Source organism: Sarcophilus harrisii, chromosome 1, assembly GCF_902635505.1.
Source record: "Sarcophilus harrisii chromosome 1, mSarHar1.11, whole genome shotgun sequence".
Taxonomy (NCBI): Eukaryota; Metazoa; Chordata; class Mammalia; order Dasyuromorphia; family Dasyuridae; genus Sarcophilus; species Sarcophilus harrisii.
In genome coordinates this window covers 43,827,883-44,404,598 of record NC_045426.1, presented here as the reverse complement: position 1 = coordinate 44,404,598, position 576,716 = coordinate 43,827,883, and the positions used below count along the sequence as shown (strand labels likewise).

Genomic DNA, 576,716 nt, shown 5'->3' with positions numbered 1-576,716 from the left:
ATGAAACCCTCTTGGACAGAAGAAATGCTAAACTGTGTTTTTAATTTAATGTTTATGTAACAGATATTTGGACCTAGATCATTTAAGATAGAGACACTCTTGTTGAAGACTCTGAGAAGATTGTCTCATACATGGTCATTCTGTGTTGATCTCTCATATATTTGGGAGCAGCTTCTTTCTGTTGGCTAGGAAGCCAGAATTGGCTGTGTGTATTTAAACTCAACCCACTGAGACACAGCCTCTCTGTCTCCAGTGGCATATAGACATGAAGGACTTCTTCATTCACAGAAGGGACAGTATGTAGTAAAGTGCTGAAGGAAAAGGCAAAGGAACACTTTGTCCTCCCCTATGCCTGAAAAATGAGCTTGGGGGTTTAGTTTCCTGACTCAGGATCTCAAGCCTGACAAACTTGGTGCAGAGCCAAGCAGGGAATTCCTAAGAAACCAGGGTACCTGGATGCAAGCTGAAATGGGGAGGTAGAGAGGGGAGACACTTTGAAATTAAAATTTGGTGGGACTAATGCTATGCAGAAACTGAGTTAAGCTATAAAATTAATTCTCCTCCCCTCTCCAGAGACCAAGGTGCTTCAAGCAGGATTATGTCCTTCTGGTTAGGGGGAAAATGTTTACATGACTTTTCTCTTATATTTTTGAAGCAAATATACTTCGAAAGCCTAATTTGACTGTCAAGTGGTTAAATGGAACTGGGATATTTGGAACCCTAAAATTAAAGAAACATAATTGATAGTAATTTCAGGCAATGGCAATGACAAAAGACTCCCAATCATTAAGGATACTGGAAATGTAACACATCTGGCCTTCAGAGGAGCCAGAGTAATCAATGTCATACTTAAGGAAAAGAAAAGAGAGTCTTCCTTATTCTGGGTAGATGAAATGTTTAGTTCAAACTGAGCCCAAGAATTTGGAGCTTATTTGAGAACAATTGAGCAAAGAGGAGAGACCAGTATTGGACCGGAAAGCCTGGCAAAGAATTCAGAATTCAGAAACCTTAAAAAGACAGTTACAAACAAGCTGGTAATAATGGGAGTCTGTAAAAAAGTAGTCAAACATTTTCCTTGTTTTCCATTGCTTTCCTGTTGGCAGTTCCATGCCATTCTGGGATTTGAAAAGAAATTCATGCCCCGAGAGGTGAGGGAAAGTGAATTGCTTGGAAAAGGAAAGCCTGAAAGACAATGAACTGTTGGGGAAGCAAAGGGTATGTGCAAAACTGGAGTTCCTCAGACTTAAGGAAGGCTTAACAAAGAGTTCAGCCTTCCTAGCTTGCCTGTATCACTTGCACTTTCCATTCAGATGAGGAAACTGAATCCCACAAATATTAAGCAAATTGTCCTTCACTAGGATTTGAACCCAGGTCCAATGACAGCACTCTTTCCAATGTGACATAATTGCTTCTAGTGTTTGTCCCAGGTGCTATTACTTTTGGAAACTTAGTGATTTCCACAGAAGGAGCAAACTAGACAATGATGTTAAAATCAATAAACATTTGATGTAGCACATTAGAACTCACAAATGAAAAAGCGCCTAAAATAAGATATGACAGCAGAAGACAAAGCAGGGTTTGGAGAAGATACATTCTGATCACAGTCATCAGAAACCAAAACTCCCCCAAAATAGGATTCATCCCCAATTTGGCCATAAGGGGGAGCTCAAGTCTTAGGTGAGATTATCTTCCAGGTTTTGGCAGGAAAATCTTGAGAGAGACATCCTCCAGACCTAGCCCACCCGAGTCTGACATGCTCTCCCTCCTCCTCTCAGTTTGAGGTGGGAATACTTGGATTGTCCCACAAAATAAGGTTCCTTGGAGTTTAGGAAGAGGGCCTGTTTTATAAGGTGGGGCATGATGTCTATTAGTTTCCAGGTAGATAGGAACCAATTTGCAAGGAATTGTGGGGCAGCCAGGTGGCACATTGGACAGACCACCAGCCTGGAATCAGGAAAACTTCCTGAGTTCAGATCTGATCTCAGACACTTATCAGCTATCTGACCTCAGAGCATTCAACTCAGTTTCTTCTTCTGTAAAATGAATCATAGAAGGAAATGGCAAAGCATTCCAGTATCTATGCCAAGAAAACCAAACAACTAAATAACAAAGACAAAGAAATCTTTTCTTTCCAATATGAAGCATAGTAGATAGGAATGGAGGCTTAGGGAAGAAACATATTTAGAAATACAGTCGGGAAAGAAAACTGTTTTTTCCTCTCACTATCCCAAAGTCTGATCTGTTTTGTTTTTTTGTTTTGTTTTGTTTTGTCTTGAGGGTTTTTTTTTGGCAAGGCAGTCGTTATTAAGTGACTTGCCCAGGGTCACACAGCTAGAAAGTATTAGGTATCTAAGGCCACATTAGATTCAGGTCCTCCTCATTCTAGGAGCAGTGCTCTATCTATCCCACTGTGCCACTTAGATGCCCTTTTACCTTTGTTAGTCATCACTCTCCCATCCTCCATTTTCCAGAGAAAGTCAAATCTCATCAATTTAAGCTATAGAAGCAACTCCCATCCCCTGAAGACTACTCCTATCCTCTGAGAAACTTTACCTTTGTAATTTAAATCATATGACTTTAGTTAAGGGAAGTTTCAGAAAGGAAGGTCCAACTGATGGGATTTCAATTCTAGCTATGTCATCAATAGTCAATTAGAAAAATGTTCTACAAGAGGTTTGGCAATTGTTAATGCTGTAAAGTTACCCATGTATATATCCTGTAAATTAAAGGCTATTAAATTTAAAAAAAAAAAAAAAAAAAGAAAAATGTTCTAAATTTTATTCTGTCATATTGTTAGTTGCTAGAAAGGACTCTCTCAACCTTCATTCTCTGGCATAGCTGAGGTATTCATTGATTCTCTTTATTAATAATTCATACTTTAATAACAAATTGATAGTGCTCAGAATTTTATACCTCAGTTTACCTTAATTTTAAGCACATCACTAGGGACTAAAGACACATCCAAAGATAAGAAATCTATAACCCTTCATGTCTAGGAACTTACCTATACCAAAGTACAGGTAATGTGCATCTGTTTCCATCACAGATCCGAGATGCTTATTTTCATTGACAGCATGACCAGGACTAGTTTGATTATATGAACTTTTAAGTTGCCTTTTGTTCTCTCCAAGGAAAATAATAAAAATCACAAAATTCATGATGTTTTGTACTAGTGGTGGTGGAGAAAAAATGGGAGAACATTTTTCCCCTGTTTATGAAATAACCTGTTTTGGGGAAATGGAGCAAAAGTTAGTCCTTCAAACCTCAAATGGAAATCAGAAGGTAACACTTTTAATCCATTCTTTCCTTCATTGCTTTAGTACTTTGAAAGACCTGCAATCTTATCACTGTGGGTAATTCCTCTGCTCCATACAGATGATATCAACCTATTTTTCCCAGTCCATCTGTGAGACACCTCTCTTTTGTGGGACTTACATCCAATCTGCTAGAGGACTCCCTTGAATATATTCTCTTGATATTGTGTGGATTTTACCAAGGCTATTCAACAGTAAGTTCTTACTCTTGCTACATAACCATTTCACCTTTGTTTCTGGTCTCACAGATCTCTAAAAATGTTATTACTTTGTATATACTTTTGCCTATACACATTGTCTCCCAGATAGAATGTAAGCTGCTCAAGGTCAAGAATCTTCCATTTTTATTTTGTATCCCCAGTACTCAGCACAATCCCCAGCTTGTAGTAAACTTAAGTGCTTTAGATTGATTGATAATTTATACCACTTCCTTGTATAGTTCTTTATTGAAACAGCCCCTACCCTCAAAGTGCTTACATCCCCAAGTGAAATAACACGCTCACAAAATCAGCAATTAATGGAAGCCAGTTGATTAATGGAAATGTTCATAAACTTTTCACTGAGAATGTATTTTGTCTGTCTAATAAGACTATAATATAAGCTCATTGAGGATAGCATTTTTCTTGAATATAGCCACAATGCTAGGCACATAGTAGGCATAAATAGAACCTTTTAGAACTGAATTAAGTAGAATTGCCTTGACTGGATTCAAAATATTATTAGTTAGAAAACACTAGTGGCCAGCAGATGGTGTGTGTGCCCCGTCCTATGCCTCAAGCTTGCATGTAAGTAACAGAGTTATTGGAGGGGAAAAGGTTACTAAATCTTGCTGCAAGGTTTAACTTACCAGTAACTTTAAAAGTTAAACTATATTTTCTTCTCAAGTTCATTTTCTTAATTCTGGGAGAGGGGCTATGGAGTCACAGAATGAGGTATGATGACTAAAGAATCAGGAAACTTAAGGCTCTACTACTAATTAGATATGTTAATTTGGGCAAGTTCTGTAAATTCTCTACAACTCAGTTTCCTTATCTGTAAAATAAGGATATTGGACTTGTTGACTTCAAAAGTCTTTTCCAATTCTGAATGCAATGATTCTATAATTTTACCGCTTTTGACCTCAGTTTCCTAATCAGTAGTACGGTGTTATTAAACGAAATAAGCTTCCAGTTCTAACATTTTGTGACTTTAGATGAAACTTCATGATCAAGAAAACTTCCTAATTTAAGAAATTAGGTGTTGGATCAGATAAGAATTAAGACCTCTTTTAAGATCTAGTATCTTATGGGTATATGATTCTGAGTTGAACATTACAATCAACTATTCTAAATAAACATTCTTGCCAGTGTTACAAGTAGACACATGCTTTTTGGTGTATGAATCAAAAGACTTCACAGATTCTTACTGCTTATCACAATACCTGAAAAACCACCACTAGAAAATACTGTTTCTTTGGACCTGGAATGCTTTTCAATCTTCAAAAGTTGTCCATTAAAAGTCAAATACTCTGGAAAGAGAGATGAGCTTTACAGATTCATAAACTGCTTAATATTGAGAAAGATCTTAGAAATTGTCTCATCCAATCATTTTACAGAGGAAGAAATAAGAAAGGTAATTATTTCTTCATTGTTATACTACAAGTAATTAACTACTTGGTATTTTCCTTAAACTCCAGTTTTCCCTTGATTTTTCCTGACAATTTATTTTTTTAACTTAAAGAGTTGTTTAGGGCACTAAGAGCTTTAAGTCAGAAGCAGGACCCAAAACTAGGTTTTTCTAATTCTAAGGCTGACCCTCTATCTACAACATCACACTGCCTCTCTGTGATGGCATAAACATGGAGATTTGGAGATTATAATGAATGACACATATAAATATGTCATATATATGCATATATGTATATAAACTGTATGTGTGTACATATACATGTGTATATACATATATGTGTGTTGTATGTGTATGTTATAAGAATGAAACCTTATAACACCAGCCTTATAAGAGGAAGGAGCATTAATCCTATTATTAAAAATTGGAAGAGGGAACAGAGAATTTGTTCTCAGTGTAACAATGATGCTTCTTACTCTGCCCTGGATTTCTCTAGATTTGGTAAAGGGTTAAATTTTGTGCAAAAACATTTGCATATGACATTTCACAAATAGATCACAAAATAAGCTCATACCGTGGATTTATACTCTAAGGACATCTACAAATATAACCAGTGCCTCATTTCCTCATTAAGATCTTCATCTTCATCTCAGCTTCAAGTGACCCAAAAGGAAAGCATATGCAAATTATAGATTAGGTACATTTATTGCAAGAAAGCAAAAGATAATTAAACAAAGCATTGAGACTGCCAAATGTTGCTCACTGCTCTCATCCGTAAGTCTAACAGGTTAAATGGCTGAGTTCACAAATTAATTCCACCTAGACAAAATGGTGCTCCTTAATTTGTTCCACTCAGTATTACAACAACAGATAAGGAAAAGAAGGATGTTTTCACTGGGCTGTTCTACCGGTAGCCCTGCTCAGACCCCTATGAATTCATCTGACAAGTGATTGCTGGCTAAAGGCCAGGAGACTGAGTCCTTAGAGCCCTTGAAGATCCCAGAACCTATTACTAGAGGCATATTAGTCTGTCTCTTCTCTGACATGACTCACACAAGTCTTACCATCTTCCCAGAACTTCAGGTTGTTATTGTTTGTCCTTCACTCTCCAAAAGGACTATGACATCAGGAAGTCGATGACAAGACTTGTAAGTGAATTGGAATTAAGTGAGGGAGGATTGTGCAAAGTCACCAGCCTTACACTCTCCTCTGGAGCCATTTGGGCCTGGGATCCAAATATAGATCAGGAGACTAGATCTGATCCCTCAGAACTTCAGGCAACCTATTGATGACTCTCCTAATAATTTGATTCTCATGCACTTAACCATAATGCAAAAAGGGAGAACAACCCATAGGAAATTACAAAGCCATTGTTCTTGTTCTTGTTATTGTTGTTTGTCCTTCGTTCTCAAGGAGGACCATGACATCAGAAAGCTGATGCCCTGACATGCAAGTGAATTGGTTTTCAGTGAGTATGGACTGTGTAAAAACACCAGCCTCATTTTCTCCTTGAGAGAATTTTCTTCCCCCACCTGGGTCCAATGGCTAGATATAGATCAGGAAGACTGGAGATAGCCCTAGATGCAGTGGGAGATCTTGGCCTTTTGAAGCTAAAGTCTTTAATAGGTCTCAGTTTGACTGAGGATATGCCCATTCAGTGATTAAGGCTGAATAGAAATTGAGGCAAAGAATCTCCTCTTTCAATGTACTAAACAGGAGAGAAGAGGACATCATTAGAAGGTCATACTTTTTTTGCAGATGATAATGTGAAATGCCCTCAGCTGACTTCCTCATCTTAAATGAGACAGGTTTTCAGGTTGAGTCTCCCAAAGAATGGTTGCTGTTCTAGAGTTCTAGAGTAGAAATTCTTTGTATACTTGTGTGCTTCCTTTTAATAATCAGTCAATAAATTCAATTAAGTTTTAGCAAAGGCTTTTACTCATATGACACAGGAAGAATGCTAATCGTAAAAATATGATTCCCATAAACCTGGGGAGCACTCTGCCCAAAATATACTGTGGCCATAGGGAGAGTGGACATAAATTTAAAGCATAAGTAGAATGAGGCACACACATTCACATGTGGTCAAAGTAACTGAAAACTTTTGTACTGCTTTGAAGTCTTTTCCCTCTTAGTAGAACCCAAAAATTTTCTTTGGGGCTTGGCATTTTGCTAGACAGATTGCTCAGGTGGGTTCACTCATCACAAAAAATGTTCTCTCTATTTGATGACTTAGGTTATTGCTATGGTCTTCTAAAAAGAGTAATGAACTTGAAACCATTATTTCCTTGGCTGGAAGCAGGAAAGCAGATTAACATTTTCTTTCAACAAAGTTCCCTTTAAGATCTAAATCTGTGATCCCTATTTAATTCTTCCAGGTTCAGGACTGGGTCCGCTTGGACAGAGACCTCACCCTAACTTATGGAGATTATCTGATGTATTTCCCAACTCTTCATCTCTACAAACTAGGTCACAACCAGGCAAAGGCCAAATACTCAATAATTCTCCAAAAGCTCTGGGGTACGAGGTTCTCTAGACTTTTTCTAACTCAAAAGTTATCTATGCAGAAGAATAGCTAGAGAAAAATGTGAGCTTTTTCAAATAAGCCAGTCAAACTTTCATATCCTTTACAAGGTTTAGAATCATTCACTCAGATCTGAAAAGTGGTTCACCTTCCACAAGGATGATTACAAGGTAGAATGATCACTTACATTTCATTGTCTCTGTTATTTGAGCCTTTATGACCTGCAAATTTGCTAATGTCTGAAAAAAGCACATCTTTAAACTGGGAATTATCTTCCAAGCCAGCTAATGAACCTTACAAGAAAATCAACTTAATTGCTTTGTAGCTGCACATTGTTTTATTTGCTTTTATTTTTTGTTTACCCTGAATGATATTAAGCTTAATTGTCCATTTTCTTTACCAAACGTGCCTCCAGATGACTTTGTTGTGTATATGTTTGGTTTTCCCCAAAACAATCTACCCTAGAATTGAAAGATAAAGAGTCACTATCATTGATGATAGTCAAAACAATCATGTGCAGATAAGATACTCACTTATCAATATTCAGACTCTCTTGTTGATCAAACAACCAATACCTGTTGCAGTCACCTTGGGCAACTCACAACCTGTCTGGACCTTCATTTCCTTGCCTGTAAAATGGGAATAATGTACTAACTTTATAAGACTATTGAGAGAATCAAATGAAATTACTTAAAACACTAGTTTAGACCATACTGTCTCTTCCAACTCTATGTAATCCTACAATCCATCAAATGGAATTTGCTGTAATGATTTTGAAATTGACATTTAGGAATAAAACTGCTGAGCCTTAAATAACAGATGATAGTTAAAGATTCTATTACTGAAAATTGTCAAGTTTTACATTGAGAACTCCTGGTCTCCCTCATCCCTAAATGAATATTTATTTTGTAAAAACCATCCAATGGCTAACAACTAACTCACACATGAAAACAATTTATTTGGACACGTTCTCCCTAGAGGATTCTTGAAGTGGCAGATGAATATATCATCTGATTTTTCTACCACCTCTTTCCTGAACTGTACAACCACATAGAAGATGTCAGACCCAGAACTCAGTGTATTTTCCAAATTCAGTATCTAAATTCACCAGGGAGAGAATGTTTACCTAGAGAAGCAAGAAAAAGACAAATAACAAAGTCTCCTTCCAACACCCTGCTATCTCCATCCAAAAAAGCAAAACTCTACTCTTCTTGGTACACAGTTTTAATTTCCTTCCTTTCAGACAAAGAACTAGTGTCAATTCCTGAAAATTACTTTGAAATTACTTTGACAAGTCTTCCATTTTTCCCCCATGTGCTAAATATTCTATGCCATTTCTCAACCATATTTAAGTATTCTATGCCATTATATCTGTTGTGGAAAAGAATAAGCTTTTGTGTCCTAGAAGCAAAGCCTCTCTGACCACCATCCAAAAAAAAAAAAAAAATAGGCAGGAAGAGTTTCTCAATATTTTGTTGGTTCATCTTTGACCTAGAAACACCACTGCTAAAGAAAAAAAAATCCATTGCTCCCCCAAACCATTCATTTTTTGACCTTTCCACCCCACCCAATGAACCATATTCTGGCCTTTGTGAGAAGAATGCCTGTCTCCTAGAATGGATAGAGCCCAACTTTTTTTTTCCCCTCTGCAGGCCACAGATCAAGTGGCAGATGATCCAACAACAACAAAAAAAAATCTCCTGAGCTAGACTGAAATTACTGACCTGGACATGACAAGCCCAGCTCTTATTACAAGTTCCTGGAACCAGGCTATTTCCTAGGGTAAAGTTCTTTTATGATTCGTGCAATGTGAAAGCTGAATGTCAGGCCAGATCTTTTCTTTTCTTTTTTTTTTAAACACTCCAAAAGACCTCATTCCAATAGTGAAGACATTTTTAAAAACACGAATGCCACTGGAAATGACCTGAAGCAACTTTTCAAAGGAAAAAAAATTATCAAAAAGCATTTTTATGATTACAGACATCAAATTGATTTCCTGACTGGCCCAGCATCTGGAAATAGCAGGTACTGAACAAATGCTTTTGGATTGATTGGTTGAATATTTACAAGCAATTCTCTACTAGAGGGAAGCTGGTTATCTGTTCTCTGGAATTGAATTCATTCTTTTTAATATTATCAGAATGTAGGGTTATAGTGTCTCTCTAATCTCAGCACCTGGGACAGCACCAAGTACATAGAAGGTGCTTGATAAGTGCTTATTGCATTCTGTGAGGCTCACATTTATATAGGACTTTACAATTTACAAAGCATTTTCATTATAGACAATGCTTCTGAAGTACAGACAGTGCAAACAGTATTGGAATTTGGGAGTGTTGAACCCCAAAAGTATGTTGGGGTTACCAGACCCAGTGTTGCAAGGGGTCAGTTTTTGTCCTCCATCCTCATCAGTTCCATTGCCCAAGTGGGGAGGTCAGGAGTTTTGCCAGTAGTTCTGGACTAAAACTTGAACTCACAACTTCTAGTTTACCTAAGTCTAGTGCTTTAGATTTTGTGCTCTAGATTGTTTGATGGAATCATGAACAAAACTTGGTTTCAAATCCTGCCACATTCACTTACTGGGTAGCTGTGTGACCTGGGCAAAATCTTTATCCTCTCCGAGTCTCATTTTATCATCTATAAAATGGGGATAATAAAAGCTTCTCTTTCACAGGTTGTGGAAAGAACCTAATGAGATAATTTGTGGAAAACACTTACTTGGCAAATCCTAAATCACTTTTTAAATGTCAATTATTCCCTTTCTTATCTTATATTTTGGCAATAGACCAATCTTGTCCATATTCATTCATTCATCACACATTTTTGAGCACCCACTAAAGGGCTCCTGTGACCCCTTGCTCTGCTTGATCTCAGAACTAGAGCCTCCATTTTAAGGGAAATGTCCAGGCCTGTCAAGTCTTAATTAATTCTCCAAACTCTCCAAACTCCATTCCTGTCTCTTTGGGCTTTCTCTACCATGTCCCTTCTTGACTACTTTCTTCCCCTCTCCACCCCATTCAGGTTCACTTTATTTATTATTTTCCCCTACTAGAATATAAATTTCTTGAGAACTAGAACTGTTTTTCTTTTTGCTAGTGGCTGTGCTGAGAGACCTTAGCACAGAAGCTGGTACCCTGTAATGCTTAATGAAAACTTGCTGACTCGACCATTTGTGCCAGAATAGGGCCTGATTTGTGTGAAGTACATATGGGCACATCTGCGCGCATGTGTACACACACACACACACACACAGAGCAGGCTTCCTGGTACACATCCTTCTCCTTCTTGTTTGGAACTTCCCTGTTCATTAACACTCCTAATAAAAAGAAACTGGCAAAGAAAGAGATTAATTTCAAATCAATTCCATTTTACTGGGGCAATTAGTTTAATGTGAGATTAGATTTTGGGGGGATTTGGCCCCAGAAATTTGTAGATTAGAGCATTTCCTTGATTTCAATTTGCTCCATATCCTTTCTTAAATTGATGGAGTAGTCCAAATTTCAAATTAGACGGCCTGTTCTAGTAACTCCATCAAGTGCATAGTATCTCTATTTGAAAAGGAAAATTGAGTTTTTGATTGGGGGATTGAGTGGAGAAGTTATTTTTGTTGTGTTGGGAGTTTTTTTGGTTGTTGTTGTTTTTTTAAACAGGAGAACAATGATGATCCATTTTCCCTCATTCTCTCAGGAAGAATAATAATGTATTCATTATAGCCATGCTCTTTGCATTCAATCCATTGTTGCAAATAGATAGGAAGTTTAAGTATATATGATGTGCCAGCTGTTTTAGCAGAATAAAAAGAAGGTGGGGGAAGGGAGAAGGACCTAGTCCCTTTCTTCAAGGAATTTATATTCTAGCCCTTGAAGACTATCATCCAGTGAAAAATATTGACCAAAGGAAGATTTCTTAGAGGAGAATGCAAACCTGTATAATTCACATTTATTACTTATTAAGGTCAAGGACTTTTTCTTATTTCATAACAGTTCCAGTTAGTTTGTGCTAAACTACAAATATCTTATTTGAGCCTTACAATAATCCTGGGAAGCAGGTGCTATTATTTTCCTCATTTTGCAGCTGAGGAAACTGAAACAGAGTTAAGTGACTTGACTAAGGTCACATAACTAGGTTAGATTTCAATTCAAGTCTTTCTGATTCTAGGCCCAGCCCTTTATCTATTTTAGTATCATTATGGTGAAAGTCATGACTAAGGTAGGCAATCACTCATCATGTGTACTGGATTCAGAAATGAACTCAGAATAACCAAGACCTGGGTTCAAATACCCCTTCAGACACTAACTAGTCATATGACTCTTAGCAGATCACAATCAATTTGTGTCTCACTGTTATAAAAATACAAAATTTTCACAAGAGACCTAGCATGTTAATGGCAAGGTTAAAATCCAGGTTCTCTGATTTTAAAACCAATATTCTTTTCTTTAGACTAGGTACAGACAAGCTAGAACCTTAAATGGAACCATAGAATCATAAAAGGGACATAGTCAGGAGAAATGTCAGTAATCATTCCAGCCTCTTCATTTTAGAGCTGAGGAAACTGAATACCTGATTTGTTCAACATCACACAAGTAAAGTAGCTGAGTCAGACTTAGCATCTAGGTCTCCTGGTTTATCCATTCTAACATGTTCCTAATTCAGTTATTGGTGGCATTTTCTCAACCATACCCCATCATATCTTTTTTTCTGTCTTTTCCTCTTTCTCTATACCTTTTTCTTTATATCTTTTTGGTTGTGTTTCTCAGAATCCCAGAATCTTAACACTGGGAAAAACCTCAGAGACAATATAGTCTAATTCATACTTAAAAAATATCCCCTCCTATGATATTTCTCTCGACTAGTCTTTGTTTGAAGACTTTCTTAAAAAGAGTCCATTACTTCCTAGAATAACCCATTGTACTTTGGGATAGCTCTAATGATTAGGATGTTTTTCCTGAAATCACTTCTTTGCAGCTTCTAGCCATTGTTCCTGCTCTTGGGGACAAGAAGAATCAGTCTAATGATTGTTCCTATTCTTGGGGACAAGAAGAACCAGTCTAATGATTGTTCCTATTCTTCTGGGGACAAGAAGAGCCAGTCTAATCTATCTTCCACATGATGGCCTTTCAAAAACTTGAAGGCTATTATCATGTCACCTTTAAGTCTCCTCTTCTCCAATAGAAATGTCTCTAGTTCCTTCGGTAGTAAGAATGAGATATATTTGTGCTAAGCCAAGTGGGAATTTCAAAGATGCCCTCATGGGATCTACAGTTGGGGAGATGACACATCTCCTGATATCTATCCAAGGTAGAACATAAAAGGGTGCTAGGAGAAATGCAAGATCCTCCAGGATCACAGATTCAGAGATGTAAGATATCTTTGAGGTTGTATAGTCTAACCCATTCCTTTTCCAGATGAGGAAACCAATGCTTTGAGGTAATTTCCCCCCAAATACAGAGGTGGTTAGTGACTATACTGATATATGAACCTAAGTCACCTACTCTTAAACCAGGCACTCTTTCATACTGCTTCTCCCCATAATCACAAACCTCTCTAAAAACATGGATGTATGATTAGTCTCAAAGTGGAAGATCCAGGAAGGTTTCATGGAAGCAGTAGTATTTGAACTGGAGGAAAGAATTTAATTTCATCTCTATTTTTCTCTTCCTCTTCTCTTCTGATGTTGCTGGGTCTGATGGAGAGTAGCAGCTTAATTGATCCTGACTTATCATCTTAACAGTGGGAATAGTTTATGTTTCTGTAGCCCACTCCTCCAAGTGAGTTCAAAGCACATTGTCTGCCAGAATGAGAATGCCTGGATGTTTACACCTGTGATGCTTTGTGTTCAGTACTCATTGATCTTTAATTGGCAAGGACAAACTTAACATTTAAGGTTCTACCAGCTCCACTTTCCTAAGGGATTTATAATTATAAACAAATCTCAAATGTATTTTTGGGAAGCTGGTATTTAAAGGAACCATCTAGTACATCAAAAAATTATTTTGTAATGTGAAGGATCACCCCCTAATTTTCCTGAATTTGAATAGACTGATTTTCTTAAGCCTGGGCAGTCATTTTTTTTTTAATTAAATCTTTTTCTTTACAAAACATATGCATGGGTAATTTTTCAACATTGACCCTTGCAAAACTTTGTGTTTCAAATTTTCCCCTCTTTCCCCCCACCCCCTCTCCTAGATGGCAGATAATCCAATACATGTTAAATATGTTAAAATATATGTTAAGGAGTAGTTAGGTGGCACAGTGGACAGTGAGTTCAAGTCTTGTCTCAGACACTTAACATTTCCTTAGCTGTGTGATGCTGGACAAGTCACAACTCCTATTGCCTTCACAAAAAGTAAATAAATGAATGAAATAAAATATATGTAAAGTACAAAATATATATACATATTTATATAGTTATTTTGCTGCACAAGAAAAATCAGATCAAGAAGAGAAAAAAACTGAGAAAGAAAACAAAATACAAGCAAACAACAACAGAAAGAGTGAAAATACTATGTTGTGGTTCACACTCAATTCCCACAGTCTTCTCTCTGAGTGGAGATGGCTGTCTTCATCACAAGATTATTGGAACTAATCTGAATAATCTCATTGTTGGAAAGAGTCGTGTTCATCAGAATTGATTATATAATCTTGTTGCCATGTATAATAATCTCTTGGTTCTGCTCACTTCACTTAGCATCAGTTCACGTGAGTCTTCCCAGGCCTCTCTAAAATCATCCTGCTGATGGTTTCTTACAGAACAATAATATTCCATAACATTCATATACCATAATTTATTCAGCCATTCTCCAACTGATGGGCAGCCACTCAGTTTCCAGTTTCTGGCCATTTCAAAAAGGGCTGCCATAAACATTTTTGCACATGTGGGTCCCTTTCCCTCTATTAAGATTTCTTTGGGATACAGGCCCAGTAGAAACACTGCTGGATCAAAGGGCATGCACAGTTTGATAATTTTTTGAGCATAATTCCAAATTGCTTTCCAGAATGGCTGGATTCCTTCATAATTCTACCAACAGTATATCTGGGCAGTCATTTTGAAAGAGAGCTAGAAAGAGAAAAAGAGAGAAAGCTAACCATAGTTGTGTCATTTGTATCCCAGGATAGAGAAGCACATATGGGTTCCAGTTTGCATCACTGGAGAAAACAACTATGTTTGTGAGATCACAGGGCTATTGTGGTATTGATACTTATCCTAAAATTCAAATTATAGAAGAAAAGAAAGCCAGATCCTGGAGTGAGGTCTTTACTGAGTACCTAATAGCAGTCCTCATAACAAAACAGACAAAAAAAAAAACTCAAGATAGAAGCCTTACCATAGAATATGAGAGTTACTAGGAACCTTAAACATCAACTAAGACATCCTCACCCTTTTACCCATGATGTAAAGATGTTCAATGACTTGTCCACAGTCACAGAGCTAGTTGGTGGCAAAAGTGAGACCAGAGCCTAACTATACTGAGTCCCAATTCAATACTGAGTCTATCCCACTTCTACCCTTAAAAAGTTTCCAACATACATGAACACAGACCTAGAACACTTCAACACTCAGACCAGGTTCATTTTTCTCTCTACTTCAGCTATCACTCCCTTCTTTGGATGCCAATAACTTTTTATCAGACCCTATCCCTTCCCTCCTCATCATTGGATTAGAACCATCGATCCAGGTGGCAGCTGTGGTACACTTGGGGGAAAAGCAAAGTACTTGAAATCTGGGTTTGAGGTTTGGTTCTAGATTTATCACCTGTGTGGCAAAAGCACTCCACATTCCTTATGGGGTTCCATTTTAATCATCTTCAAAATGAGGGGATTACTAAGATTAGATTGTCTCTCAGGTCTTTCTCATCTCTAAATCCAATGAACTCTAATGATTTCCCAGCTAATGCTTTCAAATAGAAATTATTTTATTTCTCTGGGCTTCAATTTCGACTGAAAAGTAAGAGTTAATGACTTTCCCTATCCCATTGGATTGTTGTGGGAATCAAAAAAGATAATATAAGTAAATTGTCTTCTAAATTCCAGAGTTATATAAAGAGCAGCTGATGTTATCTTAGAAACCATCAGCAGCTTGCATAGAAACTATTACTTGCCACCCTACTCATTGACAGCAAACTCCTAATAATCAGCCAAATTTAAGAGTGGGAGACTTCAGCATATGTCTGAACTTGAAAGAGTAATCAAATTATAGTTTCTTTTTTCAGTGTGATTTTTCTCCCCCAGGCAGGGTTGCCATGACTGTGATCTCTTCCTCTTCGTTTCTAAAGTCCACAAAACCATATGGCTATAGCTGGTCTTTTATTTTTTAAACTCCAAATAAAACTATCTCTCACTACAGTTTAATCATATCATATTGGAACTGGAAGGGACCTAGGACAACCTCTAGACTAACTCCCTCATTTTTTAGAGGAGGAAAAGTGAGATCTAGAGATGTTAAGTTACCCATTCAAGATCATGCAGAGAAATTGAACCAAGTGCGTCAAGGTAAACACTGTGCCACCTTGATGGTCCCATGGATAGAGTACTAGATTCTGGAGTCAGGAAGACCTGGTTCATCTCTTCTGTCAGCTACTTACTAGCTGCAGGATCATGAACAACTTATTTAACTTCTCTCTGACTTAGTTTCTTCTACTCTAAAATGAATATAATAGCACCTATGTCCCAGGATTGTTGTGGAGAATCACAACATGCTTAGCACATGGTAGGAGCTTAATAAATGCTTGTATCCTTCCTTCCTTTTCTCCCAGATACTCATCTTTGAAGAGCTTTAGAAGCATAGGACAGATGTTTGTTCAGGGCGAGACTTTAGAGATTATCTTAGTCTCCTCATAGAAATGAAGTAACTTGCTCAGTTACACAATTAGTTAAAAGCCCAGCCAGGGTTAGAATTGACTCATATTCCGGGTGTTCTCTATTTCTCCTCACTGTCTTGTCTCCCTCAGCCTTTTCATGATTTTTCCGGAATCCAGCTGTCTTTGAGATGCTGGGAATCCAACTCACCCTATATAGTACAATGTAAGTCCCTGAGGAACAATGGCTGCTTTTCTGTTTGTTTGGTGTTTGTACTTCCTTGTTCCTCAATACTCATTCCATTGGATACATCAGGTTGATGGAAACTGTCTACATTTAATTCCCAAAATCCTTTATGAAGACCAAGCATCTCGTGTGGGCTGATGGGAAGAAAGAATTTCTGATACCTGAGGACCTTTTGTCTAGGCACATCTGGGCTAGATTTGCTGAGTTTCCAGGAAGCTTTCACATGACATCTGCATGTAGAAGCAAGTTTCAAGTTGATTTATGAGGCTCCATTAAAAACTACTCCTAGTTTTAAGAAATCATACCACCAGGAACTTCACCTGGCTCATAGCCTAATCCCATTGTATCCACTTCACTTTATTTACTTTACAATGCTGGTGAGAGCTGTATGCAATATGGGTTCTCAATGAAGATTTGTGTCTCATTAACATTTGATTGACAAATTTTTCAAAGTTCTTCTCAAGGCTCTTCTCCATGAAATCTTCCCTAACTAATCCTACTCTACAATGATTTCCTCTTGCTTGGTATTTCATGATTCATAAGATTATTGAGATGAAAGTCAATCTTGGAAGTCTTAGAAGTCATCCAGTCCAGCCAACTGGTAGCATCCCTCTAGCTCTGTCTGTCCCTTCTTCCCCACTCCCATTGTTCTCATGGAGGAGCATGAGAGGAAGTTGATACAGGAAATGGTGATATAGCTAAAGCAGTGGAATGAAGGCAGGGAATTGTTTTGTTTTGTTTTGTCTTTGCATCCCCAGCACCTCACTCAGTGCCTCAGACTTAATAAATGTTTGCCAAATTGAATGGATTGGGTCCATCCAATGATTCTTGCTGAGGCTAGCCCTTGAAGTCCTTCACATACCCTCTTCAAAGCAATAAGATAAGTGCCCCTGCCAGGGATGGGAAACTTGAAACTGAGAAATGAATTAGTCCCCCCAGGCTTCTGTCTCCTCCCAAGTCCATGTTCCCATGCATAACAAGGAACCTGGAGTCCCAGAATCTTCACTGAAAATTGGGGATCATGTGAGAACTCTCTGCACACCTTTGACTGCCCACAGGGAGCAGTCTAGGGGAACAAAATAAAAGACACATTCCTTAGAACTTGGGGCTTGAATTGGCTGTACAATATTTGAGAACTGCTGGGTTCTAGGAAAAGCTTAAGGCTCACAAAGTAAACCAGAGGGATGTCTCACTGAATATTGGTCATTGTTTTTGTTGTTCCTATGTGAAAAGTAAACACTGAATGCAATATCCCAGAACACCTGTCTATTTCTGTGAGAAGCCAAGCTTCATTATGCCAATCTTCTATGGCAGAGGCTCACTGACATATGTTAAGGTCAAGAAGAAGGCTAGTAAGTGGAGACTCAGAACTGCTGTCATTGGGTAAATCCATAATAATTCTTTCTCCCCCACTTTCTTTTGGGCTTAGTTTGGGGAACGAATCAGGTTGTCTAGGAAATAATAATGAAACTAAGGAAGAGAAGCTTGTCCATTCCCTGAGAACCATAAAGAGTTTATTTAGGGCATTTTCCTCATGGTGCAGTAATTGTGCAAAAGTTGCCAGGGTGAACATGATAACAGTAAAATCTAAAGTCTCCTTTTGAATAGGAAAGTGGCTCACAGCACCATCTGCTCAGGGGAAAAAAACATTTTCCAGATGGGGAAACTGAGGCCCAAAGAATTTAAATGCCTAACACACAGCTAGTTATTGGCAAATCTGAGGGAAAAAAAACACAAATGTCTTAATTCCAGTAGTTTTATCGCTATAACATGCTGTCTCTTTTTTAAAAGCATCTTTATTTCATTAAATATCTCCAAATTATATGAAGATAATTACCTCTTTTTAAAAAAAATGTATTACAAATCCCTTTCCTCTTCTCTGACAAGGCAAACAATTTTATATTGATTATACATGTGAAGTTATACAAAATACATTTCTGTATTAACCATGTTGCAAAAGAAAACAGAAATGAAATAAAACAATAAAAATGAAGAAAAGAAACAAAAATATGCTTCACTCTGCATTTAGAATTCATCAGTTTTCACAAAACACTTTCCACACAAATAAGTCAGATCTAAATAATTGGGAAAATATTAAGTACTATCTTTTTTGGATAGGTCAAACAAATATAATATAGATGACAATACTACGTAAACTAATCTATTTATTTAGTGCTATACCAATCAAACTCCCAAGAAACTATCTTACTGAGCTAGAAAAAAATAACAACAAAATTCATCTGGAAGAACAAAAGGTCAAGAATTTCAAGGGAACTAATGAAAAAAAAAATCAAATGTTTAGGCCAAATAGCTTCTAACTATTGCTTTAATTTCATCTTCTATCTTTTTTACTTCAACAGAAGCATAATAAATTCTGCTTCAGCTCCTTATTTTCACTCTGTATGTACCTCTCTTTCTCAAGTATGTTTCTCATAAACAATATATTTTTGGATTCTCATTTCTAATTCATTTTGCTGGCTGCTTTTGTTTTGTAGGTGAGTTCATCCCATTTACATTAACAGTTACAATAATTAATCATATTTTCTCTCAATCCTATTTTCTTCTGTTCATACATCTTTTTTTTTTTTTTATCAGATCCCTCCTTTAAGGTTTTGCTTCTGAGCATTGCCTTCTTTTATTTGCCCTCCCTTTTATCATCTCCCCTTTTCTTATCTCCTTCCTCTCCTACTTTTCTGTTGGGTAAAGTAGATCTTTATTCCCAACTGAATATGTATGTGCATGTGTATGTTTCTTTTTTAATCCAAATATTTAGGTGTGTGTGATGTTTAAGAATTACATGTATAACCATCACCACCATTTCTTTCTCCACTGTAAAAGCTCTTTCACATTTCTTTTATATGAGATAATTTCCCCCATTCTTCCTCTTCTTTCTCTTTCTTCTAGAAAATCCCTCTTTCTTACTCACCTATTCATATTTTTTTACATCATCCAACATAACTGACTCACTCCCACACTTTCTTTCTATGTAGAATTCTTCCAATTATCCTAATATTCTTTATTCTCAAAGAGGACCATGATATCACAGGAGTGATGCCATTATATGTAAGTGAATTAGATTTAAATGAGGATGAGCTATACAAAGTCATCAGACTCACTTTCTCCTCTAGAGCCATCTGGGACCAGTGACAAGATACAGATAAGTACAATTAGAGATGGCCTTGGGTACAATGGGCGAACTTGGTCTTATTAAGCTAAGGTCTTTAACAGATTTCAGTTTGGCTGAGGCAATGTCCAACTAACAACTAAGGCTAGATAAGAATTGAGACAAAGGATGTCTTTTTATATATATATAATGGTAAAGTTCTACAAAGATACATGTATTATTTTCCTATATAGAAAGGCACACAGTTTAAGCTTATTGAGTCCCTTCTGATTTCTCTTTTATGTTCTCCTTTTTATGATTCTCTTGAGTCTTCTATATGAAAGTCAAATTTTCTATTCAGTTATGGTCCTTTCATCAGGAATGACTGAAAGTCCTCTATTTTTATTAAATATCCAATTTTTGTTCTCATGAAGAATTATCGTCAGTTTTGTTGTGTAAATTATTCTCGATTATATTTCCAGCCTTCTGGAATATCATAATCCAAGTCCTCTTTCTCTTTAATGTGGGAGTTGCTAAATCTTGTATGACCCTGACTAATTCTACAGTATTTGAATGGTTTCTTTATGACTAGAAATGTTTTATCTTTGGCCTGGGAGTTTTAGAATTTAGCCATATCCTAGGAGTTCTTGTTTTGGGATTTCTTTTAGGTGATAAATTGATGGATTCTTTTTATTTATATTTTCACCTCTGGTTTGAAGATAACTGAGCAATTTCCTTGACAATTTCTTGAAATATGATGCCTACCTAGGCTCTTTAGTTGATTATGGCTTTCAGTTAACCTAACAATTTTTAAATTATCTCTCTTCAACCTATTTTCCAGGACTGTTCCTTTCCTCTAGGATAATTTCATATTTTTCCTTCTATTTTTCCCCTTCTTTTAACTTCTATTGTTTATTGATATTTCATGGAGTCATTGCTATCCACTTGCCCAATTCTAACATTCAAAAAATTATTTTCTTCAGTGAGCTTTTATACCTCTTTTCCCTACTTGACCAATTCTTTTTTTCTATATTTTTGTGCCACTTTTTTTTACTAAGCTATTAATTTTCTTTTTATTATTTGTTTCTTTTAGTCTCATTTCTTTTCTTAAATTTTATTCTACTATTCTTATTAGATTTTGAAATTTATTTTTTTGCTATTCTAGGAATTCTTGTAGGACTTCTGTCCAATTCACTTGTTTTTTTCTTTTTTTTTAATAACTTTTTATTGACAGAGTCCAGGCCGAGGTAGTTTTTTTACATTATTCCTTGCACTCACTTCTGTTCTGACTTCTCCCCTCCCTTCCTTCACCCCCTCCCCCAGATGGCATTGCTTGTAGCTTTTTAACCTGTCTTCTTAGTTTAGTCTTAATCTTCCTTGTTATCACAGTAACTTTTTAGGGTCAGATTCTTTTTTATTGTTTTTAATTTTTCCATCCTACTTCTTGACTTGGAATTATAGGTTAATATTGGACTCTATTTATGCAGGTAGAAGAGAGCTGCTTCAGGCTTTTTTTTTCAAGACTAGTTCTGGAGAATTAGAAGTTTTGGTGTTTTTTTTTTAAAGGTAGATCTGGTTATTTTTCTCCCTCTAGTTGCCATTAAGGAAAGGCCCCGGATCCCTTGGGATTGCAATCAATACTGCTCCTCCTTGCCCTTGAACTCAGACATAGGCTCCAGTGGTTCTCAAAGTGTGATGCAGTGAATCCTGGAGGGTCTCTGAAATCCTTTCAGAGGGTCTACAAATTCAAAATTAGGTTTTTTTTCTATTTATGATAAATATCTATTATGTAACCCATATAAACAAAAACTCCTTGGACATATTCTCAACAGTTGTTAATACCATAAAGATACTGAGAAAAAGAGTTTGAGAACCACTGATAGACAATGGAGATGCTTAATAGTTGACCCTCAGAGCTTCTACTACTTCTTGACTGAAAGTGCTCCTTCCCATATTTAAACCATAACCAAGAAGCGTATATAAGCAATGCAATTATGCTAATGCAGGGCTCCCCTATTGTCATCACTTTCCCACCAGTTGCCAGGATTTTTTTGCATTTTCTGCTTTGAGAACTGCTGAAGTTGTTGCTGCTACTTATACTGATGTAATGTAACAATGATTCTGAGGTCCCCTGATATTAGGGAGGGCTTCTGTTCTAACAATAAGTCAGTAATCTTAAATCTTTTGGCTTTGGAGTCTGCTTCAGGGACTTTCTACATTCCTAATCTAAGAACAACAATCTGCCTGATTCTGAATAGACCACTCCTCAATTCATTGCTGACTCTCAGATAGCTTCTAATCTCAAAATAGTCTCATGGACCAAACTCCTGAGACTATAGTGATAATCTGTTGGTCAGTGAGAACCAAATTCTGGAGACCACTCCCTGGCCCTGGCCCTACTTCTGGGCCATAGAATTAGCATGTCAGTGATAGAAAACTGGATAAAGGTGTCCCCTTTCTTAGTATTCTGCTAAATTCTCTTGGAATTTAGTCCACTTGTAATGACATTATAATTACAATAAAACTTTGCCCCTTGACGAGGAAATAGGTTCAAACCTGTAAATTATTTTGAGAGATCTTATGATAATGGTCTATGACCCCAAACTTTTGGGGTTCCTTTCCCAACCTCAACAATACCACTGGTATTTCATTCATGTGGGTTCCAGGCCAGCCTTCACCCCCATGTTATATCTTTCTTTCCAAATTCCTAAATTGTCCTTGGCTGGGAGAATGTCTTACTCTTTTTTGTTGGCTCTGCCACTCCAGAATTCAATATGAGGCAAACTCATATTATTTAAAACTTGTATGTTAAACTTGTATTTTAAAGTTGTTTGGAGAGAGATGTTGAAAGGGATCAATTGAGTACTTTCTCTACTTTGCCATCTTGGTTCCACCCCTAAAAGCACCCATTCTACCTCTTCTAACACAATACTGACTCTTGACTTTTTAAGAAAAGGAACTTGAAGAGAAAAAGATTTAAGGATTTTGGTTTTGCTTTATGAGTATCTAGTAGAACAAATCTTGCACTAAGGTGATAGCTACAGGGGTTTAGCTATAAAGGGTAGAGAATGAATAGAATTAAGAGTATTTGGTGAGGACTCTTAGACCTTGCTTTCTACCTTGCTAATGAATCCTTATGATTCCTGGACCTTTCTATACATTAGCTCAGAACAAATAAGAGATTAGTTAGTTAGACAATCCACCCCAAATATCCATGGGGACTATTTGTGTCAAACCTGTGACAGAGCATTCTGAGCTCATATTGGTCTGACCAGTCAGACACATTAACTTGATTCTACAGTAATGTCATTTTGGCCCTCTTCAATAAAAAAGGACAACAATTAACCATACAGTAGCCGAACTTTTTTTATATATGTCCTCTTCCCTAATTAGAATATGAACTCCTAAAAAGGGGGCTGTTTTGATTTGGCATTTAGTAACCAATTCATTCATTCATTAATTCATTCATTCATTTATGGGCAAGGACAGGAAAAGGAAAGAGTTAAAAACAAATTCTGGGGCCCTCTTCTCCCTCTGTACACCTTCACTCCTGAGCTCCCAAGCTCCCAAGGATTTAATTACCATCTCTATGCTGATGATTCTTAAATCTACTAGTCTTTCTCTAATCTCTCTCTTGACATCCATTCTCATATCTCCAACTGACTTTCAGAAATCTCAAATTTTGTGTAAAGGAGATATCTTAAACTTAACCTATCCAAATGAAACTCACTATCTTTTCCCTTAAACTTTCTCGCCTTCCTCCTTCCCTATTACTGGGCAAACAGCATCCTTCTAGTCCTTTGGGCTCAAAACTTTGGAGTTATCCTTAGCCTCTCACTATCTCTCACCCCACCATATACAATTTATTGCCAACACAAGCCCTTCTCTCCTCTGACACTTCCATCACTCCTTTGGAGACCCTCACAGTCTCATAACTGGATTATTAAAATAGACAACTCATGGGACTATCTACCTCAAATCTCTCCATTGTAATCCATTGCCCTTTCATTACTAAAGTGATTTTCCCAAAGCAAAGATTTAATCTTGTCATTCTCTATCCCATAAACTCCCGTGGCTCCCTATTGCCTCCAAAATTAAATACAAGTTGCTCCATTTGGCATTCAAAGCCCTTCGTAGCCCAGCCCACTCCTGCCTTTCCAATCTTCTTCACCTTACTGCCCACCACATACCCTTAGATTCTCCTAACCATTCCACAAATAAGACACTCCAGCTCTTGGTATTTTCTCTGACTATATCTCATACCAAGAATGCTCTCCCTTCTCTATTTCAACTATTGACCTTCCTGGCTTCCTTTAGATTTTAGCTAAAATTCCATCTTTTGCTGAAAGCCTTCTCTAAGCCCTCTTAATTCCCTCTGCAAGTTATTCCTATTTATCTAGTATATAGCTTGCTTTGAACATGTTGGTTTGTATGTTGTCTCCCTGATTAGATTGTAAACTCCTTGAAAGGCAAAGACTGTCTTGTCTATGGAATAAATGCTTTATAATGTTATTCAGAAAAATTATACTATTCAAATGCAACTTTATGTGTTTAGAGATTGTTTGCACCCAGAATGTCACCTGACCTCAGTATCTCTCTAGGAATTCTGGAAATACCTACCAATGTTATGCTCCCCCCTTTCCCCCTCCCCCCCCCCAGTTCTTGGATTCACCTAAAACATTGCTTTTTGGTCCCCACACCCAAATCTTAATTTGAGTCTACCCAAACTTGTGTGAATCATATGATTCATGTGTGACTTGTGGGCAAAACCCTTGTCAAAATTCTATAAGCCTTCTCTCTCAGCTCTCTCCTCTACCAAATAACCTCATAAATTTCTTTCTAAAGCTATTTTAGGTTTGGGAGTTTGTTCTTATAAACAATACACTTCTTTTTGTATCCTGGCTTATCACAGTACTTGAGATATAGTGGATATTTAATAAAGATCGATCAATTGATTGATTGCATCACATTGCTTATCTCTATAAACTTGAGTAAGTGTCTGTATTTCTTCATCATCTATAAAGCGAAGGGATTGGGATCATAAAACTCAAAGGTCCCTCTAAAAATCCCGTAATAAGTTCCATGATGAAAGCTCCTTTCCACTTAAAAAAATAAATCTGGGTTGAGATATGAACTTGAGAATCCTATCTCTGGTTTGCCCAGCAGATGGAGATGAAAGACCATGGTGACTCCTCCTCCCTTGAAGTGTGAAGTCTCACTCCCCCCAACCCCCCTTCCTCCCGCTGCTGTTCCCTTGTGATCCCAGGCTGTTTCCTTGGCAGTAGCTGGCAATGTGTTTCAGCTAACCTCACCCTTCCCCAGGGAGTGCAGAGAGCATTTCACATGTAGTTGGCGCAGAAGACAAAGGTAATAGGCAAGGAGAGAGAGAGAGGACAGGGAGAGACCCATGGGAAACAGAGAAAGGGGAAAGACAGAAAGATCTGATTTTGTATCTCTCTCTTCATTTATTAGCTTGTCCCTTGAAATGAGGCTAAAGTTTTGTTTTTATTTATTAAAAAAAAAATTCAACATTGTGTTCCTCTGTGGGAAGCCATCCAGAAACTAACTGTCAATCTCTTAGAAGGAAAAACCTGGCTGGGAGCTGGTAGGGAACAGATAGTGCTGCAGAAGGACAGAGAAGTATGTGCAGGCTGTCTCAGCTGTCTCGTGCTGTCTGGTTTGCTGAAGGCCCAGAACTCTGGGCACATCTGAATGTCTGGGATGAGCCAGAGCAGGGGACAGATTGACACCAGAGAAAGTCATCTGCTTTCCCAGAAGAAATCCACTTCCTGTGTAGGAAGGTCCCACTGTTAGGCGGGGCTGGCCCAGAGCAGCAACAGTGTGTGGAGGTGGGGAATTTTGGTTCTGAAAAATGACGCTCTTCTGTGTCTCCTTATTTAACACTCAGTTGTCATAGAAATAGAAAGTAACATTCTTTCCTCAGCCCTGTTTTTAATTCTGTCCCCAAAGGAGTGACCTTGTCTAAAGCCCAAACTGCTTAAGAAACCACTGAATCTATAACTCTGGCTGGAGGAGGCTGAGGATTCTGGGATCTTTCTCTGAAGAGCAGGTTGTCTTAATACCTTACACTTGAGGTAATGCTTTTTACTTTTCCGACTTGCTTCCAGAGACATCTTATCTTCCCTTTGTTCTCAAAACAGTCCTGTAAGTTAGAAAAAAAGAAAAAAGCTAAAACTCAGGGAATTTAAAGTGTTATTGGAGGTAAGAAAACCCAAGTTCAATTCTAGCTTCAATTACCTGCTACCTGTGTGATACGGCAAGTCACTTAACTTCTGCCTGCCTCAGTTTCTTCAATTGTAAAATGAGGACAAATTATAGCACCTACCTTCCAAGACTGCAAGGAACATCAAATGATATTTTTTTGTAAAATAATTGAAAACCTTATCAGTCTCTATAATAATTATAAAAACAATAATAACTATTATTATTACATTAAAGCCAGTCCTACAGCTCATTTTCTTCCAATGCCCACCACATCCTTTTCTCAGAATCACAGAATGTCAAAATCAGAAAGAGTCCCAGTGACCAGCTAATCAAACCCAAACCCAGAAGGAAATTCCTTAGCACAACACGATTAACATCAGCCTCTGCTTGAAGAACTATACAGTAAGGGTCTTCCCACTTTTGGAAAACTCTAATGGTTACAAACTACTAAACCTAATATTCCTTTTTCAACTTTTACCTACCATTTCCAGCTTTGTCCTCTGGGGCCAAATAACTCTGTATGACAGACAATCCAAAAGCCTGAAGACAGCTATTGTATAGTTTCACTCTATCCTCAACCCTCACTTAGATTTTTGTTTTCCAGGCTAAATAGCCCCAGTTCCTCTAGCTGAAGACTCTTCGATATCCTAATAGCTCTCCTCTTGTTTTTTGTTTGTTTGTTTATATATGTTTTCTTCTAAACTATGTCATTCAAGGCCTGAGCAAGATGATACTTTGGATGTGATCTGATCATGAAGATCAAGTACTGAGGCACTATCACTTCCTTATTCTTAGAAGCTAAGTTTCTCTTATTGAACCCAAAAATCTTTTTTTTTAACTTCCACATCATATTTCTGAAACTCATACTAAGCTTGCTGCCCACTAAAACTCCCCAATCTTCTACAAATTGCTCTCTAACCAAGCTTCCCTTTTTTTATACTTGTAGAGTTATTTTTAAGTCAAATGTAAAAATTTACATTTAGCTGTATTAAGTTTTGTCTTATAAGATGTGGCCTGGGATACAGGACTTACTAAACTAACTGGCCTGTGGGTCAGTATTAAAGAGGTTCAACCGGAAATTGACCTTATTCATTTTTTTTAATTGAGGAAATCTAGAACAGCAGAAAGAAGGCTGTCTTCAGAGTCAGAGAAACTAGTTTTAAATGTCATATCACATAATACTTTGTATGATTGAGTAATTGAAGCCTCAGTTTCCTCATCTGAAAGATAAGGTGGTTGGACTAAGAGGCCTCTGAAGTCCATTGTGGCTCAAATATCTGTGAACTTTCTTTTTGAATCAAAGTTTTGGTAAAATCATTAAAAAAAAAAAAAAGTTGGTGAACTAGGTGATCTCTAAAATCCTTGTCATGTTTAGCATCTATGTAAATAACGAGAAGGGAGGAACATGAATCATCCAAACAGTGAATAGTCTAAGTCTCATGCTCACTATTCTTCCTCTATTTCTTCTGACTAGATAGAAAACAGTCTATACACATACTCAGTAAAATCGCATTAACTTGGACCCTTTTTATTTGGAATTCATTAATATTTAGATATGATCTTGATATTTCAGTTTTTGTAACAGATTCACTAAACAAAATTAATAATGTGAACCAGACTATTGGATGTTAATTGTCAACTTGTTTCCACTTTAAAAATAAACAAACCATTTTGGCATCAACCATTCATATCAGTTAAATATCCTGATTATGAATGCCTTCTATATTTGTTAAAGGAGATCCAGTAAGACCTCTTTTTAACAATACCTTGTTATCCATCAGTTTGGATTACTGCATGTACTTGCAAGTAATAAAACTTAATGCTTTCACTAAATGAGACAAGAATTCCCTTGGGGCATTTCAAATGAGTGAGGTTTGGGTTGTATGGGAAAATGAGATGGAGGTGATTCATTGGATTAGGAGGGAGAGTTGTCAAGCCTGGACCACATTCCCATTGTTTCAGTTACACCTATGTCCCAACTCTGAACTGGGGATAGGCTGCCAATCTGCTTAGCTGGAAGTATTAGTTCTCTAGGGGATGTGGTCTGTGGCTCAGTAGAAGACATTCCTCTTCCTGACTCAATATCACATAGATGACATCATTAAGGGACCCAAATCCCAAAACTAACTCAGAGGTCAAAAACCTATATGGCCACATCATCATTTGGAGAATTGAAGAAAGACATGTAGTCAAAGAATCATCAAGTGTCAGTATGGGGAGGAACCTTAGAAGTCATCTAGTCCACCTCTTTCATTTTACAGATGAGGAAACTTAATTCCCAGAGAGATAAAATGTTTTCCCCAAAGTCCTACAGCTGGCTCACAGAAGAAGTAGCCTTGGACTAATTTCCTTCCAAGGACGGGAAAGGATGGGTGGGGTAAGGGTAGAGAAAAGAGCATGGTCATTTCATTATTTTCAATATTTTTTTAGATTAATATTAAAAAGGCTATAACATCACATACATGGAGGGAGAGGGGAAGAGAAGATGGGTAATGAGGAAGAGAAGAAAGAAGGAAGGAAGGAAGGAAGAAAAGAAGGAAGGAAGGAAGGGAGGAAGGGAGGAAAGAAAGAAAGAAAATGGCTCTTATGCTTATATATCTGAATCAGTTCCTTACATATCATAGACATACAAATTTTATCATAGAAACTTCCCACCAAGATTTTTCTCTTATTAACTGGTTTCCTTTTAAATTTAACTGCACTGGTTTTATTTGAATAAAAGCATTTTAATTGTATGTAATTAAAATTCTACGTTATGTTTTCTGTTTCTCTCTATCCCCCTTTTTGCTCATGAACTTCTACCCTTATTTGTATAACAGATAAGCAATTTCTTCCTTTTTCCTTTCATTTGTTTATGATGTGACCTTTTATATCTAAGTTTTATGTATCTGTCTGGAGTTTATTTTGACATATGGTATAAGATATTGGTCTATATCTAATTTCTAATAAATTGTTTTCCGATTCTTCTAGGCATTTTTGTTGAATAGTACTTTCCCAAAACTTTTGAGTTTGTCAACCACTAGCCTTTTATGTCTGTTTGTTTCCATATACTATTTACCTAATCAGTTCCATTGATTGATCTTTCTATTTTTTAACAAACATCAAACTCCTTCGCAGATTATTGCTTTATAATTGTCAGAAACTGGATAATACTAGGTCCCAAACATTTCCCTTGATATTCTTGACTTTTTTCTCCTCAAAATTAATGTTTTGTTTTTGGTTTTTGGAGGGCTTTTTTTTTTTTTTTTTTAGTTCTATAAAGTAATCCTTTGGAAGATTGCTTGTATGCCCCTGAGTAAATAAACTAATTTAGATAGTATTTCCATTTTTATTATTTTGGAGTTACCTACCAGCAAACAATTTTCCAATTTTTTAAGTCCATCATTATTTCTATTTTTAGAAAAAGTATAGTAGTTGTATTCATAGCTCATTCATAATTCCTGTGTATCTTGATAGAGTCCTAAATGCTTTGTACATTATATAGTTATTTTGAATAGAATTTTTCTTTCATTTCTTAATTTTTTTCCTTCTAGGTTCTTTGGATATATAAAATATGCTAATGATTTATGTGGATTTATTTTCCATTTTACAATTTTGCTGAAATTACTATTTCATTTAATTTTAGTTTTATTCTTCTTTATTTATGCTTGTTCACTTGAATTTTTTTCTTATTGATATACCTAATATTTCTAATACTATGTCATTGTTTTTAAATAGTGCTGATAATGACATTTTTGCTTTATACTGATTTTATTTTAAAAGGGCTATTGTCATTCACCATTGTGGACAGTGTTGACTCTTAGTTTTAGAGATGCTACTTTCCACATTTAAAAAAAATTCTTGTATTCCTCTGCTTTCAAGTGTTTGAGGATTGTTTTTTTTTTTTTAATGGAAATGGGTATTATATTATATCCAAAGCTTTTGAAGTATCTACTTACATTAAAATGTGATTTTTGTTATTCTGATAATTAATATAGCCTATAATATTTATTGTTTTCCTTATATTGAATTAATCTCACATTTCTGATATAAATCCCTCCTGGTCATTGTATAGGATATTTTAATATGTTGTTGTAGTCTTTTTGTTAATATTTTATTTAACATTGATGCTAAATTTAAATACTTTTAGGAAAATTGCTTTATAGTTTTTTTTTCCTCTGCTTTGTCTTTCTTAGGTTTAGGTATCAAGATCATACTTTAATCATAGAAAGAGTTTAGAAGAATTCCAATTTCCCTATATGGTTCATAATAATAGATCTAATTATTCTTTGAAGATTTGATATTCATTTGTAAACCCATCTGATTCTAGAATTTTTTGTTGTTATTGTTTGAGATTTTCTTTGTGGCTTGTTCACTTTTTTCACAGTTACTTAATAATCTATATTTTATTCTGTAAATCTGAATGCTTTATATTTTTATAAATATTGATCCACTTAATTTGTTATTGGTTCTGTTCATTTATGAATGAGCAGAAGACTTTCTAATAATTTATTTTACTTTGTCTTCAATTGTTAAGAAATTTCCTTTTATTTTTGATGCAAGAAATGTTTCTTTCTCCTTTTATTTTCTCTGTAATCATCAAAATCAATCAAAACTGGCTGTTTTTTGTTAGTTTTTTTTTTTTTTTTAAGAAACCAGTTCAATTTTAGTTTGTTTGTTAATTTGTTTTTTTTTTTTTACTTTCAACTTTATTAATCTCTTCATGTTTATGGTATTTTAAGTATAATGTTGTTCCCATGCTTATCTCTTTTTATTTGTATCTATTCTTATGATTTCCTTGTCTGAGATCATAATTGGTCTGATAGCTTTTTTGAGCTTATCTGAACTATAATAGATTTTGTTCTAATTTCTCTTTTTTAAGTCTATGTAAATCTTTATTCTTCAAGTATATTTCTTGTGAATAATATTGTTAAAATCTGGTTTCTAATAATTTTTATATCTTTCAATTTATGGGCATGTAAGTGATGCAGTGGTTAGAGTCTGGGTCTAGAATTAGGAAGAACTGAATTAAAGTTCAGCCTCAAGCATATATTAGCTTATTCATCTATAAAACGAGTTGGAGAAGAAAATTATGGACTTCTTTGCCAGGAAAATCGCAATAGGGATCACAGTCAGACACAACTGAATAACAACAACAACAAAAATCTTCCATTTTATAGGTGAGTTTATACCATTCATGTTCATGGCTATAGTTGTTACTTTTAGATTTTCCTCTATCCTTTCTTCTTGTACTTTTTAAAAAAATCTCTTTGCCCCTGACTCCCACTCCTTTACAGAGAAAAAAGGTGGTAAAAGAGATTAATTTAAAACTAGCTTTTTGTAATTGATCTGTTTTTATCCCATTGCCCTTCTTTTTTTCCCCTTGCATTGTCCCAAATGACTTTATTTAATTCCTTTGAATTTTTCCTTCAATCTCATCCACCCATGTTGGAATTTATTTTGTTTATGGATACTCTCTCCTCTATCCTGCATTCCCTCTTTTTTTCTGAATGAAAAGAATTTAAATTTTTTTTATTATGAAATGGATAATCACCATCAAACAAACATTTCCATATACCTAGAAGTCAAGAAAAAGAGGATTCCTATAACTCCCTCTTAAAACATCTTTCCTTCTCCCTATCCCTGCCTATTTTTCTGTTGAAATTACTACATTTCTAAACCAAACATTGTTTGTGTGTTTGTAAGTACTCATGGGACAGTGTTCAACTTTTCTTTATCTGATCAAATAAAAGTGAATTTCATTGGATGACCATTATCCCTTGTCTTTTCCTCCATGTTTGGATATTTCTTCATTTCATATAACCCTATTATGTAAGATATTGAATTCCTTCCCCTTTCTTCTCATGTATTCTCTTTTCTATCCTATTTCCTTTTTCTCCCCAGATCAGATAAATAGGAGGAAAAACACTGCTATGACCTTTGTCTGTTTTATTTAACTTTTTCCATGACCCTTGACGATGTTAAGGTTTTTAGAGGATACTTGTTTTTTCTTCCCCTAGTAGAATATAAACATTTTATCAGCATGTGGTATTTTCTAGTTGATCAAATGCACTTACCTTTCTGTGTTTTTTTCTTGATTCCTGAATTCATTTTTTTTCAGTTTGCTTTCTCTTCTGGCCACTGGGAATACCTGGAAGTCCTTGATTTCATTAAAGATATATTTTCTTCCTGTAGGATTAGACTCAATTTCCCCAGATATGTTATTCTTGGTTGTAAAACCTTTGTATTTCCTTGGAAATGGGGAGAGTCATTCTCTTGCTTTCCTCTCCCTTGGAATAGCAACTACCTGGTTCCCTGTAGTCCTGCATAGACTGGGATCACACTATTAAGTTTCCACTTCAGTGATAGTGCTATCAAGGACTAAGTTCCAAATATCAAAATATAAAATCCGGAATCTGAACATGGCTCATATGATGGAGACACAGATCTCTCCTGGTTGTATGGCCTTTGCTTTTATAGATTCAGAGACTTAACACTTTGTGATCACCAATGCTATTGCACATAGCATAAAGTGAAAGAATTCTAAAACTGGAATTTTCTCCCTCCAACCATCTCCTAAACCTCCTACATACTGCCCTCTTAAGTTATTCAGGTATGGTCAAGGGGATTCCCAGACACACACAACAAACAGTTCTTAGAAAGGAAGGAAGATATTCACATCCCATCTCTAGGGGCGGGGGATGGGAGGGAGGAAGGAAAGGGGGGAGAGAGCAAGATGTCAAGACAAACTGGTTACTTCTTCTTCCCCTCCCCTACTCTTGTTCATCAATCCAATGAGACAATCCCCATCAAACAAACATTTCCATATACCTAGAAGTCAAGAAAAAGAGGGATATAATTGACAATCTGCTACTGTGCAACTCTCCCATCATGATTTGCAGTCCATTTCTGCTCTAGGATTAGCATCTCTCCTATATCTCTGGCTTCTCATCATCTAACTCCTCAGGAATCATAACTTCAGGATAACACTGACTGAGGTCTCTGCTTCCCCAGTGTGTTCCTAGTCAGCAGCAATTCAGGCCCTTGCACCCAAATGGCAGGCAAGAAGTCTGAACGTAAATAAAAACGCTGTGGAAGGGAGACAGGAAGCTACTATGGAAGCCATAGCAAACAGATTCCCCTCAATTCTTTCTCATGGCTTCCTGCTTACAAGCAAATTTAGTGCAATACAATAGTTGCTTTCCTATCTTTGTAACAGACTCAGGACAGCCCCACTTCTGATGACATATATCATAAATTCCATCTGTTTCTTCTGTGGAAACTTCCTTGGCTCTCAGGTATCCCTGAAATGAAAAAATATACATATATATTACAGAATCACAAGCCTCAAAGAGAAAATTGAAAGGACAGAGTAAGACCAGAATCTACTCTCTTGAATACTAGGCAAAGACATAAGAAGGGAAAAGGGAACTAATGAAGTAGAATGTAGTTTGCATGTACCTATAAATGAACATATTGTTTCCCTCTGCTAGCCTGTAAGCTTCTTGGGACAGGAACTGTTTCTTTTTCTTTTTTTTTTTTTCTTTCTTTTTTTAAGGACAGAACTCAGAGCAATAGCTACAAAGAAGCAAATATAGGATCAATGTCCTTTCTATTGCTTCATAAGCAGAGCTATCCAAAAAAATGAAAGTTTCTTTGGGAGGTTATGGGTTCCCTGTCTCTGGAAGCTTTTAAACAGAGGCTGGATGGCTCTGTTGTAGCAAGGATTCTTGTCCATGTTAGGGTTGGGATATCCTTTGAGATTCCTTCTCAGGAAGGAAAGAGATAGTTTGACAAATAGAAGAGAGGAACATTAAAGTAGCAGACCATGGGGGAAACCCAGAAACATGTGAAGGGGGAGCAGCTGGACCACGTTGAAGGTAGAAGAAGGGATGGTAAAATCATAGGAGTGTATGATCTGTTGAAAGAAATGGGAGCAAAGAGATGAGCCAAGCGAATGAAAACCAAGGAGGAGAAAAGAGTAGCTTTAATGTTGTTTAGGTAGCAATCTCCCACTGAGTCTCTCTCTGCCTCAGGTCTCTGTTTCTTCTGATTCACCCTGGCAGTAATTAATTGTTTAACAATGGTTTTTGTATAATCAGTTTTCAACACAACCTCAAAATGATTTTCTTAAGCTCCAGCTCTGACCATATCACTCCCCTGCTCAATGAAGTCCAATGGTTCCATGTTACTTCTGGATTAAATACAAATTTCTACCATGTAAAGGAAGAAAGGAAAGAAACAAGCATTTATTAAGTACCAATCAAATGTCAGGCATTTTGAGAAGAACTTTACAAATATCTCATTTGATCCCTACAAACACAATTAGGGAATAAAGGCTATTATTATTCCCATTTTATGGTTAGAGAAATTGAGTTCAACAAAGGTCAAATGATTTGCCTAGAGTCACATAGCTAGTAAGTTTTCTGAGGCCAAATCTGGTCAGGTTTCTGTTTTTGTATGTTTTTTTGGTTTTTCACATTTCATAGTATTTTTTTTTCAATTACATGGAAAGATAGTTTTCTACATTCTTCTTTTAAGATTTTCAGTTCCTTCTTTTTCTCCCTCCCTCCCTTCCTTCCCCCTCCCCAAGATAGCAAGCAATCTGATGATAGGTTCTACATGTTCCAACACATTTCTACATTAGTCATGTTGTGAAAGAAGAATCAGAACAAAAGAGAAAACTCATGAGAAAGAAAAAACAAAAAAAAAAAAGTGAAAAGAATGTGCTTTGTTCTGAATTCATTTTTCATTAGTCTCTCTCTGAAAGCAGATAGCATTTTCCATCACAAGTCTTTTGGAATTGACTTGGATCATTGTATTGTTAAGAAAAGTTAAGTCTATTCAAGATTAGAAGGGAAGCAATAAACTGGGGGGAAATTTTACATCCAAGGGTTCTGAGAAAGACCTTATTTCCAGAATATATAAAGAATTGACTTAAATTTATAAGCATTCAAGCCATTCTCCAATTGATAAATGGTCAAAGGATATGAACAATTTTCAGATGAACAGATTAAAATCATTTATAGTCATATAAAAAAATGCTGTAAATCATTATTGATCTCAGAAATGCAAAGTAAGACAACTTTCAGATTGTCTCAGATTTCTACACAACCTTCAGATTGGCTAAAATGACAGGAAAAGATAATAATGAATGTTGGAGGGGATGCGGAAAAACTGGGACACTAATACATTGTTGGTGAAGTTGGGAATTCCATTCACATACCCTTTGATCCAGCAGTGTCTCTAGTGAGCCTATATCTCAAAAAGATCATAAAAAAAAAAAAAAAGGACTTATGTGTGCAAAAATGTTTGTGGCAGCCCTTTTTGTAGTGACAAGGAATTAGAAACTGAGTGGATGCCCATCAGTTGGAGAATGGTTGAATAAATTATGGCATATGAATGTTATGGAATATTATTGTTCTATAAGAAATGATCAGCAGGATGATTTCAGAAAGGCCTGGAGAGACTTACATGAAGTGATGCTAAGTGAATGAGTGAGTAGAACAGAGAACATTGTACACAGGAACAACAAGTCTATATATATGATGATCAATTCTGATGGACATAGTTCTTTTCAACAGTGAGGTGATTCAAGCCAGTTCCAAAGGTCTTGTGATGGAGAGAGGCATCTGTACCAGAGAGAGGACTGTGAGGACTGAGTGTGGATCACAACATAGCATTTTCATTTTTTAAATTGTTTTTTGCTTGCATTTTGTTTTCTTTCTCATTTTCCCCTTTATATCTCATTTTTCTTGTGCAACATGATAATTATGTAAATATGGCACATGTTTAACGTATACTGGATTACTTGCCATCTAGGGGAGGTGGGAGGTAAAGAAAGGGAAAGCATTTTGGAACACAAGGCTTTGCAAGAATGAATGTTGAAAATTATCTATGCATATATTTTGAAAATAAGTTTTAATTTTAAAAAAAGAGAAAAAAAGAAAATTTAAATCTATCATAATTGATCGCTGCATTATATTACTACAATGTTGTCCTGGTTCTGCTCACTTCACTCAGCATCAGTTCATGTTCAATAGTATTCCAATATATTTATTGGAATACTATTCAGCCATTTCCCAATTTCCAGTTCTTTGCCACCACAAAAAGAACTGTTATAAATAATTTTACACACCCGTTTTGATGATCTCTTTGAAATATGGACCTAGTAGTGATATTGCTGAATCAAAGAGTATGCACAGACTTATAGCCCTTTGGGCATAATTCCATATTGCTCTCCAGAATGGTTGGATCAGTTCACAACTCTACTACGAATGCATGTGTTCCAATTTTCCCACAAGTTTTCCAATATTTATTATTTTCTTTTCTGTCATATTAGTCAATCTGATAGGTGAAAGTGGTACCTCAGAGTTGTTTTAAATTGTACTTTTCTAATCAACAGTGTGATTTAGAGCATTTTTATATGCCTATAAATAGTTTTATTTAATTTCTTCATCTGAAAATTGCCTGATCCTATCCTTTGACCATTAAGCCATTCGAGAATGACTCATATCTTTATAAACTTGACTCAGGTCTCTATGTGGTTGAGATCTATATTACAAACATTGGCTCTAAAACTTGTTTCCCAGATTTCTTCTTTCCTTCTGATTTTTGTTGCATTGTTTTTGTTTGTGGAAAACCTTTTTAATTTAATATAATCAAAGTTATTCATTTTGCATTTTCAGAATGTTTTACATCTTTTGTTTGGTCATAAATCCTTTCTTTTGCATATATCTGAAAAGTAAACTTTCCTAATTTGCTTATGATGTCACTATTTGTGTCTAAATCATGTACCCATTTTGACTTTATCTTAATATAGGATGAACTAAGGACTTCTGGAAACTAGGCTCAGAGCACTAACTGTCCCTCCAGATCCCTTAATAAATATTTGTTGACTAAGTTAATACAGAATACAAATAAAGTAAAAACCCAATCTTATTGTACTAATTTATGTACTTTACTATGCCTAGATGAATTAAAGAAGAGAAAGTCTTGAGGCTGAGTGACTCGTTAGAACTCTGTTACCTGCCACCAAATCCCCTCTTTCCCTTTTTAACTTCCAGGCCTTGACCTACTAGTGAAAGTGAAAGTCAGGAAGGGTCTAAATGCAGGAGCTATCAAGACAAATAAACTTCAAATAGAACCTGGGATTCCAAGAGGCAGAAGGGAGAAGGGAGAGCAATCCAAACCTAGGGGACAGCCTGTACAAAGACACAGGCAGAAGTTGACATATGTGTTCATGGGACTGGAACAAAAAGCTCAAGAAGAAGAGTAATGAGATCGATAGGGTAAGAGATTGGAACCTGAGAGTTTTAAATGCCAAATAGAGGATTGGGTTTATTAGCCTGGAGGCAATGGGGAGCTATTGAAGCTTCTGGAGAAAGAGAGTGGAGATCAAACCGGTGCTTTAGGCATAACAATTGGGCAACTGAGCTGAATGAATTTCTTTTGAAGGACACTGGCTATAGAGGACCATTGGGGACTTTATTTTCAGTTTTAAAAGAGTTCTGTATCACAAGAGCAGCCAGCAAAGGAAGCACAGTAATTAATCCCTCACCAGTAATCCAGCATTCTAGTCCTACAAGAGATCATTTCCTAGTTCACTGGAAAGAAGAAAGAAAGAAAAGAGACTGGCATGTGAATCAGAGAAAATCCCCTTAGCAACACCCACCAAAGGCACTCAGACGATCCAATTAACACTTGGAAGTTTTACTAATTAGGAGGGATTGTTGAGGGGACTTGACCCAATCAAATGGGGACTGGGACCTCTCTGACCTCGGGGGCTTTTTCTCCTCTGCTTTAGTTTCGTGGGGATTAAGCAGATCAAACCCAAGAGCCGCTCACTCTTCTGGCTCCTTCCGAAGGCAGCCTTTCCTCTGGGCTTGACCTGCTTTTCACCCCAGGCTGCCTAGGGGCAGCCTGGGGAGCCTAATGAAAGAGAAAGGAAGTGAGGGTCAAGACTAAAACAGCTTTTGCATTTACATGAGATAAGCTGGCTGGGGGAAAGGAGGGGAAGGGAGTGTGTGTGTGTGTGTGTGTGTGTGTGTGTGTGTGTGTGTGTGTATTTGCATGTGCACGAGTGTGATTTCTTTTTCTTTTTCTTCCCTTCTTTTTTTTCTTATCTTTTTCCTTTCTTTTCTTTCTTTTTCTTTCCTTCTTCCTTATTTTTTCCTTCTTTCCTCTCTTCCTTTCTATATCCTTCCTGCCTTCTCTTTCTTTCTTTCTTTCTTTCTTTCTTTCTTTCTTTCTTTCCTTTTTTCTTTCTTTCTTTCCTTCCTTCTTTCTTTCTTTCCTTCTTTCTTTCTTTCTTCCTTTCTTCCTTCCTTCCTTCCTTCTTTTTTTCCTTCCTTCCTTCCTTCCTTTCTTTCTTTCTTTCTTTCTTTCTTTCTTTCTTTCTTTCTTTCCTTCCTTCCTTCTCTCTCTCTTGCTCTCTCTTCACCTTCCTTTCTTCTCTCTCTCTCTCTCTCTCTCTCCACCTTCCTTCCTTCCTTCCTTTCTTCTCTCTCTCTCTCCACCTTCCTTCCTTCTTTCCTTCCTTCCTTCCTTCCTTCCTTCCTTCCTTCCTTCCTTCCTTCCTTCTTTTTTCATGTAAAAACTAGAAATCCATATTAATTGGCATTCTGGAACCTCCAGAACCCTTAGCTAGTTGCCTGTCTACCAGGAGATGCCAGAGTGTTGGATGGTGACCTTTAAAGAGGGAAGGGTAACAAGGAATCCTGCCCCTTATGCTTACAAGAGGAAGGAAAGGAAGGAGGAAGGGGAGAAGAAGCAGCAGTTACTGAACTTCCTCAGCTTTAGCCCATCTCCTCTAACCCTCCCTTAGAGTTCAGACTCCTTGAGGGCAGAGATAGCTATTTTTATCTTTGCTTTTTTTAATTTCCAGTGCCAAACATCTTGTTATTCCCTCTTTGAATTGATCTAGGGTATAAGGAACTCCCAGTAAGAAATTTCTTTCTAGCAATGCAGATCAGCACCTGTTCACCTGTTTGACAATTGTTAGAATTGGATTTAGTCAGTCTATACACATTTATTTAACACCTACTGCCTATCAGTCCCAATGCTAAGGGAAACAAAAAGAGGCAAAAGCAAACTCCTTGCCCTCGAGGAGTTTATCATTTAAAGTTGTTGCTTAGTGACATAAAAAAATGAAATGATTTACTTGAATATTGAAGCCTGCACGAGCTGAAGGCTTGACCTGAACCCAGGTTTTCCTAACCCCAAAGCCAGCTCCTGATGCATTTCACCAAGCTGTCAACTTTTTTGCCTGACACATAATAGGAGCTTAATAAATGTTGGTTGTCCCAAGCTCGCTTTTGAAAGTAAATTGGCCACTAGATGGCAGAGTGGATAGAGCTGGACTCAAGATAATCCTCACTGGAGTATTTATTAACTGTATAACTCTGGGCTAGTCACTTAATCCCTAACTAAGTTTCCGTGTCTGTAAAATCTGTAAAATAATAGCATTTACCTTCTGGATTTGTTGTGGGGAGAAAATGAGATAACAAATATAAAGCACTTTGAAAACTTCAAAGTGCTATACAAATTTTAGTTGTACTTATCATTAAATATGAAGGAATGAGATGATTCAGGCCAGTTCCAATGATTTTATGATGAAGAGAGCCATCTGCATCCAGAGAGAGGATTATGGGAACTGAGTGTGTCACAACATAGCATTGTCACTTTTTTGTGGTTGTTCACTCGCATTTTGTTTTCTTTCTCATCTCCCCCCCCTCATTTTTAATCTGATATTTCTTGTGCATCACAATAGTTGTGGAATATAAAAATTGCACATGTTTAACATATATTGGATTACTTGCCATCTAGGAGAGGGAGTGGGTAGAAGGGAGGGAAAAAAATTGGAACACAAGGTTTCACAAGGATGAATGCTGAAAATTATCCATGCATGTTTTGAAAACAAGCTTTAATTTAAAAAATTTAAAAATAAATAAAATAAAATATGAAATAAGAAGATACCACACTTGTGTGCACACCATACACAGTTTCAAAGATGCCAGAGTCTCTGAAATCTGAAATCCTCAGGGTGGCTGCTGGCTCTGTGTATTCCCCTGCTGTCCCTCTGCGCATACATACCCAGCTGCCCAAGGGAGAGAGGAGGGACCAACCCTTTTGTTCCAGTCATTGTCCTCCGCAGCTCCAGGTGTGTGTGAGCTGTACCTGGGAGGCCATCCCTGAGCAGGGCCTCTGGGCCAGGTTTCTATGTCATCCACCTTTTCTGCCAATGGGCCCTGGATTGGCAGCAAGTCCAGAGGCAGTAAACATTCAGATGTTCCCAGAGTTTCTCAAGATGAAGACCAGGAGGTAGGGAGTGGAGGAGGGCAGAAAAGGCTGGCGGGTGTGCTCCCTGCACTGTTTCACTGGTTCTTTGAGTGGACTTTGTTTTCCCCAAACTGCCTTGCCAGCTTATGAAAGCTACTTATTTTAAACTATAGGTTTATGAGAGGATTTAGAGCTGAAAAGAAAACTAGAGATTATCTCATCTACCTCCATTTATCAGATAAGGAAACTAAAATGAAAAGAGGTTATAACTTAGCCCAAGGGACACAAGTAGTCAGCAGCAGCGATTTAAGATTTGAACTGAGGTCACAGGATAAGAGATTTAGAACTAGAAGGGACCTTACAGGCCATCTAATCATACTCTATCATTTTCCAGATGAGGAAACTGAGGCTCAAGGAAAACAAACTGAATCCAGAGACTCAGAGGCAGACTTCAAAGAACTGTGACAAATCCCAGACCCTCTCCATCTCATCATGCTGCCTCTTCTGACTCCCCAGGCCTTCCTACCATATCAATCCCAAACAAAAAAGGCCCTACTCATCTCGACATTCATTTGGATGAGCTTCTCAAACAGTGGTGATAGATAGCACCAAACAATCCACACTTCCCTAATCCCCGGCTAACCTTCAGCAGGCTTTTGTGAGAGGACTGGCCAAGATGGAGAGGTCTGATGTCACAGACCCAGCTGTTGGAAGCCAAAGCAGGCCCACAAGAAGCTCAAGCCCACGCCTTCGTCGTAGCCAGTTAGAGCTAGCCAGTCCACAATATTCAGCCAAGAAAACAAGCATGTGCCCACAAATCAAAGGACTGGGAGAAAAAGCCACTCCTCCCTGTATACGTGCCGTTCTGGATTCACCTTGGAACTCGGGTTAACCAATAAATCAACAAGCATTTATTAACCCAGCAGAGATCCCAGAACTGTTTAGAGATCGCTTAAGAGCCCAGTCTTTGATGCTCTGAGGTAGCACACCCTGGATCACGGGCCAGGGCCAGCTGCCAAGTGTCTGGGAGGACTAGGGCGCTCTTGATTGCCTCTGATTTTATTTGCCGCTCAGCAGGGGCTTTCAAAGCTTTGGCTCGCCCCTATCTTATCCACCTCGACTTCCTCATGAGCTACACCCTGGGTAAGTCCAGAGCTCAGACATAGCCCGTCTTGATGATACATGAGTCGGTCCCGGAGGCTTACCGTGAGCACCAGGGTGTGGAAGGTGAGACCGAGAAAAGAACTGGGCCCCCCTTGGGGGTGAACTCTACTCCAGGGAGCTCGCAAACCTGTGGGGACTGACCGAAGGGTCTCTGACCCTGCTGCCCTTCATGCCTTCAGTGTGACCTGAGACAAAAAGTCAGAAAGGGGCCAGAGTTCTGGTGAGGATCTCATCCTCAGAGGAGCCCCCTTCACGGACTGGCAACCTTGAGAGGCCACGCCACTGGGCCTCCCTTCCTTCATGGTGAAGTGAGTGACTGGACCTGATCAGAGTTTCCCAGCCTGGTGCTCTAACTCTACCCTGAACCTTCTTGGAGGTTTCTCCCAATGACACATCTGGTGATTTTCCTTGACCTTCCTCCTTTTACCTTTATTTCCTCAGGCTTGTGTTCTCCCTGTAGTTCTCTCTGCCTCACTGCCTCTCCCCACCTCTGTCCTTCCTGTGTCTGGCTTTGCTTGTTATTCCCCACTAGGGTCAAACTCCTTGAAGGCAGGGCCTGGCTTTTGCCATTTTTTCTTTTTCTTTTTCTTTTTAAATATCCCCAGCACTTAACACATTGTCTGGCACAGACTGGGTACTTAATAAACATTTATTGACTGATAACTTTGCACTTTTCTCTCCCCTTCTCTCTCCTTTCTCTCTCTCTGTCTCTCTATCTCTCTGTCTCTCTCTCTTTTTTTCTCTCTCTCAGTCTCTCTCTCTCCCCCTTTCTCTTTTTTTCTCTCTCTGCCTCTCTTTTTCTCTCTCTTTTTTCTTCTTTCTCTCCTCTTCTCTGTCTCTCCTCTTTTTCTCTCTCTTCTTTCTTCTCTTCTCTCTCTTCTTCTTTTTCCCCTCTTCTTCTCTTCTCCTCTCTCTCTCTTCTCCTCTTCTCTCTTCTCCTCTCTTTCTTTCTCTCTGACTTTCCTCTTTCTTTTTCTCTTTCTCCTCTTCTTTCTCTCCTTTTCCCTCTTTCCTCTTCTTCTGTCTCTCCTCTTCTCTCTTTTTCTCTGTCTCTATCTCTCTATCTCTGTCTCTGCCTGTTTCTGGCTCTGTCTCTCTGCCTATCTTTCTCTCTTCTCCTTCTTTCCCTCTCCCCCTTACTTGTAACAACTATGACTAAACCCTATTAGTAGGGAAGGAAATCATTTTCAGAAACTCCCTGTTGGTTTTGGCTTATAAAAATCAAACAATTCAGTGTCTGTCCGTGCTTTTAACGTGAGAACTTCTCTGTTCAGAAAACACAATGGCTTCAAGCAGTCATATTCAGAAACATCCAGGGAACTGGGTTCAAACTTCCATCCAACTCTTCACCTGGAAACTATTTGTTAAAAAGTCAGCTCTTTAGGTTTTAGCTGACATACCTTCTAAATATGAGAAACAAGAAACTCTGGAGACCATTCTTTTGTTTTTTGCAAAACTGAGGGGGGGAGCTTTGGGGGTTCTTTTTTTTGGTAGGGAGTAATAGGAGGACATATTTTACTTCCCTGGCACCCTACCCAAATATCAATCTGAAATAAGTAAAATGAATAGTCTGAGAAATGAAAGCTGCAAGACAGAAATTTTGATGTGCAATCAAAGGAGAGCTGTTTGCTGATACAGTTTGAAAATGTGTTAATTCAATCATTTAAAATCATGTAGATAAAAGAGGGAGTTGAAAATTCAATGCAATAAGCAATTATTAAACATTTGCCACATAGTAGGGCAGCTAGGTGGTATAGGTCACAAGGGTCCCCAAACTTTTTAACTAGGAGGCCAGTTCACTGTCCCTCAGACTGTTGGAAGGCCAGACTATAGTAAAAATAAAAACTTTGTTTTGTGGGCCTTTAAAAAAAGAAACTTCATAGCCCTGGGGGAGGGCGATAATCTTCCTCAGCTGCCACATCTGGCCCGTGGGCCATAATTTGAAGACCCCCTGCATAGGAAATAGAACAATGGTCCTGGAATCAGGAAGTTAAACTGAAATCCAGCTTCAGGCACCAGCCGTGTGACCCTGGGCAAGTCACTTAACCCTTTTGCCTAGTTTCCTCATCTGTAAAACTCCCTAACAAGGAGTTTTTGAAAATTATTTCCTTCCTTACCAATAAAGTTTAGTCATAGTTGTTACAAGTAAGGGGGAAAGAAGTAAGAAAAAGAGAAAAACAGAAAGAGAGAGAAGACAGAGACAAAGAGATCTAGAGACAGAGACAAAGAGACAGAGAGAAGGAAATGGCAAACCACTCCAGTATCATTGTTAAGAAAACCCCCGAATGGTGACACGAGAAGTTAGACACAACTGAAATGAACAAATAATAACAATGATGACAACTATAAAGAAAAATAGTTCTTGTCCTCAATGAGCTTATATTCTACCAGATCAGTGCTAGATTTTGGCGGTAGATTTGGAAAGGCCTCAGCTAGGAGATTGTTGAACTGAACTTCTAAGGCAAACTTCTAAGAAATGAGGGAGAAAAAAACTAAGAAGAGAGGGGAAATCAGTTAAGAAGTAGAGATAAAAAAAAAAAAATAAGACCACTACAAGTAGGAAGGATAGTTGATGTACCAGCATGGAGGTGAGTAGGAGATGAAAGGTCATCCACTGAAAATACTGAAACAAGTAGAAAGGGAGAGAAGGAAAGAAAGAGGAAAAGAATTTCGTTTAAGGAGCCAGTAAAGGTGATATGGGAGATGGAAAGAGAGGAAAAAGTAATTAAAAACCTGATAAGTAAATTTTAAAAAGCAAATAAATAAATAAATCTGATAAATGAGTGAAATGGAGAAGAAACTGGCAAAAGGAAAGAAAAAGGAGAATGGTGAGAGGGAAGGGGGAGAAGAAAGAGAAAGAAAGCAAAGAGAAAAGGGAGAGAAATACACAAATCGATCCTAGTCTTATTTCTTAAATCCCACACCATATTCCACCCCATTTTTCCCTTTAGGTTCCAAGTTCTACTTTTCTTGAGAGTGGAAATTCAATCAGCAGTTTAGTTATTTGTCAGAGAGTCAGGCTCCCAAACTGATTGGTTCTTAAAACTATTTCCAGCATGTCTTAGCCCCAAGTTCCACCCTCTGTTCCTCACAGTTCTAAAGGACAGGGGATTAAAAAAAAAAAAAAAAAAAAGACTTCCATATAGTGTACAAGCATGATTTTTAAAAGGGAAGGAGAGAAACAGAGAGGATGCAAATAAACAGAAATTTTCTTTAAAAACACTAGAATGGCTGCCAATAGTACTCCATCCCTTTAAGGGAATTGGGGCTTTTGAGAGGTAGAGGTAAAAAGTCCAACCACCTTTTATTAAATCCTCACTGCGTACAGAGTACTGGACTACGGGCACCCAGGGGAGAATCAAAGATGAATAAGATCTTGTTCCTGCCCTCAGGAAGCCACTAGAAGCACAAAGTCAAATTTGCAGCAGCAATTGACACCCCAGGGTATAACAGTGAGGAGCACCATTTTTTGATATGACAATCGAGTCTTTGAAACAAATTTCCACAGCTCCCTGATTCAGAGCCCTATTGTCTGCCCTGGGTTGGAGGGTGGCCCCCACCCTACTGCCCTGCTGGCTTCGGGGGGCATGAGAAGGCAGCTGATAAGGAGAAGAGGTTCTTGGATCTGTGGACACTGGAAATGACCCGAGGCTGTGAATCATGGGACTGAACTCTCATGACCATAAAGGCAAAATTGGTAGTACTGTCTAAACTTTTCTCTTATCAAGACGGCCTTTGATGACTGATTTCATAGAATCATACAGCTAAAGATAAAAGGGGCTCCAGAAGTCTTTCAGTCCAACCCTTTCCCCTATTTTATACATAAGGAAACTGAGACTCTGGGGAGATTTAAATGACTTCCCTAATTTGATATGAACAACAGAAGCTCGATTTGAATCCAGAATCTTATTATTCCAGTTCTTTCCACTGTCTTTATTTCATCAGCATAGAAGTGTGGCAAATTAGCAAAGTAATACAGTTTGGAATAAGGCAGACAAAGCTTGATTCCTAGAGGTCTAATACCACTACATCCACTTAAGACAGATTGTCCATGATGTAGAGTGACCAATTAATTAGTGAACTGGAGACTAGGGGATATAGCCCATCTGAAAACTTCAGGTTTAATCATCTTGCTATAAGGCTTCAATTTACCAGATGATGGACATTCCTAGTTAGGCTGGAACAAGTTCATTGAAACTTGAAATGGTCGTACAGGGTTATTTGGATTTGAGAAGCACCTTGAGAGTGAGGAGCAGGAACAGGAAGAGTTGTTTGATAATATTATTGTTTCCTTTTATTTAATTCTGTAGCTTCAAATATCAAGATCCTGACCCCTAAGTTTAATTACCTAGAACTCAGAGGAAACTTGGAGAAGAAACTCCCTTCACCGGCTGTTCCACTTGGTCTCTTCTTTTCTCAAATCCTCAGCTCTGCCTCCATCCTTGCTTTTTTCTGAAAATGACCCCCTATTTCATTGAGAGGTTTAAATCATCCATCCTAAACCCCCTCATTTCCTTTCCTCCAGACCTCAGTATCTCCATGGAACATCGGTGTGGGTCACCAAGTACATAGACAAGCATAATGCAAGATATAGTGGAAGTGGAGAGCGGGATGGGGATGGCTGATCCATTCTCTGCCAGGGCCTCAATCCCTTCCTATCTCCTTTGAGAAAATTTCCTTTTAATCATTCCTTCTCCCATTCTCATCTTTCAAATCTTCCTAGTTACTAGCTCCTTCCCCACTGCCTATAGACACACTCAGGTCTCCTCTTGACTTGACATGGCCATCCATCTCTTTAAACTATCCTCCTATACTCTCTCCTCTGACCTTTAAAATTCTGCTCAGGGATCACCCTCCTCTGAGAAAGAATCCCTGAAGTTAAAGTGTTCTCTTTTCTCCTCTACCATTCCCCCAGCACTTTGTCTAGACTTTGTTTCACTGAGGGAAGGGGAGTGCAGAGAAAAAAGCACTTGCTATACTTATCTATATGCATGTTTAATCTCTTTTAGTAGTCTGTGATGATGGTGGGGATGATAAAATAATGATAATTAGGTCTGGTACATAATAAATACTGTATTCATACTATTATTATTATTATTATTATTATATGTTATCTCATTTGATCCTCATAATAACCATCTGAGGCAGGTGTTATTTTTAACCACCTTTTACAGATGAGGAAACTGAGGCTGAGAAATTAAATGACTTATCCAGGGTCACAGAGCTAATAAGAATCTGAGGGAAGATTTGAATTCAAGTCTTTATGACTCCAAATGCAACATTCTAGATATTGCAATCTTGTAGTCACCCCTAAAAGCTCCTTGAGGTCAAGCACTGGATTGTTTTTTTCCCCTGAGGCAATTGGGGTTAAGTGACTGCCCAGGGTCACACAGCTAGGAAGTATTAAGTGTCTGAGACCAGATTTGAACTCCAGTCCTCCTGACTTTGGGGCTAGTGCTCTATCCATTGTACTACCTAGATGTCCCTCACTGGATTATTTTTAATGTTTACATTGTAGGCAACCTGGAACCCCTGATCATTCTCATAGGACAAATGTTAAGGACCATGCCTAAGTATGAAACTCAGAATTATTAATAAGGGACAGGTTGATTCTCTGAAAGCCTCCCAGCTGTGAATCATAACACACTTGAAGGAATTGGAAATCAGCCTTGGGAATGAAATAAATTGGAGGCAAGAGGAAAGAGGAGGGAGAGCAGAGAATGGAACTGCCCCTCAGTCTCCTTGTATCATCATCATCATCCTCTAACATAAAGGGATCCATTCTGCTGCTCAGAATTAGATCCCCAGCAGTCACTAGCAGGTGGCTCCCATAACAGACAAGGGTTTTTGCCACCATGTACAAGGATTTCTTTTTAATATGGCTTGGAGATGCAGAAGATAGATTTAGATAAAAGTCATCGATCAACTTGATGAGTCCTGCACCAACATGGGGCAACAAGGCGGCATAGTGGATAAAGTGCCCTCCCAAGACTCAGGTAGACTCTTCTTCCTGAGTTCAAATCTAGTCTGTGATCCTGGGCAAATCACTTCACTCTGTTTGCCTCAGTTTCCTTATCTATAAAATCAGAAGGAAATGGCAGCCTACTTCAGTATCTTTATCAAGAAAATTCCAAATGGAGTCCTGAAGAGTCATACATGACTAAAAAACACTCAACAACAACAACACAGAGCAGCAACTTCCCCTTCCTCAGTTTGATGAGATTATAGGATGTGGGCAATTCTTCAAGCAACTGAAGAGCTGCTCCCAGAAGATGGAATTGCATGTTGTTCCAGAGGTCAGGGCTACCTCCTAAAGACAAATTGACTGAGGCTCAGGAAAATGAATTCTTTTCAAAGGATCCGAGTTCTCTGAGATTGATAACAAATGATGACTTTCTTTTGGTTCCTTTTCCCTTTTTTCTTTTCTCATGTTTAGTTTCCTCAGACTAGGGACCAGGGTGATCCCATACCATGAAGAAGAATATCTCCTCCATCCCAAGGAGAAAATACCTTGTAAGAGAAGCACATGGCAAACAGCTTCTGTTTCTCCAATGGAGCCTGGGAGGGGAATACCTAACCCTCCTATCTCTGACTACCTTTCTGTTTCCTTTTCTGAGCACAGATCAGAAACTAGGGGTTCTTAGAATGACTTTTTCCAACTACAAGGGTTGCCCCATGGGTTGAGTATTTCCATGAGCTAAAGCATTCTAGAGATAAAGAATACCTGAATTGGGGCGACAGGCACTAGACTCTTAAAGTAGAAAGATTTCCTCAAGTACATACTTAAAGCAGGGAAGAAGACCCTCAGTATCCCTGAAGCCAAGAGTCTAAAGTTATATATCATAGATACAAACCCATCAGATGTCAGTCCTCCATGCTATTACTGAGTTGCTTAATCAGTCAATCAATAAGCACTTATTAAGCAATTATCTTGTGCTAGGTCTTGCTAAGCACTGAGGATGCAAATATAAGCAAAAAAAGAAAGTCTTTTGCCCTCAAGAAACTTACCTTTTATTGGATGAAGGCAACCCATAAAAAGTGAGGAAAGAGAGGGAAGAAAGGTGATTCTCCAGGGAGGGTGTGATGAAAAATTCTAAGAGTAAAATATCACCTGTCTGGGGTCCCTCCCAAAAAACGGAATTTCTCTGTGAAGGAGCTATCCATGGGAGAAGGGCCCCCCCCCGGATTGGAGGCAGGATGTGGATGAGGATGGTAGATAATTCAAAGAGAAGATTTTAGACAATGCAGATAAAAAGGTAAATAGGGAATATTTGTTCAGCAGTCTCTCCATGTACCTTTATCTTTAGGAGTGAATCTAACAGCTTATATAGGTGCTTTGTTTCTTTATTTGTTCATGGGTTTGGAGAGTTGTTTATATTTTACATATTTTCTGTGGTAGATGAAATAAAGGCTGCCCTCTACCTTAGACCTATATTGTACATCGATGGTCTATGAAGGAATTAGGGACCCTGTAACCTACTTTTTGGAAAATCTGGGGATACATGTTCGAGCTAGCTTCATTTTGGAGATTTTCCTCTAGAACTCCATATGGAAGTACCATGAGCCAAAGAGAGATTTTGCCTCCAGAACATCAGAAATGCCTATAACCTCAGATAGTTAAAGCCCTTGCACATTGGTATTATCACACATATTGGAACAAGAATGAGACAATTTAGTGGGATGATCCCTTTTCCTCTTCCCTCCCAAGAATGGACAAATCTGACCTGGCACCTAAATTATGACTAGTGAAGATTATTCTCCCATGTTGACCTTGTGAAAAAATGAAATGTAAACTGGGGTTCCTGTAGAAAGTGACTGGAAAGAAAAGAGGGATACATCTACTACAAAGATTGTTGTTTAGTCAATTAGTCATGTCCAACTCTTTAAGACTCCATTCTGAGCTTTTCTTAGCAAAGATACTGAAGGGGTTTGCCATTTCCTTCTCCAGCTCATTTTACAGATGAGGAAACTGAGGCAAACAGGATTAAGCGATTTGCCCAGAGTCACACAGCTACTAAGTGTCTGGGGTCAGGTCCTCCTGTGCATCTTGCTGCCCATGAGAAGGATTGCATCACTAGAATTCTGTTGGAAGAGGTGTTAAGACCCAGTTCAAATCCAGGATAAGGAGGAGGTCCTGTGATGGGAGGAAGACGTGACATGAGTGGTACTGCTGGCCTGGCTCTGTGGTGACAGCCAAAGGCCAGGCCAGGCCAGTCCAAGAGAATGAGGAAGGAAGAACTTTTATCAGTAGTAACAAGAATTGAAAAAGGGAAGTTGTTTTAAGTTTAGTAAGATATCGATACTTCCTATGAATACTTCATATCTTTATAATAGCAAGGTCACTGGAAAGCTTTGAATTCAGAAGTCTCTTGGTAGGAGGAATAAGGGGAAGGGGTGAAAGCCTGGAAGTTATCTTCAAACTCAAGCATGGAGCAATTGTAGCTTCATGGAAAGAGTGCCAGATTTGGAATCAGAAGAGCTGAATTCAAATCCTCCTTTTTTTTTGCTCCTTGAGCAAGTTATTTTGTTTGAGTTTCCTAGTCTGAGAAATGAGGAGTTGAACTAGATTTCTTCCAACCAAAAATCTGATGAAATAGTCTAGCTAAAAAGTTATTATCCCATAAAAGGGGATATTTTGATACTGGTTAAAGCAGTTTCCACTTTTCCTTCTTACCTATATTGGGTTGTTCTCTTAAATAACAATGACACCTTGACTTTAGACAATATTTGACACTTTTCACAGTATTATCACTTACCATCTCTGTGCTGGTCATCATGATAGCCCTGTGATTCAGGATAAGGAATGTCCTCTTTCTGCCCTTTCACACTGTCCTTCAGAATGTCCCTCACAATATAATCAGATGAAAGTCTTAGAATTTGATGATTCAATATCTTTCATCGTATTTAATACATTTCTTCTAAAAAGCCTCCAGATGGTCGCCAAAAGCAAAACAAAACAAAACCTGGAATCAAACTCGTGTCTATAAATTGAGGAATGTCTTGGACAAATTATGAGATGTGAATGGAATATTGTTATGCTATTAAAAGCCAGTGAATGAGAATTCAGAGACTTTGGAAGATTCACAAATTAATGTAGGGTGCAGAAAGCAGGACCCAGAAAACAGCATAAGTAACCACAATAACTTAAAGAAAAACAACATTGAAAGGCACTAATGTAGTGACCGATTCTGATCATTCCAGGCCTGACGGATTTCAGCACAGAAGTGCTACTGGTAAGAATGAAGCATACGTTGTCAGAAATAATGATAACAATAAATAGTTATTATTATTATAGCCATAACAACATTTTGGGTTTATACAGCCCTTGGCTGTTTATAAAATGTCTTACATTATTTCCATCATTTGAATCCTACAATATCCCCATGTTATTACTTTGCCCACTCTATACATGAAGGGGAAAGTTCAGACTTGCTGAGAGTCGCAGAATTTACTTGCGCCAATCTATTGGTTTAATTTACTTAGTGATACTTTTGATCAAAGAGTATTCTCTTTGGGGTGACTGGAAAGTGGCAGTGATATTTTAAAGTGAAATGCTAATAAAACATGTATAAAGAAATGAACATAATGGGGGTCTAGTGCAAGTAAAAGACCTCACTAGTTTGAAAAGAGGGGATCATCCACCTTTGGGACAAGAGGAAGAATCTCCATTAAAAAAAAAAAAAAGCTACCAGGGTTTTCAAAAATTTTCCAACTGATCCTCCTACCTGTGGACCACCATTACACAATGCTCCCATTCCCCATTTTTAACATGGGAATAGGAGAATTTATTTCTCCATCCTCCTCATTCTCACAGGTTTTTTCCTTTGAGATCCCCAAAGTGTACTGCTACACTGTGTAAGGCTCAAAGGGGATAATTATGCTAATTATCTCATTCGATGATATGGGGATGGTTGTAAAGGAGAGAAGGGCAGGTTTTATCCTCATGTCCATTTTATAGAGGAAGCATTGGTAACAGAGAAAGATCATATAATTTGCCCAAAGTCTCAGAGCAAATTAGAGCTATCATCAGGTCAGTCTCCTAAAGTCTCTGGCTACCTATTATGCTGGTCTCTCAATATCAATATATACATATTTATAATATTTAAATCCCTAATGCTGGGAGAGACAACGATAAAGAAAGACAAAATTGATTCTTTTTTTTTCCCACTTTATATTAAACTTATTAAACCTGAGAGCTTATAGGTTAGAGTCAGAAATCAATGTTAGGATTTGGGGATGCCCAAATACTACCAGAATGAATAGGAAGGATCTGTGTTCATCATTGATGACTACTGCCCACTATAGTAAATACTTCTTCCAGTGAGGTAGGTTCAACCCTTCTAAAATGTAGTAGATAAATCCTGGGAAGTTTCCTGAGGTACAGGTAGGGTTGGAATTAAGGTTCTCCTGGCAGCAAGCCCAGCTCTTTACATCATGTTGCCTGTATTGTTTTGGGAGATAAATTTCAACTGTGTTCCAAGGAGATTCCCATATAACTGATGACGTTGGGAATTAGTTGAGAAACAACTCCAAAAAAACAAAGATCTTTCACAATCTGGGGTACCTAAAGATTTGAAAAAGTCTAATTCATTAGTCTGATTGAAATGCTATTTAATTGAAGAGGACCAATCTCTTCAATTAATTCTATTCAATTATCATTGATCTGTCAATAATAATAGCAATAATTAGCAGTTATATAAAACGCTTTAAGGACTGAAAAGTTTTTCACATGTGTCATCATTTAATCCTCACTACAACCCCAGGAGGCACTTATTATCATTATTCCCATTTTACAGATGAAGAAATTGCAGCACATATTGGTTAAATGACTTGATCAGGGTCACACAGCCAAGTTTCAAAAAAGAGATATTCTTGATTCTATTCCTCATTTCACCCCCTGATCTCAAATAGACACAATACCCAGTTACGAATCTTACATTGGAGTGATTTTGTGATTGTCTTTTGGCCCTTTATTTATAACCTCTTTTACTAAAGTAAAATAGAATGCAGGTAGTGGATTGTCTGTCTCTTGTCCATAGACCAGCACAACTAAATTCAGTCGGACACAACGTGAAGAATTTTGGGGGCACAACAACTCCCCAAAACTATCTCTGAGCTTACAGATGGGTTTATTTAGGAGCACTGGTTGGATCCCCCATCCTTAAAGCACTGGATCATGTGGCATGGTTATTTTGAGAGCCTTTGTTTTTAAGTCAGCGACAGGCTAAAATCAATATCTCAAAGCATTCACACAGAGCCTTTTTCCAGGTAGGGTCATGCTGGGTGCTGAACACAGCAGGTAAGAAAGCCATTGCAGTACCTTCCCTCTACAAGTGTGTAGTCACAGGAAGACTAACTGGGGGCAACAAGGACAGGATCCTAGAATTCTGTGAAATTCCCTCTCAGTGAGATATCCAGGAGCTGTGATCACATAAGCTTTAAGCTTGAGCTCACTTTTCCCTGGACTCTGATGTACTCATAAGACAGTAGATCACAGTTTTGTGGGTGTGAAGGAGGAAGATGTTTATACCAATTGTCCTTCTTCTATTATTTTAGGAAATACCCTTTTTAAAAAAAAACCTATTGATTCCAAACACCAGTCATGAAAGAAAACACACTGGTGGGGGCTTGTGAGCTATAACATTAGAAAGACCCCCTCACCCACACACACACCCAGTGCCTCAGGGATATTTTTTGACTGAGACGGATGGGAAGTATCAAAGCAGTGATCACTTAACCTTCCAGCCCAAGTGGGGTTTGAGAGAGTAAATCACATATATTTGGATAGAATTTGTGATTTCAATGATACAGAGATCTCTCATGGAGGAAACTCTCTCTGCCAGAGCAAATCGACATCTGCTCTGCACTGCATAGTCTCTGAGAGTTACCTGAGGTACTGAAGGGTTACGTAACACTATAGATCTGAAAGCCAATATGTTTTTTGGGACAGAACTTGAACCCAAATATTCCTGACTTTTGTCCATTACACCGGACTATCTCTTTCCAATGCACAATCTACATTAAGTAAAGACCAATAATGAAAATGTGGAAGATCAGGAAAGCCCCCATGAATGGAGCAAGGAATTCTAAGAAGTGAAAGTGAAAAAGGGGGGCATTTCAGATCCAGAGAACAGCTTGGGCCCAGAGGTAAGAAATGGAATGTCTTTTTTAGGGAATAAGTCAGCCAGCTGAGCTGGAACATGGAGTGTTGAGGAGTCATGGCAATCAAGCTGGAAAGGTTCGTTGTGAAAGGCTTCCCATGCCAAACTAAGGAGCTGACATTTTAGCTTAGAGGCAACATGAACATGTAATGTTGTACATTTGGATAATCCCTGTATTTTATTCCCCTAGTAGATGGCAAGTAGACCACATCAATAATACATGTCTTTTTCAGAATTTGTGATTTCATCTGTGCAGGGAGGTCTCTTGAGGATATACTCTCTCCCAGGGTTCTTGCTTTGCTACTTAGATGCATAGAAAACTACCCAGGACACTGAGAGGTTAAGTGACTTTCACAGAACCACACAGCTGATATATCTATATAAGAATAATTACATTATTTACACATACACTTAGAATCACAGAATCTCAGAACTAGAGAAAATCTTAGAAGTTATCTAGTCCAGGATTCTTAGCTTAAAAACCATAGATCCACACGGCACAGGGGTCCTCAAACTATGGCCCCTGGGCCAGATGCAGCAGCTGAGGACGTTTATCCCCCCTCACCCAGGGTTATGAAGTTTCTTTATTTAAAGGCCCACAAAACAAAGTTTTTGTTTTTACTACAGTCTGGCCCTCCAACAGTCTGAGGGACAGTGAACTGGCCCCCTATTTTAAAAGTTTGAGGACCCCTGCCCAAGGGGGTATGTGGGTAAAATTTAAGGGGTCCATGAACTTGAAAAGGAAAAAAATTACATCTTTATTTTCACTAATCTCTACCTGAAATTTAGCATTTCCTTCAGTTATTTAAAACATTTATTTGGAGAAGTGAGCCCATAGACATCACGAGATTGCTAAATGGATCCATGACACACACACAAATTTAGAATTCTTGATCAAGTCTTTGGAGATGGGGAAACTGAGGCCCAGAGAGGACGAAGTGGGTCTTTCAGTGTCACGTATAACATGGTTTATGACAGAGCTGCCACAGGAATCTAAATATCCTGATACAACGAGCAGACATTGGGTGGGGAAGACAAAGAGGGGAATAGAGAGGGGAGGAGGGCAAAGAGGAAGCTCTTTTATCAGTTGATTTTTATCAGCAGGGTTGGCAAGAGGTTATTTGGGGGGCCACAGAGATGGTTCAAAGGGGAATGAGAGAGGGCAGAGGGGTTAGGGTTTTCAGCAGCGATCCTAGTCTCTCTCTGGTTTTAGTCACTGGAGTCACCAAGTGAAGCCTTTACTAGCCGCAGTTCTGGAAAACTTCCAGGCCCAAGCACAATAACTACAGCAGCTTAAACCACAGGCAGCCAAAGAAATATCTGTGTGTGTGTGTGCACGCATGTTTGTGCGTGCATGAGTACGAGGAGTGTACATGTGCGTGTCTCTCTGGCTTCCCTGATCAAAGAAGGTCTGGATGACCTGAACTCACCCGCCAAGAGTTGGGTTTCCTCTCCCTGGGAGCCCATCTGCTCACTCACCAGCCTGAAAAGCTGGGCGGGTGGCCCAAAGAATCTCAAATGGGGCTAGCGAGGGGTTTTCCTGCTTCTTGGTAAACAGCAGCCACTCTCATTTCATGAAGTCTCAGGTCTTCGATCTCACTGCCCTAGTTGGAAAATCCCTCTGAGACTAGTCAACTTCATGACTGAAGATGCAGGAAACCATGTCATGCAAGACAAGCAGGCCTACTTCATGTGGTGGCAGAGTGGGAGAGAGTGTGGGAGGAAGCCAGGCACAGGTGGAAGGGGCAGCCAGCAAGTGTGAAAAGGAAGAGACCTTCTGAAATTCCCAGGCCACCCTTCTCTCCGGGGCACCTCTCCCTTCCCTCAAGCCCGAGGCTGCTCCTTACCCCTCCGATCCCACGGAACTCTTCTGGACTCCGAGGTAAACGCAGGTATTAGGAACTCAGGATATAGATTCGGAGGTTAAAAGTCATTAAGATCAATTCTGTAATATTAGGAAGTTAGGATATAGATTCAGAAGTTAAAAGTAATTAAGATCAATTCCATAGTATTAGGAAGTCAGGATATAGATTCAGAGGTTAAAAGTCATTAAGATCAATTCCGTAGTATTAGGAAGTCAGGATATAGATTCAGAGGTTAAAAGTCATTAAGATCAATTCCGTAGTATTAGGAAGTCAGGATATAGATTCAGAAGTTAAAAGTCATTAAGATCAATTCCGCAGTATTAGGAAGTCAGGATATAGATTCAGAAGTTAAAAGTCATTAAGATCAATTCTGTAGTATTAGGAAATTAGGATATAGATTTGGAGGTTAAAAGTCATTAAGATCAATTCTATTCTCTGATAGATGAGGAGGAAAGAGAAAGGGAATGGAATAAGCATTTATGTAGTGACTACTATATGCCAGGAACTTTTACAAATATCTCATTTGACCCTCACATCAATCCTTTCAGCTATTATCCCCATTTTACAGCTGAGAAACTGAGGCAAACAGAGATTAAGGGACTTGCTCAGGATCACACAGCTAGTAAGTGTCAATTCAGGTGGTCCATTGTACCACCACCAGCTGCCTCTCAGGTCACAAAGTTAATAACTGATGTGCCCCTGGATCTGCTGATTCCAAATCTATTGCTCATCCCATGGTACCATAATGTCCATCTGGCTTCATGGAGGCAATGTTGAGAATTCTGGGAAATTCCCTCCCACTGAGGCATCTATCATCTCTGTCCAACCTCTACCTCAGTTTGGCTTTTTCTCTGCTCCAAAGACTTTGGGTCCCAGGCTTTAGCCTTCCCTCTTGCATGAAGAGCTCCAGTTGAATGATAATGACCATTTTGTAGGGTAAAAACAATACCTGCTGGAATCAGAAGACTTGAGTTCAAATTCTGTCTGATCTTCCTGGGGTGATCCAAGGTAAGTCACTTAACTGGAGACCAGACTAGAAGGTGTGTGAGATCCCCTTCAACTCTTAATTTATGAGCTTCACGTCAGGGTTTGTCCTTTGAGGAAAACCTGAGCCACAATCTTATCTTAGACGGTTCCTAGCTATACAACCCTCCTGACTTTGCTCATCTATAAAATGCAAGAGTTGGCCAGGCTGACCAGGATCTATGCTCCTAGGATCCCCACCTAGGTCCCCGGTCAGCAGAACCACCATGAACCCCAATACCACCCCCAAAATACCCTTCCCTCTCAGCCCAGGAGACTGGGTGAGTGCTTGGGAGTTGGTGAGAACCTTTTTTTAATCAGCCAGTGGGATCATGGTTGAGTAACAGGCGGTGAAACCTCCCTTTGCCCTTGGGCACGGAGGGTGATTACTCTGAAGCACTCCCAATGCATACAGGGTTTAGGTGTTCAGTTTGAAACAGGTTTCTGAACCTGACTTCCCTGGTGCATTCAGTGTAAGATTTGGGGGCTCCCTGTACCCCAGGGGGACAGGTCTGTGCTCCTCCTTCCCCCTGGACCACCGCAAAGCAGCCCCAGACCCCCAGCAGGCAGCAGGCTCCAGAACCTGTCCAAACCCAAAGCCAGTCCCTTTTCTGCTCCCCCCACAGAATTAATGCTACACTTTTACAGCCCAGCTACCTGGGGGCCTGGCCTGTTCTGGGGCTGAACCTCTCAGATTGCTCAGGATGTAGAAAATAGGGTGGTAGTTCCAGTAAGCCAGGCAGGGTTCTGGGTTGTGGGGGGAGGGGGAAGAGAGAGGAAGGGGGTGCTGGAGAATCTGCACGATGGTTATCTCTAAACAGTGGATTTCCTTTTCCTCCCTGGCCTGAGACACCCGTTCTACATGAGAGGGCTCTTGGAGTAGGTCCCTTCAGGTTTCACTGCTCAGAATCAGATTACCTCTAACCCTCTCCAAGGGAACAGTTGGGCTCCCCCGAGGCTCATTTTCTCAGGGCAGCCTTCTGTTGGAATCCTTAGGATAATATGAGCACAAAAACCTCTAGGAAGCCTAGATTTAGTGGGTGGTCACATATACGGGGTTATCTTGGGAGCCCCAGTAAAGGCCTCCTGCCAGAAAACATGACCTTCCCTCCCTCAAGCAGATGCTTGATAGGATCCCATTAGGAAATCCTTCTTTTTAGAGGCAATAATAATCACTCTGGAGAGTCAGAGCTCCCATAACCTGGCTGGCCTTCAGCAAACTCCTCTGGGATTCGATTCCTCATCTATATAACGAGGGACTTGGACTAGATGGCTTTTAAGATCCTTCCAACTGTGAATGTATGACCTTGGCAGAAGACTATACCTTCAGGAAAATCTAAAAACCTGCCTCAGATATTTCCTAGCTGCATGATCCTGAACAAGTCACCTAGCCACTCTAGTTTTATTTTACTAATCTGTAAAATGGGATTATCTGTTCTAAAACTATAATCAGATGATCCTTGCTTAAAATCACTTTTATCAGTCATGTAGACCTCAGTGTAAATGAGTTTATCCATCTTTCTTGGAAGCAGGTTTTAATTAGGAGGAGATGGAGGGAGGAAAGAGAAGGTAAAAGAGAATTGGGTTTGTGTTTTTTTTTTTTCTCAGTGGCCTATGGAGTAAGGGAGCATTAAAAGCTACAAGAGAAAATGGGGTGGAGAGGAGGTAAGAGAGAAGTGAAGATGGGGTGCAGAGAGGGAATGGCAGATAAGAAATTGTGCTGACTTTGCCAACTTTCACAGGGCAGACATGGTTTTGCAGCATCTGGCTCCTCTGCCTCAGAGCTCTAGGTCACGGAGGGAGCCAAATAGGTCTGCAAGGCAACCTAGTGCCTTCCACCATATGGAGACTGAGGACTTAGCCAGAAGGACTTCGTAAAAGGGCAACGGTTAAAAATTTAGGAGAAAGAAGGTCAAAGGATATATGCACTTTCTCAGCCTATTCTCCAGCAGAATGTAAGAGATCAGGGACTATGTTAGGGAAACTGAGTTTTTGTATCCTCAGCACCGAGCATAGTGTCTTGCCTGTAATGGGTACCCAATAAATGTTTGTTGTAATATTAAATGTAATATGAAAAGTAGCCCTTCTGAAGTCTCTTCTTAGTCAGATGGGGGCCCAGAAGACCTTTCTCCATAAAGACCCTATAAAGTCCTCCTGCCGAACAGCAAAATGAAGTATAAAAAATGCTGGTTTTAAGTCAGAAACCCTGGCTTCCTAATGCCACGTCTGCCACAAACTTACTACCTGTTTGACTATGGGGAAGTCAATCATTTCACTTTTACCACCTCTCAGTTTCCTCATCTGCTCAATGAGGGAGTTGAATAAGGAAAATAAATGAATGAATGAAAGAAAAAGCACTTATTTATTAAATGTTTCCTGCGTGCCAAATACTGGGGTACAAAAAACAAAGAAAAGAGGCTCTTTCTAATGCTAAATCTATGGTCCTGAGAGCCTAGAATAACATATCAAAGGAACAGGGAGAACCCAGAAAGTCAAAAGCCACAGGTCACCCACATGAGTCACAGCAACCGGCCATTCCCAGCTTCTCTCTGAGCTGCTCACAAAGCAGAAACTATTAAGTCACCTTAAGTGAACCCTCCAACAGCCAGAGGCTGTCGATCCAGTTTGCTGATTATCTGGGTACCTTGCTGCTTCCTCTGGCTGCCCACTTTGGGGGACCTCATTAACAGGCACAGCTGGAGCAAAGGAAAAACATCCCAGCCACTGTGTATTTTCTCACAGAATCAGGGCTGGGAGTGGAGAGAGTGGAGAAGGGGACTTAACATGGTATCTAAAAGATGATCTCAAAAAAATAATAAAATAAAATAAAAAGCAAACAAGCAAAAAGACCTTTAAAGGATTATGTCTTGGCCTTTGCCCCATCCACCCCATTAAAAATAAATAATTAATTAAGGAGAGTCTATTTTGTGTTTTCTTCTTAATCTTTTTTTTTTTTTAAATTAGTATCTTAAGAACTTGTATGTTGTTATTATTCTATAAAACAGGACAAAATTTTTTACAAAGAGTGGCAGCCATAGAATAATAGAAGATATCCTAAATTGAGGTTCAATTCTTGGTTTTATTTACTGTGTTATGACCTTAAATGAGTTCCTACTCTCCCAGCCTCGTTTCCTTATCTGTAAAATCAGGTGTTAGAACTAGATTTTCTGTAAAATCAGGTAGAATCAGGTGTCAGACCCTTTTAGGCCTATGATCCAGTGATCCTTTCTACATGATCCTGACTTTGTCACTCTCTGGGATTCCATTTCTCTGTCAAATGAAAGGGGATGACTCCTGACCTACCTTTTCGCCATAGCTCTGTGTATCTATCATCCAATTCAGAGACATCTTATTACATGGACAAAGGCTTCTTTCCCCCCAGGGCTACCCCACAGAAGACTTTTCTTCATTACGGATTAAGTCCCTGAGAAAGAACTGAAAAAGTAACCCTCTAAGCTTCCTGGATGTCTCATCAGCAGCCCATAGGACTCCATTAGGGTCAATGAAAAGAAAGCCCCGACGTGACAACCTAATCCAAGCCCAAATTGGAATATGCTGCAGGATCACTAGCAATCTTTGAGACCTCTCCCTCTCAAATCCAGTCTCCATCAGGGCTTTGGAGTCAGGAGAAATGTGTCTCTTCTTGCCTAAGTTTTGGCCTGGCCCCAAAACTAACAAGAGAGGAGTCCCTGAACTAGGGTGAAGCAGATTGCTGCAAGATCCTCCGTGCAGATAGACAATGAAATCTAGTCTTAAAGCAAAGGCAGACGGCAGATAAAGTTACTCAGCCCTAGCAAGGTGGTGATGCCGGAGCTGGTCAGATGCCCAGAGGACCTTTGAGACATAGTGTCTTCTGCCACATTTGGGTTAGTTTGGGTGAAGTGGGTGAAGGATACGATCACAAAGCCCTCGGAATAAATACCCCACAGAATGGCAAATTTTGACAGAGAGATTGCTTTTTGGGGGGATTAAAAGTCCTTCACAACCAGGACCCAGTTTACTTTCTTATACATTCTTAGTCTAAGTTCAAACCTGTCCTCATATATTTCCTAGCAGTGTGACCCTGAGCCAGTCAATTAACCCTGTTTGCCTCAGTTTCCTTATCTATAAAATGAGCTAGGAAATAGCAAACCACTCCAGTGTCTCTGCCAAGAAAACCCCAAAAGAAGTCATAAAAAGCCAGACAATATTGAAATGGCTGGACGACAACAACGTGCCTTATTAGACATTACTCCCCTTCACCAAGCACAGCGTAGATGCTCCCCTGCTCCTTCTGAGCAGGGATTTGGGATTTGGGTAGACAGCTAGCCTGAGGTGTTGAAGAGAAAAAATCTCAGCCTTCTGCAGGACATCCATAGCTTCCATAGTCCAGACCAGCCCCTTACTCTTCCTCATACATAAAACTCCATTTCCCCTCTCTATGTGTTTGTCCTGGCTGTGTCTCCTGCTCGGAACATACGCCCTCATCACCATTCCTTAGAATCCTTTGTTTCCTTCAAAACCAAGCTCAAGTGCTATGTAAATCCTTTCCTGGTTCTCCCATCGGCTAATGTCCTTCCTCATTGCCTTGTCCCTGTTTTGTCTATACCTATGTATTGTAATACTGTTGTTCCTTGCCAGTTAGTATAATACTGTGAAAGAATCATTGTTTTATGTATTAAGGATTTTTTATTTCTCCCAGATGAATCTTTTGTGTTTTAAACATTTATTTTGTGATAGAGAAAAGTTATCACCGATATCTACTTTGCACATTGAGTACTTTTTTCTAGAAGCAACAGTTTATTCCCTTTAGGGAAAACTATAGTTTCAAGCCAACTCTAGACATTTTTTATTGTGATATGATCTTCTCTGGAACTGTGGGGTAGGGGGCATAATGCTGACCCCCTTCTCTTTGGGTTACTTCACCACCTCAGCTAAATGAAAGACCTGTCCTTCAACAAGAGACCAATATTCACGGCCATCCCCACAGATCCAAAGCTCATGCTCGGTGGGAGCATGCCTACTACAAACAGGACTTTCTTTAGGGCAGGGACCACTTTGGTTTTTAATTTCTATCTCTAGATCTAGCACAGTGCCCAGGTTACCCTAGGTGCTTAATAAAGGCATGTTGATTGGTAGAAAAGAGCTTATCTTATTATTTCCTTTTTTACTTTCAAAATCTTTTCTGGTCTACAAGAACTATGGATTAAGCAAGTCAATTCTATAGCTTTCTTGTCCTGTACTCTTATGGAAAAAAATATATTTATTAAGCATTTATTATGTGACAAGCACCATATTAAGCACTTGGGATGAAAACTAAAAATTGAGAATCTCTACTCTCAAAGAGGTCACATTCTAATTAAGGGAGATTACATATATAGTATAGGAGGGTACACTGGGCAAGGTAGATGGAAAGATCCGGTGATCCTTAGGGTTCCCCACAAGGTAGATGGCAAAGGCAAAGGTAGATGCAATGCCCAGGATTCCAGAGGGCATCAGAGCAAGGCAAATGCTCACTCAATATTCCATTAATCAATAATTCCAATAATAATCAATCATTAATCAATATTCCAATAATGGGTCACAGTGAGAAGGGTAAGTAAGTAACCTATTTTGGAAGAAGGAATGAGAGGATCAGCAGTTAGCTAAGAGGGGGTGTCTAGTGCCTGATGGGAACTTGACAATAGAGACTGGGTTGGGAGAAAGTATGAGATCCCCATCACCTGTTCCTTCTGGTTCACTGGGATTTGAATAAACAGGTACTCTGGGGTGCTGGAGAGGGGGGTCCCAGCTTCCTGCATGAATATAAGTACCATACTTGGACTATTTGTCCTTATTATGTTGTCTTTTTTTCATGGTTTGAGCAGTTTTCTCCTTTTTTCAATCACTATGTCCTTGATGAAGACTTTCACATAGAGTCAGGAGATTTTAGTTTAGCCAGGACTTACCTTCCTCCACAGTCCATCTAACTACTTGGATCTCAATGGAGCTTCCAAAAGTTTTATGGCATGTATTTTCTCCACAGCTTATTTGTCACAGAGCTAGCCACCTTTTTATGGTATTCTAGTTACTTATGAACGTGTTTTGTTTTGCTTTTTGGGAGGCAATCAGGGTTAAGTGACTTGCCCAGAGTCACACTGATAGTAAAGATCAGCTATCTGAGGTCAGATTTGAATTCAGATTATTAGGACTCCAGGGCTAGTGTTCTATCCACTGAGCCCTTAGCTGCCCCACTTTTGAATGCTGATGCACCTAGAAGACAGATATTGTGATTTAGAGGATGGAGAACTGGCCTCTGAACCAATAAGTCCTGTATTCAAATCCTACTGCTGACACATTATAATTTCCTTTCTGGCTGGTTCCAGACAAGTGTAAGTTGAAAGGAAAGTGGATCTGCTGATGAAAGGAGCTTCCACTTCCAGAAGTGAAATCCTAGGACTAGTCTCTATTCCTATCCTGTGCACTCAATCATGCATGTGGAGTCAAAAGACCATTTTCTTACAATATACCATTCAGAAAATTCCTTTAATTTGTTTCACTTTCCTCATTTCAAGAGTGAGGATGGTAACATTTGGACTGGTTCCCTCACAGTGTTGCTTTGGGACTCGCAAAGTTCTACATAAACATTCTACATAAATATGCTTCAATGCTTTGATACAGCTGGACAGCTCGGTGGATGGAGCACCTGAAATCAGGAGGACCTGAGTTCAAATCTGACCTCACACACTTGACACTCACTAGCTGTGAGACCCTGGACAAGTCCCTTAACACCAATTCCTCATCAAAAAAAAAAAATCTTTGATACTAAGAGATTTTTGATCTTATGGAAATGGGCCCTCCTTCCACAGCGGATCACAACAGCTTCATTTCCATCCATCTCATGCAATTCTCACTCGTGTCTTTCCTTGAAAATAGACACAATGGGGTTCTGTTACCCCTGTCTTATAATAAGACAAGCCCACCTCATTCTCCAGTTATATACATTTTAGATGAAGGCTGTTAACATGATTCAGCATCGTGGGATCCTAATTTAGAGTAGCAAAGAACCTTGGATGTCATCTACTCCCAACGCTTTATTTTACAAATGAGGAATCTAAAACTCAGAGAGGCCATTACTTGCTCAATTAAGCATGAAACATGGAATATGACCTAGATCTTCTAACACTAAATCTACCACTATTTCAGATACAATCAATGAATTTACTTTTATTAAATACCTACTAAGTCTAACGGGTGTTATTAAATACCTACTATGTGCCAGATTCTGGGCTATGCTTCTTGAATACATGTCACCAAATAGTAAAATAATCTAGCCTACTTATAAAACCATGGGTCTCTGCCTTGTCTCTTGACTCATCTATAATTCTGATTCTTTGGGGATTGTGGTATTTCATTATTAGTAGTCATATAGCATCACTTGAAAAATTCTAGCATTAAAAGGATGGATCATATGTAAGGGCTTGTTATTATTTTTTTCTCTTAGCAACTTCAAACAGCTAGGGATCAGGAATTATGTCTTATATGTCCTTCCATTCTTCAGGGTCAAGTACAAGACTGATACTTGGTATCTACTCAAGAAATGATTATTGACTTAAGTTGTAAAAACACTGTGAACCATCTGTGAAATTTAAATCTCGGGCTTCTATTCAAATTGTCAGTAAGGGCTCTCTTGCCTTTATACCAATTTTATGATATTTTCTATATCTTAAACTGTAGTTGTCTTGTGTATTCTGTGTGTGTGTGTGTGTGTTCACGTCTAGAGTTTAATAATATTTTATCCCTTTGAGCCCAGCAGCAGAGAGAAAGTATGGTACAATGGGAAGGACATCAGATCTGAAGCCAGAGGACCAAGGGTCAAATCTTAATTCGGCCACATGCTACCTCTGTGATTTTGAGCAAACTATTTCATATCTTTTGATCCAAGTTTTTTCAACGATAAAATGAAAAAGGAGATTTATGGAAGATTTCAACATGAAAAGCTTCCAATCAAGCCTAGTTCTCCTGAGAAATGATGAGTAAAGATGAAAAAGAGTGCCAAATAAAACAATGATTCATTAAAACTGAAGAGAAATACCAGTAAGCAACTGCACTTAGTCCAGGACTTCAAAAGAATGTATCTTTAAACCCAATGGACATTCTTGCTCAGAGTCCTGATACCAACATGATCTGTGGCTCTCCTTGGTCAAAAGACTGAAAAATTGATAAATATGTGGGATATCTGCAATTTTCATGGAAAAGAGGTCAAAGAGATATCAGCTAATAATTTTTAGATTCCATTATTTAAAAAAAAAAAAAAAAGGACACCCTGAGGCAGCTAGATGGTGCAGGGGATAGAGCACCAGCCCCAACATCAGGAAGACCTGAATTCCAATCTGGTCTTAGACACTTAACACTTCCTAATTGTGTGACCCTGAGGAAGTCACTTAACCCCAATTGCCTCAGCAAACAAACAAACAAATAAACAAACAAATAAACAAATAAATAAATAAATAAAAATAAAATAAAATAAAAAGAATACCCATCTAAAACAAAACAAATCCCTTGGATAGCTTGTGTTTCAATAAATAAACAAATAATCCTTCTCTGAATCATTAGAACCAAAGGACAAACTACTTGGTCTATATGCCAAAGAGATCATAAAAAAGGGAAAAGGACCCCCATGTACAAAAATGTTTGTAGCAGTTCTTTTGGTAGTGGCAAAAAACTAGAAATTGAGTGGGGTGTCCTTCAATTGGGGAATGGTTGGATGAGGAAATGGTATATGAATGTAATGGAATATTATTATTATTATTATTATTATTTAATAGCCTTTTATTTACAGGTTATATGCATGGGTAACTTTACAGCATTAACAATTGCCAAACCTCTTGTTCCAATTGTTCCCCTCTTACCCCCCACCCCTTCCCCTAGATGGCAGGATGACCAGTAGATGTTAAATACATTAAAATATAAATTAGATACACAATAAGTATACATGACCAAAACGTTATTTTGCTGTACAAAAAGAATCAGACTCTGAAATATGATACAATTAGCTTGTGAAGGAAATAAAAAATGCAGGTGTGCATAAATATAGGGATTGGGAATTCAATGTAATGGTTTTTAGTCATCTCCCAGAGTTCTTTTTCTGGGCACAGCTAGTTCAGTTCATTACTGTTCCATTGGAAATGATTTGGTTGATCTCATTGCTGAGGATGGCCTGGTCCATCAGAACTGGTCATCATATAGTATTGTTGTTGAAGTATATAATGATCTCCTGGTCCTGCTCATTTCACTCAGCATCAGTTCGTGTAAGTCTCTCCAGGCCTTTCTGAAATCATCCTGCTGGTCATTTCTAACAGAACAGTAATAGAATATTATTAATCTTTAAGAAATGAGGAGCAGGCTGATTTCAGAAAAGTCTGATGCTGGGTGAAGTGAGCAGAACCAAGAGAACATTGTATATTGTAACAATGAGATTATATGATGATCTTGTGATCAATTTGGCTCTTCTCAACAACGAACTGCTTTAAGACAATTCCAATAGATTTGGGATGGAAAATACCAGTCACATGCAGAGAAAGAATTATGGAGACAACGTGGATTGAAGGGTTTTCACTTTTTATTTGTTTTCTTTTTCTTTCTCATGCTTCCCTCCCCCCCACCCCCTTTAGGTCTGATTTTTCTCACACAGCATGACAAATATGGAAATATGTTTAAAAGAATTGCACATATTTAACCTATATCAGATTACTTGCTGTCTTGGGTAGGGAGTTAAAGAGAGGAAGAGACAAAAATTTGGAACATGACATCTTACAAAAATTTATGTTGAAAACTATCTTCACGTGTATTTGGAAAATAAAATACCATTGGGAGAAAAAAGAACACAAGGATGAATGAAAAAAGAATCCAGATTCTGAAAGAAACCTCAAATTGAAAGCACTCAGAAATGTCATAGTCAAAATACAAAGTTCCTAGGTCAAAAAAAATAATAATAATGCAAAAAACCAGAAAGAAAGAATTCAAGTACCAAAGAAGCACAGTCAGGATCACATAATTCTACACTGTAACTACAATCATGGAAAGGAAATCTTGGAATACGATATAGCAAAAGGCTAAAATGCTTATCACTAAAATAAAACAAAACAAAACAAAACAAAAAAACAACCCTATAATCCTTTAGGAAAAAAAGAAGTAGAATATTAAGAAAATATAGAGCTTTTAAGCATTTCTAATGAAAATTCCATAGCTATATAGAATCTCTGAAAACCAATACTGGAGACAAAAAACAATAGAAAACTAAAAAGATGAATACATTAAAGCAACCTGAAAAGAAATAATAGTAATAATTTTAATAGAGAGAAATGAGATCTGACAAGGACAGAAAACAGTGGGATTCACTATAACCTTCTATTTATGAAATCTCTGTCTTTCTAATGAAGTCCAAGATTTCATTAGACTTTTTGATTGTTACAGTATATTGTTGACTAATATTGAACTTGGAGTCCACTAAAACCCCACAGACTTTTTTAAAGAACAATTTCTATTTAACCATTTCTCCTTTGTTGTACTTTTGAAGGTGACTTTTTGTTCCCATATGTTAAGACTTTACATTTATGACTATTGAATTAATCCTTTTAGTTTCAGCCCAATCCTCTAGCTTGTTGAGATCTTTTAAGATCTTTATTTTGTAGTTTACTGTTTTAGTTATTTCTTCCTATTTTATGTAAACTGCAAATTTGATGGGTGTGCCATTTATTCCTTTTTTGAAGTCATGGATACAAATGTAAAGCAGCCCAGAACTATTATTGTATAATTGCATTCTAAATTCCTTTCATCCTCTTCTTTCATTTTCTAAGAGTGTACACCCAGTATGAGTTAAACATTGCCCTCATTCTCCCCTTCATGATCTTATTAAAGTTTACATGATCACCTCCATCCATGATGTAGCCCCCTGGATTTATTGATAATATAAATATAATTATTAGTACTTTGGAATTTTAGTAAAATCCCTTACTTGCACAGCTGTGTGTGTATGTATATTATATATGTATGTGTGTATACATATACATACAACACACATACATATATAATATATATACATATAGTATTTATTTGTTTATATTCTGTTTCCATATAATGTAAGTTCCTTTGAAGAAGTGACCTATTTCCATTCTATCTTTGTCTCACCAGCAACCAGCACAATACCCGGCACATAGTAGGACTTTAAAATAATATTTATTGAATAAATGAATAAGTAGGAAAGGTCGGGCCATAGAAGATTGTGGCTATAGAATATTATAGGAGTTTAATAAATTATTTACCGATTGGAGGTCATTCAGAAGCCTTATTTCGCAGATAAGAAATGGATGCACAGAAATGATGATAACACTTCTATTTCTCTAGTGCTTTGAGGTTTGCAAAGTGCTTTCCTCCTAATACCCTTATGCAGTAGACAGATGAAAAACCTAATCCCTTTTAGGTGGTATTAATAGTGCCCAAAGTGAGGGAAGAGGTCCCCTAACCTCTGCCCTAGCTAAACCATATCCAAATGTTGGGTCCAGTTCTGGGCACCACATTTTAGGAAGGACATTGAGTGCAGCCTAGAAAGTGACAGCACCAGAAATAAGCTGTACAAAAAGCAGTTAAAGGAACTGGGATTTTTAGATAGAAGGCTTTTTTTTTTTTTTTTTGAGAGACAGATAAAGACAGATGGGGTTCCTGTCCTATAAAAATAGCTCTTTTGAGAAGTGGTGTAAACATAGCCTTCTCCCTCCACAATCTCCCTTAATCCAGTCCTACTAGAAAAGCCCAAACCTCTTGAGAAAGCTGTAGGAGAGTCCTGTCCCTGACAAGTACACCTTGTAAGATGAACGGTCTTGAAACCAGATCCTGAGCAGTGAGCTAGAGAGAGTTCATGAAAGGTAATGTTGCTTATTTTAAAATGCAAGGGGCCGGAGCATCATTTTTCATGAAAGCTTCTCCAGGTGCCCAGGAGCAAAATTTGTCCCCAACAACAAATAGAAGGATATCATTTTACTAGCAGTAGGTTTGGGATGATTTAGCAAATATAGATTTTGCTGCTATGGTCAGGTTCTTGGTATGGAGAAAACTAGAGAGAGAGCATCTTCTACCTCTTTCTGCAGTACCTTTTCTCTTTCTTCAGCACCCTTTCCCCTCGGCCATTTCCTTGGTTTTCAGCTATTCTCATGCTCCCTATGTCAAAAAAGGAAAGTTATTAGTTATCTAGGTTCTTTTGTAGGTAAGTAGGCAGGTAGATAGATAGATAATTTATTAAGTCTTATTATATGTGAGACATTGTGCAAAATGTTGGGAATACAAATATGAGCAAACAAAAGACAGTATTTACCCTCAAGAAGCTTGCCTTCTAATAAGAGGAGCAATGAAAGGTATCCTTTGCTGAAAAGGGATCGAGGTAGAAAAATAAAGTCAAAGGTGGACTGAGGAGAGAAGTCTGGACTCTGTTTGCAACTAGGGAACTAGTGTGACCTTGCCTAATTTAATCTGATCCATTCCAGTTTAATTCAATGAACAGCAATTAAATCTGCATTAGGGAATAGACTCCAAAAGCACTTCTTCAAGACTCAATTTTCTTTTCATAAAGTGAAGGTGTTTGATCCTATTGACTGCTATACTTCCTCCTGGTTTGAAAATTCTAGAAGCTTATGATTAGGTTGTAGTTGAAAAAAAGTGGTTCTGGGGAGAAAAAAAATACCTACGAAACAAAGTGAGTGCCCATTGTTTTTATTTTCATTTTAATTTTTATTGAAGTTTTTTATTTTCAAAACATAGGCATGGATAATTTTTCAATATTGACCCTAGCAAGACCTTCTGTTGCAAATTTTCCCTTTCTTCCCCCCACCTCCTTCCCTAGATGGCAAGTAATCCAATATGTGTTAAACATCTTAAAATATATGTTAAATTCAATATATGTATACATATTTATTTATATAATTGAGAAAGCTGTAGGAGAGTCCTATTCCTGACTAGTACACTTTGTAAGATGTTTACACAATTTATCTATACAATTATCTTGCTGCACAAGAAAAAATAAGGTCAAAAAGGGAAAAAAAATGAGAAAAAAAAAACAAAATGCAAGGTGCCCATTGGTTGGGGAATACATAAATTACTTGTGAAAATGAAATATAATTTTCCTATAATCAGTAATGAATTTGAGGAATTCAGAGAAACTTTGGGAATCTCAAATGAACTGATACAGAGTGAAGAAATCACAACAAGGAAAATACTGAGTAATGGAAAGGAAATGGTGTTAAAAAGAAATCTGAATCATGTGAATACAATTACTAGTGACTCCAGATTTCTGAAAACCCAAGCCCAGGGAAATAGATAGAGTGTTGAATTTAAAGTCAGGAAACTCAAACTTTGAATTCCTTATCAGACACTGACTATGCAATCCTGAAGACAATTTTTCACTTTTTTCAGCCTCACTTTCCTCATCTTACAGCATCTTGTAGAAAGGATTAAATAAGGTCACAAAGAGAAAGCACTTTGCAAATCTCAAAGCACTATACAAATACTAGAAATACTAAGTTCCCAGAACTTAGGGAAAGTCACTTATTCTGTAAGTACAACTGTCTAAAAATAGAAATAGCAGATTAGAGATCACATCTGCATGGGTAGAGGGGGTATTTGCATCAAGGGTTTCCCACACCAGTGAAATAATTGGTTAAAAAAAAAATTAAGTATTTCACTCATAAAACTCTTATAAAGACGAATGACAAAATAATTGGAGCATTCTCGGCAAATCTTAAAATACTACATAAATGGGAAATCTTATAATCAGAGAAGTGGGGGATAATGGGTACAGAATACTATATATACCATGAAGACAGTCACTGTGGCTTTTTGTACGTTTTTTGTTTTTGAAAGAGAAGGTTTTGGGTTTTGTTGTTGTTTGGGGGTTATGTTTTGGGATTTTTTTGGGGGGGATAGTACAGTTAATGGACATTTTTTTGAAAAATCAACAGCAAAAGGATTAAAAAAATTGAGAATTTGGACATTGTCCCTATTTCTTTCTGCTGGCTGGCTCAGGCTAGTGCTGGTGACTCGGAACATGCCTGGACAGTGTGCTCCTTGTTTGAAAGCCTCTTTTGTCTAAGGGCACAGTTCAAGGGATCCTGCAATGCCAGCATTGGTAAACACCCAGCATGTAGTAACTTGCCTGGAGGATGAGAAAGAGGGCAGGAAGCCTTGACATCTCAGGGTGTCCCCTGCTCAGCTTCCTCTTCCAGGGATAACTGCAGGAAGTTGTGATTTGGGACCAGAGCTCACCTGTATGCACAAAAATAGCAGAGTGGAGGCTGTTTGCCCAGCCCAGCCCCCTTTTCCTACATTGATTTCTTCTTTCCCTAGGGGACCCTAATACCCTCTAGTTCTCTCCTCCTTTCCTTCATCAAAGCATCCAAAGAAAGACTATCATTGGGGAAAAAACAACCAATCATCAAATGGGCTACATTCTACCTCCCTCATTTTGTTGGAAAAAAAACAAATCTGAATTCTTAGGTCAGCACCCCTATTTATTGTCTCATTTAGTAAGTCATTTTCCTCCCGTAGGGTCTTAAATTTTTCCATATTTAAAAATGAAGAAGTCATATCCGAAGGGGTTCCCAACCTTGCTCTGTGAACTTGATTTTTAAAAAATATTTTGATAACTATTTCAATAAAATGGGTTTCCTTTGCAATCCTATATACTTTATTTGATGCACATTTAAAAACAATATTCTGAGAAGGTGTCTCTGGATGGCCCAAACTTCTCCAGACTGAAATACAAAAGGCTAAGAATTCTTGGATTAGAAAATCTCTAAAGTAGGTTTTCAGAAAATGATCTGATGTCGGACATTTACTCAGGGATAATGATCATGACTGGATTGTAGCTGAGGAAAGATTGGTTCAGGCCAAAAAACAAAAGTCAACAACAACAACCAAAAAAACACCCCACCCAGGAAACAAAGTGGGTGCCCATTGGGTGGGGAATACATGAATAAATTGTGAAAACGAAAGCAATGGAATACGTTTTTTGCAGAATTTGCAATTTACACATTATCTAAATTGTAGAATAAAACAAGTTGGTCCTGAATGGATTTCTAGCATCAGGAGTAGACAATTTGGGGGGACAGAAATGCCTCCCTGCTGCCTTTCCAATCACACCAATTGGCTTCATTATGCTTCACTATCCCCTATGGGCAGAGGTGATGTATTAAAAAATCAGACATGCATTTTTAGAAAGGGCCAATGAGGGAATTTGCTTTACCTAACTGGATATATTTATGAGGATTTTCTCTTTTTTCCTTCTTTCCTTTTTTCTTTCTTTCATTGTTCTTTCCTCGTTTTTTTTTTTTTTTTTGTTTGTCCTTCCTTTTTTCCTCTTTTCCTTTTTTCTCAAAGGGAATAAAGGGAAAATGGCAGAAAGAAAATGTGTGTGTGTGTGACCAGGAATAAGTAACTTGCCCAAAGTCACACAAGCAAAAGTGATAGAATTAGGATTTGATACTTCTTTTCCACTGCCCTACATCACCTCCTTAAATCCCAACCCTAGTTGAAACAAGTAACAAATGTTTACCATGTGCCCAGCACTATACTAAGTGTTAGAGGTACGAAGGTAAAAATCACTGCTCGAGGATCTCAAAGTCTAATGTGGCAAACAACTATGTCTAAATAAGATATTTACAGTATAAACTGGAGATAATCTCAGAAAGAAAGTTACCCACGTCAAGGGAGATTGGGAAACACTTCTACTAGAAGACAGGGCTGAGTCTTAAAGAAAGCTGGAGAAGTTGGGAAATGGAGATGAGGAGGGAGAAAATTCTAGGCAGCAGAGACAGCCAATGAAAATCCAGTCTGGAGCTGGAACAGTTAGGGAGGCAGTGAAGAATATGTTGAGGGAACTAAAAGGAAAGAAGACTGGAAAGATAGAAAGAGGCCAAGTTATGAAGGGCTTAAAAAGCCAAATAGGGGATTTTATGTTTATCTAGGAGGCCACAGGGAGACACACTATTTTGGGATATTCCTCAACTGTATCACAAGACATAAGCGATAGCCACAAGACAAAATGTAACCTCCATGTCCAATTTAATCTAATGTTTAGTGATGATAACCAGCCAGACAGATAGGGAAGGGATAACTATCGGCAGGGGAATTTCTATGACTTCAGCCTCCTTCCGAAGCCTCCTTTTACCAAGAGGAGGGCAGCAGGGCCAGGGGGAAAGGAGAGAGTGGCTGGGAACTTGTTGAATGCTGTGCACTCTTTCTTTTAAAGAGGGTTTTATAAAGAATAATTTGGGCATACAACACATCTTTCTCTCCTCTTTTAATCACCAAGCTCATCAGAAATGAGCAATTAGACCTTTATCAGGACTAAAATCTGACAGCATTGCAAGCTGAGGGTCACTATTTAGAGATCAGTATCTACTTCATAGGCACAAGTAGGTATCTTCCTTGCCCTTCAGCTGGCAAACCAAGCTTTGCCCTCAGGATCAACACCTGGTATCACACCACTCCCCATCTCCTCCCATATTTCTCCTTCTCTTGTAATGTCAAGTGTCATCTCCTTCAGAAGGCCTCTCCTGATTCCTTCCATTCCATTTATTATCTCCCCAAATTAGTGTGTGTGTGACCTGGAAAAAGTAACCTACCCAAAGTCACACAAGTAAAAGTGATAGACAAAGGACTTGATACTAATTTTCTTTCCTTTTTTTTCCTTCCCTTCCTTCTTCCTTGCTGCCTTCTCTTCCTCCCTCCCTCCTTCCTTTCTTCTTTCATTTCTTCCTTCCTTTTTTCCTTCTTCCTCTCTTCTCCTTTTCCTCCCTTCTTCCTTTTTTCTTCCCTTCCTTTCTTCCTTTCATTTTCTTTCTTCTTTTCTTCCTCTTTTTTCTTTCTGCCTTTCTTCCTTCTTTCCTTTCCTTCCATTGTACCATGTTTTTTGTTTGTTTGGGTTTTTTTTGTCTTTGAATCTCCAGCACCTAACAGTGTCTGAACCATGGCACTTAATAAATTTATACTGAATCAAACTGAACTGAGTTGAATTTTAGGATTCTGGGACAAGGCTGTAGGAAACTGTACATGGGCAGCTATAGCCCACAAAATCTAGAAGACAGGACAGTCTAGTAGAAGAGGCAATGGTCTTGAAGCCATAAGACCTGTGTTCAATCCCCAGTTCAGGCATCTGTGAGATTTGAGACAGAGGGCAAGTGATTTAATTTTTCTGAGCCTCAGTTTCCTAATCTGTAAAATGATGATAAATTGCATGTGCCATTCGCTCTATCTCGTGGGCTGTGAGAAAACGCTTTATAGACTTGGCAGCCTGACAGAAATCTGTCATCACTTCCAAGAACCCCCCACCCAAAGGCCTGGGGCCCTTCTGGCTCTCCGCTTTTTGTCCTCGTTTCCAGCAGCCTCCCTTCCCGGTCCCCTAGTGAGATGCTAAGAGTGGGAGAGCAATCACAGCTAAGGGAAAAACTGCAAGCGCGCCCCTTCCCTTGGGGGCTTAGGGAGCAGTCTGAAGGACCCCCTGAGCCGTGTTGCACCGGGACGCCAGCCTGGGCGGGCCGGGCCGGATTGAGCCACGGTCTGACTGGGAGGGGCTGCGGCCTGGGTCTTTGGGAGCATCACTAGCAGAGGCCTCCGGGGAGCTGGGTGACTGTGGCAGGCCGATGAGCCCGGAATCAGGAGAGCCTGAGTTCAGATTCTCCCTGAGATGTTCCAGGCCGGTCCCTTTGTCTCAGTTCCCTTCAATGTGACACAGCTCCCCGGTTGTTGGGAGCATCCAGCCAGACCGTGACTGCGGCCCGCTTAGCCCGGGCCCGGCGCACAGGAGGGCTCCAGTGGGCGAGGGCTGTTATCATTATTAGCGGAGATTCGGCTGTGGGGGGCACTCGGAGACCCTCGCCTGACGGCCGAGGAACTGGGCCTTCGGGCCCGGCCGGCCCCCGGACAGCTCCTGCACCGCCCAGGCGGCCCCGGCCCAGCTCCCCTCCCGCCCCCGGCCTCGGCCCTCCTCCCCCCGGGCTCTCTCCCGTGCCGGGGGGCTTCGGGTGCCGAGGCCTCCCGGCCCCAGGGCCGCGGCCCGCTGAGGTATTCCGCCCGGGCCGCGCCGAGCCTCCCCGGGGATCGGGTTTCTGCTGAAGCGGTGCCAGGCACGTCTGCTTCCAGGAACCGGCAGCCGTATTTAGCCCCGGGCCGCACATGAAAGGCTGCAGTCGGAAACGTGACATTGTGTCAACATTCGAGGCAGGTCAGAGCTGGGTGAGACCATCAAAACAAGCCGGGGGAAACTCAACACACCCTGTCTGAACAGAGTGAGCTCAGAAGCCGGAGAGCGAGGCGTCCCCGCACCGGAGCCCAGCTCCCGGCGGCAGCCTCCTCTTCCCCCGGCTCCCCGACGGCCTCCTCTCCCCCAGGTCCTTGGGGGCCTCCTCACCCCCAGGTCCCCGGGGGCCTCCTCACCCCCCCAGCTCCCCGGGGGCCTCCTCATCCCCCAGGTCCTTGGGGCCTCCTCTCCCCCAGGTCCTTGGGAGCCTCCTCACCCCCGGCTCCCCGGGAAGCCTCCTCACCCCCAGGTCCTTGGGGGCCTCCTCTCCCTCAGCTCCCCGATGGTCTCCTCACTCCCAGCTCCCCCGGGACCTCCTCTCCCCCAGCTCCCCGGGGGCCTCCTTTCCTCCAACATCAGATCCCCTACACCTCCAGTTCCCAGCTCCAAAACTCTGAGTCCCACTAGATCACCCACCTGCCAGTTCCAGCTCTTAACCCCCAACCCCTCCATCTCTCACATTTAGAATGGAGCCCTCCCTCTAACTCCCAGCTTCCAGCTGCAATCAGCTCTGTGCCACTTCCCAGTTGGGGCCTGCCCAGCTGTAGCAGGCTCCTGGCTTCCTAGGAAGTTCCCTGCAGCATGGATCAGCGACTGAAAAGGACTTCAGAAGCCGTTCAGTGCAGGCTCCTCATTTTGTAATTGAGGAAACTTAGGTCCAGGAACCTCATTTGCCATAGCACCGAGGTGATGCTTTCCAAAGAAAACACCGAACCCTGCTTTCCAAAGCAACTCAGGGTTTTGGCAAGACTGGAGGGAATATCACAGGGAGGGCTGGAGGACCCAGGACCTGAGAAATCCGTCTCCACCCTTGCACTCCCTCACCAACTATTTTTTCCCTAGATAAAAATCATTCTAATGAACATCAAGGGCAACCTTGAAGGGGAAAAAGTCACAAACTAACAGTGTGAAGCCAGAGGGAGAGAGATGTGGAAAGTAGGTGGTGATAGGGGAGGGAGGACTCCATGGGCTGATTTTTGTGTGCACAGGAGCCTCGAGTCCTTTTTTAGTACTAGCTGGTGGAACCACCTTCACCCCATCCATTCCTCCCCTCCCCCTTCCCCAACCAGCTGCCTCCCTGAGTCACTGGCCAACCACCTGCCTCCCTGAGTCATTGCCCAGAATCAGGGAGTGGGAGGTAGGGTGGGGCTTGGGAGCCTGTGGTACCACCGGAGCGCCGTTCCCAGGTCAGCCACCCCACTTTCCCACTGTGGCTGGTCAGGGGGATCAAGAGCAACGAATCGGTTCCCTTTTCTTCATTTACTCTCTCCAGGTCCCTCCACCTTAACTCTGGGCTCTTAATGCTATCGCGATCACTTTTGTGAGGGAGACCCGATTACTCAACAACGCAGGAGGATTGGAAGACTTGGATTCAAAACCCACCGCTGCAGTTTACAAGCTCTGTGGCCTTGGCCACACGACTTAAACCTCCCTCCTCCTGTTTCCAAAACTCTGAGCTCCCACTCCATCATCCAACTCTCAACTCCAAAACTCCAGAAAATGAGGGGATTGGAGTCAATGGCTCTGGATTTGTGACCCCGCTTTCCCCCCACTGCTGCACCCGGTAAATAAAGACATAAACCAATCCCTGCCTTAGGTGTTTAGCTTGCAAAGATAGACTAATTCTGTTTGCCAGAAGGAATTGTCATCTGTAAGGCAGAATGCAATGTCCCTTAAGACTTTCCTAGATTCACAATCTTGGAACATTGAGAGATTTTCTGAAATCATCTCTAACCCCACCCCCTGGTTTTGCTGGTAAGGCAAACAGCAGATCTAGAAAAGAATGACTTATCCAAGATCATCCAGTAGCTGGGCCCCAAAGTCTGCTAATTCCCTGTGCTCTTTCTGCTACACCAAAATTCTCCAATTCCTCCACATATATTTTAAGTGGGAGAATAATGACATTCTGAATGTTTCCATTCTGGTTTTATTGAGGGGAAGCTTCCCTCCTCTTGCTGCTTCATCAGAAGGCTGTGGAGGAGAGATCGAAGGTGACATTTGAAAAGGACAGCCATGATGAGTGTGTCTGTGTCTGGCAGGTGGTGTGTGCGTGTGAGGCAGGGGAAGGGGGGGTGATTTGCCTGGATTTCAGCTCCCTGAGGTCATTTTCACTGCATGGGAGGTGAAGCTTCTGTTTGGCAGACTCCTTTCAGGCTGGAGTGTGTGGGCCAGCCCAAGCGACCGGAGTTCAGTCATTTAGAACCCATTCTACTGCTCAACCTCAAGCCAGGGATGCTGAAGGTTAAAAACAGCTTCTGGTTGAAAATCCATAAAGCCAATGGCTCCAACCTCAGGCTGAGCCCGAGAGATATTCTGCCTACTGTTCAGTATACTTGCCTTGTATCATTTTTTCTAAGTGTCTATGACTAAGCAACACTGATATTCATTCACACACCAACACACCCAATCTCAGGAAGTTCAGAAAGGATGTAACATAATTAGGAAAAGTTTCCTCCAGCAGCTTTTGCTGGATGTGACCTATCCATTAGCCCAGCCCCTGCTTAGTCCTAAAGCTAGCATGAGTCTCATCCCCAACATCAATTAAAACATTTCGTAATCACTGTTGAAGCCCCTATTATCAAGGCCCTGTTCAACGTTTCTCAAGACAGTCTGCTAACTGACTCCATGTCCTGTGAGGATTTAATTCATGCTGAAAAATAAAAAAGAACTTTGCTTGAAACTAAGAGGGAGACTATGAAACACCAGCTAGAGTTAGCTTAAAAAAAAAAAAAAAAAAAAGGAAACCAAATATTTACCTATCAAGTTGACTAAGCTCTGACTTAGCACTGTGCATGTGAAAAGTGAATTATACTCGGAGACAGTTAACTATTTGTGACCTAAAAAGAAAGGAAAATGTCAGTTATGTACATATTATCTGGCCCATCAATGGGTCTCACCAAGTTCAACTCCAAATTTAAAAAACACAGGAGACCAACCTTATCTTCCACAGGAAAAGGATTATTTTTATTAAGTATTTTAAAACGACTACTTAACATTTACTCATAGATAAAAATATTTACAATTTTACACTTTCAAGGAGGCTCCAAAATATAAACACTGTACCTCTCTCTAGAGAAAATTATTCTCTTTGAAAACAGAAATACATTCATGTTTCTCACTTGTTTTGATCAAGTAATTATACAAATAAACATCTGAAACATTTTACTTTTTAATATATTTATATATAATATATATTTATAACAGTTTTACAAATAAAGGCAATAACTTTATACCCCAAAAGAAGTTAAAACACACAATCAGGCATAGTGCATTCAATAGCTGGTGCAGTCGTAGACAGACAATTCAGAAGACAATTACTCTGGACACAATATTTTGGAAAACTAGGGAGATTTTTTTTTGTTTTTTGCTTTTTTTGCTTTTTTTTTTTTTTTTTTAGTTAAGACAGTTGCTGTAAGCCATCAGACAGGGGCACTATCACTGCAGAAACAATCCAGTCTAGGGTGGTCAGGCAGTTGAAGGGCTAAGACTTAGCAAAAGTTTCAAAAAAATAAAAAAATAAAAAAAAATAAAACCCAACTATGTTCAAATTTGCTCTTTTAAAGTAGCAATTCATGCCATGGCAGACTGAAACACCCTCTTGTAACTTAAGCAGCTTTTTAAAATCGGGTTTCTCTGCTCTCCTGTACCTTGGACACCTGTGCAGCAGTTACAACGGGAGCCAAAGAGATCCGGAGGGCTACCCCTCATTCGTTCTTTAGCTGTCCAACTGGACATAGTTTAGTCCCTTAATTGGATAATTACCATATAAAGCTTAAGCAGTCACTATACTCTCTGTACTCCTTCAAGGCCAAGGTGTGAAGAGAAAGCCACCTTAAGTCTCCCTGAAGCACTCAGGGACAAAGCCAGTGGGGGCTACTTTAGAGCTTTTGGATGGAGCTGAACAAACACCAGTTCTCAGACTGACTGCCCTTTGTGTGAGTCACACGGAAAATACTAGGAGATGGGTGGGGTGGAATAAGTCCGTCTCAAGCTGTGGGCCTGGTGGGGAGCTGTGCTTTGTCAAGTCCTCACATGAAAAGTACCATATTCCAGTTCACCAAAAAACAAAAACCCTCCCCGGAAGCCCTCTCCCCAAATTGAAATCTAAATAACTCAACAGAAGTCACAGTCCTGAATGGCTATTTTCTGGGTGGCTGAAATCTGGGAGGTTTTATTCAAACAAAATGATGCTAAACAACACAAACCCTACAATATGTTAACCTGGGTCCATCCTTCATGTTTTCCCTAAGCTTTCTGAACCAAATGAGGCTTCCATGTCCTACACGTATGCACTCTAAGCCATTCATACATACATACACAAATACACACACACACACAAACATACAACACACTCGCCAAGCCTAATCTCCACACCTCCATTTATCTGGGTATGCAAGCTTAGTCTCATTAGATTTTTTTCCCCCAAGGGGCAAAATAAAAGAGGGCAGTCACACTATCGTTAGTCTTTGGTTTCCAAGTTTAAAGGTGGGATCTGCTTCAGAGCCTGGAGCAGAGCCGAGTCGATGGAGGAATGGGATGGCAGTGGAGAAGGGAGTCTCTGGGGCATCAGCAAGGGAGGAGGAATCTTCTCTGGGTTCATGAAGCCAGTGAGAGCTGTCGCTGAAGCGGGGAGCCCAGGGTACAAGACTGGGACCGAGGTGGGATACCAGCACTTCTCCAACATGGGAAGATAGGCCGTTGCGGATGGCGGGATCAAATAAAAAGGCAGGCAGAAGGGAGGCTGGTGAGGGTGAGGGCCCAGAAAGGAAGACCCGATCAGATCGCTGCTAAAATGGCTTTCCCTGTCAGACATTTCTAGTCTGGTCTTTTTTGCAGGTGGATCTTCGGATTCTTGCTTAATGGTGCTTACTCTTTCTCCCAGAGGGTATTTATGTTCATTATCATTTTTAAAATACTGCTGGTCAGCTTTAGAGTCACTTTTCTCCAACTCCCCTCCGTAACCACTGTCTGTGTCTGTATCACTTCCACTCTGCTCGCCACTCGAATGGGCAAAAGTCCTTTGGATGACTGGAACACAATTCTTCCCGTGCCCTTCAGTGCCTTTGGTCAGGGAGCTGGGCTTCTCTTTGAAGTCCATCATTTTGGGGGTGGGATCACCAGGCTTGTGGACAGCTCCACCCTGTACCACCTCGGAGACCATGCGGTGGAGGTGACTGACCAGAGCCGAAGATTTCAGATCCCGACTACTTTCGTGCTTTGCCAGGTACTGCAGCACCTCCCTGGCACACATCTGGAAACCAGAGCAGAACATCTCCTGGCCGGCATCAAGGTTTCTTGAGGATAGCTCACCTGGGAGAAAACACAAAACAGAAGAAACTTTAGAAGGGTATCATCCACCAAAAAGAAAATGACTCAACTAATTAAGAGAAGGGAACTCCTTAGTATAAGACTATGGGCCAGGTAGTTCAGTGGAAAGAACAATGGAGTCAGAGGACTTCAGTTTGAATTCTAACTCTTCCACTTAGGCCTTAGTGACCTCCCTGCTCTTGGGAAGTTTCCTTATCTATAAAATGTGAGGCTTGGATTAGGTGACCTCCAAGCCTTATCCAGTTCTAAATATAAGATTCTAAGAATATTAGTTTCTTTGTGGACAGGGATTATTCAGTTTCTCATAACAGGTCGGACCCTAAGAAAACTTATTTTCAATGGTTCATCCCACAAAAATGCTCCTTTATCTGTCAATGTTGCATCTTGGAGCAACTGTCCTAAATCTTCACACTGTTTGCCTCTCCTCCTCCTCCCAGTAGATAATAAAATATTTATATCCCTAATTCAAACATGTGAAAAAAAAACGAAGGAAAATTGTTGTGACCGCTTCAAAATCCCCTGGCTGATACTTTCAGGGTCATCTTTAGGTGAGTGATCAAAATGCCTAAGGGAGAATGAGGTCATAACAGAGGAAGGAGAAAAATGTAAAAATTGGCTTATAAACCTAAATATTATTACTTAGAAGGTACAGGAGTGGAAGAGTCCTTTCAACCGCTCTCTGGAAATCAATGAAAATGGATGACTAAACTTGAGTCCTGAAATCAGATTTCCCAACTCCACCAATATACCTAGTGGCTATTCAAGGAACAGCACAAAGGAATGGAAAATTGTTCTTGTGCCACTGCCAGGGGCAGGCTTATGCCACACACGGTGATAAGAGAGTGAATAAATCAAGAACCGGTGTAAGCCAGCACTCTTCTCTCAAATGACTGAAGGAACTGTGACTAGAAATTCTGAAGACCACCTCTCCCCCCTCCAAAGTGGAACTTATGACTTGCTTCTTCTACTAGGTTTTAAAATGTTAGGAAGATGAAATCTAGTAGAAAAATATTTTTAAAAATGGTAGGGAAGATGAAACCTAGTAGAAGAAACAAGTCATAAACTCCAGCGTATAATAGGCAGTTACTTTAGTATATATATATAAAAAAAAATTCACAGAACTCTAAGATAATAAAAGCAAAAAGGTGCGTGCAAGTATGTCCCCAATAGAGAAATCTGTATTCACGTCAGATGGCAGGATGAAAACTTGTCCTTTTAGGAAAGGTAAAATGACAAGGCCCACACCAATGTGCGCCATTCATTTGTGGAAGAGATGTTCTTACGACAGATGTGAAAACTAAATCTCTCCTTGCGCTAAAACTGTTGGGAGCCAAACAGGCTTGAGTCCTCACCGGCCTGTAAGCCACTCTGAAGGGCCATGATCTTCTGCTGTTGCTGTTCGATCAGGTTGGTAAGTGCTTTCACATGCTTCAAGGTAAGCTCAAGAACCACAGCCTTCTCCAAGTGGCCCAAAGTCTGGAAAAGAGGGGAAAAAGCGGGGTGAAGGGAGTGAGCCCCTGCTGCGAAGTCAGCCTGGAGGAGAAAACGGCCTGGGTGGGAGGAGGAGCAAGGCTGCCCGTCCTTCCCATGCAACAACTCTTGTTAGGCTGCCATGTCTGACTGCTGCTTCACAAATGTACAGCCATAACTAAAAGATAAAAAAGGAGGCGACAGCTATGCTTGGAGGTATTTTGGGAGCAGTGACATGCCTCAAGGGAAAGCATTTGACAGATAGGTTTCTCCAGCCCCGCTGGTACCCTGACCTTACCTCAGGGGAATCCAGAGATAACGTTTCTCTGCAGCGGTGTCAAACCAGAGGGGGAGTTCTCACAGAAGGGAAGCCAAAACGGCTTTCCCCGGGAGATTTCCTTCCCTTCAAAAAACTTCCCGGTTCCACAGCGAACCAAACCGAGCCAGACAACAATCCAAAACCAGACCCGAGTCTGTCCCTTCTCTTCTCGCCTGTACGCCCCCCCCCCCCCGCCCCCCCATGGCTGTAAAGCCAAGAAGCCCGTCAGGGCTTCATGGGAAGCTCCTATGTGAGAGCCAAGCGAGCATCTCCCCCTCGGGGGCACGCTGAGGAGCAACGGGCCGGCCTGCCAAGTCGGGGAAGAACCACCGGGCTCTCAGGCCCCCAGGAAGAAGAGCCCCTCCCAGGCCAGGGGGGCGTCCTTCACGCGCGCCCTCTGCCCCCCCTCGCTCCCGTGCCGGGCGCGCCCGCCGCCCCGCGAGCAGAGCTCGGAGCGACTCCAGCGTCTCACTTACAGTAAGTTTGAGATGTTCGGGTAAAAGGTCTTTCAGCTGGGCGATGCACTCGTTAATCCGGTCACGTCTTTTCTTCTCGATCAGCCGGTGCGGCAGCTTATAGGTCTCCTGAAAGGCAAAGAGGCGCTGGGCGAGCCGGGCCGGGGCTCCCAAGGGCGCCCGGGGCAGACGGGGAGACGCGGGCTGAGCGGCCCCTTTCCCCCCGGCCGGGCCCGACGGCGCTTCCCCCTGAAACTCTAACGGCGGGCGCGGGGGGAGGGCTCCGAGAGGGGCTCCTCACCTTGCTATCCTCGCTCCTTTTCAGCCCTCGCCTCGGTTTGTACACTTGGTACATGTGGGCAAAATCCACCCTGCAGGGAAAGCAAACGGGGGCAGAATTAGCGAGGGCGGAGGGGGGAGCCGGCCGCGTCCCGCTCCCGGGCGGCAGTTCGGGGGGCGCGGGAGCGGGCCGGGGCCGGGAGCCGGACGAGGTCAGGTCTGGGGCGGCTGAGCAGCGAGAGCCGCGGCCGCCCCGGGGGAACTTCCTTACCCGGCCATCTCGCTGGGCTCCAGCCCCGGCACTTTGCCCAGGCAGGCGGGGGGCGGCTGGGCGCTGGTGATCCTTTCCATGGCACGGAGAGAGCGGAAAACTTAGTGCCCCGCTTGTGAGGGACTCGCGGAGCGGGCGGCCGCCGGTCTAGCCCCGCGCAGGAGACCCGGGGAGTCTCGCTTCCCCCGCCGCCGCTGGAAGCCCCCGCGCTTAGCCCGTGGGAGCCCGGGGAGGGAGGGATGCTCTGGGCGTGCAGGAGTGCCCTCTGCGCTGCTCTCGGTCCGTCTGCCCGCACAGACTGCCTTTCTCTTCTCCCTGCGCCGTCGGGACCGTGCAAGCCAAGTGAATGAGCTGGTGGGAGGGAGGGGGGGGGGGGGGGGGGGGGCTGGTCGGCGGTGGCGGGAGGGGAGGGGGCTGAGCGAGGAGTAGCTGGGAGGCTGCAGGCTGGGTTAAATGTGAGCGAGTGGGTGGATTGGAGCTACGTGTTCCACCCTGTGACTCCAGGCACGTCTGGTTGCTGCCGGGGAGGGAAGGAGCGACCTGCCCCCGCCCCCTCCCCCTGCACCTCCCTCCCCGCCACCTTCCCCTCCTCTCCATCACATGAGCCTCACGTGTCGGACAACGCTCGGGCTGCTGAGAGGGAGCCCTCCCCCGGCACACACACATCCTCCTTTTCTCGCCCCCAGCCTGATCGCGCCCCCCCCCCCCCGTTTCCCCCCAGCGTCCCGGGGTCTGCCTTCCCCGAAGAGGGGGTGGGGGGGCGTCCGGGTCCCAGCCCCCCGGGGGGGGGGGCGGACTAGCTGGCAGGCGGGGGGAGGGGCAGGTCTGGCAGTGGCCGTGTGGGCGAACCTGCCCTAGGGAAATGAAGTAAGTTCCAGGCTCCGGGGAGGGCTGGGGGGGCGGGGAGGGTCAGATCCGCCTGCTGGGTCTGACTCAAGCTGGGAGAGGAATATCCCCTCTCTCCCGGCCAGCCCGCTTCCTCCCCCGCCCCCCCGCCCCCCGGGAGGAACCGGGCAGGGAGAGGGGGGAGGGGCCCCCGGCCGCCCTGCCCCAGGGGCTTTGGTTTCTTTCCGTCCCGGCCTCCCCCAGCCCGAGTCCAGGAATTGCCCGGCGCGGGGAGGGGCCGAGGGGAGGGGCGGATGTCACCCCACTGGAACAGCTCAGCCGGGACTCGCATCACGGCACGGGCAGCGCTCCAGCCCCAAGGGCAGCCGAGGCCGCCGCCGCCGAGCACGCCGGCTGCACCTGACGGGGAGGGCGCCCCTGCGCGCGCCGCGCGCCCAGCCGCGGGGCCCCTGGGCCGCCCCGCGGGGCCGCCGTTACACAACCGCGGGCGCTCCCAGCAGCAGCGCGGGGCGGGAGCCTTCACGTGGCCGTCTGGGAAAGCCAGCGCGCGCCCCCCCCCCGGGCCGGGAGCCTCTCCGCGCTCCCCGGGACCGGCCCGAGGCGCAGGCGGACCTAGCAGGGGCGCTCCCCCGGCGCGGGGTCAGGCGGGGAAAGGGGTCGCCAGCCCCGGACCCCCGCCTCACCGCGGCTCCCCGGGGCCGTCCGGCGGAGGAGGCCTCTGGCTGGCCGCCCCCAAGGGCGAGGGGGGGAGGAGAGCAGTCGGGCTTAGCCCGAGCCCCGCGGGGAGAAAGGGCGGCAGAAACAGTCCCCGACGGGCCGCGGGGGGCGGGGGGGGGGGGGGCCTGGGGCTTTGGCTCGGAGGGACTTAGCCCTCTTCCACCCAGTCGCCCTTCCCCCATCCTGGGCCAGACGTTTCGGATCCTCAGAGGATTTAGTTTGGGGGAAAGTTCAAAACGTCGCTGCCTTTTCTCAGATGAGAGAAAACTCAAATCAGCCAAGTTTATTCCTTCTTAGCAGCTCTGATTAAAAAAAAAAAAAGAGGCGATGGACGGGAAAGTAGACACTAACGGTGGAACAGAATTCGGGGGACTTCGGGGACCCACGGCCGAACGGGGTGTGTGCCTGAGAGCTGACGGCCCCTGAGGGTGACCTTAGGTGTCCCTGAGCTCCTTCTAGTTCTAAACCTGGTAATCCCATGAAAAGCTTGGAAGGCACGGCAAAGGAGGCCAGTGCTTGCGACGGATGCACGCACGGACCTTCCTTTGGGGCTCAGTCCTCGGGCTAGCCCGCGTTCTATAGCAGCAGGAAGGTAGAGAGCACAGGCTCGACCTCTGTCTGACTCCTGTGACTCCTTCCAGATTCGGTGTGGGAAACACAACTGGCAGAGAAATAAGAAGGACGGAGCCAAAATCGGGGTTCGAATTCTGCTCCTTATAATGCGGTGGTGGGACGGCTCGAGCAAATCTCTTTGCTTCTGTTTCCTCAGATGGGGATCATCCCCTTCGCACCTGCCTCACAGGATGGCCCCGAAGTTCCTGTGAGATCAAGTCTGTCAAGGGCTTTGTAAACTTGCAAATGCAGCTGTTGGCTAAATTGTTATAATTACGATGGTCTCCAAGGTTTCTCCCGGTTATGGCTCCGCTCGCCTGCGCATCGGAATGCGCACGTTGACGACATAAGAGGGAATGAATTTCCTTCACAGAGCTTTGGAGAACTCCGGCTTCCTGTTTAGATTTCACAAGTGTCAGATTCATTAGCAAGTGCGAGAAACGCCTGGTTTAAAAAAATAAATGCAAGTCTGTTCACCGACTTGACGTCTCAGTTTGGGAAAGGAAAGGTATTTCTCCGGGAATAAATTAGCCTCCTCCGTGACTCAGTTGCTTTCTCAAGTGAATTATTCTGGAGCTTCCTTCCTGGAGGAGAAACAGTGCTCTGATCGTGTTCATTCTCTTGAGTGTGCTTAGTTACCTTTGGAAGAGTTCAATAAGGAATTGAAGAATTGTCATTTTAGTCACTGTTATTCTGTCTTCAGGAGACAGGTGTTGGGGAGAGGTAGGAGGAGGAGAGTTAGGGTGTAGGATTGTCTTCCTTTGCATTAATTGTGCAAGCATTTATTAAAGGGCCACTATATGCCAGACACTGCGCTAAATTGTGGACATACAAAAATAGAAAGGATCCTGCACCTTCAGGGAGCTTACACGCTATTGCTACGAAGCACACCTAATAAATAAATAATAAACAGGTAGTGACTGAGACCATCTGTTATAGCCTCAGACAATGCAAAGGTAAAGCCAGACTTCCACTTTCCCTCAGTATCTCCTGCTGGCTCTATCATTCCTAAAACCAGGCATGCCTGTTGAGACAGCATGATGCCACATGATGGCAGCCACTGATGGAAAAGACTTCATCTTTAAATCCCTATTTCTGACACTCCCCTGACCATGAGCAAATTCCCACACCTCTCTGAGACTCAGTTCTTCATTAGTGAAATGAGAATAATAATAACTAACCCGTTGTCTAAGAGGATTATTGTGAAGGGCCATGTACAGAACACTGGAAACTTTCAAGCATTATACAAATGTCAATTATTATTCTTCATATTTTCAGCCTTAACACCTTTGGGGTCAATGAGTTCCATATATTTACTACCTTGTATATGCAATGCTGCTGCTTTTTATTTGTTACAACCTTTGAAGATTGTCCTCTAGTTCCACTCTATCAGGATTTGATGAAAAAGTCCATTCTAACCTTGTCTATAACCTAGTATGATTTTATCCATTTTAATCAGAGGCATAACTAATAAATTTGACACCAAAGGCCAGCACAGTGAAATGTGCCCAGACTCAGCAGTTGAGGTAGGGAGGGGAAGAATTGAGGAGGCAGAGTTTCTTGTGGAAAGACCTTGAACCCTGGGATACCACCTCATTCAGGAGACCCTAGGACTAAAAAATGATCCTTTGCGAGGTGCTAAGCTTAAATGAATACAGTGCAATAAAATCTAGTTCTTATTAGAGTAGCAGGGGAGAACATTCAGAAAATAACTGAAATAAACCACACGTGCTAGATCCAGAAATCTAATACAGCTCTAAAGAGAGGCAGCTTGGTGAGGGGCAACTCCAAATCTGTCAAACATCTTAGCTTGTCTTTGTCAATGGTTTAAATTTTTCTTGAAGTGGGTACTTCTTTGTGATAGGAGATTTAAGGGAGTTTAATGGATGAATCCTTTCTGGAAAATTATAGAGTTCAGGGCAACATATCCTAGGAAACATGAATATCTTTAAGAATGTTCAGAGGAGGGGCAGCGAGGTGATGCAGTAGGTACCAGCTCTGAAGTCAGGAGGACGTGAGTTCAAATTTGACCTTAAACACTTAACACTTCCCTGGGCAAGCCACTTAACCCTAATTGCCTCAACAAAAAATAATAACAAAGTCCAGAGGAAAACAACATGGTTGGTAAAGGGTTCCAATGAGGTTTGGTTAAAGGAATGGGAATGTTCAAACTGGAGAGAAGTTAAGTCCATCCCAGCTCAAAAGCTAAGATCTTATTATTTTAAGACTGAAAGGTGGGGGTGGAAGATAGGGTGTGATGGGAACATGAAAGCTCTCTTCAAGTATTTGAAGGGTTAGCCTATAGAACAAGGATCAATTTGTTGTAAAGGGAATCTACAGTTGGGATTTGTCAAGGTATGAGTCTCCACAGGAAAAGGGGCAAAGGATCTCATCAATCTGGCGATGAGTTTTTTCTGGGAAATGGTTTGAATTAACCAGGTCTGGATTCATTTTTACTTCTGAAATCTAACCCTTCCTTTGAGGTCCACACTAAAGGTCTCATCCTTGTACCTCAGTTAGAGGAGACTTCAATGTAGTAAGTACTTAATAAATGGCTTTTTTCTTTCCTTCCTTCCTGATTTCTCATTTTTTCAGTAACTGGAATTAGCAAATGGTTGGTCGCTCATATGGAAGATGAGATTAAACATACTTTGCTTGGCTCCAAAGGGCAGAATTTGAAGCTGGGGGGTGGTGGAAGTTAATGGTCCACAGGTTCCAACTCAACAGAGGTGAAAATTTAGTGACAATCAATTCTTCCCAAAATGGAATAGCCAAGGGGAAGAAGGATAGAGTGGGAAACTGAGAATTCCCTACCAGTGTAGATCTAAAACATCTGACAAAGTAGATAGAAGGATGCACTTGGGCTCAAGAAGGTCTGAGTTCCTTTTGCTTTGTTACTTTGGTAGCTTTATGACCCTGGTCAAGTCACTTAAGTTCCAGCCTTAGTATTCTAATTCTGAAAATGGAGGTGAAAATAACCACTTTGCAGGCGTGTCATGAAATATAAAAATAAACTGCTTTGCAAAACATGAAGTTGCTACATAAATGTTATCATTATTATTATCTTCAAGCAGAGACCAGATAGCCATTTGTTAGGGAAGTTGGATGCATGATCTGGATAGAGGGGGTAGTTTGATGTGTAGAAAAAAACAGTAGACTTTGCTGCAGATGATGAAGTTCAAATTCCGTCATGGCTGCTTCATAGCTAGGCAATCTTGGGCAAGTCACTTTTAAGTTTTATTTTCTTCATTTTGAAAATGAGAATAATACTACACAGAGTTATTTTAAGGGTAAAAAAGAAGAAATCTATACAAGTCCAGAGTTTTTTGTTTTTTTGCTTGATCTCCGAGTTTCCTTTTAGTCTAAAAATTCTAAGAATAATTTGTTATCAGAATATCATTTATATGTAAAGAAAACTTAAGCTTTAGTTTTTCTAGGTTCTTTCTATTCTTAACTATTTATATTGTTGACTGCACAAACTTTCCCCCCAAACATCATTGTAGAAGTTAGCCAGGTAGTCAGTCAATAAACATTTTTTAGGTTCTGTTGTGAAGCACTGATTGGATGAATATGGTTTATATTAATAGGATATTGATAAGGGGAGCAAAGCTGACTATAGCAGATGTTGGAAGAAGGGAACCAATATTTCTATAGCAGACATCTGAGTGTTGCAAGAAAAATCAACTCATTCAAACATCAAAATCCAGATCCAGTTTTTCCTGCAACTTTTTTTTTTTGAAGGGGGAAATCTAGAATTGAAGACTAATTTGTTTTGCATGCAAATAGATGATTATTGGGGAGGAAGGGGCACATATAATTTCTTAATAAAGGAACCATTTAGGGTGAACTTTTAGCATGAACTATGGCATGAACTTTTTTGATTTCTTCTCAAATGAGCAGAAGCAAGGGATGACATGATCATTACCCAGCACTTCTCCTAAAATAGTGAAGGTAGTGTGCTATAATATGGCCTTCTTCTCCTCAATAAAGTGTTAGATTTGGAAGAATAGGGTTCTTTCTCTCCCTTTCCTCCTTCCTTCCTTCCTTCCTTCCTTCCTTCCTTCCTTCCTTCCTTCCTTCCTTCCTTCCTTCCTTCCGTCCTTCCTTCCTTCCTTCCTTCCTTCCTTCCTTCTTTCTTTCTTAATTGTTCTTTCTTTCTTTCTTTCTTTCTTTCTTTCTTTCTTTCTTTCTTTCTTTCTTTCTTTCTTTCTGACTAATGAAGACATTTATTTTGTCTGCCTATACAAATTTGTAATAGGTTTTATTTTTCTTGCCTTTTCAATGGGAGATGAGGGTGGAGAGCAAATGTGAATTTGGAACATATATATATATATAATAGATATAGATTTTTTTTAAGGAAGACAGTCTGGGTTTAACTCTTTAATCTTCTAAAGAGTTTTAGCTTTGCAACTCTGGGCAGTTTACAACTTTTCTAACCCTCAAATAACTTACAACTTTTCTAACCCTCAAATAACTATCTAATGAGGCAGTTGGTGGTGCAGAGAATATTCCCTCTTTCCTCTTCCCTAAAACTTCATCTAAGTTAAAAGATAGATTGCATAGGAGGGGAGAGAAGTTTCCACATCTAAGAAATCTTGACTTCTTGGATTAATGGCCATTTTCCGCCCCGCTCCCCCTCCCAGCCCCAATCCAACCATCTATCCCTACTCCAAAAAATGTCTTAACAGATTTGGAGAATTTTTTGTAGTTTATTTTAAAAAAAAAACATAGAGAAAATGATTGTACTCTGAGGATCTGTGAATGTGAGAAAGCAGTTCTACTCTCCTGGATTATTTTAAGGTAGCAGGTGATTTAATATATGTAAATGACCTTTCAGATTTAAGATGAGTCCTTGGAGATTTTTGAATTAAGTTGTGTAAATTAGAATACTAATTTGTTTCTTTAATGACCATGGAGTCCAGTCTGGTTAGTGAATGCTTTGTTTAAACAAGACAGTTACACTCCTGGGCTTAAAAAATTCCAGTGATTCTTTGTTGTATTTAACATAATGCCTGTCACATAGTAGGCACTTAATAAATGTTTATTTTCTGACTGTCTTCTGTGATCAAGTATCAACTGTTCTATTTGAGATTTAAAGCCTTTCCTTCTATAGCTTCAGTTTACCTTTCCAGATTTATTCCATAATAACTTCTCCCTGATCTCCTATTCCCAACACACACACACACACACACACACACACAGAGTCCAGCTAAAATGACCCACTGACTTTTTCACATACTACATTTCATTTCTCGTTGTCAAATCTTTGCATAAACTGTTCCTCATATCTGGATTGCACACTTGCCTCCCTTTTGTCTCTTAGAATCTCAAACTTCCTTCTAAGCAGCATCTCAAGAGCCCTTCCTACATGAAAACTTTCCTGAATCCCAACAAATGATATTGCCTCTCCCCCAAATTCGCTTGTTTTTATTCTCTATCTATATATGTTGTATTTCCTTACCAGGACTCCAAAACTACTTATGAGTATGTAAATCTCATCTGCCTAGCCCCCTAAAAAATTTCATGTTTTTATTTAAATCCATTAACAAGCATTTATTAAACACCTGTTAATGTGTCAGGCACTGTGCTAGGTGCTGAGATCCACAAACAAAAATGAAACAATTCTTGCTCAGAGTACAATTAACATTTCTCCTTTAGAACATAAAACCCTTGAGGGTAAGAGGTGTTTCATGTCCTCTATATTTAAGAAATGTTTGTTGATTGAACAGTTAATTAAACAATACCAACTCAGCTGATTAACTGAAGTCAATGCCTTAAAAATTTAATCTTCATTTTAAAAAATCAGAGTAGTCATTTGACAGACAACTCAGTGGGGAGGTCTAATTAGTAAAAAAAAAAAAAAAAAATTGCTCTTCATTTAAAAAAATCAGACTAGTCATTTGACAGACGTCTAGTTAGTGGGGAGATCTAATTGATAAGAACTTTGTACATATAACTTAGATCACTTCAGACCAAAGAGTCTCTTAAAAAACAAACAAGAATATCTATTAAGAGACATTTAGTGGCGGCTTGCCTCTGGGTAAGTCAAAACTTCTTATTGCTTCAGTTTTTTTAATCTCTAAAATGGATAATAATAGCCCTTCCCTCCCACGGTTGTTGTGAGTAGTGCAAATCCCTTGGCTTCGTGCATGGCACATAGTGCTCTCCAAGAGGACCAGAAACGACATCCCTGTGTTAGAGCCGAGTTACAGAGTGTCCAACTGTGGCTGATCAGACCAACGCGAGCTCAAAATGCTCTGCATGAGTAATTCATGTGCGCATTTGGGATGGGTGCTTAGAATTTGTGTATCTCTAGTTTCTTCGGAGCTCATCGAGCACAGCATCTTCTCGGATGAGGGCCATGCTGTGCCAGTCTCTCACATCAAATAATCAATCCCAAAGTTCTTAAGAGAGACCTTGAGGGTGTCCTTGTAGCACTTGTTCTGACCACCATGTGAGCACTTACTCTGTGTGAGTGACACTGAGTAAGCACTCTATGAAGATCCGTTATTGTTGTTTCTTCATTTCAGCCATGTCCATCCCTTCAATGACCCCATTTGGGATTTTCTTGGTAGAGACACTGAAGTAGTTGGCCATTCCCTTCACCAGCTCTTTTACAGAGGAGGAAACTTAGGCAAATAGGATAAAGTAACTTGGCCAGGATCAAACAGCTGAAGTCAGATATGATCTCAGAAAGGTGATGCTCCTATCTCCAGACCTTGTGACTCTCAGCCAGGGGCTCTAGGCTCTGTACTCTGCTCTAGTCAACAATAGGAGAATGACCACTAGAAATGTGGTAGTATAAAATATATAAGGATACCCAAAAAAAAAGAACCTTTTGACTGCCAGGGAGTACTAGAATTGTGTAGGATGCTTGTAGAGAGACACTCAGTGACCTTTCTAGCAGCAGTCCTTAGCCTGTCCCCTGATCCCTTTCAGATCGCTGAACTATGGGTAATATTCAATAGATCACTGGATATTAAAGCGCTATTGGAAATGTTTAGTCATCAAGGTGAAAAGATGTTCTGCTGTTTAAATGATGCTGACTTGGCCAAATGCAAAGGAGTGAATAAGAATGAATATTTGAAAGTTTATGAGGGGTGAGATGTGAGGGGATTTTCTTCTGGAGACAGTGTCTCTTTTGTTCAGAATAAGGAGGTGAATGAGGTAGACCTTGGGAAATCCTGGAACTTCCTTCAGATTTCCAGAGCCAGGAATTGGAATGGTATAAAAAAAGCTTCCTTAAAGTTAGAGGGAGGCCTGAATCATTGCCCATACATGAGGCGTCTAGTTGATGCATTTGGGAAATCATTTGAATATTACTTTAATTACCTTTCCAATATGTCACAGCTTGTGCCATGGTATGAAATTATGGTATGATGGATTGCAGTCACATTAAATGTTAGATTAATGTGAAACTTTATTAGTTTTAGTTTGTTTTCTAAATTGGTGAGAATACACTTCCTTTTAGACTGCATGTGTGATTTCATCTGTTCAGGGAACTCCCAGTTAGGAACTTCCTCTAACAGTATAAATAAATGGGCACCTTCTCTGTTGCCTGATGCATGAAGAGGTAGTATGATTTAGCAGGGTCACATAACCATGGCTATATATCCTAATCTCATTATCTATCCATCTATCTATCTACCTATCCCTTTCTCTTTCTATCTTTCTTTCTGTCCATCTTTCTAAATGTCTGTCATCTATCCATCTGTCTATCTCTTTCTACTTTTCTATCCATCTTTCCATCTAAATGTCTGTCTTTCTGTCTCTATTATCCCTTTGTCTGTTTGTCTAAATATGTCATTTATTGGGTCTGTCTTTTTGTTTGTCTGTCTGTCTGTCTATTTATCTATCATTTATCTTCAGTAGACCAAGAATCGAAGTGACATTCTGTTGTTGATCACTCAAGACGAGGCTATCTGAGTCTCTTTGCTCATTCAATCAGAACCTTAGCCAGGTATAACTAGGATTTTGCTTTCAGTGCCAGAATTTAGGAGTACTGACAGCACTTGCATTCCATCTGCCATCTATGGATGAATGATTGGATGAATGTATGAAAAAAATTGCACTTCTTTTGCGCAAAGCTCTTTATTCAGTGTGACAGATGACAGACAAGGCATAAAGGGGAGTGGTGGCCAGGGAGGGGTGATCTGAACTGAAAAGTCACCAGGATACTGACTGGAGCCCTAAGGGAATAGATTAAGTCACCCTTTATTGGAGCAAAGTTTTTTATTTTTTATTTTTGTTGTTGTTTTGATTCTGGACTCAGAATTGGAAAGTGGGGAGGTTAGAGAAGACAGCAGGAAGATAAGGACAGACAGTATTGCAGGGAGGATAAACAAAAGGTAGGTAGCACAGTGGATAGAGCAGTAAACCTGGAATCAGAAAGACCTGAGTTCAAATGTGGCCTTAATAACCAGTTGTGTGATCCTGGGCAAATCACTTGACCCCATTTGCCTTAGTTTCCTTATCTGTTAAATAATCTAGAGAAAAAAAATGGCAAACCATTCCAGTATTTTTGCCAAGAAAATCCCAAATATGATCACATGACTGATGATGAAAATGACTGAACAATAAGAGTCAAAGGGGGTAAAGTGAAGTATAACTAAAGTGGATTAGAACTGCTGCAGATCTGAAGTGGTTAAGATCTCAAGGGCATGACTTCTAGGATTTGTGTGTGTATGTGTATGTGTGTGTGTGTGTGTAAACGGAAAGATAGCTGAAGTATCAAATCAACCAGTTCCTTTTTACAGGTTTAAATTTTCTTTTTCCAAGCCATTTCACATGGCTCCAACTTCTTCAGGTTACTTTATGTAATTAGGATGAATTTGCCTTCTATCTATTTTTATAAATGAAAATTATGGGTAAACATCTGTCATGGGAGTGTTGAATCTAGCCATTTTCACGATGCCTGAACAAATTTAGTTTCGGGACACTTTCTGGCTAGGGAATGAAGATGCTGATTCAGCAATGAATATACTGGGACACTTGAACTCTGCAAATGGCTTAGAAGCCACATGTCATTTTCCTGTGCTTAAAACTTTTCCCCATATTGGTTATCAGGAGTCTCTTTTGGTTCCTCATATTTTTGTACTTTCTGAAGAGCTTTTGTCTAGATCAAAGATTCTTAACCCAGAAGTGAAAAGTTAGATTTATTATGTTTTATTTTTTAATATACAGAATATCTTAAAAATAAATACATAGAATAAACTTTAGGCAATTACTGTTAAAACAATAAAATAGCTAACATATATGTAACTCTTAGTATGTGTCAGGTACTATGTTAAGCATTTTACAATTATTCTTCTCATTCTATCCTCATGACATCCTTAGGAGGTAGGTGTTATCATTATCCCCATTTTACAGAAGAGGAAATTAAAGCAATCAGAGGTTTAGTGTCTTGTTCACGGTCACAGCTAGTAAATTTGAATTTGGGCCTTCTTGACCTAGGCCCAGTGCACTACTTCTGTGCCTTAGTAAAGCGTTCACAGTGTCTTGTCTTTCTCTCTTTACCCCCATCATGGGCCAGTGCCTTCCTTCCCTAAATTGAACAGGTTCATGTGTCAAAATAACACTTTTACAATTCTGTTTTCAGGCCTCCATTTTGATGTGTCCAGTGATTTCAGAGAATCATAGATGTAGAACTGGAAAGATGCTTAGAGATCACCTCATCCAGCCCCCTGGTTTTATAGAGAAGGAAACTGAGACCCAGAAAAGTGAAATAACTTGGGCTATGTCATATGAATATTTTGTATATAGCACAAAGTCCTCTGATTTAAAAATCCATTATTCTTTCTACCACCCTATGTACCTTCTTTCATGGACAAAAATGAAACAGAGCAAATACATACTGTAACTGGGTTGCAGAGTGCTCAGGCTTTAACAATTGGACCCTTTGTTCTAGATTCTTTAACTCCATCCAATTTTAGTCCTTATATTTAAAACTAAATACAAGCACTCTTGGATGAGAGAGTCATGAGGAAAAAGGGGAATGGAAGGAAATAGAGATGCCTTGTTTGTCAGAGTTAGAAGGATCCTTACAGATCATTCCCTATATCCCTCCTCCTTGTGCAGATGGGGAAACTGAGGATTAAAGAGATAAATGAAGTAAATCATTCAGAAACACAGCTACTTAGGGATAGAGCTGCCAAGGTAGAATGCATAATTTGGCATATTGTTCTTTTAAAATTCCATCTCTTTCTAAAATAGCTATCTCCTTGCTCTGCCCCATCCCCTGGATTGGTGGCAGGAGAGCTGCTCTGTCTGGGTATTTTGTAATTATTATTTATCCTTGGTTCTCGAAAAGGACCATGATACAGGGAAGATTGGGTCCATTGGACAAATATAAATCAGGATGACTGGAGATGGCTTTACCAACTTTTCTGGTAATTTTTTCATTATTATAAGAGAATCTGGAGCAAAAGAATGGCAGGGAAACCTGTCTCAAATGAATAAACAAGCCATTTCTGTTTGCTGTTTGTCTAGTGCATTGAAGCTATCTCTTAGCTAAGTGTCTTAATGGTGAGCACAGTGCACTTGGAGTCAGGAAGTGCCCCGACTCACATAATTTCTTTTAACTTCAGTTAAAATGGGAATAATGGCAATATTTATCTCAAAGAACATAATCAATAAACATTTATTATTATTTATATTATATATTATATACATAGGTAATATAATATCTATTTTGTATATATAGGTAATACCTATCTCGAAGAACATAATCAATAAACATTTATTATTGCTTATATTATATATTATATACATAAGTAATACCTATATGTTACCTATTATATATAGGTAATACCTATCTCAAAGAACATAGTCAATAAATATTTATTATTGTTTATATTATATATAAATATTATATATTTATGCTAGGTGTCAGGCTAAGTGTACTAAGTGCTGGGGATACAAAAAGTGGCAAAAGACAATCCCTGATTTCAGGGAACTTAGAATCTAATTGAAGTATCAACATATAAACAAATATGTACCAAGCAAGCCATATACAAGATAAATAGGAAATAATTAAAGGAAGAAAAACACTGAAATTAAGAAGGCTTCCTGTAAAAAGTGGGATTTTATTTGAAATTTAAAGGAAGCCAAAGAGGTCAGTAGTGGACTGAGGTGTGAGAGCATCCCAGACATGGACAACAGCCAAAGACAATGCAGAAAGCTGAGAGATGGAGTGTCGTGTTTTGGAATATCCAGGACCCCAATGCTAGTGGATCAAAACTCATCTTTCCAAGAGCAAGATGTAAGAACACTGAAAAGATATCAGGGGACTAAGTTATGAAAAGCTTTGGATGTCAAAAGAACATTTTGTTTCTGCTCCTGGAGGCAAGAGGGAGCCAGTGGAGTTTATAGAGTAGCAGTAGGGATGGGGAGTGAGAGGGAAGGAATATGATCTGACATATTCAAGAAGTGCTTTGCAAGTCTTAGAATTCTGTAAAATGCTCATTGTTACAGTTATACTAAATCTCCTAGAAGAGACAACATAACTTCATTCTGAAAATCACTCTCCAAGTCCAAGTACACCACTCAGGAAGAGTATCCCACCCCCCATATATACTCATAGATGGCAAGGACTGTCTCATTTTTTCTTTCATCTTCATTATCAAGTATACAGCAGGTGCTTAACAAATGTTTTTGATTCAGAGAACAGAATAAAATGTAGAAGAAATCAGAGACAACCATGATAGCTCCAAAAGTAACATATTGAATTTATTATCTACTCTTTTTTTGTGGTTAAAATAAACTGTATACAAGAATGAGTCATGATAGCCACAATTCCTACTAGATCTCCAGTTCTCTTTCCAGTATTCCAGGATGCTTTCATACGGCACATGTGTCTCTCCCAGTAAAATGATTTGCCACCAGTCCTTAATGTCCTGGGTGCTATTCCATGGCTACGAATAAATAATGATTGAAAAAGGACCTTGTAATAATTGACACACAATTCTTTAACATGTTAATACATTCGATTAAGAAAATATTAGGCAGGAATGTTTTCCACCTTGTTACCATAGACACAAGAATGCATTTCACATCCATCCTTTTGTCCATAAGGATGAAGTCACTGATGTAACCAGCCTATGTGAGCTTTGAAATTGGGAGTTGCATTGATCTACCCACACTCTCACTTGTCAGTCAGAAAACTGGGCTCAGGGTTGCACTGTGAAGCCTTGTTGGAGCAGAGAGCTACCATATGTATGGTGTGATATCTTAACTGAAAGATCTGCTCACCTCCAAACTTCCCACCTACCTTAGTACCATATGAAATTTCTATTACAGTCTCAACCCATTGGGATAATCCAGGGTTCTCTAAATTAAGGGAGCATGTTCACTCCTTTTGGTAGGTGAGGGGAGGTTAAGGTGGGAAGGGAGGGAGAAAAATATGGAACACAAGGTTTTGCAAGGGTGTGAGTGTTGAAAATTATCTTTGAGTGTATTTTGAAAAATAAAAAGTTATAAAAAATAAGAATCTGAAAAAAACTACTTTAAACTCAGCAGCTTTGTATATATTTGTATTTATTAACTTTATGTTTATATCTATATATGTAGTGGTCTTCCCGTTTAGAATGTAAGTTCATTGTGAATTAGAATTGTTTCTCTTTTTTGGTATTTTTGTTTCTAGTACCTGGCAAAGTTCCAAGCACATAGTAGGTAAATAATAAATAATCCTATTTGATCAATTCTTAAAAATCACTAACTTATTATAATCAGCTCTTTTTTCCAGGACCAAAACATAAAAAAAAATAGAAATAACTCCAAAATAATAATAGGTGATTGTTGGAAACTTTCAACAATTAAAATGTAATTATCAGAATTTTATTTTCTATAAAAAAAAAAGAAATCATTTTCCTTAGAAATGCTAAATGCACAACAAATTTGAAGAGAAAATTCAATGAAGCAGTTAAAACTAGCATAATAAAAGATAGAGACAGTTTAAATAACAGAAGTGCAAAAACAAACTATACATTGCAACATATATTGGCAAGATATAATTTTTCCAGAGAAAAATAGATGCTTTTAAAATAAGCCCCAAACAATTTTCTTTTTCTTAAAAAAAAAAACAACAACTATGTCTTTAATTTGAAAAGCAGTCTTTTGAGATTGCTTACAGAATTACTAACTATAAATAGTTTCATTTGAAACTATTGGTGTGACTTACAGCTATTACTTGGGCCAAAGACATACTTGCAGAATCACTTGCAAAGTAATTGTATAATGGTTTCATTTGAAGATAAAACAATGGACAGGGAATTGTCAAAAAATCCAAACACTTTTGAATCAATGAGATAATTGAGATACTAAAATCTTATTTTGTATTGCAAGTGGTTAAAACAATAAAGGTAATAAAAGATGCTCATTTAATAACAATATATAACATTTTATTTGATAGTATATATAAGGCATTCTTGAAACTGATATTAGGGAAAATTTCAATATAACAGGAAATTCTAAATGAAAAATGATGTAATGTGTGAGAATTGTATTGAACTCTGTCTGTATTGCTGAAGCTCAATTAATATAATATAAAATGTAAATCTCCAAGCACTAGTTAAAAATATAGTCCTCCTGTAATTTCGGGCCATATCATGCTTCATAGACAATCACTTGCATTACCATATGTGATCAAGAAGCTGTATATATGCTTTTTCAAGTTATTACAAGAATAATCAACTTTATAAAATAAAGTCCGTTAAAAAGAAGGCTCTTTGAAAAATTGTACGATGAGCACAAGGTGTATATATAATATCTGTGATACATACTGACGAAAAATACTTTCAAAAGCCAAAGTATTCTCCAGAAATGTTTGAGCTAAAAGACAAAATTGATATTTTTTCTTAGTGATTAGTATAAAAACAAAACAAATTCATTTTATAATACATATTTTCTCCATGATTTGCACAAACTATGAATATTTTGGAAAAACTAAATGTTCAAGATCAAATTATGGTCCTCAAATTCCATACTGTGTTCCAGAAAAATAATACGATTGCATTTATGAAAAAAATTAGAGCTATGAATAGTAAATTTATAAATAATTTTACTGTTTCTCAGTTAAAAAACCTGATCTATATATAAAGGAGAAGAAAGTAAATAACTTTATTAATCACTTGACTAAAACACAGAAGCAATTCCCATTGTCTTTAAAATTCTAGAGTGGATAAAGAACCTATCTGCAATGGACAGATAAGATCCTTTTGGCCTCAATCCATCTGAACAAGAATGGTTAATAGATATGTCTTGTGACAATACATAGAAACAACATTTTAACCTGAAAATCTTATTATATTGTATGTCGGCTGTATATGAATAAAGTCTTAATTTATAAAACAAAACAATACCAATTTTACTACAACCCAAACCACTTTATTTATGTTAAATGAAGTTTTCTGTTGTGACTGTTATAAAGACAATATTAATCTTGATTTGTACTTGAGAAAAAGAATTTTAAGTAGCAATATCAACAAAGATATCAAATTTAGAGAAATTCCACACTGAGAAAGAAAGCTCATTCATCTGCTTCACAGTAATAATAGTATTGTGGTTATTGTTTTTGTTATAGATATATAAACTATAAATGTTTATCAATAAACACCTGTTGCTTTATTTCCATTGTACAAGGTTTATATATTATTTTAAAATTCTAAGTTTTATTTGAACAAAATCTAAACTACGAATATTGTACATTGTTTTATGAAAAATGTAGGGAGAAGGATTTTTTTTTATGAGAAAGGTAGGAAGGAAGGAAGGAAGGAAGGAAGGAAGGGAGGAAGGAAGGGAGGGAGGAAGGAAGAAAAGAGAGAGGGAGGGAGGGAGGAAAGGAAAGGAAAGAGACAAACATAAACAGGCAGAGAGAGAGAGAGAGAGAGAGAGAGAGAGAGAGAGAGAGAGAGAAAGAGAGAGAGAGAGAGAAGAAAGGAGAAGTATTACTATATAAACCTTGGAAATCTACTCGATTAAGGTACACTATTCAGAGAAGTTCCCTACTCTCAATAAATAGTCATTATTAAATAAGCACATATTACTTTATCAGGTTAGCCAAACGATCATTTAGCTGGAATAACATCCCAAAGGGAAGATAACTTGGGACAGGGAAATTTAAACTGAGAATGAGGTAGGGAAAAAAGGCCAGAGGAGTGCACAGTATAAGATAATTGTTGGTAAGGGTAGACTCAGATGAGTCAAAGCAAGGTTGGGAAGTGAAAGAGAAGTAGTGTGGGAAAAACAGAGGATAGAATGAAGAAAGAAGAAGGAATATATTAAACAGTACCAATTGAATTTTGCTTATTCAGGAATGAAAGCAGAAGTACAAATAATGGGGTTTCAGTAGATTAGGAAGTACATAAAAATGCACCACATTATACGTAATTAGCCAAAAGATATAATACCCTATAATACCCTCAAATGCCTTCAGTATACTTAGATCTTTTTCTTATACTTAAATTTCACTCTGAAATAAAACAAAGCTAACTGGCCCATTTGAAAGTTAGACCCATGGATACTAAGCGCCAAGAGATCAATTCCACTAAGTGTTGTTGAGTCAGTCATATTTGAGTCTTTGCAAACCCATTTGGGATTTTCTTGGCAAAAATACCAGAGTAGTTTGGCATTTCCTTCACCAGTTCATTTTACAGATGAGGAAACTGAGGCAAACAGGCTAAAGTAGTTTGCCCAGAATCACACAGATAGTAAAGTGTCTGAGGCAATATCCTGGGTCCTCTTCTTTTCCTTCTTTCTCTCTTAGCTTACCAGGTGTCTCCTAAGGATTCAACTAACATTTCTATGCAAATGATTAAGAGCTCTTCATATCCACCTCAGGCAGTCTCCTGAGCTCCAGATACATATTGTAGTTGATTATCTTTCACCTCAAACCTTTCTTTCCCTTTTTTCGATTCACCTATTTCTAAGGTATCATCACCCTCCTAATCATCCAGATTCAAAACCTTAGCATCATCCTTGACTTTTCAGTTGCATTTGTCCCATATATCCAACATGTTTTCCAATCTTGTCATTTTTTGCTTTAAGTTCTCATGTCTCCTTTTCCCCACTTAACAACTATTATAGTTATACGCCTGCATTATCTTTCTCTGTTGGACAATTGCAATAACTTTTTTTGGTTGTTATTGGTTTTTTTTTCAATAAGTTTTTATTCATTTCTTTTCTTTTAACTTCACTAATTTTCCCCAGTATCCTTCTCCTTCTCCATTCCAGAGAGATATTTCATGTAACCAATAGTATCTTTTAAGAAAAAAGCCCCAGCATAAATGACCAACACATTTGTTGTTCTGAAAATATGTATAATGTACACTATTTATGGACCCTTAATCCATAAACTTGATATAAAGATTTTCCTCCCATTCAAGTGTCCTTTTTAGCTTACTTACAGACAATAAACAATAACCTTTTAATTGGTTCCCAGCTTCAAGTCTTCCCCCACTACAATCCATCCTCCACTTAGCTGCTAAGATCATTTTCATAAAATACAAAGATTCCCATGTTACTCTTCCACTTGTTAAACTCCAGTAGTTCCCTGTTATCTTCAGAAACAAATATAAAATCCTGTTTGCCATTTAAAGTAATCTGGCCCCTTTCTACATTTTTAATATCCTTATACTTCACTCCCTTTCCGAATTCTAAAATTCTGCTGCACTGGCCTGCTTACAGTTATTCACAAATAAAAACCCACTTCCCAGTTTCATGCATTTGCATTGCTTTGCCTGGGATCTTCTTCCTCATCTCTGCTTCCTAACTTCTCTGGCTTCTTCAAAATTCAAAGTCTACTTTCCACAAGAGGGCTTTCTCTATATATCCCCTGCCGCTTTCTAAAATTACCTTTCATTTCACTAAATTTTTTGCATGTTGTTTCCTCCATTAGAATATGATCTCCTTGAGAGCAGAGATGATATTTTTGCCTTTGTTTCTATTCCCAGTGCTTAGCAAGGTGCTCTGCATACAGCAAACACTTAATAAATGCTTACCAACTGACTGACTCATTGACAGATAGAATTGACAGGCGTTTTTCTATCAGGAAAGCAAATTATCTTCTACTCCTTGCATGACTTGAATCAAAAATGTCATCTTAGGACTTAATTAGTAGTCTTTCAACTAGTAGTTGTATCACATTTATTTAAAAACCTAAAAAGAGATAAATTGCTAGAAGGCTATTTCTTTTGGCTCAAACACTTATGAGCATTGAATCTAATGAGAATCTTACATAATTTTGATATTTATGACATGATAATGAGCTTAATATTACTATTGTGATTAGTGGCTTTTTTTTTGCAAAGTTTTTCAAAATGTGGTGTTTGATAACTTATTTATAGTTCTTTTTCAACCACTAATCAAGATGAGTACTTGTGTTCATAAAAGCTACTAAAAAAAATCTCATTACATATAAATAAGATGCTATAAGATGTAGGAAATTTGTAGTTCTTTGATTTATAAACCAGCCAACTCTTTAATCACCCAAAGGCCAAAAAATAATGAGATTTTCAGATTCAAATGTCTGTTTCACATGTTATCACCAGACAAGCCTATTAACCACTTTTATTCAGAGGGTATGAGACCAAATGGATTATATTTATCCATATCAAATGGGTTTCTCATCCATTCATACTTAGTTAAATCAAGTCAGTAGGCAAAGATTTAGCCCTGCCTGTGTGCCAGATAGCATGCTAAACATTGGGGATACAAAGCTCTCAAGAAGTTCACAGGTGATTATTTAGAAATATTAAGGTCTTTAAAATAAAACGAGACCTACTTCTATAGATTGATCAAGCAAGAGCTTGACTTTCTTCTATTTCATTTGCAGTAAAAGTTGGTTTATTTTTTTAAATCAAGCAGCATACAAAAGCATTATTTTGTAGAGTTTTGATAGCTAGCATACATACGTTGTGTCAAAATCTGTAAGACATGTTACATATATTTCTTATGTGAGCCTCCCACCAGCTTGGGGAGGTTGGTACTATTATCCCCATTTTACTGATGAGGAAACTGAGATTGATAGAATTTTTCAGGATTATATAGCTAGAAAATACAGGGGTTTCCTGACAACCCTAAACTTACTGCTCTGTTATACCATCTAGCAGCATCTATCTTTTAAAAATATAAATTCAATCTCTTTCTGCATCACAGGTCTTCTATTGATTGACCCAGAGTCATTCTTTGATGTTAATAAGACTTTAGTCTCCAGAAGATTACTGTGAAAATGTACCCATTTAAGTGATACAGTGTCTGGAGTAAGAAAAACCTGAATTCAAATCCAACATCAGATACTTCCTAGCTTCGTGACTTAATTTAATTTGTTTGCCTCAATTCCTCAACTGTAAAATGGGGATAATAGCAGCCTTTACTTCCCAGGATTGTTGTGAGGAGGATCAAATGAGATAACAGTTGTAAAGTACTTAGCCCAGGGGCTGACACAGTAGGTGCTATATAAATGCTAGCTATCATTATTAGGATGTGTTAATACATTCCCTAAGGGAATGGGCCCCGGACTGGTAAGATTTGATGGTGAAAGAAAAAATTAGTATAGTTCTGGGAAGGCAGACTGGAGGACCAGGCTCTGAACTGCTAGGAGCCATTCGCCGGCAGGTTTTCCACCAGTGACTGATTGTCATTCAAGTATAAGACTAGATGTTCTCTGAGGTTCCCTCCACACACACGAGTGCCATTCTGGAAGGGGTGGTGGTGAGGAAAGGGTTGAGTACCTGGGAAGAAATAGACTGCCTAAATAGAAGCAGAGGCTAATAAGACAAACAATTTTTATTCTATTCTAATTTTTTTCTAGACTGGCCCTGATATTATGTTTTTTGTTTTTTTTTTCCAGGACAACATTACAAACGATGAAAATTTCCATATAGCAATAAAAAAAAAAAAGCGTAGGACAGTCACATGTAAATTCATCGTTTTCCTCCTACTCTATCAGGAGTAGCCTTTCTGGCTACTCCAAAGGATTTTTTTTTTCAGTTTTAGTTTTGCCCTATTCATTACTGAGTCAGAGATAAATCTGTAGGACAATCCCTCTCCCTTCATGGTTTTTGGTTTTCATATCTCATGTGTAAAAGATCTTGGAGAAAATATGTTGTTTCTTTGTGTTTCTAACTCCTATAAGATTTTGGTGGGTTGATTTTTTGGGTTTTTGCCATAACAGATGGAGAGAAAATAAGTCTCCCTAGCCGCCACTTTTACCACTCCATGTCTGTGTGTATGAAAGACTTATAAAAATCCTTAATGCAATACCAAGGAGGCCAGTGAGAGCTGTTCATCTTGATTAGAAAATGTAACCAAAAATGAGTCTTTAGAACATAAGCTTAACATCAATGAAAATGTCCTTTCATCTGAGTTCTTAAAGCTTTTTCACTAGCAAATAAAGGATTATTATTCTTTAGGCCTATTTTGGAGAGGGATAATAATGTGAATTAAAGTATCTGAGTAGGAACTATCTTATATTCATAAATACAGGTTTTATTTTCTTGGTTTTTGACTTTTTTTCCCATTATGCAAGAACCACTTGCTCATAATTGGCTAAGAAGTAGCTGTGGAATATATGCGGGTGTCCTGGTAACTTGGCTGCACTGCGACGTTTGGGCTTTGGACTTATATAACAGTAGCACAGTGTAAAAGACATCATATGTTTAAGAGGATGCAGTGGGGTGGAAATTAACAGTTGCATCGCGGTGTTACCTAACTTCAGGGCTGGCAGGCAAGCTGTTTTTCTGTCGCAGACAACAGTTCACACTCCATTCCGACAGCCAGGTTCTCTGATCATTCCTAGTGGATCAGTTTTGAATCTCTGCCTTCAATGGTGTAACTCAGAGCTGAGAGGCTGTGTTTATCAGCTCCGATCTCCTTCCTTAAATGCAGTCCCTTTTAGCGCTTCTTTCCAGTGTTCAAATGGGAAGAAAAAAGAAGGGGGGATTCCTAGGGGTGTGGCTGAATTAATGAATAGAACACAATGTTTCATAAGGTAAGCAGGAGTGAATTGTCTGTTTGGATGCCCCAAATAAGCTAGTTTGCTTTTTGTTTTTTTCTCTTTTTAGTTTTTTTTTCCTTTTTTTTTTCCGGTTCCTTAACTCATACTTTATTCTTTAATCTTTGCATCTTTTCATTCGCTCAAAAAATGGTGAGAAGGTATTCATTTCAAGCTAAGTGTTAGCATCTGGAGCCTGCTGGAAAGAAAGTATAGCAGCCTACTTCCTGATTTTGTTCCCCTGTTTTTTTATTTCTACATTTGTCTTATCATAATTCCCTATTCGATACTTCATCTCTGAAGCTGCTGGGGGTATGTATGGATAGTGTTCATGTTGCAAAAAGGGTTTTGCTTTTTTTTTTTTTTTTTTTTTCTTTTTTCCTTTGCTCCAGAACAGCCTTTCTTGTGAATGTAACATCTGGACTTTGTGTTTTCAGCTCTCCCTGGACACCCAGGAGATGAAGTACCTCATCCTTTATTCAGAAAAGTAATCATAACCTTATAGGATTATTACCCTGAAGAAACAGACCCAAGTGACTGGTCTTCAAAGTAGTTCTTACGGTTTTTGTTTTAAGAGAATATGGTTTCCCTAGTAGTTAAACACTTTAAAGACCAACATTTGAGAATGGATAGAGGGGAAGGAAAGTAGGACAAGGATGTGATTATAAAATGAAAGTAGTTCTCAATAGAGAGCACAGAAAACAGAAATTACCTGCAAGAATAGTATGGTTATTTTATTCTACTTCTCGGTTATGGTGCAGTAGCACACGTGGGAGTCTTCACCAAGCCTGGGCCACTGTAAAGATGGATGTTAAAGGCTAATTTTTCTAAGTAAAGGTTCCTTAGGTATCCTGGTCCCAGGGGGAAAGTTATGGAGGCTAATTCAGCTCTTTCTTTTTGCTCAGACTGCTTGCTGTAGTCTTTTATAATCCCAATGCATTCATAAGTAAGGACTAGATAGCTTGGGTGGGAAAACGGATCCTGGCACAAACTTCCGTCCCTTTATACCATCAGGATCATGGTAACTAGACTGGAGGGATCCGTAATTACCTGCTAACTCTGGCCTGGTTGGTGGCCTATAAAAGTAGTATTGGTCCATGGTCCACTTCCTAGCAAATGATTTCCCACTTTACAAAAATTGAATTTAAAGCCAGCATCCAAATCAACAGTTTGGATGAAGTCCATAACTTAATGAACCATGAAAACTAAGGCATTCTTATTGAGCCAAAGTTGAGACCCATTACTTGGGTAGAACAGAGGTGGGAGGAACTTGTATTAATGCAAGTGACATCTCATTTGGTCTGTGAAAATTATACTTTCCAAAAATCTTAATCTAGGATGTATGAAAGGGAAGAGAAATAAGAACTTTAGATAGAATTACTGTCTCTCCCTCCCTTTAATTATGCAATATGCTGTAAAAGGAAGTACAGAATGGCACTAAAGAAAACATAGCCGAGAACTGCACTAGCCAGCATGTACAAATAGGAAGCCCATATTGGAGATAGTACAATTATGAAGATGTCAAGACCCAGCTCTTCAATGTATATGAAAGGGCAGGATGCCAAAACCATGGGGAGAAATTATTATTGGCAAACAAGATCACCCAGAAAACGTCCATAAATAAAAACTCAGGACTATTTTTCCATCTCCACATTTTTTTAAAAAATGATAATAATCTCCTCATGCACTGAATTCACTGGCTAAAAGCACAAGAGCAATGTTCTATAGCAAATTGCAGTTTTACAGACACACAATTGACTGAAAAATGGAGACAATATAAGAGCATCTGATTTGGTATAATAAAATGCCGCCTTAAAAGATCACCTTCCAAAAGAAGAAGGGAACAAGCATTTATTAAACACCTACTGTGTTCCAGGCACCATGCTAAGTGTTTTATAAATATTATTTCCTTTGATCCTCGAAATTCTTTGTGGTAGGTGCTACTTTTATCCCATTTTACAGATGAGGAAACTGAGGCAAACAGCAGTTAAATGACTTTCCCAAGATCATACAACTATTGAGTGTCTGAGTTCAGATTTGAATTCAGGTCTCCCTGACTCCATATCTAACACTCTACCCACTATGCTATCTAACTGCCTTTACTGCTGCCATTACTCATATTGAAACAATTGCATAATTGATAGAATAGAGATTGTCTTGTTTGATGCTAGGTAGATAAGCAGGAAGTTCTTCATTCAAATCCCACCTTACTCCTTGATTATTTGACCCTTAGCAAATAGCTTAAACTTTCTGGAGTTCAGAAAATCATAATCTGATCATGTGACCCCCTGATCAATAAACTCCAAGGGCTTCTTATCATCTCCATAATCAAATATAAAATCTGCTGGCATTCAAAGCTCTCCATAATCCCACCACCAGCCCCTACCTTCCCAGTCTTCTTAAACCTAATTACTGGCCTACACACACATACACTTACATATACATTCACATACACACACACACACACACACACATTATCCCCACCAAAAAGACACTTCACCTTTTGACTCCAGGCATTTTTCTCTGGCTGTCCCCATGACTGAAATGCTCTCCTCCTTAGCTCTCCTTCCTGGCTCCCTTCAAATCTCATCTTCTACAGGAAACTTTTCCCAACCCCTCTTAATTCTCAAACCTCTCCCTGTACATTATTTCCCTGTTTATCCCATACATAGCTAGTCTGTACATATTTGTTTATTTGTTGTCTTCTCCATTGGATTGTGGGCTCCGTGAGAGGAAGAACTGTTTTTGCTTTTCTTTGTATCTCCAGCACCTTGCCTGGCACATAGTAGGTGTTTAATAAATACTTAATGACTGACTGGAGCAACTTGGAGGATTGGATTCATTGAGCCCTAAGGTTTGTTCCAGATCAATGTGGAGAAAATATCTGAGTAGTTAAAAAAAGCAATTATGAATGAAATGAAGTTTGTTTTCTTTGCCCCCTCCACTCTCCCTCACTCTCACCATGAGAACCTTTTTAACCTCTCTTCTCCAAGTATCTCATATCCCCAGGAAATCTTTTGGTGAGAACCTCAATATATCCAACTTATTTTCCATTCCAATTTACCTGATAGTCCTATATTCACCTGTCTGGCTAAGTATCACTCATATCACACAATCATTCTGACTGGGTGAATTACAATTTTATGTTACACAATTTCTGCTGAGCCCTCATTGCTGTTAGGCAATCTTTCTATGCCTTCTTCATCAACTCACCATCCCACTTTCTATAGCTAGATCTTCCAAACTTTTCATTCTTCCTTGGATCTTTCATGGTTCTGTTTTACCTCACCCTCTCAGTTGAGAAACTTGGTTTATATTTTACAGAAAAATATTGATATCATTTGCCATAATCTCTCTCTTCTTTCCTCTTCTTCATCTCATATCACTCGGATGCCTTTTCTTCCTATCTGGTCCCTCATTCCTTTCTTATGAAGAGATGACCCTACTACTTGCAAAGGTCAATCTTTCTATTTATGTATTATTTATCTATTTCTATTAATTATTATATATTATTAATTATATCTATTAATTTCTGTTTATCAAGAGAGCTCCTTGCATCCCAGATTATCCCCCTAGGTTTTCTAGCCTCATTGAATAACTTCTTTTTTTTTTGTCCTTCATTCTTTTATATATATATATATATATATATATATATTATTTACAAGTTATATGTATAGGTAATTTTTCAGCATTGACAGTTGCAAATCCTTTTGTTCCAACTTTTTCCCTCCTTCCCCCAACCCCTCCCCCCAGATGGCAGGTTGACCAATACATGTTAAATATGTTAAAGTATAAGTTAAATACAATATATGTATACATGTCCAAACAGTTAATTTGCTGTATAAAAAGTCAGACTTTGAAATAGTGTATTGTATAACTCCTTTTCAATTTCTTTCTGTTTACTGGTTCCTTTTCTTCTGCCTACAACTATGTCTGTATCTCCCTCATACTGAATAAACCCTCATTTGATCCTTCAGTCCTGGATAACTATTGTCCTAGATCTCTCCTGCCCTTTATGGCTAAACTCTTTGACAAAACCATCTACAATAGATGGCACCATTTTTCTTTCCTCTCACTTTCTACTTAATCCCTTACAATCCAACTTCTGACTTTTTCATTCCAGCAAAATTTCTCTCTCCAAAGTTATCAATGATCTATAATTACCAATCTCAATCCTCCTTTTCAACTTCTCTGCAACTTTTCCTGATCACCCTACCTTCTGTCTTTTTCCCTAGCAGGCTGCTTTTTCTTAGGCTCCTTTCTTCTAACTATAGATGCCTTATAAAATTCTGTTTTGGATTCTCTATACTATTTCACTTGGTATTCTTATCAACTTCCATCTTGCTTGTCATCTCTATTCTAATAACTCTCAAATCTACCTATCCCTTCCCTAATCTCTGTGCTGACCTCTAGTCTCTCATCCCCAAATGCCTTTCAGACATCTTAACTCAATGTGTAATGGACATCTTAAATGCAATCTGTCCAAAATAGAACTCATTATTTTTCCTCCTAAACCTTCTCCCCCTATTAATTTCCTGATCATTGTCAAGGGTAACACCATCCACCCAGTTCCTCAGGCTAGTAACCTAGACTAGACGTTAACCCCAAATTCTCACTCTTTTTCATCATCTCACGTCCAAGTCATGGGCAAAAGGTCTGTCAATTCCACCTTTTCAACATCTCTCAAATCTATCCCCTTTTCTCTTCTGGCACTGGAATCATCCTGGTACACAAGTCCTCAACAACTCATGGATTATTTGCAATGACTGCGGGTGGATTTGTCTACCTCAAGTCTCTCTCCACTCCAGTTTATTTTCCATTTATTCAACCACTAAGATGATTTTCCTAAAGCACAGGTCTAGTCATGTCAAGTCCTCCCCTCAATAACCTTTGGTGGCTCCCCAGTGCCTCCAGAACTAAATGCAAAATACTGACACTCAAAAAACTTCATAATCTAGCCACCACCACCTTTCCAGTCTTCTTGCTATTTATTCCCAGACACATAATCTTTTATACAATGACAGCAGCCTCCTTGCTATCCTATGAATAAGATACCCCATCTCTTTCCTCCAGACATTTTCTCTGGTTCTCCCCATGACAGGAATACTTTCTCTTCTCAACTCTACTTTCTGGCTTCCTTAAAATCCCATCTACTACAGAAAACCTTTCCCAGCCTTTCTTAATTCTAATTTATTTTTCTGTTAATCCTATATATAACTTGTTTGAACATATTTGCTTCTTGTTTCTCCAAGTAAATTATGAACTCTATGAAACAAGTACTGTCTTTTGCCTCTTTTTGTACTCCCAGAGTTTAGCACAGTGTCTGGCACGTAGTAAGAGCTTAATAAATGTTTATTGACTGCCTGAAACTATTTACACTTAGGTGTTAATGGCCCACTATGACATATATAATAACCTAAACTATATTTAAAATTCTCTGCATAAAGTGATTTTATAGCCTAGCTTATGACCTATACCAGTTTTTAACAATATCCATTTGAGAATTCACTCTTTTTTTTGTAACCATTAAAGCCCAGACCTTTTTTCAATCAATCTACAAACATTATGTCTCAAACTATGTTCAAAAACAAAACAAAACAAAAATCAGTCCTGCCTTCAAAGAGTTTATATTCTATCAATATATTTCTTGCTTTTTTCATATGAATAAGTTCTGGTAAAAAACATTTATTATGAAAGTGGCAAGACCTAATGTGCTAGACTTGGATTCAGCAAGACTGTGGATCCAAATACAGATTCTGACACTAACCCTGAGCAAGTCACTTATTGCTCAAGGGCATTTCCCTTACAGAGACTTGTCTATGAAGTCATAGATGATTTGATTGGTGGAGGGAATTCCCACATTCCCCAAGTTGAGATGACAAAATTACAGGGCCTTCCAAGAACTTACTAATGGGAACAAGCCTTTATCCACTGTTGTCTTTCTACCTTCTCCACACAAGGGACTATCCTAGAAAAAATTACCTCATAGAAACTTAGAAACTGCTATTTCCTTTAAAAAATATTTTCCTTAAACTTAGACTGTGAAGAGTAAATTGAAAAGGCATTAAATTCCATAAATTAGAATTTTCCAAGGAAAACTACCCTACTCTGTTTAAATAGTTAAAAAAAAAAAAGCCCAGATGATTTTTATTAGCTACATCCAGGTAGCACAGGTCTCTGTGGTTTATTTATCATGAGTAAAAATCAAAATCTTGTGATGTTCTTATATGTGATTCTTTTAGTTTAATGTACTTCTTGGAGCTTAAGGAGACTGGATAGGAGTCCAAACACTTGAGTTGAATATCTCTTGTTCCAACTCTGAGTTGTGGATTTTTGGGAGGCTTATTTAATATTCCTGTTGATGAAATTGGGTTCAATGACATAGACACTGTCTACATCATGAGAATTAAATGAGATACATTAAGGTGCTATGAACAGAGCAGAGCAGTGCATGGCATAAAGTGATGATAATTAATGGAATTTATATCTAATGCTTTACAAAGATTTCATTTCATCTTTAAGATAATTCTGTGGGAAGGGAACAAGCATTTTAAAGCACTTACTATGTGTCAGGCACTCTGCTAAGTACTTTACAAATAATATCTATTGATCTCCCCAGTGGGAGACAATACCTACCGGGTATTACCATTTTACAGATAAAGACACTACGACAGACAAGGGTTAAGTCATTTGTTCAAAATCGCATAACCAGTAAGTTTTTGAGGCAGAATTCAAACTTAGATCTTGATTCTAAATCCAATGTTCTTTCTACTGTAGCACGTAGCTGCTGTTATTGTAGCAAAAACTAATTTGCTTTAAGAAGGCTGAGGAAAATCAAGTTGCCTTTCCCTCTTTATTTCTTAAGTCTTTAATGTTTTCTCTGCTTCTCCTCCCATCCCCACTCCACCCCACTACCAGCTAGGTAGTTCAGTCACTTTACCTCTGTTTGCTCTAGTTTCCTCCTCTGAGAAATGGGTGTGATAATAATTGCAGTCACCTCCCAGGGTTATTGTGAGGAGGAAATGAGATATTTGTAAAAAATACTTAGCATAGTTTCCCAGCATATAGTAACAGCTAAATATAACTGCTTCTTTGTTTCCTTCCTTCCTTCCTTCCTTCCTTCCTTCCTTCCTTCCTTCCTTCCTTCCTTCCTTCCTTCCTTCCTTCCTTCCCCTTCCTTCTCCATCTCCTATCCATTTGCATTAACAGTATAATAACAGAATTGTCTACATTAAAAAAAAAGAATGATAGCAAAGAAATTAGGAATTGTAGGAAGGCAGAGTTGTTAATTAATTTCCATTTAATTCTAGCTTTGGTCTCATTCAGAAATTCTAGTGGTCTCACAACATGTAGACAACTTCTGAAGATAATTTACATCTTATATTCCTGAACAATAGGTCTCTCTGAATGCTATCTAAGATCAAATTCGTTAGTTTGGGGAAAAGTTTTTTGTTTGGTACATCACACTCTTGACTCATTGAATGTGAGTTAGAGTCAGTTGCAACCCACTAGAGTTCTCTGATATTTTTCAGATATAATATTCCTGTTGAATCATACCTCTTCTGCTTTGTCTTTGTGAAATAAAATTTTTGAGTCCAAGAATGAGATTTCACATTTAAAAGTTTTAATTTTAATTAGATTCAGCCCAATGCTTTTGTAAGTATGTCAAGGTTTTTTTGGATTTTGATTCTGTCATTCAGTGCACTACCTTCCTATTTCCAAGTTTTTAATCTATTAATATGTATACATGTTTCCCATGATACAAATATGGCCTTTGTAGGAAAAGGATTTAATTTTTTGTATCCCTGGTTGACCTAAGCCAGTACCTTTTTAATAATAAGTACTTTATAAATGCTTGCCATTCACCAAGAGCCCTGACATTATAGATGCCACAAATCAATTTTTAATTGTACTCTTTCAATTAAGAAGGTAGCATCATGAAGATTGGTAGAACCATTCCAATGATTCTAATTCCAGGAGCTCTCTATCCACTGTACCACCTGGCTGCCCCAAGTCTATATTCATTTTGTTTACAAGTTTGCAGTTAATGGTATACCAATGTATACAACATGCAATTGTCTGCTTTTATAAAATCCGGTCAAGAAAAACAAAAGCCTTTTGAAAACAGAGCCCAGTCTTTTGCTAAAATCATGCCTTTGTCAACAAAACTTCTACACTTTTCTTTGGTAATCTAAGTGCTGTTTAAGCCTCTGACAAAACCTCTGTTGTCATAGTGAAATGAGAGCGTTTCATGGTAGATGTGCACAAGAATGGAAATATGATCATACTGACAGTGGCAGGAAGAAACGAGACTTTCGATTTTCTTTTCACTATTTACAATGCAATATACCTAAATTGCTTAAAGGACCAAGTAGTTCTTACAGAACCAGAGGACACAGTTCTGATTCTGTCCATACTAATTGTTGCTTTCAGATTCTTCCATGGAGATTCTGTTGAAGATGAGTGGAATCATGGTTCCAAGTAATCTCTCATAAAATTAATTTTTCTCCAAACTATCAGAGCTTTTTCCAGGAACTATGCTGAAATTCAATTGTGTAATTCAATAAGCATTTATTAAATGCATACTACTCATTAGATACTGTCCTGAAAAAAAAAAAAGAAATTACCTCTGCCCTCAAGGAGTTTACATTCTGCTGGGGGGTGGGGTGAGAGGGGAAATACCTGGGAAAAACCCAGGAGTCCTAGGAGTAATGACATTTTAAAATGACATTAAAGAAAAGGCATTGACATCTGCTTTGCTACTGCATGCTAAGAATTATGGGAATTTTCCATCTGAATTTCAAGGCAAACTTTCCATCTGTATCATCTTCTCCATTAGAATGTAAACTCCTTGAGAGTAGGGACTGTGTGACCAAGCACAGTGCTTTGCATATTATTAAATGATTTATTCATTTATTCAAATAACATATACAAATTATAAAATAAAAATATGAGGAAATTAATTTCAGCAAGAGGAGGGTATAGATTTAAAATGAAAGACAGTTAGTCCTGGATCAGAGGGAATCCAACAACTGAATGATTGATGATTCTATTGAGGGTTCATCTTTCCAATCATTCTCAAAACTTGAATATGACAAATCCATTTGCAAAAATCATCTTAGATTTACAAGTGAGATTATGATGTTACAAAAAAAAAACAATAACTGATGATCCAACATAATAAGATTCTAGATTTTCTAATTATTTTTGCTGTTTTTTGCCTGATTTCAAAATTTCAAAAAGGAAACAAATAACAAGTACAGAATATACCAACATTTTAATGAAGGCATTTAATCTGTCGTTTCAGATTATGCAAAATATTCTATAATGAATGTTTACAGTAGTCACATTAATTTAATTTTATGCTTCAGTCTATTAGCCTTTATTAAAATATACTTGTGGCTGACCAAATTCTCCTTTGATGAAATAGAAGTTCTTCAAAATTCAGATATGTGGAAACTAGAATAATTTTTTATAATCATTAATTAATTAAAAAAAACTTCTTTTTTCTGTCAGAGAAAAAGCTGATTGGGATTCAGTGTGTGAGGCTTGAAAATATACATAAATACATATGTATTATACAATCCCTATTTCTAAGACAAAGGTGGAACTGAGCATTCTTAACTTATTGGTTGCCTTTCGTGCTTTTTCCCCCCCTATCAAGGTTCTTTTGGCAGGACTGGAACCAAGACAGAGACATCGGGGCTTTGATCCAGGACCCTAGAATTTAAAGATTGTTAATACACTAAGAGAGGTAATATGGCTTAGTAGATCTTGAGAAGTAGCCTGGGTTAGGAAGACCTGAGTTCAAGCACTGTCTTCACCACTTACTGATTGTACATTTGGCAAGTGACTTAATCTTTTCCATGTTCTAGTTAACTTTCTGACTAGATGCCGAAGAGAAGGTATGGACTTGCATTAATAAAAGGAGTTTCTTCACCTGGTTGTTACGATTAGGTCCCATCCCCATCTCTGTCTAAATAGTTTGACAGAGAAGGGATGTCATTATGAGGACAGGGTCTTGAATTGTGCATGAATTGGATTGAAGTGAGGCAGAGTTGCTCCGAGCCTGGGTTTCCCTCTCTCTTTGTCAGTCATTGAAGTCCAGTCACAAGAAAAAAAGTCAAGATCACAGGAGATGACCCAGGATGCAGTGGATTACCTTGATGTCTTTGATGTCTGACCAATCACTAAGCGTTCCACAAGACCTTTGTGGCCAGTTGGAATAGATTGTTCCCATCTGCTCCTTCTGCCAGAGAAGGTCTTCTCTTGCTTGGAGTAGACATCTCCCTAACTCACTGAAAGGTCTGGAGTCTTTTGATTACCCTCAACATGTTAAGGGTAACAGGCTTACCTGGATGTAGCCACTGCTACACATGCTATAGCTTCTTGGAGCTATAGATTGATGAGGCTGAACCCTGAAACTGGGTCCCTTTAATCTGTAAAAGAAGAGGATACAGTTTCAGGGGTCACCCCCATCAAGGTGAGAGGTGAGTGCCAGGTGGACACCAAAGGGAGATGAGCAGTCTTGAGAAAGTCCTCAGATCAGAGATGCTAGTCCTCCTAAATACCCCATAGACCCCATCTCTCCACATATCCTTAGGCAACTTCCCTTTGTGACTCCATCCTTATTGGTTCAATCTGGGGTGCATTTCTTTCCCACAGAAACCACTTCTAGGACCATATCAAACTTTGTCCTTTCTACCTCCTCAGCAGTGATTAGCCCTTTAGAAGAGTAGAACCCACACAATTCCTTTTAATTCCCTTTCTCCCATCCTCACTCTCCCATTCCTCTCTCATGGCCACAAAGCAGATAAACTCCTTTGTCCCAGGGACAGTCTAGCTATGGCAGTAGACCATGCTAACCATGTTAACTTGATTTTATTTCATTACCAGTGTTATAGGCTAGCATACTATAATGTGAGTTGCCTAGGGCTCTTTTCCCTCTTAGAGGAAACCTTGAGCATTTTAATGGGTGGATTGGAAGTTGGAATGATGTTGAATAAATTAGGGGAATTCTCTAATGTTCTTTATGGGAACTTTCCTCGACCAGCTTTAACTAATAGACATATGTATTATTGAGCTAGATTAGGGGTGAGGAACTTTTTTATTTTTTGTCAAGAACCTTTTGAATATTTATAACATCATTTGTGAACTGTGCAAAATTATCAACTTCTAGAACTCAAGCAGGGGGAGGTTGTGGTACTTAGCCTTTAGCTCATCAAAGAATATAGTTGCCTTAGCAAATAACTTTTCAGGCTTTATATGACCCATTGGACTGACGTTCCCCACCCTGAAAGAGAAAAGGACTAAATTGACCTAAATGATTGAGCAAGAAAGAATTTTAAAGCATTTTCTATTCCTCTTCCATTGAACTCCAATTAAATTTGCCAAGCATTTATTAAGCAACTGCTCTGTGACTGGCATCATGTTAGGTGCCAGGGATGTAAAAACAACAAATGAGCACAATCCCTGCCCTCAAGGAGTTTTCATTTTCTTGTTATCCCATCCATAAGTTCCATAGTTCTGTGCAGTTCCATAAATAGAAATAACAAAATCACTTTACAGAATCCTAGATTTAAAACAAGAAGAGACCTCAGAGATCACCACATGCAGTCTTCCCATTTTGCAGATGAAGAAATTAAAAACCCAGTGACTTATTGAAGGTCACAGAGGCAGATAGGATTTGAACCCAAGGCTTCTGATTACAAATCCATCAGTCTTTCCCCTGGACTAAGATGTGTCTCATTTTTTAAGGGGGGGCCTACATTATCTTATTTGGCCCTCATGAGAATCCAATGTGGTTGGTATTTATCTCACAGATAAGGAAACTGAGAATGAGGGAGGTTAAGAGAATTTTCTGAGTTCCCACAGAGAATCTGGGTCTTTTGAGTTCAGGTCCAGAGACCTTTCTGGTCCCCTGGTTTTCTATACTGAGCATTATGTGAATGGCCTAAAGCAGTATGGGAGCAGGCAAGGTTGCAGCTGAATAATGAATGATTCTCTCTTATTCTCTTGCAGACCTCCCCAAATTCCCTCTGCCGTGGACTTATCATCAATCACAGGGTCACCAGAAATTTTTAGTGCTCTCAAGTCTATGAGGGAGGAAGGCAGATTTAGTATTGATCTGACATTTTTTAAGTATATAAAATAAATTGTGAGGAATGTGAAAATCACAAAAGTTATTTTCAATTTATGGAAAATATATGGAATGTAATCCCTACATTGTACTACATTTTCCACCAGAGCTCTGCCAACAACACTGAGTGTAAGCACTAGATTTGCAAATAGGCTTATATTCATATTTGGAGAATATGCATATTCCAATGTCTATTATTTAGGAAATATTTTGTTATATTCTAAGTATATTATAGCTAAAAATGTGAGGGGTAAAGTGGCAAAGGTCAGGGATCATCATAAGAAAAGGACAGAGAAGAGAGAAGAGCCACGCCATGAAATCTGGAAACAGAGGCTAGAGTGGAGGTTTTGCCACTTACTGTATGGCTTTGAGTTAGTCACTTTATTCTGTGCTTTGATAAAATGAAGAGATTGGATTACAAGATCTTCACTCTTGTGTTTTGTTTATTCATAATACTAAAGAATGCACAGTAAGCATTAATGAGGAAAGGTTTGTTTGGACCATGGAATTTTGAGCTGCTAAGGGTCTTGGAAACATTGAGAAAAAATGTACTTAATTTCATGTTTGTGAGGTCATTGTAGATCAATTATTCAATCCCCAATATTTATTAAGTGCCTACAATAAAGGAGTCATTCAGTCAATAAACATTTATTAAATACCTATTATGTACCAGGCATCATGTTAGCACTTGTATTACAAAAAAAGGCAAAAGATAGTTCCTGACTTGGGGAAGACGCAGGCATTGCATTCACCAAATAAAAAAGTATAAGTCAGTATTCTAGGTTGACTTCCTTCATCAATCTTTTGGCATCATACAATATTAGATATTCAGTTGGAAGTGACCTTAGAAGTCACAAAATCCAACCTCCTGCAGATGGTTCTATTAGTAATAATGTATACTGAATATATACCTGAAGAGCAAAGGAAACTTTCTCAAAGTAGAATTTAGTAAAGCTTCCTTCCTCCTTCCTTCCTTTCTTCTTCTTTTCTTTCTTTCTGTCTTTCATTCCTTCCTTCTTCCTTTCCTCTTTCTCTTTTCCTTCCCTTCCTCCCCTCCTTTTTCCCTCTTTTTCTTCCTCTTTTCCTCCCTCCCTCCTTCCTTCCCTTCTTTTTTCCTTCCTTCTTCCCTCCCTCTTTCTCTTTCCTTCCTTTCTTCCCTCCTTCCTTCCTTCCTTCTTTCCCCAAATATTCATAAAGTGCCTACTATTTGCATGCATAGCAGTGCAAAAAGTGTGCTGAACTGAGTCAGTAGAAGAAGGTTTCATTTCCTATTCTCTCTCTTACTACGTACAACCTTGGGCATATTACTCAGTCTCCTCATCAGCAAAATGATAGAGTTGGATTAGATAACCTTTCTAACTCTAGATCTATGATCCTATGAACTTGAAAGAGTAAACAGGAAATTCAACAGAGAAGACTGACTTATACTTTCTTTCCTAACAAGTACATAATGCCTGAAACAGCAAATGATTAATTTTGCTTGCAACTTGATTGACAACAACCTTAGGAGCATCAGTGTAAACATATTCTGTTTCCCCTCAATACCCCCCACTCACTTATTCCCTAAGATTTATGTTTATGTGAAGACTGTTCTTGGATGATCTTACCCATTCTCAACTGAGTCTTGCAAGTGAGTGTTTTCAAATAGTAGTCTGTGCCGCTAGCAACCAGAAGGTTACTAGGATGACAAATGAAATCATACCAATATTCTTAACTATTCAATGTCATCTGAACCTTTTGTTTTGGCTGCATCATCATTCATGAGGAAATTCTCCTATTTTTAGTTTGCACATTTTAAGCCACTTGGGAAAGTTATGTCTAAAGACAAGCAAAATTAGAAAATGCTGAGTTTTTTCTATAGATTCATAGTAATGAAAGTGATCAGTTAAATTTGTTGAGTTTTGGATGGCCCCATTCAAAGCTGCCCCATCTTCGACCTTGCACCTATAACATGGCTGCTTCATGTTCTAACTTGTTTCTTGCCCTGAGGATGCTGTTACCTTTAGCCAACTAGACAGTATCCAGTCATCCATATGCAAAAGATAAATTTGCTCCCATAGAAACTGTTTTGTCAAAGATTTTGCTGCCCACAGTCATTTATTGCTCTAAGCAGATATTTATTTTGGCTGTATTAATTCTCCTGTTGGAGTTCTTTTCTTCCTTTGGGAACAACTTATTTGTATGAGTGAATAATGCTGCTGGAATACATATAAACTTAATCTGAGAGGTGAAGTCTATTAATGAAATCTGTTCTTTCCTTAATCACTTATATCTTTTACTCAACTAATAAACCTAGAGAAAGGAGTATTTTATTTTATGACTATTCACTTAATGAGTAACTTATGGAAGCATCTTGAAGGAAGAAGCTACTTTATTTTTAACCTAGTATCTCCAGCACTTAGCACTTTGCCTTTACATCCTAGGTGTTTCATTAGTCAGAATTAGTGGATTGATTAATAGATACAAGTCTATTATTCTCTAAAAGATTAGTTTTTTCATAAGAAATGTGAATGAATGCTATTCATAGTTGATGGAGATTTGATGACAGGTATTATCTTTATACAAAAAATTTTCTTTGTTCCCTTTTTTCTTGATCTTTTATGGGTCAGCCCTTGTATAAACTAGGCATATCATTGTTGAAAGGAGGGACTGAGAAATAAGTCTGGAATGGGTGTGCATGGGTGTGAGATCGAAACATCAGAAGGGAACTAGGGAAGGTCAGTACTAGTCAGACAGCTTGAGCTAGCCTTATCTGTAATCACTGGTTTGTGTGGATTTTGAATCACCATCTGCTTTTTAAAAAATCAGAACTTCATTGGGCCCCGAAGGATTATTTCCAATCCCTCTGTCCATCTAAAAAATGGTGGGAAGTTGGCACAAAGACTTTCAGGGAAAAATTCTTTTATTCATTCTGACAGACTTGAGAAGTTCACGTTAGATGAACACATCATCACTTTTATTTTTAACCACATTTTGGCAACAAAGACTGTGTTGTCTTGAAAGGCATTGCAGCCATTGTTTTTTTAAACCAGTTTTTTGTTTGCTTTCTTGATAATTCTGCAGCCAAGAGTAGGAGTAATGCTATATTGTTTTGTGTTGTAGACACGTGCTGTCCACAAAGCTAATGCCTTCCATAGGGATGGACATGCTTTGTAACAAGGTTTCTGTGAACATATGCTCTCTGGATATTTGATGTATTTTGTTTTATTTCTTATGGCTAGTTCTGATTTAAGATGATGGAAGTGACAAATCTAAATAAATAAAGAGTGGGCCTTTTTTTTTTTTTTAACCTTTCTGCAGCATGTCACAACTGTATTTCATATACCTAAATGTTTGATATTGTTGTGATTATTATATTCTTAAAGAAAACAAATATAGTTAATGTATGGTAAAAATGATCCTTGCCGATTCTAATACTTTTAGTTCTACCCATCTGTTACCACCAATTGTGGAAGAAGAATATCAACTACTATGAAGTAAAATAACAACAGAAAAATGTAGATTTTTTCCAACCTGAAGAAATAAGGTAACATTTCTTGGTACCTACTCTCTCATCAGAAAATTTTAAGCTGACAAAACCAAATTATGGGACATGAAAAGTTTTGCATAATTTTACAGATAAGGACAATGAGGAATGGACTAGATTAACTGTCTTTCTGAAGACCAAATAGTTGTATACAGAAGAAATTTGACCCCAAGGATTCAGAAATTTAACTGTCAACTGAACCAGATTTTCTAAAGCTTGGGCCAAATGGGTTTAAGCTTATAAACTTCCTATATATTTGATTAGGATAGTTCAGTATTGCTGAGGGTAGTACCAAATAAGGAAGAATTTGGGAGAAGAGAGAAAGAGGTATATTCTAGACACAGGCAGCATAGACAGGAATAGATTTTGAATCTTTTCAAACTTCTGACTTGGAAGAGAGATGGTTAAGTAGAAATAGTTATGGTCTATAAACCATATAAACCATATTTGGTTATGACCAAAGATGCTCCATGTTACGAACATGTATGGTATTCCTTGACTGCTATTAGTCCAGGTGGAAGAAGATGCTTCTAAAAAAGGCATGATGATACACAGTACAAGGGAAGTGCTTTGGAGCACAAATAGATATTCTGTCACTGGTTGTGATCTGCTAATCCCATGATAATAAGACTGACTGTTGCTTGGTATCTGAACTGGAAATAAGTAAGTATTCAAAAAGCTTTAACCAACCAAGGGCTAGTCTTTTGCTTCCTGGAATGTTTAAGTAAGGAAACAAAGACTATATTGTGTGTCTCCAGGTGGGAGACTTTGGACTCTCACCAAGACTCAGAATGATAATAAGAACCCATGACTCTGCTGTTGCTTCTGTCTCTGTCATATCTTTTTATTTCTTTATGAAAGAGAATTGAAATTTGTTAGGATCTTGTGAGGTTCAAAAAGTCAAGAGAGGCAGCCATCTGAAGTCCAGGAACTAGAGTCCATGCTAGAAATATCCAGGAGCCTGATGATGAAGAATGAAGTCCAAAGTACCAGTGAGCTACAATGGTTTAGCTATTGGCCATGCTAAATTCAGACATGAACTTTGGTGGAACACATATTCTGTAGAAAGGGCTTTTAAAAACCTGGAAAGATTTACATGAATTGAAGCTGAATGAAGTTAGCAGAACCAGGAGAATCTTCATTGTACCCAGTAACAACAAGATTGTATGATAATAAACTATGATGGACTTAGCTCTTATCAGTAATATAGTAATCCAAAAAAAATTCTAATAAATTTGTGATGGAAAATGCTATCTAAATCCAGAGAAAGGACTATGGAGAATGAATGCAGATTGAAACATAGTATTTTTTCTTTTTCTTTTTTTCTTTTTCATGGTTTTTCCCTTTTATCTGATTTTTCTTTCACAACATGAGAAATATAGGAATACATTTTAAATGACTGTATATGTATAGCCTATATTGCTTGTTGTCTTGGGAAAGGAGAAAAAGTTGTAACTCAGAATCTTACAAAAATGAATGTTGAAAGAGCTATCAAAATGTGCATACCCTTTGATCCAGCAGTGTTGCCATTGGGCTTATATCCCAAAGAGATCTTAAAGGAGGGAAAGGGACCCACATGTGCAAAAATGTTTGTGGCAGCCCTTTTTGTAGTAGCAAGAAACTGGAAACTGAGTGGATGCCCATCAGTTGGAGAATGGTTGAATAAATTGTGGTGTATGAATGTTATAGAATATTATTGTTCTGTAAGAAATGAGCAGCAGGAGGATTTCAGAGAGGCCTGGAGAGACTCACATGAACTGATGTTGAGTGCAGTGAGCAGAATCACGAGATCATTATACATGGCAACAGCAAGATTATATGATGATCAATTCTGACGGATGTGATTCTTTCCAACAATGAGATTGAGGCCAGTTCCAATGATTTTGTGATGAAAAGAGCCATCTTCATCCAGAGAGAGGAACTAAGTGTAGATCATAACATAGCATTTTTACTCTTTTTATTGCTGTTTGCTTGCATTTTATTTTCTTTCTCATTTTTTCTTTTTGATCTGATTTTTCTTGTGCAGAAGATAATTGTATAAATCTGTTTATATATATTGGATTTAACATATTTTTACCATGTTTAACATATATTGGATTACTTGCCATCTAGGGGAGGAGGTGGGGAAGAAGGATGGGAAAAATTTGAACACAAGGTTTTACAAAGGTTGATGTTGAAAAATTATCCAAGAATATGTTTTGAAAATTAAAAGCTTTAACAAATTTTTTAAAAAAAATTAAATGAATGTTGAAAATGTTTACACGTAGTTGGAAAAAATAAAATATTACTAAGAAGAAAGGAAGGACTATAAATTTGAGCTCATTCTCCCTAGGGACCAAGATGGTATAAAGGGAATTGTGCTTTCATATGTTGGGGGGAATATTTTATAACTTTTATTCTAGCTATAGGTTAACAATATATATCTTTTTGTAGAAGCTTAATGGTGTTAATTGGTTAAATAAGATTGAGGTGCTTAATCGTTAGTGGTTAACATGAAGAAAATAAACTGAAACAGGGATTCAAGCTGATAGCATTGAGAAGTTTATCTCTGATAGTGAGTGAATATGTGAGTTGGAAAAGTAATCCTGAGTTTCATTACAGGATTTTTTCTTTAAGCTTATTATAAATATACAACAGAGGAGAGAAGGGACAAAGACTTCCTCCTGTAGACTTACAGCTTCTTGCATCAAAGGTTTTATCTGAATTTCCAGGCAGTCTCTGGTCCATAATTTATTTAACTCTGTATATGTCAGATGGACGAGTAGGTCTCACATGTCTTTAAGGCCAACAAGAGAATCAAGTCAAGAAGTATTTATTGAGCCCTTAAGGAACAGAAGGTAGTAGACAAGGCCCTGACCATCTCTTTTGCCTCTCTTGACTAACTCATGAATTTATGAACTGGAAACTCTCCATCTGTGAAAGAACTTTCAAACAAGACTTTTAGTTGAAAATCTTTGCTTATTGCCCAAAGTGGCCTCTTCGAGAAATGTCAAGGAAAATAAATTTTAATCTAATTAATTAATTTAAAGTTTGATCAAATTTTGAAAGGCAATTTAAGCTTGTCACTAGATAATTTAGGATCAATCATAAATTTGGAGCTAAAGGACATTTCAAAGTCATCATTTGCCAGATGAGGAAACCAGGGCTGGAGCATTTAAGGGCTGTACTCAGGTTTCCATAGGTAGTACTTAAAGGGACAAGTATAGAACTTTTCTACTCTTTTTCCACTCGTGTTTAGACATCAACTTCAGCAAATACTAATTTATTGCTTAATATATATAAAGTACAGTGTTAGGCATTGGGGGACTAAAAATAGTTCCTACTTTCAAGGATCTAAAAATTAATTTTCAAATAATAATAATTTTTATTTTAGCATTTATAAGGCACTCTACAAATATTATCTCATTTTATTCTCATAATAATGCTGAGAGGTAGGCGCTATCACTATCTGTTTTATTGACGAAGAAACTGAGACACAAAGAAGTTAAGCAGCTTACTCAGAGTAACACAGCTAGTTCATGCTTGAGGCTAGATTTGAACTCAGATGCAGTGCTCCATTTATTGTACACCCAATGGCCTCTACAAAATAATAGGAAGTATGTCAAGTATAGGCTTATTTTACACACACACACACACACGCACACACACACACTTTAGAGATTTGGGCTAGATGTCAGGAAACTCATGGTTTAGTCTCAACTTTGTCACTAGCTAGCTGCATAATATTGAGCACATAATTTATGGTCTCTGCATCTCAGATTACTCATCTGTAAAATGAATAAGCAGGATTGGAGATTCTAAAGCCTTTGTCAACTCTAAAATTCTGGGTCTATAATGATGTTTGAAGCCCTAGTCTCTAAGCCCATAAAACCAGGGACTCTATGGCTTAATTGAGCTTGAAGAAGGACCACATTGTTTCACAGGTACTTAATAAACGACTCAATGAAATTACATTAAGCAAATCAGAGGAGCAAAAAAAAAAAAGGAAGAAAATGCTGCGAAACCCTTGGAGAAAGCTATTTCTTTAGGCTGGGAATAGTGGGGTAAGCTTCAGAGAGGAGGAGGCACTTATACTGGGATTTAAAAAATAGAAAGGATTTTAATAAATGGAGAATGAGGAAGACAGTGGGAAAGGGTATGCATTTCAGGCATAAGGGGAAATTGTGGCCTGAAGCACAGAAATGGAACTCTGGTATAGCCAAACCAGCTTTCTATATGTCTCTCACATGCCACATTTCATTCTCCATCACTGGACCCTTGCCTTGGGTCTCCCCATGCCTAAAATGCTCTCCTTCCTCACCTCTGCCTCCCCAAATCCCAACTCTTTTCAAAAGTCATTTCTAATACCATCTTCTTGTACTTGAGGCCTTTCCAAAATTTACCAACTACTAGTGCTTCCCCTCAAAATTACTCTTTACTTTGCATATATTTATACGTGTACCCCCACCTATGTAAATCTCCACTGAGGACATGGATTCTAGTTTTTGCCATTACAGGATCTGCTACCTACAGAAGTAGGTGCTCAATAAATGATTGAATCAATAAATTTAGGGAATGATTCATCAAACAACTTGGCAGAAGTAAGGAATATGTGAAGGAAAAATAATATGAAATAAGAATGAGGAAGAATATTAGAATAAGATGGCAGATGCTAGATGAGGTTTTTACTTTACTCAGTAGGAAGTGGGAGCTATTGAAGATCTTTGAGCAGAGAATTGATAGGATCAGAAGATTACTCTGGAAGAAATGTCTAGGAGACCAGTTAGGATGCTATTGAAATCATCCCCGAAAGAGATAATAACAATTTTAAGTAGGTTATTGGAAATAGGAATAGTAAAGAGGAAGAGGATGTATAAGAAAGAAAAAATTGGCAAGACTTTGGAACTGATGAGAATCCTGAAAGAAGCTAGAGGAAAAGGGTGTTAAAGATCATTCTAAGCTTAAGCTCAGGTAATAGGGAGATGATGAAACCAAAATTGGACAATTAGGAAGAAGGGAAGCATTTTGAGGAATATGAGTAGTCTTTGTACACATTATAAACCTTGAGCTGCTATAACAGAGATAACTGTCATCTGTAAAAAGTAATTTTTACTTTGTTGCAATGCAAGTTCAATAATGAGGAGAAGCAAATGGCACTTTTGTAAATGTATCTTTTTAGAGGTAAAAAGCACATATGGGATTCCCTTGTTTTTTTACAAATGAGGAAACTGAGTATGAGGAAGTTGGATTGTAAATCAGGGGAATACAGAGACTTGCTCAGGTTCTCACAGTAAAAGAATGGTAGCATGGAGGTATTCTAGCCTATATGACGACTTCTTCCTTTTAAAAGAAGGCAAATGTTACATGATACTTTTTAAAGGGCCTGCTAAAATAAATCAGGGTTATTCCTAGTAAAGAAGTATCACTGTTCTTTAATGAGATAAGGATGTTCTAATCTCACAGCTCTACACATAAAGTTGATTTCTCCATGACGTGTATCTTGACCTTTATAGCTTATGAAAACTTAACTACTAATACCTATAGTCTATTCAGTTATTATAGGTTAATAGCTCAATTTCTGAATAGTGCTCTGCAGTGATATTTATACTTTTCCATATTGATGTTTTCTGCCTCCTTAATTGGTCACCTAACTACTGGGAACTTCTATCTGAAACCTGCTTTCCAGTCAAAAGTGAGAAGTAAACATGCTATAATTAATACTGCCTTCAAGGCTTAAATTGTTATGCCCTTGTCGGTCCTGTTCTCCATAGGCACAGAAGGTAACTATCCATTAGAGTGCACACTCACTCTCTGTGGAAAGACTAACCTACAGCATACTAATAAAATCAAGCCATGCTCTACAACACACAATTAAATCCCACAAAAAATGTCAGAGGTTCTCCGACGTTGTCTCTTTGAGACAATTTCATCTCCAAAGGTTTCAAAAATTCATATACCACAGTAAATTGTCGGTAATACTGAGTCAACATAGTACTCAGCTAGACCACCGAGGGAAAAGAGGCTGAAATATTAACTTGAGGTTTACTGAAAGGTTGCCAGTGGCACTTTTCCCAAAAAAGGGATTAAACTAAACAGCTGCTGATATGGAAACCAACTATTTGAACTGTAATTCAGTTAAATATGTTAATAGTGCAAAGCTAACCCATCTCGTAAATGTGATACAGGAAATGACTAAACATTTAGTGCTTGTAATTTAGTAGCATTCCTGAAGACATGTAGGTGGAATGGATAACATGGGGAGTGCTCTATGGTGCAATTTAGATCAATGATTTTTTGAAGGAACTTCTCCTTTTTCCAGTTTTCTCAGATAAAGCTTTAAAGCAAACAAGATGGCACAAAGGAAATAGTTTGAAATTGTTTCAATTTTTTAAAGTTTTAAAATTTTTTCTCACACAATAAATACTTTAATGTCCACTATTCTGCATATATGTATCTAAATCTACAAAGATGGAAATGTTAATTCAATAAAACTCCCCCCCCCAAAAAAAATTCTGAAGGTAGTTATAATCACTTGAAATTTTTTAAAAAGAAAATAAAGCATGTAATATAATGATGTGTCTTAGCTAGTTTTATTATTCAACTTTTTTTTTTTTTTAAGCTTTAGTCCTAGCTGTGTGATCCTGGACAAGTCACTTAATCCCAATTGCCTCAGGGAAAAAAAAAAGCTTTCTTGTATTTTTTTTTTTACCTTATTCCTTCATAATATCCACCCCCTCCAATAGTACTCTCCCTGATTTAAAAAATTAAAAGTTAAATAAAGCAATTTTAACTAATACAGTGACTTTGACAGAGTATACGTCATTCTGAACCTTTAGTTCCCCATGTTTCCACCAGGAAGAAAGGGGTATGTGCCAGTATCAGTCTTCTGGAACCAAAACTAGTCACTGGACTTGATCTGAATCCTGTTGTATTTTAATGCTGTCTTAACAAACACTTAACTTACTATGTGTCTGTCCCATAAGAGAACACAATAAATGTTTGCTGATTTAAATGTTTGTTGTCTTGTCTTTATTATTTAACTATAGTCAGTATAAAAACTGTTTTCTTGGTTCTGTTTTCTCTGATCTACATGAGTTTATACAATTCTTCCCATATTTCTTTGAATTCCTTATGGCAAAAATAGCATACAATGACATATATATATACCATAGATCACTCAGTCATTCCTCAATTGCCCACCCACTTTATTTCCAAATTAATCAGCTTCAGCTTCTCTCTCTCTCTCTCTCTCTCTCTCTCTCTCTCTCTCTCTCTCTCTCTCTCTTTCTTTTACAATTAGGGTTAAATGACTTGCCCAGGATCACACAACTAGGAAGTGTTAAGTATCTGAGACCAGATTTGAAATCAGGTCCTCCTGACTTCAGGGTTGGTGCTCCATCCACTGTGCCACCTAGCCAACCCAATTACCATCAACTTTTTAAAGGACTCCTAGGAATTCATTTTACACTGGGAATCTTTGTACATTCAATTTTTCTAATGTAGGTGTACAAGAAAAAGCATGAATTTTACAAAGTAGTTACCCACACCCACTCAAATCCACTTAATTCCACCTGGATTTCTGTAATTGGATTTTTAAAAATAAAATAAATACAATTACTAGGATGCACAATTTTTAAGAGGGTCCCTTAAGGGAACAGAAACTATTTTATATAATCAATAAAGTTACCAAAAGTACTTAAAAGTATGAGTTGTTTATTGATTTTTCATAACATAAGTAAAATGGAAGAAATATTTCAAAATATCTTGTATTTTAACTTGTCCAGAAATCTGTCATTTTGACTAAACTTTCTATAAATATAAAATGAGATGTTTCAAACATAATCATTTCTATTCAACTTCCTTACCAAGACTGAAAAGACAAAAATTCATATTTTTATATAGAGATCAGAGATGATTATACTGTAATTTGAAGGTCTTCCCAGGAACTATTTTATTATCCTCAATGAAAAATGAGAAAAAATTCCCTTTTATGGGGAACATATAGGAAATGAATTATGGGCTTTGACTCAACAAACTAACTATTATTATTATACGGAGTTACTGAGTTGCCTTTTACACATAAAATGCCAAATTCAATCTCTTCATCAGAATTCTTGAAGGTCCTATTTTAAGGTAGTTTGGAAAGAGGCGAGGTTTTCTGAACCACTGCCAAGAACTTTGAGTTCTAACTGAAGATTTACCACTGATTCACTGAATGACCTTGGGCAAATTATTAAACTTAATGTCTCAGTTTCCTCATCTATAAAATGGGAGTTATGATACTTGTTTTCAATGTATTATAATAATGATAATAGCTAACACTGCTAACACGTAGAACCTACTATGTGTCAAATGCTAGGCTAAGCACTTTACAGTTATTATCTCATTTGGTGCCCACCCCTCACAATAACCCTTGGAGGTATGTGTTCTTATGACCTTCATTTTACAGATGAGGAAGCTGAAATAAACAGTCACACACCTATTAAGTGTCTGATGCTAAAAATCAACTCAAACTCCAAGCCAGGTGCTTTATCCATTGTACAATCTAACTCCTTTTAATGGTAGAAATTGGGGGTGAAAGGGAGAGTCATTATTTTAATGAATGAAAACATTAACCAACTATAAAGAGTTACACATTTATGGCTTTCAAATGTAGCAAAGACCTTTGTGGAAATGTTACTTTGGATAATGTAGGGAGGAAAGATCACTAAAAAAGCATACTCAATAACTTGCTTCATTTTTTAACTCCACCATTTTGATAGATTGGGCTGGAATAATCTTCCCAATTCAGCTGTGTATTCTTCAGTTATGAAGGAAGCTCAGCATTGCCCCCCTCCACCAACAAATTTTAAAACCCAGCCCAACCCAACTCCTTTTCTGCCTTCTTATATTCTATCTTTGAAAAAAGCTTATGCAGAGTGTGAATGGCTGTTCAAACATCTGTCAACTTCTGACTGTGCATATGCCCACATTTTTCAGAGACATATTCTGAGGTGTTGGGGGGAGCAGCTGAAGAGTATTGCGACTCTTAAGTAACTTTTGAGGAGCATGCAAAATTTCTTTTGCATCCATAATATAGTCAATACAGTTGCAATGGAGATCCATGGGATTTGTTTTTTGTTTTTGTTCCAGAAGAAAGATGTATGCTTTGGGTTCTTGATCCCTGGGAACTCATCTTTCAGGTCTTAGGAATATGTCCAAATTGTTGGAAAATACACTTTATTTTAAAATTTTGCTGTGTCATATTTGTTAAGCCTTGGATTTTTTTTTAACCTGTTTGAGGAGACTTAAAGTAGTTCATTCTAATACTATGAAGACAATAGCTGTGAAACTAATTGCACTATTTGACCTCATAACCATGAGATACCCAATGAGTTACCCTGGTAGAACTGGTGTGGACAACTACAGAACAGTGGGAAGAAGATTGCCACCTCATGTTAATGCTTTATCACAATAATTACATACATTTAAAATCTGCTTGTATTCCTTTGCAGGAGAATTATATATGGATCACTTAAAATTTCCTCTATTTCTCCCTCTCTGGCATTCATATGTTCATAATACTTGATTTAAAAAAAGGGACATGGCCTTCAAACTCTGTCTCATTTAACCAGTGTGATTCTACTGTGTAAAGGGGAAAATACCTAATCAGAGGTAACAGGAGAAAGCCTCCCTAAGTATAGCTTGATTCCTTTATTGGATCTGTCTGCAATGACTGCTTGATTGGAAAGGCACTGCTGACACATTTAAGCAACTCTTCTTTCCTTGGCTTTTGGAGTCTTTATCCTTGTGTAGGAAAGATCCTGTCATTCTCTTCATCTAGAACCCTTTGCCCAGTTTTGCTGAAAAGTGTTGAGCCACAGCATGACAAATATGGAAATATCATTAGAAAAATTACACACATTTAACCTATATCAGATTACTTGTCTAGGGGAACGGAGAAAGTAGAAGAGAGAGAAAAACTTGGAACACAAGGTTTTGTGAAAGTGAATGTTGAAAACTATCTTTATGTATATTTGGAGAAAGAAAATACCATTAAAGAAAAGAAAGAAAAATGTTTTAATCTGGATGCTGTTACACATGAATTGGGCTTTTTAAAGGGTCACAAAAAAACATAAATTGGGCTTTTAAAAGGGTGATAAAAATAGATGCTTGAAAAGGTTAAATATTTAATGAAGTACATTTTGTTATAAAACATGTAATAATAATAATAATACTTACTATATTTTTATCTGAAAAAAAATATTGAGCCTTTCATCACAGAAGGGGTTTGAACTGAAGTTTTCCTGATTTCAATCAATGCTGGCTCCCTATACATTATACCACACAATCTGTCAAGAAGCATTTTTTAGCACTTATTGTGTGCTAATAAATTGTGTTAACAATAGCAAAGACCAAAAAAAAAAAAAAAGGTTGATGGGACAAAATACCAGAGCAGATCTTAGAAACAAAAGGATGGACATTAGGAATATTTTTTCCCCTTTAAATAATTCCTTAGGCTAGTTTCTTGATTAAAATAAAATAAACATAATCTTCCTGACATTCTTGAAATCAATTAAAAAAAAAAATTCTTCTCCTCTTATATTGTACTCATGTAGTACTTTGTGATTCTTGCCCTGCAAAAAACATAGAATTTTAGCACTAGACAGGACCTCAGAGTTAGTTAGGACTACAGCTTCAGGACAGAATAGGACTGCTGACCTCCCTATGAAGACAATTACAGTAATATACTCAGGGTCTTTCCAAAAGAAGTGAAATTACAAGGTATCATATCTTTGTTCCCTTTTCATTAATTCTTTTTTCAGTCATAGTATAATAACTAGTGACTTTTAACTCGGACTGATGTTCCCTTTAATTTTTTGAAAGTTGTAATAATAGCAACAGACATTGCACAGCCTGTCAGGATTGAGGGACATAGAGATTATCTAGTGCAACTCAGATCTGCAAAGGACAAGTAATGATCATGTCTTTGATTGACATGATGGAAATCCCACGAGGATCTAAAGCACTCCATTCTATTTTTGGACAGCTCTAAGGTTTGGGCAGTTTTTTTTCCTCATATCCAGTTGAAATTTTCTTCTACCCTTTGGGGTTGAGCAGAATAGTACAGAGGCCCTATTTATTCCCTGACTCCAAACACTATGCCACAAGGTATGCCTTATAAATTCTTGAAGCAAAACAAAGCAAAACTTTGGAGAGCCTCCTTTCTTAGCTCAGTCTCACTCTCAAGAGTGAGAAGGGAGGGTCACATCTGGAGTTAAGGAGGGAAATCACCTGTTCTCCTTAAAAGTACAAAGGTTTAAGAGACTTAAGGCAACAAGTATTTAAGTATTTACTAAGTACAGTTGCAATGTTGTGCAGGGAGGGAGTGGGAGGAACAAAAATAGACCACAAAAGTTAGTCCTTGCTCTGAAGGGGTATACATTCTAACAGGGAAGGCAGAGTGGAAATAGCTGGTTACATGCAAGTATATTCAGAGTATATACAAGAATATACAAAATATATACATGTATATACAGAGTATATGCAAGTATATACAGAGTACATGATATACAGAGTATCTGCAAATATAATCAGAATATATATAGAGTATATGATATACAGCATATAAGCAAGTATATACAGAGTATATGATTTACAGAGTATATGTAAATATATTCAGAGCATATACAGAATATATAAAAGTATATACAGAGTTTATACAAATATATGCAGAGTATGTGATATGTACTCTGTATATATGTAAGAATATACAGAGAATATGATATACAGAGTATATATAGCATATATAAAAGTATATACAGAGTACATGATTTACAGAGTATATGTAAATATATCCAGAATATATCCAGAGTATATGCAAGTATATACAAAGCATATGCAAGAATATATAGAGAACATGATATACAGAGTATATGTAAATATATTCAGAGTATATATAGATTAATGCAAGTATATACAGAGTTTATGCAAGTATATACAGGTACATGATATACAAAGTATATACAGCATATATGCAAGTGTATACAGAATACATGATATAGAGTACATGTAAATATAGAGTACATGCAAGTATTTAGATTATATGTAAATATAATCAGAATATATACAGACTATATGCAAGTATATACAGAGCATATGCAAGAATATACAGAGAACATGATATACAGAGTATGTGTAAATATATTCAGAGTATATATAGATTAATGCAAGTATATACAGAGTTTATGCAAGTATATACAGGTACATGATATACAAAGTATATACAGCATATATGCAAGTGTATACAGAATACATGATATAGAGTACATGTAAATATAGAGTACATGCAAGTATATAGAGTATATGTAAATATAATCAGAATATATACAGAGTATATGCAAGCATATACATGATATACAGAGTATATGCAAGTGTTTACAGAGTACATGATATACAGAGTATCTGCAAGTATATACAGAGCATAGGAAGGTAATAATGAAAAAGGAAGCCCTTAGTAGCTAACATGAGGATAGGTGGAAAAAGGATAAAGAAGGTGAGATTTAAGCTTGTTTTGGAAAAAAGTCTGCGAACCTAAGCAATGGAGATGAAGCATCAGTTCATTCTAGAAAGCAGAGACAGCCTGTGCAAAGATCTTTTCCAAACATAATAGTTTTATTTCCAATGTAATGACTATAGGAAGGATCCATGGTTAAAATCCTAGGAAGCCATGGTAAGACCTGCTTCAGAGAGGCTAGTCTACCCTGTAGAGATTTACAGTGGCTTCTTAATAAGTACTTGGGTGGGACTCCAGTCAAGAGGAAGGAGAGAATTTATTTTCCCTTTCTCACTAGGGAATAGTTGTTCCAAGTCACCCAGGCTTGTTAGCTATCCTCTATGACTCTTTGTCTTGTAGCTGACTCGATTCCTGCCTCTGCTTCTCATGGTCTGAGTGTTTTGGCATCTAGGACGTGCTATATACCTGAAGTGCTAGAATTCTGCTCGGAGCATGGCAGCTCCACAGCAATTACAGCAGGAATTGTTCCTCTTCATGGAACAGTACAAATTGGACCTGGGGGGCCTGGGATTTCATAGAAACAATGAGCAGATGGGAAGTATGAAGGCAGTGGGTGTCTGGGACTGCTGGCAAGGAAAGAAACTAGCAAGATATAGAAAAATTCAAATAGGTTAGGGGCAAGGGGATTAGAAACATTTCTTTACATTGAAATCTTACCTAAGAGGCTGACCATGAGTTTAACCATACTTCTTCTCATTCTTCAAGAGACTAGAGGGATTGAGTTCTTTGCTCTTTGTTCTTCTCTTCATCCCAGTCATTAATAACTCTTACCTTCCCAGTGGCTTTTACCTCAGAGTAAGTCTGATCACATTCCTTCCACCTGTATTTTTTGCTCATCCTCATGTCTTCTTCTGCCCTGTCTGGAGTATCAAGGTCACATGGGAGAGGGGGGGTTAGAGATGGGGAGAGAAGTCGCTTCTGTTCATATTGGACAAGAACCTTCTTTTAGACTCTCAGATTTCTTTCCTGACCCTACTTGAAAAGTTCCCACCTTCCAGAAATTGTCCAAATGAAATGACTCTGCAGTGGCACTTACAAGAACTTCCAGAAATAGGTCTAGGATCATGTATAAAAGAACAAATTTGTGCAGATTATCTGAAATCTTGCAGGGCATGGTCATCTTAGAGGGAATACTGTACTTGGTCCATGTTGTTGACACTTAGGAGGTTTATGTCTGGAAGACCAATACCAAAACTCAATCTTCCAAAATAAAAGGTGGAAATAAAGTTGACAAGAAGGACTGGATTGATTCCAACAATGAATCTGTTATGTACAATTACACATACAAGTTTATTGTGCCTTTGTAATCTCACCTAGACAAAGCACAGATCTATGAACGTAAACTCCATGGGTGGGCAAGACATATTTCTTCCTCCAAGTGACAGAAATACTTCTCCATGTAAACTTTAAAAGAGAGAGACAACCAATTATATAAATTATTTGCCCCAACAGTACTCTGAAGGATATTCCATTTTATTTCAAGCATTAAACTGCTCTTGTTAACTATAATTCTACAGTCATATTTCATATATTTTCTACCAGAGATTTCAGCATGTGTGTCTGTGTGTTTATGAATAATATAATTTCCCTGTGGGTGTAAATTTCATCCTCTCTGTGATTCCTGTGCCCTAAACATATTGCTAGGCAACACTAAGCGGCACACATCCCACATTCCCCTAATTCTGTTTGATGTGTCACAAATGGACCTTTACTTTTATCTGCAAAGCAGAGTAACATCAGTGGGTTGGGTCTGGGGTTTTTAAATAACAGGTGTCAACACAGATCAAAGGCAAAGTAACACAGTGCTAGAAACTGGCAGAAAGGGGAGGTAACTGGCATGAGGCAAATGGTACATATTTGTTTTAGGGCTTTGGCTGGTAATTCATTAGTGAAATCTAATATGATTCATGCTATTCTCACTTACCAGATGACATCAAGGACAGACAGGGTACTGGCTCCCTTCCAAAGAGCTACCGGAACCTGGAGGGGAACTGTAGGTGGGATACTCATTCTGATGCCAGTGATGTTGCAAATATGTAATTCACTAGTTGAAAATTATGCGTATACTTTATCTGTCAGAGGAGACCAATATTTTCAGGTGAGTATCCAGAGTATAACAACATATGGATGCCTACTGAATGAAGCTCTGCCTAGTAACTAAAATGAATTTATATATCCAATTCCTTTGATTTATTTTCAAAAGAACTAGATATCTTTTGTTTTATGGCACTGTGATTTCAGAATATATCCCTCCTTCTTCCCCATCCAGAAAGCTATCTCTTATAACAAAGTATTAAAAAGTAATGGGAAAATCAGTTCAGGAAAACTAATCAATACATCAACCTTTTTTTTTTTTTTGCTATAAAAATGTCCACACCCCTAAAGAAGAGACATAAATCTTCTCAATCTTTTTGTAGGGCCAAGCTTGGTATAATTATACAACATTCAGTTCCCTGAAATTGGTCTTTTCCCCTCCATTTACATTTTTGTAGTCATTAGGAGAGCCATTTTTCCTGGTTCTGTTCCCTTTTTCCTTAGGAAGAAAGGGCAAAATAGGAAAACAGTAGCTATGGACAGTGCTAGAATGGGGTTCATAATGAACAAATGCACAGTAATTCATAACCTAAGTGGGGTCCTTCACATCGACATCAGAAATAATAGCCAACTCCATTGTTATAATCAGCAAACTGCTCTAGCACCTGCTCTCATATAATGCTGGAGTTGCAAAGGAACAGTCATTAGTTAGTCTAATCCTTTTATTTTAAAGATGAGGAATGAAAGCATTTGTCCAAGGTCACAAGCTAGGCAGTAAACAGAGTGAGTACTCTGAGCTAGACCATGGACTCCACGTTCTTTGTTCACACTATCCTTGGAAATGCAAATGCAAATGTAAGGAACTGAAGGTTCAGAAAATTGAATCTCTGGAAGAGACAAATCAAATGGAAATGGTAAAGTTTGTGAAAAACAAACACGTATTGGTAGGGAGATCTGATAGCTCCAGAAAAGTCTGCACATTGAAGAGTGAGAAGTTCCAACACTTAGGAAGGCTTCCAAGTATGCCAGGTGCCCTGGGTTTGGAATGGTAATCCCTTTAGTCTGAAGAGCACGTGGAAGATCTGCTTTGATTGAGTTGGGGGATGATCACCAATTTTTTTTAAATTTCTCCTTGAGAGAAGTTGTTAATTCCTAATATTTCCTGAAAAAAAATTTTAACAGGTTCTCAAACTTTTTGGAAATGGGTCAAAATCCCTTTACACTTTTAAAAGTTATTGATGATCTTCTGTTCATGTGGGCTATGTCTATTGTTATTTACTGTATTAGAAATTTGAATGCATAGACATTTAAAATATCTTTTCATTTAAAATGTATTCATTTAAAAATGTATTATATGGGGACAGCTAGGTGGCACAGTAGATAGAGTACCAGCCCTGAAGTCAGGAAGATCTGAGTTCAAATGTGAACTCAGATACTTCCTAGCCGTGTGATCCTGGGCAAATCACTTAACCCCCCCCCAATTGCCTCAGCAAAAAAAAAAAAAAAAAAAAAAAAAAAAAAAAAAAAAAAAAAAAAAAAAAAAAAGGCAAAAAAACAAAACAACAACAAAAACCCATTCCATATTAATATCAATTGATCTTTTGGAAAAACTATATTAAAAAAAAGAATGATAAAAGGGACATTGTTTTGCATATTTTTGCAAATCTCTTTAAAGTCTTAATTGATAAAAGTCAGTTGGATTCTCATATCAGTTTCTGCAGTTAATCTAATATGATGTTTGATGGGGTCCTGACAAACAAGGTGGGTTTGGCCGAGAAAGACCAAAATATTGATAAGATTACTCCCTGAGGCAAGCAGGGTAGAGCATCTGTTCAACCTTATAGTCCCACCCTCTGTAGAGGTCATGGTTAGCCCCACCTTGCTGTGTCTAAGTTAGAAATCCAAATTATATCAAATCCCCAAGGTTAGATTTTCCCTTATAAATCTGTCCAGGGCCCACACCATCTTTGCTGAACTCCTTTTGGATTTAGTTTGCCATGGCAGTGTTCTGCATTGTGATATCTTTTCCCTTCCCTCTCCCCCATGCCTCATGGTGTCCTTTCCTTCATTCTCCCTTCTCTTTTCTATTGTTAAGTATATGCTCTCCCAAATCTATTTCATATGTACCATTCCTGGTATCTTTTATTTTGTCTATAACCTCTTGTCCTAAATAAACCGACCTTTTGCCAAAGAGAATGGTCATTGTGAATTTTTCGCATGACCAAACCCAGCATTTGGTGTTATTCCTCACACACATCAGTATTGTTTTAGTCAAAGCATATGAAGAAAGTCCAGCCATACACAAATGTACAGTCAGAAAAGGGATGATAGTTAATAGTCAAATATCTTAGTATTACTATGAAAATAATTTTGACCCTAAAGATCCTTTGAAAAAGTCTTGAGGGACCTCTAGGGATCATCTGATCATATTTTGAAATCTATTGCTATAAATTTACACTATTCTTCTCAATACTGCTAGATAAAATGGAATGGACTAAATGGGTAACATTAAACAAGAAAACTATCTGAATGATACAGGACAATAAGTATATAGTTAATTAACATTGTAATAGTTCTACAGGAAGATTTTTTTTTTAATACAAGATAAATGGTCCCTGTCCTCCTGGAGATTATAATTGAAAGAGGGAAGTGATATGATACAATCTATATCACAGCAGTCAAGAAAAATTATTCTGATCACACAGGGTTTTTTTTTTAAAGTCATTTACTGTATCCCAACAAAAATCTCACCTTCAACAGGAAATTTTTCCAAAGTCTCTTAATTCTAGTACTTTCCCTCTATTATTTCATATCTATCCTATATGTAGCTTGTTTATACAAAGTTGTCTGCATGTAGTCTCCTCCATATTAGACTGTGAACTTCTTAGTAGTAAGAGTTATTTTTTGTCTTTCTGTTTATTACCAGTGCTTAGCACAGTGACTGGCACATAGTAGGTACTTACTAAATGTTAAATGATTGATTGCATTGAATGAACTTCAGCTAGGCACTTGCTGAAGGCAATACAAAGATTAATGACATTCTCCCATCCTCAAACAAATCATCATCTCTGAATTTATGCCAAATAACAATGACAAATGTACAATTTTTTCTATTGTTGCATGACTCTTCTCCAGATATAATTGCTGGGTTAAACACGAATCTATAATTTTTGTCACTTTGATTTTTTAAATTTGGGGCTTTTGGCTGGAATGACTGTCTAGAAAGCTATAGAATATAAACAGAGCAGATAATTGAAAATTCTCGTTTCCATGTATATATCAGTCAAAGACAATTTTATATTGGGTTGCTAGGAACAAAATAACATTTTTATGACTAAAAATTCCTCAGTAAGTTTTATCCCATGAAATTTTCTTCTCAATGATCCACTGTTTATGTTTTTTAGGGTACATTCACAAGACATTTCTTCTTGAACTTCACAGCATGGAAGAGAATAATTTGGTCTTTGGGTATTTTTTCATGTTCATTTGAATAAGTCCATTTGTATGGAAGGTCCTAATGCATAACATTTATGTAGGGTTTTAAAAGACAGGACATGGATCAAAAATTTCTATTTGATATATTTCAAAGATTTGTGATTTCATGACTGTAGATATTCTTTTCACTGACAACACAGTCTCTATAACTTGGTAGATGGGTGGAGAGAAGCTGTGGAAGAAGTTTCACCCAGTGACTAAACTTTGTGAAGAACATCTAACTTAGCTGAACTGATCTTTGTGGGGTTCTCTTAAAGTTGATCTTATGGGTTTCCAGACTGATAGTAACTGTCCACTGGCATAATCTTTGACAACCCATGGTCTTCTTCAAGTTATGATAAGCTATCAGAGTAGGAGTGGTCTACTTAGATCATATGATCATGGGACCTTAGAAGTTCTCTATTCCTCCTCACTTTACACATGAAGAAACTGAGGTTTAGAAAGATTAAATCACCTTTCCTAAGGTCATACAGGGAATAAATGGCAGAGCCAGGATTCCAAACCAAGATCCTATTTTTCCTAACTCAAATTACCTCTCCAAATTCACTATATAAAGTTAAATGAGGAAAGATAAGCTTCCTGGCCATTGTTCTCAGTTAGTTTCAAGGTGATAACCAAATTCATTTAAAAAAGAATATTAGAATATTTCCTAGAATAAGTAACACCTCTTACATAATCTGATATGTGCTTTAAATATTTATGATAAAGTCAGACACTAGTTGGACATCTGTTAATGATATAAATGCAAAACCAAAGTATTTTTCTGTTTACCTTGTAAAAGTTATTACTTCTAAAAACATGTTACTTATGCTAATTTGTTACAGTTAGTGCATTGCAGGCAGCTATGTGAATTTACTTGTCTTGGCAGTGCTAGAATATCCTGCCATAACACACACTGCAAAATGTTTGATGGATTTTGAAAATCTGGATGTACTAAAGGTACATCTTGTAAAAACCATAAAATAAATACATTACATTTTAAAAATCTGTTATCTTATCAGAGTAGGAAAAGTAATAATTATGGTTGAGAGTTCAACATCATTCCTTCAATCAAAGAACAAATCATTATATATTTATTAAACTCCTACAGTGTGCTAGTTGCTGAGAATAAAAAGATAAAAATGAAAATGCCTGCCCTCAAAGACCTTGCATTCAATTGGGAAAAACAAAAAATACTCTCTGAAGTCTAAAGGAAATTATAGGATGGGTACTCTCATCAGGTAGACACTAGCTCCTCCTAGATAAGGAAGAGTCTCACGGAGAAGAACATGATGCTTGACTTGGGCTTAGGAAATAGAAAAGGGAGGCAGCTAATTGGTGCAGTGGATAGATCACCAGCCCTGAGGTCAGGAGGACCTGAGTTCAAATATGGCCTCAGACACTTACCACTTCTTAGCTGTGTGACCCTGGGCAAGTCACTTAACCTCAATTGCCTCAGCAAAAACAAAACAAAAAAAGGACATAGAAAATAATTCTAAAAAGTGAAAATGAGAAAGGAATGAATCCCAAACATGAGGTGCAGCTTATGCAAAAGCACAGAGAAGAGACAGAATGTCATCCAGTTAGGTTGGATGGAAGTGTGTGAAGGGCAATAATGTGTGATAATCATGAAAATCTGGATCAGAGTCAGTCTTCCCGAGGAAGATACCATTATTTGATTATGTACTTTTCGTGAAAATGATGATGGTGAAATAACCATAGAATCATAGAGCTGAAAGGGATCTCAAAGTTCATATATTTTAATCTCTTCATTTTATCAGTAAAGAAAATGAAACCTAGTTTGGTTAAGGAACTTGCCTTAAGGAATTCAAGTAATAAGCATGAGAAGTTGGCTTTGAATCTAGGTCATCCAACTAAAAGAAAAAGCTAGTGCTCCTTCCATCATACCATACTGCTTCTCTAACGATAATCTCATTTCATTGTGGCACTGGGTTAGATACTGCATTATATGAGTACACAGAAACAGGCTCTGAGTCTCTGATCTCCTGATGAATCCTTAGGACTGAATTTAATGCCATTTTAAATTTTGTTGCCTTGAATATACCCAGAAGAGCATGGCTAGAACTACATATATGGCCTTGCTTCACATTCTGAAATGATGTGGAAGAGGTAGGGTTGGGGAACAACAAATACACACATATATGCATCTATCTATCATCTATCTATCTATCTATCTATCTTCTTTTCTACATCATTGTGTGGTAATATGCACACATACTCTGTGGTCAGAGATCCTGAGTTAAAAACTTACTTGTGATACTATTACTTCTATGATTTCAGGCAAGTCACATAATCTCCCTGGACCTCAATTTCCTGATCAGCAAAATGAGGGAGTTGAATTATTTTGACCTCTCATATCCTTTCCTTCATCATCATCATTATCTACATAGTCAAATAATGACATCTCCTAGAAGATGAGTTTAGACTTATCTATTTAAGCATATTGCCTATACACTCTTTGGTCCAGCCAGTTGTCTTTATCTGTGACAGTCCATCCCTCCCATAGGTACCTCTGCACAGGTTACCCCTAGGTTCCCACCCCTAATGCCTGGAAAGAGACACTAAGTAAAACACTGAACACTTGTTCCTGAAGTTAAGAACCATTTATCAAGTTCGTGAATGCAAAGTATGGATTGTACATCATGGGATCCTAGAAAATTAGAACTGACTGGGCTTATACCCCAAGGAGATACTAAAGAAGGGAAAGGGACCAGTATGTGCCAAAATGTTTGTAGCAGCCCTGTTTGTAGTGGCTAGAAACTGGAAAATGAATGGATGCCCATCAATTGGAGAATGGTTGGGTAAATTGTGGTACATGAATGTTATGGAATATTATTGTTCTGTAAGAAATGACCAGCAGGATGAATACAGAGAGGCTTGGAGAGAATTACATGAACTGATGCTAAGTGAAATGAGCAGAACCAAGAGATCATTATATACGTCAACAACGATACTGTATGAAGATGTAATCTGATGGAAGTGGATTTCTTTGACAAAGAGACCTAATTCAGTTTCAATTGATCAATAATGGACAGAAGCAGCTACACCCAAGGAAAAAAACACTGGGAAAGGAATGTAAACTGTTTGCATTTTTGTTTTTCTTCCCGGGTTATTTTTACCTTCTGAATCCAATTCTCCCTGTGCAACAAGAAAACTGTTTGGATCTGCACACATACATTGTATCTAGGATATACTACGACATATTCAACATATATAGGACTGCTTGCCATCTAGGGGAGGGGGTGGAGGGTGGGAGGGAAAAATCGGAACAGAAGTGAGTGCAAGGGATAATGTTGTAAAAAAATTACCCTGGCATGGGTTATGTCAATAAAAAGTTACTATAATAAAAAAAAGAAAAGAAAAGAAAAAAAAAAAAAGAAAATTAGAGCTGGAAGAGACATTAGGAAACTGTCTTACTCTATTGCCTTCATTCATACTTGAAAACACTGAATTTCATCGAAGTGATCCCCCATTAGTGTTTACAATCCCCCATTGATTAAAAGCAGAGCTATTGTTTGAATCAAGTTCTCCTGACAGAATCCTAAGGTTCTGTCCATTGCCTTAGGATATCATAAGGTAAAGGGTAAAAGATTGCCATGGAAACCATGGCCTAACTTGGGAAAAATCATTTTGAGGTAGAAAATACCTTTGGGAGTGCCAATGATGACAACATAGGGCACAGGTCACTCTTCACAATGCTAGAATAAGAGCAGGATTGAATGAGCAGCTAAAAAAAACAGAAAACAGATAAAACAGGAAAGTATAGAAGAATTTCTTCATCCAAACTTCAAATACCTGATGTAAAATGTAAACTTTAATAAATCAAGTCCTTAGGTGCTTAAGGGGAATACATTAGCTTCCAACTGATTAAAATTCCTCATCAATGTGCAGCAAGTTAGGCTCCATAATCAATGAATGGTCACGGATTCTTCTAAGCCAAATGTTTTCTATTTAAGAAGCTGTAGCATAAGGATAAACTTGTACAGAACGTGTTTAAATCGACTAAGGAGAATTGGACATCAGATCCAAAAATATTTTATTCAATTCATTTTATCTTTCAATAATGAAATTAGACCTATTTGGTTCGAAGTTTCTAGTACAACATGTAATTTTAAGAAGCAAATTATTAAAGAGAAATGTGATCAGAAATAAATTAAATCAAATTCCAGAGAATCTTACTGCAATGACTTTGAATGAACTTCTAATGAATAAATGAAAAATTAAATTTAGAAGGGACAGCAAACCCCACCAAAGTTGTACCTTTATAATTTAAGAAATATCCCCCTATTTTTTTTTTTTTTGAGTTTAGAAGATTAACAGAATTAAAAGGATTAAATGGCTTACTTTACCACATTTAAAAAGGAATACTTCTAAATGGATTTTAATGCTGAATGCATTTAAATATATAGAATTACACATTGTATATGGCATAGACTTTATGGAGCATATGTTTTACATATTACATATGCTTGTTTTATATCTGCAATACATCACTGATGAATATTTATTATTTTCTTCATGCTTCATAAAACTCCTTCTTAGAAGTTCCCACGTGCACATTTTCTTCATGATATACTCTTATTTTTTTTTTTTTTAATTTCTTTCATATACCAATTTCCTTCTTTGGAAGTTTCTAATAGACTAGTAGACATAATCTAATTTGGCTTCCTTATTTTATAGATCATAGGGTCATAGGTTTAGAACTGAGTTACCTTAAAGATCATATAATCCAACTCCCTCATTCTACAGTTGCAGTTTCCAGAGCTTTATCTATAGACCTCTGGGATTCTCTAGGACCATTTCAGGGGGTCCTTTAGGTCAAATTATTTTCATATAAATACTATGACATTATTTCTGTGACTCATATAAACAAAAGCTCTTTAGGGTCCTCAATAATTTTTAAAGGTATAAAGAGGTACTGAGTCCAAAAAAGTTCATCTACTCTATGGTTTAAAAAAGTAAGGCCCACAAAAATTAATTAACTTGGTTCCATGTCACACAAGTATCCAAAGGTAGACCCATGACTAGATGAGGAAACTCACAGAAATACAGACTTTTGGAGTTAGAAAGAATCCCAGAAGTCATCTGGTTCAACTGATACCTGAACAAGGATCACTTTAAAGGTCTGCAAACTCTTTATCAAATATTATTTCATTTGATCCTTTCAATAATCCTGTGAGGTAAGTGCTACTATTAACCCCATTTCACAGATGAGGAAAGTGAGGCAAACAGAGGTGAAATGATTTGCTTGGGGTCACATAATTAGTAAGTATCTGAATCTGCATTTGAACTCAGGTCTTCCAGATTCTAAGTAGTCTTATCTACTGCACAGATCTATTTATTTGAAAGCTGTTGTGAAATCAAAAAAACTTTTCAACTGTTAGATATGGGAGATTAGAGAGAAAAATCAAGATAAATCAGAGGTTGTGATAATAGCTATCATGGGGGACTCTCCCACTCTTCTCTCCTCCAGGCTAAACTTTCCCATTTCTTTTCCTTTAACCTCATTATCATCTTCTGGTCTTTCACCTTGCTGGTCTCTTCCCTCTCATGATTTCATTCTGCTTCTTAGGCATCCAGAATGTGATCAGCTGAAGTCTACTAAAGTGGGATTATTACATCCTTGATTTTGGTCAAAAGTCCTTTTACTGTAGCCTAAGATTACATTTGCTTGGTTGATTGGTTTTCCCAGGGAACTGATTTCTAGGCACACTTCCCCTATCCAAGGCTCCCTTGACAAACTCCGACTCTCAGTTTCCAGATAAGTGACTGATAGAAACCTAGAGCACAAGTCTTTAAGGTCCATTCCTACTTACTTCTTTGAAAAACATCTCTAGAAGGTTACATCGCAATATTTAATGAGTCTTAACACAGTTGGAAAGCCTACAATTTCTTAGTGTTGGGACCTGGTAATGATTTAGTACAGTATTCTATAAATGATGAAATTCTATTCAACAAAAAGAATGAACTATACTCTTGAGAACAAAACTATTCACCAGCAGTGACTCAAATATGTCCTGACAAGAAATCACTGTGTACTGTACAGAACCTATTTTATTGTGGCATATTGTCTAATATAAAAGGGGGTAAAAAAAAAAAAGTCAAAATTTAAGATTTGCCCCAGAATCCCCTAGGACTATCATTAAAAGACATAACTCTCAACATTACCTAAGGCAGACTTTTTTTGTTGTTTGTGGGTTTTGTGTATTCAATTAGAAACAGCAGTAGGCTGGTTATATAATGTGATTAATTGCAATATTATAGTGAAAAAATATAGGGCATACAGGACTTAGACATTCACATGCAAAGTCATGTGTGGGAGTGAAGGAGGGAGTTAAACAGCAAGATCTATCAGTTTGATTATGCACTTGTTTGTGCTAGTGATTTATTCTCTCTGCAGCTTGATAAAAATAACGAGTACATAGCTTAGAATGAATGATCAAATAAATATTCTTCAAATGAATGAATTTCACAATTTCATATATTTTATAAAGCAGTTATGAAACCATACTAAGGCTGCACTTGATGGAAGCCTGTTGCTTATTTTGATCTCTTCTGCTTGATTTGATTTAATCAAGTCAGGTTTGTAGAAAATGGAAATTTTTATTTGTTTTTACTTATTTACCTTGTAGAGTGGTAAATATACATGGACAGAAGGACAAGTCTCCCACAATTCCTAGGAAAGACATTATGGTAATAATAGCCTTTTCCAGGTTATGATGCATTCATAAGCGATACAATATATTTAACAAGTAGAAATGCAACTGTATTTCAAAGGCTTAGAAGAAATCACAAAGAAATGTTGTTGTCATCAGATCACACAGATTGGGGGAGCTTGAAGGAATCTTAAAGATCTCTTCATTTTATAAAGGAAGAAACTGACTTTTTCAAGGTCATAGTCAATCAAAGGCAGAATTTTCATGAAACATCATCTGATTCCAAGTCCAGTGGTTTTTCTTTCATTGTACTGCTACCTTTTAGTATATGTATAGATAGTATATGTAAATTTGAAATAAAAGCAAAATCAAGATATCCTTTTTTTTTCTTAGAATTTACTTTTCCTTTCAGAATGTTGTTCCTGAAACTATAATTATATGAAAAAATGAGGTTCAATATCCCCAGTCATAAAAATACACATAATATGTTCATTTAGGACAGATATTTAATTGTTCATAAAATGTTTTATTCTTCAGAAAAACACTATAAATGCTGAAGAGAAAAAGTAGGCCTATATGCTCTGTAATGTAGATCTTTTTATTATTCATAATCTTAAACTAAGAATGAGTAAACAGCCCCCAAGAAATTTTCCAGGCTTTTCCTAGTCAAGGAAGCTTTTTGGAGTATGAATATTTAACTACTCCATGTGATAAATTATTACCAATGGTCTAAACTCCTTCCTGAGAAAGCCAGGAAAAAGAGAAAGTAAAGTAGGGGGCAGATTATGACCAGAGGATGTAAAGGCCATTATGTATGCCAGCTAAATTAAGTGCTGCTGCCCTAAAATGGTACTCTATTTAATTTTTTTTTCTGAAATGATAGTTGTGAATCAATCTCCATAAGATTATTTGAATATATCCAGCTTACAAGAGACCACATGTTGATGTCGTGAGATGTCTTTGCAATTAATTAAAAATTAATGAGCTTTATAAAAGAGATGTCCATCAACTGGGGAAAGGCTAAACAGGTTATAGTATGTGAATGCAATGGAATAGTTCTGTATCAAAAAAATGATGAAAATTATGAACTGATGCAAAATGAAGTAATCAGGACCTGGAAAACAATATATACAATCATTACAATAATATATATATGGAAAGAACAACAACAACAACAAAAATTGTAATTGAAATTACAATTACTCTGAATTGCTATGAAATTATAATAACCAACTTTGACCCCAAAGAAAAGCTATAAAGTATTTCCCTCCCTTTTTTGCATAAGTGGGGAACTATGGATGTGAAACCCTGCATATACTACTAGACGGTTTTTATATATGCTGTTTAGTTTTGCTAAAATATTTTTGTTTTTGTCTTTAATTCTTTGTTATGAGGGATAACTCTCTGAGGTGGAAAGAGAATCACACATTGAGAAATGTAGATGAAATAAAAACAATCTATCAGTAAAATGCATTAACTATCTTTATTGCAATGTTTATTATTCATTTCTGGATACCATGGCTAATAGGATTTAACAACAGAAACTACCAAATGTCCATGCTTCAGATGCTAAAAATTATTAGTGGAGAAGCAAAAGAAACATGGACCAGAGTTTATGGGACATAAAGGCAGTGATATAACCCCCCCAAGGACATCTTATTCTTTTGTATATCCCTTTAGATCTTAGCACTGGGCTCACTACATACTTTTTCTACCAGAGCTTTTTTTCATTTTTTTCAGAGTCTATTGCTTCTATTTCTCTACAAATTGTTTTTCCCAAAAAACTACATTTAAGAGAAAAAAATGTTATAATTGAAAGGGGGAACAAATGGACTAGACATTTTCTGGATAGGAAAAAATAGCTAGTGCTAGAATTCAATTCAAATTTAATAATTGTATAGTATCTTAATTTAAAATACCTGCCTCTTTCCTCTTTTCCCCCTATGACATTCCAATGTGTTCTGTGCTTTATGAATTGACAAAGCTATTGATTCTCACCAACACAATTCTTTCCCAAGGTTCAACACAGAAACAGTTTTTCTCAACTAGTGTTTATCAACAACGAACCATGTCAACAAGCATTTATTATATGCCTACCATATTCCAGATGCCTTTATAATTGTGAGGGACACAAAGAAAGGCAAAATTACCAATGTATTTTCTGTTAAATGTAATCATTTCCAGAGTATAATAATGGGAGAGAATTCTGTTCCTAGGAAGTGGTCAGTGACCTTACAACATGAATGCTGAAGTGAAGGTCACTTGGGTAAAAATAAATTGTGACACAAAAAGAGTTTTAAAAGATAAACTTTTCATTATAGAAATAGATTCATTTGGCTCTTTCCACAGGTTTGGGCTGATGAGAACAGTTTCACTTTGTAATTCTTCATGTTTCTTTGCTTTGTTTTCAATATAATTGAATCATTTAATTTTTCAAAAATCCATGGCAATGCTTACATGATAATCTTTATGAAATTGTATTAATTATTAAGGATTGAGAAAGAGGAAAAGAGATCTGAAAGAGCTTTTTACAGTGAAGGGGAAAATAAAGGAGGTAGGAGGGAAGGAGTGAACCTTACTAACAAACACACTCAGCTAGATATAGAAATTTATTATACCGACAGGAGCATAGAAGGAGAAGAGGACCAGGCAAGGGGGCAGGGATGATAGGAAAGACAGCAGATTGGAGTAGGTAATAGACAGAAGCAAAACTCTTTTGAGGATGAACAGGGTGAAAGGAGAGAGTAGGATAAATGGGGAAAATAAGATAGAGGGAAACACACTAATCATAACTGTGAAAATATTTTTACAGCAAGTTACCTGATAAAGATATCATTTCTCAAATATATAGAGAACTGATTCAAATTTACAGAAATAGGAGCCATTCCTCAATTGATAAATGGTCAAAGGATATGAACCAGCAGTTTTTAGATAAAGTAATCTATAAGCATATGAAAAAGTGTTCTAGATCACTGTTAATTAAAGAAATACAAATTAAAACCACTCTGAGTTTTCATACTATACCTGTCAAATTGACTAATATGACAGATAATGAAAACGACAAAGATTGGAATGGATGTAGGAAAATTGACACTAATGTGTTATTGGTGAAGTTGATTACTGATTCAAATATACTATAGAGAAATTTGGAACTATGCCTAAAAGGTAATAAAACCTTTGACCAAACAATACTACTACTAGGTCTGTATCCCAAAGAGATTAAAACAAAACAAAACAAAAAAAGGACCAATATGATTAAAAGAAAATTAGTGGTTTCAGAGTAAACTAAAGATACTTCTATGAATGAATGTAGAGTTAATGAGAATAAAAGAACAATTTATATAGTAACATCATGATTATATAGACCAATAACTTTGAAAATGTTAATAAATGCAATGATAAATGCATGACTAACCACTATTCCAGAAGACTGATAATGAAGCATGCTACCCACTTCTCCACAAAGTGATGATATACTAATGGCTAGTGTGGGAATCTATTCTGGATAGATTACTATCTAATTTGCTGAATCACTACCTAACAATCATTATACAACACACTTCTAGAATGTGGTAAATGTCAAGTGAATTTTGGAGGGTGGATATTAGAGAAATTCGTAGGAAAAACATATCCTTGTGTGATTCTGGATAAATTCTGCTTGACTGGGTACATTTCTTTCAAGAGCTTTGCTTTTTATTTTTATCAATGGATGCAAGAAGAGATAGGAAGAGAAAATAAATGCTTGTTAATAATAATAATAATTATATATATATTGCTTTTTAAAAAAATGTAAGCTTAAGGATAGGGACTGTACTTAGCATAGTGCCTGGCTTATAATAAGTGCTTAATAAATGTCCTGTCTTTTATCTCTTTATCTATCTACAAGCCTATCTGTTGGTCTATCCATCTATCTACTTATCTATAACTATATCCTAAAAACATCCTCCAGCTGTTATTGTGCCTGATGCTTCTCTCTGTCCCTGTCTCTTTGTCTCTCTTTCTCTGTTTTGTTGTCTCTGTTTCTTTTTCTCTTTCTCTGTCTCTTTTAACCTTTAACTGGCTCACAATCTCAAAGAGTGACTGATTTATGACTACTTGGTGAAACTTCTAGAACAACAGTGAATTTATTTAGCTTACTGCTTCTGTTTTATTGTCCCATGCAGTTGATAGAATGGCTCATTACTAAGTGTTTCTCAACTATTTTAAATTTGCTTACTGATTATTTGAATTTGAAAAATACCCAATGGTTTACTAGATAAACAATGTTACTTAGCACTAGATAGATATTTCTGCCATGTATAGTTTGGGTAAGGGGGTAAGAAGGATCTGTGGCTAATCAACTGACTAGGAAACCACCTTCCAGCTTGGTGATCAATAGAATGCTTGAGAGCTTTTCATGAACTTATTTATTTCATCAACTTTATTTACAATCTATTTTTATGCTTTTTAACTTTGCAGATAAAAGAAGCCATGTTGATACAGGGACCTTTGCCCTATGCTAAAACTCTCATGATCTAATCTCATCTTTAAATAGACAGCTTTATACCCAGAGCCTTTAAATTATTCTCCATCTGCCAAGCAAGAGAAGGTGAGAAAGGGGAGACTTTCAAGAGAAGATCATATTCTGAACTAGCCCTCTTCCAAATTGTAATCAATGGAGAAAAGTAGGATCAATTCCTCTAGTTCTCTAAAAAGAGATGAAGATGAAAAGTATTCCTTATCTAAACTATCTTTCACTGTAATCTCTTCTGGGAATCACTAACATTTAGTATACTTAAAATCCTATGACTTCATCAAAGGAATGTTTCCTCCAATTACATAGCTAGTATCCATGCTTGCCCTTCCTGTGCATTTATCCATGTCATCCCATAAATCCATCCCAGGAAGGTCCACCCAACATTCTGAATGCCCTTCCTACTTTACCTCTATATTTAAAAGATATTAAAGTAGTCTGGTTATCTTTTGCACTTTTGCACTATTTAGTTTTTTGAAAGAAAATGTTTGCTGCTGTAATGGAGTAATACTGACACAGAGTTCAGGTTGAAGAGGGATTCTCAAAGAATGGCGAAATTCTCCGGTTGTTTCTTCTGTGTATGACATTGTGCTGATAACATAAACACAAGAATACTGCAAAGACTCTTAAAAAAGCTCGGTTCCTAGGCATAGTCTGGTAAATGTTTAATGACCAACTCCCAGAGGAGAGAGAGGATCACATTACAAAATTTTAAATTTAATCTTCATTATTAACATTTTCTTTATCACTTTCTTGAATCTATACAATCAACAAAACATATAAATCAAGCCCTGATTTGTAGCTTGCTACAAATAATTTGAAATGTAAAAAAAAAAAGTTATTTTTAAGAAGTTAATTTTATTTTTTTAATGAGCAAAAATCTTCTTTCCTTCATGATTCTTTTCACCCATCACAGTGGGAAAAAGGGGAAAGAAAAATAAAATGCGCGAGTGCACACACACACACACACACACATACATACATATATAGTCAACATACTGGTAATTTGGTTTTCCTCTTTCTTTCTCTCTTACATTAGCTAATAGTTTATTGCTTAAAAAAAAAAAACAGCTTGTGGTTTTGATTATTAATTCAATGTGGGCTTTTTTTTTTCTTGCTTTCAATTTTGTTAATCTCATCTTTGATTTGTAAATATTTTCTATTCTGGCATTTAATTGGAATGTTTCTATTTGTTGTTTTGCTATCTTCTTTTGTTTTTATTTATTTATTTATGCATTAATTCATTCATTCCTATATTTATTTATTTACTCCATCATCCATCACTTATTTATATATCTATTTGTTTGCTTGTTCATTTATTTATTTATTTATTTTTGCTGAGGCAATTGGGGTTAAGTGACTTGCCCAGCTCACACAGCCAGGAAGCATTAACTACCTGAATTCAGGTTCCTCCTGACTTCAGGGCTGGTGCCCTATCCACTACACTAACTAGCTGCCCCTATTTGTTATCTTAAAATATATATATACATGCCAAATTCTTTGATTTATTCTCTCTCTGTCTCTCTCTTATTTGATGAAAGTGTTCAGAGACATAAATTTTCCTTCTGAGCCACTTCAATTGCCTCCCTTCCCCACCCCACCCCAATTTGGTATACTGTCATTATCTTTAATGAATTATCTACTGTTTCTTTGATTTGTTCTTTGACCTGCTGATTTTTTAGGATTTTTTTTTAGTCTTCAATTAATTTTCAAATTTTAAAAATGGTTCTTCATAGAATATAGTTCAGTGGGGGCCAAGAAGAGCTAAATATGTTTGAATAACAAATTTAACTCGATGCTCATTTTTTCCCCATGTAAGATTCTGTTTTTCTGGATAAATGATTCTTGGTTGTAAGTCTTTATCTCTGGCCTTTTGGAATACTGTATTCCAAAATCTCTGCTCTTTGATAATGGTAGCTGCTAAATCCTGCATGATCTTGACTGATTCCTGGATACTTGAACCTTTTCTTTATAGCTATTTGAAGTAATATCTCTTTGACCTGGATACTCTATATTTTAGCTATGAGGTACCTGGGAATTTTTATTTAAGAGAACATTTCAGGAGGTGACAAGTATATTCCATCTGTTTTAATTTTATGCTTTGATACTAGACTTTTGAGTACTTTTTGTTAATAATTTGTTCAAATATAATGTGTAGGTCTTTTTTGGGAGGGGAGGCAGGTAATGTCTTTTAGATAGTCAAATAACTCTAAAAAATATCTCTTAAAATTCTCTGTAGCCTGACATTTTCCTATTTTTCCACTTTTCTTATATCCTGGTCACATACCCTTGCAATTCAGTGACACTGGGCTCCTTGCTATTTCTTGTATTTCTTTCTCTGGACGCCAAATATTTTTATAAGCTGTGTCCCATGCTTGGAATGCTCTCCCTTCTAATCTCCATCCCCCTATACTGCCTGATGTTTTTTATATTTTAGCTAAATTCTCTTTTTCTATGTGAAATCTTTCCCAGGCTTTAATCTTAGTGCCTTCTGATTTATACTATTTATACCATATATAAGCTTGTTGCTTATAAGCTAATTGTTTTCATGTTGTTTTCTCCATTAGTGTGGCTCTTTGATAGCAGGAACTGTTTTTTCCTTTTAGTTGGGAGTGTGGGGGGGAGAGGTATTCTCAGTGCTTAGCACAGTGCCTGGCACATAGTAGGCACTTGATGTTATTAAATAACTGATTATCTCAATCTATTTTCCAGTTGTTTCTTTTGATATGAAATATTTTACATTCTCTTTTGTCTTTTAACTTTTGATTTTGTTGTTTTACAGAGTCATTGACTTCTTTTTTAGTCATCCTTATTTTCAAAGAATCTTTTCTTTAAATAAAGCTTTTTGCCTTTTATTCTAAAGCTCTTAATTTTCCTTCAAGATTTTCCTCTAAAGCTAGAATTTTCTTTCCACTCTTTCTTCTAAAACTTTTATTTCCTTGTAAAAATCACTTAAAACTTAAGGAAAAAACCTTTTTAAAATTTTTTTCCCAAAAATTCAAATTGAACCTGTCTCCGAACTCTTTTTCTTTGAGGATTTGCTTCTGTTTTTCCCAGTTCCTGTCAGCTGTCTGGAAGGCTCAGGTAGATTTAGAACTGCAGGTTCCCTCTTGATCTGAGCTTCTTGCTGTCTTAGTGCAGACTTCAGACTGCATACAATCTTGCTTTGGGGCAGAGTCATCCAGATACTGCTCTGTTCTCTTCCAGTATGCAATCTGAGATCCACAACTACTCTGTTCCCCAGGTGCCGGCCTCTTTCTCAATCCACACTGGATGTGTAGTTCAGTTTTGGGATCAGAGCAACAGGGCTACCATGTGGCCCTCATTCCTGTTCCTTGAACAGTCTCATGCCTATCTCTTCTGGATCCGGGACTATTTCTTTCCCTAGTATATAGCTACAGGGCTTACTTCCATCCCAGTGATGTAATGCTCTATAGCTGACTTCCTGGCAAGACCATGTCTCCAGAACTCTGTTTCCTTGTGTTGCACTAGGCTGGAAAAGTAACTTACTGTGAATTTTTCTTGAGTTTTCCAGTTACAACTTAGTTGGGCACTCTTTCTGAGTCTTATTGTAGTTATTGTTGGATAGACCAAAGCCAAATTTCTTCTTATTGCTCTGCTATCTTTGTTGGGCTTGCAATATAGTTTTTGGAAAAGCCATTTAATATTTTTAAAGAGACATTCAATTTATATGAGTTTTGTTTTGTTTTGAATTGTGCTAATGACTTCTTCCTTTATGGGGCAGCATTTGAGACAGTCAGAGAAGAGATGTTATCAGCTCAGAAGAAAGTGGAGGATAGAATTAGTTAAGAAACACAGAGTGTTATAAAGAACCAGACCAGTTACCTATTACCTACCTATTGAGAAAAGGTATCAATTAAAGCAGGGGGCCAATAGGGAACAATCTGTCCAGGGAAATGACAGAAAAGTGATCACTCTTCCCATATATGTGAGAAGTTGAAAGAGAATAAGGTAGAATGGCAATTCAGCATATTTTAAGGAAAAATAAAGTCCAGAAACAGTGCAATGGGATCACAATCCTTTACCAATTATGTGCCAATTATAACTTGCTTTAGTCAGTCATTCATATTGCCTGTTTATCTTAATGGATAAAGGATGTGATGAGCCTATATGTTCCTGAGCACCTTTGATAAGATTATTTCTATAACCAGACTTCTTGAATATTTCTGCCTTCACTACACTTACGCCTTTCTCTTCTTGTGATTGTGATTTCTCATCTTAGTTCTTGCCTTTGTAGCCAACAATCAAAAGAATTATATAATTCAAAACATAGTAACATATGTTCTGGACTGTCAGCTTCCTATGACAGTCTTTTCGATTGAAAAAAAAATCGTTATTCCACACATTTAAAGTTCAACCTTATGCTTTCTACTAACATTTTTACCTTTATTTAAACAGTCCAACTAAAGTCCAAAAGTACACATGTAAATTCTAGGAACATACTGACCCTTTACTCTAACCCCAAAATGGAAATTTGCCTGAATTAATACAAAGGTTACTTCTGAGAAATAAATCTTGCATAAAACCACTCTAAGCAACTACTGGACTCTCCCTTTCACTCTTCTCCATCTGGTCTTTCTACAAATAAGAATGACTTTAGGGATATTAGAAAATGTAGTGTCTCAGGATGGCTGCCAAGTCTTACCTGTCTCAAGCTTTTGTTGCTCAGCAACCCATTCTATTTGATTTTTATTTAGTGGGGTCTGTGAACACATGGCAACTCATCCTGAGTAACAGACCCTTGGTTAACAAATGTCTGTGAAGCATCTACTATGTGAATGGTATTGTGATGTGTCACTCTTACTTCCAAGAAACTCCCTCTCATTTCCTTTGTTCTTTTGTGTCTCTTATATCTTTGCTTCTGTTATAGTGGCTGGAATAATCATAATTCAAAAAAGGAACTAGAAACTCAAACTATATCTTAAGTTAAGGCTAGACTTAAACTGGTAGCAACACTGAACAATACAATTAGGTCAGTTCACCACAACCTTTTTCTGGGGTGGAGCAATCATTTAACAGGGAACCCGAAACACTTGTTTTGCCACTCTTGTGTGGTTAGGTGAACCTCTAGAGAACTGAATACCCGACTTGGATTATCCAGTTATATATCTCAATTTGAGGTCAGTCTTAACAAGGTATATCACTTGAATATTCTTTCACTGTTTGATCAGAAGTCAATTTTGCTAATTAATCCCAGTACATGTGGTATTTCTGGATGAAACTTGGTTACATCATTATTCCTGTTACTCTGGAGCCATTTAAGGCAGTTCTTAAGGCCTACTTCTCTTGTATTCTCTGACTTTGTCATAAACAGACACATATACAGGGCACAATGTACCGTGGGATAATAGCACTTCCTTTATTTGTCCAGTTTGTTTGCATGTTTGTATAGAAGCTTACTATAGGCTCCTTTTAAAAAGCTATTCTAAAAGCATGTCTCTTTTTTCTGTGACACAGATGTATTTCATGATATGAGCTAATGTTTGATATGTTCTTATAGACTGATTAAAAGTTCTAATTGCCCACCTCCTTCTCCCTCTCCCCTTCCTCCTCAGCAGTTTCAGCCCTTTTTTGGAATTTAGCAAATTATTTTAAAATAAGTTACTTATTTTCTGGATTAAATTAGAACAGTATCCCAGGATCATAGCTATAGGAATCTTAGAGATAATCTAATCCAACTCTGTTATTTTACAAATTAGAAAAGTGGAGCTCCAAAAAATTAAATGTTTTGCCTAAAGCCTCACAGACTACAGTAAATGGCAAAATTGGGTTGGAAAGCTAGGACAGACAATTGATTCCAACTCCAGACACCTTATTTTATTATTATATACTTATAGGGGTTCACTTGTTTTAAGAAATCTTGATTAAAAAATGTAAAAATCAAAATCAGATTTCCTAAACAGATAAGTGAAAAGGTAGTCATTTTAATTATGATATAATTCTTTTCATTTACTAAGAGTTCCTTTAAAGAGTAGTTCCCCTTGTGCAAAATTTAGATATGTGGCTTGCATACATAAAATGTTACGAGTCATTTGCCAACTAATCAGCCAAAAACTTTATGCAGAGTGCTAAAAGGAGCAGACAAATTAACAAATTTAAATGACCAAACATTGTAGGAGCATGTGTAAATTGTGGCACTCTTGTACTATGTAGCTTCCAGAAAGGCTATACAGAGTTGCAAGAAACAGTGAAATTGTAGATTCAGAATGAGAAGTCCCAGGTTCTAATCCTGTCTTTTTTACTAAACAGTTGTGTGAACTTAAACAAACCCCTGAACCACTGTAGGCCTTCTGTTTCCTCATGTGAAAATTAAGGAATTGGATTAAAAACCTCAGAGGTACTTTTCAGTTATAAAATTGTATGATTTCCTGAGATTGTTAGTATGATCTAAAAAGTTAACATTACAGAATTAAAACCATCAGTTCTGGAAGAACTGAATGAAGATGCAAATAAAGGGAAAGGTCTCTAAAGCTTAAAAGGAAAAAGACATCAAATGGAAAATTACTGAACAATGACAGCCAACTAATAAAACCCTCTGCATATATCTTACAGATTTTCAGGCCTATTTTCTTTTTCTAGTCCTGATGTCTAATTTTAACAGCTTCTACTGATTTGGTTCAGTAGCTCACTCTCTGTTTCAGAGTATTATAGTGTTATCTTGGGAGTACTGAGGGGTTAAGTGCTTTGCTCAGATACACAGTAGTATCTAAGACTTGATAACTTCAACAATGAACTTCAGTAAATGAGAATTTTAAAAATTACAAAAAAACTAATAGAGGGAAGGAAGTTATTCCCTGAGTTACACATCCTGGAGCATTTTTTCAAAAATAGAAAATGCCTTCCTGTTCTCACAAAACGGCAATTTGACTAATTATATTCTCTTCAAGTAATGTGATTCCCAACAGAATTAAGATTTACACATAGCATATTTGACTTCTTGTCCTCCAACATGTGATTTTAATTGAAACGAGATCTGTATCTACATGGTTATGGAGCTCTATGTAAGTTTTCTTGGAGTAAAAGGTATAAATAAAAGATTACTAGTTCTCATTCAAAACTTATCCTAGAAAATACACAGTTAAAAAAAATTTAAGATGCTATTGCCAGAACCAGGTTAAATACATAACTCCTTTAGTATGGTATGAATACTGTACTTGTTTAAACTGTAACCAGTAAGACTTTTTTTTTTTTTTTTTTTAGGCATAAAGTGTTATGCAACTTCAATAATGGTAGGTTATTCATGGTCTTTTTTTTTCCATTTCCAATCCATTTCCCTAGGGGATAAATTATAACCTGAAAGGCCAAATGGTTGATCATAAAAGAATTACATTTAAAGAAAAAGGTGTCGCAATTAGAAATGATACAAGCATCAGAAGATAAAATCTAAGCAATTTCATAATAATTTATTTTCCAATCAAATATTTATCACATAACAGTAATTGTATATGCAGAATTTGGGAGGTAGGATTTAAAGAGAAAAAATTTAATACCTAATACCAAGAACAGGTCAATGTCCTTACCTCAGAGAGGCAGCCTAGTGAAATGTTCAAAGTATCAGGCTTAAGTCAAGTTACCTAGTTTTGACTCTGGCCTCTGACATGAATCTGAATAAGTCATTTAACTGCTTGTGTATCATTTTCCTCAGATTTTACAAAAGGAGATAGTAAGCCCTACTTCATAGAAGTGAGATGAGGAAAGCCTTACATTAGTTATTATTATTACCGCAGAATGGAAAGTAAGCACATTAATAACCTATGTTCCTATTTACACATATTTTTCCCAAAAAAATGGAAAATTTTTTCCAAATTTTTTTCCAAAACTAATTTTTGGAATTTCCAAAACTATTTATTTCCAAATAGTTTCCAAACTATTTCCAAAACTAATTATTTATTTTACATAAAGATCTTGCCTTGATTGAAGCTGTTAGAAAGTAAAAGTGTTGGCTGTTGATAAAAGGAAATACAGATTCTAAATATAAAGAATGATTAGATGAACCCAAATGCACCTTAATTTTCTATTATTCCATATTGGAAAATCAAAATTTCCAATCAACTCTAGTCTTTTCATCATGAATGCCTGAAAAATCTTCTATTCCATTGAAAGACAACCTTTTCCTCTGAAGGATTATATCAGTTTTGCTGAGTAAGAATTACAACCATTAGACCATCATTCAGTGAATCAATGTAGTTATAATTGTCAAATAAAAATTTACAACTATTCCAGAGATTGGCCTGACATTCACACAGGAAGATCCAAATGGACCAAAAAAAATGACTATTATCCAACTATGACATAAATTGGGCTGTTCATTGAGTTGCTTCATTACTACCTAGACCTTGGACAGATACTCTAAGATCAGGGGTCCTCCAATTACAGTCCACAGGCCAGATGTGATAGCTGAGGACGATTATTCCCCTCACCCAGGGCTATGAAGTTTTTTTATTTAAAGCCCATAAAACAAAGTTTTTGTTCTTACTATAGTCCAGCCCTCCAACAGTCTGAGGGACAGTGAACTGGCCCCCTATTTTAAAAATTTGAGGACCCCTGTTAAGTAAATAATGAGCCATCTCCACAATGAGAGAGCAGGAAAACAGCAAGCTGCATTGCGTTTGGAAACCTGGATGATATTTTTCAATAATCCCAAATTATGTAAAAAAATCCCATATTTTTTATCTCAGTACTTTCCCATTGATTCTGGGACACTGTAAGCATCATAGAATATCACACATTCTAAAAAATCAAATTACCAGTGGCCCAAAGGACAATGGAGAGACATATGGTGAATAGATTGCTGCATAAAACAAATGATTATATGTACAAGAAAGGGCAAAAGGGAGAATATTTGGCAAAATGAATGAACCAAAAAAGATTAGGCTGGTCATATCATGAGAGCAAGGGATAAGAAGAGAGAGTTTGAATGACACTCATTGGTAGTGATAAAATGTTAAAAGATCAAAGGAAGTCTAGTGATTTTGATGGATGCTTTTTGGAAGACATTGAAAAGAATCACAAACAATGCTGAACTAGGTGTATTGTGAGTTTTCATTTTCAGTTGTTCTATAGTAATGTCATGGGAAGGAGGTATGATGACAATGATAATGATGATGATGATAAAGAAAAAGTGAAGAAGATTTGTGTATGCTGAGTAAACCTCCTGGCATGACTTCATGGAAGGGAATGAGCAAGAGTTGTAAAGGATAGGCAGGTCTGCATGGGTTGCTGCTTTTACTACTGAAGAGACCACTCATATCCATGAGATCTCAAATCCACTGGTATGCTAGACAGGGCTAACTATTCCCTCTTTAATAAAAGAAGAAATGGTGAAGCTTATAGTCATCATTTGTGATTAAAAAAAAATCTTTTCAATGGACAATCAAGATTATGACTATTGTATTGATCAAGATCAGTTATTTTTTTTAAATAAATTTTTATTGATATCCCTATCTTCCCCCCCCTCACTTGCAGTCATCCCACTTAAGAAAAATTGATTTAAAAGAGAGAAAAAAAACAGCCCAAAAAAAAAAAAAAGATTCTGGAGATATCCATAGATTCCTATCTCCTGATTATTTTCTGCCTATTTCCATGTACATTGATGTTGTTGGACCACCTTATTTCATCCTTTGGGATTTGTTTTTACCTTTAATTTTTTAGTCAGTTGGCACCACAGCTTTTCCTCCTAATTATTCTTCTTTCCTCCTCTCTTCCCAATCTTTCATTTTCAGTTTGGCCTTGTCTTTCCTTCTTCATTTGCTGTTGCTTCTGCCAAAGTCCTATTTTAGACAAATTGGGGCCAAATCCTTGCAAGGCTATTATCTGCAATGTCAAACAAGTCAAGGCATGACTTAATCACGCTGTTAGCACAGTGCATCTCACCTAACCATGTTTCAAAAACCCTGCACGGACTGCTGGGGCTGGGATAAGGCATTGTCCAAGGTACAAATAAAGCGACTAGAAACTAAAAAAGCTACTGTCCTCTTCGGATATTAAGTGAACATTGCCCCTCCCTCTCTCTTCCATTCCCCTTACTTTAAGACCCTGTGACCCTGTTTTTATGCTGCAATGAAGAGAATATTAGAATTTTAATCAGAACATTTTATTCAAAGTTAAGAGTTTGGCTCTGACAAGTCATTCTTTTGGACCACTCTTTCCCCATCTGAAAAATCAGGTGGGGTGGTTTAGACGATCCCTAAGAGTGCTTCTGGCTCTATATCCTGTATTTCTAGGGCTTGTGTCCTTTGGCCAACTATTTGAAGAGCAGTCATGTGCATGTAAAGGAGGGGAAAGAGCCAGAGTGGTTTTTTCTCTTAGAATATTTCATCATCCATCTCCCATCTCTTAGCCTTTGTCCAGTTGCCCCTCCTTCCCCATGCCATTTCTTGTAGAGTTCCTAGTTGTCGTCAAAGATCAGCTGGTGAACCATATTCTACATGAAGCTTTTCCTGCTGGTGCTTCCCCAAGGAGCTCCCAGTTTAATGGGAGTGACAATAAGCAAGCAAATATGTACAAAAAAGGCTATGAGCAGGGAAAATAGGAAATAATTAATGAACGGAAGGCACTGGAATTAGGAGGGGGTGGGAAAAGCTTCCTGTAAAAAGAATGTTTTTTTTTTATTTGAAATTTAAAGGAATCTTTCACAGGATCCAAGAGTACCTGTCAGGGAAGTAAGACTGAAAAGGAGGGAATTAGATTATGAAGGGCTTTGCAAGCCAAAAGGAACATTTTATATTTGTTACTGGAATTAACAGGGAGTCACTGGAGTTTATTGAATAGGAATGAAGACATGGGCATTTGCACTTTAAAAAAAATCATTTTAGTAGCTGAATAGAGGATGAATGGGAGACTTCAAGAATTCAATTAAGAGTGTTTATTAATAAAGTGCCTCATAAAGTGTGCAAGCATCTAGCGAGACAAAGAGAATAATGAAAACTCTTTTTACTCCTCACCCCCTTAAGGAACTTCCGTTATATAAAGGATGCCAATGGGAACACAAAAACAAAATAGTCCAAACATCCAAAAGCTCCTTGGGAGCGGGGGAGCAGCGATCGGAGAGACTTATGGGAGGTGAGCCTTGAACTGCGGGTGTCCTTCCTAAAACTTCCCGTCCATTCGGACAGATGGGAGAGTGCCTGGGGACTTCCTCTGAGTAGTGTTTCCAAGAGCACAAAACAAAAACCCACAAGGCTGCGAAAGAAACATTATTTTGACTAAGTTACTTTGCAACACTTCCGATTTTTCTGAAATAATTATTACATTGCAAAAGCCAGCTCAGAGTCTTTGGGGGCACTGGGTGTTGCGGGGCTGAGCGCAGCGCCTGATACATTGTAGCTAGAGATGGGAAGCTGGCTGACTGCCGGCGCTTGGGCAAAGCTGCAGGACAAGCACTGAGTAGGCGCTTAATAATTGCCTATTACCTGCACAGGGATCCGAACTCAGACCTTGGGGCTAGCTTCTCCCTGGAGCTCAGCGGCTGCCCGAGGACACGAAGTCCGGGGCAGGGCCGCCCCTTCCCCAGCGCGCACGCGCACAGAGCTCTAGCAGAGTCCAGACTCCAATGTGCAGAGCCACGTGCAGACTGAGGTGGGAGGGGGAGGAGAGAACCCCGAGCCAGACAGAGACTGGGGGGCTGAGGACGCCTCAGAGGACTTCGGTGCGCGAGGCTTTGACGAGAGGGGGGGCGGAGTGGGGCGGAAGCGAGCCAAATACGTGGAGAGGAGGAGGAGCCTCCACGAGACTCTGTTTGTCATTGGCTGAGCCTTCTCCGTCGGGGAGGCGCATGTGATCGTCCCAGGTGGAGGCGTCTGCGAACTAGTCACTTAGCGCTCTCGCTCCTCCTGCCCCGCGGATGCTATGACAGGGACGGGGAGGGGGGCAGGGGGGGAAAGGGGTACTTCCCTTCCCCCCCTCCTGGGGAGGAGCTGCCAAGCCGCGAGAGTTGGATAGAGCCTCCCCTCGCCCCTTTCCCGAGGGGGAAACTGAGGCCTCCTTGCCAGAGTGACTCAGCCCAGGGTCCACAGATAATCGGGGGCCAACAGGGATCCCCGAGTCCAGTCTTGCCCTCTTCACTGACGTCGGCCCTCCAACACAGACTGGGTCTGGGGAGCGTGGGGAGAACATCTGGGAGAGGCGCGGCCGCGTTTCCCCCTCCCGCCCGGGCCTGCCTAGGAAGCCTCCCAATCATGAATTCTGGTTCGTCCTTGCTTTCCAAAGCTAGTTAGGGAGGGAGGAAGCAAGTGTGCCTCGTTAACTTTTCCTCCCAAGTATTCTTCCAAGCCGGAGAATGACGGCGCGATCGGGGTCCATCCCTTAGTGTCATCGATTGCTAGAATTCTACTTAAGCCCGGGATGAGGGTGAAGAATTATGTCACTAAAAGGCCGTCTAAGTTAGACCTTTTGGATGATAATACGCTACCCTAATGTCCCCAGCTTTAAATATATTTTCGTAGGAATCTAATTTGACCTCGGTCTCACCTTTTTCCTACTAATAACCATTTTTAAGATCCTGTTGCTACAGGAGTTCAGGGAAAATCTATTTGTAATATTAGTTAGAAGTGTCTGACTACGCCCTGACTCCCACAGTGTTGTGTAAATCAAATTACTGTTCTGTCTGGGAAAAAAAAATCAACCCAACAAAAAACCTCCCCCTGCGACTAAAACTGGGAATGAGGAAAGACATTGGGGGGGAGGGAGAGGGGAACACCAGCTGGGTTCTTTTTAGTACAAGTGAATAGTTCTGTTTATTAAACATTTATATTACTAGGATGTGATTAACTTTTGTGATGATACTATTTTACAGTATTTATGCTGCTTCACACCCATAATATGTAAAGATAAATAATTCAATTCTGACCCCTAGGATAAAGTGGCAGACTTGTAAATTTAGGAATATTTTTCTATTGAAGAATGATGGGATTAAAGCAAAACATTGTGCATTATTTTAATTAGCTGTTATTTTTAAATGTTTAGAATTTGTAAAGATGAGGAATATCAAGATGGGATATTTTACAGGGTCACTTCATTTTAAGAATAAGGATCCAAGTAGGGAGGGTCAGGATATTATTAGATCCACTATTTGAAATTCATCAACTATATATCAATTATCTATTATGTCATAACTTTTTTTTCTCCCTGGAGGAGTTAAAAACCTTGTGTTCTCATACAAATTTTGGGTCCACTTGAATGTTTAAAACCACTGATTCTTTTAATTTTTTTTAAATTTTTAAATTTTTTTAATTGTATGTAAACAGAAATTTTTCAATATATATATTTTAAATTTTAAGTGTTAAATTCTCTTTCAACTTTTCCTCTTCCCTGAGAAGGCAAGCAATTTGATATAGTTTAAACATTTGCAGTCATGCAAAATATAATCACTAGTTCTTAAGCATCCTTAGTCCTTTCTAATATTCTAAAATTCAAATGATAGAACCAACTTTTAGGATGTTTTGGCTATTGGTCAAAACTTAAAGTTCCTTTAAATCTACTGTCATAAGAGAAAAAACCAAAAGTTCAAAGAGCCTTTGTTTCCTATGTACATTAAATATGAATAGGTGATTCTGTATTGTGATTTATTGTGTAATCATAAAAATAGATTTTATGTGTCTAACCTTGGGCAAGTAACTTAAAGAACTCAGTTTCCTTATTAAATAGTGAAGAAAACTAGATGATCTCTAAGATCTCTTTTACATACAAAATTCTATGACTTGGTATTCAATTAAATTTGACCACTTACTGTTTTGTTCAATGTCGTTTCTAGTGGACTATTAACATCAATGGATCACTGACATCCTGGAAAGAAGTCTCTAATGAGTATAACATAACTATGTCTTGTACTTTATTGGCTAAACATCTTTATCAGTAATTTGGGTAAAGTAACTTGGTTGGAATACTAATCAAATTTGAAGATGACTTGACGCTGTGAGGGATAACATATTGGATGGCAAAAATGGTTTCCCAAAAGACCTCAAAAGTCCAGAAAGATGGGTCAAAACTAATTTGAAATTTTATTGAATTATATGTAAATTTGTATATGGGTTTTTAAGAATTGCATATTCAAATACACAATTGAGGAGATATGGCTAGAAATTTTGTGCAAAAAAGATCTAGGATTTTTAGTGGGTTGCAAACGTAGCATGTATATATATTGGTATATATAATATAATATATTATGGCAGCTTAAAAATTTCATGTGATTCTAGGCTGCCTTGGAGCCTTCACCAGCCATTTTTGTGCCTAGGGAAGACCTTTGAACATCTCGAGGCCACTCCTGGGGAAGAGGTCTGGGCCAGGGCCAGCAGGATCTCACTTGGGCTATTGCCAAGGAGGTAACGAAGCAAGCTATTTTCTTATTTTAATTATTTTCCTAACAAGGTGCCAAGCTGTTTCAGTTGTTAATAACCCCTGAATGTTAGTGCATTTTAAATTATAGTCTCTTAGAGAGAGCTCTGGGTGTCCCATTTCAGTTATGGTTCCCCCATTAGGAGCAGTTTAGAGGCCACAACAAGGACTCTGCTAGTCTGCCTTCTATTTTGACTAGGTCATATTTTATCAGGAATATTCTATTCCAGACCTGGGCAGCACATTTTAGAAAATCCACTGACAAGGTGGAGCACTTTCTGAGAAAGGCAGAATAGTGAGGAGATATTACAAACTGAAGATGGGGAAAAGTCTTCAGAATATAGGGCTGTCATGTGGAAGAAGGATCATACTTCATTTTACCCGGAGGGCAAAAAGAGGACTCATTAATTGTAGCGTAGTCATAGGTACAAGGTATGTGGAGGCAGACTTTGGCAGTTAAAAAAAAAAACAAAGCTTTATAACAATTAGTATCATAGGGTCATAGATTTTTGAGTGGGGAAAGAAGCTTTAAGGTGATTGAAAAATTGAACACTTTCATTTTACAGATGAAGAATCTGAGTTCAGAATCACACAACTAGTAGTCATATATAAAAATGGAGTGAATTACTTGAAGGGGTATTGAGTTTCCCTGTTATTGGAAATGAGAGGTTGGAAATAGTCTTTTTTTTTTTTTTTTTTTTTGGAGATATCCTACATGATAAAGCACTGAACCAGATAACTGGAAATGGAAAAGAATCTGGAATGTGTCTTTCCGTTTTGTGATTCAGTGACAACCTTTTCTCACCCCCCTCCCCATTGTTTTGAGATACAAAAATGAGAGGCCGAATGTGGAAAAAATTATGGTCATAACAAACACTGGCTTTTTGCTTTAAATTTACCTTGCTGAATCAATAGCACTGTGCTAGGCCTAGGGCATTCAAATACAAAGAATGAAACAGTCCCCACTCATAAAGATTAATTTCTAACATAGTAACCCTAATTCCTGAGAGGTCACTCCTTTTATTTTTTATTCCCTTGGTGCTAAAATACTCATTTTATTTATATTTGTACTTTTTACATATTGCTTTCCAAGTGCATTTTAATTAAGATCACATGTGTGTGAAACATAACAGCAAAAATAAATCCTGAAGAGATGAGTACCTTCTTTTTCTTTATGATTTTCCTATATTGCATGAACAGTGCAGAATAGAGAGAACACCAACTAATATTTTGAACTGACATCACAGTCTTGTGATTAAAGGGCTGAGAGTCAGGAGATCTAGGTCCTAGTCCTCATTCTAACACTGACTCAGTTAATGAAATGGGGATGTTACCACTTCCATCCAGTTAGATATCTAGGGATGAGGTGAGGAGAGATGAAATGTGTGAAAATATTTTCTTTAGATGAAAGGTGTTACTGTATTGTAATATTATACTAATTCATGGAAGTACTCCGGGATCTAAGTTATTCTCAAAAGATTGTCTAACACAAAAATGTCAGCAATGATAGAATCAAAATTTTTGAGATGCTAGAGTCTAGAAATTGTTTACATTGTCTTCATCCACATTTTTCAGAGAAGGAAACAGGCCCAAGAGAATTGTGACTTTCTTAAGATGACAAAGCTAGTTAGTGTAAAAGCTGGAACTAGAACCTTGGTTTCTTGACTTAGGGATTCCAAACTCTTAGCAAATTTTAAATATTACTCATGAGTTGCTTAGACACTGGTAAAATCTATTTCTTTGAAGTCTACCTCTAAACTCTTAAAGTACTCACAGTCAAGTTTAGTAATTTAATCTCATGGTAACAAAAATAGATCTGGAAAGTATGAACTCTCTTTGGGTGCCCTGTTACATTTAATCTGAGGCCATTATTATTAGACAGTGATTTATTATGTTAATTCTCCTAGTCTAGTCTGTAGGAATAGGGAAAAGGTTTTAAAATTATGGTTATCTAATAAGCTTCCACACCACTGTTAGGTTTCTAAGAACTTTAGTATGATAAATGATTCAGAAAAAAAAAAAAAAGGTTTTGTTGGAATTTACTCTAGCCCACATGGATGTGTTTCACCTTTTTTATAAAAATTAGTAGAGGCAACATGGTATAGTGGAAGGAGTTCTGGAGTTGAATTCAGGTGAGAAATTTACTGGTTATGTGACCATTCGTAATCACTTAATCTGAGCCTCATTCATTTCCTCATTCATAAAATAAAGTTAATATTTGTAAAACACTAGAAAGTAGTTGCAAGGATCAAATGAGATGCTGTATTTGTAAAACTTTTCGTAACTCAAAAGTACTGTGTTAATATCAGCTATTATTTTTGGTACAAAATGCAGAGCTTGCTTATATTCTCTGTTGTGTTTTAACAAGTTATAAAGATGTCTCCCTAACAGAAATGATAAGGAAGATGAGGTAGTGGAAAGAGCCTTGGACAGAAAGCCATGCTTTCTCATCTCTTGAATAAGTTTCTTCTATGATTCCAGTTTCTTCAGTTACAAAATGGGGATCATTATGCTTCTGCCTACCACACAGTGCTATTAGGAGGATCAGATGAAACTGGACACAAAAGTGCCTCTTTTAGTATAATCATTATTAAGAATCACCTTTAAAATTAATAATAATAATAATCTTCCAAATAGGCCTGTTGGAACAATCAGATTTTCTTAAAATGGAATTTAAAAAATTGATATTAACTACAGGAATAGCAATTGGGTCAAAAATATAGGAAGATTCTACTTTGGGATAGATATGGAATTAATAAAAAAGATGGAATAGTGGAAAAACTTTTAAATCTGGAGTCAGAGGACCTTGATTTAAATGCTAATTTTAGTCTAAATCATTTGTAGGACCATAGGCAAGCCAATTATGCTTTGGGGTTCACTTTACTCATTTATAAAATAAAGGGGGCAAACTAGATGACTTTATGGTGCCCTTTAATGCTCTGATCTATGAACCAATGTATATTTGGAGTCTGTTTTCTATTCTCTGAATAGAAGGTCAATGTGCGATGCAAACTGGATCTGCACATTGTTAATAAAGTTCTGGCAGAACTGGGGAATTGTTTTTATATTTTAGGCTAAAAAAATGTTCTAGAGGCAGAAGAGTATTTTGCCTCTTTTCCCACCCTAAAACTTTCAATATTATACAGCTCAAGTTTATGGTATAATTATTCAACTCTGTGTCCTCAGGTCCAAAATCAAGGCAAGGCACTCATATTTTGAGCAAGATTTGAAAATTACATCTGTGCACTGTGCCTCCCTATTACTGTTCACTGTAAAATGTTTGACTTTGCACACAGTAGTACCTATCAATGTGTCATGTGTGGACCATGGCAAACAGGATTTTTAAGCATTAAAAATGAGAATTTAAAAATATTAAAATTAAGAATGATTTTTCTTGACACACTGTTACATTTTTGTACTCTGGACAGTTGCCTACTTTGCCTACCCCAAGTCTTGTCTCTAGTTGAATTACTGGACTGCTACATAGGAAAATGTTGACTAAATTTTAAAGAACTATATAAATGTGGGTTATGTTTGCCTGGGTTGTCAGTAATATGTATAAGGTAAAAATCTGAATAGAAAATTTAAGGTGGTATAAATCCAAATAAACATTTTGCAATAGTTTTGAGTTGTACGTGTCTCATCGAAGTAACAAAGAAGTGAAAGAGAAAAAAGGACACTAGAAGATCTAAAGATTGGAATTGGGAACTAGCAAATGGAGCAATCCTGTAAGACAAAGAATGATTTGAGCAGAGTTGTCCAAGCATGATCTAATAAGCAAGGGCTTAACTCTTTGAAAGGAAAAAAAAAAAAAAAAAAGCAATGTCATTAAATTATGCTATTGCATATCTGATTTGAATGTGAAAAGAGGGAGGTCACATTCTCTCAAGCTCCCCAAAAAACGGGCTGAACAGGTCAGGGCATCAACATGATTATAGAATAATAAGAGTAGGAAAAATTTCTGAAGAACTAATTCCCCTCACACCCCCTTAATTTAAGCCAAATCATTTTCATCATCAAACAGAAAGAACTAAAAAGTAGTGTGCTGCCTTCTGACAAATGCATTTTGGTTATGATTCAAATTAAAGGGATTCTTTTAGGCGTTATCTAGAAGAATCAGCATCTTTTCAAAAAAGAGATATGTTAAGCCCTTTTTTGAAAAGTGTTACTCTAAGTTAAGCTTTATGTTCAGTTGACATTGACATGCTTATCTGTTTTTATCATAGTACTTGGTGTACATTTTACTTTTTCTGGGATAGTCTGTAAATTGTCACAGTGCCTAAGGGTAGCCAACACATAGATGTAATTATAAATCAATCAAGTATTCGTTGAGCCCACACTATTTGCTTAGCAAATGTTGTCTTTGGGAAGGGGGGAAAATGGTAGAGTAATATAATATAACATAACATATTTTAATATTATATAGACTATCTTTAGAGAGCTTCTGCTTCTTTCATGGAGGCACAATTAATATTCAAAAATAATTGGAGAACAATTAAGGTATTTTAAAGACCATAAATGCAATTGAAGTTAACATTAGCATAGATAGATGAATATGTATTGAAGGAACTGAAGCTGTCATTCTGGAACAGGTTGGACATCTCTTAGAGAAAGAGAGATCTGGTGTCTATTCATCTTGGCCATTATTCTTGACTGCTCAAGGAACAAATAGAAAGATGGATGGCCACCTGACCTTTACTTGGTGTTTACAGGTTGTTAAAGGAAAATTTAGAGAATAACTTTAGAACAAAAGTGCATTAAGACATATGAGACACCTGTGTGACTTCTAACTGGGGAAAACATGACATGACAGGGCCCATAGTCTTTTGAAAGATGAAAAAGTCTTTTTTTCATTCATTTATCCTTTAAATATTTATTTAAGTCACACAGTATACAATACTGGCAGCGAGGTAGTGCAGTGGATTAAACACTGAGCCTGAAATAAAGAAGATCTGAGTTTGAATCATTCACTTGTTAGCAGTGTCACTCTGGCTGAGTCATATAATTCCTATTTGCCTCAGTTCCTCATTTGTAAAATGGAGATACATTGAAGAAAGAAATGGCAAACCACTTCAGCAACTTTGCCAAAAAAAGTCCATGGACTTTGTCAGAACAACAAATATGAAATACACTGAGTTAGGTATTGGAGTACAGGACAAAACAAGCCCTGCTTTCTAGTGTCATTGAGTTATAATCTCGTAGCATTTAAGCCAAAAGCTTTAAATAATGATGGTGACATATCAGAAGTTGAAAGCAAAGCTCTTTATGAATAAATATGTGGCCACTGAATCAACTAGATTTGCTGCTTCAGATTTTATCAACAATTTTGCCTTTTACTTTAATGTGAACTGTGAGCATAAGTATGTGAACTCTTGACTTTCCATGCTCCTCCTATGTGGGCCATACATAGTTTACTGGGAAGCCTGTAGAGTTCTTCTAAGGAGGATCAAAGGGTCATAGAGCAGAAAAGGACCAATTCTCTTACTCTATAGTCAAGGGAACTGAGACCAAGAGATGTTGAGATGTGTCCGAGATCCCACAGCTGCTAAGCACAGAAACCACGAATCAAACTCAGATGTCTTCAGGCTTCAGACTAAACCCTCTTTCTATCTCTCTGGATGGATGGAAGACTGGGCCTTTTAAGCCCCAGGATTTCTCTAAGCACAGTGGTAACAGACAGGAAGCGGCCTTCAGAAGCAAGGGCCTTGTCTCCATGGAGCTACAAGAGAGGAACTAGTTTCATTTGCTGCCATTTTTCTCTTCTTTTCTAGTTCTTTATAGCAAATGTTTCTAAGCTTTTCCTTTCTTACTTCCCCTGCCCCCAACCACATCCCAGGGACCCAAACCTAGAGAGGATAAAGGAGAATCATTGCAAAATTCCAGCAGCTCCCCATCTGTCTTTTTTTTTTTTTTTAAAATAACATCTCAGCATCATGACCTACTTTTTCTTTTCTTTTGGTCTGAGGTCTTTCTAATCAATAGTCATTTATTAACTACCTGATATATGCCAGGTGCTGTGAGAGGTATTGAGAATCCATAGACAAGGGACAGCTAGGTGGCCCAGGAGATAGAACACTGTCCCTGGGGTCAGGAAACCCTGAATTCAAGTCAGCTTCAGCCACTCCACACCTTAATCCCAATTGCTTAGCAAAAAAACAACAAAAAAAGAGAGACTACAGTCAAAAGTTTCCACAGAGACTTCCGTCTCTGTCGTTAAGGTATTTATAACATAGCCAAGGAAAAGAACATCGATATATATGTTATGTCTGGCATACAGTAATTGCTTAATAAATGCTTGTTGGGGTGTGTGTGTGTGTATAAAATGGAGACAAGGAAAGATGGTACTTGAGTTGAACCTAGATAGCAGTTAGGAATTCTGAGTCAGGAGAGCACACCCTAGGCAAGAAGGACACTTTGGAATTAGGAAGCAGATGAGTCCAATGGAGCACTGTCTATGACAAGCAGGAAGGCGGTTAATTTGGCTAACCTGTAGTGTGTTAGAAGGGAAATAATGTGGGTCCGGAAAGGTAAGGAGGCACCAGGTGCTGATGGGCTTTAAATTCCCCAAAGAGGACTTTGCACTTGATGCTCAAGAAGTGTATTGAGTAGGGGAGTGATTTGGTTGAGCTTGCAGAAGTTTTTGGCTAATGACTTCACTTGCTGCATGGAGGAGAGATGGGAGCAAAGCTAGATTGAGGCAGGAAAACCACACTGGAAGCTGCTGCAATGAATGAGGGGGAGGTGATGAGGTCTTCTCTTAGGGTGGTTGTTATGATGGAGAGAAGGGGACCGAGGTGAGAGCTCTTGCGGATGCAGAAATGACAAGATTAGACAGCTGACTGTGGGGGTGAGAGAGGAGGCAAAGATGATTCAGAAGGCTAATTCCGCCTGTTGTACTCGATGTCACTCTAATCCTCAACGTTGATTGACTTTGTTCAGTCCTTTTTGGTCTTTGCAGCCCATGTCTTCCTACTAGACATTCTCCCTCCCCTTGTGGATTAAGAGATATCACATCTAGTTCTCTTGTTTTAACTTTTATTCCATTAGCTTATTTCTATTCTTCTTGGCTTTCTTTTAATTCTCTTCCTCCCTTTCTATTCCTTCTCAATGCTTTTTATTGGATCATGATCTTCCTGGCCACTAAGTGTGATCATTCTCCAAAACTCTGGCTTGGATCATCTCTTCTTGCTCTATACTCTCTCCCTTAATGATCTCATGATCTCCTTATCACTAAACTATCATCTGTATGCACATAACTTCCAAATCTACATATTTAGACATATTTTCTCTTGGGAATATTAGTCATACATTATAACAAATGCTTCCTGGACATCTCCCCTTGGAGCTCCCACAGGCATCTTGAACTCAACATGTCCAAAATGAAATTTCTATGCCCCACCCCATCCCAAACAAATTCATCCTGCAAATTTCCCTATTTTTGTTGAGGATACCACCATTCTGCCAGTCACCAAGGTTCCCAATGTCTTGATTTCTACTTTTGCTTCTGACCTCCGCTGTCCAGTTGCCCAGTTGTAAAGTCTTATCCATTCTAAGTCTACAACATCCTTCATGGTAGTCCCTATCTCTTCAATAACACAGGCTCCATACTCGTTCAGGCACTTCCTCATTTTTCACTATTAATCAAGTCTATTCCAATAGCTTTCTCATTGGTTATAAGATGGCCTACTAGCTGCAACTACTTGTTTTTAAAAAATATTTTAATGACTATTTCAATGTAATAGCATTTCTTGATGATCCTATGTGTTTTACAGATTTAAAAACATTATTTTGAGGAGTCCAGGCTTTATCATGACTCACAAAAAAAAAGGCTAATTGCCCCTGTCTTAAACTGAACCACTTCCTTTCCCCTCTCCCAATTTTCTACTTCTAATTTTATCAATTCTCTGTGTGGCACAGCCACTTCCTGGATGCTTATGATTGCAATGTTGGTATTATCCTTGATTCTTTCCTCTCCTTCCCTCTCCTATTTAGTTTATCTAGCAATTTTGATCTTATTTGCAAAATATCCTTTAATTTTATTTTCTTTCTATTCCTAGAGCCACCAACCCAGTTCAGACATTATTTTGTCCATGTGAGCTATTACGATAGCCTTATGCCCCCCCTTCCACTTCTTGTCTTTTTTCCATTTTTCATAATTCTACTAGAATAATTTTCTTTAAGGGTAGTCAGTAAATCAAAAAGCACAGATCTGGATCATGTCACTCTCTGCTCAAAATCTAAAGGGAATGAACGGCAAGTTGATGTATTTTTGAGAGACATGAATTGTATTGCAGCTTTCTTCTCTAAATGCAGTCTAACTTGATAATAATCTAAATGTAATTTAGATGTTTTTATTTAAAATAAAATATTTAGGATACTACCCTCAACATTTAAGGTTCCTATAAATGGGAGTTTATGGAATTCAGCTAAATTGAGAAATTTGTTTGGCTTTGATCCTATTAGTAAAACCTTCTTCTATCACCCTATTTTTTTTAAATTATGCAAGTTTAGTAGAATATAAGTTTTGGGAAGAAAGAGACTATTTTATTTGTCTTTGTAGTTTCAGAACCCAGCAAACAGATGCTTTGTAAATGTTGAGTCATTTCCACAAATTTGTATTAACTATTTTGATACAATGCAATTGAGGAAATATAAAAGATCTCTAGGCATTTGTTGGTCATGAAGGACAGTGGATTGAGCAAACTCTTTAGTCCTTCCCTTCCTCACTTAAAAGCACAAATATTTGAGGTTGTAAGTCATTTCTGTCATCTGCTCTTCTAGATAGAGGCCAATTCTGAATGAGAAAGAATGGAGGAGAGTCCTAGGAGGCCTCCATCTTCCTCCTTCTTGGCTGTGTAAACATTTATCCCAAAAGATGCAGTTCAGGTAGAATACAGGTGGGTGATTTTGGGTAATCCATATATTCATCTGTCTGTTAGCCTTCTGTCACTCAGGCCAGAGTTCATTCTGTCACTACAATCAAGTTGGACTTCCTATCTACTGCTCATACACATAAACATTACATTTTGGCCCTTACCCTATGCTTATTCCTAAGGAAACTAAGTCTCAGAGATATAAAGTGATTTGTTTAAGATCACTCTGCTAGTAGATAGAAAAACTAAGATAGTCATTTGATGGGGAAAAAAAAAAAGATGCCCCGGGGGATTGAAGGCAAGGCAGTGAATAAGGGGAATTCTGGCTCCAATTTAAAAAATGTGGCACGGTCACAGCAAGCTTCCTGTCATCAACATAACTCCAAACTTAACTTGTCACTTAGTCTCATTTTGTTCACATCCAGTATTCCATTCTGAGGTTTTTCCCCCTTCTCTGAGAACTGTCACAAAAAGTACCTTGAAAATCTTCAACATTCATTCCAAGTTGGTCTAGTTTACATATCCATCTTATTGACTTGGAAGCCAACATAGAACATGGTTTAAATGGATTAAATTAAGGCTGTATAAAAACTGACCAGGCCAGAGCAGCAGTATCTTTTTCAGTGCCAAATTCTGCCCACAAGAGCATTCATTATATTTTCAGTTTTAAATGTGGGAGCTGTTTACAAGCTCTGTACCTTATTTCCGCATGCTGGATACACAGCTTATGTTTGGAGACTCTTTTTCAAAATCATCATAGGGGTTTTCTTAACCTTTACATTATTTTTGAGTGGTTTTTATTCTTGTTTTCTTTCCAGCCAGCGGAGATGAGACAGTTTCACTTCTCGCCATTAAAATCCTCTTGTTCATACTAGTTTGTCATGACCTTAAAATAAACCACTTCCAATTTCAGTGCTCAATCTTTGGTAATGATTTTAAATGTAATTCACCAGTGAGTAAAATCTTTGTCTTGAGAGGTAAAGTTCATGTAGATACTGCTGAAGAATTTAGTTGATGACTTTCCTTGGCTATCGTTGGAAATGTACTGGAAGCAAGTGCCTTTGTATTATTTCTCGATTTTTCTTATTTTTTTTAATGACTTCATTCCTAATCTAGAAACTTTGAGAATGTTTTTAGGCACCTGTGGCACGATGCACGATGAGTTGATCATGTGGCAAGAATACCAGGGGTGGAAAGATATTTGTTACACTTGTCATATTTATAGATGTCATTCTAGATCTCCCCTGTCAGATAACTGGTGAGTCCTAATAGTCATTCTGAGAGATAACCACCCACAAAAACCACATTCATGGCACTTTACTCAAACCTTTACTTTAACCACTACTTTGTGATGCAAAACTGGTGGAATTTTGGGTACTTTTTGTAAAATTGAAATCTTCACAGGGGTTTTCCAGCATTCTTGTTGGTTGCTGACAAATTACCATTATAAAGAACAAAAGCAAAGTCAAGTTTACTAATAAAAACACCTGACTGCTTAAGATAAAGTCTGTCTCGGCATATACATGTTTTCACTACAGAAAACCACATTATATGAAGTTGAAAAAAAAACCTAATTCCTTTCTGAAAAGTGTATTAGGTGACAAATGCTTATTGGCTTCTTACAGATGACACAGATTCCATCTCTTTGCTGAGATCATTAATTGTCTGCTGGCCACCTGGAAGTCCCATCAGCATCTCAATTTCATGTCCCAAAAGGAGCTCATTATCCCTTCTCCCCCCCGCCCCCCAACTTGTCCCTCCATTGAGAATACCACCATTTTTCCATCTATCTGAATTGGATGGAAATCTTACTTCCACTCAAATCACTTTCTGTCATCCTTCACCTGCACCACCAGTACCAGAGAGATGCTCATCCTATTTCACCTGGATGATTCTAGCTTTTTAACTAGTCTTCCTTCTCTCAACCTCCTCTCCTCATGCATATCTCACAAAACCGTTGGCAAAAGCATAGGTCTGACCACATCATGTCTCTTTTGTAGCTTTCTGATTTCCTTTAAAATAGAACTAACTCCTCTCTGCCTGGCTCCAGGCTGCCCTTCCTGACATTCCATATTACTCCATTTCACATAGTCTTATATCCACACTGGTCTTGCTGTTCCCTAAAATTCCATCTTCCTCAGAATCCTTTGCTTCTTTTTAGGCTTAGTTCAGAGCCCATCTTCTATGGGAACCCTTTCATGTTGATATAAGTACCTCCACACATAACAGTTCCTTAATAAATGCTTGAATTTAATTGATACTTTGTACAGAAGTAAACCGATTTTAAATGCTAGAACTGAAATAGCTCAGTGCTTTATAATTTGCAGATCCTCTTGAATGCTTGAAAAGAAAATACGACATAAATTTATTTTGTTAAGAGACACCCTAATTAAAATATTAAATATCTATAAGCTTTTCTATTTCTATAAAATGGGTGGGATTACAGAGTTGAACCACATGATTTTGGTAAGTTATCATTTAGGCTCTACTGTGACAAGGAGGCTAGTAAAGCAAGTTACATTCTGTGATTCAGAATGTCTAGATTCTCATCCTGATACAGGAACAAGTTAGCTAGACTTCAGTTCTCCCATCTATTCAATGAAGGTCCCAGATATATGATTACAAAAAAGGGTTGTTCCAGCTCCTAATTGACCTCTGAATGACTTGAATTGTGTTATTGTTCAGCGTACTATATTGGATATGATGTCCTCATGTCTATTCCTGATGTAAACCATTCATAATAGAAGGTTGTGGAAATCTAGCATTATGAGTTTAAAAGTATACATTTTCTTATATTTTTTATAGATTATGGAAATTTCTCTACATAATTTTGTTCAGTTTGCTACAGTAAGGACTAACTTATGGGTTAATTTCCACAAATAAGGATTGTCTTTTCTGGCTTAACAAATGTGTTAAGAAATGTTCACTTTAGCAGAGTAAAATGCCCAAGTCTTATATATGTAACGTAGGAGTCAAATTCATCAGCAGCCCATTTTCAGAAAGTACAACTAAAATAAGCAACATGTTGAAAGGAATCATGAGAACAATGAATGAGGAACATGATCCTGGAAGCAAACCAAACAAGTTGAATCAAATTGTGAAAGAATGGGAATAAAGGAAGTTAATTGGGGGAAAAGCACAGTTCTAGGAAAAAGTGAAGTGTCACTAAAACAGGATGGAATATCAATTAGTGCAATAGGATTTGAACAAATGAATGGAAACTACTGGCAGGAAGTAAAGAAAAAGACTAACTTTAGACAATTTTAGGGAAAAATTAGAAAAGGAATGGTATATATATATATATATATATATATATATATATACACACATACATACATATTAGGAAAATATAAATAAAATAGAACATAGCCCTCAGTCACTAATCCACTTAATAGCACTACTTTTGGATGTGGTGAGCTGGCTCTGATAGTAACCTGACTTCTTACCTATGAAGAAGCGTCAGTATTAAGAAGCACCCAGAAGGTCAGTCATCAGCTCTACCATCAGCTTGTGGCTCGGACTTTGGTTTGCCAGGTATATACTGGACTTCAGTGTTCATTCCCAAACTGAACCACTGCATGTAGGGTGTAGGGACATTCCTATTCCACTTCAGTTTTGCTGAGACTGGCAAACTGAACCAAGATCTGTATCTTAAGTGACGGGATTCAAATGAAACATGACAAACCCATCAGCGTCATAACCTGAACGTATCAATGCAGAACTTTCCAGTGAACACGATAGGACTTGGGAAATAAGCTGCACATGCCACAGGTCTATATTGTATTGGACAGCTTGAGAGAGAAAGGGAAGAAAATTGGCCAAAGTCTGCAAAGATTGTCTCTGCCTGTCTCAGAGGTTTTAGCAATGGAATCATTTATTTCTTTATTTTTAGGTACACACCTTCAAATATACTGGGGTTGACTTAAGGGGTAAACAGTACTTTAAAACAATGAACTTACTGGTGAATTAATAATATAATTTATCACATATTCCTCCCCCCCACCAAAAAAAAAAAAAAGCAATTGCAATGAAAACTGCTGAGTTAATTGGGAATGTTTTATGTGACCCATTTCCCAACTGTAGGTGACAATTATTCTTATTTATCAGAGCATACGGGAAAGAGGGTCAGAAGGGCACTTGGCAAAAGGCCCCTTTCTCTTCAGGAGAGGGAGAGGGTTCTCTGGCCATATTTCAGTCAAAACTCTGCCTGCTAGAAAGTTTCTTGTCAGAATGCCATCATCGAGAGTTTACCACTGCTGTCAGGGACACTCCTGGATTACAGATAGCCAAGTCAGATTGATTGCCCAATGAATCTAAGGCAGTAGAAGCAGACAAACACGCCTAGCTTTGTGTTGGGATACATACCAGGTTGTCATGACAGCCTGCGTGACAATCACTGTGGTAGACGAATGAATGAATATTGTATTACACATGTCCAAGTATTGGTTCTCAGAGGGAGCTGCTCTCAGAAGAATTAGGGGGAGCAGAGTATTCCTTCATACTCCACACCATCAGGCAATCGATGTTTATCTGTATCCAAACCCTTTGTGTTTCTCCTTATTGAAACTTAGCCTAAATTCCAATAGATTTGGGATGGAAACTACCATCTGCATCCAGAGAATTATAGAGACTGTAGATCAAAGCATAGGATTTTCACCCCCCCTCCCCTTTTGTTTTTGGTTGTTGTTTGCTTTTTTTTTCTTTCTCATGGTTTTTTTCCCCTTTTGATATGATTTTTCTTGCACAACATGTCAAATATGGAAATATGTTTAAAAGAACTGCATATATTTAACCTGTATCAGATTGCTTGCTATCTTGGGGAAGAGAGAGGGAGAAAAATTAGGAACACAAAACTTTACAAAACAGAATATTTACATGTATCTTTACATGTATTTGGAAAAATAAATACTATTGGGAAAAAAACAACAAAATACTGTTGGGGGAAAAAAAAACACTCTAGCCTAAATAGAAAATTTATGTGTGGTACCTAAAAGAGACACTGAATTCTCCCAAACAGATACCATCAGTCTATTACCACATAGTAGTATTCTGCATCATTTATTTAAATATCTACTTTTATTTATGCATTTACAAACTTTAGTAGTACTCATTTTGTAACTCTGCTTTCAGTACATTTTAAAACTATTTGCAGAGAAATCGTCTTTTTTTTAAAATGAGGTCCATATACAAAACTAGGCGACAGATATAAAAAATGGTTCCTTCCATATTTTTTCAGCCATCAAGAAAAATAAATCAAGTGACAAAACCAAAACCAAACACTGTGGTTCTTTCTCTAGTATTACATGTCAGTGATCAACTACAAGTCCTAATGGGATATAGTTTATATTTGAATTGGTATAATGCATGTCTGTTTAAAACTTCTAATGGTACAGCATGTCGCATGTGATGAAATAAGAAAACTCAATCCTGCATATGGATTGGTGAATCTAGAAACCATCATTTATTCGTTCTTTTACAGCATGGCACAATTCCTCCCCCAGGAGATGACACTGACTGGCCAGCAGTGTGCATTCATCCTCAACTTGGCATAAAAAAGTTCCCTTTAAGAAATTCATTAACTTCTTCCCAAGCTTTTGCCTGAGCCTCTACTTTGCCCTTTTGCTTTTAAAGAAATCATCAGTTTGATCAATTACAATTTAGAAGCATAAAATAATGTATAAAACTAAAAGGACTTTTTTTTCTATGGATACCAATTCAAGAGCTCATAGCTTTCCAGCAATATCACTGAGAGACAGAGCACGAATGCCACCAGCAACAAGAAATGGCATCCTCATGGAATCATTACGTAGTACAAGATGCCCAGGGGCCTGAAACTCGCTACAAATACAATTTGGCAGCTGCCTTCTTTGCCTGATATTTAACCATTTATTACAGAGTATTAACACACCAGCTTCAAAGATGTGCACTCCCTTTTGGACACTTAGGAGTTACAAACATGTTGTGATTGCATAATTCATATTGCACAATTGTATAAAAACATAAATACTGGCTATTCTAGTTTTTTTTAAATACAAAATACAGGTCACATACTTTTAAATCTATAATCCTGTTCAAGTGCAATTCAGGTGCTTTCTTTAGTCCTCCCAAAAAAAGGCATTTTTGATATATATATATATTTTTTGGCACAAATGAAACCTCACAGTGCCAACATTTCTAATTACATACATATACCCAAACCTTTATAGTAGCAATCATATACATACAGTATAAAACTGGGTATTTACAAATGTACTAAACACATAGATGTAGCCTTAGTGGTTGAATCTGAACCTCTGGTTAGCATTATTCACGCTATTAATAATAATAATAATATTAATAATAATAATAATGGTTAAATACTACCCCTTTATTTCATTGACTTATGCTGGTTGCTGTGGGTTGACGTTCATGTGAGGAGGATGTCCTAGAAGGCCAATTCTCTGTTTCTGCTTCCTTTGTTCTGTCATCTGGAAAGTTAAAAAGTTTTCTCATTAGACCCAGACACTTCCTGTGCATCAAATCTTATAATGAACCAGAGATGTACCTCTGTGGTTATGGTTTACACTGAAAGCCACTTTCTACAAATAATGTACTTCCACTCTACTCAACACACAAAACATCAAAAAGAGCATCTCCCCGGGGCAGAATGGGGAATTCCGTGAACCTCCTCATGCACTGTGACATTCAAGTACACTGCCTCATCCCTGTTTCACAAGGAAAAAAGCAGCCCAAGAGTGTTGGGAGGAGCTTGCAAGGAGCAGGCAGTACATATTTGCTGAATGAAGGGGGATCTTTACATTATAGGACTCAAACTAAGCACTTTTCAAAATGAGTGCACACCCACTGGAAAATGCTTCTTTTATGTGGCAGGTCTCTAAGGAAATACTTAGAAAAACCTTTTCCACTACAGGACTAACTCATTAGATGACATTTTTGGGGGGTACAATTAGAGGGTCACAAAACCAGGAAATCACAGATTATAAGTGAAGGAATCTTAGAGGACATGGATTTCAACCTCCTCAATTCCCTCCCAGACACAGAAACTAAGGAAACAGGTTAAGTGCCTTTCCCAGGGATCTACAGTTATTAAATGTCCAAGGCAGATTTGGAACTCAGGTCTTCCTAGCTCTAGTTCTAGCAATCCTTTTTTTTTTTTTTTTTTTTTTTTTTTTTTTTTTTTAATCCACGGTCACCTAGCTGCCATTTTCTTCTAAAACTTATCCACTTGGCTAGTGCCAAAGAGCAGTGAAGCCCTATATATCTCTACATATGTACAAACATTTCAAAACATCTGTGTTTTTACTGGCATTGGTATTCCTTCCATCAGCAAATTCATATCCCATCTATGTCCCAGTTGACAGAATTTATGATCTGTCATGGATAAATTAGTCATCTTAATGAAGTTGTACATCTATATATTTTATTGTTATATGTTTTCAGGTGGTAGGGGGTACATGGAAGGGGTAAAATTAAAGGTAAAATTGTTATTGATTCTGAGTAAAATATGATTTTTCAAAGTCACAAATATCTAAGGGCATGCTGGGATCATGGAGGGGCATGTTGCCATAATGGAAAGAGACACAGATTTGGGATTTGAATTCCACCTTCGGAGACCTGACCATAACACTTTCCTGCTCAAGAAGCTCCTGTGGTCGCCTGCTATTTCTGAGCTAAAATACCAGTGCCTCAGTTTGTTATTTAAAGCCCTTTTATCAGTCCATATTCAAGCTACTTTTCTAGACTGACTCCAATTTTTGCTCTCTCTTGATCTCTACCTGTACAGGTTTTATCTCCCACTGCTGTGAGTTTGTAGAGATTGTATCATTATGTCTGGGATATGCCCCCTCCTCCCTTCTGCCTTATGGAATTCCTGGCCATCTTTGAGACTTGGCCCAGTTTTCAGGGGCTGCATCTTCCATGAGATTTTCTCTGTTCCCCTAGTTGGTAGTACTTCCCTCAGAAATGGTTTTCTATTTTGTACTGATTTATGAGGATACATGCTCTTTTCCCATAACACAATGTCACCTTTTTTAGATTGGGGGCAGAGCTAGTTTTTATATCCCCAGGACCTGGCTCCAAGCCCGGCATGAACTATGTACTTGATAAGGTAGAATTAAAGTGACCTGAAATGGGGAATTGGTGCTCAATCTGGGCTTTCTGACTTTTCTATCACTGGCTTGGACAAAGGCAGGAGCAGCAAGTTCATCAAATATGAACTCCAAGTTGGCAGGGTAAGAGAAGGAAGGCAAACACACTGAATAGCCAGGGCAGGATTCCCAAACAACTTGACAGGTCACAACCTGCAGCTGAGTTGAGAAAGATTAAATTTAATTGGGGTAAATGTAAAGTAATACTTGGGCTCAAGATATCAACTTCACAACATCAGTTGTGGGGGGATTTTAATGACATACAAGTTCTACAGAAGTTAACAGTGGGAGGGGAACACGAAAACCAAGAAGACAAATGTGACTTTGGGCTACAGCAAGAAAAGCAGAAGTTCTAGGAAGAAGGAGGTAAGAGTCCAGCTGTATTTTCTCCAGTCTAGAATACACCTCAAGGGCTGTGTCCTATTTTAATCATATTCTTGGAAGAACATTGATGAACAACAGCAAATTGTCCAGAGGAGGGACTAGTGGGATAGGGAAGGGCCTTAAGCCAGTTGTGTGGAAGAAGAATTTGCTTTAAGAGGCAGACCTAGAGAAAGTAGGGAGAAGTTTCAAAGTAGCAGATTTAGTCTTGATGCCTAGAAAAATTTCCTTATAATTCCAACTTTGTGTATGTATACAAATTCTTAGTCAAAGAAGGAGTGGACTTCTGCTAATAAAGAAAAACTATAATGTGTCTAAGAAAAATAAATTACCTCTCTTTTTATATCTAACCTTTAGAATCTTTGACTCCCTATGTTTCAGGCATTGTAATAAATATTAGGGACACAGTTACAAAGAATAAAACCATCCTTACAAAAACATCCCTAATATAGCAAGTGCCATAGGTGCTAGAGTCTACTTTCTTAAGACTCTAGGTGGCAGCTGTCTAGAAGTCTGGAAAATTGACTGAAAAATTTTTCTATGTTAGAAGTTTGGTTCAATTTAACATTATTTTTTAGTACCTACTATATTCTGGAGATGTATTAAATGCTAGAAATATAGAGCTAAATAAGACCTAGTAGAGAGAATAAGGCAAATACACAAATATAATGGAAGTAGAATGTCAAAGTGCCTTAGAAGTATAGGGTGTTATGATCAGAAAAAGAATGATACTAGCATCATGTTCTATTTATTGGCAGCTGAACCATATCAAATAAAATCTTGTCTGGACATAGCAGACTTATGAAGCTTAAACTTTAGACTTTGGTTAAAAATCCTTAAGAAATCATCTTCTTCATAAAACGTGTGTGTGTGTGTGTGTGTTATTTCTGTTAGTGGTTTACATAAAAGAAAGTTGAATCAAATTTTTATGGTAGAAAAATCTACAAGTCATAATTATGAATTTTGGTCTAAGGTATACTGATTTGATGGTTCCTAAAATGTCAAGTGTTCTATGGGAACTTGAAACTTGAAAATTATATATCTAAGTGTGATTTTTTTTAAAGCACATAAAACATTTCCACTATTATGAAATATAATTAAGGGTGCTTTTTAGCACCCTTTAGTAGGATCAAGATGCCATTTCTTGACGATTTCATGAGTAATGTGCAGAGGAAAGCTTTATGGGTGGCAAATATTTCCAGAAAGAATTTCAGAAAGTCTCCAATTTTAACAAAGGTGTGGCTTGGTTTAGTTCCAACTCAACCGCCTCAGGTGGAGCTGGGAACCCTAAAGTGAGCTGTGGAGCTCTAAAGGAAAACACCAAGTCCCAGAAAGTAAATGTTTTTCAACAATTCAATCTGGGAAGGAAAACCTGATAGAGTATACTTAATTACAGAATCAATCCCTAACACTTCTGCACATGGAACTCTACATATTTTAGCTCTTTACTTATTTGATCTCCTTGTTTAGATACTGAGTTCAGATCTATTATCTCTGCGTCCCTGGCTGGGTAACTTTCTATAAAATTCTGAATCTTGTTCTTCTCATTCACTTCTTGCAATCTAATGGAATCCGATTCAGTGCTTTGTGGTAAATTTATTTGGATGAGTCTCAAAAGATAATTCTAATGAATTGAGGATTTCCAGGGCTTTTAATTCCATCCAATACAGGGCATTTTAAATTACCCAAAAGTAGTTAGTAATCAGACTTTTTCTTAATGAATTACCTAATATTGCCTTCAAGGATAACTCCCCCCTCCCAAATTTTAGAGCCTTTTAAACTGAGCAACATATCTCAAACCGGCTCTTTCCCAACCATCAATTTTCTAGTTATCTAGGTATAAAAATTTTGTCATTTTTGGTTCATCTAACCAGTTTCCAAGTCTACCCATTGTTCTTTGTATACATCTCAAATCCATTTATTCCTATCCATTTAAATTACTCTTTTATTCTAGACCTTCTCATGCAAAACAACCCAAAAATAGCTTTCTTTACACTTTCTCTTCTTTATAACCCATCTTCCAAAAGGGACCAATCTTCCTAAAAAGATCATTTTTATCACTTTCCTATCTCTTCCCTGTCTTTCATTGTTAAACTTCTAGGAATAGTAGTCAATATTCATTGCCTGCAATATCTTAAAAAAAAAAAAAAAAAAAAAAAAAAAAAAAAAAGCTTTGTAAAGATTGTGCCCTTTATTCTGTCTTCATTCTTTTTGACCTGTCTCTGAAGCTTCTGACATAAATGGATCATTCTTCTGCTTAATTTTTCTTCTCTCCTAACTTCCACGATAATTTCTTCTTCTGGGTTCTTAGCACAATACGTACTGGTACACAGCAGGCACTTAATAAATGTGTACTGACTGCCTGACTCTTGTTTACTATACCCTCCCATCATGATCTCACCCATCTTTGGGTTGAATTATGATTTCTATAACCATGACTATAACATTTATTAAAGTATTAGGGTATCCAACCATAATTTCTCTACCGAAAGCTGCTACTTCTTGAATTGTCTGCTGGGTAATTCCACTTGATATGCCTTTGATATCTCAAAATCAACATGTCCAAGATAGAATTGATTTTCCTGCTCCAGACTTCTCTATTTCTATCTCCATCATTTCAGTCACTCAGTTTGTAATCTCAGAATCATCTCCAGCTTTTCCTTCTCCTTCCCCTGCTTTTTTCCTCTATCCAAATCAGTTGCCAAATTCTGCTACTTCTACTTGAATAGTATCTTTTATATTCATCTCCTTCCTCCTGGTGTAGGTTTACACCATTTTTTTTTTCCTGGTTACTGTAGTAACTTGCTAAGTAACATCCTTGACCCTCCTTTCCTTCCTCTTTATTTCATCATAAAAAAAAAGCTAAATAAAGAAGTAAATATAAAAAATAAATAAAAGCTAAAAACAAAACAAAACAAAATTTAAAAAACTCCAATGCTTTAAAGCACATATAGTTTTATCTTTCTCCTCTGCCACTTTTGATAGCTCCCTATTGCCTCTAGAATCAAATAGAGATTACTGATTTGGCATTCAAGACCCTCCACAATCTAACTCCAACCTACCTTTTCACCCTCACTTCCCATTCAAGTCAGGGACAGGTTGAATTACTAGCTTTTTCCCCATACTCCTTCTCCTTTATACCTCAGTGCTGTCTGTCTGAATTTTCCCATGGTCATTCAAAGTAAGTGCCACTTCAAAGAAGCCTTTCTTGATTAATTTCCAATTCCTCATGCTCTCACCCACCTCAAATTCTCTTGTCTATATTAATCTTTATTCATTTTCTTTGTCTATTTTTGTGCGATACATCTCTTTATTTTCATTACTACTCTCCCTCATGTGGAGTATGATCCTCCACAATTCTGAAGCAGAAAGAGCTTTGGTGGAATCCTGGCTTTCCTATCCATGGAATCATGTCTGTCATGCTTCTCTAGGCTGTGACCCTGGGCACTTCATCCCTATTTTCCCCAGATTCTTTGATAATCCCTATTCAATAGGGATAATGCTAACACCTATTTCCCAAAGTAGTTTTTGAGGTAACATTTGTAAATTGGTTGGCACATAGTAAGCATGTAATAAATGCTTACTCCCTTCCCTTTTCTCTGCTCCCTTCTTCTACAAAATGGAAATGGACTAAATGAGATTCTTTCCTTCACTAATCTAGGTTGCTACGAGGACATAGACTGTTCTTTTAATCTTTGTATTACTGAGGTGTATTGGCAAATGTTTAACAGCTGAGTCTCTGAAAAACATCTGCTGATTCAGAGAGGTGTAAAATGCTCACCCTGAAAACTTAACCAGTAGCTTTCCCAAGCCAGGTTAGAGCTGGCTCCAGTAAAGCCCTACTTATCCTTCATACCCAGCATATTTTGCACTTGATGTATCTGTGAAGTTTAAATGAATCATTTCAGTCTTCTGCTATAAAACTTTCCTTTTTTTTTTTAAATTAAAGCTTTTTATTTTCAAAACATATGCATGTATAATTATACATTTTCAACATTCACCCTTGCAAAACCTTGTGTTCCAAATTTTCCCCTCCTTCCTCCCACCCGCCCTTCCTAGATGGCAAGTAATCTATGTTAAAATATATGTTAAATTCAATATATGTCTACATAGTTATATATGTTAAATTCAATATATATATCTACATAGCTTTAAAATTATTTTGCTATATAAGAATGCTATAACACTTTCAACAATTATCTATCTATTTATTTATTTATTTTTGCTGAGGTGATTGGGGTTAAGTGACTTGCCCAGGGTCACACAGCTAGCTGCCCCCCAGTTGTTTTTATCATTATGGGGTAAGTTCTAAGCTCCTTACCTTTGGTTTACAAGATTCTCAACACTTCATTGCTTACAACCATTCATTCCCCCCCTTCTCTGATTTCTGTCCAATGTGAACTCATTTTATCTATCTCCTAAATAAATTCTTCACTCACTTTCCTCTTAAACAGAAGTTGGTCACCCTAATCATGTCTATTCTCATGTTGATCTCCCTGAATTGACCCACCTCATTTTCCCTACATACCTAAATTCTTCAGAGTGCCCTACGAAGACTTCCTTGACTATTACTATTATTCCATGTTGATCTTTCTTCTCTGAACAGTTTTTAAAATATATTAAGTTGGACTAACAGTATAGAGTAGAAATCAAGAGCTAAAGAAGCCCAATTGATAATATTGCACCTACCTGCTTTGGACTGTTTAAGAGAAGAAAGATACTATGTATGAATTTATATTTTGTCTCTGAGTATGGATCATGCACCATAAATTACTATTAAAATGTTTTAGATGCATATGTAGAACTGTAACTAGGTAACTAGGCTCAGGGCAATTGGGGCATTGCCTCAGGATACACAATTTTTAGAGTAACTAAGTTTAGCACTTTGTTGACAAGAACAACTATTCTAAGTAGACACATCTCCAAAGAAGCAAAGACCTCTTAGTGGTCTTGGTATTCTATCTCCCCTGCAATGAAATCTTGTTTCTGAAAGACTGAGGCTTCTTTCAGAAGTTTCTTCCTCTTACAACTCAAATTTGTCTTATTCTCATGCATTCTGTGGTCCTAGTCATGGGTGTGACATACAGATCTTGTCTTCCCACTGAGTTTGTAAGCTACAACAAAGGCCATGTCTTTTATTTCTTTTGTGACCCCCTAGAAATGAGCACATAGTAGATACTCAAACTTTTTTGAATTAATCAATGTTTTGATATCTAGCTTATAGGTCTTTAAAAAAACAACAACAGCAAACATACAATTAATTTTTCAAATTTCTGAATGACTGTGGTTTGTAGACATCCTGGAGGTTGTAATTCAAAACTGGTATTTAAGTGGCTGCCATAAATGAGAAGAATTAAGGCAATTGCCTGAAGGGCTTAATGCTCAGCCCTCCTGGCAAATCTTCATCAAACAATTATTTTAATTAGATGGAAAGGGTGGGGGAAGCAGCAATAAAAAACCAATATGATTCATAGACAGGACAGTCTAGGCTTGAAAGAGCTAAGGGTCAAAACTGATATGTGATAGTGTATTGTATTTAGGAGTCATCAGCAGTCAGAAACAGATCTTGCTGGATTCTAGTTTATATTCTCAAATTATTTCTCCATCTGTTAGCCTAATTTCATGCCTCACACATAATCTAATAACCATGAACATGTTCTACTGTTTAATTACTAAAACCAAAGCTTACTCTCCCCCTCCAAGCATATTTCTTCCTCTGGATCTGAACATCTGAATTATTATTGACCTTTGTTTATGAAAAATAAGACTGAAGTCAAACCTTCAGTTGAAAAATTACACGAAATGGATTGTTCAGTCAGGAAGTTTAAAGTACATTTAAAAATGGATGTCAATAAAAAGCAGTTTCCTGCTGGAGGAAAAAAAAAAAAAGTGGAAAAGTAAGGACATGTCAGCCTTTTAATGGCAACATTATATTCTCAGCTCTGCAAAAAGATAGATATTTTACCTAAACAAAAAAAGAAAATTCCACTTACAGACTGGAAGTCTTTTCTACTTAAATACTCTTGTATTTGTGGCAGATCTCTTGCAGATCTTCTCCCTTGCAGATCACAGTTAGTATCCATCCCCATAATAGAAGGGGACTTTGGTGAGTTACATGGAGTTAAATGATTTGTCTGGGGTCACACAGTTAATATGGGCTTTGAATCCAAGTTATCCTGATTCCACGCTTTACACTCTGTCCTATTTCATATGATTTCTGTTTAAAAGATTTTATGTCCCTAAACTTAGTTCTTTTCCTTCTAAGCTGAGGATGAACAGTTTTTGAAGTCATGTTGTCTTCTCTCTCTCTTAACCCCAAAACAAGCTCTATTTCATCATTCGGTATGTTCTGACATTATTGATCTAGACAAGAAGTAACAACAGGACAACAAAGTACATTGTGGCTTTTAAAATCAGAGACAGCAAAGTGTCTGAAAATATCTTCATAAAAATCCATACGATTGGAGACAATGAGTAAATTCCAGTTTTCTAACATCAAGCACTAAATAATTTATAGTGGGGTGGGGGATGTACAGGAAGGAAGGGTCAGCAGCCCTGAAGAGATGCCACAATCTGCCCAAATGGGACTCTATAATCTTTCTTTAGAGGGAGGCTTTCTTGATGTGGGAAACTCTTGCTTATTCAGAAGACAAAAAAAATAATAAATAAATCTGAAAACTCAACTAATTGGAATTGTTTTTATAGTTTTGAACAATAATTCCTATAATGACCTTGAAACATGTAGGGTTCTGAAGTGCCTTCTGAATAAAAGATTACAGTTCAATATATTATTTGAATTCTTTAAGGAAGAGGTACAACATAAATCTGTCAACTCCTTCTTATGCAGAATATTCAATGAATGAGAATATCCATTTCCTAACCATTCTGGGTCTCTGTTAGATGACTCAACTGTTTTTTGCAGTACTTCTCAACCAAAATTAACTTCTGTAAGAAAGAATTTCTCAAAAGCTTAACGCATTGCCAGGATGCCCAGTTCAGTCACTAAAACTGGTTATGATTCTACTTGAAAAACAGATGCAAATTGAGAATAAAGACATTGACATCAAAAGTACATATTCTGTATACAGTAGCTCCTTAAAAACCACTTGGAATAGAAACTCAAATGACCTTTTCATGTTCTTAGAAAAAACTCAAAACATCAGGTTTTAAATAATAATCTGGGCTTTTGTTTTGAAATTGGAGCTTTAAATAGTGGCACAAATCAACACCAAAATCACACAGATTTAAAATGATTTGTTTTTTGAAGACCATATCTAAAAGATGATGGAGCCCAGTTGTCCACTGCAGCTTCCAGATCCCTGAAAAGATAGCCTTTCAAAACTTGTGGCTTTAATGACTATTACAAATGTTTCCCGCTCACTATTTTCCAGAAATTAAAAAAAAAAACAAAAAACAAAGCTTTTTTTTTCTTAAGAGTGGTTAAAACTGCAAGAATTCTCAACAATTCATATTTCAGAAAACGCAGATTTTGCTAACTCCCTAGAATAAATTGATTCCTTAAATCTGACTTTGGAATTAAGATTCACACAACAAGTTTTGATTTTCAAACCAAAAACAGAAAAAGACTTGTCAGTTACATACTCAAAAAACATCATTGTGTTAACACCAAATAAGAAGAAAAATCTAATTCTATAAAAAGAGAAGTTATGCTGTATTTATCACACCACTGTACTATCTTGCCACATAAGGAGAATTATTAGAATGGAAGTAAATGTTCAAGGGAACTTGCAAGAGCAGTCCCCTGAATAAACATATCTTCTCATCTATCTCTGGAGATCATGTTTATAAGAAGAGATTAATATTTACACCCATTCACAATAAGTGTACCTTTTGGATGTTGGGTAGAGTTACCATAAAGTAAATATGGAAAAAGACTAAAATTTGGCTGGAGCAAAAGTTAGCCATTTAGTGAATATAAAAGCCTGTCTATGATCATAGCTTTTGCTTTGCCCAGAGTAAGGATTTATTTGCTGAATTGAAGCTAAAGTTTTAGTTTTAGTAAGAAAATGTTAACTTGAATTAAAATTTACCAATAATAACAACATGCTAAGAAACAGAGGAAATAATACATCTACCAGACTCCCTACTCAACTGAACAAATACCATATTACTTTCTTATTTTCTTAATTCACAAAGATGTAACAGAGAATACAACAAATTGAAAGTAATCAATAAATATGTCACTATCCAGCTAACTTCTCCAAAAGAACAAAATTTAATTGGTACAGGCTTCCTGGTTCTAACATGTAAATTCTATAGAAAAAGGTTTGCTTAATAATATGATGTGATCCACTAACAACTACAACATGAGTAAGCACCTAAGGACAATGTGGTCCAGACAGAAATTTCAATGAACTCTCCACTGAATGGATAATGTGCTTGGATTAGCTGACGCAAGCTCCAGAAAGACTCCAGTTGTGATACTGAGAAATTACAATGAATGGGCATAGTGGTTTTGGTCAGACAGACCACTGATTGCTAGAATAGTAGAGATGCTGCCATTCTGGAGCTGTAGGCATAAATAAAAGTGAGAAAATGGTATTAGGTTTTTACCTAATTGAAATTGGTATTACCTTTTGAAAATGGTATTAGGTCTCAACAAAGGAAGAAGGATTCTTATTCTTGGGAGTTCTGAACCAGAACAAGGTTGTCCACAGGATTTTGAATATATATTTTTTAAACTTCTAAGAGAACTGAGTTTTCTTCAGCAATAAATCACTCAAAAGGGAGAAGAAGATAACTACATCATCAGCAGATGTTATACGAAGTTTGCTTCTCCCTTCACAGGACAGGAGAGGAACAGCTACAACAGATCTACTTTCACTAGATGGCCAAAGTTTGTGGACCATTTGTTAAATGTTTCACAAGAGGAGCAAAGGTGGATAAAATAATAAGCAAAGTCATCTAGTTACATCTTCATTAGTGTTCCTAACTTAGTTTATTACTCATTTTAGGTAGCTATCAAGCCCTGAACTTAGGACAGACTGCATAAAAAAGGATTTCACCCTTTCTCATTAGACTCTTTACCTCATACTGTCTGGGGCTAGGGTTTGCCTTACTTTCATTGGGAAATAAAGAAATTTCACAGTATGGTTAATAATAGTTTGTGAACTGTTCAAAAAGGATCTTGTGGATATTTCATGTTTGTGTGCACACATACATACATACGTATACATCCTTCTCTCTCTCTTTATATATATATATATATATATATATATATATATATATATATATATATAATCACACATACATATACACAAATACAGTAAATTACTGCAGCTAAATCTTGCATGGTATCTGCACACAGAATCACTTCTTACACCAAATGGGTAATTTTACTAGGAAGTGGATGAAAGTGATTCTGAATCTCAGACTGTTGGAGTGAGCTACTAAAAGTCACAAGCTTGGTCTCCTCAGCTCCCCTCTAGCTTTGTCAATCTGTCCCATCTCACACATGTGGTTGGTGTCGAGGGGAATCAAGCAAGAGTATGGAGAGACCTGTCTAAACCTGTGCCCATAGTCCAAAGGCAGTAAATGTCCTGCTTATCCTGGGGAAGGAACATCAGCTGCATATTCCAAGATCAGATAGGGCTGGTTTTGAGAGTGACATTGGCCAATCACTGGACACATGTGTTCTTTGTACAACAGGTGGGTCTATGCTTCCTATCTCTGGTACTGCATCATTGAGCTACAGGAGTTTTCATTTTTAGATTCACATTCTTTACTTCCTGCGTGCTAACCTTGACTCTGGGCAGCGACTGTGACTACTGCAGTCCACAGCTGGGGACACTGACAAGCCATGTGGTTAGTTAGCTTACTATCTGCATCCTAGTCTCATGTTCTAATCTTGTAAAATAGCTGAAGATTTTTAAATATATGAATTTATTCATCTTAGACCAGGGTCCTCAAACTACGGCCCATGGGCCAGATGCGGCAGCTGAAGACATTTATCCCCCTCACCAAGGGCTATGAAGTTTCTTTATTTAAAGGCCCACAAAACAAAGTTTTTGTTTTTACTATAGTCTGGCCCTCCAACAGTCTGAGCAACAGTAAACTGGCCCCCTATTTTAAAAGTTTGAGGACCCCTGTTGGACTATCACCTTTCTCATGAGTTTTGGAGGGTAGAGGTAGGGCTAGGTCATTGGGAAGGGGAAGTGATATCTGGTCTTTACCTGATCCTTCAATTCTGATAGCTGACCGGAGAGATTGGTAACGAGCTTCATGGTGGACTCCAGCTTTTCCTGCAGGTTCCTCAGCTCATTTTGCTCTCCTTCAGAATCACTACTGACTAGGGACATGGCACGCATCCTAGGGAACCAGTCCAGATTTCTTTCCTGGAATTCACATTAGAAGGGAAGAAAAAGAAAAGATTTTTAGAGGGTGACATAAGCAATAGGAAAACAGAGCAAAACATTAGAATAAAATAGAAAAAAAATTAGAGCAGAACACTGGACTTTGGGGTTGGATCTAGGTTCAAATCCTGACAGTGACACTGTCTTTTAACCTCTCTTAGCCTCTATTTTCTCATCAGTGAAATGATTCAGAGTGAATGTAAACAGCAATTGTTTCTGGCTTAGATGTACAACTGCATCCAGGGCCATCACCCTGATCTGTACCTAGCTATTAGATCAAGATGACTCCAGACGAGAAAAAGAGGTAGGTGACCTTGCACAGCCCTCCCTCATTTACAATCCAACTCTCTTTCATGTCAAGGCATCTCCCCTCCCTGATGTCATAGTCTTCTGCAAGAATGAAGGACAAACACCATCCTCTGTGAGAAAGACCTGCCTCACTGAGGCCCAAAAAGTATAGCTAGCTTTCATCTCTCTCTTTCTCTCTCTGTTTCTCCCTCCCCCTTTTCCTCCTCCCTCTTTCCCTACCTCTCTCCCTCCCTCCCTCCCTTCCTTCCTTTTTTCTCTTCCTCCTTTCCTTTCTTTCTTTCTTCCTTCCCTTCCTCCCTCCTGGAGGGGAATGTGAGGCAGGTAAACTTGCCCAGCCCTCTCTGTCTCAAATCTAATGACTCGAATGTCATGGTCATCTTTGAGAATAAAGCAAACAACAACAAGCTAAATGACAAGTTTAGAATAGATGATCTCTTAAGGAGCCTTCTGCCTCTCAATATTTTATTCAATGTGGATGTTGTCTGGGTGTTTGTTTTAAATAGTCTTAATGACCAATACACACCTGAGAGAAATCTTAGAAGTAATGAGATTTTAAGATTACAAGCACTGACCACACTTAGGATGACTGAGTTAGGGTTAAAGAGTGAAAGGAGATTGTTCATATTTATAAATTACTTTAAGAATTACAAAATGAGGGGCAGCTAGATGTGCAGTGGATAGAATATTGGTCCTGGAATCAGAAGGATCTGAGTTCAAATTTTACCTTAGACACTTAGGCAAGTCACTTAACCTCAACTGCCTTGCAAAACAAAATAAAAAAAATTGTAAAATAGCTTTAAAAAAAAACTAAATGAATTCACACATATATTGTATCTAGGATATACTGCGACATATTTAACATATATAGGACTGCTTGCCATCTGGGGGAGGGGATGGAGGGAGAGAGAGGAAAAATCGGAACAGAAGTGAGTGCAAGGCATAATGTTGTAAAATACTACCCTGGCATGGGTTCTGTCAATAAAAAGTTATTATAATAAAAAATATATATTATTAAAAAAAAAGAAAAAAAAAAGAAATCCTCAAATGGGATCATGAAGAGTCGGGTACAACTAAACATCATCATCTTAGTAGAGTGGGAGAACTCTGCTATGGTTGTTCTTGTTGGTTTAAACATCTTTTATCCCCTTTTCCTAATTCTTTAATTCTATAAAACTGTAAAATAGAATATAACAAAGAGAGGCAATATTTCAGTCACACTCATAGTAAGCTTCGTAAATCCCACCAGAGCTTCCCTCCCATTCCACCCCTTTGATCCTTTCCATTTTTCCACTAAGCTGTTTCCACCCAAACAGCTGGTAGGGCTACAGGTGAGGGGACAAAATGATGACAATTATTTCATCTACTTCTTTTCTCTCTCTCACCCCACCCCTTATGACAGACCATGAGTTCTGTGGCTCCTACTTGATTGCTGGTGAATAAAAAGGGACAGGTCTTCACACTGGAGCTTCCCCCCCTCCCCCCAGTCTCCCTTTCCTGTTGTTCTTCTGCCAAAGCTTCAATAAATGAGCTCTGTTCATGGGGTCAGGAGTAAACATTCAGCCAGGATTTAATCAGTTGTAGAAATGAGTTAAAAAACCAAGGCATCTGAGGTTCATTTAATCTTCCATCTTCCTCTGACCACCCTGACCTCTAGGGGATGAATTCTAACAGTCTCTAAATCCAGAAGAGCTGTTCTGAATCCTAATGTGCTTGCCCAAAGAAACCAGGAGCTCTTTACCATGGGTATTGCTATTTCCTTCCAAAACACATGCACAAGCACAAGGATGAGACCTGTCTTTAGCTAGTACTGTAAACCAGCTGAGGCAATTATACCCTACATCTTGAATTAAAGCAGGGGGCTCCTACAGGAATTGCAAAAAATCTGAAAGCTACTCAAGTGAGAGTTCATTCACATGGCTGAAATATTCATTAGCATTTGTCTCTGAGTATATGCTAGTTCAGGGGACAGGAATAAATAACATCCAAAGCAATTTGTTGTACAGAGTCAAACCTGATCCTTAATTTTACAAGTGCCTGTATGGTAATGTTGACTCAGGCCTACCCCAGAACATTTGTGGTAAAGATCATGATTAAAAAAACCCAAACTTAAAACTCCAACTGCCTTGATTTACAAATAGCAAAATCCTCGAGACAAACTTCTTGCAAGGATATCAATTGTTAGTTCATCTTCATCTTTATCAAATGCATCATCAATTCACCATCAGCCACTAAGAATTCAACAGAACATTATTTGTGTATAATCTGTTGGTTTTCAAGAGGTAGATAGGGCATAAATATTAAGAAATGGTCTTTCTTCATTTGCAACCTGTGTTTACTAACACAAAATGCCTCAAAATGAGAATGAATCGTGGAAGCGTCCACACATAACAGACACAGTTTTCAAAGCTGACATACAGCCTATCACTATCAAAGATCTTGGGTATAGAAACCTTACATTGGAAGAATTTGTTCAAGCCCCAACACTTCCAATTCTAGCTCCCTTTTCCCCCCACATTTGGCTTCTTCCCTAAAGTCTTAATCCTTACCTCCTTTTTCACCTCCTTTAAACCCTTGGCAATCCCTTTTTCCTATTCACGGCTGTTATTGATTGGTAATTTCTCTAATTAGTACAATTCAATGTGGTCTGAAAACTAAATATTCAGAAGGTCTTGAAGAGAACATGGTACAGGGGAAGGAGTATGATACAGGGGAGGAAGTGTTGGCTTTGGGCTTAGAAGATCTTAGTTCTAAGCTTGCCTCTTTGATGTTCACCTGTGTGACCTTGGTAAAGTAATTTAATCACCCTGGGCTTCATTTCCATATCAGCAAAATGAAGGGGTTGTACTAGGTGGAATTTGACATCAGTTCGACCTTTAGAAGTATAATTCTGTAACTTCTCTGAGTGAATTTACTTTATATATATTTTCATCTGCCCATTTAGGAAATAAGCAAAGTTATAGTTTCATTGTCTTATTTTGAAAAATGGGAATTAGTCTTCCCTTACAAAGGGTATTCAGAGGACTGTCCAGGATTTGTAAGTATTCCCAACAACATTAGGGATGGTTGATATTTATAGGATGCTTAAAGTTATAAGGGATGATAATTAGTCCCCACATTTCTGTAGCACTGTGCAGTTTACACAATGTTTTCCATACCCCAATCCACTAAGGGTGGTGGAGCAAGTATTATTATTTTCATTTTAGAGATGAAGGAACTGAGGTTCAAAGAGATTCAATGATTTCTCTGAGACCACAGCAAGTAAATACGGAGCCAGTATTCACAGGCCAGGTCTTCTGAGTGCAAACTTAGGGCTCTTCTCACTTGGCCACGGCTTCTTCTAAATCAATATTCCTTTTTATGCTAGTATAAAACAATTTAATATTTTTCATATAGAGAAGAAAGGCACTTTGAAAATTTAATCAAATAACGAAACCCCCAAAAGGAAAAAGCTTAGAGATAAAGCAAAGGAATAGAGGTGATACAAGTATTCAAAGAATGCTGAGAGGAAGTCGACTCAAATGTTTAAACTTCAAAATGTTTTTTTAAAGAAATGGAGTATGAGGAATCCCTTTGCTACATAAGCAACCATCTATCAATGAACACATACTGACTGCCTTATATATACAGGAGACATTCAGGAAAGTAGCACATCTAACAAGGGGAAAGAGGAACTACCAAATGTTTTTGGGGTGCATTTATGTTCAGGCCCTTGAGTAAAGTTTGAAGGTCCAGAACTTGGAATGATACCTTTCTCCCCAAACCCACCTCTTTTCCAGATTTCACATTTCTTTTGAGGGTTATAGCATATCCTATTTTTACTCTCCCACTCCCAGATCTTTAATCATGTCATGGTCTTCAATTCTCCCTCATCCTACTGGAGAGGAGAGGACAGCTGACTTAAATTTTCAGTGTAAACAATTCCACCTCAGAAACTGGCTTCTTATGAATTAAGCCTTGATTTATTGCCTCGTTGATTGTTTAGATTTAAGAATATGATGGAGAAAATCTAGACAATCAACAAAGCAATAAAGACATAATTTTTCCCCTGGAGAACCCATTTTCTAACACCCCACTGTCCCACATTTCCACTTAACTGCTGATTTTGCCATTTCTGCCTTTACAGCATCCCTTGCATCTTTCTTCTTCACTTCTACTCCCCAAGTCTAGGCTCTCACCACCTCTCATCTGAGTTATGGTGATACCTCCTAATTAATTTCCTGGCCTCAAAACTCCTCCTCTGCCCATCCATTCTACACACTTTTATCCAAGTAATTCTCCTTAAGCATAATCTGACCAAGTCACTGCCCTTCTCCCTCCCCCCCACTAGAACAACTTCAGTCATTTCCTCTTGTTTCTAGGATCAAAAACAAACTTTTGTTTAAAGAAATGCCCTTTGCTACCTGGCCCCAGGTCATCTTTTCAACCTCAGTGGCCATCACCTTCCTCCCTGCAGTCTCCGTACTCTAATCCTGACTCTATTCTGTGATCCAGTCCAGTTAAGCTCTCTGTTCCACATCCATGACACTTTCTCCCTGCCATAAATTTCTTCCTCATCTTTGCTTCACAGAAGCCCTTTCTTCCCTCCAGATGCAATTTAAGCACCAACTTCAATATGAAGCTTTTCCCAATCTCCCTTAACTACTTGTGCCCTCTTTCATATATATAAAAACTACTTTGCATTGATTATATTATTTATTTATTATTTTTAGGTTATTATTATTTATTTGTATTATTTATCTTTAAATTTGTTGCATGTGTACTTATGTATGTACTTAGGGCAACGAGGTGGTACTATAAGGAATAGAATGTCAAGTCTGAAATCAGGAAGCCTCATTTTCCTGAGTTCAAGTCAGACCTTAAGACGCTTAGCTGTGTGATCTTAGACAAGTCACTTCATCCTGCTTGCCTCAATTTCCTCATCTGTAAAATGAGCTGGAGCAGGAAATGGCTAACCACTCTAGTACCTTTGCTGGTACTGGTCACTGAGAAGTGGACACGACTGAAAAATGACTAAACAATATAAACTGTACTAGCTGTCTTTTTTGTTAGAAGATCCTTGAAAGGAAGAACTGCTTTTCTTCTTTGTTTTTATATTCCAGCTTCTCTTACAAATTCCCTTATTCTTTCTCTTATTCCCTTGAAAAATATACCCACCTATAGGACGGAAAAAGGCAGACCGATAACAAGTGCTTCCAGCCAGAGGCAGGAGACTGTAAATCTTCACTAAACAAATACTCTAAGAAAATTTGAAGGAGCAATTACTCTCAAGTGTGCATGTATGTGTATCAGGGGATGAGGGGAAGAGGAACAAAAAGAGAAAGACTCAGGGACAGAGACTGAGAGATATCAAGGAAGACTTCCTGGTAGCATGGAAGAATTGAATATCTTAAGCTGGACATTGAAGAGAAGAGTTTTTAGGAGAAGAGTGTGCATTGTAGAGACTGGGGGAGGGAGGGATGGGCTTGTGAAAATGCCAAAAATTGAGAGAATGCAAAATAAGATCAGGAAAGAGCTTATTAATCCAGTTTAGCTGAAATGGAAAACAGGGTAAATTAAGCTGAAAGTCAGACTTTTGAAAACCTAAAATGTCAGGCGAAGAAATTATTGCAAACTCTCAGCAAGGGAATGGTATGGTCAGGCTAGTGACTTATGAAGGGTGATCTGGGGAACCATGCAAAGAATGGATTTGAGAGGGTGAAGGTAGGAAAGCAAGGAATCCAGTGAAGAGGTTATTCTAATAAGAAAAGAGGTTGTTCTAATGCAGGTCCTTGAAGGTCTGATAATTTAGCTGGAGAAAAAAGCACCTTGATATATAAAAATAAAAGCAGCATAAAGTTGGATGAATTAAGTATCAAATGAGTAGTTTGGACACTAAGTTCTACAATTATTGAGAAGAGGGAATGATATGAAATACGAGGAAAGCTTTACAGTAGAAGGGGATCTTAAGGGAAGGACAAGAATCAGACAGCTAATGGAGGGCTGGAGAAAGGAGGAAGTGCAGCCCAACATAGAGAATAACATGAGCTAAATGTATATAGGCAAAGGCCTGTTTAAGGAACAATTAGTGGATCAATTTGATTGGAAGTCAGGATTTGTCAGGAAACTAAATTTTACCCTATGGGCAAGGGGGAACTGGTGCAGGACGTATGATCCAGTTTTGTTTCAGGAAAATGATTCCTGTAGTAGTATGTAGGACTGAAGACCAGATAGACTCACACAAGGGACTATAGAGATTACATAATCCAATCCATGATTTACAGGGAATCCCTTCTACCTGATGGCTACTCCCAGTCTTTGCTTACGCAGCCTTCAGTGATGAGAAATATACTACAGCTCCTGAGACAGAACACTTTACTTTTGGGCAGCTATAATTATTACCAAAATTTCCCTGAGAGCAAATTAGAACCTGGATCTCGGCAACATTTATCCATTTTTTTTTTCAATTCTGATCTCTGATGTCAAGCAAAACAAGTTTTTTCCCCTCTTCTGCATTACAGTCCCTCAGATGCTGAAGATGCTTCATGTTTTCCCTCTAAGCCTTTCATCATTCAGGTTAAATATCCCTAGTTCCTCCTATCGATCCTTATACAGGATGATGAAAGGCCCTTCACAAGCCTTTTAACTTTCCTTTGTATGTCATAGTTGCTCAATGTTTTTCTTAAAGTTTGGTGTCCAGAACCAAATATGACAGTCTCTATGTAGTCTCATCAGGCCAGAGTCCAGTAGACCATCATCTTTCTTGTTGCCTTCAATAATGGACCATGATAGTTTTTTTGGTTATCATATTACACTGTTGACTCATACTGAATTTTTTTTCCACCAAAATACCCCGATCTTTTTCACATACCTCCCCCATTTTGGTCTTCTAGGGAATAGAAAGGAAAGAATGGTAATAAGAGTCACTGGAAAGTAGTAACTGATGGGGCTTTTTTGTGGCTGAATGTACGGTGAAGAAAGGGGAAAGCCAGGATGGCCAGACCATCTAACTTATCTGTAATTATCTTATTAACTCTTGGTACGCAAACAATTTGAAACTAAGCTGCTTGAAAAACTTTTTATCTTTTACATTAGTTACCACAGTTTCCATGTCATCTTTAATTCTTTTGCTTGTTTAACAAATTTGGGCTTTATTGACTATACAAATTTCCACTTAGTGGAGTATAAAAACCAAAGGGTGTTACTGAAATATTAAAATTAAATGTATATTCTTAGCTGTATGAACCTGGATAAGTCACTCAATTCCAAACAACTCAATAAAAAAAAAATTAAACATATAAACTCGGCAAGATTTAGGTCAGCACACACCTTAATGTCCAAGGAAAGGCTAACAGCCATCATTCTCAAGACGGGTGGCCACATATAAAAGGGTTAATATAATAGCTAGTTTCTCTGGGTCTCCACAGCCCACTCTCTCTTCTTTCCCATGAGCCCCCAAACTAAGATGGCAGAAAGAATTTCCTTGTTCTTGGTTAACTGCAAAGCAAACCACATCCAGCCTAGGGGGTTCTGCCCTATGACGGGTTCCTTTGTAATATGGTGGTAGTTTGGATGGCATTGCTATCAATGCCACTGGCCAAAAGAGCAGTTCAGAAAAGGGAACTGGGAAGTCTTTTATAGTCCTCACATCCTGTGTGCTAAACATTTTCCTTTCCCAAGCACTATAAACATTCCTTCTCTCTGCTCCTACTCCCTGCCCCCAGTTGGCCACTACTCTTGCCTTGCCCCCTTCTCTAGTTCTTAATCTAAAAAAAAAATAGTCAGTGTCCATTGCCAAGTAAAGTCTAGAAACATACCTCTGGTGTCCACCTTGTTTTACTATGAGCAGCTGAGACCCATGGACTGAGTCTGGATGCTCTACAGCCTCTCATTTACTTTATATCACTGGTGGCTGTCCAGACAAGCTTGGGACGAGCAGCGAGTGATCAGCCCTTACTCTAGTAATTATAGCCAGATTGATATTTGAATTTACACAGTGAATCTCCCCTGAATCTTCCATGAATTTTGTGAAGCCCTTTAAAATCATTTCTCTCTCTAGGGAGAGGTAGAAGTTTTTTTTGGTTTGTTTATTTTGAAGATACAGTATCTACATTTCTATTTAGCCCAGCCTTTGCAACATAACTTTAGTGCAGACTGCCCAGGCAAACAACTGCTGTATTACCCTAACTATCGGCTAAGCTGTTCACACGCAGATCTCCAGCCAGTTAGGGATTCCAAAGCTCTATCAATTTGTGAGAAATCTGCTTTAATGTCGTTTCAAGGTCAAATACCATGTCTCTGTGGCTCAGCTTCAACTCAACTTTTTGTGTGAAAATCATTTTAATTAGAGGGGATTTGATTTCAGAGTTGAGTTCATCATTTGGTGTGTGTGAGGCTTACAGATGCACTAAGTGGCTGCCAGCTTCCTCTGCCACTCCGGGTCTCTGCCCTCCTCCATCCCTCCGCCCCTCACTGCTGGCATCCCACATACCAATGGCATTATGTACTGTCTGCCCTGGTCCTCCTACAAGCTGAGGCATCATGATCCAGCCTGTGCAGTTAACTCCCTCTTCCCGTCACAGTGAGAGCTTCCTCTGTCAGAGCAGACAAACGGACCGAAGCCACAGGCGGAAACGGGCTAACCACAGGGGCTGGGCTTCTGGTTAATTCTTTTCTAGGTAAAGTTGGAAAAGTCCCTGTAAACGCCAACACTGAAGTTGCAGACATGGGGGCGGCACTGACCAGCCTCTCAAAATGTCCATGATTGGAAGGGGGGGGGGGGAGAAAGGGTGGAGAAAAAAGGAAGTTGTATTGTATGATGCAAATATTATTCATTCTGAGAAGTGTTCACTCTCCCTGGGTTCAACTGAAGAGGCTATTCTGAGAAAGAACCATGATTGAGGTAACCTCCCACTTTAGAAAACCTCACAAGCGGGGGAATTTATTTACAGTCTTCAGTGTTGCACTCATGGCTACAGGACTGTGCAGATCAAGCTGGGATGTTTAGATTAGTGAGGTGTTTTGTTTGTTTGTAATATGGTTTTCAGGAGTTCAGGGGAACCCAACAGGACATGAAGTGAAGACTTGTTATGGTGGGAGGAGATAGGAATGATTTGTTTCTCTCTGTCTCTGTCTCTCTTCCTTTTGCTTTCTCTATCTCTAGCTCCTCTCCCTTTCCCCTTTCTTGGAAGATTCCACTGAAGCTAAGCTTAAGAGTGTCCTTTTTCACCCAAAAGCCAAATGTCACTTCTGCATTTAAGTTTCTTCAAGTTAAAAACACACATTTTTGCATACTGAGAAGATAATCCAAATTCTCCATGTGGATTTTTACTGTGGCCCAGTGAATATTTTAGATTATAGGAAGCCCCAGGGAATAAATCCTACCTTCTCTCAATTAATAGATACTTTCAGAAAGTGCCCACAGGTTAAATAGGATAAATATTACTATAGTGGTATTTATCTGGCTTAGTAGGGAAATCACAAAATATCTAAAAATTTATATCCCCCACCCTTCACTGTGAGCTGGCTAAATAAGCTGTTCCTAGGGCAGAAGAAGAGTAATAATTCTGGAGTTCACATCTCTATGACTATAGCTAGAATACCATTTGTTTAACTAGGAGGAGATAATAGTAATTATTTTTTAAAATGCTAACTGACTCTAGAATGTCCATTTATAATAATGTTTCCTAACATTTGTTTGGTATTTATGTGTAGAGTCCACCCTCCTTATCTGTAGCCTGGGTGAAGTGATAAACCACTCTCTCTGCTACTGGTTAATTTTTCTTATTTATTCTCATCCCAGGTTTTAGGGCAGTCAAGGCATATCTCTTTATTAATTACTCAAACTCAACATTTCTCATCAATTAGCTCTGAGTCCTCGGCCCCAGATTATTATTTATTTGATGAATCAAAGAAAAATCTTTTCCTATAAACTTTACTTGCCTCTTTCTTCCAATTAACCACAGACTTAAATAAATATCAATTTCTGACTATGCTATTTATTAGTAGCATAATCAACAATAAAACAAAAATACAGATACATGACTACATCATCAGCTATGAGAGAGATGACTTCTCAATTCTAGAGACACAATCCCACCATTCAGCTCCTTTAAGGTAAAATCTTTTCTGAAAATTTTTTTTTCAGTAAGACAATGACTAAATAAAACAAATAATCTTTCTTATCTGCCCCCCCCCCCCCTTTTGCCTTCTCTGCAAATGCTGAAGTTAACGGTTTCTCCGGAATGATAGTTAAAAATCCTTTTTTTCTCCCAGATTTCTCAAAGAGTGATATTAACATACTACAACATTAGCTATAATCTCTTTGGAAGAGATCACTGAAACTGGAGTTACCTTAGTACTCTATGCTCCAGACAAATGAGCCTGTGGGTTATTAATGAAAAAATATCTGATCTCTCATCTCTGTGCGTGTGCACAGGTCTCATTCCAGATATGCAACCTCTTCTTCACCTCCAGTTCTTAGAATTTTTGGCTTCCTTTGAGGATTAACTCAAGTATTACCTTCTAGATAACAGGCCTTTCCTCATTCTCACCTCCAGCTGTTAGTAACCTTTTTCCTCTGAAATTATCTTGTATGTAAACACACACAGAGATTTTATTCCTTCATCCACTTGTGACAGTAAAAGTATTGGGATTATTTCTGATTTACAAACAAATACATATAAATGGCTTGGTCCAAGTCATGCTAGGTAGGCCCTGGATCTGGTGACAAAAGCTAAGGCAAGAACCTAACTATCTTCATTCCCAATGGGACGTTCAATCTACAAGTCCATTTATTTAATTTTTGGGAAAAGGAATGATGAAAATTGGCATTTCACAAAATAATTAATATATATTAAGGTTGCTGGTTCTCCTCCCAAGTTTAGGTGTCAATCTGGTTCTATTTTTTCAGCTCTGAGTGTCTTTGCTAAAATAGGACATGTTATATCATCAACAGCTGGGCTGAAGTTCCTAATTACCAGCCGCCACTGTGGTTAATGGTTCTTCTTGGATCATCTAGTATGGCATACAAAGGACACAGGAGACACACCCATCTCTTATGAAATTCCAAGGAAAACGAAACACCATTGTTCCCTGCGGTTGTTTCAGGGTCACAAGTGATGGAGGTGGCGGTCTTTGTGTCAGATGGGCTAGACCCGGGGTGCCGGAGAGGAAGTAGGCCTGAAAGGAGAAAGCCAAAGTGGGCTAGCTTCCTGGAACTGAGGCCTTGGACAATGGGCACATGGCATGGCACCTGCTCGGGTAACAACTACCACCCCATGAGTTTATCCACCAACCACAAGGGAAGTGAGCTTTTCAAACCAGGCCAATTCCAAAATGGGTAATTATATTCTGCTCATACAATTTTCCATGTAGTTTCAATTAGATATCCTCTTTTTTTCTTTATGGTTCAGCAATCACGCTACCTTTAACAAACAGTAGCACTCCTTAACTGAAGCTTTCTATCTTCAAAGCACTTTATAAATATTGTCTAATTATATTTGGATTATTTCTACGTTTGCTGCATAATTTAGATGGATTAATTTAGGGAATGGAGAGTTGGACAAGATGCTTTGAGATCTTTCAAGAGAAAGGACTTTTTATATCTTTTAGAGTTATGCAAAGTTACATACATGCAGGGTATCTCATGATATGATACTGTGTGATAGAAAAAGGCATGTTATTTTTAAACTTCATAAAATGATTTTAGGCCAGTGAGAGGGAAGGGATTATGACATTTTAATTTGTATCCTCCTTTAATGAGAGGCAGTGTACCTTACTTGATTGAGTCAAGCCACCCAGTCAAGATGACATGTGTCCAATATTGGGGCAAGATAACAACTTTTCAGTACTTCCAGAAACTCTTTTTTTTTTTTAAGACTTCAAATTACAGAACAGTCTCTGATATGTATTAGGAGAAGGAATTTTCCATAGCAATAACATTATAGATCCAAATTCTCTCCCAGAAAGATTTGCCAATCCCCCCTAACAAGAATCCTCCAACATAAGAGGTGCTCTGTAATTGTTGAGTTAATTACAGGGTGGTTTTACTTGCAGGGAAAGAAAAGAAAGTGTGATAGTGTCACTTTAATGAACGCTGCAGCACATTAATTGTTTTTTCATGTGTGTTATAGATCCCTTCCCTCTTTGGAATTTGGTTAGCTTAAAGACATCTCGTCAGAATGGTTTTTAAACACATAAAATAAAATACCTGAGACTTCAACCAATCATTTGCAGACAGAGTTGTTAAAATATATATATTTTTAAATGTCACAAACTTTAGGTTAAGAATTCCTGCCCTAATGTATACTATCAAGAAATTATTTAAAATTGGACCATGAGAGAATTCTGGGTAGAGGTACCATAAATTCTTTTATTCTCAAGCTTAGGGATCAACTTGCCAAACTTCCTACCTCTTGGAGGTTGCCCTCACTGCTTCTGATTTTCCATTTATGTGCCTTTGTATTTGTTCCTTACATTTTAACTATCTAACATGCTGGTCATCCAGTCAGTCTGGGCCACTTTTGTCCCCAGAGACTACCTCTCTTTTTCAAGACTCCATAAAATATAACTTGCCTTCTATCATTCCTAGTTAGAATTTTGGGGATGAAAAGTATCTTTGTTATCATCACAGGTGTGGCTACAAGATGGGCCCACCATGATGTCTCCAAAAAATTTAGTATTTTGTGTCCTATTTTAAAAGTTTGACCTTAATGAAATTAAGGGTTGAGAGAGTAATGTACTGGGAGAAAGAGAAAGGAGAATGGTGTAAATTATCTGCCATAGAAAAAGAGGCATGAAAAAACTTTTATAGTGGAAGGGAAGAGCTGGGGAACAGAGGGGGAGCAAATGAACCTTACTCTCACCAGAATTGGCTGAAAAGAGGAAATAGCATACATACTCAATATGGTTATAGAAATCTATCTTACCCTGAAAGAAAATATGAGGGGAATGGGAAGGGGAAAGGGGAGGGTGATAAAAGAGGAGGCATATTGAGGGACTGAATGGTCAGTAGCAAAACATTTATGAGGATGGACCAGGTAAAAGGAGAGAGAGAATAGAATAAATGGGGGAAAATACAGTTAGCAATCATGATTGTAAAAAGAATCTTGAAGCCAGGCCTTACATTGGGGGAACTACAAAGTTTACCTTTAAGTTTTTAATTTTAAAATTAAGTTTAATTTTAAGTTGAGTTTGTTTGATAAATAAAAATTATGTCCTTTATGACTGAGTATTCAATAAAGGAGAAAGAAAATACCTGGAGAACAGCCTGATAAAATGTGCTGGGCACATATGATGATCAGTTAATTAAATCTGCTGACTTTAAAGATGAGTCACTACCTGCCATCTAGGGGACGGGATGGAGGGAAGGAGGGAAAAAGTTGAAACAGAAGTTTTTGCAAGGGTCAATGTTGAAAAATTACCCTTGCATATGTTTTGTATATAAAAAGCTATTAAAAAAAAAAGATGAATCAGTCCATAGGCACAAAGAGGTGGTAAATTACCCCAAGTTACCAAGTAGCAAGGCGCTGATACCTCTACCCGGGCAGCTGTGATTGCTACACTGACCCCAGCCCAATCACAGAGGCTCTGAAGGCAACGCAGACTTTTTGGAAGCAGGAAGAACCGGGATGAATTGTAGTTGTTTAGCATTTCATGTCTTACACAGGGAAGGCATTCTAACTAGTGTTACTTATACTCTGAATTTAAAGGGTTGATACTGGAATTAAAAATGCATCTTAAAATGTTCTTTGGTCATTTTAACATATGTTCTTATGCACACACATGCTCACACACCTATGACATGTAAGTATACATATGCTTATAGATAATCTTTAAGTGAATTCATTTGACAAAGTTTTGAATATTACAGATTGCAAAGGAGGTCAGTGATAGCTCCGGTGGAAGGCATTTTCAGGCTGGCAGTAGATTTAACACACAGAGACATAACCCAACTTCAGTTGCAGTTAATTCCCTAGGTGAGACTTGTAGAACCAAAGACCTCTGGATAGCAAGACCTCAAAAGTTTGTTAGTCTTAGCTCTCTCATTTTCTAGATGAGGTCCAGGGGTTTGTGACCTGTCCAGGGTCACCCTGATCATGTCACTGGCTTGAGAATGAAGTGACTTCAATTCCAGAACTCTCCCCTCAGATCTCATTTCCTCCTCGTTGTTGTTGCTAAGTCTGCCAGGTGGGCAGCACGGATAAGTTACTTAGGATGAAATGGAATCTCCCAAGAAGTGAAATCATTTGTCTCGGACCACACGGCTAGTGAGGGCAGAGATCAAAGTAAATCTGGTCTTCCCTCTGACTCCCTGGGTTCACTGGATTTTCTCTTTCCGTTCCCACCTCCTTCCCTGACGTATGTTTCTCCGTGCACCTGACTCACCAAAATACCCCATTCTGGCATATGGGTTCTGCCAGGGCAGCTGATGGGTGTTACCCGTGGACAAAAAATGCCTGGCAGCCTTCCCTGTGGGTGGGTGGGGGGTGCTGAAGAGGAAGAGCGGGGAACCCATGGGAGAGGGGAGAAGGGAAGGCTTTCAATACATGGCAATGACATCATAGCCTCCAGAGCAGTTTCTAAATCTGGGTGGGGAAGCTTCAGCTATGCCCCCTCTGAGAGCTTGTTCCCATGCTCTCCACCCCAAGGCAGCCAAGGAGCCAAAGCCAGATCTCTCCTCCCAGACATGAACTCAGCTGTGGGGCCATGTTGCTGCAGAAACCTTTCTGGGACGCAGGGCTCTGTGGAAGCATAAGCCACATTCTCACATTCAGTGAGGAGTTCTTAGAGGGAAAATGAGCCCAGATCTCAAGCTGTCCACAGCAGCTCCTCAGGGATCTCACCCAGGCCACTCCCTGACTCCCTCCCAGATCATTGGAGAATTCCAGGCTGGAAGTTTCAACCCCATTCCACATCTGCCCACAAGCCCAGCAGTTGGCAATTTCCTGGATCCTTTGCCTGCTGCTGGGATTCTCTTTCCCCTCACCCAACAGCCAAGGGCAGCTCCCAGGGCTTTGCATCTGGGACCTCCTGAAATCAAACACATGTCCTTGTGCCGGGCCACAGGTCTTCCCTGAACACTTCCCATCAGGTCGATCCCCATTTTTGGTGGGGAGGCAGGAATCCTCATGAAATGAACATTTCCTTCACATAACTCTCCTGTTCTCTGGGCATTCTGCTGCTCTTTGAATAGTTCTCTCAAGCCCAATCTCCAGGGGCCTGCTTTCTATCCCACCAGACACCAGCCCTTGTTTCTACCACCTCAGCTAATCTCACCTTCACCTCTCGCCTTTTCATCTCTTCTGAGGAGCTCAAGTATTTTTTTCCTTACACAGAAAATGGCTGGGTGGCCTGGTGGAAGGATTCTAGGCTTGTTGACCCGAGTTCAAATCCTGCCTCAGAAACAGTATGTCCTTAGGCAAGTCACTTACTGAAACTGTCTGGATCTTAGTTTTCTCATCTGTAACATGAAAGGGTTGGACCAGGTATGTGCTGGAGCCAGCTTGTACCAGCTTGTGAGAACTGATTGTTAAACTTTCAATGGGAGCATTTACACCTGAGATATTGGCAAATGCTACAAATCTGGTTTGATTTATTGTTTTGTTGATCTCCTAAGCTTAAGAAAGTGGTGGAGAGAATGTTGAAAATGCCAAGTAAATGTAAAAGTGTGTTGTGCTCTCGTTTTTTGCTTGTTTATAGAGCTGGCTGTTAAATATTTACCAGCACCTCCCTGATTTGATGGCCTCTAAAGTCTTTTCCAGCTCTAAATCTGTGATGGAAACCCTCCGCTTCTTCGTCCTATGGTTCCTTTTTGTCTTTTCTAGGGCCAAGAAGAAAAAAATTGAATCCTTCTTCCATGGCACAGCCCTGCAAATATTCGCACATGCCTTGGTCCCTTTGTCCAGTGCTTTCTATTTCTCTTAGCTGTTCCTTCCCATTTACTTGTGATAGTATTGTGCATCCAGAAAATGTCCACCCTTGGTTAGATACTAAAATACGCTCACATTCTCTCTCTCCATCCCTCTTTCCCTTGAGTTTCTTTCAAGGCTGAAGTCCAGTCACTGCCAGTGTGGTCACCTGTATGCGATTACTCTATGCATGTTGCCTAGGATTGCCTGAATGTGTATTCTTGCACACTTAGAATTATCCTGATTGTATAAGGACCAGATGCTGCACTTGAGCCTTGCATCCCCTCCTTCCTCACATTATTTTTGCTTTTGAAAGCCAACTGCTTTCATTTTACTTGTAGAACACTGTACTTTTCTGAGCTAAGAAAATTCAATATATCATGAATAAAGTCCCCATTGAGGAGAACTGCTAAAGAAGGTAGGCGCCCAAAGCAGCCACAGCAATATCTCAGAGAAAGGCCATTCTGTGAGAAAAAGCTACACTGGCTTGGAAGGGTCACAGATCAGCCATTCTAATGTTTTAATTATTAGGGAGTTGTACCCAATTCAGATTAGTCATCTGGGTGTGGGAGTCTGTGTCTGGTTGTGGTTTAAGTGAATCTATCCTTCCCCTTTCATTTACTTAGGACATCCACTCCTGTCACCTGATTTTTCCAGGGGACTATCAAGTAATTCAAGTTGACCATTAAGTTCCGTTGGAGAAGACGGCAAGAACAATTCAGCTATCAAATGTTTAAGACTTATAACTAATGTGCTTCCCAGAAAACACTCTGGCAGAGCCAGTCCCTGGTCTTTGTGAAACTTGGGTCGTCTGAATGAACATCTGCAATTGCACATGAGTAGCAACTCTGGCAATAGCTCTGAGAATTAAAATCCATTGAATACATTAAGCTTCTTTCTTGCTGATTTATGGTCACTTCTGGATTAGACAGTGAATCTCTCTCCAGAGATTCCTTCAACCACCCACACCCTCCACCCGCAGCCGTCCTTCCCCTCCCTTTTGGGGAGTTGCTGCTTTCCTTGCAATGGCTAACCCAGCACTTCTGAGGAGGTGAAAAAGCCAGGGAGGAACAGGAGCCTGGGAGATTTGCCAGCCTGAGTCTGGGAAACCAGATGTGACCAGAAGACCAAAGTCAACAGGCTTACTGCAACCACGAAGGTTCTCAGTGTGCACACGTGTGCCCCGGTGCACGCCTATGTCTGTTTGGTTTGCCCTATCTGATTTCTTTATGAGCACAAGTCATGTTTCCTATATGCCAGCTCCGAGCACTCCATACCCTCCTGTCTTATACAGTTTTGATGTATTCTTGGAAATTCAAGCTAACTTGGGGAAGGAGCACTGCAAATGAGCTACTGTCACATGAACTACATTAAGCTAGGACAAGAGCGAGAGATAATTAATTTACTATGCTGGAGGAAAGGACAAAGGTTTCTAGGAAGAAAAATGGACCCTTTGGGTCATTAATAGCTTGGGAGGTTAAGACCTTCCACTGAAAAATGAATGAAAAACATTATACCAAACTGGCTTTCAATACCCAGCTCCCCCAACCCCCAAGAAGAATTCCTCTAAAAACCAAAGCATTAGCAAACGTGAATCAAAATCTCAGAGCAAGTAGAAGGCTGGAATCCATATTAAATTAATAAATGATTATCTTAAATTTCAGTTTTTATTCTGTCTTCTTCAAAAACAGAAAACTCTGCAATTGTGGTAAGAATATTGGATCCAACAGTCCAAAACTTGAGCTTTTAGGTCTGAAGTTCAGGACCTGGCACATGTAAACTGTATAACAATTTAGGGTCTCAGTTTGTTTCTCTATAAAAAGTGATAGTAATACTTTTTCAAAATACTTCACAAGATTGTTAAGAGGTAGTCATTTTTTTTTTTTAAACACAAAATTGTGTCTAAGAGTCAGCTTTTATTATTCACCATCTGAGTTCCTTGAGCTTCTGGCTTACTGAGGGAATGTGTAATTGAGGGCTGGCTTATCTCCTGTATTTGCCTAATAGGCTGTCACTTAAATATGGAGAAACTTGGTGGATGGAGTTCTTGTTAAACTTCATAGATTTGATCTTAAGGCTACAGTGCTACTACAGGTGACTTGGAGAAGATGCACTTTCCTGCCTTTTTTTGAAGGGTGGAGGATCAGGGGTGTGGACCATTCCATCTGCTGTCAGATTTAGTTGACTGCTACGGTTGAACAGGTTTATTTTCTTTGTAGTTCACTTTTGCTACAAGGAATGACTCACTAGATATGGTAGGGGGAGAAATATAGTTGTAAATTAAGGTGATAATAAAAATAAAACAAAAAAGCCCATCATTCAAAAAATAAAACAAGAAAATGGAAAAGGTTAAGATAATTGCTTCAGGCTGTTACATAATTAGCCTACTCTGAGATGAAAGTAAAACATAGTGGAGCATGACTTTCTGAAATCATTCTCACAGCACTTTAACAGTTAGTATTAGTTATGGCAATGGACCTACAATCTTATCAAATGATATAAAACTTATATATGACATATTTATATACATATTAACTATTATTATTTTTTAGAAAATGGTTCCAAGATGCAGACTGCAGTCCATCCATACCATCATCCTCAGTAAATCTTGTCCCTGTCTTCCTATAAATTTACCAAAAGGAATCTTCCTATTGCTTTGAGGGGCCTTCTAGTTCTCTTAATCAGTTTTTACCCTTTTGGGGGGTAAAAAGTTTTGGTACTTGAACTATTTAAAAAAGTAAATGTTTAAAGTTAATGAAAAGTTATACTGAAGTTTATATATACTTAAGTTTGTTCTAAGACAGTTCACTGAAAGGCATCCAAATAGTGACACTTGTTGGGAGAGGCTTTTTCTAGTTTCTGCTCACAGAGAACTGTAAGAACTCATTATTCTGTCACAAGGTACCACACACAAAGTGCATCGTTCTTTCTTCACAGGACAAAGCTGTGGATGGATGTGCTTCCATGACAATGGGACGATCCACTGCAAACTCTCAAAGGGATATGTTCCTACCCTGACTGGTTAAACTCACACCTCTAGACCTTTTGGAAAGGGGGAAAAACCAAAGAAGCCATGTAGTACCTACCCGCAAGGTAACCAGGTTCCTCAACATAATGTCATAGTAACTATCAAATCCATTTCTGCTTTGAAAGGGAGTGGTGACCTTGATACTAAAAAGAACTGGTGAAAGGAACTTTGCCTTTCAGAAAATTCTTCCCCTTTTGAGCCCTATTATATATACTACCCTTTGTGCATTTGACCTGCTAGTCAAACAGAACTCATTTCCAACTCACACTACTGTGCTGACCTCCCCCACCTCCCTGTTCTTGGTCCCTGTGCTGGGTCTGGAGCTTGCCATCATCCTCACCTCGACTCAACTCCTCCCCAAATTTTCCTTGAAGGCCCAGTCTACCTCTTCTCATGGCTAAAAATTACCTCTCTCTCCCCCTTCATCACTCTTGCCCTAATCTCTATTTTCCATCATAATTATTTCTTTATCTGTTTCATTCTATCTAGGTGGCCTAACGAGTAGAATATTGGGCCTGAAATCAAGAAGATTTGAGCTTAATTTCGGTCTCATACATTTACTAGCTGTATGACATCTGCCTTAGTTTCTTTAAATGTGAAGTGGGAATAATAATAGTACCCATCTCCCAGGGTTGTTGTCAGGATCAAATGTGATGATGCTTGTAAGGCAGTTCACTTAGTGCAGTGCTTGTCACATAGTAGGAGCTTAATAAATGCTTATTTCCTTTCCCTTCCAGACCCACCTGTTAGGCTGACAAAGCCTCCCTGCCATAAACTTTATTTACATCTGCAAAATCTTGCATATAGCAGGTGTTTAATAAAATGTATGTTGTATTTAATTGATGGTACGATCACAGTTATATCCATTTTTCTGCTGGGGGGATTTCTAAGTTGCCATTGATCGAGGGATTCCAACAGTTGGTCAAGGTGGGTTGTGCCTTTGGAAGAGAGTAATCCAGAGTAGCATGTTCCAGAATAGCCATGAAGACAGAAATAGCAACATTTCCTGCCACTATTCTTTTTCACACTCCACTTGCCTGCTGGCTATCTTATGCAGGGTCCTCAAAATACGGCCAGTGGGCCAGATGCAGCAGCTGAGGACGATTATCCCCCTCACCCAGGGCTATGAAGTTTCTTCATTTAAAGGCTCACAAAACAAAGTTTTTGTTTTTACTATAGTCCATCCCTCCAACAATCTGAGGGACAGTGAACTGGCCCCCTATTTAAAAAGTTTGAGGACCTCTGTATATGGTCTATATACCAATGGATATCTCATCTCACTGTATGGGTATTCTCTCCAATGATGCAAACTGCAACCCATTCATATTGGATGATCCTGAGATTCCTCCCTGTCCTCCTGTCAGTCCACTATAGGAGATCCAACCCCTGCTGGAGATCTTCCTGGAATTTTCCTGACCCTTCATAGATACCAGTGGAACATGGAGGCTGTTTATTGGGCATCCCTTACACTCTCCACATGACTATGGCATGATTTTTTCCTGCCACTGTTGATTTCTCAAATGATCCTTCTTGATGACTTCTTTCACATAATTCCGTTTTTGTCACTCATTTCACTTTCTCTCTTTGGGTGACCTCCAACTTCCACCCTTTTGAGACTAATTTAACATAGAATGATACGACTTGGAGTCATACCTCATCACCAGAAAGAATACAGACCTGCCTTAAGAAGCTGAGGGAGGGGAAGTATCATTCCTTAAATTGTAATTTCCCGATCAGCCTACCTGTTCACTTCTAGGCCCAGCTCCCTATCCCTTTTCTGTGTGACTATACATTATCCTGGAGGTAGCAAGGGGGGGGAGTGGACTGACCTCAAGTCAGAAGACCTGCCTTCAAATCCTGCCTCAAACACTTATATGTGTTATTCTGGGAATCCCTTACCTTCTCTCAGCTACATAGTCCTTCTCTGTAAAATAAAGATCATGATTGAGTATCCACTACGATATTGTTGTGAGGATCAGATGAAAAAGGTATAATGTATGTAAAGCCCTTTGCAATCCTTGAAGAGCCATCTAAGTGCTCTCATTATTATCTGAAATACTGAAGTTCCATAGGATTCTGGGCACTGAACCTGGAGCTGGCAGCTCCAGTGCCCTTAGGGTAGAGAAGGAGAGGGAGAGATAGCCCAGAGGAGGAGAGTGCTGAACAAGTATGAGAAATTCTCAAGATTCTGAGCCATGGAGCTGCCAGCCTTGCCACAATGCCCAATTCCTTCTAATGCCTCATCTCTCTGGAAGTGAGAGTTCTCTTGGGCCCCCAGGAAGTGGTAAGGTCTTTTCTAGCACTATTAACCTCTGAAGTTTCTATGGACACCGACCCTTTCCGGGATACAAATGCACTGAACGGAACACAGCATTCCACGAGCCAATCAGCAAAGAAAGGCTGAAAACTTACAATGTGGCAATGGTGGTTTCATATCTTATAGGAATTCTCAACATAAGAAAAAAAATTGGTGAAGAAGCCTGGAAAGGAAGAAACTTGTTTTACTAGATTTGGACTCCAAGAACTTTTGGTTCTCAAACTTTTAGAACTCAAAATAAAATAAAATAAAATAAAATTGATAACTACATTTCAACAGAACTGGTTTCCTTGATAAGCCTATGTTTTATTTTATGCGTTTAAGCACTTTTTTTGTGAGAAGGGGTCTGCAAGCTTCATCAGATTGCTGAAGGGGCTCAACCCTCCAGAAGGTCAAGCATCCCTGGTCCTACAAGGGTAGTATGGATGCTTAGGATAACCTTGCATCTCCACTACAACAAAAATTCCTAACTATGATGTCAGTCCATTAACTGGATGATTTTTCTCATGCAGAACTGGTCTGGCAGACACAGAGATTCTCATATATTCAGGGGCATCTGGACTCCAGTCTTTACAACCATCCTATTAATCACCAGACAGAAGTAGGCCGGCACAGGATGGGGCACTTCCTAGCACTCGGCCTTAAAAGTCACTTTCAGTAGAGAGGTAAGAGGTCAGTTAGTCTCTGTGAAGTGGCTCTCAGAGCTTATGGGAACCATTTTTATTAAAAAGCAGAGCTAGGGATGCTAATGGCGAGCCTGCAATAACAGCAGTTCTTTCACAGCAGATCTCCCTCCCATCCTTGGGATTACTCATTTGCCCACTTTTTGTCACCTTACTTACATTAAAATAATTCTGGTCTGGTTGGGGGTAGAGGGGGCTTTCTGAAAGGTTAGATGACTTTTCTCTGGGGGACGGGGGGTGGCAGATAGCCAGTTTGTTCAACCTCTTCCAAAGGTTTATGGGATATAGCTCTTAGTTTTTCTGTCACTGAAAGCTGTTCTCCACACCCTTACCCCCCAGCAACTGGTGACTAAGCCTGAACAGCCCTGAAATGACTCCAGGGAGCTGGGGCTCAGTTCCATTGTCCCTGAGCCGACTTCCTTTACTTCCCTTCCCAATGACCCAGGCTGGCACTAGGAGCAGCCTCCACCTGAGTTGGGTGGTACGCTTGGGCTTTCCATGACCTGTTAAGAGACACTTTGTGCTGAAATTCAGTGTTGAAAGACCGACTATACTTCAGCTTCCCCTTGTAGCCCTCATCTCCTGCACAACACACAGCTTCCTTAAATTCATGTTTACGAGCTTTCTGATGCCATAATTTTAGATTTGTTCAGCCAAAGAATGGCAGGGAGGGTAAAGCAAAATTAGCCAGAGGCTGGCATTCTCAAAGCACTGCCAGTGTAGCGGGCTTTGAGCACAGTGTTGTCCATTCGAGTCTTTGTGGAGGCAGGGGTAGTGAGGGTGCTCTCAGGCCACTAATCCCCTATCAGGTGATAGCTCATGAGACTCCTGTAAGTCCTCATTACTGAGGCAGAAACCCGGCACTGGGCCAGAGGTTTCAGTGACCCCAAAGTAACACGGCTAGCACTTAACCTTACAATCAACCTCCAGAAGATTTGTAGACCGAGACACTGGAGGTGAATACTGTCTTTGAGAGGAAAATAAAAAGAACTTTTCCTAACAGACTGTAAAGACTAATGAGAAACCAAGGATTCCTCTTTCATGTGCTATAATAGATCAAGATGCACATAATACATTTATATGTGATATATAGATTATACATATAACACATAAAGACACATTTATATGTGTATTGTACATATATGTGTATATGTATTTGTTATTTATAACACATAACACATTTGTGTGCATCATACATATACATGTATGTTATACATAACATAACAGACATTTATATTTGCATTATACACATATATGTATTACATGTATTTATATATATAAAACCTATAACACACACACACATATATATAACATATACACACATATTTATATGTATATTATACATATGCATGTTTATGGATTATATATTTGTTACATACAACATATAACAAACACGCATATTTATGGATAGTATACACATACATGTATGTGTATTTGTTACATATGTGTATAATATATGTATTACATATACATGTATTATGTGCATCTTGGTCTATTATAGTACATGAAAGAGGAATCCTTGGTTTTTCATTAGTCTTTACAATCTGTTAGGAAAAGTTCTCTTCATATATGTGTATATATGAAAAAGTGTATGTATATATATATCTATACTCACACATACACACCCTTACATGAAAGGCAAAGGGAACTCAGGCTAGATTTGGAGTCAGCTGGAAGCCCAGCTCCTTTCGTCACCTCCTCTACTTATCAACAGCCTCCTGGCCAATTGCCCTGCTACTTGATCTGTGTCTGTTACAGATCTACCATGTGAATGTCTACCTACATGTCTTCCACCTTCTCAAGTTGTTTCTTTTTTACAATGCTGCTGTCATTGTACATTCGTTCTCTTGATTCTGTTCACTTCACACCAATTTTCCCACATTTCTCTGAAACATCTCTTTGGGTCATTTTTTAAGTTATAAAAATCTTCATGACATTCATATATTATAATCTGTTCAATCTTTCAGCAGTAGATAGGTACTTCCTTTAACTTTCAGACATTTGCCTCTATAAAAAGTTGCCATAAATCTTGTTTGCATTTTTTCCTAATTCATGGATCTCTTTGGATATAGGCCTAATGGTAATATCACTGGATCTAAGGATAGGTACTATTTAATAATTTTTGCAGCACAGTTCTAAATTGTTTTCCAGAACAATTGGATCAGTTTATAGCTGCATTAGCAGTGCATTAATGAGTCTGCTTTCCTGTAGCTTCTCCAACATGTATAATTTTCCTTTTTTGTCATCTCTGCCAGTCTGATGGGTATGATTTTGAGATTGAGCCTCGGAATTGCTTTAATGTGCATTGTGCATGGCTCTAATTATTAGTGGTTTGTAGAGGTTTTTTTTTTTTTTTCATGTGGCAGTTGACTTTTTTTTTCCCTTTGAAAACTACTCATTCAATTCTTTGGTTACTTATTAGTTAGGGAATGACTCTTATATTTAATAATTTCAGTCACTTCCTTATGTCCTGGAAAAGAGAATTTTATCAGAGAAGCTTAATGCAAAAATTCCCCTCCCCCCCCAGATAACTGTTTCTCTTCTAATTTTAGCTGTATTGGTTTTTTTTGTGCAAAAGATTTTTAATTTACAATTAAAATATATGTTTCATTCTTTGTAATTCTCCCTATCCTTTGTTTGGTCACTTGTCTACAGATATAAAAGGCAATTTTCCCCTTGTTCCTCTAATTTATTTATGATATGTAATGATATGTTTATGATATGATAATTCATATATTTAGAGTTTCTCTTTGTATGTAGCATAATGTGTTGGTCTAAATCTAATTTCTGTCAGATTGGCTTCCCAATAGTTTTAGTCAAATAACCAGCCAATTCTTACGGAGTAGCTGGGTTAATTCCATATTTCAAAGTCAATTCTCATCGTTTTATAGACCTACTTTTCAGTAGGTCTCTAAATCATTTAGTTTATACTACATATTTAAACAATTATTATCTACTACTAATCCTTTCCAATTTGTTTTAACTCTCCAACAAAACCATAAACTCCTCAAGGACAGGGACCATGCTTCATATTTCTTGGTACATACTGCTAAGTGTAAGTATAGACACACCACGATTTATATTTGTTTTTTTGACTCTAATGCTTCCTAGAACTATGGGTCAAATCATTTGTTTTACAAATCACTGGCATTGCTTATGTTTAAAAACATACAGTGGTTTCCCATTCCCTAACTTGACCAATTTTCCTCCTGATCTTTGAAGTCTTCACTTGGTTGCCCTCAATCAACTTCTTTCTGCCCAGCTGAGATTCCTTAAATTAACCAAACTAATCTGCTTGCCATTCATCCTATGCTTTTGTGTTTGTTCTCTGTTCTCTTCCTTCTTTTGAACCGTGCTCAAAGCCATTTTCAGGAATCCTTTCCTGTTTTAGGAGTTGTTGCTGCTGTTCAGTTATTTTTCAGTTGTGTCTGACTCTACGTAACCCCATTTGTGGTTTTCTTGGCAAAGATACTAGAATGGTTTGCCATTTCCTTCTCCAGATTAGGAAACTGAGGCAAACTGAGTTAAGTAACTTGCCCAAGTTCACACACCTAGTAAATGTCTGAGGCCACATTTGAACTCAGATTCTCCTGACTTCAGCCTGGCATTCCATCCACTGCCCCACCTAGCTGCCTGATTTAAGAGCACCCAAAAGCTTTACTTCTTTCCTCTACACTTAATATTCAGTTTGTGTTATAATAATCTGGACTGTTAGTATATACTATGAAGCATAATGATTTTTTTAAATAACTTGTACCCTCCATTTCCTAAGCCAGGTTGTAAGCTACTCATGGACAAGCACTGAAATCTTGTTCTTCTTGGGCTTGAATAGCTCTCTGTAGCATTTATCACAGGAGTGTTCCACAACTATTGCCAATAAACAGCCAGGCAGCAAATGAATTTGAACTGAAAGCCTGCCACCTATAACCAAGAGTTATTTACACATAAGATTTGAGCTTATTTATAAATAATATTTTACAATCACAACTTTAAAAAAAAAAAAAAGGGAGGTAGGGATCACTTAGGATAAGGTATTATCAATCAGCATATATGAGTCTCCATTGCCTGGAGGGGAAGCTAGTGAGTAGTAGGGCTCTGAAAAAATAATGGCACCTTCCCTTCTCAAAACAGATGAGTTTAAACCACCAAGACCACCTAAGTTTTATAGCTTGTGTCTGCTCCTTTCACCATCTTCTTCCTTGCTCTTGAGAATCTTAATGAGGTTTAGACCACAGGTAGGAAAGAGCAACTGGCTTGGCAACTTCCACAGAACAAATTCTGATCCCCCTAAGGCCCTGCAAAAGCCTCATTCACTGAAAAATCACAATGACTGCCTCCTCTTCTAAGAAAATATCAGTGTTTCCAATCAATAAGAAAATTAATAGGGGATTCAAACACCTCTTTTCACCTGATCCTCACCTGTCAAAGGCACATCTGTCAAAGGCTAACTAGAGGCCCAATGAAAACGTTAGCACACTAAATGGTTCTGTTCTAGAGGGACACTAATTCATGGGAGACAGACCTAAACGTGCATGCCTCAATAGATGCAACCAAAAGGCAAATACGTCTTGAAGTGCATTTTTGTACTCACCTTGATCATTTCTGCCACATAACTTTCTGGCCCTGTGTACTCGGTGGAATCCTTCACCTTGACCAAGACAATGAAGCACAAATAATGCCACATGTTGTGTTCCTCTTTAATGTGCTCTTCAAAAGTGACCGTCTTGTTATCGAATTTGTCTCTTTCTAATCCTAAAAGAGGAGAGAACATAGTCTTTCTTTAGCACCAAAATAAGCTCTGTTTGTCCTATAAATTCCATTTAAAATGTGGATCTATTGGGCTTTCTAATGAACCCATTTATAGATTTGTACATACATTTAAACATCGTGCAGATTTGAAAAGATACCCCAGACATAAATCAGAAGTTTTGCAGATTAAAGAACTTTTGACATCATTTGATTTAATCACATTTTTTTTTAAAGTTTAAAGAGATTGCATGTTTTGTCCCAGATGACAAGAGAAATAATAGACCAAGGATTTGAATTCAGATCCTCTGGTTCCCAAATCAGTGGCTTTCTCATTATTTCATTCTCATCAAAAAATTAAGAGAATTAAGTGAAAACTTCATGCTATCCTAATTGTAGCAGACAAACCATTAGTAGATTTTGTGAGCAAATCTCATATTTAACTTCATTAATTCAAATATTTCTTGAATATCTGCTATGTAAAATGTACTGTGCTGGGAACTAAAGAAATTAAGAATATCTCTAGGATATGGCCCTTGCCTCAGAGAGCTTATCGTCTAGTAGCCAAGATTATTTCTCAGAACATTAACTTACAATACATTTAAATATAGCATCTTGATTAAATTCCAAGTTCCTTATGAGCTTGAAGCATGCTTTATGCTTCTGTATCTCTCCCCCACCCATCCCTCATGTTTAGAATGTTCTCTTTTTTGTTACTTACTGACCTTCTTGGCTTCTTTTAAGCCCCAACAAAAATTCTTTTGTTTACTAGAAGCCTTCCCCATCCCTTAGTAATTAAAGGGCTTTCCCTCTGTTAATTATTTCCTACTTATTTTGCACATAGCTTGTTTTGTATATATTTGTTTACATGTTTCCCTCTCCCCCAACCTTGAAGGGTTGTTTTTTGCCTCTTTTTGTATCCTCAGTACAAATACTGAGGATATGATGGTAGGAGGGAATGATCCATACCTTTCTTGAAGACCTCTTTTGTGAAATGATAATTGTTTTGCTATTACATTAGAAAAAATTAGGGGCAGCTAGGTGGAGCAGTGGATAGAGCACCCACTAGCCCTGAAGTCAGGAGGACCTGAGTTCAAATCTGATCTCAGACATTTAACACTCCTAACTGTGTGACCCTGGGCAAGTCACTTAACCCCAATTGCTTCAGCAAAACACACACAGTCTTGATACTTTCTTCAAAAAAATTTTTAGAGGTTAGACCTACATGCTTGTTTTCTTCCTTCTGAATCTGTTTAGAGTAGGAGCATCAAAAGAGAAGATCCAAGCTAAGGGCACAACCACAAAGTTGGGGCTCATGATACAGAGCAGAACCCTCGGTCTTTGCTCCTTAGCACTGATCTGCTGTAAGAAATGTCATAGTGATGAAAACCCTGCTCAAGGTGACTTAGGAAAGGCACTGGGTTTCATCCAAGAATACTCTTTGCTCTGAGGACAGATGATGTAGAAATAATTATATAATCAGAGCATTTCATGCTAAGAAATCCAGGGCCCATCATCAGGCATATTTTTAAAGCTCAGATTTTCCCAAAACTCATCCATCCCAATGGGATGTGGCTTCAGGCTGAACTGGGCCTTCCCTCCCTTGGTAGCTTGAGGGGAGCAACAAGACCTACCACAAATAAAGCAGGTGGTCTTCAAGATCTCTTCTTTCTTCTGCTTTTCACTCCTCAGGTCAGCAAAGGTATCGATGATGACCCCAAAAATCAGGTTAAGGACAATAATGATCACCATGAAGAAGAACAAGAGGTCATAAATCACTCGAGCAGCAAAGAGAGGCTCCTGGGGGAAAAAGAAGTGTCATAATTAATTCCAACCATTAGCTTTATTGTTTTAGTTTTGACAGTTCCATGGCAAAACAGCATTAAAAAAACCTTTAAGAAGCTTAAGCTAGACATATCTACCCAGCAACTTTCAGTGCAAACTAAAACTTCTGGTGCCCATTAGTAGTTTTCCCTCCAGACACTGAAATAAGTGAAAACTCTTACTTTCTACAAAATTAATGAGCCCAGTTTGAGTTCTACAACTGTTTCTTTTATTATATATTCCTATTACAAATCATTACTATACCACCTGACATGAATAAACAAACTTTTGGGAGTCAAGATCTTTGGGAAATGGATCTCAATCCTATGAACCTGTTGACTGGTATAAATGTTGCAATTCTTTATGCTGTTCCTTTATAGATTGCAAATTTCCATACATGACACTACCCCGATATACCAGAACAGTACGGAGAAAGTATGCACAATCGGCCACTGATCCCCATTTATTTTGCTTCTTCCTATTTTCTTCAGTATACATTTAATCTGATTTACTGTGCACTATCACCCACCCACGTCTCTCTTCCTTCCCCTTCCATATTAATTTACCTCTTTGGATGGCTTCCTGAGCACATCTCCTACTCCGCCCCCACTTCTCAGTCCATGACTCAGCACAGTAACAATACACATCAGTAATGTCTCACACGTATGTTCCTTATCTTCTTCAATTTGTTCTGCAGGAGTCAGCTCTGCTATAACATAGCAAGTAATGACAGGTTTAAAGTGTGAGAAAATATATACCATGATTTTGATTATTATATTTCTCGAATGTCATTTCACTAGCTGACAGGCCTGAAAGGAAAATAAATTCAGAAAGCAAGGGTAAAATATCCCAACGTTTCCATTCAAAATATGTAACTATCGATTGCAGCATTTCATATTTTCAACGTCTGTAGCATTAACCACGATAACTTCCTCTGTTCTGTTCCAATGGTATCCTTTCTTTGATGACATCTAAAAATATTTTTTAAAATCTATAGGATTCTGGTCCCAGTCCCAAAACTGACTCACTGCTCAATCTTAGGCAAGCTGCTTTATACCTCTGAGCCCAGTGTTCTCATCTATCCAATGAGAATACCACTACTTACCGACCTCACAAGACTACTGTGAACTTGAATTGGGATATATTGTATCCTATAAGCTGTAAAAGTATCTGTAAATATAATGTGGACCTTCTTATTCATGGTACTCTCTCCAGGCTAAAATATATTAAAAAGGTCATTTTCATTCTTATTGGTACTATATAAATAGATCATCTGACACTTTCACATGCAATATTCCTGCCCTTTGTTCAGGTCTCTCCTCTAAAACCAAAACCAAAAAAGCAAAAAAAAAAAAAAAAAAAAAAAAAGTCACTAACATTTGTGACATTTGATAGCAGTTTCATTTTTAAGCCGAGAATCTGCTCCAACATGAACCTATCTAGGTCTCAATTTCCTTACATGTAAAATGGAGGAGGGGTGGCTAACAACTCATAATGGTCCCTTCTAGCTCTCCCATTCTATCAGTCTATAAATCTAACACAGTCTTAAATGTGGTATCAAAGCCTCTAAAAAAAAGTCAGATTTAAGGTGAGGTTTAGAAGCTATTAAATTCAAAGTACCTACCTTCTGTGGATACAGGAGAAGAACAGTTTTCTCCAGCCCCCAATCTACACACATCAGAATAAAGGAACTCTCCTGCCAAACTCTCACTGGTGTCTGTAAAGACAAAGTTGGTAGTGAACAATCTGAACATATCTTGACAAAATGTTTAAAGTCATTAATTCATATCCCATTAAATAATTCTCTACAAAGATAAGTCATGTAACTGAACTATAATTTAAAAGAGTTGTAATGTATATGCTCATTTGGAAAATACCATCTCTAGATGAAATACATAAGCAGAGGATGGGGATTTCTGCATAGATCACGAAAAATATCATACTCACTAGCCTGCTTCTTCTATCTTAAAGAACCTCTCATATGGATACTACCAAACATGCACTGATTAAAGCAACAAGTATCAAAATTCTGGACATAGCATTAATTGATATTATAAGTTGTCTTAGTTCCAGAATGACTGACTTCTAATGTGTATATTGGTCAAGAGGTGAAATGAAGTTAGTTTCAACTGGTATGATAAGAGTATGTGCCCACAGATGAATAATTTTTTAAGATTTTAAAGTTTAAAGAGAGGAAACCAAAACTATAGACAAAAGTTGGTCAAAACATTGTATGTACTTCTTGTGTTGGAAGCTACTGTGAAATCTTTAAAAAAAAAAAACCCAAAAAACTATTAATCACCAAACATTGTGGTACATGTAGGTAAAGAATCTGACCGTCACTCAAATCTATGAGTTTTGGGAACCTGCTAAATTAAAGTTCAAAATCATAATCAACTCTGGAAAATTGGACACAGCACAGTTGTTTGAAACATGTGAGTTCAGTACTGCTGAAGGATTTAATTTTAAATCCCATTCTCTAGATGTTCAGAAGATATGTGTCATTAAATTTGTTGGGAAAAAATTATATAACATTATTTATACTTTTGTTCCTCTTCCCCCTCTTTCTTTATTACACCTTCCCTCGGGTTAGATAAAAGGACTGAAACATTTAAAACAGACCTGGAAGTGAGGTTTCATTGGGCAATCTATCTACTTCTAGGATAAAGTCATCCTTGAAGAACAGATAGCCCACAATGGAGAACAGGTAAACCAGGATGAGGGCAAGAACAGCAGTCAGGATGATGGATCGTCCATTGCGAGTAACACTTTTAATGACATTAAGCAGAGTCTCTTCTCTGTACACTAAGTCAAAAAGCTAAAAGAACAAACAAAATCCAAGAAAAAAGAAATTTCTATCTCAGTTTTTATCAATAATTCTGTAAGGATTTATATAGTATCAATGCAATGAAGTTTTTTTCCCCAATCCCCCTCTCCCCAGCTGCTAGTGCCTTCCCTTTTGAGGCTATTTTTTATCTGCTTTTATATATTGCCTAGTTATTTGCATGTTTTCACACCATTTGAATATGGATTTCTTAAGAGGAGAGACTGTTTTTGTATTCTTTTTATTAGTACCTGGCCCACAGTAATTAATTAATAAATGCTTGTTGACTGTTGACTGACTGATAATATTAGGTGAGCAATATCTCAACACTTTAAGGTTTGCAAAGTATTTACACATATTATCTCATTCTACCCTCACAACACCCCTAGTGGTGGAAAAGTCCATCTGACATTCACTGTTTCTTACCAGAACTAGATCCAAACTTTCTCACTTTAAATGGAGCTGGATCCAGGGAAAATGAGCAATTATTCAATGAACATTTATTATATGCCTTCTACCTGTCTAATACTCTTTAGTGCCAGATTAGAAACACAAAATCTAAATAGACCCTGCCCTCACAAGGGTGTTTAGGGAAGAGAAGGGAACATCATATATGTTATAATATAATTTCAAAGGAGGAAAGGCACTTGGAACTAGCAGGCATCTTGAAGAAGGCATTTAAACTAAGCCTCAAAGGAAACTGAAGAAAGCAAGAAGTAAAGATGAGGAGGAAGTACACTTCAGGCCTAGAGAACAACTGGGGTAAAAACATGGAAAAGGGACATGTCATATACTGAGGACAGTTCACATAACTGGCACAGAGCCTCTTTTTGTCAAGGTATCTACTACAATCTTGGGATGGGAAGAAGGGGTTAAGGTGTGAACTCAGGCAAGTCATGTTGTTTCTTTGGGTCTTGATATAGAATAAATCACTTGGACTTGACTAATAAGATCTCTTTCAGCTGTAATAATCTAACTGGACACTGACAGCACATGGCCCATTGGGACACCATTGGATAGGAGGGCCCATATTTTGACTCAGTTTGTGAGTCTCTTCTTCCATACACCTCTATTTGCTGTGGGACCCTGTAAGTGGTATACTGGACAGAAATACTAACCCAAGTATTGGGAACCTAAAGCTCTGGCCTCAACGCTACATTAAAAAGTTGAACAATCTTGGATAAATCACTTAATGTAGCTGAACTTCTGCTTCTTCATCCATAAAATTGGGGGGGGGGCTGATCTAGATGAACTTAAATGTCTTTTATTCACTTCTATTATTTTTGTCTTTCATTTTCAAGCCCACCACACAGGTCCAATTGACTTGTCCACCTCCTTAATTCCAATTAGTGTTCTTAGACTGACTATGAATAAGATACAAGGCTTAGGCTAAAAATATGAAATATACCAGGCAAATTAAATATCATCCCATTTTATATTTAAAAAATTCTAAGATCTCATTGATTTGGAAGTTTCCTTCAGGGAGACAGACTGTTGATCTTGTGGAACTTTCACATGTTCTCCTAAAACCTTAGCATATGAGAGTTGCTCAGGACTCGGTAAGTGTTCATCATTTCTTCCTAATGCCATGTTGGTACCAGGGAAACAAACAGCCTAGTAATTCCCTCTCTCCCCATGAAACCTGCCTCTCTTTCTATCATATAATTCTTCAATGACATCCTTTATTCCTGTTCTTCTTTGGAATGGCCTGTTGATTATAAGATGCATCCTGTTCATACACACCATACATCCTTCCATCCCTCCCTATAAGATACTGATCTTTAGTTCTTCAGTGACAGTGTTCTAGCTCTCTCTGCCACGCAATCCTATCGCCAAACAGCAAAAATTGAAAAGATGAGCTTTTGCTCTTCTGGGAATCTTGGAGTCCATAAAAATACTCTGCAATTTTCCAAATTAGCCTTCTCTCTTCCTCCTTTGAAACTGACTCTAAATCATTGTCTATATTGTGTTCTATTGGACATTAATTCCTTTCTGAAGAAATCATATAACCTTTACATTTGGGCACCTCTCATTATTTTGTCCTAACCCTCATTTTCCAATATAGTTTCTCTTCATCCTTACTTTTTCCCACCTTTTCTGTTACTTTTATTTGAAGGCTCTTATCAAGTGCTTCCTTGAATTTCTTCACCACTTCATCCTTAGCAAATGATGTTGAGGCATAAACCACACTAATTTTCGTGGTGATTTTTTTGTAAATACTTAATTACTGCAAATATCACATGAAATAACACGTGTAGTTTGGGGCATATGAGAAAACCCAAATCAAACCATTTCTCCTTGCAACTTCCTTCTTTTTTTTCCCTTGGTTTTGTTTATAATAAGAAAATAATAATATATAATATAATATATAAAAATAAAATGTAATATAATCAATGTTGCCCTACTAAGGTTCCATTCCCTTGTGACAGAGACAAGAATTTCACCTATAAAGTATTACCAGGCAAACTAAATCTATTGGCATTTTTACAACTGTGTACCTTCTGCTGCCTTTCCCATCTCTCTGGCACCTTCCCTGCAGATGTAGTAAGAGGGCCTTGTAGGACTGCAAGCCATCTCATATTATTCTGTATTCTATTAGTGACCCTGGCCAAAAACATTTCAACACTAGGCTCCCTACCTCATAGGGAGGTCAGTGCCTTTCAGTGATCAGCAAGGCTGATAGTTAGAAAATAGGTCTCCTTTGTCCCTTGAGTCATATTTGAAGCCTTCCCAGCATGGCTGATCCTGCCAGAGATTGTGCTTCATGATCATAGTCCCTGAAATCCTGGGACAACTCCATATATATTGAGGTTTCTCATTAGGAATTTCTTGGAGTAGTCCATTTAAGGGAGCTGGGGGTAGATTAGACAGAGTGCTAAACTTGGAGTCAGGAAATCTAGCTAAAACATACTAGCTGTATGTTTTAACCTTTGTTTGACTCAGTTTCTTCAATTAAAACAATAATAGTACCAACTCCATAGGAGTTTTTTCCTATAGTAATTTTCCCATAAATTGGGAAGATCAGTGAGAGAACAGCTCTAAAAAGCACTTAACACAGTGTCTGAACATAATAGGACTACATAAATTCTTATTCTCTTCCTTTCCCATAAAATGTGAAACTTAGCACTGGTCAAATTGATTAAATATTTTTTTTTCAGTAATATAGAATACACAGGAAAAAGTAACAGAACCTTTTTATATTTAACCCACCAAACTCTTATTTTTATTGCAGGACCCGGGGGTCTTGGAACTTGTATCTTTAAATGTTTTGATAATAGTATTTCAAATCTAATTGGTTTCTTTATAATTTGATATATTTTACTTTATTATTACAGTAATAGTTAACATTTATATGGCTCCTTAAGGTTTGCAAAATGCCAAATATATGGTAACTCTTTTGATTATTGAAACTTGTTCAGAATCATACAGCTAGGATGCATCAGAGGCAGAATTTGAGATTTTCCCAACTCCACCCTTTTTATCCACTAAGCCATAAACTGCATGCGCTTAAAAGCAGTATTCTAAGGAGGTCCACAAACCTCACCAGACTGCCCTAGGGCCACAACACAAAGAGTTCAAATACCCCTGTTTTACTGTATCAAACTAGCTTTCCTTGTGGCCATAATTTCAAAAGCATTTTTACATTTTCCACTGAGTTTCTACTATAAGTGGCTTAGCAATGAAATATTCAACAGCTTTTAAAGCTTGAAAATGGAGTGTGTGACAGGGTCACTTTTTAGCTGTGTGATCCTGCCCAAGTCACCAAAACTCTTTCAGCCTCTGTTTCCTCATCTGTAAAATGGGAATAATGATTGTATCTGTCTTCTAGGATTTTTGTCCGATTCAAGGGAGATAAAATATGTGCAACATTTTGGAAACTTTGCAGCATTATATAAAAGCTAACCACTACTGTTATTATATGGCTTGGATATTTGTTAATAACTTTGTTACTAGTCTGGAGCCATATTTTCTAGTGACTGATTAGGGCAATCCAAGTTCTTACATACAGGTCTGGGTCCCATGCTACTTTGTCTATCTTAAGACTGACTTCAGTGTCTGGCCTATGGCTCTCAAATACATAAATGCTGCCCTGGATCTCCTGGAGATCACAGAGCTGGCAACCTTCAGGACAGTGCAAGAAGGCTATCAGCAAGCTTGGGAAAGAACCAATCTTGGGTAAAGTTTATGGAAGCTGTGAATATGCTTATCTTCTTTGATGTTAGATGATTGATTAGAGAATTTTAAAAGCGAGTTGCATTATGAGTTACAAGGTTCACTGAAGTAATAAGCCTTTCACAACTGCCAGTGAAAGGGAGTTAACAAGGAAGAACATGAAGACAGTGGGAAGATAAGGTCCTACACTGGCTAAGGCCAAGGCTAAGATCACATGTATGTTAGAACCTCCCTTTTCCAAAAAAGACTCTTCTTACAGTGTTTTAATCTTGTCTTCCCCTCACCCTCCTCTACCCCCCCCCCCCCAGGAGGGTGAAAAGAACATGGTAAGACCTTGTGCAGTTGTATGACATAGCTGTGATCTAAAGCACTGGTCCAAATACAAGCTGGCCCATTGGATTCCTAGCTGTCAATTTCTAATCACAAAAGAAAGGACATTTCCCAAATCTACCTTCTTGCAAGCCTAATTGATACCTGAGTGCAGAAACATATTTGGTGCCATAACTCACTATTTCCTGGGTGCCACCGGCCCCTTTGCCTCATATCCCACAATCAGGTCAAATGTCTGAGCCGAGTTTTAAAACTCTGTCTACCTACAACTAATCATAACTTAAGAGGAAAAAACAAAAGCTAATCCTGGAAATTTTATCTCTGAAGTACATACCATACAAAGAATTTGATGTATCTCAAAACTTGTCAATGAGGGATTCTGAGGTGGGGTAGGAAGAGACTGAATTTTTAAAGTTTCAGCCCTTTGTTAAACTAACTTGCCAGGCTAACCCTTTAGAAATTTTCTCTATTTTCTCTAATTTAAAAAAATTCTAATTTACCAAAAGAAGGGACTCAATCTTTCTACCAAAGGTCTGTATTCCTATCCAAATATAAAAGGAGTGAACAGTTAATTGATTCTGTAATCAAAAACTCAGCTGTAAGGAAAGGGGCCTGAACAAACTCATTTCCTAGAAGCTACCAAGACATTAACTGCCTGCATTGGATCAGAATTAAATGACTTGTTTTGAAAGATCTTCTGTGCCAATAGCTATACCAAGTAGAATACCCAAACCTTTTGATTCAGAAATAGTTCTTAGTTAGATACAAGTCTGAACTGAGTACTTAACCCTCAAATTTACCCCAGACAGCTTTGAATCCAGCCAATCAGATATACCTTTCCAGGCAAGTCATAGCCAAAATAGAAAGAGGAGGGCTCTAGGGGAAAATGGGGACTTTTCTTTCTAGTTTTTAAGATCATTTTTTTTTAAATAACAGAGAAGCAGAAAATTTAACTTGCAGTAAGTCACACAGCAGACTATAATTAAGCATCCTTAAACCTTTTAAATCAGGTCTACTTTCTATGCACTTCTCTTCCCATTCCCCACACAAATGAGGTGCTGTCTAATATTATATATATATACATATATATATATATATATGTATACATATATAATTTCCTTTGTCATCATAATTAAAGATGTTTTATCAGTTGGAGAAATTCAGAGGCAACACCATCAAAAAAAAACACAATGCAATGTGGTGGTTGGAATGTTAAGGTTTTAGGCCAGTCACTTAATCACTTTAAGCCTCAGTTTCTTTATTTGTAAAACCAAAATAAAACCACCTGCCCAGCTTCTTTTTCATTAGCCACCCCTTTCCCCCCCCTACCCAGGGCTGGTTCACATCCCTCCTTCTGCCTTCTAGTTTCTTTCAAGGCTTGCTTCAAACAAATCTCACCTTGAGTAGGAGACAATCCTTCAGACCTCTTCCAGTCCTGCTTCCAGAGCCTCCCCTCTGACACTGCCTTTCTATTACTTGTGTGTACATATTGAGGTTGTGGACTTATTAGCATGGGTTTCCTGCCCCAGAATATGATATTTGTGAGGACAGAGACTCCGTTCCTGTCTTTCTCTGTATCCCCCATGCTCAGCCCAATGCCTGGTGCTTAATAAGTGCTTGTTCCCTGACTACTTCACTAGGCGGTTAGCAGGAGCAAAGGAGATAATCTAAGTGAAAGCCTTTACAAAATGATAAAGTATGTATGTCAGCTATCATCAGCTCCTGGTCTAGAATCTTAACCCTGGCAAATGCTCAAGAAGCATTTTAGAATTGAACAACCAAACCTGAGAGTTGGTTACCTACCAACAGACTGTAGAAGAATTCATGAACGAAGAGTCCCATGGCACAGATGAGAAGATATAAGAGGTGATAAAGGAATTCTACATCCAGGATCATCGCCCGGTATCCTCTTGTGAAGGTCCCACAGTTACCAACAAAGCTCATCAGGAAGATGATTTTGTTACAGACCTAAGAACAGTGATAGAAAAGGTTAGACATAGCAGAACACTGTCAAATTAGAGAGAGATATAAAAGCTCCTCTCCCTCCTCATTTCCCCTTCTTCCTCCCCATCCCTACCACTCCCTTTCCTACTATTCTAATGCCCACTGCTTAAAGCATGGACCCCAAAATGGAATATTGGACTACTATATGCTCTAATAACAAACAGAGGATATTCTAAAGGGAAGTTTTGCTAATCTAGTCAACTAATTACTGTGCTTTTCAGGTATATTATAAATTGTATATGAAATAGGAAAATGTTTCGTACTCATCAGATGCTGCTGTTTATGTCCCCAAACACTCACACATATATACATACACAGCACAATGATTTTCATAATGAATCATTTCTAAAATCCTCATTTGAGTATGCCAAAAAAAAAATTATCTTAAATCAGTGACCTTACATTAATCACCACTAAAAAATAAATGTTAAGTTTGTACTACATCTTAAGCATTTGGGGGGGGGGGGAGGAGGGGATTTCAGTGAGAATCTCAAGTTGTCTCTGAGGAGTTCACAGTCCTTTTTGTTGTTGTTATTGTTTTTAAAATTAAATTTTATTTTCATGAAGAAATACCTTTTCTACCTTCTCCTAATTTCTTTAGAAAGAAAAACTATTTCCCTTTTTGATCTTATTTTTCTTGTAAAACATGACAAATATGGAAACATGTCTAAAAGGATTGCATACTGTCTTGGGAGTAGGATAAAGAATGAAGGAAGAAAAATTTAATAGACAAAATCTTATAAAACTATAATGGAAATTAATTGTGTATTTGGAAAAATGAAATACTATTGAGGAAAAAAGAAAGAAAGAAAATACCCTATTGTAAATACATAGTCAAGCAAAACAAATATCCACAAATGATTCCTGTTTAAAAAAACACCTCGATATGTATTCTGGGTCTCTCTATTATAAGCTATGTGGCATGTTTCATCATGAGACCTTTGTAATTACAGTTGGTCATTGTATCATTCAGAGTTTCTAAATTTTCAAAGTTGTTTATCTTTATAATATGTTGTTATATAAATTGTTCTTCTAGTTCTGCCTACTTCATTCGGCATCGATTCATATAAGTCTTCCAGGGTTTCTTTGGAATTATCCCTTTCATAATTTTTTTTGTAGCATAATAGTATTTTATATCATTCATATACCATGACTTGTTCATTTGTTCCTCAGTTGATAGACCCTCCATCCTCATCCCCTGACTCTAACATTTTGTCATTATAAAAAAAGCTACCATCAACAGTTTTGTTCATAAGGAGTCTTTGATATGTAGACCTAGTAGAGGCATTGCTAAATCAAAGGGCACATACAGTTCAATAGCTTTTGAGGAATAGTTCCAAATCATTTTCCAGAATGGGAGGACCAGTTCATAAATCTACCAACATTTCACTAATGCACTTGTTTTCCCACAGTACCTCTCATCAATCCTCTCCCCCAGACATTTTTTTTAGCTTTGCCAATTTGATGAGTATGAGTTGTTTTAATTTTCATTTTCCTAATTTACTAGTGATTTAGAGCATTTCAAGAACTGTTGAGAACTTGCATTTCTTCTTCTAAACCTATTTCTATCTTTTGACATGAATTTATCAAAAGGGGAATAGCTTTTTTTCTTATAAAGCTGAATCAGTTCTCTATTAATCTAAGAATGAGACCTTCATCAAAGAAACTGGCTATAATTTCTGATTTGCCTGTTTCTTTTCTAATTTTACTTGCACTGGTTTTGTTTGTACAAATACTTTTTAATTTAAAAATTATCCATTTTACCATCTGTGATCTTTTCTAACTCAGTTGGTCTTCTGTTTCCATAGATCTGACAAGTTATTTCTCCCTTGTTTCTCTACTTTGTTTATGATTTCTTCATTTATGTCCAAGTCACATTACCTAATTGAAGCTTATAGAGGTCTATATCTAGTTTCTGCCAGATTGATTTCCAGTTTTTTTTTTTTTTTTTTTGGTCAAAAAGTAAGTTTTTGTTCTAATATCTGAGATCTTTGGGTTTAGCAAACACCAGGCTGCTGTGCTTGTCCTTTGCTTCTGTATATTATATATCTAATCTCCTTCACTGAACAACCTCTCTATTTTTTACTCCGTACCACAGTGTTTCGATGTTCACTGTTATATAGTATAGTTTAATATCTGGATTCTTGATCTTTTGTTCATTTAGATGAATTTTGTTCATTATTTCTTCTAGCTCTATGAAATATTGCTTTTGTAGTTTGATAGGAATAGTACTAAATAATTAATTTAGGTAGTATTGTGTATCTACCCATGAGCAATTAATATTTCTCCATTCAGATCTGGCATTACTTATGTAAAAAGTTTTTCTTAATTGTGTTCATAAAGTTCCCGTGTATATCTTGGTAGGTAGACTCCCAAGTATTTTATACTTTTTCTTTTTATCTTAAGTGAAATTTTAAAAAAATCTTTTTGATGAATTTGTTGGAAATAGGTAAAAGTGATGATGATTTTTTTGTGGCCTTGACTTTATACTGCAACTCTGTTCAAATTAACAGTTTCAGTTAGCTTTTTAGCTGACTAAAAGGTAAGGAGTATACAATCTAAGCATGGGTTGAGAAAAGTTAGAAGTTTCCATGGGGTCACGTGTATATCAATTTGTCCATCCATCCCTTCAAGAGAAAATTCCATTCTTGCTTAGAAATTCAGTTCTAGCAAAAGTACATTGATGAGAAACTGGTATCCCCTGAATCCTAGGGAGCAATTTTTAAATGACTTATTGAATCCTCTTCTGCTATAACTGTTATCTTAGCTCTGGATGTTGCCTGCCAGTTCACCTGGTTGGAAAGAATAACTGAGCTTTTTGGGAATCAGATAAGCAACATCTAGCTCTTCAGAACCCTCTAGGCTTGCTCAGAATATGAACGAATTTAATATCTTAATGGGGACTTTCCAATACACTACCTAATGGCATAGCAAAATTTTCATATAGCGGAAAAAAGTTCATTCTAGTTAGTCTGTGATGATAACAATGGAACAACATAAGTTCAGTACAACCCAAGAACATAATTTGTTGCTATTCAGTCATTTTTAAAATCTTTGTCTGATTCTTTGTGACTCCGTTTAGGGACTTTTTTAAGGGGGGAAGGGGAAATGACAATGGTTAAGTCCTTAGTCACACAGATAGAAAATCACACAATTAGAAAGTGTCCAAGAGCAGATTTGAATTCAAGAAGATGATATCTTGAGTCCAGACCTTGTACTCTATGCCCTTGAACATAATTAAGTCAAATGAACTATGCCAGGGATACAATCCAATTTCTATTCTCAAGAAACTTAAATTCTTTTGTGTCATACATCCCTTCTCTAGCTGAAATGACAGTATTTTTAGAGATTTATAAATCTTTCCATATTTTATGAACAACAGCTCCATTCTTTGGATCTTCTGTCACTATCAGATTTCAATGTCAGATTTCTTGAATGGATAGTCTCTATCCACAGTTGTATTCTATTAGTTGTTCTTAATCTTCTAACTCTGGCTTCTGCCTTTTCCACTCAATTCAAGTTGCTTTTTCAAAAATTACCAAAGGCCTTTAATCAACCTTCCTTTTTCTTAACCTAATCCCACTTTTGGCAATACTTAGTGCTTCCTTGAAATTACTTAGTCCTTCCTGGGGCTTCTATGATATTAAACTAACTTCCCTCCTAATTCTGACTCCCCCTTCTTTGTTTCCTAGGAAGTGTTCCTTCCTTCTCCCATTCCCTAAATAAGGGCATTCCGTAAGATTTAGTCTTCAGCTTTTCGTTTTACATTCCTGGCCCTCCTCCATTAACTCCTGGCCCTCTTCCATTAACTCCTTTTGTAGGGATGGATGAAATTCCAATCTCTAATGTCACCTCCCTCAAACACTCCAGTGTGAGGAACTTTCTAATAGCTTGGGGACCGTCTTGTTTGGGTGTTCTGTATCATTTCAAACTCAGTATGGATGAAGCTCGGTTTCTGCCTTTCCCAAAGCATCCTTCTCTGGTCCGTCTGTCCTCCCTCCCTCCCCTCTTCTCTCTGTTCTCTCTCTCCTTCCTTCCTTCCTTCCTTCCTTCCTTCCTTCCTTCCTTCCTTCCTTCCTTCCTTCCTTCCTTCCTTCCTTCCTTCCTCCCTTCCTCCCTTCCTCCCTTCCTCCCTCCCTTCCTCCCTTCTTCCCTCTCTCCCTTCCATGTTTCCTTTCTTTCTCATTTTCCTAATCATTCAGGGTTTGAAATCTGAATCATCGTTTAAAAATCCAGTGAGAAGAGTAATATATTACTTTCTTGATAACAGTTGGCTGTATCCTATGAATGCAGGATTACAGATTCAGAAGCAGCAGAGAGGCTTTATTTTTTACAGATGATGAAACAAGTCCTGAGCAATAATTGGAATTGAGCAAAGTCATACAACTGGCAAGTATCAGAGACAGTATTTGAACCCAAATCTGTCAGTTTCTGAGTCTTGTCCCCTATTCACTGCATCACTCTTCTTGACGATTTATTATTCTAACTTTCTTTTTCTCAATATTCATCAGTCAGATATGTTTTTTCCAATCCATTTTCAGTATTATCCCTTGAGTTTTTACCACCTCATGCCAGGCTTACTCTAACAAATGGCCTTCATTAATGTTAATAATATTTGCAAAGAATTTACCCCGTAATGCCCGACACACAGTAGATACTTAATAAATGCCTGTTTCTACTATCCCTCTCTTCCTCCTTCCAGTCTCTCTGATACTTCCAAGAATACCACCATCAAATTAATCTTCATCAAATTACTCTCTATATATCATCCCTTCTGCTGAAAAAACCATCAAAGGCTCCCTACTGCCTATAGAAAAAAAACAACAAAACTCCTGCATTTTGGCCAAAAGCCTTAGCTCTCACCACACCTTTCTATAATCCTTTATTTTAGCCAAAGTGACATATTTATCATTCCATGACATGCTTTGCAATTTTTTCCACCTCCCTGATTTTTTCCCCATCTTATTCTAGCTGAGTAGAATTTCAACCCCTTTTTTTCCTCCTAAGTGTTACAAAACTCAATTCACCTTTTCTAGAAAACCTTTCTGACCACACACCTTCTTACCATTTACTCTGTACTGTATGCTCCAGACCACTGGATCTCTAGAGATTATACCTTGGGGAGCTGTCCCAGTTTTGGAATTTCTACCCTTGGACCATACTGTCCTGACTTGGGAGTGAACAAGCACAAATTCCAGCTCCAGTTTCAGCTTCACATCTCTACCCCCAGTATTCCTCTTGAAGTTCACCCAGCCCAATTGCATTTCTTTCTTGCTTGTGTGAGAACTATGATCTAATCAATATTACCATTGCTTCTGAAAAGAGCCTGTCAATCAATTTCCCCTAACTCTTCACTCCCTCCTGAAGACCTTTCTGTTATGTACATCCTCCCCATATTAAAACACAAGCTCCTTTAGGGCAGGAATTATCTCACTTTTGATTCTGTATTTTCACTACTTTGCATAGTGCCTGGCACATAGTAAATACAAAGAAAAACTTTTTACTCATTTACTAAAAACAAAAAAAAACACATCTGTCTACCATGAGCTTGTCTTTACTGCTCTCTCTGTATCTCTCAATTAGTTACCTATTGCCTGATACCTCTAATTGTTGTCCCCAATTATTAGGGAAATCTTGTGCTATTTTATGGCCATATATTTTATAATCTTAACTAGTATATAAGCTTCTTGGGAACAGAGACCAGGTTTTATGGCTATCTGCATTTCCTATAACACCTAACATCATGCCTTGGGAATATATGAATGCTCAATAGGGATGAAATATCTGATTTGCCCTTCAGCTCCTTCTCCAGCACCCACGAGGTTCTGAGAAAAATGCCTCAAGACCAATGGAATGGCCCAAAACTGGAATGAAGAATGGAACAAAGTCAAGAAATATCAGTCCCTCAATTGCTCAGTTCAGTGGACTACTGACTATGTACAGAGCACCATGCCAGGGGCTGGGGGCGTCACAATGGTTTGATAAATTCAGGGTCCCTACTCTCATAGAGCTTACATTCATTCTAGCAGGGATATAACTATGGGTACAAAATCCAAATAAAGGAAAGCTATCAAAAATGTCATGTAAAATCCATTACTAACTAGCAAGGGCTCAGGGAAAACTTCTTGGAAGGAAGGGTGTTTGAGGGCAGCTTTAAAGAATGATTGAAGTTCAAAAGGCAGAGAGAGAAGATTCCCAGGTCTCAGGAACAAAAACAAGGAGATAGAACAGCATGGCATGGGCCAGTAATCCAGTCTGGCCGCAAAGCAGAGGTCAGGAAGGACAAAAGCTAAGACTGAACAGGTAGGCCTTGAATGTCAATTTAAAGATTTCGAACTTTATCCAGTAAGCTACAGGAAGACACTGAAGGGGTTTTTAGCAGAGAGGGAACTAGTAGGAGATGCCATGAAAAGATCTGAACATAAATAAGGAGGGTTAAGTCTGGCAGGTGTATGAAAAAGGGGAGAGGGAGCAGCAGCGGAAAATTCTGTTAAGAGTTTATTAGAACTGTCCAGCCAAGTGATAATGGCAGCCTGTATTAAGGGGGTGGCAAAGAAAATAGAGAGGAGGGGAGGGATGTGAGAAATCATCATGGGCTGACTGTGCTGGGAAAGTCACTCCATCAGCCACAGCATCGATCCCATCAGAAAGGCACCAGACTCTCCACTACAGCAACATCTCATCTACTGTTTTCTGCTTTGGGGATTCAGACAGAAAAAGTCCTAGGGGACAAAAAGGCAGTTCTACTGCAAGGTGAAGTGCTGGAAAACAAATGAAATCATTCCGTACTCACATTGAAAGCACCCAGAAGGAACAACGTGGGCTGCAAGCCAACTGAGAAGATCAGGCGGAGAATGGTGGAAGCAATGAGAGCTCGGATACCGTGGGGCTTAGGAAGAGCGATGACTATGGCCAAGGAGATCAGCATGGCTGTCCACAGCAGTCCTGACAAGTGGGGCTCAAGGGTACCTGGAAAAACAAAGAAGAGGCTAAGCCTTTTTCCAATCAATGTTTCTGACTCGTGCTGGTGACAGACAAATTCTAGAAGCTCCGTTTTCCTTAATTACATCTCCCCACACATGTTTAGCTGAAATATCTTATTTCCACTTCACACTCTGAGCAGGTGGAGCTGGAGGCTAAACTTCGAAATGAATCTTTAATTTAATTAAAAGATTGAAATGGAGAAAAACAAAGTGAAAAGGAGCAGTTCATTCCCTTATTGCCCAGATCAGATCCCAAACAGAAGGAGGTCAACAACAGCAGCGTCTTTAGATCTATACTCCGGTTATGCTACTTTTTCCATCAAAGATCTAGCTTTTGTCATGTCTGGCTACTTCGAATCCTATTCCGAGTGTCCCATGAGATGGTCTGCTTATATAATATGAACTGCTATCGCTAAAAATATTCCTCTCTTAGCCTCCCCCCACAACAACGAGTTTTAAGTGTTGTTGTATTTTGAGATTCCTTCCGACATAAACAAGCAGCATCACAAAGGATGCTTATATAAAAAAGAGATCTACATCTTCCAAACTGTGATTCTTGTGGCAATGTAACCCATGAGATACAGAGGGGAATACTTGACAGCCTCGGCTGCAGCTCCTCCCTGGCACTGAGCATCCCCATCCACCAAACACGTGACCACAAAGGGCCAGGATGCCCCTTTAAACTATTTGTTCTCCTCCCCACATCTCCCACAGGTCTTTCTTTCAAGGCCCAGAAAAAAAAAAAAAACCAACAACAATTTGGTTGGAGCTGAGACATAAGGAAGCATTCCCGACGAGTGGAGAGATGTGTGTTTTGAGAATTGCAACAAGACCCAGGATGAATACCCCCTGATGGCTGAGGTCACAGAAAGTTCCCCATGCACACACCAGAGCCCAAAGAAACAAGTGAAGGTAGAAAGATTGCACCCAGAGAAGATTTCCAGCTACTTAGCATGCACAGGAAGAAAGAATTTAGTGGGTTGTCTTCCGGTCACCTTTTTAATGATGTTTTAACCTGCTGCCTTTCGACTTGGGGAGGGGGAACCCTGCAAAAAATAGGACTACACTTTCTTTAATCATCACAGCAGGCCCATGAGTTCAGCTGAAAATCAAAAGAAATCTGCAGTCGCCTAAGGTTCATGCTTTTGAAAGATCACGCTGTAGGTTACTCATCAGCATTCAAATAAACGGAAAGAAATGCCACTTTAGAAGGAAGCTTTTAAGGCCAACTCAGCAGTGGAGCTGGGGCTTGTTCCACGGCCCAACGGGGGTGGGAAAGCAAAGGACATCGGGGCAGGTAACAAGGTCACTTTGCACGCTCCGGACAGAGCAGGACTTTTGAGAACCTGCGTGTAGTGAGCCCGGAGCCTAAAGGAAAGGCCTGGAGGCCACCGATGAAACTTCATTTTAGGCAGTTCTCATTTAGCCTGAGTCTGGGGGAGAGTTAGCCACCATGTGGCTCCAAAGAAACCCATGTGAGAGAATGCCTTAAGACTCTCAAAAGAGAGGCGACAAATGGCTGGTGCTGTTTTGAAACAATCCGTTTTACATAACCCCTGCCGAATCTCGCTACTGCACACCTTTAGTGCGTTATTACTCCCTGATGTCAGACCATCATGTGTTCCCTCAAAGACAGTCTAATCATTTCTTTTGGTTGAGTCAAAAGAAAGCACTCCAAATGTCAGACTTTTAGAAACAACAGAGCTGTTATTTAAAATCTTTTCCTCCTGCAAATCAAAATATTAAATATACATATATCTATATATATATATATATATATCAATCTCTCTCTCTCTCTCTCTCTATATATATATATATATATATTCCCTCTCTCTTATATATATATCCCCCCCCTCTGAATATATATATATATATGGAGAGAGAGAGAGAGAGAGAAAGAGAGAGAGAGAAACTGTCATGACCCATTGTGACTGTCTAAAGTTTGAAGGTCAAATCATGGTGTTGTTTCTCATCCTGATGATCACGCCGAGCTCTTGGCTCACAGAATGAACTAACCCTCCATCCTATCAACAGGTGAGCCGATTAGTCCTTTTAGAGAAAATGTTGGAGCTGTATGTTCCTGCCAAGATTTGTGACTTGTGCCATATGACTTTAAAAAAATGATTTGCTTTTGCACTGATATTTAAGCAGCCACTTAAAAAAATACAAACCAAATGTAGTTTTCTATACAATTTAAGGTCAAATTCCTAAGCTGTTTTTAATTCCTGAAAAAGCATCAGTTACTTCCCCGTAAGAAATAATGTTTTCTCATCACCTTTAGCTCAATCTAGCAGGCATAGGAGATGTTACGATTAACTGGTCTCACATGTGAAGCTGATGAGCTTAAAGGATGGTTGAGCCAACAAGATAATATGGGTGTTTTCAGCCTTTTCCTACGTGCTTGTTGCGTCATCTGTTTAGGCTTTTATTGCAGACTGCACAACACAAATGGGTTGCCTGACATTATACCTGAGGGTCTCTGTCACAATACTTGGGTGGAAGTTAAACTGAAAAGAATACAGCCTTGGGAGCTACAGTAGATAGGGAAAAAGAGCTGAAACTTTGTGACTTTTGATATCAGCCCCCTGAAATCCACAAATGGAAGCATTTAGAATTTCATTAAATAAATCAAGGTCACCCCAAAGCAAAAGCTAAAATCTGAAAGAGTCACATATATAGTTTGACTCTAGGCAACACAATTCCTTTTCTTCCCTTCCCTTCCCTTTGTCCATGTAGATTATCACATCCTTAGCTGTGCGTGCTCTGCACAAGGTAAAGGAAATTTTGATCACTGAAAAACGAGATGTCTTGAGTTTTGAAGGCTAAAACCTTAAACCCCAAATATTTCTCTATGACTGGCAGCCCCATTTGGTCATTGTTTGAGCCTCACACTGGCTCAAAGTAACTGTAAATAGCAATTATTTCTGTTTGGATCAGAAACTCCAAGGATATTTCCCTCCTGCATTTTTTTTAAAACTAGGTAAAAGGAGTCATTCTCTGCATCATTTCTTAACCAGTCTCAATCAGTGAATGTGTGTGACCTCAGTCAAATTGAGTCCTGATAAAGAGTTTAGCTTTAAAAGGCAAGGTCTCCCATTGCATCTGGGGCCATCTCCTGGCTTTATGATCTTTATCTGGCCACTGGACCCAAGAAAGATGGGTGACCTTGCCTAGTTCTCCTTCACTTGCATGTCATGGCTATCTCCAAGAAAGGACAAAAACTGTACCTGTAAGAGAGACAGTGTGGCAAAATGGATGGAGGTCAGGAAGCCCTGAGTTCAAGAATTGTTTGGCCCACATTCTGGCCCAATATACCTAGACAGGTCATTTAAACCTCTCAGCAATATTCCAAGATGATAAACTGCAGATCAAATGTTAGTTTGCATTAGTAGATGGGAGTTTCTCACTGGGAACTCCTTCCACTGATAGAACCACAAATTGAGAGAAAAAGTTGTAAGGAATTTGAGGTATATTCATTAAAAAAATCTCTGTGACTAGCATCACTCGTGGACTGACTCAATAAAAAAAGATTCTAGATATTTGTAATTTTTCAGCCTCAAGTGAATGACATCATGGAATAATAGTAGGAATGCTGGAGGGAGAATCTCAGACTTCAGTCCTTGTCCTTTGGCTGCCATTGATCGGGGGTAGTGCTTCAGTGAAACTGAATTCCGGCTCCTCTCTGACCCTCAGCAATCTCTGTAAAATGGGGGCATAGACCCAGATGAGCTCGAAGGTCCCTGTTGCTCTCCCCTTTGTTCTAGGCTGGGGCTTTTTAACCCCTACTGCATGAACTTCTTTTTTCAATATTTTGATAACTCTATTTTAGTATAGTTTCCTTTGTAATCCTATGTATTTTATTTTGCCCATTTATAACCATTATTCTGAGAAAGGGTACATAGCAATCTCCCCAGATTGCTGAAGGGATCCAATACATACATAAAAATGGTTAAGAACTTTCCCCCATGCCAACTCACAAATTACAACTTTACTAAGATACATTTTAATAAAAACTGGTGATAAAAATTCATAATTTCATCTGCCCATGTCCTATAAAAAGCAAGATTATCAAAGCATGGTATATGCAAATTTAGCTGGGAAAATTGTATTGAAAACACAAGTTTCCAGTATAAAAGAAAGATTGATACCTCCTCGGACTCCTTTAAATGGGTAGAAAAATGCAACAAGCAGATTCATCAGGACGGCCAAGTTAAAAGATATGCTGCTCCAGAAGGACATATTTCGAGAACACCAGTACAGAACCGGCTGGGCTGTGGAGACAAAGAGAAGGCTGCCATCAGTGTGTGTGTGTATGTTCCCTTGAAAAGCCAGGAGTGAGCTCCTTGGGAGCCCTTCATCTTCTGCTCCCTCATAGAGAGATAAAACCTTTTTGTTTATTTGTTTGTTTTTTGTTTTTTTGTTTTCATCTTTTACCCTGGAAAATAAGCATTTTTTTTTTCAAAGTTGACTCAGGGAAATAAACTAATCATCTATTGCTATCTGAAACCTTATGAGAATGGGGAAGGTGTTATGTATGTGGTTGGAAGGTGAGGTGGGGTGAGATGAGTGCTGGGTGCGTGGGGGTGCGGAAGGGATCAAAGAAAGCAGAGTCTGAGCATCCAAAAAGGGGCTGGATTCTCTCCCAACTGTGAGATCTGAAAACCTTTTTAGTGAAAATCTGGGGCTGCTTGTTGTGTTGGGTTCTAGGAGGAATCTAGGGCCTAGGGTCTTCAAAGCAAGCAAAGAAGTAAATTAGCTTGCCAGCAACCTGGGGTCCCAAGGATGGGCTTGGTTAGACCAGTCTCAGACCCAGAGGCCAAGTTTTTAGTCACTCTCTTGTGTGACTTGTCCCTAACGGTTTTTCAGAGGGGGACCTCAATACTTTATAGTATGTTCATTTGGCCAATTTCTTTGATTATCTATATGTTTCACAAAGAAAACCTCATTTAGATCACTTAGACAATTACTTAAACTTAAGTATTTGGAGTACTTAAACAGATTTAAACAATTACTTAAACAAAACTTAAACAAATGATCAACCTTAACCAAAATAGCAGAAGGAGGTTGTAATTCTGTTGGGTTTTTTCCTCCTTCCCTGAAAAGGAGTTTCTAAAAACCACAGACTGGTAAGCTTTATACCTATCTCTGGACAATTCTGAGAGCAGATTAATCAACAGTTCCTAAGAATTTGGAAGGAAAAAAGTACTCATTAAGAGCTCTGGTAAATTTGTCAGTAACAAAGAAGTCATTCCCAAACTAACTTCCTTTCCTGTTCTGAGAGTTAATCATGTTGATAGGCCAGTAGAATGTTACACGTAGAATATATCTGGATTTCAGCAAAATTCTGTACTGTCTATTGTGCTGTTCAAGACAGTGAAAGGTAGACTGGACAGCAGTATTCCTAGATACTAGTTATTACTGAATAAACGTAATAAGAAACAATGCTATGATTCAATAGAAAAAGATCTTTAGTGGAGTGTCCAGGGTCTCTGTACTTGGGCTCCATCCTGTTTAAAGTTGATATCAGTTACCTGAATGAAGCTACAGAAGAGATGTCAGCATATTAGCTATTTATCCTGGATGACAGAATCAAGATTCAAAATGAGCAAAAGACTGGAATGATGGGTCCAAATCAACAAAATGAAATTTAATTGGGATAACCCAAAATGTTTATCAGAAAAATAAGTTCACAAGTTTGAAGTAAGGGCAGTTTACCCAGCATAAGAGGCACAGTTTAGCAGAGCATAACAAACAATATGAAATAACTCTGTGAATTAACAATAGGAAAAAAAAAAGGCAAATGTGATTCTTAACTATATTAACAGAAATAAACTGCCTATAATAAATAACCAGCATTTATAAGAGCTTTAAAGTTTGGTGAAGTACTTTACACAAATTATCGTAGTTGATCCTCATAAAAACCTGGGAAGGGAGGTGCTATTATTATCCCACTTTTACAGAAGAGGAAACTGAGACTGAGAGAGATGACATGACCTGCCAAAGGAAACAACAGTTACTAAGTACACAATTCTGACAAGCCCAGCTCTCCATCCACAATCTCACTTAGCTACCATGACCATTGTTCTGCTTTATCCTAAGCTAGTTAGATCATTTCTGGAATAGCTGTTGAATACAAATGCTTCTCTTTGAGATGTTGGCAAATTTGAATAAGTCCAATGGAGGGAGAATAAAGGGGTGAGATGTTTCAAACCAGTGAAGGCTATCGTGTCTATAGATGAAGAAATAGATTTGTTTTGTGTTGCTTCCAAGAGAAGTCCAGAAATAATGGAGTAAATAATGGAATAAAAATAGAAATTTATATATAAATATAGAAATTTTTATATAAAAATATGTTATAACATAATATAAATTGGAACATATATTCCAAAATAGACATTGCAATAATATAATAATAAAAAGAGATATTGGAATAATATAATTATATAATAATATTGGAATAATAATAATATTGAATAATAATTCAATACAAGAAAAAGTTTCCTAGTAACTGGGTGCCATTCATGAATTGAATGGGCTGCCACAAGAAGGTATGAGTTCGCTATATCACTAGAAATATCCAAGCAGAAGATTTGTCTGGATTTGTCAGTGGAAAGCACAGGGAAATGTAGCATCTTGTTTTATGTGTCAAACAAAGGCAGACCCTGGGTTTGGGGTGCATTTCATCACATGTAGCTCCTCATGAAGAAAGGCTTGATATTTTCCCAAGTTAACCTCTGGTATGATAGCTGCAAAACAGGTTGTATTTAGGGAAAATCTGGCAATTTCAGAAGAGGCCATGAGGTATACAGGATAGAAGGCTGGAGTCTGAAGACTTGGGTCAACATCCAATCCAGCTTAGCTGGGTGCTCTGGGGCAATTCACATAACCTCACAGAGCCCCAGTTTTCTCATTTGAAAAAAATACGTACTATGTACCTCACAAGATTGTGTGTGCTGATCAGTGATCAGCAAACCTTGATATCCTAGAGAAACAAGGGCTGGTCCAGAACTGTAATTGTATCCATGCAAGAACTTCCCATTCAGAAACTACCTACTCATGTAGCAACAGAGCTAAAGCCAAAAAATATCTGAGAGATCTTATTTTAAAGATGAGGAAACTGAGGCACAGAGCAAGTAGGAGCACAATTAGGATCCGAACTTGGTTTTTTGGCCTCTAAGCCTCGAGCTCTTTCCATTTTATTATGCAGCTTTTTTGAATACATTTTTAATCACAATATACTCACCCATTTTCTTTAGGGATACCATGTTTAATAGTGTTAAATAGTGCCTAATTTAGGATGTTATATAAAAAATAGACAATAGGAAGAACTTCAGTCTCTTTGGTGATTCCAGAAGCAAAATTTCCAAAATACATTCTCATTCATTTCCCTCCTCTGTATATGAGTATAGGATATATGGGAGCAGAATTCAATCATATTTTTCTTCAATGGAATGATCATTTAGTTTAGAACAGCAGCCAGAAACAAATCAAATGACCTGCTAATCAGCCCAGAGTAAGAGGGCCATGTCTTCCAAAGCTTCCTCCCAATAATGAAGTTATATCTTAATGAGACACAGTCAGAGATGTTTTAATAATCTGCTGGCTTTTTCATTTGTGCTGAAAAGTGTGCAGGGCTTTCAAAAGGAGGGGCAGACCACATTTTCTACCAAGGCCAGCGGTTCAAACAGCACCAGTACTTGGAGATGGTGACAAGCTATTAGTTACCTCCAAACACAAAGGGCGGGCACACCAGACAGGCATCCTTCTCTGAACTCTGTCAAGCTCAAGTTAAAGATTTACTCTATCAATTCGGTTCAGGATCTTTAAATTTACTGCTCTTGGGTGGGAGGGGAAGGGAGGATTTTAAAAGGAGGAATTATTTGCCCAGGGGGAAAAACCTGGCATTGCTGATGGCATTTTGCCCTAGATCGGAGAAACATGTCTCATCTAGCCACGGCCACAGGAGCAGAGAGAGAGGAACGATGGCATTAAACGAGAGTCCATTTTTTTTTGTTTTTCTTTTTAAAGTACAACATGAAATTTTCTGTCTCTCTCAAATGCTAATCTACCCCTGATTTCTTAGTAGATTTCCAACATCAGACATGATGATGAAAGTACAGGTAATAAATTCTGCTTGGGGAATGTTGGACAGCCTATAAACCTGTTAACAAATTACATTATTTCAGATGATCAACAATGGGTTGTTATTATTTTTTTTTTGGTCTGATATTTCTGTCCTGATTTCTCTCTCCCCTGGGCACTTAGTAAACTTGGAAGAGTTGGTCTGTTTTTCTAGCACCTGCTGCTGTGAGCCTAAAAGACATAATGATTTTAGGGTTGTGGATTAGTTGTTTAAAATGGAAAATATGGCCAAAAGTATGACTTCCATAGGTGATCATATGATTTAAGGTTACTTAGTGTTTGTTTGCATTTAATCATTTTCTAACTGGTATCACAGCTCTGTACAAACACGTCTCATCCTCCATCAGACTATAAGCTCAGTGAGGACACTATATTATTTATCTTTATCTCTCTCATATTGCTGATAACAGCTGGATTTCTATGGTGTTTGCCATGTGCCAGGTATTATGCTGCTTTGCAAACATGATCACATTTGAACTTCACAATAACCCTAGGAGGTAGCTGCTATTATAATCCCCACCTCAGCATTTAAATTGCTGTGTACAGAGCAGTCACTTAAATCCAACCCAACAAATATTTATCAATCAATGTTTGCTAAGTTGAAGACAACTCATAAATAAAATTATCCTATCGATAATTTTTTTTAATTTTACAATAATCCTGGGCTCAAAGCTAATAGACACAGGGAAGATATTAAAAGGGAGAATTTTAAAATTCCCAAGGCAAACCACTATGTGATTTTACTCAACTACGTTTCAAGAACCTATCATATTTCAGATACTGGGGGTACAAAGGCCCCCACGGAGTTTACAACCAAGTAAGGGGATGAGACCGAAGGCAGCTTGCTAAGGTAGGAAGAAGCTGATTTTGGAGCAAACAGATGGTCTACATTTGCATCTCAGCTCTGCTTCTTCATGCCCATGTGCCATGGGTAAGCCCCCCCCTACCCCCTCCATGCCTCATTTTCTCCATCTGTAAAATTAAAAGATTGAACCCATTCCCCTTCTAATATCTCTTCCAGCTCTAATGTTAAGAGCCTATGAAATAATTATGATGCAAGTTACAAGATTCTTAAGGGTAGGAGAGTGGTCAAAATAGCCAGGAAAAACTTCTAACAGGCTGTCCCCTGCATCTGAATCCCAACTTTGTAATCAGCAAGCTGCATCAAGTATCAATTTAGTCTGGTGTTGCCTCCAGGAAAACTGTTACATAAATGAGCTAGGAATAAGTTTGCCACAGGTTTATTATTAGGAAAAGTGGCTTCTGATAGAAATACAATTATAATGAAAAGATTTTTTCCTAATGAATAGATTTCTTCCCTCCCCACACAAACATGCAAATTCATGTTTAATTCAAAGTCATTAATCACAATTTTCCTTTTTCTCACCAGGAGGTAGTCTTGAAGCCAATTAAAATCATGCAGTTGGCAACCAGTAGCTATGCTTAAGCACAAAGGAAACATGATCTTTTTTTTCCTTCCCCAAAAGAGATTGAAAAAGGATAATGTCAGGAAAAAGCCTTTGGCCAGGGTACAATGGCAAACACAGGATCACAAGATTTTGGTGGTGAGGATCGCCATCAGACGACCTCCTTTTACTTTCAGATAACGGAGGCTGAGAGCAGTTAAGCTCAGGGTTACTGAGTAAATGCATGAAGTAGGTTTTGAACTCACCACCACCAAATCTAGCACTCTCTCTACTATGATGGCCACATTCATAACGGCTTTGTGAATGACTGATGAGGAGACCGGTATTTACAGCCATTAACTCATAAGATTGTTGTGACAATCAAATGAGATGATGGATTGCCATGGTAACTCACAAATGACTAATAAGTAAACAGATGATCAAGTCATAATAGGTTATTAGGAGAAATAGATATAGATGAACAACAGTAATGACAGCTAGCATTTCTATAGCAATATGAGATCTGCATATTCTTCATTATTTATTTATTTTTTTGCTGAGACAACTGTGGTTAAGTGACTTGCCCAGGGTCACACAGTCAGGAAGTGTTACGTTGTCTGAGGCCAGATTTGAACTCGGGTCCTCCTGACTTTGGAGCTGATGCTCTATCCACTGCACTAACTAGCTGCTCCTGCATATTCTTTTGAGTATCCATAAAAATGCTGGTAGCTAGGTGCTATTATTTGTTTCACAATTGAAGCAAAAGTCAAATGAACTGCTCAGGGTAACGACTGAGTGTGTGCAGAAGGATCGAACTTAGGTCTCCCTGACTCCAGCCCAAGGCTCTAACCACTGCCTTCTGAAAGGTCATCTCTCTCTTGTAGAGGTTGACAAATGTGCCTTTTCCAAACAGGATTTTGTGACTCCTCCAAAAACAAACACAACATACAGTTAATCACAACCATCATGTAAATTAAACAAAAAAAAAAGAACATACAGTTAATCACAACCATCATGTAAATTAAAAAAACAAAGGAACATACAGTTAATCACAAGCATCATGTAAATAGGAGCTTAAGGTTATAAAATAAAACCTTATCCCATTTGAGCTTCACAACAGCCCTGGGAAGCAGGTACCCAAAGGATCATGGAGGAGGATCTGAGATTTAGGAGCTCTGACTCAGTCTGATCTTTAGTGAGATGTTATATCATGTGGTGGAAAGTGAGCATAACCTAGAATCATTCTAAATGGGCTCTAGTCTGGGCTCTGACACTATGGATAATTCACTGGACTTTCCTGTGTCTCAGTTCCCTCACCTGAAAAAAATTAGGATAATAATCCTCTTACTCCCTACCTACCCAGCTAAGTGCTGGCTCATGGTCACTGGAGGGACACAAGGTGGGCATAAGTAGGTCCCAGGATGATGCTTTGTGGCCTGGGGGAGGTGGGGTGGCCACAGAGAGGAAAGGAGACATGAGGGGGCCTTCAGGGCCTCCGACACATGCATAGGGTGAGAAGTTGGGGAAGGATTGCAATCTGTACCACTGGAAGGAACTTCCATAGCCTTTATATGCTAAAGAAGCTGTGGATCTTTTCAAGCATTGAGTTAAAATACCATAAGAGACTGAGGTAGGAAGGAGAGGAGCCTTTTGCTCTGCCTCATCTCTCTGCTGTTATGGGATGGAGGAAGGAATTGAATGAGGGAAGGAGGTAGAGAAAAGGCACTGACCACATAAGAAGGAGCACTGAACTCAGAGTTACCAGGTCCAAATCCAGGCTCTCCCATTTAAGCCTCTGGGACCGATCCAAAGTTCCTTCCCTCATCTATGAAATAGAGGGCTGGCCTAAATAGGACAGGCTGGGATAAGACCTCCTAAATCGGTGATCCAAGGACAAATCTTCTGGGTCCTATATGGCAGGACCTCAGCTGTCCTTCAGACTCGAGAGATTTAATTCAGGAGGCCGTGTGAATATGAAATTTCTACAAATACAGAGGTTATGTCTTCAAAGAGATTGCACAGGGTGGCCCTCACGTGTACAGATAGGTAAACCATCTACAAAGTGAATACAAAGGACGGGGATGAGGGGTGAAGCTCCCCATGTGGGCACACTGGGAAAGGAGACACTGAAGAGAGACTGGACCAAAAAACGTGGCTCCCTCTGTGACCCATTTCTCGCCTGGAGGCAAGTAGGTTTTACTGTAGGAAAACCAAAAGAACCTGAAGACAAAAAAACCCCAACCAAACCCTCGACCTGAGTTTTCCAATAAAAACTCCGTTGCAGACTAAGAGATACAAACACAGCCTAATCCTTTCAAGTCTGTCACACCAGTTGGTGCCAAGTGCTCAGTCAATGCTCAAGGTCCACATTAAAAAACTAATGAAAACCGCGGGCTGAGCAGCCCTCTGGGAAAGCCCCTATAAAAGTGTTTTAAACATGTAATTTTCATCTGATAGTCAGGCGTTTCAAACGGGACTCACTCATTAGCTCTGACACATCGAATGCAGCACACAATTCCACGGCCTATAAAATGACACAATTACGGGAGTCCAAGGTAGTCTGCAAGGGGGAAGAGACTCGAGTCTCCTTAGCAGGTGTGCTAATAAATGGGAAATGAAAGCACCCAACTTTCTTGCTCAAGAGCCTCGTCTGGCGAATGCAAGAGCCTGGTTTCTTTTTGTACATGATGCTTGCATTTATTTTTAAAAAGCAAGATGTTGCAAGTAGCATTTATTCCCTCTCTGGGGCTGTTCAATCAAATTTCCCCAAATAAAGGATAATGCGATGTTTCCAGGAGATTCTGACCAGGATTCTGGACAGACTGTCAGGGAGAAATTCAATTGAAGTATTAATGGCACTCAGAGGTAGACCACAGCTCTTCTGCCCTAAGGGGTAATCATGCTTTCGTCTCTAACTTCATCCTCTGAAATGCTGAAACTCAAGGCACTGGATGACCTTTGTGTCTGCTGAAGCAGCCCACTACGGGCAAAAGGCCTGGACTTGAGGTTCAGGAGACCTGGATCTAAGTCCTGCCTCTGACATTTCCCAAGTTTGTAGGCTTCCCCAACAGTAAGATGACAGTGATACCTTCCTAATGACCCCTTGCAGGGTTGTTGAGTAATGAGCGTAACAACTTGTGCAAATGTTTCTAACCTACCTCTCAGCTTCTTCTGCCAATTCATTTCATTGAAGAGGTCTTCAGATCTCAAGAAAAAGTCATTTATTTTACTCCCTTGTTCATCCCTCTCGGTGGTGTAATATATCCGTAGTTTGGACTCCTTGGTAAGGAATTCACATATACTGGGCACAGGAAAGACGATTTGTTCCATTGTACGATCTAACCTGACAATCTGGAAGAGATGTGTGAGATCAAATGATTAATTTAGTATCATAAAAAGGCATTTGTCGAGCATTTGTTTATTTCTAATCTTGGATTAAGTGTTACGGAAGGCAGAGAGAAAGGGTTCTAATGCTTAAAGGGCTTAATACCTAAGGCTGTTCTGAGTCCTAAGAGGGTTGACATAAAGGCATTTCTGGATAATCCATAAGATTATTATTTTATAAACTTCAGACTTGAAAGTTAGTATTTTAGTCCAATGAATTAAGAGGTTGCTTTTGCATTTATATTTAAATGAGCTTGATACACCAAAAGTTCAAGAGTTGCATTGTACCTGAAGTCAATGAGTCCTAGAACCTTGGGGATAAAGGGACTTTAGTGCTATGGAGTTCAAACTATATCTGAACAACAGGGGTTCATCCAGACTTCATGTGACAGTGAACTCACTAAGTTCCAAATCAATTTATTCCATTTTTGGAAAGTACCGATAACTAGGGGGTTTTCTTTATAGCAAGTAAAAAATCTGATCCTGTACCTACCACATACAGTTCTTTCCCAGGATATAATCAAGAATATCTAATAGCCACCAGATACTCAAAAACAGCTATAACCTCCCACCAGCCAATAAATCTTTTCTAGACTAAAAAGTTCCACTTCTTTCGATGCATCCTTGATCCATCATTTTTTCACCATCCTGATTACCTACATTCAGATACTTTGCAGTATGTGTCAATGTCCTTCTGAAAATGGGATATCCAGAACCGTATAACCAGGGCAAAATATAAAGGGACTATCAATCAATTAATGATCAGGCATTTATTAGGCCAAGAATTATGTTTGAGGCCCTATGCTAAGTGCTGAAGATACAAAGAAAAAAGGAGCTTGCATTCTACATTCACCTCTTTCACTGAAATCTTACAAATGGTCAGATTCTTTCAGATAGTTAAAGAATTTATTAAGTGTTTACTATGTGCCATAGACTGGGCTTAAAGCTGGTAATACAAATACAAGCAACCAAAACAGTCCTTGCCCTCAGAGAGGTAACATTTCAAGAGGGTGGAGTAGAAAGGAACAATATAGAAAGAGAAGATAGAAAGGGAAGGTGGGGCACACCTGGAGAGAGTCAACCTGGGTAAAATAATGGAAGAAGCTCACTTAGCAGAGTCCAGTTGATTGTAGAGTCAGTATCCAAGGATACTTTTTGTTACCTTAAAACAGTGGTTTCTCAAAGTATGGTCTAGAGAATCCTGGGGATCTCTGAAACCCTTTTAGAGGGTCTACAAATTCAAAAATAGTTTTTATTTCCAATATGGTAAATGTCTATAAATATAATCCAGATTAAAAAAAACACTTTGGAGAGATCCTCAATAATTTTTAATAGGATAAAGATACTGAAAACAAAAGTTTGAGAACCACTCTAATCCTTAATACTAGATAAACCATGGTAGTCTAAAATATAATTTTCAAATTTAAGCAAATTTTTCAATACTTTTTTCAAATTTAATTGTTATCTATAAGTAAGGATAACAAAATAAATTAAAATGGCTTGCTTGTTCAACTCTGTATAACAATGCTTTTCTTCAATTGGAGTTTTTATGGCAGAGTGGTCCAGTGGCAAGAGGGCATATCATACAGCATCTTCGGCAAGTCCCTTTCCTGTTAGGGACTTGGTGTCTTTATCTCTGAAATGAAGGGGCTGGGCAGAAGTCTCTAAGGTCCTTTCTAACTCTAACAGATGAGGACTCTATTTGGTTTAAGGCAATCATCTCAGTCAAGTTTCAGAGGATCAGATTAGATTAATCAGGCTCATATGATCATAGGTTTAAAGATCATTTAATATCCATTCAAGGCTATTACACACAAGATTGATCTCACCCAGTCAACATGACTATAAGGGTTTGGTGAAAGAGTCAATGGAATTATTCCATTTAGGAAGATGGCTCAGATATTTGAAATATCACCTAAAGATATTTTTGACCATTGACTGGTTCTAATATTTGCTCTGACAGTAAGAGGGAATTTTTCCCCTAAGTTCTCTGGGTCTACTTTCTCACGATCAAAGGCTGGCTAATACTCCTTTGACTTGCTAGGGAAGCAGTTAGCTTTTAAAAGACCCCCAAGATGAATGATGCAGTGAGAGAAAGACCACATGGCTCACATTCAGAAGACCTGGGATTGATTCCTATAGGGCTCCCCTATTAACAAGTTGTATGACCCTGACCTCGGTTTCCTCAAAAGGGATGGACTATCTGATCTCAAGATCTCTTTTTAGATCAATCTATGGTTTGACAATGGATTTTCAGGTTCCTCTGAAGTCCTTTAATTAAAACAACTTTGAGCTCACTTTTTTTTTTTCCCCCTTACCTCAATTTGTGCTGTGTGTTTGGCATAGAATTCTAGAGCTTCATCTCCTTCTACTTGACCTCCGGGTTTCAACATGTTCTGAAGTTCTTTGTTATGTCGAGCCAACTGGAATAGAAGAACGGGGTGGCGGGGAGTGGGGAAAGAAGGAATAGGAGAGACACAATTTCTCTTTATAAATTATAAATCTATTCATCTCAAATTTTGGTATGAAGAATATATAATAACCAGCAAAGTTGTTAGAAGGAGGGCAAAGGTGATGGGAGACTTGTTATATTCCAACTAGGTGCAATGTACACAAAGTTTATTTTGGGAATCAGTCAGAACAGAGTATGGAACACTTTTGCCCACGCTGAATCCTGCTTTGCCCCTGTCTTATTTAGCCAAGCAGGGGAAAGAATTTTCAGTACAACCTCTTAGATTCTCTTCTAATCTAAACATTTTGAAAGCTCCCTTGGATGATTAGATGCTGATAAACAAGGATATGGGGGAGAAATAGTGTTAGAGAAATGCTATTTTATAATGGTGGTGACACTGTCTGGCTCCCTGGGGGAACTATATTTTCCATTTTTCATATTTTCATTTCCATTTTTTCCATATTTTCAATTCCATTTAAAAAGCAGAATACTGATTGTCTGTTATTCACCTCCAGCAATATGCAAAAAAAAAAAAAAAGAGTTCATTCCCATTGTAAATATGTCTATCATTTAAGGGGCTGCCAGCAGTCTGTGCAATGTCATTATCTCATATCCCAGGAACAACAAGTTGTCCCAATACTTTGGGATAACGAGTCTAATTGGATTACTCAGGTGAAAGGTAAGGGAAAAGTAATTATCCACCAGGCACACTTATGGGGATGCTCACCAGAGATGGAGAAAGGGCTTCAGAACAGAACGGATATACCAACATTGGGGAAGGCTGTCTTCAAATCAAAACAAATCAAATCAAAATTCAAATCAAAACTGTGCTCCAGTTGAGAAACTGACTTCATCATTGCTGGGTACAGAGTACTATATACTACTAAAACCACTGACGAGTCAGAAGTCTGAAGGCCAAGGAACTCCAAAGAAATAAGAAATTAAAGTTTATTTCTTTAGATAATTAAGAAACGATCACTCCAGTACTTTCAGAAAACCTTGTAACTCTCTAGCTAAGAGAGCACTAGAAAGAAAGGAAAAGGATACAAAAATTTCTTAAGAAGGGAATGACATACTATAGTTTAAAAATGCAAAAAGTAGAATTCTAAATCTCAGAAGTCACCAACTTTGGTCAACTTGCTAAAAGAGATTTAAAGGCCAGGCTCCCAATCAGTATAGTGAAGCAAAGCAGGGCTCTTCATAGTCATTTTACAACAGCTTGCCCTGGCAAATGAGAGGTGCTTATGGGGTGGTCCATCCTACCTGATGGGCTAAAATGTAGATGTTGTGGCCCACATTTCTGGGAGATGCAGCAACATCCTCCCCATTCTCTGCATCCTCAAATTCCACTTCACCTTGCATGTAAGCCTTCTTGATGACTTCCACCTATAGGTCAGGGCAAGAAAATAGATTTTCTGCATGGAGAAAACAGAGGCCTACCTCATACTGACTATAAAGATGAGTAGATTTTTTGCTATAGTCTGTATTTTAGCTAATTCAATTCAACAAATATTATTAATCAATTCAGTTCATTTTTCAGATGCCCTAAGGTAAAATAAATTAAACTTCCATTTCCCCCAGCATGTTAAAGAATGGATATTTTGGTTAAATAAATATTCTAGTTTACTGAATCATCGTATTTGTCCCAGAGGTATGGTTTATATTCAAATAATTGGAATACAAAACAACTAAAGCAAAAATTGTACTAGGTATTAATCTTTAATGCTTCAGAAGACAAAAGGATCTTAGTGTTATCACTAAAAAAAAAATTTCTAACCAATCAGAGAAGACTGGACATAGAACATGGAGAATGGGCTGAATTTCTACTGATCCCAGGGCACAACCTGAAAACAATTTTTTAAAAAATAAATTCACATCATTTTATTAGTTAATTCTGTTTTTCAGTTGTAATTAGGAGAATGTCACCCCAAAAAGGGTTATGAATACTTGAATTGTCTGGTTCCTGAATTCTAGAAAACTGGGAATTTAACAGAAGGGACAAATATTCTTTATGTACTGTATACCAAGGACTGGCACTCTCTAACCACAAGGGGGCAACTGGCAACCAGGGGCTCACATACCATACTTTCCACTATGTCAGGCTCCATCATTCATAATTTAATAAATCAGGGGACACCGACCAGGAGTTGATATAGACCTTCTTGTCGGCCCAATGGGAGGCAGGGATGGAAGAAGTTCTTTCGCCTTACTCTCCATGGCCTTTTATTAAACCTTGCCATTATTAAACCATTCACATAAATCTGCGGAGCACTCCCTTCCACTCTGACCTCAGAAAACTGAGAGCCCTATCAAAAGTGGTGGGTATAACTAAAAATAAATCAGTCACATTTTCAGAGATACATTTGTAAGCACAAACAATAAGGTTCTCTATCTTATCAACAGAGAGTCAGAGACTTGAGTTTATATCCTTACTCCCTGGGCAATCTTGAACGAGGAATTAACCCCAACTTTAACATTAAATGAAAGGGCTGGCTTAAAAGCAAAGCTTCTTGCTAGTCTCAGTTTTCCACATTAATTCAAATTTGGGTGAGAGTTTTTTCCTCCTCAGAAATCATAGCAAGTAGTTCTCATCATTCCTCAAAATATATCTGTGAACCACATTCTCTTTATAATACAGATCACTTATTATGGCACCAGAGAACTGATGGAGATCACCTCCAGTTACATAAAGAGAACTGGCACCAGGCTGGATTTTTCTGCACTGTGCAAGGATACTACTCCATGTAGTCACAGGCCTAGATTAGGAAAAAGAGAATTATTTAAAAAGTGCTTTTACAGGAAGAGTTAGAGAAGCAGACCTAAAGAAAGGTGGCAGACTGCCATCACTTTAGTGAGATCTTTTACAATCTTTGCCCAAGACAGTAGATGCAAATCTTTTATTTTATTTTATTTTATTATTATTATTTTTTTTGTGTGTGTGATTCTGATGGCTTCCCTGAAGATCCAGGGATCTGGGCATTTCTGCTTGTCTTCTTAATGGACTCTTTCCTTACTCAAATTCAACACTTACTAAGTACCTGGTATATACAAAGTCCTGTACTGTGCAAAGATGAATAAGACAGAATTCTTAATGTGGTAGGGGAGATGAGCCCCATATAAATAAATGTCTCATTTTATATGACACACACACACACACACACACACACACACACACATATGACATATATAAATAAATGTCAACAACAAAATTGTGGGAGGCAGTACCGATATGGATGAGATCTTGGCTCGATCCAAGCATTGAAGTAAGAACCTCAACAGACACAGCTTTAGCAGGAAAGAGCAAAGGTGCAGAGATGGGGAAATGCAAAATATTTTGAGGTGAAAGTAAGTAAACTGCTACTAAGGGGTTTACATGATGACTTCAATCAGTCAGTAGGGGAAATATTTCAAGCACAATCTGAGTACGCTTACCAATTCCTTTGGTCTCATGTTGTATAATATTCTTTCTGCATTTTCACTGTCATGTCTGCTTTCCATGATTGCCAGAAGCAATTTAGATGCATTATTCTAGTTGGAAAAAAAAGAGAAGAAAAAAAAAATAGATCAAAGGCTGCTGAAAGATTTACATCCTAGTTAAATGGGCAAGTCTGACACTTCTTTTGTTACTCCATGGAGATAATGCCATGGAGTGAACTTTCTATACTATATGGCTGACCCATGGGTAAAGATCATATTCAACTAGATTCACGTGACTTCCAGCCCACAGAAACATTAAAAAAATACATAATCTGGGCCAAGTTTCTGCATAGCCCTAGTCAGTATAAAGGCAGCTCTACCTAAGAAAAGAATTTTAAATGTAGATGTAAAGATGACATATCTCAGCTACTATACACTGCTTATGGAGAACTCAACTACTTCCATTTCTAAGAGAGTGGTCTTAAAAGATAATACAAAAAAATTATTCACTTCCTTAAAGAACTGTCATCAACTCTTCCCAGACTGTCTGTAAAATGGGGAGAATCATACCTGCAGCACCATCTCACAGGATTGCTGTGGGGCTCAAACATGACAAAGGTGAAAAAGTACTTTACAAATTTTAAAGCCCTTTGTAAATGTCAGTGATTGCTATTTGTTATCCTAATGACTAGGATTCTTTTTTATTCTTTTTTGTAAGTTTATTTATTTTTAATACACATTGCTTTGTGAATCATGTTGGGAGAGAAAAATCAGAGCAAAAGTGAAAAACCATGGGATTAAAAAAAAACTCAGAGAAAAGAAGTGATCATAGCAAGTGTTGATTTAATTAAACACTTCAGTCTCCTTAATTCTTTTTCTGGATGCAGATAGCATTTTCTGTCCAAAGTCTATTGGGACTGCTTTGGATTACTGAACCACTGAGAAGAACCAAGCCTTTCATAGTTGATCGTTGCACATTCTTGCTGTTATTATGTATTCCTGGTTCTACTTGCTTCACTCAGCATCAGTTCACTTAAATCTTTCCAGGCCTTTCTATAATCAGCTTGTTGTTCATTTTTACACAGCTTGTCAACCATTCCCCAAGTAATGGGCATCTACTTCTTTTCCAATTCTTTGTCACCACAAAAAAAGCTGCTACAAACATTTTTGTACATGTGGGTCCTATTCCCTCCTTTAAGATCCCTTTGGGATACAGACCCAGTAATAGCACTGCTAGGTCAAAGGACATGCAGTTTTATAGTCCTCTGGGCAAAGTTTCAAATCACTCTCCAGAGTGGTTGGATCAGTTCACAACTCCACTAACAAGGCATTAGTGTCCCAGTTTTCCCACATTCCCTCCAAGATTTATCATCTTTTCCTGTCATCTTAGGCAATATGAGAGGTATGAGGTGGTACCTCACAGTTGTTTTAATTTGCATTTCTCCAATCAATAGTTAATCACTAAATGAGCAGGACCAGGAGATCATTATATATTTCAACAACAATACTATATGGTGATCACTTCTGATGGATGTGGCCATCTTCAACAATGAGATGAACCAAATCAGTTCCAATAGAACAGTAATGAACTAAATAAGCTACACCCAGCAAAGGAACTCTGGGAGATGACAAGAACCATTACATAGAATTCCTAATCCCTTTATTTTTACCCGCCTGCATTTTGGATTTCCTTCAGAGGCTAATTGTACACTATTTCAGAGTCTTTTTGTACAGCAAAATAACTGTTTGGGCATGTATACTTATTTTACATCTAATTTATACTTTAACATATTTAACATGTATTGGTCAACCTGCCACCTGGGTGAGGGAATGGGGGAAAGAGGGGAAAAATTGAAACAAAAGGTTTGGCAATTGTCAATGCTGTAAAATTACCCATACATATAACTTGTAAATAAAAAGCTATTAAAAATGGTTAATCACTAATATTCTAATGACCATTCCACATTAGTATCAACAGAGAAAAGGAGCAACGCCTGAATTAGACTTTCCATTGGCTTTAAATCCATCCTTGCCTAAATACTAGATTTCTTAAGGGTTGGCCTAATTTCAGAGCCTGGTCTTACACTAATTTTCACAACTGGTCTTAGAATACAGGACAAAAAGCTGCCTTGCCAGTTCAACCAATTTGCTGTTTTGCCAAATGATGGCCTTTTCTTTGGGGGGAAAAATACTCCCAGTCTTCGCTAATAGGTAAAATTAACTTTGTTATAAGCAAAACCCCCTGAACATTGACTGGTAGTACTTCAAATCTTCAATTAATTTTGGCTGCTTGCAATTCAGATTGTTGATAAATGGAAAACTAGAAGCTGAGAAATAATAATTTGCTGTTTCATTCAGGCTAAAATTTTTTTTAATGCAATTTGTCTAATTAGGAAGACCAGAAGGCAAAAAAAAAGCTTTCTAAAATGATATTTTAAAAATTGTCAACTACTGCTTCCAATTATTCTTTTTTAAACATTGAAGGAAAAACAACAGGACCTTAGCACTCCTAAGGAGATATTTCAATGTCAAAACCCTTTACTAACAACCTGTCTTTCCTGTGACATACTTCTACTGAAGAGTTAGAGCAGTTTCTCTGCTGTGTGCTTCACATAAGTTTCAGGACTGCTCAAGATAATTAAAAAGTCCTGAGAACCAGTGAGGGGAAGACAGGAACAAATTACAACATGTCCTGAATATGGATAAGAATTATATAGGAAATGTGCTCTTAGAAGGATTTTTTGTTTTAAATCACAAAAATTTTTTTTTTAAAAACGTACATTATCGACATCAAGTTGATTTGCAAGTTAAAACTCTCAGAGATATCAAGAAATCCCTGAAATACTTACTTCCCTCTCCCTCAGAAAGTTTTGCAAACTAATAAGCACAGTATAGAGACCACTGCTCCTTTCTCAGATTATCTAAGAGCTGAGGTGATCATGCTGACACTTTGGGGTCATACCTTCAATTCATTGGGACCACTTGGCTATTTTAGGTGACTAAAATATCGCTTCTACCTCAAGATCTGCTATTTAGTGAAAGCTATCTGTGGCAAACCTAGTTAGGCAACTAAGGGTACATCCCTAGTTATCATGCTATGATTGCCATGATTTTAAGTCATTTATTAAATGCCTAGTGTGTCCTAAGGTTTGTATAAAATATTAAAAAAAAATCTAGGTAACTCAAAGCAGTCTTTGCCAACCTGAAGCACCTGCCTCCTCCCCATCCCCCAATAATGTGATGTATATTATCTCTCCACTGACCAAACAAGGGGAAAAATATCAGATATCATCACAAGAATGGAATTTCCATTGTTTGAGATCGATGCTGTCAGAAGCATTGCTTTTGGTTCTAGAATGACATGTAAAATGGTGTTTCTGCTTTACATAAGAAGGTCACATCATGGGACTAAGCAAGAGATGTCCAGGTCTTTAGAAGAGAGGGATGGAAATATTGCATTTTATTCAGAACTCCTATTTTGGTCTCTAATTTGTTTTCATGGGAGATGACTTCCTAAGTTGAGACAGAACACTGCATCTCCCCAGCTCTCTCTCCTTTATTGTGCAATTACAACTTGCCTTCAGCTCTAACACAAGATCCATCCTCTTCTTTCCCAAAGGGTTGATGTCATTCAGGATTAAAGCTGTGATTATGTCAATGCCATTGGATTCATGAGTAGCTATGCAGTTCTGAGAACACAAACACACACAAAACATTACAAATTAAAAGGTCAACAAACTGAACTGCAGTTTTCCCACAATGCTTATTATCACCCCTAAGCAAAATGGACAGTCATCATCCCCCCCCTCCATAATGTTTCTGGGGGGAGAGTTGCAAATTTTCCGTGAGAAAGTGGTAAAAAAAAAATAAGACAGATGAAAATCTCTAGTTTCAGAATTAACAGTAAACAGTTAAATGATGTATAAAGGAGTCTCAGGAAAGTCCCTCAGTTCTGTAACTGATAGAATGGTCATGTCCAACTTCAACAATTCAGAAAATATATTTTGCTAGTGAAACTGGATTATTTGTCCTCCTCTACATCTCACCCCCAAAGGTTTGCTTCAATCTCATTAGAGGATTTGCTTTACATATATGATAGTTCCTTTCAGATTTTAAAGGAGGTACTAAACATGGGAAATAAGCTTACTATTCCAGTGACAACATATCATGATTAATAAAAATCTGCCACCAAATTTTTGGGAGAGTGCTTTCATCCTCTAGGCAGGCTTTTGCTCTGTTCTGTGCTGTAGAAATGGAATTCTGAAATGGTGCTTGTAAAATTCCCTTGGTGGATAATAGATCTTTCCTAATCCCAATTCTATACACACTGTTTTACTCCATGTTCATTTTAATTTAATTATGTCTTGGGAAAAATTCAGGAATGGAAACCCCCTTTCAAATGTTTCCCCTTTATTTTTACATTTAATAAAATACACTTTAATACATAGCAATGACTTGCCTAGTCCTTGAGGATTTCCATTTACCTAAGTATGAAATTCAACTTTATACCTCACCCCATGTCCAGATTTTCAGTTGAGTTTTCATTTGGCCATTGAGTAAAGTTCTTAATAAAAACTTTTTCCTGCTTCTTTTATAATGGAAATGCAGCTATAGCCAGAAGCATATTGGTCTCTCCAAGAGACCCGAATACTCAGTACATATCATAATCACACAGATACCTGTCTTATTAGGTGCATAAAGCTATAAGTTATTACCAGGTAAAAAGTATATTGGGGAAAAATTATCAAGGATCCTAACCTTAATTCCTTCTTTGTAGAAAGAGCAAAGCTCAAGACTGATTTCTATCATGATCTATGCCTGTTAATTCCTAACTGAAGCAATCTTTTCCTTTTCATAATTTTGATAATACTTTATTTCATTCCATCTAACAACATATGAGCAGAAAAAAAATAATGACTAACATTTATATAGTACTTATTATGTGTCAGGGACTGTGTTAAGTGTTTCACAATTATTATCTTATTTGATTCTTACAATACTAGAAGGTAGGTGCTATTCTTATCCCCATTTCGTAGATGAGGAAACTGAGGCAATAGGTAAATGATTTGCTCAGGATCCTACAGCTAATGTCTGTAACCACATTTAAACTCAGTTCTTCCTGATGTCAGATAAGTGATTTATCTATCCACTGTGCTCTCTAGCTGCCCCTTAATCATTCTGTTTCATGGGATCGTTAGCTCTTCTATGAGATCTGAAGCATCCTGGAGGGAGAGACCACCTTCTGATAACCCTAGCACCAATCATAGGGCTAGGGCTCAACACAGGTAGTTTTAGATTGCTGGTCCAGGGTAAGTTGTTTTAATTTGAATAGCATTTATTTTCACTTATGCACAAATCATTATACCAGCTAAGAACTGGAAATTTTTTTTTACAAAATAGACTGGTTAAGTTTCCGAAGCCTCAGGCTGTCAAAATTTCCAGGAGTAATAGGTCATCCTTAATATTTAAGGCAGGCTACTCCACAAGCCAAACGGGAGATGCTTGTTCAAAATCCTGCTCGGATGCACAGCAAAGTCTGACTCAGTGTCAGTGATGCGATTCTCGATCAAAGAAAGGCTCCCTTTTCTTGAGGAGAAACACTAGATTACCTGGTTTTCGTGGCAAGGTCCCTGACAATATTCAGTCAGACTTTCCAGGGTCTGGTTGATTAGTGCGACATTCTTCTCATTTATATACAGTCCAAGAAGTCCAAGCCCTCCAGTTGTACTCCCACAAATGCAATCCAGAAACTGCAACGTCTCACACACCAAGTTGTAGTTGGTCTTATTGTTTTGACAACGAAGGAAGTTCTGTAATTGGACATTTTCAGTGGAATAGGGAGAGTTGGGGCAAAGGGGAAGAAAAAAAAATGAGAGGATATTAAAAATATATATTATTATGGTGCCATTTCATTAGGCTCCCTGGTTTGGATAATCAACAATTATGAATAATGACTCAGCATTGCGCTGAACAAAGAGTAAAACTGGGGCCTCCAATAAGGAGCAGACTAGCGGCAGTGGCTGTTATGTAAGATGAATAGCTTTCAGAAGAGACACTGTTCTATCAGATGAGGGGGAGAGCTGCCTCTCTGTGAGCAATGACTTACCGCCTCCTTGAATTATTTCATTTCCCAGCTCACTTCTTGCCCCCTTGCTTGGGCACGGGCATAAACATGCTTGAGTGCACACACACACACACACACACACACACACACAGCCTCCAAGTCAAGCCTCTTCTCCAGGACCGTGAGCGGGAGGTGGATCTGATGGGCAGGTGGCAATGTCTGTTAAAGGTCCACTCCCCTTCTAGGGAAGCAGCCCACAAAAAGTCCAGGAATCTGGGTCTTCCTTCTTCTGGGAAAGCATGGGTTAGGTTGGGGGCAAATTCCTGAACCGTGGCTACATGGGAGGCAAAGGTCCTTATGTTACAGGGTCTGCTGACTACTCAGAATATAATTTTAAAAATAAAATGTAGAAGCTTAACAAAAAAAACCCATTACACTAAAATAATGATGTGATTATTTTTTCCCACCTATCCACGGCTCCACTGGAATGGCCCTTAGATTCCAGGTTAAGAATTCCTACTCTATAATAAGATACCACTGATGGAGAGGTCATATTTAATTATAATTAAAATTAATAATTTAAGTTAATTATATTTGATGTTTTTTAATAATAATTAAATCATAATTTAATAAAGAAGAGAATTACTTGTAAGTACTTTTTCTACCTTCCTGGATAACTCATTGCAACATTTTGTTCTTCCTACTAAGCACATTACTTCCCTAGCCCCTCATGCTTTAGCTTTTATGCAAGTTGATCAAATCAATCAGAAAAAAACCAAATCCAATATTAATTAATTAAAAAGTCATAGATTTTGTCCCTATCCTATGCTTTTATACACATGCTCTCCTCCCTAATAAAATAATCTCCTTGAGAGCAGGAATTGTTTCTTTTCTGTTTTTGTGAATTATCAGGCATTGGTACACAAGATCTAAGATTTTATTAACATGGTGAAATCATGGATAAGGAAACTTTCTGTACAATTGGAGATAGGTCCCTTTGAAGGAATTTCCAGAGCACTGACAGGTCCAAAGGACTTGATGGAGTCACCCAGACAACATGGATCAGAGGTATGTCTGGAACCCAGGCGTATCTGGCCTCATGGACAATATTCTCTCTTTTTGACTCTCTTAAAGTTCTATACAAATATATCCATAATAAATATGAGGAAATTCTGGAGGGAAGGCATTAGTAGCCAGGCAGATCAGGAAAGACTTCATGTAGTTTGTGCCAAATTCTGAAGGAACTGAACGATTCTAAGAGGTGGAGCTGAGGAAGAATGGTGTTTCAGGAATAAGGGACAGTTGGTAGCCAGGCAAAAGGAGACAGGAGAGAGAGAGAGCTGTGGCTAAGTGCAGGGACCTAATATGTAAACCAGCTGAAAAGGCAGGCAGGGAACAGACTGAAGAAACCTTTCAATGTCGAAGGAGTTTATTAGATTTGTGATTTCTTTACTTTGGGGAAAATGCTAATATAACAACTCCCTATCCCAATTCATATCACCATCCATCGAGGATTTTAAAGGCAAGTCCTAGGGAATTGCTTGATGTATACAAAGGTTAATTGACTTAAATTTTTTTTTCTTTTGCTACTGATAAGTGTCAGCAGTAGGTTTTGAACCCAGGTCTTTCTGATTACAAGCGCAGTATACTATGTACCATACACACCATGTTTGTTTGTTTTACTGCTAGCTACAAAATTGCTACTCTCTGAATGAGCAGAACCAGGAGATCATTATACACTTCAACAACAATACTGTATGAGGATCAATTCTGATGGAAGTGGATTTCTTCGACAAAGAGAAGATCTAATTCAGTTCCACTTGATGAATGATGGACAGAATCAGCTACACCCAGAGAAGGAACACTGGGAAATGAGTGTAAACAGTTTGCATTTTTTTGTTTTTCTCAGGTTATTTTTACCTTCTGAATCCAATTCTTCTTGTGCAACAAGAGAACTGTTCGGTTCTGCACACATATATTGTACCTAGGATATACTGTGACATATTTATCATGTATAAGTCTGCCTGCCATCTAGGAGAGAGGTGGAGGGAGGGAAGGGAAAAGTCAGAACAGAAGTGAGTGCAAGGGATAATGTTGTAAAAAATTATCCATGCATATGCTTTGTCAATAAAAAGTTATAATGAAAAAAAACTGCTACTTTCTGGGCTCATAGCTTCCAACAGGGTATTTGGAAGAATGCAAAATCAGTAACATTAGTCCAAGTCTGATTTTACAAGGAGAGAAATTACTGTTTTGAAAAATTATGAAAATGACAGAAATTCAATTCATAATTGCATTTCCCATAGACTTGATTCTAAAGCTATTTGCTCCTACACTTCCAAAGCTTAAGTAAAACCTGTGGTGTTCAGCTCCTTTTAAAGAGGTCCCTATCACTTGACTGCTAAAACCACAACAAAACAAACTCACATAAAAAATATTAAAACTGAGTTTCTATAACTCTATGAATCCTTTTTCAAATCCCAAAGTTAACTGCATTGCTAACTGACTGCCTCAAGTGCCTACATTTTTCAGAAAAAAAAGAGATGCTACCTTTTATCAGATTTCAACTCGAAAGAAAATCACCATTGAGGAAGAGCCTTTGCTTCCAGATCATTTCCCTGAACTGACATACTATAAATGTTTTTCACAAGTATTAACTTAGTGCAAGAAAAATAAGTTATGATATGCATGGATCTCTGGGCCATTAAGGACTTTGGGAAGCCCCCTTGGCTATTTTGGAAAAGATTATCCTTAAATCAAATCCAACAGGGGAGAAGTTTTCTATATGTCCTGAGAGTTTAATTGTATTTCTTGGGGTCTAACCTTCATCTTTCCTGCGACATTGAAGCTCTCACTTCCTACTGACTTTTTAGTCTTCTTTTCTTTATCTGGAGAGCACATGAATCTCTGCTTAGTAATACTCTTCCAGTGCTTTTTCTTACAGGATAAGTGGAGATATTCAGAATGATGGGCTATTAAAATCATCCACATCTCTAAGATTTGCCATTGACATACATTTGCTAAATACAATGAAAAACAATCTAACAGGTATGATTATTAACTTAGGGGGGCAAGGGGAAAATGACTGCATGAATGAAAGTTTAAAAAAAAAAGGAAAAACAGATCATACAAAATAGTTAAATAAAAGCCCTTTCACAAGGAATTCCTGAATACTTCAGGTCAAAGGTAACAAAACTATAATTAGATTCTTTGGCAAAGTCAGAAATTTTCATTTTGACTGCTCCACTATAAGAGGAACATTCATTATGAAGATTACAGGAAAAATGGAGGATTATCCTAATTAAAGTGAAATAAACTAATTCAAAGACACACTGTTTTTCTTAATCCAGTGGGTAACTTCCTAAAACCAAATATCCAAAGTGGAATTGGATGTCTCAGCAAGTAGTGAGTTTCCCATCTCTCACTATCTTCAGGTAAAGACTAGATGGCTATTTGCCATATGTTTGGAAAGGTTATTCTCTGAGGACCCTTTCAATTTTGAGATATTGTTCCACAAATTCTATTTCTTGTGATGAGCTAAATTTCCCAGAATAGTTCTTTCTAACAAACTCTAACCCTCCCACAAACCTTGTTGTCAGGAACTCCCAAGACAGATCAGAGAGAGGAAAATTTTACATCAGCTAATATAACCTCGCATAAGAAAAAATTTAAATAATTAGGGAGAAAAAACCCAACCTGGGTTGAAGAGACCCATATGACATAATGGGGAATTAAAATAACTTATTCAAAGGAATAATTTCAACACATTATTTTAACCCTAAGAATGAGGATTCCCCTAAAATCTATAAATGATACAAGTCTCATTCTTTCAATTCTTAAAAAGGAAGCTTCTGGGGGTAGCCTCCTCTCGCAAGGCTTCAGATTCATTTGAGAATCCTACGTCAATGTTTAAGTCAATCTAGCTTAGAGCAATTCAAAGAGGCTCATCTGATAGATAAGTACACCTTCCCCTGCTTAGTCACACATATAAATACGGATGACAGCTGGACAAGGGGAGCTTATGTTCCAAATTGCAAATAAATCTATAATAATAACAATAAAATTTTGTTTTTTCTAACTAGAACTCTTCCATAGAAGGCCTTCCTTGTCCCATAACCATTAGTGCCTCTCCTTCTAAGATTGTCTTCTATCTGCACTACAGGTATCTGGCTTCATGGACAATATTCTCTCTTTTTGACTCTCTTAAAGTTCTATACAAAATATATCCATAATAAATATGCATCTATTGTATGCATGTTGTATGCATCTATTTATATATCTTTTACCCTATTAAAATGGAAACTCCTTGAGATCTATAATTGCTTTTTTATTTTTCTTTCTATCCCCAGGATTTGGCATAATAGTTGGCCTTTAGTAAGCACTCAGTTTATGCTTCTTAACTAATTGCTTTGTTAGGTAATGAATTCCACATCACTGCTGCCATTCAGTGAGAGGCTGATGACTATCTGCTGGGGACATAGGAAGGGATTCTTATATTTAGTGAGAGAATGGTCTGGATAATCTATATCTTCTGATTCTAAAATCCATGGATTCTATTACTGAGCTTCAGGAGAACCTTGTAAATATGATGAATATTTATCATAGAGAAATCTAGGATTTGGTAGTTTTTCACCCAAAGCAGTTTAGTCACAGAAGTAAGGTAAATTTATTGGAAGTGGCTAATAAAAATGGATTCGAATACCAAGTTGTCCAAAAATGTCTTACTGAACTTAAAACTTCTTTTAGATATGGTTAGAATGGCATTTGGAGGTAGGTAGGGGCATGAGAAGAAACAAGGAATGAGAAACTACAGGGCAAATGTGAAGGATGTCAAGAAGGAACCACAATTAAGCATGCTACTGATTCCAGCCTTTCAGGCTTTCACAGAAAAAGTAAACCAAAGCAACTGAAAAAAGATCTCAGTCACCAGTTGAGAATGGGGTTGTCATAATTTCATATTCTTGCTCTGTGGAACCTGAGGTCAGAGTACAACTAGGAGACCTTGAACAAGACAGTTAAGTAGCTGTTTACTGCCCAGATCTAACTCAACTCCAATTGGCTGTTATAATAATGAGTCCCATCACTACAAGAAGATGGAACCTAGTGATTAATTCACAAAAGAGTGCTCACTTTTCTTTCCTAGTAGAAAGATAAAGGTGTATTTACATTGGCTCCGCCATCCTTCCTTTACCCCATTTTCCTTGTGATTAATAGTATTATTACTGGCCTATAACTAATTGTCCTAACCAATCACAGACCATACTTTTCTCAAAATAAAAAAAAAGTCATTCTGCTTTGCACAAAAGTGAATCCATATGGAGCGATGGCTATGCGACTGAACAGAAAACAAAAACAAAAAAAGTCTTTTAGGTGTTTTTTTTCCCTTTTAACTGAACTTTTTCTTTTAAAGTAGCAATGGCTATCGAATGTCAAAATTCCAAATTGTTCTTTTTAATTTCCAAATCTGATTCCACCAACTAATCAGAAGTCATTGCTTAAAGATACTATATGAGGGGCTGTATGCAAACTCCCAGGAACAGCAATATTCTGTTGATTTCATGTCATTCATGCAAGATTTCACCATCTGAGTCCATAAGTAAACAAGCTACAAGTAGTGCAATTACTTCTTTTCCACTATCACCCCTGTTTTATAATTGATTGTGCACATACTCTCCTACATGTCTAAGTGAAAGTGAAAAGTTACTACAGGTTAGCTGTAGTCAGTCTGTGGGCCGTGATAAAAACAACAATAGCAGGTAGGACTTATAGTGCACCTTAAGGTTTGCTAAGTGTTTTGCAGCTATTCCCTCCTTTGATCCTTACAACCATCCTGTAAGGTGCTATTACTGTCCCGAATTTACAGATGAAGAAACTGAGGTTGATGGGAATTAAATGATTTCCCCAATATAGGTTACACAAAAGTAAGAGTCTGAAGTAGCATCAGAACTCACATCTTTCTGACTCTCAGCCCAGCACTTTACTCATTGAGCCACTCTAATGATAGCCCATACTGAAGGAAATCATCAACACAAAGATTTCAAAAGGATTCTTTTCTACCTTGCCAGCCTTGGATTATAGCTGGGTTCTTCACCTGGGTCCATGATCTCATTTTTAAAAATATTTTGTTATTTGTATTTCAATATGCACTTGGTTTCTTTTGTAATTCTTTTATAATTACAAATTTGTCATTTGTAAATAAGTATTCTATTTGATGCACTTAAAAGCATTGATTCTTTGAAGGAGTCCCCTAGGCTTCAAGCTGTCAAAGAGGTCCATGACCCCTAAAAGGTTGTGGAATCCTAAACATTGCATAGCTACCTGGGATCTCTGAGGCAACTGGCCGAGGAGCTTCTGAGGTGTGACTTTTTTTCTCCTAGAGAAGGGATGGCTTCCCAAGGTCCTATATTAATGAGGTATTAGAGAAAGATACTATGAGGAGCCCCATTGTTTAGGCTGCCTCTTGTAAATGATTTACACACACACACACGTATAATCCATCAGAAAGACAGTAACCTTCCTATGACAATCTTTGCCATCTGAATTGGGGGAATTATAAACCTTCCTGTATCCCACAGAGACAACAAACAAATGGTTTTTAAAATAACATACCTAGCTAACAAAGTTACCTGAAACCTTCACTTTAGAGAACTGCTGATGTCTCTAGCTTCTTGACTAAAGTGAGACAAACAGCTGAACCAAAAGGAACTAAAACAAGGTATATGAGTTTTCGGAAAGCATCAGCTCAGATCAGGAAAACCATGAATATTAGAGGCCCGCTATCTACTCCCTTGCTGCCCTCCTACCTGAAGATCTCGGTTATGGTTTTCACAAAGGAGCTGTAAGAATCGGAGAATGGGCTGCATGATTGTGATCACGGCACTCATCTCCAGGTCATCTTTAGGTTTGTCTGGTGTGGCCTGGGTTCCACCTTCTCCAGATGGGAAATGGTCTTCAGGATCGGCTTCTCTTCTATAGGTGGTAAAAGCTTTCCTGGTGGCGGCAGTAGCCTCCAATAACTGGTCTCGGACTTCTTCTGTTATTTGGGTTGAAGGCTCTTTTGCTAAAAACAAAACAAAACAAAACAAAAACAAAAACATTTTAAATAACAAATGGTATGCTCTTAAGAGAAACTGGCGGGTTCTCAACTCCACAAACATTTACTGAGCACCAACTATATTTGAAGTCCTAGACTGGAGAAACAGAGACGAAACAAGGGAATTTCTCTTAAGAAATTTATGGGGGCAGCTGGAAAGTGCAGCAGATAAGAGCACCAGCCCTGGAGTCAGGAGGACCTGAGTTCAAATCCGGTTTCAGACACTTAACACTTACTAGCTGTGTGACCCTGGGCAAGTCACTTACCCCCAATTACCTCACAAAAACAAAACAAAACAAAATTTGGGGGGCTGCTAGGTAATACAGCAGATAGAGCACTGTTTCTGGTGTCAGGAAGAGCTGTATTCAAATATAGCCTCGGAAACTTAAATTTACTACGTGTGTGATCCCAGGCAACTCACTTCACTCCAAGTGCCTTGAAAGCCTCTCCAAAAAACAAAACTAAAAAAGAAACTTATGATCCAGAAGGAGAAATCAAACACACATGTATGTGTGTGTATAAAGGAAGATGAGGGCCAGAAAGGAGAGAAATACATCCAAATAAAAAGCAAAAACAAGCTTTTGTTGATTGAATACTTTGTTCTAATTAGGGTACCAAACCAAAATTCAAATGAGATTATAATACTATAATGTAATAACACAGGACAACCCCAAAATGAGGGAGACAGATCATCAAAAGATCTTGGAGGTTACTCAGTCCAAGTCCTTCATTTATAAATGAGGAAATAGGCTTGGAAAGATCCAGTGACCTGCTACTGGTTATACAGTTGGGAAAAATCACAGGTGGCCTTTGAACTCTGGTCTTTTTGATTCCAAATCCATTGTTCTATATACTGCACCTCCTAAAAGAATTTGCATATAGCTTGAAAAATCGTGAGGTTAAAAGGCCTTTATCCTTTAGAATGATCCTTTGAGGAAGAAGTGTCTGAAATGAATTTATATATATGAAGATTAGATAGAAATTTCATTCCAAGGATAATAAATAAATGAGATGGGAGGGGGGAAAGATGAAAATGGGCAATAGAGCTTTAGGAAGAATATAAACTACATGGAGAGGAAAAACCTGCAGGTTAGCCAGGAGAATAGGGTAGAATCAGATTATGGGGATTCTTGAACGCTAGTTCATTCAATTACAGAAGCTGAAAGGACCAAGAGGTCATTATTGCCCAAGTCACAACTAACCAGGAATTCCCCAGTCCTATATCTCTTTAACAAGAAGCCATCCAGTGACCAATTCATGGCCTTTTGTGACTGGAAACACATCAGCTGCCAAAGCTGCCATTTCACTTTTAGACAACTTTAAATGTTAGATAGTTTGTTTCCTTCTGGCCAATTTGCTCATCAGTAATTTCTACTGTGATGTTTAGTTTTTCCTTCTGGAGCAAAGCAGGACAAATCAAATTCCTTCTAATACACGGGAGTTCTTCAGATACTTAAAGATGGTTGTCACGTCTCTTCCTAAGAAGTCTCTTTTCCAAGAAAAGCATCCCCAAGAAAAATTGCTCCAAAATCTTTTTGTAGGACATCATCTCTTGGGCTTTCACCACTATAACTGCTCTCCTTAGGATATGCTCCAATTTGTTAATGTATTTCTTAAAATATAAATCCTAAGACCAAAATGTATTTGGAAAGAAATGGAGAGATAATGGAAATTTTTGAATTGGAGAGTGAGAAGATTAGTCTAATAATTATCAAAGTTTGTGTCTTTTCTAGAGAATCATACAAACAGAGGAGCTAATAGTTATTGATAATTTAAGTTTGGACTGAACTGAAATCATCTCTGTCCTTTCCTTGAACTTAGCAGCTTACAGTGAAGTTTCAGAATAGATTTCTTTTTCATTTCCACCAAAAGATGGCCAAGATGCTCAAAAGGTACATTTTCCAAATCCCTGATTATTACTCGCCAAGTGCTAATTCTGATTAAGGATTCTTCAAAAAGTAGATTTTGAATAACTATGATAGAAGCAAAGGAAAGTGTTTTGGTAGTATTACATTGGAGAAGTGACAGTCGCTGATGGGGAAAAAAACAGTTCATGAGGAATTTGGGTAGTTCTGGCTTTGTTGTTCACTATCAAGTTTGATTTTAGTGTTTTTCATCTGGAAGATGAGGCTATTGGACTAAATCTAGGCTCCCATTGAATCAATTCAGCCAAGATATTAAATCTTTATTATATGATCTTAAAATACTGTGCTAGGTACTAGAGATATAAAGATGAAAAACATATGCTGACCTCCTAGCTTAACATCTTATGAATGGTTCTAATCTATCCAATTCAGGTAAGAGGGCAAATTCCTTAAAATAGCAGGATTTAACTCAGGTTTCTTTATTCATTGTTTCTATAAAATAGCTAAAGAGCATTAGAAAACTCAAACTATAAAGACGTTACTTCCATAACTTTCCTATCTGATCAGGTCTAATTTTAGAAGCAATGAGAGCTCATAAAATAAGGAATTTCACTGATATGGTACTTTATATTCAAGCCAACAGAATTAACACATATATATGCAAAGAAGTTTTGACTCTTACCTCTTTTACGTGATGGGGCATCTCTGTCTGGATCATCATCTTTCTTTTTATTCCCCAAGTCACTGGTGTTGACAGTAACTGTTGCCTTGATTTCTTGCTGGGCCACTTTCATTCGGTCATAGAAAACCTTAAAGAATTTTTCTGATTTTTTATCCTCTGTCAACCTACAGAAAAAGGAGTGCTATCGAGGAAGAAAAGCACAGGCTTTTAGTGTGACGCTTTCAGTCAGATTAATTAATCTTATCCTTTTCATCATTTTAACAAGAAAAACATAATCAATTAAGTCATGAAGAACCAACCTCTTACAAACCTAGAAATGGCTCCAATATTACTCCTAAGTTGGAACATACATTATACATATACTAAACTTAGGACTTTTTAAGGTTTTCTTTAGGGAGACATATACTTTAAGGAGGCTTTTAAAAAAACTATTCTTAAAATCTAATTTTCAGTTTCAAATTCTTTCTCTTCCATCTTCCCATTCATTGAAAAAACAAGAAAAACAAAACCTTTTACAAATATGTAATGTCAAATGCAACATATTCACATATTGATCACATTTTAAAAAATCGTCTTCAAACTGCACTCTGAGTCCCTCACGTCTCTATCTGGGGCTGGACAAAATGTTTCAGCATAAATCTTCTGGAACTGTGGTTTGCCTCATTGTGCTGCTCAGAATTCCTATGACTTTCAAAGCTATTGATCTTGACAATATTGTTGTTGTGTAATACGCTTCACTTGGTTCCATTCACTTCACTTTTCATTAGATCATAAAAGTCTTCCCAGGTTTTAATGAAGTCCTCCACCTCATAATTTCTTAAACAAAAATAGCATTCCATCACGTAACTTTTTCATTTTTTTCCGCAATTGATGGGCACCCCCTAAAATTCCAGTGTTTTTGACACCACAAAAAGCTGTTATAAACATTTCTGCATATATGTATTCTTACTCTCTTTCTTATTTCTCTTTAAGTATTCATATCTTTAAGTAAGTATTTAAATAGTGGTATTATTCCTAGATCAAAGGTATACACAATCTAGTAAAGATATTCCAAAAGTTACATATTTACATAAATGTTAGAAAAATTCGGAGTATAACAAACTCATTGTGATCTGGTGTGATCAGGGAAAGATCTGTAGAGAAGATGACATCAGAACTGGGTGTGCAGTAAGGGCAGGGGTGATATGTGAACAAACACAAGATTTTACTGCAGCAAAGTCTTGTTTTTACAAACAGGCAAATCCTGCACAACATTGTTCCAACTCCCATCATTTATTGTCTCCTAAATAATATATTTAACTCAACAATACCGTGAAACCTGGTGGCTGTTTGGAAATTTATCTGAGAATGAAATTGGCTGCTTAGTAATGGTCGAATGAAAGTTCCCTTTAACAATGTCACCTAACATCGTGTTTCTGCAGAACCAAAGAATGGTGTTTGGTGAAATTTACTTGTACTTGTTTCTGAATATATTTCAAACATACAAATAAAAATCTATCACATAATGAGGGTAGCAAAGATGCTAACTTTCATTTGTATTTCCTTTGGGCTCTTTTGTAAGTTATGTTTTCCCTAGACTTTTTTTTTTTTTTAACATCAAAATGTATGTGATGATCACAAGTTTGAATAACAGATCTATAGCTCTCAATCTGGAACCTTTGATTTTAACATCACATATTAATTATCTGGAAGAATGAAGCATCTTTACAAAAAAAGAGAAGCTAAAATTGACATTGTGAGCTTAGAAACGACAATAAGGTTAGGGCAACTTGTGTGCTATAAATAGTATTAGTCTAGAAGTCTCAAATTATAATCTCAGCTTAGTCACTCTTTGACCTTTGGCAGATCAGAGCAATTATCTAAACCTCAGTCTTCCCACGTGTAAGATGAGGAGTAGACCTAGTTTGATTATTCTTAACCTGAGGTCCACAGAACCCAGGGGTTTATGAATTTGGATGGAAAAAAATACACCTTTCTTTCCACATAATTGGTTTTATCCATAATCTTATATATTTTATTTTATACATAGAAAGACATTATTCTGGGAAAGGGTCCATAGGTTTTATCAGACTGCCACCAAAGGGGTCACAGATGCAAAAAAAAAAGTTAAAGAATCACTGGCCTAGAAAACTACAGGGTTATAAAGCTGAAAGACACTGCAGAGATTTAATCAGAGCCCAATCATCTCACAGGTGATGAAACCAAGGTCCATTTTTTGCCAAGAGGAGGAGATGTACTTCAGAGGAAAGCACAATCTGCTCTGATCGGATCTAGGCTCAATTTCTACCTCTTAAAACTCCCAGTAATATTTTTTATTTTTTATCTTTATCCCTAAAGACCTCCAGGGATCTTTTTTCCTTATTTGTAAAAAAAAATATATTTTTTTTGGGGGGGGGGAGGTGTTAGCCTAGATGGACTCTAATATTTTTTCCAGATTTAGGTCTATAATCTTATAATCTAGAAGGTCAGGTTTGATTCTGTGGCCTAAGGACTTTCTTCAGACGTTCTTCTTTTAACACCAGTCAATGAACATTTATTAAGAATTTACTTTGTACCAGGCACTATGCAAAATGTTGAGGATCCAAAGAAAAGCAAAAAACAGTTTCTGCTCTGAAGAAGCTCACTGTCTAATGGGACAGACAACATGCAAGCAAGTATCCAGGATAAAAAGGAGAGAAAGCATCATAATTAAGAGGAAGTGGGAAAGGTGGAATCTAAGCTGGTACTTGAAGGAAGCCATTCTGTCAAAAGCACCATTATCTTTTTGCTAACCACAACTCTTGAGTTTTCCTCGGTCTCCTGGCTAACCTTCAGCCCACATAGACAGATGACAAAATCTGTTACATCTTTCTAGATAGCCTTTTTGATGATCACTGTCACTATGTTATACATAGGCAATAAGTCACATCACGCTGTAAAGACTATAGTAGAAAAATAATTCTTTTCCGCTATCTAAAATCTGCCACATGTGTTTTCCCATTTGCTTTATTGCTTTTTGCTTGCCACTGTTTAACTTAAGGCCCAAATGAGTTTCCTACGTAAGAAACAAAAAAGGCCATATTTGTCCCATTTCATGCTAAAAAAAAAAAAAAAAAAAAAAAAAAAAAGAAGAGAGAATACATGGTTTTTAAAGATATCCAAGGTCACCAACTATCTTTTCTTTGGGTTCTTTCTCTTCCTCAAAACATGAGAACTGAAGGTACCTTGGAGATGCCTCTATCATTCTATTTTTTATGTTACTAATGTTTGCCTTCTATCTATGATGTAGCCCCTAATTTTATAAATTGTATAACTATAACCAAAAAATGCATTATTGCTAAATTATAATAACAACAGCAGACTTTGCCAAGTGCTTTATAAATACAACCTCATTTTATCCTCTCAATAACTTTACAAGGTAGACACTATAATTATTCCCATTTTACAGATGAGGAAACTGAGTCTAAATGACTTGCCCAGGGTCACACAGCTAGTAAATGTCTCAGGCTGGTTTGGAACTCAAATCATTTTAACTCTAGGTACAGCACTCTGCTGCATTTCCTACCTATGAGTAATTCTAATCTATTTCTCAGCTGCAAAAAATAAACTTTGAACAACTTGCTAAACAGAGTGTGGTCCTGTTTGTACCCTGACAGCACCAATTTAATTCCTTTCCTAATGTCGTTAATACATTACTAAGAAATCTCACCTGTGATTTAAACTGGCAGGTTAGTCATCAAAGAACTAACCAATACCTTTGTCATGTTTTACCTGACAGTGTGATGTTTGGAAGCAATAATTAAAGCCACTACCTTTTAGAATTCCTCTTTTTCTTCTGAGGACAGCTGAAATTTTCTTTCCAAGGTCTTTCCTGACCCTAACTCACCCAGTTATTATTCTTTAAATACTTTGCATGATTTTATAATTCTTCAAATTTATTTGTCTGGGGGGTACATATTGTAACCCCAGGAGAACATCAACTCCTCAAGGGCAAAGACAATTTCATTTTTGTCAGGGTCTTGTACATAGCTTTTCGTAAATTCTTGTTGGACTGAACTGAATTGTACTGGGTGGATTGGGCCAGTAAAGCCCTGATCCATTTACAAAGTGTTCTTATATACATGATCTCCTCTAAATCCCATAATAATCCCATGTAGTCACGTCAGTACAGATTACATCATGACTTTTCTTCCTTCTTCAATCTCTCTCACTGGTTTCTTTTCCTCTACTCTTGAAACAAATAAAACACTTTAAAACTTATTTAGGCTTCTCAGAATATTTAAAACAAAAAAACAAAAAAACAAACCTCATCTGGACTTTGCTATCACTATTCAACAGCAGCTTGCATCAAAACTTCTAGAAAAGTAGCTTAATCCCTCTTCACCCTTTTTTTTTCTTTACTTTCTCACTTAGTCTCTTGTAATATGGCTTACACAAGCCTTGGTAATTGCTCTCTCCAAGGTCATTAAAGATTACCTTACTGCTAATTAAAACTCCCTGGGTTCTAGTAGTTGTTGCCCCCAGTTTCTCAGCATTAGTTGACACTTTGCCTCTGGAAAACAGTGAATCAGAATGACCCTGAACTTAGCTTCTCCAGTTGAGAGCTCTTTCTGCTTCTGTCACTGGCTTGCTTCTTCAGTGATTGATTGTTTGATTACCAGTCAATTCCAACCCACCTTTTCTACTCCCTATGACAAAAGTTCATGCCTTTACTACTTCTTGCTTGGTCTACCATAATGCTCTCCCTGCTTCTAATATCTCCTTATCAACAATCTAGCTGTCATGATATTATAAATGATCTTCCACATAGATAAAACTATTCACCTTTTCACCTTTTTTTTTTTTTTAGTGTCATAAACAGCATTTAAACATAAGTCTTCCTGGTTTCAAGCCCAGCACTTGAGATACTATGTTTTTTCTAGGTGGATTTTATTACTAGCCCATTCATTACTTCCCAGATACAGTTGTTAATAAGCTATTTGGAAACATGTAAAATAAATAACATTTCTCCTTTGATGGAAAAAGTTATGATTACAAATAATGATGTAAGTGGCTGTTTTATTAAGACTACTATCACTAAGAGATAACAAGTTATCTGTGTATCTGTTTCATCCCTTTGCCACTAAGAAACTCCTGAGGAGAGAATGTTTTATTTTTTTTTTTTCTTGATATTCTTGATACCCAGCACACAATTCATTTTACATACCAGGCAATTAATGAGTTATTTAATTTATTGAATTCCCTTTTATAAAAGCTCAGAAAGATTAAATGATTTCTTGATGGCCATGGAACTCAGAATTCAGGTCTGTCAACTCCTGGTCCAATGCTCTTTCCTTCATACAGCAACCTCCACCTTTTGCCCCATCATTATAACTTTTGTTTGTTCTCTAGTTGTTTCTTGCCTGTATAATTAGTACTTTCTTTCCTGATTCTCTTTCAGTCTCTTTCTACTAAAGTAGACTTTAGTCTACTCCTAAATACCAAAGTAACAATCTGCTTTAACTATTTTTCCTCATTCTCCAAAAACTCTAATCATATGAATTACTCTCTATATGAGGTTTAGATTTATCCCTGAGAGTCCTACTTAACTTTCATGTCCTGGAATGGCCTAGCCTTCGACTTAGCTTTTCATTAGCTTGTTTGCCAGTCCCTCTCATCACTAAAGGATATGACCCACTGTTCCATTTTCCTCTATATTCAAATCTCTATCCCTGCAACCTTCATCTTAAATAGTACAATCTGAAAATCTACCCATATATTAAGTTAATTCTTTCTCAAGAACAGACTAAACTCACCACTTCACTGAAGTCTCCCTCGTTGGGCCTCCTTCTCACAGCTTTCTAACTTCAATTAGCATCCACACACAGATGTTATCCTATGTTTAAATTAATTGGCTGCTTCTTGGTTTATTGGGACTGGACTATAAAAGTTACAAGGGTAAGAACTGACTTAGTGATATTTCCCATTGGATTCTTCTCAATTAGCATTTCCTAGAGTCTTCTACTCATTAACTATCTCTTATACTCCCAGTAGTCATTTCTCCTTCCTCTGTGCTCTTATTGCTACCTTAAACACTATCATTCCCTCATTTCTTATAGTTTTTGTGTAGTATGGGTTTTATCATACCAAATCATTCATTCCTTGATGATATTATTTTCATTTTTCCTCTGTAACTTAGTACAGAGCCTTGGATTTAGTAGGTACACCATCAATTTTTACTTATTCAATATCTACTAGCAAAGTTCATTAAACATTTTCCTATTTGTCCAACAAATTTTTACGCAACCTCAGGTACACAGGTATATAAAATAGTTATACAAACCAAACATTTACTGATAACAAATCATAATTTCACAACTCTCCCACATCCAGTTATGCGACCCTATATGGGATTGCAACCCACAATTTCAGCTTCAGCTTTGTACTTGAGAGTAGGTGGGGCAGGCAGATGGTACATTGGATAGAGGGCTCAGCCTGGAGTTAGAGAGACTCCTCTTCTGAGTTCAAATCTGGACTCACATACTTAGGTCCTAAGCAAGTAACTTAACCCTGGTCACCCCAGTTTCTTCATCTGTAAAATGAGCTGGAGAAGGAAATGGTAAACCATTCCAATATCTTTGCCAAGATAATCCCAAAAGCGTTGGATATGCCGGAAAAGCACATAACAATACAACAAAGAGGACAGGTACTGTGCAAAATACAAGGGTTGAGTCCAAAGTAAAACTTCAAGAATCTTATATTCTAATGGGGGAGAAATTGTGTTCCAAGACATAAAAGATTTTTGTTATTTAATCATTTTCAGTAATATCTGACTTTTTGTGAGCCCAAATGGGCCTTTTTTTTTTTTTTGCCAAAGATCACTAGAATGATGTACCTTTTCTTTCTCTTTCTTTCTTTTTTCTCGTTCTTTCTTTCTTTCTTTCTCTTTCTCTCTCTCTTTCTCTCTTTTTTCTTTCTCTCTCTTTCTTTCTTGAATCTTTTTTTAGTTTATTTATTTTTAATACACATTGTTTTATGAATTATGTTGGGAGAGAAAAATCAGAGCAAATGGGAAAAACCATGGGAGAGATTAAAAACAAACAAACAAACAAAAAAGAAATGAACCTATAATGTGTTGATTTACATTCAGTCTCCTTAGTTCTTTCTCTGGTTGCAGATGTTTGCCATTTCTTTCCACAGGTCATTTAACAGATGAGGAACTGAGGCAAACAGGGTTAAATGACTTGCCCAGAGTCACATGGCTAGTAGGTGTCTGAGTCCTGACAAGTTGTAACAAGCTTTAAAAGTAGAAGAGATCATTTTATATTTGGTCTCAGAAGTAAATGTTTAAATTAATTAACCTCTTCAATTTTGACAAGTAAGCATAAAGCTTATTCTCATTTAATGTGAGATAGAAAAATACAGGAGAAGGCAGGGAAAATATAAAACAAAGGGATTCCTGATGATTTGTTAACAGTGGCAAGTTCAACTCAAAATCTTCACTCTCACTGAGGACTGAATAATCATAGGAAATGAATTTGTTGTCTTAAGTATTTCAGGGTCTAATTTGACCTACTCCATCATAGATGAAATCAATCTCTCTCTCTCTCTCTCTCTCTCACACACACACACACACACACACACACACACAATCTATTCAGTAGATTTGAAGACTGATGACCAATGAAAGGGCAAAAGAGGAATATATTGGTGGTTCAGAAAATTTTGATGTGAGGTTAGGAATGGAAAGAAGGAACAGAAATCCCGCATAAGTACCATTAATTGAATTCTTCTAATCCCCAGACTGAAAAGGGATAACTAATAAAATCTTATGTTTGTGTTAGAAAAAGTCATCTTCCCAGGTATAAAATATGGTTAGACAACATTGAAGAAGACCTGGGCAGTTTAATAATAGCTAGCATTTATATATATGTGTGTGTGTGTGTGTGTGTGTGTGTGTGTAAATGCAAATACACAAATAGTGTTTTAATCTTTGCAAAGTGCTTTATATGTGTCGTGTCATTTCATGGATTTTTGGACTGCAAGCTCCAATGTAGGTCAAGAAAGCTATTGTGCTCTTAGGTTACAGCTTCTGGGAATAATAGTGATGGTCTCACTGTTTTTGCCTTGATCAGACCACATTTGGATTACTGTGTTCAATTCTGGGACATTTATGAAGGGCACTGATAACCTCAAGAATCATTCTAGTTGTCCTTTACTGAAGAGTATCTGTCTACAGGAGAGCAACTAGGAGGATAAAAGGCCTTGAATTCATGCCATACAAAGATGAGTTGAAAGAAATGGAAATACTTGACCTGAAGATGTGATAAATGTCTTCAAGTCCTAGAAGGATTGTTGGAGTGGTAGATGGATAAGACTGAATCTACTTGGTCCCATAGGAAAGGGCCAGAAGCAATGGGTGAAAGTTATAAAGAGCGAATTTGTGGAAAACCTTCCCAACAATTAGAGAAGTCCCAGAGTTGAATGCATCAGGATGTAGTGAGCTCATTGTCTATGGATATATTCAGTAAGAAATTGGAAGATCATTTATCTCATGTTCTCTCTTATTTCAGTTCTTTTTCAGAACTGGGCTGGACTAGTTGGCTCTACCATCTCTGTACTTCTAAAATTGTAAGATAACCTGCTTGAACTTAGAAGTCAAGACAGAATCAATTTGATATAATCAAAATTTTCTATTTTGTAGTCAATAGTGATCGCTAGTTCTTCTTTGGTCATAAATTCCTTCTTCTTCCACAGGTCTGATCAAGACAGAATCAAAACAAGACTAAAGCAAGTTGGGAAAGCTGACAAAATGCAAAAGTGTCAAAACCTGAGATTTCATTGCCTAGCTACTTCATGATCTCTCTCCAATAAAAACAAAGATGGGGAAATGTGGAATATGAAAAAAAACCCATATTCATTTAATTACAGTGAACTAATCTACCACAAAGATAGAACAATATAAACATCATTGTAGATAGAGCACTTGGGGAGACTGGTAACTGAATTTGAAAGCCCAATCAGAAAACAGTTGTTTCACACATTTAACCCTAATAATGCTCAAAAGTCTTTCCCCACCCCCCACCCCTTTTTGGACAGAGGAACTTTAAAAAGTATGTTGGGATCAATCACAGAAGAAAACCAAATCACTTAACAAAAATCACCATCTGTCTTTTTTGAACATATCTTTTTTTTTTGGTGATAGGGAGATGGTGATGTAACACACAAATACCATTTGAAAAAACACTACTACTCTGCCATTGTATGAAAGTGATTCTTAAACTGGTATAGTCTAATATTCTTCATCACTTCAAGGTCGCCATTTCCAAAGTGATATAGACATCACAAGAAACAGAATAGGATAAACTGTTCATCTTTAGAATACTCAGTATTATCTAATTTCAGAAAGTCAATCAGGAGGAAAGCACTCAAATGTTACTCAAGTAAATTTAAACCACAGCCCACATTTTTTCTGGGTTCTTAAGGAGAAAGGTCAAAAGAGGGAATGGTAGAGAAAATTGGCTTTTATATATATATATATAATTCAAGTATCTTGCCAACTCACCCCCCCCTCCCGTTTTTTAGATACTTTAATATATCTGAGCAATTCTAGTCTGTTTTGTCATGTTAGAGGGGCACAGGAGCTGCCTTTTCTCAAGTTCCTTAAAGAAAAAGATCCCCCAACCATTTGGGAGAGCAATTTGAAACTATGCCAAATGGGCATACCATTTGATCCAGCAGTGTCACTATTGGGTCCATATTCCAAAGAGATCTTAAAGGAGAGAAAGGGACCCATATGTGCAAAAATGTTTGTGGCAGAAATTGGAAACTGAATGGATGGGCCATCAGTTGGAGAATGGCTGAATAAATTATGATAAATTAATGTTATGGAATATTATTGTTCTGTAAGAAACAATCTGCAGGATGATTTCAGAAAGGCCTGGAGAGACTTACAGGAACTGATGCTAAGTGAAATGAGCAGAAGCAGGAGATCATTGTACATGGCAACAGCAAGACTATATGATAATCAATTCTGGTGGACATGGCTCTTTTCAACAATGAAGTGATTCAGACCAATTCCAACAGACTTGTGATGGAGAGAACCATCTGTATCCAGAGAGAGGAATATGAGGACTGAATGTAGATTATAACATAGTATTTTCATCTTTTTGTGGCATTGCTTGCTTGTTTTTCTTTCATTTTTTCCCTTTTTGATCTGATTTTACTTGTATAGAGTGATAAATGTAGAAATATGTTTAACCTATTGGATTTAATTTATACCTATATTTAACTTATATTGGATTGCTTGCAGTCTAGAGGGAGGGGAAAGGGGAAGGGAGGGAGAAGAATATGGAACATGAGGTTTTGCAAGGATGACTGTTGAAAACTTTTTGCATGTATTTTGAAAAATAAAAAGCTACTATTAAAAAAAGAGGGGATCCCTTGGAAAGGGGAGAATAATGGAGCTAGGACAGTCAGGAAAAGCACTGTGTGAAATTTCCTGCAGAGTGGTTCCCTATTACCTCCTATCAAGTTCACACAACTCATGGCTTGGCTTCCTTATCCCCTAACAAAGGGAGGAAGGGAGAGGGTTGGGAAAATGGGTGAGAGACCTTGAATAAGGCCATTAAGTAGGTTTGCAAGATGAGGCCATGAGAGTCAAGGTTCAAGGCACATTCACCTGACAAGTTGGCTCTCTAGCTGACTCAATGACTCAGTTGATTTCCACATAATCGCTTCTTAAGCTCAATAGCTCTGAGTCCTCTGGGATAGGGGGGTGGGGGTGGGAAGGATGGACACATTATACATTCTTGATGAGCTAGCAAGTTTTACCAAACCTCTGAAAACAAGTAATTTTGCAAAGAAGTAGAGTCACCAAATATCATCTAGTTGTGAGGAGGGAAGAGAAGACTAAGACCACCAAAAGTCATGCTTGGATCCTGTTCCAATATTTAAAGCCTCAAATTTATTTCTAAGAATTCCAGAGGGAAGACAGGCAATAAAACACAGCATAATATATTTGATGAGAGGCAGTGTAGAGCATTGTTATGATAGAGAGCTATGTTTAATGTCATGTTCAGTTCTTTCCTTTGATATCTACTACCTGTATGATCATGGGTGTCTCGGTCTCCTTATCTAAATAACAGGGATAATAAAACCATTTATATCTAACCTCATGGGGCTGCTTCAAAGTTTAAGCTAATGGACACAAAGCACTTTGCAAATCTTAGAATGCAAACTTCAGTGATTTGTACCTCCAAAAGATCTCTAATAATGGCCAAAGAGCAAATTTACTTATTCCAGAAGACATTCAACGGTCATTGCTTTTTTCCTCTTGATTTTTTTCAAGATCTACCCTGTCTTTCAGGTTCATATTCCACAGAATAGGCTTGGCGCCTTTCCATAATTATTGCAAGGCACAAAACAGGGTTATTTAGCAGAGGTAAGAAACTCATTTGGATTAGACTACCCCATGGAAAAAAGTATCATGTCCTCCCCTCCGGAGATGGGATGTATGATGGGTAGACTCAATAATTTGTATTTCTCCTTTTCATAGGCACTCTTTGTTTAAGTTTGCTACTGCTCTCCAGTTTTACTACTTTACAAATGAGGAAAAAGACTCAGATCATCAACTGAGCAGAAGTCTAATGGTTAATTAAAGAAGCAGTAATGGCAAGGAGTTCCTTTGTCCAAGATCCTTTGGAAGTGTCAGAAAACAGAGGTCCTAAACTATATGTAAAGATCCTTATGGGCCACATACTGACTTAAAAAGCCACATGTGAATATCATCTAGCTTTAATTAGAAATACATATACATATATATGTATATATATATATACAGACATATACAAATATATATAAACACACATGTATATATATATTTATTTTGTTAAATATTTCCTAATTAAACTTTAATCTGGTTCAGGCTCTTCTGGGGAATGTAGTGTTTTTCATGCACATTTAACAACTCTGTATTAGAAGTATTAGTCCAGAGAGGAGAATTAAAATTTTTAACTTTATTTTTTTAAATTATCAAGTTTTTTTTTTCTCCTCACTCTATACCTCTATTCCCCAAAGAATGAAAGAAGAAAAATTTATAAAAAATATTCATAGGTAAAACAAATTTCCATGTTGTCCATGCCTTTAAAAAAAGAGACATCTGCATGTGTTTATCACATCTTTGTCAGGATAATTTTTTTATTTTTTAAGAATTGAATTTACATTTCGAGGTTAGTGAAAATCAAGATGCCATTTTTCCCATCCAAGTCCATGCCCTCTACCCCAAATCCCAGATTAAGACTTCCTGTAGTACAGGGTGGCTGTAACAGTTACAGAAAACTTTCATGAGACCCATGGCTTTGAGGAAACGGTTTAAAAGACCCACTTAAGATAAAGCAAGGCTGAGTGCACACACATAGAGAAGGACAGAAGCCAAATTTAGGTGGAGCAAGAGAATAAGGTGGGGAAAGAGGAGGAAATGAAAGATGGTTTCAAGGCAGAGAGAGTAATAATCCCAGAGAGTGAAGCGATCAGGTTTGAACTTGATGTGGGTTTAAGGAAGGAAGCAAATGCGGTCACGGGCAGGGTGAGAAAGCTCCTCTTGGCAGTGACCATCCTGTGGCAGCTGCGAACAGCCTATGGGCATGTCAGCCTATGGGCACGCAACGGGAGCCTGAGACCATCAGGAAGCCAGGGCACAAATCACAGAGCTGAAACTTTGGCCAGGACCACAATTAAGTCCGTTTTACAAAGGAGGAAACCGAGACAGTAGAAATGACTATGAGTAGAAATGAGATCACAGAGAATAGTAAGCAGCTGAGCTAAGATAAGAACTCACTGGAGTCTTCTCAATGAATTCAGGGCTAAATATTTCTGCCACATAAGCCAGCCTTAAGATACCAGCTAGCGAGAAAAGCAGCCCTTGAAATTGGTAACAGCAAAAAATAAAAACCAAATGATTAAAACTCAGGTCTCCATTATAGAAGGGTCCCCTCCTTTTACTTCCAGCTCCCTGCAGGGCAAGCACATAATGGTGAACTAATGAGATCAGGACCTTAGAGCTTAAAGTCTGTCTCAAGATGACAAAGACATGGCAGAATCACGCTTGTTTGGCTTAAGAAATGCTGTCTCACATTTGAGTGTTTCCACAGAACACAATGGGTTGATTCATGACAAGCTGCATGGCTTGGAAGGCGCTGGAGGACATACCTGAGTGGAAGAAAGGCTGCTGGACAAGCAGGTAAATAAGGGAGCAGTTCTTCATTCACACCTGAAGCAGTTTGGATTTGGAACCCAGAGGAGCTGGATTCAAATCAGAACAGCTTTGCCATTTAGGAAGAGCTGATCTTTCTACCACATTTTTATCACTACTGAGCTATCAATTATATCTCAAAGTTTACAAAGCACTTTACAAGTGTTATGTCATTTGATCTTCACAACCACCTTGTGAAGTGTGAGTTGTCATTATTCCCATATTACAGGTAAGGAAATTGAGGGTATTAATGATCTGCCCACCCAGTTGAAGGTGGGAATTGAACCCAGGACTTTTGGACATCACCTCCTGTATTACGAGCCCTGCATTATGGTGACTCAATGTATATCAATGTACTGATTTGGGAAAGTTTTTTTTTTACCTCTTCAGGACTTCATTTATAAAATGGGATGGTCAGTCAAATATTTATTAAGTACCTACTGTATATAAGGCATTCTGCTAAGGGCTGGAAATACAAAGAAAAAGACATTTCCTGCCCTCAAGAAGCTCACAATCTAATGTGGGAGACAATATGTAAATAACTTTGTGCAAACAAGATGTATATAGAATAAATAAATAATCAGAAGAGGGAAGATATTAGCATTAAGGATGATTGAGAAAGCCTTCTTATAGAAGGCTCACAGAAGATGAAATTTTGACTGGGACTTGAAGGAAACCAGAAACAAAGATAAGGGAGAGAATTCTAGATTTGGGAAACAGTTGGCAAAAATTTCCAAAGTCAGGAGATGGAGTGTCACCTGTAAGGGGTAACAGCATGGCCAGTCTCAATGTATAGCAGAGTACTAGATGGGTGATAAGGTATGAGAAGACTGAAAAGGGAGGGGTCCAGGTGATAAAGGCTCTGAAGACCAAACAGGATTTTATGTTTGATCCAAGAGGAGAAAATTGCCTCTGGAGTTGACTGAATAGGGAGGGTGACAAAGTCATATCTGTGCTTTAGTAAAATCAATTTGATAGCAGAGTAAAGAATAAATTGGATTTTTGAGATACTAGGCAGGGAGGCCTATGAAAAAACTATTGAAATGGTCCAGGAGGAAGGTAGTAGCAGTGTCAAAGGTGAGAAAGAGGCAAATACATAAGACATAAGGCAAAATCTTCAGGACTTGGCAATAGACTAAATATGGGGTTTGAGAGGAATGAGTTGATGATGTTTATGCTGCAAGTCTTGATGGCTGGGAGGATGGCAGAACCTTCTGTAGTAATAGGGAAGTCTAAAAGAGGGAAGAGTTTTGGGGAAAAGACAATGAATTCAGTTTTGGAAATGTCTATGGGACATCCAATTTGAGATATCCAATAATCATTTAAGGTTTTAAGTCTGAAAGTCAGGAGAGAGGTTAGATCTGAGAATGATCAAGCATAGAGATAACAGTGAAATCCAAGAGAGCAGGTGAGATCACTAAGTGATACAGTAGAGGGAAAAGAAGAGATGGTAAAATTCAGAGCCTAGGGTCCACCTATGATCAGTGGGAATGATTTGGATGGGGGGGGGGGGTAGGAGACTGACAAGGAGAGATCAGATAGAGAAAGAGAACCAGGAGAGAAAAATGTTAAAGAAACCTAGGGGGGAGAAAATATCAAAATACAACTTTGAGAGGGCAGTTTCAGTTGAATGATGAGTTTGGAAGCCAGAATGTAGAGTTAAGAAGAGAGAGGAAAAGAAATAGAAGCAGTGAGTGTAGACGGCCTTCTTAAGGCATTTAACTATGAAAGGAAAGAGAGGTATGGGACAATAACTACTAAGGGTGAATGGATCAAGTGAGTTTTTTTGAGGATGTGACTGATGGATGTGATTTGAGGGATGAGGGAATGACTGAAAATAAGTGAGAGAGTAGGGGATTACAAAAGAAAGAATCTTCTGGAGAGGATAAAATGAGATAACTTAAACTTGTGGAGGGAATTACCTTAGGCAACTCATGCAAGAAAGATAAAGGAGGATGATCTCCAAGGTCAAAAATCCAACTACAACTGCCCAGGGCAAGTAATAAAAAAGAAAAGAAATCCTTCATTCATAGCTAGTCCACAAGCTTTAAAAGTCTTGGTTGGTAAAATGAGACCTGGTTCACCCCCCACAAAAGAAGAAAGAGTTAGATCACAGGATTGCCTCTTAAGAGTTATATAAGAAGTATTCTATCTGGAGTTCAGGTACATGAGGGAAAGAAAAGTGCCTTTGTGTTCATAATAGCTTAAACTAACAAATGTCCTTTGATATAGAAAACTAGTCTGAAAGCCACTTCCACATAAACTTCTCCTTGGCAAAGATACGGAAGACAATTCTTAAACAGCTGCAATAGGAAGGGGAAGTTAGGGAGGGAGATTCTGCACAGGTTGGAACCTGACAGGGGTGGGTGGGGGCAGCACGGGGAGGCAGAAGGACAAGGAAGAATAGGTTTGGAAGCCTGGGAAAGTTCCACACCATGAATCCTCCTGTAATTCTTTCCAACAGGAAAGAATTTTCATCATAGGGACTTTTCACAACTGCCTCAGGCTCTTATTGGAACACTTAGAGAATATAGTCTATTACTCACAGTTGGAGAATTTTAGATTCAAGAATCCCCTCTATAGTATCCCAAAGTCAGTTTAAAAAAAAAAAAAAAAAAAAAAAAGGACGTGTTTTTTTTGAGTAGGAGGATTTGAATTTCAATCCTGGCTTTGCTACATACTATTTGTATGACTTTAAGCAATTCTCTTCATATCTTTATAACTAAATTTCCTCATGAAAAGATTGGCTTGAAATCAGGAGTTCTTAATCTGGGGATCATGGACACCCAAGACATTCAAAAACTTGGAAGGAAATTTTACATCTTTATTTTCACTAGCCTCTAACTGTAATTTAGCATTTCTTTCATTTATGAAAAAATATTTCTGACATGGGGTCCACAGACCTCACTAGACTTCCAAAGTCCATGAAAGAAGATAAAGAACTCCTGTTCTAAACTTTATGAACCTATAAGGGATCAGCCTATCTCTGCCTGAGCAGAGACTATTCCCAAATAAGGGAACTTGTGCTTCTTTCTCCTCAGTTTGCACCAAAATTTGCCTCTGTAGAACTTTTACCTCATTGGTCTTATGTCTGTTCTCTGGAATTACCCAGACAAAGCCTATCCCTTTCAGATATTTGAAGGCAAATGTGATTGTTCCCCAGAGCCTTCTTTTCTCCAGGACTCGTGGTCACAGTTCCTCCAACCATTCCTTGGTGAATATGGTTCTAGGCTGCATTCATATCCTAGTCAAATTCTTCTGGATATGTTCAAGTTATTTTGATATTCCTCTGAAAAGGGGACTAGAAATGAATACAGAATTCCCAGTGTGATCTGACTGGTTCATGGCAAATGTAACAATTAATTTTCATGCTCTAGATATTCTACCTCAAGAGGTAAACAGAGAGCTAGCCACAGAATTAGGACGACCTGAGGTCAAATCCCAAAATGCTCACTTTTTCTCTGTCTCTATCTGTCTGTCTCTGTTACATACACACATGATGTAAGATTCTGAGCAAGTCACTTAAACCTGCTGGTAGAAGCTAAGCCTCTCACATGCAGGGTGAATGCCAATCAGGATTAGCAGTGGAATTTTCTGAATCAATGCAATTATAGGTCATGAAAAATACCAAATCATCCGAAAAGATTACAATGTCCTTTTAAAGCATTTCCTCTTACTTATATATATGATATTGATTTATTTTTTATCATTTAAGTTTGGTATTTAAAATTTATCCCTATTAACTTTCACCTCTTTTAACAGTTATAGCCTGCAACTCTTTCTATGCTGGTTCTGACATCAAAAATATTCTCCATTAACTCTGTGCCTACCACAAATTTCATAAGGACATCATCTATCTTTTAAACCAAATTACTGATAAAGATATTAAAATAGACAGGGGCTGAGACCATCCTGTTGCAGGTCACTTAATGACATACCTTATAGGACAAGATAAATCTGTAAATCAACATTATGGTAGCATATTCTAAATTTTCAAATTCCTTGCATCAACAATATATGGGTTGTCATACCATATTTAAAATACCAAAGGATTTCATGGCCAAAATAGATAAGAAAATGCTTTCTTAAGTCATATTTCAGAAACCCAACACTCATTCTTGAGTGTATTTTCACTTCTTCCTTCCTCTAAATGTCCCAATATATCCACTCTGATTCTCCAGTTAGCTTAAGAACTCTGATATCAAAACTAAATCATTACACCATTCCTCGGTTTATTTCCCATTGACCCATGGTAAAATGAATTTAAAATCCTGAGCATCAGACCAACAACTTGAATGCTTCAATATTCAAGGAGATCATTAAATTAATAAATTTTTTAAGTTCTTTGCTTCTTTACTTCCCTGCTGCCTGACTGTAGGTCATTTCACCATTAGATAGTCTCTCAAAGACCAGACGGCAAGCAGAGGCAGGAGATGAGACCTTTAGCTACACAAATATACTGATTAACAACTCTGGTAAAAATGCTTGCTGGTGTTAGAAGATAAAATCAGTGGCTAAAAACATATTTAGTTTATCTTTGTTCTGCTCCCATCAGCATAGATAATTAAGAGCTGACTGCAGTTCACAGGAACACTGCCTTCTGGGTGTTAAAACATTGGAGTTTTACATAAATTGAATAACTTTTTGGCTCTCCATGGTTCTATCTTCCTGAGTCTCTCACAAGCACAAAATTTGGCTTTTCAGTCTATTCTCAGGAGACATTTGACAGATAATTGGTATGGATGCTCAAAATGTAATGTAACCATAGGCTTTGCTGATCAGAATACAGCATCCAGGATCCTGGTCAACACAGATCTGGAATATTCAGTTCTTAGAGACACAAATTAAAAGGGATGTCAATGATGTGCTTAGTGTATCCCTGGAATAGGACTCCAAGGATGGTGAAGAAGCTAAATGCATACTCTATAAGAAAGAGTCAAATGAACTAGGGATATTGAAATTGGAAAAAAAGAAGAGGGCAGGGGATGTTAAGTACTTTCAAATACCTGAAATGATCTTTGTGCTGTCAAACAGAACAGCCAAACTGTTGAACTTTGAAGAGAAGAACTAGAATTACTGATGCGAATTGTTCAGCTGAATTCAGGAATAAAGCTTTCTAATAAGAAGAATTGTTTAATCTCATCTCATAAAGTCCCTGACACCAGGAGTCCTCCAACACAGGCTGGTGTTCTTGTACTCGCTAGGAGCCAGATGAGATGATACTGGATGGACTTCCTTTCACCTCTAAGGTTTTACTCAAAATGATTTAGCTTTAAGAAAGCTCATTGTGCAATTACATTTGATTGTCCAAGAGTGTGTTCTCTAACATAGTTCATTTTCTAGTATTGTTCTTCTTCAAGTAGTTTAGTTTATATACCTAAGAAGTCTGTAAGGCTATAGTTATAAGTACATTTTTCTCCTAAAAGATCAATTATTTTAAAATAATAAATACTTGCAAACCCAACCTGCCATGATCCAGATTATAAATACATTCTTCCTTACTAATTTTTTCTGTCCTCATCCTCTACAGTCCTTTGTATTATTTGATATTATTGACCACCTTCTTCCATAAACTCTTTTCCATCTGGTCCCAGTTCTTCAAGAAATCTAGATCTCTCCCCTGCCAAACTCTTTCAAGAGCTTTGTTGGGTATTTTGGTAATCTTCATCTGGATATCTGCTAACATTCTAACTTAATATACAAGACACAACTTCATTAGGCCTCAAGTTTCCTCATCTGGAAAATGAGGAAGAGTTGGACAAAATGATCTCGAAGATATCTTTTAGTCAAGCCCAGTCATTAAACAATAACACTTATCATGTGCTAAGCAGTGGAATTAGGATCCTATAATCCCATATCCAAAACTGAATTATTAATTGAATGGACCTCTTCTTTGCATTTATTCCTCACTCCCCTGTATCACAGCTATTTGTATACATGCTGTTTTTACCTTTTTCTATGCCAACATTCGATGGCAAATTCAGAATAAGTGCTAATTGAATTGGTGTAAGGGAAGGAATACAGAACTACAAGTCAAAAGACTTGATGATTCTTTTACCACCCAATTATATAATCCTGAATAAGTCATGACCCTCTCTCTCATTTCTGCATTTGTGTACTACTTGTCCTATGAATATGACAAATAAAATAGTATATATAAGAGTAGAAAGGCAGTATGGTGTCCTATGAAAAAGAACGTGCACCTGAATTCAGATCTTTCCTTGAAGACACCTATGGGATTTATGATCATGGGCAGATCACTTAACTTCTCAGCACTCTAAGATTTCGAGTAGGGCAGATGTTGAACTGCTTGAGTAGGGAGAGTTTCCACTCTAAGAATTATCTACACAATGAAGTCACAGATGCAGGTGTGAAAAAGAAAAACAATTTGAAGTAGTTGAAATATTTTGAAATGCTTTGAAATATTTCACAAGGATGGAGGATGTGATACAGAATACTTCTATGTATGATGGATCTGATTCTACCCAATTAACAAGAAGTAATTTTTAAAAGAGAAAAAAAGGATCATTTCTTTTTAGATTCTGTGACAGAAAAAATCACTTGTTGGAAACAAGAGGAAAGGAATAAGAGATAACAGATAAGCCCAAGCCTGGTACTGATGGGAGGATGATAATTTCTGGAATGGTACCAGCAATCTTGTTTTTTTCCACTGCAGAGGTGTCTAAAAAGAATTGGATTGGGTTTATATAGGTTGTATATGCATATGGATGGCTATGTATAGGTAAGTATGTCTATCTACACACACAGGCTCAGATATATGTCTATATTTTGTTTAATTGGGCTAATGCTTCCAGACCTCATCCAGTTTTCTTGTCAGAGATATTGGCATGGTTTGCTATTTCCTTTTGCTCATTTTACAGATGAAGAAACTGAGACAAATGGGCTAAGTAGTCTGACCAAGGGAAAAAGTGGAAAGAACACTGGCTATGGAGCCAAAGGACCTGCGTTCACCTCCCACTTCTGCCACTTCTAATTCTATGACGTTCTGTAAGTTCATTTTGCCCGTCTAGAGTTAGTTAAAAATTAATAGTGAAATGAGGAGGTTGGATGGACTAGATGACTTCTGAGGACCTGGAATTCCAAAGCATGATCTATGAATCCAAGAGGATAATCATTGGACTTGGAAGAATATAAGAAGTCAAGAAAAGTCATTAAGAAGAACCTGAAATCAAAGTTCACTGGGTTGCAATGGCAAGAGAAAGGACACCTGTCCTGGGTGAACTCCACTGCTGATCACTAAAAGGACATTGCTGCTACATTGTCTACCATCTTTGAATATGACGGAAGTATCTTTGGACTAGAGGTGGGCTGATGTTTTGTTTTTAGGCAAAAAAATTAAAAAATATATCAAACTATTGGCCAGATAGGTTGTTTCTAGTGATAACTGACCCCCTTTAAGCCCAAGGTCTATCTGTCAGCTATTCCAGGGAAACAAATAAAACAAATGCAAACCCTGCATCCCAGGGTTACACTAAGCTTCTGACCCAACAGCAAGGTGTTTGTGTTTTTTCTGACATATGTAGGATGATATAAGTAGGATATTACATATTATCTTATATATATAAAGGGAAACGATTAAAAAATACCTGGTTTAGACCTATAGATTTTCTGAGATAATGCTGGAATGAGCTAATAAAAATGTTTAGACTCTCCAGGCCTAGATACCTACAACTGAAGAATAACTACTGTTTACTCCCTTTCCCATTCAAAAAAAAGAGGCTTTTACTCTGCTTTAATAAACATTTGAAAATGCTCAGGGAACAAAATACTTTTATGAAGGAATCATCTGTTGCATTTAAGAGCCCAACAATTTAAAATGAAATATATGGGGAAAAAGTCACTTCCCATATCAAAGGTACTGACACAAATGATGCCAAAACTCAACGATAGTTATATATATATATATATATATATATATATATATATATATATATATATATATATATATATATATATATGGAGAGAGAGAGAGAGAAAGTGAGAGAGAAACAGAGAGAAAGAGAGAGACAGAGACAGACAGAGAGAGAGAGAGAGAGAGAGAATTCTAGGTGCTCCCAAAGACCCCATAAGAGTCAGAAGTAAAACTTTCTGGGGAAGTCTGGAGTAAAAAAGGCATTGGGATAGCAAAGACTAGCTGATTTTTTCAGAATCCCAAATTCTTCACATAGATATATGTGTTCTGTGGTCTTAGAAGACAGACTAAAAGAGTCATTATTTCAATATCAGGCAATCCTTGATGCTCCAATGATCCCACATCTATCCCCAAAGTTTACCTACCATGAGATTTGTACCATGATGTGGAAAAACTCCTTAAGTACCCACGCAGTTCCTACATTCATGGAAATAGGGCCAGATGCTCAAATGTACTCATTTCCCACAGCACACCACGGGCAGCCAGTTGGGAAAAGGAAACAAGTCTCTGGTGTTGCTATTATCAAGTCCATGTACTAAGACTGGTTCAGTAGTTACCTTATAGCCAGATCATATTTTGTTTCATAATCAAGTTAACTATAAAACCCAAAGAAAAATAATTATGCTCTTTCACCCTCAAAGCCAGGAGATTAGTGTCTCAAATACGAAAGTCAGGAAAAACAAGCAACAAGAGAAGTCTTTGGACCCCGTGAAAAAGCACCACTTCTCTGAAATAAGACCCGAGGCCCTTTCAAACTCAATTAAATAGGTTTCTGGGGCCAGAGCCAAAGTTTGTGCCTGAATTATTAGTTCTTAGGGCACAGAAGGTCATTTAAACCATTTCAAATCTACTGGTTTAGCATCCTTGTGCCAGTGATCTAAAGGACTGTCTGTTCAGCTCCGTGCAGAGTCTCAGAAAGGAATCTGAGAGCCAAGTGGGTGAAGATGCGTGGGGTGGAACTATCCAGTGCCCACTTGTGGGAGGTACATATCTAGGTAAAACAGTCAACCACTAAATCTGATGTTGTGCCCTTTAAATTGAGAAACTGGGAGTTGTAAGGGCCTTAGAGGGCTGACCTAAGAATATGGGACAGAAAGAAAGACCTTAGTTCAAGACCAAACTTGCTACTTGTTAATAGTACAACCTCTCATTTGCCTTAGAGGAGGTAGACTCTATTATTGTGTATTTTACAATTAAAGAGACTGGGGTTGAAAGAGTTTAAGTGACTTGCATGGCTACTAAAGCAGTGGTTCTTAAAGTATGGTCTAGAGAATCCTGGGGATCTCTGAAACCCTTTTAGAGGGTCTACAAATTCAAAAATAGTTTTTATTTCCAATATGGTAAATGTCTCTAAATATAACCCAGATAAACAAAAAAAGCTTTGGAGAGATCCTCAATCATTTTTAATTGGATAAAGATACTGAAAACAAAAGTTTGAGAACTACTGTAATAACTAGAGATGAAATCTGAATTTAGGTCCTCTTGATTAGATCCAGAGTTCTATATAGAATTGGAGATAATTGCATTAATCTCACTAATCTAAGGTATTACATAAATATTAGTTATAATTATATATATTGGTTAGTTAGTTCAGCCTCTCTCTTATTCAGTCTGGTAGGTTTTAAGCCACTTTACTGAGGTAATTTGTACAGTTATGAGGAGAAACAATGGTGAAGAAGGAAAAAGTTTGAAATATATATTTTAAGAATAATATGGTATAGTAGGTAGAGAGTAGCCTCCAAGTGCGAAGATGTGGGTTTGAGTCTCAACTCTGATGGACACAAGCTGTGCTACACTTCACTTTTTATTGAACAGACAACTTTTGAGGACTGTAAATTTCAGAGCAGGTCAGGGAAGTGACATAGGGGATCCTGCCAGATCCAGAAGTGGGAAGACCCAAGTTCAGGTCTGCCCTCAGACCCTGGTCAAGTCACTTAACCATGCTTGCCTCAGTTTCCTCATCTGTAAAATGAGCTGGAAAAGGAAACTGTGCCAGCATCTCTGACAAGAAATCCTGGATGAGATCCTGAAGTGTTAGATACAATTAAACAAAACATAGACATTTATTTGAGCCTGTGTGTGTGTGTGTGTGTGCGTGTGTATATATATATATATACACACTTACATGCATTTATCCACCCACATATACAACCTATACAAACCCAATCCAATTCTTCCAAGACGCCTCTGCTGTGGAGAGAACAAGACTGCTGGTACCATTCCAGAAATCTTTCCATAGTAGGAGGGATGCAGGTGAGCCCTTCTGATGCAGGCTCCTTGGAATTTTCACTGCTGGAATGACTATTTCCATTTACTGTGGACTTGATCAGAAAATGTTTACATATATGCTGATAGACAGAGGGTGTGTCTATATACACACACTTTAATATGTGTATGTATATGTAAATAGTGCATGTACATAAATGGAGGGATATAACGATATTATATATAACAATGTTATTATTAATAACAGCTAATGTTTTTATAGGACTTACTATGTGTCAGGCCTGTGTGAAAGCACTTTACCGTTATTATTTCATTAGACTCTTGCAACAACTCTGGGAGGTAGGCTGTATTATTGTCCAATTTTTTTTTTTTTTTTTACTTTAACTTTTACAGTTAAAGAGACTGAGGTTGAAAGAGCTTAAGTGACTTGCTCGGCTAATCTGAACTTGGGTCCTCTTGATTAGATCCAGAGTTGTATATATAACACCGTGTGTGTGTGTGTGTGTGTGTGTGTGTGTGTGTTTGTGTGTGTGTGTGTGTGTGTGTGTGTGTGTGTGTGTGTGAAGAGAAGGTGAGACAGTGGAAGGAGGAGGAGGAGTTGGGAGGAAGCCTTATCTTGGAACAGCAATTAGAGAAAAAGACCTGAAGCCGGGACCTGGATTCAAGTATTGCCCCTGGGACCCAGAGTCGTGTGGCTACATGCAGGCTCTACGGGGGCTGAATCTCTCAGTGCATTGGACAAGTCTCTAGGAGTGAGTCACCGAGAAGATGCTGACCTGTACGTGGGAGAGAGAGTTTCCTCATCTTGTGAATTTTCTGTGAATGAAATCACAAGTCGGTTTGTATATGTGTGTGTGTGGACACGTGTATGTTTGTGTGTATAGACAGAGACAGACAGACAGAAACAGAGACAGACAGAAGCAGAGTGAGAAAGAGACAGAAACAGAGGAGAGAGACAAGCAGAGATAGAGAGAGCCAGACAAAGAAAGAAATGGAAAGATACACACACACACACATACACACACACACATACACATCACAAACATTTATTAAGCACCAACTGAGTGCTTAATCCAAGTACTGTGCTAAGCACTAGGAAATAAAGGCAAAAGGCAATCTCTGCTCTCAAGGTAGAAATAATAACTTTTTTTTTAAAAATTAATAAACTTTTTTTTTTAAGAAATAATAACTTTTTAAAAGTGCCTTAAGGTATTTATATTCCTTAGGTCACTTTCAGTTGTCATCATCATTCCCACAATCCAGGTGAGGAAGCTGAGGTTGAGCAGGGGTAGGTAACTTGCTCAGACCCCACAGATCCTCAGGGGCCCGGGCAGCCTCTTGTGCTCTTCCCACTGCCCCCTTTCCCCTTGTGGGGGTAGCACTGTCTCTGGGGGAAGGCTCAAGTTGCTGCCAAGTGGGAAGCCAGGCCTGTGAGCCGGGGTGCTGCCTGGGGCTTCTCATTTTCCCCAGGCTTATCAGACTCTGCTCACATGTCTTGGTCTGTGTGATTCTTGTAGGCGGCGGGTCACCCTGGGGGCCGGGGACACATGAATCCAACCAATTAGCTGGGCCCTCGCCCTGACTCTCCATGCATTGTTAACTAAGAAACAGGCAAACTGATCATTTTGCTTCCCATCCAACAGCTTGGCTTCTCTTCCCAGACTGGCTAATTACAGGCTCCTGGCTTCATCATTTGTAGACATGTGTGGAGAGCAGGCTAATAAAAACAGATTTCATAAAAAAGAAAAAGAAAGAAAGAAAGAAAGAAAAGAAAAGAAAAAGAAAAAGAGAAAAGTCTGGGAGGTCAGCTGAAGCCAATTCTACTTCATGGGTGACAGAAAAGAAAAAGGAGATTTTTTTTAGCCTGAATCCAAAGGGAGGGAGAGATCTGGTATGAGGAACTGTGATAACTCTGGGGACCACACCCCTCTCAGCTTCTTGGACAGCTGGATAAAAAGTTTATAACCTCTTTCCTTTGGGACTTGGTGGAAACATCAAGAACTCGCCCGTTACTTTGAAAGGAGCAAAAAAAAAAAAAAAAAAATGCGAGCTTTGGTCTGGATGTTCCTCTGTAGAAAGCTGCATGAGATAATGTCCACTGGAAAAGTCCAGCTCTGGACGCTTCCTTTTCTTTAATATGGGAGAATCCCCCACCCTGATCCAGAACCAAAGTATGGGCAACTAGCTCCTAATCAGAAAATATTCTCAGCCATGGAGTTGACAATGTTGGAATGTTTCCAAAGGGAAAGTCCCTTAGCCCTTCAGAGGGGGAAAAAGATTACATACTGGGTCTGGAATCTGGGGAAATTTTACCCAGATGTCTCCACTAGAAGTTAATAAGGGGAAGTCAGTGGGCTTTGCCTTTGATTATTCCAACAGGCTACTGCTATTAACTAGTGCTCAACTCTGGGCAAGCTTGCCTTTTATTTTTTTTTAAGTTCTCTCTAGACTTACTTATTACCCTTCCCCACAGTTTGACTCCAAGAACATTTCATTACAACTAACTCTACCTATCCTTTTAAAATGCGGTGAGAACAGGACTGTTGGCGCCATCCCAGAGGTCTCTGTGGCAGCCACCCAAGCAGCAGAGATGCAGGTGAGCCCGTCTCATTCCCCATTGTGGATTCGATCCACAAGTCATTTTTGGGGCCACCTGTGTGACTTTCCCCTCCACCCCCACCCTTAACCCACAAACCTTTGGGGAGTACCCGGGAGTCCCACTTCAGCTCTGGAATTACCCCCATGGGTCAATTATATTTGATCTATTCATTGCTTCCATAAGAAGCCTCAGGATCTGGAGATTTTATATATATAAGATGATTATCAATGCAGGAGGCCCATTACAATAAGCAGCTGATATTATCTGCCGTTAAGAAAGATCCTAAGGGAAAGAAAAAAGAAAAAAGACAAAAGGACATTCCTAACACAGCTAGAGTCATACATCTTGTTTTGTGAAAAGTTAAAAAAAAAATAAAGGGAGATATTTTGGTTGGGAGCTAAATGGTTTTAATTCTGGACAGACGACATCTCTTTCATAAGGATGAATTAGTGGGATCGTTCTAGGGAAAGGCTGGGTTTTCAGAGCATCGCCAGGGGTGGAGGGTGGTGGTGGTGGTGGTGGTGGTGGGGAGACTGTCCCGAGGTCACAATTCCAAGCCGGGATGGGAAGGAACAAACATTTGGCTTCTCTGAGCCAATCCAAGAGCTAGGAGGAGGTGTGAGAAAGAAGGAAGTTTACAGACTCCAAAAAAGGGGGAGGGAGGTGGAAGGGAAAGGGGGAGCCAAAGGGAGGGACGGAAGGAGGGAGAAAAGGAAAAAAAAAAAAAAAAACCCAAGTGAGATCTTTGAGAGACAGGGGAATTAAAGGAAACCATAGCAACCAGCCAGTCCACCTACCCCCAAGCACCCACCCACAGGCAGATTCATTGCTGACGCACTTCAGAAGGAGCTGGCTCTTACCAGCTCAGGAAGGTGAGCAAACTGAGAGCTCATTAAATTCCCTTCTCAGCTACTCCTGTATGCCTGCAGCTAGTGAGCAAGGAGGATATAAATAGATGTTATATAACATCTCTTTGTTGATTCCTGTGCTTACAAAAAAGAAAAAATGCGCCATGACCCTGTTTCTCGTGAATAGCCGGCCTCTGCCTGCCTGTTGATGACTTTCATACAGTTAGGGATCATCTTAAAAGTTTAAACAGCAGGCTCTAGATTTCCGAGTTAAGGGCACCGAGGGCACGTGGCCAGGCCCCGAGCTCCCAGGTGCCAGTCTCCCTCCCTTTCTGGGGCAGAGCCAGAGCCGGGGGCACACTGGCTGCTTGGAAGACATTGGTGGAGGTCGGCAAGTCGCCTGCTGATCTCTCTTAATGGCAACTGGCTCGATGATGGCAACGTTCGATAGAAAAAGGGGAGATTCGAAATAATGCCCCCTTCCGCTTTGGGAAAGATTATTCAAGGAAATCTGCTTAAAGGCACCGTGGAACAGCTGAAAAGAGCCCCAAATTTGGGGTTGAATAAGCCGGATCTGCCTCCGACTTTCCGTCTGTGACTATGGCCAAGTGTCTTTCTTCTCTTCTAGACTCGGTTTCCTCATTTGTAAAATGAGTGGATCAGACTAGATGGTTTCCAAGGTCTCATCCTGCTTTCAGTCTATCTCTGTTATAAATTTTAAAAGTAATACCTTGCACAGATATTTAAAGAGATACAGTAATTTCTCAACATCCGTTTTGTGGTTATTCAGTCATTTTAGTTATTGCCAACTCTTCATCATCCTATTTGGGGTCTCCTTGTCAAAGATACCAGAGTGGTCTGCCAGTTCCTTTCCCAGCTCATTTTACAGATAAAGAAATTGAGGCAATTGGGATTAAGTGACTTGATCAGGGTTTCACAGCTAGTCAATGTCTGTCTGGGACCATATTTGAATTTGTTTTCCTGACTCCAGAACCAGCATCTCTAGTATACGATTAGAAAGGGGCTTTAAAAAAACAACAACCTATCTTTAAAATACTCTTATTACCCACCCAAACCCTGTAAGACTGATAGTACAAGTATTATTGCTACTGAGGAATAGAGGAGGAAATGGATGCTCCAAGGGGCCCCCTGATTTGCCCAAGGCCCACACATCCAGTTAGTGGCAGAAACAAGGATTTCTGACTTCAAAGCTAAGGTTCATTCCATTTGACTTCATTGCTTCTTTAGGACCACTCGGTTATTCTTTTCTTAATTTTTACGGCTAAGGATGTCGGGTCGATAAGCATTTATAGTGCTGAGAATTCAAAGAAAGGCAAAAGGAGTCCTGTGGAATTAAGGAAACTCCTCCAAGGACCATGTGTCACACCCACGCACAGAAGAAATTACAGGCCATATTCTGAGCCCAATCCAAGCTCCGTCCTCCCTGGAACAATGGAAAGGATTTCCTCCCCTTGCTTCCCAGACTCTCTGGCCTTGGGACAGGTTGGGGGGAGGGGGCATGTGCTGGATTACAGGAATGACTACTAAGCACTTTCGCCACCCTCTTTTCATGATTAACCTGTACGTGCTGAGTGCCTTGTAAACTACAATGGCTTACAGATCCTCTGGCAACATATTTATCCTGTGAATCCCAGGGAATGCTACCTTTTGGGAGATGTTATCAGCACAAGAGACTCCACAGCTTTAGTTCTGACAAGCCCCAGAAAGCCAGCATGCCCTCCTAAAAGGGCCCCGGTGCCCACCAGGGATGCCGCAGATGGCACGCCTGCTTTTTGTGTGGAAGAGATTAAATCAGAGGAGGGCACCTGGTGGGTCACTCTCCTGACTTCTTCATGCAAGACAATGGGGTTTGAATGAACCCAGCAACACAGACCCATCTTATCCTCAAAGCTCGGAACCACAGAATCTCTGTGTTCGATGAAGGGCCTCCAACGGCCAACCCAGACCTGAAAAACAGTCTTCACAGTGGAGTATCTGCCAGTCATCTGGCCTCTGAGGGGAGCCCGCTCCGCTCTGAGACAGTCCCAGGGCCCAGACTGAGACCTCTCTTCACTGCTTCGGATCCTAATTTCCTTCAAGGCCCAGCTTCCAGGGCCCATTCCACAAGAAGCCTTTCCTGACCCCTTGGCTGCTGGGGTGGTTGTCTCTAAGTCCCAAATCACCTCCTCTTCACTTTGAACATCTCCTACTATGTACATGTCATTTCCATGTTAGACTACGAGTTCCTCAAGGATAGGAAATGTTTCACCTTTGTCCAGCACCACCTTTGGCAAACAGTAAGAGCTTAATAAATGCTGGATATTTGATGATGAAGATTATCCTGAAAGGAAATCTAACAGCCTCTTTTTATCTTCTACTTTCTGCCCTCTGGATCTCCTGTGTGGACACCCCATTATTAGAGACCTGGATGCTTCGGTTATCAAAATAGATGAGGTCTTTCTGTATAGTCCGAGCTTCTCAAGTACAAACTTTCATTTTTGTTTTTGTATAATTAGTATGTGGCACACAGTAGGCACTTAATAAATGTTTGCTGATTCATCCTCTTTCTTTGAGGGTTCACAAAATCATGGCATGTTACAGATAGAAAGATGACAGTTCAAGACCTCCATTTTATACAAGAGGAATCCTTACAATATCAAGTGACTTGCATACGATCATACAGTCAGAGTTGGAACTATAGAATTATAGTCTTGTATCTAAACTTCAGAGGCTGGTTCTTTTTATTCCTTTCCTATTATAGTCTCTTAACTCTGAATTTCTTTCCTCAGAAAGTGAGAACTATTTTCTATAACTCTGAAGAGTGAGGATCTAGTAGGAGTTAATAATTCCCTATGTCCCAATGCAACCATGTTGCCAGGTAACAAATGTAGAAATATACTCAGAAAACCGTATGTGAAAATATACAACCTCCGCTCCCTAGCTGATGACTGAGGGAGTGTTGAAACATCATGTTCTCTTAACACTTGGACTTTGAGTGTGAAAATAAAATTAAACTGGATACTTCCTCTTGTAAATAGAAGACATACATACAACTGGCCCAACAATCTACTAAGTGGAATTCATAGCAGGGTTCCCAGATATCTGGGGGCAAGGCAGGCCAAACCTTTCCTCTTTTCAGCCATAGCTTCAAAGATCCCAAACAAAATTCTAAAAGTGGGATGGTTCCTGAGGAAAACAATGCTTAAGAATCACAGGACAGAGGCGTAAAGTTGTTTACTATCAGCTTTACAGACTCATGGAAGACCACGATATCATCTTATCTGAAATGAGCAGATAAAACTATAATTTTTAAAAAAATTATATTTATATAATGCAAGGGTGTCAAACTCACTATATGGGCAGAACCATATTAAACTGTAATTGGGAAATGTTTAACAAAATAAATAGAAACACCAAATGAGAGAGCCAGTGCTGTGAATTTTGTGATTTTCTCAGTCAATATAAGGCTTCCCTATTTTCATTTGACAGCATTGCTTTAAGATTTACAAAGTACCGAACATATGCTATTTCATTTGAGCCTCAAGAATAACGCTAGGAAGTAGGTACTATTATTATCCCCATTTTACATATGGGGAAACTGGACACCATTAAGTCAAAAGACTTGCCCAGAGTGACATAATGACTGTCTGGGGTATTTTCTTCTATTATAAGGATCTGTGATTGGGCACTATTAATAGTAAGATATTTTCTTTCCTCTGAAGGAAGGGTCTGTGGCTTGTCTGTGTATATGACTGGGTGGGAACTCCCTCCCTCAAATAGATGAATATGGAAAGAACTTTGAAAATTTTAAATTGTTATGTAAATATTAGTTGTTTTTTGTTTTTCTTGTTTTAATTTACTTTCTTTAATCAGTAGTGATTTAGAACATTTTATATGACAATAGTGTTGATTTCTTCTGAAAATTGTCCATTTGACCAATTGTCAAATTTGTCCAATTGAAAATGTGTCAATTACAGAATAAATCTTATTTTTATAAATTTTTTTAACTTTTTATTGACAGAGCCCATGCCTGGGTAGTTTTTTTTACAACATCATCCCTTGCACTCACTTCTGTTCTGATTTCTTCCCTCCCTCCCTTCTAAATATTAGTTGTTACAACTACTGGAGAAGCAGTGTGGTAGAGTGGATAGATTGTAGGGCTTGGAGCCAGGAAACCTTCCTGTAAGACTGTGTGATGAAGAAAAGGTACTTACATTGCAAGGAATTTCCTCACCTAGGAGTTCCCTATATTAATGAAATCAGCTGTTTAGCCTCAGTCCTCCACCATCATCATCATCATGTATGACTTAGTAGATAGACTGAAACACAGTTTCATGGGCAGGATTTGAACTTGGATCTTCCTGGCTCCAAACCCCATTGTCTACTCATTGCCCTGCTTTCCTTCTTCTAGGATGGAGAACCTTATTACGGTCCCTTAACAAGTCTGCCCTAAAAAAACCAACACCAAAAGCAAAGGACAATCAAGCAGAGTCTCCATCAGAGTGGGAACATGTCCCCACTGGGACCATCTGTGTCTCCCTCATATAAATAAATAAGTAACATTTGGATTCACTGGACATGATACATCAAATGGTGTCCTCCCTTAATCAATAGCAAAAAAGGGTGAAACTGATTCACTTAACCTGGGATCGGCTCGGAGAAGAACAGGGCTTTATCAGCTAAGTTGGGAGTAGTCAGGACTTTGAAAGACGCCAGCACAAGAACATTTTTATGCCTCTTTACAATCCCTGATACGCTATGCAACAGAACATATGTTTCTCCTGACTGAAGAGAAAAACTGTTAGTAGTATAATCTAACTTTTTATAAAAGTCCTAATTAAAGGAGCTGACCTCAGTCTCCATGGAGAAAAAGTTATGTAAGGGAGTTTACTGTCTATTAACTTTTCCCAAGACATGGGAAACCTGAAACTCTGGAGATATGAAACAGCATACATAAGCACATGTCATTTTTATTTAACAAATGAAACTCCAGGGCTAAAGGAAGAGTTTTTCATGATTTCCTCCTGTCATTCACTGACTGTGATGGCAGGAGCCAATGCACAGACACAGAACGGTGAAGTCTGTACACTCCAAACAAATACGCTGACTTTCCTTCTTGGGGAAAGGAGGGATGCCCTTAGATATAAGGTCATCTACTAAAAGTTTAAAAAACAAAAAGAAACCCCACACCTAAGAGACCCTCCACTCTAAAGCACTCTAAGAACTACCTTCTGTGCAACAGGGGAGAAGAAAACCATGTAAATGGCCATCAAGTCAAGATCACTGAAGTGTTTCCTAAGAAAGGGCCTACATTGAGAGCTGAAAGAGCCCCTAAAGCTCATCTAGCCTAAAACCCATCCCTCTGCACAGAAGGAAACCAAGGCTTAGATTAAATGGCGTACCTAAGGGCAAAGTCAATGGCAAAGCCAAGTAAAAGTGCAGGTTTTCAAAATCCAGACTTAGTACTTCTCCCTTTCTGGTCACTTATGATATTGGATGTGATTTTGACCTTTTCTTCTTCTCACTCTACTGAAGTAGAATATTGGGAAGCTATTGATAAATTCTTGTTTCAGAGTGAATATGAATACAATAATGGAAAAAAAATCTCCAAACTGGGAGGATAAGCTCTGAATTTAGAACAGAACTGTTTGTACATAATCCTTGCCATGTGATATATAAAAAAAGACCATTTCAGGGCAGTGAGATGGCATGGTGAAAAAACACCTGCTCTGGAATTAGGGAAACCTGAGTTCAAATTCAGCCTCAAACACTTATTAGCTGTGTGATTCTTGGCAAGTCACTTAACCCCAATTGCCTCTTTAAAAAAAATGATATAAAAATAAAAAGGTCATTTCTTAGAAATACTCATTTTCTCATGAGCTGGGCTTTAATATCTCAAACTGCTAAAAAAAAATGAATATTATGTCATCCAATCATAACAGTAGAAGAAAATATCAACTCCCAAAGCATTGTGTTGCATTGCCTCCTGCAGGGCCACAGGACAACATAGAATGAAAGCCGGCTTTGGCTTTGCATCTTCTACTACCCTTGTATTTTGGAAATTTCACTCTTTGACCTCTCAGTTTCCTCATATTAGAGGTGAGAATACTGAGGGCCAAGAAGCCTAAACAATCTTTCAAGATCATACATGCTGGAAACATCAGGAGAGGAATTTGACCCCAGAGGCAGTGCACTTATTGCTGTTTCACTCAGGAAGAGCAAGGACACAGTTTGGAGACAATTGCCTTTGTCCTAACTCCACGATGCTTGGTCTAGATTGTTAACTCCCGTTCTGAGATGTCGATCTCACTCAGGCTAAATGTGTCTAAAATCGTTTCCTCTCTGGGGCCTCAATTTTCTCACCCACAAATTGAGGAGTTCTCTAGTGCTATGAACGGATAATAAAGTATTCTTAGTTATTTAGCAGTTTGGGACATTAAAGCACAACTCCAGAGAGAATGGCTATGTACTGGTCTTAGGAAGATCTGAATTCAAATCCTCCTTCAGATACTTATTAAACATAGGCAAGTCACATAAACTCTCAATTCCTTCAGACAAGAGTTCTATAATTCTTAAAGTTAGGGAAGATTCTAAATCTTCTTATAGAAGAATTGTTCATTTGTGGAGGAAATGTTCACATTGGTAGTCCTCTGCATGGATGAAATCATAGTTCAGGACTAGTGTTACCCCCTCTCCCCTTAAAAAAAAAAAAAAAAAAAAAAAAAGATTAACTGCCTAAATCCTGAGAATCTTACATTTATCACTAGGAAATCCTGCTTTATAGGAGACCCAGAAATAGCACCAGGTTCAGCCCTGAGTAAAGAACAGAATATAATAGTTCACAAGCCCCTGGGTAGAGCTGCCTGAAATGTGCTTCCAGATCAAAAGCCTGGAGTGGAATGTCTACGTTCCCCTGGAGTCAAAGGTGTGAGCCAGAGAGGTAGAACTCCTAAGAACAGAATGACTCATTTTACTCATCCTTCCAAATTAGACAAATAGAACACTTGGAACTTGAGAGGGGGAGGAAAACTGGAGAGGATCAAAAGGGGAAGCAAGAAGGGAAAAAAAAAACCTCTCTGAGAAGACAGAGGACTTCTTAGAACTGGGTGCACATATTTAAAAATAATCACATTCTCTCTTCCTTAGTTCCTAATTCCTTAGCAAAGGAAGATGGCTCACATCTGGCTAAAATTTTGGGAGACTAATTAAAATCCTCTCACTGGCAATGGACTTTCTCTTCTCTGTTAGTCAAGTACCTGACTGTCAACTCTCTCCCCGCCTCTATCTTTGTTTCTCTGTCTCTCTTTCCTCCCTACTCAGCTCCTTATTTCTAATACTATAAGATGCTTTGGGTAATAGAAAAAAAGTTTCAGTCCTGTCCTCAAGTAGCTTATAATCTAGTATAAGGAGGTTCGATGAATTTCCATCAAATGGGAACAAATTAACATGCTAAACTGTCAATAAGTACAATCATGAGTGCCAAAATGTTAGGGTGAATTGGAGGAGTTTGGGGACCTTTCATGGGGTCCTGACTTGTGCAGGAGCCTGAAGACTGGAGGGAGATCCAGTCTCTGAAGACTTGATCTCAAGATGGAAAGAAATCATAATAATCTGTGTACAGTTTCATGTCACTCTTAAAAATTTGGTATTTTCCCAAAGATCTCCAGTCATATATTAAAAACCAAGTTCTGCTTTATGGGTAACTTGCTTATTCAAAATGCACATTGTTCTCGCCAGTAGAATACAGGCTCCTTGTGGTCAGGGCCTGTTCTGCTTGCCTTTGTGTTCCCAATATAGTTTCTTACACATAACAGATCCTAAACAAATGCTTGTTGCATTGGGTTGGACCCCTTCAAAATGCTTTTCTCATGACACTCCATAATGATATTTTAAAAACTAGACATGGGGAGTTCACAGGATTCTGTTTAAATGGTATGCTTTGATGCTCAGAAAAGAAAAAGGAAGACTGGGGGTTGGGTGTGAAAGGGGAAAGATTGTAACATAAGCTTCCCCATCTTCTCAACTTCCAGGACCTCATATTTCTTGATCTGATTTAGATTACCTTGGCTACCGAACATTTTCTCAGTGCTAACAGCTTGGATTTCATGTGTGGCAACTCACACCTTTCCTTCTAGGCCTTCAGAACAAATATTCAAATCATCTGGGTAGAAACTGTAATCATATGGAAAAAAAAATCAAGAAAATTAGCCACCTCTAGCTCACCTGACATTTCTTAGCTTCCCTGATATTAAGTCCTCAAGTGAGGGTCAAGGGACGGTCTCTTCCACCATCAGAAGGTGATCAGAACATGCCAGTGAGAGCCACATCGTCTCTCCTTGGGAGGAGAAGGAAGAATCGAATTAACTCCCCAATTCCTGGCTTTCACTTGCACGCTCTCTCCAAGTTGCCTTCAGCTGACAACACTCCATTTTCATGAAGGCACAGTAGATCCATTCTTGAAGATACTTAAGTATAAACGCATGGGCAAGGAAGTATTTAAAATGAAAAAGTTACTGGACTGAAATTTTGTTCTTTCATTTATCTATAATGAGTGTTAATGCCTTCTGGATTCCTTCATGTGCCAGTTAAAATACCCCCTTCTCTAACAAACTTTTCTTGATCTCCTTTAATGCTTAGAGCTTTCTGAGATTATCCCCATTTTTTTTCTCTGTAAAGCTTGTTTCTACATAATACTACTGGTTTTTAATTCCTGGTGCCATCAGTAAGTCAGTCAATAAACATTTCTTAAGTACCTTCCATGTGCCAAGCACTGTGCTAAAGATTACAAAGATAGCCCCTGTTTTCAAAGTGCTTATAGTCTACCAGTAGTATATTCAGTTTTTGTTGTGTTCTAGTTCTGAACTCAGTTCAAGGAAGCACAAAAACAAGAGAGATTTGGGACAATAAGCACTGTCAAGCATGAATGAGGCATGAAAGGAACAAAATGATCCCTTTGATGGGAGGAAGAAAGAATATTGATATAAGAATGAAAACTATTCTTTTCCATCTCAAGATATTTTGAAAACACATTGTTTGAATGAATTTCATGCACGAGAGGATCAGGACAACTGAAATCAGAACCTATATGATTATGATCTGTAAAATAAGGGACCAGAATCTAGAATTAGAGTTCTCAAACTTTTTGTGAAATAGGCCCTTTGGCCCAGTCTGCTTTAGCTGATGGACCTCTTTTCAGAATAATGTTTTTATATGTGTAATATAAAATATATAGGTCCACAAAGCTAACTGACTACAATGAAATAGTTTTTAAAAACATTTTGATAACTATGTTTATGGATCCTAAATTAAGCACCCTCAGACTAGATGCTCTCCAAGTCAGTTCCTTCAAGGTCTAGGATTCTGGGCTCCTAACAAAAGCAGCTTACCAGAGAAGGTTTGCTTTCTAAATCTCTACTAAACCAAAACAACAATGGGATTCCAGTTATTGTTGCCTGAACATATGGATTTAGTCTTCAGCTAATATGCTTGGGTGTTGCCCAGGAGATTTAAATTTATTCTAATGGGAGCTTCTCAAATAAATCCCTGTAATGTCAATAAGAAAAATGGACTTAGTTCACTGCCGGCTAAATTCATTTCCCACATGGATGAAACCTGAGGTTAGAAAACACCACTTAGAGATGACTCATTTCAGGATCCTCTGCCAAAAAAACAAAACAAAACAAAATGAAAAAAAAAAAACCAATCTATCCCTTGATGTCATGTGCTCCTGCACCCATCATTCACCCGTCTGGAGGTGGCTGCCACATCGACTGAAGATTGACCCTCCCTACAAACTGTACTCCTCTCTGCTGCCAAGTGAAATCCAATTTTCTGTTAAGACCTCCACCTATGGGCTAAATGGCACCATAACTCCCTCTGGTCATTTATTCAGTGGTTTATTTTACAAGTCTGGAATAGGAAGAGATGGGATGGGCAAGAAACCAATCCCCTTCATTTCTCATCTGATTTCTTTAAGCAATCTTCAGAAGTAAGAGTTACTCTGGGGCAAGGATCCTTCAGTTAGCCCTCCCCAACTGAGTTAGCTAGACTTGTAAGGCAGTTTTTTTTTTTCCTTCTATTTTCCATTTTCTGATATGTATGTGGGGGAAAGAGTTTGTTCTTGGGTGTGTCTCCAGCCCAGTAGTCTGCCTAATACTGAGTTCTAGACAGCAGTGAACCATTTCATATATAAGACCTTAGTGTACTCTTGGAAGCAGAAATAATTAGTCAAAACTTAAAAACAAAACAAAACAAAAACAAAAACCACCCCCTTAAGTTGATAAATGAAGCTATGTTAACACATACATATACATCTGCATTTGTTGAATGCTGGGTCCCAAGTTATCCCTCACTCCCACCCCCACCTAGAGGGAAACAGAGATGCTACCCTCTGGGAAGGGGAAAAAAGGGGAATGGAAGTATCTATTCCGGTTTGTTGGAAGCACCAGCTTAAAAGGGAAAGAACACAAGATGTTGGCTAGAATGCATGGGACGGATGTGAAAGTGCCATGAGGTTTGCTAAACTAGCTGCATGCCAAAAATTAATTCATAAGCAAATGCTTATTTTACAGTTTCCCACTTACTGCAAAACGTCAAATGGAAACTAAAGATTTCTTTTGGGGGTTGGCAGGAGGGGGCAGGGAGAAGTGAAGACAGTTGGATGGAGGAAGTTTTATACTTTAAGAAAACAAAGGAAAAAAAATTAAGCTCAATTTAAGGGTCAGACAATTTGTCAAGTTCCTACGTCACTCGGAGAGCACCAAGAGCCACAATCACCCTAAGCTTTTTTTATGTTTGGGGGATGAATCACAGTAGCAACAACATTGTTCAGATCCGGACTGCTCCCAAAGATGTCACCTGGGTGTGTGATCCACTCTCATTTATTATTTTGATTTTGAAAGCCAGGGTTGGGCCAGAGGAGCTAGGAATATGGTTAAGGTGAGTGAGAAAACACTCTTTGGAAAGGTAATCTAAATTCCCCCTAGATCTTCCGGCAAGATCTGAGAGCTGAGACATTATGAAAATGAGTAGGCAAATTCCCTCTCAAGCTTCTGGAGTTGCCAAATTCTGTGTTGCATCACACATGCATTTCCAAATATGGAAGACTTCATGGTCTGAGCAATAGAAGTTTAGTGAGAAGCCAGTCCCAAATGACCACATCCTTATTTAAATGGTTCAGTAGACAAAGAAAGGATGTGATCCGAGTCTCTGGGGGGAGAGTCTCACCCTTCAAGAAAAGAGAAATCCGCTATTGACTTTGCCTCTCTTTCATTCCATCCACGAAGCTTCTCTGACCTGAATTTCAGAGGCTATCTTTTTATATTTGAGAGCACAATCATATCTAGCCCATGTACAAAGATTCACCTTCCTTCCAACCTTTCTTTCCAGAGTCCTCCCTGTCTTTTCTCTAATCTTTTTAACTTCCACAGACATTGACCTGGCCATCAGCCAAGGAAAAAACTGGGAGTGGGACAAAGAAATAATCTCTCCAACTATTACTGTTACTTGAGTAACTGGAGAGATGAGACATGTTGTGTAGTTTGGAGATTTCCAAAGGCCAGGAATGGGCCTTTTTTTAAATCTTTGCATCTCCAGAGATACCCAGCATTCTATAATGTTCCTGGAAAGCAAATTTGTCTTTTTTCTTCTTCATTTTGTATCCTCCCCCCACCCATAATATAATAAGTGCTTAATAAATGCTTGTTACTGATCTGTATAAAGTAAGTGGTTAATAAATGTTTGCTGAATGAATGTTGTAAGCCCTGTGGGATTAAGCATAAACATGATTTGAAAAGGGATCTCTTTAGATAAGAAAAGCTCTATTCAGAGGGAACATAGAGGTCAGCAGTTTTTTGTTTTTTTGTTTTTTGGTCCTGTATACTTTTTCCCCCTACCATTTATTATATAAGCAACCTGTAACTCCATGAAGGCCCACGTGGCCACAAGCAGATCTCCTTTCCTGTTGCTGTTATGTGTGTCAGGGTGATGGGGAAGAGATGATGGGGGAGTGAGTTACTGTTCCTCATTCTTCTGAATGAATTTTTGAACTAAAGTCCACACCAATTGTCACAATTGTTGCTTTTAATCCAAGTCAAGTGGCAATTCACATATGGAGTTCTCTTTACAGGGAGGAAACCAGGTTAATCCAGAAAGCTCTTCTGCTGTCTTGGTGCTTCCTGTTTTTCTCCAATCAGCAAAGGGATCCACATCATGTCCCCTCTTCCCCCCACCTTTCCTTTCTCTTGCTATATCACTAGTTTTCAAAGATCCTAATAGAGTGAACCTATTCTCTCTGCTGAATTCCATTACCCTATAACCACTAATCTACAATTTCTCTCTATGCATGTGGGCTAAAGGCATCTCAAACTCAACATTTCCAATCAGAACTCATTGCCTTTTCCTCAGACAACCCTCTTCAGAACTGCCCTATTTCTTTCCAAAGTGCCATTCTCCTTGGAATAACCCGTATTCATAAGCCTGGAGTCATTCCTATCTTCACCCATCCATACTTCCCATTCTAACCAGTTGCCAAGTCTTATAGACTCTACCTCCAAAAGCATCCTTCCTATGGATCCCCTCCTATCTATTCATGTGGCTGTCTCCTTAGTTCAGACCATTATCTCCTCTCACTTGGACAACTGCAAAAGCCTTCAAGTGCTCTCCCCAACTTCTGTCTCTTCCCTCTCTCATTTATGAGCGCCATGCTGATATTCCCAAAGCACAAGTCTGAGCATTTACTAAGCACCTACTGTATTGTGCGAGGTGGGGAGTACAAAATGAGGAAGAAAAAAGGCAATTCTTGCTTTTCAGGAACATTATAAAATGCCAGATCTCTGTGGAGATACAAAGATTAAAAAAAGTCTTCTAGAAGTCTTCAAACTAGACAGCCTGTCACATATCTACAGTTATTAAAGAAACAATAATTGTTGGAGAGATTATCATTGTCCCACTCTCAGTCACCTCCTTGCTCAAGAAGTTGAAGAGACCTTCAGCTCTTCAGTTTGCTTTTTAAAAGTCCTTTGTAAGAACCCACATGTGCAAAAATGTTTGTAGCAGCAATTTTTGTGGTAGCAAAGAATTGGAAAATAAGTAGATACTCATCAATTGGGGAACGGTTGAATAAGTTGTGGTATATGAAGATAGGTAATGGAATATTATTGTTCTATAAAAAATGATGAACAAGCTGATTTTATAGAAAGACCTGGCAAGGTTTACATAAACTGATGCTGAGCAGAACGAGCAGAACCAGGATTACATGGTATCAGCAAGAATGTGGGATCATCTACTGTGAAAGCCTTCATTCTTCTCAGAAGTTCAATGATCCAAGGCAATCCCAATAAACTTTGGATAGAAAACGTCATCTGCATCCCCCAAAAGAACTATGGAGATTGAATGTAAATCAACACACGATATGTTTACTTCTTTTTCCTAGTTTTTTTTTCCCCTCTCCCAAGGATTTTCCCTTTTGTTCTAATTTTTCTCTCCCAACATGATTCATAAAGAAATGTGTATTAAAAACAAATAAAATATACAAATAAGCAGTTAAAAAATAAAATAAAAAGTCCTTTGTCATTTTAGCTCCAATTTCTTTTTCTAGTCCAAGTCTACATCACTCCCCACTCACATGTTCTATGTGACCTTCTTCTTGCTCTGTTTTGGACATAAGATTCTCTCTCCTACCTTCATGCAAAGACTGTCCCCTATTTCTAAAATGCTCTCACTCATTCTCAACTTCTTAAAAATCCTAGCTTTTCTCAAGGATCATCTCAAGTATCCCCTCCTACAATAATCCATATTATTGCTTTCTGAATCTCCCTAAGTATTAGGATTCTCTAGCCTGCCTAAATTTATTTACTTTACATAGTAAATACAATTACTAAGTAAAGTGTACCAGTTTCTCCCCAGTAGAGTGTAAGCTTCTTGAGGGAAGGGACTGTTTTATTTTAGTTTTATACCTCCAGGCCTTGTGTAGTGTTAAATAAATGCCAGCTGAACTGAATTGACAGGAAGAATGTTGGAAGGAAGACCATTGCAGTGTTAAGGAACAAAGTGAGGTGACAGGAAAGTTTGGGGACTCAGTTTACCTCCAGAAAGATAGAGTGTGCAAGGGAGAAATATGGAGGTGGGCTGAAGCCAGATTAAGGTGGAAGAATCAGGCTGAGGAGATCCTGTTCTATCTTAGAAACGGCGAGGAGCCTGGGAAGGGGAATCCAAGTGCTAACAGTAGAGTACAACTTCAGGGTATCAAAAACCCCTCAGAGATGTCTGCATCTCTATCCATCTGGTGAATCAACAACATGCCCTGAAGTCTATTTCAAGCTCCCTCAGGAGAGCCTGGCCGACTAAACAGAATACTTTCACCTTCTCTAAGAATAATAATTGATGTAAATCAAGCCTGGCATTTTGTCTGAAACTGAAGCATGTGGATATGAGTAAGAAATGTGTGAAAACATGAAGCTAATATTCATAATTACTTGAAATGATAAAAAAACTTGAGGGAAAAACCAGCTTCGGTGTGCCACATGATTACCAACCAACTGTGAAAAAACATACTCCAGATCATTCTTTGTACAGTGCCTAATGTACCCAGAGTGAAATCACGTGGCTCATTAGTCATGAAATAGTCCGTATTCTCCAAGTGCTCCATGTAACACATGACTCTAGGCTTCTTGAACACCACAGCCATGTGATACTTTTTAATATGGACTGATGATGACCAGACATCACACATCGAGCTAGTTATTCTTTTGTAAAGGCTACTTTCATAGAATTAAAATTCTTCAATCTGGAAGGGACCTTAGGAGCCAATCCCCTCATTTCAGAGACATTTAAAAGCAAACAGAGAAATTCAGACAAGTCCACACAGAGAATAAGAGATCAGGGACTGAAATCCAGGTACTCGACTCCAAATCCAGCTTTCTTACAACAAACACCACCAGCAATCATCCTTAGTTCTTCATTATAATTTTCCCAAATGAGGCTAATTCTCAGTTTCCCATCCAATTTGGGACTTCTTCAACATTGAGATTTCTTTTTCTTTTTCTTTTTTCTTTTTTTTTAACCACACTGCCAAACTTTGAAGGGTGGGGAAATGTCCTTCAAAAGTGGCAAACTCCAGCAAAGCTTGTTAATTCACATGCTGCACTTAGGAATTTGTAATAACAAACAGGGCTTTAGAATAGGTTCCCTTCTAAGTCAATCTTCTCTTTATAGATATACTAAATTAATAGTGGAGACAAGATTGTAGGGAGGTGGTAGTATTCAAAACACTTGAAAATAAAGTGCCATTTATATGCAAATAATTGACATACTAATTAGAACTCACATTTACACAACTCTTCATTAAAACAGGTCGCTTAGGGACCTCTACTGTGAAATATCTTGTTGGCCCAGAAGTCAGCTACCAAGTAACCTCAGCTCCCTCTATTCCTCAGTATTCTCTTAGGCCATTAGCCACGGTTTGCCTTTACTTTATTCCCTCATCTTCTGGCCACTACAGTTAGCCATCCTCATTCTTGAACCCTTCAGCAGACCCCACCCTGGCAATCCCCACCAGCTATCTCCTCCATTTTTATTCCTGAGCACGGCTGGGAAGTCATGAAAACACACTGACTCAGGCCACATTAAACTCTTTTTATTCCTATTAAATTGATTCTGGATCACTCTTTCCCCCACATAATTCCAAATGATTTCCCTTGGATTCCCACGGCCATCCTCCTCCTTTCTCCTCCTCTCCCAGGTTGCCAAAGGCAAGGACTGCATGTCCTGCCATCACCTCAAACCCTGCAGGTTTCTACTTTCCTGAAAAGACTGAGGTTATCTCCTCCACACCCCCAATAATTCCTTGCCCTTACCCACCTATTCATTTTTCCCCTCTGGTCTCAAAGGATGCAGGAGTCCGCTTTTATTTGTATTTTTAATCCTATTTCTTCCCATCTCATCTGGCATTTGCCCCATTAATCATTTCTTCCTCTCCTCCTCTTTAATCCCTCTCCTGACTTCACTAATCTCTTGCCACTGGACATCAATGACTGGAGGCAAGAGGACTTTGTGCAGTTCTGCTCACTTAAATCCAATTCACCAGCAAGTCAAGACATTACCCAAGTGATATAATTGGTCTTGGACAAAGAGGTACGAATAACAGCTACAAAATCTGTATACAAACACATTCAGGTCCCTCCTAAACTTAAAATAACAGCTAGCTTTTATATAGTGCTTTAAGATTTACAAAATGCTATGTACAGGTTTTTAGAGGAAACTAAATGTCAGTAGATAAAGAGTTAGATGTAGAGGAAGACCAAAGTTCAAATCTCAGGCTCCTATGTCAATCTTAATTTCTTTATCTGTAAAATGGGGATAATTGTGAAAATCAATTGAGATAACAAAAGTATGACACTTTGCAAACTGTAAAGGGCAATATAAATTTTAGTCATAATAATTTGATAATTATTATTACTAGGATTAATCCTCAAAACAACTCTGTGTGGTAGGGATCATTATTATCCCCATTTTACAGATGTGGAACTGAGGTTGAAAAAGATTAAATATTTGCCCAGGGTCACATAGCTAGTATTTGGATTCGGGTTTTCATGATTCCAAAACCAAAACTCTCTATACTGAGTCACAGAGTTCTTTTAAGCCCCACTCCCCTCTCAAGTTATCATCCTCTATCTACTCAATTTCTTTTTATTTTGCTTTTTCTTTCCAAAATATATTTTTATTCACATATTTTATTTATTTTAAATGTGTTTAAATTTATAAAAATAAATATATTTTTGTTACTTCTCAGTTATGTGCAATTTTTTTTTACACATTCATTACTATTAAATTTCTAGAAAGAGAAAACTGTAGTCATTGTCTCCAATTAATCATCCTCCTAAAATCTAGTTTCATCTCTGTTGTTATTCTGAAATGACTTTCTCAAAGGCTTAAAGTAGCTTAATAGCTAAATCCAATTCCCTTTCTTGAGTATTTATCTTCCTTGTCCCCTTTCTACCACATGACAGTATTGACCAGCTCCCCTTGGCTCCTCCTTCCATCCCTCCAGTATGAATCATCTCCTAATTATCTGACAGCCCTTCTTTCAGTTTCATTTACTCTTCTCTTCTTCCTTTCTCCAGTCCATAAGGAAGCTACCCCAGAAAGCTCCATTTTCTCCCCTCTCCTATTTTTTCTCTAGACAAGCTCATCCATTCCCATACGTTCAATTACTTCTTCTCTAAAGATGATTTGAGAATCCCAAATTTTGCTCAGCCATCCTTTCTGGGGGACTCATCCTTCCTCTCAATCTGCCCCTTTCATAATTTCTCTCTTCCTTGTAAGAGCTCTGCCAAGGTACACATTCGACGCTATTCATTCTATTTCCCTGATACTTCCACACATCCCAGTTCTCTTTTTTTCCTCCTGGACTCCTTGATTTAATTTTGGCCTTTGCAGCCCAGACATCTAGCATAAGACTTTGCACACAGTAAGCATTAAATGTGTTGACTTAAATCCCCAATGAGTACAAATTGGTAAAGTTTCATAGAATTCTGAAAGTAAAGGCATTTGAATTAGTTTAAGTAACAATCTCAGGAAATGAAGCTAACCTGGTGTATGTGTATGTATTTTTAAATGGAGGAAAAAAGAAATCTAAATCACACAGACATTCCTGACTTTTTTGGTCACTTGTGATGAATTCATCTGAATGCTAGGGACATTCTCTTTTAGAACAAACTTCATTTTCAAATCAGATTATCATCTCTTTTCTAAATTTTGTTTCAGGGAAAATTCTGAGATACAGAAGTATGAATTACAGGAGAGTAGAACATATCAAAAAGAGAAGGGTGTGAAATAATAGCAGAAAGTAGGTGCCAGGTAGACTGTGGCAATCAAACTGGCCTGAAACAGATTGGATTATTTAAGGATTATACCCAGAATAAGCAGATATAATGACCACACAGCAACTTCAGAATGACATATCTGTTGTTTAAGCAGAGTTTATATCAGTGACTCCATGACATGGGAAATCAATGGCACTTATTGCCCCTGTACCTTACCAGACCCACCACCAAATGCCTTCCCTACCTGTATGGTGGTATTGCCGCCTTCCAGGAGTGCGATGGCGAGCAGAATACTTTCATGAAAAACTCGGTCACTGGACGCATTCATGATCAGGTCGATGACGAGATTGGATGCTCCTTCTTTGTCCAGATGGCACTGAACATCTGCCAAACTCATTTCACCTCTGCTCATGGTACTAGATCCTGAACTTCCCCCTACAAAGGTGAAGCACAATGTGGAGACTGAGGCTCCAGACCAATACCCAAGTCCATTCAACACAAAATCAATTACTTAACATTTGGGTTATTTGCTGACCTAGCCAAACAAACTAGAAATGAAGTGTTGTGGCAGAAGGGAACATTAGAGATCATCTAGTAGAAATTCTTTTTTTTTTCTTTTCTTTTTTACAGATGAGGAAACAGAGGCTTGGAGAAAAGTGCCTCCCCTAAAGCTACCAGTATTAATTAGCAAAATTAGATTTAAACTCAACTGTTCTGACTCCCAAACCAGTACCTCCTGTTCCAGGTGACAAAGCATATCTTATACTGGCATTTACCTGTTTTAATCAGGAGCTAGCTCCCACCAACTGGACAGAATAGATTGTTAAATTTTCAGTGTGAGCATTTACAGCTTGGAAATCAGCAAATATTACTCTGAGCAATCATTTATTCTCTCACAATTTCCCCATCTGTAAAAAGAGGATAATAGTAATGCCAACTGGGAGGATTAAGTGAGATGGCATATGTGTGATGCTTTGCAAATCTTTAAGCACTTTATAAGCTCTTCCATTATCTCAAAGAAACAAAGAATTTTCCTTCTCTAAGACTCAGTTTCTTCATTTGTAGAATGAGCAGGTTAAACTAGATGATTGTAATTTATTTATATATATATATAATTTTATATATTATATATGATAATACTAATAATTTTGATATAATTTTATATTTTTACTAATATATGTATATGTGTGTGTATATATACATATATATACACACACACACACATATTGTTTCCCTGAATAGAATGTAAGCTCTTTGAGGACAGGAACTGTTCCATTTTTGTTGTTATGTCCCCAGTGTCTATTACTGTGTGTGGCACATGGGTCAGCTTAATAAATGTTTGGAGAATGAATGACTTCTGAGGTTAGTGACAGTTCCCAAATCTCATTATTTGTGATTCAAAAATGACTAATAGCTCAAGGCCATCACAAAATAGTTAAAAATTATTTCTTCTTAAGGAAAGCAAGCGTGTGTGTATAGGCCTGATTGTTGTATACTTCCATGATATTTTTTCATAACTCTTCTAGTTAACAGGAAAGCTTCTTGTTGAGTACTGGGAATGTAATCAAGTCAAATTGACCAGATTATTCAAAAGCCATGGGAAAAAAATGTAATCTAGTTAAGTAAAAGAAGTAAACACTTAGTAAATGTTTGTTGAACTTCTGAATTTTCTAATTCCATTAGAGAAGAAAATAGGACTTTCTTTTGCGTGAAAATATTTACAGGCATTTTTTTTCCCCTGACAGGATGTATGCTAAGGAAATAATGAGCTGCTTTAAAAAAAAGACAACAACCAAAAAAACCCAACCCTTCCCCACATCTCCACACAGCCCAAATTCACCTGTTAAATATTCAATCTGTTATGCAGAAACATGCAGATTTAACATGGCAATCCAGAGTCACACATAGCACTAATTAGCCTACCGCACAGCCTACCTCCTCCCCCAGCTTTGCTAGGTCCTCCTGGAGATAGCGGGCCATTGCCAAAGCTCGTAAGGCTCTCTCTTCTTCCTGCAGGTCTGATGTTTCCATAGTAACGGTTGACCAAAATTTGCCTGAGTGCCTCACCCTTAATTCAAACAGGATAATGAAATCAGGTCCTGAATTTAATGCATAACTGAGCAACTAATATTCAAAAGACACAGGGGTACTCAGTCATAATTGGCCTAGTTTTACTAGGGGAAAACACATCAGGAGCACTCACAAACTTTCAGGTTAACTTGTTCAATATTTTCCAAGTGACAAGACCATATAACTTAAGCAGCAACTTTGGATATTTTCTCTTCCTCATACTTTTGTCAAAAAGTACAAAATACAAAGACTAAAATTAAAAGGCTGATTTACATATAATAGATGTAGAATATCATCATTCTTAATGTACTTAAGTGACTTTTAAAGATTATCTAATAAAAATTAGATAATTGACATTATTCTAAATTTTCTCCTAATTTTTACCTGCATGCAGAGATATTTCATATCAACATATGTAATGGCACCCAAAGTGTCCATGGTGTACACACATTATCAGTACAGACCACACCTGAGTCATTTGTCATGGTTTAGGAGGATCCCATCACATCAACCTACCATATTTTATTTAGCCATTCTCCTACTGTTGTGGGCCTTCAGGCTGTCTCCAATTTCACACTATTATAAATAGTGCTGTGAACATCATGGTACAAATTATTCTCTCCTGTGTATTATTTCCCTGGAACATATTCCCCAAAGTGGAAATACCAGAGCAAAGGGTATGAACAATTTTATAGCTTGTTATGTACTGCACGGTTTCTTTCCAAAAAGACTGAACCCAACTTATTGGGCCACTGGCATTGGAACGCTGTTCTTGTTTTAGAGTTCCATCTAAAGGTAACTAGAAAAAAAAAGTCCTATTTTTAAAGATGCTCATGTGATATTTTTTTCTTGGGGGTGATGGTGGTGGTGAATCGAAGTCTCTAATTTCACTGGTTTAGGGGAGGAGTGAGGAAACTCTCTCTAGATTGACAACTGTTCTGTATCTTGAAGTCTTTTCAGGGAACTGCTTATAGACTGTATTGATGTTTAGATAGGTCCAAAACGCAACAAATAAGTTTCCATGGAACAAGTAGAAATATATTTTCAATATGTTAACAAGAAATCAGACTATTCAAAAAGTAGGGGTTTACATTAGAAGGTGGGCACTAAGTCTTCCTTACAACCATCTTTCCTTTTCAAACACTGGGGAATTACAAACAAATATCACAACAATAATAAAATTCTTGGATGTAAAATTACCAAAGATATTCCAATCATGAAACATAATTCTTACCCATATTCCTAGTTTAGTAGAGAGAGCTCATCTCTTCAGTCACTATTCCTGGGCTGCCCACTGCTCTTAGCTAAGCCTTCTACTTTAAACTTACTGACTCCCTATTTTGCTTTCCCTATTTCTCTTATCTTTCTTCCAGCTGCCAATGGTTTCCACTGAACTTACAATTGATGAGGGAGCCCCTAATTTCACTGAGAAGACAATCAATGACCTCTCCAGATCCTCCCAGCCACCCTTTCCAAATACATCAGCAACATCACCCCGTTTGGGAAGGGAAGATGATGCTGATGACCTATAACTTGAAACGACCCTTCTCCTAAACATATTAATCATCTCGGCTCCATTGGTTCCTTTGCAACTACACAAGTATACCCAATCCTAATAAAAACTGATGTTTATTCTATCCAGCTGCTACTCCATTCCATCTTTTCCCTCTCTCTTACTGCTGGAGTTCTTGAAAAACACATCAGCACCTGAAAGACACAACTTCATGACTTCTCAGATGCTCTTTAACCCCTTGCAAATTGGCTTAAATCCATGATGCTCTGTGAGAATTTTCTAAAAGTTCACCACTATATAATGTTTGCAGTCAATTCCCAACATAACAATTCTTTTTTTTATCTTTCCCTTCTTTGAAGTGGGTATATGAGATATTTAGTAAACGTATATAAAATTGAGTTGACTTCTCAGCAGCTTTTGACAAAGCTGACTTCTAAACATGTCCCTCATTCTAACTAACTCCCATGATTCTATCAAAAGTATGAACACCCTCTGGTCACCTAGAATTTTAATTCTGACATCCTTTTTTACCTTTTCCTGTCTCCATTAATCTAACAAGTTACTGGTGGTTTCTACCTCTTGTGGGGTAGAACTCCACTTCCCTTCCCTCCATTCCCAACGTAACCATCTGTTTGGATTCTTGTCTTCTCTCACCTGAAGAACTGTATCCTGGAAGTCTTTCCTTTACTTCAAGCTCCAAACCACATACCATTTTCTCTATGAAGTTCCCTGATCCCCAAAGTTAAAAAAAGTTCTCTTCCTCCTCAAATTTAAGTATTTTGCCTGGTTCTCCTTTGACCTAATCACAATCTACCACATTCCATAATTATTTGTGCTTAATGTCATATTCTCTCTCTCCCCACCAACTATACTCCTTGAGGCAAAGGTTGGACTCCTTTTCATCATTGCATTCTTACTGAGTAGGAAAGACAATTTCTTAAATATTATCGATGACTAATAAACATATGTGGAATTGGCCAGTTCCTGTTTGTGTACATTTTCTTCCTCACTAATTCTGGAGACTTTACATTTCCAAGTTCTCCTAATTATTTTTTATAATTACTCTGCCTTATTTGATGGCTTCTCATTCAATCCAGTACTTTGCAATGTGGATCTCCCCTAGGGTTCTGTCCTTGACCTTCTTCTCTCCTATACTGTAAATCCCCTTCCTTCTTATTTCTTATCAGGTCTTTGTGTAGATAACATCTAACTTTTTATTTCTTACATTGATCTATCTCCTTAGGTCAAAACCTTCTTATCCAACTTTTTTATAAGATTTCTCCACCTTATCCCTTCCTTATTTGTTAATAGGAGTACATGGATGTTCAGGGGGACTGGCCCCTGTGAAGAAGGGCTTTGGCTCCTTTTCAGGGCTGCTCATCCAACCCTTGGTATCCACCTTCTCTCCAACTCTCACTTGTGACTACCTCCAAAGGCCTTCCTGCCTGAGTATGGAATGATTTTTCCATCCCTTAAACTTTCCATAGGCCATTTTTCTTTCTCACCTATAATGCAACTTATTTTGCACTAGAATTGACTGCTTCATATCTCCCTCCTACATTTCAGTCCATAAGGGTAAGGTTGTGTCTCATCCACACTGTCCATCTCCTGCTGGGTACACACAGTAAGTGACTTGAGAAAGTTTTTGAATGACTGCTTTGATCAACCAGAATGGGACAAGAAGTGGGTTTCTTTACCCTAGAATCACACTTTCAACAACACTAGGTCTTCTAACACCCCTTGCCTTCCTCAGGCCCCCCCTCACCCTGAAGGCTACAGTGTTTTCCACAGAAGTATTTCAGGGCGAGGAAGTAGTAAGGCATGAAGTTACCTCTGACATATCATCAAGAGAGTTAAGTGAGAAGTCTAGCAAGACAGGAGAGGTGCTGAAAACAGAACAGGGCCAGAAATAGAACCCCAAGAGTTCTTCTGAAGAGACCTGCAACTGTAACATGACTAAGTAGAATTTCAAGTGATAAGTTAACAAACCCTGAGAAGAAGCCTGGAGACAGGAAGGCAAATATCTGTGAAAAGAAGGGGGTGGCCCTGTCTGGCCAGAATTTTGAGCCTTGGGGCTCTTTGGGAAAGGTTCACCTGAAACCTGATTATCTTCTGTTCTGCCCAGACTCCACAGACTGGCAGGGCTGGGAGAGGGGGAAGAAGCAGAGGCTTAGCTTGAATGTCTGAAGAACCTAACTCTTAAAGAAAAGCAAATTCAGGGAATTAAGTCTCTTCCCTCCTTCAAAGAAAACTTTCAAGAGTCTGCTGAGAAGAAATAGACTCCTCTGGGCTGTGAGCAACGGGAAGCAGTAAGTGCATTGTTCTCTATGAACAAAGCTGGCTGCAGACATGGCTCCAACACAATGTGCTTCCTGAGTTGTTTTCACAGAAGTGGGAAGAGGCAGCGTGGATCTATCCTGGTGGCTAACTGTGGGTCCTAATAACACTTATTTATGAGATGACTGGCAAAGTTAGGGATTCAGCCTTTGGCCATGGGACAGAGCTAGGCTTACTTGTCCACATGGGGAATGAATCCGTGCTCTGGAACTCATTAAGCACCCTCACTGCCTCCTAACCTCTTAAATTAATCAGCTATAAACACTAGAAGATTACAGAGGAAGGAAGGAAGGAAGGAAGGAAAGGAGGGAGGAGAAATTTGAGAGAGGGAAGGAAGGAGGGAAGAAGGGAAGGAGAGAAGGAAGGAGGGAAGAAGGGAAGGAGAGAAAGGAGAGAGGGAGGAAGAAAGGAAGGAGGGAGAAAAGAATAGAAGGGAGGGAGGAAGGAAGAGTGGAAGGGAGGAAGAGTGGAAGAGAGAGAAGGAGGAGGAAAAGAAGAAGGGAGGGGAGAAAGAAACATAAGAGAAGAGAGAGAGAGGAGAGAGAAGAGAGAGAGAGGAGAGAGAAGAGAGAGAGGAGAGAGAAGAGAGAGAGGAGAGAGAGAGAAGAGAGAAAGAGAGAGAGAAGAAAGAGAGAGAGAGAGAGAGAGAGAGAGAGAGAGAGAGAGAGAGAGATAATGAACAAGAATGTATTAGGTACATGACTATCCAAAAAGATAGCTAAAATTGAGTAACTATACCATGGACCTTTGTAGTAAATCGGAACATTAGAGAAAAAGAAAGGGTTTTTTGGTCATTTTGCTTTAAACAAAGCATTACTAGGTCTAATCCTACTCTGCAACTAGTTGGCTGTGTGACTTTGTATACATCATTTTGAACTTAGCTTAACTTAGAAACAGGAGGGTTGGAATGGATGATCTCCCAGCTTTATATTCTCCCAGTTTTACATTCTCTGATATCTGGGTGACAGTGACCTGGGTTCCAGCTACTCTCGGTTTTGTGGGTGAATGATGTATCATACAATTAGGCTTAAATTAGGCAAAAGGTAGGGAAGTGGGGAGCACATGCCATCTTTCAATATGTGTACTCATTAAATGCCAACTTAACATTTATGCATCCTGTATGCCAAACTTAAGTTATAGTGGGATTTCACATTACCATTTTCCCTTCTCTTCTACTGAAAACCCTAGCTAGCAGTTACCATAGCAACTGACGCATCAAATGGTATGTTTTTTTTCCCCCTATACGAGAATAACGTGAAATGCACTCATTATGAAAACATGTTCCCCCACAACTTTTATTTTCTCCTGGGCTCTTTTTAATTAATGCTCTCTGGCTCCTCCGTGGGTTTTTTGTTTTTCCTCTCCAGCTCTGAATGTGAAAGTTGAATTGTCACAATCTGCTGGGGGGGGGGGGGGGAGGAGGGAGGGAGGTATAAGTGGGATGTTGAGGCGAGGGACAAGGCCCAGAGCCTACATGAAGGAAGGAACGAGTTGCAAAAATTTTCCTTAAAAGGTGACAGCAATAAAAAGCAGCTCCCACACTCTCTTGTCCCCCACAAAATCAGGTGAATTCTGACTGTGAGAACTTAGGCCCAATGAGGGCTACTCCTTCTTTGGAGTTTTTGGTTTCCACAATCAAAATTTACCTTGAGGGGGTCTTTAAATGCTTTGGGGATGAGCCTTTATAATTGTTTTGACATGAATTACTCAACAGCCCTGAGCTTCTCACAATACACTAGACTGAGCCATCTGATGGCAGAGCAGGAAAAAAAAATGACTTCCCAAATAACGTCATTTCTTCAGCTTTAACAGTTGGCTGTGAAACACTTCTTTAAAAATAATGCTAGTATTTTCCAGCAGTTTAACACCTACAGTATGCAAACAAATATCAGATGTTTCACTGCAGTGAGGAATACAACACACATTACCTAGGGGAAAGAAAGTTCGACAACAGTCAGTTGCATTTGTATTAAGTGTCAAGTAAGAAAAGAGGTAAGGAGGAATCGGTGTCATGAGGAAAAAACCTTCAGCGGTAGTCAGGTATCAGTCAGGAACAGAGATTCCTCCATTTTTCCCTACTCGGCTGGCCTCTGCCCAGTGTTCAGGGCCATCTCTACAGGCAGAGACATGGCCCTACGGGATAAATGAGCCCATAAGAGCCCAAACAGCAAATAACTACTTTGCTTCTTGGACCTACAGGCCTATATGGGAATTTTAGTCAATGAATATCAACCACAAAACATTCATTAAGCACACATAGGAGTACGTGCTAGATCCTGTGCTCAACTCTTCCTAAGGAGGAAAGAAAGGGCTTCAGGTATTCTCAGGAATAGAAGTTCTCTTACATGATGTACCTGTCAGTGGTCCTCAGGTAAAAGATTTGTCTCCCAAATCCCCCGACTTTGCCCAATACTTTCCAGCCCATGGGACTGTTAGGGGTCAGACTATGATCTGATGGACTGGTATCCAGGAAACCTGGGATTTTGTCCCAGCCCCCAACTTTCTATGTGATTGGGGGCCATTAGTCTCATTTTCCTATCTCTGAAGTGGGGACTTTGGACCAGATGGTTTCTCTCTAAAGTTCCTTCTAGCTCTAAATCCCTTGATCCTAGGAAGGAAAGGATGAATATCAGAACCCAATTTCTAAGCCACAGGAATACTTAAAAAGCAAAGTGTAGGAAAGGATGTGAATATAAGGAAAGCCTGGACAATGAAACAACTTAGAATCCTGAGGGAACGAGTGACTGCTGTTTGAAAGGCAGCACTGAGTTATACGGGAAGTACACTGATTCTAGAGGTCCAAGGACCTAAGTTCAAATCCCAATTTAACTGTTTACTTGGAGATTGGATTAGAAGGCCTCTGAGAATTCTTTCAGCTCTCCTTCCATGATCCTATGACCTTATTCCTGCTGAAAGGGGAAGGGCTACAACTTATTCTCATTATCTCCGGAATCTACTCCCTCTTAGGGGAACTCTTCCTTGGAGATAAAGGAATCAGATTCGTCTGCTCCTTCCTGGATGTCCACTGCTAACAGAGGACACAGCACACTCCTACTCTTCTGATGACCAGGATGGTTTTAGGCTAGGTTGGTGATGATGGTGGAGAACTGAAGGGTCCAGGCTGGGGAGGAGAAACTACAAGACAGAGGTTCCCTGCTCCAACACCATCCCCAGATTCTCCACAGTCACCAACTCTACCCCACATAAGTGACATTTGAGCCATTCTGCTAAGGGAATAGCCTGGCCCACACTAATTACAACCAAAAGATGATAGATTTAGAGCTTGGAGAGATCTCAGAGTCCTCCTGTTTAACTCCTTCATTTTACAGTTGAGGAAACCAGGGCTGGATGAGCCCAGAGTCACCCAGGTAACCTGCATCAGAGCTAAAATTTGAATTCAGACCCACTGCCTCCAATTTCAGCTCTTTCCATGGCAGTGCACTTTGGGCCACTTCTCCAAAACAAATCATCTCATTGGAGGAGGTCAACAGAAGGGAACAGCAAATGCTAGCATCTTCTTGCTAAACTTGGGAAATGGATTTGTTAAGAGTGTTTTTTGATCTGCTAAGTCAAAGGTGATTTTCCAGTTCATCTGTCTCAGCGACATTAACTGTCATTAGATAAATGTAATAATATTTTTTACACTTATTTTAAATTACAGTGAAAGGTTAACAGAGATGTTACAAGAATTAGCTCCAAATATTTGTGACCATATACGTACCCTTTTATGGTCTTCCAGTTGCCTCAGTGGTAGACTTTGATCAACCTCCTGCTGAGCATGCAGAAATGCCATTTTAAGTATGATACTAAAGAAACACTTTATCTTTAGCATCAATAAGTAATAAAATCGTGGAGAGCAAGTCATTCAGCCAAGACAAGAGCAAGGCAAAAAGGTCCAGAAACCACCAGATCAAACGGAGCACCCATTCATTTTGCTTAACTAATTTGTCCTGCTCTGATAGCCTCTTGAAAATAAGGGGACCATGTGGTTGATTGGTTGGCTTTGCCAAAGTTCAGAGGGAACTTCTACATGGGTTCCTCGTATAATCTAATAGTAATTTGAAATACAAAATTGAAAAAGGAGGGGAGAAGCAGATCCTTGGTGATTTGTCCATGCATTATTCTATTATACATGCATAAAGCTGTACATACACACTCACATGCATACATACACACGTGCATACCCACAGATGCCAAAATGAGCAAAGTGCAGTTATTTAATTAAAAATCATCCTTATTAACAAGGCTTTCTCTTATTAGAAAAATTAGAAAAAAAGACATCAACTCTAAGGACCTTCATGCTTTTAACTTTTTCTTTTCTTTTTAACAAGACCTTTAGTAAGTCTGTTGTAAATAATTTAAACTGCTTGGTTGCTTTATTAGAAAATTTGGAAAATGGTTTTAAATCTACCAATAAGAAAAGAAAAATGTTTCCTGAAGACCTCAAGTACTTAAATGACTCCTAAGTCCTTATTCAATACATTTCTTTTGATCTAGGAAGAATAGAAAACACAGATCCTCTGGGGTTAGTCTGTATGTTCATTTGGTTCCATTAAAGATATTTCTATGCTGCATTGTTAATGCACTTAGAAACTGCACTTTTCTCTGCATGCTCCCCCAATTCTCCTAAAACAAGGGAGAATTTCCATAACACGTCTAAGGAAAACAATTTCCAGGTTAAAACATTTTGACACTGCCACATCACACCAGAGACAGAGTTTTACATTAAAGTCCTAGAAGTCACATGCCCACTTTTAACACAGAAGGGATTCTTTGGCCAAGGAGGCAATTTCTACACTGAGAGATCAATGGGATTTACAGGACTCATCAGCCCCTTCAATCAAACTACAGATTTCCCCTCAAATTCACAAAATACAAGGACATAGATTTTGCTAAAACAATTAAGACACTCAATCAAGACAACTTAGAAACACCCATATTTGTCAGAATAACAAATATAGGTGAGCAACACACCTCTACCGAATTCTCCGTTTCTGGAGGTTGTGGCAGCTAGTTGAAAATAAAATGTATAATGTTAGTTTAGAGTACCATGTCTCATATTCACAAAAAAGTCTAACACTCAACACTTAATGCACAGCAATGATAGTGAGATCATAGGTTCTATGGATTAGCACTATTCTCCTTAGCAAAGTAGAGAGAGAGAAAGACTAAGATGGGAATGCTACACATTACAATTATAAATTTATCTGATTATAACTGCCCCAGATAACCCTACATCAGAAGTAAGAGGCTCTACATAAAACAAAGAGCCTATAATGGCATAAAATACTAGAGGATCACTTAGAAAAAAAAAACATTAATTCAATCCCTCTAAAAAGATTAAAATAAAAGCCTACCTCTAGCAGGAACCAATGCCTTCTGTATACCTAGCAGACACTTAACAAACATATATCATGTTCCAAAGGGTGGCAGGATGTAAGCTCCTTGGTGGCCAAGCCTGTTTTTAATCTACTCTTTTTATCCACAGTGCTTGGCACATAATAGGTAAAAATACCTATTTAATAGATGGGTAGATAAGATTTTAGGTCCAGCAAAGGATCATCCATCTAATAGCTCTTGAACACAAATGGAGTATGATCAAAGTATGATCAAAACACACACCAAGTCAGTCATCAAGCATATGTTAAATGTTTCCTACATGCCAGGTACTATATTAAGCCCAGGGATACAAAGAAAGGGAAAAAGTACCTCAGCCTTCAAGGAGCTCACATTCGTGGGGAGATGAAATGCAAACAATAATACTGATGATATAGACACACACACATATAAATATATATATATACACATATACACATACATATATATATACATAAAACAGTACACAAATATATATATGTATATATAAAACATATACATAAAGAAAAATAGGTAAATGGATTATATAGATATAGGTAGATAGAGATATTTTTAAGGGATGGTAATCTCAGAGGAAAGATGCTATTATTTAGGGAATGGGAGAGAAGGAAAGTCTTCTGTAGGCATTGAAATATGAACTAAGTCTTCAAGCAAATCAGTGAAGCTAGAAATTGGGGGTGAGGGGGAGGGCATTCTAGGCACAGGAAACACCTAGCACAGGAGATGAGTATCTTGAATGAGGAACAGCAAGTAGTCCAGTGTAGTTAGATCATAGAGTACGTGGAGGGTAGTAAATTAGAAGGCTAGAAAGTTACAAAGGGGTCAGACTGTGAAGGATTTTAAACACCAAAGGGAAGATTTTACACTCAATTCTAGTGGTAATATGAGAACTACAGCAGTTTTTAAGTATGGAGTGAGAGGAAGAGGTGGGATGTGGTCCGACTTGATTTTTAGAAAAATCACTTTAGTGGCTGAATACAGAAAAGGTTCAAATGGGGAGAGGCTTGAAGCAGGGAGACCAATTATAAAGCTATTAGGATAGTTCAGTTAAGAGGTAATGAGGGGCTATATCAGAGTTGTGGTAGTGAGAGGAAAGAAAAGGGAATATATTCAAAAAGAGAGCTGTTAGAATTATTTTGGAGCATAGAAGTTCTTTTCCTCCCCCCTCCCAATTATCTTTGTAAATAAACCAAGTAGAAGTATTGCTGGGTCAGAAAGTATTGGCAGTTTAATAACCCTTTGGGCACAATTGTGAGTTATATTCGAGAGGGTGTTATAAAGATAGAAATGACAAGATTTGACAACATATCTAAAATGTGGACAAGTGGGAGACATCAAGGATGAAGCTACAATTATGAATCTGGGTGACTGGGAAACTGGTCTATTATTTAGTATGTTTGGCTCCTAAACTTTTACAAGCTCTAAAGATTTTCAAAAATCCACTGACTCATGTCATCCTCCCCCATCATCCCCATTAAAAAGAAAGGTTTTTTTATGCTACTAACTTCATCTTAGCCAGCTTCAGAAATGATCACATCACTATCTTAAGTTGGAGCTTTGTAGAGAAGAAAAGCAATAGAAGAGCTATAAAGGAGATGTCTGGGATGATTTAAGGAAGGGATGCTACTGTTGATAAAAAATGTCAGCATGTAAATGAAGACACTGACTGATAACATCATTAATAGAATGGTAGGTTTTATTATTTTTCCAGAAGGAACAGATTGCAGCTGATCCAATCATTGTCACATTTTATATTGTTTCCTTTTGACCAAAGGCATCAGTCTATGATTCTGCTGTTTGTGTGCTCCAAGGCACAGCCTGCAACTGGTACACAAAGCCCAGACATCCCTACATCAAAAGTAAGAGTCTCCCTAGCTAATTAGGAATGATCTTTTTTCCTGAAACCAGGATACACACTGATAACTTGGTCTACTAAAGCAATACTCCACCATCTTGGTTTCATGGCATGTGCTGGCAGAAGCTCACGAAAAATGGTTGTATGATGAGGATGTCTCTGAGACAACCATTCAACTCACTTATAGAATTAAAGCTAGAAAAGACTGTAAAGAGAATCTAATTCAACATTTTCAATTGACAGATGAGGTAATAGAAGTCCACTTCTTGGGTCACTTGACCAAGATCATGCAAGGTAGTAAATAGCAGAAGTCAGATTTGCCATGACCTAAAATCCTTTTCTCGTGAAGGAACCAGAATAAATAGTTCTCAGTATGTTAAAGGATGCATTAAAAAAAAAACAACAACAATGTAAGTATTTTGCATCACATGTGTATATTTGTAGGGTTTTCCGTTGTTTTTGTTGAGACTAGTAGATTATATTACAATTTATAGAATCGAAATAAAAGAAAACCACATTGGTGTGGTTTTCAGAGAAAAGAAGCTAATTTCTGAACTATCTTTTGTCAACTAATTGGTTAATTATGGTCTGCCTTGGTTAAGGTCATAATGACTTGAGTTTCAATTTGCAGATGGATTAAGATTTCACAGATTGTGCGGGTCTTTTTATAGATTCAAGGTTAAATATCTTTTGATCTCAGTGTTCAACACCAAGATCTGCCAAAATAATTTTCCTAAATCACAGGTTTATCCAGGGCACTTCCTTGCTATATAGAAGTTTGAGTAACTCCTTCCTGATCTTAGGAAAAAATAAAAACTTCTCTGCCTGCTAGAATCTGATATCAACCTACTTTTCCTGATACTTTGTATCATGGATTCTACTTAAGAGGCAAATGGGTATATTTGCTGTCCCATGAATCATCAGTTTAGCTCCTAACTGGGTACCTTGACACAAGCCATAACATTGTTATTGCCTAGAGTTCTTTCCTCACTTCTACTTTTTCAGACCTTTAGCTCCCTTTTAGGTTCCACTCAGGGACCATTCCCCTCCCCAATTAGTACTCCCTCCTCCTTCCCTAAATCATATCATACTTATTTGTTTAAATCTTTCTGTACCAGTAAAATGTAAAGTTTACAAAATTAAAAACAGCTTTTATGTCTTTATATTCTCAGTGCCTTAAAAAATGCTTGTTGAATTGATTAGACCAAATGATTACAATATATGAGATGACTGTTCTCATGTAATCAACTCGAAAATGTGATCTGTTCTTATATATCTAAACTTAATTTCTTCTGTTTTGATCTTCAGAGTCTATTTGAAACTCATGTTCTACCCATTCTTTGGATAAGAAGCCTAACAATGATCTTGGACCAAAAGCAATAAAATCTGACCATTTGAATAAAGAAAAATCACAAAAGCAGTTAACTTTGAAAAGGAAAAGTAAGCAGAACCATAAATTAAAGTACTTTAATAGCAGTTGGAACAGTGGATAGAGTACTGGACCAGGAATCATCTTCAGACATTGGATTGTATGGTTCTTAAGGCTAGTATTTTAGCACAGTTCCTGGCACACAATAAGCTCTTAATAATTGCTTAGTGACTCACACAACTACTTGTGTGAATATGGACTCAGTTTCCTCAGCTGTAGAATGGAGATCACAATGCTCGCCTACCTCCTAGAGTTGTAGTGAGGATCAAGAGAGATAAATGTATGGTGCTTAGCACATAGTAGGTATTACATAAATGCATATCTCTCTCCCCTTTCCCTTCCAAATCTAATATTCTGAATCTAAATGGCTACATGTATTTCATCTCTAGCAATAATATGCTTTCCACCAGATCTGTGATTAAACTGCTCAAGTGAATGTCCCTCTATGAATCCAAGTCGGGATCTGCTCCACAATCTATAACCTTAGCTGCCTGGCACATTGAGTGGCTAGATGACTTGCCCAGGGTCTCACCATCAGTATGTATTAGGAGCATGGACCTGAATGCAGGTCTTCCTGTCTCCTTATCTTTTAGACCATCTCTCCATCTACTAGAGAGGCAATCAGGTAGCCAAGCTGGACCTTAAGTAAAATCCTAACTGTGTGACATAGACAAATCATTTCACCTTTCTCTGCCTCAGTTCACCATCTGTAAAATGGGGCTAATCATAGTACTAACCTCCTAGGGTTACAGTGAGAATTAAATGAGATAATATGTAGAAAGTGCTTTTTGCAAACCTTATAAGTACTATAAAAATACTAACTAGGGAGTAGCTAGATGGTACAGTGGATAGAGGATCTGAGTTCAAATCCAGCCTTAGACACATAATACTTCCTAGCTATGTGATCCTGGGCAATTGTGACCTCAATTGCCTCAGGAAAAAAAGCTAACTAGTATTAGTTATCAGGAAGAACTATAGTGCTGACATACAATGAAACATCACTATCTCCATTAGCTTCCATATATGTAGAGGTAGCATTCTGACCATCAGGGGAACAAGCTGGTGGTCTTTCTCTAAGAAATAAGAACTAGTAGGCCATAAGTTTTCTAGAATTTGTGTTTCCAATCATAGCACAGCAGCGAGAGGAATCTTCCATTTTTTTCCTAGTTGCCAATCAACCCCTGTATTCACCTCCCTAGGATTTTCACTATGAAATGTGTGACTGACAACCACAATCCCCAAAGAGCCCCAAATTCCATTTAGCTAGGGCAATGTCATTTTCTAGCTGCTCATCATGAACACGTCACAAAGGAGTTCACTCTGCCAATCCCTTTGAATCAGTTTTTCAGTTCCTCTTTCACCCACTCATAACCTCAAATAGAAGGCTGGAGGGATAGGGGTAGGCGGGGGAGGGGGTGCTGAATGGTTTTGCAGATACCTTTTCCTATTCCTGCTATTCATCAGCCATGGAAAGCCCACATAAATGGAATAGAAAGCTTATTCTTTTTTTTTTTTTTTTTTTTTTGTAAATTGGACTAAAATTGAGGTAATCTGGCATTTTGCTGAAAATAGACCGAGATCTCCCTATCTACTAACAGAAAATTGTTTGCTAACTATATTCTGGCTAGGGAAGAAGACAGAGGTATAAGCATTAAAGAAAGGAAGAAAAGGAGGCTCAAACTACTGAGAAACAACTCTGGAGAAAATGAACGATAATTTAAATAGAATAAAGAATACCCTCTGCTTTGATGGATTTTCTTCTGTTTTAGAGATCAGCAATAGTCTTGCTGGGCTTCAGTTATAAAATGTAGAATTAATAAAACTTTGACTTGACTGAATTGTATGATTCAGTTACTGTGAGATAATTGCAGCCCTTTAAAACCAGCTCTTTAAAAAAAACAAACCAAAACCTCTACTAAGCAACTACTCCTGTGCTCTCTCTTAGTTCCATCTTCTTTGTGGTTGCCGGTATCTAACAGTAAACAGCTCTACTCCATTTATTGGCAATTACTGCTGAAGGTCACACATCAGCAGTAAGCCTAAATTCCAGGAAAAAAAAAGGCAGCTCTTATGTAAGTCCTGCCTGAATGTTGGCAAGAGCCCAAGAGAACAGTCCGCTGCAATGTAAAAAAAGTAGGACATCTCTGCCTAATACTGAACGTCCTGAGAACTCCCCCTGAAGGAGAAGGAGTTTAATGCTTCTTTTTCATTCCTCCTGACCCTTCTTGAGTAAAACTCCCTCCCAACTCTGGATGGCTCCCATTTTTTTTTTTCCTGGGATTTACAAACTTCACCTTCAATCTCATGACTTTCCCTGCAGCACATAAAGGATGCTGTGAACTCAGATTCTCTCAGCACCAGAAACAGGCAGGGGGCAAGCAGTTTAGCTCCTAGGCCAAAAGCAACTGTTTTCCAACATAGGAGCTAATTTAGCTTCCAGTTTAAGATTAGGGAGCCAGCCAGATGATACCATGCTAACTGAGAATAAATGATGATTCATCACATTTTAGGGAGGACATTGATAAACTAGAAAAAAGTGTCCATAGGAGGGTACCAGGAATGGGAAATGGGAAATTTTCCTGTGCTAATTCATACCATATGAAGAGAAGATGAAGGAACTCAAAATACTTAGCTGAGAGAAGATTCATGGGGGGATAAGTGTTGTCTTCAAGTCTCATGGAAGAGAAGAGAGAAAAATGGCTCTAAGCCCCCTTTCAGCTTAAATTGATTCTATAATCTCAAGACTTGTTCTAATTTGTCTCAGGAGGAAAAAAATAGGAACACTGAGGGGAAATTGCAGAGGCAAATTTTGACTGGACGGAAGGAAAATCTTCCCCACCACTTGAACTTCCCCAAAGTGCTATGAATTGCTCTTCCAAGGCTGCATGGCCACTTGTTGTAGATGACACAGAGGAGATGTATGTTCAGGTATGGCTGGATTGGATGGCATTAGATGGTCCTTCAAATGAGAAAATTTTATGATTTTGTGGCTACAGAAAAGTCCTCCTTTTTCCCATCTGCTTCTGAGCTTTCTTCAAGGCTTAGGTTAAGTACCACTTCCTATAAGAGACCTTCCCTGTTTTTCCCCCTGCCCTCCCTAGTATTAATGCTCTACCATGATAGTCTCTATATTTTTTATTTATGTATTTATTCATCTGTATGTGTGTGTATGTGCATATGTATGTATATGTTGTTTTCAGCATTAGAACATAAGCTCCTAGAGGGTGAGACCTAATTGATCATCTTTACCTTTTTATTCCCAGTGCTAAGCATAGTTCCTGGCTTGTACTAGACAGGTAATAATAATTACTTGCTGAATTGAATTGTATTATGTCCAAGACTGATGGATGGATGCATACTGTGATAACACATAAACTAGGAACACATCACTCATTTACTTCTTACAGCCCCTTTTGCTTGTTTCCAAGCACAAGAACAGAACAAGAAACAAAATTTGTGTTAATGGAACTATAATTTTCCCTCACCCTCACCTGAAGTCATAACTATCAGCTCATACTAGCAGTGAGGCCCTTACATTACTGCTTTCCAGATGACAAAGTACTTTCACATCTATTTGCTAAAGATTTCTATTTATTGCTCTGGAATGGGCTCCAATGCCAGTAAATGATTTCTTTTTTCAGGTAAGGAATACTGAGATGAGTTAACTTTAGAAATAAAACAACCCCCCCCCCCCGCCACCACCACCTTTTCCCCAAGAAATATTTCTGAGTCAAATGTCCTTAGTGACAAAAACACGATACAACAAAAAAAAAAGCAACACTGAAAAAACCCTGTTCTCTATTGTTTCCCAAGTTTCCTAAGGATGCTTTTGGCCAGACTCTAGGGGCCATAGTTCTGTCCCATTTTCCAGTATTTCACTGGGTCACAGGAGATTAATTCTAGTTCAAAATGTGATAGTTCCAGCTGAGGCCATAAAGGCCAAGGAATTTTCCTTCTGAAGAGAAAACTGCATGAACTTTTCAGCTGAAACTCGGAAGAACACTTCAAATGAGTTACCCACCTCTCTACTGACACAAGCTCCACAGAAAAGTAATGTTCAGTGGTTTTCTCTTTCTCTTCTTTTCTTTTGAAGGTGATGGTAAGAAGAGGGGAGATACACCCTTCTTTTATTTGAGAAACCTATTTTGGTTGGGTTTAAAAGAAGCTTTATTCCAGAATGCAGTTGAAAGGGCCCTCCAACATGCACTTTTATTGTAGAAAAGCTATTGCACTGTCCTCAGTTCACCTTGTGGTTGCAAAAGCACTCAACATTGCTTGGAACGGTATATGATTTTTCCAAGTAGTTCATGACCCCTTTCTCTCTTCTATCTATCCCAGCTTGAGACAAGGGGAGATAGAAGTCCTTACTCAGACAATTCCTAGTGGGAATCACTTTGGTCACCAGCCAGAAGAATATATTTATTGTTGTTGTTTTTTTTCTTTTATTATTTAATTGAATTTGGTGTATTTCTTTACAGTTCAGAGTTGGGTCCTTGCTTCCATCCCATGACAGGATGAACTTATTAGATTTCTGAAGAACACATACCTCAGCTCAGTCAGGAGAAACCTTCGTTCTATTTCCAGCCCTCTCCTTCCTCTCTAAAGGAGGAAGAAGACCTCCTTGTACCATGATCATCTTCAGAATAGACAAAGAAGGGCAACGCCAGCCAGACACACTGATGCACAGCCAACAGACACTGCAAAGGTCTGCAGAAGTGGGACTTGTTTTCTCTGCCCTACCAGGCTTTGACAGTTGCTAGTGGTAACAATGAAAAGGGAACCACCACTGCTTCCTCTGGGAATTTACAGAGAATTCAAACTCTTGCCAGATTATGCTCTTTTCATAAACAGACAGTATTCCATTTCCTACTGTGTATTTATAGACACACCTGCTACAGCCATGGAATTGTTCCATGAAGGAGTAATAAAGTCCCAGTCGGGAGACCAAGTTCTATATCCAGTGATCCCACATTTCGGCTCATTTGCTCTGGTCCACAGCCTAAGACTGGTGAAAGTTCTCATTTTATGGCCTTATTTGTAATTCAAAACAGAACTTGAACTTTCAACAGATAAATTAAACTCCCAAGATTTTTATATCCTTGGGACCAAGATAGAACCAAAGGTAGTCAACTTTTCAGATGAGCAGTGCCCAGATGGGTTGTTGTTGGGACCCCCACCCTGCCTTTCAGAAAAGGAAGGGAGAAGGAAAAATGCCATCACATTCAAGGAAATAAACTGACTCATTTCACCACTCTTCCTTCCCCATTCCGATTTCTTCCGTGTCTCCCCATGCCCATAAGATGTGACTCCTAGATCAAATAAATTTAATATTAGAAATGAAGGCTATTAATATGTTTTTTAAATAGTCTTATATTTGAATCTGGGGACCTTGACTCTGCTACTAAAAAGATATATGACTGAGGGTAAATCATAGCTCCTCCCTGGCTCTTGATTTTTTCATATGCAATACAAAAGAAGGATATTAGCTGACATCCTAAGATTCTGTCCAGCTGGAAAATTCTGTAATCCTGTCATTCTCCTTAAACTGGTTGGTCATTTCTTTTCACTTCTGCTTTCTGAGGAAGTGGGTATCAGATCACCAGTTAAGAAAATATTCTGATCTATTTTGGGGTGTGTGAATGAATAAATCCCAATCAATATCATATTTTAATTATTTCCCCATAAGAAGGGACCACTATCTTTCTATAACTTTATCTGCTTTTCTGGACCACAAATTGAAAAAAAAATTATTTCTGATGAAAATCCACTTTTAGCCTTTCCAATCTCATTCCTTGCAAATAAATATTAATTTTCAAATAACACAAAAGATTTTTTTATCTGGGATAAATAACTTAAATATTTACCATCTGATCAATGTGGAAAAATAATATTCCCTCAAAGGATTTGAAGGGTTTGCTGGTCCATGAATCCAATCTACATTCAAAATTCTGTCCACAATTAGCTATCCCTCTCCAATAATGCTCTTCCGGACAAGGTTAAGTTAACTCAAATTTTTAGAAATTTGAGAGGATTTTTATCTGTGTATCTTATTTATTGTGTGTGTATCTTATCTTATCTATTGATAAGGCTTTTTCTATGAAAGGAGGCCAGAGATAATATCTTTTTTCAATTCCATGGAAAAAAATTCAACAACAAACTTCCCCTTCTAATCCTCACACTGACATTTGTGTTTCATTATTTAGAGACAAAGCAAATTAACTCAGTTAATGTCCATGGCTACAGTGCCTTTTCCATATACTGTTTTCTCTCTTGTTTAATTATCCTTTATAGAGAAAGTGATGATCAAATGATATAATAATTGTAAAGTGCTTAGCATAGTGCCAAGTGTTATTTATTATTATAATTTATCTTCACTCTGAACTTTAAACTAAGTCCAAGTATGTTTAAAAATACACTTTGTGTAAAAATAAAGTTAATTTACCTTAATGCTGTTTTTCTTCCACAAGTACATGGTCAGTATCACTAAGAAACTTAGCTTTGAGCAGTAAAGAAAACAATATCCTAACTTCACCAAGCTTTCCTCACACCGAGACAAAAACTACTTTCCTACAGATGACACACAAGTCTGTCATGAGAAATGCCAATGGAAAAGACACATGATACACTAGGTTTCCCTCCCATGGTCAAAATGGACAAAATAAAATGTTAAACACCAGAGAGAGACTACAGGACAGACAGGTCATGGGGAAACTTGGAAAAGAGCATGGAAACAGCACTATGGGACATTTAAAAGAGAAAGGAGGACCTCAGTATTATCCGATTCATCAATGGAAATCAGCTGAAAAAGAAAAAAAAAGGGGGAGGAATAAACATTAGGAATATTAAGTACAAATCAGTTCAAGTTCTAGGCACTATTAGAGATTGTTGTTAAAACACAGTGTTGTGAAATTGATGTAATTGTCACCAAAGCTCCATCTGGGTTCATAGTCCTGTCACCTTACTCAGTGACATCTGTTCTGCTAGAAAAATTCTACCAGGGAACAAACAGACAGGATGCAGTCATGCTTTGTTCACATGCCGAGTGTCAAACCACATTGATAGCCCAACCAAGTTCTAAGAACTCCACCCTATGGCTTGCAAGTTGGCTAAAATGTGTACAGAACTGTGGGCCAGGGAGAATTCCCCAATTAATAACGTCATATTTTCAGACAGCAGTGGGAAAGAATGGAAGCTAAAAGGCAGACAATGCTCGTCAATTTGGGAGGAGAACCTTTCACTTTCAATCTTAAGACTAATGCAACCCAAATTGAACAGTGACACAGGCTGGACATCGAATCTCCATAAGAGACAATTCAGTGTTCCTGGGGTCACCTGGAAAATAAGGGGATGAATATATCCCAGGCCCAGAGATTCCCAGGTCAACTCAATCACTTTGTTTAAGAGTAAAAGTTTAAGGTAGAATTTGAAAAATGAAATTTGAAAATTTGAGATGGAAAAGAGTTAAGGAGATTAAAAATAAAAAGAAAGAAGATTCATTTCATTAATCAGCTCCCACACCAGTGAATTTCATTTATGGAGTAAATGTAAAAGAATCCATAACAATAGTCTTCATTAAAAATTCTAAAAAAATTATATCAACAGTCTCCATTCTAACATCTGACACATGAAGTAAACATTTAAGTTCCTAACAGAGATCTGAGAGCAAGAAATACAAAAGTCTTACCCAGATGGAAAAAAGGGAAGACTTAGTAATTACTATATAATAATTTGAGCACATAAGAACCCCATTGCTGAAACCATTCAAGGAAAAAAATATACTTTATACAAACTCCATAATATTTACTTATACCTCTTTTTACTCCAATTTTCCTTTCAAATTCTTTAAAAGCCTCAATTTAGTAAATTGCTATAATATAACTTCTATAATATCAGTTATGTTACATAAAATCATATCTTATAACAACTAGATTGCCTCATGTTATGAGGCTGAATGTTTCCTATTGACCACAAAGTTTCTTTTTTTTTTCATTTTTGTATCCCTAGTACAATACTGTATACATTAATAAATTATAAATTATATTTATTTTTAATATAAATTACATTTATATTTATAAATAAATATGTGCTAAATTGACCTGACTTTGAGATGTTAAGTTCCAAAAGACTTTTTTTCTTTCTGGTATCACTTTAGATCATGGCGATATTGGGACATAATCAATAAATGGGGCGGGGGGGAGGATGATCACAGGAGAGGAAGCGGAGCAGTCCAGGTTTTTTGCTTTGTTCCCTTAATAAAGTACATATGATGAGAAAAGGAGAATTTTCCAACTGCTATCGGGGACAAAAATGTTATTAACTATTTGTTATTGGCAGCAGAGATGACAGTTGCCATTACCTCCTACAAAGTTTTTTCTGCTTTTCATTTGCTTCTCTGAGATAATTTAATTTTAACAAAAAAGAAGATGTCTTAGCAATGATGACCCCACCAACATCAAAGAAAATGCAATTTCTACTTTTATGGAAGCCAGGAAAAATCAGGGGGCACAATAATTCCTTTTTTACTGTCCATAAATTACACTAGATGATTTTTAATCTCATAAGATCATCCCTTTTGGCTCTGAAATTCAATAAGTGGGAACAATGTGGGGGCCAAGAGTTTCTCTTTCTTTTTTTCAGTATTCTGTACCTTTTCTAACTCCTTCTTTGTTGGGCATTAAAATGGGCAAGATCTTATCACATGTCATATTTGGCCTCTATTTTTGGATGGTTATGAATGGTAACTCTTTGTAGTTAATGGAATTAATGGAATGAGTAAGAAAGGAGAGCTAGTTGCTGTCTTTGCATTAATGTTGATGTAGATGGAGAGACAAAGATATGGAATCTAGGAGTTTTACACTCTCTAGATCATAAAAAAAATCAAAGTAATTTAACAAATATAATAAACTAATTTGCAAAATGCAGAATGATGGTCCTGGAAGTAAAGAAGATTTGAGAGCTGACATTGCCTTACTTGGACACTTATTAGTTGTGCGATCCTGGACAAATCACTGAATCTCTCTCAGATTCAGTTTCCTCATATATAAAATCAGATTAATTATAACATGAGGGTCACCTTCAAAGTACTTCCCATCAGAAAGTTTACTTTAAATGATGTTGTTCAGTCGTGTCTGACTCTGTGATTCCATTTGGGATTTTTTTTTTTTTTTTTTTAGCAAAAATATTAGAGAGATTGGCCATTTCTTTTTCCAGGTCATTTTATAGATAAGGAAACTGAGACAAACTAGGTAAAGTAACTCACCCAGCATCATGCAGCTAGTAAGTGTGAAACCAAATTTGAACTCAGGTTTTCCTGACTCCAGGTTCTAAATAGTACAGAATCAGGAAGACTCCTAAATTCAAATTGCATTCTACAGTGTGTAAAATGCTTACCCTGGAATCAAGAAGACTCATTTTCCTAAGTTCAAATTTAGACACGGACATGTAGCAGCTGGGTGACTCTGGGTGAGTCACTTAACCCTGACTGCCTCAGTTTCCTCATTTGTAAAATGCTCTGGAGGAGGAAATGGAAAAACCCTCCAGTATCTCTGCCAAGAAAACTCCAAATGGAGTCACAAAGAGTCAGACAAGATCAAAATAATTAAACAACGATAAGATTTAAATGATAATCAGAGAAACAAAGATTTAGAACCTGGAAGGATTTTTATTCATCGTTTTCCAGTAGAATCTGACTCTTTGTGATCCCATTTTGGGGGCTGAGACCATCTATCTCAGTCCTTTCATTTCAAATGAAATGAGGGGAGAATCTTTTTGAAGATTACACAAGGAGAAAGGACCAGTGGTCATCTTTAACCTCAGTCATCTGATTTCAAAGACAGCCCTCTGTCCACTGAACCACATTGCTTCTATAATTAATAATCGGATTAATTTGCCTGGTGACAGGAGAAGTCTATAATATACAGGACTCAATGCCTGACATATATTAAACATTTAATAAATGCCTGTTGATTGACTGAAATGTAGAAAATGGCCTTTTATTCTACCGAAGAGTAGTCAAACTTTAAAGAGTTAAAGGGTCACATTATTATATGTAAATATTGATATAAATATCTTAGACTTCTTACTTTATGTTCATTCTTGAGGAATTTCCTATAAAACTAAATAATTTTTAGCTTCCATTAGAAAACTTGATTTAAAAAACAAACTTTTGAATCTTCATGTAAGGAATGTAATTATTAATTAAGGCTAACTCCATATTTTCTTAGGTTAGTCTGTCTTAAGTCAAGGCAAATATCCATGTACACATATACGTTTTACGTGCTGGTTAGATGTTATTTCTCACAGGAATATCAAATGTTTCTTAGGAAGGCTAGCTACTGTGTGACTAAACATTTAAAACTGGTCCTCCAGGAGTTCCCTTTCATGATGCTATTTTTATCTTGACACTTTATTTATATTCTTTTTTGCCATTTTATGTGAAACATTTAACAGTTTGCAAAGTTATAAACAATATAGCAATATAAAAAGTTAAAAGGGTAAAAGTTATGCCTTCTCCTGTCCTTTTGGAAACTTAGCAAATATATAGGTATTCTGTTAATCCAAGGCTTTCCTTTGACTAATAGTAAATTTAAAATTTTAAATTAAAAAAAAAACTTTAAAAAACTGAAAACTTTTAAAAATTTAAACTTACATTAAAAAAAGGCAATAAGAGTTCAGTTGTACTTGATGACATTTATTTTGACAAGTAAACCTTTAACAAGTACACATTCAATTCTTCTAACATCATTACTTCACTGAATAAATGAGTTGTAGGATAGTTTGGTAGGGTATGGTAATCTTAGTATAATGATTCCTATTAAATCTGCCCAAATGGAGCTGAAATAATAAATGAGAGCTGTAATTCCCAGAGAAGACATGGAGAAGCATTAGTGTGGTTGCAGTTCTATTCTATTATTGTACCAATTTTTGGAGGAAAAGGAGGCAAGGAATACAAGACCAACTTTTTGCTGGTTTGTTTTTCCTGTGAAGAAGGATAGGAGGTGAACAGTTCCCAGGATACTGGGTATTTTTATTTAGTCAATATCAAGGATACTGGACGGTCTTCTTGTACTCACAGTCAGAATAAATGGACAAAAGGCCTTCTGGCTTTAAAATCAGAGGCTTTTTGATTATCAGAAAGATATACATAACAACTCACCAATAAGAAATATAAGTTGTCTATCTAGAACCTAACATATATGCAAACAGACGCGTACATACACACATGCATGTGCACACATACATTCTCATACACTCTATCTCCCTTCCTATATACCTCTACACACATAAAAATTTTGATTTAGAATTTAAATATAAGCTAAAATGAATACATGCAAAATTTTGATAATTATTTGTCTGAAAAAACCATGATTATCATGAGGTGAGCAGCCCTGAGCATAATTAACTTATTAAAGGCTCACGCAAGAAAAAGTCATATTCTGGAAAGCATGCAGGGAGGCTGTTGGGTTGAATTCAAATGCCAAATCAGAAAGTCTGAGAGTTATTTTCTTCAATAAATTTTAGGGTAAAGTTTTATTTTACTTTTTAAAAAACAATCAATATTTGCAATCTATGTTAAGGAGGAATTTTCTTTCTCCCCCTATCCCCTTTTCAAGGTGCCTTAATTTAATGAAGCTATGCTGCTGAATGAAAAGAAATATCAAGTACCTTTTCTCCATAGCCTCTGTCTTTGGTCATCATTTCCCTGAGTGTTTGTAACACTTTGATACAAAGTTTTTCTTCATTCTCTTCAAGCAGCTGTTTAGTATGTTTTATTAACCTGAAAAGGGGGGAAAAGGGAAAGGTTTGATTTGCTGCCAACAGCTTTCAAGGGCACCAACTTCTCATCATCTTAGGATGACTGGATACAGGACCAGGAAGCCTGGACCAAATGAGCAGCAATCTCATCCCTGAAGCTTTCTGGCTGGCCCATCAGCTCATCTGCATCTCAAAAGTGACACCTGCTGGTAGATGGGGAGAAGCACCATGGCCAAGGCTCTACATGGCATCCTAAGTCATGTCAGAGGCTTCCATTTCCCAGCAAGTATTTATTATGTGCCTACTGTGTACCTGATACTACTCCAAACGCTGAGCCCTTTCTTTATAACGGTAAAGAAATGTAGGTTAGCCACTTCAAGCAATGGTTAACAATTTTTTATAAAACAGGAATATTATCCCCTAGAATTCATTTAAAAGAGATGATTTCAATAGCATGACTAGCCACATGTTGCAGAGTGCTGTGAATTAAACAGGAAAAATAAGGAATCTTGTGAAGATGTTCTGGGATTTACTGTTTCCCTGATCCAGAGCCCAAGGTCTGAGAGCTTGTATAGGGTGGTGGATAAAGATCTTATCTTGGAGTTAGGACATGGGTATTCATGTCTGACCTTCTATTCCTTCCAGTAAGGAAAAGGGGAGAGAGGGAGAGGAAGAGAGAGAAGAAAGGAGAAAAAGAAGGGGGGAGAGAGAGACTGATTGTGTGTGTGTGTGTGTGTGTGTGTGTGTGTGTGTGTGTGTGTGTAAAGTCGCTTAAATCCTGTAAAACCCCAGGCAACTCCACTGTTTAAAACTATAACTTTCAGACCCAATGGCCAATCTGCAAACAATAGAGAAAGTTCTTCACCAGTGACTCTCCATCCCACTGAAAGTCACTGAAATCACAGTTCAAAAAAAAAAAAAAATCCCAGAGTCTAGCACAGTGCATGGTATACAAATGGCACATGATAAATGTTTGAAGCTTGATTGATTGTGGAAAACATACACTTATCTCTCATCCAAAATTTCATCCTCCTATCAAGGAAGAGAGAATGGGTGGGAGCACAAAATCTAGATATTATTGTTTACATTTCCAGGAATCTCCTATAGATAATATTTGTGATCAATCAATACTATAAAGCAACAATGAGGCACGAAAAAGCAAGTAAAAACATTTGTCATTAAAATTAGGGGCAAATTGGCCAAAATGGTTTCAACCAAAGGGGCTTTCCTTAATTCCCCATTCAGTTCTCCCAATCTCGTTTTAACAAAGTGATCATAGTTAAAAACTGTCAAACTGTTCAAAGCAAGGAAGACGCTTCCTTCCATTAGTTAAAAACTGTCAACCTGTTCCAAGCAAGAAAGACCCTCCCTTCCATGATCTATTTCTAGAGTTCTGGAATGAGCCCCCCATGGGCATCTTTAACAGGTCTCCTGAAGGAAAAGCATTCACAGTATCCCGAGACACAAGCAGCTTACTTGCAGATAAAGCCTCCACTTTCACATTTTCTTCGGGCGTCTGTATTCTCTGGGAAAAGCAGTTCTGGTCGATGGAGCACATCCACAAGCACAGACAACTCTGCCTGGACGAGGGGCCGCAGACGGTCTTCTAGGGCGGACACTATATCCTGGAAGGCAAGAGCAAGGAGCATTAGTGGCTGAGGGTCGGGGCAGAGCTTCGGCATTCTGAGAAGTTGAGTCCATCCATAAGTAGTTTTGCATACTATCACTCTGCACACATCTAAAATAATGGTTCTTCCCCCCTCCATCCTCCTGGGAAGTGCTAGTCTCTGAAGTGCAAACTTCCCACCACCCCTCCGTTTAAGGAAATGGAGTCTTTTGGGCCAACAACGCATTCCATGTTACGGTTACATGAAAACACAAACGAATGAACATGCTGTATCAACATGCTAAATAGATGTACCCTGAGATAGCATGATGGTCTTCAAATACAAAACACACTGCTGTAGGAAAGGAAAACAGAGAAAAATGTGAAAGGGCAGCTGAGTCAAACACCGCAAAGAATATGTGAAAGGCAAGTAGCAGAGAACAGATGAAGGGATGGGCTCCACCAGTGGGCAGCTCTCTTACAGGATGGGCACTCAGGACCGACCCAAAGCCAGGATGCCTAAGACGAGCACAGACCGGACTGAAACAGAAAACAGACTCGAGGCTCAGGCTTTGGAAGAGAGGGAAACTCTGAGGCTTTTGTCTCTGAGGAAAACACACACAGAGTTTTGTGCTGATTTCCTCCGGAGGAATATCAGATCTGCTTATTTAACTAGGAAGTTTTCAGAGGTTACATGGCATAGTGTATTGACTGTAGTATTTGGGAAGTCAGGGAGTCCTGGGGCCAAAGCCTACCTTTGACATGGAATTGGGGGTGTCAGAGTGGGCAGAGCGCCAGGCTGGAGTTCAAATGTGGCCTCAGAACTTAATAATTGTGTCACCCTGGACAAGTCACTTTACCCTGTTTGCCTCAGTTTCCTCATCTGTAAAATGAGCTGGAGAAGGAAATGGCAAACCACTGCAGTGTCTTTGCCAAGAAAACCCCAAAATAGGGTCACAAAGAGTCAGACAAGACTGAACAACAATAACAACAAGTGTGACAATTAGCAAGTCTTTTAGTCTCTTTGAGCCTGTTTTTTTTTTTTTTTCTTTTTAAACATAAAACAGTCTCTCCATATCTATTCTCCTGAGGCTGTTGTGAAGCTCACATGAAATAATGCATGTAAAGGGCTTTAGAAAATTTAAAATTTTGTTATGAGTAGCAGAATTATTATTCCATTAGGACAAGCAAAACAACCTATGTGGTCACTCAACCTGTGAGTGCAGAAAGTCAAACCAGTGACTACAGAGATACTTTCTAATGATGCTCAGAAGGATCCAGCGACTTCCATCCAGAATTCTTCCAGATCCCTGCAGATCCAGGAGAATCCTCGAAAGAACCCAGATCATGCTGATCCCAATTTGCCAGCACATCCTCCAAAACATACCATAGAGCAAACATCCTATAAAACAATCTGAAACTTACTTCTCAGCATCCACAGGATTAAGCGATATTTACCAACCCAGTCAGATTCATGGAGGACTGATGTCTCATTGTCCATGGAGATCCCTCAAGAAGTTGCTATGATAATACACTGAGTAACATACCCAATCATAGCTTACGAGCTGGAAGCTAGTCTGACTAATTCATTTTATCCATGAGGAAACAGAATCTCAAAGGGAAAGGAACTTGCTCAAAGCCACCCAATGTGGATTGGATTCCTGGTCTATAGGCTAAAGATGTCATTGAGAGTACTATAGCAGAAGCTTCTTATAGGTGAGAGCCTCAGGTTGGGAAGGAGTTAATAGATCTTCTGAGAGCCTACCAACAACCTGGAGATTAGTGAATCATTGGGAGAATCTGTGTCTTTTCAATGCCCAGCTCCCTCATTGGGCACATGTTATAAACTTCAGGGAGAAGAAGAGCCTTCTCCAGGGTGAGAAAAACAAAACCCCAGAGTCTTATTCCCTACTTGCTGGCACTCTGCTTCCCGACAGAGCTGGTTCACACTCTTTCCAAGGCTAACTAATCCTCTGAAACAAGGATTTGTAGTCTGTGTCCTGGATGCTGCTGGAAGCCTAATGAAGTTATGAATCCCTTCTCAGAAAAAAATTTGTGGCCCACGTTCATAATTGAGGGAAATGCTAATTTCCAACTAGAGGTTAGTGAAAATAAAGATGTAATATCTTCCCTATCCAAGTTCGTGGAATCTCCTTGAAATCTATGCATGCACTTCTCTGACTCCCAATTAAAAATCTTTAAAGCAATCAGGACCCTCAGATGCATTCTCAAATCAAGGCTGTCTCTTCCTAAATGATTTCACATTCCTCTCCCTAATATGCTATTTTTTCCTCCAAAGCTCACAACCTTGAAATACTTTTATTTTACTTTGGACTGATCTTAAATGCTTGGTCAAACCCCAGAAGTACATATTTGGGACTAGATCATCACCTGCAATCTTTCGATGATGTTCCTGTAATCACGGGAAGCGGCGAGCACAGAGTCCCGGCGAGCGGCATTTCTTGCCGACAGTCGCCAGTTCATGGCAGTTTTCTGCACAATGTTGTGTGACTTGAGGAACAGGTTGTTGACCTGGCTGTCCAAGTCTACAGGGATGGCGATTGCTCGACTTTTAGCTGGAAAAGAAGAAGGTAAGTTCTGAGCAGTGGACAACTGGGCATTCTCTGTCTGCTATCTGTCTATCCCTCTATTCCTATCCAACAATCCAGTTATCTATCATCTACCATAAGAAAGACTGAAGCTTATCAATTTCTCATATATTTATACACACACATACATATATATATATATATATATATATATATACATCTATATTATCTCTCTCTCTCAATGTGTGTATATATCCACAAACACATATATACATATATATATATATACATACATATATATATATATATATATATATATCTGCTATAGCTAGGTCCTGATTATTATGAATAATGAATATCCCCAAAGTAATTGCATTATTTGAATTCACCTTGCAAATTTTCAATGGGTGGAACCAATTACCATTTTTTACATTATTATAACTTCAAATAGTAAAAAAAAATGAATGAATAAATAAATGAATCTTAAATAAATAGGATTACTTCACAGAGTTCATCATTTGTATTAAATGGTACCTTGCTGTAGGTAGAGCAGTGAATGGAACACTGGGCCTAAAGTTGGGAAGACCCGAGTTTAAATCTGGGTTCAGATAGTTACTAGATGAGCTTCCTCTGTTTGCCTCAGTTACCTTAACTGTAAAATGGGGATAATGCCAGCACCTAGCTTCTAGGGTTATTGTGAGAATCAAGTGAGATGGTATTTGTAAAATACCCTGCAAATCTTTTTTTTGGGGGGGACCCAGTTGGAAAATTTTTATTAATAATATTTATACTTTGCCTGTTTCTTCCATCATCAATAGAGCTCTCATTTTGAGATCTATCCTCATTTTTACCATGACATCCAGTTCCTCCTTGTTAGCAACAGAGGAGATACAGTTGTTGTTGAACTTGTTTATCTTCTCTCTTTTTTTAAAATAATTTTTTATTGACAGAATACCCTGCAAATCTTAAAAGTGTATGAATGCTAACTATATCTAATTTTTTATTTTATATGTATGTATAATAATCTCTCTTCATCATTGATGAGAGATTTAATATCATATTAGCTTGTCCATTATTCTGTGACCAATTAATGTGTACTAGTTTTAAGATGGGGCAAAGATAAAAGAAACCTCAGAGAGCTCCTAACTTAATAATCTCTTCATTTTACTGAAGAAGAAAACTAAAGCCTAATTCACAAAGATAGGTGAATGATAATTACCAAAGTTGATATTCACATAAGATATTAAGTTTTACAAAGCACTTCCTATATTTTAGCTCATTTAATCCTCAAAACAACTTCCTGAGGTGCATACTACAGTATTATTATTATCCCCATTTTACAAATAAGGCTCAGAGAGGCTAAGGTTCAAAAGGCTAATAAAATGTTGGAGGAAAGATTCCTACATTTCTCTTCCCTAGTTCTGAACGAAGATTTAATGCAGGACCTCAGATGCTGGATCAAGAGCAACTTCCAACTATATCATGTTAATTTTCAAGGACCCAAACAAATCATAATTGGGCAGGCAAAGGTTTGGTGACCTAAAAATAACCATCCCTTCTTACTCTCTGAAAGGGCAGATTATTTTTAGATCACATGCTACTCTGTGTCCTCTTATTAGCATAGATAATTGAGACAGGTGGATTAAAAAAAACAAAAACAAAAACAAAAACAACCTTACAATCTTCAGGCTTTCCAAAGTGTAAAGCTCTTAGATTTTGCTCTTATTACAAAAAGCTGAACAAGACCTCTGTGAGTACATGTTTAATGCCCCTCATTAAGTCTCTAGGGAAGTTAGAGGCCCATGGACAGTTACTGTGTAAGTACTTCCAAAGTTGAATTTCTTACTTTAAAAGATAATAGATAAGTTAGGCTTCCAATGAGTAATGGATGAAAAAGGGCTAGCAGCCATTTTACATTACTCTGCAAAGTTTAATATAAAAAAGTAGATTTTTGAATGGAGTTGAGGTTGGAGGGAGGGCAGAGGGAAGAAAAGGCAGGAGCCTCTCATTCCCAGGGGGTTTCCTTTCAACACCTGCTAGTTCCCCATTTGAGGTTGTGTTTCCTGTGTTACCCAGCCCTACAAAGAGAGCAAATGTCAGTCCGATGTGTTCCAGATTCTGAGATTAGAACAAGTTATATTCATATTACACACACACGTTTCATTAACTTTTGTTCTTTTAAAAATGACTTTGGATGTAGGAGCAAGCTTTCACCTACTGCTATAGCACCTGCAGATTCTATTGGTTAGACTTTGTTTCAAGTAGCTTACTCAAAACCAAGCTGAACATGATTCATTACACATCAACTACTCACTTTCACAAAGTCACAAAATTTCAGTGTTGGAAAGGACCTTGGTAAACATCCAATCCAACTCTTATTCAAAGAAAGATCTCCGGGACTACACAGTTGATAAGAGGCTGTCTGAAGACTTCCAACAAGGTGGATCCCACTCTCTCCTAAAGCACCCCCTTTCACTTAACCAAATGGCTGAAAGGTTTTTCTGCATATCAAGATTTAAATTTCCTCCTCTGTCACTTTTACACTTACAACTAATTCTGTCCCCTTAGGTTAAAACAAAACTAGTCTACTACTCTTTTGTCTTGGAGAGAGTCAGCAACTACTTGAGGACAGTTAATATGGTCCCTTCACTCCTCTCTTTTAGGGCTTCTTAGAGCTCAGGGAATATATCTTTTTAGGAAATGACATTAGCAAGATTATCAAAGCCTGGCCTAGAGGCACTCTGAAAGTTAGGGAGATCTTTTCTCTTACTGAGAGCATGTTTCTGCAGGTACTTTCAAAGTTGGATTTCTTGATTTTAAAGGAGGTAAAAGTCAAAATGCATAGATCTGGGCCCAAAGAAAAGATGTAGAGCCACCTAATTAAAAAATGAAATCTAGATTCAAATGAAGAATACATGGTTTCTTCCTTAGTATTCTCAAAGAGCATCAAGTAGCCACCTTTTTGACTAGACTCACATAAGATACTTTGCCATGGATAGATTATCAATTTCTTGTAACTTAGTCCTACAGGGAGTACAAGCAGGCAGATGATGGATATGCAGCACTTAGTGCAAAAATAAATGATACTGATATAAATTTTGTAGGTCAGTGGGGGAACAGGGACAGCCATTGTGGTTTAAGGAGCATAATCAGTAAGTACTAGGGGTTGAAGGATGGCAAAAAGAGAAAAAGGAACTCAATCATAATAGTTCCACTTAAGATTTGCAAATACTTTCTCACAGCAGATAGCACAGTTACTATTAGTGTTTATTTAAAAATATATATGTATATTTTTAACCAAAGAGGAAACTCGGGACTGGCAAGATGAAATATATCCATGCTCACATGCTCAAATGTTTGAAGCAGAATTCCAACTTAGATTAACTATTTGTATTTCTGATATTTTGTAGACTAGACCACAGGGCTTTCCACCTATTCATGCCATCTTTAAACATTAAGTATACTTTTGGTTATGTTAGAAACAAAGGCAACTGTCAAGTTTCTTACCTACATCAGAGAGCACCCTTATACAACTCTCCACGGAGGCTTTCTGACTCGGCATCAGCCAGTTGCAGTGATAAACCCTGAATACTCCTTGTAGCAGTTGTACAAAGACTGGCTGACGAGTCTAAAAGGGAAAAAAAAGGAGGGAAAAAATCAAAGAAAGCTGCATTTTATTCTCTCAAGACAAACAGTAAGTCAAGTCTTCTCATATTCAGTTGGGTGTTTAAGAATAGATCTCTTCATCCATACTCCAGACAAGAAGTATTCCAGAGCAAAATGCAGGGAGAGATCAGATGAACAAGGAGATCAAACATTTTTATGAATCATTAGAAATAATAAGGAAGAAAAGCAAGTCACTATCTTAAGCCAGAGCACAAAACTGCACTTATCTGCCTAGGGTTGCCCTTAAGAAGGCCCCTTGGAGAAGGAAAGAGGAAAAGGCTTAGTTGGGAGACTGGGTAAAGAGATTAAGAAAATAAAAACTGGATCTTGGATGAAAACTGTTGAGTTTTGATCTTCTAAAAATGGTCTTAACTCCTAACTCCCACCTACTCAGGGCCAAGAATATACTATAATACAGTGTGCAAAGATAGCAGAGGTAATAAACTGATAATTAAAAGTTGTCTTTAAGGCTTTATTTCCCTTAAAAAAAAAGTAGATAAGAGACCAATCACATAGTACAACTAGAAAAGTACAAATTTTCACTTGACTAATCAATTGATCTCACATCTTCAGAGGATAGATCTACTTTAGGTTTTGAACCTTCTGTAATAGAATATTTCACTTCATTGGATGAGCGATACACGCCCCATTTTATATTCTTAGTTTATACAGTTAAAAAGCTAATCAGCTTAATAAAAATTACCATCCAAATGTTCTGCAAGGCTTTTGGGAAGGGAAAAGAGTTAATTCAGGCAACTGAGCAACCACCCTTTGAATGCTAATAAAAATGATGTGTTGCAAGAAAACTGAGGTTAGTCAAAGAAGTTGGGCTTTCCTGTAAATGCTGGCGCAGAAAAGAATCTGATCTCTATCTTCATAAAGCACTTCGCATCATATAATTGAATTCCACAGGGCGGATACATATTCTGGCTTGTTCTTATCACCATCAGGGATAGAAATGACAAAGGCCCAAGGATTTACAGAAATGTCAAAGTACCAACAGCAATAACAACTATTGATAGTACCTGTGCAATGCTTTTGTTTGTTTGTTTTTTGACAAAATACTTTACAAATATGATCTTATTTGATCCTTACAACAATACTAGTAAGTAGTTGCTACTATTTTTTTTTCTTTTTTAGCTAAGGAAACTCAAGCAGACAGAGGTTGAGTGACATGCCCAGAGTCACACAATAATAAGTATCTAAAGCTGGATTTGAACTTGAATCTTCTGCTCTTTAAGTCTAGTGCTCTATCCAGTGCCACCAAATGATATTTTAGTGTCTTTCAAGTGCTCATAAGTCAAATGCTTGATACTTAAACACATAAAGAGAAATATATATCAATTGACTTCTATGTATCTATCTGTGGGAGACAGCTCTTGCTCTCTCAGGATTTGAAATTTAGTACGGGAGATCAGTCATATACATAAAATATTTAGTATAGAAAATAAACCTGTATTTGCTTAAGAAACAGACAAAAATCTACACAAATTACAGATATCACCATTGTCAAAAATCCTATGTTTATATATCTGCATGTAAAAATGATGCTCATTTTGAATTTCACAAGGACTCTTTGTGGACCAAATAAGGTACTGGTAAAGCACTTTGCTAAGTTCCTGGGAACTATATAAATGCATATTCCCTTTCCTTTACTCTGGTAGTGTTAGAGGTATTTTTTCCTCCATTTTTCAGATGAGGAAACTGAATCTCTGAGAAGTTAAAGATAATTAAAACAGTGCAATTGATGGACAAAACACCGATTAAACATTAAAGGTCTGGATGAAAAAAAATCTGTTGAGACTTTACTCACAGACTAAATAAACATAAGATCTAGAATTTGAATCCAGTTCTTGCTGACTTCAAGTCCAGGCCTTTTTCCATGATTCCATTTGGTCTAGGGCTTCTCCTTTCCTTTTAAAAGAACTACTTTTAAGGGATGGTCTATCTGTCTGAGCAGTAGAAAACCTAATACTAAGATTTCTGCAAGGAAGAGATAGATTGGTGACTAAGAGGTAAGAATGGCCAAACAAATGTTTAAAAAAAAACAAACAAAAAAAAAACTTCATGTGGATTGACAGTTTTCTAAGAGAGTACAACAGAATGATCTGTTCCACAGTTTGCATGGTGGACACTGCCACTGCCATGGTGAACTGGACCTTTAAATCACAAGCAAACCACCTAAAATATTACTGCTCAAGGACAATTTTTAGAGTTGACCACTTCAGAGAGTAGTCCTTTATTGGATGGGAGAAGCCTGGCCTTTAACAGCCTACAAGATTGTTGACGTCAAGGTACCACTTTCACCACAGACTTGTAAATCATATTTCTGACCCACTGCATTTCCCAAGCATTCCTGAAAGCTATTTCTATTTCTCTGGAATAAGCAAGTTGCTTAAAATTTCGAGAATAAAGGGACAGGAATCATTTTGCCCAATTGGTTGGGTTCAATTCTTATTATTAGGGGAAATTAATAAATCCATTTTATTGAGTGTGGTCCTGTGTCATCTTTCCCGGGTTCAAGGCAAGAAGGCTGCTACCTTTATTAATGGAAGGTAACATTTGAGCTCATCATCTTTTCCCCAGTAATCTCTCTCCTTTCTGATAGAACAGTATCTAGCACACAGTTATTATTATTATTGTTTGTCTCCCCCCCCTTTTCAAAAAGGACCAATGACATCTTGGGTGATGTCTTGATTTATGTGTCAATTGGATTTAAGTGAGATAGAATTGCCCAAAGTCATCCACCTCTCTCTTTCTCCCTGAATCACTGAGGTTCAGTGACAAAAAAAAAGTCGGGATCACCAGGGATGCCTGGGATGCAGCGAATGATCTTGGTGTTCTTTATGCTGAACAATCTCTGGCTTTCCACAGAGCCTTCTTCTGCTGCCTATTGGAACATCCATTCTGCTGAGGGATGTCTGCCCATGCTGAGGGACCCCTTACTAAGGGGTCTTACCTTCAGACAGTCCACTTGTCAAGATGGTTTACTGGGGTGTGGATACTGAGTGTGTGACGGCATCTTAGAGCCACAGATGAGAGTTGAGCATCCCCAAAGATGGATGAGCATCCCTCACACCAGAGGTGCTAGAACTCCCTGAACACCCCAGTAAACATCCAAGAAATGCTTATTGTTTGACTCGCTCTAACTCCCAGGTAATTTAGAGCTAACTGTCCCACTTTTATCCCATAAATTCCTTGGTGGCAGCTTTCCATTTTGATTTAGGCATTCTCAGAGTTGTACTGCCAACACTGTTCCCCACAATCTGGGGATGGTAGAGAATTTTCACTGAGGAACTCCCCTCAAAAATGTAGATCTGCAAGAACTTTGCAAGGTGCCCCAAGATGTGATTGTAAGCTGCTCTGCACAGCATGGTAGTTACTTAATAAAACACTGTGGAACTGGACTGAACGTGGATCCCAGGGAAAGACAAATAAAAGGCTATAAGTCACACAAGAAGGATGGAAATGCTCCACAGATATCGGGATCACATGTATCTGGATGTTCCCTGTGTGTTCTGGCATCTCAGGGTTTCATCTTCACCCTTTTCCCTGGGGCTATTCTAGTCTCACCTCCTCTTAGCCTGCCAGGTGCCCTTAGCTTGGGTCACACTCGCCTTCCTAAGGACATCAAAGCCAACACTCTTTGGGCACTTTTCTTACCTGCAAAGTTGTGCTTTGGTCAGAAAAGGGGGAGCTGAAGAAAGTCGTCACGATGCTCATGACGATCTCAGTCACATATTTCTCCAGAATTGAGTCGGCATGTTTCCTGTCACTTGTGTTGTTACAGGCCTAAGAAAATAATTTGTGAGCTTTAGAGATAAGAATGAAATCTGAAAATCAATTACAAAGCTAAGAAATTGCTCTCACTTCTTTTTGATGGTTTTCATGGCTGATCAACCATGCATTGAGTATTAAACAACGAATATTTAGATAATAATTTACCTCTTAAAATGACAACAATTGGCTGTGACCAAGTCCCTTCCAGTTCAAAAACTTCTATAATTTCATTCTATTCTTATAGTTATAGTGGACCTCAAGGAAATATCCAATTATTCTCCTTAATCCAATTATCTCCTTAAGTTGGAATTTCATTTTATCAAGTAACAGCTCAAAAGAATAAGCCTTGACTTAGAAATCTTTCTGAACATATAGGCAATATTTGGACTCAGAAGGCCTGGGTCTGAAGAAGGTCAGAGGAGGTTTGTGGGCCTCAGTTTCCCCATCTATCCCCCTGCAATTTTACAGAGATAAGGAAACTCTGACCCAGAGAGATTTAAGTAATTTTGCCAAAATTACAGACATTAAGTGGCAGGTCTGGGATTTGATCTTAAGAACTTTAATGCCAAATTAAGAACTCCTCCTATAACACCATTTTCATTAGATTGTAAGCTCCATGAGGGCAGGACTATCTTCGGTATTTCCAGTTCTTAGCACAGTGTCTGGCACATAGTAGGCATTTAATAAATGTTGATTGGATTGAATTGTCACTGTGCTGCTTACAATCTCTAATTTCCTAATAAATCTTACAACATTTCATCTTCTTCACGGAATTTTAACTTGTACTGAATTTGGCTATTTTGAGGACGGCCATAATCAAAGGGCCAGAAAACAAGTGAATCGAGATAATAATTATTTATCAGCATAAGGGCTAAGGTTTGGGCACTGTAAGGGATAAAGGTTTTAAGAGGGAATTAATTAAATAATAACAGCTGACACCGAGACAGTGCCCTGAAACAGCGCCCAAATTCTCATCATCATCCTGTGAGGACGTTAATACAAGTATTATGGTGTCAGCTGAATGGAGGCTAAGAACAAACCTTCTGAATCTAGGTACAGGATTCTCTGGCTACCCCACCCTGACTCTCCTTTGAACCATTCAGGAATTGAGCTGTTCCCTCCTGGAGGCCCCAGGCTAGTTTGGGACAGGACAAGAAGAACTGGGAGGTACTGAAAAGTCAAAGCCTGGAAGGTTTCTGACATTAGCTGCCCAGTGCTATTAAATGAAGGTCTCTGGCACTGGGCGAGGTGAGCTAGGACTCCGAGTGCTTTCCAGGCTCTAGGCCCAATATTTCTGTCTGCATGCACATCTGACACCAGACACTAAATATTCTCGGTTCGACATGCTTACTACACCCAATGCACAAAACCAAAAAGGATATAGGAAAATCTATGAAGTGCTGAGTTAGAGGAGATGTATCGAAAGATGAGATAGGCTACAGGTTCCCATACACAAGTCACAAAGTAAATGGCCAAGTCCGGGAACATTTTCTTATAGAGCTGAATCTGGTGGCTTATAATGAGGTGGGGAGGTCCCCATAAACCTCGCTTACAAATGCATGACAGATATGATCTTAGAAAACAAGTTGTGGCTAAGACAAGAAAATAGACAGATTTCTTCCCAGAATATGAGTAAAATCCACAATCAGCAACAACCAAAAGGCAAGAGAGCAGAAGTAAACAGACAAGAAGATGTCAGTCTGCAGGCTCACAGATTTAGCCAAGGAAGGACTTTCAAAGAAATGTGCTGCTGCTTCTTCTTTTTTTACAGAGGAATAAGGTGAGGCACTAAGAAGGCACTATTTGCCCAAGGGGACACAGGGAGCACTCGGAACTGAGCGCAGAGGCTTGGCTTTTTCTTTTATACCAGAGAGATAAAGAACAAGTTCATTTTGCTCATGGTCAGCCACAGGAGCCAGGATCACAAAGACAGACTTAACCTTTGATTCCTAAATGCTCTTACCCTACAGATGTCAACAAGAAAATTCTCAAACAACTTCCACATGTGGTTACTGGTATAAATTTCCTTCATCTCTACCTCGGTATCCACATAGCAATGGTTCAGGAAGTTGATGTAGGCAATTTTAACCTGGAAGGAGGGAAGAAAAAGAGCTGGGTAAGAAGATGAATGTGCAGGCCAGAAGTCAGTGACCATGTTATAAAAAGATAAAACGAAAGGGCTGGACTACATAATTCCTAATCTTGCCCTGGTCACACAGCATGTAAGTCTCAGAGGTCGATTCAAAGCCAACCTTCTCTCTCTTCACTGTACTTTACATAACCTCATAAAATAATTATTCATATAAAAAAGAGCAAACACCACCATAATCTACAGGAGCTCAGCTTCTTACTCCGGCCAAATTCCTTTCAAAGTTTCCATCCCTAGGGAAGCTAGGAAATATGTACAATGGAATGAGCACCATCTGGGGAGTCAGAGGACCCATTTCTGACATTTGGTACCAGAATGACGTTGGGCAAGTTACATCACCAATCTGGACTTCAGTTTCCATTTCCATAGAATGAGAGGGCTGGACTACTTCAGAGGCCTTTCCTCATATCCTTCCAGCATCAAGTCTACGATTCTACATACTACAACAATTTGTCCACTTCTCTCATGAGAGTAAGACTGAAGACTAATTTTTCCTGGCACAGGATTTTAAGCCTAATTTTTTTATTCTAAAATTAAATAAATGTTTTTTTTCAGGGCTAGAATCTTTATCCCACCAAATGAGAATTTGTAATTTTCAATCTTAGCTCCAAACACAGCAAGAAAAGAGGCTCCAGCCCTACTGAACCTCACCTCAGGGATGCAATCTTCATGGGTCACTACACGGACAATGTCATCTAAAGGAAGGAGGGAGTTACACTTGATCTCTGTGTAGACATTTTTACCCTCTGTGCATACTGCTAAGAGTTCTACGAGGTGGATATGGTACATTAGAGGGCTGTTTTCATCCATTCGGTCCCGTTCTGATCTCATCATCTGGATGAGCGTCTGGAAGGAGGCCCTGTCATTGTAGAACACAAGGACATCTTCTCCTGAATTGACCAACTACAAAAAGGAAAAAAAAAACATCTTTATCAAAAGCTTGAGAGAGAATAAAATGCTACATAAATCTGTTGTTTGCTGAGAAAAAAAAGAAAGAAAGGTTCTATCACCAGCCTTCCGGCGCTAGATTCCCAAATGATAACAAAGATGATAGAACTGCTCATTTATATTTGGCTGGTTTTATCCCCTTTCCCAAATTTAATATTATTTGTATCTCAGTTCTCATGACCTATGACCTGAGTGAAAAATTAATTGCTAGAAAACAGCTGCCTTTGAGGAGTTTCCTATTGTTAGGTTTGCAAATATTAATGAGGACAAGGATCAGACTTCTTTACTATAAGGAGTCCTGCATAAGGAAGTCTCTCTATCAGATGGGGAACTTGGAGAAGGTAAGGGACATAGCCAGTGTGGTTGTGGTCAGATCCTTGCCTTGAACTCAGATCTTCCTAAATCTGGGACCAACTCTGCAGTCACTAGGCTCTAAGGCTTCCTCGGATAAGGATGCCTCATGGAAAATGCTTATATCACCCTGGCTGTGACCATGCACAGAAACAGGCAGCTCTCACTCACCTCGGCCATGACCATGTCTTGACACTTCTTAATAAACTTTCCTTCAGCCTTGACAATCGTTTGCAGAAATTTGATGTACTGAACATTCCTACCATGTGTTTCTATACAATGGACAAAGTGCTGGACCACTCTCTCGTTGATCTCACTGCAAAGCTGGAAGTTATTCATGAAAATGTGCTGCATCGTCACGGCTTCCAGAATCTAACATGGGAAGGAAAGCCTCAGTTTAATAATAACAATATAATAATAATGATGAATAAAGAGAATGGCTAACTATTCAGAAAGTGTGAGAAGGAATGTGGCTTAATTCACTTGGGAAATCACTGAGACAGTAAGAGAATGGTCACCCATTACTGACTTGGTTTAAAATAAGTCCCATGGAATATATGACTTACTTAGTGGCAGAGAGGTATTGGCTAGAATCAGATGCAGGACATTATTGGAATAGAACTTCCAGATAAAGAAAGTCCCTCTAGCAATACAAACCAGCCCTTTTCCTACAAGGGAATATCAGTAGGAGAAGGGACTAGCATTAAGAGGGCTCAGGAAAAGTTTCTCAGAGAAGGTGAGGGATGAACTAGAACTTGAAAAAAAGTGGGGAGCCATTTAATATAGTATATATATATATAATATAGTACATAATATATATATATAAATGAATATATGGAATATATAAAATATATATGTAATACATGTAAATTATACACACACACATATAAATCTACTTCCTGAATTGTTGTGAAGATGAAATGAGATAATTGCAAAGCACTTAGCACAGTACTTGGCACTTAGTAAGTGCTATATAAATATTATTGTTGTTGTCATTGCTAAACTCTTTGTTTTCAGTTATTTTTAGATCTGAAATTATGTACTATATCATATACATACTATATTATATATAGTATATTATGTTTTGTATATATATAATATTATGGTAGTATTATTATCCCCATTTTAATTTTTTTTACAGATGAGGAAACTGAGGCAAATAGAAATTAGAGTGACTTTCCTGGGATCACACAGCTAGTACATGTCTGCGTTTGAACTCAGGTCTTTGTGACTCCAGATCCAGAACTCTTTCCACTGTACCATCTAGCTGCTCTAAATGAATAAAACTTTTTTTTTGGTGGACGTTATACTTAAAATAATTCAAGCTAGTGTCTTTAAACCTCTGATACTTCTCCATTCCTCTTGCCCTTCACCCACTTTTCCTTTACATCCTCCTTTTGTGCAACGCCAGGAAACATCCAGGGTTTCTGAATGGGATTCCCGGATACTCATCTGGACCAGTCTGGTTTCAGAGCCAAGAAGAACACAATTCTATCAGACTAGCTATCCTTTCTGCCTCGTGCCCTTTTTTCACTAAGGAGCCAGACAGTCATTGATCCTTACCCCAGGATTCAGAAAGAGGTTTATATGCTTGTGGAGGAGAGCCTGGTTCTGCTGATTACCAGCGCAGAAGTTCTGTAAAAACTCGTGAGCCAGCTTCATGATCTCCTGCATCCGTGTGTCTTCAGCCTAGGTAGAATAGTGACGAAAAGGAGTTAAGGGAATGCACGAGTATGGGAGAGTGGAAACTGAGCTTCAGGTTAGAAGACCTGGATTCCTACAACATCTACTTTTACTAGCTAGCTGAATGATGTAGTCACTTTAGTACTTATTGGGTATAAGGCACTGAGACAATGTGTGTGACCTTTGTTAAAGTATTATCTGAGCTTCAATTCATTCATCTGTGTGATAAAGGGATTGGGCCAGATGCCGTCTAAATAACCTGTAAATCTATAAATATTAGGATTCAAAGACCTTTATGAATTAAGCTCTTAGGAATAACTGAAAACTTTGATGCTAAAATGGTGTTCTGCTGACAAATTACTTAGGCATCCAGAGGAAACAAAGGTTTTTTAGGAACAGAGAGATGCAGCATGGGCAAAGAGAATAATTAGTCTCACAAGTGGGAAGATATGAATTCAAGTCCTGATTCTGAAACATTTTTTCTCATTAAGATCATATGGGGCACTTAAAATCTCAGCATTCTAAGCATTCCTCTAAGATTTGAAGAAGTTAATTTTCATAGCCAGGAATATCCCACCAATGATCACAAATCTGGTCCCCAAAATAAATAAGATATATCCTAAATGAAATGGCTCAATGACTGAAATGAAGACGTTTTAAGTCCTGATTTTATGTCATAAGTTGGCACAGAAAAAATGACAGCAAATTAAATGTTTTGCCCAATTCAAATTCATTCATTCATTCAAGTGGATTAATGAAATAAAATCATTTGAGCTCCCTGAAGGCAAGCCATTATCATTTTTTCCTATTACTGAAAATAGACCATCATGTACCCATCTTTTAGTTTGCCTTTCAACTTGCCTTCTACCAGGGCAACTACTGGCATGGTAAAGTGGGATGGGGGATGTCTTTTGATTAGTGCATAAATTGGATTTAAGTGAAGTGGAAGAACTTCTCAGGCTTCACGCTCTTTTCCAGAATTGTCACGGTACAGTGATAGGTCAGGGTCAAGATGATCTGTGATGGCTCAAGATACAGTAGATAATCTTAATGACTTTGACATTTAACCAAGCTCTAAATTCTCCATAGCACCTGCTTCAGTCACCTTAAATGCCATTGGAACACATTGTTCTCATCTACCCATTCCCGGGGAAGTCATCACATGCTTGGGGCAGACACACCCCAACCTACAAAGGGTTTGAGACCTCTTGGTTGCTCTTAATCTGGTTTAGCCTGTCTGCATAGATCTGCACCAGATTCACAGAATCTGAGAATGGGAAGGGATCTCAGAGAACATCCCAATGGAGCCTGTGACTGAACAAGAAACTTATGTACCTCATACCTGAAAAAGTGATTGCCCGGCCCGGAAACCTAGAATGAGGGGAAACCCACACCCTCCCAAGGCCCACTGTCCTGTTCCACTTTTCTGTGTCTCTAATTTTTAAGAAGTTTATCAAACACAGTGGCCAAATTTGCCTTTTAGTGACTTCTTTCCACGTATTCTAGATCTGCCTTTTTAGGGTAAGCAATCAAATTCTTCCCCATCATGTTCCGTATCTCTGTGAGTAGAAATTCCACCCAATTCTGAACAAATAAAAAAGCATGTAATAGGGAAAGTGATGAACTATAGGGCATCCCCTGAAACAGAGCAAAACACGACCCCATTATATTCATAAAGGACTTTTTGGTTCCTAAGTCACTTTCATAGATTTTGTCCCAAAGGATTCTCAAAACCACCCTTCGAGGGAGACAAAGTAGAGGATTTTATGTTTACTTTATGAAAGAATCTTAGCTATGTGTTTTGACAATAGAAAAAGGGCAGTGGAAGGTTTAAAGAATTTTTAAAGTCCAAGCATGACTTGGCAAGGCCACATAACGAGGGGAACATAGCATATTTTTTGCATTGCTTTGTAAATTTAGTTCTTAGCACAGTTCCTAGGATATAATAAGCACTTAGAAAATGCTTGATGACTGACAACTTCATCATGAGAAATATAAAATATTTCTTGAAAAAAAAAAAGACATTTATCCCTGGTTTGTGGCCATAATTTTAAATGCTTCTACACAGTTTTATCCTTATTTAAGAAAAACATCAGAGGGACTTAGTTGAAATATCTTTTTCTTATGAAAAGGAATCTAAAAAGATAGCCAGCCATAAGGATAACATATCATTGAGATTGTCCATTGATAAAGTCCTAGACCGGGGTTCTTAATTGAGGATCCATAGAGAAGGTTCAGGGAATCTGTTAAGTTAGATGAGAAAAATGAAACATTTTCACTTATCTGTGGTTAATTTAGGAATCCTCCCTATGTCCTCAACTAGACAGACTTCTGACTCTGCATTCTTGGTTAAGACTGACCAGACTCTGTGTTTTACTGATACAATCAAGCCCAACTTTTATACCACAGAAAGGAAGCATCTGACAGAGACTGCTCTATCTACTGTCCCTAAGTCATTTCAGGAGTTCACAGACTTTATCTAAAAGATGACATTTTCTATACTTTTGGTGCCTTTAGTTATAAAGAAATGTTCTTGGTCTATAGCATCAATTTGTGGGTCCAAAAATCAAGATTATTAACACATTTCCATAAGTGACTGATGGCTTCCCCAACCCCACACACTTTCCTCATCCCCCATTTTAGTAAGGTCTTTCTCTTTTGTGCTCAAAAAGTTGAAACATTCACAATACCTTCATTCATGAGAGTTTGGGGACAGGGGGAAATCAAGGGATAATAATGCAAGACTGATTCTTCTGTGACTTACCTTTTCATAGGGGATCTGTAAGAGCTCCAGGACAACGGCATGGGCTCCCATGTTTCGCAATAATCGCTGCTGTTGCTTTCTGCTCTTCCTGACAGAGGCACTCTCTTGGACACACAGTTTGCTAAGTCTAATTAAGATCTGGTAGAAAACAATAGGTTTGCTTAAGTGGTCCTCCCAGAAATTCTAGAGTTCTCTAGTAATTGGATTAAGAAGAGAAGAGGGGAGAAAGGTGGCTAAATGACTAAAACAGATGGGAAGAACCTATATTGCTAACATCTCTACAACATGAGTAGTTTTCCAATGGAAAGCCTTTGTTTAGAAACAGCTGGCTAACACAGTGTCAGTAAAGTCAAAAGTAGTGCTTACTGGTTGCTATAGATAGCTTGGTTGAAGGTTCTAGTTCTCAGAATGATGCTTTTTTAAATATTTAATTCAATTTAAAATATTTATACTACAGGGCAGTTAGGTGGCACAGTGAATACAGCACCAGCCCTTAAGTCAGGAGGTCCTGAGTTCAAATCTGGTCTCAGATATTTAGCACTTCCTAGCTCTGTGACTCTGGGCAAGTCACTTAACCCCAATTGCCTCAGGGGAAAAAAAAAATATATATATATATATATATATTACAACAATATAAATGGAAAAAACCAACCAAAAATAATTAAAAATAAATATTGCAAAATTGTAAAAAAAACCCCCCCAAAGAAGAAATGAAAAAAGACATATCTGATGGAAAGACCCCTGTGTGGAATACTACATATGATGTCAAAATTTTTTAATGCAATGATCAATATTGCTGATTGTTTTATTTCTCTTCTTCCTTTTGCTCTTTTGTTATTGTTAAAAAATATTCTCTTTTATATAATATGGCTCTTGGGAAGGGAAAGGGATATGTGAGAAATTCAGGCAATATGAAAACAAAAATATCCATAAAATTATTTATTACATGCTTATAGTATATGAAGAGCTGGGCAAATAAAAAACAAAACAAAAGTCCTTTCTCTCAAGTTTCTAATGGGGGCCACAGTAAAGATAAGTAAATATAAAATAAGTAAAGTTGAGGAAGATGTTCCAGGTGTGGGGATTAGGAAATTCTTCCCACAGTAGAGAACATATAAGCCTAGAAGGAAGGGAACCATTCTAAATAAAGGGGAAGATAAAGTGTAATTCTGCCATGAATAAATAGTCTGTGTAAATGCATGGAGGCAAAAGAAAGAAGACTTATTTGGGAGAATATGAATTCTGTGAAAGGGAATAATGTGGGATAAGATTAGAATGGTAAGATTGTGAAGAACTTAAAATGACAGGCTGAGGAATCTAAATCCTAGAAGTAATAGGAAGTTAAAACATTTTTGGGGGAAGATGAGTTCTTTGGGCACAAGATGCATTGTGATGGAAAACATTGCCATTACTAAAATCTTCTCATTTTGGATAGCCCAAAGGATAGGATTCTTAACCTGGGCTCTATTTTTAATATTTTCATATTTCAACATAATTGTTTTCTTTGCCTACATATTATTTAATGCATTTAATAATATCATTCTGAGAAGAGTTCCACAGGCTTTAAAGTCCCATGACACAAACACACACATATAAAAGGCTAAGATCTATAGCCTAAAGCTAAGAGCTAATTTCTATCAAGAAAGAATCTAAGATATTCAGGTTGCCAATTGACCTACAGCACTGGTGTAGTTTACATGTGAGAAAGAAAAAAGAAAAAGGGGAGGGGTGGGAATCTTACCTCCTTCACCACTCGGTAGTTGTAACTGCTGGTACTTTCATGCTTTTGAGACTTGTTATTCCCTTCCTAGAGACCGAAACACACACAGTTCCTGTTACTGAACCATTTGGATGCAAACATAAACTTTTTAGTACCTTAGGTAAAAGGGATGACCAAGTCAGCATGAAGGCTTGAAGTCATTTTCTAGCAGCAGTGAGCAGGGCTATGTCAGGTCAGCACCATGTTTCTGTGAGATACAGGCTGGAGCTAGTGGTAAGATCTTGACATATTTAGTAGTTCTTATTCTCAGTGAAGTTAGCTAAACCATACTGATTCTGAATTCTATGTTGTTATCAATATTAATTAATGAATTCAAATGGATTAATTGGTTGATGGATACCAACAAAAGTTAACACATGGTGAAAAAGAATGGACGAAGAAGGCAAAATCAGGGGACAGACTGTCCGAGTTCATACTCTGAAAAGTGAGTTGCATTATGGACTTATAATTAAAGGCTTACTCCTTTCTTCTTAGGGAGAAAATATTTATCCATATTATGACAGAGCTCACAGAATAATGGATAGAGGAATGGAGTTGCAAAGACCTAGGTTCTAATCTACTACATAGTTTCCTTCAAGAATTCTTTAAGGATTCTCACCTCTGTTTTCTTGTGTTCATTTTCTCCAGATGCTCCATCCATTGTCTCATCGGGTCCCTGCCCTTTGTACACCCAAAGTTCTGACTTTTCCACAATGGATCTCAGTTGGTCTAAGTCTTGTTTGATCTGCTTGTAATTGTCAACATCTTGGCTGGTTACAAGTAGTTGAACCTTACATAAATATAATCCATTAGTTGAACACAACACCCTTTCTGAAGTAAAATGCCTGCAATGGAAAGAGCTGAGACCAACAAAAGGCTACCTGTTTGAATGCTTGAAGGACTTCTTGCCTTTGACTGAAGTGCCTGAAGAGAAGCTGAAGTGCCCCAGACACAAGGGGTGGGTAGTCATGCATTGTCAAATGGAGTAAGACTCTGAGAAATGTTCTGCCTCCATGATCATCCAAGTCCAGTGGTGTGTTCTCTTCACTACAAATTTATGGAAGTGGAGAAAAGGGTAAATTTACTGTAAAGTTTCTCTCCTCACCCATGCAGCACCACACGAGGAAGATTCAGAAGCCCTGGGTCCCAATGCTTACAAGCTGTCTTACTGTGGACAAGGGACTTCAACTCTCCGAACCTAATCTATCATAAAGATAAAAATATATGTTACATCAATGTGTGTCATTATAAATCCATTTTGGTGAGCCTGGGTTCCTCTACTTTGTCATTTTCCTTTAATAACTAAGGGATAGTTGAAGTTCCAGGCTAAAAAATCAGTGACTTACTGGTTATTAAACTCTTTTTCTCTGTCTCCTTCTTTCTCTTTCAATTTTCAACAGTTGTATCACACACACAAATTCATGTACAAACACACCATATACCATATACCATCCCATTTTTTCCTTCAATAAAACCAAAGAAAGTAGGGATAAGGGATAATGAGGATGTCATGGTGATCATCATTTATTCTAGAAAACTATCAAGTGATTGATCTAAGGTTAAATATACAAGATGGAGCTCTGTAGTCCTGACAGCTCTGAAAGACTCTAGCTGATGTGATAACCAATCAGAATGGTAGATGGTTGATGAAGAAGCAAGTCACCCCTCCATGGCAGAGCAGGGATGGACCAGAGATTTCCAGCTCTTGCCCTGGGGTCATGCTGATCACATCTTGCTGGCCCTCGCCACCTGACCATGCCTTCATCTTCATTTTTATCTTTTACATGTAGCCTCCCTCCCCATTTTTCATGTCCTACTCTGGGAATAAGAATCCAATCAATATTATTACTATTATTATCAATATTATTAAAAAGCATGTTATTCATTTGTCCCATAGCTCCACTTATTATCCCAATAACTTCACTCTTTCCTATTATCTCTCCTAATTGTCTATATGAATGACCAATTGTCAGGCATATTATAGCAGAGACTTCTTTGGTATTGGACTAGATGACTGCTTCCAGTTTTCAAATTCTGTGATTCTGTGATGCTTGAGGGCAGATAACACCTTTCTTTTGTATATGTATCCCCAAGTTTTATCCATTCACTTGTTCATTCATTCACTCATGCAGCCATCTCTTTGTTCCACTAGAATTAGCTACCTTGGGTGGTCAGAATTCCAAAGGACTACTAAGTAAATTAGCTTGAACAAAGTCTGTATTTTCTCTGATTGCAAGAAATAAAGGCTCAGGGACAGATATGAGAGTTCTCACCCCTAAACCCTAGCAACTTTTGCCACATAATATCGAAAATATACTTTCCTTCCTCCAAAGATTCCCTCAGCTTGTTCCTCAATATGTTCAAAGTCAAGAGCTCCTGAAAAATAGGAATTGTTACATTCATTTTATTTGAGAACAACAACATATGATTTCAACATTTGGAAATGTTTTGCCAGAAAGTAATGGCTGAAGTTTATCATCAAAAACAAAGAAACAAATAATTTAGATGTAAGTCTCCTAAAGGTGGGGGGATTAATTAGTATTCCATTCTTACTAACTAAAATTTCCACCACTTTAAGAGAAAAAAGAAAATAAAAACAAATTATGATCACACATCATCCCTTAAGTTCCTACTCCCCCTTATTCATTCCTAAGTTATAACACAGCTAGCTGCCTCACTGAGTGGGTGTTTCCTGGGGATTGAGGGATCCATTAATCTTCAGGAAATACCCCGGGCCCTCAACTGCTAAAGAAGTATTAGGCAGCTAACCAAGTCCTTGATGTCCGGAATCATTTGCTCTTACCCCCCAAGCACTTACCAAAAATACCTGTGCCCTTACCCACATGGGAACCAAACATCTTCCAGGATTAGAAATAGTAAGTTATGAAGCAAGCTTTCTCTTACCCATGTCATTAAATGTTTATATTGAGAAGAGTTTTATGTGACTGCTGTTGTTCCATATCACTTTTCTCTCAAAATCTGACCCCTCCTTAAGAGAAAGTCATTGCCATATCTGGTTTTAGGAGCTCAGGGCTACATGGAAGAATTTTTTCCCCACTGACGTCTTCACTTTGGGCAGCCATAGCTGCCTTAACGACCCATTTCCAGGGAAGTGAATAAAATTTCTCTGTGACCAGAAGTTCCTCTGACTGGATTCTGGTTCAGATGTTACTACACAGAACATTCTCCAAGTGCAACCTCGAGGGCAATGACAATGTTTAACTCCTGCCCACTCGGTTCAAGGGGAAGCCAGAAAAATGCCCATGTGGCTGTGGAGGAACTACGGCTGGCGAGTCACAAAAGTCACTATTATCGGTCGTGCTGTGGGAGGACAGCAGAAGGGTCTGAATGCTTATGAAAGGCTCCTGGGAGAGTCCAAGAGAACTGTGGTCAGGACTGTGGTGCTCTGAATTTTCTGGTGATGAAAAGGCCTAGTTTACAAAAATGTCAGTACCCAGGAAGCCCCCGGGTCTTGTGGCAGAGCTGCTGCTGATTAATTCTGAAGAAACCACTAAAATAAATGTGTCTCTTCTTACTATCTAAAAGAAAAAAAAATGAAGCAAACTTAATCCTCTTCTTAATGGGTAATTTTCCCTATGGGCTTGAGCCCAAAATGTATAATGTATATGATATATAATGAAAATACTTAGGATCTTCAGTAGAAAAAAAAAGAAAATGGGAAAAAAGGGAGAGGAGAAAAATAGGAGATATGTTTTTCATTCTATTTCATTTTATGCTGAAGAACCAATAAGTTTGCCATTTCTAAAAAATGAAAACTAAGGTAGTACACATCTAGCTTTCTCTAAAAACACAGGTCCTCTATCCATCCCAGATCCTACTCCATCCCTGAAGCTCCATTGTTGCAATAACTGACCTGGCACATTACTTGGTCCCTCTTGATTGCTGCTTCCTGAGGATGTCTCAGAGGTCTGGGAATTGCTTTCATCAAACTCCCGTTTAAATATACACAGAAGGCATGAGATCCTATAATCCAATCTCACATTCAAAATAAACTGGAGATTTAAGTGGAAATGGAAATAGATTGGTTATATTCACATATTGCTTTTAACACATTCTCCCTCAGCTGTGGCACTTGACCTGGACCTGCTTTCAGCTATACAAGATGCTCTGAAAACTTGGTGAATCAAATATTTAGCTGACTTATAAATAGATTACTAGAAATGTGCTTGAATACAGTATATTAAGCCATGCTATATCATCTTAGCTTCTTAAGGAATCTTCATTACCACTGCCACAAATCTAATTGGTTAATGGTAAATCAATGTTTAAAAATGCTATTTTGAAATTCGATTCAATTCTATATTTGTTAAGGACCTTTCAATAAAAAGAACAGAATAGGATGTTGAGAAAAGAGGAGAACACAGAAAGAAATCCATGTGTTTAAAATTAATTTAATTAATTTATTAATAAGTCATTTGTTAGGTAGGGCATTGTTAAAATATAATTGTTCCTTCTCACTGAGAAGTTGAACATGTTAGATTTTTTCAATGTACTTTTTTTTCTTTTTTTTTCCTGCTATAAAGAAAGAATGGCTCTTTGAGAGAGGGAAGGAGGAAGAATACAAAGTGAAATTCTAAGTGATATAAAAATGAAAGATATCAACTAAAAATATAATTTTCAAAATGCTACATATTCATAGAATTTGACTTACTCATCCTCTCCTCTCTCTCTATCCAATTGTTTCATATACAATCATATCTTCTCACATAGCTATCCTAATTGGTCTTTCTGTCTATATTCTCTCACCTTTTGAGTCTATCCTTTATATAGCTACCAAAATAATCTTCCTAAGGTACAAGATTCCCTCCTTTGCTTAGCCTAAAACCTTCAACGGTTTTACTGCCTACAGAATATAATATAAATTCCTTAGTCAGACATTCAAAGTCTTTCTACAGTTTTGTTGTACCTAAATTTCCAGGCCTATTTCCCATTATTCCTTTTCCTACTCTCCATATTCTGTATGTTTTCTGGTCTCATTCACAAAGGCCATCTTATGCCTGGACATCCTTCTTTCTCCTTAAAAGGAAAACCAAAATGCTGTCTCCTCCATGAACCATTTCTTAGTTCTTCATCATAGGATCATAAATTTAGAACTGGAAGTGACTGTAGGGGTCATTTATCACAGGGTCGAAGAAAGAGGGCTAGAAGGGAACTCAGGGGCCTTTTATTACAACCCTCTCATTTTATAGATAAAGAAATATAAGGTTGTATGATTTGCTCAAATTCATATGGGAAGCAAGTCAGGAAGTTGATATTTGAACCCAGATCTTTTGGTACTAAATCCAGGAATTTTCCCACTAGACAATCAGTTTAAAAAAAAAAGTCCTCATATTTTTCTCAAGCACTTGCATTACATTTCTCCTGTATTTTTTTTTAACATACTCTACCTTTTCTTATATTTATTTGTTCATGTTATATTCCTCTTACAGTTCCCACACTCCCACTATCAAGAGACTGAATCCAGGAACTAGACCATTTTTCATTTAACATCCCTTATTACTGAGTACAGGTTTTCATACCACATCACTTCCACACTTAAGGATCTGTGACTTTATCAATTGGGGCATTCTCTTCACGGTTGCCAATTATAATCTTCTCTCTGATTTATTATGTATTCCTTGGAAGTTGTAGTGGTCAAAAAGATCATAACCTGCATCAACCTACATATACTCTTCTTTGAATGAAAGGTATATTGTCTCATTACTATGTCCATACTCAAAATCATGGATTTTTCTAAGTAATTCCATAATCCTGTCTCTAAGTAGAGATAACTACCTCATATTTGCCAATATTTATACCTTTAATTTTGTTTTCATTTTATTGCAGAAGCTAGCATTTCCAAAACGATGTCAAATAATAGTGGAGAAAGAAAGGATATTCTTGCTTTATCCCTTTTTGTACTAGTGTTTCTCCAAAGCAAAAAAAAATGCTAGTTTTTTTGTTTTAAATATATCCTTTTGACCATATTAAATAAAGAAAAGTCCTTTTTGGGCTTATGCTTTTTAGGATTTTTAACACAAATTTTCTTAAAAGCTTCTTCAGCATCTGCTGTGATTTTGTTAGAAGGATTTTCTTCTATGTTCCAATTTTTGGCTACAACCAAAAAAAAGCTTCTATAATTTTTTGGACATTTAAGCCTTTTTTCTTTGGTCTCTTTGGGAGATAGGTATAGCTGGGTCAAAAAGTAAAGGGCAGTTGAGGAATTCAGGGAGCATGCTTTCTAGAATGGCTGGACTAACCTACTACTCCCCTGAATTACATATTATATTCTGTAGGCAGTAAAACCATTGAAGGTTTTAGGCTAAGCAAAGGAGGGAATCTTGTACCTTTGGAAGATTATTTTGGTAGCTATATAAAGGATAGACTCAAAAGGTGAGAGAGTATAGACAGAAAGACCAATTAGGATACCTATGTGAGAAGATATGATTGTATATGAAACAATTGGATAGAGAGAGAGGAGAGGATGTAATTGTTTTCTTTAAGCCCTCTAACATCTCTCATTTTCCAGTCTGATGGACATGAGGTAGAATTCAAACTTAATTACAATTCTCTATTAGGGATTTAAACTATTTTAATAAAGCTGTCGGCTAGATTTCTTCCTTTGAAAACTGTCTATTAATATCCTTTGACCATCTATGTATTAAGGAATGACTTTTAGTTCTACAAATTTGAATCAGTTCCTTTTTATCTTAAATGAGACCTTTATCAGAGTAACTTGCTACAAAGATTTTTTCCCTATTTGTTGGTTTCCATTTTAATTTTAAATTTATCAAATGGAGAATGAAAACATGAGAAAAAGTTTATTGAATGTCTAGTCTTGAAACTTTTGAGAAATGTCTGCCACTGAAAAAAAAGAACTAATAAAAAAGTATGGTTAAAAGCATATTGTATCATATTTTCGGTAGATTAAGGGTGAAGCAGACTTCATGTCTCGACAGAAAAAAATGGTGAAATACAGGAGCAGAATGAAGCATATGCCGTCAGCCAAGGACAACATGTTGATCTGTTTTATTTAATCAAATTTTTTTTTTTGTTAAAAGGAAGACTTCTTGAGTGACAGTGGAGAAGGTGTTGGGAGATCATAGCGATGGGGGAAAAACATAAAAATTCTTAAGCCAAGTGAAACAAAACATAAGTATTGCACTTAAAAATAAATCTGAAAATAGAAGAACTGTTTAGTCTTTTGAGAGAAATTTTGAACCAGAAAACTCAAAGGGATTTTCCATGAGGAAAGTAGTAGTTGAAGTTGGAAAATCCCATTCCCTCCATATTTTCCTGAGTGAAGTCCTAAGATGAAACCATGGCAAGACTAGAGACAGGGAGAATTCCATGTTAGTGTGATGTTCTGAGATAGTTTCTTAGAATAGAAGCTGTGGGATGGAACAGATGGAACACCACAAAAGCAGCCAGGAAAACCTTAGTTCAAATTCCTCCCTGGACACTTACTAGTTGGGATATGATGGGCTAATTACATAATACCTCTCTTGGCTCTGGTTTTCTCATCTATAAAATGGAGATGATAATAGGAGCCATTTTCTTAGATTGTTATAAGAATCCAGTGAGATAATATCCATAGAATAGTGGGCAAAACGTCAAGTGTCATATGTTAATTATTATTATTATTATTATGAAGAATAATGATGATGATACAGCAGAGGAGAAAATAAAACTTAGGAGTTCTTGAAAAAGAAAGCACAATTTGAAGAGAATCTTGGTTTAGATCCCAGAGCTTGGACAATAACAACAAATGACATATTGAACTTACAATAGGAAATAGGCAGGGACTTTTCATTTCTTTGTGTCCCTAACATTTGTCTCAGTGCCTGGCACTAGAACTTAATAAATGCTTATCAGTTGATCAAATACATTATCCCCTTTGGACCTGGAGAAAGTCACTTAAATTTTCTGAATTTGAATTTCTTCATCTGTAAAATTATTTGCCTAAACAAGTTAATCTCTAAGGTAATATTCTAAGGTAACTTCCAGCTCTTAATCAATGATCTCATGAATTGTAATTCAAGGAAATATGCTAAGCCCTTTTATCCCATCCAGGCAAGAGTACTACAGCTTCCCATCATGAAAGAGATTCCACTTTGATAATGCTCTGCTGTCCCTGGGGTCCCTCATTGACTAGAAGGTACCTGAAGAATCTCAATGATCTTCAACTTGGTGTCCATGACCATGATGTCTTCTTTCTCAGGCTCTGTTTGTTTCACATTCCCTTCAGGGGCAGCTGCCATGGGAGTCATGGGCAAAAACCCTCCTCCCCTGAGAACAACCTGAGTCATCAGTTCTCCAACTCCATGGATGGATCTCATCACATTACTGCCTAAGGAAACAGAAAGGACAATCCTAAAGTTATGACTCCATCCCTGAAGGTTTTCCCTAGGAGGGTGGAGGTTGGGCATTTGCCTTTACAAGTGGGACTGATTTACACCCTTCAACTGTTTTCTCTGTGTTAGCAAGTTTCATATTGAAGAAGAAGACCTCTGGTTCTGAGATCATCAATACACATGTGCTCTAGGACACTAACCAGATCCAAGTGACATGAAAGATAGCATCCCTCCCAAATCCCACATACTTGATTTATTTTAATGACAGCAAGATTCCAATGGAAACATTTCTCTTCAAACTACTGACTGACTACTCCAGAAAGACATCACAGGAACCATCTCTCTCCCTCTTCCACCTCCCACCTCCAAACCAAAAGTAGTATAATACATGATATCAGCCTACAAGGATTATATAATCTAATCTAGTTAAGGAAACAAGACATACCCTGAATAAGACAGCATCACATATAATGTCATTATACACTCCTATGATAAAGTAAAAGTGGCCACTTATACAATACAGTTTGAGAGCAGTGTGTAATAAAAGTCAGCTAAAAGTGAAGTTCAGAAAAAACAGAAAATTTTTTTATGATGACAATATTATAATCAAATAATCTTCCTCCATTCCTTATTTATTAAGAGTATGTTACTTATTTCTAATATCTACTTTTAGAAATTTCAAGTTTTGAATTCTCTCCCTCCCTTTAATCCCTCTTTTACCACTGTGAAGAATAACAAGATGATGACAATTATACACTGAAATCATGCAAAATATATTTCCATATTATTCATCTATTTCTTACCTTTGTTTTCCTCTCCTTTTGCCATTTTGCTAATAGGAAATATGGTAGTCACATGTACACAATCTAAGATAGCCAGTAGGATCTTGGTTAATCGTAAGAGGTCAGAGAAGTTGTAGAAACCAAAATAGATGAGATTTCTGGCCAAGTTTACAACCTATTTTTGTTTTTTAAAAGAAGATTAAACAGCCTTAAAAAGAATATCAAACAGAGTTCTTCCTGCCCTGCTTTAATTAAGTCTGACTCCTGGTTCATAATGACAAGTTCGTAAAAATTCTTGACTTTTTGATGACAAAAGAAACTACAATTTACTGTATATAACTTTTTTAAAATGAGCAAAACTTGTCCAAAATCTTTAATTAAAAAAGCTGCCAAGTTATTTATTTTATTTGACTTTGTTATATTTGATAATGAGAAAAAATGCTGATTTACTCATTTGTTCTATATGATTCTCTTAATATAGTTGTACCTTAGATACAACATCTTTTGATTCTAAGTATCCTAACCTCATCAGAAATACTTTTGAAAAAGCTAAAGATCAACATTACACCTTAAAAATATAACTTTATATACCCAACAAACTGCTGCATAATCTAATGCTAAATTCACAAGAAGAAAAATGTAATATAAAAATAATTTCCTTGATGTGATTAAGAATATTTCATTTCCTATACTGGATGGTGTACATTTTTAGTTCTGTCCTTTTGTATGCTACAATTTAGAACTTATACCTCATTCTTTTATTACATCTATGATTGGATAAAGTTGTGCTTTTTTTTTTTAAGACTGCTATCTATTTTTATTGAGGAGTAATTCTAAATTAGACAACACAAAAACTAGAGATTCAATATAAAAGCACACAAATTAATGCTATTTCCCATTTACCTCTTACTAAAAATGTCCATTTCAGATCTGGTATTTTAAACTTTCACATTACCTCAAATGTTAGTTTATTTTTTTCTTTATCAGAGAAGGGAAACCTCTGACAAACCACATCTCTTAAATATTCTTCCACAAATTCCATAGTTTGCGCAAATCTCTCTTTAATTTCATCTTTGGAAGTTCCACTGCTGTCATAACTGAAAAGAAAAATAAAATTTAAGTCTTTGAGTTGATACTCAACAGAGATTGTGTGTGCGTGTGTGTGTGTACATAGATATTTTTATCATGACTTTTTAAATTAGGGAGGTGAGGAACAGCATTTTACCCAACTCTGCAAAATATTTCACAAATACAATTTTTCAAAAAGTAGCAATCTTTAAATTACATATTTTAAGAAGGTTGAACTTAATAATTAGATAGTACTTTGAGGAATCACTACAATGAAAACTGACATTTCAAGAATATTAAGTTAAACATTCTTTTAAATTTGAAGTAACATTTATCTCAGCCATAACAGGTAGCTTAGAGCAATGACAGGTATGATACAGAGGAGAAAGAGGGCAATCCTACAATTTACTGGCTTGGTTTCAGTAATCTCACTTATAGACAATGGTTTAGTCTAATTTGTATAAAAGTTAATTAATCATCAAAGTTAATTAATCGTCAACTGATTCCTTTAAAAAATGTCAACTTTTGACAAATATTTAAAAATAAAAACCAATTACAAATCCTAATTTATGAAAATTTCCTGGGATTACATATTTAGTAATCTTCAAAATGGTATTTAAAAAATACAGTCCTTTAGTGATTTTTTTTGCCTGAAAAATATTAATGATCCACATTAAAAATGTTCTAATGTAGATATGAGAACATTGTTTTCAAAATTTGCTTTGATTTTTTCCCCAGTTTAGATTCAAAAGTTGATTATAATGAAAATTTGCAATGACAATTTCTATAGAATGATATAATTTTCTAGGCTCACTATTTAAAGCTAAACTACTTTATATTTAACTCTTTTTGCATATTATTGCTTTATATTTATTCTCTGTGTGTTATATATGTATGTGTGTATATATGCATAAACACATATTTGTGTTGTTTCCCTTTTTAGAACATAATGTATTTGGGAGTGGGGATTATTTCATCCTTTGAACTTGTAACTCCACCACCTAGCCTGAAATAAAACAGGTCATTAACACATGCTACTTGATTGACTGGTTTTTTAAAATGAAAAGACTTTTTCCCACAAACATCTGGAAGCAATCAGGACTTGTAAAGTTTGCCTTTTATTTCTGATTAGAATATAAGAGAATAAAAACATGCTCTGGTCTTGAAGGGAAATGGAAGCCAGCTTACTCATCAATCGCTATCTCCGAGGGAATCTCTGACCACAAGCGGGCGTACTTCACGGGAGTAACTTGTTCCTGAGGGTCTCTGTCCACATGCATATGGAGCATCAATCGACAGAACGATGCTCTCAGATCATAGGGCAAGTTTTCATCAGACATGCATCGAAGAATGAGGTCTACATCAAGTTGGCCAGATATTTCATTGATAGCCAGATACTGCCGGTCCAAACACATCCTAGCAAACAAGTTCAGCTGATACCTTGTGAAAAAGAGAAGAAAGGACTTTTTCAGAAATACTACAAGCCAATGAGCCACAGAACGTCAATAATTATGACACCAGGTTGTTCACTGGATGGAGCGCTGGGCCAGGAATCAGGAAGATCCAAGTTCCTCAGACACTTCTTAATTGTGTGATGCTGAGTAAATCACTTAATCTGTCTGATTCAGCTTCCTCAGCTGTAAAATGGGGATAATAACGGGACCAACTGCACAGGGTGGTGAAGATCTAATAAGATATTTGTAAAAAGCACTTAACACAGTGTCTGGCACAAAGCAAATACTATATAACTATCATTAGCAATTATTATTTTTAAAAGCTACAGAATTATATCCATATGGTCATACCTTTATATGTATGTGTGTGTGTGTGTGTGTGTGTGTGTGTGTGTATTGCACACCTTTTCAAATGACTTGAAATCCATTCTCAGCCCCTGCTCCCCCCTGCAAGAAAATTATTGTCATCTGAGTTGTTACTATTAAGAAGGTGCTTTCTTAATATTTTTGGAGTAAATCAACTCACCACAAGAGGGCTACAACTTGGGAAAACCATAAGTTTCAAATATTGTTGGCAGAAATCTACCAAATTACAAAGTGCACTTTAAAAGAAAATCATACTATTTCACAAAACAAATTTCCCCATCAATTCTACCCTTCTTGTTATTTTTTGTAGCACTACCCCCATTGTCTATGGTCTCAACTATGGATTTATGTATTGAGCTTTATGTCCTTTTTTGTTATCTGTGTTGGACTCTGAGCATTTTTTTAAATTCCCCAAATTTGAAAATTTTTCAATTGTTACTAAGATCCTATACTAAATTCCTGTCCCAAAGGTTCACTGTGATGTAAACATGAGTTTGGAGTGCCAAAAGGTGGGCCAGAGGAATGAAAACTCTGACAGGTCTTTTGCCAAGTTGTAAAGGACTTTTGGATGAGAAATAATGATGGATTTCATAATAGAAACTAACATTTATATAGTGCCTCCTATGGGCCAGACATTGTGCTAAGTACTTTACAATTAATCTCGTTTGATCCTCACAACAACTATGGGAGACAGGTTCTATTAATTATCATGATTATATTCATTCTTCTCAGATTCTACATCTCATTCACAGATCTGCCTAGTTAAATAACAGAAAGGCTCATCTCTAGAAATCTTTTGTCTGATTCAACTCCAGAAGACCATTTACTAAAATGTACAGGGGTGATGATCTGTATCAGTGGAGGGAGCAGAAAGGCATGAAGATCTCATTAAGTTTTTGAGTAGAACTTGCCTAGCTCTTACATCTTGAGTGATGATCTGAGGTTTCGAGTACTTGGAAGTTCCTGATGTGACAACTAGAATTGCTAAGATCTAGAGAAATCTAACTTAACAATAAATTGAATCTGTGATCATACTGGCAGTGAGTGCTAGAGGCAGAATTTAGATCCAGGTACTCCAAATACGGAACAAATGCTGTCACTTACACCAGGTTAAGCTGCTATCTCTGTGAATTTTTCCTGTCAAAGTTCAAAGACCTCGAAATGTATCCAAGAGGTGTCCAGATTAAGGAACTCTGCTCTAGCCAAGGCACCTGAATTGAAATCTGTTTTCTGACAATTATTATCTATGGGAAGTTGGATGATCATCTGACTGAGCTCTAATCGGTTTCCTCTTCTATAAAATGAGAAGTTTGGAAGAGATGGACTCAAGAGGCCCCTTCCAGTCCTTGATTGGTGACTCTAGGATTGCCTTTCTCAAAGCAATGCATGAAATAGGTAGAAAGGGCATTACTTTTTAACAGAGGAGGTCCCAGACCCAGAGAGGTATAACATCATTATCAATGGAGAAGCAACTCTAACCCAAGGCTCATCCAACTACAAGTTCAAAGCTCTTTCTCCTATACTACACTATCTCGCCTATAAATTAATTCCAAAGTCAAACTTGCTTTGTTATATCATCATATGATCTGGAGATAAATTTCTGCCTTTACAGAAAGCAAACTGGGAATTCCTGCCTCTGACCCCAGGATTCCCATGTCAGAGTCAAAATCCAAGCACTCTAATCACCTGTAGTAACTGAGGACATCTCGGTCTTCCTTTTGCCCTTCTTTAGCATCCTGAGCTAGCTCTCGGACACTCTTACTACGAATCTCTTTGTTGCTGTCTCTCCAAAATAGCCACACTTCCTCCTCATCTTCCCCAGCTTCCAGAGGATTTTCACCAGTGGAGACTCCTTCAAACTCAAAACGAGAAAGAACCAACCTAGATAATGAGGAGATAAAAACCCAAGATCATTAATTTAAGCTCTTAGGGCAAGCCACTTTAACTCTGGAGATGTTATAAACTTCATGCTTGGCAACAAAACAGGGTTTTTGCTCTCTTGTGTAAAGTACATTGAATCCCTTTCCCAGGAGCTCAGCCCAGAAAATGATCCAGGCATTTGAAAGTAAAATATCATAACCTCACACTACAAATGCCCAGAGCCTATAACAAATTAAATTGTGCCTGGGAAACATTTATATAGCCTAAAGTCTCAAATTAGATCGAGCTTGGTAGACAAAAATCCCATCAACAAAATCTCAAGGGCATATTTAGAGTTAAAAAAATCAAAAATATAATCTTCTCCTATCTGTGTTGAAATACTTTTTCAGGACAGACCTCCTTCATATAGACCATATAGATAGATATTATTGTCACTATGGCACGGAGTGACATATGTGCTATTTTCCACCCAAACAAAAAATGTCAGGATGACATTTCAGGAATCTTTCTTTCAGTAAAGTATAGTCACAGTGAATAAAAATTACTTCCTTTCAGATCTAAAGATGTTTAACATTTTTACACAATTGTAAAAACTTCACATTAAAACTGAGTGGCTAAACAAATGCTCACATTTTAATTGGTATCTCAACTGAGCCTGGCCAAATGAAAGCAGTAGAACCATCTTGAAGAAATATGAATGATCTGCATGCAAATTAATAAGACAGCACTTTCCAAAAGAAACATCCAATGCCATCCTATTTTGGATAATTATATTTTCCACCAACTACGATTCCTTCAATGGTTTAGATTCACCCTTGTTGATGGTTGGGCAATAAACAAACACTAACTGGCTGATATACACTGACATACACTTTCTGTACCTAAACCCCCATCTCTCCAATAGCCTTAAAATCATATGCAACTCACTTAGTCTCAATCAGTATGTCAGCATTGGTTGGATTCAGCACAGCTTTACAGATCAGTTCTTGGGTCACCGGAATTGACTTGTTCATGGACACACACAGGTCAGAGAGATAATCTAAGAATCTATTGGGAAGTAAACACAAAAATAGGCATTCTCTTCAGATAACAGAAATTCTTTCCATTTAAGACCCACGTATTGAGATGCCCTAAAAACAGCTAATAAAGCTACAGTTGATATTTGTACAGTGCTTTTCTATTTGCCAAACAAAGCAATGTTCTAAGGAGGAGCATGATCTGTGAGGTTCCTAAGAGTCCCCATTGCCCACTAATAGTATCAGAAACCCTAAATCTGGACAGAGGAAGAAGGCATTTAAAGGAGAAGAAGAAAAGCAAAAATGTAAGACAAGAAGAATTCATAATAGAGGGAGACAAAGAGAGGTATGTGATGTACTATAAGCATTCTGAAGGTCATATAAGCCACGTCTTCTTAAACTTTTTCCATTCACTGTACCTTTTCTCCTGAGGAATCTTTACATGTACATATGTATACAAATCAAACATTTATTGATAATAAATCATAATTTCGTGACCACATACAGTTGGGAGACCCCACATGAGATTGTGAACCACAGTTTAAGAAGCTTGGATCTAGGCCATCTACTTCATTTAGCGAGGGGGGAAATGAGGCTGACAGAGGGGAACTACTTATAGAGGCAGTATTCAAAGCCTAGATTCGCTCTTAGGAGGCCTGCTTCCAAATCCAGGAGCAGGAGCAGCAGCGTCCCACCAAACATTCTCTCAATAAGTAACTTCACTGGCTGTCTACCGCTGGTCTAGTCAGTGTCAATATATGTGGCCATGAAGTTAACATAAGGGGTTAAAAACAGCTTGTGTGCATGTACATCATTTGGTAACTCTTGTGTTGGTTGATGTGTGAATCAACCAAACAGCAATTCCCTCTGGCCACAGTGATTTCTCCCCTGTCAAGACTCTAGATCAATAAGAAATGATGGTACCCTCTGCTTTCCTAAGGGTGAGAGTTGGGCAAGTGACTTGGAAAAAAAATCCCAAAGGGAATTACCAAGCCCTGGTAACCTCAAGGAAATATAACTGAAGAGACCTGGGCTCATCTCATCCAGGTAAGCTTCCCTAGCCTAATAGCCTAAGTATCTGACTGTCCCCCAGCTTTGGGTTCACCTCACCTGGGCTCCCGATTTTTTCTCACGAGGCTGACAAAGGTGTCAATCTCTGCAGCAGTGATATGCTTCTCCAGGAGTTTCCGATTGTTGTGAAGCAGAGCTGTGATCGTGTCTTCTGCCAGGACATCATAGCCAATTTGCTTCTGCATGAAGCCAAATTGCTTGGCGATGTACTCCTTTGGGAGAATAGGGTTTGGGGGGAGGAGAAGCCATTTGTAATCGTGTTCAAAATGAAAGAAAAGGGCACCAATTCACTGATCAGAATCAAAACTTCTATGGAAAATGAAGTCACTGTGCCCAGATTTTTACTCTGGGAAGAGGATGTCCCTCAAAGTAAAAGCTAAAATGTTCTCACCTTTACTAAATCTGACAAGTGAATATAATTGAGCAAAGCATCATTTAATGTTTTCAGGTAGAGTGTTTCATTAAGTGCACAGTTTGAATTTTAAACTAGCAACAATTTTAAAAGGTCAGACTTTGTTTATTAGCTCTGAATTTATTACTAATTCAACAGGATCTAATTGTTGCTCTTTGCTCTGTTCATGCCGAGTAGATGAATATTAATCCTATTTAAGTCCTTTTGAACAGTCTCATCTCAATTTTTCTCTCTCAAAGATCTATATGAATTGAAATAAATCCCTCTAATCATCTCTATTCTGTAGTTAAAAAAAAAAAAAAAAGCAAAGGCAAAAAACCAAAAACACCTGCTTTCAAGATTGTAGAACATTCTTATTATAATCACTATAAATATTAATAATCCCATTTTATAAATGGGGGAACTGAGACTCAGAGAGGCAAACAGACTTGCCTGAATTTGATAAATAGTAAATAACAGAGCCAGCATTTGAACTCAGGCTTCTCTTGAACTTTTTACTACACAATGATTTTCTCTGATGATCTAGGCAGGAGTTCTTAACATGAGATCCATAATCTTGGTTTTAAATATTATAATAATAACATTTTGAAACAACTGGCTTCCTTTGTAATGCTAGGGAATCAGAATGAAAGGTAGCTAAGTGTCAAAGTGAATAGAGTGCTTGGTCTAGAATCATGAAGATTTGAATTCAAATCCAGCCTCACACATTAACTAGCTATGTGGCCCTGGGAATGTCATTTAACCTTTTGCCTCAATTCACTCAACTATAAAGTGGAGACAATAACAGCATCTATTGCCCAGAGGATCAAATGAGATGATGATTATTATTATTTAGTGCAATTCCTGAAATAATATAAATATTGTCTATCATCATTATCATCACCATTATCATCATTCTTTGTTTTACATTCATCCTGTTTTTATGCATTCAAAAACATTATGTTGAGGTGTCCAAAGGATTTATCAGATTGCCCATGGGATCCATGACAAAAAATAGTTTAAAATCTCTGTTCTAGTGGAACATTTCTAAAGGCAAGCAAAGTGGTATTAAATCACAATTTACCTACATTAAGATAGTGCCTAAGTGTACCACTATGGTACCTCATTTGAAGACTTGAATAAGGCAGATAATTATCCTTCCAGGACACAGACGTTACCTATCTAATCCTGCTGTCTTATTAGTCTACTGAATTATAATATATTACTAATTGGATACATGTTTTGAAAATAAATATCTTCTTCCAATATGGCACAGAGGTGGCTGACCCTGAATTAATTCTTGAAGGCTTTGCCCACAGAATGAAAGCTCAGAAAGGTGCCCTACAGTGGAAAGAAGTCAGAGGAGGAGTCAATGATGGACAGAACATCCTTCATTTGAGGAACCCTCTTAGCAATGTTTGAGGAGTCATTATTTGCACCTATAAAACATACTTCATAGGACTGGTGAAAGGCTCACATAAGATAAAGCTTATAAAGTGCTTTATGAGACAAGAAACACTAAAATTAATTATTATTACCAGGTAGGAATTTGGGTCTGGAACTAATTTCTAAAAATTTCCTCACAGCCAACATTCTGGTAAGAGAAACCTAAAGTACAAATAACCTAATCAAATGAAAAGGAAAAGACACCATGAAGATAATGTAAAGTTCCACAAGAAATCAGGATGAAATCATATTAAATAAAACAATGGGTTTCATGGGATTTTTGTCAGGATCTTTAGCTTCAATGTATCTCTGATATCTAGAAAAGACTTGGCATCTCCCTAAGAGTAGAGACGCAATGATTTCTACCCTATTTCTACCCTATCCATTAAGAGAAAAATCATTTAGGAAGTCAAGTTCAATTAACAATTCCCTCTCCCACCAACTGCTGATCAGATTGCAGCCTGTTCCACACCTGGTTCTTCCTGTAGTCCTGTTGTGAATGTCTTAACACCCTGTAGCACAGACGGCAGATGTGTCTGAAGGGAGCATGTCGTTGATCTCCCAGCTCCTCCAAGCGGAGCATCGGTCCATCACCACAGTCTGTAAATGGGGCTTGCAGTAGCTTGAAAATCTATAAAGTGTTTTAGAAAGAAAAGGAGGGTTCTCACCATCTTTGAAAAGCCATGCTTTTTATTAGTTTCTAGACGGTCCCAAAGTAGATAACAGAATTTAATGAGCCAAAAGCAACTGGGCACTTATTGAGTACAATATGCTTTACATTCAGTAGCTAGATCATAAATATTTCATCTTTAGTTTATTCAACAAGTATTTATTCAGCTTGTTGACTGACTGTGGAAAGAAAGGTTTGAAATATCAAATCAAGAGACATTTATTTTGTGTGAAGGACTTAGTTAAGCACTAGGGAAAGGGCAAAGTTAAAATGATGTATGGTCTCTAACTTCACACAGTTGATAATGCAAATAGCACAATGTAATAATCTTAATTTCCCAATATTTCATTTAAGACCTGTAAGAAATTAACATTTTCTAAAGGATACCATTTCTCTTTAATAACTCCCTACGATCATCATCCACAACAATTCAGTTCCCAGCCTAACCAACTGAGTCAGGAATTATAATGATGGAATGTCTTGGGGTCTGGGGATTATAAGAGGGGAATGAGAGGAAGGGAGATTCATGAAGGGGTTGGGAGGAAAAAAGATTTATAACTGAATATCTAATCTACCTCTTGTAAATCTATAAAGTCATTACTTAAATTTATTAGGAAACCTTAGCTCTAGAAGTCAGATGCCCTTAGGCCTGAACAAGTCTCTTGTGGGGGAATTGCACAAGGAACTCTATAGGAAGAATGATTCCATTCATTCTTTACAAACTCTCCCTTGTCGTGGAGCCCAGCTGACCTGCTTGAGAATATTCTGTTCTCTCATCAGTTTCTGACGTTCTCTGTTAGGTTTGGAGAACACTACTTCAAGCACATCTTGACCCGAATTAGTTCCACCAGTGACAAAGTAAACTAGATCTTCAAGTAGCTTGGTCACAGATCTAGAGAAGAAACCAGAATCACATACTCTCAGAGTTGGAAGGAACTTGGAAAAACATTGAGTTAAACCCATATTTGAGTAGGAATCCCTTTCACATTATTGCTGATGAGTGGTTATCCCAACTCTGCTCAGAGACCTCCAGTAAAAGGGAACCCATTAAAGCCTCCAAGGGAGTCTAGTTTATTTATGAAAAGCTCTTAGGGTTAGGGCGTTTTCCTTTATGTTAAGCTTCAATCTTTCTCTCTGACATTTCCAACCCCTTTTCTTAATTCTGTCCTCTGGGGCCAAGCAGAACAAGCTAAGACTTCTCCAACACAATAGATGTATTCAAATACTTCAATCCACGTGGCAACTTCATTTTGCCAAACTATAACTTCCTCCAGAAAGCCAAAGACAATTATAAGTACATCAAATGTTTGAGGAGTATTTGAAATATCTTCTTCTCCTTTCTTCTTCCATGTCTTCTCCAGTCTAAACATTTCTAGTTCCTCTGGTAAGCTAAAGACCTTCAATGGCAAATATATTAATTACATAATGAAATCAGGAAGCATGAAATAAACAAATTATGATGTGTGTGTATCTATATCTATTTCTATTCTACCAATAAAGAGTTTATAGTCAGTTTTTTATTATAAACTTGTGGATTATATGATGTACAAATTATCAGCAACAAAATGTTCATTCCTTCTTGGTCACTAGTTTAGTAACCAAGCTCTTAATCAATAAATCTTCCCCCAAACAGAAGTTTTTCAGAACTGGGGGCAAAAAAAAAAAATAGATTACAGAACAAAAAAGAAAGGATTTCGAATTGAAAGGAACTTCAGAAGACAATTAAATCTGTCTCATTTTACAGAAGAAGAAACTGAGGAACAGAGTTAAGTGACTTGTCCAATATCACAGAGCTGGGACTCAGGTCCTCTGGCTCCAAATCCACTTTCTATTCTACTCTGCTGCCTTTCATTACTGAAAATTAAAAGTTGAAATTACCAGTGATTTAGGATTCCAAGCATTTGGTGAGAAAGTCAGTGATCAGGTTCATGAAGAATGGGTAAAAGTCTGCTCCCTTTATAAGTAGCAGCAAGACTCCAAGATGGTTCATGGGAAGAGGTCACAAGTGCCTAATAACTGCATATTTTACCCTACTATAAAAGCCAGAAAATGCATTTCTTCACTTCCTCATCCTTTTACCTTCTTTCATTCTGTGTGATAGTTCCCTTTTCCAGCTTGCCAGCTATCGATCCCAAAACCTTGCTTGCATCATTGGCAAAGTCCAAATCCCGAACCTCGGCAGGAGACACCGGAACTATGGCAAAAGCTTCCTTGTCTTCTTTCACAGGAGATGTGCCAATCTGAAACATTCAAAGAAATCCAAGAAATGAAAGGGTTAAGAGGCCAGGCAATGGAATTTCAATTGGCTTAACTATATAAGGAGTGGAAATGGCAAAATTTTTCATGGGCCTTATATTTAAATATCAATTGGAAATTCAATGGTCTTCAAGTTTATAAGCCAAACTATTGTTAGCAGCCAAAACTGTTCTTAAGACAGGCATGAAAATCCAGGTAATTGCATAAGCTTAAAGACCAGAAGCTAAACTAAATAGTCTTATTATTTCTACAGCTCTGAGCTTGCTTCATTTCAGGTCTCTCTCTGCAGAGAATTCTTTGGGAGAACTCTAGTTTGGCCATGTTCAAGTTGGTCATGAATCAACAAAACTTGACAGGCTGGTATGTTTCCCTTCTGGACACAATGAAACCTTTTTAGTAGGGATCAACCAAAGACCCAAAGTCAGCAGCCAAGTTCCCAGACTTACTTTAAGCATCACTGGTTTTTCTTCTTCCTTGTCAATGGGGATATTTGTGCTGTGAACCCAGGTATTAGTGCACAGGTGTCTGAGCCTGACATAGGAGTTCCTAAAGGCAAATAAGAATTTAGCATTTGAGGGCATTTTAGGTCATTTTTTGTAATCATCATGTTCCAAAACATCCCACCTATTCCTTTCCTAAAAGTAAATGCACAAAAGATAATTGGTGGGTTTTGTTTTTTTTTTTTATTATTGTTTTTTGGTGGATTTTTTTTGCCATATACATTGCAATACTTATTTTTTTTTTAAGCATCTAGTCTCACCAAGTGTTCAATATCTGTCAATTTAGGAAAATGGTTAATTTGTTTGTCCCAAACTTACAATCTTTTCAAATTCTCAGACCTGGCATATTAAAGTGATCAATTCCTATGACAAGTATCCTAGTATCAACTTCTTAAATCCTATAGATTTTTTTTTTAAAATCAACGGAACTATATCTCCCCAAATTAAACATTTATTGAACGATTGATATGTTAAGCATAAATGTGGATGTAGGACATGGAAATACTAAAGGAACAGTCTCTGTTTTTAAGAAGTTGCGTTAGCTGCACTAATAGGTAACAATAATATTATAAGGTGATAATAAGAATCTGTTCCCCGGGGAAATTTTCTTTAAATATTTAAATGGATCTATCATTTTATTGATTGAGGAAGGAGGCAATTTCCAACCCAACCATACCTGCCCAGTTTGTGAGAGTCTCACGCACATTTCTAAAACTTAGCAAACTTTCTCATCAGAAAGGTACCAATGCAGCACCAAAGCCATCTCTCTTTTTTGCTAGGGGACCCAGTCAGTCCTTAAATTCTCATTATTATGTAATTTTTTGATGACATTCTTTATGCATTTTTAAATCTCTTGTTGGTTATTTGTTGCAGCCTGCTCACACCCACTTTGAATTTTTCCTCTATAAAATATTCACATTTAGTTCTTTAGAAGCAATGCTACTCTGGGTATCTCTTCCAAAGCACAACACTAGACAAATGATCAAATGGATCTTTCTTTCATTGGTCTCTTTTTTATTGGTCAAGTACTCATCACTTCTGAACTGGTCCACAGCAATCCCCTCCTAGCCAATCCCTTCCCACTCCCAGTCTCTCCTCTATCTTACTGACTTATAGGTTTTCCTAATACAGATATAATCACATTTTATCTCTGATCAAAAAGTTCCTGCATTTCCTCATTGCTTGCCAAATAAAAAGCCTGACATCCAGGGCCCCCTTGTAATTTGATTTCAACTTTATCTCCCATCAATCTCCACAAATAGACAATAGTTTTTCATTTTGGGCCCCTCTTCATTCTTTTACTGATGCCTGAAATATCTTCTTCCAACCATGTCAACTTACTGAGGTTCCATCTTTTTTTTTCAACATTCATATGAAATGTCACATCTCCGGGAATCCTCTTGGATTCCCCTTTTTGGTCAAAAGTGATTACTTACTCCTTGGATCACTGACAGTCTTTATCATTAGTCTGTCAGGTTCTAAAGGCAGGTACTTAAACTTACCTTTGTAGCATCTTCAATTCTTAAATTCACTTGTTCTGCACATAGCTGGCATTTCCTAATCTTTTATGCTTAATGTGTGAAGGAAATATACCTCTTTCCCCCAAAAGCACAACAAAGTTAAAATCTTATAATCAGTATATTCATCAGCATCCTTAGTACAATCCACTGAGCCATTCAGCAGTTCCAATACACCATTACCAACAATATTTTCTTTCTTATTATTTCTTCATTTGGTCAGCAGCACCCAATCAGAAAGGGGGAAGGAAGATGAGAATAAAAACCACACTGAAAATAATCAACTTGAATTAGTTTCATGTGTTTTCCTGACCATGGTACCTCATAATTAGGCCCTTTAGATTCCTATTTGATTACAAGTTTGAGGTGTGATTACTGAACATTTATATAAAGGTAGAGAAGGCAAAGACTGGACTTAAAATCAGAAAAAGTAAGCTTCCAATCTGAGCTCTGCCATGATTTCTTATATGACTTCAGGGAAGTCACTTCTTCCGTCTGGGACCTGGTTTCCTTGTAAAAGAAGGAGGCTGTACTAGGAAACTACTAAGGTCTCTTCTGCCTTTTCTTCCAAAGGAGTTCTTCCAAAGGAGTTTGACTCCTCCAAACACTGGCTACTTAATACAAAACTGGCCTTTCTTAGGAAAATCTGGATGTACAGTTTTTCTTTCTACAACAGTGGTTGGTTTAAGAGATGACAAAACAATGCATTTGTCAGATCACTGGACTGGATATGAGAGACCTGAGCTCTTGATCTTTTACTATTTGATATTGGTCAGATTACAATTTTTCCTTGTCTCAGTTTCCTTGTCTGTAAAAACAGAAATGATATAGTCTTCTCTGCCTCCCTCAAAGGGCTACTGAGAAAAGACAAATGAGAAAATATACAGGGAAGCAGTATGTAAATTTTGAAGTTCTATGCCAACCTACAGGAAAGAGGCACCACTATTAATTTCGGTTCCAAGTCCTGACTCCTAAAAGGAAGGGTTTTTCTTTCATACCTTGGAACAAGGCTATCACCCCCTCGCAAAGTGGTAGGATCTAGCTCAAAGATAGAGGAGATATCGTTTCCTTCAGGCACAGAGACCAGGGAGTACGCCATCTTTTCTTGGGCATTTCGTAGCCTGCTTCGTGATGTGTCCTGATCAGAGTCCATCTGAGGAAGAAAATTCATGAGACAGTCAGAGACGTGATTTGCCAAAGGCCACATGTACTAAAAGCATCCTCTAAGCCGAGAAGAATATCAGGTACCAAGACGAATGACTCTGAATGCCAGGGCTGGCAGAAACTACACCTCTGTTTCAAAAAGGTCATAAAAGTTGACAATTAGCACTTTGGCCAAAAAAGTTAAGCAATGCTTTTAAATCACCCTTGGTTGGATAAACACTTCTAGTGTTCCATGAAAGTAATTCCACTGGTGATAAAAAAGGAATTTAGTTCCTTTAACAAAACCAGCCAGAAATCTAAAAGCATTTAAGAGGTCCAATTCATCTGAGAATTTTGTTCTGAGTGGTGGTCCACATCTATTCTATTAAAGGAACCATCTACTTTTTACAGAAGAAATATTCAAGCTGAGTAAACCCAATGCACCTACAACAAATGTTCTTTCGAGAAGGCTCAGATTCTAACTCATTCACTCACTTTTTGTGTGATTTGGGGCAATTCATTCATTAACCTTTCTAGATATGAGTTGTTATTCCACTTGCAACACGAAGGGGTTAAATTCAAGGGCTTTTAAAATATCATTCTATATACTAGTCAACAGTATAGATTATAAAAGCAGATGGGTTCAGTTCATTTATCCAGAATCAAATAGAAAAATATGTTTGAAATAATTTAAGGCTGACAGCCTTGTACTGAAACATTACAAACCTGGGTTAGCAAGAAGCCAAAAATTTCTGAGAACAAAGGACATTAAACAACCTGGGCTTTTTGGAGAAGTTATAAAATCTCCTTTTAAGGAAATCTTTCAAAAATAGATCAGATGCCCATCTACCTGAGTTATTTCAAATTTTAAAGCAAATCTTGACAAGAAGCTTGGTTTTTCAAGATCCTTTTTATTCCTGGGATTCTATATGGATGAGCTTGAGTTCCCCCTGCTACTGAAGCATAAGAAAAATGCCTTAACAGTCAGCAGTTTCAGTTATTTGGTGACAAACTACAACTAGAAATAACAGGTTTTTCAGTTTTCCTAATCCTTTTGTCTTGAACAGAACCTTTGTCCTCCAACAACAAAGAAAACAAACAAGTTAAAAGATATCCACAACAAAGGAGCCAGATTCCTCCTTTGAGGCTCAATTATCTTTTGGGGCAGGCTCCCCAAGGTTTGCCTTTTTCGTTAACCATCTGTCTTAAGCATTTTCTTCAGCATTTGAGCATTCCACCACCACTATCCCTGAAACACATTCAATATCTAAAACTTGTCACTTCTTCCTCCTCATTTTCTCCCTCATACTTTTTAGTGGCCAACTGAACCGAACTCCAGTTGGCTTATATTGTAGAAGCCATACATAGTCCAGGACCCACAACAGAGTATGAAAATGTCAGACAGGCAGGACTGATCCTGACTGGATGGAGTCTGTTATAGCTCACATAACCTGCAAAGCATTCCACACATCTTTTCAGACCCAAACTCTGCAATGGCCACTAAACAGAGGAATATAGCCAAGCCGTGACCTGGTGACTAAAACTTCAGAGAAACATATGAGAAGGTCAAAGAGAACCTGAGGTTGCAAGAAGGCAGCTCTGTCCAGATCTTAGCTACTCATACTTTCCTGACATCTTGGTCCAAAGTAAGGCAAATTAGATCATAGCCATGTTGTTGTGCAGGCTACTTTTGCCATCTAGTGGGCAAATTGCAGAAATCAATAGAATCAACCCTAAACACTAAAAGCTTTCCCATTTCTCTTTTTTAAATGAATGTTCAAAAGGTACCCTTAAATAAAATAACATCAATCATTAAGGGAAAGGCAGTACATTCAATAAGAAATTAACAGGGGGAAAAGTTAAGAGCAAAAGTAAAAGAGTAAAATTTTTTTACACCTGTCATTTCCCAACTTTTCTATTTTTCTGCTAATGGGACCCAAATTAGCAGAAAAGTGAGTTAAGGGGTGAGCATATTAGCAATACAGGCAACTTCCTGAGGGAGGAACAGGGATTGATGCCTCATGGTGGTGGCAGTGAGTTATATCATTCTCAAAGCCCTCATGTTATCCTTCTCATACGGCAGCTACAGTTTTGAGTAATGTCCAAAATAATGAAACTGTGAGTTCTACATAAGTATATCCATAGCCAACGTCACAGACACTATGCTCTCATCCTAGCTCTGAAAAGGAGAATTCTCAGTTACCAATGCCAGGATTTTTTGCCTCAGATCAGCTATCCCTATAATTCAAACTTTAAAATAACTTATAAGTATAATCATGAAACCAGTTAGTAATACTTTATAAAATCACAATGAATGGGCAAACATCAGGATTTTCTAAAAGGGGCATTAAGCATATTTTAGAAACTAGAAACTAGTAAACCTGATATTGATCCCAGAAATTTTCTAAATAAATCATTAAATAGAGTTCCAATCACTTACATAGAGAAAAGGTGATCATTAGGAATTAGCATGGGACTATTCCCATAACAACATCATATATTGAGAAGAGACTGTGTGTGTGTGTGTGTGTGTATATGAGCACATATATATATATATATATATTTGTGAGACTTAATTTGCATAAAGTATGTTTGTTTATTTATTAGACTGAGTCATGCTGTAGCTTTTGTTGGACCTAACATTAGTAATGCTTAGTGCACATATGGATTCATGGACTGTTGAATCAACAACTTGCACCCTCTCTTTTAACCTATGTTAAGAATCTATAGTTCATGGGACTGAAATCCTCAGTAAAATAAAGAGATTTAAGGATTTTAGTTAGCTACAAGCTTAAAGAATAAACAATAATTTATAGCTATTTTTAAAAAATGTAATGGAAATCATCTTTTTTTAATGGAACTATAATGGTCACTCAAGAGAGCTAATAGTCCTACTACATGTTTTCTTAATCATACCACATCAGGAATAATATTTTTAGCTATAGGAACCAAAATTAAAGAAAGGCAATGGCAAGCTAAAGAACATGCCAAGGTAGGTAACTGGGATGGTGAGAGGTTTACATACCACACTATATAAAATATAGTTGTTTAATTGTTCAATTACAGAATTGTTGTTTAATTACAGAATTGTAATTAAATTAAAGTTGTTCAATACAGAATTGAAAAAAATTAACTTAGGGGACATATAACAATTCTTGTCATATGTATTTGAAGTGTCGTCATATACGAGGCATTAAATAACATATGTAGCCACATAAGCCAGAATTGGGACCAATGCTTGAGAAATTAGAAGGGAAAATTTATCTATTGTAGCAAGCATTGGTCCCAAATTCCGCCTTATATAGAAGGATGACTTAAAAGTACTCTGGAGAAGCAAATGAATGTAACTGGCATTTTATTATACTGTAAATATGAAATCAACAGGAAACATCATTTCATGGAACATTTTGTCATGCCATCTTACCAGTGCTTATGATGAGTGTAAGCAAAAAAAAATACTATAAAGATAACTAAAGTTTATGCAAGAACTTTCTAAGAAGAACTGGGCAATAACTTTCACTTCACATAAACATATGCCTTGATGATCAATGACTGCAATATAAAAATGATTACAGTAAAGGATGGTGAAAAGTACAATGGAAAACATGACCTGTATTTGAGAGCTCAAGAATCTAAATCTTTGTGTATTGTTCAGAATCCTCATGCCTCTATATATGTCCTTTCAAAACAGAGATGATAAGCACTGAGTCTGTCAAATACCAGAAGGAATAAAGAAACGGAATCAATATTTATAGGCAATAAACCAATCAATGATGTGAAAATCACAGGAGAATATGTTATTTGTTTGGAGTTAGTCCATTAGGCAGTTAGACCAATGTTCAGAATCTTTGTAAAGAAAAAGATACTGTGAGAAATTTTAACAACTTTAAAATGTCCTATTCAAAGAAATTATTGATGTTGAAATAATAAGAAATGGAAAAAGACAGAAATATTGACCCTGATGGCTAGAAAGTTCATGATACTCTGATATAATAGATAACCTGAAGCAATCAAGACTGCACAGAGGGAGTTAGAGGAGGAAAGGGGGACTTAAGCTTTCCAAGGCATGATCTGTGGTCACATGTCAAGATATCTCTCAAGTAGATGGAAAGGAAATGAAGAATAGTTATAGCCAGACCTGGATACCTGGATACAAACCAATGAGAACAGTTACTTATAGAAATCAGAAGGTGAAGAGGTAAAAAAGAAGAGATAGTTCCTAATCCAAACAACAAATCCACTGGCCAGAAGGTGGTCAAAAAGTGAAGTGTAACTGGGATCAGGTCTATATAAGAAGTAAATTTAATTCTCTTTAATGAGATCTCTGATTATTCACAACAGCTTCATCATCCACTCATGGAAAACAAAGTGGATTAAAAAATGCCTATTGTCCAAATACTGATATGTAGATGGATATTCAGGTCAGGGAGTCATCACAGATAAGTTCATCTGCCTGACCAAGGTATATCAGATGGACAATAAGACACAATAAAATGGGCTACATTAGAATGAGCTGAACTGCATTTGGGAAACTGGGTGATGCTTTTAATGATCCTGAGTTTGTCCCCCAAATCAGTCTTGCTAACAAAAATGGTTCACCAGCAATGTTGCATGGTTATAAATTATAGGATACTTGCTTTCCAAACAATCAATTGTAGGTGATTTATAGTGTAATGGAGGGACATATGACAAATGCATGTTTAAAAAAAGGCAGCAAGCCTATTTGTAATTGTGATCCAATTATAATTGAAATTGCAGAAGAAGCAGCATAAAAGACTTCAAAGAGGAAATGATGATTGGAAAAATTGACGGGAGTGTGAAGATTGACAAATGGATATTTCTAGCGCTATCATAGTCATCTTCCAAATGGATAAGAGCTAGAGGAAAACCTTTAGCATAGTAGGCAGATCCTCTCTGTAGGAAGCTAAAGGAGTACATGAAAAGGTGTAATGTCTGGTCTAGCTCTCTGGAGGATCTTGGGACCAGCCTTGGTTTTAGTGGAGGAGTGAAGTAGGCAGGAGAGTCACCAGGAGGATGGTCAAAGATGGAATGTCTCATTTTCAGTCTGCTTAGCCCTTAAATACATCAGTATGATTACATCATTACAGCACACTAAGTATGTGTGAACTAGAGAACCATTACATCACCATACTAAGTATTTAAGAGTTGGGCTAGATGACCATTGAGATCCCTTAAATAGCATGATTTCAGGAAGTAAAAAAGTAACCATAAAGGAAGCCACTGCTTCTTTCAGCAATAAGTATTTTCTAAGAAATCCATTTCCCATACTATTAGACTAATTATAATGTGGATGCAACTTGTTTAAGTTACATTTTTCCCCCTCTTTCTCAAAGCTATAAGAACCAAAATCCACCTTCCCCAGACCCATTCCCGCCAAAAAGGATTTAACACTCCTTATCACTTAAAACTTTCCAATCCTTCTTAGCAAACAACACTTAATAGCTATTTGAAGTAACTGTACCCAAACACTACAGTCATTTGGAAATATCATCTATACTAGAGACAAAGCATCAATTTGCAACAATATGATTAAACTGAAACAAAGAGCAAGAATAGTTATCCATTTCCAGGCAACAGAAGGCATACTGTTAAAACTGAAGGATATCAATTGGATTACCAAGTGTGCTTTGGCTAACAGGACAACTTCAAAGTTAAAAGGACACTAATTCCAAAGCCAAAACCAGTGGTAGGTATTTTGCCTTATCAGCACCCTGCATCCATTTCCTAATCCATATAATGAGCACATAGAATTCAAGCTACAGAATCCATGGCCAGTCTCTTCACAAAGAATTCATGACCTTTCTTTTCTAAGAGAGGTAGCAAGATACTTTGATTAACCAGACTGAAATAAAATTGTGAGTAATAGCGTCCACTATGACCTTCTGAAGAATACTAAGTCTACCCAGGGGATAGATATCAGATCTAAATTTTCCCTTTCATTCCGGTCCAGATTGTCCATTTCCTAAAACTCACATCCTACAGATTCAGAAAACCTGAGTTAGTTCCAGGGCTTATGGTCATGCCCTCCTAGATGAAGACAAGAAGTGGCTCTTGCCCATACTTACTGAGGATTGAAACTCCAGGCACTCTTCCTCATAGTCAGGGTCTACCTGATGAAAAAGAATCATTAGGAAGTTTAAAAATCCATCACTTTCTCAGGCTCATGGTCCTACTTTTACAAAGCTTCAATGCCTGCAAACAATATGAGAAAAACAAGGAACCTCTTTCTTCTCTTCTACAAAACCAGCATGCCACAACTACAACACACACAAAATACACGAGCACAAAACACACATCACAAGTGACTTCTTGCCAAGTAGTTGGCGCTGAGGTCTGGACAGAAAGAATGCAACTAATTGAAGGACTATCATAGTGATAGTCTGACTCAGACAAAAGTCTGATAGAAATCTAACCAAATCTTCAGAAAGTAATTCTAAGAAATCCCTTTTTACTAGAATTTAATCTATAATCCCTTCCAGCAAGAGCTATCTTTATTCTGGTACACTTCTCTTGGCAAACCATTGTAATCAAAATTCTACACAGCCAGTTAGAAATTCCTTAGAGTCATATTTGAAATTTCAAAGTAGGCTTTTAAATTCTCAACTCTTAAATATTTGTTTAAAGAGAAAAAGAATCATAGAATAAATCACTCAAGTTTCAGACCTCCTAAAGAGCTTGGAACTTTTAAGTTCTACATTCTTCAGGTCTGTCGAAGCAGAATTCTGATTCACCCACTTGTCAATAACACCAATGCACAAGTCAACAGAAATCTTCTGACATGCTTCATGGAGCTACTATGAATAAATCTCAACATCTGCCACACTGCAGGAAGTCTCCTTAATTTAATGTATAAATTAAAAAGCAAATTCCTTTTGTCCTTCACTATTAAATCTTGCCTTTAAAACTCATTAACAGTCATTTGAGCTGAAGTCATTTTCCTAAAATTTGACTTTTATTTTACTAAAAAAAAGTCAGCCTCATCTCTGTCCTCTCAATGCACCAAATGACCAGGTTTCTTTATTTGAAACCAAAAAGATTTAGAAAGCACTTTCAATTTTTTTTTCTTACAGGAGACTATACCAAAATTATACTGGCTCTCATAAACTGATATAGACTTATAAATTTTCTATTCTTTCACCTTTCTGGCATACTCATGCCATGTATCTATCTATAAGTCAACTCATAATTATTCCCAAAGCAGAGTGTGGAATATGGTTGGATTTGACAAAATAGATAAATGAAATCCAATGATAAATCTAAAATGTCATTTGAAGGCTAGTTTCTAAAATTCTTTTTTCATCAAATCTTAATAAAAGTATGAACAACTAAACAAACAAACAAAAAAGGATTTTTACTACCTTCCTTATTATGTCTTCCAGCAGAAGTATTAATAAGCATTCATAGGAAGTGGTTAAGGAGAAAAAGTAAGAAGGCAAATCACAAATCAGATGGTTAGCGTGGAATGATATCGAGTTAACCATATTGACTGTATGATGAAAAGAGGGTGACAGAACAAGGGGAGATAACCAACAACACGGATGGCACCATACCTCTGCTGCTAAGTAATGTCCAGTAGCAAGATGTTTGAAACGAAAGAGACTATTCCAGTATCCTGCTCCACCACGGCATGGGTCATGTTGTACCACCTGGCATGAGGAGTGGTACATGTTAAAGAAAACTTAATGCATTTATAAAATTACAATCAATTTGACACATTTAAATGGACATGAAGACTAGTTAAATAAATGATCATCTTTCAATAAGTCTTTTGTTAAGTTCAAACTTACAGGAAAAGTTAAATAACATTTCTTTAGGATACAAGTTGAATCAATTGATGAATATAAAAGTCTTGAATATTCATAGACAAACTAACTTGAATTTCATGAAGTAAAAAAGGGTTTTGAAATTTATCTGAAACTGTAAGGAGATCTACAAGCTTCAAGTATCAAAATGTCAGTTAACACACAAATGATTTACTGTTGGTTGAAGAATCTAGACAATTTACTACATAATAAAAATGGTGTCTTTTCACCTTGTTTAATTTCAAAATACAGAGATACAAAGTCAAAAGAAATTTTGAAAAAGTCTCTGAATTTCCAGAAGTAACAAGGCAATGAATCATTTCACAGGAATGATATTTGGGGGGAGCATTTAGGAAAAATAAACTGATCTTAGATTCTGAATCAAAGAAAATTTAGGTAGCTAGCATTCATTCTTAAGACTGCAAGAGTTTTAAGTTCTTGAAAGTTGGGTTAATATATGACAACTAACCAAATTAATAATTCAAAATCAGAAATAATGTATTTTTATCATGATAAAATTGCTTTATTAGTTATTACCTATATGATTTGTTAAATAGATCAATGATAAGAGGTATTTTGATGGATTATAACCAAAGTTATTTGAACTATTAATCTCAAATTTCCTTTTTTTTTCTCTTATGTGATGGATGGAAAAATCTCACCCAAATTTGATTCAATTCATATCCTGGAAAATATGAAACATCTCTATAGATTTGGAAATAAATACTGACATATAATCAAAAGATCTGAGTTCATATTTGACTTCAGACACTCACTAGCTAACATTCACTACCATAGGAAAAGCATTAAATTTTTGCCCACCTCAATTCTCTCATTTGTAAAATGGTGATAATGATAGCACCCTCCTCACAAAGTTATGAATATCAAGTGAGAAATCTGTAAAATGCATTACAAATCTAAACAGTACTATGTGAATACTATTTATGATTACTATTTAGCTATAATAATGGCAATAGTAGGAAAGAATAGAGAGACAGTGACAAAGGTAGAGAAAAACACTCACAGATCCTCATTCAAGGGGTGAATAAATGGACAAATTATGACATATTAATGAATCATAAAAAACAACAAAGATAAGGCATTCGGAGCAATATGGGAACATACAGAATCAGTACCATAAAAAGTATCATACACAATGACCACAATAATGGAAGTGAAAAATATATTATAAGGCCATTCAATACAGATAGTTTGCAAGGTGTTAATCCATCTACTAATCAACCAAATATGTGGCAACTACCCATAGCATATAATAGGAATTACAAACATAAAAGTGAGTGGGGCAGCTAGACTAGTGCAGTAGATGGAACACTGGCCCTGATTTGAGTCCAAATCCTGTCTCATGTTTAATACTTCCTAGCTGGTGAGACTCCAGGCAGGTCACTTAATCCCAATTGTCTTGCAAAAAACAACCAAACAAATAAACATAAAAGTGAAAGAATCCTTGCCCTCAAGGAGCTTGCAGTCTGTGAGGAGTATTCAACATGTCACTAGCATATTGGTCCTATAAAACAGATGATTAAATTTGTCTCCCTCTAGTTCCTCATGAACCTATAAGGACAGAATGTTGCATCTGCTTTCAGGGGGATTTCTTTAATAATTTAACTTTATCACTGTATATGTATCAAAAAATTATTAATATATAAAACAAATGACATCACTAAAACTTTTTTTAAAGGAAAAAATGCAGAGATTTAGAGTAAAGGAGTATTACTTTTAGCATTTCTTCCTCTGCTCCTTATGGCTTACCTCAACCTCCCACAAGGCTTTGGAACTGGTCGCAGAAGTGGCTGATTGTCTTCCAGTGGTCCTCAAGAAGACATGTTGTTTCTTTCTATGCTCATCACAGGTCAGAAACTTCTCTTGTTCTGCATGGAACAATCTGACTACGTCACCCTAATGATGAACACACATGGGAAAAAGAAGCTCTGACTCAGCTGATACAAGATGATAAAAATACAGGCCAATTCCATTGGATGGATTGAACCTACCCCTTTTAATATGTCATCTTTGTTATCACTCCATTTCATGAAGAGGACAATTTTCCAGCTGGTGTTGCAGTTGACAGAATTGACCTGGAAAACAAATGATTAGGCTGACACAGTATTCAGTCAGGTAAGTCAAGAACCCCTTTACTAAATTTATTAAGTTCTCCTTACTGCACAGCAGATAAAACCAAGACTGGGGGAGTATCTGGAAAGTCATGAAGGACCCAAATATCTTTGAAATCAAGGTATAGTTATATACTGCTAACTAGGGCAATGATATTCTGTGGGAAGGAAAGCAACATCCCAAGCAGAACCTAGCACTACTTTTATACCCCTGATGGAGGTGATCCAGCTGTGGCTCCCAGGGCAAACTCCTGAAACTGTTATTTGGTCTAAAGATCTCTTATTACAGTGAAGTAACCAGAACCGGGAGAATATCTTACATCGTAACAGCAATTTTGTAAGTACGATCAACTATGAAAGACTTGCCTATTGTGATCAAGACAATGATCTAAGACAATCAAAGGACCCATAACGAAAAGTGCTATCTGTTCCCCAGAAAGAGAACTGATGAACTATGAATACAGACTGAAGCATATTTTTTATTTTATTTTTCTTCCTTTTTTATGGAATTTTTTGCAACATGGCTAGGAAGAAATTATATTTTGCATGACTTTAGATGTATAATCAATATTATATTGCTTGCCTTCTAAGGGGTAGAAGAGGGGAGAGAAAGGAGAGGATTTGAAACTCAAAAAATCATTTTTTAAAAAAGAAATAACAACATTAAAAAAGCATGAAATATTTAATGAATGAAATTAACTTGATGAAATATTTGATAATGAAATAAATAAAATATAATTAAAAAAATAAAGCTATGAACAACAAGTAAATAAATAAATATCTCTTGCTAACAAATCTACCAAACCTTTTACTCAGTAGTCATAAAGGAAAGGAATAAGCATTTTTATAGTGTTGACTATGTACCAGGAACTAAACTAAAAGTTAAAAAAAATTTTTTTAAAATAAATATTAGATCTTCTGATCCTCATAATAACTCTGAGAGATGTTATTATACCCATTATCTCTGAGGAAAATGAGGCAAACAGAAGAAAACTGGTTTTTCCAGGGTCACTCAGCTAGTACAAATGCTTGAGTGTTTTTCTACCATATCACCTTTCTGCCTCTAAGACAAGCCTAAGAACTAGAATTTATATTCTGAGAGAATATAGATTAAATTTAACACACTTGTAACTCAATTAATATGTGACTATTGAGAGGCCAATTCTCTTCCATTTAAGACTTAACTCTTTTAAACTTCCAACAAGAACAATTCTTTCAAGCTCAATTTCTTTGTTTTTCAAATAAGAATAAGAATATCACCTCCTTGGTAGAGGGCTGTTGTGAAGATCAAAAGATATAGAAGTTAGAGAGCTGTATTTGGAGTCAGGAAGATTTAGCTCTGTGAACCTGGGTAAGATGCTCTGTGCCTCAGTTTTCTCATTTGTAGAATGTTAGACTTAGTTTCATCAGCCTCTAAATCTGTCCAAGTCCCTCTGGAAAGTGGCTCGTGCTCTAGAAAAATCATCTATTCTTATGTTAATATTATGACTGTTTTACAGTATTACAATTATTGGTATGTGCCTAATTATTGGTCTTCAATTTCCATTATTTACAAAATGAGAGGGCTGGGCCTGATCTCTGTCTGATGTTCCTTCCAGTGTTAACATTCTGTGATCCACAGTTAGCCTATGTATCTATTGCAGGATCACACTTTAGTGTTTATTTTTATGGCTCTCACCTCATTGCAGCCTGGATTGTCCACTAGCTGGTGACTGCTAGCATGAAGAGGCTGTCCAGCATTGACAGGATTCAGAACGACCTTGTCCCCAATGACAACCTAGAAAGAAGGCACATGTCTTCAGAAAGATGGAGATGAAGGGTACAGCCTATATAGTTTCTTGGCTACAGGCTGTAAAAGGGCCTGAGTATAAAAATAAATAAGCTTTTCATAACATAGAGTTCACAGAGACTGGTACGAGGCCCAAGATGGACAGATGGACATTGTACATATCCCATAGGTCAATATACTGAAAACTTCCATTCAGGAGGAAAGGGGAATATCTAATGGAACAAAAGATATTTGACCCAATTTAAATTCTTCTCTATTTCAGATGTTCATGGACTATTAGGATCAGCTGAGGGAATTTTGAGCTGTTTAATCTGGAGAAGAGAGGATTTGGTACAGGGAGAAGGAGGAGAAATCATGTTATCTTTAAGCATTTAAAGGATCACATATATAAAGGAAGCTGGACTTGTTCTTGGTCCCAAAGGACAGAAGTAGGAATATTGACTGGAAGGTGAAGAGAGGAAAATCTAAGTTCAACATAACTCTGCCAAACATAGCAAGTATCCCTTCACTAGTGGTTTTCAATCAGACCACTGTGTTATGTCACAGAGGGATTCTTTTTTCAAGTACAGTTGGACAAGATGACCATCAAGGTCCATTCCAATTCCAAAATTCTGAGGCCATTTTGAAGGTTCCATCATTTAATGGATGGCATGGAGTTACTAAGACCTTAAATAAACAGTGGATTCCAATGCAGGTTCTTAAAGGAACATCTTTTTCTAGATCTGGCAATATAGTATTTGTGCCACAGAGAAATGAGGCAAACTGCCCAAGTTCACTCAGCCCGAATAGCTAGAATTCAAACTGAGGTGTCCTAATTCTAAATGTAGCATCCCTGCTACAAATTTCTAAGCTCTTCTAAGATAATTCCTACATAGAGATATGGAAAGAAAATCATTTACCCACTTAGTAAGAGAAGCAAAGAATATGTCCAACATTTTATAAGCCTTAAAACAATTACTCCATTTTGAAAGACCTAAGAAGTGTTTCCCTATGTTGAGTTTATATTTTCCTCTTTTCAGTTTTGAGTCTTTGCTCTTATTTCAGCCCTTTGAAGCCAATAACAAAACCAATTCCTTTTCCAAATGCCAGTCCTTTAAATATTTCTTTAAAAGTTTCATATCCAGTGGGTGGAGTCAAGATGATGGGGGCTCACCTGAGCTCTCCCCCAAACTCTTCAAATATCTTTAAATAATGATTCTAAAAAATTCTAAAGGAGTAGAACCCACAAAAAAGACAGAGTAAAATAATTTTCCAATCCAATACAACTTAGAAGGTTGACAGGAAAAGATTTGTTGAACCAGGGTGAGACTGGAGCTCAGTTCAGCCAGCTAGTTTTAGACTGGGTCCCAGCAAAACAGGAACAATCCTTAGGGCAACTGAATCAGTGGCAGCAGTGGTGATTTTCAGACCTAGACACCAAAGACAACTTAGAAGGTCAGCAGGAAAGGTCTGTCACAGCCGGGCCCTGGAAAACCAGGAGCAGGTCTTGGGAGTCACTGAATCAGTTGATGAAGCAGGAGCTTCCAGAGTTCTCAGCCCACACTGGGTTGAATCACTGATCAGAAGGAGATTATAAGTGTTTATTTGCTAACACTAAAGCAGAACCCATACTCGGATCTGGGTCGCAGTCCTGGATAGCAATCCCCTGGTGAGGATTGCACACCAGAGCTTGCAGTCAGAATGGAGCAAAAAGTCTCCTCAAAGTTTCAGGCAAAGAAGGAATGCTTGCAGTCACTCATAGATCAGATCACAGGTTAGGGGAATAGTAAACACTTCTCCTTGGAACATACTATTAAGGAAGAACTGAAAACTTACATGTCCCTAGTAGAAAACAGCTGCCCAGTGTACCCCCCATCCAGGGAGCTGAGCTTTCTTTAACAAAGAATTTCAAGTCAAGTAATAGATTGAGAAAATGATCAAAAGTACAACAAAAAAAAATCTGGCTATAGAATGTTTCTACAGTGACAAGAAGGTTCAAAACACACATTTGGAAGAAAATAACAAAGTCAAAGCTCCTACCTCCAAAGCCTCCAAGAAAATAGTAATTGATCTTAGGCCACAGAAAAGCTCAAACAGATTTGGAATATCAAGTAAGAGAGAAAGAAGAAAAATTGTGAACAGAAATGAGAGTGATAAAAAAAATTAGGAAAAACAAATCAACAGCTTGGTAAAGGAGGCACAAAAAATACTGAAGAAAGTAACACCATAAAACACAGAGTAGGTCAAATGATAAAGGAAATACAAAAATCCAATGAAGAAAAGAATACCTTAAAAAGTAGAATTGGCCAAATGAAAAGAGAGGCACAAAAAAATCACTGCAGAAAAGAATCCTTAAAAAGTAGAATAGCACAAATGGAAAATGAGGCATAAAACTTAACTGAAGAAAATAATTTCTTTAAAATTAGAATTTAGCAAATGAAAGCTTATTACTTAAGGAGAAATTAAGAAAGAATAAAATAAAACCAAAAAGAATGAAAAAATAGAAGACAATGTGAAATATCTCACTGGAAAAAAAATTGACCTGGAAAACAGATCCAGGAAAGATCATTTAAAAATTATTGGACTACCTAAAAGCATGATTAAAAAAAAAAAAAACAACAGTCTAGGGACTGTTGGGACTTTTGGGACATTATCAAGGAAAATTGTCCGAGTACTCAAGAACCAGTAGGTAAAATAGAAATTTAAAGAAATCACTAATCACCTCCCAAAAGAGATCTGAATATGAAAACTCCCAGGAGTATTATTATCAAATTCCAGAGCTCCAGGTTAAGGAGACTGCAAGCAGCTAGAAAGAAACATTCAGGCAACATGGAGCCAAAGTCAATATAACACAAGATTTAGCAGCTTTCACACTGAAAGACTGGAAGTCTTGGAATATGATATTCATCAGGGCAAAAAGAATTGTACCTAAGAATAAACTATTCAGCCAAACAGAATATAATCCTTCACGGGGAAAAATGTACACTCACTGAAACAGACGATTTTCAAGCATTCTTGATGAACAGATCAGAGTTGAACAGAAATTTGACTTTTGAATACAAGTCTCAAGAGATGCATAAAAAAGTAAATGGAAAAGGGAAATCATAAGGGACTTAAGGTTAAACTGTTTATATTCCTTCATCGGAAAATGATACTTGTATCTCATAAAAACTTTCTCATTATTAGGGCAGTCAGAAGGAATATATAGAGACAGAGGGAAGGTTTGAGTTGAATATGAAGGGATGATATCTAAAAAAGATAATATTAAGGGATAAGAGAGGAATGTACAAGGAATGTACAAGGGAAAGGAAGAGTAGAATAAGGTAGATTATTTTATATTAATAGAGTAAAAAAAAAAAAAAAGCTTTAATAGTGGAGGGGAAAGGGTGAGGAGGAATCACTGTATCTTACTCTCATTAGAATTGGCTTAAGGAGGGAATAACTCAATTGGATATGGAAATTTATCTGATCCTACAAGAAAGCAGGAAGGAAAGGGGACAAAAGGGAGTGGGGAGTTGTAGGGACAGTAGATTGGGAGAAAGGGTAGTTAAAAGCAAAAAGCTTTTGAAGGAGGGACATGGTGAAAGGAGAGAGAAAACGAATAGAATAAAGGAAGGAATACAGTTAGTAATAGTAATTGTAAAAAAAAAAAACTGAGGTAGGTTTCTCTGATAAAGGCCTCATTTCTCAAACATACAGGAAACTGAATCAATTTGCAAAAATAAAAGTCATTTCCAATTGAAAAATGTTCAAAAGATATGAACAGTTTTCAGATGAAGTAAGCAAAGTTTTCTAGAGGCCAAAGAAAAAAATGCTTTAACTCACTATTGATTTGAAAAATGCAAGGTGACCCAGTTTTGAGATACTATCTCATACCTATCAGATTGGCTAATAGGACAGAAAAGAAAAATGACAAATATTAGAAAGGATATGAGGAAAATGAGATATTAGTTCACCTTTGATAAAAGAGTGAACTGACTCAAGTATTCTGTAGAATAGTTCGGAATTGTGTCTAAAGGAAATAAAACCATATATTCCCTTTGACAAAACAATATCACTATTGGATCTAACTCCCAAAAGAGATAAAAAATTAAAAAGGAAAAGGATCTATTTGTACAAAAATATTTGTAGCAACTCTTTTCTGGGGGTAAAGAATTGGAAATTGAGGGGAAGCCCATTAATTGGGGAATGGATGAACAAGCTTCTGTTATATGATTGTGATAAAATACTGTTGTGCTTAAAGAAATGATGAACATGATGCTTTCAGAAAAATCTGGAAAGATTTCCATGAGCTGATGCAAACTGAAATGGATTATGTGAGAAATAACAGTGATATTGTAGAATGATCAACTATGAATAAATTAATTATTCTCAGCATTACAATGATCCAAGACAACTCTGAAGGACTTACTTATGATAAAAATAATGCTATCTATTTGCAGAGAAAGAACTGATGATGGCTGAATGCAGATTAAAGAATACTTTTTTTTTACTTTATTTTTCTTGGTTTTTTTGGGGGGGGGGAATCTGTTTTCTTTTACAACATTATTATAGAAAGGTTTTGCATGACTACACGTGTAATCCCTAACTCATATTGAATTGCTTGCCTTCTCAATGAAGGGGGATGAGGAAGAAGCAAAAGAATGAATCTGGAACTCAGAGTTTAAAAATGAATGTTAAAAATTGTTTTTAAATATAACTGGGAAAAAAATATTAAATATATGAAAAAAAAGTTTTAAAGCTTCATGCTCCTTCTCTGTAACCCTACCTCATCTTTTCATTGCTTTCACTGCCAGCAAAGATAGGTTAATCCAAATTTATTGCTGATAATCAAGGCAAAGCTTTCTAGCTGATCACTATTTTCAAGGACACTCACATTTTTCAAAGAGAGGCTCATTTATCTCTTCTCCCCTTCACCATAATTCTACCAAAAGTCCCCAATGGAATTTCAGGGACCTAGAAACAGGAGGTCTCCCAAGGAAAGGATGTTTTGCTCCTCTCCTAGAAGAACAAGGACTAAATCTTATCTTTCTAAAAGTCATGTTTCTTGTCCAGATTTTTAGGCAGGCACATAAATCACCAGGGTCTGATCAAGACAATAACCAAAAGGATTCTGATAAGTCCAGGGAAAAGTGTCAGAGATGGGAAGCACAAAAAGGAGACAGAGATCTAATCAAAGGAAAAATTTTACCAAGAGACAATTAAATTGGTAGCATAGTGGAAAGTGGACTTGGAATCAGGAAGACCTACATTCAGTCCTATGTCAGATACCTAATGTATGCCCCAGTACAAGTCATTTACTATCTCAGGGCCTGTTTCCTTGTCTGTAAAATGAAACAGCCAGAATCAGTGTCCTTCCAGCCTTAGACCCATAAAATTCCACATTCCAAGAAACCCCTTTGTTTCTATCTTCAAAGGTTTCTTTTTAAAAGTGAAGGCAGGATTCTATGGTGATTTTCTTTCCACTAAGTGACCTGGAAAACATCTAGTCATTAACATTTACAGAGCATCAGCTTGTCTGCAACAGAACACACAGGAGACTTTTGATATGTGGGTCCATGACATCACAGCCTGGTCAAGAGAACCCAAAGCCTGCCTCTGAGTCAGAAAGCCCTGGGTTCAGGTCTTATTGCAGCTGAGCGCCCAGAGACAATAAATACAGAAAGAGACAATAAATGAGTTGGTCTTTTGCATGGACAGGGGAAGTTTCCAACCTAGTGCAGGATAAGAATAAGCTGCAACTTCATTTCAGTAAATCAACAAATATTTGTTAAACACCCAGGCAAGGTGCTGAGATACAGAAATACATCTGGAACAATGTCCTCATGGAGCTTACAGTCTACTGAGGATCAGGAGAGAAGATTATTTCAACATCTCCACTTCTGTGAAAGCTGGAGCTACAAACTGAAGGATTGGCAAGAAGAACAAAGTATATCCCACGGGGGGATTTGTACTTACACTATCCCCGATGGACCGCAGCTTGTAGAATGGCTGAATGTAAAACCAAGAGCCTTCATTCCCAGCCTCATCCAAAGTTACCCTCATCGCATTCTTCTCCAGGAGAGCAGGAAGCCTCTTATTTACTGTTAGGTATTTGTTACTTTTCAGATGTAGGAGCTAAAACCCACAAAAAGAAGATGGAAATCCATGAGGGTCATTCTTTCCTTAAGATAGCTCAATCCTATGCAATTGCATAGAAAACACTTTTTTTTGGTACTATACTTATTCCAACAGTTGAATGTAATTTGACTAATATTTAAGGGAAAATACCATTGAAGGGTTCCAAAGAGTGTTCCTTCTATGTAAAAGATACTGAGAACTTTTGACTTCACAGACCATGAGGAGACACAGAAAAGGAGATACTTGGAAGAGAGGTGAGATTCTTCTTACAGAAAGGTGGACTAAGGTGAAAATTCCACTGCCTCCTCTCGGCAGAATCTGCTGTGTTAAGGGTTTCTAATAAGAGCAACCACACTAATTGTTAGTCCCTTAAGGATATCAAAATAGACTCAAGGCTGTTTTGGAAGCCAACTGACCTCCTGGAAGAGGGCAGAGAAAATGGATGGTTAGTCATTTCCATTCACTCCAGTCCGTGCCGGAGACAAGAGAGACAAGCACACAACTAGATCAGAAGCCAAGAGCTGAGCTCAGAAATATGGGCTCTTTCCAATAATGCTTATATAAGGTGACAATTATTATAAGTCCCACAGTCCTATGTGGTGGGTTTCAAGTATAAGAAGGGGTGAGATGTAGAAGGAAAAAGAAATCCACCATAATGATAACAAACCACCATTATTATTCCTTATCAAATGTTTCTTTCCCCCAAGAAAAGAGGTTCACTTGGCAAGAAATGACATTCAAATGGAAATCTCAGATCTAGAGACACCTCTCTTTAAACTGAGCTGGGCTGTTTCAGCAACAAGGAGTTATTCTTTGTTCAAACACATTTTGGAATTACAGAAATATGGAGTTGACCATCCCCACCTACCTGAATGACGTTGCCGTATTGGATGACAGTTCCCAAGAGCTTCCTATTTTCTGTCTCATTCTGCTTTTTCTCCAAATCTGCTGCATGCTAGAAAGAAAAAAGGGATTGCAAGTGAAGGGGCAGCTTTCTTCTGCTTCCTGATTTGAGGTCTCTTTCATAACTCATGGCAATCACACAAAATTTGTGGGTGTATAAAGATAGGAACTGAGGACCTAGCAGAAAATGCCATTCTTTGGCTATCTCATGCTCTCTTCCATCTTTCTACCCTCTCATCTTGCCCTCCTCCCTCTCTCCTTTGCAAAAAGGATAGAAGTTTGTCTGAATGTTGATGCAAGACCAGCTTTTCATGCATCCCTTTGAGGGATTTGATATAAGGAAGTATTAGGAAACAAGAGACAGTCCTAGTAAACATGGAGTGGTCACTGAACATTATCAGGTTCTGTTAGGCTTCTGGCTTGTTTCAAAGGTTGTTTTCTTGTTTTCATTTCTCACTATTTTATTTGCACAATATTTATTCATTTATTCATTTAATTTGATGCTCACAATGTCCTAGGCCTGGGCACCAGGATGGACTCTAAGAGATTAAGTGACTTGCTTCTGAAGTCAGGTCTTTTCTGACTCCAAATTCATCTTTTTTTTCCCCTACCAAACTACTTTTCTTCTATCACAACAATCCTGAAAAATAAGTTGTTACACTCAGCGCTATCCAGGAGTGAGTGCCCCACATTTCTCCTTCTTCTACTCCTGGACAGGTATGTATTAAGAAACCTACTATGTAATTTAGTCAGTAAGTATGCCGGGACTTCCCATATTATATTTTCCCACAATTCCCACCCTTTCCTTACATCAAATATTCCCATAAGTTATCAGAAATGCTTATTCAACTTCTTGTGCATGATTTTTCACTTGGCCAATGCAGACCACAGAAAATAATGTATATAAAGCACTCTCTAACTATAAACTGCTATATTTAACTAAATATTTACTATACATTTAATTCATTTTACAAAACTAATTTTTATTGTGCTGCCAATTGTAATTCAATCTTACTTATGTACAGACAACCTCACACACTTTGAAGTCCCAAATCTCCCTTTCTCCCTTCATTCTCTAATGCCAGGAAGCTTCCCCCCTGATATTGGATAAAGAAATTTTCATTCTTCCCTCTTTAAATTTACTGGGGTCAGTCTTGGCAAAATTTAAAGTAGGAGATAGTGATGTAGTAGAAAAATTCCTAAACACAGAGTCAGGAAGCTCTGAGTTCAGATTCTGTTAAGATATTGTAAGCTCAGATATTGTTAAGACATCTGAATGACTTCATTTCAGTACCATTTACCTCAAAGGGCTGTTCTGAGCCACCAATAAAGTAATATAAGGGAAGTGCTTCAAAAAATTTTAAAGTGAGGGAATCAAGGTGGTGCAGTAAATAGAGTACTGGTCCAATAGTCAGAAAGATATGAATTCAAATCCAACCTCAGACACAACACTTATTAAACTATGTGACCCTGGGAAAGTCACTTAACCCCAATTATCTCATTAAAAAAAAGATTTTAAATGCTATAAAAATATCAATTATCCTTCCTCTTTTTCTTTCCTCTATTACTATAATGTGTGTGAACTTAAATAAGGTACAATATCTCTGTGTCTTAGCTTCTTCTTCTGGAAAGTGGGCAAGTAAGTTGGGGTTCAGAGAACAAAGCACAATGTCTGCAGAGACTTGGTAAGACCTAATATTCTGAGAGATTTGAGGTTGCAAAGACCTTCATGTAGATGATCTCATTTGCTCTATGAGTTTCCTCATCTGTAAAAGCAAAACAGAAGGATCTAGGAGCCTTCTGAGCTCTCTCCCAGTTCCAGAGGTATGATCTCCTGATTGGATGATCTCTAGGGTTCCCTTTAATTCTAGATCTATAATGGCTCCTTTTCCTTCAAACAGTATTCAAACCTCATCAAAATATCTCTGTCTGGCCTTCCTTAGGATCTCTTCTAAAAGGTTGATGGAATAACAAAAACTAGGCTATGGGAAATAACAACATGAAAAGCTGAAATCCATGAAATACCTACAAGGAAAGTCTTCAGCTCATTGGGAGTCTTCGGTTTCATGTAAAAGCACAGGTAAGAGTGATCTAGAATGAGAAGCCATGAATGGGCTGCAATTTGGCTTTCTTTAAGCCATGATTGAAATCCTACTTTTTGCAAGAAAGCTTTCTTAAATGTACTTCTAAGTACTAAATGTACTTCTTTCCTTCTGCTATTTTCTATTTATAGTGTGTGTGTTTGTAGGTCATTTTTCTATTAGATTGTGGACTCCTTGAAGGCAGGGGGCTGTCTTTGCCTCTTTTTATATCTCAGAAAAGTGCCTAGCACATAGTAGGCACTTAATAAATATTTACTGATTGACTAATTATTTTAACCTATTGGGGAAAATGTCAACATGAAGAAGGATATGGGTTCATTTATTTATCAAAGTAAACTAAGGAAGAAATGACTGGATGCTCATAGGTTGCAATTTGTCCCAGGTAATATAGCTGCATTTTAACTATGCTCTCTTGCATGCACAGGACATCAAACCAAAGGACCTTTAGACTTGGCATTTGCCAAGATATTATAGAAAGCCAATTGGGGAATTATTTGAGGGCAGAACACCTTTGAGTGTTCATGGAATCCCACTGTTTTGGCAGTTTCCTACTCCATCCACATATAAGCCTCATTTAAGTCAAGATTTAAAAGCTTAAATCTGATGAGAAAAGTTAACTAGATGGCGAGTTCCAAAACCAATTGATAGTCTATAAAAAAACTACATGAGACTGCCCCCCCTCCTTCAATGATGCAAATAATAATGAGTTTATTCTCACTCTACCAGATTCTCAAAATAAAATTTCATTCACATGTCTCTTTATTTATACTGATTTGGGTAAACTGTCTGAAGAAAATGAGTTGAGAAATTTCACTGGATTAAAATGCAAATCTCCACAGACCAGACTAGGACAGGACAGGCCACTCATAATGGCCCACCATCTCTCATTCTCTTCCTCCTGCCCTTCCTTTCTCCCCACCTTCTTCTTCCTTTATGTACTCACCCCTTCTATTCTCTCTCCCTCCTTTTTTCTTATTTCTTTTCTCTCTTCTCTCTTTCACCTTCCTTCCCTTTTAAGCCTTTATGCCCAGTGGCATCTCTAGACACAGTAGAAATAATGATGATATTGACCCCTTATGACAGCCTTGCTCTCCATTTGTTATTTAGGGAGAGATATTTATACTAAACAAATCCAAAAATTGGATTTTTCAGTTATTGTTTCATTTTGCCTTGAAAATGATTTTCTTAGTGAAACTTTTGGAAAGATGTCACCAAACAAACCAAAAAGGGAAACTGTATCTTGAAAAGAAAAGACAGTGGAGTTATATAAAATAAAAATCATCTTTGGTACCCTGAAATATCCTATTTCCCACTTATAAAATCATTATAATAAAAAAGACAACTCCTTCATTAATCAATTTATCCACAAGTATTTATTAAGCTCCTACTTTATGTAGAATGCTGGTAGGCCGTGGACCATATAAAGACTTTCTGGACCACATAAAGATTTTTTTAAATCCCTACTTCTCAAGGTGCTCACATCAAAAGTATATTTTTCTTTCACATTCACTGAAGTCTTACTCCAAAGCCTCATTGTGATGTGGAGGTGACCTTGGTTTCTTGAAGACTATTTCAGGAGAGCACTAGTTCCAGCAGGTTCTGCCAAATTGGCAAGCTTGATCAAAGATGCAGTACATCTGTTGTGTGAGGACCAGCCTAGCTTGGGTGTATGAGGGTCAGAGACCACAAAGCACAAGACCAGAGTTTTATAGTCTGAAACATCCATGGACATGGTTTATGGAAGTGCCTCATTTTACAGGCAAGGGAAGTAAGGATCCTAAGAACTCACGTGACTTGCCCCAAAATCACACAGATAATAAGAGGCAGAGCCAGGAATTTGAAGCCAACTGACCCTGAATCCAATGTTCTTTCTACTGCATCATCCTCCCTATGTTGGCTAATGATTTTCTAAGTGACAAATTCTAAAAGATGAAATTAAAAAGAGGCTAGGATCTGTATCAATAAAGTAAGCATCCCACTTAAAAAATTACCATGCTTTAACATTTTAGCACATCCTTCTCAAGAGAACCTTGATTGTGCTTTAAACTGCCAAGAAATTGGGACCAACAGACCTAAACACAAATTTGCAAGCAATACATTCATTATAGAAAACTTTAATTGAAAATCAGTGATTTAGGAATAAATCCCAAAGATGAATCTGGAAATTGCATCTAAATGAGTTAAATGGTCATAGTCAAATGAGAAACTAGCAAAAGGAGTGACAGGTCAAGATTAATCACCTCAACAGCTTATTAGAAAGATAAAATGTATGAGAAAGCTCACAATTAAGCTGACTTGTCTTTCCAATGAGCATAAAATCCAGAGGTTAAATTTATTATTATTTCCTTAGGTTTTTCTTCATGTTATTTTTGTGGGAGATAGGGGGGTAAAAAATTTGAACAAATACATGACACTTATTCTTCACTAAATATATGAACATCAAACCTTTTCCTTTAGCTTCATAAGGCAGCACTGAGAAAGCCACCCACAACAGAGAATGGCCTATAGATATTGGAAACCATCATGTTGTTTTAGGCTAAATAAGTGAGAAAACAAGATAGGCAAGTAGGGACAGCAGACAATGTTTTGTTTTGTTTTGTTTTGTTTTGTTTTTACCAATAAATGAACTTAAATTTGCTAATGAATCACCAAAATTATTTCTAATAAAGTTGAGGCCTCAGCTCTAATAAACAGAAAAACACACCCAGAGAGAAAACTATAAAGACTGAATGTGGATCGAAGCATAGTATTTTCACCTTTTTTGGATTGTTGTTTGTTTCCTTGCCTTTTTCCTTTCTAATGTTTTTTTTTTAAAATTTGATCTGATTTGTTTTGTGCAACATGGCAAATATGAAAATATGTTTCAAAAAACTGCACGTTTAACCTATATAAAGTTGTTTGCTGTTTTAGAGAGGGGGAAGAAGGGAGAAGAGAGAAAATTTTGGAACACAGTGTTCTGCAAAGATGCATGCTGAAAAATATCTTTGCATATATTTGTTAAAATAAAATATCATTAAAAAGATAGAAATAAATAAAAATAAAGTTGGGGCCTCTATCTGCAAAACTACTGAAACAAATGCTGAATTTGCACATGATCTACTGTCTCCAGATAGGTTTCCCATGTTCCTTCCTATCAGCCGTATGTTACAACTTTATTCCTAAACTGAGGACATACCACCTGTTCCTCTGCCCCTCATAGGATCAGCTAAAAGGAAATTCAAAGTTCCATTGTAATGACTATGATTATTAATCAGTGTTGCTACTAAGTTCCTTAAAGAAAACCAAGATTAACTTTCTTTACTATTGCCTGGGCTGCTATTTACTCTGCTGCTGACATTGGAAAGACCTGATTAAATGACTGCAAAAAAGGTCACTGGGATAGTAGGAAAATGTCCTCCCTATCCCCTCTTTTTAAGGTCAACAAGCTCAAAATACATCATGAGATATTATATTAGGCTTGTGGAAACAAGTAATACAGGACTGTGGCTCAACAGACAATAATGAGTTGTCACTATCTCAGTTCCTTTTATCCTTTTGAAGCTTAAGGCGCATATTAAGAACTGATCGTTTCTGAGAATAAAACAATGTGAGGGTCTGTTTCAAGGAAACAGGTAAATCATCATCAGGAAACAGTCAAGACCTTTAAAATAAATGCTATGGGGATGGAGGGAAAATCAAGGAAGCAAGACCTTAAGGTATTGGAAAATGGTTGGATCCCGTGGAAAAAAGCCCAGACTAAATTTGCCAGGGATGTTACAGTGGGGATTCCTTTGGTGAATGGTTTGGATTAAATGGCCACTGGGGTCTCTTCCAACTCTTCGGTTCAGTGATTCTGTAAACATTCAAGACCACTAGATGTCAGCCTTCTTAAATCACTATGGAGAGCAAGCAAAGAAAGTCAGGTGGCCCAAGCATCCCATCCCTTATATGGTGCTAATTTAAAATAATCCAAATCTTATCACTGGGGATATACACTCATGCTTAAAAGAAAGAAATCCATTTGAAAAGAATCAGAGACTAAATAAAGCTTAAGACTAATTAATCTATTATTGTCTCAGCAAATATTTGAAATTCATCCATATATTCCCCTGTCCTGGAAAAGATGCCACAAAAATGAAAATATTTAAGTAGTTAACTGTTTATTTGCCCAGTTAGAAAGATGAACTACACTACTCCGGTCCTACCTCAGAGGAAAAGGTAAGAATGGGTACTTTTTCTATGGATTGAGGTTAACATGGATGCTTAAAATCTCTTATTTGATTTTTCAAAAATGAGACTGAAAGATCGTATTCTGTCAACAATAGACATGCAGTAGAGACCTGGAAGGTAGAAGAACTATTTGGAGATTGAGAAGTGCTCACAAATTAAATACATTTTACTGATGTGTCCTGCTTTCTAGAGTCCCCAAGTTGGGGTGACAAAACATACCGTGCTATTTACAGCCCCCATGCCAGGATGATTAAAATACACTCCTTTCATCTCATCACTTCTCCACTAAGATGGTATATTTTAATCACTCCAGCATGGGGGCTCTACAAAGCACGACATGTTTTGTCACCCCATCTTAGGGGCTCTAGAAAGCAGGACACAACATTTTATACCATAGAAGAAAGACAACAGAATGAATTTGGGATTGCTGAATACATTGTTTAAATACTGGCTGCTGACCCAACTAATTGGATATCTGCTTCAAATTGTTTATCTATGTGGTGATAGATTTGTACTGGGCTCTTCCCTCCCCCTAGTAAGAACCAACAGTATACATCAATGAGACTGCTAGCCAGGACTAATAGTGCAGTCTCTGGACAAGACAAGAGTAATTACCTAACCCTTGCAGAGACTGTACATTTGACTTTGAGGGGTCACCTGTTTTACTAAACAACTGAGCCTATTCAATAATCCTGAACATCACCACCAAGCCCCAAATGGCAATAATATGATAATACCTTGGATTTATAGCGGTGTCTTTCTTCAGAAGAGCATTCCTGGGAGGTGGGAGGGGCAAATATTACCATCACAATTTTACAGATGGAGAAACTGAGGTTCAGATTAGTTAAGCAACTTAAGCCACTTGCCCAGGGTCACATAGCAAGTCAGGACTAGAAGCTGGAGGTCTCCCGATTCTCAATCCAGTGAAAAATCAATACAAGAATGTGCCCTCAAAGTCTGAAGCCCCATGCTGTATCAGAAAGGACAATCTCACAGTCTCTGTGAGGGAAGGTACCAACTCCTGTGAAACCTGTTAACCATCTTTCTTTTGGGGATATAGAGGAATCGGAGTAAAAAGAAAAAACCTTCACCACTTGATTAAATGATGTATAATAACAGAGAGCACCAAGGTAGGGTTTGGACAGAGATTTAACCCTACCACCACCAAATACCAATTAAATGCCAAATGAAACCAGATGTGGAAATGTAAGGGCATCACAAACTATGGCTGCGTTATCTTCGATACATACGTGCAATTTGTTGAGTAGTACTGCATCTGTCGTGCTGTTAGCTCCAGGCTTTGCAGCTTTCCAAAACTGCTTCTGTGCAGAGTATCGATTCATAGGACATAGCTTAAAGAGGCAATCTAAAAGAAAAAGGAGAATAGGAAAGGAGAAAATTTTGAGAAGTTTGAGAAAATTCCATTTACAAAAAATTTTTAATCACTTCTAACCTTTAAACATTTACAACATCCTCACTTTGTGCAACAGATTGCATGTGGAATTCAACATTCACCAAACAAATCATATTTTTAAAAATGGTTGAGGAATATCATGTTTAAAAGAAACAAGTTGAAGAGCTCTTCAACCAAGTCTCTGAAAACTTAAATCTTGGTAAAGAGGATTTCCTTTGGTTATTCATCCAAAGGAGATAAAGCTTGATTATTTTGAAATCCACTCATTTAGGATTTGAGATCATTTAAACAAGGCTCACTAATTCACATTCAGCTGTATTAAAAAAAATAAATATCAGCTTTAATTACAGTATACCATACCTAAAATCCTACCTGTCCCAAATCAAATATATAGGGTAGATGAGGTTATTTTTAATTACAACTTCTTTTGATTCTTTTCTTTAAGCAGGTCTCCTATACCCAAAAGAACACTGTTAGCCTCTAAGCTAATTATTGCAAATCTTTGAAAGTAATCAAGTCAAGTCTTCTACTTCATAAATCAGCTCAAAGTCCTTTGACTTTGTTGGTATGAGACTCTCCTTCCCTGAGGAATGCAATCTAACTATAGTTTGTAGTCTTAGAGAGATGTCTGGAGTTCCAAGAGGTTCAATGATCTCCTATGGCACTGAGCCACACAGATAGTGAGCCTTAGAATGAGATATTAATGATTCAACATCCAGATCTTGTCTGTTCCACAGTGATACTTCACAGGCATTTCTGGTAGAGTATTTTAATATTCAGAAATTTTAGTAATTAGGATTGACTTTTTCCACTATGAGTTGAAACCAGTGAGCTTTTATGGTATGTAGTACATTTTAAAATCACAACATTCAATAGTTTTTTGGGGGGAACCTAAATACAATGTGATTTTTTTTATTATAGCTTTTTATTTACAAAACATATGCATGGGTAATTTTTCAACACTGACCCTTGCAAAAACTTCTGTTCCAACTTTTCCCCTCTTCCCCACCCTCTCCCCTAGATGGCAGGTAGTCCAATACATGTTAAATATGTATAACATATTTATACAGTTATTTTGCTGCACAAGAAAAATTGGATCTAGAAAGAAAGAAAAAAACTGAGAAGTAAAACAAAAATGCAAGCAAACAATAACAGAAAGAGGGGAAATGCTATGTTGTGGTCCACACTAAATTCCCATAATCCTTTCTCTGGGTGTAGCTGATTCTCTTCTTTATTAAACAATTGGAACTGGTTTGAATCATCTTATTGATGAAGAGAGTCACATCCATCAGAACTGATCATCATATAACCTTGTTGTTGCCATGTATAATGATCTCCTGGTTCTGCATATTTCACTTAGCATCAATGCATGTAAGTCTCTCCAGGCCTTTCTGAAATCATCCTGCTGGTCATTTCTTACCAAACAATAATATTCCATAATATTCATATATGACAATTTATTCAGTCATTCTCCAATTGATGGGCATCTGCTCAGTTTCCAGTTTCTGGCCACTACAAAGAGGGCTGCCACAAACATTCTTGCACATACAGGTCCCTTTCCCTTCTTTAATATCTCTTTGGAATATAATCCCAATAGTAACACTGCTGGATCAAAGGGTATGCACAGTTTGATAATTTTTTGAGCATAGTTCCAAATTGCTCTCCAGAATGGTTAGATTCATTCACAGTTCCACCAACAATGTATCAGTGTCCCAGTTTTCCCACATCCCCTCCAACATTCAGCATTATCTTTTCCCGTCATCTTAGCCAATGTGAGAAGTGTGTAGTGGAATGTCAGAGTTGTCTTAATTTGCATTTTTCTGTTCAATAGTCACTTGGAATACCTTTTCATATGATTAGAAAGAGTTTCCATTTCTTCATCTCAAAATTGTCTGTTCATATCCTTTGACCATTTATCAATTGGAGAATGGCTTGTTTTCTTATAAATCTGAGTTACTTCTCTATATATTTTGGAAATAAGGCCTTTATCAGAACCTTTGAATGTAAAAATGTTTTCCCAGTTTATTGCTTCCCTTCCAATCTTGTCTGCACTAGTTTTGTTTGTACAAAAACTTTTAACTTAATATAACCAAAATTTTCTATTTTGTGATCAATAATGATTTCTAGTTCTTCTTTGATGACAAATTCCTTCCTCCTCCAGAGGTCTCAGAGGCATATTATCCTATGTTCTTCTAATTTATTCATAATCTCATTATTTATGCCTAAATCATGAACCCATTTTGACAGTGTTAAGTGTGGATCAATGCCTAGTTTCTGCTATACTAGTTTCCAATTTTCCCAGCAGTTTTTGTCAAATAGTGAATTCTTATCTCAAAAGCTGGGGTCTTGGGGTTTGTCAAACACTAGATTGTTATAGTTATTGACTATTTCATACTGTGAACCTAACCTATTCCACTGATCAACTAGTTTATTTCTTAGCCAGTACCAAATGGTTTTGATGACCTCTGCTTTATAATATAGTTTTTGATCTGGTACAGCTAGACCACCTTCATTTGATTTTTTTTCATTAGTTCCCATGAAATTCTTGACTTTTTGCTCTTCCAGATGAATTTTATTGTTATTTTTTCTAGGTCATTAAAATAGTTTTTTGGGAGTCTGATTGGTATAGCATGAAATAAATAGATTAGTTTAGGTAGTATTATCATCATTATTATATTCACTCAGTCTATCCAAGAGCACTTAATATTTTTCCAAAAGTTTAGATCTGACTTTATTTGTGTGGAAAATGTTTTGTAGTTTTACTCATATAGTTCCTGACTTTCTCTTGGCAGATAGAGTCCCAAATATTTTATACTATCAACATTTATTTTAAAGGGAACTTTTCTTTGTATCCCTTGCTGTTGGATTTTGTTAGTGATATATAAGAATGCTGATGACTTATGTGGATTTATTTTGTATCCTCCAGCTTTGCTAAAATTGTGGATTATTTCTAATAGCTTTTTAGTAGATTCTCTGGGGTTCTCTAAGTATATATCATCATATCATCTGCAAAGAGTGATAATTTGGTTTCCTCATTACCTACTCTAATTCCCTTTTGCATCTCTTATTCCCAAAGCTAGCATTTCTAATACAATATTGAACAGTAATAATGATAGTGAGTACCCTTGTTTTACTTCTGATCTTATTGAGAATAGTTCCAGCTTATCCCCATTATATATGATGCTTATTGATGGTTTTAAATAGGTGCTACTGACTATTTTAAGGAAAAGTCCATTTATTCTTATAATCTCTAGTGTTTTTAATAGGGTGTTAGATTTTATCAAATGCTTTTTCTGCATCTATTGAGATGATTATATGGTTTTTGTTAATTTGGTTAATATAGTCAATTATGCTAATAGTTTTCCTAATATTGAACCAGCCCTGCATTCCTGGTATAAATCCTACTTGGTCATGGTTTATTATCCTGAAGATGGTTTTCTGTAATCTCTTTGCTAATATTTTATTTAAGATTTTTGCATCAATGTTCATTAGGGAGATTGGTCTTATAATTTTCTTTCTCAGTTTTCATCCTACCTGATTTAGGTATCAGTACCATGTCTGTGTCATAAAAGGAATTTGGTAGGAGTCCTTCATTCCCTATTTTTTTCAAATAGTTTATATAGTATTGGGGTTAACTGTCCTTTAAATTTTTGGTGTAAATCCATCTGGTCCTGGGGATTTTTTTGAATAGAGTTGATTCATAGTTTGTTCTATTTCTTTTTCTAAAATGGGACTATTTAAGCAATTTACTTCCTCCTCTGTTAATCTGAGGAACCTATATTTTTGTAGTTATTTATCTATTTCACTTAGGTTACCAAATTTATTGACATACAGTTGGGCAAAGTAATGCCTAATTATTGCTCTAATTTCCTCTTCATTAGTGGAAAGTTCTCCCTTTTCATTTTTAAGACTAACAATTTGATTTTCCTCTTTTTCTAATCAAATTTATCAAACGTTTATCTATTTTCTTGTTTTTTTCATAAAACCAACTCTTAGTTTTATTTATTAATTCAATAGTTTTTTTATTTCAATTTTATTAATCTCGCCTTTTATTTTTAGAGTTTCAAGTTTAGTATTTGATTTGGAGTTTTTAATTTGCTCTTTTTCTAGCTTTTTTAATTGCAAGCCCAATTCACTGATCTTTTTCTATTTAATACAAGTAAGCCTCTAGAGATATAAAATTTCCTCTTATTACCACTTTGGCTGCATCCCATAAATTTTGGTATGTTGCTCATTATTGTCATTCTCTTGGATGAAATTATTAATTGTGTCTATGATTTGCTGTTTCACCCATTCATTCTTTAGGATGAGATTATTTAGTTTCCAATTACTTTTTGATCTATTTTCCCCTGGCTTTTTATTGAATGTTGTTTTTATTGCATCACGATCTGAAAAGAATACATTTATTATTGGGGCCTTTCTGCATTTGATTTTGAGGTCTTTATGTCCTAATAGATGGTATTTTTTGTATAGATTCCATGAATACAGTGTGATTTTGAATTGCATCGGCACCTCACTGTCTGAAGATTTCTATCTGGCCATAAGTAATTATAAAAAGTGGAATTAAGGCCACTGAGAAAGTCACTACCAAGAAGGTAATCCGTCAGACATTTTAACAACTTTGGTAGATAAATGACAGAGTCCATGAGCTCAAAACAAAGAAGACTGAAATCCTATTTTAATTCTTTCTCTAGTAAATAACCAAGGGGCTATCCCTCATACACAGTGATGATACACTGTTAGCAATATCCATCACTAATAATATTATCTTTGTCAGAGATGCTGATGCCCATTAGAACACCTTTCTTTTCCCACTAGCAGGGAAGAATTTATATTCATCTCTGCAGCCCTTTTGACCTAATTCCCTTTGGCCAACAGCACACACCAGTCAGGTAGATGGCCAGAGTGAGTAAAGTCAAGGCCTCAATCAGAAAATCTAGGTTATGTAAAAACATAGGAGATTTCTTTTCTTTTCTTTTTCTTTTTTTTTCTTTTTTTTTTTTTTTTGCTATTAGCAAAGTGATTTCTTTTTTTAAAAAGCTAACTGATCCACGTGGGGAGAAATGAATTCTATGATTTTCATCTCATGAGTACCATCCTTTAACTCAATTGCCTCCAAATTTTTTATCATACATCTTAATCAGCTAAAAAAATGAATATAATATTCCCAAGATGTATTTATTCATTTTAAAAAATAAATTTTACATGTGAATAACTGTATAAATAATATGTGCAACATACACAAAATGTAATTTTTTAAATGATAAGAAAAAGATTAAATCATATTTGATCTTGGAGTCAATAGAAATCCACCAGAGTCTACGAGTGGGGAAGTGATGTGATCAAACTTGCCTTGATCATGCACAAGGAACACTTAGAAGCCTTCCACAATACTCCAGAAGAGACAGGGACAAGTCTGGACTAGGCTGGAGGCAAGTCATATGAATAGAGAGAAAGAGATGAATGTGAGAGTTGTATAAGTATGACAAGATTTGGCCATTGGTACGTGACAATATGGTGAGGTGAGAGAGAGGAAGGAGTTAAGAAGGACCCTGAGGCTGAAAGGAAGATTTGGAGGTACCCTCAACAAAATAGGCAAGTTCTGAAGGGAAGCAGGGTTTGAGGGGGAAAAAAAGTAAAGATTTGTGATGCATATTGCAAAATATCATGTCTGCTTAACCTGAACAACTCAGAAAGAAAAGGGGTGATTTGGTGTTCCTACTCATCAGTGACTAGTCTGGCACCAGAGGCTTGCCTGCCTTATGCATATGACACTAAGGCTGCAAATCTGAGGGAATGGAAAGTCCTCCTTTGAGGTTCATGATCTTTTTATCTTCCACCCAATCAAAATCCTAGTAGTTGTTGTCCACAGACCTCCAGGTCACTCTCTTTCCTTCCTCAATGACTTCAGTACCTGGGTCACAATTTTTCCCTCCTCTTCAACTCTTACTCTCAATACCAGGGGGCTTCAATATCCATAACAACTCTTTCTCAAACCCCCTAAGCACTCAGGGGTGCTCCTCAACTTAGTCACTTCCCATAACCTACTTTTCCACCCATTTTAGCTACATACAAAGATGGTTATAGCCTCCATATTGCCATAACTTACAAATGTATCACTTCCACATTTACAAATTCTGAAAAAACCTTATATTCTGCCCTCTGCCTCCCTAACAAACCCTACTATTTATCTATACGGAGACCTCTGATCTCCTGATTTCAGTTCTCTCCTACTTTCTTTTCCCCATAAAGACTCCATGTTAACTCTGTACTCCTCTTTTGAATTCCTGTTTCCCTTATCATTGTACCCATTGCACCCAGCCAAGCCTCAGCCTTGGATAACTCCCACCATTCACAGAGACTTCTCAGGGTTTTTTCCTGGACTCTCTTTTCTTCTCCCTTCTTCTTCACTTGGTGATCTCCTCCATTCTGGGAGATTGAATTACCATCTCTATACTAAGGATTCTCAAACCCACCTATTCTATTCTCTGCTGATAAACAATCTTGCATCTCCTATTGTCTTTCAGATATCTCCAACAGAAGGTCCAGAAGATATTTTAAAATCAACAAATCCAAAACAGAGCTCATTATCTTTTCCCCTTCTCTTCTGTAAAATTTTCCTATTATTGTCAATGGCAAAGCCATCTTCTCAGGCTTACAGTCTCAGAATCCTCTTCAGTTCATTATTTTACACACATACACATACACACACACCATACACACCCCATTTGATTCCATTTGATTCTATCTTCATAACATTTTTGATCCTGTTCTCATCTCCTATTGCACCAGGTTGTCGATTGTTGTGCCCATCTCATCTTTCCCCACTCCAGTACATCTTGTGTTAAGCCACTGAAGTGATTTTTCTAAAGTGCAGATCTGACCATGTTGTCCCCTACTTGATAAACTTCAGTGGTCTCCTAGCATATCCAACATCAAATAAAAAATCCTCTGCTTGAAATTCAAAGCCCTTCATAACTTAGACCTCTCCTACCTTCCCACTCTTCTTGCATTTCATTTCTCATAACGTGCTCTTCAGTTCACTGTCACTGATCTCTTGACTGTATCAGGAACAATACACTCTTTCTTTTAATCTTAGGCATTTTCTTTGGATGTCTCCCATAGCTGGAACTTACTCCTTCCTCAGATCTACCTATTGGCTTCTCAGATAACATCCCAGCTAAACTCTCACCTTCTACAGGAAGCCTTTCCCAGCCCCACTTAACTCTAGTGCTTCCTTCTGCTGATTATTTCCTATTTATCCACTATAGAGCTTATTTGTTTATATTTACTTGATGTTGTCTCCCCCATTAGATTATAAGCTCTTTGAGGGAAGGGACCGCCTTTTGCTCCCCCCTTTTTTAACCCCAGCATTTAGGACAGTACCTGGAACACTGTAGGTGTTTAATACATTTTTTTTACCAGCTGACTGGATAGAGGGGTAGAGGAAGGGAGGGATAGGAACTGCATGTGCAACATATAGGGAACATTTTCCTAATAGCATCTGTCACAGAGGATACAGGAATACTTAGGAGATGGTGAGCTTATAAATGCTCTGAGATTGAGATGCCTATTACATAAGGGGAAGAGGAATGGGTTGGGAACTTAAACAGAGAAGGGAAGGAGCAGTTTGAGGAATTATTGGAGAATAAGGGCAAACATAGATTTGGTTGTGTTGGAGAGAAATAGTGAGATACACCTTTTAGGGTTAATCAGATCCCATCTTGAAGGCCAAAACCCCCAAGAAGTCCCTAACCCCAAAATGGACACTATTACTGTAACCAAATGAGCTAAATCCACACAAGAGACATGAAGAATGTCTTCAAAAAAGTCAGGTGTGGGGAAAAAGCAAGCAATAGAACATATACAATGAAACCATTCTGCTAATGATACTGTTTCATAAAAACTGATCGGAACCATAGAATCTCAGAAGTAGAAGAAGAAATAGTACAAATCCTTTGATTTAACTCTCATTTTAAAGATGAAGAAATGAACCCCAGAAAGGTCCAGCTGCATATTCAAAGTCTCACATTTGGTAAGCAGTAGAGTCATGATTAGAATGACTAGTCCATGGTTCCTTCATTGACATTAAACTGCCTCAAGCCCCATACAATGTGGGATAGTGGAATGAATTCTGGATTTAGAGGCTGAGTACATGAATTCAAATCCTTCCTCTGCCAATTAAATATCTTGATGATCCCAGACAAAACACTTCCCTCCTTCTGGGACTTAATTCTCTCTCCTATAAAATGAAGGGGTTGAACTAGATGACCTCTAATATATAAATTTTTAAAAAGGAGGCATAGAGAGGTTACTTGGATAATAGTTGACATTGGTCATTATTTTTACCTTAAACCAGGTCATATGTTAAAGTTAAATCCAAGCAATTGCATGCAAAGAAAAAGAAAAAAAAAAACTCAAAACAAACAAAAATTTCTTTAAGATGGAAACTGTGAATCTAAAGATGCCAAGAAATATAAATGATATCTAGCTCCAGTGCTGAAGTCACTTCTCTGAGTTTCAAATTTCTCATCCATTAACTGAGAAGGTAGAACCAAACGGTCTCTTCCAAGCTCCGAATGATCCCATGATCCTTTCCATCTCTAAGGTGCTATGACATCTGCCAGTGTACTTTCCTTTATTGCTACTCAAATAGAAATAAAAACATTTTTATCCACTTGAGAAAACATGATACATGACTACTAATCTTTTTTTCTAAACCATCAAGTTTTCATGGAGGAGCCAAAAAAATAAAAATAAAAAGATCTTACATATGAATGACAACTTAAGGTTTTCAAAATATGTTCCCTGAATTATCATGTTCAATTTTCCCCAAAAACCATGGGAGTGAGAAAAAGTAGAGTAAAAACCATCATATCCATTCTGGAGCTAAGGAAGTCAAATCTCAGAGATGTAAAAGTAATGACCAAAGCCACCTGTTTAGCCAGGTAACCTTAATTAACTCAAAACTTCGCTAAACCTCAAGATCTGTAAAATGAAGAGAACGGGGCTGGGAAGGAGGAGAAAACAACTCTTTCCTGATAAAACCTACTACTATATCAAGCAGATAGAACATGGATTATTAACTGAGGATCACAGACCTCTTTCAAGAAATCCCTGAATCTGAATAAGGAAAAAAATACATTTTTATTTTCTCTAAACATTAGTTTCCTAAGTAATGAAATCCTAGATATTTTATGCATTTAAAAGCATGAATCTGTCCATGAATTTCACCAGACTGCCAAAGGGGAACCTGATACACACACACAAAAATCATTAAAAACACCTGATATGAGAAAGTACTCACACACATTTGTTCACAAGTGCTAGGGAAACATTTGTCAATTGATAAATTTAGCTTTGGGATGGGGGTAGGGAGGTCAGTTCATCTGTACAGGTAAACTACAGGAGACATCAATGAAAGATGACTAAAATTTTCACATTAGACCCGACATACACAATATCTGTTTTTTATACAGCAATTAAAGAAAGGGAAATGAAATACTGGCTTACAACTATCAGTAATTATAGTTAACAAAAGTGAGGGCAGATTTAAAAAGACAGACCACATTAGTCACCACCCCATTCACGCCCTTTGAATATTCCTTGAAGTTAAACTGAATATTAGAGTAGTTTAAGCCATTGCAACTTAAGGTCTATGTAAATATATGAGATGCTAATTTATTTGTAACAGAACCAAATTAGCTGCTCTGATTTTGCCCTGTCTCCACAGTTGCTTAGCAACTGACATCAAGGCAAAAATTCAATTAAGGGAATAGTATTCAACCTAACCTTCAGAAATACTACAAAATGGCAACTCTTCACTGCCCCTTGTCATGTGGGTGTCAATGAAGCACACAATTAAAGTTTGAACTGGGTACAAGACTCTATATGCTATGCAGACATCCAGTGGTTTTAAATATATATAGTTAAGCCCAAACAAATAATCTTCAACAGTCACCACAAAGAAGAACTTGCATGACAAAGTGTTATTATTGTAATCCTTTGAGAAAGAAAATAAACTAAGGTTCCCCCAAAAAAACTTCCTTGGGAATCTTCTTAAATTCCAATATTTGCCATACTTTAGTAGCATAAAAGCTTTTAACTGAATAAAGAGGTTTTGTTAAGTGTTAATGGAAGTATGGGCTGGGAACCAGATAAAATAGCAGGGTAGGCAGAGTGGAGCCGCACGTGTTCCAAACTGCTCTTCAGAACTTGGATGGAACAAGCTAAGTTTGATGTGCCAAGTGATCAACACTTAACTGAGCATCCAGTGTGTTAAGATATCTACCAGATGAGGACTTAAGGTACATCTGTGGAAGGGGGAATGGGAACAGAAGGGATCCTTTTTCAGCACCACCATCTGACCTGTTCTCCAATCTACCCCATAAACTCTTTCATTTAATATGGGAATGGCAAAGGGAGGGAAAGGGGAGGATTCAAAAGTCAGTCACATTAAGGATTGAACCTGAGGAGGAAATAAAACAAAAAAAAAGGGCTGATGCATGCCTCTCTCTCTGAACCTTTACTCCCTCCTGCATTTCAAATAATATATCAAACACCACCCAGCTGTTGGACAGCAAATCCATGGTCCAAATATAAAAGAGTCATTGACATGAAATGCTGTGGTCAACTGGAGATGCCCAAGAAAATCAGCAGGGGAGTACATTGGCCATCTGGCCAGTCCAATTTTCTACATGGCATCTATCAGAATTTAGAGAAAATATTAATTTGAAAGTTGAAAAAAGGAAACTATTTTTTCTTAATTCACCTTTATAAGGGGGTTCTAGTTTTTACTGGAGGGAAATATTACATTGTTTTTCATTATGAATCTTTTTTAAACCTCCCTAAAAATCTTTCACTACTCTTGAAGTCAAGCCAAACATACCAAATCAGAGAGGGGCTGACCATAATGCATTCTGGGCAGATGTTTGAATTTCAAATGAAAAGCCATCTATCTTTAATGACAATTATATCACCTTTTACTTAATTACGCATTTATAACATTCTCACGCTCAATACAGTCAAGGAACCAACAAACTTTATTACGAACCCCAGATACCCTGTTCCAGGTTATCCTGCTTGACAGGACAATATCCTGATTTTAACACACTGGATATAAGGACAAAAAAAAAAAAATCTCTGTTCTCAAGGACCTTATATTCTACTGAGGAAGTAAACATCTGCTTATATTATTATTATACAAAATAAAAGCAATGTAGTTTAGAACAAAGTAATGGAAGCAAGGCACTAGCAAGTGGGGAAATTAGGCTCGACTTCAGGTAGAAAGTGGTACTTGAGTTGTATCTTGAAGGCAATAAGATTCTGAGGTAGAAAATGAAAAAATCCCTGTGAAAGTAACAGAGAGAAGGCCATTTTGGCTGTGCCATTGAATATGGAAAAGGGAGGAATATATTATGAAGTTGGTAGAAAAAAGTTGGAGAGAAGTTGTGAAGAGCTTTAAAAATCTAATCAAGAATTTATATTTTGTTCCAGGTCAATAGGGATCCATTGGAGCTTATTGAGTAAGGAGATAACAATGTCAGATCTACACTTAAGGAAAATCCCATTGGCATATGTGTGGAAGATGGAATGGAGCAAGGAGAAATTCAGATGGACAAATTAGGAAGCTATTATGAAAGTCCAGCTGGGAAGTGCTAAGAGGAGTAAAGATAGTTTTTTCAAAGGTCAGCTGGAAAAGTGAAAAAATATGTAATCCAATAACTTGAGGGACCAGTGGGATCTAATGATAGCTTATGGATCTGCAAAAGGAGGAGACAATGAGGGGTGGGATGGTGTCAAGGGCTTTTGAGATAAAGATATGAGACAAGAATGAGCTCTCAGTATGTACCTTCTATCTTGTCCACACAGTAATAAAAGGGAAACTAAAAGATGAACCTCAAGAAATTAGAATCAGAGCTATACAATGAAATGCCAGGGTGAAAATTTATATAGACTTTAAAGAAAAATATTAAATTCTACATGCAGACAAGGAAGTTAGAGAGAAGTAACATTTTTTGACAGAGAGGGACCAAAAAGAAACATATAACCCCCACTTTTGGAGCAAAAGTAGAGAAAGTTTTTAAAAACACCCATTCACACAGACATGGAAAGCTTGGGAGTTGAGGAGTGGGAGGAGGAGGAGAAAGCGTCTCGAAGACTCCAATTAAAATGAAGAGTAGGAATAAAGTTGAATTCTGAGGCAGTTTAAGGTTCTCAGAAGAAAGGTGGCAATATGTCATTAATGGAAAGACAGGACTGCATGTCAAGTGGCCTGAGTACTAGTCCCAGATCCATCACTGACTAGTTGAATGGCTTTGAGTAAAATTCCAACAATTCTCTGGGTCACAGAGTTCCCAACTGGAAAATGACGGGGTACAACTAGATGCTATCTTTCTGAGGTAGGGCCTTTCCAGTTCCAATATTCTTAGATGTTATGAATTTCATTAATTCAGGAATCCTAAAATGGCTATTAGGGAAATTAAGATCTGTAATTAAGCATGACATAAGCCTTTGGATTTATTGAGAATATGTTTGACAGACAAAATATTTTTGTATCTTAAAAAATATCATTTATTGATATTTTTTCTTTTTATATTATAGTGATTTCTATTTCCCTCCTCCTCCTCTTCCTCCTCCTCTCCTCCTTGAACACTTTCTTATTTAAAAAAAAAATAATTTGGCAGAAGCACCAGATATAGTACAAACAAATCTGACAATGTATGCAACATTTTAATCAAATAGCCCCAATGTTGTTATTATCTGTCCTTTATGCCAAAGAGGACCAATGACTTCATGGGGGATGTCTCCACTCATGTGCAAATTGGATTTAAGTGGAGTTGAATAGCAAAGTCATCAGCCTCACTTTTTCTACTGCATCATCAAAATCCAACGGCAGCACAAAAGTCAAGATAAATGGTGATGTCTCAGAATGCAATGATTGACCTTGGATCTTCAATGTGTGACCATACTTTAAGCATTCCACAGCACCTGCTTCAGCTGCTTTCATGGCTGCTGTGACAATTTTTCTCATACACCCATTCCTCCATTAGATGCATTTCACAGATGAGGAAAATGAGGTCCAGAAAGATAAAATTTTATTTGGCCAGTCTTGCTGTTAAGTGGAAAAACCAAAATGCACATTCAGGTTTCTTGATTCCATACTGGGGCTCTTCCTAGAGCACTTATTAATCACCTATTATTTGCAAAGTCCTGAAGAAAAGGGAAAAGACTTGTTTTGGAACAAAAACTAAGTAAGAACCTATTGAGGACTTTACAGATTCACAGATTCTCAAGAGGATAGATAAGGCAGAGTAGGCAGCAGAGGAACTGTTCTGGCTAAATCCCGATGATGGCATTTTTAAGTGAAGTGGAATTTTCAGTGTTACACTGCCAACCAAACTTTTCATGGACCTATTTACATGCCATGGAAGTTTTATTCAGAGGCCAAGGTCAAGAGTGGGGAGTGATGTGGTAGGAGAGGGGGATTACAAAAGAATTTTATATAATCTGGCTCCATCTTTTGCCTTGTCTGAAAAACAAAACAGAAAACTGCAAATGAATACTACTTTATCTACTTTGTCTCATTTTCATTCTTTAAAACCTCATTTTTTAAAAAAAGAACTGTGTAAAGTTGTATAAATATGTAGATCAATGTCACTTCTGTATTCATATCACAGGGGTCACAAATAACCCAAAGGGATCACAATATCAAATGAAGATTGCTGACAAAGTCAACAGGTAATTAGGATCATAGGCTTTAGAATTAGGGAAGACACCAAGTGTTCATTACATATTCAGTGTGGAGTGCAGAGAGAGCCGACTTTGAATAAGAAGAGCAGGGTACAAGTTCTACCCCACATTGACTGTGTGACCATGGGCAGACCAGGTCAACCCACTAATTGGAAGTGTCCGGAAAATCTTTGTCCTTTATCATTTTCTTTTCTCCCTTTATACCAGAGGTTAACTTTTTTACTGCATGACATGGATGTCCCTTTGATAGTCTGGTGAAGTCTATATACCCCTTCTCAGAATACTATTTTAAATTGAAAAAAGACATAGGATTACAAAAGAATATCAATAATTTTGAAGTAAAGACCTAATTTTTCCCATTCATATCCATAGGCTAACTAAAATCTACCTACAGCACACTCCACATTATCTCACTTCCTGAGTGAGATCAATCATCAGCTCTCATGGAGTATCATCAACTATCATCTTTATGTAGATGCTCACTTATCTATACATCCACCCCTAATCTCTCTTCTGAGCTCCAGGTATATTCTGCCATTTCTAATTCAAATGTACAAAACATAATTCATTATCTGTTCCCCAAAACACTTCCCTGTTTTTAACTTTTCTGTTGCTAGGGAAGGTACCATTAGGACCCAGTCACCCAGGCTCATAAATTTCATACCATCTTTAACTCTTTTTTTATACTCATCAAACATATCCAATGTGATGTCTAGTCTAGTCCTTCTTATCTTTACAAAATCTCTCAAGACTGATGAATACAGCCATCCAGGCCCTCACCACTTCTTCCTTAGACTATTAAACAGTATTCTCTAATTGGTATCCATGCCTCAGTTTCTCCCCACTCCAATCCATTCTCCACTCAACTGCTAAATGATTTTTCTCAGTGCAAATCATTTCCCCCTTCCCCTTACTCAATAAATTCCAGTGGCTCCCTATATATTATTACCAGAATCAAATGTAAAATCCTCAGTTTGTCTTTTAAAGCTCTTCACAGATCCTCTTCACATAATCATGAATGAGCTACAATGATTCACTTGCTGTTCCTCCAACTCAGTTTCTTCATGTCCCTAATCAATACATTTGTACCTGCTGTTTCTATGACTGGCATGCTCTCCTTGTTTACCTCAGACTGCAACTTCCCTGCCTTTCTTCAAGACTCAAATCCTGCTTTCTGCAGGAAACATGGAAGCTTCTGAGGTCACCAAGACAAAATATAGGGAGGAAAAAAACCCCAAAGTATCCCCAAAATGGAACAAAAGCTTTAGAACTGAAAGTTTTTTTGGACTCCTTTTCCAGATGAGGAAAATGAGAAGCAGAAACATCAAGTTACTTGTTCTAGGACAAACAGGTAAAAATTGGCAGAGCCAGGATTTGACCCTGGTCTTCCAGCTGAAAAAGCCAGGGTTCTTTCCATCACAATGCATTGAGGAAGCACTGACTATAGGCAAGCAGGCAAAATGCTAAGTGTCCTGGACACAGGGAAAGGCAAAAATAAAATCCGTGCCCTCAAGGAGTTCACATTCTAATGGAGAAAATAAGCAAGCAATCATGTTCGTTCCTTGGAAATCAAAATTCCTCCAATAAAGAAGGAAAAGTGGGGAGAGGAAATGCCAGCAAGAAGAAGAGGAGATTAGTATAGAAGGGGAAAAAGGCAAACATCCTAGGTCCTTAGAGAAGCAGTAGTCAGAAGACTGGGAGGGGTTTCCACACTGCTCACGCTCCAGATTGGCTTCCCTTGCCGAATAACCTCAAGGAGGTTTAATATAACTTCTATTCCCTGGCTTACAGCCTAATCTCCTTAAAGCTTGTTCCACTAGGAGGCCTAGAGAAAGTCAGCGTTGGGGTGGGAGTAGGGGAGGTGGCAGGCAGAGGGAGAGCACAGAAAGATTCATATGAATTTTTATTGTTAAAAAATTCATTTTTAACATTAGTTTTAATCTTAATATTTAAAAACATGATACATTTTAAAAAGTTCTAAAATATGACTGAAACAGCAGCTACCACTACAGACCTGAACAATGTATTCCATTTGAAAGTACTTTCACATATACTCTTATTAGATCCTGACAACAGACCTTTAAAGTGGATAAAGGGAAGGTATGTGTTATTTCCATTTTGCAGATGAGCAAAGCTCATAATAGTTATATGGCTGACAAGTGATGAAGTACTCTTCTAATTCAGTAAATATTCTTAAGTCAGTTTTTTAATGATTCAAAAAAAGGAAAAAAAAAGATACCAGCTAAAATCAAAAAGAAGAAAAAAAAAAAAACACCTACCAATCTACATAAGACCAGCCTATTTAAGGAAGGTAAGGTTAGAGGGATAGCTGTACCCAACAGAAAGTACATCAAAGAAACCCAAAATGAGAATGCGTAGTTCGAATATATAGCTATGTTGAGCAAATGCTACATAGATTTTTACTCTGAAAAGGCTTCAATAGGCAATGTGCTAAAAACCTCAAAAGTAGAGGCCTTTAATGTTCAAAGTAAATGGAATTGAGATTTTTCAGAGCTAGACACTTCAGAAATCACACAGCATTTCAGTCTCTGATCATACTTCAGACCTTAAATAAAAAGGCCTTCTGAATTCTTCCACATCCTGGTTTGAAAAGGGTTATGTAATCTTTTTATTATTATTCTTGCTGTTTGTCCAGGATCCTCATGGAAAAATACTTTTGCCATTAGGAACTGTAGCTACACTAAGGAAAAACATGGTTTTCTCTTGAAAAATTCCAGCTTTATGGCTGGGGATTTCCAGGCCCATCTGAGAATCAATTTAATTTCTTATAGACTGGGTCTGAGTTCCTGACATCCCTCTTAGAATGTAGTCTCTCAAATCTAATATGCCTTTAACCTCCAAGAATAAGAGACACAAAAGAAGGCATTTACTTCCCTATGATTTCTATCTTGATAAAGGTCCAAATGATCTGATAAAAAGTCATTTTCAGTTCCTCACTTGGTTCAGTGAAAGCCCAGGTCTCGCTTACTTTCAACATTACTGTATTCTTAGAGCTATAAAAATAATGTCATTTAATAAAGACCACTTGTTATGATATTTTCTTCTTACTAACCACATTATTTAACTGGCAAATTAAATTCCTTCCTCTCTAAAACATGATCTATGCTAAAACCAATTAGCCCGTCCTTCATATTTTTGTGATATTATCACTTTAAGCACCTACTATGTGCCACGTTCTGTGCAGGAATACAAATGCCTTACCCTCAAAAAACTCATCTTCTAGAAGACAGAATTAATTAAATACAAGTACAAAGTAATTTCAGCAGGGAGAAAGTGCTAACAATAGGTTTAGAAGGATCAGGAAAGGCTGCTTTTTGAAGAAAAAAAGGGATTCAACTAGGTAGGGTTCAAAGAGACCACATATTCCAAACAGAGAGAAGTTTGCATTAAGATGGAAGAAGGAGATGATACCTCTACTTGTTTCGGGGGGAGGTGATATAGATGGGGATTCCTCTCATGGATGGATTGGACTCGGTGTCCTCAAAAATCCCTTCCTATTCTGAGTTTCTGTGATTCTATTCTTGTTCTCATATTCTGCAACTCAGTGATCTCATAAAACCAAAACACCTTAAAAATGTGAGCAAGAAGTCTAAATAACAAAGAGAAGAGCACATTCTGCTTATGCTGTAACCTTGCAATGGTCTAAAGAAGGCTTCTTTTCCAACATGGAACAGGGGTGTACAAGGGGGAACAAAAAAAAAAAAGATTTCTAGATCTTACTTAATCAGGAATTCAGTGTGACTTCTTGATTTTATTTAGATCACTTCCAATTCTATTCTTATTGTCAGGATCAATGAGGTACTTTGGCCATGAAAGAAGCAGCCTGGCTTGGAAAGAGTTGAACTGGAACACAAGAAGAACTTGATCCAAGTTCTGAGTCATGCATATGACCTGGGCAAGTCCCTTAAATTCTTAGTAGCCCTGAAAAAATCTGCATCAGTTAAAAGGAATATTCTTATCCATGAATTCCCTCTGCCAATGAGATATACCAGAGGTGCAGTCCCTACTGTTCTTAGCTATGAATTATACAAAATTGCTTACCCCTTTAAAAGCAAACAAATTACTTTGCCATCTCTCTGGGAAAAAAAAATTACTGTGGGTTCCATATCTTCTTTGATCACCTAACATCATGAGATCAATATAAATTTACCTTTCCATATCTTGCTGAACTATGTGTGAAAGCCTTCACTTAAAATGAAGTTCACTTGAAGAGCAAAGTCAGACTCCTGAGCTGTCTAAAATACAAAGTACTTACTCTCAGATGGCTCTGTTTGGGTATTTGCTATTTCTTGAAATGTAGCCTGGTTTTAAAAAATGTGACCTAGTTGAATCCTCAATGACTTATCAGGGAATGGACTTGCCACCATATTTGGTCAGGTTGGCACTGCCCAACTCCTTCCCAGAATAAATACAGCTTGTTAACACCAGTTTTTTGGAGGACTGAATGAATTTCTCTAAAAACCGCAGAGTTGTGGGGTGGGTGTTTTGTGTATATGGTTTTGGGTTCCGTGTGTGTGTGTGTGAGTGTGTGTGTGTGTGTGTGTGTGTGTTTAAAGCCACAATTCCCAAGCATAAAATTAACTAGAGGCCCTATTTTTATTTTGCTCATTCCTTTGTCATGATGACTGCTGGCTACTGTGGGCCTGGCCTTGAGGGGCTCAATCATGTGTCATGATGGCCATAGAAGTTAGTGTGTCTGTGGAAATCTTGACATTCATCCAGGGAACCCATCTGCCACCATTAACTCAATATTCTCAGTATGCCATATCACAGGCAAACATCACATTTAAAACTGACCCACATCGGCAGGATACATGGGACAAAGTCAGACATCCATACATTTGATAAACACCAATACTGTGCTCTCAGATTAAGAGTCTGCTCTTGGGTAGAGAGGGTGGGTGGGGATTATATACTGCTGTCTGGATTCTTCCTTTCCCCCCTCTTCTCATCAACAAATGCAGAAAGATAATTATATCAACTCTTCCTGAACAACTCATAAACAAAGGCAGTTTCTCCTGGAACCAAGTCTTAAAGCTAATAAACAAAATGGCATCATTCCAGAATCATTGTGAGTTGGATCTAGTTCAATCCCACTGTGAAAAGGAATCCCCTCTATGACATGGTCCAATAAAAGTGCTTGACCAGACTCTGCTCAAAGCCCTTCACTGAGATGGAACTCATCGCCTCTTGAGGCAGCCTGCTCCACTTCTGGAGAACTCTAACTGTTTAAGAGTTGTTTTATTTATCCTGATATCATGGCTGAATTTGTTCCATTTCAATAGACATTTACTGCTCCATTGTCTGCTCCCTGGGACCAAATGGAATAAGGTCAATTCCTCTCCCACACAACAATCCTTCAAATATTTAAAGAAAGTTACTGTATCTTATCTCTTGAGCCTTCTATTCTTCTAGTTTCTTCAACTGACCCTCATATGCTTTAAGGTCAGTTGATCAGTCAACTAGCATTTTTAAGTACCTCCCTTTCCCCAGCACTGCATTAAAGATAAACAAAAGTCCCTGCTCTCAAGGAGTTCGGAATCTACTGGGGGAGATGTGATCAAATAAAATATGTACAAGATAAAATGGAGGGAATCAACAGAAGGAAGGTATTCATAATAAAGGGAAATCAGGAAACATTTCTTGTAGAAAGTAGAATTTTAGCTGAGACTAAAGAAAGGTCATGGAAATTAGGAGTTGAAGGAAAGAGAGCAGAGAATTCCAGAAACATGAAAATGTCATAGCCTGAAGCTGGAATATCTCTAGTTCCAGGAACAGCAAGGAAGTTGGGGATATGGAAGGGTATAAGAAGAAGCTCAGAAAGGTAGGAAGGGAGCAGACTGAAGGAGGAGTGTTAAAAGACAAATAGAACATTTGATATTCTATTTTGAAGATTATAAGAAACTATGGGAGTTGACTCAATAAAAGAGTAACTTGGATACCTATTTGACATCTTAATGAAGGACAGACTGAAGTTGGGAAAGACTTGAGACAGGTAGACAGACCTACCAGCAGATTACTGCAATAGTTCAGGCATGAAGTGCTGAAGGCCTGCACCAGGATAGTGACAGTGTTCAAGAGAAAAGGGAGTATTCAAGAGATGATACAAAGAAAAGGTTGACTGGATTTGGCAACTGATTGGATAGGAAAGTAGAGGTGAGAGAGTGAGAAAAGTCCAGAATGACACCTGAATTGCAAGACTGATTGATCAGAATGTAATAGGAAAGAGAGAAAGAAGGGAGGACTTGGGGAGAAAGATAGTTCAATTTTGGTAGTATGGCCCTTCACCCTCTTGGATATTCTTTTCTGAATGCACTCAGCTTATCCATGACCCAGAACAGCTTCCTTGTAGCTTCAGGATAGTTCCTATAATCACTCAAATGCAACCATGACAAATTTTCAGAATATTTTTAATAGCTGTAGCCTAACCAATTAAAGGTCAAATTAATAATCATTATTAAGCTAAAAATCTGCAAGCAAATTGGAATAAAAGCTTTCAAAACATAGAGACCCAAAAGAAAAGATCAAAATCACATGGAGACAAGATGAGGTGCTTATCATTTCTATTCTCTTGTCTGCCAAATGAGTTCTATTAGACATGCTTTCGATGAGCCTAACAAGAATGACTTCATATCTTAACACTTTTAATCAACTACAGAAATCTATAATTCCCTGACCTGTAAACACTCTATAAAACATTGTAAGTAAGAAAATAGTAGAATGACAACTTAACTCAGCACCAGAGGAAAAGATCAGTTTGAGATAATAATATCTACCTCACAGAGAAGTTGTGACATAAAAATGGGACTCTATGTAAAATTCTTTGCAAATTTTGATTTTCTATATCAATATAAGCTATTACTTCTTCTCCTCCTATTACTCCTTTTACTATTACTATTTCTCTTCCTATTAGTACTCCTCTTATTCCTCCTCTTCCTCCTCCTTCTTCTCCTCTTCTTCCCACTACTACCACCACAACCATTACTACTACTGCTGCTGCTACTACTATTATTACTACTACTACTACCACCAACATCATCACTACCACTACCAGCACTGTTATTGCTATACAAAGAATCACTAGGAGTGCCTGCCTCCTTTTCCTCCAGATTACTGGGGAAAAGATTACTGATCTAGTTTCTAGTCCAGTCTTCAAAGCCATCATCAGGAAGCAACAATTGTGGAGAAGGCAATCCATCTCCATCAAATGGAAACCAATTGCCACCCATAGGTTACACAAGTCAGATTAGCTGAGACAATGAGGTATCATAGAGGAAAGAGGAGGCAACATATTCCAGGGAAGCCAAATCACCACCACCTTGACCACTGGAAACAACACAAGCCCTGGGCACAAGAACCTTAAAGTTTTGAATCTGATGATTTTCAAATCTACTCATCCAGCCCTAATCTCCCTTCTGATCTCCAGTCTCATAACTTCAAGTGACTATTAGACACTTCAAACTTGATGTCTTATAGTCATTTTAAATTCATGTTCAAAATTAAAATTATTATCTTTCTTTGCACATTTTTTCCCTTTCCAAATTTCTCTATTATCATTAAAGATACCATCATCATTTCAACTTCACAATCTAGGGATCATGCACAACTGCTCAATCTCTCTCCCTTTCTCTCCCTTTCTCCCTGTGCTCTCATATCTAATTTTCCGCCAAGGACTTTTTTTACTTTTACTTTCACATCTCTCAAATATGTCTCCTTCTCTCCTCCAATACTGTCATCACTTTGGTGTGGTCCTTCACCTCCTCGTGTCTGGACTAATGCAGTAGCCCACTGGGGATCTCCTGGACACACACACCTCTCTCCTCTCCAGACCATGCTCCAATCAGGTATGTATCCATCTGACCATAACACTTCAGCTCTGATGACTCCTATTACCTGAGGATCAAATATAATAAAACCCCAAGTTTACACCCCTGATATCAGCCTCCATGATGCTCCTGTATACTAAACACTCCATCACCTGATTCCTCATAGTTTCTCTGCCTACTGGCATCTCCATGTTCAAATTCACCTTCTAAAGGAATTTTTCCTAATCCCTTTGCATTGCCATACCTGACTTCAATTCATTATTTCTACTCTGTCCTCCCCATAGCACATATCTGTTTACATGCTATCTCCCTATCACACAGGGAGCTCCTGGAGAACAGGAACAACAGGAACTGACTTTAGCTTTTCTTTATATTCCCAGTATATATATATATATATATATATATATGTATATATATACCTCAGTGTGGAATAAAGAAGGTGCTTAATAAATGTTTAATGATCAAATGAGCAGAAGAGCCTTGCACAGTCAAAACTTTAAAAATGTCTGATTTCCCCAACTAGAGAATTGTGTTTTCTTCCTCCAGAAACCACTAGCATGGGATGGTTTTTCTAGAGCATTTTTCACTTCCTTTTTGTATTAGTTATTTCTGTGCAATAAATAGTCAAATGCTTTTGTTGTTGTTCTTTTAAGCCAGTCTCACTTTTTTAGAGGTGAGCCTTGTACCTGAATCAAATGTAGCTGTCAGACATTAAAAACACAGAGGTCCTTCAGATAATCATATAGTGTAAGACTAACAATCCTGAACATTTACACATAGATTAATAACAAGAAGAACAATAAAACTGAAATACATATTTTCTTTTAACTAAAGGTAAACATAACACTCAATAGTATTCTTCAACAGGACAGCCTCACTCTATTTAAAAATCTATAAGGAAAATGAATTTGCATACTAATATAGGAACTACATGCTCAGGAATTAAATCACCTATAAAGTGAAATGGGTAGCTAGGTGGGACAGTGGATCGAGTGTCCCGTCTGGAGTCAGGAAGATCCTTATTCCTGAGGTCAAACCTGGCCTCAAACACTTACTAGTTGTGGGATGTTGGGCAAGTTACTTCACCTGTTTGCCTCAGTTTCCTCACCTATAAAATGAAAAGATTTATGGCAAATCACTCCAGTATCTTTGCCAAGAAAATCCCAAAGGAGGTCACAAATTGTCAGAATGGCTAAAAATTAGTCAATGATAAGGAGAAGTAGCTGAATTCAAGGAGCTTCTGAAGTTGTTTTCATTTCTAAAATCCTCTGATCTGAGATGGAAACAGCTCACTTGGGCCTGGATACAGAAGGAAGATCTGAGAAGGCTTCCTTGTGATCCCAAGAAGAAAATCCAGGAATGGCATACAGAGTTAAGTCTATACCATGGATAGGAAGGGGTTAACAAGGCATAGCCCTTGGAGTAGAACCTAAATGGGAGGGTCACACCCTACTTCTTCCTTTTTAGTCTGGTGTTAAGTGATTTTAAAGGCAAAAGTAATCCAACCATTGGATTTTGCACTCTAGTGGAAAACCCAAGGACTTGCAGGACAAGTTCCTGCCAACATGTCAAATTCTTCTGAGATGATTCCTGATTTGCAACATTTCATTTCCCTCACCTATAAATAACATTGAACAGGCCAGTACTAATCCTCTAAGTTTCAGCAGAGACTGAAAGCATAGCAGACCATCCTCCAACCAATTATACATTATAAATGAATTCTGAGAATGCACAAAGGCTTTTGGGGGGACTAATAAACTTAATATTTACAAATAGGGAAAAAATTCCAAGGAAAGCTACTTGGTTACTCATTTCAAGTGAATGCCCTTGAAAGCTATTCATCTCTTCATTCTTAATCTTACACAATAATAGAAATTTGAGTTGGATTTTTATTTTCATAATATTTCTCAGGAAGAAGTGTCATCTTCTCACCTCTGACACTGATAACATGCTGACATCTCCCTGATTTTCTCCAATCCCCAGACAAAATCCGACCTTATGAAAAAAGTCTTTTCCAATTACCTTTTAAAATTAATGTCTTTTCTTTAAGATTATTGTCAGTGTATCCTTGTATAGCTGTTTGTATAGTTGTTTGCATGTTTCCCTCATTTAATTAGTAACTGCTTGAAAATATGGTAAATTTTTAATTTCATTTTTTGGGGGTCAGGATATGTGTATGTGATTTTTGCATTTCTTTTATCCCCAATACTTAGGACAGTACTTTGTATATAGTGAACACTTAAAAGATACTTTGAGATTTGATCTCAAACTGTCTCCTTTAATTCTAGGGAACTAGCAAAATTAGTTTTTCCTATACGAGATTTTACTATATTGCCTATTATTATTATTATTTATCAAATACATAGGCCAAATCAACCTAATTGGTTTTGTTTTCATAAAACAATCCCTTCTTCTAGTTTTGTATTAATCTTATATTTTTTCTTCTTTTTTAAAATAAGCTTTATTAATGTTTCTTTATATTCGTTATTTCTAGTTATGACATCTAGCCCTGAAGCCTCTCTTCTAAGAAATCTAGTTAAACAAAACTGTGACTGTATCTGATAGTATATGCAAAACTTTATTCTCATACTTATGCTTACACATCTGTCTTATCCCTGACAATTTATAGATACTTCTATACTCTGAGACTTCTAAAATTTTTAATTAATATTTCATTTTTTCCTAATTACACATAAAAACAATTTTTATATTTTCCCCACCAATTTTTGAGTTCAAATTCTGTTCTTCCTTGTCTTCCTCTTTCATTGAGAAGTAATTGACACAGGTTACCCTAGTGCAGTCATGCAAAATATACCATGTAAAGTCATTCTGTGAAAGAAAACACAGATCCTCCCCCCTCCCCCCCAAAAAAAACCCAAGGGAAAAAAAGTAAAAACCTTTCATCTGTATTCAGTTCTTTTTCTGAAGTTGCACAGCAACTTTCATCATTAAGTCCTGCAGAATTGTGTTGGATCACTATACTACTGAGAGTAGCTACTCATAGTAGATCATCATACAATACTGCTGTTATCATATACAGTGTTCTCCTGGTTCTAATGTTTTCATTTTGCAACAGTTCATGAAAGTCTTTCCATGTTTTTTTTAAAGCATCCTATCCATCATTTCTTAAAACAATAGTATCCCATCACAATCACATGTAGCATCATGTTTAGCTATTCCTTAATTGATGGTTATTCTTTCAATTTTCATTTCTTTGCCATCATGAAAAGAGCTACTATAAATATTTTTGTACACATAGGTCCTTTTCCTTTACAGTGATGGTATTTCTGGGTCAAAGGGTATGCATGGTTTTAGAGTCCTTTGGGCATAGTTACAAATTGCTCTCCAGAATAGTACATTATTGTTTTAATTTTCCCATATTCCCCCTACCATTTGTCATTTTCCTTTTCCGTCATATTAGCCTACATGTTGGGTATGAAGCTCAGAGTTGTTTTAATTTGCATTTTTCTCATCAATAGTGATTTAGAGCATTTTTTTCATATGACTAAATAGCTTTGATTACTTTGTCTGAAAACTGCGTATTCATATCCTTTGATCTTTTATCAGTTAAGAAATAGCTTTTATTTCCATGAATTTGAGCCAATTTTCTAGATATTTGAGAAATGAAGCCTTTATCAAAGAAATTCACTGTAAATTTTTTTATATTAATGGTACCAATTATGGTCCCTCATTTTATTTTCCCCCTATTTCTCCCTCTCTTTCTCCCCCCTCAAGTTTCCTCTCTCCATTCTCAAAAGTACTTTGCTTCCAACTTTTACCTCATCCAAAGTTCCCTCCATTCTATCAGCTCACTGCACCCCTTCTGTTGTCCCCTTCCTTTCCTACTTTCCTATGGTAAAATAGATTTCTACACCCAACTGAGTGTATATATTTGAGTCAATTCCGATAAATAAAGTTCACGTGCTTCCTCAACCTCTACCTCCCCCATTTTCTCATCCACTATAAAAATCTCTTTCAGGCCTCTTTTTTTTGTTTTTTTTAATGAAAGCTTTTTATTTTCAAAACATATGTATGAATAATTTTCAACATTCATCCTTGCAAAATCTTGTGTTCCAAATTTTCCCCTCCCTTCCCTCATTCCCTCCTCTAGACAGCAAGTAATTCAATATATGTTAAACATGTTCAATTCTTCTATACATATTTTCACAGTTATCATGCTGCACAAGAAACATCAGATCAAAAAGGAAAAAAATGAGAAAGAAAACATAATGGAAGCAAATAACAACAAAAAGAGTAAAAATATTATATTGTGAGTCACCCTCAGTTCCCACAGTCCCCTCTTTGGGTGCAGGTGACTCTCTTTGTCACAAGACCATTGGAATTGCAGGCTTCTTTTATGTTAGATAATTTATCTTCTTTTTACCTATATTTTCCCTCTTTACTCAGTGCATTTTTCTCTCTCATCTCTTACTTTTTAAAAAATAATCATACCATTACATTCAACTCAAACTTCTGCTTTCTATGTATACTCCTTTGAACTGTCCTAACAATGGGAACGTTTTTTAAGAGTTATAAATGTCATCTTCCTATGTAGGAATGGAAATAGTTTAATTTTAGCAAATCTTTATGATTTCTCATTCCTGTTTACCTTTTAATGCTTCTTTTGCATCTTGAATTTGAAAGTCAAAGTTTCTATTAAGCTCTGGGCTTAAATCAAGCATCAGGAATGTTTGAAAGTACTCTATTTCATTGAATATCCATTCTTCCCCTTAAAGGATTATACTCAGTTTTGCTAGGTAGGTGATTTTTGGTTGTAAACTTAGAGTTTTTGCCCATTGGAATATTATATTCTAAGCTCTCAGATCCTTTAATGTAGAAACTGCTAAGTCCTGTAATTATTCTAACTGTGGCTCCAGATATTTTAGCTGTCTCTTTTTAGCTGCTTGTAAATTTTTCTTTTTGACCTAGGAGCTATGGAATTTGACTATAATATTCTTGGGAATTTTCATTTTTGGGATCTCTTTCAGAAGATGAGTAGTGAATTCTTTTTCTATTTCACCCTCTGATTCTAGGGCAGTTTTTTTTTTTTTTTTTTTTTTTTTGATAGTTTCTTGAAAGATGATGTTTAGGCTCATTTTTTTTTTTTTTTTTGATCACAACTTTCAGGTAGTTAAATCATTTTTTTGTGATTTCTTCTGAATCTATTTTCTAGATCAATTGCTTTTTCCATGAGATATTTCACATTTTCCTTTCTTTTTTCTTTCTTTCTTTTTGCTGAGGCAATTGGGGTTAAGTGACTTGCCTAGGGTCACACAGATAAGCAGTATGAAGTATCTGAGGCCAGATTTCAATTCAGGTTCTCCTTACTTCAGGGCTGGTGCTCTATCCACTGAGCCACCTATTTTACAAAGAGATATTTCACATTTTCTTATATTTTTCATTCTTTTGATTTGATTTTGTTTGATTGTTCCTTCATGTGTCAAAAAGCCATTGGCTTACACTTCCCCAATTCCCACTTTAAAGGGATTGTTTTCATTAGTGAACTTTTATACCTCCTTTTCCATTTGTCTAATTCTACTTTTTAAGACATTCTTCAGTTCAGGTAATTTTGTTTATCTTTTTCTATTGAAGTATTATTTTATTCAGCATTTTTTTGGCCTCCTTTGCCAAGTTGTTGACTTGTTTTACATGATTTTTTTGCAAAACTGTTATTTCTCTTCTGAATTTTCCCTCTACTTCTCTTACATGACTTAAAATAATCTTTTCTGAGGTTTTTCCATGGCCTGAGCCCAATTCATATTTTTCTTTGAGGCTTTATATTCAGGAATTTTGACTTTGTTGTCTTCTTCTATACTTGTGTTTTGATCTTCCTCCTCACTATAGTAAGCTTCTTTGATCAGGTTTTTTCCCTTTGGGTCAGATTTTCTGGAGAAGATTTGTTTGCTCACTTTTCAGGCTATTTCTTGAATTTTAACGCTTTGCTAAAGTGGCTCTGCTTCTTAAGTGAAGGGGCACTGTCCCAAGCTTCAGATTTTTTATGCAGTTGTTTTCAGAGGCAATTCTGAGAATCTGTAAGTGTTTGGCTCTTTTGAGGTGATATGATCTAGGAAGAGGTATGTTTACTATTCTCTTGTCCTGTGCACTGATTTATAAGAGACCACAAGCACTCTTTCCAATCCTTGAACTGTGACCAGCATCCCTGGTCTCCTGTGGTTGCAAGCTTTTCTATGCTCACAATGGGACTAAGACCCTAACTACAGGCAATGTGTAACAGGAGTCCTATTCCTTGTACTAGCAAGAGGACCCCTGTAACTCTCCTTCTGATTGATTGTTTGATCCCCTTTCTGTTGTGGGCTGACAGGTCTGGAAACTAACACCACTGCCACTGATTCAGTCACCTGGTGGGCCTTCTCCCAGGATGCTATGGCCTGATCTGCTCTGGCCCAGCCTGTGCTGGGACTGCACTGCTCTTCCACCCTGGTGCAACAGACCTTTCCTGCTGATCTTTCAAGTTGTCTTGGACTGGAAAACTGTTTCTAGAGAAGCTTTTGGCCATTATTTAAAGGAATTTGAAGAGGTTTGGGGGAGAGTTCAGGTGAGTCCCTGCCTCTGTTCTATCATCTTGGCCTTTGCCTCTTCTGCCTTCTAATAAAAATAGCAGCAAACAGCAATAACAACAATTAGGATTAGTATTTGGAGTTTTCTTGGCAAAGATACTACAATGATTTGCCATTTCCTTCAGCTCATTTTATAGATGAGAAAACTTAAGCAAAGTGGATCAAGTGACTCATTCAGGGTCACTTTCACATTTGATCCTCATAACCAGCTTGTAAAATAGTACAATTATCCCTATTTTACAGATGAAAAAACTGAGACTCAGAGAGGTTAAGTACCAATATCTGAGGCAGGATTTAAATTCAGGAATTCCTAAATGTAAGACTAGTACTCTATATACTTCTTAGCAGCCCTACACACTGGCTAAAATTAGGCAATAGTAATGGCAACAAAATCCAGGCAGAGGAAATGTTCAAACAGGGACCTAGAAGCAAACAGGGCAACCTTACTACTATGTGGTTAAAATTAATAGGCTTTAAAAAAAAAAAAAACTCAAACTCTAAATAGGGGTTTCATCTAGCACTTTTTGGTTCTTGCTTATGTATCTGAAAGTTTGTCTATGTTGGTGGTTACTAAGTTTACTTTTAGGAATGAGAAATCCCTCTAGTAGAGAAAAATTCAGTTCAATAAATATTTATTAACAGCCTACTATGTTCTGGGCACTTTTGTACTAGGCACTGGGAATGCAAAACAAAACAAAAAAAAACCCTTCAAATACCCTTGATTTCAAGGAAATAGCATTATTGGGAGGAAAGGGCAAGAGTAAATGAGCAGACGAAGGTGCTTTCTTTCTTCTCTACTCCTCTCCTCTTTCTATCTCTCTTGTATTTTCTTTCTCTCTCTTATCTCTCCCTCCCTTACCTCTCCACATAGCTTATCCCATATATAGCTTGTTTGTACATTTGGGTAGATATTTGCATGTGGTCCTCTCTATTTGATTTTGATTTCGACTGTCTTTTACCTTTTTTGTATCCTTAGCGCTCAGTACATTGCCTGACACATAGTAGGAACTTACTTAATGTTTTCTGACTGTCTGAATATACTTATAAGTTAAAATAAAGAAAAGAAAGAGATAAACCTGAGAACCAAAGGATGCAGATAGACCAGGTAAGGCCTCATGTTTAAAAAAAAAACACTATAATTCTGTAATTAAACTATAAAGTAAAAATGATGAGTCTGGGAGGCAGGGATGAGAAAGTGCTGGAGTTCCTTGGGCTCCTTACCTACTAATCACTTTCAGCCTTACCCACAGTGGAACAAAGCCTAATAACCTCATCAACTGCTCCATGTCTTAGTTTCCCCACTAATAAGTAAGGATAAGATTTAACATTACTGACCTCATAAAATAACAAATACAACCTCAATTGAAACCATGCTCATTATTCCTTTGGCTCTTTCCTAATAGACCCAGTTCCTAAGTCCCAGCTCTTGAGATGAGTGGTCTTAAGGATTCCATGACTATCTCTAGTCTCAGATTTCTTATTTGTAAAATGATAAGATTAAACTAGAAATGGCCTCTGAAGTCTCCTCCAACTCTATCAAAATTGTATAATCAAATTTTCTCCAACTCTTGGGAATAAATGAGGTTACATTAACTAAAAATATACCATTGTTTAGATTGGGGTTTTAAGCAGTCCTGGTTTCAATTAATGATTATTAGCATTATCTCTTAGATTTTTCTGTTTTATCCTTGACTTTGGGCATGTAGACTATACTCTGGTCTTCATAAATCTCCACAGTGGTTAAAACAAGAAAGCAGGGTTTATAAAGTTTTTAAGTTAGGAAAATATGTCCCTTCCAGGTTGTAAAAAGATGCATATCGATATATTATTGGGAGAGCCATAAATTAGAAATTATGTGAAATAGACTGGTTAAAGTGTCTATAATTTTGGGGTCAAGAATAGAAAGGACGAATAATTTACATGTATCAAAACATTTATAATAGCCCAAAATTGGAAATAAAAGATATGCCCATTAATTGAGGAATGGTGAATGCTACCCCTCATTCAGTAACTTCAAGTAGCTCCTTATTACCACCAGAATGAAACAGAAAACGCTTTGTCTTTTAGAGCCCTTTATAATCAAGCCCCTTCTTATGTTTTCCTCCAGTCTTCTGGTATTTTTATCACCTTCCACATGGTTTACAAGTCTACAGCACTGATACTATTGTCCCTTACCTACAACATTCAATTCTCTGGCTCCATGTTTTTTTTTTTTCCCTCCCCATTGGCCATCTGCCCTACCTGACACACTCTTCCTCCTTATCTCCTATTCATGGCTTACCTTGCTTGCTCATTCATGCACACGCACACACTTATGCAAAAACACTTACCCACCACTACTTGCATATTCCTTCTGAGATTATCTTCTATTTATACTATACTACACACACACACACACACACACACACACCGTCCAATTTTTTATACCGTTAAAATATAAATTCCTTGAGGGCAGGGACTGCATTTTTGCCTTTCTATTGTATCCCTGTCACTTAAGCACAGTGCTTACCATAAAGTAATTCTTTTTTAAATGGTTAATGATTCACAAATATAGCAATACATACATATATATATATTAAGCAAATATAACAATATAGCAGGTTATTGTAAGAAATATCCTGAAGACCTAGAAGCATGGAAAGTGCATGAATTGATACAAAGTGAACAACAGAGTTCCAAGAAAAAAAAAGACATTACTGCAACAATGTAAATGTAAAAACCACAAAACAATCACAAATGAATGTTGCAAAATTACAACCCCAAAATACCTAGAATAAACAAGCTTGGCCCTGAATCAGAGATATAAGAAGAAATGTTCTCCTAGCCTTCTACGGGTGAAAGGTCCATGGAGATAGCACACTGAATAAAATATGAGATTTTTTTCCCTATGCATCGATTGGATTTTGCTGAATTTTGTTCTCCTTTTTTTTTCTTTAAAAAAGAAATCTTTGTTACAACGAGTGGCATTCTGAAGGGAGAGGGAATGAGTGCTCAATTTAGGCAACATAAAATAAAATTAAAATCTGACTTAAAAATGAACAAAAAGAATCAAAGTCTCATGTTGCCAAAATAGTCACGCCAGGCATCATAGGCTCTGGTACAGCCTACCAAGCTAATCAAACTACTAGCACAGACCTCTCAGAGGATACTACCTCTCAGAAAGGCTCGTCGACAGGTTGGACTAAAGGTGATAAATTTTCAGCCATAGAAATGATTACAACCCTCTACCAAAGCATCAAAGAGTGATAATCTGTATAAGTAGAGGGAATACCCACAGCAATGAAAATAAGTCATCCTTTAATCCCTGAAGGTTCCAAGTTCTGTTTTAATTGCCACACAAACTCTCTTTTCCTCCCCTACTCTCTACCTCTTTTTTTAGCTAGAGAATTCCTCAAATTTGGTACTGAATTTCCTCCCCCATATAGCAAGTTCTGAATCAACCATCTGTGGGAAAATGAGTGTGGGGACAAGAAAAGATGAGAAGGAATAATACTAATTTTGCAAACTTAAGAGACTGAAAATTGCGTTTCTTCTAGAATCCTTTTTTTAAAAGTCTGATTATGTAATATGACCACCCTAAAATGATCTAAATGGAAATGAGAGCTAGAGTTTAGGAGAATAAAGAGAGACATGTTATGAAATGGCATGAATCTAGAGGGCAGCAAAGAGGCTAGAGTACTAAGCCTCGAGTCAGAAAGACCTGAGTTCAAATTTCACTTTAACGCTTACTAGCTGTGAGACTTTAGGCAAGTGAGTGACAGTTTGCAGCAGTGAGAGAGGAACTGCCAGGATGGCCAACAGTTCCTTTTAAGGCTTGATCCCATTCAATCACTCCATTAGCAATGAACAGGTAGCACAGGGCCAACTGGAGTCTTTTATAATCTAATTAATGTGCTAGTTGTGTTCAGAAAGAGAAGGCAGGACTGGAGATCCCAGCTATTGAAAGACCAATTAGGGAATACAAATAGCCAGAAGAGAAATCAATGCCTTTTGTCTAATATTCCCTCAACTGATGGGACCTTTGGGGAGTTAATGGACAGAACAGCATTGAAAATGTTGCCATGTTCTGGTGAGAGTGGTTGTTGGGGAGGTCTAAGACCCGGTGTCTAAATTATGTGCTCTGCACTTCTCAGTTAGGATCCCAATGGAGGTTGCCTAAGTCTAAAAAGAACCAAAGACTCATAGTTACATAGATCAAGTGGCTGTTGTCTTAATATATTTGATTATATTCCTTTTGCTTCTGAGTGCAAGTGTGGAACTAAATATAGCAGATCATGCTTGTGTGGTCTGTTTCATTACATAAAGAGAAGAAAAGGGTGTTTTTCTCAATTGTGGGGGAGGGAAGAGCAGAACCAAGAAACTTTTCAATCTGATAATATCCACATAGACTACATCTCTTGGACTAATGTGATCATCGATACTACCCACAAAAGAGACAGAGATAAGAAAGGTAGAAAGCTGTCTGAAAAAAAGAGAATTTGGTGACCCCTAAGAGCCCATTTTGCTGTTTGGTAGAGCACATATGTGCAGAGTGAATTTGAAATTTTCACTATCGGATTCTTATATTTAAATAGCATCAGATAAGTGACCAGCAGCATATTCTGGTAATTAAACTAGAACCACACTTGGAAGAATACCTCAAAATTTCAAAAATCTGTGATCTCTTCAGTATGAGTCTTCCCTCCACAGAAGCAAAACACAATTTCTCTATGGCTTTGTAGACAGTCTTCAAAAGATACCATATGACACTAATTATTCATTACCTTATAGCTACTCTAAAAACCAACTTTCCTGAACTGAGAAGGACTGGTTCTTGGAAGACAGATGCACAGTTCACTGCTGGGTCCATACTCAAGATGGATCACAGTCACGTGATCTTAAGATATCAACAAAAAGATGCTTTAGAAGAAACAGGCAATCTTGATAGTGTTCCTTTTTCTTCATACAAGCTTCCATTACTAGGAAAACAGAAGTTAAATTCTACAAATATTTCCTAAGTACAGCAGAGAAAACTTGATATAATAGATAAAGAGATGGCATCAGAACCATGAAGAGCTGGATTCAAAACTTGCCCATCAAACATGTCTGTGTATGTGACTCACGGAAAAAAGACTTTATGACTATAATTGGGAGCATAGTTGCCTACTTTCATTAGTAGAATGTAGGCTCCTTATGGGTAGGAACTGTATCCTTTTTGTCTTTACATTTCCATATTCCCCTGGTAAACAATAAATATATGAAATTTATCAACACAAGTCAAGAACAAGCAGACTGATCGTAACAGTAATAATAGTAGAGGTAGCGATAACAGTAAGAACAATGATAGCATTCATATGCACTTTCAAATTTGCAAAGAGCTTTACAAAAATTATCTCATTTGATCATCACAACAATTCTGGAAAATAGGGTTTTTTTATTATTCCCATTTTACAGATAAGAAAACTGAGTAAGGAAGAAGCTAAGAGACCTAGGATAACAGAAATAGTATGTTTGAGACTGGATCTGAACTCAGGGTTTCTCAACTCCAGGTCCAGCACTTTATCTACTGTACCACCTAGCTGCCCCCAAACTACAGATGTGCCCAACATTTTGCTACCACCGAGATGAGAGGTGTCAAACAGAGGGTGTCAGACCATATACAGGCCACAACATTCATGAACAGTCCAAACCAGATTAAAACATAATTGGTAAATCTTGAACAAAATAGATTTTAAAATATAATAAAATACAGATAACATTTATGTAGTATTCTAAGCCAATATGTGAACCCTTCCCCCACCCCAGATTTGTATAGCTTAATGGCTCCCATTGTTAAATGAGTTTGACAGTGCCATTCTAGATAATATTAGCTGCTATTTATATATTGCTCTAAAGATTGCAACAATATGTTTTATATAATGTATTGCCTCAAAAAACTTTACAACAAATAGGTAATTAAGTACCACTGCTATCAATATCTCCATTATGCAGATGAAGAAACTGAGGCTCAGAAAAGTTGGCCAAAATATGGAGGGAACAAAAAGGAATCTGTGGTGACCTTTTACTAGAGAGTAAACTTGTTCATACCTCAAGAGCAAAGATTATAAGGAAGAATCAAAGCAAATCAGAGATGCTAAGCTTGGCAGTTGATAAGTGCTTAGGAAGATTCTCGCTAGTTCTATTTTGAACTTGAACAATATTTAACAGTGTCAGACAAAAGGTGTTAAAAGATATATTGCTATAAACTATAACTGTTCAAGAAAAAAAAATCACATACTGTGTCGTGCAGGATTTACTGCAAAAGATCAGATGCTGAGTTCTTAACTAAGAATGCCTGTCTATTTACCAATCTTTCCCAAATGGAGAGAGTTTATCTATCACATCATCCCTTTCTTATCCATTTGTATCCTGTAGCCCTGAAGGAATTAGTCAGATTTCAGAAGCACAAATAAGTAAAAACTGCATGAAAGATGACAATTTGGAAAGGGAAAAAGAGGGCATGATGTGATTTAACATTTAATTTTCCAAACATTATTAATTGAATCGTAATGTACAAATAAGGGTGTTTTATTGGGTTTTGCTATGGTTGTTTTGATTTTTTTTTTTTTTGGCCTAGATCTGTGACTTTTTTAGTATAAGGAGTCCCATGAAATGCGACTCTTTCCAATGAGGCAGACTGGCAATTGTTCTACAGTTTATAATCGTAAGTATCTTGGAGTTTTGAGAGGTTAAAGGATTTCCCCAGGGATAAACATCCAGGATGTGTCACATGTAGCATCTGAACCAAAGTCCTCTAGCTATATACCACAAAACCGCTCAATTAGAACAGACATGAGAAAATTCTTGGACAGAATATAGCATTGTATTTATGGTATTTTTTTTAAGAAAAAGAATAAAAGAACTATTTCTTAACATACTCAAAATATTTACTTAAAAGCAAGAGTTAGCATTATTAAGAACAGAGAAAAACTAAAGCTGTTAACTATAATATTAGGAGTAAAAGCAAGGATTTCTGCTATCTCCATTATTATAATGCTAGATGTTAGCTATAGAAATAAGGGTAGGGGGAAATAAAGAAAATGGGAGGATAGGGAAAGATGAAGAAAATTATCTCTCTTTGATAACCATATTGATATGGTTTACTTAGGAGAAGTTCAAAAATCCACAACAAGTTAACAGAAATAAATCATAGCTTCAATCAGTATACAAGAAAATTAATTTAAAAATGTATTAATCTTTTTGGATATGTCTCTTTTAAGAGCAAGAAAAGAAGAAAAAATTGTTCAAGATAATTATGAAAGGCCTAAAATTCTTGTGTATTAACCTACCAAGATTTTACATATATATATAAAGACAGAGAAAGAGATCGAAATCTAAAAATGGGATTTATCTAAATACAACTGAAAAATATGAGAAATATTCATTATTCTTGATGTACTAATAAAACAAAAATGATACTATATAAAGGATAAGGCTAGTTGATGTGCTCATCAAAACAGCCAAGTATTACTTCATAGTAATACACAGTATTATTATGTATTATTATATATATTGTCTATGTACTTCCTCTTTTTGGAGGAACCAAAGATCTAAAATCTAAAGGGAAATTATCCAAAAAATAAAAAAGGAAGAATGAATTACTAGATCTTAAACTATGTCATTAATCATTAAAAACCATTTGGCAATAATTACGAAAAAAACCAGAAAAGTAAATCAGTGGAACAAACTAGAGAGGCAAGAACATAGTAACCCTAGTGTTCCATAAATTCAAGATGAAATACCACTAGTAAAGAATTTTATTCAATAAAAACAGCTGCTAAACTTTGTAAACTTTGGAAGAAATTAGATTTAAACCAGCATCTAACATCATATAGTAATGATGTTATGTGTCACAGATTACTGCATGACAAAAGTATTACTATGAAAATGTACTGAAATGCTTTTGGAGCAAAAGCTCAGGCTTACTACCAGGAAAGCTGTAGCTGGTGGATCTCTTGAATTCAGTTCTGTGCAATGGGCTAAGTTCACTAAATGTGTTCATATTAAGTTCAACATTGATATTCAAGTCCTTAGGAAGACAGGGAATGGGCAATCTGTGTAAATGGGCAAAGTAGCCTCTTCAAAATAAATAATAGTTAAATTTAACTAATTTTAACTTCATAATAAAATAAATGAAACTGAGTATGTGAAAACACCTGGAACAATCAAAATAGAACCAAGCTTAAGGAAAACCAAGTTTTTTAAAAATGGGAGGGGGAGAAATTATTGGAGTCTCATTTCACTAAACAATGCTGCGGCTGATAATAGATGTACACTGTATAAAATACACTATTAAAAGATATACTAAAAGATAGAATTGTTAAATGTCAATAAAAGTAGTTTGCCTGGATGAAGACTAAAAACAGCTAAAACCCAAAAGCAAAAAAAAAAAAAAAAAAAAAAGTGACAGCAATACATCCCTATGAACTTATAATGTGTTGACAAGAAAGTATGGAACAAATGTCTGAAATGAAGGCAATTGTAATGATTCTGGACCAAGTCATTTAGCAGAAATTACAGAGAGATTATCTTTTGGGTGCTCAAATTTATTGATCAATACAGACTATTCAAGAAAATGCAGAAATGTAAAACTAAACACATATCAGAAAAGCTCAATTAAATACATGGCTAGAAGCTTAATAAACTTATTAAAGCCCCACACTAAGTGCAGATCCCAAATTATCTATGAAAATTTAACACAAATTGTTCTGGAACATGAATATTTATTTTCACATTCAAAATTGTTGCCCATGGTCCCCCTCACAAAATATCAAGCCACAAAATTTTGAGAAGGATGTTTTTAATAAATTTTACCAAACCGAATACTCATGCTCTCCAAATTATGCAGAATGAACTAGCAGAAGAAATCAAAACCATGTGGGATAAAGTACATATCATTCCCATCATGTTGTCTGGGGCTGAAGATGTCCTGGAAATGCTCCAGTAAGCCTACAGAGATAAATTTACATAGCAAAACTTTTACTCAATTATAAAAAACAGTCATTTCCATAATCCATTAGATGTCGAGTATAAAAGAACAATAACAAAATTAGAAACTTGAGATTTCTTTCTGTTTGATACAAAAAAACTACAAGAATGAAATAATAAATTAATAACATAATTATTCACATTTATATGGCACTTTAAGGTTTGCAAAGTATTTTAAACATATTGCCTCATTAAATACAACTCTGCAAAATGGGTGCTATTATCACATCTATTTTACAGATGAGTAGATTGAAGCTGAATGAGCTGAGATGCACAATACAATGCACAATACAATAATACAACTAACACATAATAACCAACATTCATGTAATGCTTTAAGATTTGCAAAGTACTTTACAAATATTACTTCAATTAATTTTTCTAATAACTCTGGGAGTTAGGTACTATTTTCCTTATTTTACATATAAGAAAACTGAGGCTGACAGACTTTCCAATGTCACAATGAGCATGTTAGGCTTAATTTTAACTTCAATCTTTCTAATTCTTCACTGCTTAGAAAAGTAGCCAAACTACTTTTTTTGGAAGAAGAAATGCAAGTGATCAACAAAAGCCCATGGAAAAATGTCCTAAATTACTATTAATAACAGAGATGCAGACTAAAATCATTCTGCAGTTTCATTCTCACTCATCAAATTTGCAAAGCTGACAAAAGTTAGAAATAGTCAATGCTGGATGAGTGATGGAGAGAGGGGACATACTAATAATACCCTACTGGTAAAGCTAAAAATTAGTCCAACAGTTCTGGGAGACGATTTGGAATCATGGAAGAAAAGACTCCAAACTGTCATATATCTTTTAACCATAAAATCATACTGTTGGGCAAAAAACCTTGAGATGTCACTGAAACTAAAATACCATGTATGACAGAATATTTTTAACAGCACTTTTTTTGGTAGCAAAGAATTGGAAAAGAAGTGGGTATCCATCGCTTGGTAAAAAATAATTGTGTCTCAGTAAAGACAAAAATGAGGAATTCAGAGAAACATGACAAGACTTGTATAAATGGTGTAGAGCAAAGAAAAAGAGAAATAAGGGAATAAATAAGTTGAGTATCACATTCACAAAGCTCTATTTAAAATTCACTGAGAGTTGGGATGACCCCATTGCTGGTACTCCCCAAATGGGTCCCTGGATGGCTGGTAACAGTTAAGAAACTGAGCTCATAACCTAAGTATTTAACAGAATAATTTTAGAGAACATGTGACATAAAAGTATTCTGTTAAATACTTAAGTATAAAATGTATCAAACCAGAAAGATTCAAGAGATACAATGACCATCAAAAAAAAAAAAAGCATTAAAAGACAATGGTACTATTTAACATATATTGGATTAGTTGCCATCTAGGGGAAAGGTGGAGGGAAGAAGGGGAAAATTTGAAACATAAGGTTTTGCAAAGGTCAGTATTGAAAAATTATCCATGTATATGTTTTGAAAATAAAAAGCTTTAATAAAAATTAATTTTAAAAAAAAGGAGAAAAAAGGATAATGGTACCTATATTAACTGCAGCCAACAACCTTGGTCTGGAAAAAAAAGAAAATAAAACACATATCCATGGCCCTCCCCTGCCCCACCTGCCAGTCAATAGAAAAATAGAGACCTATACATGTGGAATCTTGTATATTTTATCAGAAAGGATTGACCTGTGTGAGGACATACAATGAAAGGATTATGATAAGGAGATGGGCAAAGCAATAATTGGTTTTAAATAAAAAAATCAACTATTCATTTAAATCTATAACTAATTATCAAAGAATGGAAAAGTGAACATGTGAATGGGAGAGAGTGGGACATCTGAGAGTAGGGCAATATTACTACAAAAGATTTAGGAAAAAAGGTGAAAATTATATTAGAAATGAGAATGATGACCTAAGACTTGGGCTCTAACAATCATTCCATTCTTTTTAAGTTAGTCCTCTTCCCCCATAAAAATTTGGACGATATTGTATTCATTTCTCTTTTGGATGACTTAAGTGCTACAACTGCTCCCTTCTAAAGACCACCTCATAAGGGAAGGAAAGAGAACCAAAAATAAGCTGAGGTGACAGGGCAGAAGAATCTCTGTGACCCCAGATGAATGAAAATGAAAGTAGCCTCTTGGAGCTGCCCCATATCTCCCACTGAGTGGCGGCCTCGTTGCATCTTGGGAGGGGAAATTCTTTCTCACAACCCTTCTCGTCCAGGCTCCTCATAAAACTTAGCTTCCTTCCATTTAAAAACCACTCTCTTGGCAAAGAATGATGGAAAGCTTCCTCCAGCAACTTGTCTCCTGTTGGATTCTTTTTCTTTTTTTTGGGGGGGGGTGGGGTGTAGTAGAGAATAAGGGGCAAAATGTAAGGGGGAAGTATGATTGACTTTCCTGCAGCCCAGCATCAAACCACAACTCAAGTGAAAGCAAGTAGCTCACCTCCCTCTCTGTCTCACCCAGAAGCTGGCATAATGATTTAATAGTGCTACCTTGTGCAAACCAGGCAAAATCATGTTGGTGTTAGAACTCATTTTATGAAGAGATCTGGGGTAGGGATGAGAGACCCAGGATTTAGTTGAAGGAAGAACCATCTGATTAATAATGGGGTGTGGTTTCATGAAGGGGGTGCTTACAATACGTACTGGCACAAGCCCGGAAATAGACCCTTCCTGAGGGAGAAAAAAATGATCTCCTCCAAGGGGCAGAAGGAGGTCAGAGAAGCAGTAGCCTTCATGGAGATAATGAAGTGCAAAGGGAAACAGAATGGGGGAAAAGAAGAATTAGATAAAAGTCTATAAAGCAGCCCCCCTCCCCCATCCCTGATACACAAAACAAAGAAGATGTGGGATTTGACTCACAGGTTCTCATGTCCCAAATTTATCAACAAGTGATTTGTGTTATGTATGTGTGTGAATGTCTACACATACACAAATAGATCTAAGTATCTTATTACTGACATGCAAGAGGTATATGAGCAGCAACAAAAGCCTCTGTCTACGTCTTCAGTATCACCGATCCCTGGAGTTTTGAGCAAAGAAACAGTGACCTAAGTTAACGCTAGAACTGCCAGCAAGCTCTGGTCCTCCCAGCTTATAAACCAGACTCAAGGGGGAAATAGTCTATGAAACTAGTTAAACAGTCCTTTCCAGGAACAGGGAACAGCACAGCTTTACCAAATATGGCAAATGAAAGTGAAAAGCCAAAAAGAGAGCAGGCTCCAGGCTGCATCCTTCCCCAAACTAGCCAGCTGGATGAGAGAAATAAGGAATACTCAAGTTTTATTAGCTCAAACCACAAATGCAAAGAGAAAACATTAAGAAATTATCATCGGAAGAAAAACTGGCCAAGTAGCCTCCTGAAATGCATTTATCCCAGGCCACAATGGCCCAGGGAGAGTGTCTGTGCTTTTGGAAGGGCTGGCTGTAAAACATACAATATATTCTGAAATAATATGGTATTTGTTATGCTCTCTCACAGTACTCAGAAGGTAGGCATTAGGGGATACATGCTTGAAGAATACTTAATGTTCTTCTGTAACATAATTCAGTGTGATTACACGGCATGTATGTCATTGAGATTAAAATGTTTAAAAAATTTTTTTTGACCTATAAAGGACTGTTTTTCAAAGCTATTTTGCTCCATTTTAAAGCACTTTGTTTCTATCTATCCTTTAAAGGAAGGGTTATCTACCATTCCATTTCCTCAATGGAGGAAGCTGTAGTATAATCTTTCCTAAAAGATCAGAGTATTACAGGATTCGAGTGGGGAAAAGTCATTAAAAATCATTTAATTTAACCTTTCTTTTCACAGATGGAAAAATGGACCTCAAAGTTTAAATGACTCGCCCAAGATCATATCAGTAGTAAACATTGCTTTTTTCACTTCAAAAGCCATTTAATTTCCATGGCACCATATAATCTGCATCTATTTTATTTCCATTTTTTTGTGTAGGTTTTTTTTTTAATTAAAGTCTAAAGTAACCTGATTTTATTATCAGGTTACTTATGATAAAGTAACCTAGCCTTTATAGTTACTTTATGATCCAAAAACTTTTGCTTTTGGTTTCTTTATCTTCTGGAAGATTCATGAACCAGACCCACAATCAAATCATTTGACCATTTTTCAGAATTAAGCAACCAAAACCATTTATTGAGAATGAAGGAGATAAAACAGGCACAGAATATTTTAAAGATAGATACAGTATTAATTTTAGTGCCTAGAATACTACCTTCCCCTTCCCCATGATAAAGCATATTACCAAAAAGATTTCTCTAACAGATAAAACTTCTTAAAACTTAAAAAAAAAAGAAGAGGAAGAGGAAGAAGCAGCAGCACCACTTGGGAGTTAAGACACCAAGAGATCTAGTGACTTATTTCTAGTTCTGTTCAGTCTTAGATAGTGCAGCTGAAGGACATTCCTTTTGGGGCTGCATGGTCATATGACAACATCCTATCACATCTTCTGAGTCAAAATGCACAATGGCAGAATACAAACACCCAAATCTTATCTGGTTACCTTGGAACAATATGTGCTGGAAAGCTAGGAAGGGGCGGCAAAGAAGCACTGGAGAACATTCCCCATTCCACACAACATTAAAAATGAGGTCAACTCTTCCATTTTGGAAATATTAAAGCTGGGAAGATGATTTTCCTATGGAAGTGGCTAGAACACAGTCTTCAGACATTAAATTAAGCAGCTGTTCTCTTGGCTTTCTCTAGCAGCCCTAGATCAGAACTTATTCCTGGAGGGGAAAATGCTTTCTTGATGAGAATAGGATCTTTTTAACCTTAGAGAATTCAGAGCTTGAATTTTTTATGCACTTTAGACAATATTAGAAAGACATTTCATAGCTGAAAGACCAAAGTCTTACAAGAAGATAATCTGATAATTAAATTTCATGCTTGAGATATCGTATGGAACAATGAAAACATCAAGAAACAAGGTTAAGTTACAGGTTAGAAGACCTGATGACAAAGCAGGTACATTCTAAATTTGCTTCCTTTTTTATAACCCAAATCCTGTCAAATATGCTCCAATACACTCAAATCGGATTGCTTTCTTTGGGGCAGTCATGACAGTAACAACAAAAAAACAGCCCTGTCTCAATTATTTCAAGTTTATTTAGCTGTTTGTGTGGGAAGGATGGCATTTCAAGTCCACAAGGATGACTCTTGGCTACTTAAGCACCAAAAAAATCCTGATACTGACCTGGCTCCATTGTTTTAGGGGAAAATTTTTGGCCTTTAAATAGCTGACCTGTAAGATGAAAGGTTCCCAGTGAGCTACAGTGTCTCGCCAAGACCTGAGTGCAATAAAACATAGTTCCCTACAGCCATTTTTACATCACAAATGGTTTCTGAGCTTTTGGCTATTTTTAGCCCTTCATACAGTGCAGTCAGTACAAAGCAGAAATAGATGTTTATTTCATATAAAGCTTCTATAGAGTGGGCGTTGCTTGCTTTTACCCCATATCCATTCCATGTTTTGTAGAAATGTCTCCTAATAATAGCCTTACTACCACCCCCAAATTTTCCTTAAATAGGTTTATGTAAAATATGACAAGCAAGGAAAATTTACATAAAACTGGAGAACAAATTGAAATGGAGTTTTTCATTTGGGTTTTGTTTTTGTTTTTTTAAAGGGGGAATTTCCACTGGGTAGGGAACTCCTGGTGGGAATTTCCTTCCATTAATCTAAAGTTGCTTTAAAGAGGCTAACTGATCTGCTCATGGCCTCCCAGCCATCTCCCAGCCAGCCACTGGACACATCAAGCAGGTGATCCTGACTCTGAGATAGAGATTTTTTAACTTGAGTTCCAAGAAATTGTTGGGTTTTTAAAAATATTTTTGTTAATTTCATGTCACACAACTCATTTCCTTAGTAAATACATAGGTATTTTATTTTATTCATTTAACAACATTATTCTAAAGGTCAATGACGTCTATAGCCCAAGCCAGGTTAAGAATTCCAATGGTCAGCCATTGCTCCACTATGGCACACAGTCTTCAATAAATATACTTAAGGAAGAAAAATTTGATGTATCATTCTTCCCCTAACTTAACTTCACCATAGTTGTGGTGGTGACAGAGTGTCAATGTCACAAGAAAAGCTTTTTACTGTAGAATTTAATGACTTCTTTCAAGATGAAGAGAGCCCGCCGCATTTTGGGAGCCTTACTATGCCCTACTAATGCTGACTCAGCAAACATACTGTCAGTGGAGGTTTAGCACCTCTCCAGATGGGCTGTAAGAACAGAGACTATCACAGCTTCTGGAAGCAGCTTGTGGAGATGATAGGGGAAAATCATTTTGTCAGAGCCCAGAACAAACCCAGAAAAAGAAAATACTCTCTTCATTCTATCTGTATTTCTTAAAATGATTATGGCAGGAGGAAGTAAGAAAGGGAAAAGACTAGAGCCAGTGAAGATTGGACTTGAAAGGCAGTTTATGGGGAATTCCACAGGTTTGTAATAATAGGGACTGACTATCTATTTACAACAGTTGGTGGCAAAGGCACTGAATGGGTAGCTCTTACAAATGAGCTGAAATAACCACTTCTAACTTTCATCTCTGCTTATGCAATTTTTTTTGAAAAGTTGTATTGATGCATCTTGTTTTTATATCACAAACATTTATAGATTAACTCTATGAAGTCTCTAAACAAAGAAAAACAATTAAGTAAAATTATCAATATAGTGATCTCATTTGAAAGTGCATGTAACATTTCACACATCTGTAACACCTATCCGACTTCTTTTTTTTAATTGCACAAAAATCTTTTCCCTCTCTCCTCATTTCATCAAAAAAAAAAGAAAAACAAATTAGAATATTAAAAAATTCTTATGTATATATATATATATATATATATATATATAATATATAAAACTGACAATAAAAACCTGTTATTTATTATGGATGTGGTACAGAGATTTAAGCAGAATTTACATATAGATGCATATTATATTATGTAAATGCAGAATTATATGTGTATATACACACCATCTTATATGTGTATGCATATATATGTGTGCATATTCAGTCATTTGTGAGTTTTTTTTGTTTTGTTTTGGTTTTGTATCTTAAATCCTCCACCCACATCTCTCTCTCTTTAACTGATAACAGGTTTTATCATCAGTCCTCTGTTATTTTCCTATTGATAGCTCTTACAAGTTTAAAGTTGCATGTCTTTCAGTGTGTTGTTATTGTATAAATTTTTTTGGTTCTGCATATTACATTCTTCATCAGTGTATAATTTCCAAAATTTTTCATTTTTCTAATACTGATGTTATGATATAAATTATTCTTTTAGATTGACTCAGCTCATTCTGCATCAGTTCATACAAGTCTTTTCATTTGTCTTGGAAATTATGTATTTCTTCATTTCTTACAACAAAATAGTATTCCATGCCATTCGTGTATCACAACTTGTTCAGCCATTTACTTGGCAAGTGAATTAAGGCACTTTAGTTTCCCTTTAGTTTCTGGTTTTTACCATCACATAAATAATTTTTGTAAATTATAACCTGTAAATATATGACCTTTTCTTCTTTCTTTGATTTGTTTTTAGTAGAAGCCTAATCATGGCAAAGAGACTGCTTAGTAAATTTTGTGTGTATAATTCTAATATTTTTCAGAACAGTTGTCTATGCACATCATCAATATCCCTGCTTTTCCATTTCTCATTATTTGTCATTTTCCTGTTTTTGCATCATCTTTGCCAACATTATGAGTATGAGGCAGAACTTCAGACTTGATTTAACTTCCATTTCTATAATCAGTAGTAATTTGGTATATTTTTTTATATGGCTGCAACTAGCTTGAATACCGTTGAGAACTGTTTATAAACTTAACCCATTCATCAGTTCAAAGAATAGCTCTTATTCTATTTTTAAATTATATTTTATTTTCCCCACTTACATATAAAAACAATTTTTAACATTCTTTCTTTTTTGAAAAAAGTTTCGAGTTTCAAATTCTATCCTTCCCTCCTTCTCTCCTTTCCCTTCCTCATGCCTGCGATAGTAAGCAATTTGATATGAGTTAAACATATGCAATCATGTAAAACATTTCCATATTACTCATTTTGTACAAAAAAAATCCTCAAAAAAAGTGAAAAATGCTTCATTCTGTATTCATATATGCTCAGATAATACTAGTTCTTTCTCTGGAGACAGGGCATTTCTCACTCTTTCTTTGCAATTGTCTCTCATAATTATATTGATGAACATAGCTAAGTTATTCACAGTTGTTCATCATATAATATTGTTGTTACTGTGTTCAATGCTCTCCTGGTTATGCCCACTTTATTTTTTTATCAGTTCATATAAGCCTTTCCAGGTTTTTCCAAAATAATCCTGTTTGTCATTTTTTGAATTACAACAATATTCCATTATAATCATAGAGCACAATTTGTTGGGCTATTCCCCAACTGATGGGCATCTTTAATTTCCAGTTCTTAGCCACTATAAAAAGAATAGTTCTCATTCTTACGAATTTGAATTGGTTCCTTATATATCTTGGAGAGGAGATCTTTATCAAATTTTCCAATTAACTGTTGTTTTTTTAATCTTGCTTTTTTGATTGCATAATCAAAATTACCCATTTTGTGTTCTATGATTTTTTCTATCTTTTGGCCATGAATTTTTCTCTAGCCATAGATCTGACAGGTAATTTTTTCCATGTTTTTCTAATTTGTTTATGATGTCATATTTAAATTACATTCCATTTGAAGCTTAACTTGGTTTAAAGCATAAACTGTCTAAATCAAATTTCTTCCAAACTGTCCAATTCTCCCATCATTTTTGTCAAATCGTGATTCTTTATCCCTGTAGCTAGGGTCTTTATATTTGTCAAATGCTAGAGGTTACTTGACTCATGTAGCTAGTTGGTCCATCAGATAGAGTATTGAGCTTGGAGTCAGGAAGACCTCTTACTAGCTGTGAGATCCTGAGCAAGACACTTATTTTCTGTTTGCCTTAATTCACTTGCCAAGAAAAGACCACAGACAGAGCAAGAAGTCAAAAAGAGCTGAGCATAACTGAACCCCAAAGCTACTAGATACATTTGCTTCCATGTATCATGTATCTAATCTGTTAGATTGACCATTGACCAACCTCTCTTTTTTTTTAAACAGTACCAAATTGTTTTGAGAAAGACTGTTTTGTAGTGCAGTTGGCACCTGACAACACTGGTCTACCTTTGCTGTCACTTCATTTTATTTCCCTTGAGATTCTTGATCTTTTTGGCTTCCATATGATTTTCATTATTTTTTCTTGTTTTGTAAAGTCCTTCCTCGTTGTCTAATTAACAAAATAGCATTGCATAAGTTCTTAGATAACAGTCATTTTTTTTTACGTTGCTTCATCCTATTCATGAGGAATTAATATTTTTCTAATGTTTTAAATCTGTATTTATGTAAACAGGGGGTTATAATTTTATTTACATATTTCTTTTGTGTATGTTAGTAGGTAATCTATCAAGCATTTTACATATTCTGTTAGAATTATAAATGGAATTTCTCTATCTCATGCTGCTAGGTTTTATTGGTATTATACCTAAATACTGATGATTTGTGTAGATTTATTTCATATCCTGCAAGTTTGTTCAAGTTGTCTCAACTAAATTTTAGTTGACTCTTTCAGGTTTGTCACATTATTGTATATGAAAAATTGATAATTTTGCTTCTTTTTTGTCATTGTACAGTCATTTTGGTCATGTTCAATTCTTTGTGACTTCCTTGGGTTTTCTTGGCAAAGATAAAGGAGTAGTTTGCTTTTTCCTTCTCCAGTTCATTTACAGATGAAGAAACTGAGGCAAGTGACTTGTCCAGGATCACATATCTAGGAAGTATCTGAGGACAGACTTGAACTCAGGAAGGTATCTTGATTTCCAACCCGGCACTATCTACTGTTTTACCTAGCTACACTATAGTTATGAATTTTCTTTATTTTCACATCTCTCTACTTCTTATTCTGATCTTATTGCCAAATAAATGTGATGACAACTGCCATCTTTGCATAGCCCTTGATTTTGTTGGTATTTCTTCCAAAAATAGCAAGGAGTAGACTATAGATATGTGACTGAATAATTGGTTTGGTGGGGTCAATAAGATAAAAATGGGGGTGGATAAGATAGAAGACAGACAATCATCAGATGAAAAAGTTTTAGAACCAATGTTCTTTGTAAACATATACAAGAAGCAAGCATATCCTTTGAGAGTAGGTCCTATTTCATATTTTACTTTTTATTCCTAGTGTCTATGACAGTGCCTAGCATATGCCATTTAATAGAATCATAAATAATAACTCTAAAGCCAGAAGAAGCTTTAGAATTGAATCCTTACCAATGAATGCCTTTCTTTTAGTATTAACTAACCTTAATCTTAAATCCCTCAACTTTGAATTCCTAATAACAATGACAAGATTAGTTATTAGTTGGAAAAAATGAGTTAATTGACAAGGAAATGTGTTTTGCATGATTTTAAATACACACACACATGTGTGTGCATTACATATAACATGTTAAACTGTCTGACTTTGCAATGAGGAGGGGGAACAAAGAGAGAGAATTTGGAACTCAAAATGTGAAGAAAAATAAGAATGTTAAAATTTGTTTTTATATGTAATTGGGAAAACATAAAATATTAAATATGACAGAAAATAATTGGCTTTGTTATCCAAAAATTACAGTTATGTCTAATAAGGTTAACTATACACAATTGTTTTCAAATCTTGAGAAGGAAAAAAAAAATTTCCTTGGAGGAATCAGAAAGAAAATAATCCCAAACCATGTATGGTCATGAATTTTAACCTACAGTCACAGAGCCAGCTGAGAAAATATCAAGATCTGCATATTTCCTGATGAGTATTTCTTATATTCCTATTTCAGATTCACTAGAAGTGCTTCAGTGATAGGGAATCCATTATGTTACCTGAGAGCTGGCAGATTTCAATTCTCTACCATGAAACAAATAATCCTGGCATGACGACAAGTAGAATATTAAATGCCCCCATTTGATGTTAGCTCTCCTACAGTGCAGGGGTCAAATGATAATGATCACATTTCCATTCACAGTGAAAATGTCAGGCACAGAAAACATAATGCTTGACCAACATTTTACTTCCATACACTCCATTAGCAACCTCAAAGCCTTTTTACTCACAAGAAAGAAGAAAACAAATTTCCATAAAAAGGTTATTTCAGGCCTCTCTAAAAAAAACCCACAAAGTTGGAAAACTTCCAAAAGTTCTGTCTGATGTTCCATCTAAGCTATGATGTTAAGTCTACAGAGAAGATGGTGAGCACTTAGTGTTTATTGGTGATAGAATGTGTGGGGTTAGATAATCATAAAAATAAACCCCATGTTCACTCATGTTAAGATATCAGGTCAAGACTGATACACAACTACACAGCTATAGTCATCCAAGAAGTTTTTGCAAATTAATTTTAAAATTAAATACTAAAACCAATATTTTACCTCCTTTCCACATTTGCATCCCCCAAAATTAATTTGATTCTTGATAATGAACAATAAATGCATTTCTGCATTATAAATAACATATCAAGATTGAGGTGAAGGAATCTGGCATTTGGAACTAGGCCTAAACCAATAGCTTATCACATATTTTAGACATAAAACCACCTACAGTGAATAATTTAATTGAGGAGTAGGTGGTTCTTTGTCCTTTTTGAGCCTAAATTAGTTGTCAAAGTTCAGTAGCATCACAAAGACAATAAACTCTCAGGATCATTTCTATCTAAACTTTATTGGAAAAGATGAGAATGAAATTAGTAGTAGCAGTCATTAATAATAACAATGATGATAATAGATTATTGTCATCATATAACTATTATGGGTCAGATCCTGCTTAGAATGCCCTTCCTCTATTTTATATACTTATATGTATATATGTTATCTTTTCAATAGAATGTTGGCTTTCTGAGGGCAAGGACTAATTTTTCTTTTTATATTTCCAGCCTCCAGCTTTTTAATCCTGGCTTTTTTAATTCACTATAGTCTTTTCTTGCTCACCCTTCTTCCCCTCAATAAATTTTCTTCCCATAAAACCATATTATGTGGGCCTACAAAAATGCAACTGCCTCTTATAGGAATCCATTTGTTTCCCTTTTAATCACTACATATGAGACTTTCCAGTCTATATAATCAACCTTAATGTCTCTCTATTACAAATATATATCAACTGCCTGCTAGAGATCTCTTTTTAGATGTACTTTATGCACCTCTAACTAAATATGTTCCTTATAATATGCACTGTGTTCCCTGCTAAAATGCCTCTTTTCTCCTGAGGGCATGATGTCAGTCCCCAAGTTTATCATCTCTAAGACATCGCTAGACATCCTTGATCTTCATGTCACATTTCTTCCACCATCACATTCAAAAGGCCACCTTTCCACTTTAGGTCAGCCTCTTTGGGCTTAATTATTCCAACAGCTCCCTCATGTCTTGTTTTTAGCTTCTCCCCACTCCAACACATCCTCCATACCACTGCCAAAATAAACTTCCTAAGACACAGATTTGACCATATTTCTTCCTTTCCAATGGTTCTTCATTTGTTGTGGGTTAATATATAAATTCTTAATATAATAAACTCATCCTCCACAATCTAGTTTCCTATCTTTTCAATATTACATACAATTCTCATTCACAAATATCACATACTAGAGAAACTAGACTATGAATTGTTCTTCAAATTAGACATTTCATCTCCCATCTCCATGCATTTGCATGAGCCTGGAACTTAAAATAAATGTTGAACCGAACTGAATTTATTAAAACTATAGTGGGGATGCTAGAAAGCAATTGAGAAAGGAAAATAGTCTTCTTCATGGCTACAGATTGGATTTAAATGTGGGGACTTTGAACAAAGATATATCTCCAAACTCTTCCTCATAATGAAGTCACTGGACTTGCCAGCAGGACAATGAAATTTTAAATAACAGAGCCCTACTAATTCTCCTAACTGTAGAGCATTTGAATTCCTCTTACTTTTCTGAGGAAAGAGCAGTGAAGGGAATACTGGCAGCTGGAAAGATGTTAGTCACCACCCCTGACCGAGGTTCATATTCACAGAGCCAGCATATTAATGAGGGTCACAGGCAGAGCATCAAATTTGAAATGTAGGTTTGAATCTCATCTGAAATAGTTAAAATCTGTATAACCCTGCAAAAGTCTCACTTTCTGAATTTATAAAATGTGGTTTCTTCCAGCTAACTCACAAGACTGTTGTGAGTACTAAAGAGACAACATGTAAAAGCACAATTAGGTGCCTGGCAGATCAAATATTAGCTTTAAAGTCATGAAAATGAATTAAAATCCTTCTTCAGGTACTTACAACCTCTGAGGCCCTAAGCAACTTGTTTAACCTCTCAGCCTCAGTTTCCTCATTTATAATACCTCCCAGTGTTATTGTTAGACTAAAATGACATAACGTATATAAAGAACTTTGCAAATATTACATCAATATATAAATGCTAGTTGCTATCATTATTATTATTGTCATTATGTAAATATGACTTTTTAATAGTACTTATAAATGCGTATGCACATTTATATGTATTTGTGTGTATGTATAGACATACACATATATCTGGAGCATTGCTCTTCAAAAGATATGGATGAAAGTGAATTGAACCACATATTTGGAGACATGATATGCTGAAAACAGTGAAATAAATGAAAATTTAGTAAACTTCGGTAGGACAAGTATTTTCAGTTTTATTATATTGGTTATGACTCAGTCATTAGTGCTGAAATGTTATTTAAGTTGTTCTTTATTTCTTTAAGAAGTATTTTGTAATTGGACAAAATGGCAACAATGGCAACTAACATTTAAGAAGCACTTGAAGGTTTGTAAAGTGCTTTAAAAATATCTCCTTTTTGTCTCACAATAATCCCTTGGAGGAAGATCTTAGTATTATTCAAACTTGAGAGATGAGGAAACTGAGGCACACAAGATTAAATGGCTTGCCCAGGTGTCATAGAGAACATATGAATCTCAGGTCTCCCTGTCTCCAGGTCTAATCTTCTAGTATACTCCCTTGGTTTAACAGAGTGACTCCCAAACATTTTATGCTTTTTGAGAGTAATTAAAAGGGGACTTCCCTTTCTATTATTGCCTCCTGAATTTTGTAATTATCATACCATTGATTTATGAGGATCTACTTTGTAGCTTGCAACTTTACCAAATTACCATCTCAGTTTCTTTGTATAATTCATAGCATTTTCCAAGTAAACCAAAAGGATAGTTTTGCCTCCTCTTGTTATCTATCTTTATGCTTTTAATTTTTGTCACTTTACGTGTTGCTATTGGTAGAATTCTCTTACTAGGGCAAACGACATCAAGGAAAGGATTTGTCATATTTGTTGGGAAAGCTTTTATTGTTTCCCATTTCATATAATGCTTGCTTTTGATTTTATCACATTAAAAAATTCCATTCCAATACACTTATGATAGAGAGATCCCTCTGCATCCAGAAAAAGGACTGTGTGGGATCACACATAGTATTCTCGCCTTTTTGTTGTTATTTGCTTGCTTTTTTTCCTTTCTCTTTTTTTTCCCCTTTTTGATCTGATTTTTCTTGTGCAATAAAATAAATGTGGAAATATGTTTAGAAGACTTGCACATGCTTAAGGAACACAAGGTTTTGCAAGGATATGTTGAAAACTATCTTTATATGAATTTTGAAAATTTAATAAAAACTATTATCAAAAAAATCCCTCTATGTCTATGCCTTGTAGGGTTTTAGCACAATAAGTGTTATAGTTTCTTAGAAATATTTTAGGCACCTAATAAGATGGCTTGAGTGTTTGTTTTTAATATGATGTTTTATTATTTTCCTAATGTTGAAAGATTCTGGTATATTTCCAACTTAGTCATAATGAATTATTTTAGGATAAACTGTACTTTGTGTCAAATTTTAATTTATAATTTTTGAACTGATATTCATTAATAATATTGGTCTACAATAATGATCTACAGTTTAAGGCAGGAGTTTGTATGTAATGAACATTTTTCATGTTATACAATCAAACTACCAAAGGAAGATTTTGTATATTTAGAAATAATAAAATTTCATATGGCAGAAAAAAATTCCACAACATAAAGAGAAAAGAATGAAAAAAGGTCAAATAATAGTATTTACAGATGTCAAACTATATTAATAAGTAGCAATCAACAAAATAATTTGGTACTTGTGAAAAATAGAGAAGTAAATTAATGGAATAGACTACACAAGGAAGAACAAGAAATAATTAAATTCACTAACATCAATGTGGGATAAGCCTGAAAAAATAAATTATCAAGAGAAAACTTACTTTTTTATAATTGTAAATCAGTCTGGCAAAAATTGGATGTAGAGCACCATTTTACACAACATGTAAATACAAAATGGATATGTAACCTGAATTTTAATGATTATATCCATAAGAAAATTAAAGGAGAAATAAATCATAGGCTTTTTGGTTATAAGCAATTCTTAACCAAAGGATCTAGAAGCAATTACAAAGGATAACAAATAGAATTTTGATTATATGAAATTGAAAAGATTTTAGACAAACAGAAGTAGTACACCTAAAATAAGAAGGGAAGAAATCAGATAGAAAAAAATCTTTCCATTACATTTCATTGATAAGTATTTTATAAATTACAATTCATAGACAACAGAAAAACATAATAGCAAAAACCTTTCCTCAATAAATACTTATCAAAAGAATTCCATAAAATGGATAAGTTTGCATATATTAAAATAAAAGATTTTGCACAAGTAAAAATGTAAGGAGAAAACAAGAAATTGGGAGAAAAATGTTTTACAGCAAATTTGTCTGATAAAGTCCACATCTCTCAAAAAAATAAGAAAAGAATCAAATTTATAAAAAAAAAAAAAAACAGCCATTTTCCAATTGACAAATGATCAAAGGATACAAATAGGCCATTTTCAGAATAAGAAATCAAAGCTATCTATAGTCATATGAAAAAATGCCATAAATCACTAATGATTAGAAAAATGTAAATTAAAACAACTCTAAGGTACCAAGTCATACCTATCAGATTGGCTAAAATGACAGAAAAGGAAAATGACAAATGTTGGAAAGGATGTGGAAAATTTGGGACTCCTGGCGGAGTTGTGAACTCCAGACACTCTCTAGAACAATTTGCAATTATGTCCAAAGTATTATAAAACTGTGCATACTCTTTGACCCAGTGATACCATGTCTGTATCCAAAAGAGATTTTTTTTAAAGGAAAGGTCCTATAACAAAGAAAAATATTTATAGCAGGTCTTTTCATGGTGGTAGAAAAATTGGAAACCTAAAGTATACCTATCAACTCAGGAATGGCTGAACGAGTTTTATGTATATGATTGTGATGGAAAACTATTATGCTATAAAATAAATGAGAAAGATGGTTTCAGAAAAACTTGGGAAGATTTACATGAATGGAAACAAAGTGAAGCGAGCAGAGTCAGATCACTGACACAATAACTGCAATATCGTATGACGATCAACTGTGATTGACTTAGCTATTTCAGAAATTCAATTATCCCAGACAGTTTCAAAGAACTCATGATGAAAAATGCTATTCAGCTCCAAAAGGGGAAAAAAAAACTATTGAGAGTCTGAATGTCTACTGAAGCACACTTTTAAAACTTGTTTTATTTGTTTTTTGTTTTTTTCGGGGGGGAGGGGGCTCTGTTTTCTTTTGCAAATATATCTAATATGGAAATAAGTTTTGCATAACTGCACAGGTATACTCTATATCAACCTTGTCAAAGACAGGGGAGGGTAAGAAGGAAGGGAGTGAATTTTGCAACTCCAAAATTTTAAAAATTAATTTTAAAAATTGTTTTTACATGTAATTGAGGAAAAAGCCCAAATATCTTTTTAATTAAACCTTTATATTTTCAAAATATATGCAGAGATAATTTTCAACATTCACCCTTACAAAATCTTGTGTTCTTAAATTTTTCCCTCCCTCCTTCCCTAGACAGCAAGGAATCCAACACATGTTAAACATGTGCAATTCTTCTATACATATTTCCACAAATATCATGCTGCACAAGAAAAATCAGATCAAAAAGGGAAAAAAATGATAAAGAAAATAAAGTGCAAGTGAACAACAAAAAGAGTGAAAATACTATGTTGTGATCCACACTCACTTCCCACAGTCCTCTCTCTAAGTACAGATGGCTCTTTTCAACACAAGATCATTGAAACTGGCCTGAATCACTTCATTGTTGAAGAGAGCCATATCCATAAGAATTAATCATCATATAATTTTGTTGTTGTCATGTACAATGATCTCCTGGTTCTACTCATTTCACTTAGCATCAGTTCCTGTAAGTCTCTCCAGGCCTTTCTGAAATCATCCTCCTGATCATTTCTTATAGAACAATAATATTCCATAACATTCATATACCAAAACATATTCAACCATTCTCCAACTGATAGACATCTACTCAGTTCCCAGTTCCTTGCCACTACAAAAAGGGCTGCCACAAACATTTTTGCACATGTGAGTCCCTTTCCTTCCTTTAAGATATCTTTGGGATATAGGCCCAATAGAAACACTGCTGGATCAAAGATATGGACTGTTTGATAACTTTTTGATCATAGTTCCAAATTGCTCTCTAGAATGGCAGTTCACAGCTCTACCAACAATGTATTAGTGTCCCAGTTTTCCCACATCTCTTCCAACATTCGTCATTATCTTTTCCTGTCATCTTAGTCAATCTGCGGGAAAGATGTGTAGGGGTACCTCAGAGTTGTCTTAATTTGCATTTCTCTGATCAATAGTGATTTGGAGCTCCTTTTCATATGACTAGAAATGGTTTTAGTTTCTTCATCTGAAAATTGTCTGTTCATATCCTTTGGCCATTTATCAAATGGAGAATGATTTGAATTCTTACAAATTTGAATCAATTCTCTTTATATTTTATAAATGAGGTCTTTATCAGAACCCTTGAGTATAAATTTTTTCCCAATTTACTGCTTCCCTTCTAATCTTGTCTACGTTAAACCCAAGTATCTTTTTTAAAAATTTGCGCTAACCACTTACAAAAATATGAAAGAAAACTACCATTGTAAAAGAAATGCAAATAAAACTGGCCTGCACTTTCCCTGCCCACCATTCCTTTCCTATTCCTGAAATTTGGAAAAGTTGACAAAAAAACTAATGATTAAAGTTGGGGTAATTCTGTAAAAATAAGAACACACACACAATTGATAAAGCTATGAACTGGTATAACCATTCTTAGAAGCAATCTAGAATTACAAAATAATAACTATGGCTATAATAGTTATATCTTTTGACCCAAAGATTCCACCATTGGATATATATCTCAAGAAGACACTGTCAGGAAGGTTCTAGAGGAAGCTAGATGTTGTAGTGGATACAGAACCAACCCTGAATATAGGACCTGAGTTCAAAGCCAACCTCAGAAACTTAACACTTTTAGCTGGGTGACCCTGGGCAAATCACTTAACCCCCAAATACCTCAAAAAAAAGAAGGTTCCAAGTACATCAATATATTTACAGCAGTAATTTTTGTGGTGGCAATTAACTGGTTCACAAATGGGGGTGGCTTAATGAATTGAAGTATAGGAATATAATATATCATTTTTTTAATGAAACAATGAACATGATGGATACAGAGAAACACAGAAAGATATATGAATTGATGCCGAGTAATGTAAGCAGTAAACAACATATAGCAACTACACTAATGTAAATTGAAAGAACAACTACCATAAATTGAACAATTGAAAGCTGTGAAATTCTGAAAAACAAACTTGGGGCCAAAGAAAAGATATAGGGGGACAACTCCTCCTAATCTTCTTCAAGAGGTTGAAGTCTACAGGTGGAACATATATGGTTCATCTATATGTGCAAGTAATATGTGGACTTTTTATACATAAAGCAGTTATATGTGGAATGTTACATATAAAAGTTTTTTTCAATGTGTCAATTTAATTTTCTTAAATTTTTTTTTTTAATTTTATTTGGGATAGCTGTCAGGAGGTAGGAGGAAAGGAAGAGGAAGAAGAGAAATTTGGATGATGAAAAAACAAAACATATCAGTAAAAACATCAAAAGTTTTAAATTAAAAAGCATATAAAAGGAAAACCTAAACTAGGGATAATTCATGTACCACAAACCACATGGACAAACATATTCTGTAGTAGGAGCACTATACTGGATTTCAAAACCTGAAGTTGGATTCCTAGGTCTCCCTCTGACTAGTTGAAATGCCTTGGACAAATTCTTCATTTCTCTGAACCTCAGTTTCCCTACCTGTAATATTCAGTGACTGCTAAGATCCATTTCTTTTACCATTTCCATTTGATATTATGGTGTGAGTTTGCCAACTGATTAGGCTTGGGAAAAATGAAGACAACTATCTTTCTTGTCCTTAAGCCAAACTTAAGCTTCTAGGTTGGGTTTTGGATATTTTGGGCAGCAAGAACAATGGAGCAAAATAAAGTGAGAAGTCTGATCCAAATTGCTCCTTCCCACGATGTCCCTATTCTGAACACAGATGACTTTATATTCTCCAGTGCTGTCACTCAAAAGACTAAAAATCACTTAAGAAACCCCCAAAGAAGTAGCAGAGAAAAATCTGTTTTCTATGGAATCTTATGTAATTAAGTCTTTAACCTCATATCAAATAATTTTTTTAAAAGAACATGCCTACGCAATAGCTGCATTTATCCACTTATGACCTTTATAAAAGCCCAATGGTATTAAGAATTGGCAATCTGAAAGTAATACTTCTCATACTCTTGCTTGTTATAAACAAAATATGAAACTTATAGGCCAATATTTTACTATGCAATTTTAATGGTCCTGTCAATGTTGACCCCAAAAGAAGAGATCAGAAAATTTATCTTCCTCTTTTCTTTGCAGAGATGGGGACTATGGGTTTGTAATGTTACATATACTATCAGGCTCAGTGGATTTCTAGGTTACTTTGGCTAAATTGCATTTTTTTGTATTTACAATGGGTAGGAAGGAAAGTAAAAATATTGTTACAAATGAAAAGACGTGAAAACAAACACTTTCAAAATTCCTTTAAAAAAATTTAATGGTCCTAGTCACTCACTTCATGATAAGCCTGTTACCACAAAGTTATTCTTCTTATTTTTGTATTAAAGCAGACACAACTAACCCTATCTTTAAGAGTACAACTCAAGCACTATTTCCTCTTATTCCCCTTCTTGGTAACAAATTTTTCCCTTAGAAAAAGCACTCTATGGCAAGGAACTGAAAATTGAGTGGATACCCATCAGTTGGGGAATGGGTGAATAAGCAAAGATATAAAAATGTAATGGAATATTATTCTATAAGAAACAAGTAGGCTGATTTCAAAAAAGTCTGGAGAGACTTATATGAATTGATGTTGAGTGAAGTGAACAGAACCAAGAGAACACTGTACACAGCAACAAGATTACATGATGGTCAACTGTGATGGACTCGGCTCTTTTCAACAATGAGGTGATTGAGGGTAATTCCAATAGACTTGTGATGGGAAAGTGACATCCACTTTGAGAGAGAATATTAGGGAGACTGAATATAGATGAAAGCATAGTATGTTTCCCTTTTTTGTTGTTTCTTTTCCTGTTTTTTTCTTGTGTTTTTTTTTTCATTTTTGATCTGATTTTTTTTGGACATCACAACAAATATGGAAATATGTTTAGAATAATTGCATATGTTTAACCTGTATTGAATTGGTGCTATCTTGGAGAATAGAAAGAGGAGGAGAGGGGGAGAAAAATTTGGAACGCAGAGTATTGCAAAGGAAAATGCTGAAAAATATGTCTTTGCACGTATTTGGAAAAATAAAATACTATAAAAAAGAAAAAGCATTCTAATTCATTTGTTAACTAGTCCACCAACATATACTGTTAATTAATTATGAGAATTCAATTAACAAACTTATAGTGTCAATTATGAGACAAAGTATGGCATAATGAATAGAGAGCTGACCATGGTATCAGGAAGACTGGGGCTTCAAATACTAACAATGACACACACTGGTACTGCTTTGTTTTAATAGAGGAAGTTTCCTTACTGGGAAATCCTTATACTCATAAAATCAAAGATCTGATAAAAAAAAAAGAAAAAAGAAAAATTGAGCTATGGAGTTATCTGGTTTTGTATTTTAATCATTCTACTAGAAGAGAAGCTTCTGGAGGACAGATATCATGTGTTACCTAAATTGTGTCTCAAAGTAAAGCATACTGAATAAAAGTTTGTTGAATAAATCAGTACTTCACACATTTAGATAAAAGGGATAAAGGGGGAAAGGAATAAAGTTAATAATTCTATCAGTGAAAATAAGAACCATACTACCAGTTAAAGCTTTCTAATGTACTTTTCTCATAGTGCTAACTACTTTATTCTAGATCTTCTGGTTTCTGGACCTTTCATCTACTCTGTGTATGTCCCTAGTTATTTATAGGTTGTCTCTCTGAGTATAGGAACAATTGTTGCCTTTATTTATATCTCCCAGAGTTTAACACAGTAGATGGCACATAGTAAGCACTTATTAAATGCCCACTGATAAGATGTTTCCATAATTTCTTTCACTACAGTTCAGGACACTTGTCATGACAGAAGCACTTCCCCTATGGATCTATCTTGAGAAATGGTTGAAAGAAAGTTGGTCCTGGGGTCAGGAAGGGCTCTGTCCAAGTACTACATGACCCATCCTGGATATATGACCATGAACATGTCACTCAAACTCACAGTGACCCAGACAACTTTTTAAGACACTTAAATTGCCAATGAGTTGAGAGTTTGCATCCATGGATGGAGTTTGTCCATTAGGAATTCTTATACCAATGAAATCACAAATCTTGTTTCTCTACCCCAGACCCGCCAGAAAGAAGTTTTATGACCTTAGGGTGTCCCATACTATGCATCCATCTTTTCTGTTCTTAGAGTCATGCTGAACACTTAATTAAAGAGAATTTTGCAGTCTTAGAGGTGAAAGGGACCTTCTTCCAGCAGAAGCCAATTGGTCCCACTTATAGTCAAGGAATCCTCGTTAGAACATACTTAATAAGTGATCATTCATCATCATTTCACCTTTGAACAACTCTAATTATAAGAAAGTTTTTCTTCACATCAAATCTAAGGGTATATTTGTCTTCTTACGAATCCTACTGACTCAGATTCCACTCTCTGAAGCTAAACAGAGAAAATCAGATCCTTCTTTAATAGGACAGTCTTTCAAATACTCAAAGATAGATAGCTAGATAGCTACCTTTTCTTTCACAAATGCTGACTATAGAGTGTTTTCCCTTTTTGACTTATTATTTAATGGAATGCTCTAATTCAAAGGGACAAAATCCTATGCCTCTTGCAGGGATGTCAAATGATTTTAAGGGTTTCCTAAGGGGAGCTTCCAGAGTTCTGGGATTCTAGAAGTCTTGACAACCAGTTTTTATTCAAAGTATTAGGAACACTCAAATACAACAAATCCAGTATTTAAATTAAATTTCACACTGTTACCTTAACCCCTAACTCTGCTCCTAGAAGAGAAACATAACAACCATAGTTTCCCGACAAATATTTACCCAAAATGAGAAACATAAGGAAAAAAAGAGAGAAATAATTTTTAAACCAAACATAATCTGTTTGAGTTCATGAAAATACAAAGCAATAAACTGCTTCATTTTTAAAAACATTCTGCTTATCAAGAGAGAAAGATATACATCATCATTTGTGACATAACAGGATAGAAAAGCAAAGACAATAGCATGCAAAAGCTATAAAAAGGGTCAGAGGGGGAAGCAACAAAAATAAGACTATTCTCCAGCGAGCTTCCCTCTGACTGACGCCTGTCTGCTTTAATGCACATCAGGGGTAAACAGCTTTTTTGATGGAGGAAGAGGACCACTTAAGGTGGGGTACAAAACTGAAACATGATGATGCCTGAAGGTGAACTGAATGCTGAAATTGGAATAATGTTTCTAGAGCTTTGATTCCATGAGAACAGAGCCACTTACATATGAACTTAGCACTGAAGACCTCAAAGTAGGTGAGATCAAATATGATGTTGCTGAGAATACCTCAAACAGATGGTCAAGAAAAGCCCACTGTTTTGTGGGCTCCCCTCACAACACAGAGATTTCATTGCACAAGTGATGGAGTAACAGTCTACAGGCAAGAATTTCTGGCATAGTGATTCATTTCACTCCTGGTACGCCCAGACAAGAGTGTGTCAGGCTCTTAAATCCTTTGGAGGAGGATGTGGGGGCTGTAGAGAATGTGGGCAGACTAAGTGCAGGTATGGGTCAAGCCTCATTTACTGGACTTGCCGTAAGCTGTCTTCCATGTACCAAGAAGAAATCACTTTTTCTCTGTCACTAAGAGGATCTTTGTTTTGAGGTTCTTCTTCCAGCAATGTTTGGTGAGATGCTGTCATGGATTTCACCTAAATTACTTCAAACAACTGGGGAGGTGATTATGGGTAGAGGCTGTGGCCAGAGAATAAAGGGAAGGTAGTTGATGGTCATTATTCAAACATTCAAACCAGTGAAGTACATTCAGAAAAAAAAAAAAAGCGAAAGAGATGTTACCCAAGATGCTTTGTAAATCACAAAGACCAACATAAGGCAACACTTCAAACCAACATGTTTTTTCTCTCCAACAATTGTGATCACTCTATAATTTGTACTGCAGATGAGATGCTGCAGCCAAAGATTCATCTTTTGAATGGCTGACCTGGAGAGTGACTTCTAACTCATACTGTGCAGCTATTGTCTGAGGACTAGCTCTGCTGGCAGTCTCCACCTCTCAAGCCTGGAAGGACTTGTCAGAGCCTGTGCCCTGCTGGCATTTGGCATTTTTTAAATTGCTGATAAATTTTATTTTAATACATTAACATCTCCAACAATATTCCCAACTCAGTTCTACACAATGTTCACTGATCCTAACATAAAGGAATCATTGAAACTCATAAGTCTGCTTTTGATTACAGAAAGGAATAAAAATGACATTAGATCAGGGAATGGACAATTCTCTTCCAATTCCCTTGACTACCTCCATGTCACAACAGAGCATCAGAGCAAGACTATAGCCCAAGAAAGCATCATATAAACCAATGAGAGGCAACATGATGCAGCAGCAAGAGTGCTAGCCCTGAACTCAGAAAGACCTAAATCTAAATCCATTTTCAGGTATTTATTAACTGACCCCTGAGCCAGTCCCTTTACTTCTCTCAGTTTCAATTTCTTCATCTATAAAAGGAGAAAAATCACAGTGCCTACCTCACAGGGTTGGTTATCTTGAGGTTCGAATGACAAAATCCATGTAAAGCATTTTTAAAACCTGATGAGATACGATATGTATACCTATGTGTGTATATGCATATAAATATATATATGTATGTATATATGCATATATATAATGGTTTTTTAAATGGTATACTCTATATGTTTTTGAAGTTTCATCAGTATAGGAACTCTACCAGTAAAACAACTCTTTCCAACTTAGAGTGTTAGATTAACGGCTCTTTGCCTTTTATTGTGTCATGGATCTCTTTGGAAGTCTGATGAAGTCTATGGACATGTTCTTTGATGTTTTTGCATGCATAAAATATCTGTGTGTGTCTTTCCATCTCTCTCTGCCTCTCTCACCCCCTTCCCTCAGCAAAATCTAGCATCCTATTTTATTTAATTAAGGAAATTTCAAAATCATATTCTATACAGGAACCCAACTTCAATGCACAAATAAAGCAAAGCTTTTCAAAAGCCAAACAACAACAAAAGCCCAGCTGGTGAAAATAAACAATAAGGTATCTTATCTTGGGACTGAAGCAGTACAGAAAAAACCCTAACTTTCAAATGGGCTGTTTCCCAAAGTTCCATTTTTAATCTGGTAGTTTGGAACTCCGATCTTGTTTTTCCCATGGAACCAATGTACCCAAATGGTAGCTAGGTTGGCAGGTCCATCTCACAAGAAACTCTTAACCTGTAACACAGGCAAAAACAAAAGAGAAGCGCTGCAATACTAGTAACTAAAGAAGTAAAGTCAGAAAAGAGAAGTTGTTTTTAAAATTTATCTTGCAATCTGGTGCTAAAGGAAAATTAGGTTTAATTTCAATAAATTTTGAATGGAATTTCCAGGCATTTCAAAGGATTTTTAAAGCTCTACATCCCTGTTATTTTATGATCTCTCTTCTCACTCTAAAGCTCACAGCTTTCCTCCTTCTTGACTGATTACCACCAGCCCCCACCTCAGTCAGGAAGCCCCACATCCACTATCAGTGGTAGTAGAACACCACCTGAAAGAAGGGGGGGAGGATGGTGGAGACTTCCTGCAGCAATGCTCCAAAACACTAGCACTGTATGTTCTATGGAGCTTTGTCCTGGAGCAAAATCTTGAATTTCTTCCATTTTTTAAGTATGCTGACTAAGCAATCTGTCTCTACCTCTCACCCCCCACTCTTGCTAACCAGTTAGCTGCTCCAATCAACATCCCCCTCCACCCTCCTTTTTTTTTTTTTTTTTTTTTTTTTGGCTTCTCTGATCCCTCTCATCCAGCCTTGTGACCTTAGAGGTAATTGGTATTTCTTTGCTCTTCCTGAACTTTCCCCTACTTATCTAGGTCCATCCTACTCTTCCTCCTGGCTGCTGCAAACCAGGACATCCAACTCCTAACCATTCTATTATATCCTCTGAAACCCCTACTCTACAATCAAAGTTCAGCAGCATGGTGGACACCATGGACTGGGAATCAGAAAAGGTTAGATTTGAAACCCACCTTAGACACTTACTTGCTGTATCTTATAGGTGCTTTAAGCCTCAGTTTCTTCAACTGTAAAATGATTTTGAAGTTCTCTTCTAGCTCTAAGACTGTATGCCTATGCTCTACCTATGTGCTCATTTTTCAGTCTCATTATACCTCTTCCCTTGAATGGAAATCTGATTTTCTCCTGATGGATGCCACAGCCTTTGTAACCTTCTTTTGAATATTATTCCTCCTCCTCCTAACTCCTTAGGCCAGGAAAGATTTTGGTATATTCCGACTACTCACTTCATTCTACACCGCACATTTGCCTTCATCCCCCATGACTTGACCCTCATTAAACCATTCCAGTTTCTATTTTCCTTTCCTTGTGGCTATGATCTACTGACTTCTAGGTCAATGACGTCAAAATCAAATAAAAACAGATTTCTTGGGCCACATATTGAGTTTCAAAACCACAAATTCAAATTGTCTGTATTGTACTATATTCTTATTTATTTTGTTAAACAATTCCTAATGACATTTTAATCTCATTCAACAGCATTCAGGAGTTTGACTGGCCCCAGGGATTTTGACACATCTACTTGCAACTTTCTCAGTGGCTTCAGTTTGCCATCTTACTCTCTATTTCTTCCTTAACCATTGTTCTTAGAAATGCAATTAGACTTACTGACAACCATCTTAGGGCCCTGACACCCAATCTTCAGCATCCTTATCTGGGATGGCCTCTACACAAGAAGTAGACAAAGACTACCTTCCTTCAAATAAACCTCAAGAGACTAGCTAGTAGTAAGGTTCCTGAGCTAAAGAGTTTCCAGTGAGTAACCTTTCACCATCATTGCCTTATTATCCTGTGCCAATTCTACATTTGATGACAAACTTCTGCCTCTCCTATGTTCTAATTAAATCTGTTCTTGGCATTCATCTAGAACTCCAATCCCTTGCTCCATCTTGAATCCTAAGCCATCTCTCCCAGGCTCACCACACACTTAATAATTCAACTGATTCATTAACCACTACCCTCTCCCACACCCACATAACTTCTACCACTTCTCCTTTGCTGATCTTCTTGGGGAACCCTTGCTATCTAATTTCTCTGCTCCACTTTCTAAAGGGGATGTTATATGCTGTTGGACAATTAAAGAAATGGAGTGAATTCATGAAAGGTCCTTCGTGACTTTTATTCAACCCCCATTTCATTCTCTACAGTGACTGTTGCAAACCTTCTCAAGCCCCCACTCATACTTTATTTGCCATACATTATGGCAAATGACTTCAATCTCCCCTTAAATTAGAAAAATTGGGCCATATAAAAAGATCCTTCAACTCCTCTCTTTTCTTCTGTCCTTCAAAACATATCAGCAGCATTATCCAGTCTACCCTCCTTCTTCCAAGTCACAGATGAAAAATTTCCCCAACTCCTTGTTAAGAATTGCTCTCTCTTGGTCTATTCCCAAGGGTGATTAGGGAAAAAGGAAAAGAACCAACATATTCTAAAATTTTTGCTGCATCTCACTAAGTGGTGAAAAAAACGGAAATTACAAAGAGGTCCATCAATTGAAGAATGGCTGACAAGTTGTGATATATGATTGTGACAGAGTACTATTGTGCTATAAGAAATGATGAACTCAATGATCTTATAAAAACACAGAAAGACTTGCATGAAATAATGAAGAGTAAAATGAGCAGAATCAAGAGAACATTTTATATGGTAACAGCAATATTTTTTTAAGAATGACTTTGAGCAAATAAGTTATTTTGTCTACTATAAATACCCAAGTAAACTATAAAGAAATATGAAGAAAGATACTATCTGCATCCAGAGAAAGAACTAATAAATGGAAGTATGTATAAAATAATTATATATAAATGTATGTATGTGTATATATATATACCTATTTGTTTCTAATTGTAGCCATCTCTAGGATGGAGGGAGGAGAAAATGAAAAAAAAAGGAAGAAAAAGGAACTTTACACAACAATTTTATTGTATATTTGAAAGGAATAGTAAGTTAGGGCATATTAGATTTGCAGTTTCACACATGATCATCTTTTTTATTGTATTATGCTATGGAAATGATTGTTTTATTTCATAAATTAAAAATAAAAAATTTTTAATTATTAAAAAAAAGAATTGCCTTCTCTCACTACTTTTGAACCTAACTTCTCCTGCCTTCTCCAGGTCTTTGCTCCAGGATAAGCATCACCATTCTCAATTTTTCTCTGCATTCCTGCTTCTTTTTCCAGATACCTACAAACATGTTCGGGTCCCTTCAATTCCCCAGTTTTCCGTCACTCACATAGTTACTATCCTGAGCCTCTCACTGGGCTCATCCTGTGACAAACTTCTGGGAAAAAAATCAACTACATCTAATGCTTCCATTTCTTCACTGCCTACTCTCTTCAAACCCTTTCAATCTGGCTTCCACCCCCACCACTCTACTGAAATTGCTCTTTCAAAGGTCATGAACAACCTAACTGCCACATCTAATATCTTATTTTCCCCATTCCTCATTCTCCTTGACCTTTCAATAATACTTAACACAGATGACCATTTCTTCTTCCTCCTGAACTCTCTCCTTCCTCCCTCAGGAGTCACCACAGTCTCTTGTTTGTCCTCCAAACTTGGTAACTTCCCCTTTCTTCTTCCATTTCTGACTCCTATTCTTCCTGGCTCTTCTACATAGGTGTTTCACTAAGCTCCGTATTTGGCTTCTTTCTACATATTCTTTCTTGACATTCTCATTTATTCCCCTAGTATCAACTACAGCTCCTATGAAAATAACTTATAAAACTCTAGTCTTAACCACTCTTTTGGGCACCTGAACTATATTTCCAACTACTGTTAAGTCCAATCCAACTGAACCTATTACTGACAAGTTCAAGCTCAAGTTCAATAAAGCACAATCTGGTAGACACAACATGGGATTTGCTGTCAGGAGAGATCTGTGTTTGAATCTACTTAAAGAAATATGGACAAGTTGTTTAATATGTCTGTTTCCTCCTCTGGAATAGCAAAGAATAATACATGTGGTACCTATTTCAGAGAGCTGAAAGCATTAAATGGCATAATATGTGTAAAGTATATGAGAAATTTTAAAGTCCCTATATGTCAGTTATTATTAAACTAAGTGAGAATGTCCAGAGCAAGGCAACCAAGATGAAGAATTCTGAACACATGCCATATGAGAATCAGTTGAAAGGACTAGGGAGGCTTAGCTTAAAGAAGAGAAGACTTCAGAAACACATAATAGCTTTCTTTTTTTAAAAAAAATTCCTTTTTTTCTCTCTATTAACAAAAATCCACTTTTTCTTCTTCCTACTCCAAACCTACTGATGGAAAATAAATGAAAAACAAAATGCCTGCTACAAACATGCAAAACAAATTTTTCCATTAATCATGTCTTTAAAAAATTATGTCATTTTATAGTCTGGATCTTTCATATCTCTATTAGGAATGTTTCATCATTAGTCATCTGAAATCATGGTTAGACATTACACTGATGAGAGCTGCTCATTCTTTCAAAGTTGTTTATCTTTACCATATTGTTGTCATTGTATAAATTGTTCTCTTGATTCTGTTCCCTTCACTGCATCATTTCACATAATTCTTCCCACGTTTTCTGAAACCATTCCCTTCATCATTTGTTATATTATTATATGACTTCCTCAGTCTCTGGTGGCTTTCTCTAATATAAAGTAGAGAAGAAGAAAGACAGTCAAGAATTTTAAAATTTCTTAAAAAATAACTTATGCAGTCATTCCCCACTTTATGGGCAGTCCCTCGGATTTCCATTCTTTGATACTTCCAAAAAAAAACTGCATATATGATCAGTTTATTTTGCTTAGAATTAATCCTCTTAATCTACTCTCCCTCTAATTCCCCTCTTCTTCCCTTTCCCTCCTGTTTTCCTATTGAATGGAATGTATTTCTGTACCCAGCTATTTATGTATTCTTCCCTCTTCTGGTTAGTACAGACAAGCAAGATTCAGCCATAGGGCCTTTTCCTTGATCTTCTCCTCTGTACAGATGACTACTTGTACACCTCGATTATGTAAGAGAATTTTTGCCAATCTTTTTTTCTCTTTCTTTCCTCCCAGGTTATTCCTTTCCCCCTCTTTTTACATTCTTCTTTAGAATCATCAAGACTTAACGGAACCACTCACAGGCCTTATCTAACTAGATTCTTTAACCACTGGTGATGATAGGATTCACAGCGGCCACATGTAGTATCATCTTTGCAAATTTGGATGTGAGCATTCAACTTGTTTAATCCCTTAATCATGTTTACTTTTTTATATTTTTCTCACTGCCATGTTTGAACTTCAGAGTTTTTATACAGCTCTAATCTTTTCAACAGGAATATTTAGAAGTCCTCTAGATCATTAAAGATTCATTTTTACCCTGTAGAATTACATACTTAGTTTTGGTGAGTAAATTATTCTTGGTTTAGGATTTTATCCTTTTGCCTTCTAGAACATCATTATTTCAAGTTTTCTGTTCCTTGAGAGCCATAATTGCTATATCATCTGTGATTTTGATAGCAGCATCTTGAATTCTTTATTTCTGGCTACTTGCAGTATTTTTTCTTTGACCTAGTAGTGCTAGATTTTACACATAATACCCCTGGAAATTTTCATTTGGGGGGAGGAGGAATGGTTTTGCAAGAGGTAGGCACTGGATTCTTTATTTTTCTTCTTTGTCTTCTAATTCTATGAGATATAAATCATTTTTTAAAGATTTCTTGAAGTATGCTTGCTTTGGTCAAAGTGTTTGGTTTGTCTAGTGATCCTTAATGTTTTTTCTCCTTAATCTGTTTTCTGGATCATTTATTTTTACTGAGATACTCTATATTTCTTTTCTTTTTTTTTTAAGACTTTTGATTTTGACTTTTTTCATATTTCTTGTTTCACAGAATCACTGGCTTATTTTTGGTCCACTCAGATTTTCAAGATTTTGTTAGGGGGGCAAAGTTTTTTTTAATCTTATTTATGCTAATTCTCTTTCCAATTCTTTCTGCTATAATTTTCATATGTCCATTTTTTTTAGTGCTCTCATTTCATTAAATACATTTTAACTCTTATTCAATCTCTTTAAGGAATTGTAGGGGGTTTTTTGACAGCATTTTTTTTTATTATTTGCTCATTTGTTCAGCCTGCTTCCCAACTTTGGACTTGATAGTAGAGCTGGATTCTATACCACTTCTGCAGAGAAAGTCTAGACTGATTTTCCTGCTGCTTTCTTGTGTTATTTGATGTTATGTTACTCAGGGACTTCAGGAACAGCTCTGACTGGAGACTTAAAATCTTTTAGTGCTCATAAAGTCTGAGACAAAGTATGAATACTCTCCCCTTATTTCCACCCCAAGTCTCAGCTCTGCCACTTCCTAGAATGGGTTTGGATCTGAGCACCAGAAGAATCCCAGAATCCCAGACCAGCCACCTAAGAAACTCTAGTGGTTCAGATGCAAAAATGAGAGCTTCCCTTTGGTCTGCAAATCCTGTCCTGGTTATTCATCAGCACGTTTCCAAAGGGACTAGAAGCCAGAGTCTGTAGCACTACTGCTATTTGCTTCTGAACTTGCTCCTTCTTGTGTCACTGCCCAGGATGTTCCACCAGAATGAGAGCCCTGAGTGAAGGTCCCCTCAGTCTGCCTTGGATTTGTGACCCAGAACTGAGCAGTGGACAGCAAAGTTGCCAGTTAACTTCTGTTCCCTTCCCCCAGTTTGAGTTTGGGACCTCCTCTTATCCAGTCTTCCCTCTGAGCACTGGAGTGTTTTATGGAACATGCTTTTGGCTTGGCTCCATCCTCACTGTTTACAGATCTACACTCTTATAAGAAAATCCATGGTAGAAAAATCACTCCCTGTGACTTTTTAATAGATTTTCCCATAAGATTTGGTCTGGTACAATTTCTAGGGCTACTTGGGGGACTATTAGTAGGAAGCTCATGGAACTTCCTTCTACTCAGCCATCTTGACTCCTCCTCCTGATAACTTTTTCAAGAAAGTAAGAAAGAAAGAGAGAGAGAGAGAGGGATGGAGGGAGGGAGGGAGAGAGGAAGGAAGGAAGGAAGGAAGGAAGGAAGGAAGGAAGGAAGGAAGGAAGGAAGGAAGGAAGGAAGGAAGGAAGGAAGGAAGAAAGAAGAGCTGGCACACAGGAAGGAGTGACTCCAGGAAACAGGAAGAGGAACAACAGGTGAAAGTAATTGAAACAAACTAAAGATTTTCCTTTTGTCCAAGCTAGACAAGTGGTGCTGTCCAAGGTTGGGATGGGCTGCCTCAGCAGCCATGACTGTCTAACAATTAAAGTCTTTAAGCAAAGCCTGGTGACTAATTGCTCGGGAAGCATGTGGAAACAGGATGTTTTTTTCAGGTACTGGACTAGATGGATCCTGAGATCCTTCCAACCAATTTAGTGATCTTTGAAAATGATTCATGATGTCAACCTTTCTGGCAGTAGCATTAACATTCATCTCCTTTTCCATGTTAAACTATGGACTGCTTTGGACTCCTTTTCTGTCTTGTCTCACAGCCCATCATTTCCCAAGTCCTGTTCATTTCACCATTACCATTCCTCTCACATTCATTCCCTCTGGTTTCCATTCCTAACTCCATTATCTGAGTATGAACACTTGGTATCAATTTCTGGCCGACTTCAAGACCCTCCTAAATGGGTCTTTGCACACCCACTCCCTCTCCCATCTCCCTTCCATACTTCACAGCTGTAAATATAATTCTCTTTATATGATCATTTGATTCCCCTTCTCAAAACTGCTCAGTAATTCCAATTGGCTGTTGAATTAAGGTCAAACTCCTTTGCCTGGCATTCAAGGCTCCACAGGCCACTGAACTATGGGTTCTTTGAGAGCACAGATGACTTCATTTTTGTCTTTGTATCTCCCATTACTTAGCACAAGATCTGGACATATTTGGTGCTTAACAAATGCCTACTTTTCAGAGATACATCATATTATTGTCCTCTATAACCAATACATTCCAGATGACAGCAGGCATTTAAGAAATGTTTATTGACTGATTAATTAAGTATAGCCTATATTTTGCCACCTCCATGACTTGGCTTATTGACCCAAATGCCTCCTTTTTCCTAATTGCCTAAAAAATTCCTATGCAGTTTTTATACTCCAATTCAAATTGCACATCCTCCATCAACTTCCTGATTCCCCCTTTAGTAACAACACCCCCACACATTAAGTTTTAATAACTTCAGAAGTGAACATGCTATAAACTTATCCCCCCAAAATTCAAATTTATTTTAAAATATTGATGTTTCTCATTAAAATTCAATACAACTACCAACCAATATTTCAGTTGATTTTATATCTTGGTAAAACTTTTCAGCAGTTGCTGCTTAATATTTGAAAAGATTATATTTATATACCTAGCTTTGTGATCATCCAAAGAACAAGAGTCAAATGTATACAGCACAGAAAAATTCCAGTGGCAATATATCAGTTCACTAAGGCAACCAAAGCAAGATGTTCTCCCTCTACCAATCCAAAAGTATCATCCAAAAATACAATGTAGCCCGACAAGGTGTTCCATCTTGTCAAAATTTGTAAGACTTAATAAGTATTAAAAAAAATTTAACTTTTCAAATTCTGTTTTTATAAGTGTATTATTTACACATCATTAGATAACTGCACTAATACTTTTAGTATACCACACATATATAGCTATTATGTGCTATGTAATAGAGCTGACTTGTATAGTGATTTTTTTAGATCAGATATTTGATTTGACTTGAATAAAGAACTCTTGTCATTAAAAATGTCAGAGAACCTTTAGGCTAGAAGGAAGGTGTTACAATGAGCTCACAACTAATTGACCTACTTAAGCTCTATCTAGAAGGGATTCTTATTGAAGTTATCAGGGGAATTAGAGATTTCTGAGACCCCTTCTCATTCTGAGGTTCTATGATTGTGAAAGACTTTGAAAGACTCTTTTTGGGATCTGAAGAGACAGCATGGTAAAGCAGAAAAAGTGCTAGAGAACAGTTGGGTTCAAATCCCAGCTCTGTCATTTACTTTCTGTGTGACCTTAATGAAGCCTCTCTTTCTTCATATATACAATGAAGGGCTAGCATGAAATATTCTCTAAGTTCCCTTGCATCTCTAAATCTGTGTGGTTCTCTGTGTGATCAGTCCATAAGTCAATTAGCATTGAGCCCTTGCTTACATGTTCAGGCACTGTGCAAAGTGCTGGGGCTGCAAAGACAAAGATACAATAATAACTTTGTGCAACCAAAATAAATGGAGGATAAAATAAGGGGAGTCTCAAAGGGAAGGATTAAGGAGGACTGGGAAAAAACTTTTTGCATTATCAGATAAGATACTCAGTGGACTCATACTCAAAAGCCTTTCCCAAAGGGAAGAAGCTGCTGGAACTTGAGTTGCAATGTCAGAGCCAACAAGAAGCTAGATTTACTCCAAGCCATAATTCAGCAAAACAGGACATAGGTAGAGGATCAAATATAATTACAACATATATATGTATGTGTCTCGGTGTGTGTATAATATATGAATATATATATATATATTCTACATTTATGTTCAAGCATTTATATGAAAGCCAGTTCTTACAACAAAGAATATTCACTTTAAAAGACAAGATAGCTATACTACTATATGGGCCTATATATCAAACAGATCAAAGAAAGAGGAAAGGAACCCATAGGTTTAATAATATTTATAGCAGCTCTTTTTGTGATATTAAAGAAGAAATTGAGAAAGTGTCCATCAATTGGGAATAGCCAAACAAATTATGATATATGAATGTAAAAAAACAATACTATTTCATAAAAAACAACATATAATTTCAAGAAACAAAGGAAGATTTACATTACCTTATATAGAACAAAGTAAGCAGAACCAGTAGAATAGCTTCTACTACTACAACAACACTGTAAAAACAAGCAATTTTGAAAGAGTTAAGAACTCTGAACAATACAATGACCAATCAAGATTCCAGAAGATCAATGTGAACACTACCCACACTACTGACAAGAGAGATAATGAATTAAATATGCAGAATAGATACAAATATTTGGACATGGTCAAAAAAGGGATTTTTTTTTTGTTTTGACTATGCATATTTGTTACAAGAGCTTTCTTTTTCTTTTTTTCCCAGTGGGACAGGGGAGGGAATCCTAGAAAAAAATGCTTGTTAGTTGCAAAAAATGAAATAAAAGACAAAATGAACATAACATCTCCGAAGACAACAATTTAAAGACAGAGGGTCTAGGAGAGCAGAACAGGCAAGGCATGCCTACCACAATATACAGATCCTGGTAACACAAAGGAACAATTAGTAAAGAATGCCACAGCAGATGCAACAATTCCACCAACTCCACAAGGGTCATAATCTCTCTTTTGAGATCTCAGAATTGGATTTTTTCCTAAGTGCACTAATTTCTTTTTTCCTTTTCCTAATTTGATAAAGACTCATTTGAGACTGCACTAAAAGGCATTGGTCCAATGACTTTTGGCAGATATGCTGGTGGGCACAGCAGCTTCCACTCCAACTCCATCCTAATGTATCAATATGACATGGAAGTGACTCAGAGTTCTCAAAGACTAAGCACTGGCTGGAAGAAAGCCTTTGACCATGGGCCCAGTGTGGAACTTATTTCCCATAGGTCTATTTTCTAAAGATTAATCTAAGTTTTAAGAGGCTCATAAAGTCCCCAGATAATTAATAATTTCTATTAAACATTTCCCACATGAAAGCACTGGGTAAGGTTCTGGAAACAAAAAACAAAAAACAAAAATAAAAAAAGGAGAGACTTTCCTTTCAGGGAGCTTATAGTCTACTAGAATTCCCACAGTGATTACACAGTGATTGATCTTTCCAGCCACAACAGCTCTCAAAAAAATCACTTATTAAACTTCATGAGGTTGCCATGTGAATTAGCAGAAGGGAAATTAAAAGTCTAAGTAAGTGGCAAGAGGGAATCTAATACCAAGGCAGAATTACACCACTTCTTCAACAGTAAGACTTAAAAAAAAAACTTTCCAGCAGAAACCTTACCCACCATCCCATATAAAAATAAAGAATGAATCAACCTTCCTTCTATGAAGGACAAAACATGATGGTTTGGGACAGGGGGCTACTTCATCTTGAAACTCTTATTTCAAAGTGCTTTGATGTTATGCCCCAACTTCCTAGTTTCAGATTCGACCACTTACTTGAAGTTAATTCTTTTGGAGGTGAAATCTAAATCCTGCATTGATATCAATCACATTTCTCTTTAGCAGGGAGTCAGCTATTCAATAACATGAAAAATCCAATCTAGTTCAATACAGGGGTGGTATCTACTCACATTGGTCCCTTGTGGTTGGGGAAGAAATATAGCCAGCTCTCACTGCAGTGAATTCAGTAAATGCCACACTGCTACTACAGAAAGGTTCTGACCATAAGCGGCAAAGAAAGAGTTTATTTCTTGGCACCAAGAGACAAATTTTAATTTTCCTGAGCATTCACACAGTGCTTTTCATCTTCAAAGTGCTTTAAGAAAATTAACTAATTAATCTTCACAAGATTGCTGAGTAGGGATTTATTATCAGACTTTTCTGGAATAAAGATTACCAAGGGCACTGAATGTGTCCAGAAAGTGCTGTTAGGAAGGCAACAAGATGCCAGTGTCAGTAATTCCCTTGGCTTGGAACTGCTATCAACAAATTACGGCAGACTTTTGTATATCCATGAGAATGTCACTAAGCTACCCTCTCATTTTGCTCCCTGTCTAGATAGATGTCCAAAGGGGGGAAAAAATCTCTCAAAATTTTAAAAAAGGGATCTTTAAGACAAATGACACCAAAAACATCAGTTTACGGTAAAGGAATCATAATATTCAAGATCTTGAAACTGAAAAATGGATTGCAGCCCTCCTCTTAGGTATTTGCAGAAGCAAGCCATTTTTTTCCCATTTGGAAAGAAGCCTGATTTAGACCAAATTCTGTGCATCTTTGAATAAAACCAATCACATTTGATAAACTGCCAAGCATCGGCCTCATTCCAACCATGAGTAAATTGGCTTCAGTCTAATACAAATTCCTTTTGCTCCTCCACTCAAAGGGGATCTGATGAACAGGTAAGAATGGACTGCCGAAATTGGTCATTTTGCTGGCAAGACTGGAGCGGGGGAAAGAATGCCTTTCCCTGGAGAACATTTACTGACCTTTCATTTTTCGGGCTTCCAGACACATCATCTTACGTAATATGTCTCAGTGCCTACATTTCACTGCTATTCTAAATAGTTATCATTCAAATGTTCTTATCTGTGCTTTGGATAGTATTTATGAATAATGTCTCATTGATCAGCATTCAAGATTAATGAATTGTGGGACATTCAATAGAATGAAGATGTATACCTCAAAAGTGAACACTCCTAGCTAGAGTCATTATTAAAATTGGAAAAGGGTATCAATTCCTTTTGGGAAAAATCAAAATACTAGTATACTAAATAAGCAATAACACACTATTTGCTGAATACAATAAAATAAAAACAATAATAACTAGCATCTGTGTTAACATTGTTTTATCTATATTAGTCCAGTTGATACTCACAACAGTCTTGCTAGGTAGATGCTATTATTATCATCCCTATTTTCTAGATGAGGAAACTGAACCATAGAGATTGAATAATTTGTACAGTGTCACACGAGTAGTAATGGTCTGAAGGGGAATTTAATTCCTAATTCCAAGTCCAAGGCTCTGTTATAAAAATAGGCCAGCCCTTCCCTCTCCAAATTCTATGTTTATGCTCTTTATTAAACATATTTAATTTAATACAAATACTTCTCTCACATAGCCTTTCTGGTACACATTAATATAGAATATATTCAGAAAATACAAAACAAAATTTCATATAGTCAGAGCCTACCACAAAAAAACAATTTTTCACCATCAGCTCTCAGAACAAAGCTTAGTACTAAGAGCTTTTGGCTGATTAACCTCACCTTCATTGTTCTGCTAGCTTAAATGTTTCTATGGGAATAGAAAATGGGCAGTTGAATGGTACAGTGGTTAGAGTGCTGGATCCCAAGTCAGGAAGATCTGAGTTCTATCTGGCCTCAGATACTTAGTAGCTGTGGGATCCTGGGCAAGTCACTTCACACTTACCATGAAATGATCTGGAGAAAGAAATGGCAAACCACTGCAGTATCTCTGCCAAGAAAATCCCAAATGAGATCATGAAGAATCAGACATGGGTGAAACAACATAAGGGATGGAAAACTCTAACTAGAACTGGACTAGTTACAAGAAGAGTCAGACACAACTGAACAACAACAAAAAATTACAGTCACAATAGTTTGGTGAGGGTAATCAGTGATCTATTTTATTTCATGCTACTTTCCTTCACTTAGGACATTCTTCAAACAAAATGGTCAACGCACTTCAGAAGTCAGCCTTCTGTTTCTCCATCTTCGGTACCTAGAATGCGCCCTCTCTCACCTAATTGTCTTAAAAGTCCTTGATTAGACTAGGGGCAATTAAATAGCACAGTGGGTAGAGCACCTGTTCTGGAATCAGGAGGAGCTGAGTTCAAATTGGTCTCAAACACTTACCACTTCCTAGCTGTGTGACCCTGGGCAGGTCATTTAAACCCCAATGCGTCACCAAGAAAAAATTAATAATAATGATAAAGTGAAATAAAATAATAAATAAATAAAGTAAAATAAAATCTTAAAAACCATCCTTGACTTGACTCAAAGCTTAATTCATGTGCCAGTTCACTGGCCTGACCTGGTTAACCTGATTTCCCCCTTCCCACAATCCCACCCCAGTACTAACACTACTTTCTTATATTGTTTTTTTTGACACGCATTACTTTCAATGTTGTATCTCTTCCATATCCTCCTAATATGTAAGCTTCTTAAGGGAAGACTATCTTTTTTTAAAAAAAACATTTGTAATACCAGTGTTCAGCACAAGAAGACAATCATACACAGTAGACAACCAATATTGTTGAACTGAATTTCTTAGTATATACAGTAAGAAACTGAATAAGGCCAAAAACTATGGTGATTGAATAAACATAGAGTGCTTAGTAGATATTTGTGACTTTTAAAAAATTTTCTAAGAACAGTCATCTTAGGAACCCCAAGTTGTGAAGACTAGATGTGAATATTCTGGCGAAACAAACAGCATCAGTCTTGCTATTACTGACATTGCTACAAGCAACTCAAATGAAAACATATATTCTCACCCTAAACCTCTCTGTTTTCTAATCTAAAAGGCAAATGATAAACACAAGTCAGTCTCAGAAAAAAAAAAAAGCAGTACAATTAAGCTACAATCCTTCAACCAACCCACAAATCTAATCCAAAACAAGAATTAGTCGGACAACTGAAAAATAGTCATTTTTATCTTCTGTCATTTGGAATAGTGCTTTTGTATTTTTCTCTCCATCCGAAATCTACTTTTATCAACAACAGTTTTTGGAATGATCATGGAACATGATCCCCCCAAAAAGTGAATATATGTGAGCATGAGAATAAATTCAATTCATTTCAACATGCTTCTCAATGCCATACTGGGTAGACACAAGAAACATCAAATAGATCTTCCCTTCAAACAGCTTATATTTTATTAGGGGTACTGAAGAATATGTATGCTGGTAAGCAGAAAATAAATGATTTAAAGAGGATTAAAGCATTAAAATGGGAGGGAAAGAAGACAGGAAAGGCTTTAATTAAGGAACAGGCATCAAAGTTCTGATGAAGCTAAGAATTCTTAGTTAGAAATGAAGAAAATACATTTCTGGCATGAGAGCAACCATATGAAAGATTGGAGGCAGGATTTGGAATGTGGAGTTTAGGGCATTTGTTGACTAATCTGATCAGAATTTAAAATATGTGAAAGAAAATGATACATAAGCTTAGAATGATGGCAAAATTTCAAGTATCTCTCCATGAACCACTTGAAAACATGTGTACCCTTCATATACAACTCAGTGAACTCCTTACCTTGAAGACCATAGGCTAGGGTTAATTATCATAGACAATACAATAAAGAGAGTATCTTTCATAAGAGAAATTTGCCAGAAATTACTATAGCTCCTTTTGTCCTCTGGTAGTATACGGCTTTTTCGTGTACCCAAAAGATATATCACATGTATTTACAATCAGCAATAAACAGAACTGGCTAAGGGTGGAATTTTGATTATCACTCAAGTACCCCCATGATTTTAACATCCACTGGGAACTTTAATGACTTCTTGCCTCTACACTTCAATTTTTCTCACCATCTCCATCCAATCTCTAGCCTTTCTTTCCTTTCTTTTACCAGAAAAGCTAGATCTTTTCATCACAGCTAAGCTCTCTACCTGTACCTTGTCACTGCCAGGCTCTTCCAGGATTCCATTAGATTCAACTCATTAAGTATTAATTAAATAAAATGCTTATTATATGCAAAGCATTGTGCTAAGCATTGAGTATTTTCATTTTATCTGAAACAGATAAAAATAAAAAAGCACCCACCCTCAGAAAGCTTTTATTTTATTGGGAAGAACCAACATTAGAACAGACACATACATATAAGATGAGGTTAGCATACATACTAACAATTAAGGGGGCAAAAGAGGGGAAATGAGCTGACCCTTAAAATGAATTTTCTCTAAAGATTTAATATCTTTCACATGCTTAAAATCTTTCATTAATAATCTATCTCTGCCTTGTCCATTGAAGTCCAATATCTTTCATCTAGAATTTGAAGACATCCACCATCTTTGGTACTTCCCTAATTCATACTATATTTCTAGCATACACCATACTAGATGTACTTGCTCTCTCCTGTCCTGTTCTTTAGCACTTTCCCACTACTCTGCTTTTGCCCATGCTCTTCCCTTCATCTAGAATGCCATCCCCATTCCCAGCTTCACTTTCTTTTTTTAATCCCTAATCATCTTTCCATATTATCACCTTCATCAAAAGATCTTTCACTTATCTGGCCCCTTGCAGATAAAAAGTCTGTGCCTCTTTAATCCTTGAATAACACCCTATACTCGTATCATCTAAATTTTGCCTCTCCTCTAGCATGTAATACAATGCTCTGAACACCGCAAATATTATTCAATATTATTGCAGGTATCAGCTGTTGACTCTAGTCATATCATGGTTATCATATCCCTGTATATTTCTTTTGTCTCTCATTGCTAGATTATAAATTTTAGGAGCCCAGAACCCTATTTTTAAACATCTTTCCCAAGAATGAGTTGCATAACATGAATACTGCACAAATGACTGCTTTAGGAAAAATCATCAATTAAGCTAAAACTCATCATCAACAAGGTCAACAGCACACTCTGCCTCATGGCCCAACCGAAATCTTAGAGCAAATTCCTTAGGTCTCTCTTTCACTTGTCGCCAATCTCTCAGACAGCTCCAAACCACAATATTCATTTTCCCAATATTACTGCTCTGATCAACGTCACTCTCTTACTTAAAGTCATAAGTGCTCTTTGACAGTGAACAGAAGTCCAAGTCTCTTTCTACTGGATCTTCCATAACCCCAACATTTCAAGCCTTCTCCCTCTTCCTTTCCAACATTCTCTCACACCACCTGCCCTTCTCCCCTAGTAGACACACTGACCTATTCACTGTGTTCCAAACATGGTTTGCCTTCTTCCCACTTTTGTCCCTTTGCTCCTGTCTAGAATGCCTTCCTCTACTCTCATTCAACCAAATATCTCCCATCCTTTAAGACCTAATTGGTCTTCCTTTATTACCAGAAATCTTTCTAGATGACTCTATATGATCTCTTCCTCCACCATACTCATATGAGGAATCTAGAAGATGGTCCATTGAAGCTAAGGCCAGAAAGAATCAAATTCAAACCTGGTCTTAGATACTTAGTAGCTGTGTGATTCTGGGCAAGTTGCTGAGTCTCTTCTTGACTTGGTTTCCTCATCTGTAAAATGGAAATAGCAATAGTACCTACCTCCCAGGGTACTTAGAAGGATAAAATGAGATAATATGTGTAAAGTCCTTTAAAAACCTTAAAGCGTTATATAAATGCTAGCCATGTTGTCTCTATGTGATAGTATTTAATGGTTAATTAATTTGCTACTGGAGGCTTCCATTTTCTCAGTATATATTGGATCAACATCAGTCAGCTATCTATATACTTGACAAGATTTTGGCAAATGTCAAACAAGTATCCATTACTACCTGAAAAATTTATAATATCTCAGTTACAATTATAAATGCCATTTCCATGGGTATGAAGTGGTGAGGGAAAGGGGAAGGGGTGGATGAAGGAGAGAGGGAGGGAGAGAGAAAGAGAGAGAGAAAGAGAAACTAAGTGTATAAGCACTCTCTTTGTGCCAGCATTAAGAATGCAAATACAAACAAATAGGCATTCCCTATTCTCTACAAGTTTACATTCTAATGGGAAAAAAAAAAACCAAAACAGTACATATAGAACAGCTAGAGGCAGAAGGTGACCAGGGGGTACTGGGGAAGGTTGTCAGAATGAAACTAGAGAGTTCAGGGATGAGTAAGGTGAAGCCCATCTTCGGGCCTTCCAAAGATGGCAGTCCCAGGGATATCATCAACAAGCAGATACTAACATGAATAATAGTGAAGAGGTTTTTCAAGTAAGACTGAGAATGGGAAGCCATAAAGTTAGAAAGTTTTCTAATTAAGCAACAATAAAATATCCAGGCAGGAAAAGACTTGAGAGTCATTAAGTCTGCAGCCCTGTCTACTTCCCTTCTCTGCTAGCACTCTCTGAATGAGGTAAAGTTACGGTCCTCCAAGAATATTGTGGTCATGATAAAGCTTAACTGAAAGGTCTTTATTAGGTCCCTACCCAAGATCATTAGTGTGATCCCTGCCACCCTTTTCCTGATTTGCCCCTCTTTGGGTGTTTTTTTTGTATAATTACAACTTAGAAGAGCTAAAAATTGATTGAATTCTAGTTATTGTGTTTAAATACCTCATTACAGAATGTCCCCAATGATCACAAGCCAACCCAAATTTTTGCAGATAATTTAAAAGGACCTCTCAAACACAGCTTTCACTCTGAATGAAAATTACTCTGACAGAGGTCTTCATTCTATCCAATAATACACAGGATTTGGGTGCTAGCAAAAAGAAAGTAAATAGAATTGGAGCTTCAAGTGGAGAGGAAGGTCAGCACAGTGATAGATGTTGTCTTGCTGCAGATGCTGGAATCACCAAGCAGGCCTTATAGGGCAAGCCAGGGACTGCCTGTCAGTGGCCCTAAGGCCAATCTTGCTAAGTTAAAAAAAAACCAAACAAACCCTATCATCACATGAACTTTAAGGTAATGGATTTTTCAGTAACACCAATCTCTTGAACAAATGCTACTACTAAATCTTAGAGAAGTTACTGTGTCAAGATCATAGGAATGAAGCACAGACCTTTGAAGAGGCAATTGGATGGAGCACTATACTGTTCTACTAGTGCTAGACTTGGAGTCGGTACAAATTCTGTCTCTAAATCACAACCTCTGTATGTCTCTGTTCCTCCAAATATAAAATGGAGATTTTGTGTTTGACATATAGTAAATGCTTAATAAATACCTATTCCCTTCCCTCCTTTAAGAAATTTAGTTCGAGTTCTTCTGTCGGATAAAAAAAGGCAGGGGCCTTTTTATTTTATTCAAAAAGGTTTCACTAACTGGGCTGTAGGAAAATAGAAAAGATATTACAAAGAGAGAGCTAACGAACAACAGAAGTTCAGATTTTAAGAAATGGGGCAAGGTGAACTCTTAAAATTGTTAAAGATAGAAAAGAAAGTATTCTAGAGACTTGAAAACTAGAAATTTTGTTAAGAATTAGGTTTGTTGTTTTTCAAATTTTTGAACATCATATTCCAACTGAGTTATAAAGCCAGAAGAAAAAAAAAAGAAAAATATAGTTTTAAAGAACATCATTTATCAAAGATGAGTCATTCTTCTGCTACAGCTCAAGTCAGAATTATCTACCCAAATGCATCCCTCCAAAATGGAACCTGCTCAGGTAAAAAAAAAAAAAAACAAATTTTAAATTCATGGTTAAAAAAAAACCAACAAAATTCTATAGGTATTGCTTTTCATCATAATAAAACTGTTAAATGGGCTTCATTTTTATCAAATAAAAGCAAAATGAGTTTACAATTAAGCTTCATTTCTTAAAATCTTAAAATTCTTTCAGCTCAGGCATGCTGAATCTGCCAAATCACATAGAAGCCAGCCAGATGGCTCTTGGGAAAATATTCTCACTTGGACTATATTGCATACATCTGTATAAAAATCTATCTCTGAATTCAATTTCAAAACTGAAGGCGTTGACCAGTTAAAAGAAAAGCAAAATAAGTTTTAAAAGATACTAAAAAGAAACTTCTCAAAAATATACATACATACTCAGAACACATTAGAGAAACAAGTAGTGAAACATTGCAGTCCAGTATTTAATAAACCTAGTAAAACTAAATGCTAGAAGAAAGACTTTCTATTCAGCAAAAAGTGGGAAAAGTAGAAAGCAGATCGGCAGCAATTAGTTTTAGTACAGTATACTGTACCATATAACATAAATTCCAAAAATATATTAAACCTGAAGATCAAAGATTACATCATTAAAAAAGTTTTTTTTCTTGGAAAGTGAAAAGGAATTACTTTGCAACTATGACTATGGGAAAAAGTCAAATAAAAGTAGAGATTATCATATGACCAAAAATAGATTGCTGCTGTCTAGAAAAAAAAATTAACTGTCAAGTGGGAAAAGATATTTGCTTCCAATGAAAAAAGTCTGATATCCAAGATATATAAGGAATTGACAAATATATAAAACCAATAGTCATTCCCCAATAGTGATAAAAAGCAATAGAGTTTTCAAAAGAAGGACTGCAAACCATCAACAGTCAAGATTACTCTAAACAATTAAAAGAAATGACATTTCACTTCATACCTTTCAACAGTGTAAAAAGGATAAGAGACTGTAATAGGCAATATTGAAAATGCTTTTAGGAAAACTGGCTTACTAATACACTGTTAATAAAACTGTAAAATTCATCCCATGCTTCGGAAAACAATTTGAAATTATATAAGAAAAATCACTAAGCTATCTATACCCTTTGACCCAGTTAAGTCACTATTGGGTGCATTAAATAAAGTGATTAAAGACAAAAATTACCATTAGACACAAATAAATAGATATGTAAAATTTTTCTATATATATTTCTTTTAATCAGCACTTTCTCCGATTATAGATAGTGAGGGTAGGGAAGGAAGAAAAAAGAAATTTATCACATAAATTATATATATAAACATATATTTATATATGTATACCCACAGAAATTTGTTAAATATGTAAATGGAATAGCAAGTTGTACATAATAGATGTTCTTTTTGTTGTTGCTATTGACTATATATATATATATATATAATTTTATTAAAACTGTTTATTTACAAAACACATGCATGGTAATTTTTCAACAATGACCCTTCCTTACAAAACTTTCTGTTCCAAATTTTTCCCTCCTTACCCCACTCCCTCCTCTAGATGGCAGGTAGTCCAATATATGTTAAATATGTTAAAATATATGTTAAATCCAATATAGTACATAATAGATTTTCAGGTTCATGTATTGTTAGAATCCTTACAAAGTGTTAACTCACTAGAATTGATAGAAACAATGCTTATGTACTTAAGTTTATACCTTTGAGAGTTCACACATTAGCTCACACATTAGAGTTCACAAGTCTGGGAGATTCACAAGTCAGGAACCCACAATCCCACTCTCTCAGAGGAGTCATCAACCTTTGAGTTTATACCTCTAAAAGAGCATATAAAAGGGCAAGCACTAGAGACTTTTGAGAATGAAAGATTTGGAAGAGGAGAGGCTGAAGCTGGCAGAGGCAAAAGACTAGCAACAAGAGTTCTTGGAACCAAAGAAAACTAACCGGGATATTTTGGAAGAGACAATAAAAAACTGAACTTTTAACAGCCGGCTGTGTTTGAGGTGATTATTACATTGAACTGAAACTAAGGTTGCCTCCAGAAGCCCCCCAAGAAAGCTCTCCCAGAGAAATATTATATTTGAGAAAAAAGAACACTAAAATGTGTACTCATTTTTATTATACTTTATAGTGGAAATTATTGTTTTACCCCATAAATTAAAAAATAAATTTTCTGAAAAGAAAAAATTAAGAGATATGCACATACACAGAGAAAATACCTCATAATCTCATTGAAGTTTTGTCTTAATATCATTAACCTGCACTAAGATTTTTCCCTATGTGTATATACATACATGTGTGCATTTATATATACATATAACAAGATATCCATAGTAGCATTTTTTTGGGTGGTAACAAAAAATTGGAAACAAAATAACTACTCCTCCATTGGGGAATAGCTAAAAAAAATTGCACTATATATATATGGAAATAGTTTTTGTTTTTTTTTTTACACTCCACTATAGGAAATAATAACTATGAGGAATTGAGAGCAAACTGAAGAAACTTAACATCTAAATGCAAAGGGAAATCAACAGAACTAAGAGAACACAATTTACAGTGACTATAAAACTATAAACAAATATCACAAGGGCAGTCAACCTCTTATTGGTTAGGGAGAGGAGATGAGAACAAGAGAGAGGCACAGGACTAGAACAGAACATTATGTCAGGCACAGTCATTCCTTCAGTTTGTTTTATTTAACTGATTTTCTTCTATAAAGAAAGGAGTCCATGTGGGTTGGGGCAGAACATTTGTATTAAATAAAAAGGCTAAAGATTAAAAAAAAAAATTTTTTTTTTAACAGGCCAGGAGTCTTATGTGCTTAAATGCAAATTTGTTTCAATCTAGAAGAGACAAAGATAGCAATTCTTGACCAACAATGGTGTACCAAAATGACAGACATTATTTTTAAATAAAAATTAAAAATTGGTGTCTGAAAAAGTATCTTTGACAGGGCGACTGGATATGAACAAAGCTTGCATGTCTCCTTCAATAACCTTCCATTATATAATCATATATTATGAATACTAGGAAAATAGTTCTGATCTCCAAAGAGGAATAATAAAAAGGAACTCTTCCCCAACTTCATTCCCAATATGTCAAAAAAACCTAAACAAAGTTTTAAAGCAGAAAATCATAATCTGTGATTATAATCACAGATTATGACCCCCAAATTATCTTTTAAAAGTCTAAAGTCATATGTAAAATAACCCAACTAAATTCTTCACATTTCTTTTGAAAAATTTATCATTTAATTAACATGTTTTTGTTTTTCTTAATATTGTTTCAGTCTTCTCCAACCTTTCATGACTCTACTTGGAATTTTCTTGGCAAAGATACTAGAGTGGTTTTTTATTTCCTTCTCCAGTACAGATGAGGAAACTGAGGCAAACAAAGTTAAGTGACTTACCCAGAGACACACAGCTAGTATGTGTCTTGAGAGGATTTCAATTTAAGTATTCCACTGTACCATCTAACTACTACTATCATATCATTTAAAAGTATATCCCAGTGTATCCTCTCACCTAGACAGCCATCCCATATAAGGAAAGGTATATTTTTTATAAGAAAAAAAAAGAATAATCAGCAAAACACATCAACACAAAAAAAGCCTGAAAACATAAGCAACATTCTATATCTGTGGACCTCCTACTTAGTCTACAAGTAGAGGGAGGTATTTTCCTAATTTTCTTCTTTGAGGTAATGCTTATACTTTATAATTCTGTATTGTTCAGTTTCATTATTTATCATTTACATTGTTGCTGTCATTGCATTTTGTGTATGTGGCTCTGCTTAACTCTTCATCTTTTCATAGAGGTCTTTTCATACTCCTCTGTATTCACCATACCATTTCTCATGAAAATATTCCACTTCATTTATGTACCACAATTTATTGATATTCCACTCAATGAGATGTTTCCTATTTCTGAGATACAATGGTCAGTCAACAAGTTGAATTTAAGTATATTTCCAAAATAATTTCATAAACGTGAATATAGACACTGAGTAGCTTGAATAGTAAAATGAAAAGGAATACTGGGTTTTGAGTCAAAAGGATATGATTAGAATCTCACTGTTTTCCTGCAAGACCTCAGACAAAATTCTTTCCTTCTGAATTTGTGACAAAAGAAGAACTAGAGATCATTATTAATCACAAAATAGATAATTTTGATTATATTAAGTTAAAACATTTTATATAAACAAAACTAATGCAGATAAGACTAGAAGCGAAGAAATAAACTGGGAAAACATTTTTACATTCAAAGGTTCTGATAAAGGTCTCATTTCCAAAATAGAAGTGACTCAAATTTACAAGAAATCAAGCCATTCTCCAATTGATAAATGGTCAAAGACTACAAACAGACAATTTTCAGATGAAGAAATTGAAACTATTTCTAGTCATATGAAAAGGTGCTCCAAATCACTATTGATCAGAGAAATGCAAATTAAGACAGCTCTGAGATACCACTACACACATATACAAACATATAATTTAACATATTTATTATGTATTGGACTACCTGACATCTAGGGGACGGGGTGGGGCGAAGGAGGAAAAAATTTGGAACAGAAGGTTTTGCAAGAGTCAATGTTGAAAAAAGTACCCATGCATATGTTTTGTAAATAAAAAGATATAATGATAAAAATAAATAAATAAATAAATACATTCTTTCCTTCTCAGGCCTCGGCTATCCTATTTGTAAAATGAGGAGTTTAAACTACATATCCTCCAAGGTCTCTTCCTGATCTAATATTCTAAAAGTCTGGGATTAAATTGGAAACTCAACATAGATTTCCATTATTCCATCCTTTTCTTTGTACACATAACAGAGATAACTTTTCTACTGAATATTCCAGATTACTGATATTCAAAATTACTTTTTCGTGCCTCCAAAAAGATGTAAAACTAAACATAAGTAAAAGGTAGTAAATGCTTGAAGATCATACCCTACAATATAATTATTAGAAATCCTATTGAACACATTTTTCAAAGCTGTTCTAATGGTAGGTGGAAAACATTCTATTTGAGAACAATTTATCTCCTAGATCATGCTCTCTGTAGTTTAGACTTGGTCTTTATTCTGTTACTTGCCCAACTCTCATACAGGTGCCATTTTTTATTTCATAAAATTCTAGTTTGATAAATTTATCTTTAGGTAATTGTATCTGTTACCATAGCTAATTATCCCACTTCAAGAAATCATAACCATATACACACATATAGCCTTCGTGCTTCTACCATCAACAGGGTTCAGCTAAACACTGATCCATCCACTATCTCCCATGCCTACAACTAAAAGTCCACAATGAAGAAAGGATCCATCAAAGCTGGGGACTTTATCTAAGGAATCTTAGGAATCTAAGGTATATAAGGAATGAAATGAATTTAATTGTTCTTTCTAGGTTCTAAAACAGATAATTTATTCTCAGGCTCCTAACCACTGGTGATATTATTACCTACTTAAAGAACATTTTTCTAGTTCCCCTTGGGGAAACTCTTACCATTTCAAAAAATGATAACATCAGTTATCATTTTTATACTCACTTTGAAATTTAAGAAATGGTTTCTGTTTATTGTCTTATCTGAGCCTCATAACAAGTCTGTGAGATATATACTACAGTAGTCTTATTACTCTCATTTTACAGAGATGGAAATGGACTCAGAGAGATTAAATGGCAGACATCCAGTAGAGGGCAGGTATGAGATTCAAGACCAGGTCATTCTGACTCCAACACAAACATGTTATCCACTTCACCAGGCTGCCCTTGTACAACAATGACCCTTTCAATATGATGGTTTCATGGATCCTTTGTTTCAACAACAATCAATGACTTTCAACTTCACTCTACCTCTACCATCTACCAGTAGGATCGAACTTTAATCCTCAACCTTCAAAATGCTCAGTTTTCAGGTGTAGGAGAACTCTAGGTCACTAAGCACATTCCCACCCTTCACACAAATACACTCACTCTCTCTCTCTCTCTCTCTCTCTCTCTCTCTCATTCTCTCTCTCACACACACACACACACACACACACACACCCATCCCTTTCTCAATCTGTTCTTTGCTCTTCTCTAGACCTTCAATCGCTTATTTTCTTCCTATTGCACCAAACCAATATCCTTCTACTTTCATTTCTCTCCCATTATATCCTAGACCCTAAAATCTGACATCTCAGTGATTGCTTTCCTAGTACTCTTTGTTTGTCCACTGTCCCTGCCTTATAAATCCCCGAACTTGAGTAAATTCTAGAAATCCCTTTTGTTTTTTCTTCTATTCCTAGGCTGATAAACACCAATGAAGGCATTCAGGAAACCAGACAACTATCTCGCTGAGCCTTTAGTGAGTCATTCAAGGTAGCCTATCAAGTCTTATATTCTTCTGTAGTAAACTCTTTTTCAAAGCATTCCTTTCAAAGTTTTCTCAAACCTTTGCAACTCTCTGCAAAATAATGAGTTTTCTACAAATAAACTTGCCTACTTCACTGAGGAAATGAAGACATCTCTTGTGTTCTCAACTTCCTTCCTCTTCACCTCAAAAGAACAGTCATATCTTCTACCATTCATTCTTCCAAGTCCTTTTAATTTAGTTTCAGTTCCCTGTGGATATGACCATTAGGAAATCACCAATAGCCTACATTTCCAATTATCTATTAGCTAGGATCATATGGAAGTCTTCTTGCTGGCCCCCAGTACTATCCACATCCACATCCATACACTGACTGCCTTATTTCTACCAACAGCATCACAAGAACACCCACACTCAAAACTTTATAGCCAACTTTGCCTCTTTCCTTTGTGTCATTTCCCAATCCCTTCTCAATTAATTGCTAAGTCCTGTCATTATACACAGAAGGCCCTTTGGACCATGTGGAGTAGTGAAAATAAAGAAGCAGTAAGTATTTATTGTCTATTCTGTATTAGGCTCTGTGACTACAAGTACAAAAAAGGTTTGAAACACAATTTCCTTATAATGAGCTGACATTCTAATATGGAAGACAAACATATAAAACTACATCCAGTGTACTGTTGTTTTTGTTATTATTTAGTCATTTCAGTCTTGTCCAACTCTCCATGACCCCTTTTGGGGGTTTTTCTTGGAAAAGATGCTGGAGTAGTTTACTATTTCTTCTTCGTTCATTTTACAAACAAGAACTGAGGCAAACAGGGTTAAGTGCTTGCCTGTGATCACATATCTGGTAAAAGTCTGAAGGCCACATTTGAACTCAGGTCTTTCTGAATCCATTGAATCCACCTAGCTGCCCAATAAAATGAACAAATACAAATATCTCCAAAGTAGCTAAGTGCAAATTAGCTTGGGATGGTGGACATTAGCAGGATGGAGAAAATCAAGAAAAGTTTCACATGGAAGGTGATGTTTGAGGAGACTCTTAAAGAAAGAGAACTTAATGGGGAAGAGGTAAAGAGAGAGTACATTACAGGCATGGGGCACTGTCAGTGAGGAGCTTCACATGAGGAACAGAGACAAGAGTAGTTTGGTCAGATCAGAGCTCTATGGATGAGTAATATCTTCTGAAAATAAAAATATATAAACCAGGGCCAGGCTGAGTAGGATTTTAGGAGCTAAAGAGAAAGCTTACATTTTATCTTAGAGCACAAGTACTTAATACGGAGTCCATAATCTTGGAGGGGCAAAAGATTACATCTGTATTGTCACTAATTGTCAATGGAAATTTATCGTTTCCTTTAATTATGAAGTTTTTTTTTTTAATCGCATTATTTTGGAAAAGGAATCTGTAGACTTAACCACAGTGCCAAAGGGGTCTGTAACAAAAATAAAAATAAAAGTAAAGGGTAGCAATCCTAGTGACAACAGAAAGCCAGAGAAAGGAATGAGATCAAAAGTATATAGAAGGGCTGGCTTGGCAAAGAGAAGGGCCACCTTTTTGTTAGAGACTGGATGAAAGCAGGAGACAGTGGGAGATGATATAAAGGGGTTTTGATAAGAAGAGAATGTCAAACAGACTCAGTTTTCTCAGGAAAATCCAAGTCAAGTCCTAAGCTGAGAGAAGAGACAACTGTGGGAGACCTGAGCAGTGAAGATCTGGAGTAGCTTCTGAGGGGAAAGGAATGAGCAATCAAGGAGGGGAAACAAGGACTATTTTGATGCAGTTAGCAACAAAGGTTGAATAAATGGAATTTCTAATGTATCTACAATCAGCACAGTTGCCTGACTTCCTCCAGCTTTGTTTCACAGCTCAAAAGTTCTCTCAAAGAGAACCATCACCTCATGGAGGTGGCAGCACAACATGCAACTGAACTGGATTTAAGTGCGGGGGCTGTTCAAGATCACCTGCCTCACTTTCTCCTCCAGAGGCATCTAGGTCCAGTAGCCAGATATAGGTCAGGATGATTGGATATGGCTCTAAATATAATGGGAGTTACCCTTTTTAAGCTAAGATCTTTAACAAGCTTCAGTATGGCTGAGGCAATACTTAAACAGTGATTTAGGATAGATAAGAATTAAAGTAATGAATATCATCTTTCACCCAGTCCAGAAAAAAAAAAAAAAAGAAAATGAATCTAATTTGGGAAGAGAAGATCCTGAGGGTTTCTGGCCAAAATAGAAACAATTCCTATTTTTACATAGACTCTGAGTCAATCATGGCCCAAACAGTGACCCATGGGAGGTTGGCCTGGGACTTATTCTTGGCTAATCAATGAGATGAGTGGTAGAAGTGATTCAGGATTGCTATTTGTTAATAGGACAAGAAGGCAAGTTCTTCAGGAACAAAGCACTGTGTGACATTGAAATGGCTATTGGATTGAGGTTGGAGCAGGACAGGTTGGAGGAGAACAGGTTTTGGAGGGGTAAAGTATAGGGAAAAGTGGACTGATAGAAAATTGCTGTCAAGTAGGGGAATTTCTAACATGGCTGAGGGAGAGTAAAGGAATAGTCAATCAAGAGATTTCAGTTTTTAAATAGTCCTTGACTCAGCCAGGAGAAATCTGAGTGAGAATCTTACCTCTCATGTTTATTAGTTATGTGACCATAGTCAAGTCTCAATTTCCTCAACTTGAAAACTATGATGGCAATTCCTATGGCATTTACATCAGAGGGCTGTTGTGAGAATGAAAGGACAGAATGAATTATAATCCTTGGCAAACTTTAAACTATTATGTGAATGCCAACTATTATTATTAGTTGAAGGAGATCTCCACTTTTGCAATCTCTTGCATCTTTCTCCTTATTTCCACTTCCACTGCCAGAGTTAGGTTCTCATTTTGCTACCTAAATCAGAGGTTCCAGACTATGGCAGTTTGGTAAAGCCTAATACCTCTCTATAGACTCATACTTTTAAATGGATAAAATTAAATATGCAGGACTACTGAGGGAACCAATTATACTGAAATACAGGTATCCAAAATACATACACACATACACTTACATATATATTTAAAAACCAAGCTTTTGGACCCCACTTTAGGAACCACTGCTATAGATAAAGAGCAATTCAATAAATGCAAAAATATACTACTACAGATCTACCAAAACTTCCCCCTTATTTTTCATTCAAAACTCCAGATGGCCCTTTTCACATTAAGGCTAAGACCAGAATTACACCAACAAAATACATGTCATAAAAATATTTTTTTCTCTGTAAGCGTCACTTGCGTCCCCATATCCCCAGTAAGAGACTCCAGCTGTCATATCCCTTCCAAATCACCTTCACTTCCCTGACATACATGCAGATACATACAATTATTTAAAAATAGCTAGTTTGAACAACAGATAGTCTAGTACCTGCTCTAAAAACATCTTAAAAGAACTTTACAGAACAATATTATTTTCTCCTGGATGACCTCTCTTTCTCCACTTGTTTCTATCTTGTATGGTATCAGTTCCTTGTCTACCAAACAGTTATTTTATACTTCCCTAGATCAATGTGGCAGGTTGGCAAGGAAGATCTTACAGCATGGCTGAAATCTAATTAAAAATAATTGGTCCTAATTAAGTTACAAGTGATAACTTCTAATGGCAATAAGTGAACAATCCCAGAATAGATTGCTTTGTGCATATGCCAAGTTGTCAGCAGATTCAATGACAGGTGAAAGTTATATCTATAAAAGTGACTGAAATTCACAGGAAATCCTGAAGACATGGATTGCCTCAACAAATATGTTCTTCCAAAGAAAACACAGGCATTAATGAATCTCTTTTAAAAAGAAAATCTTCCCCTTTAATCTTAACAGTCAGCTCTTGAGTTTTGATTGCTGACTGTCGTACAGAGGTGACCTGTGGGTTCCCGAGGGCTATGTCGGCACAGAACAAATTCTATCCTGTTAGAAAAACTTCAAGAAGAAGTTTCAGGCCACAGATCACGTTTGCTGTCCAAAGAGAGTTTGCTATTCACAAGCCTACCCAGAAGCTAAAAGGCTTATCCCTAGGAGACTGGCCCCTGGTACTGACAAAATCTTTCACCCAAGGAATAATAAAATTTTCAGCCAATGAATTAGACGTATTCTCTTGTTCTCCTCAACAGCAATCTCTTCTTCTCTTCCTTTGGGAACAAAGGGGATAAGGAAGCAGTTCAGGAGGGATGATGACTGCACATCCCAACATATCACAACCTTTGAAGAATCAAAGTGGCAGAAAACCCAAAGAGTAATTGTGGGCACAAGTAGAGCAACTCAAGAAATATAAGGGTAACGTAAAGAATATCATTAAGAAAATGTGTGATTAAAAAAGGAAGAAGGCCTATCATGTACTGAGAGCTGCCAATAACAACAGATGGATAGCCCAAGTGTCCCACTGGTACCTCTGAAATGTAAGAAGGGAAGAGGAGCTTCAGAATGCCGGGCAGATTCCTACAACTGAAGGGCTGCAGAAGAACACAAGACAATTTTCTCTCCACAACAATCACTTGTACTCCTATATCCCCAGTAAGAGAATAACGCTCTTAAACCCTTCAAGTCACCTCATCTAATCAATATTTATATAAATGTATGCACTCATTTAAAAATAGCTAGGTTTTTTTTAAGTGAAAATATGTAGTTTTCATTATGCTAGTTCAATGCCTGCTCCACAAAACTCCAAAACAGGACTTTACAAAACATTCCTCTTCTCCTAGATGATCTGTCACCATTTGTTTTTTTGTCCTACAAGGGATCATCCCATATCTACCAAAGAGACATGTACTCTTCTCTAGACCTGTATGACAACTTGGCAAAGGCAAGGTGTGATTAGGCTGCAGTTCCCACCCATGGAGAACAGCATCCTCTAAGACACGAAGCAGGTGTGCTTGGCCTTGATGTAGGATGTACCCACCAGGAGGAAATCACAGATCTTCTGCAGGATGAAAAAAAAAAGAATAGAGTTGACTATTTAGAAGACTCTTACAGTCCCACTTTTTAGAGAATGAGAAAAACATTTAAATTTTTGGTGGGGGTGATTTCATCTGTTCAGTCTCAAAAATGTAACAGATTAAAAATAAAAAAAATTTCAACTTCATGACACACGTTTCTAGCCAAGGAAAACACATGACAAATACTATGTACACTTACAAACATTGAGGATTGTCCTCTATCATCTGAGATGATCCCACTATCCCAAAATGTAAAAAGGGATATGGAAGGTTTTTAGTACGTGACTCTTATAAGTACCACTCAGATTTTAAAAGCTTAGATATCACTTAAAGAAGAAGTGAATAAAATTCCCCTGAGTTAAAGCTAAGTTTTCAATTGTTCTGATAAGTTAGCTCTACACTAAAGAACTATGGATAATTTAGTTTTTTGTCTTAAAGTCAAATAATAAAAACCACAAAATAGAGAAGATTGTGGTTATTAACTATCTGAAATCCTTTCTGTCTTTGTTCATGGTAGAAAAATAAATGTGCTAAAATTAAGCATCCAAAAGCTTTCCATAATTATCTAGGTAGAGAAAGACTGGCACTGTATTTGAGAATCAGGAGTCTGGAATCAAATCCCATCTTTAATGTTTCTTAAGATCATATCAACAAGGAGAAAAGAGAGTCTAAGTGACCTGTGGATCAGGCTGAAATGTATGGAAGGAAATCACTATCTCTTAGGGCTCAAAAAAACCGAGATAATCATATCTATGTTCCCACCCAGGATGGTAGTGAGAAAACAGTCAGTGAGTCAAGAAGCCTTTATCAATGTTATTTTGTGTGCATTTACTGGGAATACAAAAAGAGGCAAAAGACAGCCCCAAATCTCAAGGAGCTTCTCACAATCTAATGAGACAGATAATAAGCAAAAAGATCTGTACAGTGGCAGCTAGGTAGCACAGTGGATGGAGCACTAGGCTTGGAATCAGGAAGATCCATCGTTATGAGTTCAAATGTATCTTCAGATACTTCTTGGCAAGTCACTATACCCTATTTGCCTCAGTTTCTTCATCTGTAAAATATGCCAGAGAAGGAAATGACCAAATCACTCTCCGGTATTTTTGCCAGAAACACCCAAGAAAGGTCAAGAAGAGTCAGAACATGACTGACATGACTGAGTAATACAACAAATATGAAGAAGTAATGATTTCCAAATACTTTAAGGGAGTAGTTATTTTTATTTCTTCAAACAATTGTTTAAAATTGATTAAAAACTTTTAAAATGCTATGACAACATAAATTCAGCATTTTGTTCTTCTTTGTACTCTAAGATATAGAAGAAAAACAAGTTGTACTATCATGGGTGACCATGCCTTCGTAATCTAAGACTTCACTTGAGTCTCTGATAGGACATTTTTGCTGAGAAGGGAGATTTGACTTCCTAGATTAGCCTAAAACAGTTTACAGATTTGGGAGAATTCAACCAATTCTCCAGGTATGAAGCATTAACACTTGCAGAGAGTTTTCCAATATTCACTCTAGAGGATGTCAAAGATATCACAGGACCACCACTAACAGTTAAAGAATGAAAGGTACTGACTGGAAATTAAGATTTTTGCATTTAAGACCTGAGCTGGCTTCCCAGAAAAAATGCCTTTCATCTCACCTTGAAAGACCAAGATGACAAGAGAAAAAGTCTTGGCTAAACTCCAAGTAAACAGGACAAAGAATTCATTCACTGCTACCTGTACATTTTAGAGACAAGCATAGGGGCTGTAGAAAAAAGATGCTGAGATCCACTTTCTGCATGGGGGAAATCAAGTTGCTGCTAAATTTAGCAAGGTAAATAAAAAAGTGAAATAAAACCTAAGAAATGGCAAATATCCAACTGCATATTTACTAGAAGAAAAGGAATACCCTTTTTCCCTTTTGACATGTTACAAATTTTCAAAAGAATGCAAACCGTTCTAGAATGATAAGACTATAAAAGGATTAGAGAGAAATGTATACATGAGTTATAGCTAACTCAGCCCTCGAGTTTTCATGGAGTGAGGACAAAAATGGAGTTGAGGGCTGGAAATGAACGGTAATGCCAGACCTAGCATCTGAGCAAAATACAAACTCCACGGTAATGAGCTAAATTCAATTCCATTGGTTTAATTCTGAGGCAGCAATTTAATCTTGGCAGACAGCTTTACATTAAAGAAACAGTCAAGGCTCAAGTTTCATTAAACTTTATGTATAAGGAGACTCACACTTGGGCAATGTTGGAGAGAAGACCCATTTGAAAGAAGTGCTAATAATGCCCTTCTTAGCCAGCACTCCTACAATCACCCTATAGTGAGACTGAAACAGGATTGGATGTCCAAGTGAGGAAAGGCCTTATTTTAAATAGAGAAACAGGGAAATGTGACAGTTTATTCCCATATCCATGTTCAACAAAAGCTGACTTTTAATAAATTTTCTATAGGAATATGGAAAACAAATTTTTTGTTTGTTTTTTTAATTACAATTCTAAAGGCATAAAGATGGTTGCCTTCTCATTGACTTCAAAGAAAATGAGCCCACATCGTCAGCACCCTAAAAAATCCCAATTTTTCTCCATAAGTAATCTGCCTAAACCCCTTTAATTTGGTTGTTCTCTACAGCAGGATGTGAGGGTAAGGGGTAAATTCCCACAGTTTCTCAGAACCATTTTTTCCCACTCTAAACCTATGCTATTATTATACTAAATTAGAAGATCCTTTGTCATTCCAGGAAGGTCAATGACAAGTGACTCAAAAAAGCATTTTAAAGCACTTACTCTGGACCAGATTCTGTGTTAAGCCCAGGGGATGCAAAGAAAAGACAAGATCCTGCCTCTGCCACAAGGAGCTTACATTCCAATGATAAGAAAAAAGACCCCAAACACACAAAAATATTTATGGGCCAATAAAATAATTTTGGGGAAGGCCCATCATAAGAAAATGGGGAAAAGAAACCCAGTCAGAAAGAAAAAAAAAAACACCTACAGAAGAAGAGGGAAACCATGAGAGTTATCTCTGAAACCATGGGAAGAGACCAGAGGTCAATAATGTCAAATCCTTCAGAGAGGAGGAAGTGGGCAAGGGATGAAAAAAGGTACATGGAAATGGCATTCAGGAAGGTATTGGTGACCTTTCAGAGAGTAATTTCAATAGTCCTAAAGAAAATAGAAGCCTGATTACAAGGGATTAAAGGGTGAGCCAATGCTAAGGAACTGAGGCACAGCTAGCTGTAATAATTTGTCTAAACAAACCATGCAAATTTATATTGAGTTTGCTTTGCTGGGACATATGCCATTTTTATTTCCTAGATGCTATATTAAAGAACACTAGCACAGAAGAATAGAAAAAGCACTTGCTTTGGAGTCATTGAGCCTGAATTCAAAACTCACTGTCACTCCCTGAGTGTCCTGCTTCAGTCATTTTACCTCACTGGGTCTCAATTTCTTTATCTGTTAAAAAAAAATGGGGGGAAGGCTGGGAAAAGCCTACAACCACATGGCCTCTAAAATTATCATATAGAGTGTTGAGCCTGGAGTCAGGAAAACCAGGGTTCAAATATGGTCTCAGAGAGTAGCTGTAAGACACTGAGCAAGCATTCCTCAGTTTCCTCAATTGCAAAATGGGGATTACAATAGTCTAGGATTGTCGTAAGGATCAGATGAGTAACTGTGCAAAAAACCCCCACTTAAACACAATGGTCAATGCTATCTCAGTGCTTATTCTCTTTGTCTTCCCTTCCCCTTTTAAAAATTTATTTGGTCAGTCCTGCAGGTTCATGCAAATGAGTGATGGTGGGAAAGGGCAGCTCCACAGACCAAGCTCCTAGAGGCCAGATCAGTGTGTCAGTCAAGCCTTTTCATATGTTATTCACAGGAGCTCAAATGAAGTTTGTATCCTTTACAAGGTGAAAATGCAGTCTGGATGCACAGACCCTTATGCAATAATACTATGAACTGTTATATAGTCAATCTCCTGTATATTAGAGATAAAAATATTCAGTCTTATATAATCCACAAAGCTGAAAAGGCCCTCAGGAATCACCTAGTCCATCTCCTGATTTTATAGTGAAGAAAGTGAAGGCCCAGGAGGAGAATGACGTGGCCACATTCACTCTGGCTCGTTAGGGACCAAACCACTTTTCAGAAGCCAAGTTTCCCACTCCACCATGCTCTATTCCAGGACTTCCTAAATTTTTTCCACTAGTGACCCCTTTTTGCCCAAGAAATTTTTACATGATCCCATCTTGAATCTGAGCCATGATGTTTCTGGCACCATTCATGTTCAGAACTAAGGCTATAGTGAAATTGCATGATTCAATAAAGGCAAGAGCTGACAGAAACATCTCAGATTCATTAAGCATTTGACTTTAAATTAAATTTTTGATCATTGCATTTAGAAGCCTTTTACTTTGTCAAATTTTTATGACCCCCTCATTCAGTAATATGATCCTACACGCTGTGGTGACCCAAGGTTGAAAATGCTTAGCTTTTTTCTATTACAACTGGTCTCATGGTTCCTATTTCCTCTCTCTTTGACCAACCTCTGCCCATACAGCACTAAATATTGTTGGCTAGCAAGTAAGCATGACTACACAGTGCTCTAAGTTAAGCAATCAAGCCCTACGCTGAGGCAGCACTGGCCTAGATGAAAAGATAGTAAATATTTGGTAAAGCAGTAAAGCATTTGTGAAGCACCTACTATGTGCCAGGTTTTGTGCTAAGTTTTGGGGTTTTCAAATAAAAGCAAAAGAGAGTCCCTGTCCTCAAGGAGCTCACAGTTTAAGGAGGGAGGCAATGTGTAAATAAATACGTAAAAATAAGCTATATAAAGAATAAATAGGAAATAATCAACAGAGGGAAAGCACTAGAATTAAAAGGAATTCGGAAAGGCCTGCTAGAAGGTAGGATTTTAGGGGGCACTTGAAGAAAACCAGGGAAGCCAGGAGGTAGAGATAAAGGAGAACATTCCAGACATGGAGGAGGAGGAATAGTGAGAGAAAATGCCCAGAGCTGACATGGGATTGTCTTGTTCTAGAATACCAGAAGCCACTGTCACTAGGCTAAAGAGTGCATGAAACAGAGGGTGGAGAGCAGATGGGAATGGTGGTATAAAGTGTAAGACTGGAAAGGGGAAAGGAGAACAAAAATCAAATGTTCCCTCCCCTAAGGAGTCTGCATTCTAGACTAGGAGAGAACATGCACATCAAGAAATAGATACAAAATTCAGAAAAAAATAAAAGTATACTTCAATGTCCCAAAGAAAAACTGTTCTAATACACAAATTTTCTAATGTTAGCTAGCTCAGTGGATGGATGGATAGATGGATGAATGAATGAATGAATGGCTGGATGAATGAGTGAATGAGTGAGCATTACTTAAAGACCAGTCATTATGAAGTATCGGATATGTCTAACTAACATGGAGAATGAGTGGGTGGGGAGGGGAAGAAGGCTGCGATTCCCATCTTCTAGTATTTAAAGGATGGTCATGTAAAAGTTGGCTTAAATATGTTCCACTTGGCCCCAGAGGGTACACAAGAAGCAACAGGTATAAGTTGCAAATAGGCTCATTTAGGATTGATATAAGGAAAAAACTACCAATTAGAGCTACTCCAAAATAGAAAAGGCTTCCCCATATAGACAAGGTCTCCATCATGGGAAGTCTTTGAGTAAAAATTTGATGAGTCCTTGTGGAAGAAAAGATTCCTGGCCAGAGACAGGTTGGGATAGATGGTTGCTAATTCCCTTCCGACTCTGAAATTCTGTGACTTATTGGGCCCTAGCCACACCAGAGAAAAGCACTAGTGTAAATAACATCCAAGATCACTGCCAATGCAGAGGCTGTGGCCTTTCCTGTTAGGCCTACAGGAAAACAGCCAGACACCATCACCACATTCCTTGAAATGTGTTTATTTATTGAAGCTGATTTATCTATCAGGGCTGAGAACCTCAGTCTTTAGACCAAAGCAGCATCCAATCAGTTTCTGTACCTATGTCAAATGAGAAAATATAGGTAAAGTAATTTGCTAATCTTAAAATGCTATATAAATGTGAGCCATTATTATTTCTTTGGACAGGTTTAAAAGAATGCACAGCAAACTAACAACCAGGAAACTAATTTAACACAATTCAAGCTTGCAAACAACGGCAAGTAAAGTATCTTTACAAAATAAAAATAAACAACAACAAAACTCAGAAAACAAAGATATTCCAAAAAGTCTCCCTTTCTTCATTAGACAGCAAGACCAAGAAGAAAAATATGTAAATTTTACTCCAGGTACCAAGTAACCATATGACTTAGGTAAGTCAATTTCTTTTCCCATAAGTTTCTTCATCTTACCTTTCTTTTCTCTAGCTCCAACATTCTATTGTTCCAGAGGGAAGGAAAACATTTTTCCCATCTGAAGAGCAGGTCATAAAGACAGAGAAAATGGAAAGTGTTTGTATGCAACAGATCAGAGTAGATAGGAAGTACTTTCTGACTATGTTCCAGGAAAAGGTATTTCCTGATAAAGTTTAAAGAGAAAGAAAGGGAAAAAAAAACTATCCTTGAACTAAAAATAGATCTTTTAATTTATTTTGGGCTTTTCTAGGTGCTTGATCTCTTTGAGGGTGAAAATAATGAATCCAACTCTGTTGAGTGAATGTAAGCTTTTTGACCTTAAAGATGTTTCCAGTGAAAGAAAAAACCCAAAGGCAAGCTGCTTGCATGACTTCCTGACACAGCCATCACCTAAGATTGATGAATGTTGAAGATAACATCTATTCTTGTTCATTTATCTTAGCAGAACTGACTCTATCTTTCTAAACGGACTTAGCCTACTATTTCCCAGCCTCCCCTCATTACAGACACAGCTGGATATTAATAATACCCTCTTAACCCTATTTATCTATGTACCAAGAAGGCACAAATAAAAAGCCCTAGGAACACTTCTCACATGCATTCAAATTCAAAATTAAGTGCCCAGCATTTATTAGATTACCCACTGTTAGGAACAACCATATTTGTAATTATGGGAATTAACATCCAAGAACAGGCATGTGTGTTGCTTCCTCTACTTAAAGAACTCACTTTTCTTTGGTATATACATATTGAAGAGAACTGCTTCCCTAACAGACTGAGGATAGAATATGTGATACTGAGAAAAACTTGATGCACCAAAGAGGGGTTTTAGTCTGGGGTCCATGAACTATCTATCTCTCCTTCCATCCAACCTTCCATGGATAGATGATTATGTTTCATTAGGATTTTATGATCCTGCTCTTCCTATGGAAAAATGTTTTCCTTCCCTCCAGAAAAGTAGAATTTTGAAACTAGAGGGAAGGTATTTAAGATGAGGAAACTGATAGGAAAGGAAATGACTTATCTAAAGTCATATTGCTACTTGATAGAAGAGGCTGAATATATTTCCTTCATGATTCCATGTATTTTATTTTATGTAATTAAAAATATGATTCTGAGAAGGGGCCATCTATAATTTTCACCAAATAGTCAAAGGGATCCATCACACACACACACACACACACACACACACACACACACACACTCATCTATGAAACAGGAGGGTTAAACTACACTAATATCTCTAGCTCTTAAATTATATAGCTAACCATGAATGGTGAATTTCAGGACATTAGACTTTATAATAACAGCAACTATTATAGTACTTCCAAGTCTGGAAAACAGTGTTTTCCTTATAATAATAATGTGACATAAGCATAAACCCATTCTACAGGTGAAGAAAATAAGGCAAGAGAGAAAAAAAGTTTTGGTGATTTGCCCCAGATCCACTTTGCTTAAGTGGAAACTTAAGGTTTTCTTGCGTCCAAGTCTAACAATACACTGTCTACTATGCTAAGCTGCTTCCTACAACATGATGATATAATAGCAATAAGACATGCTAATTCTTCCCCTATTATAGCCATCGGCAGCAAAATCTGACCCTTCCCCACATCCTTGATACTACTTCATTACTGTAATGAACTTCATATCATCCATGGCCATGAAAAGGAATAGGATGGGTAACTTAAAACCAAAATATAAAGGAAGACTTCTATTTTGGTATTTAGATGCTTACTGTGACTTTTGTGCAGCAGGCTTCCTAATTATGTTTTTCTCGGGATAATATTAAAGTGAATTTGGATTCTGAGTACATCATGATTAGATGGTGGGTGGAGTATGCTGAGCAGCAGAGGAAAAGCAAGTCTGGGATTAAAAACTCTTCACGAATAATCCACCAAGAAACTCTCTCATCTCCTATTAGACTGTGAACACTTCTTCAAGACCATAGTCTTTCCCGAAGTTTCAGTGTATAACTTTGTAGGTGGTCAAGAACATGGATTTTTTGACCACTATATTTCAGTATAACTAGGGATTTGGGAATTATTGGTTTTTTTTAATTATATACATTTTTTAAAACACCAGATTACTCAAGGGAAGTTTTAGAACCCCAAGTCAAGAGAATTTGATAAACCAATGATGCCAAGGGCAGTGTCATATAATGTCTTATAATGAGTCTTATAATGAATAACTTTGAAAAGCAAGTTATTGATCATGATAGTAAAATGATTCTGATGAGGAGATCCCCAACATAGAAAAAACTCAAAGTAGGAAAGTTTAAACACTATGATAAAAGTTCCCAAAAGGTCAATGAGCACTTGTAGAAGGAAATGAGGATTTGAAAAAAAAGATGTAGAAAGAAAGCTTGGCAGGGGAAGATGAAGAGAAGGATGAAGAACTGTGGATGGAGGGGGAAAAAAGAGGGAAGAAAAGGAGGGGAGAAGTGAGAGAATTCAGCCAAGATGAAATCTGCTTTCATTTATAAAAAGATGTAAGCAAGAGGAATTGTACAGATGACATTGTAGCAATTTATGGTGAATTTCATACTACACTGTCAAAACTTTTTAGCCTAGGTTTATAATAAACACAGTTACAGTAGTAAGATGCCATACAAACTGAAAGAGTAGCATAGTGAAGGAGAAAGAAGATTGGCTTTGACGCTTGAGATCCTGAGTTCAAATGACACCTCATTACCTATGTGGTCTTGATTATGTCACATAAATCACTAGACCTAATTTCCCCAAAGAAATAAAGAATAAAAGGATTAGGCTAGTTAAGCCCTAAGGCCATTCTCACCTGTAATCTACGTTCCAGTGATCCAATAGCTAAGAGAGATGGAGAACCACTCAAATTTCTAGCATTCTTTAAGGTTTACAAAGAGCTTTATAAAGTGTTACATTAAGCACAGGGTCAAACAACACTTTGGACGTATATGACTACTGGTGAGCAGAACTATAGAAAAAGCTATAAGGAGTCTCAGGCTGACAGGATTAAAGAACTCTGAGAAGACCTGAAAGTACAGAATGCAGCAGAGCTTCCTGAGGACAATGCTGATCACAGTATATTCAGCAATTTTGCAGTGACAGAAAGCATGGGTTACTAGCCTTCTGCCATGAAGGAGAATATCTTCACACAATTATCTGGGGAGAAAAAAAATCTCCATGGCAAATTTCTCCAACAAATCTCTAATATCCATGATATATGTAAAAACAGATGTAAATATAGAAGGACAAGAGCCATCGCCCAATGGTAAAAGACTTAAAGACTCAAAGAAATGCAAGATTATCAACAACCATTTGAGAAAACTGCAAGAGAAAATTGGTTAACTTGGTTAAATTTAGCTCTAGAGAAAAAGTCACCAATAAAGTGAGAAACACAAATCAAAACAACTCTGAGGCTTCACATCACACCCTTAAAGCTGGCAAAGATGACAAAAATGGGAAAACAGTAATTGTTCCAACAGTTCTGGAAAACAACTGGAAACTCTATCCCAAAACTTCTAAACTATACATACCCTTTTAATAAGAAATGCTACCAGTAGGCATGTTATTCTCCCAAAAAAATTCAGGACATAGGGAAAGGACTTATAGGTACCATAGAATTTTTATAAGAGGACTTATGTTACAGCAAAGAACTAAAAACAAAATAGACCTTCATCAATTAGGAAACAGTGAAACAAATTGTGGTACATGAACATAATGGAATGTTACTGAGCCACAAGAAAAAAAAAAGACTGATCAGTGAAATATGGAGAAATCTATATGAAATAATATATGGACAACAGAAAGAGAATGATTTATACATCAATGACCACAACAAGAATATGAAGGCAAACCACTTTGAAAGACCTCAAAACACTGAGAAAAACATAGCTTCAAAATACTGATGATATATATCTTCCAGCCCTTGGCAGAGAGGTAATGTACTTGAGATACAGAACTAGACTTACATTTGTATCCTCATTCAGCCAATGTGATGATTTGTTTCTCCTGGTTCAGCATATCTGCCATAAAAGAGTATATTTACTGGAAGGCAAGAGGGGATCAAGATGGAGAGACCAAATAGGGAATATGAGGGGAGGATTATGATATTTTATTCATTGAATGTAGATGAAATATAAATGATTACAAACAAGTGTTGATTGGTTAGTTGTATTAAGTTTTCAATAAAATATTTATTTTTTAAACCACTACACTTGAGTCCACTTGAGTCATAACCTATCCATTACATTTATATATCACAATTTGTTTAGCTTTTTCCTAACTGACGAACATATATTTTGTTTCCTGGTTAAGAGATTAAGAGTTTACCAAACACTATGTTGCTAATTGTTCAAATTTTAAACCCTGAAATTTTAGCTGTGAAGTAATTCTCCAATGCATTTCATTAATGACATTGTTTCACTTTTAAGCATTCTCTGGAGCGCCACCCTCTAAAAAAGAGCTTTTCAAAGTAATGCTTTCCTTTTGCCAGTTTTCTGCTCATGTCTCACCTATTCCTTCTTCCAAGGAAAAAATTATCTCAAAATAAAATCCAGTTACAAAAAGGAAAACAAAAAAGTTCTCAAGAGTTTGAAAAATGTCCAGGAATGGAGCATCATGGTTGTTTTTTTCTCCTTCAATCATCAAGGCATTTCATTCCCTTGGGTTTCCATAACTAAGTATAATATTTAATTAAATATCCTGCTCTTGCTGGCTTATGTACTAGCGAACACTAATTTTAGAAAACAGATTAGCTAGTTCTTTCTAACTGGATGTTATTGTAGCTAAGGTCAGATTTTTCACTGAAACTATGGCAACAAAACTACCGCATTCTTGTCTACAAGGCCAAAGCTAAGTTTTTTACAAGGCCTATCATTCCACTTGATGGGTAAACTTATACACAGTCATTTCATTCTCAAACTTATCTGAAATATTATCCTAGGTAGGGTGGGAGTGTGAGGGATCTGAAGAGGAAGAAAATGAGCCATGAGATTTTGGTCCCAAACATAAATCCAATCAGCTCATAGGTCAAGTGTCAGCATAATATTTTTAAGAGTCATAATAAGAATGAGGATGACAGTACATAAAACAGCTAATATTCAAAGTATTTTTAAAATATTATTTCATTTGATCTTCACAACAACCTTGAGAGGCAGGTGCTATTATGTTCATTTTATAGATGAGGAAAATGTATGAAAGCTGTTAAATGATTTGCCCAGGGACACATAACTAACAAATATCTGGAGCTTTACTTGAACTGAAGTCTTCTTGACTCCAGGTCAAGGTGCCACCTACTTGCCCCTCCTGTACAATTTTCATAGCTAAAAATCTCCTTCAAACCACTCAGAAAAATACAAATTCAGACTCAAATACAGCAGGAAGAAACCATCAGAATTAGGGAGAAATCCTCACATTATTTGCTTAATAAGTTGGGACTATCTAAAATGATCCTCTTTAGGAGATCCCTGATCTCCATTTCCATGAGGCTGAGCAGAGCAGTGAATAAGAATATTGGCCTTGGAATCAGGAAAGTCAGGGTTCAAATCTCACTTACTAGGGAGCCTTGCTAGCTGAGAGTGAGCATGTGACAGACAAGCACTGAGTCTCTCTGAACCTCAAACAGCTGCAACTAAGAGTCATGATTTCCTTCTGTCTTAGGTTAATAGCAGTCTCATTTTAAAAACAAAAGTTTAACTTCTAAAAAGATAAAACACACACACACACACACACACACACACACACCTTACCATCCCTGTGCCCCACACACCAATGTCCCAGGCCCCATGACTTAATAAATACTGGCAAAAATTCTGAAACTTTTTCTTTTAATAGTCTTAGTTACCTTCTACTCTGAGGAGAAGGGGCCACCATTTGTCTCAGTAGGACACAGGAAGTGACCACTGGGCTTCTTTCCAATTTATAGCTCAAGTCCCCAGAAACATGAAGGACAAAATGCCATTTCCAATTATCAGTGTTATCAAAATGCATCTGTGTATGTGTGTGAGAGACAGAGACAGAGAGAAATAGAGAAAGACACACATACACACACACAGAGAGACAGATAGAAACACAGACAAAGGAAGAGAATAAGAAAGGGAGAAAGATGGAGGACACAGAGACAGACAGACAGAGACAGTCACACAGAGTCACAGAGGAGGGAAGAGACAGAGAGAGAAGCATAGAGAAAAAGAGACAGAGATAGACAGATGAGAGAGAGATGGACAGATGACACAAAAAGACAAAGAGAATAAGAAAGGGAGAGAGATGGAGGACACAAGGAGGGAGGGGGGGGGGAAGAAGGGAGGAAGGAAGGGAGGGAGAGAGATTACCCCCTTTATTGACACAACATCTGAAATATCTGCTACATAAGTTAAGATGAAATTGTCCCTTTTCATGAGATTCTTCAAGTCCAGACAGAAAGCTGGGTTGAAATCTTCGCTAAAGGGCACATTAACCCCATGGAGTCCTGAACATCAAGTATACAAATAAAGGAAAGAACAGTTAATTTCAAAGGCCTACTGTCCTAGTGCTTTAGGATCACATGGGAAACAGAAAAGAATCCTGACCAGTTAAGAATCTGTGATAATTTAGGTTGGACTAAGTTTTATCTTTGTCTTCTCTATGGAGAAAGGATTTGCAAGGTAAACACTGAAAGAAGCATGCAGTCAAAAACTCTTTAAAAATAGCAGCATATCTCCTTTTTATATAAAATTGTCCTCCTAAGTACAAATTCCCCTTCTCTATTCATTTAGAGTAAACTTAGCAAGATCTCTAATTAGAAATATATTGGAGAGACAGGAGTTTAAAAACAATTCATGCATATACTATATGTGTGTATATGCTATATATATGTATATATCTACCCACACATATATAGTATTTATATACACATACATATACAGCGCACACATGGGCATGTACACACACACACACACATTTTAAAGCAACCAAGTTAAATATCTGATTAGTAATCTGTGGTCTTTCCATCAATAAGGCGGAATCAGAGAGGTTTTGCCAGATAGGTGTACATTTGAGGAGATATGTCTGTACCAGTTTCAAATGTATATTGGTCAGTGCTTCTACAGGAAGCAAAGCCAGCAGGACTCATTCCATTGTTTTATAGGAAAACACAGAATCATGAGATCTTGGTGATGGAGATGACCTTTGAGGTCACTCAGTCCAACTTCCCAATCACTGTAAAAAAATAAACAAACAAAAAACCAAACAGCTCTCCAAGCATCCCCAGAAGATGGCCATGTATACAGTTTTTGCTTGAACACTTCCAGTGTTTATGATCTCATTGCTTTTCAAGGCTCCCTGTTCCATTTTTAACTGTTAGGAAGTTCTTCCTAAAATTTATCAAAATCTGTAACTTCCCCCCTAGTTCTATCCTCTACCACACAGGTCTCAAAACACTCAGCCTATAGTCCCCCATGTGGCCCAAAGAATTCCCAAGGGCTGCCTGAGCCAGAGTACAATTTAACTAGGAAATATTCAACAATATAAACAGAAATACAATATAACACTGATAATGGTATCATGTGGCTTTCTAAGGCTAAGTGCAGCCTTCAGGGATCCTTATATACAGTTTCATGCCCCCATGACATTACTGCTCTGTGTCTGTGGTAACATAAGCATGAGACAGCAAAAGTTCTCAAAGGATAGTCCACATGGCGCTGGGAAACCCTAAGACCCTTTCAATTTTTTACAGCATAAAGGATTCCTGAGACCAAAAAGTATGAGAACGTGCTGGCCTTAAGTAATACATAGCTCCCCTCAAATATTTGAAGAGCCTCTTATCATGGCCCCACTCTATTTCTGTCTTCATTTTTACCAAGTTAAATACATAATGCATGGGTCATGCAAACTTGCCTCATATGGCATGGTTTCAAGCTCGCACCATTCCAGTCACTATCCTAAGAAGGAACTTCAGTTTGTTAATGCTGTTTTATAAAAACACAGTCCATACAACTCGACAAAGTTTTCCAGGAGTCTTCTCACCAATACAAACTATGAGTTTGGACTAATCATTATCTCCTTATATCTAGGAGATGTCGTAGCAGGTATAGTCGTAAGCAGAAAGATCAAGGTCTAGATGAAGGGTAGGAAAGGGATAAGAAATTGAGACAGACTGTTGATGCTATTACTAATACTTAGATAACACCAATAATGTCCTGGAAGAAATGATTTAAGAGGGTCAGCTAGAGTGGAGCACCAGTCCTGAAGCCACAAGGAACTGAATTCCAATCCAACATCAGATACTAATTAGTTGGGTGATTCTGAGCAAATCTTAACTTAATCCTTACTACCTCAAAAAAAAAATTAAAAAGATAAAAGAGAAGGCTTCAGAGAAAATTGTATGATGCTTCAATCAAACTTATATGAACTGAAGCAGAGTGAGATTAACAGAACCAAGATAATAATTTATAATTTGACAATAACATCATAAAAAGGAACAATTTTGAAAAAGCTTAAAGAACTCAGATTTAATGCATGATTTCAGAGCACTGATGATGAAGATTGCTTTTCATCTCTTAACAGACAGCTGAGAGACTGTGTAAATAGAATGAGACACATTTTTGGAAGTTAACAATACAGGATTTTTTTTTTTTTGCCTAACTATGTGTATTTGTTATAAGGATTTTATTTCTTTCACCCCCTTTCCTACTTTGCTTTCTCCCAGTGGAAGGGGAAAAATTTAAAAACATGGTACCTAAAAAAAATTTAATTAAAAATAAAGCCACAGAAACCAAATATGAGGTTGGTTGTTTGCCACACATCTTCCCAGATGCCTCATAATGTAAAATGGGATATTTGAGAATATTAAAAGTACATCTCCATTGGCAATTTACCTAAATACAACCAATGAAATTTTGTAATATATCAAAAAGCATGATGACATTTTAAAAATAAATTCTCTGGCAATGACATGCAAACAGATTGTCTAGTTTTTGAAAATTGGCCAACGAAGAGAGATTGGACGTCTAACATCCAGACAAGGATAGCACATAGTTTGTAGCAGAATACAGAGACCAGAGCAGGTTCTAACTTTGCCTTGTTGAAAAACCCCTCAATTAAACTGTGTCCTAATTTCGTGTTAATCTAGCAACTTCCTGGCCCAAATTTGGTTTCCTAGGTATCTTGATGCCAAGGAAAATTATACCCTGAAGAGAGAAAATGACTTGTAAACACTAGAGAAAAATACTGTACTATAAACAAATATGTAAACCACACTATAAACATATTGTAATCCCATTTACTTTCCGCAACACATCAGTAGAAGCAGCTAGATGGCACAGAGGGCAGAGAATTGCATTTGGCAACAGTAAGACCTGAGTTCAAACCCTATCTCAGATACTTATTAGTTGTGTGATTCTGGGCAAATCATTTAACCTCTCCTGGACTCAGTTTCCTTCTCTGTAAATGAAAATATAAAAATAGCATCTACATCTCAAGGTTGTTGTGAGGATAAAATGAAGCAATGTCTATAAAGTGCTGGGCAAACTTTAAAGTGCTATTTAAATGCTAATTATTAAGTTGTATATTTTTATTATAAATGGTAACAAATTGAAATTAATCAACACTTATTTAAGAGGCACTATGCTGGGTACCCGGCATACAACACCAAAGAATGAAATGATCCCTTCTCTGAAGGAGCTGACATAAGGGGGAGATAAGCAGCAGCATGCTGGGGCCAGCCTATAATAAGCTCATTTTACCAATGGGTAAATTTTCAGGATTAGCAAACACTACACACCAGAGCTTAATTTGTTGTTTTGTTGACTGTCTAGACTTAAGAAAAATGTTCATAATATATATTAAACTTCAAAGTGTGTCATGTGGGTACATGTTATTCCCCCCCTCCTCCAAGGGAACTCATCATTAAACATTTATCATTATACCCCTGGGAGAGATGTCCAGGAAAAACCTAAAAAGAAGGGCATTGAGAACATTATTTCACTTTGGGCCTTATGTGAGGTAAGGAATGATTATTAACCCAAATTTCCAAATAAGAAAAATGAGGCTTGAAAAGGTGAAATCATTTGGTCACACACTGAGAAGCACTGGAGTTAAGCTTAGGTCTCTTTGATTTCAAGTCGAGAACACTGCGACACATCACGTATAAGTCGGGTATTCTTAAACTAAGACTGTTAAGATATTTCAGGAGGGTCATGTACTAGGATGGGGAAAAAAAATTACACTAACCTCCACCTGAAATTTAGTATTTCCTTTAAATATCCCATCTGAGAAGAAATCCACAAGCTTCACCAAACTGCCCAGACTGAGACCCATCAGGTCTGCTCTCAACTACATGAACTATTTCTCATAGGGCTCAGTTTCCCAGGAGAAGGGGTATTGAATGTTGAGGTTCCAGACCTAGAGATTCTAAAAGTCCAGTCCCACCCAAGATATGATGTTCTCAGGGTTGAAGGCCCCTTGTATCTATGAAGAAGCCCAAATCATGGAATTAGTGCAGTGACAACTTCAATATTGGAGTCTTCCAATTTCAAACTCATTTCAGAGAAGCCAAGAATGGTCTGTCCAAAAAACACATCAAAGTTCCTGTGACTGAAGAGGTCTAGCAAAAAATACTAGTGGCTATCTTTTACCAAGACTTCAAGAGGGAGACATTTGCCCACTGCTTCCATAGGTGACAAGACTACGGCCAAGCAACGGAGGAAAGATTATCTTCAATGAATGTCAGTCAGTCAATAAGCATTTATTAAAATCCCTACTTTTAGCAATCCAGAGTTGGCCAGGCTTGTGGCTCTTATTTCCTGAAGTGGGGAAAGCAGAGAGGACTCAGATGTATAATTTTTTCAGCATGGAAAAACCCCAGTGTGGACCTCATCTGAAATACCCTTCCTAACTATACACAGAAATATATAAAACCTGAGAAGAATTTTTGTCGTAAAATTTAGTCCATTACTTATATTTATGCCATTTATCCAGCACAAGAAAAAATGTTTAGAAACTCTGGGCCGGAAACCAGGGTACATATTTTAGACTATTCTGTTACCTGGGAAAACCTGATCAGGAATAAGAGGCTGTTTGGTGAATGTGGCTTCAGAACAAAGAGAATCAGACTGAACTGAGGGATTATTCAGTGAGGATGTTAACTAGATTAATATTTATTAGTTAATATTAACCTTAGCTGCAAGGTAGCAGTAATAATAAAGAATTGATTTTTATTTCTCTAGTATATCTACATATATCATCCTGTGTGAAGCTAAGTAAAATCTGGTAGGGAACACCCTGAAGGTTCTGTATTTTTTTTTTATCCCTGTTTTATAGATGAGGAAGTAAAAGACTTTTAAGTGGCCTGCCTGTTCAGGCTAGTGAGTGTCCAAGAAGGCATTTTCACCTGGGCCTTCCTGACTCGGGGTCCAACATGGAGATATTCCTACACTCCGTAGTGCCTCAGGCACAGTCTGACATCTCTGCTCTGACATTCTCATCAGCAGACCACGGAGTCAGATTCTGAGGGATACTTCAATATTTATTAAGAGCCAACTGCATGCTCCCAACACTGACAGCTCCTAGGGGAAATGTGAAATTGTGATCAAGCAGAGTCCTTGCCTTCAGCTCCTACCAGTTGCTGTGTGGATTCTACCATCCTGTGTCCCTAGAAAAGCTCATAACCATGATATTCATCATCACAGCGGATGTGACGATTCTGCTTTGGCACCCACATCTCATCAGAGGACTCAGGAGTCCCTTTGCCTCTGAATGGAAGGCTAGGGATGAGCCAAAACCTCCCAGAGCTTCCATGAGAAAAGGACTCAGAAACTCAGCAAACTCTTCGTTACATTCAAAATTCCATTCCGCCATCATCCCATCCTCACTATTTTCCCCTCTGTCTCCTCATTTTCAAACTTGCTGTCAGGTATTGTTTTTCCCCACCAGACAGTAAATTCCTCATAGATCCTCATCCATCCATCCATCCTTCTTTCCTTTTCATTTTTCTTTCTTTCTTTTTTTTTTTGTATGCCCTTAGCATAGTGCCTTGCATGTAGTAAATGCTTAATAAAAGATGGTTGTCTTGTAAATGTTTATTGTTTTCATTGAACTTACATTCCACTGGGGAAGCTGGGTACACACAAAGTTGATTGTTAATACATGACTGGGGCCTAGGAGGAACTCTGAGGTCATTCAAGGTCTGAAAGGGGAAAGGTTATTATTCCCTTGGAAAGAAGAGAGGGAAAGAAGAAAATGATAAGAGACTTCATGGAAGAAAGAACATCTGACTTGAGCTTTAAAGGATAGGTAAGGAATTTAACTGGCAGGGAAATTAGGGAGAGCATCACTGCCACCAGGAACAGGATGATCAAAGGCAGAGGGATGTCAAAGCTCAGCACACACAGGGAGACAGTGAGAATCAGTCCAGGTTGGCTGGGAAACGGAATACTAGCAAGGGAGCGACATATGAAGGCTGAAAATGGCAACATTAGGGAGGCTTTTCATGCCTGACCAAAAAGTAGAATCTTTGTGAACAAAGAGGAGCCACAGAAAGGTTTTAATCAGGAGAATAGCATGATCACCCAGGTGGAGGAGAGATCCTAGTGTTCATTTCTTTCCCAGGTGCACTCCCAACTCCCCCAAAGCTCCATGGGTACCTTTATCTCCACCACATTCCTCCTCTCTACCCCTTTTAGTGTCCTTTTAAGTGTCACCTTCTCCTTTTAAAATGCAAGATCCTTGAGGGCGCCTAGGTGGAGAAGTAGATGGAGTCCTGGACCTAAGTCAGAAAGCCCTGTTCAAATCTTCCTTTAGACATTTACTAGCTGAGTGACTCTGGGCAAGCCACTTCACTCTGTTTGCCTCAGTTTCCACATCTGTAAAATGAGCTGGAGAAGGAAATCACAAACTATCCCATGGTTTTTGCCAAGAAAACCCAAACGGGTTCATGAAGAGTCAGACATGATTGAAAAGATTAAACAACAAATAGGTTAAATTGGGCACCAATTCAACATACTTATTTAAGCAGCTACTATGTGTAAGAAACACATTTAAACTGGAAAGAGCACTGGATTTAGAGTCAGAAGATCTGGATTCCAAATCTGGATCTGCCACTAAATACCTCTAGGATCTTGATGTATGACTTAACTTTTCTAGCTCCAGTTTTCATTACCTAGAAAGTGAGTAGATAGGACCAGAGGAACTCCAAGGTTCTTATCTGCTAGTCCTAACAGTGTGACCCTATGGTTATTATAGCATTATACTTATAATTCTATATATAATTAAGTATTATACTTGTGGGTGGATGGGTAAGCTGGAATATAACACAGAAGATTATATACAACGTGTGCTGAGAAAACTTGAAGTGAGAGAAAATATGATTAGCTGGGGGAGGGAGGAATCAGACAAGAGTACTGAGGTGTTTTGATCCTTAGGATGGAAGAGATGGAACCCAACCTGAGCCTTGAAGGAAGGAGGAAATGCCAGAAGTCAAGGAGACACAGAAGGCCATAGTGCCTGACTCTCATTGAATTGGGGAAATGGTGAAAAGCCTGATTTAGCTCTGCAGTTTATGAAGGGCAGTAATGTGAAATAAGGCTTGAACACATAAGAAACACTAGACAGGATCTTAAATGTTAAACAAACAAGCAAAAAAGTCTATCTCCAACTCAGGGCAACAGGGAGCAGTGAATATTTCTAAGCAAGAGTGACCTGTTCAACCTGTAAGGCCTGAGGAGGTCTGCTTTGGCAGATCACAGGATGGCATGGCAGGTTGGGTGAGCAGAAAGGAGACTAAAAGAATTGTCCAAGCAAGATGTAAGGAGGTCCCTGATCCAAGGCTAAGGGTTGTGTGAGTAAAAAGAAGAGGCTGGATTCTATGGAAGCAGAATCAACACCACTTAGGGAGACAAATTATCTTGGGAGGAAGTAAGGAAGAGGGGAAAAATGTCTTTTTTTTTTTTTTAAACTTCAAGGCTTAATTCCACAAATTTGTAGCATTGAAAGCTTTACTGCAAAGGAGCTGCTTGAGATTTTTTCTGTGACCACAGAAAATTTCAGAAGTCCATGCCTATCAAAAGCAGCTTTCAGCAAGGCTTTCATGTGAAATTATCATGAGTACATCCAGCACTTGAGCGACCCAGATCTCACTGGAGAAAGCCACCCTAGACAGCAAAGCACCTGCAGCCCCCAGTCAGGGAGCCCCAAGCCTTCTGCCTATCCTCTCAAGTTCCTGAGCAAGGAGGCAGGGGCACAGTTGGCGACACATTTCACTGTGTGGGAATATAGCATAATCACACCACATGCACCAACTCGGTGGTTGCATAACACCCTGGGAATGGTATATGTTGCCCAGGGAATTAATTTAAATTACAGTTTTATTCCCTTTAAATGGAGTCTGTTGGTGCAAGGCTGAGGTTGTCTGGTAAATGTGAAATGAAGATTAGAAGCAACCCACTAATTTTTTTATTAAATTTGAAGTGATTTCAGTGAATAAGAGAATACTGGGAGAGACTCTCCATCAGTCTATATTTGCAATCCCCCCCACCCAAAAAATATTACATATATACATATGTCTGTGTGTTTGTATATAAACACATACACACACCCCATATACACAAAATCCCTTCTCATTTTGTCTCAAGGCTCATATTTCAATTAAAACTAAAATTAACCCAGATTTTACACATTTAACTTCCACATGCCTAGTTAAAATAAGTGTTGATATCAATATCACTAAAAACAAAACAAAACAAAACAAAACACCTTAGGTCATTGATTAGGATCAAAAGAACAACCAAAATGTCAACTCTCTCTTCTTTTCTCCATGTGGGTATTTTAAAATCTAAACGAGATATGGGTTCATTCCTTCAGAGCCTTGCCAAAATGAAAAGGGGGGGGGGGAGAAGGACACTGTTGCTCAGCAACGGCTAAAACAATGTTTGGTGGGTGAAGGCGGGTGGCTGGCAACAAAGTTAACCCAGTAAGGACAGAAACTGTTTGTCACCTGCCGCAGAACCCTCTGGCTGCAGCCAGGGCTCAGTTTAAGCCCTTTGGATCCTCACCTGAGCTTCCCAAGCTAATGCTGGGTCACCTGCCAGATCTGTGTCTCCAGGATTGTCCTAATTTGGGAAAGCTTCACTCCAGGCAGCTTCGGGGCTCTCTGAGAAGAGCACGCACCTAAGTCCAGAGGTTTGTTTCCCAGAGTGAATCATTCCTCAGCATTTTATGACAAACTTGCCTAGAATGTCAATCTGCTCCATTTATTGAATCCTTCCTTGTTTAGCTTCCATTAAAGTCTTATTCTGATGACTCATTAGTATATGAGATGGAGAGTGAGTGTTTCAGGGGAAAACACGATGAATTTGGAGTCAGAGACCCTAGGTTTAAATTTCAACTCTGCTACTTACTACTATGGTCTTTTAACACCCCGGAGTCTTAGTTTCCTCTTCTAGAAAGTAGAAGGAGAAAGGAGGACAAAAGTGTTGGACTAGAAGTTACCTAAGATTCTTTCCTGCTCTAGATCTCCCAGTCCTCTGATCTAAATTAACTCACACATATTAAAGGTTTATAGCGTGCTTTTCTGACAGCATCCCTGGGAGATGAGCAATGTGAGTATGAATGGCCCCATTTTAATGATGGGGAGCCAAAAAGTCATGCTAACAGAGCACAAACTCTGGCAAGTCCAAGCTAGAAAGGCTGTAAGTGCAGATCCAACCCAACTCCCCACGCCATCTTTGTGGACACTCTGTCAATGAGAGCCTATGATATTTTGTGGATCTCTGGCAATACACTCAAGACTCCTTGCAGCACCAGTACTAGATATTGCTCTAAAAAGCTCCAAATGGGGAGCATCCTGCCTTATCTCAGCCTCTTAGAATCCCTTGGTTCCTTCAACAATTCCTTGTGCCTCCTAACATGGGAAGTCTTTCCTTCTCCCCTTAGCTGATACACTATCCTTCCTCTTTAAATCACATCCAGCCATTTACAGGGTGAACCTACCCCTGACCCACAGCCAACAGGATGCCAGCTCCTTGTTTGCGGGTCTCCCGTTACACTTTAACTTGATAGCACCAATGCTCTAGAACAGTACACAAAGTAGGTACTTGCTTTTACTTTCAAAGAACCTTCAAATCTATTATGTAACCTTATGCTTCAGCCATCCCTCTGAGGTAGCAGAGACAGGGAGGTACCTTGGTGGGAAATGGAAATCCACAGAAATGAAATACAAGACAACAGTGAAACTGGAGGTCACTTCACTCACTAGACTGCCGTGCTGATATAGCTCTATGTCCATCTATGGCCTTTCTATGTGACAAACGGCCTCTGAACATCTCTAGAAAAGCCTCCTCTTGGTACCAAATAAAATGAGCCACAAGAAGTTCATTAAAGCAGGGTGATGTGCTAGAGAACTGGCTTCGGAAACTGGAAGACCCATGTTCAAGTCCTACTTTTGATCCACCCTGGCATCGGGTCCTTGGGCAAGGGATATGACCTGATAGCGTCCCAGGATCTAAGACTGCACAAAAGAAGAGCCTTTCATTAGCACAGGGAACTTCCTCAGGAAAGGAATGAGAATCACAGGTCCAGTCCAAAAAAGGAGGACAAGGGGCAAATAACAGAGTGAGACATCACCGATTCAGAACGGTCACTATTTCATCATCACCATCTCCCCAGTTAAGCTGAATTCTCATTATTCATCTTCCCTTTTCACCCTCAAATTTTTTCCATCCTCTGTCCACGATTTCCCTCCTCTGCCTCCCACCTTCAAATAGCTTCTCCTCCTAAACCGAGAGGTCCTGGTAGGGTCACAAACACACAGGCAAACATGTTCCTCAGTCACCCTGCCATGCTTACATCTGGCCTCAGTCAAGAATCAGGCCCTAAGGCTCCTGCCCATCTGAGAGGCCCCACAAACAGCACTTTGTTCTAAACCAAAGATCAAGGAGTGGAAAGAGAGCCTTACTTCTGCTCCAATATAATTAAGGAAATTCTACAATGACTATCATGTTCTCAACACAACAGTGTGGGCTTATTCCCAAGCCTCTAGCTGACCTTTCAAACAGACCTGCAGATTACATTTAGAAGGAAAGACTCCTGAAATCAAAAGCCTTCCTGGTTTGAAAATCACTTCTCTTGGGAGGTCACCATTTTACTAGAGAAGGAGAAGAGAAGAGGAAAAATGCCAGAATGTGTTTGCTGCATTCAGTTTCAAGGTGGGTTTACTTTCTCTTTTAAAGACTATTGCCTCAAACCCACTTAGATAAAAAGAAAAAGCCTGTCAAGGATCCTCCTCAACAAAGATTTATACTCAGAAACATAGCCACATCCAAATAAGAATAACAGTAATAGAATTACTAAGATGCCCAATGAAAATATTGGAAAGAAAATGTTATTATGCAAAATTAATTCAGATAATGCAAAAGATTTGACTGAAATGTAACAGATGTGAAGCCAGTGTTGCTTTCCTCCTACAAATGTAATCAGGATGGGAATATATTCTAACAATATAAAATAGCAATTCATTTAAAGATTTCCTTTTGCCCATCACCGGAAAGCAAATGCTCTCTTGGGTATCAATGACCAGTGGCAAAATAAAAGTTTGGGTTCTGTACCTAAATAATGAAAGTTATTTGAGAAGTTCACTACAGTTATGCTCAGTTAACAAGAACACATAAATGTTGGAAGATGCATAAGGGTAAAGGTAAAGGAAGCAAACATTTAAAGTGGGGCCAATAGAGAAACCTCAAAATCTGTAGTTCAGGACACATTTCACACTCATTTCTCTGTAATTCCCAAACCATAGTATGCCATCCTGAGGGAAAGCCCACATAGTACCATCGAGGCTGGATTTCCCCTTCCCCAAGAACAGGTAACAATACTTCTCAAGAGAGAGAAGAGCCTGGAAAGTGAACAATGATGGAGCAAAGCAAAATGACTAAGCAGAACTCTGCTGACTGCTCATATCAAGGCCCCATCATCGCATTCAGATATTCCTCCACTCATTCATTTTCCATATGTCTATGCTGAACTTGGGTGGGCAATGGTGTCACTGGAGAATAGGCTACAAAGAACTGTGATTACAGAACTGTACTGTGCGAACTTAAATTGTAACATCCCAGCCAGAATTCATTAAATGACTATTATGTTAAAGGCATGGCACTAGAGACAGAGGAACCCTGGAGGAGCCTCCCCATTCTACTGGAAGGATGCACAGTGGAGAATGATGGAAGACAAGAAGAGATGCAAATCTCAAAGATGAAATCCAAATTACACGAGAAAAGGTGAGGAGGCAAAGAATAATTTTAGCCAAGAAACTATGAGAAGACTTCCTGGAAGAATAGCTCCCCCCACTCCCATCTGGGACATACTGATGGTCTGAGGCAATGAAAAAACCTCTTCCCAGTCTCTGGGCACATAAGGTCTGAAGACCAGACTGTAGTTCCCTTTATTGGGAATGCAGAATGCAAAAATAGGAACAAAAAGAAATAAGGCTGAAGAAGCCAACTGGAATTGCATCACAAATGCCTCTCCATGTCAGATGAAGAAATTCATACCTTATCCAAGGGGTAATCAGGAGCAACTGAATGTTTTTCAAAGAGTGACTTGGTCGGTCTTGTGCCTTTAGGAAGATTATTTTGGCAGCTATGGGGACAGCAGATCAGAAAGGAGAGATTATGTCAGCAGGAAAGCCAATTATAAGGCTTTTACAATAGCCCGCGAGAAAGGAGACAATGACAGCTTGATCAGCTATTAGAGAGGAATAGAAGATCTGGGCTTTAGAGCAGAAGATGAACTATGGAAGCCTTTGATCTAAGTTCACCCTTTCACAGGCAATGCCGGTTGAATAACTTTCCCCAAATCCCACAACTAATAAGAAAGTGAGGCAGGACCTGAAGTAACATCTTTCTGACTCCAAGTCTACTGCTCTATCAACTATGCCATTGTGCCCCCACAAAACTGGTCAGGATGTATAGCTATGTGAAGAGAGAGAAGGAGACAGATTCAAGAGATGTTCTGGGGCAGAATCCAAAGGGCTTTACAAAGGATTAGATGTGGAAGTGATGGAAAGAGAGGAGTCCAAGAGAACTTTGAGGTTTCAAACCCTAAGGGATTAGAAGGACACTGATATCATCAAAAGACATTTAAAAAGTGGGTTTGGGTTATGTGGTGGGAGAGGCAGGGATGAAGAGCTGAGTTTTGGACACGCTGAGTCTGAAGAGCCCGTGGGTCCTCCAGGAGTGAGTGGAGACAAGGGACTGGACTGATTCTTTGTGAAGTCACTGGTCCAGTTTGTCTGCCAAAAATGCAGGGAAGACTTTTAACTTAGTCTTTCTCAGAAAGACTCATCCCTAAGAAAATTAATTCTGCCTCAGCACGAATGGTGCTCTGAGAATGCTTTGGAAATGGCTAACACTTGTGCGTGGCCTTCCCAAAGAGCCTGCATGCCCCAGCTCCCAAAGGAAAGCTGCTTTAGGCTCATCGCCCCTGTGCAGGATCCAAGTCTGCAGACAGGTTTTAAGTAGTAAGTGACCTACATTTGCAGAGGTTTATTAAGCAGAGCTCATTGGAAACCAGATTTTTCCACAAACCTAAATCAGCTTACTTTAGAACAAGAACAATTCCCAGAGAAATGCAAACCGTAAATCACAGCCCTGCCATGTGACCCCAGCATGGGTGGGCCCTACAGAACACACCATTCAGTTTTCTCCTCATGTAAGACCACAGTCCATCATAGAAAGATTTCTCCTAAGCCAAAGCTACCTCTACGGTGAGAACACTGGTACAATGGAGCTACTTGGGGGACTTCCTCTGTACTAAAGTACTGACATGCTCTTCCTCTCCCCCACCACCTTTACCATTCCAAAATCGAGGGAGGATAAAATCAATTCATGTCACCTGGCAACTGTTAAATTGGGAAGACTGAGGTCTGAAGACCTACTGCTAGCTATTGAGTCAAAGATCCAGAACTTGAATCCAGAGCCCAACTCCAAATCCAGTGCTGGACTACCCTAGGTATTTAATGTCATAATGCCCCCAATCCTTGATCTCCCAATGAGGATTGAAAGCCCTCAAGGCTCCCAGTTCCAGTTAAGAATGGTTTAGCTGACCCACCCTGGTATAAATTCCTTTTAGACAATTAGATGGTTAAGCATCTCATCATCCTCATCAGGCTGTGCGCATCCCCAGACTCAAACTCTTTCTACCATAGCCCATTGCTTCTTTACTTATTTAATGACTCAAGATTCCAAAATTCTCATGCTGGCTCCTTCTGTCCTTAGGATTCCCAGCTCCAGCTGCAGCAGATCAAGCTTTTAATATGGCAAGATGTCTCCCTAGACAATTCCTTCAGAGATCTGTGCAGGAATCGGGGCCCCCTTATTGGGAGTCTCATGGAGCTAGGGGTGGTACTACAGTATGCATGATGAACAGTGCATTTAAGAAGAGCTATATTGTGTTCACTTAGCCATATCTTGGGTTTCTTATCTTAAGTTTCTATTACGTTAAAAATAAAAATACAGAGAGCTGTGATTAAAAATAGCAAAGGAGAAGAGCCCTATAGCTACTTCACCAATTCCAGAATCTACAAGAGAAGGAACGAAACTGGTATCCAGCCTCAGATGAAAATCCTTTCCTGGGTGCTATGCCAATTGGCTGACTTGGCTTGTCTCCAAACTGACTATATATACTATTTTCTCCTCCACATTCCTCAGCTTTTGCCTAAAAGTCAAAAAAGTCCTAATTCACCAGTCAGTACTACTAAATAATGGAATATACGATGCAAATACAAATCTTTTCCAGTCTTTGAACAGAAATTGGAAATGACAAAATTCCTGGGGCCATAACAAACAATAAGATACAGAATACTTTTCATTAGAGTTACATCCTTATGTATTTTAAAAGGTCACTCTGAAGAATTACAAAAATTTCCAAGGAAAGTTCCAAAATGAAGAGAAAAAAAATAATTCCCCAACAATACAAGTCATGGAGTTTCCCTGCTCTCTCCAATTTAACTCAAAACACCAAATTACAGAAATTAACACTATCAAAGAGCTTTCTTTCTCAGGTTTAGAAGACCGTATTTCCAAAAAAAGAGCAAACAGCACTGAGATAAATGTTCCACATGATCAAGTTCATAAATCCTACTCCTTTAAAGAAATAAATGCAGTCAAACAAAGCTTGAAACCTAATTAGCACTTAGTAAAATTTATTTAGTAGTTTGATTCAGATAGTCCAGGCCTTCATAAAAGCAATCCACTTATTTTGACTTGCCAGATGTTACTTTTTGTTTGGAGAGAGATTATTTTTGCAAGGCTACCACGACATTTCAATTTGACATCACAGTTTTAAAATGAGATAATAGACAAACACCAAGAAAAGAATAAATACTTTAAAAAATACTGGTGTTTTAGCTTCCATCATTTTTCAAAGTATACTTGATATCCCCATGACAGAAGCATCAGCTCTTTGTCTCTCTTACCTCGGAATTTCTTGGGTGGATTGTTCAGATCTCCTGCTTCCGGCTGTACAACACATCGGTCATCCACCAGACTAAAAAAAAGGGAAAAAGCATCAATTAAACTTGGAGGAAGGGCTTGGAAAAAGGAATCTGATAGTCCTATTTTTTTTTTCCCAGCAGTACTCACATTTATTCTTTCCTTGTTGGCTAGGTTTTATTACATCAAATTTTGATATATGTGAAATATCAATGTTTTCTCCTCTTTTCAATTTATTTTTAAATTTTCTTTTAAGTTTAATAATATCTTATTTTTCCAAATACAAGTAAAGGTAATTTTCAACATTCATTTTTGTAAGATTTTCTGTTCCAAATTTTTCTCTCTCCTTCTCTTACTTCCCCTTTCCCAAGTCAGCAAGCAATCTGACATAGGTTAAATATATGCAATCACAAGCCCTTCTTAATCCAGAGAATATGGATAAAATGCATCAATCACCAGGAAGTAGTACATGACTGTCTCTATGAACCAAACAATGCAGGAGTCCAGAGCTCAGCCCTTAGGAAAAAATGTTGGAAGATCACAATCCTCAGAGACTTCCTTCTATTAATCACAAACATAATGAGTTCTCCCCTAGCTGATCACCATAGAGGCACTGTGATATACCCAGAGGTCACTTCTGAGCATATGCTGGCCAAAAATTGAAACATTGCATAAATAATGATTAGTGGACATTTACGTGTGCTATGGGGAGTTTCAGTAAGGACAGTACCTTCAACAAACCCATTGTAGTTAAAAAAAAAAAAAAAAAAAAGATCTTCAATTGTGCAAACAAATGAGAATAATAGGGACAGCTATATAGTACAAGGGATAGGCCCTGAAGTCAGGAGAACTTGAGTTCAAAAGCAGCTTCAGACACTTAGCACTTCCCTAGCTGTGTGACTCTGGGCAAGACACAACTCCAATTGCCTCACCAAGAGAGAGAGACAGACAGAGAGACAGAGACACAGAAACAGAGAGACAGAGAGGGAAAAAGAGAGAGAGACAGACAGACAGACAGAGACAGAGAGAGACAGAGAGACACACACAGAGACAGACAGAAACAGAGACAGACAGACAAAGAGACAGAGACAGACAGAGAGACAGAGACAGAGAGAGAGAAAATAATAGAATGACAATTAAAAGTAATTGTAGAGATCCTCATCTCGGAGAGGGTCAGGGAAACTCATTTTTTAAAAAAATACTTTGTTAATTACATTTAAAAATAATTTATTTTCTTTATAATGCTATGTATTTTATTTTATGCATTCGAAAACATAATAATATAAATTAAAACAACTCTGAGGAACAAAGAAGAAGATAAGAAGGTAAAGGAAAGAAGGAGAGAGAGGCTCTTTCTTCAGGTAGCAATACTCCCAGGAAAGTTCACCTCTCATTAGCCTTGCCAAACATTTACATGGTCATACTGGATGGGAATGAATAGAAGCCTGGGAGGCTTTGCTGACACCCTGCTCTGCATTTAACTTCTCTGAATTTCAGGAGTAACTTTCTCATAACTGTCGTGTTCAAATGAGTTAACAATAAGCAAAGTGCTTTGTAAACCCTGAAGCACTAGATATATAAAGGTAAGCTGTTATTCTCTAGATGGTGGAATAGACAGAGTACTGAACCTGATGTCAAGAAGTTCAAATCTGGCCTCCAATACTTACTAGTTGTATGACCATGGGCAAGCCATTCAATCGGTTTACCCCTGTTTACTCATCTCTAAAATAGGAGTCAGGAGTCCCTTGCAAATTGTTATAAGGATCAAATGAGATGGTATCTGCAAAATGCTTAACAGAGTGCCTGGCACATAGTAAGTGCTTAGGAAATTTAATTTTGCTTACAGATCTCCAACTAATTTTTCAGTTTAAAACCACTATCCCACTACCACACGGTACAATGGAAAGAGCTTAATTGTGGAGGGGGTTGGGAGGAAGGACCTGTGTTTACATCTCTCCTTTTAAAACCTAGGTTTTGGGCAAATCCCTCTAGCACTTTGCCCTCATCTGCAGAACAAGATGCTGGATCAGATGGCCCTGAGGGCTTCCTGCAGTTCTAGGTCTATGGACAGTCATCTAAATGCAATATATGTGACATAAAGTAGTTTGTATCAGACTCTGACCCTGGGCATAGTGCTCAGACTATCTCTTTGCTCATTCCAATGGCTACTCACCATCCAGTACTTGTGAGCTAAACTACTGAGCTACAAGAACGCTTAGGAAAGTCTAAGTACAGTCCAGAGGAAGGAATAGCAGTGGGCATTTTTAACAATGTTTTCTTCAATAATAATAATAGTGAAGGGTCAATGCTGAAAGCCAAAGTAAATCTTCTTCCTTAGACACCCATTCCTAAAGAGCCATAGGCTGATAATTTCATGTCTAGGACAAACACCTGGATGTTTAAATAATATTCAGGAAATTAGACTTTCAGAAATGAATGAAAGGAAGCCCCAAATGGTCCCTAGATTGGGGTCTTAGCAGAGCTGGCAGTTATTCTCTCTCAAATGCTTTCAAGGAAGCTGTTGTCCTGGAAAGCAACAGCCCTGGCTCAAGCCATGGCACGTACAGAAACTAAGGGCAGTCCTTGATTATCTAGGAATATTGGCTGTTTGGTCACTTGTTTCTCATATCTAGGTGATCTACAGTTTCTCTAATCTGTCACCTCCCTTTGGGACATATAGAGGGCTCGGGAACATGAGGGAAAGGAGAACTGGGGACAAGGTGAAACTCTTAATATCATAAAACCACAACTGGGAATGATAAGGAAGTGGCCACTATGAAGGCGCAGGAATTCCTGGACATCTTTAAAGACATGCAGTTTTGTCACAGTTAAGAGAAAAGTGCAACAAAGAGGTCCAAATTAAGTCCCTCCTAATTAGCAGCCAGGGCTTCTGTTCCTATTGTTACCACCATGTGTTATTGGTATATAATTAATAGCTTCTGAAGTGTCTGAAAACAGCCTATTCTGCTAAATAGGTAACTGTTCCCCTTGGAATCTTTTTTCATTATTGGCTTTGCAAGTTTTCCCCACAGACAGAAAACTTCAGCTACCACATTACAGTTCAAATTATAATCCTCTTCGTCTAAACTACAGAATCTCAAAGATGGAAATAACCTCAAAGGTCATCTGAAATGACCAGAGAGCACCTGAGTACATATTGAAATATCAGTGAAAAATGGTCACTCCACCTTCACTTGAAGACCAATCCTTCAAATGCCCAAATATAATTATAATTATCCATCTCCAAGTCTGCTAAGGATACCACATATAGCATCTCTAGTCACCTTCTTCTGGACAGGTTTGACGCTTTCTAAAATGAACCATTCAGGAGTGAGATACAAAAGTGGTCTTACCAGAGAAAAATGATGTTATCAGCTCCCTTTTCTGGACCTTATCCCTCTTCATGGAGTCAAAGGTAACATGAGTTTTTTGGGAGTTGGGAAATGATATGTCACATTATGGCTTCACTGAGTCATAAAGATTCCAGATCTTTTTCAGATGAACTGCTGTCTAGCTATACCTTCTCATCTCCTGAACTTGTAAGGTTTTACTCTTTATGAATACAGGTTTTAGTGTATTTCAGAAAAGCTTTCTGAGGCAAAGATTTTTTTTAAATGACAAAAATTTTAGTGGGGGAAAGAAAAAGAGGAAAAAAAGAAAATAGCTACTGATGTCAACTATCCCACCCTTTATACCATAATATTTATTATACCAGGTTAAAAAAATGATCACAATCACGCAAAATCCTTTCATAGAACTTTAAAACAGGTTACTGAAATGAAGTTTTTTTTTTAAAAGCCTGCCACATAAGACATTAGCTGCTCTTACCCCAAAGTGCTGATAAATCCATTTGTCGATCCTTCTGCATACAGAGAACAAATGTCTCCAATATGCAGAAAACTAGACATCTTGTCAGACATCTTTTACTTGAGGATCCTAGAAAAAGAAAAAAATATTTAATGGTTAGAAAGTTAGGAATTGAGAGAAAATGTCACTGGAAGGCATTTGGTGCCTTGATTTTTCCAAAATGGCTAATTTCTAAGTCTCAATCAACTGTTGATAGGCAAGGAGTTTATTAAGGAGTTAAGAGAAACACATGCAGCAAATACAGTTTCTAAAATTAAATTCAATTTCAGGACTCTCCAACAGTGATCTGCTTCTTCCTTGATAAAAGTCACACCTGAAGCAAGCAATTTGAGACTTCTCAGCAATCTATAGTAGATATAAATAAAGAGCCTACAAGGAACTCAGCTAAGACTTAGGGGTGATTAAGGAGTCAGAGCACTGACTTATGAAATATAATAACATATTCATTTCACCTCAAGGAATATTCAGAGAGAAGGGAAAGTCTTGAAGAAAAAATCATATACTACATTTCAAAGATACATAGTCCCAGATATGGAATAAAGTGGATGAAGTTAAAAGAGAGACAAAATTTCTCTTGAAAGCTCTTCCTGCATATTCTTGAAGTCTTGGGAAGTGCCCAGGGATTTGGCAGAGAACTGGGTTCAAATTCTGAAGATTATTAGCTGAATTATTATGGGCAAAACACCCTCCTCTAAACCCTAGTTTTCATATCTGTAAAATAATTAGAGTTGATGGCTTCCTTCAAGACTCAGCTCAAATACTGCCTTCTCCCAGCTAGCAGCTTCCCTCTTACATTATTTTGACTATGGACTCTGCACACTGCATGTTTTCTGTTTATACCTTCAATATTCACATTTATGGACATATTGTTTCCCTCATCAGAATAGAACCTCCTCAGGGACTGGTATGGTTTTGCTTTTGCTTTTTGGCCCCAGTGCTTAGTACAATATTTAGAACACAGTAAATAATCTCTACGTGCTTACTTTTTGACTGACTAAATGGCTTTGGATTTCTCTTTCAGCTCTAAGACACACAGCCCTCCCTTGCTTAAATCAAGTCCATCTGCATGTCAGGGCATCATCTCCTCAATGTCATGGTCCTCTTTGAGAACAAGGTTAAAAAACAGCCTTTGTAAGTAGGAATGGGAGCTGCCCCACTGGGGACCCAACTAGAACCAGCCAGTTTGACAACATAATTCCATTTCTTTTTTTTTCCCCCTTTCCTTCCCTCAGTCCACAAAGGGTATATTATACCTTACCTATTGGTGCTCTGCCCAAAGAAATATAAATTTTGATCACAGAAACATCACAAGATATCTTAGTCCTAGCTAAGGACTAGGACCAAGCTAACCCCAAATCACTCAGATTCTCATTGATTAGCCAACAACAGATCCAAGGGTTTGGTTCAAAATGACTGTAAATAGCGATTGGTTCTGTTTTTTTGGTCAGAAACCCTGAGGATCTTCCCCTCCCTGGATATTAAGGATTAGGCATTGCTTCAGTCAAACTGAGTCCTGAGAAAGACCTTAGCTTTTTAAGCTTTTTTAAAGGCCTTTTTAAGGCAAAAGTTTCCCACTACATCAGGGCCATCTCCAGTCATCCTGATCTATATCTGGCCAATAAACCCAGATGGTTTTGGAGGGGAAAGTGAGGCAGGTGACCTTGTACAGCCCTTCCTCACTTAAATCCAATTCATCTGCATGTCATGGTGATGTCATGTTCCTCTTCAAGAATGAAGGACAAACAACAGCTCTAAGATTCTATGATCAGGACTTCAATGAACAAGCAAGTCAAAGCTGTAGGTTTCCTCTACCTCTATCATCCCCATTTAATCACGTGAAAATACTTTGCTCCCCAAGGACCCTACACATATATAGATATATACACAAACCCCAAAGAGAAATATAAACAGAAATACTGGCATGAGTCATCATAACAGCTTTCATCAGAAGGGTAAATATTTAGAAGTGGCAGTTATGTTATAAGGGCCATATTGATGATGTTTTTAAAAACAGAATTGTGTGTAGGAAGCCAGCACATAAGCAGGTGAGGCTTATAACCAATCATCAAATATTACCCAAGGTGTTCAGGATGATTAAGGACTTCTCTCTCATATTCCTTGCTCTAGTTCCTGACTTCAAATTCATTTTTCTGTCTATTTATTAGCACCTTCTGGAAACCAGAAATAATTTAAGTACACAAAATTTGTAAAAGGCCAAGATGGCTGAAATAGAGTATAAAAATATTTTCACTCTTAAATGGCTTCCTAGATGTCAAGTTTTCTTCTAAGAGGAATTACTTCACTTTCTGTAACCAAAAAGAGGCCAGCTTCTCATACTTCTAGAAAAAATGTTAAAAATAAATTATGGAAGAATTCCTACTCTTGTGATGGGGGAAAAAAACTATTATTTCAAAAATCCAATCCTGCCACTGCAAGAAGGATAAACAGCATTTCATCAAGCATGAATTTGTTTACAGAGAGAGGGAACAACAATGAATACATAACAAGGGTTTAAACAATAGTCAGTTTATGGACACTTGGGAAATGAGAATAGATATACAAGTAATGGACAGAAAGAACAATCCAACAAGCATTTGTCCTCTTCAGTATCATGTATTTTTATCCTTTGTAATCTTAACTGTATTTTTATGAGTTAAAGGTAAGCCAATTGGTTTAAGCAACATTATATTTCCCCTTTCTGATAATGTATTCCAAATAAAGTCACTTGATAGTCATTGCTTATCTTAGTATGAACTTGGGTTTATTTTAGAAGGTTTAGGGCTCATTCACTGATAATCAGTATACTTTTAAGTCCAATAATCAGATGAAAATTTCTGAGGAAAAACAAAATTGCTTTTACATATTTCAAACCTCATAAAAGGCCATCAAGAGTTGTTGAATGTGAAATCAGAGCCCATAAAACCACAGACTTGGAGGAAATCTCAAGGCCACATAGAAAAAACCAGGAGCTAAATCAGATCCCCTATTTCAGCTTCTGTTGTAAGACCTCCAATGGAAGGGATAGAGAAAAGGGTGTTCTGCTCCCTCCCAAGGAAAGAGCTCCAATTATTAGGAAATAATTCCTTACACTCAAACAACATATGCTTCTTCTCAGCTTCCATCCATTGCTCTTAACACTGCCTCTGGAGACCCAAGAAGATGGGGGCTTTTCTCTGAGAAAAGCCACCTGTCAGTGTAGACCCCAATTTAAAAACTGACTATTGGACCTCTATGTCTCTCCTTCCCCTCCAAGAAGCTCATGAAAATGTCTGTCCAGCCCTTAGGGAGAATGAGCTGGGAGAGAGTCAGGTTATTTACTTCCCTCCAAAACTGCCACCATTACCAGGTAAGCAGAGCCAAAATCCTGCAATTTTTTGCAGAAGGAGAAATGAACTTAGAAAGATGTGTTTCTGAACAATCTGGTTGTGACACGTGGAGCTGCTCTGCTGGACAAACTATCCTACACCATCCTTCCCAAATATTCCTTGGAGCCTGTGATATTTGTTTTGTTTGTGGGTGAAAGTTGTCATCAAAAAGTTTCTCAGTTACAAATTGCTACTGCTATCCATTTAAGTGTAAATAATAAATGTCATTTATGTTCCTTTTTTTTTTTTCATTTTTCCTAAAACTAGAGAGACTGGTCCACCCACTACAGTTTGTGATGGGTGGGTAGTCAGCTAGGAAATTTGCCAGGGGCCACAGTTTAAAAAAAAAAGACACCTACACAAAACAGTTATGTTTTTTTTTTTTTAATTCCACTTTTCCCAGGGGTCTCTAGTAACAATTACACTAACAAAGGATTACGTTAAAGGCTTCCTGGTAATCCTGGAAGCTTCCAATGGCTTCCCCATTAATTAAGCATTAGTGACCTGGAGAATGCCTTATTCCATCATTCCCTTGGAAGGAAACAAAGCTCTGTAAAGTCAACAAATAGGGAGGGCATCTAGGGCAAGGAGGGGTGGGGGAGGAGGAAAGTTCAGGAGTGATGGGCCTAGCAGACTGCTCATCTGGAAAGTTTCCTGTTGTTAAGAGGGCTTGGGAGAGCCTGCTTTTTTATCTGATCTTGTACCATTTGTGCCTGCAGACGACTTCCGGCCAGTCTCACACTATGCTCCTGTTGCAATCCACTCTCCGAAGAGAAACACTAGGGGACCCCCAAGAGGAAAGCCAGATGTGCTAACCTTCTGAGGCTGCAGTTACCACAAATTTATTGTCACTCTCTGGGCTTTCAAATCCACCTGGGATAGCTGGACACTCAAGGGCTCCAGCAGCTTCAAGGCAATAGGGGAAAGTCATCTTTTCAAAATTTTCACTTTGAAATTTTCACTTTTTCACAAGATGAAATAGGCTTGTGAGAGATTACAGTGCTTCAGAATTGATATTCACTAAGGCAAGAAGCTCAATGATTAAAAGCTAGTTGAATGTCACAGCAAGTAAACCAAGGAATGAACCAACAAAATAGCCGTCTTCCTCACAAAGAGATAGGTTAATTTAAAACTCAGGAAGATCCAAACTCTCAAATGCATTTGCAATCTCATCAATCTGGAAAGCTCTAACCAATGACACAGATTGTAACTCATCCTTGTGTGTTTTTCCCATATCTTCCCACAATGGATCCACCCAACAAAACAACGATCCTTCTAAAGCTCAACACTGTGAGGGCACTGATGAAACACTCTACTCTGGGTCTCCACCTTGCATCCCTCCCTTTTGCCACCTGAACAACCCATCTTATCTTTCTGGGGTACAATTAATTCCCAAATGATATCTTTGCTACTGTCTGTTAATCAGAGTTCCTTATTGCAGTTGGCTCACACTCATGGTTTTCTGGTGATGTTCATCTCCAATTCAAAGGCTGTGGTGTCCCAGGTCTCACTGACGTATAGCAATACTTGTAAAATGTCTGCATTGAAAAGATGAGCCTGGCCTGGAGAGACTCACATGAAGTGGTATGCTAAGTGAAGAACCAAGAGAACACTGTACACAGCAACAAGATTATGCGATGATCAACTCTGATGGACGTGGCTTTTTCAACACTTAGGTGATTCAGGCCAGTTCCAATGGTCTGGTGATGGAGAGAGCCATCTGCACCCAGAAAAAGCACTGGGGATGACTTAATGTGGATCACAACATAGTATTTTGTCTTTTTTTGTTGTTTTCTTGCTTTTTGTTTTCTCATTTTTTTCCTTTTTGATCTGATTTTTCTTGTGTAGCATGATAATTGTTGGAAATATGTGTAGAACTGCACATGTTTAACATACATTGGATTATTTGCCATCTAAGGGAGGAGGTGGGGGAAGAGAGGGAAAAATTTTTGGAACACAAGGTTTTGCAAGGGTGAATAATGAAAATTATCTATGCATTTGCTTTTAAAATGAAAAACTTTAATAAAAAAAATGGGCCTGGGTAGCTAGATGGTACAGTGGCCAGAGCACAGGCCCCAGAGTCAGGAGAACCTGAATTCAAGTCCTCCTTCAGCCATTTATCATTACTAGCTGTGTGACCCTAAGCAAGTCACTTAACCCCAATTGCTTTACAATAAAATAATAAAACAAAAAAAGAAAAGATGGGCCTTTATTGTTGTGAAAAGTTTAGAGTCAGTAAGGGAGTTTTGTAATCTCTTAAAATCAATTTAATTTACTCTCCTATTCCTTTTCAGCTCTAGGTCCAACTTACAACTGATCAATATTGCCTGTTCCAGATATATAAATTCTGTTGGAAAGCTTTGCAGGGTCCTCATTCAAATAAATGTTGAATCTGGACAATAAACCATTCTATTCAGTTGGTCTAGAACAGAATATAGATGAAAAAAAATCTTCTGAGTAATTACAGAGCTTTTCTACGAGGCTCTACAATATCTTAGAATTTGATTCAATCAATATAATGTCATTTGCAAAGAGATGAACATCTGGAATTCTTCTCCATCCTTCCCAAGCTGAACCTCATGCCTGATTTCCTCCATGACAGTGGTGAATAGTTTTGGAGAATGTGTACCTTCCTGTTTTATGCCTTACCTAATGTTTAGGTCACAGATGATGTGATATCTTCCAAGGGATCTTGAATTATCTTGATGTACAGTTGGGAGTTAATTTGTGATAATGGAACCTTATCAGGCAACTTTTGTTCTACACAGTAGAATTCTCACTCTTTAATCAACAAGTAATGAGACAAAGGGCTCTAAAGCTTCTATACTTTTCAGCCAATTTTGAAATACTAAATTCGTAGTCAACTATTGAATATCATTGCAAAAGTCTGTTTGGCCCTTCTAACACTCTCATCAAAATGCCCTCAATTTTTGCACAGAAATGACCATCATAATGATTTTGTAAAAATGAAATATAGGTGTTAGAGGTCAACAGTCATTTATTTTCTTGGTCTCTTGTTTTTCTTATCAATAAGGCCCAACGTATTTTCTCCCCATATATTCAATATATTAGCTTCCTTTAGATATCTTATAAATTGATTGCATAATTGCCCCAACAATTGTGTTCCTCTAGTGGTGATCTCCTTTATATAAGTTTGATCCAGGTCAGATGCTTTCCCCATCTTTGTTTTCTGCAGTACCATTTCTTCTTCTACTAACTGTGGTGGTTTGATCTAAGAGCGGTGGTTTGATGAAGAAAATGATTTATTGTAATGGTGTTTGGGATTCTTTTTCTTATTTTTCTTCTGTTTGTAGGCTTCTTTCCATTTTCATCTATGAATGTCCTTGGGATACCTTGAATATCTTGCCAATCTTTATTTGGACAGGTTTTTCCCTCTACTCATCGCTCTACTTTATGAGACAATACTGCTCATAGCCTTCCATCATCCTTTTCCTCAACCATTTATATCCTAACATGGTACTGTCTTTGGCAGTTATCTTTCTGCATTTAGTGAATAAATCAAATGTTTGTGGACTAAGGAGCTTTCTGGACTTCTGTGACCTCCCTGTTGTTGCAAATAATTTACATTAGTCTGACCTTTGAATTAAATTATTATAGTCAATTCAATGTTTATTATCCTTGTCACAGTGAATTTATAATCTGTTTAACAAATTCAGAATTTAATCTTAATAATTACATAACAATATAAGTTTTTCATCTTTTTATTATAAATGCTGATCTTTGCTTTAGGAGTCAGTTGTCTGATGTGAAAAAAATAGCAGGCACAGGGATATTCACATGTTACATGTTGATAAGTCTTTTCTTGTTTATTAAAATGTGATTACTTTCATTTAAAAAAAATGTTATTCGATGCTGGCCAGGTCTGGCACCTACTAATTCTTTTCTTAGAACAAAACATTCACAATATGGAAGATAAGACATCTAATAATATTGATGTATTAAGAAGATTAGTTGAATAGTAAAAAGGCAAGTGGACAAGTCTTTGGTTTTTCTCATTTTTTTTCCTCCTGTACCATATTTTCTCATATTTTTTCCCCATTCTTCTTTCTTCCCACCTTTGTACTGAAGTCCCCACACGGCAGAGTAAATTTTTTTTTTGGCCATGCACAAAATCTGGTGAGTGGATTGAAAAATCAGAAAATTTTCTGACACGAAACAGACCAAGTTAAACTTTCCAGCAGCCATATCATATACTGAGCTTATGAATCACTCAAACATCTAGTTCTTTTTCATATAAACTGTCATGCTGTTAACTTTTGCACTGTACCTATTGATTAACAAAAGAGTCTACTCTTGAGATATCTGGTCAGAATCTAAATGTTTATAGAGTCAGTTGGTATAATGCCTGGCCTGGGACCCAAGCTACACAAGATGCTTGGGATCAGCGGGGAAGACGGTACCCACTGGCAGCCATCTGCCACCTCCATCATTCCCCAATTATAAACTCAGTCCTAACCTTCTCTGCCCTCCCTTTGGACTGGGACCTCTAATTTCCCATTTATCTTAGCTCTCCCTCATATTTCTTTCATCTTCTGGTACTCACTGATGGTTTTTTCCTGACAATATCTTAGATCTTGGCACCTTCTCCAAAGCTATATGCTCCTTATTCCTTAACCTCTGACAAGAAGAGCTGGGAAGAAGACTTGGCTTATTTCTTGCTTGACACTACCATAAAATTGGTATAGTTCTTTGCCAGACTTCCCTTTGTCCATATCGCATTCTTCTTTCTATCACACTTTTGGGGGTCAAATACTCTCTCCAGATCCCTTGAATATTAGACTACATGTTAACTATGGGCAAGTACTGCACTCTTTTTCATCTTTGTATCTCTATCCCCAACAATTAGCATTATACCTTGTATAAATAGGTTATTAATAAATGTTTACTAAGTTGGATATCGATATAGAAGATGGAAAATTACAATGAAAGCTTACTTATACATCCCAATGTTTTTCTAAGCAAAATAATGGTAGGAATGAATTTATTCCTCACTCCTATCATTGGAAAGTTCACCAATTACAAACCCAGCAGTGTGGGCTAAAGAATGTAAATAAAAACGTACATTTTTGAAAATTAAAAATTACCTTCAATCCAGCTAGTCTACTTTGGGTGCCCTTCAAAATTATGAATCTATAGCTAAATACTCAAAAGCTTATACACTTAACTTGGAGAGCTCTCTCTACACAATTTCCTGTCTCCTTCATTCATGCTGCCATAGCTAGAATAGCCAAATAGGATAAATAAAGGAAAATCCTCAATAATAAAGGTCTGAGGAATGAGAAAAGGTTGGCATTCTAACAAGAGATCATATTTAAGGTCCTTTCAGTCTAGGGTACCCAAACACAAAACCCAAGACAGGTAAACTCAAATTCAGCACTCATAGTATTACAGAATTGGCAGGAATTTGAGAGGCCATTTAGTACATTTATATCTGGAAAATAATCCTCATTAAATATGTGAAACCAATGTTCATCTGACTTTTTTTTTGAAGACTTTCAGATAAAAGGAACACTTTTGTGTTCAACTCTCCATGACCCCATTTGGGTTTTTTTTGGTAGAGATACTGGAATGGTTTGCTATTTACTTCTCCATCCATTTTACAGATGAAAACACTGAGGAAAACAGGGTTAAGTGACTTGCCCACAGGCTGGATTTGAACTCATGAAGATGAGTTTTCTTGACTCCATTCTGGTGTAGTATCTACCTCCTACATCACCTAGCTGCCCCATTTCATCCCCAAACACATCACTCCGCTTTGTTGAACAGCTTTGTTGAGTTTTTCCTTATCTTTACAACTTTATTCATTACTCTATTCTTGCTGTACAGGACCCTATCGGTTGGAGTTTTCTTCCACCTGGTAGCCTTTAAAGTCTTTGAAAAGAGCTACTGGATTACCTGAGCCCTCTCTTTTCCAGGATAAACATTCCCAAGTTCCTTGAATTGATCCACCCTCAGATGGAATGGATTCAAGGGCCTTCACCTTTCTGGCTGCCCTCCTCTAGACACTCTGAAGTACATTAATCTGTTTTCTAAACTGTGGGGCCCAAACATGAACATAATAATCCAGAGAGAGTCTAAAGGCCAGGGTAATATCACTTCCTTATTTTCTCTGCAGCTTAAGATCAAATTGATTTTTTGGCTACTCTATAGAACACTTTATCCATGAGAATGAAATCCAATAACAATCCCAGATCTTTTTCACAGAAACTACTGTTCTATGACTTCTGCCTTGTACCTGAAAGGTTAAGTTTTTGAACTCAAGTAAAAGAATTTATATTTGTGCCTACTGAAATTGACCTTATTCACCAGATGGCAAAGACTTTGGTGGCCTCCCTAAGGCCAAAAGCTTTGATCTCAAGATCACAGAAACTCTCATTTAACATAGCTAGGAGAGAGAACCCTGGGACAACATCAATAATGGCCTCTAGGGAGAGTTCAATCTATTTGATGGTTTCTGACTTTGTTGCCCACTTTGGGGTGTCAAACTGGAGGTAGAGGGGCAAGAGTGAGACACAAATGGATGTGTGCCCAACAGAATGAGGTGAATCGGGGCCGACATCAGTGTTTGGCAGTAGGCATTGGAGGGACTGGGGGGAAAAAAATCCCAGTGAGCAATTCTGGTCTTTCACCTCCCACTGCAAACAACTACATTTTTACTTAAATGTTCATTTGAGTGTTCATGTTATTTGACAATGTCAACACAAATTGTTTGGCAAATTGTTCTCTATTTTCATCACATATGACACGACCTGCCATCTCCATGCCTTCACACTAGCCTTCCTCCTGGAATCCTCTCTTCCCCTTGATCTCATAGAATCCATCTTTTCCTTTAAGATTTACTCCAACCATCACCTTCTACATGAAGCCTCTTCCTGATCCTCCCAAGTGACTGTGACTGACTTCCCTAACTATAATGCACTTAATTACCTTGTATTTAATCTAAATGTGTGAGTGTGCTTATATATCTATATATTTATATAATATATGTATATATAAAATGTGTATGTATGTATATATATACTTATATATTTCTATATACAGATGTATATTTTTATGCACACACATGTATGTATATGCATTTTGTCTCCCAGAATCAGGATTGTTCCATTCTTTGTCTCTATATCCCAGCATCTGGCGCACTGCCTGATATGTAGTCAGTATTTAATAAATACTTGTTGACTGATAATAATCATTTATAGTGAGTTTGGATAAGTCTACAAATTTGGGTTTTGAGAATGAGAGGGGAAAGCTAGAAAACAGAAGAAAAGATATTGCTGATTTTTCTCTGGAGTGGGAACTGAAGAAATTTTCTGTGGTTTTAGTATTGGATAAAATTATTCCATAGCTACCCACTATCCTGACTTGGAACCTAGAGGACTCTAAAGAATCAATAAATAAGGAGGCAGTAACAACTAATGTGGTAGCCCAGTAGCATCAAACTCAGATTAGTGACATCAAATTCTAATAGTAATGGATCCCTGCTGGCCACTATGATTTAGAAAACCACAAATTAACATTATCTACATTGCACTGTACTTTCATTTATTTTTGTTATTTATAAATAACATTTCAATCTGGTTCTGGCCCTATTTGGGTGTTTTGCCGGTTGCCTGAGGCCCATGTTTGAAATTTCTACCCTACATCACATACTTACATCCCAAATGATGCTAAATTACATTTAACACAGTGCCAAAATCTTCTGGATCCTGACCATGAATCCAATGCACTGGCCCCCCTCAAAGCTTTGTATCACCCAGAAATCTGGTAAGTATGGCAATTTTTCAATCTAAGAGCTTTTATCCAAGTCATTAATAAAAATATAAAAAATAATATAGGGCCAAGCACAGATATCTGAAGCACTCTACCAGAGACTTTGTCAAGCTGACATTTAAGAATTAATGACTATACTGATTCTAGTCTTTCAACCAAATATATCTAATTGTATAATTATCTAACTCCCATCTTTCTACCTTTTCCATAACAATCAGATGAAATTCTTAACAAATGCCTAATGTTTAAATATGGCATTCTCTTTGATCATCTGTTTAAATTAATAACCTTGTCAAAAAAAGGAAGTAAGCTTCATCTAGTCCAACCTTTTCTTGACAAATGCAGGTTAGCCCTGTAATCACCACTTCCTTTTCTAGATGTGCACTACTGTTTACTGACTTTTCTAAGAAAATCAGAGAAATGTATACTTTGCAGAGTCTACTCTCTTCTTTTTCTGAAAATCTAGATATGAGCCCTTTTTTCGTACCTTTCAAATCTCTCCCTTTTTCCACCATCTTTAAATTATGACTGACAAACAGCATCACTGAGTGATGACCAACCATAATTAATTTAGCTCTTCCCAGCAATACAATGATCCAAGAAAATTCCAAAAAATTCATAATGCCATTCACATCCAGATAAAGAGCTGATAGATTCTAAATGCAGATTAAAGTACACTATTTTTACTTTTTTTGTCATGCTTTTTTTCCTTTTGTTCTATTTTTTCTTCCACAACATGACTAATATGGAAATGTCTCACATGATTGCACATCTATAATCTATATCAAATTGCTTACCATTTTGAAGAAAGAGGAGGGAAGGAAGGGAGAAAATTTGGAACTCAAAATTATATTTTGAAAAAAATGTTACATTTACATGTAATTGGAAAAAATAAAATACAATTCAGAAAAAAAAATTATGACTGATAATGAGTTCAAACAACTATATCCTCCAGTTCTTTCAATCATCAAAGATGTAGGTCATCTGAGCCAAATACCTTGAATGCATCTAGGGCTGCTAGCTGATCTCTTACTAAATGAAATAAAATATGTAAATCATTTGGCAAACCTTAAGGCCATATAGAAATGCTAGCCAATAGTACTACCATCTCCTTAATTGTCTTATGTAACAACTCACTTTTAGCCAATATTGTTCTATCCTTTTTAGTCCAAAAGCCATTCTACTTGGTAGAGAAAAGAGAAGCAAAATAAGAAATGAGCAGCTATTTCTCGTCTCTTTTGTCAAGGTCCCATCCCCTTTGACACAGCCATCCCACACCTTCTTTGATCCTCTCCTTTCCCACCCAGGGAGGTGAAAACAAATTTATTCTGTTATTCCCCACTTTTCTCACCAACTTGTCCTTCTAAGCTTTAGTACTCTCAACAGTCTTACAAGAACATGAATTTTACAGGCACTTTTGTATTTCTCCTCAATTATCTGCCTTTTTTCCTATCATTCCAGATCTAAGTTTGGTGAATCCTCTGCCAACCAATTCTATTTTCTTTATACAAACTCTTATTTTTCCTTCTCATGGGAATTGTTTACTTTTCTTTCTTCAAAATGTAATTCTTCAGCATTTTCCTCTCTCTCTCTTGGGTTGACTTTCCTTAAAGAGTTTTAGTTCATAAGACCCTACCCTAACTGGTGTTATAGAGGTGGTTCCTCTGATGGCTGTTAATAGAAACATTCAGAGAAATGACAATGATCTTCTGAATTTCTTCTATTCCAGTGTTAAACTGGGCCGAAGACTTAAATCACACTGAAATAAAATGTTCATTTCATTGTATGAAACACAAACATTTTCACAAAAAGCTTTGAGGATGGAAAAGAATCCACTTATTGTAATTTTTTCAATCTTTATTTTCCAGACACACATTGCACTCACTGTGTTAAATTAGGTTTTCTAAGATCTCCTCTTCCACCTACACAAAATTCAGATTTAAGAAGTTAGCAACCCCTGAAACTAAAGCTAAATTAGAATACTTAAAATTAAGCCCAAGGTTACCCCAGGATTGCATAAGACATTGGAGATTGATTCCAGTCAATTCAAAAACCATTTCTAAGAGTTTCAACTACTGTCCCAATGTGCTACAGATAGGGCTTGTGACTTGTGGACTTATAATTTCATTGGTATAGTGAGATCCCAAGTGTGAAAACTCCCTTTACAAAGATATGTCAGCTCCTCTGCAATTTATTTTGGAGAGTTACCCAGATCAAGAAGAGGTTAAATGCTATGCCCACATTTACAAAACCAGTGTGGATCAGAGCCAATACTTGAAATCAGGCCTTCCTGGCTTCAAGGCCAGCTCCCTATCCATTACACCTCGGTGCTAGTAGGGAAACAAAGACAGAGAAAGACAACAGTCCCTGACTTCCAGAATGACACAAATAAGTACAAAATACTAAGGTTCAGCTAGAACTAGGGGTTCTTACCTGGGGTCTGAGAAATGGGTTTTTTAAATATTTTGAAATATATATTCAATTGCACATGTTCAACATATATTGGATTACATGCTGTCTAAGGGAGTGGGTGGAGGGAAAGGAGGGAAAAATTTAGAACACAAGGTTTTGCAAGGGTCAATGTTGAAAATTATTCCTGCATTTTAAAATAATTTTTTATTTACAAAACATATGGATGAGTAATTTTTCAACATTGACTTTTGCAAAATCTTCTGTTCCAAAATTTCCCCTCATTCCCTCTTCCCCTAGATAGCAGGTAGTCCAATATATGTTAAATATGTTGAAATATGTGTTAAATCCAATATATGTATACAGATTTATACAGTTATCTTGATGCACAAGAAAAATCAGATCTAGAAAGAAAAGAAATTTGAAAAGGAAAACAAAAAATGCAAGCAGTTACCCATGCATATGTTTTGCAAATAAAAAACTTTAATAAAAAATTAAATCTGCAAGAAAGAAATATATATTCAAATACAATATTCCAGGATAATTGGTTTCTATTACAATTCTATGTATTTTAAGTATATTTTAACATCAAACTCGCTCCACCTGATCCAACCCCTTCAATTTACAGAAAATAAAACTAGAATCCAAAGAGATTAAGGTGCCCAAAGTTCCACAGGCAATAAGAAACAATCCCATAATTGGGACCCCAGGTCTTTCACTTGAGGTCTTCCATTCCCCTCCACAACATTCTTCTGCTTTCTCCCAAAAGGATGACAATGTGACTATACTGTGATACCCATCAAGTGACCTTGAATCTCCAGGTCCCTGAATTTTTACAAATGCATACAGAAAAGCAAACCCTATTTGTTTATTTAAACATGGAATCACCTGGCTGCTCAAGCCTGACAGACTGACTTCCAGTAACCAGGCCACCATAAATAAACACCTTAAAATTAGACAAAGCTAATCACAGTCATCAAGGCCTAAAGATTCCCTAGGCAGCCTGCTAACCCATTTCCTAATCACCCAGCTCTCAGTGATTTTAACTGCTCAATTAACTCACAAGTGGCAGTTTTCTGGACATCACTCAAGAGAAAGGGGAGAGGCTTTTTCCCAAGGCATCTTCTTGTGATAAAGCTAGTTAAGGTCAAACCTCAGCTTTCTTAATTTCTTTGACAAGGATTCCATCACTTAATAAAAGGCATGAAATTTAAGTCCAATTTAAGTCTGTAGCAGGACAAAAAAATGAATCTGACATCAAAAAAAAAATGGTAAGAAGAACATCTGTACCCAATACTACAAATTCACATTAAAGGGAAGAATTTTTATGTTGATGTTTTCAGAAATTCACAAGAATTTTGCAAAAATCAGGTAACAGTTATGTCCTACACTGAAAGCAAGTTGGGAGTAGAGAAACAAAAGGTGATGTGCATCAGTCAAATTTTGCTCTTCATCAAGTCAAAAAGTATCTGGACAATAAGATTAGAGTACATAACTCTCTTAGGTCCCTATCAATCTGAAATTAATTAGCCTATGCTCCTCAGGGAGCCAAGGGCACTCATGCATCTTAGGCCATCCCCAGTCACCCTGATTTCTGTTTTGCACAGGACTTCAATAACTGGAAGAGAAAGCAAGATTGCCCAGTCTGCAAAAGCTCTGCCTCACTTAAATTCAATTCACAAATAAGTCAAGACATTTCCCTTATGATGTCCTTAGTCCTCTTTGAGAACGAAGGACAAATTACAACAACCATGAGCCTATGTTCCCATATGAAAAATACCACTATGTAATTAAATTCAATTTAGCAAATATTTCTCCAGCACTACAATGTGCAAAGCACTGAGAACAGAAACACATATTTCTACCATTAGGCTGCTGGACTTTTCCCACTATAAATACATGGCATGGTAAAGAGAAATAAATGCTCTTGGGAATAAATTTCACCTAGACATTAGATTTCTGCAAAGAAAAGGCTCTTAGTCTCTGTTTTATTTTGTTTGGGGAAAGAGGAGGGTGCTAAGTTTTGGATTCATTGGCAGCAGGATGAATGAAACCTATGGATCCCTTCTCCAAATAATGTTTGTAGATACATAAAATACATAGGATTACAAAGTTAACCAATCATACTGAAATGTGGTGATTAGTTTTTTTTTCTTAAAACCAGTTTGTAAAATTCAAGCTAAGAGTCAGTGGTATAAAATATAGAAAACATTATGAAGTTATCTGATCAACTGTGATTAAGATAAAAATGGGAAAGATTTATCTTAAGCTGCAAATGGTTACCGCTATGTAATCATATAAATGGTCAGGGCCTCATTGCCTCTGGATGTCAATAGGTTTTTGATATCTAAGATAGCAGCAGTACAAATACCTCACTTTCATAACGTTTGTTAATTTTGTTCAGAATTTTGTGAAAGACTTCATAAGGCAATTCGAATAGAATATTGGGTTGGGAGCTAAAAAACAGATTCTGAATAATCCTGCCCTTCAGTAAATTAACTTGAACAAGTGACTTAATCTCTATGTCCCTCTCTGTAAAATGGGAACAATACTCACCCCTATTTATCTACTTCACCAGAGTTATTATGGGGAATACTTAGATAGAATGCCCATAAAACATCTGAGCTTCTTGGAGAATGGATCAATATAAAAGCAAAATATTTATTTAAAAAATCTTTGGTATAAAGGACACCCCAAATTTGTCATTATTACATCAAAGGGAAAAAAAAGAAGAGAAAACCCTTCCCATCTTCTCTTGATGGTCTGTAAGGCCATTTTCTAGATAGAGAATAGCAATAGGGATTAGAGGCCCTGCCATGTTTGCCAACATGGCAATCTCTTTCCAAAGGATGCTCAAGACTCACACAGTTCAAATGAAGAATTATATTAAGATTGAAGATTTATTCCCCTGAAACTCTCAGAACAAGCTGACAGCCTAATAAGCCTTCTTCCTCTAACATTTCTAAAAGAGAAAAGAAAAAACGAAAAGGAAAAAAAAAGAGCCCCAAAAAGAAAGGAAGAAAAGGTTGAAGGATCACAGATCTAAAACTGAAAGAGCTCTCACCAAGCAACTTGCCTAATTTTCTCCATTTTACAGATAAGAACAATGAGAACAATTAAAATACAGTGATAGCTACCCAAGGTCACAGAGGGAGCAAGTAGAAATTGAATCTGAACCTGGTCCTATGATGACCCTCACAGCAAAGCCTTGAACTGTACTCTGAAGCCCTGGATCCCAGATCTGGCTCTGCCATTAACTCACTGTCTAACTTCAGCCCACTCATTTTCAATTCTCTAGGCCCCCAAAAGATGAATTCTAAAACCCAAAGGGCTGGAGGCAGGCCCACTGTAGCCCTGGGAGCTGGGAATTCCCTATAACTCTTGTATCCAGCCCTACAGAAATAGGGCTTTTTTTTTCCCCCATAAAAGCCGTACCTGAATATAAAATGAATCCCCCAATCTAGTTCTCAGTTAAAAAACTTAACCAGCCAGTGTGTGACTGCATTTCCTCTTGGCTTTTACTTTCCAACGTTCAGTGAGTGACACAGGTTTTGCCAAGTTCAGCTAGACCTGGCTCCAATTCCATTCGCTCTGCAAATGTAATTTTAAGGGAAGACAATCATCTAGGAGCCGCCCTCCAAATCAGGCGTCAAGTGAGGTCTAGGGAACATCTGGGAAACCAGGAAGCAGCGAGGCGGCCCACCTCTCAGAAATCAGGAAACAGACTCATTTCATGAAGTCCCTACTCCACACTAGGCTTACACTGCATGCTAATGAACAAAGACCAAAAGTCAACAGACCTTGCCTTCAGGCAGATTACACCCTTGGGCAGTATACAACATGTACCCAAATGAGGATCTGTGAGGTAATCTAGGAAAGTGAGAACCCCAATGGAGGGGTCCACAGAAGGCTTAATGCAGAAGTGAGTCTTGAAGGACACTATGGATTATAAAATAATATACCATATGCCTACAGAAACTTTGTGGCTTATGAACGTTTAATCTGAGAGTAAACAGGGCACAAGAGCATCTATTTGCTCTGAAGACAAGAGTATAGTATATAATATTTAATATAATATAGTATAATACTTAGGGGGAGAAAGCAGGGTAGGTAAGAAAATAAAACTCAAGCAATACTCCATGTGCAAGGCAGTATGGCAAAGCCAGAGTCAAGCCCTGCCTCTTCAGTTTGCTGATTTAATGGCTCAAGACAAGGTATATTTTCTTGCTAAGTCTCAGTTTCCTCACCTTTAAAATGGGAATAGCAATATCTTTAACATTTAATTCACAGCCTGCTTCAAGGAACAAATGGAAAGGTATGTCAAGTAAACCCTGTAAATGTCAGTTGTTAGTACAGTTTTTTTTTTTTTAACATCCTTATCATTATTATTATCATATCAAGCCATAGACGATCACAAAAAAAGTACCTCTCAGGAGGTCACTGGGCCTCTTACCCCAAAATACATAGGTTAATCTAACAACAAATGAGATAGTGAACACATCTCCATGTGACTAGTTCTAGCTTTTTTTTTCTTTTTTAATTATCTTTATCCAACCAGTTGATTCTCATTTCATTACAGATCTTGATGTCTCTGGCTAACATTTCAGAACTTCCTCTAAGCAAAGATTGAAGATAGAATCTTCAAAGTAGTCATTAGCAACAAGGCATTTTTGAGTCCCTACCCCCTTTTACTACTGCTAGTTTCTAATCTGATCTGCAGTCACTAGACCATGCTTAGAAATTCAGATTATGTCCACCACATGAAACCTATTCAATTCTGAATAGTAATTTTCCTCAAAGCAAAATAATAAAAATCATAAAATCCTGCTTTCGTTTTCAAATTGGTACAAAAATAAATCACCAAAGCTTAAAGATTTAACTTTCTGCAGTCCTACTAGATGAATGATCTTAAAACTACATACCTACAAAATGATTCCTTCATATAGTAATTCTACAGCCTTCAAAAGTCAATGTCACTGCTTCCTCATCCAGAAAAGTACACAGTTGGATTAGATAACTTTTAAGGTTTCTGAATCTATTATCTTAAATTTTTACAATGTATACACTAAAAAAACAAAAACAAATGCTGTACAGATGATGCAAATTACATATATCTACACAGGTATAGTTTTATTTGTGTGCCTTTTCAGACTTCTCTTGACTTTGACTGCCAGCACAACAGATCTCATTTACACTTCATTAGATTTGGTTCACCATTGCCAAATCAAAGAAGTAACCTTTGAGATCATCGACTTCATCTCTCTCATTTCAAAGATTTGGAAAGTAACAAGATAATGGGACTTTCCCAAAGTCATACAGATTCTAACAGCAGCAAAACCAAAACCAGTATCAAGGTCTCCTGATTTCCAGGTCAGAATTCCTCTGGAGCCAGGACAAAAGTAAGACCCATACACTGTATTACTATAAAAAAATTAACAAGAATGGGGAGGAAAAAGCAACCAAGCCAAAGTAGATACTATTGAAGGGAAAAAATACAGTTGTTAAGCTTGGATAAAGTTGGCATTTTATATTAATCTGGATGTATAATTTCATCATTGTGAAATAATCTAATAAAATGTACTATGTTCCTTGATGGTGTGGCCTTTTGACTTTGTATACTCAGCACTATCACACAATGTTGTGATATAATAGAGGCTTTAATAAACGTTTATTTACTGATTCCACCCACTAACAAACTGTTCTACCCACTAATAGTGTCCAGGAGTTGTCTGGGAGCGCCAAGAGGTTAAGTTGGTATCTCTCCATGGTCACAGGCAGGACACCACTCAGTCCTCCCACTATCTACTATGTCATGAGACAAGACTTTTGCATATACAAATTAATTAAACTCTATATGCAACAAGCAGCAGATATTTTTATACTCATTCAACAGAAGAGGAAATGAATACACACAGATGTTACCTGTTTTGCCCACTCAAAGAGAAGAGTTGATACTCAGCCCTCAAGACTTCCCTTCTCCCACTTCAGTTAAGTAAGGTTATTACCAAGAGTAAGATTCTAGTTTATCATTTACATATCACTCCCACTGCTCTTTACTGTTTATAATAATGACAGTCAAACAACATTCTCAACTGTTTCTTAAATCAGTTTTCTAACCTCATATGGGGTCTCATAATTGGGGGGGTCACAAAATTATAATTTATTATCAGTAGATGTTTGAATTGTATACCTATTTTATATGTCTATATGTCCATGGTCACATAAAAATTTCTTGGGTAAAAAGAGGTCAAAAGTGGAAAATGTTTAAGAAGCCCTATTCTAGAGAACCTGTATTATATGATTATACAATATACTTTCTGGCCACCATCCAGTTAGAAGTACATGGCTTCTCAAGGTAATTGTCAAGATGTGTTACGTCTACAACCTACAAATATGTGTACATATATACATATATGTATATAAACACACATGCCCTAGAATGAGCATATAGCCACAATGTTCTGGCAAGATAGACTCTTATGATAATTGAAACTACAGAAATTAAGTCCTGGTATTTACAGTCCTGCACCTGGAACTTAATTGCCCTCTTTCCCAATCTGACTGTCTCTTCCTGAGAGAAATTCTGGGGAGATCTGAGAGTCACAAGGGTGAGGTAAAGATAGTCTATCTATCGGTGACAAGAGAAGACTAAGTTTACTAAAAGTGAGGACTATTTTGGTTTATGCTCTTGTCTATGGTAGGTTCAGAGAACAGCACATGACAGGTGCTTCATAACTGCCCAGATGAATGATACAAATCTAGTCACAGAAGGATGTGAAAGGCCTGTCTCTAGTATGGCAAGCTATCTGGGACAAAGTGGACTGTCTGGATGATGCAAACAAATGGCTCCAATTAGGAACAAAGATGTCGCCAAGCCCCGAGCCTTCATTCAGAACAAGATTCCCTCTCCCCTGTATCTTATTTGTTAACCATCTCTTAGAATCTTTTGTAACTACCTCATTCATAAGACCTTTACTGATTTGGGTTGTTCATGCTCTTTTTCTCCTGAAATTGTAAATATTTGTGTAGATTTGGGAAATATGAGGGACACAGTAAAAAAAAAAAACAAAAAACAAAAAAAAAAACACTGGATTTGGAGTCAGAGAAGTAGGTTGCTATCCCTACCACTTCCTGCCTCTATGACCTTGGACAGATAGCCAGCCCTTCACTTCCCTCACCTGAAAATGAAAATATTGAATCAGTTTGCCTGACTCCTGGCTCCAAAACAATCGCTTATTTTTTTATATAAGATTTATGTTGGAAAGGTAGTGTGGCATAATGAACAGAGTATTGGTTTTGGAGTTAGGAAGGACCTAGTTTCAAATTCCAACTTTGACGCTCATTAGACATAGGACCCAGGGGCCCAAGGATCCATTTAAACTTTCTGAACCTAAGTTTCCTCATTTGTAAATACAGTATAATGCCTGTAGAACCTATCTCACAAGAGTGATGTGAGGCTGAAGCTCAATGAGATTTTAGATAAATACAGACATAATGCCTGTGTGTGTGTGTGTGTGTGTGTGTGTGTGTGTGTGTGTAAGGGGGGAGGGAAGGAGAGAAGAGAGAAAGTGAAAATAAGTAGGAGAGAGAGAGAGAGAGCTTTGCAAACTTTAAAATACTACATATTTACTATGGTTTTTTATTTGTTTACACAATGTCTGGCCCATAGCACGTATTTGATTAAAGGTTTATCATGTAAACAAGTACCTATCTGCATTCATATCGGTACTCACTGGTCACATGTAAGATTCTTGAGGACAGGGCTTGTCTCCTCTGTGCCTTTGTACCCCAGCACTCACAACAGTGCAGCCATCATACATGGCAGATGCTTAACAAGTGCTGATGGAATCTAAATGAACATATTCATTTCCCAACCTTTAGCAAATCAGAAGCATGGAGAAGGGCAGCAGAGAGACAAGCAAGCTACTAGGTACAAGAAGTGACACCTGATGGCCTGATGTGGAAAATTATGAATGAAAAACTTAGAAACGGACTCCACTAACTACATGGCTCCAAAAGAAATCAGATGTCATGGAATCCGGGTCTTTTTTGAAAATAAAACTTGTACATTTGAAAAGGCCACACAGTTCAGTGACATTTTAGTCATAATGACAGTTCTAACAGTTGGAAACTATCAAATAAAAGTTATAATAGTTCAGTTCTACATGTAGCAAAAAATTGTCTTAAGCTTAAATCTCTTTTCTCATGGCTGCTCCTTTAACCAAATTGATATAGAGATAGCATAGGGGTGGTAGAATAATGTTATGTTGGCTTTTCCTGGAGAGGGCAAATAGTTCATAGGATAGCTTGGCTCTGGCACTCAGTCCTTTAAACTAGGGATTGCTTCTTGTGTGCCATGGACCCCTTAGGCAGTTTCAGGAAAACCACATAGAAAACAACAGGCAGAATATGTCAGAATAGACAAAAGTTCAGCCTTGGATTCAAGTAAACCTGGATTTAAATCCCTTTTATTTGTGGGGCCATTGGCAATACACTTAGCTTCCACAGGCAATCCACAGAACTCTATCTAAAGTATCTAAAGCTGCAGAGGAGCTGTATGACTGAAAGCAGTTGGCATACTTTCCCCTAAGTATGTCCCCCATAGCTTGGGACCAAATATAAAGTTTTAATGGCTCTGGGTTAAATGCTGAGGATACAAACTTAGAAAAACTGAGTAACAACAACAAAGTAAGCTTGAAGGTTGTGTGAAAAAGCACCAACATTCACATTTGCACTAAATCTGTGAATTCACTTTATCAAAATTTTTCTGTTATTTTTTTCATTGATATTGTACTAATAGTTCCTACCCTCAAGGATCTTATGTTCTACTGCTCCTAGAGATTGCAGGTTGTCATGGCTAACACTATATTCAATTCTGCTCATTAGTTCTTAGAAACCAACCTCTAAGACACTGATCACTTTCCAAAAGCCACAACAATGCTTATGTCAATGTACTAATATTAATCAAGACAATCTAGTCTAATCCTGAGCTATCAGCAACTCAGAAAACAAGAAATTAACCAATAGCACATAATTAGCAAGGCTTCCCCTAACAGAGAAGGCCGATGAAAGCAGATCATCCCAGGGCAGTCTGACCTAGAGAGGAGCTCGAAGCCAAATTTAAATTTTATTTTTCCGCTGCTTGTACTCTGGTTTCTTCATAAGCAGCCCATTAAAAAAAAAATCACAAACAGATTTCCCATGGAGTCTAAAAATCCATCTGATAATACTTTCTCAACAATTCTCTGAAAGTGGATAATTTGTTTACTAACTTTTTTTCTTTAGCTTTGTTCTCCCCACCCCACCAGCCTTAAATAAGGCAACAGTTCCCAAAGCTATCGTAGGGATTTTCATCTTTCTTATTCTATTAAGCAACCATTATTCCTCTGTTCAGGTTTTCATTTAATAAAGAGAACTTTGCTATTTAAAACAGAATACCAATGTGGATGAATGATATTTTGTCACTTCAAAACACTTTGCATGACATCCAACATAGAAGTCAACATCATTCAGCTCAGTGCTAAGGGATGATAGGCTTATTTTGTAAATAAGTTTTGTAAAGGGTGTTTTTTTTAGCGAAAACTCACTAGGGATAGACAGACCATTTGGAACATGAAGAACCTTCCATGGCTGATAAAAAAAAAAGAAAACCTTGAGAGGCTTTTCTGCTCCATGTCGGATTAATGAAAGGGCAGCATGTACTTCCAAGATGGGGGAAAAAAGTACAATGGGCAACAAAGTAAGCTTGAAGGTTATGTGAAAAAGCACCAACATTCACATTTGCAGCTTAAGCTGTGAATTCACTTTATCAAAATTTTTCTGTTATTTCTTTCATTGATATTGTACTAAATATGTCCCTTGAGATCTAAGGCCATATACCTTATTGTCTTGGGAATTTTCCCAGGGTTTAAAGCAATCCATACCTTGCACATAACAGGAGTTCCATAAATCATAGAGATACTGTTTAAGTTGGAAGGAACCTGAGAGATTATCTAGCGCAGATCCTTTATTTCAAAGATAATTGAGTCTCCAAAAGAAACACCGACTTGTTCAAAGTCACTTATGGTGAGTTAGAACAGGGACACATAGCATTTGCAAAAAGGACAAATGATGATGTGTTCTATTCTCATGTAAAGCATTTTGCAAACTTTAAAGCACTCAAGGATGCTAGTTATTATGATGATCACTTGCTTTGTGTCTGCAGACACTCAGCAGAAAATGGTATCTCACTGCAAAAGTGGTTCAAAGAACTAAACTGAAACCAGTTATTACATACTCAGTTTCACAGTAAAGAACTCGCTCTACTTCCTAATAACACTAATGTTTTCTTCCCAAGTCAGTTATCTCGCCTTAAATAAGGTGACAACCTGGGCAGACCAAGCGACCCAGTGATCTTCCTCCCCTCTTGGTGATAAACACTGAAATTATCCAACATATTGTGATAATAATGTGTATAATAAATACTCAGTGTGTATAAGATCATAGGATCCCAAGGCTTAAAAAAGGAAAGAGTCCTAGGGGCTAACCCCTACCCCCAGTTTACAGATGATTCCTAAATCCAGAAAGAATCCATGGGATTTGCCTACTCAGGCAACAAAGAGCAGAACCATCATTTGAACCAGACTTCAAATTTCCTATCCAGCATTCTTTTTAGCAACCTCAAACAATTCATTTACTTTGAGTTCAGAAAGCAAGAAACCATCCCCAAAAATTCTAGTCTCTGATGAAATAAAAAATGTCTGGCTCTTATAAACAGATCTACCAATAGATATCATACCAATAGGATATGGAGAATTTGTTGGCATGTTCTCTCCCTATGTCCTACCAAAAGCAGGTATCTGAGAAGCATCATGATCAGAAAGGGATGGCTGTGGCTGCGAAACTAATCCGCTCAGTACAGAGCTAACTGGTCAGAAAGGGGATGAAAGCCCCAGTTTTAACCTCATTAGCAGGACAACAATTAATGGGCCCAGTCTCTCCACAAATACAGATGAATAGAGTACAAATGCCTCCCACTACATTAGCACTCCTGAGAATTTTATCAACAGGAAACAAAAATGTTACACCTCTTTAATGAAGTGTCTGATTTTTTTTTTTTTTCAAATTAGAAAAGCCCAAAGACTGTAGCCCAGGGAACAGCTAAATATTTAGACTGTTACATGAGTTACCAAGACCCATCCACCCCTGTGGCCCTGTTTTTTGACCATTTAAGAAGAAAACTTCAGATGGGCAAGTCTACAGTTACATGGACATATGTACACAATACAAGTCTCCTTCTCCTAACGCATCTCAAAGCAATCTGGAAAAGCTAACGGGCCTGTATTTATAGCAGAAACCCCGGCCCCAAATCATGTCCCACAGAAAGCACTCCAACAGCATTATTAACTTATTGAAATCCTTTGACATGTGCTTGGCTTCAGGCCAAGTGCTGAGTGCTGATATTTTTCTGCTCTATTTCTAGATTTGACATAGCTTTACAATATAAACAAACCAAATCAGCTGTGATTATTTCACTTACTCAAAGACAGCCCTTCTTTCCCATTTAATCCTAAACTGACAAGCACATATTCACTTCATGGAAAGTTATTTTTGAGGCAGTTAATTTTGCTTATATATGCTTGGCAAATGAAACACAATATATTTTTGAAAATTTAAATAACATGCACACTACCCAAAAAGTCAGATTTTTTCTTTTCTTTCCCAATTTAATGCCATTCTAGCTTCTTACAGATCTTTGATCTGTCTACTACAATTTTGACTCTGGGTACCAGAATGGTAACTGACTCCAAATGCAAGTCAAATACCCCATGCCATGTGTTTGCTAAACAGAAGTATCGGCAAGGCAGGAGAATCAATAATACAAATTGCGTCCTATAGCCCTTTCTCTGGCAGCTTTTAAGGGTGAGGGGCAGTTAGGAAGCAATTCTCATAAGTGATTGTACACTCACCTGTCACAGACTAAGCCAACAGTATCTACAGCACACCCAAACTGGGGTGGTACAGTTCCTGCTCCACTGGGTCAGCGCCTAGGTTTTAAAAAAAAAGGAAGAAAAAGGACTCATTACAAGAGCCATAGAGCCATAGAATGTCAGTTCTTGTGGTCCCTGTTTAAGATGCCAAGAACGGCTTATCTAGTAGATCCATTCCGCTCAGGTAACCTTCTACAAACTTGATTAGTCCGTCCCTCCATGATTCGGCTTCAGTCTAAATCTAAAACCCCAAGGTGATCAGTAGTACCTAGTTTCTCTATTCCTGGCACGCACTCCATATAGGCGACAGATACATTGTGTCTCGCATCTCTGCAACAATTCAGGGAGAAAGTGTGAGCAGATCTCCAAGCACTTGTTTGCTGAAGGAGAAGGGGATGGCATCCTTTGCGATGCTGGACATCCTCGCCCCAGCACACAAACAGGCTACGCTCCCAAACCTCGTCCGCTCGGTCCCTGTTTTCTTCCTTTTCACCTTTCCCACCCCCGACCTGAGCACCCCGCAGCCCTGGGCTTGAACACTCGCAAGCATCACCGAATCGTGCAGCGGGAGGGCTGCAATTTTCCCCCCAAGATTATTTCCTTGAGGAGATACACTCGAGCACTGCTGTGCCCCCCTCCCTTTACCCCGTCCACCCTCCCACCCCCGGACCTATTTCCTGCTCCCCGTCCCCTAGCTCCTAACTTGGTGCTGGGGAGGAAGCGGGATTGAACCCGCTATTTGCAAGCCCATACCCTCTGGCTATCGGAGCGGGGACCTGGATGCGAAAGGAAGGGAAACAGAGAATTGACAAGGACACTCCAGCTGTGTGCAAGCAGCCCCAAACCCCACCGAGCCCCGAGAGCCCGAGGAGGGCGGAGCAGAAAAGTTCTGCTCCGTCTCTCCCTCGGTCACTTCCCCGCACGCTTGCCGCTCTCCCCGGCCCGAGACCGTACCGTGTCGCCCCCGGGAGCGGTGCCCGCTTTTGCTTCGGGAGCCGGGCTGGGAGAGCGTCAGCAGCTACTTTGTAATTCCATGTCCCCGAAGCTGGGGCTCGGTCCCGTTAGGATGGACGCGCACCCCTCCTGCGTCTGCTCTCGTCTGGTCTCGTCCCGCCGGGTGCCTGGCTTTGCTTTGCCTTTCCTCGCCTCGCCTTTCTCTTGCTCCCTCCACCTCCCCTCTCCTCCTCCTGCTGCTTCTCCTCCTCCCCCTCCTTCTTCTTCTTCTTCTCCTCCGCCACCTCCACCTCCTCCTCCTCCTCCTCCCACCCCAGTGAGTTTCAGGAAACGGCTCAGCAGAACATCCACATGGTTACTGCACTTGGGCTCCGCTTCGCCACGGCTTATATACCCCTCGTGGCTCCCTGGGCAATGTAGTCCAAGTCAAGGGTCTCGCAGGCGCCTCCGGCGGTGAGGCGAAACTACAATTCCCAGAATGCCCTGGGCTTCCCGGGCTGAGGTTCCAAATCGTCTCCCTGGCTTTGGGGCAGCTGAGGAGCTGGAGTAGCCTAGAGCTACCCGAGTTTTCTGGGTTGTCGGGGTTAGAGGGACAGGGTCGTTTTGTGCGTCGCCGAGGAAAGGGACAGTTTCCTGCTTCTGCATTGACAGTTTGGGCTGGGAGCCTTGGTCCAAGGCGACGTGCCTCCAATCCTCTGGGGCACCCTCACCCCAGACCCTCGAAGGGTGTCCTGATTTGCAGACTTTGGACGCATATTAAACTTATGCTTTGGGAAGTTTTTGCCTTTTTTTTTTTTTTTCATTTTAACGAGCTGTCAGCTCCAATTTGAGCCAATGCGCCTTGGCCAAGAATTTCAAAAATCTATACAACGCACAAAAATGCCAGTGCTGTTGCTCCCCTATTAGAACGCACGCTCCTCAGCGACAGACCGAGAGGTTTGTTGGGGTGTTGGTTGGGTTTGTTAGGTTTGGGGGGGGCACGGGTTTGGAGGGGGCAGTTATCATGCTTTTCTCTATCTCCTGAGCTTGACGCAGACTAATCAGCACTTACTAATTGCTGGCTGGCTGCTCCCGGTGAAGGATGAAAACCTCAAGTCCCAGCCCCCAGCCCTGGAATGACATGCCGGAGATGGGATTTGCATGGGATTTCGAGGGGGTCCACCCTGTGTGGACCTCGCTGAAGGGGTGCACGGGGCTCCGGGCACCCACTAGGATGTCCTTGGAGCCTTCTCTCTAGGGACGGGAGGTAAATAACCTCGATTATCCGGGCTGACCAATTAATGTTATGATTTGTTAGTACAGGGATTTGGAAGCAAATACAGACGCACACACACTCGCACCCCGAAAAAAGAAAGTGGAGGGTGAAATCCAGCCCCGAAACCACCTAAACTGGTCGTGCTCCTAAGTCTTTGACAAAGCAGCAGACAGGGGGCAGGAGATCGGAGCCAGAGTACGGATCTGCACTTCCCTACTTCGTTCCCGTCCCTCTCCGAGGCTTCAGAGCAGGGAGCTGCGAGCTAGCGGTTTTGTGATAGCACTAGTGACTATTAAAACACGTTTATTTTCAAAGCAGGCCATTCTGCTGACCAGAATGGTGATGCCCTCAATCAACCACAAGTATATATTAAGTTCCTCACATGTACAAGTTAGATGCTGGAGACGCAAGGGCAAAAATGAAATAGCCCTTGCCCGCAAGCAGCTTACATTCTATGGGGAAGGCAATATACCTACAGGTACCTAATACAGTGACTCAAAATTCTTAATGCATCTTCAAGCTATTAAAGCTAAACTGCACTGAGACTTTTGGGACATGCAGAACAGTAAATACAAAACTATAAGATTGGTACTTGAACTGAACTTTGAAAGAAATGGGATTTTAAGAAGCTATCTATAGTAGTATATGTCACACAAGAAAAATAGCCAGTGTACAAGAACAGAGAGGGATAGGATCATGTGTGAGGAACAGCAAGAAGGCCAGTTTGAGGGTGATAGAGCAGGATAGGGAGTAATAAAGAATAAGACACGACAAGTAAATTGGAACCAGGTAGTGAAAGACTACTTGTCAAAGAGATAAATTGTGGAAGGCTTTAAATGCCATAGTAGGATACCACATTGAGCTTGGGGCATCTGGTAAATGGCATCAGGCTTTGCTAGCTTGGTGGTCTTGGTCAAGTCATTTTCTCACTGCCTTAGATTAACCAGGGGGAAGACAGAGAAAACCTAGCCATACTGCATCAATACTAGAGCCTTAATAGAATTCACTGTGGTTTTAACTGACACTGAGTTGCTTTTTGTTATTCATGTTCAATCTGTGTGACTCTTTATGACTCCATTACCCTTCACGGGATTTTCTTGGAAAGCATACTGAAGTACCATTTCCTTCTTCAGTAAAAGTTAAGTGACTTATCTAAGATCACACAATCAGTAACTGGGCGAGACTGCATTGGAGCTCATCTTCCTAACTCTGAGTCCAATAAGCCATCTAGCTGCCTCTATAATCTTTATAGCTTGCAAATACAAGTAGAAGACTCAAGAGAAGAAGAAACAGCATCACTGACTGTACATTTTATTCATCATATTTGTAAAAATCGTCTCACAACTATCATAGAAGAAAATTATAAAGTAAATCAAGTTTGTCTTCATTTCTTTCCTTTTTTGTCTTCATTCCCCCTTTCCTTTTGAACCTAACTTCCCTCTTTCAGCTTGCCCCTATTTCCCAGTGCTTCTGTGCTCCCCCAGCTATTAGCCTCCTTTTCCATCCCCTAGTCCTACCTAGATCACATAGTCCCTGTATCCCAAATCAATTCAACAAAAATTTATTAAATACCCATCACACGAACACCATTATATTAAATACAGCTCCTATTTCTATTTGGCAATTTCAGAAGTTAGACTTAATTCATTTCTTCCCTAATATCACTTTATTTGTCTCAATACTTAAGGGCCTGCTTCTCTATTTTTCAAGTTGGTTAATGGTAGCCCACAATAAAGGTTCCATGAATTATCCTTTCCAGGTAACTAATTTACATTTTAATAAGGGCTTGAGGGAGAAACATTAACCCAAACAAATTATTCTAATGGCAAATGGCAGGCTGATGGGGGAAATTTCAGAGGTGGGAGCTAGGGGTCAGTTGGTATCCTTCTAGTTACACCTTAAAGACAGTGGCCCACTCTACTATTGTATGTAGTTGACCTAAACATCACTCACTCTGGAGTCTGACAGGTACTAAATAAGTTTATCTCCCAAGATTGTTCTGATATAATCGATGAGAGTGTTTTACCCACCTCCAATCAATGAAGTAAGTACTCTTTTTAGTTTTTACCAATGTTCCTCATCTTCGCTGACCTCCTAGTAGCATCAGACACAGCTGAACAGCTGTTTCTTCTAACTTTCAAAGACACCCTCCCCCTCTCATCTGTCTGTCTGGTCTCTTTCTGTGTCCTTTGCTAGCTCCTTAAGTTTTTAAGATTAATGTTTCCTCAAGGTTCTATGTTTGACCTTCTTTTCCTCCCCCCCCCCCCCACTCTCTTTCTGGGCAATCTTGTTCACCTCCAGGGGCTCCTCCGGCTCCTTTGCAGATGATTCCTAGCTTGGTCCCTAGGATGAATTCCTGACCCATATTTCCAGTGATTGGATATTTCACAGCAGCTCAAACTCAAAAGTGTGCTATCCTATTCCCCAATCAATAAATGGTCAAAGGATATGAACAATTTTCAGACAAAAAAATTAAAAATATTTCTAGTCATATGAAAAAATACTCTAAATCGCTATCCATTACATAGAGAGAAGTGCAAATTAAGACAACTCTGAGGTACCACTTCACATCTCTCAAATTGACTTAGATGACAAGAAAAGATAATGATAAATGTTGGAAGGGGTGTGGGGAAAACTGGGTCAGTGGAGTGGTGAAAGGATCACACCCATTCTGGAGAACAATTTGGAACTATACTCAAAAGGCTATCAAACTTTGCATACTCTTTGATCCAGCAGTGTCACTGCTGGGTCTAAATCCCAAAGAGATCATAAAAGAGGAAAAAGGTCTTACATATGCAAAAATGTTTGTAGCAGTCCTTTTTTAGTGGCAAAGAACTGGAAATTGAGTGGGTGTTCATCAGTTGGGGAATGGCTGAATAAGTTATGTTATATGAATGTAGTGGAATATTATCATTCTATCAGAAATGAAGAGCAGACTAATTTCAAAAAAGCCTGGAAAGAACAGAACCAAGAAAATATTATACACAGTCACAACAAAATTATGTGATAATCAACTATAATAGACTTACTTCCCTTCAACAATGAGGTGATTCAAACCAATTCCAATAAATTTGTGATGGAAAGTGCCATCTGCATTGAAAGAGACAACTATGGAGATTGAATGGGGATCAAAGCATAGTATTTTCACCTTTTGTTGTTGTTATTGTTTGTTTTTTTCTTTCTGTTGTTTTTTTTCCCGTTTGATCTGATTTTTCTTACACAGGATGATGAATATGCAAACATGTTTAGAAGAATTGCACATGTTTAATCTTTATCGTATTGCTTGTCTTGGGGTGGGGGAGAGAAGAAGGAGAAAAATTTGGAGAATAGGATTTGCAAAGGTGAACTTTGAAGACTATCTTTGCAGCTATTTGGGGGAAAAAATACTATTTTTTTAAAGTGTGCTAAGAGATATGGTTCTGAGGCAGACCTGGCCCAGACCATGATCTCCAGCCAGAACTATATGCCCCAACTACCTACCGAGCACAATTCTACCTAGAGTACCAAACCCCTCAAATAAAACATGCTGAAAGCCAAACTAATTAATTTCCCTTTAAACTTTCTGTTCCCTCACAAATTGGGCTGAATTACAGATGTAGAGATGGGAGGGACCTCAGAAATGATCTAGTCCCACCCTCACTTTTTGCAGAGTAGGAAATAAAAGTGAAATGGCTTGCCCCTGTAATACAAGTAGTGAATATCAAAAGTAGATTATGAATACAGATCTTATGAATTTAGAGCCCTGTGATCTTTCCTCTGTGCCACTTAGTTTCTCTAAGACAGGGAAGCTGAGGCCAAGATTACAATGACAAATTATCCAAGAGAATATAACAGAGATTCAGACATTTAAGGTTGAAAGAGACCACAAAAGCCATCTAATGCAACCCCCTTAATTTGCACATGACATGAATGAGACCCAGAAAGATCACACACCTTGCCCAAGACCACACAGCATCTTTGTTATTTTCTTTCCATAGCCGATCTCTGCTTAAAAACTTCATGTGGTCTTGAATTAATTCTTCTCTTTCAACAGGATTATCCCATTGGTTATCGATAGAGTAAGATTTAGTAAGCATACTACTATATACCAGGTATCGTGCTAGGCAAATAGGAATCAAAAGATAAAAAGGAAACAGTTTGCTCTTAAATGTCCATTCTGCTGATGCATAACAGTACATCCATCATGCATGGTATTTATTGTCCTGGTGATTTTGGCAAGTGATTTTTCTTTCTGGACCTCAGTTTCCTCCTCTATAAAATTCAAAAGATACATTTTAAAGAAGGAGACCTATACACATACATATATAGATATACACATATAGACATATATATGTGTATGCATATATCTACTTATATGTATAAGTATATAAATATATACTTATGTGTGTATGTATATACTTATAAATATTTATACATATATGTAGATAGGTATATCTACACCTATAGGTATAGATATATACTTATGTATGCATATATATTCATATATATGCCTATATGTGTATGTTTATATACATACATATATATGTATATATACTTATATCTACTTATACATATGCATAGATATATAACAATTAATTTGCAATTACATATATTGTAATTACATATATAAAAATATTATATATTATGTATTACATACATAAAAACAAATGTTTATATTATATAATATATAATTATATAATGTTAATATATAACATTATATTACATAATAATAGATAGATAGATAGATAGATAGATAAGGGATAGAGATTGGGTATTTCATTGTTAAATTGAATATAAGAAAGTGAAATCAAAATGCTTTGGAATGTTGTTCATCCTTCCTTTTCAAAGATGAACAATGATATCATGGAGTAATATCTTAACCTGTGCATGAATTGAATTCAAGTGAGGCAGCCTTACACAAAGTTGTCAGTCTCACTCTTCCAAACTCTATCTCTTTCAAAGTCCAGTGGCAAGATAAAAGTCAAGACAACTGGTGACAATCTGGAAAATATTACCTCATTTAATTCTCTTGACAATCCTAGGAAATAGATGCTGTTATTCATCTCCATTTTACAGATGAGGAAACTGAGGTAGGCAATGGTTCAGGAACTGACCCACGGTCACATAACTAGTAAGTTTCTGAGGCTAGATTTGAACCTATCCAGCGCTCTATCCATTGCTCTACTTCACAGCCACATGACAACTATATAAACTCAACCAACAACACGTTGACAGAGTTGTACCACATGGATTTGTTTACAGGAATAGAAGTGTTTACAATGGCAATTCAGGTTAATGGTCAACATTCCAGAAATTATAGTAGGTTTATTTGTAAGAAGTTCAGAATGAATGATCAATGTGGATCATACAAAGAAGTGGTTTAAAAGAAACTACAGTATGTCAAATCTGTTTTAATAACCATCATGATTAAAAACTGACAGTGATTTCCTATTGCCCACTATCTGGCCTTCAATGTCCTCCATAATCAGACCGTGTTTTATCTTGGCACTTACCCTGAGTCAGGAAGACCCAGATCTCAATCCTCTTCAATTCCATTAGTCATTTCACCCTGAACAAGTCACAACTCCTAAATTTAAGTTTCCTCATCTTTAAATAGGGATAGGAATAGTACCTATTTTATGAAATAGAGAAATAATGTACATAGTTTATAAGGTGCTTTCAAAATCTTCACAAGTTACATAAATGTTAATTAGTAGTAGTGGTAAAAATAACATTTTAGTCATGCTTATTCCTTTTCAGAAAAGACTAGCCCCTTGGATGTGAGGGTTTGCCAGCTATTTTTTAGAGCTGTTCCTCTAACTTTGGTGTCCTTCACCCAACTCTCACCGTGGCTTCAAGAAGCTATAGTACATTCAGGGACCATACTCTGGTAAAAACAGCTTCAGCACATGGACTAAACCAGGTGACCAACAGACCCCAAACATATTGATAAGTTAGAGGGATGTCTGCTCCAAGCAGGTAAAAACTTCCTCAGGTGTAATGGGCAGTTGAGAACAATTTGTCACAAAGTTAACTGAAGCAACACTATGGAGAACTTAGGGCTTTGTCAGACATGGAAAATACCAAGATCTTCCCCTTCTCTGTGATATCCAAAAGGGAATTTCCCAAGTTTCTGATGGGGGAAATCAAGGAGGATTTCTGAGGAGAGGTGAACTTCAACTCCTGTTTCCATAACTTTGCATTAGCAAGCTCCTCCTTCTCCCATCCTTTACCCCTGTGCCCATAATGTTCTCCTCTTCCCCTCCAATCCATAGATTCCCTCTTTTCCTTCAATATTCAATTCAAAGACCAGTTTCTGTAGCTTATCTTAATCATCCAAAGTGCTAGTATCTTTCTTTCCTAACTACCTTGTACAGTATTTATTCTTTTTATATGTGATAGATGATTAATCAATTGATAGATGATAGAGAGAGATGATAGGGTGTTCCAAAAGTCTTAGTGTGGGTTTGTTTTAATATATAATATCTATACATAATATATCTATTATATATGTGTCTGCGTCTCCCTGGTTAAAATGTCACTTCCTTGAAAATGGGGGTTAGGAGAGAGAGTGGTAGGGAATTGTCTTATTGCTTGGATTTGCCTAGCATTGTAAAAGCATTTAAAGTGCTTGCTGTTTGTTGGACTGATTGAAAAACATGTACATGTATAAGTATCTACAAAATATGTACAAAATCAATATAAGGTCATTAAAGAAGGCAGTAGCAGTTAGGAGTGGGGGGTGGGTAGAGCATGAATAAAAGCCTCATGTAGAGAGAGACCTCAAGCAGATCATTAAATGAAAGGAGGGATACTGAGAAACCTAAGACTCTATTAAGTATTCTTGATTCTTGATTGTCAATGCTTCTGACTCTCTTCTCACTCCCACCACTCTAATACAGATTACTAGTTTTTATTATTGAGATAGCTTTCCTGTTTCTTCTCTCTAGCCCTGCCACTCCTTCTCTTACATGACAACCAAATTCATCTTTCTCATGCATGATTATAGTCCTATCACTCCTCTGATCAAAAATGTCCAAGTGCTGCCTAACAAGTAAAGATGTAACTCCTTTGCTAGGCCCTTCATAATCTGGCTCCATCTTTGCCTTTTCAGCCTTATCTCACACTGTTACCTTCCACAGAGTCTGCACTCCAGCCAAAATGGACCACTCCCTGTACCCTGAACATGCCCTACCCTTTCCTGTTTCTGTGCCTCTGATCACGCAGATCCCAATGTCTGGAATGTTTTCCTTCCACCTTTACATTTTAAAATTCCTACCATCCCTAAAAACCCTTCAAAGTTCAACTTCACTATACAAGAATATATTTCTGATCTTTTCTGGTCAATGAAAACCTTATTCCTTTTGGATGTCACAGAGTACTTTGCTTTTACCTTTCTTTATCCAATTCAACATGCATATATTAAGAATCTGCTTCATGTAGCACAGTGCATTAGACACAAAGGGTACAAAGGCAGCTAGGTGGCAGAGTGGATAGAAGGCTGAACTGGGATCAAATTCTATCTCAGACCTTATTAACTATGTGACCCTAGATAAATCATTTAATCTTTATCTGCCTCAGTTTCCTCATTTGTAAAACCCACCCCCTATCAGAAGATTGTTCTGAGAATCAAAGGAGATAACATATGTAAAATACTTTGCAAATCTTAAAAGTGCTCTATAAATGCCATCATTAGTGTCCACTATCATCAATTGTTGTGGCACAGTGCACGACTGAATCAGGAAAACTCATCTTGGTATGCTCTGATTTGGCCATTGACACTTACTATTTGTATAAGTCTGGGTAGATCACTTAATCCTGTTTGCCTCAGTTTCCTCATCTATAAAATAAACTGGATAAGGAAATGGGAAATCACCCCAGTGTCTTTTACAAGAAAATCTCAAATGGGGTCATTAAGAATCAGACATGAGTCTGATTCAATCATCATCATCATTATCACAATCATTATCATCAGAGACGAAAATGAAATAATCCCTGCCTTTAAGGAGAAATATTTTACTACTATAAATTCCTGTATTTATGTGTTATGATTACTGGATTATGATTATTGGATCATAACAATATTGGATCAGTTCACTCTTGCCTCAGTTGTTCCAAAATTAAAGGATCTTAAACTATTTGGTTTCTGAGGTCCCCTCCAGCTCCCATATCTATCAGGTTGAAAATCTGGGAAAGTCTAAGCCTTTCTAGTTCTAAGTCTGACTGTCATTCTTTAGTATATTGACACTGTTTATGTATGCATCCATTTTCCCATTAGTCTCTAGGCTCCATTAGGGCAGAGACCTTTGCTTCCCCAAACTTAGCATTAAGGATACTGCCCAAGACACAACACAGACGTCTCCTTGCCATTTTTTAAAAAGGTGTGTTGAATTAAGCTTCAATGAGTTTGTCTGATTGTGCTGCATTTGAAGTAAGAGATTGTTGTGGTTTGTTGTTGAGTTGTGCCCAACTCTTTGTGACCCTATTTGGGATTTTTGTGGCAAAGATACTAATGTGGTTTGCCATTTTCTTCTCTAGCTAAGAGAATTTATTATTAAGAACTAATGATTTGGGGAAATTCAGCATACCCCTTTTTTCTCTATCCTCATTTCAAAACCTCAGTCTCTGAAGATTGAGCTAACCTTCTCCGCAATCCCATCCCACCCAACCTTATAAGGAATCTCTAGTCTAAGGTGAATTCCATTCAATCAAGCTTGGGTGGAGATAGACCCTTTTGTCTAATTGCCCAAAGCTGGGGGTGTTCTAGTTATAGAGATTGTCTCTTGGTCCAAGAGTGACATGATGCCATTCTCAACTCCTCATTGGAATAAGCCCACTTCTCTTTATAAAGTCTACATCTCATTAATTATTAGCCAAGCAGGGTTGATTGCCACCCTAGGGAACACTCACTCTTTGAAGGGCATTAAAACTGTGAACCTTTCAACCTGCTGTCACAATTGTCTTTAATCTAAGAGAAAGCCAAATGACTTCTTTTATTAAAATATTGGCATTATTAATAAAAGGATTAAATTGCCAGAAAATGAATCTTGAACCTTTTAAAAAGCCACACAGATCATTTTACTGATGAGGAAACCAAGACAAAGTTAAGTGACTTGCCCAGAGTCACATAGCTAACAAGTGTCTGGATTTGGGTTCAATCCTCTATGACTTTGGACAATTCATTTTATTACTTGTAGCCTCAGTTATCTCATCTGTAAAATGAGGGGATTGTATGATATAACCTTTCTGGATCTAAATCTTTGATACAATATTAGTAAATTATGTACTATTTAAGAGCCCTGTTATTTATGGCTATATTAGCTTCATAGCTTTCATGCCTTACTGAGAAACCTACAGAAAAGAATTTCATATTTTGTGATATAGTAGAAAGTGTATAAATCTTGAATCAGTAGAGCTTAGTTTGAAGCATAAGTTCAGATACTTAATAGGTTTATAAACTTCACAAGTCAGAAAACCTCTAAGTCTGTTTGCTAATCTGTAAAATGGGAAATAGAATAATAATACTTGTCCTATCAACTTCACTGTGTTGCTGTTAAACAGTCAGTATATACATAGAAGGCACTGAAGGACAGTAGGAAAAAAATATTGAGTTTAGAGTGATTGAATATAGGGTCAAATCCCAGTTCTGCCACTTACTATCTATGTGAATTTTGGCAAAAAAAAAAAGTCATTTACCTCTCTTGAAGTAAGCTCTGCCATCTATAAAATGAAGAGGTTAGGCTAGTTGACCTACAAGGTGCCTCCTGCTCTGTATTTATGATCCAAAGCTTATTATTGTGGGAGCTCTGTAATAAGGTGAATCGAGTCTTGCCTTCAGAGTGAAAACTCACAAACCTTCACTCCAACACTTAGGATAACATATGTTGATCAACAAAGTGGACATTTTATCCCTTCAGTTCAATTTTCTTATCTGTGTGATGAAGATGATAATGCTTCTATTAACTGCTTCACAGGACTGGAGTGAAGATTAATTTAGATCATTTCCATCTAAAAGTTATTTCCTGAATTCTTTTTTTTTGGTGAGGCACTTGGAGTTATGACTTGCCCAGGGTCACACAGCTAGTAAGTGTTAAGTGTTTGAGACTAGGTTTGAATTTAGGTCCTCCTGAGAAGTGGTACTCTATCCACTGTACCATCTAGCTTCTCCTATTTAATGAATTATAATGCATGTTGTGTATGTCAGCTGTTTTTATGAGGAAGAATTACAGAAAGATGTGGACAAGTCACAAAGGATGAGTAGGCAAAGAATGGCTGCCATCCATATCACTGGAGGGAATTCCTGTTAATATTGATGAGATCACAGGCTTAACTGAAGTTCTGGAGTACAGTTAGGGGTCTGCAACTGTCTAATGGCAACATTAACTGTAGTTCAAACTTTAGCCTGTACTCTTACACTGGAATGTGAATAATTAGATATTTTTCTCTATTTCTGTGTATCAAAAAATTTCACAATGATCTTGTAAGAATTAAAATATTAAGTATAAAATTATCATTTTAAAAGAGTATCTTTGAAGGAATAATAAAGGGGGAAAAATAAAAGCTGCATATGTAAGGACAGAATTAGTCTTTTCATTTGTTAAATTTTTCATTTAAACTTTTTAGGTAAAAAGCAAACAAAATAAAACAAACTTTGGTAATATTTTTTTATGAGACATCTCAATCTAGAGATAGTCTTAACCAATAAGAATAATAAAAGATTGGTATGTTGTATACACAATGGCAATAGACAAGGAAAGTTGAATTGACCTCTGAGGTACCTTCCAATTTTGATTCCATAAGCCTCTAGATGTAGCTTTCTGCTTATTATCTGACTTTAAAAAATGACTAGAGCACTGACTCCTTGGATCTTTCTTAATTCAAGTACCAGAACAACTTATGATTTTAATTGTATTATTCTTTTTGTTTTGTCTTTCTCCATTAGAATACAACCCTGTGAGAGTAAGGA

General features: G+C 37.5%; 2 protein-coding genes and 1 long non-coding RNA gene across 13 annotated transcripts; 1 reads left to right on the top strand and 2 right to left on the bottom strand.

Moving 5' to 3' along the window:
- Window positions 1-77,523: 77,523 nt before the first annotated feature.
- Window positions 77,524-83,069, bottom strand: BHLHE40 (basic helix-loop-helix family member e40). Its single transcript, XM_031954331.1, has 5 exons — window positions 82,709-83,069; window positions 82,460-82,529; window positions 82,180-82,287; window positions 81,267-81,390; window positions 77,524-79,896 (listed from the first exon to the last, which is right to left on the bottom strand). Exons 1-5 carry the CDS (start codon window positions 82,786-82,788, stop codon window positions 79,046-79,048), a joined length of 1,233 nt encoding a protein of 410 aa, XP_031810191.1. The 5' UTR covers window positions 82,789-83,069; the 3' UTR covers window positions 77,524-79,045.
- Window positions 83,070-178,050: 94,981 nt separating this feature from the next.
- Window positions 178,051-564,757, bottom strand: ITPR1 (inositol 1,4,5-trisphosphate receptor type 1). 11 transcript variants are annotated; one of them, XM_031954306.1, is made up of 63 exons: window positions 564,517-564,757; window positions 563,542-563,619; window positions 537,990-538,097; window positions 534,146-534,216; window positions 413,957-414,072; window positions 406,361-406,447; window positions 405,331-405,489; window positions 399,283-399,381; window positions 397,485-397,568; window positions 397,243-397,389; window positions 395,221-395,316; window positions 393,736-393,780; window positions 387,505-387,659; window positions 384,936-385,035; window positions 384,313-384,473; window positions 382,984-383,125; window positions 382,036-382,194; window positions 379,766-379,938; window positions 378,567-378,686; window positions 377,445-377,639; window positions 375,127-375,378; window positions 373,826-373,967; window positions 372,892-373,045; window positions 371,897-372,084; window positions 367,609-367,747; window positions 366,056-366,110; window positions 364,616-364,781; window positions 364,354-364,524; window positions 363,717-363,782; window positions 361,976-362,113; window positions 359,092-359,217; window positions 357,700-357,900; window positions 356,881-357,132; window positions 356,044-356,169; window positions 353,964-354,092; window positions 350,142-350,262; window positions 346,477-346,661; window positions 343,956-344,104; window positions 342,390-342,501; window positions 337,492-337,524; window positions 327,040-327,075; window positions 325,787-325,837; window positions 318,081-318,213; window positions 316,390-316,580; window positions 271,508-271,688; window positions 268,671-268,927; window positions 261,413-261,613; window positions 259,382-259,492; window positions 255,819-255,914; window positions 253,650-253,772; window positions 252,253-252,357; window positions 249,709-249,901; window positions 241,151-241,273; window positions 236,813-236,988; window positions 229,819-229,983; window positions 223,311-223,506; window positions 222,313-222,405; window positions 221,255-221,397; window positions 220,499-220,664; window positions 218,710-218,870; window positions 217,780-217,786; window positions 215,875-215,878; window positions 208,837-208,876 (listed from the first exon to the last, which is right to left on the bottom strand). In XM_031954306.1, exons 3-63 carry the CDS (start codon window positions 538,079-538,081, stop codon window positions 208,837-208,839), a joined length of 8,058 nt encoding a protein of 2,685 aa, XP_031810166.1. In that variant the 5' UTR covers window positions 538,082-538,097; window positions 563,542-563,619; window positions 564,517-564,757. The 11 variants fall into 11 exon arrangements, with proteins under 11 accessions (XP_031810115.1, XP_031810129.1, XP_031810118.1 ...); XM_031954255.1 differs by lacking the exons at window positions 208,837-208,876; window positions 215,875-215,878; window positions 217,780-217,786 and adding exons at window positions 178,051-179,460; window positions 191,715-191,876; XM_031954269.1 differs by lacking the exons at window positions 208,837-208,876; window positions 215,875-215,878; window positions 217,780-217,786 and adding exons at window positions 178,051-179,460; window positions 191,715-191,876 and having other exon boundaries at window positions 221,255-221,394.
- On the top strand, window positions 200,727-208,800 carry LOC105749587. The gene is made up of 3 exons (XR_001120629.3): window positions 200,727-201,081; window positions 203,289-203,520; window positions 208,717-208,800. It is a non-coding gene; the product is annotated as an uncharacterized LOC105749587 (long non-coding RNA).
- Window positions 564,758-576,716: the final 11,959 nt, after the last annotated feature.

Bases quoted from the DNA above. Each gene is read 5' to 3' on its own strand.
- BHLHE40 (XM_031954331.1), bottom strand. From the start codon at position 82,788: ATGGAAAGGATCACCAGCGCCCAGCCGCCCCCCGCCTGCCTGGGCAAA. The intron at 82,288-82,459 runs GTGAGGAGCCCC...TTTGCCTTTCAG, and splicing joins AAAGGAGCGAGGATAGCAAG to GAGACCTATAAGCTGCCGCA. The intron at 81,391-82,179 runs GTAAGTGAGACG...CCTCTTTTCCAG, and splicing joins CCGAACATCTCAAACTTACT to ACTTTGGGCCACTTGGAGAA.
- ITPR1 (XM_031954255.1), bottom strand. From the start codon at position 538,081: ATGTCTGACAAGATGTCTAGTTTTCTGCATATTGGAGACATTTGTTCT. The intron at 373,968-375,126 runs GTAAGCTGGCTT...TTTTCTTTTCAG, and splicing joins TCGGAGATAGCGATTGATGA to TTATGACAGCAGTGGAACTT. The intron at 372,085-372,891 runs GTAAGAAATAGA...CTGTTTCCTTAG, and splicing joins AAAAGGAGAGGAAAACAAAG to GCAGTAATGTGATGAGATCC.